A 450,430-nucleotide genomic window follows, 5' to 3' on the forward strand; every position below is an offset into this window, starting at 1 on the left:
CTTCCTCGTGAGCTTTCCTTTTGGCTTATTTATCAGAACCTGAATAGTAGGATAAATTTCTCTGAGTGCTGAATGAACCCATATAAAACTATATATTTTGCAGTACAACCTCGATTATCCGTTACCTGGAGAATTTATAGTAAATAATAAATTGGAAAAAGTGAATAATCTTATCAGTTTTTATTCACTTTTAACTGGTGCCATTAAGATAATTTTAAAAAGTCTATTAATTTTTCTGCACTTCGCTGTAACTAACTTACTTTATTTTATCAATAGTCTCTAGACACACACCATCTCAAACAGCAGAAATAACTAAAATGCTCTCTCAATTCATAACACTCAATAAAAGAATTGTATTCCAATGGATACCATCCCATCGTGGAATCCTGGGAAACAAGAATGCGGATGCTTCAGCAAAGAAGGGCAGCACTGCTACTTACAGACCTGTTACTAAATCTACGCATTACTCTGTGAAAAGATTTATTAAATCTACATACTTAGACTTCAACAATCAAGATTTGATAACACAATCTCAAGGGAAAAAATGGAACTCCCGGCATCATAATCCACAGTTAATTCCCAATTTACCACACAAATCGTCTGTAGCTGCATTTAGATTGGCAGCAGGCCATGACTCTTTGGGCAAACACCTGCATAGAATTGGAATATATCAGTCCCCTAACTGTCCATTGTGCAACTCAAACCAAGAAATGGATTCCGAACACCTCGAAATATGTGCTTCAGTGACTGACCATGACAATATCTTTGAAAAATATTGGAGTGCAAGAGGTCAAATGACTTTATTGTCAAACTCCTGACATTAGAAAACAACAACACTTTCTTTATTAAGACCTATTGTTATATTTTGTTTTATTATTTGAGGTGTAGGTTGAGTATGCGCAACCAAACTAATGTCTATACTATGATGTAGGGTTCAGAGTATGTTTTGTGATATATTAAATGTGTTAAGGTAGTGATAATTCCATATACATAGTACAATAAAAATTGAAATGTCTTGTGGCTATGATAAAAGGGAACAGATGCATAATAAAGCTACAATTTATAGAACCAAAGTTGGCTTTATTCGACATATAAATCTAGCTACTAGGTTAATAAACAAATACCTTGGATACATAAACAAAACAGAAGAATCGATCATTATGTATATGGTCGATTATAAAACTCATTACAAGGGGCCACCCATCACACATTATACACAAAAAAAAAGGTCAGTGGAAGTAATGGTTCGATTAAGCATTTTTAGTATTTGATAAGCATTAAAAGCTACCAAATTAAAAAAAAATAATGTAACATTCATTCCTAATCAAACACGTAATAATTTAATAAATGACAGGAGACATCTTCCAGTTGTCAATAAGGCATATTGAAGGTGTACACTATATAAATATATTTTTCAGTGGTTAAGGTATGCATCAACTCTTGGAGTAAAAATTTACAATTTCCCCTCAATCTAATTCAAAACTCACGTACTACTTTCGTAGAGCTAAATAAAAGGAATTCAAAAGGAAAGAGAAAAATAATAAAAATTTGGAGGCACAAGACAAATAGTTTTTGAAAAAAAAAATCATTTTTTCGGCAAGCATTTCTTCACTTCCAATTGACCTAGTTCATTCATTTTTTCACCAAATTGAAGAATATTGTAGTCTAGAATGAACTTAATAGCATTTCCCACTTACCTTTTATGTAATTTTTTCTAACATTTAAAAAAGTTGTTTTATTTTTTTAATATTTATAAGGAGGCATTGCTTTTGCTTTGAACTAAATTGGTTGATTTTAGATTGCAACATAGCTCTGTGTCTAAGGGTACTAACACGTTGACGATGGTAGACTAGCTGGTAGAGTAGCTGGTAGCGGTAGTGGGGGAAATGAATCGCTAGAATCATATGACACAGCACAAGTTGACTCATGGATGGTTGCTTTACTGCTAGCTTTCCAGCACGCTGTAAGCTCCAAGAATGGTTTCAGTCATTCTTTCAAGCTTGCAGCGCAAGTCTCGGCGTGGAGTAACAGAGATATTGGAGAGGTGATCTGTGGACCAGATGTCAATGATGACTTGTGTAATTAGTAGAGACGACTTTTATCAATTATTTGTGTAATTCGTGCTTTTTAATTTACACAAATTTATATTCTATTTTAAACTACGCGCATGTGATTTAGTTTTGACAATAATTGGCTGTAACTCGGTAACCAGTAAAGATTTTGAGCAGTGGTAACTTTTAAAACGAATTTACATTTTTACTCAACATTTTTCTCGCTTTGACCACCCATCTAACGTGAAAAAACAAAAAAGTTTACCGCTTACCGTAAATTTTTTTCTTGAGCAGATCACTTCAAAGTTAGTATTTTTTTTCTCACTTTTAAAAACAATATTTTTGACTTTGAATTGTTTTCTATGCTTTCCTTGGACATTGACCTATCAATACAAAAAATTGCAGCGCGATTGTTTGAATATCATAGATGCTACGACGTGATAATGTTAAAAGGAGCGGGAAATATCATTCTTGACTAACTCTGACTATCAGCCAGCGGCCTGTCAAGCTCCACCTTGAGCATACCGCTTGCTTCACTCGTGGCGGGAATCCTGTGTCAGTGGTTGTACTGCACACATTGGATGTAGAAAAACTGATTGCTCGTGTGTTCAAAAGACCTGCCACGAGATTAACTTTTCGTATAGATTCAAAACTGGAGGTAGAATTTAATTAATTTTTAAATTACAAACTACTAATGAATTCGGATGACTGGACATCGTCGTTCACCAATAGGCCTGATTTGGAGTCTTCGACCTCATTTCAAGAGTTTGATCGCTTTCTTCTGTATGTGCCTTAATACCACGAAAAATAAACAAATAAATAATAACTAATATCAATCAAATTATTGAGAATGTTCACTAGGCACTATTTTGTAAGAATTGTACAGTTTACCTCAGTGTGAGTATAAGCCGTTCTTCCTGCAAAATAGGATTCCCTGGCAATTTTTCCAAGCCTTCTGTATGAAATCTTTGGTTAAATAGAGAAGATAATCGAAAGTTTCGATTTCTACTCTTGGGTATCTAATGAATTTTTCTGGAAAGTTCCGCAGATATTTAAAAAGATAATATTCACCAAACGCAACCCTTTCATTATTTATAGAGTGAAAGGAACACTCGAGAGAAAAGAATTCTTGTAATAATAACCACTTTGATTCTGCACTGTCTAATAAATCAAATTCGTCCTCACTACTTGAATCCCTTGCGATATCAAGTCTACACAGAGATTCCAAGGAGATGACCTAATCAGCTGAGAGATTAAAGCGACCTGTAAACAAGCTCCAATTTGTGCACACCAAGCTTCCTTGTCTTTCATAACACTGATAGCGGAGCCTGCTAGCTTTAAAGCTAGGCGCCAACGTGTTCATACCCTAAGATTCAATTCATGTTTGAATGAAGTCGATAGCTCAATTCTAAGTGTTCTTTTTACTTGCTCAAAGACTAAAAAATGTTGAAAAACTGAAATAGGGTAAAAATGAAGTCAAAGTTTTAAAGTTTAAGTTAAAGCTAGGTAACAAATAACTTTCTTTTATGCTCCTAAAACCCTCCTGCAACATAGGTGAAGATTCCACTGGCAGTGCATGAGATGTCAGCGCATGCGCAGTTAGCAATCTCATAATCTGCTCTTTGCCATCTCACAACTTGGATGATCCTGCCCTGAGCCTCTCGTCTCCTCCCAACCCAACCCAACCTGCTGCTCACAGCATTTGCCGCGTGAGTATCAGAATGGCAACACCTCAGCAAAAAGCGTTCTATGTTCTTGAGTTTGCGAGGACCAATTCTGTGGTCACAGTGCAGCGTGCTTTCCGTAGAAGATTTAACAATGTGCAGTACAGCCCCTCTCCCAAGAACATCCGACAGTGGTTCCAACAGTTTAAGGACAGTGGATGTTTGTGTAAGGAAAAAGCCCTGGCCAACCTCGAACTTCAGAAGAAAACATGGGAAGAATCCAAGAGACATTTCAGCAGAGCCCACAGAAGTCCATATCTCAAGCTAGCCGTGAGCTTCAGATGAGCGGTGTCTGGTGTGTTTTGAAAAAGACTTCTACACATGAAACCGCACAGACTGCAACAGGTACAGGCACTGACACATGCTGACAAGAAGAAACGGATGGAATTCTGTGCTGTGATGCTGGACATGGAAAGTGATGATATCGCTTTACAAATAATTTTTAGTGATGAAGCAACCTTTCACATCAATGGCCATGTCAATTGTCACAATGTTCAGATTTGGGGAACCGAACACCCACATGAAACAATTGAGCACGAATGAGCTTCCCCTAAGGTGAATGTGTTCTGTGTGATGAGTAACGTCAGGGTTTATGGCCCTTTCTTCTTCCAGAATGACACTGTCACAGGACAAAGCTATCTCGAAATGTTACGAACCTGGCTCTTCCCTTTGCTGCAAATGCACCCACATGTCTTCGTTTTCCAGCAAGATGGAGGACCACCTAGAGTTGCCATGAGAAGAAATTCTATAGGAGGACATGGAATCTAAAAATAAGAGGACATTGCTGAAAAAAGGAGGACTTTTTAAAAATTGGTATGAACAAAATTAAAGATAAAAACAATGGCAACCTTAGTTACTTCTCTCACTAGTTGCTGGATCAGTATTACATCTGTACCCTACTTATCGGTGGAGCCCACTTTGTGCACAAGAGCCTGAAGAGACAAACTTATATCATGTAAAAAAATAACTATGGAACTGTTCACAGGACATGTCCTTGAAATATATTTCACCATGGTACCTCTGACTGTCTCTGTTAGCATGCGATTTCGTTCTTTTGTCCATTGAGCAGCACTTCCATTGTGACTTGGGATAAATAAATAGAATTGACATATTTTTAAGAGTTCTGACAAAGTTTCAGTGCTCGCAGAACTACTGTAATTGAGGAATTTGCACCATTGTTTATCTAAACTTAAATCTTTGTCCAAATTAACTTAATTGGAATATCTTTGTACATTGCAGAATAAAATTGATAAAATCGCTTAGAATCATGGATAGTGATGTTTTTAGAGTAAGAATTCAATGCATGTCAATAGGTCATCATACTTCATGTTTTTTATGTGCTTCAGCTTCAACCATTGAAAGCAGTTAAATTCTTTCATAAGTTTTCACCATTTGTTTAGATATTCTATGCATAATATCGCACATTATTCAATTTTCATATTAATCCTAGTTGAAATGCGAAATGCCGGACATTTCAAATTTTTTTTAGATGCCTGCCAGACATTTCAAAATTTTTTTAAATGCCTGCCGGACAGGATAAAATGATTAAAAAAGAGGACATGTCCTCCTTTTGCCAGGTGGACGGTAACCCTAGCACCACTCCATTGGAGCTTGCCAGTGCGAGCATTTTTTAATGGAACAGTGCCTCAATGGTGGATTGGTCGCAAGAGTGCTGAAGATCATGCTCTCTCTGCAGGGCCTCCAAGATTCCCAGACCTCACTCCTTGCGACTTCTTCCCGTGGGGATACGTCAAGGACAATGTTTATGTTCCACCACTACCCACTATCCTGGATGACTTAAAGAGCGGCTAACACGTGTTATCAACTCAGTGGATCGTGATATGATGCAATATGTTGGGAGGAATTCGCCTATGGCCTTGATATGGTCCTTGCTGCAGGTGGTGGTCATCTTGAATACTTGTAGGAGAGGAAACAAAACTGCTACATCAGTCAAATACATGTGTCTTGGTTGCAGTATTGTAAGTTACTTTTGCCTGTTTGGGAAATACAGCTTAATGAAATCGGTTCATTCTTTTAGAAAGACCCTGTAAATTAATATAATATCAATCTTGCACGCATTGCTTGAATGCGTAAAGTTGAAAGAAAAATTGAACTGTGTAGATGGACCTAAAGAGTTTTGTTCGTTTATTCCAGGGCTGGGAAACAGCCGCCCTCAGAGTGCTTAGCCTCTCCCCTTACTTTAGTTTCTGTTACGCAGACTGCTGTCTTTACAATACGAGTTTACTACCCCTGATTTATTCACAGGGAATTGTTTTTTCTAACATGCTTCATACAGAAATTAAGTTTTTCAAGAACTTATTTTACTGGGGCTGATGTACAAAATTATATAGGAAGTCTTGAAGTTATTGATTTTATGCAAAGAAATTGCTGGTTGATAATTTTTTCACTGTTTTACTGGGGGCATTCTAATTTGAATATGGCTTGAGCTTTTGATTATGGTTTTATGGTGATATTAAACGTAATAATGTGGATTTTTATATTATCGTCATTGTTTGGTTTGTTGTCATGTATAATAAAATTGTGATTATTTGTTTTCGCCTGTTATTTAGCCATTTAATTGTTCGTTACTAACTAAATCAAATAAAATATATGTTGTAAACTTTTGGAACACAAAAAAACAACTTTAAATTACCTGTAAATTCATGGCGCTGCAGCCCTTTGAAGGGCCAAGACCGACCAGCCGGCTGCTGGCCTCACATGCCGAAGCAGAGGTGGACGATCATCCAACCAGAATGGAGGTATCGTGTGGTAAGCACGATGATTGCCCCACAGCCGTTACAGCTGGTTTGCGAAACAGGATTTTCGCTACCTATCGTAGCTTCCCAAGTGGGCATCACGTTGCTGGGTGGGCACCGGTCCCATAAACTGGTCGAAGTTTCATGAGGAACTTTCTTCCCCTATGAGGACTCTGAGCAGCGCGCATTCCGTAGATCTTTCTGTTATTTGTCTATGTTCCGTAACGCGAGTCCTAGGCGAGATGCCTTAGTCGCGCCACGGCGCGGGACTTCAATCACCGGTACCTTATGAAGCCTGAAAAATCGAAAGAACCTCTCTAACAATGGCCTTCGGAATCTACTTTTGGTAAGGAGTGAGGAAGAATCTACTCGTTTATTTTTGGTGTTCTCAGTATCAACTTTGCCGACAGAGCTTTTCGAAACCCAAGGCTTCTAAACTTCTTATAGGTTGCATTATTACCGAAAGCCAGTGTTGCCAACTGGACGGAAAAAACTGACGGAATTTCATTGTAGAGGACGGCAAAAGAATGGTTTTGACGGGTGACGGATATTCTGGCGGAATCGTCTTTTGACTTTTTTTTACCTGTTGTCATTTTTAATTGTTTAATTTTTGAGGGAGCGTAGACCAACCCAACACATTAACTGCAGAACTATAGAGGCAGATGAATTATTATTATTATTTTAATGAAGATTGGTAAGGAAGTTGCGATTTTGCTTTTATTTGTATATAGATATATTGAGTGGGTCCAAAGAGTTTGTAATACTTACTAGAGACACATACTCGTGAGTGGCAGGCAAGGAAAATGTCACAAATTGAATCGGCTAGAATCTGCCATTAAAGGGAGTGTTTGCGGCGCGAAATTCGGAAACAGCACCACAATACATTGATGTAGCCTGGTGATAGACACTGTTTTAAACATCTTTTACCAAGGATGGGTCGTGATGAAATAAAGATGAATGGCAGAGGAGCGCTGTATTTATTGAAGTATTATATGATTCATCTTTGGCGATATTATAAAATCAATTCAATCACCCATATAAGTTTATACTCGGGATAAGTAAGTGAAATATTGAATAATGGCAATGCCAACATGAATTTTCAGTATTACCAGTATTGTTTAAGGCCACAATAATAGATAACGGAACAACTGGATAATACCACAGTCTAATACTTACAGTCGCGCAACTTCAACACTTTTTTTGCCAACGTTCGCAACACTAGCGCCCAAGCGGCAGGCAAGGCACTGGTAATAGGGTTGATACAATCTCGTTCAGCCAGCACGTGCTTTAAAGGGATACGATATGTTATAAACGTTTTAATCATGCGTCGGAACAAAAGCAATGTGTACAATGACGAAAATTGCAGTAACAACAAGTTTAAATCTCCGAATTTGTCGTTCTTCAGATTCCCTAAAGACCAAGAGAAAATCATAAATCAGTCATAACCAATAATCCACGTTGTAGGTGGCCTACGTACGTATTGTGTTCTATAAAACATTTATTAGTTATCAGTTACCTATTTGTATGTCAAAGTAGATACCTGTTACAGTATATTATTTTTTTGCAGAGATTATATGTGTAAATGTGTAACCATTCCGATTTTGGATAATGTATCTAGAGTTTTTAATGCAAGTAATTCCATAATTTTTGTATTCGTGTTTATTTCTTTATATTTTTCAGAAGTTGAATGTTATATTGCATTCAAGTAGGGATCATGGTGTTAATTTTTCAAGAATTCATGGAGTATTGTAATCCTTTTGCGAAATATCCACTTCTTGAATAAATCCGGACTGTGTCGATAAAATTTCTGATGTGTTGGTGTACATTCATGTGGCAGACGTATTAAGTTCTCAAGAAATAAAAGAGCCTTTTTAAATTTAATATAAAAAGCAATCTTTTCTGTAATAATTTGCATGACTGTTATTGGTGTTGATTTTACATTCCCAGTGATTATTTGAGCCGTTCAGAGCAGAAATGGTGTAAGTCAAAATTAGGTAATGAGGGTTAAAGTAAAAATTCTGTAAAATACAGCGCAAGGTAGCAATTAATATATCCTTCGTGCTATTCACTGACTACTAATAGTTTAAATAAATTCAATATTAACTGCTACTTTGCGCTGTATTTTACAGAATGTTTACTTTAACCCTCATTACCCATTTTTGACTTACACCACTTCTGCTCTGAAATAAAATTAGGCCTACATTTTCGGAGTTAATATTGAAGTTACAATTTTTTCAACAAAATTGTGTGTTCATTTATTTGTCTCACCTACGTCATATTAACAGTAAGTGCATGTAAATTACGTATTATATAGGTAGGATAAATTAAAATTAAGTTTATATGTGAAAACTGGAAATGTAATGTAAAATGCGGTAAACTCGCCATAAAAATTTACACCATAATATCAGCACTATTTGTGACTCAAAATAATAAAGGAAATACCGGTTCTTAAGAAATGGGAAAATAATGAACTTCATAAATCAATGTCATATTAAGGTTTAAATCCGCCCCTTTTTTATTTTCAAGTTTGCCTCAGCGGCCGAGTTTACCCCAATTTGTGGTATGGAAAATAATTAATTTCTCAGGAAATAGGGAGAGGAGTTCACCACGCGATGTACTCTACGAGATATGGCCTACAATTTTGAAGCTACTAATTTTAACTCTTCTCACAGAAAATATAGAGTTCCAATGATTGATAAATATATTTAGGAATGAATTGAATTAACCGTCCACGTACGAACAATTATATTATTTGAAAACATGATACGTGATCAGGGCCAAGATTCAGTTGTAAGGAGCAGAAAGAATTACGTTTATTCCCAGCTTCTGAAACTTTTAGATTAAATGCGTGTGAAATTCTTCTAGGATTCTAAAGTAAAATTAATAAGAGCATATACACTTACTGTATAGCATAAAAATATAAAATAAATTACGCAAAACCTGTTTTCTGATGTGTTATCATATGTCGTGTGCACACTGTTAACTTGCCTGCCGCTAGAGGGCTACTGTCACGCCAGCTGTCAAATGTTGGCATATTTTATACGTATGAGTTGCGTGACTGTAAGTATTAGACTGTGATAATACGCACGGCAGAACAATATCGATAGTCGACTCTACTCGCTGGCCACTAGTCACCGGGCCGTACCGAGCCGTATCAAACAAAATATAATCGAAATGGTGGTAGTCAAATTCGCGACTATATTCTTAAATAATTCACTCCATTAGTCAAGTTCAAGGTTTTATGTAGTACAACGGCGGTTTTTTGAATGCATTAAATGAAAATGAAGATGTAATAAGATAATAAACTAGGTTATCACAAGGAAATTAACAGGAAAAAAGATGTGTTTCACGGAATACAATTAAAATGACGGAAAGTAAATTTCCGGTTAATGTTCGCCAAAGCGTAAAGTACGTAATTATGACGGCGTTGCTGTTTTATTTCTAGCCTATAGAAAAATACCTAGCCTTTTACGAAAAAAAAATTTAAGGACCATGAAATTATTCACCGCTTTCATTATAGGCCTATTATTTTTTAACAATATTACGAATCAAAAACTGTCATATTATATAATTTTAACTACTACATGGACGAACCAAATCAAGCTAACCTAACCTAACCAAAGCTAACCTAACCTAACCTAACCTAACCAAAGCTAAGCTAACCTAACCAAAACTAATCTAACCTAACCAAAGCTAATTTAACCTAACCTAAGCTAACCTAACCTAAGCTAACCTAACCAAAGCTAACCTAACCTAACCAAAGCTAAGCTAACCTAACCAAAACTAATCTAACCTAACCAAAGCTAATTTAACCTAACCTAAGCTAACCTAACCTAAGCTAAGCTAATCTAAGCTAAGCTAACCTAACATAACATAACCTTCGTAAATGCAAGGCCTGTAACCGGAGCAAGAAGGGATCTCAATCATTTAATCTGCAAGTACACGCAAAAATAAATTCAAGTAAGGATCACTGCATGAGAGGTCCGCGCATGCGCTACAGCAAAACTGTTTCTGTCCCGAGCCTCTCATCTAAGGCAAGCGTCATAATTTACTCGCAATATTTACGCAAATACACATTGTCGCTAACAGTGGTGCTATCTCTCAATAATGTTCAGAACGAAGGAGGTAGACAGAGAGAGAAAAAATTTCTCCCGCCAACTACGCCACACACCAACGTCACGTTCTTATGTTGGTGACATTGTGTATTTACTTAAATTTGGTGCTAAACGTAACGGCACGGTTCAAAGTGACCGTGCTAATTCTCCAGTATAGCGTAGATAACTAATGTAATATTTAAATATTCATGCAAGGGAAGAGAAAGATATATGGTGCTTAGAAAATGTTGTGGTGAAATATGAGATCATCAAAATTCTGGAAACCTGATATAAAACATAACAAGAATAAATTTTTATCATTAAACAATTGTATAGCTGTCAGTACAGGCTTTTTAATGCAGTAGTAGTAATAGGCCTAGTAGTAGTGGTAATAGTAGGCCTAGTAGTAGCGGTAATAATAGGCCTAGTATTGGTGATATTAGTAGGCCTATTAGTAGTGGTAAGAGTAGGCCTAGTATTGGTATTAGTAGGCCTAGTATTGGTGGTATTAATAGGCCTATTAGTAGTGGTAATAGTAGGCCTAGTATTGGTGATATTAGTAGGCCTATTAGTAGTGGTAAGAGTAAGCCTAGTATGGATGGTAGTAGGAGGCCTAGTATTAGTGATATTAGTAGGCCTAGTAGTAGTGGTAACAGTAGGCCTAGTATTGGTGATATTAGTAGGTCTATTAGTAGTGGTAAGAGTAAGCCTAGTATGGATGGTAGTAGGAGGCCTAGTGGTAGTGGTAACAGTAGGCCTAGTATTGGTGATATTAGTAGGCTTATTAGTAGTGGTAAGAGTAGGCCTAGAATTGATGGTATTAGGAGTCCTAGTATTAGTGATATTAGTAGGCCTATTAGTAGTGGTAAGAGTAGGCCTAGTATTGATGGTATTAGGAGGTCTAGTATTAGTGATATTAGTAGGCCTATTAGTAGTGGTAAGAGTAGGCCTAGTATTGATGGTATTAGTAGGCCTATTAGTAGTGGTAAGAGTAGGCCTAGTATTGATATTAGGATGCCCAGTATTAGTGATATTAATAGGCCTATTAATAGTGATGAGAGTAGGTCTAGTATTGATGGTATTAGGAGGCCTAGTATTAGTGATATTAGTAGGCCTATTAGTAGTGGTAGCAGTAGGCCTAGTATTGGTGGTATTAGTAGGCCTAGTATTGGTGATATTAGTAGGCCTAGTATTGGTGATATTAGTAGGCCTAGTATTGGTGGAATTAGTAGGCCTAGTATTTGTGGTATTAAAATGTCTAGTAGTAGTGGTAAGAGTAGGCCTAGTACTGGTGATAATAGTCGGCCTAATAGTAATGGTAATAGTATGCCTAGAATTGGTGGTATTAGTGGTGGTGGTGGAGATTGTAATAGTAGGCCTAGTAGTAGTAGTAGTAGTAGTAGTAGTAGTAGTAGTAGTAGTAGTAGTAGTAGTAGTAGGTCTAATATTTGGTATTAATAGGCCTAGTATTTGGTATTAGTAGGCCTAGTAGTAGTGATGGCAAAGCAACTTGTGGTGGTGGTGGTAATAAATTTGTGGCCATCAGCTATATTTTCACGAATAAGCTAGAAATACCAAACGGAAATTACATGGTTTACCGTAATTTATTCTGAAATAAAACAGTTTTATAGAGATACTGTCTGAGGATTTTATTATGCACTTTGCTATTATAATCTACTGTAATATGATGGCACCTAACCCTTACATATATTGTTGAAATCAACCGTATAAACCAGATTAATAAGCTTCTGGAAAAAACTCTTATCCAAGAAATGTTCCGACATTCTGTAAACGCATTGAAAGAAGGAACTGCATTTGGAACATTTTTCCAAATATTAAGATATGTATGTTTTCCTGGGCATCCTATAATAGTAAGCTATGTTAGAACAATTATTTGCGGCGCAGTATTTCACCATTTTCTTATTATTTCCCTTCAGGTGTACTTATATTTATTCGTACTCCTCAAATAAGCATGAACTGCTCGCAATCCCGGCGAAACATCAACTCCCTTTAATGGCGGCCGAACATCGGTTCAAATTTGTACTCTACAGTAGCGCCATTGGTAAAAGGTAAAGGTATCCCCGTAACGTGCCATGAAGGCACGGAGGTAGAGCCCCATGCTTTCCATGACCTCGGCACTAGAATGAGGTGGTGTGGTCGGCACCACGCTCTGACCGCCTTTTACCCCCAGGAAAGACCCGGTACTCAATTTTATAGGAGGCTGAGTGAACCTCGGGGCCGTTCTGAAAGTTTGGCAACGAGAAAAAGTCCTGTCATCACCTGGGATCGAACCCCGGACCTTCCAGTCCGTAGCCAGCTGCTCTACCAACTGAGCTACCCGGCCGCCAGCGCCATTGGTGTCTCTAGTTATATATTACAAACTCTTTGAGTGGGTCTTACTTATTTTTTTTATTTTCACGAATTCTTACGCATTTCCGATGTTAGACTGACGGGGATACAATTTGTGTGTTGGCAACACTGATTCGAGCAAGCGGTATGACACTATGGCGGTTGTGTAAACAATAAACATAAATTTTATAACTGAAGCCCAAACATGAGTGAAGTGATTTACTTCATCTGTAGTGAGTAAGCTAATAAGCAATATTTCCAATACGTATCTAAACAAATATAAGTGAAACTAGCGCAGAGGTAGCTTCTGTAATTTCGGAAGTGAAAATCGCTGAATTTGTAAATGTTTTTTTTTTATTTTTATTTTTTTTTTTCTGTGGAGATGCAGTTGATCGAACGTGCAAGACATAAAATTAAAGTCTGGTAGTTCTAGAGGACGATCTCTCCATGATTTTTTAACTTTTTTGTCACAAACGATTTTATGCTCAATCTTTCGAACGTTAACACAATTTTCGGGAAAAACGTAACTCCAAACATAATTTCAGCTGTAATCTAACATAACCTATCACAACATAAACTAACCTGACCTTAACTAACTCCAGCTAGGCAGCTAAACTAATCTAACCTGGTAATGTTACGTTAGCTTAAGTTAGGTCGGGCTGTGTTAGGTTATGTTAGGTTACAGTCGTAATTATGTTTCCCAAATTTTTTTGTATTACCTTTCGAAAATCGTTTGTGAAAAAAGGGAAAAATTTCAGAACACGAATTCCTTCCTTTCCCTCTTCAAAATTCCAACCTTGTGCACACAAAATAAATTCGTAAGCATGATGATGCGTATTCGACAAACGCAGACAAATCTGCTCTTTTTAGTATTCTAAGATATAATTGTCAATGAGGAATCCGTATACTGAAATTTTCTCCAAATGTTAAAAAATGCCAAGCAGTTGTTTAATAGAGAAAACGATGTACAGTGTCTTAATTTTCAGGGTTGATTTTGCAGGTGTAACAAGAGATGATTAAGTTACAGTAAAAATGAGTGGAAGAGAAATATCAATGGACCTGTCAACTACTGCAGATGAACGAGTTGTGTTGGACAGCACAAATTTGCCACGCATATTTACAAAACTCCACCGTATGCTGTACAAGGACAAAAAGGATACATGGCATATGTTCAGGGTCAGTTAAGAGTTATTCACAATTATTTGGAAAATTTTAATTTCTGTAGGACAGTATTCAATGATGCTATGGAATTTCCTTATAATCGATGTTTAGATATAAGCTGATTTGCTATTTTTGTTTGAAATATATTTTGTGCAGACACTTTATTATTGTTTATGTGTGTAGTGGGCTATATTTATAATGAAACAAAGTTTAATAATTCAGTATAGCAAAGAAGAGCCAAAATAAAACAACTTGCCAAGTCAAGCTTAAATAAGCCTTAATTATCCTGTCTCCAACAACAAGCATACAAACATTAAAACTTGATTCTATATGCAGTTTGATTATGCAAAACTATAAGGTAAAACTTGTTAATAAAATGTAACCCAGAAATGAATCTTTCAAATAAAACTTTCTCCTGTAAAATTTAATTTTTTAAACTTGGGCTGTTTTGTTGGGGACCTCAATTATAAATATTCAATTTCATATATACTAAACTAATATCAGAAAGAATTACTATAAAGGAAGATGTGTATCTTATGATTTTGTACAGAGTTAATTAGATGTTTAAATGTTACAGTTATAATTTAACTCACACATCTTTCGTCTTGAAATTAACAGTAATAAATTCCCTGATAGATAATGCAAAGAAATGTAACGAGTTCAGGACTATCAGACTGATATCACACTCGGTGAAGATTCTTCTGTGAATACTGAATCGACGTTTATATTCTAAGATGGAAGAACAGTTGGAAGAAGAGCAGTTTGGCTTCAGGAAGGAAAAGGTATGAGAGATACAATTGGACTGCTACAAACAATCGGCGAAAGATACCTAGAGAAGAATAAAGAAGTGTAGGCCTATGTGGTATTTCTGGACCTAGAAAAGGCATTTGACACAGTGGATTGGAATAAACTGATGGGGATCTTGAAGAAAATTGGCGTGGATTGGGAAGAAAGAAGACTGTTCAGTAATCTTTATATGAAACAAGTCAAAGTCAGGATAGGAGAAGAAATGTCAAAAGGAAGTGAAATAAGGAGAGGAGTACGACAAGGATGCCCTTTATCATCTACCCTATTCAACATTTACTTGGAGGATTTAGTGAAGAACTGTTTTCAGAACATGGGAGGAGTGATAGTGAGAGGAAGAAGAATAAAGTCTGTAAGATTTGCTGATGATATGGCGTTGTTAGCAGAAAAGGAGATGATACTAAGGGATATGCTATTAAAGTTAAATGACAGCTGTGAGCAGTGTGGAATGAAGATAAATGCCAACAAGACGAAGAGCACGGTCATAGGAAGAAAAATAAAGAAGGTAAACTTGCGAATTCTAAATGAGTCAGTAGAGCAAGTGGACAGCTTCAAATACTTGGAGTGTACTACGAGCAGTAATATGAGCTGCTACCAGGAAGTCAAAAGGAGAATAGCAATGGCAAAGGAAACTTTTAATAGTAAAAGGAGCATCTTCTGCGGACCTCTGGAGAAGGAACTAAGGAAGAGATTAGTGAAGTGCTTTGTGTGGAGTGTAGCATTGTATGGGGCAGAAACATGAACATTATAACGAAGTGAAGAGAAACGACTAGAAGCATTTGAAATGTGGATGTGGAGAAGGATGAAATATGTAAAATGGACAGAGAGAATAAGAAACGAAGCTATGTTCGAAAGAGTGGGTGAAGAAAGAATGGTGCTGAAACTGATCAGAAAGAGGAAAAGGAATTGCCTGGGTCATTGGTTGAGAAGAAACTGCCTTCTGAAGGATGCACTGGAAGGAATGGTGAACGGGAGAAGAGTTTGGGTCAGAAGAAGATATCAGATGGTAGACGACATTAAGATGTATGGGTCTTATGAGGAAACAAAGAAGGCAGAAAATAAGAGAGACTGGAGGATGCTAGGTTTGCAATGAAAGACCTGCCCTTGGACAGAACACTATGAATGAATGAATGAATGTAATGCAATGAAGTGCTTTGTATGGAACAGAAACCTGGACATACGACAAAGTGAAGAGAAGTGACTAGAAGCATTTGAAATGTGGATATGGAGAAGAATGAAGCATATGAAATGGGCAGACAGAATAAGAAATGAAGTTGTGTTGGAAAGAGTGGATGAAGAATGATGCTGAAACTGATTAGAGGAGAAGAAGGAATTGGTTGGGTCACTGGCTAGGAAGAAACTGCCTATTGAAAGATGTACTGGAAGGAATGGTGAACAGGAGAAAACTTTGTGCATTTGTGTGTTCTCAGTTTCAAGCAGAAAGTTTCTGCTCATGGAACGATGGATGAAAAATTCTCTCCAGTGCTGGAGATCGAACCTGGGTCCCTGGTTCTATGTACCAAGTGCTCTAACCATTGAGCTACTCTGAAGTTCAATCCAGAACACTGGATCAAATCCCTCTCCTCCAGTGTTATCAACTTGAGTGCGCTTCTTATATAATGGTAGTTGACTCAATATAAAAAAAAAAAGTCAACATACATGTCGAACTCGGAGTCAGGTCACAAAGGGAAAAACACTGGAGGAGAGGAATTCGATCCAGTGTTCTGGATTGAACTTCTGAGTAGCTCAATAGTTGGAATGCTTGGTACGTAGAACCGGGGACCCGGGTTCGATCCCCGGCACTGGAGAAAATTTTTCTCCTCTAATATTAATTAATAATTAATTCCCTTTCTTGTTTGACTAATGCTGACCTTCCTACCAACTTGCCTTAATCCATTGCTGTCTATCTTGCAGATCCTAAATGGTAGTTCATATGAAAAGGAGGTCATTTTAAGAATCCTGATGGACTATGCTGATCCACTGGTTTTTATTCCAGTTTTGGTAAGTATTAAATTGTTGTTTAGCATTCGAATTTTGTTTTGGCCCATACTGAATATTACTACAAAATGATCAGTTGTTGAATAGTAATTGTGTTTTCAGATCTATATTCTGACACCAGTGTAAATTTTTATACTGAACAACAATGTAATTTTATTATCTCAACAATAGGATTTGCTCTCCACACGGTAATACAGTATTCGTTAGTGCACTCCACAGACGACAATGACAATTTACTTGAACTATTACGAACAACAATGAACTGTTAATCTTAACTAATATTCACAAAGCACTATTTACAACACAGAATTGTCAGTTCTCAGTTCACAGCTCGTTTGTCTTGGCTAGTTCTTCTAGCTCAGTCACTCGCGTTCACAGAATCTCGAACCCCAGACCTTCAGAGACGATCCGCTGAACTTCGAACTCAGGTCCCCCAACTGCGGTCCACTGCACTCGAACTCCAGGCTTCAGGCTCCACAGTTACGGACACAACTCAAGTCGCGCTCTGGTCTCGAAGCTGGCTTCACTGCTACACAAGACTAACTCACTTACTGTCCAAATCTGCCTGTAACAACACTGGCTTACTGACGGGCTGACTAAACTGCTCAAGTTCACTCGCGTTTCTTCTTTTATAACTAAACCATAGTTACGAGAAATTTCTACGGGTGTCCAGAGATAGCTCTCTCGAATTATCTGGATATCTCCACTTCGACGGACATCTGGACGATTCGGGATGGTCCGTCCCCCCCCCCCCTTCACTCCGCACGTAGCAGTTTGCTTCCTTCCTCACTCGGCAAGTAGCAGATGCGCGCGCAACCTCCCCTCGCCGCGTTGCCGAAATACACCCCCTCTGCCCTCTCAGCATGCAGATGCTCCCCGTACCAGCGTTTCGTCTGCCATGCGCCCTGTCGGACACGCGTTCGATCCCCGGTGCAGCTTCACATTGCTCCCTCCTTAGGGCTGCTCGTCCCGGGCAGTCCCTTGGTAGGCTGCTAATCGGTCCAGATGCACCACCATGATCTTCCCTCGAGGTTGTCGCTGGATGCGGTACACCACGTCGTTGATCCGGGTGACCACGCGGTATGGTCCACCCCAGGCACGCTGCAGCTTTGGTGATTTTCCTTTGGTCCTGGTAGGTCGATACAGCCACACCAGGTCGCCCTTCTGGAATCCTGCAGAGTTGGCTAATCTGTCGTAGCGCACTTTCATCCTGTCACTGGCCATCTTCAGGTGCTCTCTGGCCAGTTGGTGGACTCCATTCAACTTCTCAGTGAGTTCTGCCACATAGTCGCTGGCTGGTCGGCGCTGGGTGGCGTGCCAAACAGCAGATCACAGGGCAGGCGCAGCTCTCTCCCGAAGACCATGTTTGCCGGTGTCATCCCTGTTGTATCGTGGACCGAAGCTCTGTAGGCCAAGAGGAACAGTGGGACTCTGGCATCCCAGTCTCGTTGATGGTTGGACACCACCTTCCGCAGGTGCTCTTCCACGGTTTTGATGTAGCGTTCCACCATACTGTCGGACTGTGGATGGAAGGGAGTGGTCCTGGTTTTATGCACCCCCAGACGGTCGAGCAATTCTCCCATCAGGTTGGATTCGAAGTTGCGCCCCTGATCGCTATGCAATTCCTGGGGCACCCCGAATCAGCAGGTGAAGTTGTCAAGCAGCGCGTCGGCCACTGTCGAAGCCTCTTGGTTGGGAATTGCGTACACCTCTGGCCATTTTGTGAAGTAATCCATGGCGACTAGCAGGTAGCGGTTCCCGCGATCCGTGACCGGGAACGGTCCAGCAACGTCGATGGCGATCCTCTCAAAAGGAGCTTCCACGTTGTACTGCTGCATGGCTCCCCTGCTGCGTGTCCTTGGTCCGCGACTGGCTGCACAGGTCTCGCATCTTCGGCACCATTGTTCTGTGTCGGTTCTCTGATGCAACCAGTAGAACCTCTGCCTTAACTTGTCCAGTGTCTTATTGACTCCCAGGTGGCCTCCAGTCACTCCAGTATGAGTCTCCTCCAGCACTTCCTTCACCTTGCTCCTGGGCAGGACAAGTTGTTCTATGCGGGTCCTTCCATCGGCCGACTCCCAAATCCTCTTCAGGATACCGTCCTTGACAGTGAAGGATTCCCACTGGGCCCAGTAGCTCTTGTAAGTGGTGCTACGGTTGGCGATATCGGCCCATACTGGTCTCTGGCCGGACTCCACATCACGTAGAAGCTGTCCAATGTTTGGGTCCTCCAGCTGCTCCCTCCTTATGGCTGCGTTATCCCATCCTGGGCTCGGCTGGGCAGCAATTGCTCGGACTGCGTGGGCGCCATCCCGCTCTTCTACTTTCAGGCAGTGTTTGCAGCCATCCGGGCACGGGCATCGTGATAAGGCATGAGCATTGGAATGTTTCTTCCCTTGGCGGTGTTCAGAGGTGAAATTGTACTCTTGCAGACGTTGAACCCAACGGGCGGTCTGCCCCTTCAGATTCTTGAAGCCCAATAGCCAGGTGAGTGCAGAATGGTCTGTCCTCAGATGGAATTCCTGGCCATACAAATATTTGTGGAAATGCTTCCGGGCTTCCACAATGGCAAGAAGTTCTCTACGCATAACACAGTAGTTTCTCTCAGCCTTGGATAGTGTTCGGCTGAAGTAGGCAATCACCCTCTCTTGCCCGTCCTGTTCCTGAGAGAGTACTTCGCCGATGCCTACATTGCTAGCGTCCGTGTCGAGCGTGAACTTCCTTCCAGGGATGGGATATCCCAGTACAGGAGCAGTGCAGAGCGCCTCTTTCAGCAACTGGAAGGATGACTCCTCCTTGTCCGTCCACTGGAATTGTCATTTCTCCTCGGTCAGCTGGGTTAGAGGCTTAGTGATGTTGGCGTACCCAGCTACGAACCTTCTGTAATAAGTGCAGAGGCCGAGAAAGCGGCGCAACTCCTGCTTGTCCCTCGGTCTCGGCCATCTTCTGACGGCTTGCAGCTTCTCCGGGTCCATGGCCACTCCGTTGTTCCCTACTACGTGCCCCAGGTAGCTGACCTTCTTCTGGAACAGATGACATTTCTTCGGGTTCAACTTCAGTCTGGCTTGTCGCAGTCTCTCGAACACTTTCCTAAGGTTCAACAGCTGTTCGCCGAAAGTCTTGCCGACCACGATGACGTCATCAAGGTACAGCAAACAGGTGTCGTATGTCAGGCCTCTCATTACGGACTCCATTAGTCTTTGGAATGTAGCCGGGGCGTTGCAGAGGCCGAACGGCATAACGGTGAACTGCCATAGTCCCTGGCCTGTAGAGAATGCCGTTTTCTCCTTGTCCTCAGGATGTAGCGCCACCTGCCAGTATCCTGACTTGAGATCCAACGTCGAGAACCACTCTGCTCCGGCCAGGGCGTCCAAGGTGTCGTCAATTCGTGGAAGGGGAAAGCAGTCCTTCTTGGTGACGTCATTCAGTCTTCTGTAGTCCACGCAGAAACGCAGGTCCCCATTCTTCTTCTTCACCAGCACCACAGGTGATGACCAAGGGCTGTCGGATTCCTCGATGACTCCTCTTGCTTTCATGCCCTCCAGTTGGCTGTCAATCTCCCTCTGTTTAGCTAGAGGGACGCGTCGAGGAGGTTGTCTGATTGGGCGAGCATTTCCAGTGTCGATGCGGTGCTGAACTTTCTCCGTTCTCCCGTAGTCGTTTTCGGACAGACTGAACACGTCTTGAAATTCTGTCAGTAGATCGTGGACTTGTCTTCCTTCTCTTTTGCTTAAATTCGCCGCCAATTCTCGAGCCAGCTCTTTCAGTGATGGGTCTAGATCTGGACGTGGTCGGTGATACTCGTCGTTATCTGCCAGAGACGCCACAGACACCACCGGCTCGACACTACCTAGTACAGTTCCACTAGGCACCTCCTTGTCCCGATTGGTGACATTCAGGACCCTCACCGGTACCACCTTCTTGTTCGGGAGTAGGGATCTGGCCACATAAACCCCATCTATCGGAGTTGTTTGTGAATCGAGGAGCAGGTTTCTCTTAAGTTGTCCGTCCAGTCTTGCCGTCACCACCATCTCGCAGCCTGCTGGGATTGTCACTTGATTGTCCAAGGTGAGTCTGCTGGCCATGGGTTGGTCTTCGACGTCCCTCAGGAACACTTCATCCTGACCAAAACGGAGGATACGGCGCCGGACGTCCACCGTTGCATCGAAGATCCGCATGGCGTCGAGTCCCAGGATGACGTCTTCAGTGATGTTGGCGACGAACACCCACATCTCCAGTCTCCTCTTTCCCAAGGTCAGATCCAGGAAAACCTCTTTTTGGATGGGCAGGTTCTCGCCTGAGGCAGTACGTAGCTCATACCGGCGCAGCGGCGTCCTCCCAGGTAGGCCACGCACGACTTCCGGTCTGGCGATAGTGAGCGACGCCCTGGTGTCTACCAGTACTCTGCATGGGCGGCCCCTTATCCATCCGTCAGCAATCAGCCCATCGTCGCATCTTCTGTTAACCATGTTCAAGATCAGCCGAGGAGATGGTGATGACGGCGCCGACGTGCCCCTCATCGCATCGGCCCCTTCTAGTTTTCCTGTTTGTGACCAGATCGGTCACAGTCCCTCCTCAAGTGCCCAGGTTCGCCGCAGGACCAGCAGGTGGGCACTCCTCGTCTCCGTTGCTCGGGTGACTTCGGTTGACGTTCCTCGACGTCGGCCGCCGCGACGCTCCTAATCCGGTGCGATGCCGAGACGTTCGCCATCAGCTTGGCTGCCTCCACCCTGAGGGCCGCCGTCAGAGCTGCGTTGATGGTGCGATGCTCTGCCAAGAGTAGCTGTTGTCTAATTTCAGGGTCTCAAACTCCACTGCCGAAGGTGTAAGCCACCTCTCCAGTGATGAAGTCAGTAGGTAGGTCCCTGAGGGCCTTATGGGCCAGTTGTTCCACCGCCATCGCAAATTCTTGTAGGGACTCGCCTGACTGTTGGACCCTCGTCTTCAGTTGGGTCCTGAATGCTGCCGCAAGTTGATGGTCACCATAACGTCCCTCCAAGGCCGCCATTATCTCAGCAGCTGTCCCATCTTCTGGAATGCTGTGAAGAATCTCCGACGCCTGTCCCTGAAGCGCGGTCAGCAGTTGAGTAGTCTTCTCCGCTGGCGTCCACCCATTATGTGCCACGGTAGCCTCGAACTGGCGACGAAAAATCGCCCAAGACGTTGTTCCGTAGAACATCGGCGTCTTGACGTTCGAATGTCTGGCTGAAGGTGATAGCTCTGCAGGACCACTATATGGAGTCCCCAAATCCGTTGCCATTTCTTGCATAGCCCGTCGAACCTCCTCGGCAACTATCTGTTTCTGTTCTTTAGCCTGGCGATCCACCAACGCGAGGATGTGCTTGTTTTCTACAGCATGTTGGTCCATCATCACACTCGTTTCCTCTTGACGACGTTCGAGAGCGCGAATTTTGCCGTCAAAATGGTCTACATCCTGTCTCAACTCGGCTACTGTCTCGTTTATAGTTGTAAAATTCTGCTTTAGTTTATCCAAATCGGCCTTAAGTTCGTCTTTCACGATGGCGACAATTCCATCTACTTGGGCCGAAACGCTTTCAATTTGCGTAGTGACGTCATCTTTCACTCTGCTAATGTCGCCTTTCATCTCCGTTTTCACTTCACTTATGTCACTTTTCATCTCCGTTTTCACTTCACTTATATCGTTCTTCATCTCACTGATATCGTTCTTCATTTCTGATTTTACGTCACTTATGTCCTTTTTCATTTCTGCTTTCATTTCCGCGATGGCTTGCAGGATCTGCTGTAGGTTCTCCATTGTCGATAATATCCCGATTCAGACACCAGTGTAAATTTTTATACTGAACAACAATGTAATTTTATTATCTCAACAATAGGATTTGCTCTCCACACAGTAACACAGTATTCGTTAGTGCACTCCACAGACGACAATGACAATTTACTTGGACTATTACGAACAACAATGAACTGTTAATCTTAACTAATATTCACAAAGCACTATTTACAACACAGAATTGTCAGTTCTCAGTTCACAGCTCGTTTGTCTTGGCTAGTTCTTCTTGCTCAGTCACTCGCGTTCACAGAATCTCGAACCCCAGACCTTCAGAGACGATCCGCTGAACTTCGAACTCAGGTCCCCCAACTGCGGTCCACTGCACTCGAACTCCGGGCTTCAGGCTCCACAGTTACGGACACAACTCAAGTCGCGCTCTGGTCTCAAAGCTGGCTTCACTGCTACACAAGACTAACTCGCTTACTGTCCAAATCTGCCTGTAACAACACTGGCTTACTGACGGGCTGACTAAACTGCTCAAGTTCACTCGCGTTTCTTCTTTTATAACTAAATCATAGTTACGAGAAATTTCTACGGGTGTCCAGAGATAGCTCTCTCGAATTATCTGGATATCTCCACTTCGACGGACATCTGGACGATTCGGGAGGGTCCGTCCCCCCCCTCACTCCGCATGTAGCAGTTTGCTTCCTTAATCACTCGGCAAGTAGCAGATGCGCGCGCAACCTCCCCTTGCTGCGTTGCCGTAATACGCCCCCTCTGCCCTCTCAGCATGCAGATGCTCCCCGTACCAGCGTTTCGTCTGCCGCCCGCCCTGTCGGACACGCGTTCGAACCCTGGTGCAGCTGTCACAATATGTTGAATGTGGGACTTAAGAAAGTGTACTTCTATTTGTGAAAAATGTTTAATGTCTTTCCAGTATAAAGAAGAGGGTCCTGACTCTTGCTTTCTAGCATGTAATTGTCGTGCAGCCATAGAAAAGTTGATAATACGCTCTGGTCTTGCGCTTGAAATTCCTAATGGTCCCAGTGTAAGTACGACATTATAGATAATAAGATAAGTTTTATTTCCATTGCAAGAATTAGTTTTATTGATGCTTCGTTATCATTCTCTCCTATGTTCAATTTCATAATCTTTTTCACTAATATTCATTATTACACTTATCCATTTTCATGCTCTTGCTCTTATTCACTTCTCTACTAAGCTTCTCATCTGTGTATATATATATATATATATATATATATATATATATATATATATATATATATATATATTTCTTCATTGTCGTCATTGGCCTCATCATCGTAATCTGTTAGATTTGTAATGAGGAACAGTTCTATCATTCTTGCCATCATATGTTGGAACCAATTGCACTGATATTCTTACCATTTACTTTGTGTGTTAAACTTTTAATATACTCTTAGTTGTATTTCTTTGATGTAAATTCTCGATGCAGTCTTAAAAGCACTTTTTGAACTGCTCCCATTGTCGATACTACTTTAAATTCTGCTTTGTATGAAATATCATGTCTTATTTTTCTTTACCTGTTTTGTTCAGTTTTTTTAATAATCTGTTCAGAAACAAATCATAACTTATAAAATAAGACAGTCCTTAGAACAAGTGTCAACTTTTAACTACATTTTTATATTTAATTTACTGTTCATGGATGAGGTTTTGGAAAATGTACTTCTTAATTGTTAAATGGTCTGATTTTTTATGTCTTGAGTTAGGTTTGTGTTAAAGTTGATGACTCAGTTATACTTCTCTTTTCTTTGCCAGTTGCAATTGCAGATTGTGCTTGGTTATGCACCTATTACTGAACTGCGTCTCAATATGCAAGATATCTTGATCAAAGTAATTGAGAAGAGATTTGATGCAAACAAAAAGCATCTCAATCTATCAAATTATCACAAAGATACAGGTATGTCGTAAGTAATTATTTTTTAAGTGTGATATTTTTGGATACCATTTTGATATTCCCAAATAGGTGTATCTGATATTTATTTTGTTTTAAACCAAGATAATTTGTAGGATCCGACATAATCAGTGTTCTTGACACATCTTACAGTTCACAATGATGCTTACAGGAATATATTGTAAAAGTAATATTAGTTTCAAAGCCACCTTTGTAAATTATTCTGGCGCAACTGTAGCAATATATGATGGTTTCTCACCAAGATATTGATTCCCAGTAAAATTTGTACGATTTTTTTATAGGCAGAAGGACTGCAAGCCAATATTTCTCTTGAGTACTGTTATTTTCATTTTGCATCTACTCTGTTTATCACATTGTTATTATTTCATCACTTCTGAACAGCTTCTTTATTTTAAAAGAAATGCTAGATACTGTACAGCCATTCCGGGCAAACTGGGAATTCCAATGAAAAAGTCTTTTTTAAAAATATTTGTGTATTATTAGTATAAGCTATAGATAAGTCTCTAAAATTAAATATTCTTATGTTTTATTTTCAAAAGGAAAATATTTTACAAGTTTTATGGGCATTGAATCTAAATGGTCTTGGCTGGGTAATACATAGGTACTCTTTTCTTTCCCTGAAGTTTGCAGCACTTACTCACTGTTAATTATGTTTTCAAAGAGCTATTCTTGAAATATTTTGAGAGTCTGCACTGTTAATTACAGAGCTCCAGGATCAAGGAACTTTTAATCTGTACTGCATCGTTTCTGCCATTTATTTTCAGTAGTTTGGGTTAATAACAATTGTTATTGCAATTAATCTTGCAGTTAAAGTGAATATTTTGGCTTAGAAATGTCACAGTTGTTTTGAAACTGGAAAAATGAAGGACATTAACTCATCTGTAACATCCGTGACATGAGAGAAACAGCTATAAAATATTTATCGATTATGTTTTTGTGTATTAATTTAATACCATAACATTTACAAAGCTTTCACATGGACACTATGAGAATGAATCTCTTTTTGCTTGAGGCAGAAACCTGAGTATTACACTTTTTGTTATTAAGGTGTGAAGTGAGTTCAAAAATCTTGTAACATCCATGAGGGAACCTTTTCTTTATTTTCTGGAATAATAATACATTTTATTCAACAACTTTTTTTTCTGTAAAATGATACTGATCTTTTAAATTGAGTCTAATAATAAAAGTTGACAAAAGTCATCTCATTTTCAATATATATAGTTTAGAAATAGTAAAAATGTAACATCTGTGACAACTGGAATGGCTGTGTAGTGAGTAATTTTCTGATGTATGTATTTATTTATAAAGATAGTATTTAATTATTAATTTTCTTTACGTTTCTGAAGATCATGATTGAAATAAAATTATCGTGGATACATTACACATTTTGTGTTATAAAATAGGAATTTTTTCTTCATCATTTTCTCCATTGTGCAGTCTTCAGGAAGAAATGTATCAGAATCATCTTCAGCAGTGTCAGTCCCTTTCTCTGAACCTACTGTGTGAGAAATATTGGAGAGCTTTATTATATTCGGTTAAAGATCGTTTGTATTCAGTCCATTGTCGTGTTGTCTTTGCTATATTAAATAGCCTTTTTGTTTTCTTCCTCTTATTGGCAAGGTCTTGGTTCCCCCAGGGCACATTCCTGGTGACCTTCCTTGTTTTAAGAGGACAGTTATCATTGTGTGCAGGGATAATTGCATCTTGCAACTGCCCTGCAGCAATTTCTAAGTCAGAAAAGTCGTTAATCCTACCGTCCATCTTCACTAGATACTCGGCTACGTCTTCCTTATAGGAACCCCAGTCGGTCCTCGGATCCTGTTAAGATTCGTCCTGTTTAAAATTTTACATGATAGTTCAAATTGGATGTATTTATGGTCTGAACAACTTACATCCTCAGACACATGTCAATTTTTAATAAATGTACCCAGGTAATTGGTAACCAGATAAATTCCTGCCTTCTAGAAGTAACAAAGGTAGGTCTGATACTGATACTTGCTATATCCAAGTTATTAGATACAGAGACTGATCTCTGTTGTTGGTGTCTGAGCTCCCTCACGCAGTGTGATGAGGTTTGCATCACAGCTGATGACCAGGTGCGAGCCCTCTGTTGACACCTGGCCACCAGTTTCTCCACATCTCTGGTGGGTGGTGGATTGATGTCATCATATGAGAGATGTGCCAATCCAAGAACTATCTCCCTCGGTCCCTCCTCGCTTTGTTATTTTATTTTGACTGCCGTAAGATCCCTAGAACAAAGGTTCATTAACGGCAGTATTTTTGTATTATTTTTAATTCTAATACAGTTTCTTGGAGTCTTGGTGGTTCTATTGTATATCAATTCCCCACCAGCCTCCTTGAGACTTCTAATTACACCTTTGTAGCACCAGGGTTCTTGGATGAGTGCTATATCGCAGTACTTCATCTTTACACATAAGGAAGATGATACCGTCCTACTATGATGTAGATTTACCTGCAGTATCCTCATCACCGGTCTCCCAGTCCTTCAATTTTTTTTTTTCAAGTGATCCTTCCAAGGCCCCAAAAGGCATTGAAATCCCCTTTTTACAGTTCCTTATAAGTAGGGTACGGATTTTTAGGCCGTTAAAATGTAATGTTAGGTGCCTAAAATAGGCTTAAAAGTGTAGGAAATAGTCTCTAAAGAATTGAAAATAGGCTCTAACAAATAATAATGTTTTCTTTAAAAACATGTTCCAAATCATCAGGAATTCACTTCTAGAATTTAATAATTTTAAATGCTTATACACCATTACCACCACTATTACTAAAAGTACAACAACAAATATCTAACTAGTTATACATAAACTAAACAATTAAATGTGAAAAATAAGTTTTAGACATAAATTCAGTACACAAACAAGCAAAATATAATCAATTTTTACCAAGCCTTGTCTGTTAATGTCCATAATTAGCTTCACAATAAATTACTAATACTTTTTCTAAATTTTCAACTAAAAGGCAATGCATCTGTCACTCAACACAATTTGTATGTTGAAAATGAACGCTCCACATCCACTGAAGTAACAGGAGCATATTTCAATTTTGACACTAGTTTGACAGGAATGTTACATTTTAAATCCGTGTTCTTCCCTGCTAGGATATCTGAAGCAGTACGTAGGTCCTTCAGTCCTACATTTCTCTGCAAAACTTGCTCCAGTTTATCCCATACTTTATTTCAAACAGAACCAGGAACACATTTGGAATTTAAAATACAAATTTTCGAAATAAGAATGCGTGTTTTGACGTATTAGAGATAAAACATACTTAATAGGTCAAAATAGGCTTTGTCGTCAAAATAAGCATTTTAGGTGCTATTAAAATACCAATTTTAAGCACAGTTTTATATGAAACGTGTACTTGCAAGTTTTTATGAACTTATCTTTTAAGGATTAAAATAGGTTTTTACCTAAAATCCGAAGTCTACTTATAAGAGTGGATGTCAACTGAGAAGGCCAGGATTTGCTCCTTCTCTGCTACCTTCTTACTCATAAGAATCTAGTCGTCAGTTTTGAGCTCAGGATTTTGTATCCTGAGTCCCTTTCTTACTCAGTTTCTGGTATCCAGACGAGCACCTTGGGTCATTTGGGAAGGTCCTTGGAACTGACAATTTTCAACTCCGTCCCCTCCCAGAAGTTCCTAAGTCTGCCCACCTCCCAGATAAGCCACTCTTTACTGCCCTCAATTGCGCAGGTTATCCATAGGATTCCCTGTACAAATTTTTGGAGTTAATGAATTGTGGTGGTGTTTCTTTTCCAGTTGTGGTTCCACCACCACAATTAGTTTAGTCTGAACCAGGTCAACTTGCTCCTGATTCAGCTTTATATCAGGATGACATTGACAGACAACTGCCACCTTGATACTCATAACAACATCTTTATAAGACACAGTCTGCTCCGTGGTACTCATGTGTTTCTTTGAATGTTTTACAGAAGTAGGGGTACTAAAATCCGAGTAGGGCCTTTTGAATCCCCCACTGGGTCCTGCTACTTTTTTTTCCTTCTGAAGAGGTCTTCTTGTACAGTTTTTTAGACCCCAAGTACCGATACCCTCTTTCAATTTCCACTCCTTTAGGAGTTTCCTTCTTTGAGCTCCTGAGAGCTTCTTAGATTGTAGTCTTCATCTTCTCAACATCTGCAGCCAAGGACTCAACAGTCTGCTCCAAGGGAGTTTGTACTACCAAGTCTGCTGGATATAGTGCTGTGATAGAAGCAGCTTTCATCATATAAGAGGCTGGTTCAGTTAATATCAGAAGAAGCATACACATTACATCACACTATGGCCACAAAATACTTTAAAATAGTGCAGAAAATGTAGGAAGCATTATTCACTACGAGAATTATAAATATATGCAAACAATATATTATTGAAGTCGAAATATGCATTAATATATTTTATTAAGGTATGATGCTTCAAAGAAATATGTATGCATTTGCATATAATTCTCAGCCCTATTACATCATTTTCAACATTTTATGTGATTTTCGTAAGTCTCAAAATTCTGTTTCTGCATCTTCTTCATTATTGCTAAAATAATATAGACTAAAAATTTGATTAAGCATGGCTAGTGCGTAGGTTGTAGAGTGTGAGATTCCAGATATGTGCAACAAAACTTATGACTGCACTGCTCAACACGTTTTACGGAGTTTTTATTCTGTAAACAAGTTTCCACTAAAAAATTCTCTGCCCAACACTGCATCAAACCATTGTGGTAGAATAATTAGATGACCACACACTGCCGTAATTGATATGGGATCAGGCGAAAATAGTATCGTAGCATTGCTCTGCACTGCAGCCACTCTCAAATTATAACTGGATCTTTCACTGTTGTATAAATGTACAAATCATTGTAATATATTTTTAATATATACTACTGGTCAAAAGTTTTCAATCCCCTATCACAACTATGGATTTGTGGTTAAAACAGGGATTTCGTTTTGAATATTCTATCATATTATAATGCTAGAGAGAGAAAATATTTACAGTAGAGCATCAATTATCTGAATACCGACCAACCGAAACATTGGTTAACCGAAAGCATTCCAGTCGGCAAATTCAAATTTGTGTGTGCGCCATGTAGAAGTTTCGCTAGCGCTGTTTGCGAGATTTAGAGCAGCAAAAAAAAAAAAAAAAAAAAAGTCTCAGCTCTGAAGCAAAAAAAAAAAAATAGACTTCTTTTCCTAAACTGTAGGCCTACTTTAATGACCATTTTGAATTTGTCAAACTAGACTAATCAGTTCTCTGTGTTATTTGTAAGACGTGTGATGCAAAATATATACTGTATGTACAGTTTTGTGTATAATATCAGTGTTCCTTTGTTTCATAATGCTCCTATGACACCAGTACAATTTGTTTTCGTAAGTGATCGGTTATCCGAATACCCCTCTGTCCCCAATTGTTTTGGATAATTGATACTCTACTGTATTTTGTTGGTCTATTTAGTTTTTTCTATGTGTTTATACATTGCAATAAAGTGTATAGTTGTTTTCATAGCTGATCGAAAACTTTTGACCGATAGTGTACATTGAAACTGTTTTTTTAGTTTTAATTGTGTTGAGTCTTTTATTTTGCTTTGCATCTGGCACCTTCTTAATTTTGTCATTTGCACTTCAATAAAAATATATCACAGATCAGACGGCTTTCTAATTTCAGCTGTGTTCTTTGCAATTCATTATTATTTTTGCTTGTTTTGTTCCCAGACTTATATGACATCATTTTCTGTCCATTGTCACGTCAGAGGATCCTCCAATACGTAATTAACACAGTTCGGTCTGCATTGCCATTTGTGAAGTCCATCAATCTGAGCCATAATGAGCTCAACTCGCTTAAGGCATTTCAGCTAGGTCACTCTCCTTCTCTTGTAAGACTCGACCTCAGGCACAACAAGGTAAATACTGTTGCACTGAACAGCGACACTGTCACTCATAGAAACTGTACCTCACTAGTATTTATTTGTTATTGCAGATCGCTCATTTGATAGACTTGGAAAACCTGCAATCTTTGAAGCTTCAGGAAGTTCTCCTGGACCAGAACCCACTCTGTGATGGTTACCATGATGAACTTGCTTACATCAAGTAATTTAATTTTAAGTACAGGGAGAGTGCGTATGTGCATGTGTAACATATTAATTTTACATTTTAAATGTGTAAACCAATTTTCTGATGCTGACATCATAACAACAGATCACTACGTCACGTAGGATTATTGTACATTTTTATCTCACTACATGTGGCATGCTTCGGCTGGCAACCAGTCATAATAATTTAATGGTGTGAAATCGCATCACCATGTCACACAGGAGTACATTTTATCTCACTATGTAAGGCATGCTTCCGCTGGTACTACAAATAATGATAATAATAATATTTTGAAATATAATAATAAAAATGTCCGCAAAAAAATGTCCGTTAAATCGAGGGTTTTTCTGTATTAGTTTGTGATGCATCAAATTACTTTCCACTGGTGCTACAAATAATGATGATAATAATAATAATAATAATAATAATATTTTAAAATACAATAATAAAAATGTCCGCAAAAAATTGTCCGTTAAATCGAGGGTTTACTGTATTAGTTTGTGATGCATCAAATTACCGATCCTGCGATGCATATCATGATAGCAAGATGTCTGCATAATCAGTATCTGTGAGCAGCTTGGCTAAGAGCTCGGTTGCCACGTTGCGGTTTCTCTATGGTCTGTTCACCCAGTAGTTATATCTCTACTCCATTTTAAAAAGTGCTTTTGTATTTTATATTTATAATTATTACATTTGCTCTTTTCTGTTACAGTGACATACGGGCAGTTTTACCAACAATACAGAAACTAGTAAGTAACTGTAAACTTTGAAATGTTGACAAGAGTGAGGTTTATAGTTCGATATGTAGACCTTAACCTACAGTGAAGTAGCTTCTGTGATGGGCATGCTGAATTGTCAATAAATGACAATAATTTTTTTCTGTTATTTTTTTTTTTTTACAGAGGAGAGGCTCAAAGACTAGCATTGCAGCTTTAGATAGGCTTATTGTGGTTTACCACTCCTTTTATTGAATGATTGTGAAGTCTCCGAACTATCAGTTTCTTTGTAAATATCGTGACTTCAGTTATGTAAACTCAAAAGTTTGATGAGATCCCACTATAGTGCCTTTTCACCATAGAGCTTACTATGCCTCCTTGATTAATTGATCTCAGCTATACACCAGTCACAGTACTCCATCACACTGCGTGGTTTTGGGTAGATATTATTGAAATAATGATGATGACGATGATAATGATGATGATTAATGAAATACAGAGAGTTGTTTCCGATCTCTGGAAACGAATTTTGAATGATGTCAAGTGCGTCAGGAGTCACACAACAGCTGAATTGTGGCAAGAGATGACAGACCAGTAGTGAGTGATTTCATAGTCAAGAGTGCATGCTGTCTCACAGCAGCAATCTCCAAGAAAATCAAGCCTTTCTGAGATGGGTACATTACGACCCTTTCCAATGCCAAGTACACGAAGTGAAAATAATAGAAGCCTGCAAAAAACGTGGTTTCGTTATTTCCAAGAAAAGCATCTTCTGTGTACTTAATAAGATGGATCAGATGGGATTTATTTATATCATCTTGGTATCATCTCGAGGGGGTGCAGCTTGTGGCAGGGAGGTGTGGGTTTGCTTGCTTTTTTGCCTCTGGAATTAATCCCATCCGAGCTTTGCTGGTCTTATTAAGCACATAGAAGATGCCTTTCTTGGAAATAATGAAACCACGTTTTCTTTCAGTCTCCTATGATTTTCAGGTAACTGTACTTGGCATCGGAAAGGGTTGTAATGTACTTCTCCCAAAAAGGCTCGATTTTCGTGGGCATTGCTGCTGTGAGACACTGTGCACTCTGACTATGAAATCATTCACTCTTGGTCTGTCACCTCTTGCCGCAGTTCAGCTGTCTTGTGACTCCTGATGTACATAACGTCATTCAAAGTCGTTTCCAGAGATTAGAAACAACCCTCTGTAGAGTAGAGAGTGATGGTGGAATGATGGAGGGAAATGGGAGAACCTCGAGAAAATACCTTAGGAATCTTGACTTTTTCCACCACAAATACAACTCCTCCATCACTGGAATTTGAAGCTAGATTCTCAGTCATTGTAAGCCAGGATTCTGCCAACTGAACTACCAAGTCAGTAAGGGACAATATTAACATTTTCACGTAGTCTGAAAAGTTACATTTCCCAATGGCATTCACAAGAAATAAAAAAACTTACCCATTTTAAATGCTGTATGCAATAAAGAAAAGAAAGTAGTTAAATTTACAGTGGATAGCATTAAGCTACTTCTTCTAGCCGGATTGTTGGAAATATTTGTTTCTTTTCTGCCATTGTGCTATTAATTAGTTAGATGATGGTTATGTAGGCCCATCAAAATGTTGTTGTTGTTTTCTAATGCCAGGCATTTGACAATAAAGTCATTTGACCTCTTGCACTCCAATATTTTTCAAAGATATTGTCATGGTCAGCCACGGAAGCACAGATTTTGAGGTGTTCCGAATCCATTTCTTGTGTTAAATGGCAAGTTGTAGCCGATTTAAGTGAACACCATATTTTAACGTTTTGGTGGCTACTTCATTCACACACAACCCCCAGAATGTCTGGAGGACCACACCTGCTGTTGGTCGACGGGTCCATTGGACCTAGCTGGGAGATCTTGATGATCACCAACTTTCCCTCCTTAAGCCACTGGAGGACGATTTTAGTGCCATAGCAGGTCAGCACTAGGAACAGAAAAGTAGAAAGAGGAGAAAGGAAAGTGAAATGAACCCCTAGGCCTCAAATGCTTTAATGCCGTCGGGGTCGAAGAAAGTAAGAGTTCAGTCAGAGGACTGGATAGGAAAGGGTAAAGAGGGAATTAGGTATTGAATAAAGGAAAATTATACCAAATTCAGTCATTAACTCATCAAGCTGACCAGTGCTAATTGATGAGTAGCCCCTCCCTTTAGTTCAGGTCGTAAAATTATGCTTACTAACAGCTGCACCATGGGAAGGTAGGGATAGGACATTGGGTATTTGTCCAGGTTGGTTCCTTAAAGCCTTCAATGGGAAGGATTAATGGCTCTCCCTCCTGTATCCGACAGATACCCTTTTGCAAATTATTAGTGAAATGTTGAATTCTCCATCTTTTGAGTTCACTAATGTAATCAGAACACCTGGAATACCATGTAAAGTAGCCTACTTGGATATATACTCGTAACAAATTCAAGTAAAAAAAAAAATCCGAAAAAAAACTCATAATATGAAATCTGTTATAAAAGGACGCAGGAATAATAATTCGCGACTGTGTACATATTTCACTATTAGAACTTTATTTCGCGATTTGTCACGATTGTTTCATCTGCATATTATAATTATATAATAGACTTTGTTTCATTTACAATGAAAATTAAACATGATGTAAAGCGTTAACTTAAGAATATAAACGTTATGGTAAAATCAAGAAGTCATACCATCATTCACAATGGGAACATAAACATAACATGTTCATTACCATTTTGAATTGATGTCACTCTAGTATACTGACAGTTGCTTGTAGGTCAAAGCATGTTTTACAGTAAGTATGATTCAGTCAGTTCTGCGTGGGAATACAGTAATAACGAAGATACGTATTTTTTCGCACTGGGTAATGAAACTTAGTCAATCTACACTCATCAGCATTGTATATTTAAATGTGAGATTATCAAATATTTCTTAATCTTGCTAAGGCATTACATAGACCCTGATGATTATTTTATTTTATTTATTTATTTTTTTTTGCATGAAGTAAAATCTCAAAATTTAAGATATCAAGTTCAAACGAATGTTTTGCCAAGCAGTTATGTCCAGTCTCTGTTTTAGAAGTTGTGATGACTTCCTATAAGAATGAGAGACAATAGGAAAGGGGAGCATATCATATATACATATGATACTATTTTTGTTCAGTAAGATTTTTATCGGAAGCTGTGCATATATATATATATATATATATATATATATATATATACAGGGTGATTCACGAGGAAAGGTAAAAAATTTAGGATACAATATCTTAGGCCATTTTGAGTGAAAAAGTTCATATGAACATAGGTCCGTTTTTTAACAATGGCGGAGCTAGATGCATTTTTTTGGTAAAACGTCTTGCCCCAATGTGAATCAGACGTTACCATATACTGCTGACATGAGACGTGGGACAAGGTCACCGATTGCAATGAATGACGTAACATTGGAATCGACATTGTGAGCGATGTGGAGAGAAGTTCACCTCACAAACTGGGTGCTGGGGCATTACAAATTTCCAATCGCCTGCCCTTGTCTGATGTAATGACACAGAAACCGCACATAATACAAACACAGTATCACTTATTAGTTCACAGCAGTTCAGTCAGCTACCTACATTACAGTAGTTATACAGGTACAGTTATTGGAAGTGTTAAGTTTTGTTTTTCAAGATGCCTTATAAATTTTCGACTGCAGAATACGCCGATATTGTGTATGTTTATGGTTTGTGCGATGAAAGTTCCTTGCATGCCTTCGCTGAATATGAAAGACACTTTCCGAATAGAAGGGTACCAGATCAAAGAGTATTTACTGTCATTGGGGTTGGGTGAAAGACTTGGTATACCAAAGGAAAGTGGAAACGAGAAAGGTGCTAATCGACCATATTTTGGCAGCTGCATGCCGCATAAAGAACAGCTACGAGCAATGAGCGCAATTCACGCCTGAGCATAACAGTGCATTGAAGCAGGAGGAGGAGGTACCTTTGAAAATGTGCTGGAACATCGACCCCAACGTTTAGAATATTAAGTATGTATAGATATGTGAATATAAACTTAAATTTGTCCTTTATCTGTCTCTAAATACAAGTTAGTACAATGGAATCCAAGAAGTTTTTGTGAACTCAAAAAGCGATATCTCCATAACCATTCGAAAACGGACCCATATTCATATGAACTTTTTGACTCAGAATGATTTCAGAATTCACATCCTAAATTTTTTACCTTTCCTCGTGAATCACCCTGTGTGTGTGTGTGTGTGTGTGTGTGTGTGCGCGCGTGTGTGTGCGCGTGTGCGTGCGCGTGCGTGCGTGCGTGCGCCCAAACACCTGCATAGAATTGGAATATATCAGTCCCCTAACTGTCCGTTGTACAACTCAAACCAAGAAATGGATTCGGAACACCTCAAAATCTGTGCTTCAGTGGCTGACCATGATAATGTCTTTGAAAAATATTGGAGTGTAAGAGGTCAAAATCCTGGCATTGGAAAACAACAACATATTTTCACAATCTTACAATTTCACTGTAAACCTAATTTCGGGCAAAATTTATTTAGAATATATGAATGACATTTCGTCCAAAACAAACAAACAAATATGGAAAGTATAGGAGTTTTGTTAGACCTCGTGGTGGGGGGTGGGAGGACAACGGATAAGTGTGAAAAACGCATAAAAGAAGTTTTACTGTATACTACTCCCTTAAAAAAAATTAAATTAATTCAGTTGTTGAGTTCCCTTATCATGACAGTGCTTGTTCATTTACTAAATTTAATTGTGCTTTAGCAGATCTTAATCAATATATAAAGAGATCTATTTTACATTTTTGCAGGATGGTGTTGTTCTAGGTCCACCAGGCTTACCTAGGATTAAACGTAATTTCTTGACAAAACCAGAAAATTATAACTTAGCAGACCAGTTTGTCAGATATTACTTCACCACATATGATGGAGAGGATCGTAGTAATCTGAAAGGACTCTACCATATAAATGCTTCATTTTCATTAACATCTACATATCTGCCTGCACAGAGTACTTCTAATACAGCAAGGTCAGTATGTGATACCAATCATTCTCTCTACCCAGATCCGAAGTATAGGAAACATTCTCAATGGGAGAGAATTCGTAATAAAAATGTATCATTTAAAATCATCATCCATTCAAATATAAGGCTAAGTGACCTATTATAGTCTCAGTACTTCTGTGGACTCTCATCCAAGTCTTTGTATGAGACTCAAAAGCAATATAAGTATATATGCCCAAACATTGCTAGCGCAGAGGTAAGGTTCCCCTCTGTACAAGTATAATATTTTCTGTATATTGAGATGTTTCAATTATCCTGCTGGTACTTAGTCACCAGAGCCTCGTCTGAGGAAACAGGATGTACCATTTTCTTTTACTTGGTTATTTAACGACGTTGTATCAACTATGAGGTTATTTAGCGTCGATGGATTTGATGATAGCGAGATGAGGCCAAGGATTTGCTATAGATTACCTGACATTTGCCTTATGGTTGGGGAAAACCTCGAAAAAAACCCAACCAGGTAATCAGCCCAAGCAGGAATCTAACCTGCGCCCGAGCGCAACTCCAGATCGGCAGGCAAGCGTCTTAACTGACCGAGCTACGCTGGTGGCTAGGATATACCATGAGGAGGAGAAGATGGCATTAAGATAGGAGAGACTGTAGGTTTTCACATCACTATTTCTTACATCACGTCAATTAAAATATCAACAGTTCATGAAAAATATCCTGTTTTGCACCTCCTGTTCTTTAACACTGCAACAAGGACCTGTCTTCTGCTCGGATTTCATCATCATCATCATCATCATCATCATCATCATCGACACTACAGCCCAAAACGGGCCCTGGCCTTCTTGATTCTCTGCCTCTAATCTTCTCTATCCCAGGCTCTCACTTCCCAATTCCTACACTTAAATAGCTGCTGGCAATCTTCCTTGATTGAATCCTTCCATCTTTTCCTAGGTTTTCCAATAGGTCTTTTGCCATATATCTGATCCTGCATAACCATCTTCGGTATGCTTGAATTGTCCATTTTATGAACATGTTCAGCCCATTCCAATTTTTTGAGTTTCACTATTACTGAAATCTCCAAATCTTTGTATCTATTGTAAATTTCTTTGTTATATCTTATTCTCCAGATCCCATTACCTCCAAGGGTCCGAGAATTCTTCTTAACACTTTTCTTTCAAAACTATTGATTATGTGTTCTGTTTTTTTTGGTCATAACCCATGTTTCGCATCCATAAATTAATACTGGGTGTAAAGCCTCATTTTTGTATTTGGGTGAATTTGTTTAGATTTGAACATGGGTAAAAGATTATAATAAGAACGATTAGCTTTAAGTATTCTGTTTTGTATTTCCTGATTTTCATTGTTTCTATTGTTAATTATCATTCCCAGATAATTAAAATAGTCCACTCTTTCTATTTTGTGATCATCTATGGTAATGCTGGGGGTCATTGGACATGTTGAGTGTGTTTGTGTCAGTCTTTGTTTTGTCACAGTTAATGCTCAGGCCCACCTCTTTGGAAGATTGTTTTAGGTATTTATTAAGTCGTTATTAATGGGTTCTAGCCATTATATTTATGTTGTCAGCATAAGCAGCAAGCGGTACTGATTTGTATATTAGCGTACCGTTGGTATTCACATTCAATTTCCTTATCACGTACTCCAGGGCCATGTTAAAGAGCAGCGGCACTAGCCCATCTCCTTGTTTTAATCCTCTTCCTACTAATTTTGATTGTGATATTTCTGTCTGGATTTTGATTTGAAATACTGTATCTTCCATTGTCATTTTAATTAATCTTATTAACTTTTTTGGTATTTCAAAATGTAGCATTATCTCATAAAGTTTGTTTCTATTAATGCTATCATAAGCCTGCTTGAAGTCTTCAAATATCTGGTGAACGTCTATATTGAATTCCCAGCATTTTTCCAGGATATTTTTAACTGAAAATATCTGGTCCACCATCCCTTTCCTGAATCCTGTTTGGTATTTACCTATTATTTTTTCTGTGTATGGTTCCAATTTCTTCCTGAGGATGACTGTGAAGATTTTATATCCTGTGCATAACAATGAGATGCCCCTATAATTATTACATAAGAGTTTATCTCCTTTATTTTTGTAAATTGGGCATATTATGCTACTTTTCCATTCCTTTGGAATCTGTTCAGTTTCCCAAATTTTTCGGATTGGTTTGTGCATTTCACTTGTAATATCTTCATTATTTTTAATTAATTCGATTCGGACTCCATCTATTCCTGGAGATTTATTGTTTCTTTGCTTCATTATTGCCATTTCTATATCAAGAAGATCAGGGCTTGGTATTATTTCTTCTGCTCCTTTTTCATTTTGAAGGTTTTTTTTTAATATCATTCGTTAGTTCTTCTATATCGTTATCTTCTATTGTTGCATTTAATAACTTGTCAAAATAGTCTGTCCATCTTTCCAGGACATCTTCTGATTTGCTTATTAGGTTTCCATCTTCATTTCCACAGAAAAGAGTGCTGGCTCTGTATCCTTGTTTAAATTGTCTGACCTTTTTATGTCCATTGGCTGTATCATTATGTTTAAAATCTTCATCCATCTGAATAAAATAGTTGTTTAAAAAAGTCCTTTTTTTCTTCCTACATATCGGATTTCAGTACACTTAATTTACAGGCTTTGTGTGTTTGTCATATTTATTCTTGTTCTTGTGGTATTCGCGGGAATATTTATTATTTCTTTTATATTTTTTTTTAATTTTGAATAGTGATATTGTTACATTTTGGTATCTTTTCTCTGAAGTTTTTATAAGGTTAAACACATGGTGATTTACTCTTAGTTTCTTATCGCGAACAGATCCAGTTTTTCTAAACCTATTCACAAGATTGCAAACAGTACATCTGTGAGGTGCAGGAACATGGGCGAATTTGCCTATAAATCACCGTGTCACTTCTCTTCCAGAGTTTGTTTTCACTTAGGAATCATACATGAAAATTCTTTGTCTAAAGTATACTGATTCTTTGGCATTATAACAGCACTAACATACAAATAATGCTAAAACACTTGGTTCCATGATGTATTATCACAAAACACCCGTATGCCAAACGGACAATGCTCTGACCAAACATTAAGTTCATAGGAACTGGTTAGAAGCAGGTGCTTCTTGGCTCACACTTTCTGTGCTTCAGCAGATGAATGTCTGTTTGGAGACTCTGTAGTAACAAACATAAGTAGATTCTGAAGCACCTTATGGAAGAGCATGCTAATGAACTTCAGCCATTACTTTAAGTAATTTAACGAAAAGTGTTTAATTTCACAACCTGGCATCTCACTTTCAATCTTGGTTCACGTTTCTCTCACTGGCTGATGCAAATTGCACGATAAACTCATTGATTGGCTAATTTTATTCTGGAAAGTTGTCAATATGAAATGACATTGAAGGTTCACATGAGTTTCTGTTACACATTTTATTTTATCCTGGACCAATTGCAATTGAACAGTATCAACAGTGTTGTTATGAATCACATTCTGTTCACCCTGAACCAATTGTAATTGAACATCTGATATTTTATCACTTTTTATTCAACACAGACCCTTTTCTATTAAACATAAATTGTATTGACGTGGATCACTATTACATGTTGACTTTTCTCCCTGCACATGCTTTCTGAATTGTCTCCTGACCTCCAACAATCATGACTCTCCTCTGCCATTCATGAACTATTTTGTTTAACATTTTATTATGTTGCACTTTGTAAAAAATGTCATTCAAATTTTACTGCTTGATTTTTCATTAAGAAGTAATTAAGAATCCTTTGGCCTGGTAACGAATTGTCTTGGGGGGCGGGGGGAGAAGAGGGAATGAACATCATATGTTAAAAGTAGTACATGATGAAAGTATCACAGATGGCAGCATTACAAAAATAAAAGCTGTGTATGTAGCAAACCAAATAAAATATTTCATAGAAACGATATGTTGCATTGTTACAAATGTGGGAATCTTTAATAGCACATGATGAAAATATCACAACTGACAGTATTACAAAAATAAAAGCTGTGTATGTAGCAAGCCAAATAAAATATTTCATACAAACGATGTGTTGCATTGTTACAAATGTGGGAATCTTTTTGTTTTCAGACTGACAGAGTATACTATGGAGAGCCGAAATTTACTTAAGCTATCTGACTACAGCAAGAATCTGAAGTTATTGTACCATGGGCCAGACGACATACTTGCAACAATCAGCAAGCTTCCGAGATCTGAACACGATCCTTTCTCTTTTACAGTAGATCTTGTGGAATCAGTAAGTAAATCATTTCACAAATTAGCTTCTTGGATAATGGAATATGTTTTTTTTTTGCATTGTGTATAAAGGTAAAAAAAACTGTAACATCTCTGTCATGTATGTATTTATTCACACTGCAAATGGGTATATAACCAGTGGCAGTGGTAGTCATATTATCAGTCCAGAATCATTTCCATGATATAGATGATAACCTTCCATTATTTAGTTTCTCATTAGGGTAAGTATTGTGATGGTACAAAAATAATAGTATAACACTCTGTATAATGAAATATATGTTAATTTATATTATATCTGTTACTTTCTTTTATAACATTTTCAGTTGTCTTTATCAATTTTCAGGATTATGGTGTTGTTATAACTGTATGTGGAGTGTTTCGGGAACCTACAATGATTAAATCACCACTCATTCGTTCTTTTTGTCGAGTATTTGTACTTGTGAAGGTGGGACATCGTCAATTTCAGATAATCAATGAAATGGTGCATATAAAAAATGCTACAACAAAAGAGGTTCAGGTAAGTCAAATATTTTTATATCATGGTCAACTCTTTTCTCTTCACCTTTTACTTTGTCACCATAGCCATAAATATCCTAAGATCATTTCCAAGTGGAATTTATGGTGGACAAACTCGATGTTGGGGCAGGTTTTCTTGTGGTATTTTCGTATCCTTTACCATCATTCCACCATTACTGTATTCAGTGTAATCCACAAAATGAAATTTATGGACAAAATCGTACTGCCACTGTGATATATGAACAGATATGATTATTGACAGCTCCAACAAATTTTGCATGCATGAGAGATATTCGTTAATATATCTGACCGTGAAACAAGTGGGCCCAGGCTCAAATCTTGGTTGGGACAAGTTATGGTTGAGGTTTTTTCTGAGGTTTTTCCCTTAGGAGGAAATGCTGGGTAACTTTCGGCACTGGAACCTGATCTCTTTTCACTGGAATTATCACTTTAATTTCACTCAGATGCTAGATAACCATTGCAGTTGATAAAGTGTCATAAAGTAAACGAATATTCATGGACTTGGCCTAATGGACCTATGCGTAAATTCTATAATTCAAGTAATGTGAGTTCTTGAATGCCAAATTCCTATTAAATGGAAATACCAGGTGTCTTGAAAGTTTTTTGCTATAAATGTATATGTTCTACTCATTTGTCTTTCATTTGCAAGGCAGCAGATAATTTGTTGGTATTAGACCTCAGGTTTTAGGTTAAATGCATTTTTTTTTTTTTTTTTTTTTTTTGGTAGGGATAAACTAAAACTAGTTAAATATCTTCACATTTTATATAGAATATGAATATTTGAAAGCAGTTTTATGGTGCCTAAAAATCCCTGTTTTTTCCATTGAGACCTATTTTCAAGGTTTTAGAGCCTAAAATTGGCTATTTCTATTTGTGACATACGAGGATCACTTACAAAGTCCTGGCAACTATTTTTTTTTCGGCGGAATCCCAAATCACAATCCACATTTTTCGATGTGCAGCAATGACATTGAGACATATGGTACTTATTGATGCTGCTAGATGGTGTAGATGTTCAAGGACGAAAGAGGAAGGGATGCGCAAAAGTTAGTTGGTTTTCAGCCGTTTTCAAGTACAGATGTCAGTCGTCTAGAACAAAGTGCATATGTTTAAGTCCGTCAAAATCGATCTCTGGTGAAGTTCATGCATATGACATTCGAGGAATTCTTTTGTGTCATTTTGTTTCCATGTTAATGTTAATGCAGTTACTATGCTACTTATCTGCAGAATAACCTACATCGCGCTGTCAGGAATAAACGGCCCAAGTTGTTAAACAGTGCAGTCATCCTTCACGATAATGCAACAGCCCATACAGCAGACATTGTTAAGACCTCTTTACAGCATTGGAGATGGGAAGTACTAGACCATCCCCCTACTCGCTCGATCTGTCACTATGCGATTTCTATTTGATAACGAAATTGAAAGCTCCATTGAGTGGGAGATACTTTCCTACATGAGGAGACATTGGTAATGCAGTGTGACACAAGATTATCAGATTGGACAATGGAGCAGTTGATGATATTCGTCGCCTTCCTTATCGTTGGCAGTGAACAGTTGATTGCCTTGATGATTACTTCGAAAGTTCTTAATGTGTTAATGTGCATGGAGACTATTGTGCTCAATATTATTATGGTAGATGAATTTGTTTGATTTTTACTCTTTTTCCTTGTCTACAACACTTTCTGAGTAACCCATGTAACAGACATTATTGGTAAAGTACATTGTGTATTTTCATATGTATATCATGAAATGCTTGTATAACAACACATTTACCTACAAAAAAATATGATGAAGGATGGATAGAACAGAGAAAAATTCTCTCCGTCACCAGGATTCGAACCCGGGTTTTCAGCTCTACGTGCTGACGCTTTATCCACTAAGCCACACTGGATTCCAGTTCCTATACCAGATCAAATCCCTTCAGTTTAAGTTCTACCTCTCAGTTTTCCCTTTGGTGGCCTACCTTCATGTACTGTCACAGAATATGTGACAGTGGCACAATGTTCAACACACTATGTACAGAGGTGCACTCATTATGAGTGACTAAGTGGCCGGGATGCGACAGGATGAGCGCCGTCTTAACTCACTAAGTGATTACCGACGTGTATCATATTATTATGATGTGTTGAAGTACTTATGATATTTCCGTGCAGGAATTCTGCGTTACCATATGATGAAGGATTGATAGAACAGAGAAAAATTCTCTCCAACACCAGATTTGAACCCAGGTTTTCAGATCTACATGCTGACGCTTTATCCACTAAGCCACACCGGATTCCAGTTCCGATTCCGGATCGAATTCCCTCAGTGACACAGTACATGATGATAGGCCACCAAAGGGAAAACTGAGGGGATTCGATCTGGCATCGGAGCTGGAATCCGGTGTGGCTTAGTGAATAAAGAGTCAGCACATAGAGCTGAAAACTCAGGTTTGAGTCCTGGTGCCGGAGAAAATTTTTCTCTGTTCCATCCATCCTTCATCATATGGTAACGCAGAATTCCTGCATGGAAATATAATATGTACTTCGGTACATCATAATAATACAAAAAAATAGTTGCCATGGCTTAGTAAGTGACCCTTGTATATATTTTTAAATTTTCGTGTAACAATGAAAGAGAAAGTTTTGAATGTCAATGGATAAGTTTGGTTCAAATTTTCTGTAATAGATTGGTTGTAGGAATAAAAAATCCCTGGAAGACGTCTGGTTTTGTTGAGCACTTGAGCAGACAGTAGGAATGTGATGAATTGGGAGGATGTAGTTCTCCCTAAAGAAATCAGCATGGCAAATATTGCTAGCAAATAAAAATAGATAATATTCAGTCATGTGACTTATTTTTTAATGTAAAATACTATAATAATTACTTTACATTATAGTATTTTACATTAAAAAATAAGTCATATGACTGAATATTATCTGTTTTTATTTATTGATACTTGACTTGTTGGAACTTATTAAAAATGAATTCAAATGAAATGAAGGTTGGACTGCACGAATGTACCTAATTTCAATTGTATATGACTGGTGAACAGTTGAAGATAGAACCTTACAGTAACGTTTATATGAAAGGAAAACACAACAGGTTTCGAATCCTGTCAGTATAGTGCATAGACATGGTTTCTTTTTGTAAATTGTATCGATTGTCAAAATGGCGACACCGCAGATGAAAGCGCAAACTGTGTTGTGGTATTCAGAGTTTAAATCAATTGTTAGAGTTCAAAGGGAGTATTGGCGAGTGTTTAACCATGATGCTCCAAATGCTGAAAGCATTAAGAAGTGGCATGATACATTTTTAGGTACAGGATCGGTGTTGAAGAAACATGGTGGTGGTCATAGAACATCCGACGAAATGGTTGCAAATGTTCAAGCCGCGTATGAGCAAAGCCCGCGGAAGTCATTAAGAAGAGCTTCGCAGGAACTTCAAGTACCAAAGTCAACATTGCAACGAATTGTCCACAAATGTCTCAAACTGTACACATACAAAGTGCAGTTAATGCAACAAACCCAAATGAGTGGAATTCGCCAATACAATGCTAAACCGTCTTAGCGCTGATCTCCGGATTTAACACCGCTCGATTTCTAGCTCTGCAGCTGTGTCAAAGATAAAGTGTATGCCATCCCAGTCAGAGACCTTCGTGATCTTCAGGAGCGCATCATAGAGGTTATTGAGAGCATTCCAGAAGACATGCTCCAACATGCTTGGCAAGAAAGTGTTCATCGCTTTGATGTCGTCACAGTGACAGCTGGAGGTCATGTAGATATGGTGATGTGCATATTGAGACTTGTTGAGTTTTCCTTTCATATAAACGTTACTGTAGGTTTCTATCTTCAACCATTTACCAGTCACATACAATTGAAATTAGGTACATTCGAGCGGTCCACCCTGTATTGCTAGATTTAAATATGCAGCTTCAGTATCATTGGGAAGAATTTTTTTCGCTAATGAATTGGTTCTGTTTAAGAAAAGGCAGAGTTTGACAATAGCAAATTGGAGAAAAACGTTATGTATTGCAATGGCAATTATGAATAATGTGTTAATTGTAAATTCATTGATTAATTAATTTAATTGTAATATGAGCACTAATGTGTTAGCAGCCTTAGAGCAATGCGGCTGATGAATTCATTAAAAGTTGTGTACCAATATTCATAATTTAAGACTTAATAAAAATAAAGTTTCTAACCTCAATATTTTGTTACTGTTTTTGTCACTGTATACCGTAATGCTTAATACTCGCTAATTAATTGCATTGTTATAATTACTGTAGTTTGTGTGGATACAAATTACATTTTAGCTGCATAAAATAGTATTTTTAACTCCTTGAAATTGTATTCTTAGGTGCCTACATCTATGTTTTGAGTGCCTATTTTTATAAATTCAGGGCATATTTTAGGTGCCTAAAAGTTAGTTTTTAAGTGCCTGTGTCTAAAAATTCGAGATCTAGTGATAACACAGCCAGAGTTCGAGTGCATCTGCATTTCTTTTGGAAAAAAAAAAGGCATGTATAAAATGAGCACTTGAAAAAATATGTGAAGCGGAAGGTGAAAGAGTGATCAATAGTAGAATAGCATCAAAATGGTTTAAACAATTCATTTATGGAGACCTAATCCTTGTAGATAAATCTCACTGAGGTAGACCACCTGTTTTAGAGAATGTAGCTATATCCACCAACTGGAAGAGCAGCCACTCTCTGTTACTAGAGAATTGTCAGCAAGTCTTGGTGTTTGTAAGGCCACAGTCAACTCCACAATTTGGATTGTGTCTATGTGATGACAGTTTGATCTGTATGAATTGACTGAAGCACAATTATTATATGAAAAAACTTTAGAGATGTTCTAATCAAACCTTCTCAATAATGATATATCTTTAACTTGCAAGCATGCTATTATTTAAAAGATTTGATGAATTTTTAATATCAGATTATTAACATAGTAAGCATTTTCATGTTTGAATATGTACAGTAGACTGCAGTTCGGTCTTGTATACTTTCCGCTGAGCTTTTTAATCTTCCTGCTGTTATAATGTAAGACTTAAATGTCACGACAAATTTTTTCCATTTTCTTATTTATGATGACAGTGATATAGAAACTAAATAAATAAAGATTAAAGACCTAATTAATTGGGATAATCTGAAAAGTAGCTTCATAAAAAGTGTTAACTGATCACGACTGTGTTATGAATGACTGAGTTTCTATTATATGCCTTGTGCTGTGTATGCTGCCTAAGATCAAGGCACAAATTAACTATAAGGTGAGTCAGAACAAACACAAGACAATGATTGAATTGTTTAAGCCCCTGTGGAGCAGAGTTAAGTTTCATGTTGGATCTGCCAGTCTCTAGTGGTGATCGCATGATTGAAATTTATTTTTCTGTTTATTATACAAGGTGCGGCAGAGGAATCGGACGATTTTCAAATGAAAATAACTCAGTAGTTATATCTATTAGAACAAATCTATTACTGCCAAAAAAACTGGCTATGTATGCCATTTTGTTGACATATATTTAGATTGTGTTGAAAATTATGTCCTTCAAATGGTGTCTGTCTCTATGCAATCTTCAAGTCTTTCCCTGAAGTTGTATGTCGCTCTTTCCAACATTTCGCCATCAATGTTGGCGATTTCCTGGGCAATGCCAATCTTCAGGTCATAAGCTGTTTGGGGCCAGTTTACATACACTTTGGACTTCAGGTAACCCCACAGAAAATAGTCGCAGACGGTAAGGTCAGGCGAGCGGGGAGGCCAGGGAATGTTGCCGTGCCGAGAAATGATGTGCCCTGAAAACATGTGGCACAGAACTGTCATTGAATTTTCTGCCGTACGAGCTGTAGCACCATCTTGCTGAAACCATACAATTTGTCTATCAATCCCACGTAGACGCCTACACAGTTCTGGTTGAAGAAATGTTCTCAGCATTTCGACGTAGTGTTCACTATTCACTGTCACAGTGTTCCCATTCTCCTCAAAAAAATACCGGCCTATGACGCAGTATCTAGACACAGTACACCAAACTGTAACCTTTGCACAGTGAAGTGGACGCTCATGTAGTTCGTTAGGATTTTCAAGTTCCCTGTATTTAAAGTTCTGCTTATTAACATAATCATTTAAATAGAAATGTGGATCGTCACTTATATGAACAAAACTTCGTCAGCCAAAATTTCCACCATTCTTTCAGTGAATGTCCTGCGTTGGACATAGTCTCCCTCATTCAATTGCTGAACAATCATATCTGAATGCAATATTTGGCGCACAGAACATGCTATAGCCTTCGTCTAGCTGATCGATGTGGACTCTTCTCGCTCACTCAATGTTGAACATGTCCTGGTGGTCTCTTCTTATAAGCTGATGCTGATAATCGAAAGTTTTGTACTCATCTCAATATGGTATTGTGAGCAGGAACCACTCCGTGGCTGTCAACATTAAATTGAAGATGAAAGGCACAACTGAATCACTATTCGTGAAAAATTTCTCGATAACGAAAGCACGATGCACCGAGCTCCATACTTACATGATTACACAAAATACTAACAAACAACGGTCGACCGATATCCATAACCCCTCATGTTGCTCAGTAAACCATCCGATTCCTTTGTCGTACCTTGTATTATGATGAGTTTTTATTTATGTTTCTCATGATACTCACTAACTCTACCAGAAAAGAGCAAAGGTTTACAAAGAATTTTCCGTGTACAAAAATTATTAGTCCCCTTACAGTGCCTAATACTGTTAGAATATTTAGAGAGATTGGATGTGTACAAGACTAAATACATAGGAGGAGGTAACACTTTTGGCGTAGATAACCTTAGGCAGTGTAACACATTGTGTAGAACATTTTAAATATAACTATTTTATTTTCATTTTTAATATAATAATAATTAATGACAATGATTAATCAAGAGATTTTTTGCAACTATTGTAAAGTTCTCCATACAGAAACCATAGTGCAGCCATTGACAATAAATTGCCGTTTATGAATAAGGTTCTAAATATGGTTTATTGCATTATAGTAACCACTCACTATATGGTTTTTTCCTGGTTCTAATTATCTGGAATTTCAATTTATTGGATTTCTGTTCTAAATAACGACTTACATATTTTGTCTCACATTGCTGAACTTATTGTTTGGGATTTTTTTTTAGACATCATTCAGAAGACTACAATCAATGAATCCTGTTGGTCTCACTGAATCAGATAGAGAACAAATGGCAGAAATCTTTAGTAAGATCACTGAAATGAACATCAGATGGTCTACAAAGTAAGCAAAGTTCTTCTCGTAGTCTTTTCTGAACTGTACTTGAAATCTAAGATAAGAGATAGTGACATATCGCATGTATTTATTTTGTTTATTTCTTGCAGGTGCTTAGAAGAGTCTAAATGGAATATTACGGATGCCCTAACTGTGTTCACAGAATTATACAAAAGCAGTAAAATTCCTCCAGAAGCATTTTTAAAATGAACTGAAATTTGTTTTCCATATAGATGTTTTCGTGCTGTACTAACACATATATCTTACCAGTTATCAGAGAGATCTGCAGGAGGAAATTACTAAAAAAATCAGTGCTGAAACTTCAAGTACAAGAATGGTTATGGTGACAGGTGGAAAATTGTTGGGCATTTTGTGGATGTTAAATGTTATGTTTTGTGACCAAAAAATTTGAACTTTATCCATTCCCAATTGTAAGATGCAAAGTGTAAATTGCTCGGTATGGAAAATGACATACTGAAATGAAATAAAAGGAATAAATTAATTCTGTCAAGTACAGCGCATACAGTGTGATTCAAAAGTCTGTGCGCAAATTTTAAGAGGTGGTAGAGATATTTTTTATCAGACAACATATTATCGGCATTGTGTAATCTGAGTGGGTGACGCGAAAGTTGGGAGAGCTGTGCCACACACAACACATTACCTTTTGGATATTACCCACCTGATGCGCAGTTAGAAGAAGCTCGAAGTGACCACCATTGACCTCTATATAGAGATCAGAACGACGAACCATTGATTGTCATACTTTCACAAAGACCTCAGGAGTAGCACGAATTGTGTCTGCTGCAGCCACAGCCCTTTTTCTCAATTGCTTCTCGTCATTTACAAATGACATACATTAATTTACCCAAGTGATCCCATAGGAAAAGCCCAGACTGGTGAGGTCTTGTGGAAAGATGTACAGGAACTCAGGAAATAAGTGCATGAAATGCCCGAAGTAACCATCGTGTTGAGGTGACATGGTTTGGCTGACTGACGAGGGAATCTGTTCCAGGCACAGTAACGACGTGATGCTGACTCTTTGTTGTCTGACAAAAAATATTCGTTGTGCCCTCCTCTGCCACTCCTTAAAAGTTTTGTACAAACCATTGAATCACTTGGTATACATGACATTGATACTATTTGCAGAAATATAAGAGTACAAAGTTATAGACATATAAAATCGTGACTGATTCCTTGTTAGTAGAGAACAGATTTGGACAGATTGAATAAACATTATGTTTTATTTGCTCGTAAACTGAACTAGTATAAGCAAAATCTATACGATCTGCCAAAGGAAAGAATATATATATATATATATATATTATTTTTGTGACATTTTGGTAGCACTAGGGCAACTTATTATTTGACAATGATGATGACAATATAACACAAAAGTAATCATATCCTTTATATATTCTACTATTTATTGTATATTTAATAATTTTAAAATATATCTGTGGCCAAAAAAAGGTCTTACAGTCTATACAAAACTAGAAAGGTATTGACAGTTCTCTTTTTCACACGTGGGAAGGGAGCGACGTTGGAAAGTTGTGTGGTAGTGCTGTGTGGCTGATTGCGCCGCCTGCCTGCTGTGTCGGAACTAAGCAGCTAACACGAACTCGTAAATTTGTATCATACGGACTCTTTGACTGTACAACAATAATAATAATAATAAATTATAAAGGAAATAAAGAGTAAGTGAATGTGAATATCATACAGTGTGCAAACCATATGTAGTATAAAGCGTAATCAAGATATCGTGCTATAAATTTGAAGTTATAAATGAAAGATACAGTTTTAGCTCCATGAGCTATCACTGTCTCGTGGAGAAGTCTACACTGAGTGTCATAATGTGGCGAATAGTACAGAAAATAGTGGGACATGTGGTTTATCTGAGTCAGGCATTTCAGATATTAGTATCAGTAATAATGCTACGGAAGCAATTAGTTCTACATCATTCTATCTCGACGACTTAAATAGGGCAAAAGGTGATAATGATGCTATTTCTGACTAGCCTACAAAGTAGATAATGAATTAAACCCTTCGGAATCATATCGCTAAATGAAGTTACGTTACCCAAAATATGTACAGTGAATTTAAAAATTCACGCAGGCAATATATTGACTTTCCAAGGTAACTTAAATAAAAGTTTGTTTTACAGAACTGGGGAATGGTGAAAAACAACAAAGTGTCAGTTCTCTCCATTAACATCTTGCGGTCATTGATTCTTTATGATAATGTACAGAGAAGAAACACTGTCATGGAAGATTTCGCATCTTGTAGCAAAGTTCACATCTTTTTTAACATAGTCGGTAATGTAAATACACATGCTGTCGGATTAAATACGAAAACAATAGCCACGACAGAACACTAATACTTGCTGTAATACAGTAACGAAGATTAAAATCTTCCGAACAAAATAGTCGGCTACAACATGCTCGCTGTGAAACAATCGGCAATGCCGAACTGTCACCATGTACTCTAGTTGGCTGGTTTGAACGGTTACCATAGTGACGCCTTCAATCCACTGAACTGTCAATACCTTTCTAGTTTTGTATAGACTGTAAGTCAATTTTTGGTGAAAATGAGATTTTTATATGTTCTGAAAGCGGAAACAATTCTCTACAATCTGGTAAAACAGTTAAAGTCAAATAAGACTCCTGACTGGATTTATAGAGCATTACCAAAATGTCCTAAGTACTTTTTGAATTGAGCACACACAGAATAAAGGACTTAAGAATATTTAATACTTTATTCCTTACAAACATCACATTCTTATTTTCCATGCTTCCCTATTAAAAAGGTCTAACTTGTATTTTAGCTATTTTATCACATACTGATGCCCTTTCCTTTTAAAACTTGAAGCACCAGGTAAACAGTCCTATATTGTTTAAGACCTATTTTGCTATTCCTTATAATTTACATTTCCCATTTATTTGACATGAAAAATGTCTTATGTTTAAATAGTCCCTTCTTCTCAGTTTGGGCTGCAGTTTTAAAAAGACTTAAGTGTGGAAATAATCAAGAAAATTGTTAAATGAGCAACGTTAGAAGAAATATAAACAAATAATATCCGGGGAAAACCTCTTAATTAAAAGAACTCTATAATTACACCAATTTCAGTCTTTCTACTGCTCTCCTGAAAAGTATAAAATTTTCACCTAAGACCTTTTTCCTCCCGGCCACAGATACGACAGTGTGAGAAGAATAAGTGACCTTTCTTACCACAAGGTATTCTATAACAGATAAGCAACAAAACAAATCTGGTATGTTGGTAAATGTAGGAAAAGAACAACACAAATTTTTCATTTATAGCTGATAAAGCAAATCAAGACACTAATTTAGTTGCATGGGTAGTAGAATGCTGAAGTTTTTTTTCTTCTTTTCCTTTTGCCGTCAAGCATCGGGACTACCTCTTCCTCTTTGTTTCTGCCACTCCAGTCTATCCTCACACAATCTCATTTCCCCAGTTGTCTTTCCACGCCTTTGTTCAGTCCTCTCCTACTACAGAGTCTTCCTCGTCCAAATCTTCCTTCTACTTTCATTTGAAAGATTTGTTTCACTTTTCTTCAATAAGACAGGACACGTTATTGTTGTTATTAACATTCACTGTCAGGTTCAGCATCACTGCTATCATTTGTCACAGATTCATGTTCCTCCACATTCTCGTCCCATAAAATATCATCTTCTGTCCCATCGATTGCATTTGATATGCTGGTCTTAAAGAAACTTTTTTTTAACTATTTCTGGTGTTATCTACTTGACTCCGAAAGAATTTTCTTTGTGTTGTCGCCCAAGTGACGTGGGAAACTGCCCCAAACGAGTAGAGTAGGTTGGCAAAGTAAAGCACTGCCACATTGTCTGCACCAGATCTGCATTCATCCATCCCTTCACATGGACTCTGATGTGAATAGGTTTATGTATTGATAATTTAATTTTTGGCATAGTTTTTCTTTTGAAAATGACAAACAATGGTAATTTCCTTCCATCTCCTGTTAATGTTAGCATCACTGTGTAACGCATTTTCTCATAACTGGTTGTGCATGTCAGCACACTACTTTCTTAGCGATTGTTATGTTGGTCGGCATATCAGAAAGATTGGTGTCTGGTCTGCATTCCCTATTTGCGAAAACAAATAATTCTTGTCCTTTCTTATCTTTATTACGAATTTATAGAAATCTACGATTTTCTGTTCATAGTTTTATGACATTCATTAACAAATTGAATTTCGTCTTCTAATAGGAAGGTCTTTCCTTCTCATGCAATGAAGAGCCCAATCTCTTCTTGCTTTAAATTCACCAATGCCCATAATGGCTGTGATTTCACGTGCTTTGTAAATACATAATTTCATGTGACAGTCGAATTCCATTGATCCTTAACTCCATTACATATTCCCAGGGTGCGAATTAACGGAGGGGATTTCCCTCCAGTTGGAAAGTTATCCCCGCTCACAAAATATAATTGTTTTAATTCGAGTATACTTTATAAAAAATAATATTGATGTATTATCATCTCTGCAAGCTGACAACAATCAATAACTTAGGAATTACACATCTTATCTTAAACCTGCTCATGGATATAATAATAATTATTATAATCAAGATGCAAGACAAGCAACTCAGTGCGACCAAGCATTGAGCTGTTTAGAATGAGGATAATAATAATTTTATGTATAGTATTCTTATCTAGGATTCTGTCTCCTTATCAGAAATCTTAATTCGCACCATGCATATTTCAGTAGTTTATTTTCAATTTCGGGATACTTCCCACACTTTGGACCACGAAATGATTTTCTTGATGTGTTAGATGCTTTTAATAGTAGTTATTTTTGTTTCTGACACTTACGCACTTTACACTTTGACACGGTAAATGTTCGACCAGTGATTCTGTTACCATGTTCTTCCACGAATTTTATAAATTTCAGCTTAAAACTCCCTGTATAACTTGAATATTTCATGTGATGAAGGATGAGTGGAACAGAGAAAAATTCTCTCCGGCACTGGGATTTGAACCTGGTTTTCAGCTCTACGTGCTGACGCTCTATCCACTAAGCCACACCAGATTTCCATCCCGATGTCGGATTGAATCCTCTCAGTTTAAGTTCCATCTCTTGGGTTCCCTTTAGTGGCCTACCCTCATGCACTGCGTCATAGATTTATGACAGTGGCACACTGTGCACTCGTTATGAGTAACTAAGTGGCCGGATCCGACAGAGTAAACACCGTCTTAAATCACTAAGTGATTATTTTCCGCATATCATATATTATTACAATGTACCGAAGTAAATATGATATTTGCGTGCAGAAATTCTGCATCATCATATGATGAAGGATGAATGGCACAGAGAAAAATTCTCTCCAGCACCAAGATTTGGACCTGGGTTTTCAACTATATGTGCTGACGCTCTATCCACTAAGCCACATTGGATTCCCATCCCGATGTCGGATTGAATTCTCTCAGTTTACGTTCCACCTCTTGGGTTCCCTCTAGTGGCCTACCCTCATGCACTACGTCATTTATGACAGTGGCACAATGTCCATACGTGTGCAGAGGTGCAATCGTTATGAGTGACTAAGTGGCCAGGATCCGACAAAGTAAGTGCTGTCTTAAATCACTAAGTGATTTCCATGCAGAAATTCTGGAACCCAAGAGGTGGAACTTAAACTGAGAGGATTCAATCCGACATCGGGATGGGAATCCGGTGTGGCTTAGTGGATAGAGCGTCAGCATGTAGAGCTGAAAACCCGGGTTCAAATTCCGGTGCTGGAAAGAATTTTTCTCTGTTCCACTCATCCTTCATCATATGATGACACAGAATTTCTGCACGGAAATATCATATGTACTTCGGTACTTTGTATTAATATATTGAATATTTCGGTCAGTTCTTATCCATTGTCGAAACACAATTTTATCAACACAATTGATTACTGCAGATGTCCCAAGAATACTGTGTTATTAATTGGAGAGTACCTATATTTTGCGGGCGTAAAAAAGAACCAATCATGTATGCTGTAGTACCATGCATTGTTGTTTAAAAACTTGAATTTAAACATAATCTTACGACATTTGATATTATTAAAACTATCTTTGTTTAAAATGAGATGCGTCTATTATGCAGAGAATTTTTTTTTTAATTTCAATGCGGAAAATTGAGATGAGTCCATCACAGTCTAGTATATACAGTCACGAAGCTCAATACGTAGGGAATATGCATCCATAGATAGTTGCTAACCATTAGGATCTCTACTATCGCCTCATTACAGACAATGCGAAATAGTACCTGCATAGTCTCACAACTCAAGCTTCGTGACTATATATACTAGACTGTGAGTCCATTATGCGGGTAAATACGGTAATTTGTTAAGCTAACATTATGTCAAAGTTTATTTTGTCCAAAGAAAGTAACTTAAAGTAAGATGTAATTTATTCCCTACCGGTATCCTCTATAATAGTGTTCTCTTTATGACGTATTGTGCGCTCACCATAGTAGTGATAAGGGTACTATAGCATTGCCCTTTTACACGTGAGAGATTATAGTTTGTTGTGTTATGGAAAACCGATAAGAGCAGACTCCATACAAGAGGGGGGGAAAAAAAAGAACCAAAAACTGTAATGTGTCCTTGCTTTGATGACTCTGATAAAGAAATCGTCAATCAGCTTAAGATTAATTGTTACCATTAAGGTTATTGGGTGTTCCATAGTGCACAGAATGTCCGGTATAAAAAATTTTGACTTATATGGACTTTGACAGAATATCCAAAGTTCTGTATTTATAGGCATCACGCCATTTTACAGTTACTGTTGAAGATTCTAATCTTGGAACCTGACAGGAATGTGACGCGACCCTACAGTTCGCGATAGTGACCCCTATTAGCAATGCTAGCCTGCTACCAGCTGTCTAAAAATTGTGTTACCTACCTCATAGCAGAAGCTGTTGAGCAAGTCCCATGTCACATTCAGATGCTGTCACTGTTCTCACTACCTCTATTGACATCACCGTCATCAGTATTACTAATATTGTCACTATCACTACCACCGTCATAAGCCCCCTTAAATTTATAATAATTAGCCTTGTAATGTTGGGGACCGATAGGATGCATTACGATGGTTTCAAGTTAGCTATCTGTTCACCAGTCAGTACTCTAGCATGCATAAACAGTGTACCTGCTGAATAATAATGCCCAAGGTTGAAGGTTTTCAGGTGCATATTTTTGCAGCGGAATTTGGTGAGTGTTTTGAAGTGATTTACGGCAATATTATATGTAAATTATGTAGGGCCTGATACAAATATACGAGGTAACAAGCGATATTATATATATATATATATATATATATATATATATATATATATATATATATATATATAGATATTGTAGCACAAGAAAATCAAGAAGGAAACTCAAACCTACGAATAATTCTACAGTATGATAGTTCTTCTGCACATAACGAAAGGTGCGTAAAAACATATCTTTGTAATGCTATGTAGCGTACATTTACTTTTAGAGTTGTCCAGATTTGTTTATATGCACCTTTTTATTCGTGTAATTTATCGCAGAACCAAGTCAATGTCCTCGTACTAGCTCACATCCCCGGCCTATGTACCATACTGCAGTCAACTTGTATAATCTATCCACAATATTACAAGCCTAATAATAATTTCATTAATCACATTTGATAGGAGTTCATCTTTTTTCCGGTATTGTTTTTCTATATTTTCAATGTGTCTACAGGATCCTTCTCAGTCTTCATTTGTCACAAAAGTGCAATTTTTGTCATGTGCATTAATTTCTGTAAATTTAAATCGCCTATGACGTATTGTCCCTGACAATCTACAATATGTTTCATCTTAGTTCAAGCCAATTTAATTGGGATCAACTGGCACATATAAGGCGGCAGTCTAAGAACTTTGTGGTTATGTTGTTCCAAAATGTTGTCAATTCTATAATTTTTTTGCTTTGGCTTCAGGCTTCAGGAATAAGGTTATAGAGGTCGTTCTTTCTCATACTTTCATCACAGTTCACTTCTTTCTTGCGAAGCCAAGAGATCATGTCTGTCTTTACTGCATATGCAGATGGCGGTTTGTTGATTTGGAGACAGTGATACGGAGCGTTATTGAGAACAATAACTGATTGAGAAGGAAGATTGGATATCAACTTTTGTATTACACATCTTTCAAAATTTTCGACGTTCATCTGACCGTGGTAATCTCCCATTGCACTTCCGCCTTTGTATATAAGTTTTGCATTAGGAAGGAAGCCATTAATTCTTCCTACATGTACCATGATCAATCTTTCTTCAGAGTTTACATTCATGTGGACATTTACACTCTCATTCTGCCAACATTTTCGAAATGTCATATTACTATTCACCCAGGTCTCGTTTATATAAAAAGTGAATGTCCCTTGCTCCGGAATTCATTTATTTGCACCAGATATATCGATGTCCAGTCTATGATGGGTGAAATTGTTTTCAGAACATCTTGTAATATTGAACACGTGCAATGATAATACATAAGCTTCAGTACGTTATCCCCGCTTCCTCACACCACAAGTTCCAAGATTGGAGTCTTCAACAGTACACTAGATTGAACATTGTTAATTAAGGCCAATAAAGTAATCAAGTATGAATGTTCATCATAGACTTGTAAGGTATTCTGATATCACGAAATAAAATTGTTTTTAAAAATCCAATACAGTAATGAAAACCACTTTAATAGGAATGTATAGGCTATACATGTTTACCAAATGGTCACTACTTCTATTTAATAATTTTGTATAACAGAACCTTTGTAGTTACATTTTCCAAATAGCATACTAATTCTAGATATCTACACTTTGGCTTCTAAATTTTAATAATACAGTTGCTTTGGTTTCCACAACCAACTGAAGTATAATATTGCTGAGTAACTTTCTACATTCGATCTCTGTTTCATTTCGTCATAATTTCTTCACCTGTCGTTCTCATAATTATCATAGCCCCAGTTAATCATAGTGAAACATGCTGTATACATAGAAGAGCATGACTGTTCAGCAGCAAATATTCACAGAATAGAAGTGGTAAGCACAATAAGCCTCAGGCTGCAGTGCAAGGCTTTAGACCCCTCTCCTTTAAGAAAAAGAATGGTGGAAGAGAGTAATATGTTTGCTTCACACTATGTTTTAGTATTATTTATTATTTTATTTAGTATTTATTTATTTAACCTGGTAGAGATAAGGCCGTCAGGCCTTCTCTGCCCCTCTACCAGGGGATTACAACTATAATATGAACAATAAAATTACAATTAATATTAAATTTACAATTACAATACAAATTAAAGTACGACAAGATTACCTGATTAATGAAAGCTAGACATTTTATCATAGAAGTTAAGAACAAAGAATATTTTTGTATTTACTGAATTACAAATTAAACCTACAATAACAAAATTCTATAGTGATGAAATTACCGGATATTGAAATATTTTGTGATAGATTAAGAGAACTATTTACAAGAAACCATGTCTGAACAAGTCTCAATTACTGACCAAGTGCCTAGTAAGTTTGCGTTTGAATTCAATTTTATTTCGACAATCCCAGATGCTAGCAGGTAACGAATTCCAGAGTCTTGGCAGGCCTATTGTGAAAGAGGATGAGTATGAGGAGGTGCAATGGGATGGTATTGTTAGTATTGTTTCATGGCGAGAGCGTGTGTTCAGATTGTGGTGGGAAGAAAGGTAGGTGAAGCGAGACGACAGGTATGAAGGAATAGAAGAGTTCAAGATTTCGAAGAGAAGGAGAAGTGAATGTAAATTTCTTTTCTTATCTAGTTTAAGCCAACCTATTGTTTCCAGAGATGGGGTTATATGATCATATTTACGAACATTGCTTACAAAACGTACACACAAATTATGAGCACGTTGAAGTTTCGTTTTGTTGTCGCTGGAGAGGTCAATCAGTAAAATGTCAGCATAGTCAAAATAGGGAAATACAACCGTCTGCACAAGGGACTTTTTTAAGCAAGAGGGAAGATGAACATTTATCCTTTTTGGCACATGGATAATAGAATATACTTTTCTGCAGGTTTCTGTGATTTGCATGTCCCAGTTGAGATTATTATCCATGTTGAGCCGTGCCCACTACCACGGCCGTTCACCTAGTACGTCACTTCATCCGTCAGAGCGCTCTCAATCCCTTCATTTGTTCTTTCCAAATAATCCTATTGGCCGGGTCATTACGTCTCACGAGGATAGAGGGGAAGAGAGTTTACCTGTTTTAACGGAGATACACGGAACGTGACTCGGGTTCTGGTACGCGGGAGATACACGGCACCTTACTTGGGTTCCGGTACGCGGCAGATACACTTAACAAGACTTAGGCTCTCGTACGCGAGAGATATTCGGAAACACTTGGCTCAGATTCAAGCTCTCATACTACGTGGCAGATACATTTAACAGCCACCGGCGTGGCTCAGTCGGTTAAGGCGCTTGCCTGCCGGTCTGAAGTTGCGCTCAGGCGCGGGTTGGATCCCTGCTTGGGCTGATTACCAGGTTGGGTTTTTCCGAGGTTTTCCCCAACCGTAAGGTGAATGCCAGGTAATCTATGGCGAATCCTCGGCCCCATCTCGCCAAATACCATCTCGCTATCACCAATCTCATCGACGCTAAATAACCTCGTAGTTGATACAGCGTCGTTAAATAACCAACTATATTTAACAAGACTTAGCATTTTGGTACGCGACAGATATAGACAACGTGACTCGGGCTTTGTACGTGCTGGAGATAGATCAGTGGAGTAGTTAAATTGCGTCGTGTGTGTTTGGGATTTTAGTGGATCGTAGTTTGAAATATCGCTTGCTAGTGATATGTCTTGGGGGCAAGTTTTAGTATTTATTGCATCGAGTAACATATTTGTGAGATATATGTGTTTGAGGTAAATTGTATTGGGAATTATGTATGAGATATGATTTGAAATGTGAGTTCATGTTCCGAGACGGTTAGAGTGATAAGGCAGCGATTACGGTCTCACATATGGTTTTAGTGTTTTCCCTGCTCCATTTTGATTGTTGCTTTCCTTCGCCGCTATTCTGTTATCATGTGCGTCGAGTTTAGTTGCTATTTAAATGATCCTTGAGATTGGAATTACTTATTACGTGCATCTGTCTCCATCCCTCTCTCTCTCCATTGGGTATTCATTTTGTAAAGTGCAGAGATTTGTGTTAGTGCTATTTCCATAGTTTATGTGAGCAATATGTGCAATGGGTGATGTATAGTGATCTGTCATGTAATGCCTTATGCTGGGTGGAGTTTGTCTCTTATTGAGTGTACATGTATTTTTAGTTTGGTTAGTCAGACTGAGTGGTATCTATGGTCGAATGGATAATGTATTAAGTTAATGTGCTGGCTGGGTGTTGTGTTCAGATTCATACTCAGATAGTTAATATATATATATATATATATATATATATATATATATATATATATATATTTAGAGAGTGGTTCATGAACATATGGTTAATAGGTTAGTCACTGATGGTCGAGAGACGGCCATATTAGATGGTTTAATCACTTATAAGTGTGTTGGCCTCAGCCTTGTGATACTTACATGATTTACATATCCTGGGGATATCATTTCAGATTAGTTTGTCCTATTTTCACTCATCTATTTCATGTTTATTGTTATTTCATTTTTCATTTATGTACATTGTTACTTATTATTGTTAATTATATTTGTTTTACAAATTCACACTATTCATTTCTAAAAGTCTTCCACTGCGCACACCCAATCCTTTCAATGTGCCGTCCACCTGGCGAAAGCGGCCAATATAAGAAAGATAAAGGGGAGGAGTGGATGATCGTACCACCTCCTCAATGTGAATGCCAAGATTTTTTACCGAAGAACTGAAAGGGATATGCACTGTACTTACTTTAATGGGGGAAATGTTGAGGTGCTTTACAGCGTCGGTTTGCCGTTTGTGTCCTAATATAATTGCTTGTGTCTTTCCAGGATTGATATTAAGATGGAATTTCTTTGTCCATGTCACAATCGAGTCAATGTCTTCGTTCAATTTACCTATAGCGTCATTTATTCGGTCTAAGCGGGAAGAGATGTAGCATTGGAGGTCGTCAGCATACAAGTGATAGTTACAATGCCTTACAAGAGATGTAATATCATTGACATATATTGTGAACAACAATGGTCCGAGTACCGAACCCTGTGGTATACCTGATGTTATGTTAAGCCAGGAAGAGCTTCGATTCCCGGATACAATACATTGTTGTCTTTCCTGTAAGTAGGATTCGAACCAACTCACAGCAGTCTCTGACAAATGCAGATTTCTCAATTTATGGGTGAGCAGGTCAAAATTTACAGAGTTGAAAGCTTTGCTAAGGTCAAGAAGTGTTAGTATTGTTACTTTATTCGAGTCGATTGCTTCACGAATGTCTTCGGCCACTTTAAGTAGAGCAGTGCTTAATATGCTAATACATGCTATGAGGTGGTGTTTATGGATTTCTCTCAATCTTAGAACTTTTTCATATCTTTCCTGGATACTACAATATAAATATATAGATTGTCCCTTATTAGCATTCTGGAAACCTCTCAACCCTAGTTGGCATAACATAAATTTAATGCTGCTCCCTGGCCTAAGGTGTAACTTACAGTAAAATATAGAGCATAGCAATGTGATATTGATTTAAGAGAAAACAATTTAATTATGTTCATATTTAACACAGAATAGTCGAATGGTTAAATTGTATTATTATTATTATTATTATTATTATTATTATTATGTTTGCGGCTCCCCAGTTAATTTCTCTTCGGACTCCCAAGAGGACTGTGGGCCCCATGTTGAGAATCACATATATGCACTATTGTGCTGCCTCTGAGACATATCAGTATGAAGAAAATTGGAAAATATTATTTAAATTTAAAATATTGTTACAACATTGATGGAAATATCGATAAACATTACCTTTATAAAGGCCACAACCCAACAGCACTAAGTGACTGACAGGAGGCAGAGATATGCGACGAGGTTAGAATGAGCTAGATAAAGGATAGCTAAGTAGCAACTTAGTCATAGTAGTACTTCAGCCTCTTGTCAGTTATCCCCTCATCTAACACATAGTCTCTCTTTATTTTTTTTTTGTTTGTTCGTTATGCTTTACCTCCTCTTTTCATATTGACACACTTACTTATTGGCTTTTAAGGAACCCGGAGGTTCATTGCTGCCGCCATTGGTCCCTATCCTGAGCAAGATAAATCCAGTCTCTATCATCATAACCCATCTCCCTCAAATCCATTTTAATATTATCTTCCCATCTACGTCTCAGCCTCCCCAAAGGTCTTTTTCCCTCTGGCCTCCCAACTAACACTCTATATGCATTTCTGGATTCGCCCATACTTGCTACAGGCCCTGCCCATCTCAAACGTCTGGATTTAATGTTCCTAATTATGTCAGGTGAAGAATACAATGTGTGCATTTATGTGTTGTGTAACTTTCTCCATTCTCCTGTAACTTCATCCCTCTTAGCCCCAAATATTTTCCTAAGCACATATTGACACACTCCAATGCATTATAGAAGAGGATACCATATCTTCCGACCAACATGAGACAAACACACATTGCATCCTCCCTGGATGTGTTGTCGCACAGGACCATCTCTGAGACATCTAGTGCCGTGGATGAAAGATAAGTCTCATCTAGGTTATTGCCCACGCCGAGAATTGAATCACGGACCGCCTGGTTAGCAGCTCATGCTCATATGCAGTGGAATTAGTCATACACCAACAATTAGCCGCACTTATTTTTTATGTTTAAAGTAGAGAATTCGAGGCATATTTACATAACAGTAAAGTAACTATTGAAACAGTCCGCCGCTGTGGAGTAGCGGTTAGCGCTTCTGACGTAAAACGAGTAGGCCCGGGTTCAAACCATGTTTGGGACAAGTTACCTGGTTGGGGTTTTTTCCGTGGGTTTCTCTCAACCAATTGAAGCAGAATTGTTGGTTCACTTTCGGCATTAGACCTCGGACTCATTTTGCCATAATTCACATATCATCATCATCATCATCATCATCATCATCCATATCACACCCCAAGCCTCAGGCTGCAGTGCAAACCTTCGGGTTCCTCCGTAAAAAAAAAACTATTGAAATAAGACATTGTGCTTTCCCGTGCATAAAAAAATCAAATATAATTATTAGGGAGCGGATTTTTATGTGCTAAAAATTTAAATATATTTATTTTTTTATGTGCTAAAAAGTACGAAAATATTTGCTAAAAATAAAAAAAATATTTTTTATAAATATGACAAATATACCTTACATAGCTTGGAAAAAAAAAATGTTACTAGGTACTCACCAACCACATTTGAGTGCTAGTAGTTGGCCGAGAATTGCAGTGAACAACGAAGGTCATCTCCAAATTCTCCATCACAAGTGCATGCCGATTATCTCTGAACAACGACTTATACTGTGAAAACAATCTTTCCACATCACAGGACGACAGATGTGCATATTTAAAGAGAAATGTCACAAACACATACACCGTCAATTTCACCTACAGGCATACCCTCCAATACTTGAGCAACTTTACAAATTTTTTTTATATCCACTGTCCCTTAGTACTTGTACTTCTGGACCTGGTAGCGAGTCTAGTTTAATTTTCACAGCACGCACCTCCTTGTTTCAGACAACAGGTTTTTAGATGTTTCGAGATTTTTATGGCATCACATAAGCTTAGATTTCCTAATAGGAAAGCCAAATCGTTTTTTTTAAACAACCATCTTTCGGTATATCTTGACGAAGTCCGATAACAGGGAATCACAACAAGACGTATTGCCTTACTTGATGGACATGAGCGAGAGGAAAGAGATTTGTTTAAATTAAATAATGTTCATACCCGAGCTCTTACCTGTTGTGTTTCACAAACAAAGCGTGGAATGAAATCATCTTCAGCAACAGTAAATATTCCTAATTATGTGTTGCAAGATCTCTCCTGCACGTCCATGTTAATTTATTCTCTAATAATAACACTGATATGCTGCCTAGCAGTTCTCAGAACTTGAGGCGATACTATTACAAAAATGGATCATGAATACACCACACAGCGCTTAGAAACACAAAGCAACCAAGAATTCTTAAAAAGATAATGTAGCCTACTTCTGAGTGACATAATTGATTTAGTTTGAAAATGTTTAAAAGTTCTTGTAAAAAAATTATTTAAGTAAAAAACTCCAAGATTTATGTGTTTATAATAGATTTCCTGAAAATATGTATGTACATAATTTTTTTTGTGAAAATATGTGTTTTTATGTGAAATAAAATTCGGGTTTTAAACTTGAAACTTCATGTTCGGAATTTTTAACTTTGTTAATTGTGTTTCACCACACGTAAAAATAATATTTAATTACATACAAATCCGCTCCTTAATAATTATATCACTTCGGATTCTTCACTTTTACCTTTTAATTATGCTAACATTAATATGCATGATTACTTTGGTAGAGCCACCGGCGTAGCTCGGTCGGTTAAGGCGCTTGCCTGCCGATCCGGAGTTGCGCTCGGGCGCGGGTTCGATTCCCGCTCGGGCTGATTACCTGGTTGGGTTTTTTCCGAAGTTTTCTCCAACCGTAAGGTAAATGTTAGGTAATCTATAGCGAATCTTCGGCCTCATCTCGCTATCACCAATTCCATCGACGCTAAATAACCTCGTAGTTGATACAGCGTCGTTAAATAACCACGTAAAACACGTACTTTGGTAGACCCCTTCCATTCCCGGGAGGGGAGTTCATGTTGTTCCAGGATGTTGCCAGTTATTAAAAAAATGAACTTGACAAAGTGCATCATTGATTTCATAATTTGTGCAGAAATTTCATATTGAAAGTTTGTTGCATAATATTGCACAATAATTAGGAATATTTTCTTGTTTATTATTTTTTGCCGTTGATGACAACGTGAATACCAATCATCGCATCATTATAAGCTATAAGGTTGGATAGAAGTTGACTTGCATAGGCCTTATTATGTTATCGTGTATTTTATAAATTTATAAACGACTAAAACTATTTTACTTAAGGAAGTATTACTGCAGTTAATTTAATAATGCATTAAACATTTTTTAATCAAGACACATCGTTATCCAATAGCTATTTTGAATATGTCAAAATAATTCAAAGATAAAGGGATTCCACAGACCATTCATACATTTCTGATTATCATCTTTGACACCATCACTTATAAAATATAGAAGGCCTGGAGAGTGGTAATCATGGCGGAAAACAATGGAAGTAGGGGTGGTTAGAGCTTACGATTTTTGAGTCAAAGTGTATTTCTGGTGAATATTTGTAGGCATTTTATGAAGAAACACACTTTTCCTGTGTTAAAGGGGTAAGTTCAGTTATTATTTTTTCTTATGAATTTTTATGCATATTAATACTACATCTTTATTATCATCTATATTAGCTACTTCCTTTCGGATGAAATTTATATTTTCACTCTAATATACATAAGTTTTTATTGCTTTATTATACTTCTGTTTTTGCGGTCTGTTTCATTATTCTATGTGATTAAATCAGTGTACAAATATTTAATTTTCCTTTGAAGTTGTAAAGTAAATGACAAGCGTCAATAATCGGAGGCAAATCGAGTGCAGCAACTTCAGACACATTTGTGCATTGTAAACTTTAACGTTGGGTTTTACCATTGCAAATATGTAAATATCCCACAATTAGGAAATGACTAGTAAAATGTTATTTTAAAGTCACGCAAATATATTTTTGCTCGTAACTTGTATGGATCCTGAGCCGGAGTGCAGGCAGTAGTCTAGTTCGTGTTCACTCAGCCCTTCGCTTTCAACTTCATTATTTCTTACAAATGTGATTTTTTTATAATAATTTTAGTATGCATAATTTATAGAGTTATAGTGTTAATGAAGATTATTGTAGTATACAGCTTAACATCTATATTAGCGATTCGATATTTTTCGACTTTTCTTACAGTCATTGTGTGTAGTCTAGGCTAGTCACAAGACTATAGGGAACAGTGAGTGCATTTCAAATATCATTTTTGCATTCAATATAATTATTTATTCAATAGGGGAAATATATGCAAATATAACTGTCAAATAGTCTGAAATATTTTCGCTTTGTCACATGAAAACATTGCCTCGAAATAGACCGATAAGAGTACGCTGTAGATAGTTTCACTGGGATTACTGAAGAATACGATACAGCCATATTACACCCCACTGATGAACCGGAGATGGTGACTGACGTATATAATGATTATATATGCAAGACATACCAAAAACCTAACGTAACCTAACCTAACCTGTCACTGATTCTCGACCTTACGAAAACTCTCAATCTACCAAAAAATTTAAAGTTCCATACCGGTATCGTATTCTTATGTAGACCCATTCGACTTTTAAGTGAATGCAATAATTTGTAGGCTTATTGTGATTTTTGTTTAAATCTATGTAGGCCTAATATTCAGCTATAATGAAACTTTATCTGTAAGCGTAACTTACTTGTGGACAGGTTATAATATTATTTAATTTTGTATTTAGTAGGATGATAGGTGGAAGGAAACCAAAAACTTCATAACTGTCGTGATGACTGACTTAGGCCTACGGCTGAATTTGGTAACAGCATGTAACTGTATGGACTTAAAATATTGTAAGTCCACAAATGTATCAACAGCTTTCATGCTGATTGTTGTGTGATAAGAGAGACACTGTGGTTAAAGGCGAATTATTTTATTTCCACCTTAAATCTTATTCTGTCTATATGTTGGATTTATGGGTGACAATGTATAGATACTAACTTTATCTTTAGTGACCAGAGACTTAGTTGTATGTCTGCTTTTTATGCTGATGAGAATATGACGGTCTTACAAAATTGCTAAGTAAGCTTATCTGACATCAAAACAGTTGATATAGGCCTACACCAATTGTCAAGCACATTAAAAGAAGAAGGTAATTAGGCTATAAAAACTGCATTGCGGTAGTTAAATTACTGTGATGTTAACCATAATGAAGTAAACTAAGTTTTTTTAACACATTGATTGATGTAGGCTAATTTGTAAAGTAATCATAGGTGAAGTTCCTTTGTAGTTAGAGTGGTAAATACCGTAATGAGGAATAAAATAAAATAGCAAAAGTTCAAAATCCTGAGTGAAAAGTAGGCCTACATTTTACACTGCTAAATTGCATTGTTATTTCATATGAATGTTAACATATCTGACTTGATGGCTTCGTTGACAGAATAACAGTGAACCTTATTGCTCTTTCTGGACTCGCGAAAAAGTTTTGAAGGGAAGAAGCAATGATGGCTGCTTATTGTGTGAAATCGCATGTGCTTGTACTTTTTAGTTACTAATGATAATTAGGTGTGTATCTGCTTTGGGGTATTTGGGCATTATCGTTCGTTGTGAAATGTGAAACTAATTGGCCATAGTGGCATGTTCTTTACTAACTGAAAACAAGCAACGAATTAGGCCTAATGTAAAGTCCGATCATTTCATTGCAAAATTTGCAATAGATGGCATATAACGAGGAACAATATGCACTTCCAAAGTTTGGAACAGGTATCACAAGAGCTTTTGAAGTGATATTTCTTAAATATGTGTGCCTATGAGCTTTAGTGAACATTATTTTTATATTGGTACTAATAGTTATTTTGAGTTATCAAGTTATTTGATCAAAATATGCATTTTTAATTTTACATTTTAAACTCTACTTTTTTTTTTGTACTTTTTCTGTCAGTTAATTCGAAAACGTGTAGTATAAAATACGCATATTTAAGAGACAACTTGTTTTAATTAGCTTATATCATGGGTGTGGTTAAACTTCGGATATCTTAGTGTGAAGTTTTGTTATTTTTTGAGTGAATGGTGACATGTATAATGATACAAAGTTAATTTACTGACCTGGATACCTTGAAATTGTATGTCATTAATAGTGGATAGTGCGTCAGTCATTCATATCCCAGTGAGGAGTAGAGATTATTTATATATTGAATTGCAGACCAAAGCAGTTTAGATTTCTGCTTATTTTTTATGCCTAACATTAAACACACATTGATCCGTCTTGAATTTTTCAAGGAAGTAGAGAGAGGTAACATAAGTAGGTCTAAGGAGTTCTGTGCTATCCCCCTTGCCAGAATACTAATTGTGTGTGCTTGAGACACATTATATGTTGATATTCTGTGGTCGACAACTTTTCTTTTCGTTCACAGTGTAAGATTTGTAACTGCTCTTGGGTCATTCCATGTCATTTCATCCAGACCTTGTCACCTACTGTTTACAATTTTGCTGAGACTTTGCATGTGTGTTACATACCTTGTTGAATGGCTTCCCTTAAAATGGTATTGAAATCCTTGAAGTCGTTAAGCAGAAAATAGTAATATTGTTATGAAAGTAGTTGCATGTCAGCAATTGAAAAAATTACAAATAACGTCACAGTTTCCAATGTAATCATTCAATTTTTATTAAACTTGCTCTGTAACTGAGATTTATATTGGAGATTATAAAAATTGCACATTTAAATTTCTACGATGCTTTTACATTTTTTAGGATTTTTTTTTTTGCGTTTATTGGAAATTAATTTTTTTTTTCAAAGTGCCATACCTTAGAAAGTGCTGAAAATTATGTATAGTAATGAGAATACAGTGCTATATTTGTAGACAAATTTATAATGGAGAAATGATACTTTTTGACACAGAAATATAGAAACTTACTTTTTGACAGAGAAATGTAGAAGTTTAAGGCACATTTTTCAAAATGTGAACAAAATGTAGGCCTAACTTTTTACAACTGAGACAGTTTGGCTTCACTTCTTTTGTAAGAATCTTGTTTTAAGGTATAGGTCCTTCCTGGGGCTGTGTCATTGTCAGGCCAATAAAATGATGGAGAGGGCTCATCTGGATGCATGAATTTTACTGTAGCATAACTTCTTCATAAATAACTTTTTCAATAAAACCCACATACCACAAAGATTCATACACACAAGCAACATAAAAATTTTCCTTGAAATTTGGATTCACAACAGGTTTAAATATGTCAACATCTTACTGTAGTCCATATCAGAACTTAATTGCTTTGCTCCAATTTCATATGTAGACAAAGGTACAAATTGATGCATGTAGCATGTCCCAGGAATGGTTATTGCGTTTTCAAACCGTTCAGTGAAATCATTTCGGACTTGAACCATTTCCTATTTTGTTACAAAAAACACAATAATCTTATTATGAAAGTTGAAAATTCTGATGCAGTGGTTATTCTTTCATTAAATGGCCTTTGGAAACTGGCTTTGATAACCATCCTTTTCAAAGTACCCCCAATTTCAACACAAGTAGGTTTTCCATGGCTAGTAGCAAAACGTTTGCATTTCATACCAAAGTTTGTTTCATGATTGCATATATTAATAAAATTCTTGCGGTTCTTGTACTGAGCAGCACAACCATCTGAGAAATATTCTAAAGTTTTAACATGTGAAAGCGAGCTCTGTTTTCATGAAATTGAGTATGATTGTTTGAGTTTGGTAAATGAAAGATACATTATGATTCATGTCATCAGAAATTAGGCACAAGCAATTTGAATAAAGTCTTAAATCTTTGTTGTAATATAGCATTGCAACATGAAGTGTACAGCCATCTTTGGGCCTCATCTTGAATTACAAAACTATAGTTTTCACTGAAATCCAATAAAATGTTAGGTGATTCATTATCCAGATTCTCTTTTAACATTTTCAAATAAGAAGACTGATCTTGCTATAAATGAATGTGGAATGAGTTTCTCAATTTTGTGTAGTAAATCACAAAATTCAGAGAAAATGCTTACTTCAACAACCATATTTATCTACTCTGTCTGTTGCTACCCATTGTCTGTACTGGATTAGTTCATCAGGATCAAAGTCATCTGGGAATTGTTATTGGATAGGATTTTTAGGACAAGATTGCTAGGGCACTTTCCATAAGGATGTAGCATGCAAATTTTGTTATGTATGTCACAAGTTATTAGTTCATTAGATCATGGTAAGTTCCTCTCATATGAATACTTTCCAGAAGCAACTGAATATTCTGGTGGATTGTACACACACAGACAGCATTTGTACCTGAGGATCCTGCAGGCACACACTCTTTAGGTGTGAGGATTGCAAATTTAGATAAACCTATCTTCTTGTGAGAGAATGTTGTCTAGAAGAAAGACTGCAGCTCTGACAGATTGCTTAAAACAAGCTGTTTTTGTTTATAAACATTTTTAAGACCTATATAGCCTTGGGCCTTACACTTGTTTGGATGATGATGATAATGACTTATGTTTACTTTGTCTTTCATTTCGGGCATTATTCTTGAATTGTCATCATCCAAGTAAACATCAGTCACTTTCTTGAGTGTCTCTTCTGATAGCTTCTTCCCTTTCCTTGGTTCAGGCAATGCTAGAACAAGTGCATGTGCCTGGCATATCATATACTCAGAAATGTCAAACATTTCACTAAACTTTATTTCTAGGACACGAGAGTAGTAAATAATTGGATTCCTTCATGGATGTTGACATGTTTAATTTTATATTTAATTTGCCCCATTAACTCATCAAAATGTTGTGCTTTCTTTTGCACATTCCCTTCTATTTTCTCAAGTTCTGGTTCAGTTGCTAATTCAGAATCATAAATTTTACTGATCTTAATTTGAAGTGCTTGTGCTGCTGATTGAAATTTTCGCTTAACTGCAATTGATTGCTGTGCCTAGGAACTGAGTGCAATTGTATAAGGAATACGTCTAACTGAAGTAAACTGGTGTTCAATTTACTTGGTGATTCTTGAATCAAATCTTTAGACTTAGTAACTTCTTCACCAGAAGAAGACGATGTTGTGTTTTGAGTTGAGAGTGTGCTACGAACTTCACACAAGCATTTCCTACAAATTTGACAAGAGCTTCTCCCCAGGAGTCACAGTTAGTCCACTGTCTCTTAATGCCTTCGCTTCTTCCAACGTTATTTCATGTAGGGCTGATTTAATTGGATGCTCGTGAATGTTGAAAATGTTACAGCATAACATTTGATGGAGTGCAAATCGGCATAGATATTTGTCTATGTGTTTTTAACAAATAGCGGAGCCATCTAGAGACTGGATATGACTATGCCAGAGTATGAGTTTCTGTTCTTCGTATGTCAGTGTATTCAATACCTTCAAATCACCACTGCATTCTTCCCCAAGAAAGCTTCCCAGAATGCAAGGGCAACTGCTATCTTTCATCTTATTTACTTAGAAGTGAACAAGCAAACAGATATTGTAATCTATTCAATTGAGTTGTGATTCTGTATTTACTGACAGAATAACCATGTATTGTTATATATTGTAAAATATAGATTTTTAGAGAGATATAATATATACTTACGTGTTATATTACATTTTCATTTCATATATTTATCCCATCATCTGACATCTTGGCTTCTAAACAATATGAGAGATAAATTGGCATTTCTGCCACCTGCTTGGCTTGTACACAAATATCAAAGCGAAAGTGGCTGTCCTGCCAATTGCTTCAATGACCTTCAAATTTACCTAAAGTGAATGACAACAGACATGAAACTATGACAGCAACTAACATTTTCCCTTATACTGAAAACATGCTATTCCAGTAACTTACTACGACCCATTGTTTCTCCAAAACATTCTTTTTTTCTTGTTAAAACCTTACGAGTCCATAATTATTCCATAGGCCTATTTGAAGAAGTGGCAATATGAAAAAAGAAATTGTGAACTTTCAAAGTTAAATTTTACATACCGAGGCTGACTGCATAAACCACGAACTCAAATTAGCAAACTACATAATCTAATTCAGAAGACAGTCATTCTCCAGTTTTATTTCAAAAGATCTTATGTCTAGCTAAAAAACTGTAGAATGTACAGAACATTTTGTGTGTTAACATGTAACAATTTCCAATTGTAAGTCTGTAATTTCCAATAGTCACTACTCTGTAACCAATGCACAAAATTCATTCAAATTGTAAGACTATCCATAGATGTGCTTGTAGCACAATTCGGTACGTTTTTATGAAATTCCATGACATAGTATGGGATGCATACATACATACATACGTGTTCCCATGGGCAGGTCTTTCACTGCAAACCCAGCATTCTCCATTTTCAGAATCTTCTGAATGAATTGACATGGAATGACCCTCTAATGAAAGAATGGTTGGAGTTCTGTAGTAAAGGAAGACTTAGCAGAGTACTACTCTTCAAGTAACAAGTGCGCAATAATGGAGCTGCCAGATTTTCACATGTCGGTTATGCATTAACAGGATTTTGGAAGTAAAGATGCAGGGAATAAAAACTCTTCTCTTTTCTCTTTTTTTTCGGTTTCTTCTCACTTCTTATCACTTTGTACTATCTTCACTTTTTTATCAACACATACATGCTTTCGCCATAACCCTTCTATATTAAAACCAACATAATGCATAACAAACATAGGTACGAGTATCAGGGTTAACATTAATGCTTACAAGATGTAAAAGTAATTCAAAAGTGGCATATGTGAACATCTGGTGACTTCTATGCAATTACCATATTCCTGCATCGGTATTGTGCACTTAAGACTTCTTCAATAGCATGGAGCAGGGCCGGCCAAAGGTTTGACCACGATCGACTGGTCGATCACAGCCTATTGTGCAATCAATAGATTGCTTTATTGCTGAACTAATTGTATATAAACAAATGTTGTTCCTGCACATTACGTCAATAGAAGAGTTTTATTTTTCTTCATCCTTCCATCAGAGAAATATCGGTAATTTGGGTTAAAAATATTTTTAATACAGTAAGATTATTTATCATGATCCAGAGATAGGCTTGTTGACCTGCAACAAGTTTTACAAACTCTTTACCTCGTTACATCCATAATGTTTTATAAACGTCAATTAGCTGTTTATAATTCAACAGTACATGAGGGTGATACAGGAGTTGCTTATAATTTTTTGTGGAATGAGACAATCGCTGGTAGAGGTGCTAACCAAATTGGTTCCTGCTTGTATAAATACGTCCAATAGCACCTGTCACCAGAGGTTACTCAATCATATATATTCTGATACATGTAGAGGCCAAAATCGGAATTCACATATTGCTGCCATGTGTTTTTCAGTTTTACAAGCCTCACCTACTTTACAGCTAATTGATCACAAGCTCATTGTAAGTGGACATTCACATCTGGAGTGTGATATTGCTCATGCAGTGATTGAGAAACAAAACAAGAAGACCTCCGTGGATATACATCATCCACGTGATTGGTCTCAGTTAATTCACTCAATGGGGAAAAATATATTGTTGTGGACATGTGCCAGGAAGGTTTATTTAATTTCAAGGAATTATATAATCAAGAATTGCATCTAAAAACCAAAGACAACGAGAGCAATAAGTTTCTATGGCATGATATGCAATGGATGCGTTTTTCAAAAGATGAAAATGTGTGTACTATGCTCTTTAAAAACTTCTTTAGAAGCTGGAGAACCTTTCAAAATAATTTCTTTCTGTAGGAGAGGACACAAAAACCCAAGATTGAATCTTTCAATTTAGTACTCAGGACAGTTGCCAACAAGTAAAGAGAAGAAAGGAGACTTAATCAGTATTTTATATTTAATTAATCCAGTGTTCCATGATTACAAAAACCCACCAGTTACTACATCAAATTCAAGACATGATTCAGACTCTGAAAATGAGTGAAGTATTGTATTGATACCCAGCACCATTTTTTTTAGCTAGAAAAGTGTTGACTTGTTATAAAGTTTCATTTTCGGTTGTACTTATACTTGATATTTGTGTTAATGACTAATGTACAACAGTCAACCAGATAGCACTTTTTTCCTCTATTTTTGGATATGTCTACTTTGTTGATAATCATGGTCCATAAAACCTAAGTCATAAACTTTTACAATGTAAAATAACTTAAGTCAATTTAAATATATTTTAAATGTAAACTTCATCTTACGATGTTGGATGACATATATACGTCCGTTGATGTGACATATTAATGAATATTTAAATACTTATATAGTCACAATCATGCCATGGTATGAAAGAAAAATTTCACAACCTCGAGCGGGATTTGAACCTGCGACTTCCTGTACTCCGGTCAGGCGCTCTACCAACTGAGCTATCGAATTCGTTTCACGCCAAAGGCTTGAAATTCTCCTCTCATATTGGTGACTCTGTTATAGAGTACTGTCCATAGCGTCAGATCAGATGCTATGGACAGTACTCTATAACAGAGTCGCCAGTAATAATGAGAGGAGAATTTCAAGCCTTTGGCGTGAAACGAACTCCATAGCTCAGTTGGTAGAGCGCCTGACCGGAGTACAGGAAGTTGCAGGTTCGAATCCCGCTCGAGGTTGTGAAATTTTTCTTTCATACCATGGCATGATTGTGACTATATAAATATTTAAATATTCACAAATATATTTTGTTCTAGTAAGCTAAAGACAGTTACACCAAATAAAACATCATAGCCATCAACATTTTTCAAGTTAGTACTCATCAAAAATGTCTCAAAAATAAAAACCTTGCTAGCTTAAAACTAAGATTTATGTCTTAAGAACTTTTACCCTGCGACCAGAGAAGTAGTGATATGTCATTTTGCTGAGAACTTTTCATTTGTTATACGAAATGAAGCCCAGTCATTCCATTAGAACAATTCAGTGGCAACTATTCATCTGTTTGTTGTGTACTGCAAGGAAAATGATAAGAAACATAAGAGTTTTGTTTTCAGCTCATAATGTATGAAACATGACACAATTCTTGTTCCTGTCTTCCAAAGAAAACTTCTTGCTCTTTTCAAACAGATTTACTCCTAACCTAAAAAAGATATATTTTTCAGACAGTTCAGCAGCCCAATATAAAAATCGAAAGAGTTTCGCAATTTGTGTAATCACCAGAACAATTTCCAAGACATTGAAGCAGAGTGGCATTTTCATACCATTGCACATGGCAAAGGAGTTTGTGATGATTTTGAAGGCACAGTTAAGAGACTTGCAGCAAAGGTCAGCCTTCAAAACCCTCTGTCATATCAGATTTTGACACTCGACAGCTGTTTGTGTGGGGGAAAATAAATATCACTGCAATAACTTTTCTGTGCATAAAAAAATATGAAGAATACGCAGAAGAGGAGACATTTTTACACGTGCGATTTTATGAAGAAATTGCTGTTAAAGAAACTCATAGATTTCATTCCTGTCTTCTAGTATCAGCTGAAGATGTAGCAACTCCAGCTTCTGAAGAAACTGTTTTACTTCATATTAAAATCACTCCCAAAGTTGAAGATGTATATTTTGAACAAATGACTTTTGTGGCATGTGCCTATGAAAATTCGTGGTGGATGGAATGTATTCTCTCAACAGATGCTGTTGATTGTGAAGTTAAAATATCGTTCTTACATCAGCTAGACCAGCTATATCCTTCTCTTACCCTAGGAAAACCAGATGTTCTTACCATACCAGAAAACTTCATTCTTTGCAAACTGAATCCAGTTACAGCTATAGGGAGAACATGCCATTGAACCCCATAGGAGATGACAAAAACATCTAATATGCTACCTAGTTAATAAAAAAGAGCTCCTTTATCATTAGGTATGAAATCATTTTTTAATTTTGTGTTACAGGTTTAGAAAATTTATTGTCGTTGTCACAAGAAAATTTAAATTTTGCATGATACCATTGAAATATCACCTTGACATTTGGACTGAGCATCTAGAAAACATGTACCTTTAAGCGTAAAATGTTAAAAAAAAAAAAAATTCCATTTTTGTGGAAACTCGAAATTAAAAAACTGAGAAGGGGTGAATTTTGAAAAAAAAAAAAAATCCAGATTGATGTCCTCTTATCAAATGAAAGTCCTATTCATAAGCTTTAAAATGACACTTTCCTCAGGTCTGTAGGTATCATAGTTTTATAGTAAATGTAATTGAAATATACATGCGAATTTTGCATATTTTAGATAATTTAAAAAATTCAGTATGTCAAAAAAGTGAAGTCCAAATGTTCTGAAAATAAAAATCTTAAAACATCTTATGTAAAGGTACAAATATACAAAAAATGAACCAAATCTGTGACATCAAGTTTTTATGCAATGGTTGATTTAACATGATAGATGTATTGAATGCCAACTGGCGGTAAATTTATGAAATATTATGACTGAAGTTTCAAACTCCCTTTCAAAAACGATTAATTCGGAAAGTGAACCAGAAGAAATAAAAGAAGCTGAAGGGAGAGTAACATTGGAATTATTATCAATATCAAGGAACCAATAATGTTATATCATACAACAGGTTTATGGAATTGTACAAGATAAAGAAAATTCAAAGTACATACAGCGAAAATATATGTTTCCCATAATTCTGGAAATTGTGTTACCAGTAGCGCTTTGACACAAGGGAGTTATATAAGCAGCTGCAATAATTGCAGCATTATTATAACAATTTCTTAAAATGTGTTACCAAAGGTTATGGTTGTTGCATTTTATTTAATTTGCATACATTTGAAGAGCATCATTTCAAAACGTGCTTTCTCCATATGCTCCTCATTTCTTAACCAAAACTAGTCATTTTAAAAGTAGCCTGGCATTGAACCACTTTACTGATCAGTTGTGATTGCTGCTGTGAGATCTGGTGGGAAACCAATTTACAATTGACACAAATAGTTGAAAGCCAGTGTTAAAAATAATTTTTGCACTACTGTAATGTTAAACATACTTTTCAGACACTACTATATACTATATAATAGACAATTTTTAACACCCTTGCCTAGCATTAAATATCTTTTTAGGAAAAATAACTATGTTGAGAGTGATATTGCTATTTAGTTTTTAAAACTATAATTCAAAGAAGCATAATAAATGTAATTATTTTCTATACTTTCTGCTTGACCTCCACAGATGGCATTAATTACCAATAATGTGACATTGAAACATGTGTCCACGTTTGTGCCCAGTGACAATCTGATATAGGCCTATTGGATTTTATTTGAAGGCAGGTCAGTTAATAACCTGGAACACTCGCAATCATACACATTTCCATACTCTACCTAGACATTGGGGAAGTTTTCTTCAAGGAAAATTCCCCAAGAGCCGAGCTCAGGAATCGAACCCAAGACATCCAGATCTTCAAGCCAACATGCTGACCACCAGAATACAGAGGCAGTCAAAAAATGAATATGAAACATTCCTTTTGACATGATTATGATGGTAAATGAGTTATTTGCAACCAGAGGGCTTTGAAGTTTGATACAATTTTTTTTTTTAATTCCTAATTCGTTGTCCACCACTGTACAAATAGAATGCAAAGAACGAGGAAAAAATTAAGGAAGATCCAGGAGAATGCGAAGCTCACTTGAAAAGAGAAAGAGGGATGCAGAAAGAAGGAGAGGGAACTTATTAAAACACAAAATAGAATTAATGAAGAAACACGAGTGATGCCCTTAGACGAAGATGCAGAGCAAAAAGAAGGCCAATACAAACCCAGAAAATATTGTATCCATGGGTTCTTATAAAACTACTCAGTCATTAGCAAAGCCACAAACAAGGTGAAACATCATTTGTGAAATAGTCACAGAAGAAATTAGCTGTTGTTCGTAAGCTAAGTGCGGATATAATTCTACCAGAAGAAGAAAGAAGACAACTTTTTCATAAAACTAACAAGGAACTGACAAAAAATGGTGTAGCAGAAAAAACAAAGAAATTGGTAAAAGAATTTTACTGCAAAGACAGCAATAGTTGGCAAGTACCTGGCACTATATAACTGAAATGGCATGGCATTGGGAAATACAAACATGTTCCTAAGTGTTAGTTCATCATGTTCTTTGGTGAATTATTTCAACTTTTTCAGTTACAGTACTCTGAAATTAAAATTGGAAGGTCATTTTTTAATTTGCACCCATCATTTTTCTTTTCACTTTCTGCATTGCCTCATATTTGTGCATGTATTTATCATGAAAATATCAAGTACTTAACTAAACTTAATTCTCTTTCTAAGGTTTTGACTAATTTTCCATCCTTGTCCAAAGAAATTCTTTCCAAAGTTTCTTGTGTGACATTCATAGTGAAACATGGATGGGAAATATTTGTGAAAAATGAAACAAAATATAGGCTACCTCATACATAATGCATTCAAAGAAACATCAATAAAATTACTGTCAGTGGACATATGATGAATATGGTAAACTTAAATTTATACAGTTAAATGATTCAACTCCTGGGTCATGCTCCTCGAAACAGTTTCAGGTAACCAAGCAAAGGTGTTCAGGCTGAATGCGTAAGACATTAAATGTAAGTTTTGATCAAATAAAAACCATTCTTCCAGAGTCAGCACTAATGGTGAAAGGGAAAAATGTATTACAAGTGTCAGAAAGCTGTAGATACAGAATATGAGAAAAATAATGTTCTCTGTTGAGTAAAATCCATGCATTCCATTCTTAATAGATCACACCCAATACAAAAGGTTATCACACCCGTTACATTTTTTTTTTTTAAACCTTTATACTCCTAATTATTTATCATTTTTGTATTTTGAGAGTGTTTGCGAATATCTTGGCTATATTATAAATTATTTTCATTTGTTAAAAATTTGACAAATCACAGAGTTTTACAAATTAATTAAGTCAAATGTTGTGTCCATATATTGTCACACACTTTACAGCACTTAAGGGAATATATTTCTGTTATCAATCAATTTTCTAAATTTATTTTCTTGCGATTGCAGCTTGAGACCCAGGCCTGTATTTTAATGACGTTTCCTTCAGTTTTTCACTTCCATGAGAATTGTAAATTTTACTTCTTTATGTCCAAATGTCACACTCGTTACAATGGATTGACCTCTAATACAGTGGCAAGTGTTTCTGTTCATTGTTTATGTTTATGTTCAATGTAATATTAATGTTTACATGCACATGCAGGAGAGATATCTTTGTAGAGTTACAAAAGTGCCAGACAAGTCTCGGCATTACACGCGAAATAGTATAGATTACGTTTGGTTATATGGCCAGTGACTCCAGTCAAGTGCCACTGCATTGAATTAAAAAAGTTTGGTTATGATGCAGGTTCTAGTTGCATGAAATGCAACAGTACAGGCTAACGGAATCCTGCCTATTTTATATAATGGATTGTCGTAACCTATATCTGCATTCTAAATGTACCTACCACGAATCTCGGTTTATGATTTTAACTTACTTCACTTCTGTCTAAATCATCAATCATGGTGAACATACATAAGAAACTTCAAACTAATTTCTAGTGCATACATCATCACTATCTTCACTAGCCAATAGGAGTACATGCATGATGTATGGTGGCGTGGGAGGTGGTAAAACTCTACCCTTTTGTTTACCTGAATATTTTTCTTATCTGGAATTCAGTATAATTGTTTACTTCAGTGATACCATAGTTGTTGACATATCCAATGTGGCCACAACAGAAACTAATGACATCTCGGAAATGGAAAATTAATTTTTGTTGTGACATGGCGATGTTTAACATATAAATAACTAACCTAACCCAACACAACTTAACCCAATCTAATCTAAATTCTATGACAGTGCATTGTCAAACAAAATATAGTACTCAGCCATTTTTTCAACTGTTATTGTGGGAACCTTAGTGAGGCAAGATTTTTTTCTTTTAGTTTAAATGGTACACCAAGTGATGTCATTAGATGTGCTGTTCAACAGAATAATGTCTGTTTTTCACCATTTCCGTAAATTCAAATGTCGATCATGTCTTTATACAACCTTCATAGTATAATCATCAAAGAAATATTTGTGTTGCAATTCAACAAAAATTCTGTTTCGGGTTTGTTAAAATCCATGATTAGGGGCATGAGTATAGTTATTTTCTCTTGTATGGAGGAAGGACCCAAAGGCTTATACTGCAGTCTGAGGCATATTTGTGCTTACCACTCCTATTCTGTGAATGGGTAAACGAACGACTGCGCTCTTGTACAAGTACAGCACGCCGCACTGTGAACTTAATTGGGGTATGGTATGGATGATGATGATGATATGTGAATTAATGATGGCGAAATAAGTCCGAGGTCCAACACCGAAAGATACCCAGCAGTTCTGCTTCAATTGGCTGAGGGGAAACCCCAGAAAAACCCCAACCAGGGTTTGAACCTCGGCCCTCTCGTTTCACTGTCAGATGTGCTAACCATTACTCCACAGTGGTGGACATGAATAGTGTTAATTTATTATGGTTTATTCCCCAAATGTCAACTAATGAAAATATTTACTTATTCTTTGTGGTTGTTTATTTCTGAGTTAAATTATACTTAATAAAATCTTTTAAATTATACTTAATAAAACCTTCTAAACTAAAAGGATTCATTACAACAGTGTGCATAAGTTCTCTCTCCTCATGGGATGCACTGTATTTTACAGACTAGTATAATCCTTAGAATTTGATTTGTGTAAATCATAGAAGAGCGTTAATAAGAAAAAAGATACTGCAACATATCTATTATTTCTGTCACGTGACAGATGTTGGCTTTCAATGTACTATATGTGTATACAAGGGTCATTTCATAAGTCATGGCAACCATGTTATATCTTTGGAACATATGGCAACACGGTTAGTTCAGTATGTACGTTTGAAAACTTGTGTTACACTCTATGGAATGCCACCAATGGTGTCTGTGTGCATTGGTGGCTAGTTAACAGCACATGCAAACAGTGTACTGGCAGCCATGCTCCAAGATGGACGACACCATAATCTTCCATGATAATACTACAGTCCACACTGCAGCTTGTGTCAGGGACCTTTTACAGCAGTGGGGGTAGGAGATCTTGGAACACTTTCCCTACTCGCCCGATTCATCCATTCGACTTTAATCTCACTCTGCAATTCTCTGTGTGAGAAGCACTTTGCAAACAAGGAAGACATCTTAGCAGCATTTCGACAACAGGTGATACACATTGATGAATCACACACAGCTGATGATGTTCAATGCCTTTCCCATAGTTGACAAAGATGTACGGAAGCCTTGTGGGACTATTTTGAAGAGGGCTGTGTGTAATATACTTTGTTTATATGTGTGAAAAAACGATTTCTATTTATTCATCTTTCGATTGCCCCTTGCCCATTGGTTCCTGTGCCTGGGCCCCATTTGGTGCTAACATTGCAAAGAACATTCCAGTGACCTTTAAATGCATATAGTTGATTTTCATTGCTGCAGCTTTATTGGCTGATATAACACTGTTGCCATGACTTATGAAATGACCCTCGTATATCTGAACATAATTACATTCCAAAATAGTGCTATATTTAAAAGAAACACAGTATAATCACAGTCTAGTATATATAGTCACGAAGCTTGAGTTGTGAGGGTACTAGAAACAATAGACTGTGCCTGTACTGTTTCGCATTGTCTGTGATGAGGCGATAGTAGCGATCCTAGTGGTTAGCAACTATCTATGGATGCATATTCTTTATGTATTGAGCTTCATGACTCTATATACTAGACTCTGGTATAATTGTGTATATGTATAATTAATATTTTGTAATAAACATAGATTTATTAATACTTCATAAAAATGAAGTATGTGGTTGATTGTCATCAGTGGTTCTCTTGTCAGTACAAAATACTAACATTCTCTGCAAAAAGTAGTGCTTTTGGCTTGAGAAAACTCCATGAAGTTTAGATCTTATACAGATGTTTTTTGTAGATGAAGCTTTTCGATGTTATGATGTAAATGGAGACACAAAAGGTCGAAGTGCATATACTGTTGCCATAGGAACACTTCAAACAAAACATTTACAAACCTTCTAATGTTGTGCTTGTAATTGCATGTTTGGGTACAGGGTTGCTTTTGAACTAAGAAAGGGTTGCTGTTTGTTTTCAATTTCCGCATCTGGTTATGGTCTTTTATTATAAACGCATCCATATTTGAATGTTTGATTGCACTTAGAGATTGAAGAACCTTGTGAGTATGAGTTACCAGGAAGGTACGAAGTAGAGAAAGAAAAAAACTGCAGTCAATCCTGAGTTATACAGTATTAATAATATCTGTGTGTTGTTAATGTATATAATTTTCGGAATTTCCTGTTCATATTCCTTAAACTTTTTAAGTTGAATTTTTTTTTTTGAGTCTATATAATTCTCTGTACCATTTTGTTTGAATTGGCTCACCATTAGCTGAACAGCTAGAGCATCAGCTTTCCATGCTGGTAACCTGAGTTCGAATTCCACCGGGTCCAAGTGGAATTTGTTGTGGATAGAGACTGTGCTTGGCAGATTTTTCAGATGCTCCATTAATCAGTGGCACTATGTAGTTTGCTTCCCATGATGCAGTGAGGGCAATGCCTACAGCAGCAAAAAGAACTACAGCTTTTGGCATGTCGCTCATAGTTGGGGATGGTTGGGTGAATGATGCAAGTTGGGTATCTGCCGTTGTATTAAGAAAAATTTAGTTTGAATTGATATTTTTCACATATGAGCAGTGGATTGACACAGTACAGTTTATTGTTGCGAGATTTCTGATTCAAATTAAAAGAAGATTCTAGTCAGCGTTTTTTAAACTTCCTTGTTACGAACTAATCTTTATCTCTACAATAGGGTTGTCATGTATTTAAAGAATATGTTATTCATTTTATGACATTTAGGTATGTTTAAAAGTCTCATGGCCGGTTTGTCCAAGTATTGTTAGAACACTTAACGACTGTTAAACCTTCAACACTTTGTTAAATACAGTTGTCCCATTTGTTCAACACCAGTTTGGCTTAACAGATTCTTAACCGTTTGTTAACTTTAAATGTAGGATTTCAGGCCGTTAACTCATTTAACAAACAGTTAAACATGGAGGATAACACCACATCTGTTCAGACAAAAGTTGTGAAAATAACATGTTATGTTTCTCTTTGAGGAATGTTTAGAGTAAGGGCCGTATTCACCAAGCTTCAGTAAATCAGTCCAAATGAAACATTAACTAGTACTGAACATTAAAATATTTACACGAGTACATTTATATGTGCGCTGTCTCCGTAGACTTCAAGCTGAGTAGCTATATATATATGCCTCGTCGCGCTAGTTACGTCATTGTTCTCCGATGGAGCAGTCAGTAGCGAGTTGGCTTGCCATCCCAAGGGCCCGTGTTCGATTCTCAGCGATAACTTTTTTTTATTAACGTAAATCATTTTTATGCATGTTACCTTTCTTCATTTTTTTAATTTTGTGTAGTGGAACGAATTATTTCGCAACTCTGGCTCCACTAGGAGAATTTAAAAAACTCTTGGGAGATCAATTTTCTTCCCGAAATAAGACAAAGATAAACAAACAAATTAAAGAAAAATAAAAGAAATAACATGTGGATCTAATACATTGTCCACATGCCACCGGCGTCTATCACTGCCTGGAATTTTCGGGGCATTGAGTCCACCACATCGCGGAAATAGTTCTGGTCCTTAGCAAAATCTTCCCAGGTAGTCAGAACTTGATCCCAGAACTGATCTGGATTTTGAGGTGGGATGTCTCGATATTTGTCAATCCTCCTCTTTTTCATGCTTTTCCGTGAACCGTCTTTGAACGTTTATGGCGGTGTGCACGGGGTGATTATCCTGCTGGAAAATTAAATTTCCATCAGAAAGAATATGATTATTAATTCCAAGAATCCTGCTCTTTCGCTTCTGTTTTAAAGCCAGTGCAAACATAGCTTATCGCTAGCTATAACGTAATTCTAATAAATGAAAGTTAATATACCAATTAAGTTTTATTATGTTTGAATGCACATTATATATTAATTTACTAATATTTCTTAGGTACCGGTATGTAGTTATAATAATCACTTTCATGTCTTAAAATAAAACTCAGTTGTATGTTACCTAGTTGACTAGTTTCAGCTTTGTCTCAGCTGTTGTTATGATATTCTAACCTATGATCAGTTTCTTATAAAATTTTGAGTACTGGTACCACGATCTTCATGACGTGGTATCTTTTGTGAATTTTTGTGTCCTTCAAATTTTCAAAATGATCGGTTTTTAAATGGTTAACATTATCTCCATTTGACTCTTAATTTTCGAGCAGTTCCAGATATAACAATTCTGCGTTGAAACGTGCCGCCATTTTATATTGCAACTAATGAATAATTAAAAATTTAAAGACGGAAATTTCTATCACTAAATTTAATGATAGTTTTACTGGTTCGTTAGGCTAAAGATGCTTGGTGAGATATAAAAATGATTTAATGAACAGTAAATACATTAATGAATCATTAAAACCTTAATGAAGCTTTGTGAAACCGGACATAAGACTGGTAATATATATAATTTAAAAGATATTTTGGAATATTAATATAGGGAAGATAATCTTTATAAGTCAACTGATTATCATACTGACGCTTATTTCGATGCTGAGCTATTATCAATTTAATATTGAGGAAATGTGCAATCTCAACGTGGCAAGAAATTGAAGTCAGATTTGAATATCCTACAAACAGAAATAGGCCACTTGTTCCAATTCACCAGCTACTATTAACTCTAGATTCTATGTTACTGGCTCTTCAACTATAGCCGATGTCAATAGTGCTTCAAAATATGCAGTGAGTAAATAATAAAATGTTTCAGCAGCACTTGCTTCTTTAGGACGAAATTACATACAATTTATATATGGACCTGAATTAGAGAATTTTATATGATACGGAATTCTCCTCGGGGTTTTGTGTATAGTTGACTACACACACATTCGTGTAATTATTTTCACCTTGTGGTCATAATGCTGAGATTTTTCTAAACAGAAATTCATATTTAGCATTATAAAATATAACCATACTTATAATAATAATTATTATTCGATAGTAGTCAATGCAACTTTCATTTATCAACTCTCTGTACTGTATGAATCATGGCTACTGTAACAGGTTATGATTTTACACATGTTTCATGACTTACTCTACAGTACAGAATTTAAATAATAATATCAGCCAATAAGAAGTTGTCTTATATATGCAAAATCATTACCAACTGCTGTTGAGTAGTTAGAATAGTATTAACGACAGTTAACGTTAAGTGTTGGTTATTTTAAACAAAATTATGTTGGACAAATGGAAAACATCTTAACAAAACGTTAAAAATAAACCAGCTGTTAATTTAACATTTGTTAAGCCAAATTAAACATTACTTGGAAAAACTGGCCATCAGTGTTAAAAGATTAAATCAGTCATTATCAAAATGCTGAAACATTTGACTTATTTTAAGAAACTTGTATCTTTATTTATAAATAAATTTGGACTCTTATTTACTCTATAATCATGGATTTATAAAGTATTTTATGCGAATGACAAAAACTCAAGGCATAATCTCCTAACCTTTATAAGAAAAACGTAAGATAATGTGAAAATTGTAGTCTGGTAATTCTATGGCACATGAAATGTCGGAAAAAAAAAAGAATACACCTCTCGTTTATCAGATTGTACCCCACAAATATCGAAGAAATGAATGCTAAATATCAAAATTGTTATAACATTGTTAAATATAATCTTGTTTCAAAGAATTATATATGACTCTTTTCACAGGTAACCCATATGCGTCTTATTTTTAAAATGTGTCATCTTAACAAAATAAGTTATATCTCATGACACTCTTCGAACAGATTCCATAAGATGTACATTTACAAAATAGCCGTAGGAATCCCCATTTCACAGTAAATGGCAGCTACAGAGCATTCTGATTATCGTGAAGTCATGATTTACTTAAGACATGAAAATAATTTTATTGTTCCTTGCCCAAACATTTTCTCGTAATATCAACAAAAATTATTTTATTTCTGTCTCTTACTCCTCTGTGTTGTTTTTTACGTTCTAGAATGGTTGTAATAAACTGTTCACTATCTGTCCTTGTCACTTGAAGCCTCTAGGGTTCTTAAATGCAAAGTGGAATTGTATTATGGTACTCTGTTTCAGTTGAGGACCATCGCTATTGCAAATGGATCTCGGACCAAGGGGACAACATAGCTATGGGTTGGTGACATAAAGCCTGAAAAGTACGAAGGCGTTTTTCTTCTTTGTTGGGTGGGACTGGGAGGATGCTGTAATATTCGTGAATGATAGTCTGCTTTATGGTATCACAAGATTTTTTTTTTAAATTTAATCACGAAACTCAAATGTCCGTGATTATGTTTAATACAGACTTACATCACTCTTTTGTCATTATTTCAGTCTCAAGATATATATTTGTGAAGCATCTCATTCTTAATTTGCAATTCATGCTAAATTGGGCACACTGTTACCATTTGTTGGGAAACAGTCATTGGTATGTAATGTGAGAAAGATAAATTATTATGTGGGAACATTTTTGGCTACCCACTAGAGATCATTATATTAAATTAAATTGTATTTAATTGATGTAACGAATTCTGAGATAAAGTAATTTACGAATGCTATTTTTACAAAGAAATGTGAGTTCTGCGTTTCTTGATGGCCTGTATTTCTTATAAATGTGTTCTATGAGAGTAATTTGAAAAGTTCTCGGAAAGAAATAAAAAATAACATCGTACCTCATTTTTTTAATTTTTATTTTTCAGGTAGTCTCCCTGTACACTAATACACTTGGTCCATCGATGTTCCAATTCCTTTATTCCATCTCGAAAATTAGATTCCTCAGGCCTGCAAAATACTTGTTAACTCTGGCTGTCAGTTCTTCATTTGAAGAGAATCTCCGTCCACCAAGGAAAATTTTGAGCTTAGGGAAGAGATTGAAGTCTGATGGAGCCATATCAGGCGAATAAGGCAGGTGTGGCAACAATTCGTATCTCAGGTCATGTGTTTTTGCCATGGCAACGACATGTGTGTGCAGGCACACACTGTCTTGATGAAACAGGACTTTCTTTCTTGCTAAACCTGGCCTTTTTTCGCGTATCTTTTGCTGTAGTTGATCCAGGAGGTTAGGATGATATTGTCCCGTAATTGTTTAACAAGTGGGAAGATAATCTATCAACAGAATCTCTTTCATATCCCAGAAAACTGATGCCATGACCTTTCCGGCATGGAAAAAATCTTGTTGGTTTTTCTGAAACTGGCGCAAAAAATCTTGTTGGTTTTTCTGAAAATGGACCAAACATTGTTCAGGCATTTGCACTGATCCATTTTTGATCCTGTGTGATCAGTTGCAACATCCATCTAGCAGATAATTTTTTCATACCCAATTCCTCGGTTAAAATGTGATATGCCCATTCTGATGAATACCTACAGCATAAGCAATTTCTCGCACTTTCAGTCAGGGATCCACCAAGACTATTTCGTGCACTTTTGCAGTAATTTCTGGGATAGTGATGCATCTTGACTGACCACTACGCAGATCATCTTCTAAGCTCTCCTGACCAAATTTAAACTCGTTGGTCCACTTGGCAACAGTTGAATATATGAAGGAGCAGAGTCCCCCAGTGTGTTCTGAAAATCAGGATAAATTTCATTTGCTTTCATATTTTTCTTTACAAAGTACTTTATCACTGCTCGAATCTCGGTTTTTTCTATCTTCACAAATCACTACATGGGAACAGCAATAGAGAAATGTCCGCACCACAACTCTTTACCCAGAGCACTGTTGTGCCACGTGTTTACTCATGAAGGATGACTAATCATTACACAAGAACCGGGTTGTGCTAGCAGTGACCTCTGTTGGTGATTCTGAGAACTTCTCAAACAACCCTCGTATATTTTATTCTTCTATCCACTTATTAGACCATATACAGTCTTTTACAACACCTGATGGTAGACAAGATAACACTTAACCAACAATTTATTTATTTATTTAATAATGCAGTGCGATAGAGATGACAGTAATTCATTTAATAAATTACTGCAATTTAAGAATGAAATGCTCATAATTGTAAATTTAAATCTTCACCAATGTCAGAAATTGTGTTTGATCATAACTGGTAGTACAACAATTGTGCTAGAAGAAATTGCTGTGGATTCATAAGAAATGTTTGTCATCTTAACTAACCATCTTTCATATAACTTCTAAGATAATTAAAAAACATTACCCTAAAATCAGATTAAACTTTATGAAACTAAAATCGGGACTGTGCATTGTCATGGGTACTCGAAAATTAATAAGGGAAGGAATGATTGATGAATTTATAATAAAATTAAAGTAGATGATGAATAATGTTACGAATACAAAACTTTTTCAACACAAATTATTTTTATAACAAAATTTAAATACAGAGTGTCCGGGACAAAATTTACCAATAAGAAAGGTTAATAACTCACCAAATAATTGATGGATGAAAATGCTGTTTGCGGGAATTGGCAAAGGGACTTCCAAAGTTTCGAATGACCACTAATAAACTTCTATGTGCGCACCCCTTGTAGCATGACAGATGTCCAGGCGATATTCAAGTTCTTGCCATGTGTTTTGTAACATCTCTGGAGTGACAGTTGCATAAGCAGCGACAATTCTCCAACGCAGATCCTCCAAATCTGCCACTACAGTCTTGTACACAATGTCTTTTGTGTATCCCCAAAAAAAGAAGTCCAGTGGGGTTAGGTCTGGGGATCTGGGATGCCATGCTGTAGGTCCACCTCGACCAATCCATCGCTGAGGAAAGCATTCATTCAAGTGATCTGTAACATGTAATGCATAGTGAGGCGGAGCTCCGTCTTGTTGGAAAACATATCCCTGTGGAATTTGAGGAATGGCGTAATTTTGCAGCATATCAAGATACACATTTCCATTGATAGTGTTTTCCACAAAAAAGAACGGTCCAATCACAGTTTCATGTGTAAGTCTGCACCAGACATTAATCTTAGGGCTGTCTCTTTCCAATTCCCTCACTACATGCGGATTTTCTGATCCCCAGATGCAACAATTATGCCTGTTGACGATCCCACAGACGTGGAAGGTGGACTCATCACTAAACACGACCTTCTGCAGATATCCATTTTCAATGTCAATTTTCAACAGCATGTCACTAGCGAAATCATATCGTGCAGGCAAGTCGTTTGGTTTCAACTTTTGAATCAATTGAATCTTGTATGCATGCAGACGTAACCTCTTGTGCAGAACATCGTGGATAGTTGACTTTGGAATTGCAAGTTCCCTGCTGGCACGGCGAACAGACTTACACGGGTTCCGTTGGAATTCTGTCGACTTGCGCTTCTGTCACTTTCTTCCCGCGTGGTGTTTTCTCTACAAGAGAACCAGTCTCAAGAAGCTTTCTATGCCAAGTTGTTATTGTGTGCCTATCTGGTGGTTGCTTCTCAGGCCACTGTTGTCTAAATCTTCTCTCCACTATCTTCGGATACTTGAATTCGGCAAGCCAATAGCAGCATTGAACTTTTTGTTGCACTGTGAACGCCATTTTAATTACAGCTATGTCAACAACAATGACCAAATGTTGCCAACATCACACATAAAACTTAAAATGTCCCTCTTTCATTTGCCGCAAATTTCATTTTCCTATCTCCATTATTACGTGAGTTATTAAACTTTCTTATTGGTAAATTTTGTCCCAGACACAGTGTTCTTCGTCATAGCTATCTCGTATTTTCTGCACTGAGTTGTTTTGAAGTATTGAAACAACAACAGGTAAAGATTACTTCCTGGAGCAGGTCATGTTACTGCTTATAGTACACCCCAACAATAGTACATATTTAAAAATTCATGTTCTTCATACATTAAGCAGAGACTGTCATTGAGAGTAATTCAGAGGTAGTTGGTAATCCCATTCATTTACTGAGACAAAAGCATTTCACTGTGAAAGAAAGAGTGGTGTGCAGAAAGCAATGGGAAGCTACCGCATTTACCTTTCCCAAGAAAAACTGTAAACATGCAATGAAAGACCTGCCCTTGGGCAGAACGCTATGAATTAATTAATTAATTAAACAGAGACTGTCACTGAGAGGAATTCTCAAGTAGCTGGTAGGGGTGTGGGATAGGCCGAATATTTTCTTCTGTCATGCCAACAATCATTTACAAAATAGCAGGCTAAATTATGTACTATACTCTAATTCAGACATTCAGTTCAGATTGTAACTTAAGACATTCAGTTTGTATACAAGCGTGTAAAGAAAAGTTAAGTGTGTAAGTGAAAGTTAATGCTATAAAACAAATTGAAGTGATAAAAAGAAAACTGGTTTGTGCAGTGAATTTGTCTTGGTAAAGGAAGATTTTCAAAACAGAAAAAGGGGGGGGGGATCACATTAATCAACCCACGTTCTTAATTTTGTGATTATTGTATGTATTTTAGTACTATACATTACAGTATTTTAAGGGGGAAAGAAACTGATCCTACCTCTTGATCTCTTGGCTTAGTTGCCTCGAGCGATGCCTTACTGATGTCACTTATGAGGTTTCAGCCAGTCTTCAGACTGTTGACTAAACATATGTAATATTTTTCTTCGTATTTCACTATTTTTTATAATCCAGTACAATATTTTTATTTTCAAAATAATAATAATAATAATAATAATAATAATAATACAAGAATGGTGTGAAGTATTTTCAAAACTTGTACTGTAACCTGTATAAAATCACATATTACATTTTACCATGTGACACAGAAGTCAGTTGACAAATGGGAAACATTACTGTCATTTGAAATACAATTGTATACAGTATGTTCACTACCGCAAATGTTCAAAATGTGCTTCATTTACTTGAAGACAGTGCCTCACTTAATCCTGACATAGGGTATTTCAAAAGTCAGTTCAAACATTAAACTGCTATAAATATAATATTTGAGATGGGGGGAAAAAACAAAAACATCACAGTGTTGGGCAAACAACGGGGTTTACAAAACATAAGGAAGGTGTCCTCTGTTCTTTTGTTCAACATACGGCATTCTGTTTGCGACACCATGCACAGCATTTTGCAGATAATGTCTTGGAATATTGGCAATTTCTTGCGAGAGGGCATCTTTCAATATTGCAATAGGATTGCTGGATGTGTCAGGAAAGCTCGTTCTTTAAGGTAACTCCAGAACCAAGAGTCGGCTGAATTGAAATCTGGAGTTCACGGAGGCCACATTGTTGGAAAGCGCCTACTGATGACTTTGGTCGGAAAACGAACCTCAATTACGCGTGTTAACTCCACCATTATTTTTTTAGTAGGTTATTTTACGACGCTTTACCAACGTCTTAGGTTATTTAGTGCCTGAATAAGATGAATAATGCTGGTGAAATGAGTCCGGGGTCCAGCACCGAAAGTTACTCAGTATTTGCTCATATTGAGTTGAGGGAAAACCCCGGAAAAACCTGAACCAGGTAACTTTCCCCGACCGGGAATCAAACCCGGGCCACCTGGTTTCCCAGCCAGATGCACTAACTGTTACTACACAGGTGTGGACAATAATGGAATAAGACAGACTGTTACAGTAAACGGGGAGTGCTACTACAGCATGTTACAGAACTTCGTCATCCCTAGACTGAGGAATCACGATACGGAAAACATAATCTTCATGCAAGATGGTGCTCCACCCACATCTTTATCCCTGCAAAACAATTATGCAGATGTGTGGCGATCGTGTCATCAGTATGCACTGTCTGCAGATTTCAATCCGACCGACTTTTGGTTATGGGGTTACCTTAAAGAACGAGTTTTCCTGACACATCAACCCTACTGCAACTGAAATATGCCATCTCGCAAGAAATTTCCAATATTCCAATACATTATCTGCAAAATGCTGTGCATGGTGTTGCAGACAATGCTGTACGTTGAACAAGAGAATGGTGGACATCTTTCCAATGTTTTGTAAACTCCGTTGTTTGCCCAACACTGTGATGTTTTTGTTTTATCCCTACCTCAAATATTACAATATTTATAACAGTTTAATGTTTGAACTGACTTTTGAAATACCCTATACTTCTGTCATGCTTAAAATTGTTGCAGATGGGATGTTTGGATAACATGGGGGATCCTTTGTTTCAAATCGTCTATAGATTTTGACTCTGTCTGAAAAAGTGTTTTTTCTCAAATCCACATAGAAAGAAACGAAGGGGTGTGAAGTCTGGTGATGGTGGAGACCATGACTGAGGTTTATCCAGTGCACACCAAACATGTCATTTAGTTTCTGGTGAAGTGTTAGAGCATGATGTGCCGTGACCCCATCTTGTTGAAACCACATTTTTACCCATTTGTTCAGTGGCAAATCATACAGGAACTCCATTACAGTGCTGTCCAAGGATTTCCCATATGTGTGTTGGTTTATATTTCCATCAAAGAAATATAGCCTTTGATATGTCTCCAAAAGAAATAATCAAGAGGCATTAAATCAGGATAGCAGGCTGGCCATTCAATTGGACCTCCTCTTTTGATCCAATGTCTTGGATATGCGAAATTTATAAAGTTTCTTACAGCAAGAATAAATTGTGCTGATGCTTCGCCCTGTTGTATCCACACCTGTTTTCAACAGCTCTGGAACAACTTGTTGTAAATCTCCTCTTTCAAACATAGTGGCAGGAAGTAAGGTACAAAGTATGATTATGTCTGCAATGTAATTACGGGCTTGTACTGACTAAGAACTACTTCAGAGACCACCAGTTCCTATTTGGAAAGTATTATATTTCAACCCTTCTGTAAGGTCCTTCAGTTTGAGCATAATCTTTTGAATAATCCAGTTATAAATCACGCATTATCTGCTGTTTGTGGAAGTTATTTTAACTGGTACTTTTAATTGACATTTACACATAAGACTGTGTACTGTGGGTTACTTATGCTGAAAACTGCATTTTTAAAACGTAAAATACATTTCTCTTACTAATATTACCGCTGTTTTGAAATCTTTTAGAATCATAAATTCGTTCATGAGAAACTAAAAGACACATTATGAAAGTGACAAAAGATAAAATTGTCTCATATCAGATGTAAAAAAGTGAAATAGCTAGGAGAGAGGGAGACATTCACTCACTCACTCACTCTTCAATTTTGAAAATTTAAAATATAAACATGTAAATATCTTTTTGTATATTGACAAGGTTTTTACCATTGTATGATTGCTTGGACATATATTTAGTTGTCTAGTAGTTGAAGCTTTAAGTTTCAAGTACAGTTTTCATGTTTTTGCAAACTAATACCCTAAATTTGGTAAAATTATATAAATATTTGACTTCGATACAGATAGGTTTATAAAAGTTTGCTAACCATTATTCTTCACAAGTGAATCTCATTAATTAGTCTGGAACAGATAGAATAGAATTAAATCAATAGATAACGACCACAAAGTTCAATATAATTCTACACTTCAAAAAGCCATTGACATGAGGAAAAGTGCTGAAAAAATTCTGCAGGTTACAGTTAGGGCACAAATGCAGGTATATTATACTATACTTCGGATCTCTGCACGTACATCTTATATCATATTAATCATGTATGAGCCTCTTTCTCAAAAATACTAGTTTAGTAGTTCACCAGTTACTAGTTACCAGAATATATTTATTTCACCAGCTGTAGTAGATTCTGTTTCTCAAACTATTTTACCAGTCTAGTAATTTGTGACAATTTTTCACTAGTCACATGATCTGTTTCACTAGTCAGCTGATTGAGTTCATTTGTTTATAGTCATTGGCAGGTATTGTTATTTGAGGTTAGAAAGCTAAGTTGTTTGTGTTTTGGTTTTGATTTCTCTTTTCGGTTGAAATTCCATCAATTGAAAGCAAATTAACTATATTCAATATGATTAATGAATCAAAGGATATATTATTCGGTGCTTTTTTCAAGCATATTAACAAAAAATGATAAAGTAAATGTAGTATGTGAGGCTATGGAACTTATACCTCAGAACAAAGATCATGCATACATTAGGGACACTTACTGGCCCAACATTTAGAAAGCAACTTCGATAAGTACCAATTCAAGTTCACAGTACATATTATGTAGCTAGTGAGTCTACTGCCGACATGAATGCCATTTATGACTTGGTGAAAAATTCGCTAATTTTTTTTTAGTTTTAAATTTGATATAAAGTATTCATAAATTATCGTCGTTTTATATTTAATTTGTAGGCTAAAGTTGACAATGTCAGAAGAACTGACAGTGGAGGAGGAAAGCCAGCAAAAATTACTGCAGTTGATGAATTGGTATTAGATTATTAGGAAAGAATTCTGCAAGTGTTGCTGGTCTAGGACAGAAAGACCAGAAGCCATTGGAAAATAATCAACATCCCGATTTGTAGAGCAATTTGTATTTGAAGCTTTGCTGATAATGCATGACTTCTATTTGTTTGTCTTGTTATGGCAGGTCCCCACTATATTTAACAACTCTTCAAGCTTTTCAGCACTTTACCTACACCGTTCATTATATTTAAACAATGCATGTTATGTTGTGTTTTATTTAACGACGCTCGCAACTGCAGAGGTTATATCAGCGTCGCCGGATGTGCTGGAATTTTGTCCCGCAGGAGTTCTTTTACATGCCAGTAAATCTACTGACATGAGCCTGTCGCATTTAAGCACACTTAAATGCCATTGACCTGGCTCGGGATCGAACCCGCAACCTTGGGCATAGAAGGCCAGCTTAAACAATGCTCCTGTAAAGGAATAATAATTGTTTTTCTCGATTTAGTTTTAGCTCTTCTCACAACAACTTCATCACTTCAATTGGAATCACTAAACCACATATTAAAAAAAAATAACTACAATATTTTGTTTTAATTATCTGAGAAAGGTTGTCACTGGTAACTGATAATATAGAAATCATCAGTCTTTAGGGTTTTGTAGGAATATTCCTGTTGAATACTAGTATAGTCAACTAGATTAGGATTTTGAGAAACAGAATCACTTATGAACTGGTAAAATCGATCAATATTACTAGTCTGTGAATTGATAACTACTACTTTACCCTTGTAGTTTCTAGAAAAACAAATTTGTAAAATAAACTAATAATGCTACTGTACAGACTAGTATTACTTGTCCATGAGTTTTGAGAAACAGGCCCCTGGAATCAGGAGGATAAATCAAAATAAATTCAAACATAAAAAATCTAATTTTAATATTTGCGAGTTTGTGGGGTTAAATTCAAATTGGTAGGTAGGTGTATTCCTAAAGAAATCTTGATTATAAAGCTACTTATATATGTCGACCGTTGTATGCCCACTCTCTCTGTAACTGACTGAAACAAATTTAATCATCAGTGGTTTCAAATAACACAGTGCCAACACTAGACACGGTATTTCTCTACCCTGTGTCTAGTATAACTATTAAAATGTGTTCTGTTTATTTACAGGTAAAGTGTGGTGATGATGGCCACAGCAATACAGAATAATGGAATTGAATCACTCGCAAATGGCAACATAAATCATGTTGAAGTGAATGAAACTCATGTGGAGCCCAATAGCATCTCTACTGACACTGCTGCCACAGAAGCACCAGCAGAAGCAGACCCACCTGAAATAGACATAGTAATAAACAATGTGGTCTGCAGCTTTAGTGTTCGATGTCACCTGAATCTCAGACAGATAGCATTGAATGGTGCTAATGTGGAGTACAGGCGGGAGAACGGGGTGTGTTGATCTATTAAATTATTTTCTAGAGTGGTAACCATAATATAGCATTGGTCATTCATTGTTGTGATCTTATAGGAGTGGATAAGCTGGTCACATGCTAGTGTGCTGGATTAGTATTTGGGAGGTCCTGAATTACATCCATGAAGATAAGGATTTAGTGGTTTACTACAGTTTTTTTTTTAGCAGAAACTATGACGACATTTGAAATAGCTCATGGCTGTTTCTTTCATAGTTTTTTCCAATTAAAAAGTAATATTGGTCTGTCGTAATATTTACACTGAGTAAACCACTGCAGTTGAAAGTGTTTAGTGAAAAAATTGAACAACAGGGTAATTCACAAAGAAAAGTCGTAATTTTAGAATATACAGTAAAACCTCGATAAGATGTGCCCGCTTATTACGCTATCCTGTGTGATACACTTTTTTTTGTCCAGTCCCTGCACATTTCATATATGCTTTCATAAAATACCCCGTTTGTTGCGCTCAAGTCCTACATAATATGCTATTTTTGTGGAATATTTTCGATGAATTTTCATAAATTTACTGTAACAGCAATGAAACATTTTGGTTATTGAACTGACTGGTGCCGTTAACCTGGAAAGTACGGTATTCGACCCTTTACCTGCGCACTTAAACCTTCATACTATACAATATCCCACCCTCTTGTAACACACTCTTATTTGATTCTTTACCTGTGCGCTTAAAGCCTACATAGAGTTACAATACCCCAGCCTCTTGCTAATCCCCTCTCTCAAACAACATTCCTCACTCAGCCGTATTAAAATTCTGGAAATTTTTTGTGGTCAATTTGTTGTCCTTTAGTGTATTGAAGTGTCTGTGGGTGTGATTACAATGAATGTTAAACGAAAAGTGCTTTCTATATAGGAAAAATTGGAAATCTACGAAACTACAATGAAACAACTCTCTGATTCATTAGGAATCCCATCATTGACATTAAGGACGATAATAAGAAATCGCAACTTAATCACTGCAGGTACGTCTGGAGGATGTAAGTGCAGGAAAGTGAAGTGTGGTAAACATGAGGACTTGGAGAACACACACACAGCAAACAACTATAAATTACTTTTTTTTCGAAAGAATTAAGTACAGTACATATTGCAAATGTCTTTGACGTACAGTACAGTAATTACATAATGGCGTAATACTGTATTACCTTTCAATAATTATGTATTTCAATAAAGAAAAATACTAATAAGTATTGTATATAAGTCAAAATTAGTAAACCCGCCTAATATGCAGTTTACACGTGGTCCCTTGAACAGCGTCTCATCGGGGTTTTTCTGTACTATAATTTTTAAGCAGTTTTCAGTAAAGAAGTCCATATGGACATAGGTCTGATTTCGAGTGTTAACAGAAGTATGGCTGTTTGATTCTCAAAACAATTGCTACACTTCTTTAACTCTAAATCACTTTTAGAGACTGGCAGATGGAAAACTCATACTTCATGTTCTCAGACAAATAGTGTTCTTGAAGATTGTGTCAATGGTTAGTTTATTAATTTAAAAAACATCACCCTCTGTATCAGTAAACTTTTGCACTATGTGTGAATTACGCGTATTGCTCTTGCAAGTTCTGTCCCTTATGCATGCTATTGCATCCACATTGCTGTGAAATAGTGCATTTGCTTCCACCTTTGTGTGATAGACTACATAACTAATTTTCGATCGTCATGGCACAGGACATAAGGTTTGGTGAGATTCATAATGGTATGTTTATGTGTACCAATAAACGAACATAGTTTCTTAACCATTTGGAATTGGACCAATAGTTGTATGAATCTTTTTATTAAAAACAACTTCATGACTTATATCTTTAAGTTACAGCCTTCTTCGTGAATCACTATCTGTGAATGATGTTTTGCAATGATTATAACACAAGGCAATAATATAGAATTAAATTTTCTACGTTTATGTGTGTATGTAATTTTTTTTATGTTTCCATGTACATTATCTATACGTATTTTCGTATTTGTCCGAGCATTTTGTCCATAATTTTTTGTTTGATTGCTGTTAATTGCTAAATGTCATAATTACTTTATTTAAGCCTATGTAGAAACATTAGAAACTTTCATTCCAGTATAGATTATATAAAAAGAGAATATATTTTTGTTTTATATATTTTCTCCATAATTGATCACATTTGGAAATCTGGACTTGCCACTATTTACAAATCTAAATCCAATGCTACATTCTTTTTCATGTGGATATGGAACAAAGTTTTTTTCTTCTTTTCTCTATAGCTTTAATCAGGTGAGTGCATTTAGTTTAAAATAAATGTGAGTAGATGGAAATGTACACATTCTGAGGCCACTGCAGTCCACATTCCACATATTTTATTGACTAAACAAGCATGCTGTTTTTCAAAGAGAATGTAAAAATAGATTTTAAAAATCGAGATATTGCAAACAATTTTTCATTTCACATTTTTAGAAGGGAATAAGAAAAAAAGAAAGAAAACGAAGTTTTTGACCAAAACTCAGTAGTGCATCTCCTAAGAAACAGAAATGATGATGTGGCAAAATGGTAAAATTTGAGATACACTCATCTCAGCTGTTCTTTTAGTCTTTTTCTTACCCCGTCCTAATCCCTCTTCCTTCCCCCTCTCTCTTTTCGTCCCCCCCTCTTCCCAAGTTTAATTGGTGCAGCTGAATTTGTCGGATGGTGACTTCTCATCAGAGAGACCTGTTACTGATTTCTGGCAGATTGTGAGCCATGATATAATGTGCATCTGTAGAGTTGTATACAAGTATTTCTGAATATTTAGATTTCCTGTTATTTTTTTTATTATCCAATGTAATAAACTCTATTTCACCCTGAGGTATATTAGGATTATAGTTGACATTAAAGTACATATTTTATAGCCAATAAACTAGTGGAGAGTCGGGTAGTATCAGACATCGGGTAGTATCGGACAGTGCGTTTCTTTCATCTACCACCATATGGTAGTACCTGAATGACATGGTTACGTTTCTCTATGCGACATCACAGAAACGTAACCATGTCAATCAGGTACTATCATTGTGTGGTTGATGAAAGAAACTCACTGTCCGATATTACCCGATGTCCGATACTACCCGACTCTCCCCTATAGTAAAGTGATAATACAAAATAGTGGACACAGTTACTAATCACATGAATTATGTAGAAGCATGCACATTAGTGAAAGAATGGCTCCTGTTAAAGATTAATTAGATCAGGGTTGGGCAGAATTATGCACTCTGTGCTTGCACGGTGTACTACGAGAGAAGTGTGCTTATAGAGTGCACGAAAACCGGTTTATTCAAGTTGCAGTACGTACTGTATGTTTCAAAAGAAAATGTTATTCTACCAAACTAAATAAGAACACAAAATAATGAAACACTTCCTTAAACACAAAACAAAACATGTCTGTTGCACATTAATTCATATTACTCAATTTCTAAAGATTTGGAGAAACTGTATTAGGACAAGCTATGCGAAGAACTGCCGTTAAAAGCCCATCATTTCTTGTTTGAGATTTGTTTATTTTCGTAATAGAAAATAACTGTTCACAACTATAAGTGGAACCAAATAAACACAAAACTTTCTCACACAGCTTATGCAGATTGAGAAAGTGTCCTCTTGGGAATCAGTCATAAACTGAATAAGTCTCGACCTTGAATCATATTTCGCTCGCATCTCTCGATCACATCGCAGGTCAATCAATTCACACTATAATGAAGGGGGGGGGGGCAAATATCAATAATCACTTGGAATCAGAACATATAGCAGAAATACGCAAATCCATTTCCAGACAATCTAAATCGTGGAACCTTGATGTAGATTCCTCTAATAGACCGGATAGAATACATGCGTACATTTCGAAATTTTCATTGTTCAAAATTCTATACGCTTAGATAAGGATGGGAAATTATATATTTCGCCCTTTTGCGTTTGACGTATCCATAACAGCAATTTCTCCTTAAAAGCTGCAATTCTATCTGCAAATTGTGTATTAAGAATTACTTTTCCCTGAAGTCCTAAATTTAGCTCATTTAAAAGCTGTGTAAGATCTGTTATAGCTGCTGGCACACTACAGCGCGCTGCAGCGCTCGCACTTGGAATTCCCCGTGCGCACGGAGGGCAAATGCACTCAAATGTCCATCGCTGAATTAGATGTTTGAGGAATAATCAGTGCAAAAGATATACAAGAATGTCTAACCGTTTCAAAGGAAATACATGACTTCAAAAAGATAATCGACAGCAGATTGATAAAACGAAGTTTGGCTTTCCATTTCGAATTAATAAATTAATTCATGAACAATGAAACAGTTGTTGTTGTTGTTTTTTAATGCCAGGCGTTTGACAATAAAGTCATTTGACCTCTTGCACTCCAATATTTTTCAAAGCTATTATCATGACCAGCCACTGAAGCACAGATTTTGAGGTGTTCCGAATCCATTTCTTGGTTTGAGTTGCACAATGGACAGTTAGGGGACTGATATATTCCAATTCTATGCAGGTGTTTGGCCAAACAATTATGGCCTGTTGCCAATCTAAATGCAGCTACAGACGATTTTCGTGGTAAATCGGGAATTAACTGTGGATTTTGATGCAGAGAGTTCCATTTTTTCCCTTGGGATTGTGTTATCAAATTTTGTTTGTTGAAGTCTAAGTATGTAGATTTAATAAATCTTTTTACAGAGTAATACGTAGATTTAGTAACAGGTCTGTAAGTAGCAGTGCTGCCCTTCTTTGCTAAAGCATCCGCATTCTCGTTTCCCAGGATTCCATAATGGGATGGTATCCATTGGAATACAATTCTTTTATTGAGTGATATTAATTGAGAGAGCATTTTAGTTATTTCTGCTGTTTGAGATGAAGGTGTGTGTTTAGAGACTATTGATAGAATAGCTGCTTTGGAGTCTGACAATATAACTGCATTCCTAAATTTACTGATGTGGCATAGAAGATTCCTGAGACTTTCACTTATTGCAATGATTGCTCCATCAAAACTTGTTGTTCCATACCCAAGAGATCTATAAAGTGAGAAGAGACAGCACGTAACACCTGCACCGGCACCTTGTTCTCTGGAGATCAAGGATCCGTTGGTGTATAAATGAAGCCAGTTTTGTGGAGGGTATCTAATATTAATTGTCTCTAAAGACAATTGTTTTAGTACTTCAGTGTTTACTTCTGATTTCAGTATTTCTTCTGTTAAATTTAGATTATATTCCATATTTAATAGAGTTAAAGGGTTTGGTTTAATTTGTAGGTTTTCTTTTAAATTCGGGATATTGATTTTCTGTTTTAATTCTTGAACAATGGATATGAAACTTTTTAGAGTTTTCAATCTACAGAGAGGACTGTATGAATGCCAATTGTTTCCTGGTAATCTAATAAGTTTTTCATATTGAATCAGTGCTTTTTCTTCTATTGTCATTTTGATGCTGTTAATATTAGTGAGGAATCTCATAGAATCTATTGGAACAATGAAACAGTTAAGAGTAATAAAAGGATGTTACAAGCGTTGATTTACTGTTACAAGTTATATACATGATTTAGGAACAACTACAATAATTAAAATATGAGCCGTTCAGAGCAAAAGCAGTGTAAGTCAAAATTGGGTAATGAGGTTTAAAGTAAAAAAATCTGTAAAATACAGTGTAAAGTTGCAATTAATATGGCCTTCTTGCTATTCACTGACTACTAATAGTTTAAATAAATTGAATATTAATTGCTACTTTGCGCTGTATTTTACAGAATGTTTACTTTAACCCTTATTACCCATTTTTGACTTACACCACTTCTGCTCTGAATGGCTCATATATCACAAGTAATGACTTACAACTTACGAATAACGAAATTCTTGAAGGGCAATATATAATAGTAGAGGTAATACACAAGGTTAGAAACAAAAGTAAACAGTAAGGGAATAATAGAATAAATGACTTAAAATTACAAATTAAACACATGATTTTTAAAGCAATAGTTAACAATAAAGAGATACTAATAACAATACATTGACTGCAGTTACAGATAAAACCCACCATTTTAAAAACAAACACTCAAAGAATCAATAGCTATTTTCAGGCATCATACATATGGACCATGACTTTAATTCACATCTTCTTGACATTACTTCATATATTATTGTGTGTTTCAATCTATTTAAATTTGTTATTTTTCACTGTAACAACAAAAATATTTTTCATTAAGGCTCAAGGCATTTGCTCTACTGTATCTGCACACATTGTATTCTTCACCTGACATAATTAGGAACTTAAAATCCAGACGTTTGAGATGGGCAGGGCATGTAGGATGTATGGGCGAATCCAGAAATGCATATAGAGTATTAGTTGGGAGGCCGGAGGGAAAACGACCTCTAAGGAGGCCGAGACGTAGATGGGAGGATAATATTAAAATGGATTTGAGGGAGGTGGGGTATGATAATAGAGACTGGATTAACTTGCACAGGATAGGGACTGATGGCGGGCTTATGTGAGGGCGGCAATGAACCTTCGGGTTCCTTAAAAGCCATTTGTAAGTAAGTATATTTACTGTATCATGTTACTCTTTGTCAATAGCAACCTGTAGTTGTCACAGGAAGAAATATATATAAATAAAAATAAAATGGTTGTTAAACACATTATTTTAAAAGCAATAATTAGCTATATTAAGAGATGACTTAAAATTTGCAAATTAAATACATTATTTACTAACAACAAATTGTAATAAGAAGATATTACAAGAAATGGCCCAAAAAATTTAGAAATCTAATACCTAATTTAAAAATGAAAACCAATAGTAAAATTATAGTATACAAAATTGAAGACTTACAGTTTCATAATAGTTTATTAGAACTAATAGGATTTTTTTTTTTGTTTTGTTTTATTCCCCCCCCCCCCCCCAGATTAATTTAACACTTCACTTCACAGTTTCAGGAATATTCTATTCAAGAAGGACATAAAATAATTAATTATATGATTTAGAGTTTGTAAGTATATTGGTTAACGGTTTGGTAAATGTGTAATTTAAAGTGTTCAGTAACAACTCAAACTCGTATTTTTCACGGCAAAAGACTGGAAATCATATAATACATGTTTAACATCTTGAGATTTCTCCCCACAAATGCAAGTTGCATCGTTTTTAATATGGAATCTATTTAAGTATTCTCCGAATTTCCCATACCCAGTCAAAAACTCTGTCAGTACGAAATTTGGCATTATTACTTTACATTTATTTCGATCATAGACTGTGGGAAAATACAACTCTTTTGCAAGAGTTCCCTTATCACTACCAATCTTTCGTTCCATTGTTGCATATAATGTTCTTTGGCTACCTTTTTGATATAGGATATCAGACATAAATGGTAAGACAATGGAATGTTCAGAGTTGGCTGCCATCTTTGCCAATTTCCTGTTATTTTAATTTCACAGTTTCTTTATTCTCATGAGATGGTCTCAATGAAGCTGAATTACTCCAGAAATTTAAAATCATTGTTAAAAAAATTAAAGAAAATGGGGGTTAACAACCTATGACATGTATGCCACACATGGTATGTGGGCAATTTTTTAATGGCATGCAGCAAGTTCCAGTCATAGAGCAAAGAAAGAGGGAGGGAAAGTATACAAGTCAGTTGTGATTTGCATTTGTTGTCACTTATAGTTTGTGACTCAGGGGAAGACTAGCGCGGAGTGAGGAGAAAGAGTGAATAATAGATAACATTATGAGAACACGTGCAGTACTTGTACTACTAGTAAGTGGAAATATTGTTTCCTCTTACTAGTAGTACAAGTATTGCACTGTTGTCATAACATTATCTGTTCAACACCCTTTCTTCTCACTCCACATTCATCTTCTCTTGAGTCACCAGTAGTTTATTTTAAACTAGCCTCAAAGCAGTTTCTTTATGTCTACTTGTTGATTTTGATTGTTTTCGGTGTTACTTGATATCTGCTGTAATAGATGCAACTCTTCTCTCCATCATGGGCTGGCTTTCTCAAATTAAGAGTATCAACCAAGTGTAATTTGCTACCAATAATTGTCAAGTCCACGTGGATTACAAAGTTACCTGTCTTCAAACAAATGAGTGCACCTACTATATCATTTTGCTGTTGTAACTCATTAGTAGTGTTCACAGCTTGAAGACTGAGAAATATGCATGGAAAGTTTGGTAAGAATAGAACATTGCAGGTAGCACCTGACACGAGGGTTGTTATATATTTAGAATATTCATGATTACGTCTTACTGTAACTTGGCCAGAAAAAATTAATGAATTTTCATTATTGTCAACTACTACTTGATAAACTTCACATTTGCCTTTTGGTTTATAAACCTGTTACTATTTGGAACTAAAATGGGTAATTATGTATAAAAATATCTTTATTATAGAATGCATTGCATAAAGTACTTTGGTTAAAAATCAATAAATTTATTTCTTTGAACATTGTAATAAACAGTAATTTGTTCCATGGCTTTGTTCCAGTTTTTATGTCATTAAAACTTTTTTTTACTGAACATACAAGAAGAATAAGTTTAAAAAAAAGTTAAAACTGCATAATTTGTCAACAGGTTTCAATAGTGATATTATTGACTTAGTATCTCTTTCTTGTTATAGTCGATTAGGTTCTTCTTTTCATAGCCTTTTATTTTCTGAGTTTGTTTATTTTTATTATATTTAATTCTTTTTTCTTCTATATACAGGGTATCCCATTTATCTTTACCACCCAAAATAATTTTGTTCACAAGCACCAAATGAAAAATTGTCGTACAAAAGATGTACAACTTAAAGGGGGAAATAATACTGATGGGGAGGCAACCTTGTAGCATTATTTATTAATGAGTTACAAGTACTAACATTGTTTCTTTAAATGGCACTATGTATTTGTTATTCAGTATTTTAGTTAAGCTCATCAAGACTTGTCCAAAAATGTATCACAGTAGGTCATCCTAATAAACATTCATTCATACATACATACTTTTCTGTCCAAGAGCAGGTCTTTCACTGCAAACCAAGCATTCTCCAGTCTTCCCTATTTTCTGCCTTTCCTCTTTGTCTCTTCACATAACCCATGTATCTTAATGTCGTCTATCATCTTATATCTTCGTCTGTCCTGAACTCTTCTCCCGTTCACCATTCCTTCCAGTGCATCCTTCAGAAGGCAGTTTCTTCTTATCCAGTGACCCAGCTAATTCCTTTTCCTCTTTCTGATCAGTTTCAGCATCATTCTTTCTTCACTCACTCTTTTCAACACAGCTTCTGTATGTCCATTTCACATGCTCCATTATTCTCCATATCCACATTTCAAATGCTTAGAGTTGCTTCTCCTCACTTCGTCGTATGTCCATGTTTCTGCTCTATACATTGCTACACTCCACACAAAGCACTTCACTAGTCTCTTCCTTAGTTCTTTCTCCTGAGGTCCACAGAAGATGCTCCTTTTTTCTGTTAAAAGCTTCCTTTGCCATTGCTAATCTCCTTTTGACTTCTTGACAGAAGCTCTTGTTACTGCTTATAGTACACCCCAAGTATCTGAAGCTGTCCACTTGCTCTACCTCCTCGTTTAGAATTCGCAAGTTTACCTTCTTTACTTTTTTTTTCTATGACCATGGTCTTCGCTCTAATAAACTGAACCACATCATTATCTATCACACCGTGATTATATGTACAAAAAATCACGGATGTAGCTTGAAAAATGTAGAAAATAAATAGAAATTTCTCCCATCACTCCCCTTAAAGAACACCACGCGCGCGCGCGGGGGTGTGTGTGTGTGTGTGCGTGCGTGCGTGCGTGCGGTTTTTTTTTTTTTTTTTTTTTTTGTTCATGGATTCTTTGAATAAATTTTCTGTTCAAGTGTTTAAAACATTGTATTTTCATATTCTTATCATAAATTCGAGGTACACCATTATATCCTGGCATAGTTGACTCGTGATAATGCCTTATTGGATCACTTATGAGATTCCCACCAGTCATCAGACTTTTGATGAAACATACATACTCTGCAGTATTAGCACTAGTAGTGCAAAACTTGTTATATGTGTATATAAGTATTACTTAATCCTATTCAACTCTCTGGAGAAAAGCCCTTATCAGCGCACTTCCCAAAATTAACCATTCATGTCCAAATGACTATAGATCCCTCAGTATCCTACCTGCTCCATCAATAGTTCTAGAATGTATTGTACATGAACAACTGACGACCTACCTGACCGAACATTGCTTACTTGACAATATCAGTCAGGATTCATAACTGGACACAGCACGACTACAGCACTTTTAAAGATCAATGAGGATGTTTGCTAAGCCTTTGATGAACAGAAATTGACACTGTTGTTGCTACTTGACTGCAGTAAAACATTTGACACAGTAACAGAACTTCTCTCATATAAACTTAGACAACTTAATCTTTTTGACACTGCTGTCATTTGGTTTGACTTCTATCTTCACGACTGCCAGCAGTGTGTTACAGCAGGTATTTTTCCCTTGAAATGGCATGTCGTGAAGTCTGGAGTATCACAAAGCTCTGTACTTGGACCTCTTTTGTTTATATCTGTTATGACTTGACTAAAGTGATAAAACAAATATACAACCATTTTCATCCTGACGAAATGACAGATGCAATAAAAAGACGTAATGAAGACTTGAACTCTCTTTCGATGTGGGCTTATGAATTTGTCAGTAGTGATGGGTCATCATCTTCTTAGAACTGTAGACTGCAAGAATTTGCTTAGTATCATTTATGCTTGTACAATTATTGAATACAGTAAAACATCTTGGAATCTTTATGTATAATGATCTTAATTGGAACACTCAAGTTACCCATACTTACTTACGGCTTTTAAGGAACCCGGAGGTTCATTGCCGCCCTCACATAAGCCCGCCGTCGGTCCCTATCTTTAGCAAGATTAATCAAGTCCCTACCATTATATTCCACCTCCCTCAAATCCATTTTAATATTGTCCTCCTATCTACGTTTTGGCCTCCCCAAAGGTCTTATTCCCTGCGGCCTCCCAACTAACACTCTATATGCATTTCTGGATTCGCCCATATGTACTACATGCCCTGCCCATCTCAAATGTCTGGATTTAATGTTACCCATATATACAAGAAAATATTGTCGCTGCTCCATCCTTTAAAGCACATAAAACACTTTCTACCACTTACATTAAAAAAGAATCTTATACAGACACTTGTGATGCCCCATTTCGATTACTGTGATTCCTTGTTGACAAACTTAAGCTCTAACTTAAATGAGAAATTGCAACATGTTCATAATTTATGTATAAGATTCGTCTGTAATATTCGGAAATTTGACAATGTAACACTGTCTCTTGAGCTGCTCTCATGGCCTCGTCTAAAGGAACTAAGAATCGTACATGCTCTTTCACTTTTATACAAAATTTTACATAACTCTTCTCCAAATTACTTGTCTTCACATTTTGAGTTCCTCACTACTTCATGAAATCCACATCAATCTCTCCTTTCTATTCTTCATTACAGAACTTCCCTATACTCATCCTCCTACACTGTATCATTGCCTTGTCTTTGGAATTCGTTACCTAGTGACGTCAGGGATTGCCGGACACTGTCACAGTTTAAAAGTAAACTAGAACAGTATGTTTTATCTCACGAAATTCGTTTCTGAGAAGTTGCTAGATTTATGTCGAAGTTTTTATCTTTAGTATTTTGGCAATAATTTTCTTTTGTTAGGTTAATTCTTTCTCTTGTCTTTGTGTAAAGATACTAGAACAGCTTATTAATAATGACGCTGAGTGTCACTTATTTTGTGTCTGTATTTGTTGTATATATTTTTTTGTTTTTGTTTTTTTTTTCTTTTTTGCATCATTGCTTAATATGTTAGACTAATTTATATTATTTTCAGTTACTACTTGTATGTTGTTGTTTTTTTATGTCATATGCATTCTGTCACACATTATTACATAAGATTAATTGCATCATGATGTATAATTTTTCTTGTTGTATTGCATTTCTGGTGGTGTGGAAGAGAAGGCCTGATAGCCTTAACTCCACCAGAGTAAATAAATAAACTAAAAGTGAAGTGATGATATAGAAAAGAGCTCAAGTTATTTAAATTGACCAATAAAATAACTCGATATAGGAATATCTGGAGAGACCATGTGAATAGAATGACAGAAGATTGCATACGTAAAACAATATTGACGTACAAACCAATGGGAAGAAGGAATGTGGGGTGAGCAGTAAAAATATGGGATCAATTTCTAATATTCTCTTGAAACCGAAACAAGCCCTTGAGACTTATCCCTTATCATTGATGTTTATGATAATGATGGTAACTTCCTTTTGAAAATCAGTGTAATCTTGAAATTGAATGCTATTGTCATACTGGTTCTGACAGCATCAGTATACTCGGTCAGAGCTTAAATACAACTTATCAACTGTCCATTATTGTCTATTGTTGAAAAGTGTATGTAATAACAAGTTAGCAAACATGCAATATTCTCTTGTGCTGCACGTTTATTTAGTTAAATCTTAGTGGATTACAAATTGATTGATTGAAATACAATGGGAATTTCGAAGAGTTTAGTGTACATGATGTTTCAAGCAGCATTTCTGTCGTTAATAAGAAATAAGAAACCTGGAAACAACTGGATTCCTCCTCAGTGATATTGGCAAACATAGACCACTAGTGTTCAAAATCGTATAGATGAGATTCGACAATTCATTACAGAAATTCTTGTGCTGAATAAACCAAGACATAGGCTATTTCTATGGCACGTATCAGTAAAAAACAAAGAATGCTGGTATATGGCCGTACAGAGTATGTACAGTGCAAGAATTAAAGGAATCAGACAAGGAAAAAAGTGCGATATTGCCAATGGTTCCAAGCTTTTCTTATGTCAAGTTCAAGGATTCCCTCCATAACATGGTTTTTGGACGAGGCTTGGTTTCACCTGACAGGCCACATCAACTTCCAAACAGCAGGCACTGGGCTGACGAAAATCTGCATGTTATTCACCAAACACCATTACATTCTGAAAAAAAAGATTGGGTTGTGTTGTGCAGAGCATTGGCTCTTTTTCTTCAATAAGGCAGTGAACACACATTTTCAGTTGTATCTTTACAGAACTCGTGCAACAAGTCATTTTGCTGTAACCTGATTCTCTCATAATTATTGTATGTCTCAGAAGTGGATTCCTGGGTTTGCTCTTATTTGTTTGGAAGTCATAACTGATTAAAATTATAATGATTTATATGGATCATAGTGAACAGTTACTCGTTAATCCGGACTATTTGGGGAGGATAAATTGTTCGGTTTAACAAAAGTTCGGACAGTAGAAAGTGCATTAAAACTCCGTTTATAGCAACAAAACACGTTTATTATGGTATATTTAAAGGACATAGGCCTAAATACAACATATAATACAGTAAAATGTGTAATCTATACTAATAATAAATCTGTAGCCGAAATTTTTGTGGTAATTTTCGATTTTCCAAAAATAATTGGTCCTAACATATATAATTAACCACCCTGAAACCGAAAATCGCTTTTTTGACATTTTTGTTTGTATGTCTGTCTGTCTGTCTGTCTGTCTGTATGTTTGTTACCTTTTCACGCGATAATGGATGAACGGATTTCGATGAAAATTGGCATATAAATTAAGTTCGTTGTAACTTAGATTTTAGGCTATATGGCATTCAAGATACATTATATAAAAGGGGGGTTATAAGGGGCCTGAATTAAATAAATCGAAATATCTCGCTTATTATTGATTTTTGTAAAAAAATGTTACATAACAAAAGTTTCTTTAAAAATATTTTGCGATAAGTTTTATTCCTTGAAAAATGTTGATAGGACTGATATTTAATGAGATAAATGAGTTTTAAAATTAAAAAAACTGCCATCTAAGGCCGTGTAATGAATTAAAAAACAAATGACTTCGTCTATAAGGGGCCTTGGACAGCAACAATCGAAAGCTATGAAAGATAGACTATAGAGAATGTTTCTGTGTTTGTACGAAGTAATATCGGAAGCTAAATTAACCGATTTGTATAATTAATTATTATTTCACCATTGGAAAGTGTAGTTTCTCTAGATGGACATAATGCTATAATGTTATTACAGTAACTTCTGATATAATATAATATAATATGTAGGCCTAATATCATATAATATAATTTAAGTTATTTGAAGGGTTCAGAACCATAGTGGGCCAAGCGCCATTTACTGAATACGTAGAAAACAAGGGTTAAAATTAAGTTATTACCATAATTCAATGGAAACCTATAACAAGTAAAATAAAATATACACATTAAATCTAAATGATGTCAGTCTTCATTAAGCTATGGTTGCATGTAATAAAAATTAAGAAACATGTTAAAGGAATTGTCATTGCACCAAATGAGTGTCTCTGGACCAAAATTATCGCATTTTAATTATTTGGATGCAATTTAAATTAAGTAACATATTAAACGATTTATCCTTCTATCAAACACGAATGTTCCCTGGATCAAATGGCCTATTTTAATTATGCAATTACTTTATATTTATTTCTAACGGGTGCAGCGGAGCGCACGGGTATGGCTAGTCAATAATATTTGAAGAGTGTCATAGCATAGTCATTAATCTCCATAAAAGCAAGTTTCGAGAAAAAGCCAAAAGACTATTTCGGTATATTACAATAATTATATGATTAGAACAAGTGTGCAACAAATAAGGTTACACTCCATTGAATTTAAATCTAAGGTAATACTTTTGTAGAATACATAGTTATGTTATTTAGATATTTAAATTGGAGTTTGCTTTCTTTGCAACAAACAGTTGGAGAGTGTTGACTTTGCTGTGATAGATTTTGGAGATTGCTGATTTTGTTTCTAATATACAGTATGAACTCCCTGACTTTACAATAGTTACAAACAGAAAATTAATAAATCCAAATATTATAGTCATATACAGTATATGTATTTAATTATCATTAAATTTAAAGAAAAATTAACATTTCCAAAAAATAACCTATTAATCCCACAGCAAACATTGTTCAAGAGAACAGATTTAAGAAAAAATATAATACAACAAAATGATCTGTAAATTATTTCACAATAAACATAATCATACAATATTAAAATTTATCCACATTGCCAAGATAGCAGCTATCTCACAGAAACTTAATACAATGAACTCAGGTGTTTCATTTATGGGTTCGCACTAGTCTGTTTCTTCAGTATTCATTTCAGCATTGAAATCTGCAAATATTTCTTTGTAAGAAATTCTTATAATATTCTAAATTTTTGTTTAATTCCCATTCTTGTCAAAATGTTTTTCCAACAAATTTTCTTCCCTCTATGTTCTATCCATTGATCTGGTATGGTATTGGTGAGTGTGGTTGGTCGCCATCTTGTTGAAAATAAAATCGTTCATACTCATAGAGTGGATGAATAATAATAATAATAATAATAATAATAATAATAATCCATGGCACACAGCCCTTTATGGACCCAGACTGACCAGCCAGCTGCTTGCCTCACACCCACATGCCGAAGCAGAGGTGGATGATCATCCAACCAGAATGGACGTATTGTGTGGTTAGCATGATCTCACCAGTCATTATAGCTAGCTTTAAAGTGAACAAATGGCAGGTAAAATAGATGTACGAAGCATGTTAAGGTACACAGGCCCAGTTACTGTTCCTTCAAAAAAGAATGATCCAATTAGATCCCTGAATGACAGTCCATACGACATTGGGTCCCAGTATATTGACTCCTTATCTACATGTTGTTGTTTAGTCAACTGTCCAGGTCTGAACCTCACAAGTGATAACAACAAGGCCAGGAGATAATAGAATGTTTTATTTTCGCTGGCAGAGTTAAGGTCATAAGACCTTCTCTTCCACTCAACTAGCCTTAATCAATACAATACATATTTAAATTACGAATATTTACACTACACTTAAAAGATTCTCCAGCAATATTCTTCAGTTAAGTTTTAATGATTAGTACATGTTTATTTAAATTTAGATAAACCTATAAGATAAAGTAATAACTTAATTCAAGAGCTAATTTAATTCAATCATTTATAATTGAGATAGCTAGTAAAATGATAATTGATTTAATATAAGTTTACTAGAACTGTGTTATAGGGAGAAAAAATAAATCTAAAATATATTTATATAATGAGAATATTAATGTAATGAAATTTTTGCCATTAGAGGTTTTGTATTCTATTTAGAGAAATTAATGATAATAATAAGAATACAGATGTTAGTTTCACTACTTGCAACAAATATTTATCAGTAATTAATCTGTATGTAATTTTGACCTAAATGAAGTTATTGTCCAACAACCCCTTATATCACTCGGAAGCGAGTTCCAATTTCTAGCAACTGAAACTGTATAGGATGAAGAATATAAAGATGTCTTGTGGTAGGGTATAATGAGTAAATTATGATGAGACCTGGTACTTAGCTGATGATATGTGGATAAATTTTGAAAACGAAAAGCCATATAGATTGGGGTAATGGTGCGCAGAACTTGAAATAAGAGAATGCAGGGCTCGCTGATCACTTAGCCTTAGCCAAGACAGATTTTTGAAAGACGGGGAAACATTATCATACTTAACAATATTGCAAATATAATGGACGCATGCATTATGCACACGTTGTAGCCTGGTGCTCAAATTTGCATTTAGTTACTTAATATAATATTGCAGCAGTCGAAGTGTGGCATCACTTCAAGCGAGAGGTAGGGTGGCTAGTTCCTTTACCCCTCCATTGCATACATCACCAACTAGCTACATATAACACTAGACTAACGTCAGATGCATACAAACAATTGTTCTTCCTCTGACACATACCAAGTGAGAAGTACTGCCTGATAATAGATGTAGATTTCAGCCAGAACCTCAATCAGAGGATTTGTGTACATGAATGTGTGAATTTTTTGGAGCCCAGTACACACAATAATGGTAATTCACTTTACCATTCAGTTTAAATTGTGCTTTGTTAGACCAAATCATTTTGCTTGCAAATTTCTGCCAGCCACCGGCATAACTCAATCGGCTGAGGTGCTTGCCTCCCAGTCTGGAGTTGTACTTGGCTCAGGTTCGATTCTTGCTTGAGCTGGTTACCTGTTTGAGCTTTTTCTAAGGTTTGAGGTTTTTCCCAACTGTAAAGCGAGTGTCAGGTAATCTATATGGCGAATCCTCGGCCTCATCTCACCAAATACCATCTCCTATCATCAATCCCATTGACACTAAATAACCTAATAGTTGATACAGCGTCGTTAAATAACCAACTAGAAAAAAATTCTGTTCCTCATGTAACATTTCCTTAAATGGAGACAGGGAGCCATATTTTTTTACTGTCTTGCCAGTTGCAGTGTTGACTCCCTGCATTTATGAGACTAGCATTACCTTTTAATAGAATATCACACTACACATTCTCACAGTAATTTAGTTAAACTTTGAGAGTCAGTGTAATATAACATCTGTGAAAGTGTGTATACATTTTTTTTAGCCCCTCTGTATATTTGTATATTTTACTGTATGTGAGAATTCACATTTTTTTTTTATTACAAATACAAAATACAGGATGAACTGTAAGTGATGTCATCTATTCTGGTGAATGATTCTTTAGTAAAAAGCAACAGAAAAGTCAAATACTATTTTTCTGTGTTTTGAACATTCTTCCAGAAAAACGTGCATTTTAAAACACATGAATTGTGCGAGTGTGCAACATCGTAATCAGTAGAGAATGCATAGTAGACTGTTGTGTTGCTCTGAACAACCACTTCACCTGGCTTGACTTGAATAGGGGAGTGGGAGAGCATTGCCATGTTCATTGTTTTTAAAATATTAAGAAAAAGGTACAGATGATATTGTTTAATTTTTTTGTTTAAACTGTGTTATGGAATGAAGATTGATCAATTGTCATATCATGTTAAACAAAATAACTTTGAAAATTTAAAATAAACTCAATTTTAATTGAATGTTCGGAGAACACAGACAGTAAGATACACTTATTTCAAACTAAATTTAAAAGATTAAAAAACATTTCCAAACTTCCATTTCAATTGAATGTTCTAGAGAACATAAACAATAATGATACTTATTTCACGTTATAAAAACAAAATTTTAAAACATTTAAAACTTCACAAGAAAAAATAGAAAATACGATATGCTTATTTTATGTTAAACAAACAAAATTAAAAACATTATTTTTAAACTCTCTGAAATTCGTTGAACACAGACTATCACAGAAACTTATTTTATGTTATACAAATCAACTTAATTATTTAAACTCCGTTTGTCATATTACAAGCATTTTCTTCAGCCAATTGAAAATAGTTCTCTCCCACTTCAATTTTTAAAGTAGTAACCAGTAAATTTATATGCTAGAAATTAAATATTCACATTTCTCGTCTCTTCAGTCCTTTTATAAATGCACACTAGAACTGTTCAGGGCACCTAGGCCTACGTATGTGCCTTTCTCCAGGAAATAATCTTTACAGCACTGTCAGAGTGCATTACATTTTGAAAGTTATGTTTGCTCAGTTCAAATTTCTGTATATTTGAAGGGCAAAACTAAAATTCTTTCAATAATCTATTATCATAATACACTGCTCTCTTAAATTGACTGAGCATATTGGGAATTAGTTCAGTAGTTTTCCCAAAGTACAGTACACTATAAAATGTTTCATATAAAATAATTTTTTTCTCGAAAAAGAAGCAAAAACGAGCAACATTTTATTAAACTTTTTTGTTTGAAATAGCTCACGGAATAACCCCCTAAAATTAATGACAGTACTTAATTCACTCTGTATATGAAAGCATTTTCATACTTCATTTTTGTGCGAGAATTATTTTTCATAATAGTGAGATACTATATACTTTTTCGCCCTCAAAATTGGTCTCAAAATTAGGGTACATTTATACAACGAAAGTACAATCATGTGCAATCTCTCTGTTCCCTTCCTCTCCTCTACCACATAAAGCAAAGGTGATATAGCAGAAACTCATGTGGAAGACTAAAAGTTTGTAGAATGCTATTATTATGTAGGCCTAATTATTACATTTGCTGGTATTTATTTAATTATTATTTAGAATTGCATAGAAAAAGTAACAGATCACAAGACCATTGGGAGTTTAGTGAGGGAGAGAAGTTTGATGACAGTGATATGACTGAATTTGTGGGCTTTTGACATCCAATGAATTACTGTTATTCTTATTCTTATTATTACTATTATTATTATTATTATTATTATTATTATTATTATTATCGTATTTTTATCTTTCAATTTTAGTTTTCTTCTTGAAAAAACTGCCTTTATTTTTGGGATGCATCTTATACATCGACAAATACAATAATCATCACTGTTTTGTTGACGTCGTACAAAATGTTGTCCAATATTCTTTTGAGAAGATTAACTCCATGTGTAGATAAAATTATTGGGGATCAACAGTGTGGTTTTAGGAGTAATAGATCAACTATTCATCAGATATTTTGTATTCGACAGATAATGGAGGAAAAATGGGAGTATGAGGGTACAGTGCATCAGTTATTCATAGATTTCAAAAGGGCATATGACTCGGTTAAGAGAGAAGTTTTATATGATATTCTTATTGAATTTGGTATTCCCAAGAAACTAGTTCGATTACAGTAATTAAAATGTGTCTCAGTGAAACGTGCAGCAGAGTCTGTATAGGTCACTTTCTGTCAGATGCGTTTCCAATTCACTGTGGGCTAAAGCAAGGAGATGCACTATCACCTTTACTTTTTAACTTTGCTCTAGAGTATGCCATTAGGAAAGTCCAGGATAACAGAGAGGGTTTGGAATTGAACGGGTTACATCAGCTGCTTGTCTATGCTTGTGATGTGAATATATTAGGAGAAAATCCACAAACGATTAGGGAAAACACGGGAATTTTACTTGAAGCAAGTAAAGAGATAGGTTTGGAAGTAAATTCCGAAAAGACAAAGTATATTATTATGTCTCGTGATGAGAATATTGTACGAAATGGAAATATAAAAATTGGAAATTTATCTTTTGAAGAGGTGGAAAAATTCAAATACCTGGGAGCAACAGTAACAAATATAAATGATACTCGGGAGGAAATTAAACACAGAATAAAAATGGGAAATGCCTGTTATTATTTGGTTGAGAAGCTTTTATCATCCAGTCTGCTGTCAAAAAATCTGAAAGTTAGAATTTATAAAACAGTTATATTACCAATTGTTCTGTGTGGTTGTGAAACTTGGACTCTCACTTTGAGAGAGGAACATAGGTTAAGGGTGTTTGAGAATAAGGTGCTTAGGAAAATATTTGGGGCTAAGAGGGATGAAGTTACAGGAGAATGGAGAAAGTTACACAACACAGAACTGCATGCATTGTATTCTTCACCTGACATAATTAGGAACATTAAATCCAGTTGTTTGAGATGGGCAGGGCATGTAGCACATAAGGGCGAATCCAGAAATGCATATAGAGTTAGTTGGGAGGCCGGAGGGAAATAGACCTTTGGGGAGACTGAGACGTAGATGGGAAGATAATATCAAAATGGATTTGAGGGAGGTGGGTTATGATGATAGAGACTGGATTAATCTTGCTCAGGATAGGGACTGCTGGCGGGCTTATGTGAGGGCGGAAATGAACTTCTGGGTTCCTTAAAAGCCAGTAAGTACTTTCAGTAAAATTTCATCATTTTTCTTATACTGATTGAAATTATACCGAAAGTATCTTTGAAAATCAAGGAAATTAAAAGTGGTAATGCTTTTTTCTTTGTCCTGCAAAATATTTTTAAATATATTTAATTTAGAGATGCAGCGGCAATATGATAAATGTAGCAAAAGAAACATCGAAAAATCATGTTTATTCAGACCACACGGAGAAAGAGGAAGCTTTCTTCGTCGTGTATTTTCGTATCTATAAAATACACATTCCGGAACTTCTGCAAAATTATGTTTTAAATAAGGTCTTGTTGAGAAGATAAATTATTTTGAAGTATAGTTTTTAGAATTACTTATTCACAAAGTGGTCATTAATAATCATATTCTAGTCAGCAGTAAAGAGTTGAATACATTATATCTATAGACAGGCAATGTGTGTGAATAAGAATTTGGATAGTCATTTGTAAGATAATTATTGCTTTGTTTTTGAGTCCTACAGTAGGAGTTGTTTATTTCACTTGAAACATATTTACTATTATATTGGTTGTACATAGTGTTACGAAAGTTCAGGATTACAGTTAGAATGAATGCATGAATTGTCGATGAATTTAATTATCTTAATTATTTTTACCCCAAACTCTTTTAACATTTTCTCTTTGTGTTATGTATTCAAAGGAAAAATTTTAGGGGGAGTGTATTTTGTGTTTTCTTATTTAAAGTTTTTTTTGCACTTGGAAACATTAGTTTTTCATACATACACACATACACACATACATACATACATTTTAAAATTTCGTTTTAAAATTACTCTAATCCATATACCTCACATTTGTCTCTTTTGTTTTTGTTTTTTCCTCCCCCCCCCCCCCATCTAACATGTTATCAAGACTCAATTTTCAGACGAATTTTAGTGTTGTGCAATTACAGTAGACAATTTTTTTTCTGCCATTTACTTGAGATATGGAAACAGTAATGCATGAAGCAACTGCATAAGAACATAATTATATTGACAGACTGTGAACAGTAACAGTGGAAAACACTATTGCAATGGGTAACCAATTTGATGTATTCATGTAATAAAAGGAATATTTATCCTTATTTATGACACTGTTGTTTTCTTTTTCTTCCTGTAGTATCTTCCTTTTTAATATGCAGATATCTTATTAGTTTACAATTTAGGTATGACTATAACAACTTCATTGCTGAGACTGTTTTAACATGCATTTGACTCGAATAAGTGATTAAATATGAAGGCTGTAGTGTATGGTAGAACAGTGGTGACCAACTCAAGTGCTCTTTTGAAGCAGTAAGTGCGCCTGTGAGCAAGCCAGCTGTGTGCAGTATTCCAAAGATATTGGAGATACAGGAGACACTTGCCATGCGATAATTTGAAGCCGGTTTGAAGGAGGGGCATAGCAATATTATGGATTTATAGTGCATATATTTCTGAGCGGGCTGCAGAAATGAGAGTATGGTCATTTGCTAGATCTTGATCCATTTTCAATTCACTTCAAAGCCTCGTATTTGTAGTAGGTTTGGTGTACCAAATTCATGAACTCATTAAGTCTGAGGATAAAGAAAAATATTAGACCTACATAAATTTACTAATTTTAATATAAATTTTAATCAAATGGCGCGTAAAAAAGTTTATAAAGGAATTCTACAGTATATGGAGAATGTTGTAATAAAATGCAGAAGATTATTATTTTTAAGAGATAGGAAATTAAAAATAAATACACATTTGAATTAAAGATGACCATTTTAATACTGGTATTGTTGATTAAAAATGGGAGGGAATATGCAGTAATTGTATATTTCTTAAATTTGTTTTCACTGCATTAAAATACTCATAATGAACACTATTAACAAGTTTATATAAGAATAATTGTTGCGCCATAAATCTTCTACCAATATTGAAGTTAGGCCTACATAATGAAATTCCTGTAATAATGCATTATAAGAATTGTTATTAATTAATACCATATTTATTTTTCTTAAAATACATATATGAAGGAGATGCTTCTGAATTTTTTCTGTATACTGTAATATTATTTTTATATAAAGGTGACAACATAATTGAAGCACATTCATATTTTCTATGTATAAAACTATTATAAAGTAATTGTAAAAAAAATCATGTTTATCCTTAAAATATCTCTTGAATTACGGAAAATTAATCCTGGTTATCCATATAATTCATCTATGATCTCATTAATTCGGTTTTCAGAATTTAAATTGTATGTAAGGATTAAACCTAGATCTTAATAGAAAAAACACAGGCGAAATATCCAGAATTCATACTGTATTGAGCATTTGGTTGTAGAGATACTGTATGAAACTTGAAACTGCATTTTTAACAATCAATGAAAAATTATTAATATGAGTATTCTCCAGGTAACGTGACTGTATATATCATGTGACACAATTAAAATTATGGCTTACTCTATACATTAATATCTGCAATAAAGATTAGTTATTACATACAGTATATTAACTGTTTCTCTTTTCATTAACATATATCTTCCATATATATCTAACTTTAGATTTCATGCTATTCTTTTATATCTACAAGCAATAAAGGTTAATAAATATAAAACGTAAATAGCATTTTCATTCGGTACAGAATGAAGTATGTAGCCTCAGTGTATTTGGGGGGAGGAGTGGCAATATAGGTGCTTCAAAGCTTAGCTGAAGTTGCCTATCTATCCCTCGAATGTCTTTGGATCTGCTCTCGCAAACTACTCATGTGTAGCAGAGAACACTCTTGCACAAAGAGCACAGGTTGGTAATTACTGTGCTAATATTGATTCATGGTTAGGCACTTCTTCATGAGGTAGTTAGTGATAGTATAATGGAGAACTGGTAGAATGACGGCGATGACAGGATGACGATAAACAGTGATGGTAGTGGTTGTGAAGATGATTATGATGACAGTGATAACAATGACAAAAATAGAGAATTGGTGAAATGGTAGCTACTCTTAGAAATACCTGCAATATCATCTTTTTTTCTGTCACAAATTTCTGTTTCAATTTACTGGGATGCATATCTGAGTAACAACTAACCTGGAAAGCAGCTTCATTAGAATTGGTGCTAATGATGCAAATTCTTCTTGTCCATAGTACAGTGTGTTCTGTGTAGAGTCTAACTTGCAGAATGCTGTTGTTAACTAATGCTGAATTTTTGGCAATAAAGCAGTTAACTCTTGCTCTCCAATATAGGAAAGTAATGTAGCAACAAGTATAACCGTTTTATATACGCACCATATTTTTATGTTATGGTGCTTATATCACCTACAACTTACAGGCAACCCACAAACTATTTGTAGCACCATATCTGCCATTGGTTAGCAGGTTCGTATGACCTAACTGGGAGGATTGTTGCATCTCCACTGATCACGTCTCTTCACCACTTACGGGATGCTTATGCATGCTGTGGCAGATCGGCATTTCCTTAATTTTTTATGGAACAGTTATTCTGCTGTGTTTTGGTCCCCGAGCCCGTTTGTTAAACCACAGGAAGAATAGGATGGGATTTGAAGACGAGAGGTTATGGAATGCACTTACTCCTTGCAACCCAACTTGCAGAGTGTGTAATGACCTCAGTGCCGTTAGAAAGTACACCTTAATCTGTTTCAACTTAGAACAGACTTCTGCAAAGATGATTCTCATCTTGGATGCTTGCATTGCATTTTGTAAAAAAAATTTCCTAGCAATGTGGCGAAGTTCTTGTGTCTTGATGTTGGAAATCTCGTCATGTTAGTATATCAGGATTGTCCACGTAAATAAGTATAAATTTAAGTTTGGAGACCAGAGCTTTCCAAATCTTGACCATTCACATTATCAACTGTCTTTTTAATTTTATTAATTGAGAATTTGACATATTCACAGTTATGTTTTTCTGTATGAAACAGCCATAAGTTTTCTATGGAACAGTTATTCTGCAAATCACTAAAGAACACAGAAGGCATTACTAGCAGATCTTTTTTCATTATATGGTCTCAAGAAACATTGGACCATTTACTGCACATGAACTGATAGCACTCCAACTGATTTTCACGTCATGTAAAGGAATTTCTTTTCACAAATTAGTAAAATTTAAATTATGGTTTATTTAACGACGCTGGCAACTGCAGAGTTATATCAGCGTCGCCGGTGTGCCAGAATTTTGTCCCTCAGGAGTTCATTTACATGCCAGTAAACCTACTGACATGAGCCTGTCGCATTTGAACACCTCGGCTGGGTTCAAACCCGCAATCTCGAGCATAGAAAGCCAGCCAGCGCTATAATAACTACGCTACTGACAACAGCGAGTCCACACCTGTGGAGTAACGGTTAGTGCGTCTGGCCGCGAAACCAGGTGGCCCGGATTCGATTCCTGGTCAGGGCAAGTTACCTGGTTGAGGTTTTTTCTGGGGTTTTTCCTGAGCAAATGCTGGGTAACTTTCGGTGCTGGACCCCGGACTCATTTCACTTTAATTATCACCTTCATCTCATTCAGATGCTAAATAACCTTAGATGTTGATAAAGCGTCGTAAAATAACCTACTAAAATAAAAAACTGATGGTGACAAACAAACAAATTAATAAATCATAGATTTTTTTATGATGAATGAAAGTACTGTATATAAAAATTCTTTGTTGCATGGAATGCATGCTCACTTTGCTTTTCACAAAGGGTAATTGAAAGACCGCTAGTTCGATGATAGCAACCATTATTAAACATGGGGGGAGGGGGCTATGGTTTTGTACTTCTTCAGACATTAAGTGCATTATATATTTTTACATTAAAACTGTATGCTTTGATGTTAATTAAATAAAATTACTTTTGTTATGTGTATTGGATTGCAATGTCCACTATCTTTAAACTATACAGGGTGATTCGTAATTGTGTCCTATAAAATATTGCAGAGTATTCTATATTCCAAAATAAATAGATTTTGTCATATAAATATGTAGGTTTGTTATTGAGATATGGCAACATTGTGGGATGTGCGAGCTGGCATGTTGAAGCTATTCATGCATCAGTCACTCAGACGACATTATACAGTATGCAGTCAGTACAAGTGAATAGAGAGAAATGCTACAGTCAGTCAACTGGAGGGCACTAATAGATTGGGGGAATCATAAGCAAAAGATGAAATGACCGACATGATTGTGATTTATGGTGAGGAAAGACGAAATTCTGCTGCTCACACCTACACTGCACATTTTCCTGCCCGCTGACATCTAACTCCAAAAACGTTTGTAGCACTCGAATGTCGCCTTAGGGAATCTAGTCACTTTTCACCAGTGATGAACAATGCCGATAGACCACGAAGTCGCAAGACTGTTGCTGCAGACGACAACATTCTGCATTCCTTGGAATGTTCACCTGGCACAAGTACATAGCAATTGGCTTCATGACATCGTGTCAGACCAGTGTTGAGAAATGTGCATGAGGCATTACTTCACCCATACTGTCTTCAACCTGTGCAAGAATTGAATGCAGAAATCGATTTTGAATGTCATAAGATATTCTGCGAATGGTTTTTCATGAAGATGCAGCTATTCTGATTTCTTAAGCAAAATACTGGTAATAGATAAAGCAACATTCACTAGAAATGGTATTGTCAGTCGCCACAGCCAACTCATCTGGGCAGACCAGAACCCACATGGTATTCAGAGAGTACATTTTCAACATCAGTTCTCCATCCATATCTGGATGGGTGTAGTTGGGGATATTCTACTGGGACCATATGAAATTCCTGCATGATTGACAGGTGCTATGTAATTGCACTTTCTGCAGACTGAACTACCACAACAAATGGACACTGTACCACTGGCAAAATGGTTGAACATGTGGGTAATTCAAGATGGAGCACTTGTGCCTTAACATCGTGCAGTGAGATGTCATTTGAATGAGCGGTATCCAGGCAGATGCTTATAATTCCTATGCTGAAATTTACGAACACTAGTCCTTTAATTAAGTGGGTTAAAATACTTGTACTATTGTTAACTACCATGTTCACTCCCTGTTATTTTGCAGCATAGTTTAATAGGTTATTTTTCTCCTTGGATGTATTTCATGACATTACTGTCTTGAGAATGATGTTTTTTCTCTACAAATGGTATGTATGACAATTATGTTGAAAAATGACATGGTTAAACACTAAACAGCAGTGTCCTAAGTAACCATGATCTCAACATCATATTCATTCACTGCATTTTCCTATGAAATTTGTATGTGGGACTCCATTATAAAATGTCAGTACACTTGTCATTTGGCTAATTATAATCAATGCTGCTCTGCATATATAGCATTTCGTATTTGCATATCCTACTTCAAGATTTATTTGTACCACTATTGTTTGTATTTTATTGACTGTTAGGTAACAGTGACAGTATTGCATAACCTGCTTTGAACACACGGTTCAAATGCATGCATTCATTCTTCTTCAAAATACTTTTTTTATACAATGGTAAATTGCTTGTTGACAAAACATTTTAGTAATGTTTGCTATAATGAAATAAGAGTTTATAAATTGGTGTTCCACTTAGTTACAATTTGTCAATAGAAATTGTCGCATTACATTGGTAGTGTTCTGTGAGAAGTTCTAGATGTGACCATTCTAGACATCTTTAAAAGAAATGCAAATATTTAGTTCGAGATTATAATTTGTAAAATTTAATGCAAAAGTTCTTCAGTGTTACATCGTAAATATGTAAATGCAATTTAAGGAGGATTTTAAAAGCTTCATAGTGATTTATTTTTGAAAGGGATAAATCTTCATTCTCTAGGGGGGCTAAAGCAATCACATAAATTAGTAATCAAGATAGGCAAAAAATAGTCTAAAGCAATCACATAAATTAGTAATCAAGATAGGCAAAAATTTGTCTAAAGCAATCACATAAATTAGTAATCAAGATAGGGAAAAAATTGTCTAAAGCAATCACATAAATTAATTAGTAATCGAGATAAACAAAAAATTGGCTAAAGCAATCACATAAATTAGTAATCAAGATAGGCAAAAATTTGTCTAAAGCAATCACATAAATTAATTAGTAATCGAGATAAACAAAAATTTGTCTAAAGCAATCACATAAATTAGTAATCAAGATAGGAAAAAATAGTCTAAAGCAATCACATAAATTAGTAATCAAGATAGGCAAAAATTTGTCTGAAGCAATCACATAAATTAGTAATCAAGATAGGGAAAAAATTGTCTAAAGCAATCACATAAATTAATTAGTAATCGAGATAAACAAAAAATTGGCTAAAGCAATCACATAAATTAGTAATCAAGATATACAAAAAATTATAAGTGCATTTAATTTAGTAATTCTTTATAATGGATGTAGTCTTGATTATTTTGCCCTTATCTGCGCCCATTTTTTTTTGGCAAAGTTTAATATATTTTCCTTAAATGTATTATAGTTGAATTCCTAACAAATGCTGTGAGAATGAATCAGCTGAAAAGAAGGTTTTGTTACCGTTCACTTTTCACTACTTTGCCACTGTAAAAATATAACCTAACTGAATGTGAACAACTAATATATTAATTCATTAGGTAAAGTAGAAAACTGAATCTCAGCGTTAGAGTTTGCGGTTTTATCTCAAAATTGCAGCACAGAATGACCCAGAGCATATTTCCAGAATGTTCATGAACTGTGAGTCATTGGTAAACTGCAATAACATAACATGGCTCTTTTGCTTTATATACTGTTGAGTATATGAGAAATTTCTTCCTGAACCATATTCCATTACATAAAAATTGGTCACTGGCATAGTAAAGGAGCCTTGGCATAGCTCAGGTGGTAGCATGTGTTTGCCTGCTGATTTGGAGCTGTGCTCGAACATGGAATTAGTGTCTGATTGGGTTGATTACTGGTTGAGTTCTTTTCGAAGTTTCGTAAATTGTAAGATGAATGCCAGGTAATCCTGTAGCGAATCCAGCATTTACATTGACGTTAACCTGGTTTATTCATTGTCAATAAATAATCAACTAAAAGAATTGTCTAGTGCTAATGAGCAAGAGAAATGCTTTGAGACGATGCTTGGGCATAGGTTCGAATTTCACTCGAGCTGTTTATCTTCTTTTGTTTTTTCCCAGTTGCAAGGTGAATATCACTGAGTGCCGTGGAAAATCGTCAGACTAATATATCCAAAATACCAGCTTATTATCATCAGTTCAGTTGACACTCTTAATACATTGTTCCTAAATACTGGATTTAAAAAAAAAGTTAAAATTGATGAGAGAAAAGTACAGTAGAATCTCATCAAATAATGGAATTCGTTATGGTTTTGTATTCATTATTGTTGAATAAAATTAACAGCTCCCACAATTAAAAAAACACTGGCTAAGTGTAATGGAAAAATTGGTAAATCAATTGATGCTCCATTCAGTTCGAACCTTCATTCATTTATAGTTTTCTACCCAAGGGCAGGTCCTTCAATGCAAACCCAGCATTGTCCAATCCTTCCTCTTAGTCTCCACATACGATCCATATATCGTAATGTTATTTATCTTCTGCTCCAAAATTTTTTCGCTTTCACCATTGCCTCCAGTGCATCCTTCATAAATGGTAGGCAATTTTTCCTTAGCCAGTGACCAGCCAATTACTTTTTCTCTTCCTAATCAGTTTGAGCATTATTCTTTCTAGCACAGCTGCATTTCTTATTTTGCCTGTCCATTTCACATGCCCCATTCCTCTCCATATACATGTATCTCTTCACTCCGTCGTAATGTCCATATTGCAGTACGAAATACTTCATTAGTCTCTTTTTTTAGCTTTTTTCCGAAAGTCCGTAAAAATTCTCCTTTTTCTATTAAAAGCTTCCTTTGCCATGGCTATCCTCCTTTTGACTTCCTGGCAACAGCTCATGTTGCAACTTATAATACATCCCAACTGTTTGAAGCTGTCCACTTATTCTACTGCCTCATTTCAAATTTGCATGATTATCGTCTTTATTTTTCTTCTGATCTTGTTTGCATTTACAGGCGGCCGGGTAGCTCAGTTGGTAGAGCAGCTGGCTACGGACTGGAAGGTCCGGGGTTCGATCCCGAGTGGTGACGGGATTTTTTCTTGTTGCCAGACTTCCAGAACAGCCCAAAGGTTCACTCAGCCTCCTATAAAATTGAGTACCGGGTCTTTCCCAAGGATAAAAGGTGGTCAGAGCATGTTGCCGACCACACCACCTCATTCTAGTGCCGAGGTCATGGAAAACATGGAGCTCTATCTCCATGCCCCCCAAATGCCTTCATGGTGTGTGACGGGGATACCTTTACCTTTTTTACCTTTACATTGTTTGCATTTATAATTTGAACTCTAGTAGTCCAAAGTTTCATTTACTCTGAACTGAACAGAGGACGAGTGAGAAACACTAATAAGTTTGAACTTCCCATGAGATTTGGATCGAAATTTTTACAAATGAAAGGTACAGGGGAAAAACAATGAATGTCACGTTTCTGTTAAGGGTCAGATAATATCTAATTCAGTATATTACTGCAAAATATATTGCTGTTTGTATTGAAAATGAAGGAAAAGATGACTATTCCTGGTGATAATCCTCCTTTTTACCAGTTTTAGTGAGAACAACACTAAAGTTTGTAGTAATCTTTTGATTTAGATAATGCCATCACCCTTAACAGAATTGTGACATTCATTGTTTTTCCCGTGTACCCTTAAAATGGTTTTAAAGAAAAAAATAATTAACAACAACGTTATCTAATTAGTACTACAGGATGTTGAATTACTGGAAAAGGAAATAATACGTAGTTTATTGTGAAAATCTAAAGATAAAGTAATACATTTGAGATTAAAGTTTTGGATAATCCAAACAATTTCAGGCCCCTGATACTGAAGTGTTTTGTAACACACACTATTGAACACACACCCCTCTTTATAAAAATGCCATGTCCTCCTTTCCCCGTCTCTCATTAATTTTTGTTTAATCAACTGTCCGAAGACAGGCTTGAACTTCATAAGTGACACCAAAAAGGAATCATTCGTGAGGCAACTAAGCCAGGAGATGATGGGGTAGGGTGGCCAGTTTTTCCCCCCTCCATTGCACACATCGCGGACTAGCTACATATTACACTAATCAGACCTCAGATGTATACAAACAATTGTTCTTCATCTGACACATATTAAGTGAGATGTACTATCAGATAATAGACATCCATCTTAAAATAACTACTGAAGCTTTCCTGCGGCTTGATAATTCAAAACATTCTCGAGCCTCCAGCCAGGTAATAAGTTGGTGATCCACCGATGTTTAGAGAATGTTCATCTTCCTCTTCTTCAGAGTTAACTGATAATTAGGGGGATATCATGCTCCTTATTTACAGTGTCAGAGGGAGTAATCAGCCAGGGAGCTGGGTGCTGATTGGCTGTCCGTGTTCCATGCATTGCGGACCGCGGCGTAAACACTGCTGACATGTTGCCTTGTGTGGTGCGGCTGCCTGCGGGTCTCTCCATATGTCTGTTGGATGTGTTCCCATGTGTCTTCTGTTGATGACGGGCCGCTGTCTGGGTGTTGAGAAATTTTATAGGCAGTGTTCATGCAGTGCTGAGTTGGAGACCAGAGTTTCTAATTATCAGTTAACCCTGAAGACGAGGAAGATGAACATCCTCGAAACGTTGGTGGATCATCAACTTATTACCTGGCTGGTAGCCTGAGAACGTTTTGAGATATACGTCTTACTAGCCAACACCTCAATCAGAGATACTTGTGTAATTGTTTACTTAACTTTCTTTTTATGTACAGCATGTCTTTTTAAGATAGTTGTTCTTAAAATAGTGAAACAGTGTCATATTCCACAGCTTTGCTGAATCAAAGAATTTATTCCTTTTGCTGTAATAGGCTTAAATTTCCCTTATTTTGTCTATTCATTTACTTGTAGTTTTCCTTTGTTTGTAATCATCTTCGTCTTCTTCTTGTTGATCTAATAAATTTAATTTTCCCATATTTAATTTATTAATTCATCTACTTTTTTGGTTTGCCATCATCATCATCATCATCATCATCAGATACTGCCTCTTATGGCTACAAATAGAGAAGAAATTATATGTCACTTATCTTGCCATCACATTTTTTGCTGCTGGGCAGTTTAAAAATCCCTAAACATTGCTCAGTTGTTTGGCAGCCCAAACCTTTGCGCATTCACTGGCATTCCCCTTCATGAAATCACAGCATTCTGTCCTCCTGCAGTCAGGTGTAAGTGAGATTTCATCGGAATTGGATGGTTGTGTTGTGCAGTCGTGAATGAGATTTTGTTGGAGAGTCTAGTAGTGTTTTGCAAAGCATTTAGATTTAAATTCCTGGCAGTGCAGTTCCAATACGAAAATCAATATTAAAGTTAGTGGATAAGTTTAATAAAACAGAATCTGTAATTGACCAGAAAAATGAAGACACCATGAGCTGCTAGGAAGTTTAAATCTAAATTTGCTTGTTCTGCCACACAACTATCTGTACTTGATATACATCTTCAAGATGAATGTACGATGATGCAGTGAATATCTCATCATTGCACAACACTACTGTACGATCTAACGAAATCTCACTCACAACTACACAACAAAACTGTTCTACTCTAACGAAACTCACTCACTTCTCACTGCGATTCCATGGAGAGGAATGCCAGCAATTGCATGGGACCAACTGAGCATTGAGAGATGTATACTTGTTACTATAATGTTCATATACTGGTCTTCGATGTATAAAAATGGTTTGGAACAGGTTTTCATTTGCTATAGGCATGTCTAGAAGAAATTAAATTTCGTAGATTGGATCTGCCTTTCGCATAAGTGGCAAGAAACAGACTTTCTGATTGTGACTGTTAACAGCAGGTTAAAATATTTATTTGGGATAGCCAACAAAATTTTTATGTTTCTGACCTTTAGTTTCCTTGTTTGCATTATAATGAATATCAGCTCTCCAATCTGTGAAAAATCTCTTCTGAATTACGAGCCACTGTAGTTGCTTCCTTTCATAATGATGTTCAGGCAGGATTGTTAAGATATAACTTGGTGTCTTGTCAGCTAATCTCCACTGTTTACAGTCTTTCATTGTAAAGCAAGCGGCAACTGTTGTTTTGTAGTAGAAGTAAATGTTGATTTTTTTCTTTTTTGCCATTTACAAACAGATGATCACCATGAAGCTGAGAAAACCGTACACAACAGCCTCAATGTGGTCTTCAGGGAAGATTACATGTACTGGAGCGACAAGCGAGGAACAGGCTAAGATAGCAGCAAGGCGATTTGCTCGATGTTTGCAGAAACTTGGTTTCAAAGCTCGCTTCAACAACTTTAGGGTAGTCAATGTTTTGGGCACATGTTCCATGCCCTTTGCAATAAAAATCATGGCTTTCTCTGAGAGATACAAGGAGCATGCAGAGTAAGTACACTGTTTATGGAAATTTTTAGGCGTATTTTAGTTAAATACCGGCTTAGAATGCACAAAATTTCTTTCTTCGTTCAAGTTCTATGAAAAAATAATTTTCACAGTTTATCTCACAGTTTTGTTGTAGAAAATGTTTTTCTACCTATTTGATTAGTCTGTCTCTTTTTATCTTTATCCACATGAAAAACTAGAGAACTTGGTAATTTTGAAGACTTTTGTTGAGCACTTTTAAGAAATTTTGTGAATCAAATTAAATTTCGATTGAATTTGGCAATTAAGCATTTTTCTGAATCAGATTTTCTGCACTTCCCACAAATTCTCTTCTGTCAGATTATTCATCTCCAATTGCCACAAATAACTCCACCTAGTAATAAGCTACAGTATTTACACACTTAATTTCTCCCTTCCCCCGAGATCTTTAGGACATATTTTTTAGAATATTATTTATTCGTGTAATTTCTCCATCTTGTTTTAAACAAAATTGGACACTCTTTTTTCCTGACAACAGTGTCTTTCGTGAAAATTCCAAGTATCGAAAAATAACCATGAGAAATCAGAGATCTTTCTTTATTAATCTCTCCTATAATGGAAAACACCTATGATTCCTCTGGTGACAGGGAAGATGATTTGGATTTTTTATCTGTTGAAAGTAGTGCAGTGTGAAATATACATACGTTTATTTTCTTTACGTAATTAACAAATTAATTTTGATACAAATATTTTATGTGCAAAGTTTAACACCATGATCTGAGATTAGTCAAGGTTAGGCTAGAGGCTTTAGAATAGACATACAGTGGTACAAACAAAAGACACAAAATTATTCATAGTTACTGAATTATTGTGTGTGTGCGTGCATGTGTGTCTGCATGTGCATGCCGAATTTTGAGAAAAAAAAAAGGGAGAAATTACACGAGTAAATACGATATTATGAAACGTTATATTGTATTATTTTATTATTTATAAAATGTATAATTGTTAATGTTGTAACAACTTAGAATTTTTTGGATTTGAGTTTCCTCCTATACCAAGGATGCAAGGCACAAGTATTCTTAGTATCAAATCGAATAATATCTTATGTATTGTATAAATATATTCAGAAAGAAAAATTTGTGAGAGAATTAAAAATTCATTAGGAAAAAAAAAGTTAGTTTTCTGTTTGTTTTTTCCTCCCTTTTTCATTTTTCTGTTTCATTCCAGCATTTATTTATTTATTTTCTTTCTCTTGCCTTTTGTGTCAGGTTATTCTATTATTTTTTCCAGTTATGAGCCAGAACTTCATCCTGGTGTGACGTACAAATTGACTGAGCCCAAAGCAACTCTTAAAATATTTTCAACTGGCAGTGTAACTGTAACAGGTGAGTAACTTATCAAAATTAGTCTGCAATTAGTTATTGATTTTTGCAGAGCTTTTAGTATGGTCTAATGTTTGACGTATTTTTAGTGATATTGTTCTATAACAATAGTTTCATGAAATATATTTTTTGCTGACTATGGTGGATCCAGCCGTGATGTTATGTTTTGGTATAGTACTGGGTGGATGAGACGAAATGCCACCAAAGCTGCAGAAAACTAGTCGCTGGAGTGCCACTACCTGCTCCCAGGTTTATGGCCCTGTTTTTCTTGGACTAGATCCCATGCAAAGTACATATGAATTAGTTTGCAAGGTCTAATTGTATGATTAACAGAAATTTAACAATTATTCATAATTTTTTTAACTGTTCTTGTGCGCAGTAATAATGAGACTGCAAATTTACTCAGACGTGTGCAACAATCGAGAGAATATTCTCGGACTACCAGATCCCGTGCAACAAAATATTGCAGAAAGCAGTTTTCAGTTTTGTGCTGAATGCCGAGTGTGTAAGTGGTGTCATGAGGTACAGTACAGAACAACGCACATTTATTTGTAATACTTTCGCAAAAAAAAGTCTTTGTGGGAAAGGTGTCGCCATAAGTTCCGACGTAAATTTCCTGATTTCCCTGTGCCAGATAAAACAACAATATAACTGACTAGTAAAGAAGTTCAAAGAGACAGCATCTGTACAAAATAAGACGCCTCGTGTGAATAAACGTGTATTAACAGAGGAGAAATTGGACGAAATAGGTTTTCAGTTAGAGCAAAGCCCTCAAATCTTTGTGCTGTTAAGCACAACAAGTAGGGGTGTCTAAAACATCTGTTCTATCGCCACTAAACTATTAAAGTTAAAACCATACAAAACCCATGTAGTGCACCAGCTTTTGGCCCTGACGACGCAGCTAGGATTCATTTTTGTAATTGGTACCTTCAATCAGTCCAAGAATGAGGTAAACTTTTATGTTTTTATCGTACCGCATCTTACTATTGCTTTGGCGGTAAGCTTTTTTGTTTTTATCATACCGCATATTACTATCACGCTTTGACGGTAGGAAGGCCACTCCTATAGCATGTGGAGGCAGCTAGACTTTTGGTTAAGCGGTGGCATTTCGTTTTGTGATGTTATAAAAAAAATCGATTTCGAGATTTTCGTGGAAATGTACATTTCCAGCATCTCTGATAAAAATGTTTTTGGGCATGCTGTCTGTATATAGCGTTACCTCCTGAACTATTGGCCAGACTTCGTTCATGTCCAGCATTTATGAGTCAGTGTATTTGGAAATGATTCATATGCAATACTATTTCAGCAAAAGAATAATGGGCCTTCATTTGAAATCAAAAACATAATAACACCCAACTTCAAGAATCGTCTGATGATTTTCTTTTCGATTTTTGTCATGTGTAATAAACTGGCAAATGAGGCAGTATTATCTGAGAAATTCTTTCTAAGATAAATGAATCATTAGGTATGTATAATTTACTTTTGGCAGCAAATTTAGCAAAACATACTACTGAGCAAGTATAATAATAGGTGATCTTTTGCCTTTGTATTGTTAAGAGGATTACATTTGTGAGTAGTGAAAACATTTCTTACACGTGAGTTAACCACTAAATCAAATTACAGACGTGGACAAATTATTAGCAAAATTGAAGATTTTTATGATATAATTTTACAAAATTTGACTTTTCAATTTAGACTAGAGTTGCCATTTTTGCACATTTCTATCATTAAAGTAGATGGAAATATGCAAACTAGCTACATATTACACTAGTCAGACTTCAGATCCATACAAACAATTATTCTTCCCTGACACATATTGTCAAGTGAGATGTACTGCCTGATAATAGATGTACATATCAGCCAGAACCTCAATCAAAGGAAAACAAAGGAATAAATAATAGAAAACTAATTTAATGTGAGTAGTGTTAAACAGAATATTTTGTACTTCTTGCAGTTTGTGGCATGTAATTTTGTTTTCATTTACACAAATGATAAAATATTCCATATTAACTTCAAACTTGAATAATGCAGGAACCTATCCACAATGAAAAATAATTAGGACCACGTCACTTCTGTATTGAACAGGTTTCACTGTACATACTTCGTCTCTGAGAATTTCATTTGTGGTACCTGAATCTTGTGTGTATCCTTCTCTTCCTCCTAGGAATTTTTAAACACTACAACAGTAATAGTAATAATAATAATAATAATAATAATAATAATAATCCATGGCGCTAATATTGTTATCTTGTTTCTGAAAGCCATACATACATAGAACCAGCCAACAAGTTAGATTGTTAGCACACTTAAGTATAAAATTAAGTTCTTTGTTTAACTTCACTTTTTTAAAATATAATGTTACAGAACTATTGTAAAACATAATCTAATGGAACTGGTTGAAAAACATTAAGATCAACAGAGCAACTCTAAAAACAAATTTTTTTTATTGTTGCAGCACCAAGTGTGGCAGATGTGCAGGCAGCCATTGAACACATATTCCCTCTAGTCTATGAGTATAGAAAGGAGCGTACAAAAGAGGATCTGCTCGCAATGCAACTGAGGCGTAAAGGTCAGAAGCGAAAACGCAGTTTCGCACACATTGAAGTAGAGGACAATGAGGATTACGACGATGAAATGGAAATCCTGTCAGATGAAGACGAGGATGATAATTGTGACAGTGATAAGAGCTGGGATTGATGGATGTTACGTCGACATCGTGTAAACGTGTTAAGAGTGTGCGTGTGTGTGTGGCATCAGTATGTGAGAAGAAGCGGGTGGTAACAGTGAAACAAGGACAGGTCTCTAATTTTCCTACTTGGTTTTCCACAATACTAGCATGTTCCATGGTGTGTCTAGAACACAATACTCATTGCCACTTTATAAGAGGGCAGATGTTTCCTCACCGATTTGTTACTGCATATAGCATTATTTATTTACATTGTAAGTTAAGTATGTAGTCAAGCTTAGAGTTACATCAAATGTGTTGCTTTCCTCATAACGTCAGATCGTCAGGTCACAGTTGTATCAACACAAGACATTGTAAAGCAGTTTCTTGAATTGTATTCTGAATGATGTAATGAATGCGACCTTTTTATATCGGATGGTAGCCAGTCTTAGTTAAAAACGAACAAAGTGGGATCAAAAGCTTCTTTTTTGCACTTTTGAAACAATAGTAATTGTGAAACCGTTTTCAGAACTGACAAAGACTTTGTGGGCAGTTTCTGTATACATTGTATTATTTACTTGCCCAGAAACAATGTTGTTAAAATATACTTTGTGATACTATGTAACTGACATAAGGCAATACCTATGTATCCAACCAGGCTGGCTAGATACTGTGCAATTCCTTCCAATGAGAAACAAACAAATATATCCCGAGTTTGCTTTATAAGTATTTATGTTGAGCAAAACAGATGCATAGTTTAACATAAAATTAGATCGGCCTTTATGATACATGTAACTTGAAAGCTTTCATGAGCCAGTCACAATATATTTTGAAATGTTACGTAATGAGAATTAGAGATTAGGTAATAATGAACTGATTTTACACCCTTTGTCACATGATACCCAACAGTGAGTATGCAAATAACACTTCCTCATGTGCTAATAACTGTAGACTGTGTTGTAACATATGTTGAAGCTTTCAACATATTTCTTATGTCAGTAATATATATTTGATTGACTCCTGCAGAGTTACTTTCATTTTGTACTTGTTGTACTTGTTTCCCGGCATTCTTTTGGCTTGTGGTTTTAGGATCCAAGCAAACTCTCCCTTCCCTCATTGTTGCTGCCTGTTTTAGGTAGGAAGTGATGGCCTCAGGAGTTAAGTCTTATTTGTAATTAGTGTAAGATGTACTGTACTATGATATGTTGCAAAAAAATTTGTTCAGTATTGTGTCGTTGTTTTAAAGTTTCTTCTAACTTTAGCCATGGTTACACAGTCTTAACCTGGACTTATGAATGTTACATGACAGATTGTTACTGAAATTTAATAATGCATATTGGGGATATGTGTACAGAGTCATCATAGTCCGATGTATTTATTTGTGCTGGATCCAGCTCTGTTTAAACCAGCATTGTCAACATAAGAACACAAAATCTGTGTTAAAAATGTTGGACATTACAGAGACTATTAAAGAAATTTCCTATTTTTCTTATAGCTATGTCTTCATTAATAATTCAGTTCGGTGTAGCTCTGTTCTTACACCAGTCACTTTTTGTTTAATTTGTACTATGCACAGTTACCGCTTGTACAGCATTGACAGGATTTCCTTTTCATGTCAACGTGTTATTTTAATACAATTATTTAAGTGATGGTGAAAAATAAATATATATATTGAGACCAATTGCAGTACATTTTAAAATTCATTGTAATCTGTCTTTAAACAATCTGATATATTCAAATGTAAAAGTTCGCAATATTGCAGGTTGTTGCATCAGAATGGAAACCTCATATCAGCATTTTGTCTAAAACTCTCTATTTGACTTCATTGGATTTCAAAAGTATAATATGTATAGGAAATACGAAAATTTGAAATGTCATTTAATCCCCAACATAAAAACAATACTACATGCAAATTTACAGCTTAATTTTGAATTTTTTACAATAATAAATGAAGTTTTTGTTTTTCTGTAACATCATGAAAATGCTGATACTTCTTCATTCCTAAGCGACAATATGTATATATCGAGACCAACTGCAGTACATTCTAAAATTCATTGTTATTACATCTTACAAAAACGTGACATATTAAAATGTGAGGTCTGCAATATTATTGGAAGAACATACAATATATGTTTCCTTATTATATTATAGTTACTGTATATTGCATTATTTAAATCATAATATTGTTGTCAATGCTGGATTGAGCAGCCAAAAGAATATGCTGTCACTTGTTACAGTTCTGACAAGGGAATTAAAATGAAAGTAGCGTATTGCTTTTACTGTTTGATAATATCAATTAAAAGTAATATTTATTTATAAATGAAACAAGTCGTAAGTTGTTAAGTTCCACCACCATGTATGATTGTCAGTATATTCACTCATTTTTGTCATAGAATAGTCAATTTGTGAAGTTTTGTATTATCTTTGTTCACTATTCATTTGAATAATATACATCATGATTACAGTAGACACAATAGAATGTTGTATTCTGTTTTCAATCCTTTCAGTATTTATTGCTACAAAACCTGAATATGAACAAACATTCTTTGTTCTTGAAGTAAAACATTTTTATGATAAATTGCAATTTTCTGCATGTGTAGAACATAAGTTTACCGTATGTTGAGAACAGTTTTTGTGACAATTAGAAGGTGATTTTCTTTAATGTTAACCAGATTGAAAGAAGCAACAATAAAAATTCTAGAATATTTATGAGGAAATATGCTAGCATTGTTTGTATGATAACCCTCAATTCTAAATTTCCGATACTTCACTTTTGTTAACTTTTTGCATTTGTTTTTGTTATAATTTTGTTCTTTTACATAATTTAAGTACCATCCTAGGCTGTTGGCTGTAATAAACTGTAAGTAATGTTTTTGATCTGTTAGTGTAATTAAAAAAATTATATTCTTTAGAATTCTCTTCAAAATAATAAATTTCATAATTCTGATCTCTCTTACATCTTTTCATAGAGTATGTAACAATGATTTTTATCATGTTTGTTCCAATTCTGGTTTGTTAATTCCACATTACCTCTATTTCATTTATTGCCATTCTCCAGGAAAGGGGCTCAAAATAATGAAACTGTGAAAATATTGAGAATAGGATCCATGTTTATACGACATTTTCTGCTCAAAATGTCTTTGGAAATAAGCTCTGTAAGTAGCGGTAACTCCTCATGAATCACTCTGTATATATATGCCGGGAATGGGTCATGCACATTCACATGTGATACGAGACAACTGGTGATCGTAGTTGGAGATATTGTTGATGTATTGAATGATAAAACCAGTTGCTATGACAACAGATATTGTACGTGGTTAAATATAGAGCACTGTTACTCTAAAGCATGTTTACTAAACTTGAGCAGTGATCGTTGATAAAAATCGAGGTAGCCCGTGATAGAAATGCATGCCAGTGTCATCAAGGATTACTTTAAGCTTGTGACAATGATAAACTACCATATCTATGTCCAGCTATGTGGCGCAAACGTCCACATTTCCTTAGAGGCAATCCACCTTTCATCTTGCATGATAATGCTTGTTGTCATATCGCAGGAGCAGTGGCTGAATTGCTACAGAGATGGGATTGGGAGGTATTGGAACATTCTCTGAATTCTCCTGAGATGAGTCCTTGTGACTACAACTTGTTTCCACGGTTGAAAGGATCACTTGGAGGCAAGAGGTTTCCAGATACTGCATCAGTGCTTCATGCAGTAGCACAGTCCGTCAGAGAGCGAAACAATCTCACTAACGGCATTCAACACTTACCACGGATTTGGCAAAATATGCAGGAACACGCTGGTGATTATATTGAAGGGATGTAAATGTATTTTCCATGTAAGTTCAATAATATGTTCGTACTGTTTATGTTGCCTCTACTTTATTTACAATCTTCGTATGTACAGTCAACTCTGGATATAGTGAACCTCTGCGGACTTGCATATTTCGTTCACAATATCCGAGGTTCACTAAATCCGAAGTGTCTTTCTCCTAACATTAAATGACAGGAATGAATGAAATTGTGAACAAGAAAATAAAATACTATGCAGTAATTAAAATATTTTATTTCTATGGAATAGATTACACTGTGTACTGTATACTGTTACTCACAGTTGATTTACTTAAACTATGCTGTCGACCCACGTCCGCTTGTGCAAGACCATGTTCAATGTTACTTATAATACTCGCCTTCTCTTCCAAAGAAAACACTTTACACTTCGACATTTTTATACAGTACATTCACTGTTCGAACACTAGAAACTGACTGATTAGGTGGAAATAACAAATGCTGTTATAGTGTCACTGCATACTCAGCCTTGGAATTTCCTGGGTCACTTAATGGAAAGTGGGAGGGGATTGATGGAGTTTGGAAGCCTTCGAAATCTTATCTTCATTTATTCTCTGGCCATAATGTCCATTCCCTTTTGATAAAAGAAGACAATTTCATTTTCCATTGCTTCAATGCTATCCGTCATAATGGAAATGTTTATGAGAACAAAAGGCAACCCTTTGTCGGTGAAGGTTAGAAGTAACATTAGAGTAGTGTGCCTGAGAACAGAATGGCAACCCTTCAATGGTGGAGTGAGGAAAGTTCGTCACACGTCTGGATTTACAGTACAGCTCATTGTGTAGGAATCACTAATACTACCTTTCTCCTTTTTCATATTGGAGCGGTTAAATGGCAAATTGTAGCCGATTTAAGTGAACACATATTTTAACGTTTTGGTGGCTACTTCATTAACACACAACCCCCAGAATGTCTGGAGGACCACACCTGCTGTTGGTCGACAGGTCCATTGGACCTAGCTGGGAGATCTTGTTGATCACCAGCTTTCCCTCCTTAAGCCACTGGAGGACAATTTTAGTGTCATAGCAGGTCAGCACTAGGAACAGAAAAGTAGAAAGAGGAGGAAGGAAAGGGAAAAGAACCCCTAGGCCTCGAATGCTCTAATGCCGTTGGGATTGAAGAAAGTAAGAGTTCAGTCAGAGGACTGGATAGGAAAGGGTAAAGAGGGAATTAGGTATTGTATAGAGGAAAATGATACCAAATTCAGTCATTAACTCATCAAGCTGACCAGTGCTAATGGATAAGTAGCCCCTCCCTTTAGTTCAGCTCGTAAAATTATGCTTACTAACAGCTGCACCACGGGAAGGTAGGGATGGGACATTGGGTATTTATCCAGGTTGGTTCCTTAAAGCCTTCATTGGGAAGGATTAATGGCTCTTCCCCCCTGTATCCGACAGATACCCTTAACTACCAAATATTTTCACTCGGTAAAAAAGAAAGAGAATTCAATATCCAATACAATGGCCAACACCTTCCTAGGACTTATGAATCCAAATATCTTGGAGTTATTTTCGATAGTAAGTTAACATGGAGCAACCATTTGAAATACATTTCTGAAAAAGCTCGTAAAAGATTCTCCCTTCTAAAAAGACTAGCAGGAAAGAAATGGGGATGCTCTAGGAATACTTTGAACATTACATACAAAATGTTTATACAGCCAGTGCTGACATACTGCGGAGAAATTTTAATTACTTTACCTTTCATAAACGACATAGAATATGTTCAAAACCAAGCTCTCAGACTCATTACTGGTGGAATCAAAACAACTCCAATAATTCTATGAGATTCCTCACTAATATTAACAGTATCAAAATGACAATAGAAGAAAAAGCACTGATTCAATATGAAAAACTTATCAGATTACCAGGAAACAATTGGCATTCATACAGTCCTCTGTGTAGATTGAAAATTCAAAAAAGTTTCGCATCCATTCTTCAAGAATTAAAACAGAAAATCAATATCCCGAATTTAAAAGAAAACTTACAAATTAAACCAAACCCTTTAACTCTATTAAATATAGAATATAATCTAAATTTAACAGAAGAAATACTGAAATCAGAAGTAAACACTGAAATAATGAAACAATTGTCTTTAGAGACAATTAATATTAGGTACCCTCCACAAAACTGGCTTCATTTATACACCAACGGATCCTTGATCTCCAGAGAACAAGGTGCCGGTGCAGGTGTTACGTGCTGTCTCTTCTCACTTTATAGATCACTTGGATATGGAACAACAAGTTTTGATGGTGAAATCATTGCAATAAGTGAATGTCTCAGGAATCTTCTATGCCATATCAATAAATTTAGGAATGCAGTTATATTGTCAGACTCCAAAGCAGCTATTCTATCAATAGTCTCTAAACACACACCTTCATCTCAAACAGCAGAAATAACTAAAATGCTCTCTCAATTAATATCACTCAATAAAAGAATTGTATTCCAATGGATACCATCCCATTGTGGAATCCTGGGAAACGAGAATGCGGATGCTTTAGCAAAGAAGGGCAGCACTGCTACTTACAGACCTGTTACTAAATCTACATATTACTCTGTGAAGAGATTTATTAAATCTACATACTTAGACTTCAACAAACAAAATTTGACAACACAATCCCAAGGGAAAAAATGGAACTCTCTGCATCAAAATCCACAGTTAATTCCCGATTTACCACGAAAATCGTCTGTAGCTGCATTTAGATTGGAACAGGCCATGATTGTTTGGCTAAACACCTGCATAGAATTGGAATATATCAGTCCCCTAACTCCCCATTGTGCAACTCAAACCAAGAAATGGATTCGGAATACCTCAAAATCTGTGCTTCATTGGCTGGTCATGATAATATCTTTGAAAAATATTGGAGTGCAAGAGGTCAAATGACTTTATTGTCAAATGCCTGGCATTAGAAAACAGCAACAACAACAACAACCTTTCTCCTTTGAGTAAAGGAGTAAGAAACTTAGAATGTTGTTCATATACATGAGGGTATCATACCAGAAGGACATATCAACAAATTTTACGTTATTGAAATATTTCACAAGACACGAGAAAGAATCAAAGTACCTTATGTGGACAAGGGTAGGAAAAATCATTCTATACTAATATGGCTCTAATGTAAATTTGGTGTTCTGTTGATCTGCCCTTCTGGCATGATGTCCTCGAGATATTTTTATGTGTTACTTTCAAAACCCCGAAATTCGTCAGAATCAGTTTCAACTAGTAAAGACTAGTTTAAGCAAACAAAAATAAAAATCATCAATCTTCTTAATGTATCCAGCTGTTTGCTGACAATATAAAGTCCACTATAGTCCACTGTAGTAACATATAGTGAGACAAAGAGGCAAATATAATACCAAAAGGATTGAAGTGTGGTGTCAGTCCAATGCAGAAGCAAAAAAACAAAAATAAGAATGAAAAATCTATATATAAAGCAAGTTTTCGTAAGGTAAAAATCTGTCACTGATTCTAGATCTTATGAAAACTTTCTTTCCATCTATCTACATTTTTAAAACTAGTTTTTACTATGATGAAAGATGAGTGGAACAGGGAAAAATTCTCTCTGGCACCGGGATTTGAATCTGGGTTTTTAGCTCTACTTGCAAACGCTTTATCCACTAAGCCACACCAGATTCCCATGCCGATGTCGGATCAAATCCTCCCAGTTTAAGTTCCACTTCTTGGGTTCCCTCTAGTGGCCTACCCTCATTAACTGCGTCATAGATGTATGACAGTGGCACAGAGTCTACATATGTGCAGAAGTGCACTTGTTATGAGTAAGTGGCCGGGATCCGAAGGAATAAGCGCCGTCTTAAATCACAAAGTGATTATTTTTCGCATATCATATATTATTATGATGTACTGAAGTACATATATTATTTCCGTGCAGATATTCTGCGTCATCATATGATGAAAGATGAGTGGAACAGAGAAAAACTCTTGCTGGCACTGAGATTTGAACCTGGGTTTTCAGCTCTACGTGCTGATGCTCTATCCACTAAGCCACACCAGATTCGCATCCCAATGTCGGATCGAATCCTCTCAGTTTAAGTTTCACCTCTTGGGTTCCCTCTAGTGGCCTACCCTCATGCACTGCGTCATAGATTTATGACAATGGCACAATGTCCACATAGGTGCAGAGGTGCACTTGTTATGAGTGACCAAGTGGCCGGGATCCGATGGAATAAGTGCCGTCTTAAATCACAAAGTGATTATTTTTCGCATATATATTATTATGATGTACCGAAGTACATATGATATTTCTGTGCAGATATTCTGCATTCTCTCTGGCACCGGGATTTGAATCTGGTGTAGCTTAGTGGATAGAATGTCAGCACGTAGAGCTGAAAACCCGCACGGCTGAATATGGAAGTGAAGTACTCTTGTTGTAATAGCTTCGGACGATCGCTGGTACGTCGTTCACACTTCTGGAGCCAGAACAGTACTGCATCTCCAGGATTTCATTCAAACAATGGTGGCATGTTATAGAGAACAAAGAAATAAAGGTTCTCGGTTTCAATAGTACTCATTCTGGCACATTTGGTGTTCAAGGAGGTATCTGGCCTCAGGAATCATTCCACATCAGCACTGTGAGGCTTAGCCAGAAGGATACGAGCAAAAAGAGTTGCTAGATTTTTGTAATTCGTTGAAGAGGCAAAACATTTCACTTTTTCTGCAAGTGTTTTGCCACAGAGAATGTCTATATTTGGCAAACTTTTAGGATATTGATACTCAAGGTCTATTTTTAATAGATCGAGATCACTGCCAATGGTATTAAATACAGCCTTTATATCTGCATCTTTGGACATGTCGTAAAATGTCTTCACAATGTCAATTATCCTTACATCTAGATTGAAACGGTCGCTAAAAAAATTTATGAGAGCCTCCTTCACCTCCACGAATATGAAAGTTAAGTCCCTGTTATCAGTAACATAGAGATTGTGTCCCTTACTTCCTTTTGGTCGTGATGATCCGGAGCCGCTACCAGATCCGGAAGTCAGATCAATGCCCTTCAGCTGTCTCAAACCACATGGAGTACAGTAATGTTCTTTTGTGAGTGTCGATGGTCAACCTCCCAAGCTGGGATCTTCAAGCAAAGATGATATTTTTGACTTCATGGATTCAGTTAATCTTGCCATGTCAACAATATTGCTAGAATTTGACTGAAGTGCTTTCTGATACCTACTGAAGATGGACAGTATATCGGCCAGAAATGTTAAGAATCTCAAGTTATCCTCAGTGCAAAGAAATTTCAGGTGACCATAACAAAAGCTATCAGCACGGTTTTTTTTGTGACTTACAAAACTAAAGCCTGCCAAGACCATAGCACAGCCTCCACCATTGCATACGTAAACTCAGTCCAGCGTCGAACATTTCAGGAAGAGTGAATAAATCAACATTATTCTTCTTAGCTATCATGCTCGGTTCCCTGGTTCTGAGTTCAGACATATGGAAAAAAAACTGCAAATTGAAGATATGTTCTGAAGCATGATATTCAGTTCCGAAACTGTATTGCAGACACTTCTCCATGCTAGGTTTGACCTGTGTACACAGCACCATATCTTCAGAAGGGGTGGAGCCATACTGCCTTGGGCATTTGTCAGACTGCTTGACCTTGCTAATTCATCTAATAGGGACCACAGTCCTGCCTTTTCACCTGTGTTTAAGGACGCTCCATCTGTGACCATAGATGACATTCTGTAAAATGAAATTGGTTGCCTTCTCTCCTACAACATTCTTCATTCCGTCACCTATTGCGGACAACACCCCCTTCGCTCCCTGCATGGAAAACTCCTTGACCCCTAAGAATATGTTTACCAGCTGTATCAGTTATTTTTGCATTCGTATAAAATTTTATCAGTGGAACCATCGCACCGTAATGATATTGCTAGAGTGTAAATCAGACTCTGACGTATCATCCGCGAGTTCAACAACAATAGTAATAAAGTAATAATATGATAATTTCATTCCGGTAATTTTGGTGCTGATTTGTGCAGTAATAACAATTGCTTAAAAAAAAACTCTGCAACATTTCTTAAGTGTCTCGTGTATTATTCCACATTAGCATTAGTCCGATTCCCGCTATGTTAGTATATTTATAATACACACCTCTCCGCTAGATGTCAGCTCCGCAACATTTCGCACTCCATGTCAATGCTGCTGCAGTATAGTAAGGTATTTAATGTGACGACAGAGTAGTCAGCCTAAGCATTTGGTTTGCAAATTAGGCCTTTGCAGTACAAAAATTTACGTCTTATTGTGGATAGAGTCAATTTTGTCAGGCAGTACACGTCAGGTCTTGTTATTTCATACCGCACACTACCAGAAATGATTTTGACGGTGCTGTCACCACATCGTGTGTGTTAATTTAGGAGAATTTTCGATATAGTTACTATTTAGTTTATGAAGCTTGTATAGCTTGTAATTTCTGACGGAACGTGGTAGCACTGATCACATAACATAAATATAATATAATGAGGGTGCTAGGAACAATAGACTGTGCCAGTGCTATTTCGCATTGTCTGTAATGAGGCGATATTAGCAATCCTAGTGGTTAGCCACTATCTATGGATGCATATTTACTACGTATTGAGCTTCGTGACTGTATATACTAGCCTGTGATATAATTAAATTAAAAAAGCCGCCCTAAATAAGAGTTCGAATAGATCGGCCTACTAATCAATTCATAAAGACTAATTAAAAACAATTGTGTGACAATTTGAAAGGAAAAAAAACACATTAAGATAAATGATACGAAAACATAGGAAATTATTTACAATAAAAGTTTGTTGAGTGCAAATGATTACTAATTATAGCTAAAGATGATTTTAACACATGAGATTATATGGCATCAGTCGTTGCAACCGAAATTTTAAATTGTTTAAGTTGGGATCACAGTCTACTATATACAGCCACGAAGTTTGAGTGTGCTAGAAACAATAGCCTGTGACAGTACTATTTTGCATTGCCTGTAATGAGGCGATATTAGCGATCCTAGTAGTGAGCAACTATCTAATGTTTGCATATTTACTACGTATTGAGCTTCGCGACTGTATATACTAGACTGTGGTGGGATCGTGCTACGAGCACCGAACATGAGCCCAAAAACTGTCCAATGTGTGTGTGGTCAGGGGTGGTAGTAAATACATGAGTAACCAAATCAAACTACTATGGAATGCGGATCGAAAACAGGAACTTTTTATCTTCTCTGGGAACGTGCATGGTGTATATTTAGAAGGCGGTGAACGAGAGTTTGACAGGGTGACAGCTGCAGACGATAAGATTTGTGTCGACAGAAACTCGTGTCTGATCTATAAAATTTGATTTATTGAAAAGAAATGAATGAAGAAATAGATGAACAAGACTTTTGTCAGCGTGATTTTACAACAACTACAGACTGGGAACTTTTTATAGCTCATTTAGAAAAGATTATCCATGAATGGAAATTACCTGAAGTAAAGAAAGGACCTCAGCTCAAAAGGGGAGAACTTAGTGAAGGAGAATGGGAAAGAACGACGGAGAAAATAACGTTTGCTGGTATGTTTTAGAGACAGGTTATGAATGTCATTATTATAACATTTTGAAATATACATGGTATTTAAAATGTCCGAACATAACCTAAATCTTGCATGTTCATATTGGGAAGTTGTTAATTGTCCAGCATACTCCTCCCTATGACACTTGTCAAGTGTATTGCGTATTTTACGGCAATTTTAATTATGTGGAACAGTTGACAACGATCTAAACTTTACACATTTAGTAGATTACGTTCCCCTCATAGAAAAATGGTTACTTGTGTACTTCATCATCATTTCTGTTTACACACAGTTTATCTTCGTTATTCTTATTTCTGTCGCACCATCATCCATGCCTTAAGCGCGTATTCCCAGCCAGGAGTCGAGCTTGAATGCTCTATATTTCAGAATTGTGCAACAGACTGTCACTTTCCTATTTCTAAACTCCACTTTCCGCATTTGTTCTTCAAATTAACGTATTTATCGAATATCGGAATTTAATAATCTGAATGTATTAATTCCTACTTAATTTTGAGGAAAGTTAAATCATATTTTGCTCCTACATTCCATATTTCTGCTTGATAGATTTTTCAGTAACAAGGGATGGATACATCACATATTCATTATATATGAGGTCTCGCCTACCTCATTGAATATTACACGACTACTATGAAGTAGCCAATGTGTATTATCACCATTTAATTCGAGAAAAATTCGTTCCGGCACCGGGAATCGAACCCGGGACCTCTCAGCTCTACGTGCTGAGTGCTCTTTCGAATTGAGCTATGCCGGGACACGATCCACGGTGCCGGCCGAACTCCTCTCGTAATGTTTTACGGCCTTACTACCTTCTCTTTAGACAATGTAAGTCATACATGCAAGAGCGCATATTTAAATGACTTTATGGCCATATTCAACATCAGTTTGGGAAAACTGCTAACAGTTAATACATCACATATTCATTATATATGAGGTCTCGCCTACCTCACTGAATATTACACGACTACTATGAAGTAGCCAATGTGTATTATCACCATTTAATTCGAGAAAAATTCGTTCCGGCACCGGGAATCGAACCCGGGACCTCTCAGCTCTACGGGCTGAGTGCTCTTTCCAACTGAGCTATGCCGGGACACGATGGAAACCGGATAATTTCAATTCTACGCAAATGGTTTGACAAATACAGAGACATTATTATGACGTGAGGTGAAAAAACGACAGGTGACTTGTGGCCCATTGCTAGCATGGTTTCCGGCGAGTGTGTAACCATTTCTCTGGCACTTCTACAATACGCAACAGTAATTACTAACAATAAATGTCCAATAATTTGGACTTGCCATGCTCACAGTCGTTGCTGAAAATGACCCCATTTGCCACCACACACAACTGACATCATCTGATAAACGAATGAGCAACACTCTGAAGTTCCACATCATTGATAGCCTTGATTTCTTCCCATATATAGTCGTTTAGTTCATCTATAGAATGAGGATTTTTCGTATAAACCCTACCTTTTAGTGTTCCCCATAAATAAAAATCACAGGGTGGGTCATTCCATAGTGACACACGTAACATTTTTTAAGTACCTAACTATGATCTTCACAGAATAGGCCTATTTAGTAATTCATGAAAAAGACATTACTGTCTTTTAGCATAACCATTCCTAAATATAAACAAAAATTCTTAATGAAAAGGAATAAATAATAATGGAAAAAATATTAAATATTGTATGGTGTGACACACGAACATTTTCTTGCCACTAGATTTATTACCAAAATGGAAAATGTTCATATTATTGTGCCAAATGACATAAATGCATTCAGTTGTTTTCCAAACAATTAAGACACTTGTGTAGTACATGTAACTGCTAAATCACGAACTTTACAAAAAAATTAACAGTGCCATTAAGAAACAAAATATTGCAAATATGTTGTGACACATGAACGTGACACACGAACATTTCTGTCATGTTGGTTACCAATTGTTTTAAATGCACTATAAATACATCAGTTCTTGTGGAAGACTTATACACTATGCCTACAGTTCTTATTATACAAAACAACACTAGATTACACTAAAATACACTTTTAAATTTAAAATATCCACTGTTGTTTACAACCATTTGTGGTGATATTTCCTGTGTAATGTCATGTGACGAATATACCAATATGTCAACCATTTGTAGTACTTCCCTTCCTTGGACATCACAGGCACTTTAAATTCTTCGTCACCACAAGATTTTGTAACTTCACCTGTAGCCTATATTTGACGTCTTTTTTTTTTTTACTTGGTCATTTAACGACATTGTATCAACCACTAGGTTATTTAGTGTCAATGGGATTGGTGATAGCGAAATGGTATTTGGCGAGATGAGGCCGAGAATTCGCCATAGATTACCTGACATTCGCCTTACGGTTGGAGAAAACCTCGGAAAAAATCCAACCAAGTAATCGGCCCAACTTAAATTCTTGAAAATACTATAAAAAAATGTTCAAAATGTAATCATATTTATATCAATAGAAAAACTAATATACATTTAAAAAGGTCTAACTTTTAGAATTGCCAAATGATACCTAGGATATATTAATTAATGTTATTAAATAAAACGATTTTGAATTAATATCAGAAATTTAGTAACATTTACCTAATGTGCAAATAATTATACCAATTTATTTATACTTAAGCCTAGTATGGTGGCTACCAATTTGCGATATAAATGTACTGCATAAGCTTGTTTTTTATATGAAATAAATTAACATAAACCAAATTTTGTAAGTTTTTAATTCAAGGAAAAAAAAAAAAATATACGAACTTTAGGCATAGATTGCCTTATGCTAATTTGAGGCCTACACACTATATTTTTACAACAGTTGTTGTTTAGTCTGTCCAAAGACAGGCGTGGACCTCACAAGTGATACCAAGAAGGCATCACTTATGAGGCAACTAGGCCAGAAGATAATGGGACAGCGTGGCCAGTTCCTTTCCCCTTTACAACAGTTATGGAACACATATTTTCAAGAGTGTTTAACTTACAGTTTATGTATATTGAAAAAAAAAAAACGCACAGGTGCGTGTGCACGCACACACAATTATCTAAATCAACAATAAGTATTTGAAATTCCACTTCTAATTATGTTTAGATATAAAGACGTCCAATAACAACAAAAATTGTAACTGGATTTTAGGATAAACTTTAGTGACACATGAACATAACTTTTTGTTCGTGTGTCACAGTCATTGTGTTACGTGTGTCACGTATTTTTCTTGTAGAATACGTACATAAATCAAAATGTTGTCCATATAAGAAGTTGATTGTTATGTGATGTTTCTCACTTTTACATTTATGAAACACGAAAAAATTAAATAGTTTTGAAGAAATATAAACAAATGCCCATTTGAGCGTGACACACGAACTCTCAACCTTTCCTTGTAATAATTGCAACCAAGCACGAAATAATCATTGTATTACGGTTTCTATGCATTGTAATTATTAACAAAGGTCCGCACTTCATTATTAATTGCATTTAACATACAGTTAAGTAATGATTTATTTGCTTTAAATGTGCATTCAAATATGTGATTTCTAGTAGATAATTTCGCGCTCTTAAACCACAGACCTCTTGGCGCTTTTTCTCCCACATACGTGTTGTTACACAATGAGTGTTATCAGATTCAAAAAATTCGGACAAGCAGAGATTCGTGAGATTTTTATTTTTCGTGAAAATGTCGCATTTTCGTGGAATGGCTTGGGTGTTAGATCTGGGCTTCGTGGAGCCCACAAATTATTACGTCTTGTTTTCGTTCACGATCTTCTGCCATTTACACTATATAACACTGTTGATTGTACAGTTATATTTTCCAAATAAAACTCTTATTTATCTTATGAAAATATATAATATAATTTCTTTTCATATGAGAGAACTATTATGCATGGACTTTGGAATATATTGAAGTCAAAAAATAAAATATAAACTTCTGAATACATTAAACAAAACAAAATAAAAAAAGCATGTCCAATTTCTATGTAACTGTTTTGTTTGTACACTTTGATTATTTACAATTGTGAAAAACAATGTCTTGTAGCATAACCTTTCGACTTTATTACTGCTTGGCATCTCCTTCTCACCGATTTTGCCAAGTTTTTACACTTTATTGGTTTGATTTTAGCCCATTTGTTCTCTCACTATATGTTTCAATTCCTCTATGGTTGTACACTTCTGCTTTCTGACACTCCTTTTCAAAAAAACTCGCCACAAAAGTTCAATGAGGTTTAAGTCTGATCATTGAGATGTTCGCAGTTGCTGGGGTGTATTCCATATGAGCCAGTATGTTTACTGTCATTGTCTTGTTGGAACATATACACAGGTGGCATCCCCATGTTTTATGCACTCTCCCTAATAGCCTATTTGACTTTAAAATGTTATTGTACACATACTTATCCATAATCCCATCTATGAATTCAATATTCCCCACACCACTTGCAGACATACCTATATCCCCACAACATTATGTATCCACCCCTGTGTTTCACTGTAGGTAATGTCTTGCTTTTGTCGTTATCTGTGTTTGGGCCTTCTCTATATCATATGAATGCCATCGGAATCATAAAGATTTCTCTTCATCTCATCTGACCAAATCACCCTGTTCAAAAATTCCTCATCCTTACCAACATGTTCTTTAACGAAGTCCAATCTTCGAGCTCGATTTGTCTCACTAATGTACAGTCTTCTGCCATGGTAACCATTTTGCCACAACACACGCTGGATAGTTTGATTACTGATCTTTGTGTTTGAAGACTCTTTAATCATTACTTGAACTTGTGGAACACTAATTCTTGGATTTTTGACAACTTTATTAATTATGAATATCTCGTCACGTGCATTTAGCAATTTTTGCTTGGTTTTTCTTGCCAAGTTACTCCAAGTTCCATGATTTCGAAATTTTTCTACAATGTGTTTTACTGAGAATATGTTTTATGCACTACTTTACCTATTTTTCTATAAGAATAGCCTTTGAGAGCAGGCAAACAATAACTTTCTTTAAATCGGAACTGGGCTTCTTACAATGCACCATTGTACACAATTCTGAATGTTAGACTAACAGCAAGTGACCTCCACTGAAAAACAACACTGTGCGCACTGTGTGCTTGTTTACTATGCATCTAAATGTAACTAGGCTACTCCCTCTCCGTGGGAAGTGTACGAACAACAGTGTTACATGAATTTCACAGAATCCTATGTAGTTTTAAATTTTTATATAAGTAACAGGTGTATGTAAATTAGTTTCATTCATGTCACTGTGTTCGTGTTTAACTCGTGAAACATAATAAATTTAGTTTTATTGTTATATTTTGAATTTTAATGTCATTTCAAAGGTTAGTTTAACAATATATGAGGTGTATGAACAACACTGATATATAAGCTTACTGTATGTACGTATTGCACATATACACATGTTCATGCAATGAAAATTTTGTTGGTAGGCATTACCTAAATGCACAATAATCACTAAAATGTAAACTTGAAGGATCAAGACTTTTGTAACATGACTATGACTACAGTGAATGCCATATGGCAACTGAGGATCTACTACCACACCTCTAACAGCCCATGCATTGCAGACTGTGCAGGGAGTGGGCTGTCAATTACCTGCCGTTTTCTCACCTCATGTCATAATAATGTCTCTGTAGTTATAGCCTGTAGTGAATTTGAAAGCTGCTACATCTGATTTTCTTAGGCATATGTTAGAAATTATATTTGGAGTGCTGAATCTCTCTTCATTTTTCCTTGGAGGGGCTTGAAGGCTAAACTGGTGCTGAGGTAGTTCCTCTTGTACTCTGCTTATACACTTTGCATATCTGTGCCAGGTTAGGTTTGCTTAGTTTAGGCTTTTGTGCCTTGCATATGGGATCAACTGTATCTGCACAAAAAATCCCTTACAAATTCAACGATTTTCACTTCTGAAATCACCGGAACTGTCTTAGTGCTAGTTTCATCCACATTATGGTCATGTCATACTGGAGACTGGATAATTTTAATCCTACGCAAATGGTGCGACAAGTAGTCATAGCCTGTAGTAAATTTGAAAGCCTCTGCATCTCATTTTCTTAGGCCTGTGTTATAAATTATATTTGGGGTATTGATATCTCTCTCTTCATTTCTTCCTTAGAAGGATTTGAATAACTTTGGTTTATAGGTCCCATGTCCTTGTAGGCCTATATTGATTTAATTAACTTTTTTATTAACTGAAAAGTGTTTCTTTCCCATTATGGTAATGCCTTATTGTAGTCTGAATAATTTCAATTCTAAGCAAATGGTTTGGCAAGTAGTCATTTGTCTATAGTAAATTTCAGAGCCTCTGCATATCATTTTCTTAGGCCTATGTTAAAAATTGTATTTGGGGTTTTGGATCTCTCTCTTCTTTAGATCAAATTGTTTTCTGTTTCATTTGCAGTTGTCTCGCAATTACATTTATTATCTTAGTTCTGTGTTTAATTAGGCAACCTTTTTAGGTAATAAGTCTGCTGCTATTTAATTTTGAATTATTCCACAGTGATCGGATATTCAGCGCAAGACAATTCATTATTTTTAATTTTGAACATTGAGTCAGCTATGTGTGTTCTCTGTGGTTTCTGCATTTTCCCTAGGTGTAATTATTTTATTCAACTAAGATAATAAATATAATATTTTTGTTCTCCTTGTATTTCCCTTGTTCTTATTGTATCCTCCTCGTTTTTCTTGTCTTCTCCTTATTTTCCTTGTCTTGTTTTCCATATATTCTCCTTCTCCCTGTATTCCAGTTGTTCCCCTTCTCATTCCCTTGCTCTCCTTGTCTTCCCCTTGTTGTCCTCGTCTTCCCCTTGTTGTCTTTGTCTTCCCTTTGTTCTTGTCTACTTTTTGTTCTTATTGTATCCCCGTTGTTCTCCTTATGTTCCCCTTGTTCTCTTTGTATTCACCTTGTTTTCCTTTTTTTCTCGTCTTCCCCTTTGCCTTCTTGTTCTCATTTTATTCCTTTTATTCCCCTTGTTCTGCTTGTTTTCCCTTTGTTCTCCTTATACATAGCTGCGAAAGGGAATTACATTTTTATGTGATGTGATCAATTCCCAAGCTATCCATCCCATACCTAGTGAAGAGAAAGACTTAGTTCTACGTCAAAATACAGCCTCGTTGTTTATTCACTGGACTGTGTACATACATACACAAAATACTTATCAAAGTGAATTCTAAGCTATAAACCAAATTTGAGTTTTGTTGAAACTCGTTATATATTTTTCTCTACTTCGGGACTAGGAGAGATAGTGGTGCACAATTTCTAATCACCAATATACCTGGGTAAAATCCCAAATCTCTCCACAGTGCATATGAATTGTCATTGTTGATAGTGATTCGTCCATCGGATGGGGACATTAAGACTGGCAGCCCCCTTGGTGCTATTCAACAGGAATAGGCTACATGCTGGCACTGGGTTTCCCATTCTCCCTTCCTCACCTTCATCATCATCCTCACCCATTCTCTACACTACACTTACACGAACACTTAACATACACTCACCCTACTACAGGACTACACTCTTCACAGATACACATCATGCATAATGTGGCCTGCCGAAGTGGTGTGCAATTTGAAAATGGGTCATAGTCTTGCCATCTATCCGCAGTATGCGGAACCCGAATCACGCAAGTGAAGTGAAGTGAGTAGGCACACACACACACACACGCACGCACGCACGCACGCACGCACACACACACTCTCTCTCTCACACTCTCTCACACTCTCTCTCTCTCTCTCACACTCTCACTCTCTCACTCTCACTCTCACTCTCACTCTCACTCACACTCACACTCTCTCTCTCTCATTAACTCACTCACACCCCTCCTATTTTGTGAAAGAATGATTCAGTATGAAATTTGAGCTCTTTGTTTTTGTGCCTATTTCGTAATAATAGTCCCCAGTTTAATGATTTTTTTGACTACGTTTATTTCTCAGATTTTGAATTCAACATTACGAGACACAATCTCAAGCAAAAACCTTTGGAAGATGTGACAAGTCCGGTGGAAGAGGAGACGGAGGAAGGCAGGAGTCAGGCTCTGGACGACATCCTGTCCCTGGACAATGACTTCCCCCCGCAGATGGAATATGATTTCGGGGATGGGAGTTCGCACCCACACCCTCTGGCCAGATGGTATGGTCTCAGAGACTTTGTTGTTGTTGCACCAGCACGAAACTCCATTTCAGCTGAGAGCAGAGTCAAAATCTTGCTCAGCTCGATTTATATGGCTGTCAACAATTGTGGCTGGTGAGTGTATTTTCCTTGTGCAGGAAAAGGTTATTTTGTTGTAATGATGTGGCAGACATTTTCATTTAGAAGATTATAATCCTCTGTGTCATTATTAGAAACAATTAGGGTCTAATATATAGTTTTGGTAGGCAAGTTGTTTACTTTTTATAAGTCTACATGAAAAATATTTCATTTTAATTTCCATTATAGTCATGTTTTGCTATTAGCTCTACGCAAGAGATAGTAAATATCAATACCTTAAAAAGAATATACTTTGCATACTTCCATTGGTAATAAGTTTTGGAATAATATTCTAAGGAAATTCTACTGATAGTAACAGTAAGGTAAAGGCACACTTAGTTGACAGGTTACCTATAGATGACAGTCATATCTTAAAATTAATAAAGCAAAATATATTATAATATTTTATTGGGTTTGCTACACTGACAGATATGTATTCTTTGACAGAGGAAAGCTACCATATTAGTTGATGCAATATTCTTTACGTTAGATAACAGAAATTGTTTTCTACTGTGACATCTAGGAAGGTAGGCCTATGTTGATGTTTTCCTTAAAAAAATCTTAAGAACGTGTTGCTTAAAATGTAACAAGAAAGACATATAATACATATTCTAAAGAAATGTATTATTATTATTTTTTTTTAATTTCGATATCATAGCTGTTCTTTCTGCTGTAAGGAAAATATAATAAGTGATTTATGTAGTTCATAACCTGTCTTTACGTATGTTTTGGTTGTCAGATATGGGTAACTGTAAGTAAATAAGTTCATATAGATAACAGGCATGTCACTTTTAGGTGCTGACTCTAAGTATTGGTACAGTATCAAGTTTGTAAGCTAAGTTGAAAAAGCTGATCATGCCATTAACGAATGTACCATTTATGTTGCTGTATTTTGTTCGTAACCTATAGTTGACTTGGGCTGCTGATGTATTTTAAATAGGCCTACTTATGAGTGCAGTACTCCAAAGAAGCTATGTCTGATGCTTTATCTGCAGTCAAGAAGGGATGTAGTTTTATTTATTTATTTATTTATTTTGTAGAGTTAAGGCCGTGAGGCCTTCTCTTCCACACTACTAGAAGTGAAATATACAATAAAGCAATGACAAAAATAGTTTTAGTGCTGCAGCAAACCATTATGGAGTTTCCAGGGTCACCCTTATGGTCAAATATAAGAGAAAGATTCTCATGGACAAAAAAAAAAAAAAAAAAGGGTCCTCTAACAGTTTTTTCTCCTGATATGAACATTTGTTAACAGATGAACATGATCTGCGAGTCCGATAAGCTCTTTTACAATAATTGAATAGGTATGTCCGTCAAATTGGTTATCAAAATCACACTGCTATAATAAAATTAGCAAAATATTACAACATTTACAGTGTTAAACGTTTTCGGCATAAACTGCCATCTTCAGAACATGTAACAATACAAGAATATGGAAACATTATGGCTAAGATACATATTGATTACATATTAAGATATTTAAAACTAGATTGTATATGTCATGGACATATAAAATGAATGCTGAATGATAAAATAAAAATTACGTGATATATATATTATTTTTCTGCAGAAGTTAGCACACGGTGGTGTGATTGTCAGTCAGGTCGTTAAAAGTGATGTGGAGGTTAAGAGAAGCCCTGTGTTGAGTTTCATCATAGCACACAATCAACACAGGCTCCTCTTAACCTCCACATCACTTTTAACGACCTGACTGACAATCACACCGTGTGCTAACTTCTGCAGGAAAATAATATATATGACTCATGTAATTTTTATTTTATCATTCAGCATTCATTTTATATGTCCATGACATATACAATCTAGTTTTAAATATTTTAATATGTAATCAACATGTATCTTAGCCATAATGTTTCCATACGAAGTATTCATATTTCTGTATTGTTATGTGTTCTGAAGATGGCAGTTTTCGATAGTAGCAGTATATGCTGATGAGTTCTAAAAGTTGCAAGACTACTGTTGTTAAGATAACACGGAACAAACCTAAATCTGCTAGTTTTGTAACTGAAAATAACACTTAGTGATAATGGAGGATTATTTTAGTCACTGATTAACTGTTACGTTATTTAAATTAATAAATAACTTAACAGTTAATCACTGATTATATAAATATTAAAGGAGTGTATACAAAAATGAAGGATTATTTAGTATGTTCAGTTACATTATTTTGTATTTTTTTTTATTTATACTAGTAATGTTGAGATTCTCTTTGTATTAAAGTCAGATTCCGGTATTCATCCAAATCCATGAAGTGCGGCAGCATTACTATATGGGTGTATGTGAAGGAAAAGGAGTCCGTTCTGAATTTGTGATGGTTCACTTGAAACGTACTCCACCTCGCTATAAACATCTTACTGGTAAGTTGCAGTGCTTTACTGCTATAGATATAGTTTCAATATAAATTTCAATAGTGCAATTAAACACACAAAACTGCACGTGTACTGGTGAACAAAACTTCGCAATACTGCTTTGCAGCATTGTTGCTATCACTTGTTCTCTTGTAAAATGAAAGCACTATTACAGTCAAAACCACAGAAGTAATGTGTTCAGAGTTAACTCAAACAACAGTTGTACGTTTTCTGTGTCAATATTTAATTACTAAGCGCAAGATGTCTTAGTTTAGGTATTCTATTGTAACAAGTATTTAAGACCAGTGCTTGTGTAGCTATTAAGAATCAAGACAGAATCTTGGCTGTGATATTTCAAGTCGCAAACTTACTCTTCGACCTGGCAAATAAATATTAGGAGACTGGAAGTGTGAAAAATAAGAATCGCAGGCAGTAGTGTATGGTTCCTATGTAGAAACATATTTTGAATGACTTTGGGGGGACGGGAAGGGACAAGAAAAACTTAAAATTCGCTTTGTCGTCTTTTACAGGAAACAGATGCTGCTTATGATTCTACAAAATCATTGAAATTAGAACCATATAAAATTACGGTGGTGTTAGTGCTCCAAAATACCTACTTTCTCCATATTTTTAGACTGTAAAGTATTTCCTTACATCCTCGTGAGCCCTATAACCAAATACAACCTGATAATAAATGGAGAATCCCTAAATATGTTGTTTCAGATATTCACTTGTGAGAAACTCACTCAATAATGAATCAATCAATCTTCTTAATGCATCCAGCTGTTTACTGACAACATAAATTCCACTATAGTCCACTGTAGTCTATTCAGTTGTTGTTTTTCACGAGAAATGAGGGGTATTTTGATCGGTGTTCATTATAGATGCCTGTTGCTAGTAGCCAGAGTTGGGGTGTAGTCAATATACACTGCAGAGCTGTGTCTTCTGCAACTGGTACTGATTGTTTTTAATTTACTTCTTTTGTGGTTTATGGATGGACAGTATAGAATAATGTGTTCCAGATCCTTATCATGATTATTACACCACAGACAAGTAGGATTGTCAGAAATGTAAAATCGGTGTAGGTACAATTGAGTGACAATGTGACCTGTTCTGGCTCTTGTTAAAAATGTTTGAACATGTTTGGGCAAGTTTTTGTACATTTTCAGGTCATTTGGTTTCTTTTGTACAGACTGTAAAATGTTTCCTTTGTCAGAAGAGAGCCAATTGTTGATCCATAGGTTTGTAAAATGAGACTTTACTGAAGCGAAAGCACTGGATAGAGATATCACTTGAAGAGGTTTTGGTTGCAACTATGTTGCCTGTTTTGCAATATTATCGACTTTCTCGTTTCCAGGTATACCACAATGACTAGGTATCCATTGAAATGTTATTTCCTTTTGGAGTTCTTTTAGTTTACTTAGTTGTTTCTGAATTGGAATAATTCTATGTGCATATAGGTTTGGTACATATTTAATTATATTTTTTAAATATAGCCCCCTTGGAGTCCGTAAGTATGCAAATCGATTTTTCAGAAATTTGAGTAACACACTGAAGAGCAGCATCAATAGCTAGCAATTCAGTGTCAAGACTGGAGGAGGATGAACATGGTATGAAATAACTTTCTTGATATTGTGGAATATAATACCCTGCTCCTGATGTCCCATTATTAGGATTTAGAGATCCACCTGTATAAATTTGAAGATGATCTTTATATGTGCTGCAGAGTAGTTCCATGGCATCTAACTTAAGAATGTATGGAGGATCATTTTTGGAATGATTTCCTGGAATTTATGTGCTATGTTCTGGAATCACCCATTTCCATGGAGGAATTTCGTTCACAACTGGAGTTTTAGCAATGAGTGTGTCTGTGATATAGATTGGTATTTCTTCTTTTTTATTTTATAGAAATTACACAGGATATCATCTGACAGTTTGAAGAACACCTGAGATCTGGATGAGGCTTGCAATTTTAAATGTATTTTTAGATCCTTTTGTAATATATAGTGTCTGATTGGTTGCTCAATAAATCATAAGCTCCATGAATCATAAGCAGTGAAAAATGTAGTGGGACTGCGTTGGTGTTAATGCAGCTTATGTGGGTACCTCTTTGTTACTTGTTGGTTTGTGCATGATGTCATGAGTGTCACACTGCTGTTTTGGTAATATGATGCAACACAGTTGCCTGAGTGCTAAAAACATGGCAAATGCACATAGTGATTACATTTAAAATTTAAATTCATTATGATAATAGTATTACCTGCTTGATTCTTCATCTAAGCTTTTATAACTTTTAGCACTGAGGAACTTTTAAAATATAGAGTGTGCAATCAATTCCATACTACCTGAAAAAGTTAAAAAAAATAGCAGAAATAAAATCCTTCAAAATACTATCTCCATTTCTAGTTGCTTTGTTTCTAATGTCTCTAGATATGGTCATATAGATCTGGATTTTGCTAGTCTAACATGTAACGATATGAAGAATTCCATTTCTCATGTGGGAACACCTATAAAGTGAATTTCATTATGTAGAAGATTATTTTAAGAGTTTAATTTTGATGTGGGCGAGAAAAGACAGGTAAATTTTACCTGGAGTCATCTCATTCAGGAACAGGATTTTTTACATGTCAAAAGTCTTCAGCTTTATTTGCCTTTTGAAGGAAGCCATGCTACAGACTTTTATTGTTCTTAAAAATCACACTCGGCTTGGTTTGAATCTACAAGTCGTGGCTACAGTGGAAAACATGTTAACTAAGGACTACTTCGTGCCACTCAAGGGAAGTGCATTGAGTGATGACTGATGAGTAATGACAGGCAAACTGTTACATTTTTGTAATCTAAACAATGCCTGCCATTGGTATGGGAACAAGGATTATCACGATTCACAATGTGTAGAATGCAATTGACGCAATTTTTTTTTTCATGCTGCATAAAATTTTGGTAAAATTGGACATTTCGTAAAAATATTCCTATTTTTTCACATTTTACTATTCCCTCCCCCCCCCCCCCCACCTATGTTAATATTCCTATAACTACCACTGAACAGGCTTTTCAGATATTATAAGGAGACAATTGAGATGTTTCCCAGGAAATACTTGAAAAACCCATTCCATTTTATCAAGTTAGTAAGGTGCTTTAAGCTAAGAGCAGTGAAATACCAGCAAATATTCAACTATCAAATGTAACATGGTAAATGTATGTTTTCATTATATCATGTGATATGGAGAAATCTTTTTTATCGGACAAAACAACATTAACCGAGAGAAGAAGTAATCTTTTGTCACAAAATAATAGAGGCTTACTTGTGTTATATTGTAACAAATGTTGAGTCCAGTCAATGTAAGAAGTTTTTTCTCCCTTACAATGTAAAATTAGAGTTACCTCGTTCTTGCATTCAGGTAAGGGTAATGATGATGAAAAACTGTTTAATTAGCAGATTCATTGTATTTTATTTTGTAGCATCTTAAATATAGACAAAAATATTAATCTTTAAAAGACTCTTGTAAATGATGATGAGTCACTGGCATAGCTCAGTCGGCTGAGGCACTTGCCTGCCAATTCGAAGTTGCGTGCAGGTGCTGGTTCAATTCCCACTTGGACTGATTACCTAGTTGGGTTTTTCCGAGGTTTTCCCAACTGTAAGCCGAATGTCAGGTGATCTATGGCGATTCCTCGGCCTCATCTCGCTATCACCAATCCCATCGACGCTAAATAACTAAGTAGTTGATACAGCGTCGTTAAATAACCAACTAAAAAAAAATAAATGCTGTAAACCTGCTCCAAAGGGTTCAAAAACAGAGATATTTCCTCATTGAAATATTTTTTTTTTTCATATTTTGCCAAAATGAATGTCATTTTTTGTCAACATTTTCTTTATATTATGCTGGTTTCTAATGATGAGTAATTATACAGACAGACACCAAAAATGCTTAGAAAACGAAGAAGACAAATTGAGGAATTGTGGATATTACAGTCGCGATGCTGTTATTCCCAACATGACTCCACCTTTTTGCTTACACCTTAGGAAGTGAAGGCTCTATAAAGTCTAGGTAGGTAGTATCGTTCGCCATTTTTGTTCTTTCGTTGCCGAGCTACCAGACGAGGAATCTGTTAGCCGTACCGTTAAACATTATCATGTCGTAGAGACGAACTCGCAATTGAAATTCTTTGTTGAGTTCTCCCCTAATATCAGCAGTGCCTCAATTTCAGGATCTCCTGGCTTAATTTTCGTTAGTAAATAACTTTTTTAAAACTGCTTTTATAATTTTTTATAGGTCTGTAACTGTATGTTTCTGATCTGTTGAATTACGAAGTGCTAAGTTTTATTCATAACTGGTGTTTAGCAACGTGCTGCATGTGGCAAAGCTTTGTTCATCCTATACTGACTCACTCACTCACAGTAGATTACCCAGAATTACATTACATGTAGATGAACGATTTAATGAAAGAGTTGTCAAGCAGGATCTACTTGGAATCGAATGCTTGCTCTCTTATGTGAGATGATGTCAATTAAATGACTCTTCTAAGGCTGACTTTATCTTGAACGTTGTCAATCGCGAAAACACAAATTTGATGTTAGTTGGAAGATTTTTTAACATGGTAATGTAATTTGTAGGACTTCTGGACTTGTTTAAGTCGAAAGTTACAAGTGCTCTCCCCTTGGAGCCAGTTTCTGTCGCTGTGAGGTTCACCTACGTTCTCTTGGACTGGACTAGTAACAACACATGGACACAGGAACCTCCAGACTTTGATTTTCTGCAAGGAGAATCTCTGGGCGTTGCTGAGCTGGGCAAACTGCCTTTTGGCGCCACATTCGATCCAGTCAGGTAAGTTCGTGTAGTGTTTAATAGATAGTTGTATCAGATTCGAGATTTTACAGTAATTGATAATGACAATTCTTTACTTACTGTCCCCATTCTTCTACAAAAACTATTCAGAGATATTATTTTGATGTTAGTGAAGTAATGGAGAAATGAGGATGGCAGGAGACTGAATTAATAAAAAAAAAAAAAACTGTCACACCACCATGTTCTGAGGATTTGTTTGAGATTTGATCCCTTTAATCTTTTTCTATTGGGTTATAGTTCTTAGATGTTTAATTCATGTTTTGAAATAGCTTTTAATTTTTCAGTACTATGTAATTCCATATCCCGTAATACCCATAACATAGTAATAGAAGTGTGCCACATCACGTCATATCTCAGTCATTGCTAGCTGTCTTGAAAAGTATCCAAGTCTGTTGAGTGCATTATGCCAAGACAATGCTTTTTCGATTGGAGACTGATTATGACTGCTTTGATAAATATCTGCAAGGGATATTATTATTTTTGTTCTTATACAATAGTATCTACTAAAAGTCATTGTTTTAGTATTATCACGTGGTTTCCAAATACTTGTAGTAGTACATCACATATTCATTTTGTACGAGATCTCGCCCACCTCATTGAATACTACACGGCTACTATGAAGTAGCCAATATGTATTATTACTATTTAATACGAGAAAAATTCGTACCGGCACCGGGAATCGAACCCAGGACCTCTCAGCTCTGCGCGCTGAGCGCTCTTTCCAACTGAGCTATGCCGGGACACGATCCACGAGAGAGGTTCGGCCGGCGCCGTGGATCGTGTCCCGGCATAGCTCAGTTGGAAAGAGCTCTCAGCGCACAGAGCTGAGAGGTCCTGGGTTTGATTCCCGGTGCCGGTACGAATTTTTCTCGTATTAAATAGTAATAACTTGTAATAGTAATTATTTCATGTCCCTTCTAGACTACACGAGTATTTTAGAGAAAGTGAATGATGATATATTGATAATGAATCACTGACGAAATGAAATACATAGGAGAAAAGTTGTTCCTCAACTACAATGTTATCTTGAAATCTTACAGAATATTTTTGGGATCGAACCATTTTTTTGGTAAGATGATGGAAACTGAGTGAAAACCTTATTACAATGTGTTTTTTTCTTTTCTTTAACTTGGAATGTTGTTCTGTGTGCAGTGAATTGCATCTGTTTGCAACGTGGCCCCATGTGATGGAGAATGTGATGGTGGACAGCGAAAGTTACTCTGACTTCGAGCCCTCCCAAGCTCCGCAGTGGTCAGTTCGCGTGAAGATGGTGGAACAGCCAGCCTGCTTGCTAAGCGAATACCTAAGTGAATTCATTCAGCTCTGTAAGAATAGCAAATCGATGCAGGATCTGCTTGGCGACATGGTCCAGCGAGGAAATTCAGGTAAAACTTATGATATTCGTGATGATATTTTTAAATCAGGTAGCAGTAGTAGATATACTGTAATTTTATAACGATGTTATAAATTGGGAATAAAATTTTTGAGTTTGGAATTAGAATTTGTATATGAGATCGAGTACTAAACGTAGTTATGGGATGTACAGATTTGTAAGTCACACATCTATTTCAGTAAGCTTCACTACTCCTTGTAGCCAGGATATTTTTAGAGTTAGTTTTCTTATTCTGAATCTCTTTCTATTTCTCCTCACATATCTTTCTAACACCTATATCTGTTACTCATTCCATCACCTATATCTTTTACTCATTTCATGTGTACTACTGTCACCATGTCACTCCACACTCTCATTTCATTCACTCTACTAATTGGTTCTACTCTCTCCACTATCATTCTACTCTACTCTGTCACTGAGTCTACTCGTTTATTCATCATTCACTCCTTCACTCCCATTCCATTTACTCTTGGCTGGTCAACTATTTAGTCATTGCACTCACTGCTCACTTACCACTCACAACTGATTCACTCATTTCACTAACTCAATTTTCATTCCATGCATAACATTCTCATGTAATCCAGTTGTTACTGTACTGTCATTCCACTCTTTCACAGGGGTGTAGACATACCATGACGAGCCGGGGTGCTGCTCTGGTACTTTTTTCTGCAACCTTGAAGCACCCTGCTTCTTTATTTTTACTCTTTAAAATATTAGTCTTAATTGCATATTACTCAATTTTGTATATCGGTCTAAGCATAGATTAGTAATACTTATAATAACAGCGGCATTACTGGTAAGTAATAATAACAATATTAAAATAATAATAATAATAATAATAATAATAATAATAATAATAATAGTAATAATTTATAATAATATAATAAGATCATGTACTGACTGTGTTTTTGTGATCCAGCAGATAATTCAGAAAAGAAGGGAATTTAATCTCCCAACATGTATAAAGTACATCTGTTAAAACAAGACAGTATAAGGAAATTATACTGTAAGAGATTAGATGAATGCATTGATCATAGAGCATTAAATATAGATGTCAACCAAGAATGGGAGGATCTAAGAAATATAATTGAACAAGCGGCATATGAATCCCTGTGGCAAAATTTCGTAATGACTTTCCATTTTCATTCAATATATCCTCGTCGAATGGTCCTAACGTATCTCCTACTGCCTCATTACTCACTCGGGCATTGAAATCACCATATATCATTATTTGGTCATTTTTATTTATCTTATTCAATTGTTTCTGTAATGTTTCATAAAATTCTTGACTTAACAGATATCTTCTTTTAACTACTTAGGCTGCAGTATATCTTATTTGGGTGAACAGGATATTAACAATAAGTTGAGCAAATTCCAACAGATGTGTGGAACAAAAGAAGAACTTTAAGAAATAAAACACAGCACTCAACACAATTAAAATTTTACAAAACCCTAGCAGTTCCATTATTAACTAACGGCTCAGAAAACTGGCCATTAAACCGCGCATCAAAAAGAAAAATTCAAGCAAGTGAAATGAAGTTCCTACGAAGTGTTGCTGGTTATACTTTATTGGATCATCAAAGAAACGAAAATATCCGACAATTATTAAATATTTTTAATTTAGAAGAAAAGATTAAAAATCAGAAGCAAAATTGGTACCAACATATTACAAGAATGACTAATGATAGATTACCAAAACAAATTATGGATTATGCACCAACAGGATATAGAAATGTCGGAAGACCGAAAATAAGATGGACAGATGATTTAAGCCTTGAAGACGGAACAGGCCAATAGGCCTAATCGCTGTAGCTGAAGAATAAGAAGAATTTATTTATTTGTTTGTTTATTGATATTTATGTCATTGTCAACAGGCGTTGGAAATTATAATCCAGCATAGTAATACAATAATAACAATAAATACACTAATACAAATAAAACATTATGAATAATATAATAGTATTACTGCTTTCAAAAACAATAATAATAATAATAATAATAATAATAATAATAATAATAATAATAATACTTAAGCTTACATACAATACCTGAGCACTTAAGCCTAAACACAGTAGTTGCCATGCCTTACCCTTTTCCAACACCCTCTTCCTCAAACAACTTTCCTCAGTCGGCCGTAATTCTGGAAATTTTTGCTGGTGAGTTTGTTTTCTTTGTTGTATTGAAGTGTATGTGATTGTGATTCTGATTACATTAAGTATTTAACGGAAAGCTATTGTTCTGATGGTGTCATTGAGTGTGAATTCATATTCAAATCATCTTATAAAGATTCACATACCAGGAAAACAACTACAAAAGGTTTTTTCTGCGAAAGAATTAAATATATACCGTACCAGTACTGTGAATGTCTTTGATATATTACATAATGAGGTAATACTGTATCATTGTACGTGAATGATGTAATTCAGTAAGATAATAATATATTGTATACCGGTACTGTAAAGTGAAAATTAGAATACCCCTCTAATGTGCAGTCTCTATAAATGCGTGGTTCCTTGAAGAGTATCTTGTCGAGATTTTATCATAGAAGTAATAATAATAATAATAATAATAATAATAATAATAATAATAATAATAATAATAGTTGTTATATTCATAATAATAAACTTTTCGCGAAGCACACTGGTACTATTTTATTCAAGACCACACCCCTGCTCTTTTACTCATTCCACTGAGTTAATCTCCATTAACCACCCATTTACTAATTCCACTCATTGCATTCTTATTTTATTCACTCCACTCTCATTCCACACACTGCATTCCCATTTCACTCAAATCTCATTTCACTCACTCACTCACTCACTCACTCACTCACTCACTCACTCACTCACTCACTCACTCACTCACTCACTCACTCACTCACTCACTCACTTCTGTGTACTCATTCGTTGTTTTCTTTTTCAGCTGGCACAAACCTGAGCACACCACTGAGTGTTCTGACGGATTCTCGTGTCCCAACAATTTCCAAAGTAATAAAAAAAGCTAAAGGGAGTCGTCAGTCTTCAAATCAGGAAGAAGGACCAATAGCTGACAATCAGCTCATGCCAATTCTTTATTTTTTGTTTCCAGATGCTGAAGATGAACCGGTAAGTATATCAATGTAACACCGAATATTATTTAGTAAGTTAATGTGTAGGGTATTTCAAAAGTCAGTTCAAATATTAAACCACTATAAATATTATAATATTTGAGATAGGGAAAAAACAAAAAATATCACAGTGTTGGACAAGCAACGGGGTTTACAAAACACTGGGAAGATGCCTGTCATTCTCGTGTTCAATGTACAGCATTCTGTCTGCGACACCATGCACAGCATTTTGCAGATAATGTCTTGGAATATTGGCAATTTCTTGTGAGATGGCATCTTTCAGTTGCAGTAAGGTTGTTGGATGTCTCAGGAAAACTCGTTCTTTAAGGTAACCCCACAACCAAAAGTTGGCCGGATTGAAATCTGGAGATCGCAGAGGCTACATTGTTGGAAAGTGCCTACTGATGACTTTGGTTGGAAAACGAACCTCAATTACGCGTGTTAACTTCACTTTTTTTTAATAGGTTATTTTACGACGCTGTATCATCTTAGGTTATTTAGTGTTTGAATGAGATGAAGGTGATAATGCTGGTGAAATGAGTCTGGGGTCAGCACCGAAAGTTACCCAGCATTTGCTCATATTGGGTTGAGAGAAAACCCCGGAAAAAACCTCAACCAGGTAACTTGCCCCAACCGAGAATTGAACCCGGGCTACCTGGTTTCCCGGCCAGACATGCTGTTACTTCACAGGTGTGGACAATAATGGAATAAGACAGTCTGTTACAGTAAATGGGGAACGCTACTACAGCATGTTAGAGAACTTCGTCATCCCTAGACTGAGGAATCACGATATGTAAAACTAATCTTCATGCAAGATGGCGCTCCACTCCACATCTTTATCCCTGCAAAACAATTAATTACGCAGATGTTTGGCGATCATGTCATCAGTAGGCACGTTCCAACAATGTGGCCTCCGCGATCTCCAGATTTCAATCCGGCCGACTTTTGGTTGTGGTGTTATCTTAAAGAACGAGTTTTCCTGACACATTCAACAACCCTACTGCAACTGAAATACGCCATCTCGCAAGAAATTGTCAATATTCCAAGACATTACCTGCAAAATGCTGTGCATGATGTCGCAGACAGAATGCTGTACTTTGAACAAAAGAACGGCGGACATCTTCCCAATGTTTTGTAAACCCCGTTGTAATGGTTTTGTTTTTTTCCCTATCTCAAATATTATAATATTTATAGCGGTTTAATGTTTGAATTGACTTTTGAAATACCCTATATATGTGAGAAATTTTGCAGCTACCATAAATTAATTGTATGAAATTAGGTATAAAACATGTTGGAAGGCCTCTTTAATTCTGATATTCGTGGATAGGTTTTACATGTGTGGTATAGTTCAGATTTATTTTGTAATGTCTAATGTGGGAGAAATAAATTTAATTATTACACATCGTATATATCATGTTTTAAACAGGTTCAATTAATGTAATATATATACACAATGAATTTTCTTTTATATACGCGTTCGAAAATACTGGCAGAAGAAACCTTTCGAATCTGGAACCTTTTCTGGGCATTTTTCAAAGTACATACTTTGTTTGTTAAGAGGCTGGATATAAGAAGTAAGTGTGTTTGCAGTCTGTTTGAAGCTCAAACCAGTAGGTTAGGAAGACATTCGTAGCTTTTATAGGTGTAGTTACTGCTGAATAAAATATTTTGTTAAATTAATCAAAGCAAAGCTATCTCATTACTTGCCCCGAAAGTTCCTTACGGTGACCGAATGTTAAGGCTCACACTTCACGAGACAGTTGGCACTGAGTAGCAGTAGGGATGTCAGTCTTTGTCCCTAAGGAAACACTTGGTACTCATTTTGTTAATGAGGCTGGGAGAATTAATTCAATGGAAAATATTTGTGATCCTATTGTAAACCGAACCCACTTACGATAACAGAGTGCCTTAACAGCACGACCACATTAAATTGGCAGTTAGGGAACTAGTACGAACTTGCGTTATAAGGAAACTAACACGCTTGTGTTATATGCAAATACATAGTGCAATAATTACGCAAATGTATGATATTATAATTGTAGTGTATCAAATGTTTGATGTTTTAGATTGTGATGAGGATTTGAGGAAGCTATGTTTGTTGTTGAAGTCTTTGCTAGCATTGTGTTTTCATGAAACGTTTTTTATAATGTAATTTTTGTATTTGTTCTTTTCAGAAAAGTCCATATCCAGAAGTCTTGGGTAATCATTCCACTTGTGACAATCGACAGATGGAGGTATGTTGTACATGTACAATACTCACGAATTTAACAGTAACTTCCCTTGTGGATGATATTATTATTACTACTTACTTACAAATGGCTTTTAGAGTACCCAGAGGTTCATTGCTGCCTTCACTTAAGCCCACCATCTGTCCCTATCCTGAGCAAGATTAATCCAGTCCCTACAATCATATTTCACTTCCCTCAAGTCCATTTTAATATCATCCTCCCATATACATCTTGGCCTTCCCAAAGGTTTTTTCCCTGAGGTCTCCCAACTGATATTATTATTATTATTATTATTATTATTATTATTATTATTATTATTATTATTATTATTATTATTATTACTTACTTACATATGACTTTTAGAGAACCTGAAGGTTCATTGCTACCCTCACATAAGCCCGCCATTGATTCCTGTCCTCAGCAAGATTAATCCAGTCCCTACCATCATATTTCACCTCCCTCAAATCCATTTTAATATTATTCTCCCATCTACGTCTCGGCCATCTCAAAGGACTTTTTCCCTCCAGGCTCCCAACTAACACTCTATATGCACTTCTGGATTCGCCCATACATGCTACGTGCCCTACTCATCTATGGATTTAATGTTCCTAATTATGTCAGATGAAGAATACAATGCATGCAGTTCTGTGTTGTGTAACTTTCCCCATTCTCCTGTAACTTCATCCCTCTTAGCCCCAAATATTTTCCTAAGCACTTTATTCTCAAACACCCTTAACCTCTGTTCCTCTCTTAAAGTGAGAGTCCAAATTTCACAACCATAAAAAACAACCCGTAATATAACTGTTTTATAAATTTTAACTTTCAGGTTTTTTGAGAACAGACTGGATGACAAAAGCTTCTCAACCGAATAATAACAGGCATTTCTCATATTTATTGTGTGTTTAATTTCCTCCCGAGTGTCATTTATATTTGTTACTATTGCTCCAAGATATTTGAATTTTTCCACCTCTTCAAAGGATAAATCTCCAATTTTTATATTTCCATTTTGTACTATGCTCTGGTCACGAGACATAATCATTTACTTTGTCTTTTCGGAATTTACTTCCAAACCTATCTCTTTACTTGCTTCAAGTAAAATTTCCGTGTTTTCCCTAATAGTTTGTGGATTTTCTCCTAACATATTCACGTCATCCACATAAACAAGTAACTGATATAACCCGTTCAATTCCAAACCCTTCTGTTATCCTGGACTTTTCTAATGGCATATTCTAGAACAAAGTTAAAAAATAAAGGTGATAATGCATCTCCTTGCTTTAGCCTGCAGTGAATTGGAAAAGCATCAGACAGAAACTGGCCTATACGGACGCTGCTGTACGTTTTGTTGGGACACGTTTTAATTAATTGAACTAGTTTCTTGGGAATACGAAATTCAATAAGAATATTATATAAAATTTCTCTTTTAACCGAGTCATGTGCCTTTTCAAATCTATGAATAACTGATGTACTGTACCCTTATATTCCCATTTTTCTCCAATATCTGTCGAATACAGAAAAATCTGATCAATAGTCGATCTATTACGCCTAAAACCACATTAATGATCTCCAATAATTTCATCTACATATAATCTTCTCAAAAGAATATTGGACAAAATTTTGTACGACATCAACAAAAGTGATATTCCTCGAAAGTTACTACAGTTAGTCTTTTCACCCTTCTTAAAGATAGGTACGATTATGGACTCTTCCATTGTTCGGGTACAATTTCCTTTTCCCATATAGCAAGTATGGTACAAGCTTATAAATTTCGCTAGATAATGCGCTTCCACCCTCTTGTATTAATTCTGCTGGAATTTGGTCAATACCTGGAGACTTATACTTTTTCAGCTTTTCTGTCGCAATTTCGATTTCAGAAAGTGTGGGTTCGGGTATAAATGGCTCAGCAGTTTGTATTTCAATTTCGTCCCGATCATTTCTATTTGGCCTATGTACATTTAGTAGATGTCCAAAATAGTTTTTCCATCTGTTCAGGATTGAATGAGAATCTGCAAGTCAGTCACCATTCTCATCCTTGATCACATTTATGCTTGCCTGATATCTTTTCTTAAATTCCTTTTTGCCCTTGTATAAATCTCTGAATGTTTAAGATCTCCAAGCTTATATTAGAGCCTCCAGACCAAATTTCCCTTCTCTCGTATTCAGTAATACCTTAGTTGCATACTAGGTGGCATTTGAGGAAATGAGCTTACTAGTTGTTCCTCTGCCCTGTAGGCAAACAAGTGCAACTAAATTCCTTGTTGGTACTTAAACCTATGTTACAGCATCAGAACGAGGGTTAAGGGCCTGTACTACGATCGCCTGTTACAGCTCCAGATTCGTATACTCCAGTTTAACAATCTGGAAATTAAATATTTTGTTCTGTACTACCAGCGGATTTTAACTGCAGGATTGTTATCCGGAAGATATAGTAACATTTTTATTACGTTGGCAATGAAGTTACTGAAAATGTAGTGAAATTTATTGCGTTGGTATACCTTTCCCCGCGTATTTCATGTTTATGTTCCATGTTTATATGGTACTATTTATTTTGGGGTTTTATTATAAGCATTATTGTTATTATTTATTATAATACTGAAGCTCCAGCCAAAAAATAACAGAAAATTACACATACTGTATGAAGAAACTTTACATGGAAGCAAAAGGTAAGATTTTAAAGGTTATGTTTCTTTTCGAATAGTAATAATTCCTACCATATGATAGTATTTTGGTTTTAATTAGTAGGCCTAAAGAGGACGGGTGCGGGTTCCAGCAAAAGTGCATTTTTCTCCATAATCATTGTTTTATTCATGTGTAACTGCACAAGAAGTGTAGGTGGCAATTATTTTTGTATTGTAATTAATATTAAGTGTGCTTTCAGTTTGTTGTATAGCCTACATTATTAGTGAATAGGACCTATTTCGGTAATTTTTTAGAAATAGTGTACTTCACGGCTTCAAATCATGGGTCGAAGGCACAATAACTCGTTTAAAAAAGAAAAGTTCACTGATACTGATAATAATGAATGTCTTTGGCCTGGGATTTCCAACCAACATTAGTACAGCAAGGTACACTGTTCCTAGCAAATTACCAATATTTCAGTATGTTAGGCCTACGTATTTTACTGTTAATAAATGGGTGGATATTTTGTATTAGGGCCATAATACCATTCGATCACAGATAGGGCCTAACATTATTTTTTAAAAGAAGAGCATGAGGTGGAGAGACGTTTCCACTAAAATGCAACAGGCCTATCTGTTTGTAATGCACATTCGACACCTCGTAAAATAACACAGAAACAGCAGATATTAAGTTTTTTTCCAAAGTTTCTATGTACAGTATAGTCATATGTTTGATATTGTACTGACAATCGTCCATTAAAAGCTTATGCTTATTTAGGTATAGAAACTTAGATAAGGGAAAAAGAGAAATACAGTATATTTCCTAATGTTGTAGGTTGCATATGGAATTAACCTAGTTTTACTTCCTTCCGGATTGCTAATCTGGAAGTTTAGCCTCCAGATTGCACATAACCAAAAGTCGTAGTACGCAATTACAACCCAACTTCCGGATAAATATGCCATCTGCCGGATAAGTTTAAACTAGAACTTTATCCGAGAGTCGTAGTACTGGCCCTAAATACATCTCAAATCTCTGGAAGATAAATTTTCAGTGCTTGGTTGGAATCCCTCTCACCACTAGTAGTTTTCATTACTATGTGATATCCATTCAGTTTTTGACAAAATTGATGGAGTTTTATTAGTTACCGGTATCCCAATTGCATTTTACAGGACTTGTCAACAGGATTGAAATCTGCACCTGTCGATGGACTTGTATGGAGGTTAGCAGTAGTGATGTCCCACGTAGTTCATACCCTGGGTGGAGTCAGAGCAGCAGCACATCTGTGGTATGAATTCACTCAAGAAATGAGATTTCGCTGGGAGAAAGGAATTACTGTGCCAGGGTGAGTCGAGTTTCATAATGCAAATCTTTGAATTACTAGAAGAGTGAAGTTTGTTTTTTTACATTGTATCATTGCAAATACTTTTGTTGTTGTAATAGATAAGCAGGTAAACTTGCTGACATTGAAAGAGTTAATTGAAATTGAAATGCATTGTAATCTTCAAACTTTTTTAAAGATTCCTACCTCTAATTTGTACTTTAACTTTCGTTTGCTCTACTGAGAATAGGGTGTAAGGGGTGTAAGTGCCGTCCTTTATACAGTCATTGGGGATGGTCTACAGGATCAAAAAATGTCCATACAACATAGGGTCAAAACTGGTAGTTTTCCCAGAAAAAAAAAATTCTTCTCTTATTTTATTTGCATTATACTCCTTATATCGTTAGTAAAATTACGAACACAGTTACATAAGTAGGTATATCTAGCAAAGAGTTAATATTAGTTTAAATACATATTTGTGTGTTGTATTACGTTTTCGTGAAATTAAATAAAAATGCATGCTTAAATTTGTCAATATTCTGGCGTGAGAGATGTGGCAACATGTTCAGCAGGCAGTACTCTGCACAGATGTATGTACATGTCAGCTGAGTTCAAGCTCCCTGTCCATAGGTCTATTGCCGAGTGGATGACAGTTTGCTACCAGGTATTTGATAAACAACTTACAATGTCTTTTACAGTTTAGGAATATCATATGTTATTAATTTATGGAGAAAGTCATCGTAATTAAAGTGAGGCGAGAAGATGTACCGTCAATGTTTTCCACAATGAAGGTTACCTAATCGGCGAACTTTTGTAACGGTTTCTCAACGATTATTAGAAACTAGGAGTCTTTTACATAAATTTCTTTAAAAATGGTACTGCTTTATGGAAGCAGGAGAGATTAAAATGTTGAATTTAAAAAAAAAGTTCGTGTGATTTTGTGCTCTGAATCATTATTGTTTATTTTTTAGACGTACAATTAAAAAATGGACCAATACTGCCAATATTTTAAAATAAAATGGAAATTTACCATAAAGTTCTTTAATAAGATTGAAAGTTTGTATTTGCTGTTCGTTTTATGTAAACAACAGTGCTCCTGCATTAGAACAGAGCATCTGTTTTGTACTGGTATGTCTGTATCCCCTTGAGCTGTACCGTGTACTTGTAAACTCCCTCCTTCCCATTCAGCAACATTACCAAATGCCTAATATTGTAAACTTTAATAATTAGTTAAATATTGCAATTAGAAAAAAATTGAGGACATTTTTTCTTCTTTATGGCATGAATAATCATCAATTAAAATAATGACACTTAGTAAGATGCATCATGCGGTATTTTAACAGTTCTATCAATTAATATTTTTCTGATATCTGACATATAACTATGTTTTAGATGTTTCCAGGGAGTTTACATGTACATTAGAATACTAGTATTCTGACAAAATTGGGACAAATGTCTATTTGCATCAGCGAAATTTTCGGATTATTGAATTTCTTAAAGTATTGCTTGTTTTAAATTTACTTTGGCATTAGTGTGTTGAACACTGGAATTATCTCAAACATTGAAGGAACATTCTCGTTGCAAAGGACAATTCTGCATGTAAAACATCACAGCAAGATAGCACAACACAAACTGACGTCATATTCATGAAAAACTGGCGGGATATTGCGTTCTCCTATGTTGTACAAGTTGTTAGTTAAATTTCACCGAAAAATAAATAAGTGAGCTTAATTTTTATTCTTTCTTCCTCTCCAGTTTATCCAGAATTTCGGTTTAGCAGGATTGTTTAGTAATAATTGAGTGTTCTAGTCATTATGCAGTGTTTGTTATCTGTATCTGCCTCCAGAACAGAGCCCACATGAACTGCATCCCGAACATGAAGATTTGTGGTGTAGGAATGAAACTTCAGGCATTATCAAAAAAATATATTAATGGATAGTCACAACTTGCTCTAAATGAGCTAATAATTAGGGATGGGCAAAAATAACCAGTTATTTTGATAAATGGGTATTTTCATAAGGTTAACCAATTAATTTCCGCTATTTTTGCTTGCTGGTTTAACCTGGTAACCGGATGTTTCATCAATAACCTAATGACTGGTTATTTTTAAAAATATGTAAAAAGTAAAAGTAAATCCGTGTCGCTACAGCCCATGAAGGGGCAAAACCGATCAACTGGCTGCTGGTCTCACGTCCACATGCCGAAGCAGAGGTGGACAATCATCCAACCAGAATGGAGGTATTGTGTGGTTAGCATTATGATCCCTCCCAGCTGTTACAGCTCGTTTTCGAAAACGGATTTTTGCTACCAAGTGCATCACGGTGCTGGGTGGGCACCGGTCCCATACACTTGCCGAAATTTCATGAGAAAATTTCTTTTCCCATGAGGACTCGAACCAACACGCATTCTGAACGTGAGTCCTAGGCAGGATGCCTTAGACCACAACACGACGGCGCAGGACTTAAATATATGTACTAAATCAAATATATTTTAAGTATATCTGAAATGTCAGTCGAATGTCGAACATAATTTCTTTTTATTTGTACTCTTTGTAATCAGCCATTAAATCAATTGTCTCGTGGGCATTGCTAGCTAGGATATGGGCTTTCTCCTTCTTTTTCTTCCTATTCTTCTAAATTAAGGGTATAGACTATTACTATTGCACTTAGGCACAAATAGCCCATTGGAAATCAACTCCGAAGACTGCAGTGTGTTATCAACTTTGCGTTGCTACTGGGTTTAATTTCCTGAAATTTCTCAGGAGACAACATGTGTTTCCCGTAATAATTATGCCTGATTTAGCTTAGACCTGGGCAATCCGGCAAAATGTGAAGTATGACTCAACTTCTATCCCACGTTTTCTACAAGTTGGGTCATCACTAAAGCCCAATGTATGTGAATGGTTATTCAGATGGTAGTGTCTGGTTAAAAGTCCGGTTACCCATATTAAAATTCTCTTTTACAAAGCCAGGAGTTTTTTTAGTTGAGTCACGTTTTGGTTCTATAATAAGGAGTTTAGCCTATCTCATGGTTGGTGTAGATCTCCAGGCTCCTAGTAAACCTTTCATCAGGTTCTTGTTTTGAGCCTGTTTCATTATACAACAGGGTTCCAGGCTATAACATTGGATGGAAGTTTCATGCTTGGCGAGTAGGTCGGTTTGTTTATTGTCGTACATTCACTGTATCCTGGGACCCAAATGAGTTGTACTCTGTTCTTCTGGATGAGGTTTCCAGGATAGTTTTGCATCTCACCCAGCTTGGAGTCGACTGTGTGTGCACTTAGCGCACCTAGTGCAGCCTGGCTATCAGAGCAAATATAGATATTCATGCGTTGGCATGATCTTTTTAAGTTTTCCTAAGTAGCAAACACTTCAACTTGGAAAATCGAAGTATATTGACTGAGGAGAATAGATATTCTAGCCCTAGTTCTTACGCCATAATCCTTGCTCCATTAGAGTATTGACTATTGCTTTACTTACTTTGTCTGTGTCCATAGAAATGGCAAAATGAGATTCGACTCCTGTTCAACTGTCAATAATGTATTTCGTGATAGTAAATTGTTCTTTGATGTCTATTGTAAGGTTACCAGACGTCCCCTTTTTCAGGTGACAGTCCCTGAATTTAGCTTTTTGCTCCTGGACAAAATTCGTCCCCAGAATATACTCGGATTTAATAATGTCACCAAGTATTACCAGATTTTCAATGTTAATATGGTTTTGATAATGCAACTTCGCTGCTTTTTCATGACGACATGACCAAAACTGAAGTGTGGACGCAACTGCAGTGAAATCTTCCATATTGCTATCAAGGTTAATAGAAAAACTGAATTGTAGGAACGAAGAGATGCTGTATTTCATCGCATAATCGTTGCATTTTTAATGCTTTTTATTTCGAGTAAAAATATACTGTGCGACTATTGTGTGAAGAATACATTAAAATGTTGTTTTCTAATGCCAGGCATTTGACAATGAAGTCATTTGACCTCTTGCACTCCAATATTTTTCAAAGATATTATCATGACCAGCCACTGAAGCACAGATTTTGAGATGTTCCGAATCCATTTCTTGGTTTGAGTTGCACAATGGACAGTTAGGGGACTGATATATTCCAATTCTATGCAGGTGTTTGACCAAACAATCATGGCCTGTTGCCAATCTAAATGCAGCTACAGACGATTTTCGTGGTAAATCGGGAATTAACTGTGGATTTTGATGCAGAGAGTTCCATTTTTTCCCTTGGGATTGTGTTATTAAATTTTGTTTGTTGAAGTCTAAGTATGTAGATTTAATAAATCTTTTCACAGAGTAATACGTAGATTTAGTAACAGGTCTGTAAGTAGCAGTGCTGCCCTTCTTTGCTAAAGCATCCGCATTCTCATTTCCCAGGATTCCACAATGGGATGGTATCCATTGGAATACAATTCTTTTATTGAGTGATATTAATTGAGAGAGCATTTTAGTTATTTCTGCTGTTTGAGATGAAGGTGTGTGTTTAGAAACTATTGATAGAATAGCTGCTTTGGAGTCTGACAATATAACTGCATTCCTAAATTTATTGATGTGGCATAGAAGATTCCTGAGACTTTCCCTTATTGCAATGATTTCACCATCAAAACTTGTTGTTCCATATCCAAGAGATCTATAAAGTGAGAAGAGACAGCACGTAACACCTGCACCGGCACCTTGTTCTCTGGAGATCAAGGATCCGTCGGTGTATAAATGAAGCCAGTTTTGTGGAGGGTACCTAATATTAATTGTCTCTAAAGACAATTGTTTCATTATTTCAGTGTTTACTTCTGATTTCAGTATTTCTTCTGTTAAATTTAGATTATATTCTATATTTAATAGAGTTAAAGGGTTTGGTTTAATTTGTAAGTTTTCTTTTAAATTCGGGATATTGATTTTCTGTTTTAATTCTTGAACAATGGATATGAAACTTTTTTGAGTTTTCAATCTACAGAGAGGACTGTATGAATGCCAATTGTTTCCTGGTAATCTGATAAGTTTTTCATATTGAATCAGTGCTTTTTCTTCTATTGTCATTTTGATGCTGTTAATGTTAGTGAGGAATCTCATAGAATCTATTGGAGTTGTTTTGATTCCACCAGTAATGAGTCTGAGAGCTTGGTTTTGAACATATTCTATGCCGTTTATGAAAGGTGAAGTAATCAAAATTTCTCCGCAGTATGTCAGCACTGGCTGTATAAACATTTTGTATGTAGTGTTCAAAGTATTCCTAGAGCATCCCCATTTCTTTCCTGCTAGTCTTTTTAGAAGGGAGAATCTTTTACGAGCTTTTTCAGAAATGTATTTCAAATGGTTGCTCCATGTTAACTTACTATCGAAAATAGCTCCAAGATATTTGGATTCATAAGTCCTAGGAAGGTGTTGGCCATTGTATTGGATATTGAATTCTCTTTCTTTTTTACCGAGTGAAAATATTTGGTAGTTACTTTTGCTTAAATTGAGTGTCATCAAATTTGATGTATTCCATTCATGTAGTTGATTTAGAGCTTTAAGAGCAGAAATTTGAATTTTGTCTCTATGTCTGTAAGATCCGGAAGTCCACAAAACTATATCATCTGCAAATAGTGCTGTTTTCATGTTTAATTCCTCTAATAGGGAGGGTAAGTCATTTATATAAATATTGAATAAAGTTGTGCCGAGGACAGCGCCCTGAGGTAGACCTCGATATGTTTGTAACTAGAAAGTGAGTTATTGAATTTAGTGGCAATGAATCGTTGACTAAGGAATTCTGATATCCATCTGAACATACTGCTGGAGATACCTAATTTCTGGAGTTTTAGTAATAATTTATTTCTCCAAACAGAGTCATATGCTAACTGAAAGTCAATAAATATTGCCAAGGTATCTTCTTTCTCGTTAAAACTGTCTTTTATTTCTTGGCCGAGGCGTATGACTTGTTCATTGGTAGAGTGTAGTTGTCGAAAGCCGGCTGTCGTGGTGATAAAAGATTTTGGGATTCTAAATACCAAGTTAATCTGTTGGAGATCATGGACTCCATGGTTTTTGCTATCATGCTTAATAGTGCTATTGGTCGATAACTATTAACATCATGAGCAGGTTTCCCTTTTTTGTGAATTGGTACGATTGCTTTTTTCAAAGCTGCAGGAATTGAGGTGTTCCATGATAAATTGAAAATGGATAAAAGTACAGACTTGGCTTTTTCCCCCAGATGTTTAAAAAATTCGGAATGAATGTTGTCGGGGCCAGGAGATTTCTTGGTTTTTAAATTTTGTGTAGCTAGAGTTAATTCTTTGGAAGTAAAATTTTGATGAAATATTTCAGGTTTTGTACTAGTAATATTGTTTTTATTATTTTTATGTAATTCTCTTTTGATAAATTTGTCAGTTTTTTTGGTATTGGGATGTAATCTGTGAGAGTTTGAGTAGTGTTTATTAAATGGGTTTGCTATATCTCTACTATCTGTTAGTGTTTTGTTATTATGAATAATAGGTTGGCTAGTATTTTCCTTTGTATTGGAAATATTCTTCAGAAATTTATATGTTTTAGCGCTATCGGTTCTGTAATTAATATTTTCAATAAATTTATTGAAACTGTTCTTTTTTGCTGTTATGATTGCTTTTTTTAAGAATGGCAGTCTTTTTCCTCCAATCTTGAGTATCTTCTGGTGTTTTGCTATGTTCTGCTTTGGTTCTTGCTTTATCTCTATCTTGTTTCAATAAAGTCAGGTTTTCTGTCCAGAATGGGGTGTATTTTTTTGGTTTGCCACGTGGAATGTGCTTTTTTGCAATTTTAAGAAGGGATTCACAGAAATATTTGTTCAATCTATCTGAGTTTGTATTTTCCATTAGTGGTGTGTTGACCTTGAGGTGTTCGTCAAGTTCTGTTGTAAATAGTTTCCAATTCGCTTTCTTAAAGTTCCATGTTGTTTTGTTATTGTAGGGTTCTTTTCTTCGGTTTTGGTGGAGATGGATAGAAGCAATGATGACTCTATGGCCAGATCCAGGGTCTTCAATTATTTTTTTCTTGGTTTCGTGATGGATATCTGATGTTACTAGTAATAAGTCTGGATTTGTACCAGAACCAGAATAATGAATGAAAGTAGGGGGATCTTTTTTTCTGTAGACAAGTTCTGCGGTTGTAGTATTTAGGAGGTCCATGATCATTTTTCCAGGTTGGTTTACATTATCGTAGCCCCAAAGTTGGGAGTGGGCATTAAAGTCACCAATTATGATAGTTTTAGGTTGTATCTCAAACAAAGTTAGATCAAGGGGATTATTAGGTGGGTTATAGGCACTGTAGATTTTGAAATGTTGTTGATTTTTCCATACTTCAATTTTTATTAATTCTAATTTGTCTCGATTATCCATTTCTTTTATGATTTGAAAATTTGTAATTAATTTCTTTGATGTACCTGCGAGAATTCCACTACTGATCTGTCTACCTTTGGGTAACAATTTCATATTAAAACCTTTAAAATTAAAATATTTTAATTGGTCAGTATTAAGGTTTGCTTCTTGAATAAGGAAGATATCTATATTATTATCTGAGAGTATATTGGCTAGTTGTCTTCTTGGCTGATGTTATACCGCCAGCATTCCATTGTAAGATGTTTAGTTGATTCTGTACCATTAAAGTAGTCCCCACCCGGAGATCCGATTGGGGGACTATTTTACCTCCGGATAATTTTACCTTAATGGTACTCATTTCATATTGGAGTGAAAAATGGCAAGTTGTAGCCGATTTAAGTGAACTCCATATTTTAACATTTTGGTGGCTACTTCATTCACACACGGGTCTGGAGGACCACACCTGCTGTTGGTCGACGGGTCCATTGGACCTAGCTGGGAGATCTTGTTGATCACCAGCTTTCCCTCCTTAAGCCACTGGAGGACGATTTTAGTGCCATAGCAGGTCAGCACTAGGAACAGAAAAGTAGAAAGAGGAGGAAGGAAAGGGAAATGAACCCCTAGGCCTCGAATGCTCTAATGCTGTCAGGGTCGAAGAAAGTAAGAGTTCAGTCAGAGGACTGGATAGGAAAGGGTAAAGAGAGAATTAGGTATTGGTTAGAGGAAAATTATACCAAATTCAGTCATTAACTCATCAAGCTGACCAGTGCTAATTGATGAGTAGCCCTCCCTTTAGTTCAGCTTGTAAAATTACGCTTACTAACAGCTGCACCACGGGAAGGTAGGGATGTGACATTGGGTATTTGTCCAGGTTGGCTCCTTAAAGCCTTCAATGGGAAGGATTAATGGCTCTCCCCCCTGTATCCGACAGATACCCTTTTGCAGTTCTGGGTGTAATTTAGCCACAGAATTATACAACCAAGGGCCAAAATTAATGCTGTGCTTTAAATCAACAGACTGTAACATTTAAGTTCTACTGTGACACAAATGACATAAATCAAATTACACAACACTATGAATAGTCATGGGTGTAAATATTATTTTATTATATTTGTATTTTGTATTTATTTATATTTTGTATTTATCTGTATTTTTTGTATTTACTTTACACAATATAAAAAAAATCAATCAGCATGCTACCGTGTATTTTGCTCGAGCATGACTGTTCTGACATTTAAAACAGATAAACACAACATAAATGATGGTCTTAAAGCTATGACATAACCAAATCCCGAGCCAAGCATCAAGTTCAACTACCTGTGCTAAAAACAGAACAGTTTGTTTTCTCTCAATAAGCAATCACTGACAGCCCAGAGTAGATAAATAACCATTTGCAGCTAACACATCTTGAAACTAATGATGCCTCCCAAGAACTAACTGTAAACCACGTCCAACACGCTTATCTGGTTCACACCTCCCATTAGCATACATATTGCCAAACACTCAATAGTCTGACTAAAAACTTCTGTGTCCCTGCAAGTCACACACAACAGATTGAGAAAAAGGACTGCATTCCAGCTCTGATATTTAATTACATTTTAATAACAAAACTTAAAAAGCAAATGTATGTACGGTAATTAACCAAATAAAATAGCAGTATGTTAAAGTACAGTAGTTAGTCATGGGTGAAAGCAAACAAAGGAAAGAGGGTATTTCTGGAACCAAACATTATTTGTACCTTTCTTCTGAACACTAATATTTTAAACATATTTACTTTTTTTAGTAAATATTTTAACAACAGTATTCCTACTGGTGCACAACCTTACAAATTATATTATGGCTTCATGAATTATTTCTATCACAACCAGTCAAGTCATACGAATTTCTTTTTATGTAAAGATATTTATAACATAACAATCTGCAAGAAGTTTGTGATTCGTAGTAAGTAACATTGTTTTTAAATAGCTACAATAATTATGTGCATACATAACCTTTATTACAAACACCTTCATTGTTTTTTAAATAATTCATATGAATAAACTGTATGCACTATATTGCTTTTCATTGTTTCTGCCATGATTTATATGTATTTCACTTTCATCATTTGCATGTATGTGTAACTCTTCCGCGCCATATTTAAGCTTCTGATCCTGCAGTTGTACACTTTTCTCACTGCTGAGATGTTGTGTTGTGTCCTTCGTATCACTGTCTTCCTCGTCTTGATGTTTGCTGGTTTTTTCATACATCTGAAGTTCCTTGCAAATTGCTTGGAGTGTTCTCTCTTCCAATTTTGAACTTTTTTCAGTACATGAGGCAAACGTTCCTTTATGGTCACCTTGAAATACGTCAGTTCCTATAGATTGATTAGAAAATTCAGCTTCTCCTCAGGTTCATCTCTACTGTAAATTCCTTGCAGTGTAGTTGTTTCAGTTATGGTCTTGTTCACGGCAGGAAGAAGCGATAAATCGTCAACATCAATTTTCGATGGTGCGTTATTGGCAATCTTCACTGAACCTCCATTCACAAATTCACTATCCTCCATCACTATCTTTATTCTTCCAATAAATTGCGCAGTATTCCCAGAGTTGCTACAGCAGCGAGGCATCTTCTTCCTGCTACTGCTGCCAGCATGTTCCCATTATTTTGAACATTTCTGCCGAGAAATCTACAAAATATATCAAAGATACCTGCTGCTGTAGGCTGTCTACTTCTCTGGAACCTAATGAAAACAAAATAATTGTATATATATAAATTTCACTGATAGTAAACCAAAATTATATTTAAGTACATGACATTTATTCAGTAGCATTGAAAATGACAAGAGGATTATTATTAACTTCCTCCATTGTTAGTAATAAATAAAATTTCATAATTTTCCTAACCAATTTTGTAGGTTAATTGGAAAATCATGTAAATGTCTTAAAAAATATTTTTCATTTACTTTGAAAACCAATTTTAAGGAAACAACCATTTTCTATAAACGTACCCAAATAAACACACACAAATTTTTTTTTCAAGAGCTGATAAAATACACCTTACGTCACTTACTGAACAATTGTGAACACCTGAAAAACTTACGTTAAATAAGCGTTTGTTATATAATTTGTTGTGGACTGCTGAGTGTGTGATCTGTAGATCAAAAAGACAATGCCACTTCCAACAACTGTACCTACTAGCACCCACTTAAGCAAGTTGCGAAGATTTGGCTCTTCGTTTGGATCACCACCTTGTTCCATTTGATTAAGCTTTCTTGTTCTCTTCTATTCCACTTCGATTATCTACACTTTCATCGTCTCTGTTCCTTAAGTAAGAAGGCAAACTTCAAAAGAGATTCTGCATAAACTAATGCTCTTGGTTGAAATAATACAGCACACTTAACATCACCATGGCCTTCAACCAATGAAGAAAATAAGTCCTTAACAATCTGTTCTCCATCAAGTTCAGATTGGTTGGTCGCATAAACTTTCAGTGATCATCGTTGTGTAACAGGGGAGTGTACAAGCAAGCAGGGCAAAGTTGCGTGATTCGTAACAGAAGAGAAAGGAGGGGAACCAGCATTAGTGTGGGATGCTGGAACTGTACCATAAATAATACCTTTAAAACTTACTGTGGTGTTATTGAATTGAAAACATTTTTTTCGACTAAAAATATTCATGGTATTGATGAAGCACGTATACCAATAGGTATATCTGATACACAGGAGTCGGTATTATCTGACTTCTGGACCAATCTGCGGAAAGATGATTGTCATTCATTCAATTAGTGTTCTGCCCAAGGGCAGGTCTTTCACTGCAAACCCAGCTTTCTCCAATCTTCCCTATTTTCTCTCTTCTTCTTTGTTTCCTGACATGATTCATATATCTTAATGTCGTCTATGATTTGATGTCTTCTATTCCGAACTTTTCTCCCGTTCACCATTTCTTCCAGTAGGCAGTTTCTTCTCAGCCAGTGACCCAACTAATTCCTTTTTCTCTTCGTGATCAGTTTCAGTATTATTCTTTCTTCACCCACTCTTTCCCATCGTTCATGACGTCACTTCCGTAGAATTTTCATAATTATAGTCATTGTTGTTGTTTATTTGATATTCATTCGTCGCATTTCAGAATGAAGGCTGTATGAGTATCAAAGACGACCAGTGCTCCAGTCGACCTTCAGAAAAACGTTTATGCGAGACGTAGACCTGCGTTTTTTCATTGCTGCTTCACCATTTAAAGCTTCTTCAAGCATTCTTAATGTCTCTGAAGTAGATTTGTACTCTGTATCTCGCATTCTGAAATGCGACAAACAAATATCACACAAAGAACAACAGCCAGTTGCCACACAACAACAACAGTGACTATGATCATGAAACTTCTATGAAAGTGAAGTCATGAATGATGCCAACAACAAAAACAGAAATATAACACATTACACTATTCATTTCAGTGAAAAAAATATATTTTGGAACCTTTTTGAATGGAATAGATATGTATATACACATAGAAAACATCAGTAATTCTTTCTTTTAGTGTAATTATGCTGACAAAATTACAATTTCAGTAATTTATTTTGTCTAGAAACTTCTGATTTCGAAATAAGATAATTTTCGTTACAAAATATTATTTCTTTTTATTTGCAAATTCAGTGCATTATACAGTATGCATGATACAGTATATACATAGTCACATTTTTATTTTACTAACATTTCATCAGTTATACTTAAAAAATATTCTATACTTAATGCAGTACTAAACTCAAGAAATAGGGCTCCATTTTCCTACTAACTGACATTGTACTTGATCTACTGGATGTGATATGTCTTGCATTTCATTTGTATGAATAAGAAATTATTACAGTAAGTAAAATTCTTCTTATTACAATTTAAACACATGAAATCATCTTGTATCAAGAAATACATATTTTAATTTTTACATTATGTTGATCTTCGAAAGGTAATGCAATTTTCATTCTATATGGGGTGCAATTATGTTTTACATTTTTAATAGATAGGTGTTGTAATTTAACTGGTACTTATAAATATGCTATTATTATTTATTTTCTGTATAATTTATATCAAAATCAGCAACATATTCTTACGTACTATCCTTGAGGCTAACTGGAAAATTTTTATTTTTATGATAGCGAAGACTTTCTGATGTTCGTGGTCCCTTAAAATTTTATTACTACTCGGTATATTTCGTATGTACATTAAGTTAATGAAACTTACCAACTAATTTGAATAATCTCTCTCAAAATACTGTCCCAACTATAAAATATCGTCACATCTCTTGATATATGTCTGTCTGTCTGTCTATCATGCATGAATATTTTGTTAAAAATCATTCTGTTTAATGTAATCCTGTAAGTTTGATGCTGATGCACTAGATTTTTGTCTGATGTGAATTCAGTTTCTGCTTTTAAGTAACAGTATTGGGAAATCTACTATCGAGAAAACACAGAAAGGCAAAGCTTTTAAACTGGTTCGTCTCTGTATAGCCTCTAGGGTTGCCAACTCTCCCTATTTCCTGGGATCTCCCATATTTGTCCCTAATTTTTAACATCTGCCGGCTCCTGTATTTTTCTTCTCTTCGAGTATTTTTCTCCGTTATTCTTGCATAATGTAAAAATCTTTATTCTAAACATTTGATTTTGTCGTGAATGATGATTATTTATGCGAGGAATTTTGTTGCTCAAGAGATGCATTAAAATATGCAGTCTCTATAAAACATAATGCTTGCCAGAAATGGGTTTTAGTGCTCACTCATTTAAAATCAAACCATGTTAATGTTATAAATTTGGAAAAGTTTGCTAGTTTTGTTCTAAGCATTCCTAGTAGTAATGCTCATACAAAGAGGATGTTCGAAATACGAGCACGACACATCTAATCAAAACAGAGCTGAAAACTGCAGTCAACTTCAACTAAATACTCTTAATTTAAACCTAGCTGCCTAAGTGTAGAATAAAGTTGTTTTTCAGTAACTGAATGGGTTATTTATTTTCTATGAAAAATTTTGTCGATTCTTTAGTCTCCTGTATTTTCTTCAAAAAACGTTGGCAACCCTAATAGCCTTTGTACTGTAAAATTGACATAAAATGGAGAATTGTATTTCGTTGCATTGATTAAAGTGTGGCGTGACTTTGAAGTAGCGATTATTGTGCATTCGGACAATATGGAGAAAATGACTCTTGTTTTCATTTCACCATTTTCAGTAGGCTTAATATTGCATTAATTTTGTGGCTTTGCAGCAGATGTTCATGGTCAACATACAATACGTTTCCATAACATATAAACAGAAAGTTCCCTCATTACTTCTCCTTAGATATATATATATATATATATATATATATATATATATATATATTTTTTTTTTCAGTTTGCAATATATATCTAAATTGAACAAGCTGATTGTCGCCATATTCGTTGATATGAGAATGTAAATAATTTTTAGGTAAAGAATATAATATCTTCAAAAAATATTTTGATTGTTTGATTACGTTTGTCATTTTTAGAATTATTATAAATTTGTATAGGAAATATTGACTTCTCTTCATTCCAATGTGTTGGATATATGGAATTTATATTAATAAGTAATGTGATTGTATTACAGTATGTATTTAACATGCTATTATCATGAAATAAAATTGTTTTCGTTCCTAGGATTTCTATGAAAAATATCATTAACTATATATGTATAGGACTAGTACCTCTCCTATAGAGTGACATTCTTTTGAAAGAAAATAAATATCTGCTTGTACAGATCTTACAAATACTAGATACACAAGTTGATGTTTGTATTAACAAAACTAGTTTTTCGTAAATGTTTTCAGCACTTCAGAGATATGGACCATTTATGAGATGAATTAATTCACTATATCTTTATCTTATATTTGGTGCACTGTTTTTCTAAGAAGTCACTTATTACTATGCAGTATCATAGTTTTCACTTTCTTTCTTTCCACTTCACTGTACTCCGTAACAACATTCATTGTGCTTTCTGCTTATTCTTATATTTCTTTTACTTCAAGAGAAGCTTGTAACTCGCTAGACACTTCAAACATTGGATCAATGAAATTGTTTCCTTGTTTGATAAATTCTCATTGGTTTGTTGAGGTTGCAGCAGTCTTGAGAATGTAGGTACAGTAAACCATAAATTATCTGACATCCTAAATTTTTTAGCGGTATTTCATATTGCTAAATTCAGTATAAATCTATAATGTATACAAAAAAAAAAAAGCATTTTAAATGAAAAATATTGTGAATTTTAAGTAGATAGCTATTTTGGCCCTGATATGCTTCCTCTCATCATCAACTTCTTATTAGCAGTTGTCAAAACTTCATTAAACAACATATAAATGAATAGTCTAGTTTATATCTTGAATTGGAAAAGAGTATATCCATCAATTGTATCGTGTGGGTAAATCTTAGGTGTTTACATCGGAATAAAAGGGTTGTAACAAGTCGAAAATTCAGTATATTAAAACTCATTCTCTTCTCTTATCACTCATCTTATCATGCTTTTAATTTTTCATTTGTTGTTTAACCTCTCATAACATTTACCCACGTGATATTACAGATGTGTTAGTTACATCTTATAATGGTGATAGAATTATCTGAATATTGAAGAAGAAAAAAAAAATATGTGTGACATGGATAGACTTATTGCTTAGAATCTTATTGTTTAACTCAGAATCTTGTGCCGTTGTGACAAGCATTCATATATTCAATTAAATCTCTCAGGTTCAAAATGTTAAACACTATTCAGGTAAAAATATTTAGAGATGAATTGTTAGTCAGATGGCTGTTACCTCAGTTTTCAGTGGCAGAAAATTAAGTTCAAATGTTGACAGATTATTTTTAGTGGATGAATATTTCATGTGGACGTATTTTCTCGAAATACTACTGCTTTCCCAGTCATTAGACTAATTTCTTATCATCACATTATCTCTGCCCCCGTGACCAAGTTGCCAGACTTATCTTCTGGTATGTAGTAGGCTAGGCTTAATTTCTGATTAACTACGTGAAATGAAAAATTGGGTAATAGAGAAATAAAAAAAAAAGTATTTGAAAATTGTATCTTTGTATTTAATGGGACCAGGAGTGTTCTGTACTAGATACAGTTATTACAAAATTCCTTTCATCATAAATTAGCAGATATTCAATGGTCTACTGTACAGTTGTGTGTCATGAATTGTATAATGAGATCACTTAAAAGATAATCATATTTCCATTATCCATTAATGAACTGTAAATGATCTTTTAGTGCTGAATTATGAGAGTCAGAACATTCAGTTAAGCATTTCATATTGCCCCATTAGAGTAATGAAAGCAATTTATTAAAATTACGAAAATTTGTAGGAATATTGTTCCTGAGCATTCTCTCTCTCTCTCTCTCTCTCTCTCACACATTCATACATACATACATACATCATTTTCTCTCTCTCTCTCTGCATTTTAAACAGGCTTTGGTTTACTTGTCATTGTTTGTGGAAGATGTTTGCTGTAGTTCTCCATAAATGCAGAAAGATATATATAACTGTATAAGAGAACAATATTTCCATTTGTCTCGTAATATTTCCCTTCATTATTGAATTTTCTAAGTGTAAGATCACTGACAGTGTTACAGGGTAATGAAAACAGAATACTTTTCTAGAGAAATCACCATAACTTGACTCATTTTCATCTGGTAGTCTTGCTTCATGACTTTCTCGTTGTGTAGAGATATCACACTCCTTGTACCACTGTAGGCACGCATTGTTCTCGTTGTGGTAACTTCTACAGAGGCACAAGTCCTCCTCTTGTAGTTGGGTTTCGAGCCATATAGATATCCATGTCGTGGTCGGTCCAGTTGTCGGAGGTGTCACAGTAATTGTTTAGCGTATGTGTGGAGCCTGCTGTACTGTAGCGACTGCCAGGTCTCTGAAGCCCAGATTGGTGGTCTCTGGTACGAGATCGTGGGCGCTGTCGACGGGACGAAGTTACGGATGGTTGGTGGTGCTGGTGGCTTGTTGGATAGCTCATGCGAGACATATGATCCGAAGTCGCTGCTAGAGATTGTCGAGACTGTCTTAATTCTGTGGAAAAGTATATTTTAGGTTTATAATCACTTTGTTTGAACTGAGATTGCATAAAAACAGTGTCAGCATTCACTGGCTTAAGTTCTTTGTGCAATCTTTTGCTTAATTTTAACACTATTTTTAATCATAATTTCTTACAACTAAAGAACTTTGTACAAATTAGCATTTGATAGTGGTTTCTTGTAAAACATATGGCCAACATTTGTTGCATAATATGCTTTTGAAACTTATTATCATATGTTCCTGTAATACTTGTAAAACACCTGCTTGTCCTTTGTTGTCTGGAACATTTATAGAACATAATTATCATGTTTCGGTTAGGATGACTGTAGAACGTTTTGTGTAGGGTATTTGTATAACATTTGATAATCTTTGTTGCTTCTGAGATACATTAATCTGGCTTCTGATTTTCATTTGTTTTCTGGGATACATATATAACTGATAAAGCGTTGGCTGGAACAACGTTGTAAGTTACAAAATCTTCATTTGGCGTGTTTCCATGTATAAGTCATGTTACCTTGCTATACTCCTTGGTTTGCAACTGTCCATCAATGCAATACGTGAAATTTATCCACTCAAAGGTTTGCTACCCTGGAACAATGTTGTACGTGTATACATTTTTTCAGCTCCTGTAAATTTTATCAAATGTAACTTATAACGTTGTTCCAGCTGACGCTTCAATTATTGTTCTGCGGTAATTTCATGTAGTTATTGACTAACAAAATATCGTGCGATTTTCATATCGTTAATTTAAAATGACTTTTGAATGATCTTCCATTCCATTTTCAAGACTAACCTACGTTTAATTTATGAATTTGAGATATACATGAATGTATTGAAAACTGTATATAATTAATTAAAAGTAAATATTTATATAAATTAACAATTCCAGAAATAGTGCAAGTCCTAATGGACATATTTTCTCTTTTTTTTTTTGTCGAAATGCTTGATATTATAATGAACTAAAAATTATAATAACTTAGATTAGGGAATTCTTCATGTTGTGCTCTATATTACAGTGCAGAAGTAGGTATTTTATATCATAATGTGCTGTGCTACTGCCATCTTTGTTGATGATATGTGTAAGAAAGTGTGCAAAAGCGTTCCATTATAAGAAAATTTGCTTGTAAACTTATCACAGGACAGACCACAATGGCCAGTGACTTACGTGATGGTACACAGTTAAGCCCTTATTTAACTATGTTAATGTATAATGTAATGTCTGTTAAAAAAACTGCTTACTGAGAGAAAATATATTCTCTCAGAAATGTTAATTATGCATTTTAAAAACGTTTATATATAAGCATAAACTGTATTTCTAAAAATTTAAGTATATATTTCAATTGTTTTGTAAGACCTCATTATCACGTTTCATATTGGAATATCACAGTTAACTAGCGACGTTTCGTCAAATGGGATGGAAAGAGATTACTCCCAAATCCTGTGATTTTTTAGGTGAACTAGGTACTCTCTCGAGTGTTTTGGTTTTATCCTATCTTTTAACTTCATTATCATAGTATATGATCATCTCACCGTCCTTGAATAGTCAGTAAGATTTAAAATTACTTAGATAAAGAATTGATTTACTATTGAATGAATATTATCATGTCTTGCCTTTAGAATCACATACAGAGAATTTAATACGGTAGTTTAGTATTAAAATTTCATTATTCCTTGGTTATGTTCGTTAATTTTTTATCTTTCTATCATCATGGATGAAAATGACACACCGAAGATTTTAATATTATATCCCATCCAGTAAGAAGATGGGAATCTTTTTGTTGGGATATATGTAACTGACTATTCCATTTGACTGTTCATTTGTAATAATCACTGTAATTAGATTCCTTTCTCTTTATCTGATGGCGGATATAAATTCACTCTTCGGAATGTCGTGTGATTTTACGTTATATTTATTATAATAGAAATGTTAGGAAGGAATCAGTTACCAATAGTAAGACATTATTTTCGTCCTTCAGAATTATATTTTATATAAAGATTTTGAACTACAGTGATAAATCATAAATCTGACACTTGAAAATCTGGAATTACAGTAAAATAAATGAACTGTGAACTTTTCTTTATAAAAGATGTAAATAACACTGTCATGCCGAAAAATGAGTTTAGATTTCACATGTTCTGATATTAAAAAAAGTCATCTCTTGACATTTCATATGCCTTTTATCAATATAAAAAAACATTCTTTTAAACTATCGGTAGAGATTTAATCCATATTAAGGTTATACAAATCAGTTATCGTGAAGGAATGTTGATATTTTATAACAGCAGTATTTAGCATGGCGTCATTGAAAAAAATAAAAGTAAAATGTTCCTTAAAATATTTACTTGTACAAATAGTTTTGAATAGTGCTTTCTATACAAAATATTCGGAAAATTTCTTAGAGATATTTTTTATGTCTCAAATAAAAAACTTGTTCAAACAAAATTAAAAGAAAGGACAATTAAAGTTAAATTTTGCATAAGCAATAAATTTAAATTTTGCATAAGTAATAAATTTAATTAGGTAATATACGTGAATTGAAATCATATTTAGGCAAGAATTTTGTTAACACATATTTCTGTAAGACTAACTCTTTATTATGCAGAATGCATTAAAAAGAAATGTGTGCATTATGCAATGCACTATTCTAGAGTGGAATGGTAAATGCACCATGAATTGACTGTATTGCATCGAGTGTTATGTTTTAGAACCACATTCAAATTAATTGTGATAATGTGGAATTTGTATTAGACGAAGGTTGTGTTTCCCCTGCCAGGGACCTGCATATCTCTTTTATTTTGAGATGATAGTGGGTCTTGTCAGTCAGCAAGAGACATGGTCCAGTCTGCTGCTGGCTGCTCACAGATTTGACCTTGCAGATCACAAGATTTGTGGCAGACAAAGGTCTTTGGAGCAGGTTTCCCTCTAGTATTTCAATTCCCCGCCATTATTTCGTCACAGACCCATAATTTGTCATGCCATTTCATCATCAGTGTTGAATAAAGAACTGAAATTATAGTAGGGTGGCATAGTATTTTACCAATTACTTGATCTAATTACAGAGTAAGAAAAAATGGATAAGTAAATGCTCCAAATTTCCTGAAAATTAGTATTAATATGTATTTAATGTCTTGTAATTCAACCACTTTCGAATGCCAGATTTATGATAGCTTATAGGCTATTCTGATATCTTGCCTGATCGCGAGCTGACAAGCCCTGCAGCGTATGAGTTCCCTGATAGGTATCTGCCAGAGTGATTTGAGAAACTGTGCTGGGACTGCCCATCGGCAATGGACCTGGTCTTTACGCCCTTGTTGCTGAAGTGAGATGCGTGGGAGCGCATGTCATCAGCTATGCATCCCATGTTGATGGAACCTATAGGGAAACAGCAGCTCTTATCCACAACAGAATACTTTTTTCATGTGTTAGTATTAGTTTATCACCATTTTACTAGTGTAGCAGAAGTATGGTACATTTATTTTGCTTAGTACAGGTTCATTTTTATTTGAGTATATGGAGCCATTGTTAATAGAATGTGTAAAATATCTATTTTAAGTAGTAAATATTAATTGCTTTGATACCACGAAAACCATTGTTATTTGGGTGTTTTGTTTAATAAAAGTTAATGTTATTGTTTCCATGGATATACTTCATATTTTTGTGTTTATCTATGTAGATTACTTTGATTAGTAAGCGAAATGCTGAGAATGATACAGACTTGTCACGAAATCTAAATTGTACAGGAGAGCGGAAGTAAAATTTGAAAAAGTCTATACTTCAAATAAATAATATGTTATCCTTTTAATTTCCAATTATTAATTGGACAGGCTAAATATAAGAGTAGGACTAATTATTTGCTTATATTGTGCTTATTTTTGCTCAGATCATGATAGGTATAGAAATTCTGACTAGCAAATGCAAACAAATGTTTCCTTGCACTCAAGTTTATCTTTTCTTCCAAAATACTTTCCGCTGCTACTAGGGTTCATTGTTATAAGATAATAATCCCGCCAGTCTTATTCTATGATCCAGAGAAAAAAAAAGACGGCTAAAAATAAATTAATAGTTTCCGGAAAAAAAAAAGGAAGGTATTGTGGACATTTTTTGGTCCAGTCAACAATGAAGATGGAATTTGGCGAGAAAAAATCTCAGAGAAATTATAACTTCATTTTCGGAAACAGATATAACAGCAAAATAAATACTGTTTGGTTTGAACACGTGTTGAGAAGCATATTAAAACTGCATCACAGGAAAACCTCAATTGGTGTAGGCCATTAAGAAGACACAAGACCAGAAGAAGGCTTGTGTTGGGCAAGTCCCTGATCCAGACAACACAGGGATTTTCTCCAGGTACTCTGGTTCCCCTGTGACATCCCAACAATTCTCCATCATCATTATTCATTATGGGTATAATGTGGACCTATTGTCTGTGGTGCACTCTTGACAGTATCTGACGAACTAAGTGATCTATGAGGGAGGGGGGGAGATCAGACGAAGGGATCAAATTTGTATGGATCTCAAACTCGTAGGAGAGAATAAAGATGCAGAATTTAAGGCAGAACAAAAGTGTTGAAAGCTTGTGAATAAGACCAAAAACCTCTGGTTTGAAGTGCCAAGAAATTAAGTAAAATATATATTTTGTGGCTTAGGTGTATATCATTCTCACCACTTTAAATTTCGATTTAATTGTTTCCAAGTAAACGATTTTCAATAGGATTTGTGAATATTATATGGGCTAATTAGATGGAAATCGTTAATTGAATCGTTTTGGGCACTGAAGATTGACTCGTTTGCTCCATGAAAACAGCTTTTGAGAAAAAATAATATGTTAAAAGACTATTTTTATTAGAAAGATTATTGTTATTAGAAAGGCTAATATTTTAAGAATATTGATAGTTTACCATTTTTACTCTTAAAATATGAATCAGTCCAGTCTGGAGGAAAGTACTTTAATGACTACAATGTATTTATGAGGGCTATAAATCTCTGGTAATCTGGTTATGAAAGTGAGTGTATGTTCCTGTGTTAAGTTATAGTGTTAGTTTGCTTCCTTGTGACCAGGAATATCTGTTAAATAGATGCATTCAATTAGCCCTTTAACCATTAGAACAGAAATTCTACTGCATACAAAAGTATTAAAGCCCCTCTTAACAGTGTCAATCAGGCAAAACTGCTTATTAATAGTAGAGCCATAGCAAAGCAGTGTTGCAAAATGAAGAGTGCGTTTTGTTTATCTAATTTCTGTGATCTCTGTATGCTACTGTGATTGGTGGAATATAGTCATCTAATAAAAATGTATATTAACGACTTCCGAAAGGAAACACGGCTCGATTCTTGATAGAACTTTTGAAATTAGAGACCCAGCAGATTCCATGAGACTTTTAATGGACTAAATACGAGGGTAATCCAGGAAGTAAAGACCGTTTGGCATTAATTAATTAAAAAAAATTATTAAGCAAAAACATGTCACTTACAAATTTGAAACTTACTTTAATTCTTCACATAATCACCTCTGTTATTTAAGCATTTGTCATATCTGCCCACGAGCTTTAGAATTCCCGTGTTGTAGTCATCTGCCGCCAGTCCTTTAAGCTAGTTGTTCACTGCATTCTTCAATTCGTCATCACTTCCAAAACGTTTCCCACCCAGAAACTGTTTGAGCTTCGTGAAAAGGTGAAAAATCCAGGAACAAGTGGGGTGGGTGATCAAAAAGTTCCTATCGAATTTGTTCCAGCAAACCTCTGGTTGCAGCAGCAATGTGAGGGTGGGCATTGTCGTGAAGAAGCACAATACCGTGAGAAAGCATTCCACTATTATGGCGAGAAATCCAAAATCGTAGGCGTGGAATGCTTTCCCACGGTATTGTGCTTCTTCACGACAATGCCCGCCCTTACACTGCTGCTGCAACTAGAGATTTGCTGGAACAATTTCTTTGGGAACTTTTTGATCACCTACTCTATAGTCCGGACCTTGCTTCTAGTGATTTTCACCTTTTCACGAAGCTCAAAGAGTTTCTGAGCGGGAAATGTTTTGGAAGTGATGACGAGTTGAAGAATGTGGTGAACAACTGGCTTAAAGGACTGGCAGCAGATGACTATAACATGGGAATTCTAAAGCTTGTGGACAGATATGAAAATGTTTAAGTAACGGAGGTGATTATATGGAGAAATAAAGTAGGTAAGCTTCAAATTATTTGTAAGTGACATGTTTTTGGTTAAGATTTTTTTTTCAATTTATTAAAGCCAAATGGTCGTTACTTCCTGGATTACCCTCGTATGTTTACTCTGCCATACTCAAGTCACTATTTCTCCAGGTTATCGTCTCATTATGTCTGAATATTCTCGGTAGTTTAAAAGAGATGTTACTGATTAAAGAACAAGCCAAATCAGCTATTTCTAACCTCTGAAATTACCAGAGAACAAAGTGATTATTACATATTTTCTGAAATTGTCAATGCTAATTTGTTTCTGATAATACATCTTCGTCATATCCTATTGACACAAAATAACCTCGATAATTTAAAATCGTCGTTAAGTTGTTAATTTTTAATAATAGGAGAGGAGTTTTTGAAATGTAATTACACACCATCTGCTAACGGAACATTGAATTTGGCACTTTTATTATTCTCGCTATAGCTTTATTACACTAGCACTTTCCCATGCGTCACTGTCTTCTATTCTGTAGACTTCTTTTAATTTCCCATTCACGCAAATGTTATGTACAAAAATGTCGCTAGTCATTCATTAATAGAAACCGGATGTTTGGCTATTATTATTATTATTATTATTATTATTATTATTATTATTATTATTGTTAATATTATTATTATTAATTTACAAGCTATTCAGCCTTTTTTTGCTGACCATTTCACTTCATACAAGAAAAGTGTTTTTCCATTCTTTAATATTGGTACGTAACACATTTGTATTTCCTGTTATGTAAAAATCTGGGGTGGGACCGTCCCAGTCTGTGAGAGTTCCTGATGAATTGACGAATCTGCGGAAATTTTTTAACCTAATTTTTGTAAACTGTATGGTTCTTTATAAGCTACATGTACATTTCTAATCTCTCGTACTTGTGTTCAAAATTTTCTTCATTATCTTCCTCTCAAAAAGTACTCTGCTCTTATTTTTTAATGATTTATGAATATATTAATTGAGCCTTCTTAGACAAGATCCTTGTAAACTGACACATTTGTGCCTTTTAACTGATCTGGGACTTTAATTGTTGTTTTCCAGTGTCTGTAGACACTGTCACGGTCAACTAAGATCATTCTGGGATTATGCTGGTCGGACAGAGTTGAATTGCGCTTTTGAAGTTGAGTTATGAGTGAAACGGAATTCATTGCAACAAATAGAGGCACGTATGATGTTTGGTGCAGATGACTTTTGATGTATATGGAAAGCAGCCGGAAAACTTTACCTGAAGTTTAATTCAGACAGGATTCTTTTCATGCCATCAGTATACGACACGGTATCTTGGCTTTACTTTTCTTTGGAAGAATTTTACCGCTCTTAAAATCTGTTGCTTTCGATTGGGATAGAACACTCAACTCTTGGTGAGCACTGAAAAAGGCAACCACTCGATCTCTATTACTTACGACTTTCTTGGGATGACAATAAACAAAGGGTTTCTCGCATTTATTGAAAGGAAGGAGCATTTTGAAGAATTTGAAAAGTCTGCGGGCCACCATGAACTATCGAATGAATGTACTTTCATAAATATAATTTCTTATAAACCGTCACAGAAATTAAAATCACTTGTATAATTAAATGGCTTAATTGTGATGGATTAAAGCCATAAATTAATTTTCCCCTAAATAATTAGTTATAATTATGTTGTGACTAGGGTTGCCAGATTTCTAATAGGTATAAAAAGATTTTAGTTGATTTTTTTAACATTAACCGAACTTATGGCAATTTTCAGTGTAACAGTACAATAAGTTTGAACACATGTAGCTTCAAATGAGAGAAGAAGAAGAGGTGCATTATTATAAGAGGAAGTTTAGATTGGACATTTTCCATTGCTGGTGAAAAAATAAGAAAAGTAATATAAATATTTCATAGTGTTTCGAAGAATGCATCCACCATTGTCTTCAGGTAAAAAAAAAAAAAACATTGTGAAAAGTGAAAAGTACCTATGTATATCCTACCTCTTGAAATTTTTGAAAATAGCTAAATCGAAGTGTCAGTCACATAAATGTAGCCATTTTTAACATCAATGATCAGACTAGATAATTCATCCTCTCACCATATATTTTTTGTCCTGAAGACAATGGTCGATTCAATCTTCGAAACATTGTGACATTTTTATTACATTTTTGTTATATTCTTTACCAACAAGAAAAAATGTAAAATCCAAACTTGTATTGACTACATATGTTACAAAAATATGCTGCTTTTTTGTTGATGGTTAAAGATATTTAAAACTTGTAACAAGAGTAAATCAATTATAATAAAGAATTGAACACTGAACACACAAAATATAGTCAAATATTAGTAGACCTATTTGCTGATAACTTGGTTTATTAAGATCATTGGTGTCCACTTTTAGGACTTTAAAGAAGTCATGTCACAATTTTTTACAGCTCATATACATTTGAAGTTCCTGATGATTTCGAAAAATGTAAAGAAATACCATTTTCCCCCCTCTCTGTAGGCAGGAGTCCGAAGGCTAGCACCTAGTCTCGAATGGGCTTATTGTGCCCTACTACTCCTATACTTATGATTGTTTAAGTCCGAATGGCCGCTTTGTTTCTAGATATCGCGACTCAGCTAGGTGGTGCGATTTGTTCATTCAGCCATGTAGGCTTAAGGTTCAAATGGAGTCCCACTAGAGTGCCCTTCCATCCCACCCTTCAGAAGCTTACTACGCCTCCCAGATTGATGTCATCTGTACGCTAGTCACAACACTACGTGGGCGAATCCAATTGAAATGATAATAACGAATATTGAAATGGATAATGACGGTGGAATAATGGAGGAAAACTGGAGGACCCCAAGAATAATCCTCAGAAGCCTTGACTTTGTTCACTACAGACACGACTCTAGTATCAACGGGAATCGAAGCTGGGTCTGCAGTCATATCATGGGATCGACAGAGAGGTGCAGACGGCTGTCAAACGCTGGTTCCGATCCCAGACGGCTGACTTCTACGTCACAAGGATGCAAAAATTGATCCCATGGTATGAAAAATGTCTCAATTCCAGTGGGGGATATGTTGACAAATAGCGCAAAAATTGCTGTATCTGTTTCAATAAATCTTTCCATGCAATTCTGCGTTTTTTCTGTAAACGGCCCCAGGGAAAATCACTTTCTGTTCGGCCTCGTAATTGCAATCGAGTGGCCAAAATTTGTATAACCACGTCTTTTGACATTAACATGGCGGAAGAAAAAAAAACCTTTTTTTTATCTGCCCCCATCAGAATGTTTGCTTGTGAGTTATCAAGGTGGGAATGGAATACGTACTTTACGGACATGAAAAGGAAACCAAGGCCTAATGGCGCTAAAAAAAATTAAAGCAAAATTGAACAAAGTACAATCTGGCAAACCTAGTCTTGTTCCAGTAAGCTACATCTTCAGAACCACTGGTAACCCGTAGACTGTAGTTTCGAAGGTAGTTCAAAGGTTTTAACTATCTCTGAAGAGTGTATATTGGTTATTGTTTGTGTAGATTGCTGATGCTCTAGTACTGTACACCTTGTCCATAGCACCACGTGCAGTAGAAAGCATAGAGGTCGTTATGTACAGCTGTTAAGTCGAGTAATTACCTGTGGAGATTGATTGTACTTAGTCTATTAGTATTGTATGTGGCAGTGGTACCGCATCTCCATACCCTGTCTGTCCATGTGGTAGACGCGCGGTCTGGGAATGCTGCGATTGCTGTACATGGAGACCTGGTCCCAGTCCTTGTGGGTGGTGAAGGCGCTGAGGGTGGCTAAAGAGGACAGGGGTCCGCCGGGGCTAGGAGTAGGCCCCATGCCGGTGCAGCACGTGACGGGGAGCCCCCCTACGGGGATGCCACTCTTGGTCTCGTGCTGCTGCAGTGTGTGGAGCTTGCGGGATCGGCGTCGACTCGCGGCCACGAACACGATGACTGCGATCACGACTGTGCCGCAGATGGCGGCGCTGGCGGCGATCGTGATCTTGTCCATGTTGCTGGACGGCGAGGTGACGGTGCGCACCTCGCGACACTGGTTGTACGGCACTGTCTCGGGCGTGACGTTCACTTCCTCCAGCGAGATCACGCACACCACGATGCATTCCTGTAGGGCAGACATAGTGACTGACGTGAACTGATCGTAGCTTAGTCATCACATGGTTTCTCGCCAAAGGATCAGGAGTTTGATCCCCGGAACATTTGACGAGAGACTGTGGGATAGACGTTCTTCGAGTTACATCGACACCCCTATCAGCATCATGTCATCATTGTTTAATTATTCTCTTCTGTTTTTGTGTGTCCTATTTTGTTGCATTCTTTTTTCTATTTTGTACTGTCCATAGTACACAGTGTCCGTAAATTATTGATACACTTTCGGGTAAAAAAATACGACGGGAACTACAAAACAAACCCACAAATGACGGATAGGACCTGAAATTTCAATATTGGTTGTATATCTCCATTCTACTGTGTGAACAGTATAGAGCAGAACAGGTTTCACGGCTCGTACGGCCTTGAGTCCCCCACACATTCCAATCTTCAACAGAGGAAATTCTCTTCAAAATATGTGATTGGTTCTCAGTCAATAAATTAGTATTAAATTGTAACAAAACTAATATAATTCAATTTAAATCCTGTCAAAATTCAACCTCGCAAATTTCGAGCGCAATAATTAATAATAGGTTCCTATTAGAAACAACAACCACATTTATTTGCTTAAAAATCGATGTGTTAAATTGGAAAAATCATATTAAAGAAATTGCCCCCAAACTAAATTCATGCAAAAGATAGTAAATATTAATACCTTAAAAACAATATACTTTGCATACTTCCACTCGGTAATGAGTTTTGGAATTATATTCTGAGGAAATTCCACAGATAGTAACAGTATATTCCTATTAAAAAAAAAAAAAAAGAGTAATTAGAATAATAGTAGGTGCCAAATCTAGGGAATCGTGTAGGACTATTTTCAAAAAACTACAAATAATGACCATGGCTTGTCAGTATATTTTTTCATTAATAATCTTCCTTGTATGTAATCGTGAAAACTTTGTAACTAATTCAACAGTTCATAGCATAAATACTCGTCAAAAATGACTTTCATACTCCATCGCAAGTCTATCGTGCTATGAAAAAGGAGTGCCTTATATGGCAGTAAAAATTTTTAATAGCCTCCCTATCGATATAAAAAATGAAACTCAGAACATAAGATTATTTAGGGCCAAATTAAAGAAGTACCTAATCTCTCACGCCTTCTATTCTGTAGGTGAATTCATGACATTTAACAACGCTTCATGAAATTGATACTAAAACTTTGTGTTGTACTAGTAGACTATATTGTAAACCTCTTCTGTGTATATTTCATCTAGACTGTGACTATAAATTAAGACTTTATAGTAATATTAATTTTTTGACTTGTTCCATATTCTAGCTGTGAAGCAATGTATGAATACCATGGAATGTTAATAAATACAATACAATACAATACAATACAATACCTCCGCGCGCATAGCCGGCCGGCCGTGAAACCTGTTCTGCTCTATACTGTTCACCCAGTATATTACCTATCTTTATCGACAGAATCCGCCACTTACAGGATTCTTTCTTTTGGAACTGAAAGATGTCGGTGACATGTAATAATCTCGAGGTCAATTCTACTATTGTGATTCTTTTCAGAAATGGCGTCCCGCGTCTTCCACGGAAAAGAGCTTCTGCATGATTGAGTACGCGAAAATAAATTCATGGCCAATGGTCCAGTGTTCAACAGACCTTCAGAATTCGGTCATTTCTGAAAATAACAATAAACAAACCTAACATGAGCAGTAATATAAACAAATTACAATCGTGGAAACGCATTCGAGATTATTACACTGTATGTTACCAACACTTAAGAAAAAAAATCCTGTGACACAGCTTAGTGGCAAAGATAGATAATATGGAGATATACAGTCAATTCTGAGATCTCTTAGCATTTGACTTTCCGTTGCTACCGTTGTTTGCGGGTATGTTTTATACTCGCTCCCCCCCTCCCTCCATGTATTTTATTCACGAAAGTGTTCAATCACGGACCTACTGCACTTTCTATCGCATTCTGTTCTCTGTGTTTTATTTTATCTATTCTATTCTATTCTACTCTAGTAAACTCAATTCTATTCTATATTATGTTCCATTCTCTTTCTTATCCATACCGTTCCATTATATTCTGATTTAACTTCTGTTCTATTACAGTACAGTCACGAACTCAGCCCTAGCACAGTTATTTAATTCTAGTACTACCCGGAAGTCAATTTCCTACAGGTACTATGATGTTTATAGCGAACAAAGTGATTGGATTAACCGTCTCCGAATATTTCGTCTTAGATATCCATTTACATTCCATTGTTCCAGGAACGCTCTATTATCGCCTTATTAACTGACAACTTTAATAATCTCTGTAAGTTGAGAGAGTTGTTAAATTATCTTTGCATTTCTTATCATTTAATGTAGTACCACAGTCTAGTATATACAGTCACGAAGCTCAATACGTAGGGAATATGCATCCATAGATAGTTTGCTAACCACTAGGATCGCTACTATCGGAACCACTCATCCCCACACCACCCTAACCAAAATATTGGCCCTTTCTCCTATCATGCCATCAGGGTTGATCGGGCATATTTTATTAGTCACTACACAGTGTGAACCGTAAGTAATGTCATTAATTTCAAGGGGTTATTCTTTGAGATATTTCAATCAAAATAGTTTAATAAAATTTTGCTCATTTTTGCTTCCTTTTCGAGATAAAAATTGTTTTATATGAAAAATTTCATGGTATGTTTTGGGAAAACTATTGATTTAATTCACAATATGCTCAGTCAATTTAAGAGAGGAGTGTATTATGATAATAAATGATTAAAATAATTTTAGTTTGTCCTTTAAATGTGCAGTAATTTGATCCGAACAAATGTAACATTTCGTTCTGCAAAGGAGTTTTAAAATGTTACATTTGTTCGGATCAAATATCTGAATAAGAAAAATATTATAAAATAAAAATCTGAATTACGAAAAATTCTGACGTGGTACACGAAAACGAATTTCATTTTTGCAATCAGCATGAAATTCTGATTTAGAAACATTTTTTTTTTTCAAAACCACAAAACCCATGCAGACCAATGATAATCCATACTGTTGGTTCCATCCCATTCTACTCAACCTAGTTCAACACAGTGTTGAGCGCAATCCAGTAGGTAAATCAAGTTGAACCACACGTACCTGTGCCGGAACGTTCTTGATCTTGAACTCGCGCTCGCTGGCTTCGAGCGGCGGGCCCTGCTTGAAACTCTTATCGCCGAAAAGCCTGTACACGACGCGGAACCCGAGGATGTTGGCGGTCTCCGAATCCCACTGTATGATGACGGAGTTGTCCTGGCGGTACGCGCTGCGCACCAGCACCTCCTGCACCTCCTCGTGTTTGCCCGGGTGCGAGGGGAAGCCCAACACCAGCGGCGGTCGCTGCGGCTGATTGGCGTTGCTGCGCCATGGCGGCACCGTGGTCCGCGTTAGCACCACGTTGCCCCTCCGCGTGGTGGTGGCGGGGCGCGGCGTCGTGGGCGCCGCCGGGCTGCTCGGGACCGCCGTCGTGCCTCTCGTCGTTATAATAGCGTGTTTCGGGGTCGTCCTGACGGTAGGCGGCACCGACGGCGGTCTCGGTGCATGAGTTGTGGTACGCACAGTCGTTGTCGTTGTCGTCATCATTTTCGTGGTGGGTGTCGTCGTGGTGATTGGGGTTGTGGTCGTTGTGGTCTTGACTGTTGCTGGTTTTCCACGTGTGACAGGAGGAAGAAAAACTGGGTGCTTTTCTTCTACGTCATCCTCGTCTTCTACACTTTTTGGTGGTTTTTTGATTTCCGCTTCGTTTGGAATAGTTGCAATGTTCTCCAGGTCATTGATTATTCCACAAGTTAGTTCTGTAAAACATTAATACGTTGTGAAAATAATTTATATGAAATTGTAATTAATGTATAAATCTTGATTACACAACTTTTAACACTACATCACTTTGGAAAACGTATTATATGTCTTTCACGTGTTAAATTTTATGTTATCTTGTTAACATGTTTCGGCCTGCTATTGACCATCGTCAGAACTTGTTGTTGCCGGTCTTGGCGCCTTTTGTTTTGTTTCCTGTGGTGGTGTGTCTGTGTAGTGTAATGTGGAGTCAAAGAGTGTGTGTATGTTCTGAAATTGAGTTGTGTGTTGAGAATTTCATCACAAATCATCACATCACAAATGCTAACCACACATACAGAGACATCAACACAGATATGGAAATTCTACACATCCAACCAAAAAGCCAGAAACTAAACACACTAGAACAATACAAAATATACAAACACACAAAAACACATCCAAATTAAATTCTCAACACACAACTCAATTTCGGAACACACACAGTCTTTGACTCCACATTACACTACACAAACACATCCCCACAAGAAACAAAACAAAAGGCGCCAAGACCAGCAACAACCAGTTCTGATAATGGCCAATAGCAGACCGAAACATGTTAACAAGGTAACATAAAATTTAACACGTGAAAAACATATAATATCTTTTCCAATGTAATTGATGGATGGATGGATTATTCATGCTGAAGACATTACAAATAATGCAACATAGCAACGTCAATAAAAAAACATTAAAAATTAATATTATACAATTCATGTAGACATAAATATAATCATAAAAGACAGAGTGACAGCCTCAGTAAGATCTACCAAACATCTGTCGAAGATCTCCTTGCAAACAGCAATGAAACTCTTCAAAGTAAAGATATTACCAGTCATCACTTATGGACTTCACTCCTTCTGGCAGTACCTAACAAAGATCAACCTCAAAGATCTGGGAAAGGTAAAAACGACGTTCCTAAAACATGCATTATGTATCTACAAGTTCTCATCATCACGCCTTGTATGCGGGCTGAGCAGGGAGACTATGCTGCTGGAAGACCTGCGACTGCAATTATTACTGCCATCCACAACAGCATACGAAATCGCCGTTGCCGAACACCGGAGGAAGAGACAGAAATACCAGCGGACTTATACATCACAGACGCCATGACTAGAAATGGTTGGAAAGAAGCCAAGTACGAGTTGAGACACATAGTAGCCCGGTTTGCAGTTCACGGATTCCACTACAAGATATGTCGCACCAAAAGTTTTCATGAACCAAGTGCAGAATGCGTGTGCTCATTGTGTGGGAAAGATTGTGGAAAATACCGTGCACTAGACAGCACCAACCGTCTGGAATCCTTAACAAAATTTTGCAACAGCGAAAATGAACACTGAGATGGTTGTTTTTGCGAAATATGACATCTCTAGATGTAATAGTTTTCTTACAAAAACTCGTCAAATGTACCGTACATGACGAAATTTAAGTTCTTTATGAAGCCATAGCTGCCGAATGTTTTAAAATTGAAAACCTCATTTTAAAGCGGTTATCTTCCCGAACATACTTATTTGTACAACTATTCATTGTTATATACGAGGGTAAGTCAATAACTGTAAGTCTCAAACGTCGGTTTACCGAATACAGTTTTACGATATTCTGCAGCCCATGGTCAGTCAGTGGCATCTAGTGCAAGATGGCAGGTGTGCTGCATGAGTGTACACGAGAACAGCGCGCGGTTGTGGGTTTTCTTGTGGGCCAAATGACTGTCTACAGAAGATTTATTTTATTTATTTTATTGGGTTATTTTACGACGCTGTATCAACATGTAGGTTATTTAGCGTCTGAATGATATGAAGGTGATAATGCCGGTGAAACGAGTCCGGGGTCCAGCACCGAAAGTTACCCAGCATTTGCTCGTATTGGGTTGAGGGAAAACCCCGGAAAAAACTTCAACCAGGTAACTTGCCCCGACCGGGATTCGAACCCGGGCCACCTGGTTTCGCGGCCAGACGCGCAGACCGTTACTCCACAGGTGTGGACTCTACAGAAGAAGTGCATCGCGAAATGCGTCCCATGTATGGCGAGAACTGTTTATTACGGAAAGCTGTGTTCAATTGGATCCAAGAATTTAACAAGGGACGGCAAAGCGTCAGAGATCGGGAGCAGAGGTGTCAACTGAAGCCGTAGTGCGGCGTGTAGAACACATCATTCGTAACGACCGATGTGTGACGATCGACGACGTAGCCCGTGCTGTAGGTTGTTCTCATGGAGCTGCTTACAACATCATGCATGAGCAGCTGAAGTTTCGTAAAGTTTGTGCATGGTGAGTTCCCCGCCATTTGTCTGCGGAACACAAAATGAACAGAATGAGCCTGTCCTTGCAGCACCTCAATCGGTACAGTGAGCAAGGAGAGGACTTCGTACGGCGAATTGTTACAGGGAACGAGTCGTGGGTTTACCACTTCCAACCGGAATCCAAACGATCCTCCATGGAATGGAAACACCCCGCCTCCTCATCCAAAAAAAAGTTCAAGACGATTCCATCAGCCCGCAAGGTTATGCTGACCGTGTTTTGGGACACGCAAGGCTGAAATTTCAGCCTCAGGGTCAGATTGTGAATGCCCCACTCTGCGGGAACTGCGACAGGCCACTCGCCCCAAACGACCTGGACTCCTGACAGCGGGCGTGATTCTTCTGGATGACAATGTCCTCCTGCACATAGTCAGACAAACGCAGGAGTCCACACCTGTGGAGTAACGGTCAGGGCGTCTGGCCGCGAAACCAGGTGGCCCGGGTTCGAATCCCGGTCGGGGCAAGTTACCTGGTTGAGGTTTTTTTCCGGGGTTTTCCCTAAACCCAATACGAGCAAATGCTGGGTAACTTTCGGTGCTGGACCCCGGACTCATTTCACCAGCATTATCACCTTCATTTCATTCAGACGCTAAATAACCTAGATGTTGATACAGCGTCGTAAAATAACCCAATAAAAAAAACGCAGGAGCTGTTGCTAACATTTCATTGGGAACGTTTGGAACAACCACCGTACAGTCCCCGGACTTAACCCCCAGTGATTTTCGTCTCTTCGGGCCCCTAAACAAATCATCTGGGTAGCCGCCATTTTGAAAATGATGATGCCGTAGCCCAAGAGGTCACAGCCAAAAGACTTTTTTGCTGCTGGCTTTCAAGGACTTGTAAAGAGATGGGATAAGTGTCTGAATGTACAGGGTGAATATGGTGAAAAGTGAAATCATTTTCAGTGAGTACTATTGTGCCTATCCCGTTTTGCGACTTATTTATTGACTTACCCTCGTAAGATTAGGATACAGTCCATTTAATTCGTATTTGAATGATTTTCCCAGAAATAAAATGAAAACTAAAGATGCCATCATCCGACTCGGGACTTGGGCTTAGCTAATATAATTTAACGAAATTATTTTTTTACAGGCGCACTTCTTTATGCAACACCGAAATTAAAATTGATATAATTTCTTCAGAGAGAGAGAGAGAGAGAGAGAGAGAGAGAGAGAGAGAGAGAGAGAGAGAGATACAGAGACCAGTTGATCTTCTATCTCTGTGTAGGCCTACATAATATATATATATATATATATATATATTTTTTTTTTTTTTCGAGAAATACAGTTGTAAGGTTTTTGCTGTCCGATTTCACATAGAATGTCCCATTTAGAGGAGACTCTCTTCACATGTCAGAAATTCTATGTCAGTATTGCAGGCCTATTAATAAATTTGAATTTATTGACCTAATTATTATTGTCCATGTATTGTGGGTCCCTATCACCACGGCATGGCGCGTCCTCAGGTTGCGGATAGAGGAGACGGCCTCCAGATATGGAGGGTAGCTGCGAATATATTGAATAAGCAGTCGCGGACAGACGATAAGGGGTGGTCCTCCAGCTTGGGGGTTGGGCGAAGGGCTAACAACCCATCACCGTAAAAAACAGCTTGTTACAAATCCATACAATAAGCCTCGGAATGGGACTGATTCTCTGGCACGTGTATCTTGCACAGGATAGGGACCGATGGCGGGCTTATGTGAAGGCGGCTAAAAGCCATTTGTAAGTAAGTAAGTAATTAATTATTATTGTTCCTGTCCGTTGTTAAAGTTTATACAATGAAATCCCGCTAATTCGGACTTCATTAATTCGGGATTCGCGATAATTCGGACAGCTCTTGACACTTGAAGATTAATATTCCACACATTGAAGGAAGAAATGAATGCAAAGAATGAAAAATGTGGTGATAAATTCAAATATACAACTTAAGATTTTTGTTAGATATTATAAATTAATTGAATTTGACTAAACGGAACTACTGGCATCAGAAATGTTATCTTGCCAAGAAATCCGTCATGGTGTACAGATACGGAAATAAAATTTGGAGGTCCCTTATTGTATAAGTTTCGCTTACAACACACTGCACTTGTGCAGTAAACAAGAGCCCCTGTGTAGCCTATATGCTGTTTGTGGACAGTCGTGCGAAATTGTTGCCTACATACAGGTGGACTCCCATCAAGACTAGCTCCAAATTTTAATGTCATATCTTTACATAAAGAACAGCAGCGGAAACAGACACTGACAAAACTTACCTCTTCTCATTCTTCCGGAATTCAATATACACCACTGGACAAAATAGAAGCAGGCTCTTGCTCAAAGAAATGAATCGAAAAGAGCCCAAAGAGCAGACAATTTTCATAACTTTAAGATAAGTTACCGGTACTGAAAGAACATATCGCAATCCTTTTCTCACATAAATCACATATCATTCGTTTAGGTAAAAAAATTATGGTAAAATGTGCATGAATTACGTGAGTAAATATGTTATATTGTTCTATCTGTATTAGGAATAGCATTAATTCATAATTGATCACCATAACTCACCACCCGGCTGAATAGAGTAGAAGCCTCGGTCCCTGAGTCGGGTGGGCATTCCGCAGAACTGGGGGTTGCGCTCACGACTGGTGACCTGGAGGTCGCTCTTCCTGATCCATTCCGTTACCCATCGTAACCTGCAGTCACAATTCAGAAACCGTCCTCCGAGACTCAGTCCTCTGAGCGTCGTGTTGAGATGGGCCAGTGCTAGCTCAGGCACGGTCGCCAGGGGGTTCCCGTCCAGGGCTAGCAGCGTCAGAGAAGGCGCCCCAAAAAACGCATCACTCGGTAGCTCCGTTAGCAAGTTGAAACCAATGTCAAGTACCTGCGAATCGTAATATGGGATACTACGGCGTGTGTGTAAACCTTCACTTTTCTTCATCCGCTAGAGCTGATATGTGCTCAACACACAGTTCATAGCAAGCAGTGATGTAGTTAAATTGAGGACGTCACCCGAATAAGGGCGTATACAGCAAAATGAAGTACTGATATAATAGTACATTATGCAACGAGCCTATAATGGCAGTAATTAAGACGCAAGTATGTTTGTTTATGAAACGAGCGCAAGTAGGCCTACAAAATAACATTACATTTTCAGTTTATGGTTTTCTTGTTCTTATATGTTCTTTTCTTCTTTGTGCATCATCTATTGCTGCTAGAGTCATCTTCACCATTGTGTGATGATGTCCCAGCTTTATTCAGCATTGAGAGCCAACTTTGGCCATCTTCATCTAAAAACTAACAGTTCTCTTAAGTCCTTCGCCTTCGAGGGTTCCAAAGGCACTGGGTTCATTCGTGTTGGACTCAAAAGTTTCAGCTGCGACACTTCCAAAAGATGCAGAGTATGAGATTGAAGCTGAAAATGCCCCTGATGTACTGTATTGCAGTTGTTTATACTTTTGCATCATGATTTTATGAGGACGATTTAAATGTGTACCCCTTTTATCATTGAGGATGTCACCTGAAACCAGTTTATTCTGAATTATTGTTAATCGTTTCTCTAAAATTTGCAATAGACTCAATAGAAAGTTTCGACACACATTAATTTTTTATCCCCATTATATAAAACACTATACTTCCACAAATTATCCCTATTCTTGAATGACTGAAGTTTCTTAGTTTTTAGATTCACTCTTTCAAGGCAAGAAGTAATAAAATTATATTGTTCTAATTTCGAACCCATGTCCCAAAAGCGTTTGAAAATAGAGAGTTCATCATCCTTTGAAATTTTATGTGTACACATTTTCATACATCATCTTCTTACCGGTGTAATGATTTCTCTTCCATTTCCATGCCTGTACAAGTTGTGACTGTTTCTATTTATTTTCCATTCTTCGGTTTTCCATTTAGTTTTCTTCACAAGCTTCTTTTTTCCTATATTTTCGGCCATGATTCGCTGCTGCAACTGATAACCTAAAGTAGGCCTAAACATAGAATATTAGCCTACTACAATATGGCTTGCAACAGCATGTGACTGCCGCTGTAGTAGGCGCGTTCACTTGTTCAACGTAAACACGTAACATTATATCCTGTGTTACGTATTGAAGCTAGACTTACGAAAATTTTCTACAGTGTGCTATACACATTCAACTAGCTAATCCCTTGATCGTCGGAAAACGGGCGTATAAAGATATACGCCGTTATTCGGGTGATGTCCTCACTTGTGGCTGAGAAGTTACATAAATCTGGATCTACTAATAGGGAGATAGCATAAATTGTGATCCATCTGGTTTATATTCGCTAACGTTAGATACAGTACTAAGCTTAGCTAGCTGCTTTAAATCTATGTTCTTTATTTAATGATGTGCATTAGTGTCCTGCAATGTTCGAACATGAGAGAGACAACCAAGACATTAAAAACTTCGTATTATTTCATATAAAAAACTAATAGCAAGATCTGTGCAGAAATTCTTAAACGGTTAAAAATGAGTGAAGAACTGCGAATATTTTTATAACAAAGTGGAACAAACACAACAGACCTCCTCCTGTAAAGCGAACATCGGCGAATATCGAACTTCGCCATGCTCGACAAACTTGAACCGAACATAGCGTCTGTATGCAAAACACTAATGTATACTCTCTGCTACATTTTTGTAAATCACTTTATCTTTCAGTATCTACTCGTGTACAAAATTTTAAGATAAACTTCGAACTTCATTGATTTATTGATTGATTATACTTTCAGAAAGTTTTACTCAAACTCCAGTTCTAAATTACAAGTACAGTCGAAACCGTTTATAGCGACATCGCTTTTAACGACGTGTTGGCTATAACGGCGAAATCTAACGGTCCCATCTAAATCCTATATAAACACTGTATTTTAAAAATCGCTTAGTACGACATCGCTTATTACGACTTATCGGAGAAATTTATGGGGTGTAACGTCCAATGATGGTTTTTGTTTGTTACGTATTTGGGGATTACTGACAACAATGTAACGCTTATTTTCAAACTCTTGTTTTCAGTTAGATTGTAGATTTAAAATCAGTACGTCTGTTAAACAGTCAAGGTAACACTTTGTTAGAATGCAAATATTTTGCTTACTGAATTCATTTTACGACTCGCTAATAACATACATTTTTTTTCTTAAATAATTATCGACGATATGTTGCTAGTTCTTCAAGCGTCATTGTTAACCATTTATTAGAATTTAGTTCTTTGTATAGCGTACTGTAGTCACAAAGTGTGGAGCTACATTTTTACCGTGATGATTTTCTGAAGCAAACTTACCCGTAGCTCGGTGAGGCTGTTGATGGCCGCCGTGGGGAAGTCTGTCATGAGGTTGTTGAGCAGGCTCAGAGAACTGAGCGTGTCGTTGACGCCACTAAACGCATCGGGACCGACTGTCTGGATGAGATTACGCTCCAGGTTCAGGGCCGTTAATGAATGCAGATCCTCGAGCAGGCGACCTCCGGGGCCCGGCAGCTCTCGGAGTCCATTCTGGGCCAGGTCCAAGAACGCCAAGGTCCTGAGACCTCTTACCGCCTCTGGTACCCTTTTCTGTCTCGTGCCTTTGAGATTGAGGTTTTTGAGAGATCCTTCTAAACCTCTGAAGGCCTCTGCAGACAGCGTGAGGTTGTTGTCTGAGAGTTTAAGAGTTGAGAGGCTGCGCAGAGTGACGAAGGCTTCATCTGGCACCCTGCCGATGCGGTTCCTGGAGAGATCCAACAGGGACAAGTTGGCCAGTGGACGTAGACTCTCGACCGGAACCTCCTCCAGTTCGTTGTCCTGCAAGTTCAGGTTCTTTAGACTAGCCTCCTGGCCGCGGAATGCGCCGGGTGCGATACTCCGAATTCTGCATCCGGATAATTGCACGTTGTTGAGTCTCAGGTTCTTGAAGGAACCGTCCTCCAGTTTGGTGACGGTGCTGTTGTTCACGTACAACAAATCTAGGGACGTGGTTCTCGCGTACCTATCTAACGCGGAAAGTAATCTGGGAAAGTCCACCATATCACACTGCACCGATAGTTCTTGTCCTAAGTTATAAGCACAGATACACGATGACTGCAGTTCCTTAATGTCTCGATGCCAAGGGCATTGTGCTGCTGAAGTTTGCGCCACCAGGAGCGCCGCTGTCAGTAGCCAGGTGGACGCCCTCATCACGACCTGGAAAAACGAGAAGACACCCAAATAAAATATCTTTAGTGTTCCTTCAGACCAACTATAAACACAAATGCTTTTCCTTATATCTAACAACCATATCAGCGGAAATTTGACTTTGGTTGTACGGAAGAAGTATGGTATTAGTGTTTAGTTTGGATGTAAGTATATTCATGAAAATCGTTTCTATTCAATCAATAGCTGGAGAGAAATTAAAAATAAGTAGACACCTTGATTAAAAATTAAATTCGTGGCGCGACAACCGATGAAGGATCAAGGCTGTTCAACCGACTGCTGGCCTCACATCCACATGGCTCAGTAGAGGTGAACGATCATATAAACAGAACGGAGGTGTCGTGTGGTTAGCACGATGATCCCCCATCCGTTAAAGCTAGTTTCTTTAACTGGATTTCGCTACCTATCGTAGCACTCCAAATTCATCACGTTGCTGGATGGGCACCGGTCCCATAGATTGGCAGAAATTTCGTGACAAAATTCTTTCCTCATTTCCTAACGCTAGTCCTATGCGCGGGACGGCCACCCAGTTTCCATATACTACATATTATCTAAGTGTTACATTTTCGGTTGTAGTAAATTAAGCGAGGATACTCTAACATATTTTCTTACTTAATTTAAGGTTTATTAATGCCTAATTTCTTTTGTAGCTATATTATATAGTTTGTGGTCATATGTATACTTTGTTACATTTAATGATCAGCTCCGATAAAAATATACACATTACTGATATGTGCAATTATTTCCTCTTGCACAAGGTAGACGCATTGTACGTGTTCAAACGGTTGAGCTGAACAGAGCTAAGGGGAAATATATGCCTGAATATAATTGAGGAGTGTGTTTGCAAAACGATATAAGTGCCCGGAACTATCATTAAGGTTTTTTAATTGAAAACGTGTTGCTAATACTGTGGTAAAGATACAAGTGCCAAGCATTCGCATTTAGTTAAAATAGTTGCCCAAAAAGTGCACTTGGTATATCTCGAAAACACTTTTTTTTTTTCATTTCCTGAAAAAAAAATTATCATTTGGCACTTATACCGTTTTCCAAAAACACTGGATTGTCATTTTATATGAAACTTAGAAGAGTTTGTAGCACTTCTAGATGTTAATTTTGAAACGTTAGTTTTATGTGCTATACCTTTCGTGACTTTTGGATAGTTTTTCAACCTATCAGCTCTTTCGATCAATTTTTCTTCAGTTAGAATTCGGCTGTTCTAACTTGTTTCTTGTATAAAAATTACCCAGACACCACAAAATACTACAGATTATTAAACTATACTCGTGCTCACGAACATCGGAAGTTTACTTGTTGTAAGAAGTTGCGACGATGCGCCATGATACCGCTTGTGCGCGGTATGACGGTCGTGAAAGTGAAAAAATCTCTGGTTGAAAAATCATTATCGATACTTGAAACTAATTTACATCTAGAATCCACCATTCTGACAGAAAAGGTTGAGGACCTCTGTATCATAACATTCTTAAGCTGGGTAGCGAAAACAAGAAGGAATTTGTTATTATAACAGCAGGTTGGGAAAAGTTGTCCTGTTAGCATATGTCGAACAGGTTCTCTAGAGCCGTGTAATCAAACAACTGTCTGGAAAACAGTTAGTGGGCCGATCTGCTCTTTTAATTAAATCGGAGCATAGACTTCACGCAATACTTCGAGGCAGGAGAAGTTGCCGCACAAGCCAGGAGCCCTGTGCCACAAGGGTGTTACAACTGTGACAAGTCGTGTGCATTCTTATCCTCTACGCATATTTCAGGTGACAGAAGTATAATTATAGCCTACAAGGTCATTTTAAAATCACTTCACATTTTAAAGTGTTACAAATATTATTATAGTATTTGACGTAGAAAAAAAAACACAACAAAAACATCACTGTGTTGGGCAAACACTCGGAATTTTCGTTTGTTACTTTTTGTAATTCCATAATAGGAACAAGCCGAGATGGTGTTCGTGTATGCCCAAGCAGGTGGAAAGGTAGAGAGAAAGCACAGATGTACCGAGCCACGTACCTGACAGACAACACCACCCACATCACACAGCATTTGGAGTCTATTTTTTTTTTTTTTTGGCTTATTCCTGGAATGGATACAGGACCATTGTCCTACGTTGCTTAAATCATACTAACTGCAACACACACAACTCACACTGCAAGTTATGAGAGAATATCGTCAATGCCATCTACCGTGGAAACTATGCATTTCCGGACACAAGGTGATATGAACTTTCGTGCTCCATTTTCACTCAGGAATCACCCCTTGAAGTTTGTCGGTGGACTTAAAACTCACTCTGTATATATGGCAAAGAGAAATATATCTAGTCAGGTTTGGAAGTGCAGATCTTGCAACTCATGTAACAATGGTTGGCATGGAGAAATAAATAAATAACAGCAAACTAAGTCTGTAAAACTAGCCATGTGGACTGTAAGCAGATAGTCTCGTGTGTTCTTTGGTTAGCAGAAACAAAGTGTGTGAAGCATGTTCAACGCCGATTTCGTCGGGAATACAACCTTCAAAGACATGATCCCATTCCTGACTGTAAGAGAATAATGGCCTGGGATGCAAAGGGATTCCGGTGAATATCACTCTTTTGAAGGTCATAACTCGGAAACCAAGCATTTCCGGACGCATGTTGTAATGAACTTTTTGTATTATCTACATATAGGGAATACATACCTGAAAGTATGCCCTCTATTTTGAAACACCTTGTATCTCTATGACATTTTTATTATTGACTAAAGCTTATACCGTTGCTAGTATAGGCCTCCTGTTGGTTGGAGTTCGGTTGCAGAAGATTGTTATTCCTTCGGTATCTGAATCTTAGTAGACTTATACGATTATAGTATATGTGTGTATATTGGCTTCGTGTATATATGTGTATATATACAGGGTGTTAAAAAGTATTCAATATTTAGGAGATGGTAGTATGCATCAAAACAAGAAAATAATGTCTAATAAACATGGGTCCTACAACACATACTTTTTGAGATCTGAACACTTGTTTGTAGAGGTGCTCAATGTGACGTCCATTCATGGCAATGCATTTCTCTGCCCTTTGGCGTAAGGAATCACGCACTCTTTGAAATTGACCTGGTTATTCTTGATAACCAAAAGTTTAGGGGATTTAAGTTCGGGGAACGAATAGGCCAAGATGTGGGGCCTCCCCGATCAATGCAGCGGTCCTGAAACGTCAGCGTCAGGTGTTCACGCACATTGCGAAGAAAATGTGCTGGTGTGCCATCATGCATGAACTACATCTGTAGTCTTTGCTGACATGGCACATACTCCAGCAAGGTAGGCAATGCGTTAATACGAAAGTCCTGATAACGAGCCCCAGTTAATCTCTGTGGTAGCACGTATGGCCCTTAATCTATCGCCAAGAACGCGTACCCATACATTGATTGAGAATTGGTGCTGATGCCTTATTTCTTCAACTGCATGGGGATTTTCATCAGTCCACACATGCTGATTACGAAAATTCACAACACCATCTCTGCTGAATCTCGCTCATATCTGAAACGAAACTTTTGTTTTCAGCATTCCTTGCGACGTATCAGTATTCTATCAACTACGGTATGATAATCTGGTAGTCTGCTGTATTGTAGGACAGAAAAATGCATTGCCATGAATGGATGCCACATTGAGCACCTCCTATGAACAAGTGTTCAGATCTCAGAAAGTATGTATTGTAGGACCCATGTTTATTATACATTTTTTTCTTGTTTCGATGCATACTATCACCTCCTAAAATATTGGATACTTTTTTTTTTTAACATTATGTATGTATATATACGAAGCCATCTAGAATCTAGATCTGCACACTTACGAGATTTGAACATGGATCTCTAGCATGTTATTTCTATGCTAAAGGAAAATCCTACTGAAGAGATTCAAATTCAAAGAATTCTTTCCGGAAAACACTATTTCAGGGACAAAAGAATAACTTCAATGTAGTTCTCTTGTTAACTGATCTCATAACCAAGTCCTCAAGAAAGCCCCCAATTATTTGTTGACAAACTGCAAATCCTCGGGCGAGAGTTCACCTGTCCGGACTTGTTGATATGTTGGAAACATTCCGAGATGGATGTCACAGAACTCTCCCAGCTTGGCCTGATCGTCGTGCGAATATCCGCCTGTTTGCCTGTTTCATATTGTAAACAAGTTGTTTTCTGCGACATTTCTTCCCGTGCTCGAAAGTAAAGGTCATTGTTGTGTTTGAGATGGTTCCCGCGCGTTGCATAATGTGTTTTCTTTCGTAAGGCGGGGTGAAACAATGGGACAGGAGGAGCTGTGTCAATCCGTGAAGACTGCGGGTCTGACACACTTCTGGTTTATCCCTTCCCCCTCACCATGGCATTAGTTGCCACGACATGGTGTGCGGAAGAGGAAGTATTACAAGTATTAACATTGCCTTAATCCCGGGTCGCTCGTTGTGAGGATCTATCCATAGGAGATCTGGTGCAAAAATGCCTTTGAGGACAAAAGGGTGAAAAAAGGAGGTCTATGGCAATTTCACCAAGTCACCATGTAATGACACTTTTTTACACTTAATGTAGAGTCTGTTTTTTGCTTTTATGTTGTTGCTGATAATATAGATTATCTCAGTAATTACACTGGTCAACAAAATTTAAACTTTTGTCTGTTAAATGGGAAACAATGGGTGATTCTAGGTGACTTTTTGTGCTGATTTCAAATCTTTTTACAGAAGTTTTCTATCACCCAGGGTTTTTGAGTAATCACGTGGAAAACATTTTTCGTATCTATACATTATAGCATTACGATATCTTAGCTGAAATTAAATTTATTGACCTAAAATGTATGTGAAACATATTTTCGGCTGTACTTTGCTTGAGGTAAATCTCTCTACAATATCCAACAACAGTCTGCCAACATAGTTGGACATCATTTACTCTGGTAGCGCTTTTCCATTTCCACGATGCCCTGGTGGAAATGCTTCCCGTGCTCGTCGCTCACAGCCCTAGGTTTTCAGGAAAGAAATCGAGATGGGATGCAGAAAATATATTTTTTAAGACATATTACATCCCATGAACTTGTAGTTCTCAGTCATCTCACTGACAAGTTCTCTGTAGTTCTAAGACCTGAAGTTTCCTAAAACGTTCGTGACAACATTTTTTAAATACAACCATGCAGCTGCTTCTTGCATATTTAACTGGTTTTCAAATTGCGCATCTTTCATCAGGTCCCTTTTTTGAAGTCAACAAATATTCCTGCTTTTAGTTCAGTTTCACTGAATCTTGGGAACTTATTTTTCAGGAAGAGAAATGCACTGCCATCACGATCCATTGCTTTCACAAAATTCTTAATCAAGCCTAGTTTGATATGCAGTGGAGGCAATAAGATTTTTTTCAGAACTTACAAGTAAGTGGTTGGTGAAGAACATTATCTTGTCCTGGATTAAAGTGACTCTCTCTTTGACCCGTTCTTTTTTTATATAATGATTACTTTTATCTCTGCTATCCAACTTGCACAAGAAGCAGCAAAATTTAGTATAGCCAAGCTGTAATTCAAGTGAGTACCTATTACTTTCAAATCCCCACATATCTGCCAAGAAAAATTGTCACACTTGATAATGGATAGTAAGAGCTTCATATTCTCATAATTTTCCTTCATACCAACTGCATAAGCTAAAGGAATGGATGGATATTTGTTTCCATTATGTAGTAATTATCCTTTCAAACTTGTTTTTGAGAAGTCTATTAACAAACGCCAATCCTCAGGTTTATGTTCAGCACCCAGTGAATCGAACAAATTCTCAACATCATTGCAGAAAACTAGGTCCTACTCTTTAGAAAACAAATGCTCAAATTCCTTTTGGCGTTGGCGAAAGAAACTTACTTTGGTGTTACCTGCAGCAGCTTCCAGCCTTTCAATCTTGAGACGAGTAATTCTCCCTTGCTATTACTTAAACCAAGATCCGAACCAAATCATTTAAATCCTCCTGTGTTAGAAAGTGAGGTTCATTTATAGTATCATTTTCCACAAAATCTGGACCATTTTGTAATTCATTCTGAACATCAGGAACACTTTGAATTACTTCAGTCAATGTAATATCATCTGGTGGAGTTGGTATGGGAAGTCCTGACCCTTGAAGCACCGGCCGAATTGCAGAAACTAAAGATTTATATTTAACAGTGTCTGGACTTCGAACTTATTCCAGATATATTTGTCAAGCAGAAGTAGCAGTCTGTCAAATGATCCTTAAGTTCGCGCCATATCATTGGGACTGCAAAAGGCATATGACGGGATCATTTTAACCAGCTAGTTAATAGTGTTAGGTACACATTTAGCGCAACAGATTTCTGGGGCCCATGTCTTGTTCTGGTCTGTTTTGTTGTTAAAATAACAGTCATAAGCTCTTCTAACTAGAGGAGTAAAATTTGGCCTCTGCGATTTTAAAGTGAGCTCACCACACACTTAACAGAAGTTGTTTCTAACAATAAGACACTTTCAAGACATATTTCTTATACATTATACACTTATACACTACTCCTTACACTGCACTATTAGGTACGGTATTATATACTTCTATCACAATTCAATTAACAACGGAAGAGAGCACAGGATTAGCTTCTTTCTTTAAAGAAAGCTTCTATTCATCTGGGAAATTGACCTTACAATCACAGTTTTGTGAGGGAAATGCCATTGTTGTTATTCATGAATTCACAGACAACAATACCAAACGTTACAAGTCAATAGTTGACACAATATAATGAAATATAAATGTAAAATGCGCTTTCTAATCAGCATGTTGTATACCACAAATGCTAATAAACATGAACAAATTTATTTAAAAAAAAAATGGTGGGTGATGGAAAATTTCTGACTTCATTTTTGGAATCAGCAGATGGCAATATATAAGAAACACCCGAAATTATTTATTTAACAAAATCATTGTTGACCAGTGTTATCAACAATAATCTCACTAGAGGTTTTGATTTTATCGATAAATCTGCGAGTGGAACACGAGCAGATTTATCTAGAGAAAATCAAAACTCGAGTGGGATTTAATTGACTATTACACGATTAGAAGAAAGTATATAAAGATTAGAAGTAACAAAGTACTCCAATACAATAAAATATTAATTGGCTTACGAAAATACAACTGTCTTCAAATGTATCAACTATCGAACCTGACGATGTCATATCCAGGCCTTGTACACTTGTTTCTGACAAATAACAAATAAGTATTATTATTATTATTATTATTATTATTATTGTGCCATCTCAACATTACGCTAGATGGCAGTAGTGTTTTATGATTGTTTTCTTGTTACCGGTATCAGTTGTGCCAACTATGGAATCATCATTGAACTCTGTGAACTGTTACTAGTCAAGAAGGCATTGTTGATTCTGTTTCATTTTTATTAAAATGCAACATTCCACTTCAATTATCCGAATCCCAGTAATCAACGTCACTTGACAGATGATTTTCAATAAATCTTAATATTAAACAATCTCTGATACGTGACTATCCATAATATCATATAGCAGAAGCTATAACATAACCTAACTAATATACTGTACACAAGTGTTAGAAAAGTTTTAATTAACGACGATGACATAAAAAATAAACATGAATAATTTTAAAAGGAATAATTATTGAATGTACAATTTTCAAATTTGAATGTGGTTGGTGGTTCAATTGATGTTATATTGGACGTGTGCGTAATAGAAGTGAACTCGTTGATTTAGGCCTACATGGTGTATTCAACTTATTCAGGATTTCCGAATGAATAATTTTAAAAGGAATAATTATTGAATTTACAATTTTCAAATTTGAATGTGGTTGGTGGTTCAATTGATGTTATATTGGACGTGTGCGTAATAGAAGTGGAACTCGTTGATTTAGGCCTACATGGTGTATTCAACTTATTCAGGATTTCCGAATGGTGCTCTTCATTTATTTGTAAATCGGATTTCAGAAGATGCATAGGTATAATCAGTGATTTTTATTAATTCTTGTTCTTGAATGCCAATGCGAGTCATATTTGAAACTGCTGTGCATCGACTGGAGTGATTTGTAATTTTATATATATTTTTTTTGACGTCCAGACCAGCGCAGTTTCAAATGTTGGCAAACAAAGAAACAAATGCTAGGGACGCGATAAAATTAAACAAATGCTTGGGACGCGATAAAATTAAACAAATGCTAGGGACGCGATAAAATTGTGCGATAAGCAGCCATGATTGGTTGAAATACGTCCTTTCGTACCATTTTATTGGTCAAAAGTAGTATGACGTAGTAAGAGTGTAATAGTCGATGTAAAAATTAGGATAAAAATAAATATCGAATATTATTTTAGTTATGGGCATCATACATGTGGTAGAATAAATTGTCCAAAGTATTAAGTTTCATGTTGGATAATAATATATTAAAGCATATAAATAACAATTGAAAGAACTTTTTTATTCGATCATGCTATAAAACGCCAATTACAGGTGACATAACTGATCTTAATGGCATACATTAAAGTACTGCTATTCATTATGTTATTGCAATTATCGATTTCCAACTAAGCATATGCGATATTAATATCGTACGCGCTATATCCCGCAAGCCTTGAGAGCACCAATCCAAAATGACAGGCGCGAGTTTTGAAAGTGACATTGATCGAATTACTCCAATAATATTAACCGAACTTCAAACATTCCACTGGAAGCCATTCCCCAGATAAATTTCACAAACTGCACAATCAACAACATGTATTTAAAATAAAATAAATTCTGTTCATGTTAATATTAATATTATAACAAATTGAGTTAATTTCCTGTTTTTTAATGTGTGTTGCTTTGAGGTTAAAATCTTCAAACCAAGCCCTGGAAAAAATCAATAAATATGGGGTACACGTCTGCCATCTGTTGCACTACTCGGGAACACGCTGAAAAGACACTCACACTCGTGCCATCTGTTGCAATAGTCGAGAACACGCTGAAAATACACGCATGTTCACTATTTCACTATCAGTTATCACTAAAGTAAGAAGGTAAGACATTTGTAAAAATTCAAAACTTAGACATTATTATGGTCGAACAAAAACAGTTGAATGCATCTTGCCTATAATGGTAATTAAGACGCTCGTTTGAAAATTATGAAACTCGCTTACGCTCGTTTCAGAAACATACTCGCGTCTTAGTTACTACCATTATACTCTCGTTGCATATTATATTATTTTGATGTGAGTGTTGTAATTTTTCGCAAACTATTTCATGGAAAAGGTATTACAGTGTATTATTTTGTTTTTCACTTCCTGTCTGTAAACAAATCAGTAAGTGAATGGATTAATTAATACATAAGTAGCCTACCATGTGAATACAGCGGTTAATTCACAGATGTGACGCTATGTGGGGGTCATAGATCCTGATTCTAATCTCCCAAACTATGTGAAATAAATAAATAAATAAATAAATAAATATTACGTAAAGAAGTGAACGAAACAATGAATGGATAAAATATATATATATAAGTATATACAATATATATATAAGCGTCGTTAAATAAAATATAACATTTATATATATATATATATATATATATATATATTCTTGCGTGCGCGCAATGAATAGCCCTGTTTGCTCCGTATCATGGATGTAGAGACAGCCAACGTTTCGAAGCTGAATATTAGCTTAGTCACCAGGAAAGGCAGGGAAACGGGAACGAGAAAACCTAGTCCTGGAGACTTACTGTTGGTAGCGGATCCAGCAGATAGTTTTCCTATTCCCCTTCCTCTGTCTTCCCTGATGACGAAGCCGACATGTAGCTCCGAAACGTTGGATGTGTCTACATCTAGTACACGGTGCAAATATCTGATAATTTCGCACCGTGATAACCATCGCGACTAGTTAAGTCGCCATATGACGTTATGTGAAGGCCACGGTCATGAGTTCGCATCCGTGACGGCATGGATAGGCCTATTAATTGTTAAATATAATAAAATTAATGTACAAATAGGCCTATACAGATCAATAAATAAATGAATAAATAAATAAATAAATAAATAAATAAATAAATAAATCATATGCTAATAAGTACATGCAGGAATTAATAAATAAGTAAAATTAACTGCGTACTTAGTATTATTTTTCGCACAGACCTATTTTGTGTGATGGATACTGGAAACAGAAGTACGACAATAACAACAAAAGGTTGAGGAAACCACTATCTGTAATTTTCTGTTACTCTTGTCTGTGAGACTACAAATGAAATACCGTTGATTTACAGATACTAAATATGAAGAAAATAGTTTTGTTTAACAGGAAATACTTTTATATAGGTACAGTAGGTAGGTAGGTGGAAAAACAAAGAATCACTTTTGATAAGAAGCAGTTCTGAAATCATGTATTTCCGTAAAAATAATTGTTTACATCTCAGTAAATTGTATTAATTATAAAATGTAAACAAATTTAGATTTATCAATAAGGACTAGGTATTTTTATTTCAATATTATTTTTTAAATTAGATTGACTATAGTACAATAAATTTTCCGTACAAAATTGTGTTCAAACCAGAAATCCCGATATCTGATTCGCGAAATGTGTTTTATTGGTATGCATATGTTTTATGTTGTAGTCCCGTCGCTCTAATTTCCGGCAGTCAATCACGTTGCAGGTCGGCTACATTTAAACATGTGCGTCTTGTGATTCGCTGATGAAGATGTTATGCATTTCCTAAGGCTGGATAAATACTTAATATAATCGCTCGCCATTTTGGTTCTTTCGTTGGCGATCGCAGAAAGCACACGGGAACATTACTTGCCGCTCAATTATTTGCTGAATTACAGTGCGTTTGATTTATTATCATAGGAGCTATGACATGATAATGTTTAACGGTGTGGCAAATAGATCCCTCGTCTGGTAGCTCGGCAACGAAAGAACAAAAATGGCGAGCGATACTACCTACCTAGACATTATAGAGCCTTGACTTCCTAAGGGTCGTATTCATAGACGAGACTTTGGACCAAAGTTGACTTTGAAAAGTACAAAGTCCTATTCACAGTCGACACTTTGAGGAAAGTAAACTTCAATCGTGACTTAACTTCGAAGTCGCCGAAAATCTAGACTTTGACTTTGACTTTCGTTCGTGGGCAAAAGGAAAATGACTGATATTTGGGAAATTGTTGAATTTGCGGAGAATATTGAAGACATCTAGGAGATTATTAAAGCTGCTCATGTTCCTTAGCGTATTATTATAGATTATAAATTCAAATCAAGGTAAAGATTTGATAAGCAGACAGTATTAAATATTCTCGTCATGTTTCAGCTTTCATTGATGAATAATCAAAGAGCATTTATCTGTTCCATCAATAAATAATACAACTTATTTCATCGCGATTTTACGCTATAGGTAAGGATTAATAGCTTTAAGACGTAAGCAAAGAGGAGGAGTCACGCCAGTAATAACAGCGTCGCGACTATAACTGTGTCAGGCCGAAACTTTCGTATTTTTCTTGTAGCAAATGATAGATTTCACTTCCTTCCAGCATGCATTCCCGCATTTCGTAAAAAAATAATAGACCGTATTTGTTTTTGTTACGGGTAAATTAAGTGGGTGTGCGACCAACAGGGCAGATCCCTTACGTAATATCAACAAATACGATGCTGGTATCTAAAAAGACGCCATATACGGTATAACAAATATAAGTACTGTGTACATAATCGAATAAGAGGCCATTTCCTGTACGAGTTCGCGATTGCTTTAGTTTTTACAAGTAATTTTAATTTTAATAAATTTAAGAATAAAGTTAATGAAATTGTTTTGTATTCACGATTTTTTTCTTTTTCTTAATATCAGTATAATATTCATTCATTGAAGCAATTCTATTTTTGATTTGATTTTCTTTTTTATCTTAGTAATTCCTGTTTTGTAAATATTGTATTAAATTTTGTAATACTACTATTGAATTTTTGTTATATTGTATTTTAGTACAAAATTGGTATTTATAGGAACTGCTCTCGAACACGAGTTTGCTAAGACGGTGTGTATTCGTTTTGTATGTATCAATAAATAATAATACATGCATGTAACACATTGATCTTTGGACATTCCTTTTGTGTATTATGTTTAGTGACTAAATACATTCATATTGAAGTATGTGTTCAATAAATTCTTGGAGAGATGATTATTTTTAGTGGTATATTTTACGACGCTTTATCAACATCTAAGGTTATCTAGTGTTTGAATGATGTGAAAGTGATAATGCTAGCGAAATAAGTCCGAGGTCCAGCGCTGAAAGTTTGCTCTTAATTGGTTGAGGGAAAACCCCGAAAGAAACCTCAACCAGGTAACTTGTCTCAACCAGGATTTGAACTCGGGCACGCTCGTTTCACGGTCAGGCATGCTAAACGTTACTTCACAGCGATGGATGAAATATGATTATAATGATGTTCATTCATTCATAGTGTACTGCCCAAGGGCAGGTCTTTCACTGCAAATCCAACATTCTCCAATCTCTCCTATTTTCTGTCTTCCTCCTTGTCTCCTCATATGATCCATATATTTTAATGTCGTCTATCATCTGATATCTTCTTTTGTCCCGAACTCTTCTTCCATTCACTATTCTTTCCAGTGCATCCTTCTCTAGGCAGTTTCTTCTCAACCAGTGACCCAACCAATTCCTTTTTCTCTTTCTGATCAGTTTCAGCATCATTCTTTCTTCATCCACTGTTTCCAACACAGCTTCGTTTCTTACTATATCTGTCCATTTCACATGCTCCATCCTTCTCCATATCCACATTTCAAATGCTTCTATTCGCTTCTCTTCACTTCATCGTAATGTCCATGTTTCTGCCCCATACAGTACTACATTCCACACAAATCCCTTCACTAGTCTCTTTCTTAGTTCTTTCTCCAGAGGTCCGCAGTGATGTTCCTTTTTTCTATGAAAAGCTTCCTTTGCCATTTCTATTATCCTTTTGACTTCTTGACAGCAGCTCATGTTACTGCTTATAGTACACCCCAAGTATTTGAAGCTGTCCACTTGCTCTACTGCCTCATTTATAATTCATAAGTTTACCTTCTCTACTTGATAAAGATGATTGTTATGATGAATCATAATAGATTGTGTTAAGTTTGCTAGTGACTTAAGAAGATATATGCTAGAGCGGTCCCTCCTGTATCTGGATCTACGCCACAGACCAGTGTTGCCAGCACATAAATTGTGTCCCCGTCAGTCTAACACCTGGACATCCGTCAGAATCCGTGAAAAATAAAAAAGACCAACTCAATATATCTATATACAAATAAAAGGCAAATTTTAACACATCTTATTTACCAATCTTGATTAAAATAATAATTCGTCAACCTCTGACTTGATTACGAGGAAATCTGAAACAGGGGATTCTTTAACATGGTACGGTACTGGCAGGACTGTTCAAATAAAAAGTAAAATCCCTCCAAAAATTAAACAATTAAAATTACAGCAGCTAAAAAAAAAAGTCCAAAGACGATGTAAATCGTAATTTCCGTCAGAAAATCCGTCACCCGTCAAAGCCATTCTTTTCCCGTCCGCTACGTTTAAATTCCGTCAGTTTTGACGGAATTTCCTTCCAGTTGGCAACACTGCCGCAGACATACGTATTTTCACGAAATTCGCGTTCGATCCCGAAGGTGACTGAGAAACAAACGGAATTGATATGATCAGCCAGATGTGCAACATCTCTGTACAAAGCTCGAGATCACGGACACGTGGCGTACCTGATAGTTGTGGTCGTGGTACAGTGTGTTAGTAATTATAGTAGTGGTGATTGATGTGCCTATTAGTGTCCTGCAGTGTTCGAATCTGAGGGAGGCAACCAAGACATTACAAATTTCGTCTTATTCCATATGAAAAACTAATAGGAATACTGTGCTAAATTCTTAAGTGGTTAAAACATGAAGAGATGAGAAAGAAAGACAGTGAATATTTTTATAACAAGCTGGAACAAACACAGCAGGTCTCCTCCTGCAGAGCGAACATCGGCGAATATCGAACTTCGCCATACTCGACAAACTTGAACCGAACATAGCGCCTGCAATGATCGACTCTGGTGCCCATACGGGACCATTTGGTTGACTTTCCGCGACCCAGTGATGCTTCACTGTAGTGTGTGGCGTCCACGATGTAACGGGCCCGTGTGTGGAGTGCGAGGAGTCGAATTTCACCGTTGGCTCCGATCGAGTGGAGCCTGTCCGATAACGGGAAAACGCACGCAGGTCAAGGTGACGTCCAGCCGGCAGAACCTGCTCGCGAGAAAGCATCCAAATTGCGCGACTTGTCACTCTCCGGTGCGTAGGAGGCCACGCAGGCGGACTTCCGCGGTTGTTGTTGTTTCTTATTGCCTTAATCTTTTTACCTTTCCTGTTCTTACTTTTCCTTCTTTCTGAAGTAATTCATTCCCCCATTTCTCTATCTTTTCTTCCTATTTTCTAAAGTAATTTATTTCTTAATTCATCGATCATTTTCGTTCTTTCTTCCTCTCCCTTTTCTTTCATTCACTGAATATACGTTTCATTCATTCGTTCCCCATTATTTTCTCTTCATCCCTTTCTTTTTTATTGTTTCATTTGCATTCTTCTTTCTCTCTTGTTCCAGTCATTACTTCCATAACGAGAACAGAGATTCGATTCCTTGCAGAACCTATGAAATTCGTGATGGATAGGTTTCCTCCGACGCTAAAGTTTTTCTTGCTATTATGACGATGCTATTATGTTGACTTTGACAGCATTTTATTTTTACTAATATTTCTAATATTAATCTGGCTATACCTTTGGATTAACGGTTGAGAACCGGAAACACTGTTTGCTACCCCCTTACACAACTGGAGTTCGATGATACTGCATAAAATACAAACAAATCACTTTGCTAGGTATAGGAGGGAAGAAAAGTAGTTCATCCATTTACGTAAACTAGGAAATATCGCCATTTTGAGTTTGATAATTTTCATTAGGTTTTTGCTTTCTAAGACTAGCATACAGAAATTATTTTGTGAATCTTCCTAATATATTTAAAACAAAAATACGTTTTTGTACAATTTTTCTTGAATTCTTTTCATGTGTAGATAGTGTTAATATACATTACGTGCAAGGTGTTACGTCATAGCCGTGAGGCATCCTGTCGCGTGGTGTCTGGTGACAGTGGTGTTCTCCTCTCGAGTCGACCATAACCCATCTGTTGTAGGTCATTCGGACAAGGCATACGGCAGCAAGAAACTCTTTTCCTTTTCTGTTTTTTCTATTGATATATTTAAAGTTACATAATCGGTAATGCATCTTTTTTACAATTTTTTTAGAGGGAAAAAGAAATTGTAACCGCATTTTGAGAACCTTGCCTCAGGTGACGTGATCCTTAGACGTTTTGTATGAGGGAAGATTCATTTTAAACTCGAGCAGGTAGCGGAAGCACAATCAGAGGTGGGCTAGAGGGCGTCTGCTGGCATTTAATTAAAGAGAGCAACGCTTTAAAAATTGAAGACGAAAGCGCTCTAGCGAGTTGAAAGATTTATAACAGCTAAATTACCTTACAAGGGAAGGTCAATGTGAACAGCATATATTTTTTGACTAAAGTAGGCGGATTTTTTTCTCTGCATTCCCTTGAAAATGTTGTGAGTGCTAGGAAATAGGTGCAATTCAGAAATATTCTCAAATATAGTCATGTAATAACTTTTATCACGTACAGTTGTAGTTTTTCATTTGATTTAGCTGGCACCTAGTGGGCCTACAGTAAAACCTGGGTTGTATGTCACTGATTTAAATTACGCACAACTCAGAACTACACATTTTAGTAAGATTTGGATGTAATTTTCGGATGACTAGGAATCAGTTTAACAGAACATAGACAGCTGGGAGCACTTAAGGATTCTTTTAACTTGTTCAATTGTATTTTAATCTATATAGAAATTGACTAAAATTTTAATGCTTAATTTAAATGTACTACATATACTTATTATGACATTTTTTTCTTTAATGATGAACTCAGACTATAAATATCTTAATTATTATTTTTTTATATTGTTGTTTAGTTCACTGTCCGAAGACAGGTTTGAACCTCATAAGTGGCACGAATAAGGCATCACTCATGAGGCAACTAAGTCAGGAGATATAGGGTAGAGTAGCCAGTCACTTTCCCCCTACATTACATACATCGCTGACTAGTTACATATTACACTAATCAGAATTCAGATATATATATATATATATATATATATATATATATAAACATTTGTTTTTCCTCTGACACATATCGTCAAGTGATATAGCCTACTGCCTTGTGTTACATGTAGGCCTACATATGAACCAGAACGTCAATCAGAGGTAATTTTTTATATTATACATGTTTATTATAAATCTCTTGCAATTTCAGTTTTTGTTTTGTTGGGATTTTTCTCAACTTTCGTAAATCTAACTTTGTTTTTTTTTTTATCGAGTAGCTCTTCCTTTTATTGTCACACATGACTGCTAGACAGATACTGAGTGACCCGCAACTATTTTCTTATGTTTGGAACATGTCCCATGAGAAAGAAGATAAACTAGCATGTGAAGACCGGTACATCCCGGCTCTTTGTTTGCCTGGGCTGAGTTTGCTGTCTTATCGGTAAGAATCTCATAACTAGAGACGAGAATTTCATGCATTGTAAAATCCCAAAATATGCATGCATTCATGTACTATCAAACTATGAAACATGCACGATCAAGCGAAAAATACATTAAAGTATGCACTTTCATTTTTGTTCCAAATTTGTTATTTCACTTCACATTTTTTTGTACAGTTAACATCTAAAAACATTTCTAAATTGGTTTCTGTGAGGTTCCTGTGCACACATATAAAGCTTGTGACTACCAAACAGAATATTTCTGGACAAGAGTTACTTTATAAAAATTGTTCACATTGATCGTTTCTACTGTTATACTACCAAAAGTTTGTAACAAAGTCACTGAAACACCCTTTATAGAGGAGTAATATTAGAAATTATTACAATGTATGTATAGCGATTTTATATAAACTTGTATAAAATTAATTACATAGTACCTATATGCCTTAAGCCATACAATGTATAATTGAAATTAAATTTATTATTTTTAGACCTGTAGGCCTAAATAATACATGAAAGTTAATATTATTTGGATGCATATTAATCCTGGAATGGTAACATGAAATCTCCTAACATAAATGGTAACGTGGGGTGTCATTAGACACCTTATTATATTCAAGTTTGAAGATTGAAATATGGAAGAAATGTAATATATTCTTTAATATTACATAGAACCCATATACTTACACTAATAGAATTGAAAAAAAGAAAACATGTTGGTCTACAAAAAAAAAAAAAAAAACAGTAAAACTGTCCATTCGTCTGAGCTATTCCTGGACATAGGTATGTGGGGTATGGTGGACCCCACGTTAACGATTTAATTTATGCGTTTCTTTTAAGTAATAATTCAGGAAAATAAGTTAAGACAGTACTGTCATTGGCAACGTGACGAGGAAACTGATTTGTTGTGAAACGCGTAAAACCCGCAAAGAGAAAGTATGTGTCAACTTCTTGTCACATTATTTTAATTCTTTGCGGTAAAACTTTGTGTCTGATGGACGTACTCTGGTAACTCTTTACATTAGAGTGTATTTCTATCTGTTAACTATTCCTTCTGATAAAACGATATTTTTTTAGTTGGTTATTTAACGACGCTGTATCAACTACGAAGTTATTTAACGTCGATGAGATTGGTGATAGCGAGATGGTATTTGTCGAGATGAGGCCGAGGATTTGCCATATATTATCTGGCATTCACCTTACGGTTGGGGAAAACCTCGGAAAAAACCCAAGCGGGGACCGAACCCGCGCCCGAGCGTAACTTCAGACCGGCAGGGAAGCGCCTTAACCGACTGAGCCACACCGGTGGCTTAGAACGATATTAATACCCACGTTGTAGGTTAGCAAGTGACCTAAACTCTCCCACCCGTTTCCCCAGTTCGAATCCATGACATGTCATGCCATCCAATGTAACTAACTGTAACGTTAGTCTTGAAATATGTGGCAGTGATGTAACTGGTGTGCGATGTTTTTGGTACTCCTCGCATCTGGGAAGTGTGGCCTGCTGAACGGGTGATCGGGCGGCGCGGCGGGTGGCTTATCAGCATAACGGGACCAGTTTCACCAACAAACTGCTGTGCGAGCGAAGCCCGGTGACACACTAACAAATGCAGCTGTCATCTCTGATCGAGTGATCCATCACTGTCCACTTGATCGTGCGCATATCATTCACCTTCATCTCAAGTTTTAATGGCCGGAGATTTACTCTATGACCCCAATGCATCCCAGACAAGTTAACAGTAAACATAGTTTCCCTGGTAACCAAAAGCTGTGGAGACGTGTGGGATAAACGAGAGCACAGTTCTGTTGCAATTTGTAACGCGTACAAGTTAAACAGGAATTTCTTTATGATGAAAGATGAGTGGAACAGAAAAATTCTCTCCGGCACCGGAATTTGAACCCGGGTTTTCAGCTCTATGTGCTGACGCTCTTTCCACTAAGCCACACCGGATTCCCATCCCGATGTCCGATTGAATCCTCTCAGTTTAAGTTCCACCTCTTGGGTTCGCTCTAATATAATAATATATGATATGCGAAAAATAATCACTTAGTGATTTAAGACGGCACTTACTCCGTCGGATCCCGGCCACTTAGTCACTCATAACGAGTGCACCTCTGCACATGTATGGGCATTGTGCCACTATCATACATCTATGATGCAGTGCATGAGGGTAGGCCACTAGAGGGAACCCAAGAGGTGGAACTTAAACTGAGAGGATTCAATTCGACATCGGTATGGGAATCCGTTGTGGCTTAGTGGATAGAGCGTCAGCAGGTAGAGCTGAAAACCCGGGTTCAAATCCCGGTACCGGAGAAAAGACTTTGTTGAAAATCAAGTAATATCGTAGTGTGTTGCAGAAGTTATTGTATTTTCTTTGCATTCCTTGAGGATATGTTTTCCAAAAATGTTCTGCCTTCCTCAGGTTCAAATCATGCACCTCAGTTTTTAAGGGATACAGTATCAGTTTCATTATCCATGCTGTCCACACCTGTGGAGTAACGGTTAGCGCGTCTGGCCGCGAAACCAGGTGGCCCGGGTTCGATTCCCGGTCAGGGAAAGTTACCTGATTGAGGTTTTTTCGGGGTTTTCCCTCAACCTGATATGAGCAAATGCTGGGTAACTTTCAGTGCTGGACCCCGGACTCATTTCACCGACATTATCACCTACACCTCATTCAGACGCTAAATAACATAAGATGTTGATAAAGCGTCGTAAAGTAACCTACTAAAATAAATTATTCATGCTTGTAGTAAGTTAATGCGTCGCACTTTGCACGTGTGTCAGACCGCGGGAACTCAAATATCATGTTAAAGTGTGTCACAAAATATTCTCTGTAAAAGTCATACTTGACTTAATGTTTGCCAAATATAACACAAACTCAAGAAAACACAGAACATACACGCAACACAATGAACTGCAACACTGAATATCTGTGCGCAGATGAGTTGACAATACAACTGGTGGCTGCACCAGTACTGTATATACCGAAAATCATACTATTGGCAAAACATAAAAATTCGTTACGCTACCAAACAGAGAAACACGCTTCACTACTGCATCACAAGTCGCAAGTATGGATATCTTAAAAAAGGACAGTGGGGACTCGTGTGCTTTTTTACTGCTGAGTAAACATTAGAAAATCATTAAATCGTCAATAACTCATTTTCTAAGAAAACCTGATTCATGCCTTTTTTCGACCGTACCCTTAAAATTTGTAACCTACATGCTTGTGAAAATATAGTTTACTGTTAAAGAATATTCTAAGTACTTTATCACAATTACAGTATGCATTCATTCATTCATTGACATTTCGGAAATTACATCCGGATATTTTATAGATAATTTATCTCTGGTGGTGTTAATTTTATTATTTTATTGTTTCATTTTAAATATCACCTAGGTTATAAGAACTGCTCACTTTATAATTTCTTAAGAATCACATTGTGGATACTGCATTTGTATACCTCGTTTTTACTGTGACAACATGTTTTTAGTTTCGTGTTAGCTTCCAGTTTACTGTATTGCTTGTTTTTAGTTTTGAAGAATTTTAAATAAGGGTGCAAATAGCCAAGTAGCTGACGCGCCATTTTTAAACCTAACCTCACTCACTCACTCACTCACTCACTCACTCACTCATTTAGTGTTTCCTGCCCTAGAGCAAGTCTTTCACTGCAGACCCACCTTTCTCCAATCATTCCTATTTTCTGCCTTCCTCTTTGTTGCCTCATTATCCATATATTTTTATGTTGTCTATCATCTGATATCTTCTTCTATCCCGAACTCTTCTCCCATTTACCATTCCTTCCAATGCATCCTTCAATAGGCAGTTTCTTCTCAACCAGTGACCCAACCAATTCCTTTTCCTCTTCCTGATCAGCTTCAGCATCATTCTTTCTTCACCCATTCTTTCCAACACAGCTTCATTTCGTATTCTGTATGTTCACTTTCACGTTCCGTTCTTCTACATATACGCATTTCAAATGCTTCTATTCGCTTCTCTTCACTTCGTCGTAAAGTCCATGTTTCTGCCCCATACAATGCAACACTCCATACAAAGCACTTTACTAGTCTCTTCCTTAGTTCTTTTAATTACAGTATTAGTTTTGTAATTTTAATGCCGTTAATAATAATAATAATAATAATAATAATAATAATAATAATAATAATAATGCATATGTTGCAGGGTAGGCTCTAATGTTGTACTCTAGACTCTTGTATTATTACGTTCGTGTAACGCAATCTGAACTTATTTCAATGGACAATAAAGTAATATCCACTAATTGTGTAGACCTCATTTTGCCGCAAGCTCTGTTTATGGTCGATATATTCTCCTTGTTGTAATAGATGGCGGGCTCGTAAAGTTACGCAGTGTTACGTCGTTGGTTTCCATTAATAACATTCCATTGTAGTAAATCCACGAGTCGTGAGAGAAAGGCGTTTCTTGGTCATTGAGATTGCCGGATCGTTGCCCTTCATGAATTTGTGACCTGTGATACCTTACATCAAGTGAAGTCACTTCCTCTTCACACCTTCTGAAAACATATTTGCGCGTGCGCTGAGACTAATTACACAGCTGTGATGATCTGTCGTTCACGATGGCGAAGAGTGTTGTATTTAATAAGTCCCTGGATTAAAAAAAAGACAAAAACAATGTGTATTCCTTCGAGAAAATTATTTATGTTATGTGTATTTTTAAAATAGTATTTAGAATAGTCTGATCCGTTTGGGTATGGATAATATTAATTTATTATTATAAAGGTATTATCATAGTAGGAAAAATTTCTTGCTGGTTATATTATGATGAAAAGATGCGAGTTTCTATATATGACAATCAACAGTGCATAATCTGAAAGGGCAAATGAAAATCGTAGATGATTAAAATGGCTACTACAAATCAACAGTGGGCACAATGTGTTCTTTGGTATGCTAAATTTGAGAGTGTTAAAAGAGATCAAAGGGAATTTCGACGTGAGTATGGTGTGCGTAATGTAAGAACTTACCTAAATACGATTCCATAATGTTGTGGTATCGAACATATTTTGTAGGAACGGGTTATGTGTTAAAAAACATGGAGGAGGTCGCAGGCGAAACCCAGTACGAGAAGCAGCTATCTCTTGGCTTGGTCCCCAAACTTCCTAGATGTAACCCTTTCTGATTTCTTCGTGTAGAGTTTTGTTAAAGAAACCAGAAACCCAGGAATATTAATTATATGAGAGTTAAAAATTACTCAAGCTTTTCAATAAATTACCCCTCTTATGTTACAACGGACATGGGCTGAATTGCATCACCGTTATGAGTTGTGCAGGGTGCGCAATGGGGGTCATGTTGAGTTCTGAGGAATTTCCCATCTTTCAGTGTTGCATGCACAAAGTTTCAACAAATAAAGTTAAGTAGTAAATGTTTTACGGTGTTTTTATTTTATCCATACCCAAACGGTTCACCCTGTATTACCCATATGTTACATCTTATGTACAGTAATATAATTGTTACATTTAAAGCACTGTTTTAGCGCGTTTCTTATGAAGCGCTGAAACACTAGTGTTTGTTTGTAAAGATTAATATAAAAAGACACTCCTTTTCCACAGCCTGAAAACACTTTGAATGTATTACAACATCCTTCTTTTCTTGATTTAGAAGCTGTTTTACTTGGCAGCTGTTGCTTGTTACCGATTAGTTCCAAGATTTTCTATAATTCCATAGATCTTCATTCAAATATATAGATTTTTCAAAAGTAAGAGGTAATTTTAATTGCTTATATTTTCTAAATAATCTTAAAATATCGTTTTAATTTTCTGATGTGACGTAATCTTTCATTGTTTCTGAACAAAGATCTGAAAATATAATTTCTACATCTTCAGTGGTCACGATTTTGTAACATGTTGAAGTTGTCTTATTCTTTCGTAATCGCGGTGTACTTAGAGCTGCTTAGTTGAGAAAGATGTCCAGAGAATTGGCTGCACTTGGAAGGCAAATTAACAGTCCAGAATAGAGAGCGCTGGAGTCAGTTGGTTTAGGCCCTATGCTCCTCAGAAGAGGATAAAAGACATTATTGTATATCTTGTATAGCTACATCTAAATTCTCATTATTATTCTATTACGTTCTTCTTCTTCTTCTTCTTTTTCTTCTTCGATTCATATAGACAGTGTGGATGTTTGTTCATTTTTTGTGATACCAGGATATTTATTTTGTTTTCGGTGTATGTTAGGTTTATTGCGGACTCTGCATTTTGGAAGCCTCACCACGTGTTCACGAACTGTCAGGCTAAAAGAAACTCCATAGCTTAGAAGAAACTCCGAAAAGGGTGCGAAGAAATTGCTAATATGTGTGTGTGTCTAATGTCTACCCACTTCATTTGCGTGATTCGGGTTCCGCATATTTCGGATAGATGGCAGGACTGTGATCCATTTTCAAGTTGCACATCACTTCGGCGAGCCACGTTATGCATAATGTGTTTCTGTGAAGCGTTATGTCGTGTACTAGGGTGAGTGTATGTGTAAGCGTTCGTATAAGTATAGTGTAGGGAATGGGTGAGAATAATGATGGAAGTGAGGAAGGAACAAGTGGAAACCCGGTGCCGGCACGTAGCCTACTCCTGTCGAATAGCACCAAGGGGCTGCCAGGCTTAACGTCCCCGTCCGACGGACGAATCACTATCAAACAGTGACATATATATTAAGTTGTACGATATTGGTCAATGAGCTACTGACTTTAAGCTTCCTTATTTCTTTATTCATTCTATCCTTCTTACACACAACAGTAACATTAAAAAAGTTGTAACAAACCGGATTCACTAAAAGCATAAAAACATTTACTTCCTCGTGTAATTGGCGCTGTAACCATAAATTCCTTAGAGTTTATGCAGTTTCATATTACTTTGCGTGTTGTGTTGTAACGTGTTCCTTTTCACTAGAAGCACGCAGGGTCTTCCCACCAAATATGGAAACTAGCAGTAAACTTGTCAAGAAAATCATGGATATCAATAAAGTGGTCGTTGCTATTATAGTTTGACCACATCGTGAAGTCTCGTTGCTAAGCAATCCCTGTTGCGATGTGGAACGCAGTATTACAGTGAAACCCAACCAAAGTGCAGGGTTAGAAGAATGGACTAAACACACCTAGTAACAGACGTGGAGAAGTCAGCCATAAATAAAAGCAATTTTAAAACATTTTTGTAAGCGTTCCATCTGTCAGTTACAGATTTTACTGTCAGTCAGCGTGCCGGAGCTTGTAGCGAATTTATTTAAGCAAGTCATGGATATTCAATGGAGCATTGTTATCGGGAAAGCTCACGAGATACCGTTATCACAAAATACTGCCGTCCAGAAAGCTCCTCGGATGAACAGTCTGGGGGTCCAAATACATCTTAAACTTACATGAATGTTCAGTGTCATTTCTTTCATAATGTTATTAGTAGGCTTGTAATGTTGGGGACCGATTACACAAGTTGACTGCAGCATGGTACATACATAGGCAGGGAACATGAGCTAGTACGAGGACATTGACTTGGTTCTGCGATCGATTATGGGAATAACAAGGTGAATATAAACAAATCTGGACAGCTCTAAAAGTACAGTAGAGCGTCTCGTTTAGGCACAGTGAAAACGTAAACAAAGTACAGGTAACGTGTGGGGGGAGGACGAGCCGTACGATTAACACGAGGGATGCACAAGGTTTTAGTTAGAACCTTTATGACGGAGCATTAATTGAAATTATATTTTTCAAAAACACACAAAACAAAAGAACACAAATTGCATAACTTTATCATACACCATTTTAACAAACAAGCAATTGTAATGTTGAAATAATTCAATGTAACAAATCAAATTTTGCTACTTTTATGATGTTGCTTTGAAGCAGCATTTTTTACGGTCATAAATTTCATTCTCTGTATGACTAACATAATATCACTGTCTTCTGTGGCCGAATAACAAAACTACAGTATATTGGTCTGAAGTGACAACACTATTTCCTAAACATAATAATTATCCCTTCTCAAAGTTCAATTTATCCAGGTACAGTACAGAAGACGGTGATATTATGTTAGTCATACAGAGAATGAAATTCATTACCGTAAAAATGCTGCTTGAAAATAACATCATATAGACTAAGTAGCAAAATTTGATTTGTTATATTGAATTATTTCAACATTACAATTTCTTGTTTTTTTTTTTTTTAAATGTGTGTATGAAGTTATGCAATTTTTGTTCTTTTATTTTGTGTGTTTTTGGAAAACATGTCAATTAATGTTAATTATTTTTTTTATTTTATTGGGTTATTTTACGACGCTGTATCAACATCTAGGTTATTTAGCGTCTGAATGATATGAAGGTGATAATGCCGGTGAAATGAGTCCGGGGTCCATCACCGAAAGTTACCCAGCATTTGCTCGTATTGGGTTGAGGGAAAACCCCGGAAAAAACCTCAACCAGGTAACTTGCCCCGACCGGGATTCGAACCCGGGCCACCTGGTTTCGCAGCCAGACGCGCTGGCCGTTACTCCACAGGTGTGGGATTAATGTTAATTAATATGATTAATTGTAACTAAAATCTTGTGCATCCCTTCGTGTTTATCGGTACGGCTCGACCTCCCCCATACGTTACCTGCACTTTGTTTACGTTTTCACTGTGCCTAAACGAGACGCTCTACTGTAAATATAAGTTACATAGCATTACAAAGATATATTTTTACGTACCTTTCGTTATGTGCAGAAGAATTATCATAGAATTATTCGTGGGTTTGAGTTTCCTCCTTTCTTTTTTGTGTTACAGTCTCTGTATATAATATCGCTTGTCACCTCGTATGTTTTATTACATAATTTACATGTAGCCTAATGTTTCCGTCATTCACTTCAAAACACTCACCAAATTTCGCTGCAAAAATATGCGCCTGATAACCTTTAACATTCGGCATCATTATTCTGCAGTACACTGTTAACGCATGCTACGGTAGTGACTGGCGAACGGAGTATTCAGCAGGTACACTGTTTATGCACGCTAGAGGTGAACGGATAATCAACTGAGACCACCGGAACGCACTCTATCGGTCCCCAACATTACAAGCCTAGTTATTAGTACGTATTACTATCTGATTCTTATTAGGTTATATTTTAATCATTTAACAGCCTTCATCACTTTATCATTTCACTATTGCACTTTACAAAACTTACCAATTTTTTCTTTTCACTGTATATGTTAACGTCCCTCTCTACTTCATTGGCCACCTAGTTGTATCTTGAATACGTCAACCCATCTCGTAAATGACGTCCACTGCTCCGTCCTGTTTTTGAGTCCCGCCATGTTAACTATATGTCCAATATGATAGAAATTCGAATATCCATATTTCAACCTTTTACTTTTTCATTATGTAAAGTATATAGCCTAGATGAAGTATTGTAATGCTAACAAAAAATTGTTTCGGTATTTTCGTGGTACTACGTGCACGTTTTCAGTATTGTGCTGTCTGCCGCCATCGATTTCTCTTAAATGATTGGACGGATTTTGTTCATATGCAGTATCCAAAAGAAATGTAATAATTTTTTTTTTCGTTGTTGGTAACTCTATAGCATCTACTAGATGCTTTATGGTTGTGCTGTAATAATTTTGTGAAAAAAAAAAAAACACACACACACAAAATGGAGGTTATTAAAAATCGGCTTTACGGTAATTTTTTTATTATTATTTTCCTTCATAACATGAAGAAATAAATTAAATAAGATATATGTCTACAGCATATCCCAGAGTCTTAATATTTCGGAGAAATTAATTATTATATACAGAATTATTCTAATTTATGCTTTTTCTTTTTAAATACTCAATTACAAATGCTATCGCATGTTTGGTAGACATATGTCTATAGAATAGGCCCAGAGTCTTAATATTTCGGAGAAATTAATTATTATATACAGAATTATTCTAATTTATGCTTTTTCTTTTTAAATACTCAATTACAAATGCTATCGCATCTTTGGTAGACATATGATTGTGATTGGAGCGGCATCTGAGAAGGCCTAAGCAATAAACAAACTCTTATTTTATCTCTTAAAAAGAAAGCGCCTGAGTATTAAATGAACACTCGGACTGTACTAAGATTTGGGAAGGGGGATTGCTGACCATCTACTCTACAGCTATAACCCAGACTTGTATATCTATTTCAGACCTTACAAGTGGTATGGGTGTTATAATATCGCATTTCCACATCGCGACTTCCCTTGCAAATTGAGCATCTTTGTGTATTATTGATTTGTTTATTTACTTAGAAACGCCTTTATTGTATCTAATCCCTCCATTGTCACCTAGGACTTTCAACCTGAATTCCGATTTTCTCAAGCTTCTATTTTGTTAATAAGATATGCTATGTATATACCCACAAGCCCCTTAAAATCAGGCAACGCGTGGTGTAGCCGAGATAAGTGACAGTCGAGACAGCGCAGCGTTATGAAAGCGAGCGGATGTTGCATTTGTTTGCTTCACTTACTCGCGTCTCAAGCAAACTGGTACGGAAGCTGCGCGACCGACGTTGCGACACTGCATGATTGTCCCGCGTTTTGTAACAAGTTGCATTGTGCAGACTGTTTTAAGACCGGAAAATGGCTACTCAGTGGGCGCCGGTATAGTTCAGCATCACTCCAGTATGGCCGGAAATTAGATCCCTATTTCGTCATTTATGTTTATACACCATTGCATTACCAACGTCATGTTTATTTCACAGAAGTTCACCTCCAATGTACAGTAAGTATCCGTATGGAAACAAAAATACGTTTTGATATACGCACAAGAAATGATGATAGAGCGTATCATATCTGTTTATATTACTGAAATCAATACTTACGTATTGAACTGAATTTCGGGAGGGGGGGGGTCACTACGATCTTTCAAGAGCTATTGCACTAACCCTGAAGCTAGGAGCATTTTCAAACATATAGCGTCTGATTACATTAAGGTTCGCTGCTTACCCGGGTTTCGAGCGGGCAACCCCAGTCGTTCCTAGGCTAGCCCCCTCCTTGCGTCGCCAGTTGGCGTTCTGGGAATGCTGTAGAATGTTCACGGTGTAGAGAAATGTTGACGGAATGATGTAGATGCCTAATATGGGGAAACGGGAGAACCCAGAGAAAAACCTCAACTGTGACTTTGTCCTCACAAGTGCCAGTGTGGATTTTCAATGAAAAATCCTAGGCCTGGAAACTCGAACCTGAACCGCCTGCGTGACAGCTTGAAGGTCTGACCATTCAGATGACATAGTAGTAACAACAATAATAATAATAATAATAATAATAATAATAATAATAATAATAATAATAATAATGTGTAACTATTAAGAGTTTTCATTGGTACACAATTGTGTTACAAATTTTATAATGGTAATAAGAATTATCCGTGATTATATTAATCATATTTCAATATTAAAATTATCCATTAGTGAGTACGAAAATTGTATTACAAATTCTAGAATCATCATTATCTATAATTGTCCCACGTGTTAAGTTAATTACTTACTGTTCCGGATTAAGTATGATATGAGAAAATATGAGCATTGATTAAAAAAAAAAGTTAACTTCTACAGCTCTACGTAAAAGAACTCTGACCACATTCTAGCCTATCTGATCGGTAAGTCAGTCATTTCAACTGCTTGATCTGTCGAGTCAATCAGCCAACCAGTAAAGTCACTAAGACAATTCAGTCAGCAAGTGATTGTAAGTTAGTCCATTCGGCGAATTTAGTTCACTCCAGTCAGTACGTAGATCTATTCAGTTCGTCGGTCGTTCAATGAATTAGTGAGTGAGCTAGTCAGTGAATCCGTTCATTCTGCTCCTACTTTAGTCCAGTTCGTCTGTCCAACCGTCCATTGACGTCCAGTTCAGATCGAGTCAGATCCGATCGGAACAGAACAGATCAGATCAGTCAGTCTGTCACTGAATACATGAGCTAGGTAGTTAGTGAATCAGTTCACTCGGCGGTCAGTCCATCCATCCATCCATCCATCCATCCTACTACTCTCATTCAGTCCAGTTATGATGCATACGTACGTACATGCATGCATATATACATACATACATACAATCATAATAGCCTCATCGAAGAAATGAGGAAGAAAGTGATATGTCTTCAAAATATTGAATGGAAAATAGGATTCGCATAGGTTAAAGCACATGTGGGAACATATGGCAACGAGCTGGCAGACACGTTGGCAAAACAAGGGACATTAAGAAATGACACTGAGGTGTGCTACAACAGATTGCCAAAAAGCGTCGTACTCAAGGAATTGAAAGTGGAGTGCACCAACATATGGCAGAATGAATGGGGCACGACAGTGAAAGGTGGAACAACGAAAACATTCTTCCCAAGCGTAATAGGCAGACTAAAAACAAATATAAATATCACTCCTAATATCGCAGCAATTATAACAAGACATGGGAAAACAAGAGCCTATCTAAAGCATTTTAAAATAATTGAAAATTCCATTTGTGTTTGTGATATAGGTGAACAAACGGTTGAACATTTATTATTCCAGTGTCCTATCCTAGAGAACAAAAGACATAATCTAAAACCAAGAGTTTCGCATTCAAAACAATGGCCAGTGAACAATAGTGTATTAGTACAGAATTATTTGAAACCTTTTATCCATTTTATCAATTCAATAGATTTTGAAAAACTCTAAAAACAGATACTTCAAATCTAACACAGTGAACTGAACACTTAAGTCATCAGAACAATATTGGTCAGAAACCCATGTATATGTATATAACCAGAGTGTAAATGCGTAGATATGTATATGTATATGCATGTAGTATTACTAAAATTATGTAATAGGGCATGCTGTAAATAAATATTATATTAAAAAAATACATACGTACATAATACATACATAATACATACATACATACACGCAATGTGCACATGTACATCGTTGAACGGGCTGTTAGTAGCGGACGTGACGCAATGCTCACGAATGCACCCGGACACCTGTGCCGGTCCTGACCGACATTCGAGCCGGACGTAAAGGTGTATGTTGGACCTTGAGTAGTTCCTGCGCTGTCCCTGCTGATCCTGGCGGCGAGGGACGCACAGTCCCGTTACAGGTCGACGACCTTACGCACGATGGTGCAGTCACGCGGCCCTTTCGTTGATCACTCAGTGGCTACTCACTGCCAAGCGGCTTGTCTTTGCGCGGTAACGAACTTTCTGTTGGCAAGTTCTCATTCGCTCTCGAAGCGATGTTGTTCCGCTAAACCTTTTCCATTTACAGACTGAAATTAATATTCTTTGACTTTTTCATTTGTCATTGGTAGCCCGTCGTATATCTTTATCAACCGAACATTAGATGGACGCATGCCGGGACGCCCATGGATTGAGTCAGTGCTCTATCAGATCTCCACCCAGGACAGCGCAGGGCAATATATTGACAACGGATAAACAACAATGTCCAAGATGGTATTCGAACCTATGGTGGCGGCTTCCACACATCGTTAAGGTTGCATGCTTTAGCTGTTACGTTTACCATGGCTGGCTTGAATAAATACAAAATATACAAATGAGAAACTGAATTAATGTAATGATGATGATGATGATGATGATAATAATAATAATAATAATAATAATAATAATAAATCCAAGATAATTGTAGAATGTATGTGTGACATTCCGCTGTAAGTCGGTTGGGTTGGTTTGCGATGTTTGTTATTTAAAAAATACCTGTAATGTGGAGGTCGTTTGGGGCGAATATCGATAGGTCGTTTGTATCTTCCATATTGTGTCAATGCTTCCATATCATGTGGCACAGTCTAATATATACAGTCACGAAGTTTGAGTTGTGAGGGTGCTAGGAACAATAGACTGTGCCGGTACTACGAGTATTTCGCATTGTCTGTAATGAGGCGATATTAGCGATCCTAGTGGTTAGCAACTATCTATGGATGCATATTTACTACGTATTGAGCTTCGTGAATGTATATATACCTTATTTTATTTCAAGGAGTGCAGTTCGGTGTTCAAAGGAGCCACCGAACTGCACTCCTTGAAATAAAATAAGGTATACTAGACTGTGATGTTAGTGTACAGTACCTACTGCTTCCATATAGTAAACAGTCTTCTTGGGTATGGATAACAAAATAGATCACGTTATTTACACAGACTACTGACTTGACATTTGCTGATTATATTTACTCGTATAACAATTACATTAGCGAACATGCACTACTATTTCCTTCAAATATATGGGCTGACAAATCGACGGAAGATCTTGGAACAGCACATGGGCCAGAAACATTCCATAGTCACTTCAACGCACAGTTTTACTCTCCATATCCCAACATACATAAAATTATTGATGTCTTCTTAACCATGCAGGCAAAGACAAAATTAAAATTAAATTCTATTTCCCAAAACGCATTCAGTATTCAGAGGTACGCGGAAAGAAGGGAGCAGACTGTTCTCATCGACAGCTGGAATGACTACAAAAATGACTAAGTAATGTTACGAGAATACTTCACGAAAAAAAAAAAACACACAAGCGAAGGTTGTAATAAATACGACGTTAGAAAAATATATCCAAAAATTATATCCAATAAACTATGATTTAAATTTGATTTTAAATAAAATGTTTACACATTTAATAATAGAAACTGTGTATATAAAGAACACCATTTTTAGTCATATCAAGCTTATAGCTTGTGGGCAATCCCAAGTTTGCATAAAGTGAGAGAGAAAATGTTTGCATCGTCCCAAACGTCCTTTACTAATTGCATACTTAGCCCCAGATGACCTGTCTAGATCGGCCCAAATGTTACGTGTTTTAGGGAATTCGCCCCAAACGTCCTACGGTCGTGACATTCAACAAATAATGAAGGTTTAGAAGAAGATAGAAGAAGAATAATGAAATGTTAGAGAAGAATGACAACAACGGATTAAGAAGTGAAAGAATGAGTTTTTGGGCATCGGAAAGTGTTTGGTAGATCGTAAAACCAGATAGTGGTGGTAGTAGTAGTAGGAAGAATAGTAATAATAATATTAATAATTATTTATTTATTTATTTATTTATTTATTGATATTTATGTGCTGGACAACAGAAATTGGCCAATAAAAGTCTAGCACAGTGATACAATTAATACAATAAAATGAACAACTATGGTACAAATTAACTAATTGAGATAATAACAAGTAAAGAACATAGATTACAATGATTAATTATAGAACTTAAATAATTAAGTTAAAAAGCTTTAGAGAAAAGTATATGTTTTGAAAGCATAAGAAAGAAGTTAAATGATAATAATAATAGTAATAATAATAATAATAATAATAATAATAATAATAATAATAATTGCTGAAAATAAATGTCCAGAATCCTAACCAACATACGAGAGATACGCAAGATGATGGACACTTTGGTCATAGTTAACGTGGCGCAAGATGACCGTTTATTATGCCAACATAGGAAAACTGAAAACTGAGGAGATAACATAATCTATTTTCTATGGGAGGGAGATAAATCTCCATTTCTGTGACGAGAATCGAACACGATCCTCTGGACCTGTGACTTTAGTGGCTACTTGAATCACAGAGTTGCGCTGACTAAATATGTGAGCTAATTAAATAAGTTTGAGATTAAAATGAATGTCATGTATAGGCCTGAATGAATGACTGTGTGTGTATGAATTACTTAACGCTCTTAACCCGTTTGTACAGGTTATAAAACCGCCTGCAGACTCGAACGGGTACTCCCATGTCCATGAGTCTGGAATGACCATTGTGTGTCCGTTTGATCTCGCGACCCGCATGTGGGTCACGAGCACTTGCTTCGGATACTTATGGATCTCCCTTGTCAGGTACCCCGCGGAGGGTAATATATTGAGATACGGTACCGTTATTCCAGACTGAGGAAAAAAAATATATGAAGGTCACACCAAACCACCAGGTGGAACTCCAGATATGCCTAAACTCGGCATTTACATGGAGGCCGATCTGTTTCCTGCTCGGAGGGTGTCTTTTTCATTTCTGTCTGGCTTGTCTTGTGGGAATGTGTAACAGGAATGAGCTTCTGGGCCAAATGTGGGGCTATATAAAATAAAATCCATGTACTTAACTGGATCGACTGATATACAACTTTAGTGGTTTATTCTTTCATTAACAGGTTCGTAGAATTTGAAAGTTGCTTTAGTAGTAGTTACTGTTTTTTCGATTAACAAAACTACCTTACTTACTTACAAATGGCTTTTAAGGAACCCGCAGGTTCATTGCCCTCACATAAGCCCGCCATCTATTCCTGTCCTGTGCAAGATTAATCCAGTCTATCATCATATCCCACCTTCCTCAAATCCATTTTAATATTATCCTTCCATCTACGTCTCGGCCTTCCCAAAGGTCTTTTCCCTCCGGCCTTCCAACTAACACACTATATGCATTTCTGGATTCGCCCATACGTGCTACATGCCCTGCCCATCTCAAACGTCTGGATTTAATGTTTCTAATTATGTCAGGTGAAGAATACAATGCGTGCAGTTCTGCGTTGTGTAACTTTTTCCATTCTCCTGTAACTTCAGCCTTTTTAGCACCAAATATTTTCCTAAGGACCTTATTCTCAAACACCCTTAATCTCTGTTCCTCTCTCAAAGTGAGAGTACAAGTTTCAGAACCATACAGAACAACCAAAGTACCTATTGACCTTAATATCTTAGTATTTGGCAGAAATATTAATTGTCTAGTTTTCGATTTCAAACTTTCCTTTAATAATAATAATAATAATAATAATAATAATAATAATAATAATAATAATAATAATAATATGCTAGCCAACAGCGATTAGCCAATAATAAGCTAGCACAAAAGTTACTACAATAACATAGTAATTTACTTACTTACAAATAGCTTTTAAGGAACTCGGAGGTTCATTGCCGCCCTCACATAAGCCCGCCATTGGTCCCTATCCTGAGCAAGATTAATCCAGTCCCTACCATCATATCCCATCTCTCTCAAATCCATTTAATATTATCCCCCCTCTACGCCTTGGCCTCTCCAAAGGTCTTTTCTGCTCAGGTCTACCACCTAACACTAGGCTATACAGTATGCATTTCTAGATTCACCCATAGTGCTACATGCGCTGCCCATCTCAAACGTCTGAATTTAATGTTCCTAATTATGTCCGGTGAAGAATACGTACAATGCGTGCAGTTCTGCGTTGTGTAACTTTCTCCATTCTCCTGTAACTTTATCCCTCTTAGCTCCAAATATTTTCCTAAGCACCTTACTCTCGAACACCCTTAACCTCAGTTCCTCTGAAAGTCCAAGTTTCACAACCATACAGAACAACCGGTAATATAACTGTTTTATAAATTCTAACCTTCAGCTTTTTCGAGAGCAAACTGGATGATAAAAGCTTCTCGACCGAATAATAAGATAACACGGTAATAGACCTAATAATGAAAATTATAAAAATTAACAATAATAATAAGTGGTACATATTTTTAGTCAGGTAATCTATGGCGAATTCTCTGCCTCACTCATCAAATATTCTCACGCTATTACCAATTACATCGACGCTAAATAATCAAGTAGCGTCGTTAAATAACCAACTAAGGAAGATAGGGGAAAAAGATTTAAAATTTCTGTTGTAGAAAAATTCAAAGATACAAGAAAACTAACGTTAAGAAAGAATCACAGGTTGAATTGTCAAACTATTCTTGCCGTATTTGGGAGACTTCTGTATTGTTTTGGTGGGGTTGTCAAGGTCAGGTTCATTTGTCGGCCTAATTAAGCTTCGGTGAAGCTGCAATACCTTCTGATGATTACGGGAACGTCGTCCTCGATGATCTAGCGGATTCCGTGCTAGGCATTGAATCCAAAGTTCGCGGGTTTAAATGATGGATTTTAAAAAGTTGATGATACCCTTAGTATGACTCCCTCCGGAAGGATAATAAAGCTGGGAGATCGCAGTCATGTAAGTTATTTGCTGCATGTAAAAGAACTCTGTCCCTGATGTTGGACGCAAGAGAAGTTTATCAGCCATTTCGCGCCCACGTTGAATTTCGACACTGAATAACTTCTGATGTTAAATGCGTTGAAATAAAATTACTTCATCTATCATCAGCGCTTGAAGAAGTTTTTGTGTCGTCTTTATTTACTTTTAATGTTATCTTCGGTTAATAATGTTAAGATAATCATTACATTATTATTATTATTATTATTATTATTATTATTATTATTATTTGTTGTTGTTATTGTTTAATCAACTATCCGAAGATAGGTTTGAATCTCACAAGTGATACCAATAAGACATGACTCATGAGGCAACTAAGCCAGGAGATAATGGGGCACGGTGGGCAGTTCCTTTCCCCCTCCATTGCATACATGGCTGACTAGATACATATTACACTAATCAGACTTCACATGTATACAAACAATTGTTCTTCCTCTGACACATATCGTCAAGTGAGATGTATTGCCTGATAATTAAGTCTCGGATGTTCATGGAAATCCTATTTTTTTTTTCCTGGACCTAAAAATATTTAAAAAATATTTATATACCTCATGTATGGGGTCAATTTTGCGAAGTTTCATAGTAGCTGAAAATGCCTATTTGACCGTTACTACCTCTTTCTGCACTATTCTGCCTTTTCTCAATTTATTGTAAACTTACGCTAAATTTCTCACATAGAGGAAAAATTGAGATCAACACGCAACACCACAAGATATGAAACTTGCAATATTTCAAAGTTCAAATATGATACCTGTGGTATTAGTGGATGTCGAATGTTCTTTTTCTACTTATAAAATGGTTTTAAGCAGCAAGAGGCACTCATTTAGAAATGATTCTTGTAATTCATTGCCATGCCAATTATAGCAGACAGAACGAACAGGAATGAAAATATTAAACAGGAAGCGAATTTAATTATCTCATTGTCGTGTTAATATTTGAAGTTCAATGTTTTTATAATTTTTAGTCATGAAATGAAGCTGTGCTAGAAAGAATAATGCTGAAACTGAACAGCAAGAGAGAAAGAAATTGGCTGAAGCACTGGTTAAGAAGAAACTGCCTACTAAAGGATGCACTGGAAGGAAAAGTGAACGGAAGAAAAGTTCGGGACAGAAGAAGATATCAGATGATAGACAACATTAAGATACATGGATCGCCCTTGGACAGATCTCTGTGAATGGAAGCATAGGCTATTTTCCATTCCCATTATGATCCCCTTGCCTTTCTCCTGTGGTGTCAGCTACAATAAAGCATGTTTGATATTAATGCAAGTCGGAAGTACATAACATATTTTTTGTATAGTGCAGCAACTTTATCAGCACAATGAATGTTAAGTTTGTATTATAATATTCTCAGTTCATCAGACACGGAAATGTTTGTCTATTTACGATAAAACAGAGGAACTAGTGAAAATACCACCATAGATTTCATCATAGCAGCAGTGGCCCTCATGTCTGATTCTCTTCCATGAGGGTGGCCGTGTGTAGTCACAAATTTCGCGAAATATATTGGGAATCGGAAGTGCAGAACCCGTGGCTTGCCGTACTCAGACATTCCGCAGTTATCATGGAGTCTCAATTTTTTTGGTTATAAGTTGCGGTCTTTCTGTTTTCCATTGACTATATAACAGTTCTTGAGAAACAATGAGCAAATGTTGGCCCATTAGCTCAGTTTGTAGAGCAACTGGCTACGATAAGAAAGGTGGTTGCGGAATTTTTGTCGTCAAACGGCCCGAAATCCATTCAGCTTTCAGTCAAATCAAGTACCAGGCCTTTCTCAGAAGTTTGGCAGTTGGAGCGTGGTGCGGATCACACCATCTCAATCTAGTGCCGAGGTCATGAATGTTATGGAGCTGTGCCTCCATATTCCCACTCGCCTTTATGTTGTGTAGAGAGGGAACCTTTAAGGAAGGCGATAGGTGACATTTCTATTTTACTTATATTTTTAAGCTATAGGCTTGATTTTTAAGTTTCATGTTTATAGGTTCAGTAGTTGAGTTATTTAACTAAATAAATAAATAAATAAATAAATAAATAAATGAATGAATGAATGAATGAATGAATGAATGAATAAATGAATGAATAAATAAATAAATAAATAAATAAATAAATAAATAAATAAATAAATAAATAAATAAATAAATAATTTAATAATAATAATAATTTTCATAGTGTAACATTTTTTCTTCTCCCCCAAATGTTAAACATCATGCCTGACATTTCTTTTGCAATACCTTTGATCTCTGTAAAACGTTTCCATGTCCTCATATTTTTTAGGTTTACCTTGTAAAAATTGGGGAAAAAAATACCTATTCATATTAAAAGTTATACAATTTACAGAGTGCAAGCATGCATTTTATTTTTTGCTAAAAATTATTTTCTCTTTTTTTCTTCTTGAAAAAAAATGCCAACGTAACTTGCATACATTTTAAACTTAATGAGGCAGCCTTTTTAAAGATTGCGTAATTAATGACGTAACCGCCGTAAGGTTCTAAATCTTCATCATAGCTCCATTTTTTTTAAAAAGAAAAACGAAAAAAGTGTCATTTTTTAACCAAAAATTATCAGATTTTTACCCATGCCCTCCTTAGGAAATTATAAATCTTGATGTCAGAAATGGATATTTATAACGAAAACATCTACATAAGAAATTGAATTATTTAACAGAAGTAACTTACTTACAAATGGCTTTTAAAGAACTTTCAGGTTCATTGCCGCCCTCACATAAGCCCGCCATCGGTCCCTATCCTGTGTAAGATTAATCCAGTCTCTATCATCATAACCCACCTCCCTCAAATCCATTTTAATATTATCCTCCCATCTACGTCTCGGCCTCCCCAAAGAAATGCATAACAGAAATATAATTTAAAACTCACGTTACATTTCCAAAGATTAGTACGTGATGGTTGAAATATATTTCGTAGGCCTTGTTTAATGAGTCTTTAAAATTTACAGAAGCTTCTTGCAAATCATATTCCTGGAGATGCTATGCATTAAATCTAGTCTAGGTATCAAAAAGTGTTGCACAGTTTGAAGTGTACTTGGTAAACGAATAATGAAAAGAACACATGTGAAATTTTACATAACTAGAATTATTATAGTTACATAATGATTAATTAATACAAGAATATAAGTTTTTGAAGAAATTAAATCCTGCAGTCTCTTTGTTTCTGAGTTCGAGAATTTGACTGTAATAATCTTTGCTAGATCGTCTAATACTCTTCCTTACAAATTATTTCATGTTCACTAAAACACGTAATCATCATAATGATCCCACCGCTACAACTGACATCATAATACACTTCAGATTAATGAATATGCGTGCTGCAGATTCCTCTGTGCCCTTTGCCCTCCTATGCGATACGGTGGCTACTTGCAACACAAGGACGTCTTTCTACAACTGGATACTAATTACTTATCGACATATCTCGCTTCTAACGCCGAAAGTGTAAACGCTTCCTCTTAGGACGACGTCAAGGGTACCGTGCATACATCGTTAGCAACTTTCTCCTGACTTAATTTGAATATAATACTCTCATATAACTGTTATGCGGAGTGCTGCTCTGTAATTGACTTTGAAATTTGACTGACGTATACCTGTTCGCCTGGTGGGAGTGGTTGAGCGTGGGGTTCAGCACCTTCAGAGATACCTTACTGAGCGCTGCTAAGACCACCAGAACCTGCGTTTTTAGTGACGTTATTAATACCTCATCCATGCCAACTGCTCTGCTTGATTGAGATATTGGCTAATTATTCCATTAGACGTCATTCATCATAGGAACTCTGAGACTGTAAGTTTCCCGTACTTTCTGCAGCGATGATATGGATGATGGAGGATTAATGAGAAATGATGAAATAATGGCAGGGTGATAGAAGTGCCCAGAGAAAACATGCTTCACTATTTTCTAATCCACCACAGACATCACTTACTCTCGTCATTTCTCGTTTCATATTTTTTTCTCAGTATATGAAGTGTAATAACTAGAGACCGGATTTTAAAGGGGAAAATTTTCATCAAAAACGACAAAAAAAGGAAAAGTTATAGCCAAAAAAAAAAAAAAAAAAAAAAGGACTTTAAAAAGGACTGTATTACTCCCCAAAATACACTTTCAGCACATTCATGGATAGACATGGGGCATACAATCTTACATTTATCTCTTCACAAAATAAGGAAAGTGTTGTATTTGATATAGTCAAAAAAGGACTTCAAAAATGACTATATTACTCCCTTAAAAGGGTGCTATTTTAATTGAAAACACACTTCACCTCATACATGGATACACATAGCTCACACAAGTTTGTATTTATCGCTTCACAATTTAAGGAAAGTGTAGTATTTGATACAGTCAAAAAAGGACTTGAAAAATGACTATATTACTCCCTTAAAAGGGTGCTATTTTAATTGAAAACACACTTCCGCACATTCATGAATACGCATAGCACACACAAGCTTATATTTATCGCTTCACAACATAAGCATTTTTCGGCTTATTGGTCCTTTTTAGCCTCTTTTTTTTAGGTCTTAATGGCTTTTTTTTTTTCAACTTCAGCTTCTTTCGACTACATTTTTACTCCCATTTCTACAATTCACCACGAGATCTCACTTGCTTCAAGTATGCACCAATGACATCGATCGATGTGGAGAGAAGTTTCTCGATGTTTCACAACGTGCTATAAGAAAACCGACGATCTTTTACACCTAAGAACCTGGAGATGACTATTGTGATACACTGCAATGCTAACCGAGGTAAAGTTTCCGAAGTCCCATTTCTGTAACCCTAGTGTGGTTAAGCCAGATATTCTAGTTATACTAATTTCGATTTTTTTCTCCGGGATGTCCATTGCAGGTTCGCTGAATTCATTCTAGGTGGCAAAAATCGTTCATTCTAAATTTTCTAAAATACTTTTTTTTTTTAACAAACACGGAATTTATTTTTCAAATTATGTTAATCTAAAAATTTATATAGGCTAATGTCTGAAAGAAGAAGCATTTCATTCATATGGTGTTTTTCGCACTGTATGTTGCTTGCCACCAGAATTTTGTATTTTTGAAACATTATAATCATGTAATTAAAAGTGAAATTATTAATTAATTTGGATAAACTTTTACGTCCCTTTTTCCAGTCTTTAGGTTCTTTTTAGGATATCTTTAGGTCTTTTTAAAGGGATTTTTAGGCAAATTATACGTCTTCAACTTCCGAGCCCTACTGATGAATATTTTGTGAAGGTGGTTCATATTAGTAAGGTCGTGCGCAGGATTTTAAGAGGAAGGAGTTTTGAAGGGGAAAACAATTTTTTCATAGGACAGTTTGTAATATCTTCTTTAATAAACTGTATATTAATTACAATATCACAATTTCAGAAGTTATGTGTGCCGCCAGTCTTCTATATCACATTGAAATATTTCACTTTTTCACTTTCTATCTCGTTGATTTCTTCTGAAATGGAGGATTAAATCCCCGAACCCTCCTCCCCCTTTGTATAAGATCTTGAATATTATTAAGATTATTGTGATGATAATGTAAGAAAGTACATTATGGTTGCGGGGATGTAGAGAAAGGAAATATGAATGTGAAGGAAAGATGTATTTGAAATTGACCTATATTTTGCGTACATAAAAATAAATGCTATAGCTAATTGTACACAACTCGTTTCTCATGCGTTGCGTAGCGTAGCGGATGCGAATCGCATGTTTCTTCTCCATGAAATGATCACCTACTTGTCAGCAGTTACAAATGCACACGTATTAATTTCGTCGCATGTAGACTCCTTACGTCTCTCCGGCTAATTGCAAACTGATGGGTGGACGTGGTGCGACACTGCAAGTTGCAACGGTATCGGTGGCAGGCAGCACTCAACTGCGAACCGTTACGGATACCGCTCCGCGCCGAATCCTACCCGAGCCGAGCCACATCTGTGGTCAGGGTGTCTTGACGTAGCGGCTTGTATTCCTGAATAAAATAAGGCACTGCAGAACTTCACCCTTACGTATTACACAGTTTAGGCTCCTTGAAATATCAGAATAAAAACAGGTCTAAGAGGTGTTAAGTTACTGAATTCGAATTTTTTGGTTAATCAGTCAGTTGTCCTCCACATTTCGAGTGGCAGCTTTTCCAACTGCAATCCAGCTGACCTGGCTTCAATACTTGGAAGGAAAGTGGAAATTTAGGGTCTATTCTTTCACAGATATTAGGTAATACTCATTACGTGCCATGTTTTATTGAAATTCCTTAATTCAGTAGATACAGATAGAATGTAAAACACTTACGATGACTATGGCTTTATTACTGTTTGCTATAAAAATTTACATTCAGAGTAATATGAGACATTCGATTAAGAAATAATAATAGTAATAATTGGGATATGCAGTAACAAATATAAATGGCACTTTGGAGGAAATTAAACGTAGAATAAATATAGGAAATGCCTGTTACTATTCGTTTGAGAAGCTTTTGTCATCTAGTCTGCTGTCAAAAAATCTGAAAGTTAGAATTTATAAAACAGTTATATTAACCGGTTGTTCTGTATGGTTGTGAAACTTGGACTCTCACTTTGAGAGAGGAACAGAGATTAAGGTTGTTTGAGAATGAGGTTCTTAGGAAAATATTTGGGCTAAGAGGGATGAAGTTACAGGAGAATAGAGAAAGTTACACAACGCAGAACTGCACGCATTGTTTTCTTTACCTGACATAATTAGGAAAATTAAATCCAGACGTTTGAGATGGGCAGGGCATGTAGCACATATGGGCGAATCCAGAAATGCATATAGAGTGTTAGTTGGGAGACCGGAGGGAAAAAGACCTTTGAGGAGGCCGAGACGTAGATGGGAGGATAATATTAAAATGGATTTGAGGGAGGTGGGATATGATGATAGAGACTGGATTAATCTTGCACAGGATAGGGACCAATGGCGGGCTTATGTGTGGGCTGCAGTGAATCTCCGGGTTCCTTAAAAGCCATTTGTAAATAAGTAAGTAAGTAAATAAGTAATAATTGGGATATGATGATAGAGACTGGATTAATCTTGCACAGGATAGGGACCGATAGCGGGCTTATATGAGGGCGGCAATGGACCTGCGGGTTCCTTAAAAGGCATTTGTAAATAAGTAACTAATAATAATAATAATAATAATAATAATAATAATAATAATAATAATAATAATTAGATAGTAGGAATAGGGAAACTCAGTCACCTACGTAGCTTAGGTTTAGCGAGCTCCCTCGTCGTCTCAGGCTGCGCGTGGGTGTGGCTGATTACTCGATTGTTTTTCCGAGGTTTTCTCCACTGTAAGATTAATGTCAAGTAATTCCATGGTAAATCCTAAGATTAGTCTCACCAAATGCAGTCCCGGTATCGTCACCTTCTCTAGCGCTAGGTAAATCGGCAATTGATATAACTTTTTAAATAGCTGATTCGTGATTAACCGCTAGGATGACTCATTCATGAAACACATTTTCTGTCTGACAAAAGAACGAAAACAGAAAATATTTTAGCAGCACGAGAAATGTAAGGTTATTGAAAAGTGGCTAACATATGTACAGAGCGATCGTTTACACCTTACATAATATAGGTCGATCGGGCGGCGCGCGACCGGCACAAATGTTATGCAACACGCGGCAACCCGTCTCCCGCACGCTCGGCAGTCCAGTTCAGTCTCTGTGTAGGTGTGGTTGTGTTGACGTTAGATTGCGTGTTATTCGTCTGATTGTGTTAGTGAAGTGCTCACATTTAAGTGTTTGTGTTGACGTTAGATTGCGTGTTATTCTTCTGATTTTGTGAAGACAGAATGACTGACGCTTACCCAGGATTGCCCGATCAATAAAGTTAAAATATCGTACCAACCTTTAAAAAAATATCATATTTCTCTTCTTTTATAAAAAAAATTCAATCCCCCCGGTTAGGAACCACTGATTTAGATTATATGGGTGTGCCGCGGGATTTAAAATTACAACTTTAGTGTGACAAATGTTGAAGAAGGTTGAAAAACTCTGACCTAAAGTGTGAAAGAACTTAGCAGTTGAGATAAGCGAATGTGGAGTAAGGAGACAGAGGTTGTAAGAATTACAATTTGATCTCTTGATTTTAGAACACGAAGATTAGCATGAAGTTTGTGAAAACAACCAGGACAAAAAAATACCGGAATTGCAGAAAATTTCTGTAGAAGAAATTGAAATTTACAGTACGTGTCTGTCTGTTCCTGAGAAAGATGGTTTTAGCCTGAAGTTTATCTTCAATATACAAGACATTATAAATTACTTGTTGAGAATAATAATAGATTAACAATAATATAATCATAGTAATAGTAATAATAATAATAATAATAATAATAATAATAATAATAATAATAATAATAATAGTAATAGTAATAGTAATAATATAGATTCTTTTTCGGCCACAATGGACTGTTTCAACTTCAGCGAGTTTTAGTTTACCGACACTTATTCTTCCGCTGGATAGTTGAGAATAACCTTTGATAATAGGTGATCTTCCATTGTGGTCGTGCCACTTTTTGATTTGGCTTTTTATTCTTCCAACTAAATTGAAAACGCTAAGTAATTAGTTTCTTATATTTTCACTTCTTTAATAGTTCAAGAATGTAGGGTGAAGGTTGGTAATAGTGTGACACGAGTAATATTGTGATAGTTCTTTTTGAGAATTTATTACAGTTTTACTGAGCGAGAGAAAGACCGGTTTTGTACAGAAACTTGTCCACGAACATTCCCTTACTAAGTTGACGCAAAAGAAAACGATCTTCCTCTCGCTCAGTAAAATTTATTGTAATAAGTTCTCAAAAAGAACTATCACAATATTACTCATATCACAATATTACCAATCTTTACCCTTTACCCAGCTACTTTCCTGAAGAATTTCAATTTTACTGCTTTCTGTTTTTCATTTCGCATTTTTATTTAGGGACCAATTGCGCATCCATATGATAAAAATGAAACAACTAAAGTTCTCTTAAATTTTATTTGGTTATTTTTACTACCTTGTTTTTAATTTTAACATAGATTGCTCCGTACGTTTTTCTGAAATCTATTTTGTTGTTTATATAATTGCAGATATTCTAACTTAAATAATTAAACATCGATAACTGTTCTATTAATTTGTCATTCTGCAATTTTTGCATCTTACGTGGTCTGTTCCTAAGAATGCTATTGTTTATTTTCATATTGAAAGTTTTGACGTTTTTCATCATACATTTTTGGAAATGAAATGCTGCAGTGTGCAGTTCATCTTCAGAATAAGAGAAAACAGTCTAATCGCCAGTAAATAACTTAATGCATTATTTATATGTATCTCAGATGTAAAATTTCATAGCCATTCTTCTACGGCTGAGTCAAAGAATATGTGACATATGTTTCCATAATTATTGTAACGTCTTTCACTATATGTAAAGAGAAAATATTACCATGTATGTTCTTCACTCTCCTTCATTTGTCTGAGATTTAACGTGTTCTTTTTTTTCCAGTGGTCTCTGGTGGTTAATGTTGAGACAGTTCGGTATTACCTTAAAATAGGCCACGAATTATAATTGCTTAAGTGTTCTGGGGTTTCCTAGTACAGTATTTACAATTACATTTTGGATAGTATTTCCAAAGAAACTAACAATATTTGGAACTAGAATTCTTATAATTTTCGTATATTTAAGAATGTTTTCCCGAGATATATTAGAAATAGGCAACAAGTTGTCTTCAGTGAAGTTTTTGGTAGTTCCCTTTGTATTCAGGATAATAATAACAAAACATGGCATGGCTGTTTCTTCTCTTGAATCTCAGCGGGAAGATGGCGAGATTGTAACTTAAAACAGGATGCGGTCAATGTCTTCATAATTTCTCTCCTTTGACAGTTCCATTTGAAGTGTCCTCATATCACAAACATCTGAAGGTGAATGCCAGGTAATCTATAGCGAATCCTCGGCCTCATCTTGCCAAATACCATCTCACTATCACCAATCTCATCGACGCTAAATAACCTAGTACAGCGTCGTTAAATAACCAACTAAAAAAAAATAAAAAGACAAACATCTGAATAACCTCGGCACTTGAAAATATCCAAACAAACCATTACGTGGTAACTGAATGTGGGCGACTGCTGAAACAGTATCGGATCACATACGTTTACCTCATTATTTGTAATTTTGTGGCCTCTGTTGGGCAACTTCCTTTGTCTATGGAATCGCCACAGGCCATTTCGTTAAACGGGACCTGTCGAAGTCGGCATGTTGCTAAGAAACGTTCCTCGTCCTCAAACGATAATCAGTATGTTAGTCTCCAGTCATACATATCGAAAAGCACGGAATAACGGATACTTTGCGTTTCAGAGGAATGTTGAAAGCCGCTGAATTGATTTAGACCACACAGTTGGGCTTCTCTTTCCGGCGCAAGTTCCCGTTGGTTTCTTTATTTCTCAGAGCGAGACTCTTGCTGACTGTAGTGTACGCAACGGCTAAAGGTTAGTTCACAATAAACCGGAAACGAGAACGGAAATCGAGAGGACGAGAACGTGAAGATTTTTGATTCACAATAAACGAGAACGGAAACGGCTGTGCATTTCGATATGTAAGTTATGTCAATAACGATATGTAGCCTAAAGTCGATATTACGCATTCTGATATTATTTGAGTATAATTTGCTAATGACGTTCTCTTTTGAGTACAAGCCAGCCACCATGAAGACAGGTTAACCAACTTCAAAATTTATGGCGCGGAATATTTAAGAACCCAATTCACGTGGTAGTCTGTTTACAGATAGGCTACACGTAGTAAACTGTATATTGAAAGTGATTTTACTGAATTTCTGTGTTAGTTACAAGCAATGGATGGAGAAGAGATTATGTCACGGCCTCCTTGGTATCAAAATATACGACGACCAAATAGCTTTTTGATGTCAACAGAATGAATCTAGTAGGCTGTGATCGGAAACCAGAACGGTAAAGTTAAAAGTTCGCCAAACTTCACGTTCGTGTTCCCGACTCCGGCAAGCTTCTCGTTAAATGTGAATGCTCACATTTAAATACATTTATTTTAACAATTTTTCCGTTTTCGTTCTCGTTTCCGTTCCGGTTTATTGGTGGACCAGCCTTTAGATGTAGCTTCAACGCCGCGTGGAAACTGTCGTGGTAGATTCGAATTCCGCCTAGGTGTGTCAGTGTGATGTCCTCTGTCGTGTTAGGAGGCAGCTCGGTGAAGTGACATCACATCAAAATAGTTCCGCTACGTAACATTTGTCTAGTGTTTGTTCGAGAAAAGATCCAGTCAGATATGGACTGGGACCAGTTATTTTAACTCAGACTAATTAATCGAGAGAGAAGGACAAGACTACTAAGAAAGACAAGAAAGGAAAAGGGAAGAACAATAAAAGCGAATGGAGGAGGATGAGACGTAGGAAAAGAACGAGAAGGAAATTGGTAGAAAAAAAATAGTCTCTTTCCTCCAGCCGCAGCAGAAGTTAAATTTCTTAAGTTGTAAATCTGTAGTAATCTTTTTAAATCTTCGTGCAATGAGAGACGATAAATTGGGGTTAAATTTAACACTTTATACTCAATTCGCTGTAGAATTTAAACATGAAATAGTTCATGATCGCTAAAATAAGATATTAAAAGTAGCCTAGATGATAATTTATCAAAGCCTGAGGAGGTTTAACATTTTGCAGGGAATTCATTTCAGTGTTATACAGAGCCACGAGAAGAGGCTGTTAATGATCGGACAACAAAATGGCGTTAAGTTCGATTTTTATATTTCCATTTTGTATAGAGTGGATCGGGGGAAGATGCCGCACTTTTTTTTTTGATTGAAAATTTAAGATACTGTTCATTTAGTTTTGAGTTTCATATTGAAATGCCAAAGTCTGGAAGGTATTTTGAAACTATATTTTTGGTAAAAAACAGAAAAGATTAATTACCTTGTTTATAGATACAAGTTTTCTTCTTACCTGCACTGTAGACATCTTTCCCCGATAGTCGGGTAAGATGGCAAACGCAATTAACACATTCACTGATATATATATTACCTGAACTTGGTTTGATACATGTATATGACAAAATTGACTTAATCTAAAGCTCATGGACACTTTCTCACTCGTTTATCACTATTAGGTACACAGTCACCTACACAATACATCTACATATGCCGAACACATAACTAATACTAACCATACATACAATAACATAAATACAGACATGGAAATCCTACACATCCAACCCAAAAACCAAAAACTCAAGACACTAGAACAATATGAGATATACAGACACACTAAAACACACCAAAATCAAATTCTCAACACACAGATCAATTTCAGAACATACTCACTATTTGACTCCACATTGCAACACACAAACACACCCCTACAACAGAGCGATATCAAGATGACGCTATGATCCAGTAGGCTCTGACGATGGTGTATATACCGAAACAGCTGTAAGCCCACGTGCTTAAATATAATTAAGTTGCCCATTTATCAATCTTCTGAAAAAGGAGAAGCATAAGAAAGAGAGAAAGTAGCATGAGAAGTCAATGAGGACTTGAAAGATAAAGAGAGGGGAAGAAAAATAGTAATGAGAAGGAGAAGAACCGGGATGGTGAAGAGGGGAATAAGAATTGGCAGAATAAAAATAAATACAAAACAAAGAATAATATTCTAATGAGGACGAGAAGTAACAAAAAGAAATATAAGAATAAAAACGGAAAAAAAGACAAGGTGAAGGAAAAAGTAAAAATATGAAATGGCGAAGAGAAGAGGAAAATAAAAAATGGAGGAAGATTAGGAATAAAAAAAAAAGGCGACGTGAGCTTACTCTGTTGACGATTAGTTTATTATCCAAGGCATTTGATAAACTAGAGCCTTGAATTTTAGTGTGAAAGGCGATTCAAGTCAACATTTTGTCATACAGAAAATGTAATTATATGTGCATAGAATTTTCTCCAGTTTGGCTTTTTATGAGTGCTGGAAATATTAAGTAATAATAATAGTGTAGAAATACTTCGTAATGTATACACGTTTACATAACGGGAGTGAAATACTTACCCCAAAATCTGACCTTAATACGAACGTTTGTGTATTTGAGGTAAATTCCTGTTAATAAATTCGACGGGGATCAAGCGTCATGGGAACCGCTGCCCAGGAAACAGAGACCGGGTTACTCCGCTCCCAAGATCCTAAATTACGGCGTGGTATTCTTTACAGCGCTACATATACTTTACGTAACTGTATACAATATTAGCGGCGAGGTTCACATTCGTTGGAGCGGGATCCTTACTGGGTTAACGCAATTTGTTTTAGAGTATGCACAAGTACTGAATACCAACAACCATTAAGCTTCTTCTATTGAAAGTAATATCGCGAATCCTGTGGTCTGCTGGATATTAAATCAACAGGTGCAGTTTTCCAAGTGAAAGCTACCTATGTAAGCAGTATATTTCAGCTGATTCTTTCTAATTAAGTAATTAGCAACGAACAACATTTTTATTAGTATTTTATATTTTAACAAATATAAATGTACGTCTAGGCCTATGTGTGTATGTATATAATTGTGTACGTATAGAAACATGGGCATTACGACGAAGTGAAGAGAAGCGACAGAAGCATTTGAAATGTGGATATGGAGGAGAATGGAGCGTGTGAAGTGGACAGACAGAATAAGAAACGAAGCTGTGTTGGAAAAAGCGGGTGAAGAAATAATAATGCTGAAACTGATTAGGAAGAGAAAAAGAATTGACTGGGTCACTGGCTGAGAAGAAACTGCCTACTGACGGATGTACTGGAAGGAATGGTAAATGGAAGAAGGGTTCGGGGCAGAAGAAGAAATCAAATAAAAGACGACATTAAGATATCGTCGTTGTTCCTGCAATAACTCCTATGTGACATATTTAACGATTTTCAGATTTTTGCTCTGTTAAATAACTTAAATAGTGATGCAGCAAATAATAAAATCTTCTATATGTAATTATATTTCTCTGTTTCGAAAATGTAAGAATTCAGTTTCCTATGTGCCATAGGATAAATAAATGTGTTTTTTCCTCCTACTGAAACATTTTACATTTTGCACATAGGAGTTATTGCAGGAACAACGACTGTATATGGATCATATGCGGAGACTAAGACATTAAAACATCCTTAGTACTTCGAACTACTGTATTACTGTCGTGGCGCTGCGGTAATGATTTAATATAAAGTGGTAAATTCCATCAGAGAAAGGGCGTTGTAAAGTCGTATTTTGAGAAAAATATGTGAAGACATGGCTTTGTTATATTAAAATCTTTATCACACGGAAATGCGACGGCTCTTGTCGAGTAACGTGTTGAAAAGAATTTTCTAGTTAAGAGCAGAACTTTTGAAGTACCGGTATGTGCAAGACAAGAAACCGGAACCTGCAAACCTATTTTCCAATTATCTTTCGCTTTTTAGACTTGTCCTCCTTGCTGATATTTTCGAAAACTTAACCGCTTTGACTAGTACGAGTAGTTTGTAAGGCCTAGATGTTAACATAACTGCCAGGGATAAAATCAACGAATTTATATACATGTAAACTTGATTTCTAGTCGACATCACTTGGCAAAAATAAATTTGATTCTTTCCAATTTATTAAAGAAGTCGTGGAAAATTTAGTTGCGTATGATACGACAAATACTGAGTTTGTTTTTGCGAACATGCAATTAGCCAAGTTTACACAATTTTAAACAACAGATTTTTAGTACACTGTTCAGCCGATTTAGTAGAATGCGTTTGAGTCTAAAGAAAGCAGCAAAACAATATAACTGGTCTGTTGTTGTGGCGAGAATCCAATCCCCCGCATACCGGTAAGACATCATATCACAAACACGTTGACGTCTGAGTATTTTTCACAAAGTAAAATGTTATTCAACGCCTTGAAAACTGTGCAAATATTAAGAATATTGCTGGAGAGTTTAAGGTAGTATTTACTTATTTGCTAATTTACTTATTTGTATATTTTCTTATATACTTATTCACTTATTTGTTTGTTTATCTGGTTATTTATTATTTTTATTTGCTATTGTATTTTGTAGATAGTTGTATTCTAGAAAATATAATTAATTCGTATTAACGTTGTATCAGATTCATTTTTAAATACCCATTCCCGTATGATCTTGCAATTCACTGCGGGTTAAAGCAAGGAGATGCACTATCACCTTTACTTTTTAACTTTGCTCTAGAATATGCCATTAGGAAAGTTCAGGATAACAGACAGGGTTTGGAATTGAACGGGTTACATCAGCTTTTTCTATGGGGATGACGTGAATATCTTAGGAGAAAATCCACAAACGATTAGGGAAAACACGGAAATTTTACTTGAAGCAAGTAAAGCGATAGGTTTGGAAGTAAATCCCGAAAAGACAAAGTATATGATTATGTCTCGTGACCAGAATTTTGTACGAAATGGAAACATAACAATTGGAGATTTATCCTTCGAAGAGGTGGAAAAATTCAACAAATATAAATGACACTCGGGAGGAAATTAAACGTAGAATAAATATAGGTAATGCCTATTATTATTCGGTTGAGTTGCTTCTGTCATCCAGTCTGCTCTCAAAAAAGCTGAAAGTTAGAATTTATAAAAGTTAGCCTATATTACCGGTTGTCCTGTATGACTGTGAAACTTGGACTGTCACTTTGAGAGAGGAATAGAGGTTAAAGGTGTTTGAAAATAAGATGCTTAGGAAAATATTTGGGGCTAAGAGGGATAAAGTTACAGGAGAATGGAGAAAGTTACACAACACAACTGCACGCATTGTATTCTTCACCTGACATAATTAGGAACATTAAATCGAGACGTTTGAGATGGGTGGGGCATGTAGCACGTATGGGCGAATCCAGAAATGCATATAGAGTTTTAGTTGGGAGACCGGAGGGAAAAATACCTTTGGGGAGGCCGAGACGTAGATGGGAGGATAATATTAAAATGGATTTGAGAGAGGTAGGATATGATGATAGAGACTGGATTAATCTTGCACAGGATAGAGACCGATGGCGGGCTTATGTGAGGGCGGAAATGAACCTCCGGATTCCTTAAAAGCCATTTGTAAGTAAGTATTCCCGTATGATCGATTTTTTACTGTCCACAATATTCCTTGACTTACTTTTTATGCTCTGCCTAAAAATGATACTTTCCGATTGCAGGAGATTTGCTCCGCGTGTTATATCTAAGTAGATAACCTTGGCTTTCTGCTATATCGACGGAGCAGTGTACGTACTATTTTCCGAAGAAATTCAAAACAATTATGGCAGTCACATACGGATACTGAAACCGTTTTTAGGCAGTTGCATTCAACTGGCTGGAATTACATAAAATATTAAGGAAATACTCATTGAAGAACACAGGAACAAGAACGGAACCCTGTGGAATACCAAACTGACAGGTTTAAGTTGAGACATTGCACCATTACAATAAACAGATTGGTGTCTGCCTGTTAGATCAGAATTGAAAAACATACTACTAGGTATTATGAAATCTGTAAAATTTCATAATTGTGTTGCATAATAAATTATTGCAGTCATTGCTCGAATTGCGACCATCACCAATTAGACGCTGTGCGATTCGGGGCAGACGCAGTATTTACATAACGCGCGCGCTCTACTTAGGTCGTTGGAATCGCTCACCCAATTCACCCTCGTGTGCACGCCATACATCAGCCTACTTCTGTGCGCTGATTGCGACCAGCGTAACGAATTATTGTGACGTGACAGCTGCACCAAATTGTGCTATTTTTACACGATTGTAATTAGACTTTTTGTCTACAACCACTTTCATGCCTCAGGTCTTCCCAGTGTGCAGTAGACTATGAGACACCAGCGGAGTGCATCTACTTTTTAAAGAATTTTCATCAACTCTGCGATAAAGTTTTTTTCTACCTCTAATTGCAGTTTGTGGATATACATAATTATAATAATTATTTATTTGTGTGATTAGCAGGATGCAAAGCTAGCGCTTAAGATAGCATAGGGCAAGAAACACGCATTCTTAAATAAATAAACAAATAAATAAATAAGTAAATAAATGCATAGGTAAATATATTAAAATACATTAAAAGCTATTACATACATTAGGCAGTAATGAACATATTAAATATTAAAACTAAAATTTAAATTAAAAGATTTTACCCTTGTGTGAGCAATACTCGTGGTCCGGGTGTTCAAAATCGCACTGTAGATAGGCAGAAAGAAGAAAAAAATAAACAACAATTTAAGTAATAACAATAGCATTGATTACAAACAATAGCCTATATGATAAAATTAGTATTAAAAATAATTAGTATTGAAAGAATTTGTAGCTAATATTCATATCATAAGTAATAATTAAGATAATGTTTAAGGAAATAATTATCTAATCCTATGTTAAGTTTTCTTAATTTCTTTAATTTTAGGTTTTAAATTCAATCGTACTTATACAGAGTGCCAAAAAAAAGTATCCAATATTTTAGGAGGTGCTAGTATGCATCAAAACAAGAAAATAATGTCTAATAAACATGGGTCCTACAGCACATACTTTCTGAGATCTGAACACTTGTTCATAGGAGGTGCTCAATGTGATGTCCATTCATGGCAATGCATTTCTCTGCCCTTCGGCGTAAGGAATCACGCACTCTTTGAAATTTGTTTTAATACGTTGATAAGAAAGTCCTGATAACGAGCCCCGGTTAATCTCTGTGGTAGCACGTATGGCCCCATTAATCTATCACCAAGAACGCCTGCCCATAAGTTGATTGAGAATCGGTGCTGATGCCTTGTTTCCTCAACTGCATGGGAATTTTCATCAGCCCACACATGCTGATTACGAAAATTCACAACACATCTCTGCTGAACCCCGCCCATATCCGCAACCAGACTTTTGTTTTCAGTATTCCTTGCGACGTATCAGTATTCCATGCCAGGATGTCAACTACGGTATGATTATCTGGTAATCTGCTGTATTGTAGGGCAAAGAAATGCATTGCCATGAATGGACGTCACATTGAGCACCTCCTATGAACAAGTGTTCAAATCTCAGAAAGTATGTGTTGTAGGATCCATGTTTATTAGACATTATTTTCTTGTTTTGATCCATACTATCACCTCCTAAAATATTGGATACTTTTTTTTTTTTATCATTCTGTATATTCTAAACCAGGATACTGAAAAAAAGCCGTTAAACTTTTGGACTCTACGAAATGAAATAATTTATATTCCTTCTCTTATTGTAATTAGGTGTGTATTGATATTTTTCTTGTTCTTAGGGAAGGAAGTTAATATGCGTATCTGCTCCAATTTGAAAACGTTAAAATCCGAATAAAGAAGTTTAGTACAGTAACCAGTATAGTTTTCGTATGGATTTAGAAACACTGCCCCATCCGACATACTATAACGTAGGCCTAATACAGATTGCACCAAGGATAAATAAATTAATCTTAAAATATTAATAGTGCGGCAAGAACTCAGCATGACAAATTTATATTTAATTTTGCGTAATTTATTCCATAATAATGTAATACGTGTGTCCCATCTAAGGTGTTGGTCATTATTACTATTCCTGGATATTTAACTCCAGTAGAAGTTTATTTTAAATTTAAATGTCATGTTGAAAATTCAGATAAGTTCAAATTGTAATATAAAATAGTTTTGTACAATTTTCAGTCTATCACTTATCTAAGTGTGAAAGCAGAAATAAATTCTGTTACATCAATTAAAATATTATATTATGTATCACGAATATTTTCGACTTTTCATATAAGTCATCTTCAGGTGACATAGTTAGCTGACAAATACAATTGAACATAGGTGAAAGTAGTACAGTGATAAAACATATAATTAATTTAAACCATGCATGCTCATTTTAAAGTAAAGAGTGGTTATGAGTCATAGCATCATGCATAGTGTTGGATTAAAACAATCAGATAAAATAAACAATTAAATGAGTAAGGCTACAATAGGAATAATTTTTTGTTGTATCAAATATAGCAATTTGTATGCCAGTGTTTAAAAATTAAAATTGTTTAAAATAGACTGGAGACTCAGATGAAATATTATGTTCATTTGTGATACGATGTTCAACATGGTGAGTTCTATGAGAAGTGGACTGGGAAAATACAATATAATATCCACTCTTCATAGAATTCACCATGTTGAACATTGTATCATAAATGAACATAATATGCCATCTGAGCCTCAAGTCTATTTTAAACAATTTTAATTTTTAAACACTGGCATACAAATTGCTATATTTGATACAACAAATAATTATTCTTATTGTAGCCTTATTCATTTAATTGTTTATTTTATCTGATTGTTTTAATCCAACACTATGCATGATGCTATGACTCATAACCACACTTTACTTTAAAATGAGCATGCATGGTTTAAATTACTTACATGTTTTATCACTGTACTACTTTCACCTATGTTGAATTGTATTTGTCAGCTAACTATATCACCTGAAGATGACTTATATGAAAAGTCGAAAATATTCGTGCTACTTAATATAATATTTTAATTGATGTAACAGAATTTATTTCTGCTTTCACACTTAGATAAGTGATAGACTGAAAATTGTACAAAACTATTTTATATTCCAGTAGAAGTGGTTAAACTTCAATTTAAATTGTTTTCATAGTAACGGAAATAGCTGCCACAGAAATAAAGACAGCTATAGACAATAATAAATTCAATGACGAATTTTGATTTTTACCGTTTACTTGGATACGGAAGCATTTCCAGACACTAATTTATTAAGGGAAATGTTGAATTACATGCCCTCTATCATATCTGAAAGTTAGGAATAGTTACTCTGAAACATGATTTATAGCTATATTCCTCCTCCCAATTTTATTATCCATGGACTCACTCACATATTCACTATAAACACTTTTTTGCACGATCTGTTTTTTTGTTGTATTTACAGCTATTATTGTTACGCCTTGAAAGTTAGCATTCACACACAGAAACTTGTTGCTTGGGAAACATTCTTCATAACATAAAACTATACTGAAATAGACCATTAGAGTGCACTTGTTACTTAGATACCACTACAGTGCAGTTTTGCGAAGAATGGAATAATAATGCTCTAAATTTTCAATGCAAAATATATTGTGTTTGCAATTTTAAAAATATGATCGTGCAAAAATGTTGTACAATTCACTTTTTGTGAAGTGCATTACAAAATCTCTGAAACTGAAAAACTCGGTCTGCTCGTTTTTTCAAACTTTTCCTCAATTTTGCAAAAAGTACTTCACAATATATTATAATAAAACATTAATAATAAGCTTTTATTAGAAATCGAAAACATTAAATGACGATGACCAGAAAAGTGAATCAGACGACTTTTTAAAATGTTATTTCTTGCATAAGATGATAAATGAAATGAGTTGCGCACACCCCTTTGTTGCGGAGAAATTAATTGTTATAATTATGCGGAATTTTTTTCTACTTTTTTTTTTTGGGAATATTCTAAGTTCAAATAGCCTCCAGACGCAACCAGGTGCAGTAATTTATCTTTAGTGAAGTGTCTCATTATTATAGGATTAGCTTGTCCGGTCAGAAACCGGTTTGTGTCTTTTGAGCGAATCAAAGCATCAGCTAATATATTTTGACACCAATGCCATTTTTTTAAATGCCGATTTGCGTAAGTAGAAAAATAATACTGCTCAACAGTAATTTAAAACTAACAAATTCTTACTAATTTCGACCTCCTGAATTAAAAAATAGCAAGCAAAATTTCGATCAGTTCGTGTTTTCGAGATACACAATATAATTAATTTTCTATGCCTTTTATTTTTAAAATCTCCGTATTTCGAGTGTAACTATTTTCTTTTTACAAATGTGACAACCCATGATGTGAAAACAATATTAGTATAGGCTAAATAGGCCACCAATGCTAGAAGCACTTGTAGAAGCGGAAATTATTTTATTGCCCTATTACGAGTCTATGAATTCTATTGAGTTTACCTGATTTTACTTGAGATGTGTATTTCTTTCACTGTGAGTTTTAATGACATTACTATAGTTTATATTTTGCAATAGACCACCCTGTCAAATCCACTTCTAGAAGCGGAAGTTGTTTTATTGCCCTTTTCGGTTCCATTTGGAGGAGGAGAAACAGATTCGTCGTATGAAATCGCTTCAGTTTACCAGAAGATTTCCGTGGTGTTAGTATTCTGTGTAAGACGTGTGTTTTTTTTTAAGTGTGTTTTAATGATAATATTCAAAGTACGAATGGTTTATATGTGCAGATTTGAAGGTAGTAGCATTACTTCTTAGAATACAATTACTAGACTACACAAAAAATTTTGCTGCTTTCTGTGCGAATGAGACAGTCGCGTTCGAGATAAGCATTATAAAATAAAAATATGACCAACACGACAATCGCTAGAGTCAGGGAAGAAAAATATTATACTTCAACCCCTTGTACCACAAAATAAAGTAATTTTACCCCCTTTACACATTAAATTAGGGTTAATGAGGAATTTTGTTAGAAAGATGAATCATGAAACTGAAGAATTTAAACATATCCAGGAAAAATTTCCTGCTATTAGTGACTCAAAAATAAAAGAGAGGACCGTGTGAAAGTCCCCCTTCCAGTAGCCGCTACTGCTTCTTTAATACAGAGATTCATTCATTCATTCAATGTTCTGTCCAAGGACATGTCTTTCACTGCAAACCCAGCTTTCTCCTGTTTTCTGCCTTCCTCTTCGTCTCCTTATATGATCCGTATATCTTAATGTCGTCTTTCATCTAATATCTTCTTCCGCCCCGAACTCTTCTCCCTTCCAGTACATCATTCAGTAGGCAGTTTCTTCTCAACCAGTGATCCAACCAATTCTTTCACACGTTTCATTCTTCTCCATATCCACATTTCAAGTGATTCTAATCGCTTCTCTTCACTTCGTCGTAATGTCCATGTTTCTGCCCCATACTATCCCACACTCCTTACAAAGCACACTAGTCTCTTTCTTAGTTCTTTTTCCAGAGATCTGCAGAAGATGCTCGTTTTTCTATTAAAACCTTCCTTGGCCATTAGCATATTGTTATCCTGTCACAAGAAGAGTCCGAAAACGCACATTTATGTTGGAAACGTGAGGATTTTAGTTAAGAACATTTCCTCGATGTTGTAGTCGCAGAACCTAGGCGGAGTGTTGAACAGTGAAGACAGCGACCACGTTGCCGGAACCTCTGGTATTGATAGCATGCCTTCCTGCGGGTAACGGGATAGCCAACCTTGACCTGCTGAGTCAACCTTCCAGTAATGGAACACTAGCTCTTCCTGAGTCCATCTGTTCATTCAGCCAGGAAGTCAAATATGAATACAAGCATGTCACGTTCTTCGTGTAAGCCATTCTTTAACCAGCTGAGAATTATTGGCAAATGCTGAGAGTTTTGTGATGGACAGAGTGGCCGTGGTATAGGTTGGCTCTGAATACTTCGGATTCCCTTGCCATTTTCTTTTGTCATATAAACGGTATAACTTAAAATGTTAGGAACCTCTCAAAGTATAGATTACTTTTATATTATTCATCTGTCATGAGTGGTCACATTTGATGCGTCTAACAGTAGCCTACTAGAAGAGATAATTTTGTGGATGTGTAACTACAGAGGACTTTTTAATTACCCTAGCAGGGATTTCGTAGTAAGCCATGTTTCTGACTCTTTTCGACTACAGTAGACAAACGCTTCCGTGATGTGGAATAATCACGGCATTGGTCCCACACTCTAGTTGGAGCAGAACATTATATTATGGTCGCTGGGTTCCCACGTTTTGACCATAGGACGATTTTAACTTGTTTTAACTGTTCCTGTAAATTTTGGCCAAAAGCTGTCAGAATGGCAAAACTGACAGAGACAAAATTATTTACGCATAAAGACCAACCCACTCATGGATTATACAAAGATCTGAATTTAATATAATCTAAAGAAAAAGGAGGTAAAATAATGACACTAATTTAAAAATGTATAGTGATAGGCCTACTTGTGGCGGACAAGGTCGCAGTTAGAACTTATCGTGATTTCTGTCACATTTATGTATGGTCCAGGCTTCGCTGCCATGTGAAAACTTTGGTCTGCCGAAGTTTTAGAGAATTTGTGTGTTTCTGGACCATACAGAGTTTGAGTGTTTGATAAATAATTGCCATTATCTCTTATAATTTATTTATTCTTGCTGTTATGCCAAATTCTTTCTCATAACCAAAAAAAAAAAAAAAAAAAAAAAAAAGATAGATCCGAGTTTGAAATTAAATGAATAAACTGACTAACTAATACATAAATCAATTCAATAATTTCCTGAAATTTATTACATATTTTACAATTTCATTGGCCTTCAGAAATAATTTGACATATCAATAAATTTTCTAAACAGGAAAATATTAAGAAAATATCCAAAGCCTTCATTACCTAAAATACGCAATAATCAAAGCCTACGACATCTTGATAAGATTCGTGCTTTCGTATGGCACCGAAACCTGAAACATCTGACAAAAAGATTTATGTCCAATGAAATGAAATATTGAAGAGGAACTACTGATTACTTCGTATATGAAATCAGATAAAGAAAATAATAAATTGTATTGTATTGTATTTATTAACATTCCATGGTATTCATACATGCTTACAGCTAGAATATGGAACAAGTCAAAAAACTTAATACTATTATAAAATCTTAATTTATAGTCACAGTCTAGATGAAATATATACATACGAGATTTACAATATAGTCTACTAGTACAACACATAGTTTTAGTATCAATTTCATGAAGTGTTATTGAATGTCATGAATTCACCTACAGAATAGAAGGCGTGAGAAATTAGGTACTTCTTTAATTTGGCCCTAAATAATTTTATGTTTTGAGTTTCATTTTTTATATCGATAGGGAGGCTATTAAAAATTTTTACTGCCATATAACGCACTCCTTTCTGATAGCACGATAGACTTGCCGATGGAGTATGAAAGTCATTTTTTTGACGTGTATTTATGCTATGAACTGTTGAATTAGTTACAAAGTTTTCACGATTATATACGAGGAAGACTATTAATGAAAAGATATACTGACAAGCCATGGGCATTATTTGTAGTTTTTTTAAAATAGTCCTACACGACTCCCTAGATTTTGCACCTACTATTATTCTAATTACTCTTTTTTGTAATAGAAATATATTGTTACTATCTGTGGAATTTCCCCAGAATATTATTCCAAAACTCATTACCGAGTGGAAGTATGCAAAGTATATTTTTTTTAAGGTATTGATATTTACTCTCTTTTGCATAGATCTAATAGCAAAACAAGCTGAATTGAGTTTGGGGGTAATTTCTTTAATACGATTTTTGCAATTTAACACATTATCGATTTTTAAGCCAAGAAATTTGGTTGTTGTTGTTTCTAATAGGGATCTATTGTTAATTATTGCGCTAGAAATTTGCGACGTTGAATTTGGACAGGATTTAAATTGAATTATGTTAGTTTTGTTACAATTTAATACTAATTTATTGACTGAGAACCAGTCACATATTTTGAATAGAATTTCCTCTGTTGAAGATTGGAATGTGTTGGAGTTATTGGCTGTAATTACTATACTTGTGTCATCTGCAAATAATATGGGATGACCTACATCTTTTATAAGGGGGGCAAGATCATTTATAAACACTAGAAAAAGTAGGGGACCTAATATTGATCCTTGAGGAATTCCATTATTAATAGTTCCCCATGTCGATGTAGATTTCATAGTTGTATTGATTTCAACTTTCTGTTTCCTATCTATGAGATATGAGTGAAACCATTGGTGTGCAACACCTTTAATCCCATAATAATCTAATTTATCTAGCAGCATTTTATGATTTATACAGTCAAATGCTTTGGGTAAATCACAGAAAATCCCTCCAACTTGTAATTTTTTATTTACTGCCTCCAGAATTTTGTCAGTTAAACTAAATGTTGCATTTTCTGTGCCTTTATTTTTCCTAAATCCAAATTGTTATGGGACTAAAATGTTGTATCTTTCTAGATGATGATATAATCTTTTATACATTACTTTTTCAAAGATTTTGGAGAAGACTGGTAGATATGGGTCTGTAATTTTCTGGAGACGTTGTTTCTCCCTTTTTGAAGATAGGAATAACCACTGAATATTTTAATCTCTCGGGAAATATACCATTGAACATTGAATAGTTACATAAATAACTTAATGGCCCAGCTATAATATGTGAACTCGCTTTTAATATTTTGCTTGTTATTTCATCATACCCTGAGGAGTTTTTTGACTTTAGATTTTTAATAATTGCAATTATTTCTTGTTTGTTTGTTGGAAATATTTGAATATTTGGGAATTTTGTTGGAAAATATTGTGTTAAAGAATCTAAACTGTTAGTAACATTATCTTGGGGGATGTTGAGGTTATCAGTTATTGTAAGAAAATATTTGTTAAATATGTTTGCAATTTCATTTGGGTCTGACGTTTTTGTATTGTTAGATATAAGGGTATAGTTTGTTACTTTACTTTTTGATCGTCCACTTTCTTTTTTAATTATGTTCCAAGTTGTTTTGATTTTATTATCAGGGTTTTGTACTGTTGTATTATAGTGTAATTCTTTAGCTTTTTGAATTACTTTGTGTAATATTTTTGAATAATTTTTATAGTGTTGTTTTAAGTTTGTATCATTACTATTTCTGCTCTGTATGTATAATGATCTCTTGGTTTTGCATGAGATTTTAATACCTTGTGTAATCCATCTATTGTTACATATTGTTTCATTTTTATACTTTACAGGAAAACTGTATTCAAAAATATTTAGAAATGTTTTATGAAACTCGTTGAATTTACTGTTCATATCACTTTGACTGTATACTGATTCCAATGTTTCATTTTTAAGATTTATTTCAAAATCATTTAATGATTCCCTGTTTATATTTCTGAATCTCACTTTAGTTGGTTTTTTTGATGATGTGTTAATATTTATACTTAGGAGTTGAGCATCGTGATCCGAAAGACCATTAATTGTTGGGGTTGTTTGAGATATACCTATTTTTTCTTTTCCGATGAATATGTTGTCTATTGCAGTAGCTGAATCCCCTTGTATTCTGGTTGGAAAGTTTACTGTGTAAATTAAATTGAAAGATGCTAGCAATATAGATACTCTGCAAGAATTAAAAATAGAATAATTAACATTTCATATTGTTAACAACGTATCTTCAATTTGCGCAGAGCATACCACCCCGTTAGCTCCTATTTACCAATTAAGAGGTAGAATATGTATATAAATACGTAGATAAAAAAAATGGTGAACGCACTTTCTACTGTGCGATTCTTTTGTTACATTTTTATAGTGACATAATTTTCAGTATTGCTTTTTCCTTTGAGAAATATGGATTAAAATTTATTGAATGATATGAACATAAGTTACAAATGTATGTAAAAGAGAACTATAATTTATTATAAATTAATGAAACTAATTAGTCAAAAATACAGGACAAGGCTGAATACCCAAAAGTCTACTTCTGATCACATTCACTGTGTAAGCTTAAAAATGTACCGGGACATCATTTTATTTACTAACATTTCTAATATTAACCTGGCTATACTTTTGAATTAACTGTTGAGAACCGGAAACACCGTTTTCTACCCCCTTCCACGACTGGAGTTTGACAATACTGGCGTAAAATAAAACAAATCACTTTATTAGATATAGGAGGGATGAAAGGTAGTTCATCCATTTACGTAAACTAGGAAATATCGCGATTGTGAGTTTGATAATTTTAATTAGGTTTTTGTTTAATCAAAATACAGTACTGTATTAACAGTAAGTGTTTTTACTCACGAACTTAGCTATCCATGCTAACGTATTCATTACGGAGTGTATAATATACTGTCTACAGCACAGCGTACAATACATAGAGAATGAAGTTAAATTGAAAAATAATCATAATATAGATATTTAAACACATTTTTGAAAATGGTGATCGTTCATTTCGATACAGGCTTTAGTTCTTTTATGCATATTATCATCGCACTATAGACTATTGTACCCAATTTCAATTACCAGTTCGTCCTTCGTACTAGCAACTCATGTTGGAATAATTCTGTACCTACTCTATAAAAGAGTACCTTACGTACTGTAAATTCAATCTCCATTTCTGCTCGATCCAAAAAGATGAAATTACTCAGACATACTATCTACTGTCCGTCCAAGTGGTTATGTCACAGAGTCGTAGAAAGGGGGAAATCACGTGACAGTTAATTACTTAAAGAGGTCTTTTTATTTAAGTTATTTTAAACAGTTGTATAATATTACGTAGACATGCAATTCTTAAGAGAAATTAATGTTTTCAGAAAAGAGCTAAGACAGTTCAGCCACTAACCTTTACAGAAGGGCGAATAGAAGCGGGTGGGGGAAACCGGGATGCGACGTAGGCAAACGGACGACACCTGTGCGAAAATATGGAAAGCTCTTTCGTCACTGGAAAACGCGAACATATTTCTGGAACGTACTGTACTCACTCAGTAAGCCTACTGTTTACTGTGACCGTGCTACTCTGACTGCATATATGGTCTTGGTCCTGTGTGGAAGACGGTTGGAAGTTTACTAGTAGAAGGGGTGGGAGTGAAGTACATTAAAAACTCAGGTACAATAAAAATTTAAGTAAAAATAAAATGATGTCCCTGGATATTATTCTAAAGTTCATGTACGCTTTCGGAAAACATGAAAACTTGTGGAATCCTTGAAGTTTGTGCTGTAGTCGATAGATCACTACATAGTACAACACTCAAGTCGTGTCCGTTATTTCCACTTCCTAGTACCTATACACTGTATTTGTTTTATTTTATTCCGTTACTGTTAATAACAAGGAATGAATGTATTATTTAATTAATAGCATGAGTATTCTGTCTATAATTACACCAACAGCTCTAACGGTCCGCGTTGGATATTTTAGCGGGCCTCTGCAGACTCTTGTTGTGAAACACTGATATAACCTACTTATGTGGAACGCGACTTTTCTCTTCCTTAATTTCTGGCAATGACTTCGTATTGTTCTGCGACACCAAGTTACTAATGATCTCAGCTCTATCACATTTACACTTACTACAGCCTCTTGTTTGTTTTATGCTCATCAGATTATAATAGCACGGCCGGCAGATTGTAACATGAGTTGAACAGCAGCGTAACGGTAACAATGAACATGGCCTACACTGAATCCACAGTCAGTCGTGACGATCGTAATCTCGTGTTTCTCATACAAGAAACAATCCAATAACGCAAAGCGGCATGACAATAAATTACTTTTATATCACGCCTGCTGGATCGCATATTATAGCTGCGTAACTGCCTGCTCATTCCTCTTTCTTAGCATAGTTTCGCGTGGAGCATTGTCCAGTTTCGACGCTACAGCGCAGCAAGTTGGTTTGGCTGTGCTAAGTGTGCAGAGTGAATTATAGTTTTTAATTTGAAATCTTAGAAGTAATTATAGTGTATGTAAATAAATGTTTATTAATTATATGTTTTTTTTCTTTAAAATATATTGGAAGTAAGAAATACTCGAGTTAAAATATGTTTAATTTAAGGTTGTTTTCTAAACAAGATTTTTTGTATGATATATAAAACTTGGTTTCCTAAACATAACAATATTAATTATAATATATTTACAATGGTGTAAGTTTTTCCTATTAAAATTTTAATTAAGCTAATTTCTTCTCATTTTAAGTGTAACTTATCTGTCATTCATAGTATTACAGCAACATGAAGTGGAAAGGATCACAACACTATATCTCGTAAAACACATTGAATTATAACTTAATATGTATTTCCAAAGGTACGTATGGGATAAATGATCTGTTTGCAATATTTTACTCAGCATTTCTTTTCAGGATTGGGGAATTTTTTATATGAGTGCAAAATTTACCATACTTCGAATGGGCCTTTTTATATAAATGGGGAAGTTCCTTTCTGGCAATACTGAACTTAATAAAACAGTAGGCCTAGTGTACGTATAACATTTCCGTGGAGTGAAAGAAACTGCTATTTTACAAGCAGAAGTTACCATCATATTTTCGTTAATTCGAACCGGATTTTTAATAATTAGACTTCGTGGAATTGCCACGAGAATCGCAAGGTTTACTGCGCACGCGGTATAGACTGTATGAGAATGGGGCGTGCAAAGAATGGAGTATGCCTCTGATGTAAACACTGAGCAGTATACTGCGGTTACAGTAAAACCTGTATCCTGCATTCAAGAAATATAATGAATGATCATTGAAGTAGGAAATGTCTAAACATGTAAATACACAATTATTTTGCAGTGAGATATATTAACTTTTAAAATTTAATGTAAGATACATCATCCTTGAATATGTGCATTGCAGTGAAGAGTTACGTACATTTTGAGCGACTGCAAAGTAACCTCCTCCGATGGTCACTTGAACAGTTTTTATTTGGGGAAAATGTAGTTCAACATCACACGATGTAATACGTACATATTTGAAGAACGGGAATCACTACTTTTTAGTACACCAGCTTCAGATGTCTTGTCGTGACCTGATGGTATATCATTTATAATACGAAGTTGTGAATAGGCAGAATTTTTAGCAATAATGTTTCTCAACTTACATTTCACTTTTTCTGAAATTAGTGAATTGTTATTTTGGATAACGGTTTGTGATACTTTATCCACTATATTAAGAGCTTATGAGAGTTGTAGCTTAGACGATTCTAACAAGATAATACTTTTGGACACGAATTTAAAATTAGAATCAATGGACAGAATATCTTCCAATAGCTGTTCAGAAGGCAATGGTTTTATAGCTGCAACAGCGGAACTGTCTGTGCTATCCAATGCATCAATTACCTCCATTATTTTGCCGTAATGTTTTGCATAGTAATTAACAGCATCCAACCACGTTCCCCAACGGATCAAGACTGGCTGCGGGGATAAGGGTATTCCAGGGGCAATTATTTGGAACAGCAACACTCTCATTGTAGTATGTTTGATTGAATTCTTGTCTGCACTGAAGAAATGTTAACCTTTGACTATTCCAACCACAGTAATGCAAAAACAAGTACTTACATAGGTATACATTAGCTGTAACTGCTCTATCTATTTGGACCGGTCACAACTCTTAACATGAACTGCTTATACTACGAGACCGGGCTGTCGCTGACCTGCTCTATACTACCGTACATCGACAACCTGATAGCATGCTGCGTGTGGCAATTCAACGAAATCTACTAATAATAATCTCTTAGTTCGGTTACAGGAAGCATATATTTCTTCGTTTTTTTAGTAGGTTACTTTACGACGCTTTATCAACATCTTAGGTTATTTAGCGTCTGAATGAGATGAAGGTGATAATGCCGGTGAAATGAGTCCGGGGTCCAGCACCGAAAGTTACCCAGCATTTGCTCAGATTGGGCTGAGGGAAAACCCCGGAAAAAACCTCAACCAGGTAACTTGCCCCGACCGGGAATCGAACCCGGGCCACCTGGTTTAGCGGCCAGACGCGCTGACCGTTACTCCACAGATGTGGACTATTTCTTCGTAAATATGTTTAAACTTGTTGAAATATTTTATATCAGTTTCAGACATCATTTTTATTACGTTAATTGATTTTAATAATAATTTTAGTAAACGTCAAAAGCAAGCATACTTGTATAATTGTATTTATATGATACAAACCCGTTAATTAGAACTTGTGTTTGGATGTAGTATCGCTTAGAAAAAAAGTTTTGAGTTCAGTGTTAATATTATTACATATTAAGCACTGCGGAAGGATCCGGACACTCTAGGCCATCGTTTCCTTAAGCCCTTGTCTTTTCTAGTACTTAAGGACGTTGTAACAATAGTTATTTTAGGGTACTTTGCATATACTGATAATGTTAATAGCGGTGGGCACTACCTGTCACCTAGCGGCAAAATAACTTTTTCATTACTCGCACATAAGCGCTGATTGAGCAGGCAGTGTTTTATATAGAAAAATGAGATAAATATCAGAACATTGCTTGCTGAGCTCTTACAGCTTATTGTTCTGCAAACTATAGCGAAATGGATAAATTATCTTTTCTAATGTTTGTGCGCATCTAGTAGTGGGATAGTCATAAAATAGAGCAGGCCGCTTTTGTATAAATAATTTGCTTATGCAGTCCTAGCATTAAAACACTGTGTATGATGGGTCCCTATCTCCACAGCATGGCGCGTCCTCAGGTTGCGGATAGAGGAGACGGCTTCCAGATATGGAGGGTTGCTGCGAATATATTTAATAAGCAGTCGCCGACAGCAGATAAGGGGTGGTCCTCCAGCTTGGGGGTTGGGCGAAGGGCTAACAACCCATCACCGTAAAAAAAAAACTTGGTACGAAACCACAACACAAGCGTTAAATATCTTGGAGCAGCAGTAACAAAATATATAGGACACTGAGGAGGAATATTTCATTACGTCTAATTTTGCAATACAGTATTTCGATTATAGTTCGCTAAAATGTTTATCGATTGGGTTAAACTTTAAGTTTACGGAAGTTGCTTGTTACTAATGTCTTGCTAGGATCTATATTAGAATAGTCATGAAATGTTTATTCTGAAAGATTTATTTATTTCGACGGAATTAATTGCTTCCGACATTTTTTGAGGTGGGTTTGTTCATTTGTTCGGAGAAGTATGACTTGTTCTCGTGTAAGGAGTGGCGTATCTGCTTCGTCATTAGTGTGGCTTCTTGTAGGAGAGAAATAAAGTTGGGATATCTCTCTCTGAGGGCCCATTCAAACAGAACGGGAATTTCTCGGTATAGACATTTTTTAAAATCGATTTCTTGCGGAAAGCAGTGTACACATGACTCAACTTTTTCCCTTATATAACTTAAATTTCGTTTTGCACGTGAAAAAAAAAAAAAACCAAACCGTGTGTACACTGCTGTCCGCAAGAAATCGATTCGAATAAATGCCCGTTTCTACAAATTCCCGAACAGTGTGAACGGGCCCTCACGCTTACTGCACATAGAAACCCTGTCCCTGATAAAGGACTCCCGGCAAAATTCTTTGTCCATTTCTCGCTCATTTCGACACTGAATGACATATGCAGTTGAAAGTGTTGTTAAATAAAATACTATCATTGGAATCAGTGGCGTAGCATGAAATTTTGAGCAGGAGAAGCTAACTCAAGTTGTCTTTCATGTATGAGAAAACGTATTGCAAAATTATAGTCTTAAAACAAATAGTAGTCGATGTCAAGTCAGCAGTCCGAGATTGGTTGGAATCTCATAAGTAACACCAATAAGGCATCACCTCAAATGGTACGTAGTGAAATATGATTTGAGGGTTTACACATATCTCTAACAAATAGACACTTATAGTCTAATTTAACATTAGCTCACTCCCTGTCATGTTTAGAGAAATCACAATATTCACGGTCAATAGATACACTGTTAGTAATTATAATTACGTCAGTCAACGTTAAAATCTTTATCAAAAGATGATTTTTGTCAGGAACTATTTCACTCATATTTATTATATCAGCCACAGTGCTAACACTTCAACTGAACACAACTCACGAAAGGGATAACTCGGAAGCTAAATTCTTTCCAATACCAAAGCCAGCTTCTTGCGAGCCTTGCGACCAGGGTAGTTTAGTTAGAAAGGGATAGAAAATCTGCTGGGTGGGTTACACAGAAGAATACGTGAAAGAAACGAGTCTGCTTGTAGTGCAGTAGAGAGGATTGGAAGCTGGTGTGTGCAGGCTCCATTTTTACTGCTACACCTCAAATCATCCTGAACTGCCACATCACAACATTTAACGCATCACAAATATAAATTGTATTAAAATTAATAAATAATTTTGTTCATAAACTGCAGGTTTATTATGGGGTTATTAACTGGGGACGCTGAGCTTTTTCGCTTACATTAACGCTACGCCACTGATTGGAATTAGACTTGGGTAATCCACTTTGTCCTGGAACTTGATATTTCCAACGTTTCTGAACTACAGACAGATTTCATCATCAGGGTAAGATTAGAGAGGTCGCCTACTCTGTTAGGCTCCTTACGCCAGGCTAATCCGGACGACTAAAAACTCATACTACCATTATTATTATTATTATTATTATTATTATTATTATTATTATTATTATTACTACTACTACTAATAATAATATTAGGCCTATTAATACTACAAAGGGACAGATCTGCGCGTAACAAATCTGATATGTATAGAAATGTTTTCTGTATCATGAGAAGTGTAAATGTCTGAAGCCGATCCACGCCTTCTCTCGTAATTAGCGGGAGCGGACTAACAAGCGACCTGTAGAATGCGAAAGTTAGCTTGAGCTGGCGATGGCTCCGTGAACCTGTTTGATTTGGCCGCGGGGCTGCGTATTCATTTCCAGGCCGCCCTTCGTATTGAACTAGATCCTACTGACACTTTGTGTGCCACGCAGTGGTCGAGAGAGTGACCATTCACATGTCGTCATTATCTTCAAAACCAGAAATGGATGTTGTTATTGCTTCGAAATTCAATCTTGTAAATTCGAAACAAGAATCGTTTCAAGAGCAGAATCAAACCATGGCTCGGTCCATGGGTTGAGCGTATTCGGCAATATTCGATGACATTTTGATGAGTTTCAGCAGGACTGCAATGTAAGTGAACCCATCCTGAACACAGGACACAACGATACCAGAGTTCATTATCTTTACCGAATTCACCACAAAACAGGCACTTTCTGTTATAATAATTTTCTTCTGATTGAATGTTAGAACGCAGGAGAAGTATTGAGAAGCACAACCGCGTGCGACTACCCCAACTGTCGCCATTAGAACAGCGTAGCTCTGAATGGTCATGGAAGCAAAGTAACAGAAGATATTTTTAATCAAGTTACTAGGTATTTAGTTGTACTTTCAGGACCCGTTACATAAAATCCATATCACTCAGATACATATTACTTATCTGAAACACAATGAAGCCACAAAATTAAAAGAAAACTGCAAACAAATCAACTGACACACTGGAACGCTTGAATCAACAATACAGCGCTAACACTCGACTAAATTGACGTTACCGATGTTGCCGCTAGACAATTCACCGAACACGGCCATAGAATACTGCCATATCCTAAAATTTAGATTTGTATCATTACCCGCTTCGTACGAAAACCCCACTCTCCCCTAACGAAATAATTTATTGTATAATTTATCTGTATAACCGAAAGCAATATAATTAAAATTATATAAAAGGGCAGAGGTTATACATTTGAATTCTCAGCAACAATTAAACAGTTATTCAAAATCGGATATGGCGGTCCCCTTGGTATGGAAAATTAATGTTAAATTAAATTACATTATATTAGGGGGTGAAACCATTCCGAAAGTTAACAAATGTAAATACCTAAGAATAACATTTAGCAGCAATCTCGGCTGGGAGGAGAACACGTTACTGACAGCGGGAAAAGCATGGAGAGCGTTACACTTTGTGATGAGGGTACTAAGATAAGTCCAAAGAGATTGCATATAAATCACTAGTTCGTCCAGTAATGGAATATGGTGCTGCATGTTGGAATCCTTACAGATTAGAACATATTAAGACACTGGGAAAGATTAAAAAAGGGCTCTCAAGCGTTGTTGTAATAATTCACCATTAAAATGGGACACACTCACGGACAGGAGAACGCGAATTCGATTATGCGCAATGTTCAAAACATACAGAGGTGAGCCTGCCTGGAGAGAAATAAAAAATAGGTTGCAGCCGCCATATTACTCTTCAAGTAACGACCACTCATATAAATTGAGGGAAAGAAGACAGAGAACGGACAGTGGAAAGTTTTCGTTTCTCAATCGTACTATCAGGGACTGGAATACTTTACCTGTAGACTTACTAAAGGCTTAACCAATAACCAAAAATGTATTTAAAAATAGACTTAAGGACTTTACTAATAGACGGTAGTATATTATACACACTATTTAAAGGGTGTAATTGAAGACATTATTACAAAAACAACCCTTGTAAAAATTGGTATTTTTCAGAAGAACAATAAAAATAAATAGAACAACACATGTCGGCTGTTTCAGTACAACTGGTGTTTATCCTTGTGACTGTTGCACTTGACATGAGTCGTTTTTGGAGTTTATAAACATTTGAAATAGTAGCAAATGTGTCCTTATCTAAATTTCATTAAAATGACTAGGGCTGTTTTGGTAATAATGTCTTCAATTGATATTTTGTTATTTGAAGTGTTGTATCAGTGAAGAAGTGTGTTGTGTGAGTGAAGTTTTATAGTTTATAGTTAGTGGTAGTGCAAAGTATTTGAACAGTGAAATGTTTTTGAGTGATAGTGAAATCAGAATAGAATCAGTGAATTGTGTCGTAGTTCCAGTGCAGTGAGTGAATTGACAGCGAAATGAGTGTAGTGCTGAAAGGTACTTGTGCAGGTATGAACATATCATACTCGTGGGTTTTAGTTCGAATTTACAGTTAAGATACAAATTAGATTTACTTTAAATGTTATTTTAAGTAATCATGCTTCATTTAATTTAGGATTATTATTATTATTATTATTATTATTATTATTATTATTATTATTATACCACCGGGCATATGCCCATTTGCAGTGTGAATAAATACATACATAGGCTAAACCCGATTTCTGCTACGGTCTTGACCCTATTGTGCAAAGTACTCAGACTGACGAACAGAGTCTACACTTCTTTCCTGTGGCACTTGATAACGCTCTGGGAAGTAAATCACTTCATTACATTATTCACGTTGTCACATTTGTAGGTTACATTTTAAGGCGATGATTAATGTTCTTATTAAATGCTTGTTTCTGCATGGGGTTCCTAATTTCTTGGAGCAATCTTTGACGGACAATTAAACCCAAAAAGTCGGGCGGGCCTTATCCTTGATTTCCACGCGTGTTGGAAATATATCAAGCGTCTTCTACCGCGATAGTGGGTGTCACGATAATGCCAACTCACTCCCCGAATTTCTGCTAGTGAGGGCGTGTCCAAGGACTCTTTGATTTGCCCGTGGGTCTTTACGTTATTTGACCTGTAACCTCTACGTGTAGTCTTGCAATCCTAACACTCGTGAGATCAATGTTGCCAACTGTAATGTACTGTAATCTGTGGAGACCAATAATTGAAGGGTTCAGAGCCATAGTGGGCCAAGCGCCATTTATTAAAAAATGGAGAAAACAAGAGTTAAAATTAAGTGATTACCATAATTTAACGAAACATATAGCAAGCAAGATAAAGTATGCACATTAAAATTAAATGATATGTCAATCTTCATTAAATTATGGCATTTATTTAACTTTAACCCTTGCTTTCTCCGTTTTTAATAAATGGCGCTTGGCCCACTATGGCTCTGAACCCTTCAGTTACGTATATCATGTGATATATAAATATAATAACTATGATTACAAAACAAAGCTGTACAGACAGTCCAGATATGGACTCATATGCTGGTTCCGGGATATATTAAGCGTTTTGTAAGATAATTAAACGGATAACACTAATGATTTATTTTTCTGTACTGATTAATGAGTGTAACAAAAATGTATGAAACTTTCTTATCCGAGTCTATAAATTTTGCTTCGAGTTGGTTAATTTTCTGTGATTTGAGCAGTAAATTATCTTTAGAGAGGATCAAACATCTGAAATTGTGTTGTGGGCTGTTTCTTCATTGCTTTGGTCACATGTTTTCGCCTTTATAAATACAAATTTATTGAGCTCTTTAACAGAAAATTTAAAATTATATAAGTTGTAATTAGCTCACTCCCGAAAAAAAAACAAAACAAAGTTCGTGCTCGGGAGTGTACTTGTTCTTGTGGGGATCGTTTTCTTTCTGGTAGTGATTTTCATAGATATTATATGACAACTATATTCTAAATAGTGAATTTTAATAATTTCTTGCGAAGTTCATTAATGTAATCTCTTCATGGCTAAGACTAAAATATTACTCGTGTTGGGGCATAGTTTTTAAAGGAGTCTTCCTTGTAACATGTAGGCCTTTTAATTCCAAGGAATCCTATATGCGAATTCTTTGGAAGTACATGTTATATGCTTGAATATGCACGAATTGCATATAATTAAGAGAAAATTAGACGCTAATATGTCTTAAATTTAATTTGGAAGCATATTACCATGTCCAGTATATAGACCTATTACATATATTATCACCAGGCTTCGGCCTAGGGACGCAGAGTAACCAGTATGAGCTTTAGAGTACACTGAGTATAAATGACGTCATGACCCGTGTGGGGTGACTACAACAGCACAGGTGGGTCCGTAATGTGCATTACCGTTGTGTATTGCTGCTTGGCTGCGGTACACCTGATTGAAGGTAACAACTCACGTTAATACTTTAATGGTAGACATTTATTGTCTACACTAGGAATGTATTGTATATACACTGCATCTGTACAGGGTGAAATATATTTTGTGCCGTACTAGACGGACTGTTCACATGTTGAGACACGAAGTAACGACGTGCCCTATCTCTCAGTTCACTCGACCAACACAACACTATAGACCGTGCGTTCTGAACTTCATGCGTTCTTGTGCCCGGGACCGAAGCCTGATTATAACAATACACAGTGTTCACAGAAAAACCCCATGATTATAAACTGGTATATCATCTCTGTTGGTTATCGTGTCGTCAGAGTGCTGGCCTTCTATGCTCGAGGTTTGCGGGTTCGATCCCGGCCCAGGTCGATGTCAGTTAGGTATACTTAAATGCGATAGGCTCATGTCAGTAGATATAATGGCATGTAAAAGAACTCTATGGAACAAAATTCCTGCACACCGGCGACGCCGATATAACCTGAGCAGTTGCCGGCGTCGTTAAATAAAACATGATTTAATTTAAATTCGGTAGTCGTGTGTACATGGAAATGGTGACACCACAAAGAACAACTGAAACATTCTAGAGTGCACACTTCACAAACACTCAGCGTGCATCCCGCGTGTCACACAGAAACATCAAGACTACATTGCCAATCATCCCACACGCGCTCAAAAATATCTACTGGAATGGATTCAGTGACACCGGAGACTCGATGTCGCAGCTCTTAGAGATTATGAGGCGGTTGAGGTTATTGATGATATTTTTCATGCAACTCCATAAGAAAAAGTTGCAGAGATTCAAGTCAGGGGACCACGGTGGCCACTTGTAGAAAACGTCTTGGTCTCCAGCTCGTCAAATCCACCTTCCTGAAAGTTATTTATTAAGATGCTCACGAACATTTGCTACATTGCAACAATGCAAAAATAACAAACGTTTGGCAAACTCGAACGAAAGAAACCCATAAACTACGAGTAACAGCTTCTGTTCGCTTCTGCTGCCATGTATTGTTTTCGCCGGTAATTAGAGATACCGCAATATTCAAAACAAGAATTGAGTCATCCCTTCTTACGTAACTTATATAAAGTTCGTAGGGAATTATATCCGTTTGTGATCACGGAGTTTTTCTGTGGACATGTTGTAGCTATAATATCTAATAAAATGCAGTAGTAACTACTACTACTACTACTACTACTACTACTACTACTACTACTACTACTACTACTACCACCACCACCACCACCACCACCACTTATAATAATAATAATAATAATAATAATAATAATAATAATAATAATTCTCGTTGGTTTAAAGTGAAATCAATGTCTTTTGTTTTTCTGACAAGATGTGCTGTCCATGCAGAATTTCACAGATTTCGGTTATTGCGAATCGAAGAGATTGACGCTCCAATAAATATGTTGCCATATAGACCGTTAGCTAATATGTCTATTGCGTATTTTATAGAATTTTATTAAGAAATTGAATTTGGAGCAGAACTCGACGATGTCCTTTTGTTATGTCGTCTTAATGTTAGAATGAGTAACTTTTCAATCCAGAGTCAGCATTGAAATACCTGTCTGCAGTCCTTCAGTACATCAAGTGTGGCCAAAATTATTTTCTTGTGTATATAAATTACTTATTACAGGAAACTCTCAAACACATACAGTACATGGATGACCATCAAAGATTGTTTCTTTTTGTAAATTAATATAAAAACAGAAATAAACATCCGAAGTGATAGTTTAGTCATTTGCCTGAAGACTGGTGAGGTATGTGGTGGAAAAGGTTGTTTTACAGGATTCCTGTTAGTATATCGTTTTATTCTTCCAATTTTTATTCCTAAATTTGTCTATTAATTACACAGTAACATCATGTCATTGTTTCTGAATAGTCCATGCAGTTGAGAAAGGACTGTCGCTACTCGAAAAACTAGTGGAAACTTCTGATTTAAAGTTTTGTTTGAAAAAAGTTGTACCATTGAATTGATGGCATCATAGGAAATTATTCAACACTTCCGGCTTAAATGTTTACGGTGACGTTATTTACGTATGCACGCTACGCAGTTATTTGAAGGATTTTGGAGTATTATAAAACGTTAAACGTGGGAAATTACAAAATTATTCCAGATGGGACTTGTAGGTTGAGGTTATGTTGAGACAAACGCTTATCCGTCGGATATGACAGACAGCAGGAAATTTCACAAGTGTGTTAATTGAGGTTATGTCGGGACAACTACTGTACTACGAGTATTAAAAAGTGCTTAAAATTTGTACGTAGCCGTCCGTACTACAGGAACTTACATAAGTAGTCCTTAATAGACTCATTCATTGAATTTGACTGACTCCCTCTAGAAGCTCCTTTCCTATAATTCGATCTGTCGACCGGACAGGTTGTCTGTTGTTTTGGTCGGTCGGTCTGGTGATAAGTTTCTCGTCAAAGGGAGGAGGCTTTCATGCTCGATAAATACCGTGAAAATTATGGTGAACAGAGCGGTTGGAGGAAAGCATCGTTTGCCTAATTTATATTCATTGGAATTCCCTCTTGTTTCAGAATCTTCCAAAGAATTTTTCTGTCAACAGTCATATGCCGTCCACACCTGTGGAGTAACGGTCAGCGCTTCCCTCAACTCAATACGAGCAAATGCTGGGTAACTTTCTGTGCTGGACCCCGGACTCATTTCACCGGCATTATCACCTTCATTTCATTCAGACGCTAAATAACCTAGATGTTGATACAGCGTCGTAAAATAACCCAATAAAATAAAAATTGTCATATGCCTTTTCGTAGTCAATGAAGAGAATGTACACAGAAAAACTATATTTTTTAGTTTTCTCCGTTATCTACTGAAGTACAAAATTAGCATCTATGCAGTCTTTATCTTTTCTGAATTCGCTTTTTTTGAATATAATATTGACATGGTATTTAACTTAGGCCTACGTGCAAATAGTTTAGAAGTTTTTACACTTCTATAATTATTTATACAATGGGTCCTTGTAATATTAAGAAGTAACATGTACGTTATTGGAGGAAAATGAGGTGTTACATGCGGATCAGTGCCGGTACTGTAAGATTTGCGGTGAAAATAGCCGCTTAGGCAATTTTTATTATGAAATTTCGGTTTATTTTGCCTTTTAATTTAACCATTGCTCTAATATCAGTGTGTCGGTATTCTGTGTAGTTGAAAATAGGCGTTAAATAAAGGATTATAGTTAGGCCTACCGTTACTGGAAGTGAAAGGGAAAAATATTTATATTTAATCCGTGTCGTGACAGTTGGCTTGTAATTTATCTCGCAAGACCAGTTCGCCAATAAAGTAGCAACGGCATCACTCGACAGTGTTTTGTCTGTAAGCGCCCTTGGTATAAATATGTTAGCAACAGTCAGTTGTCCGTGTACAACGGATGTGAAGGGGGCGTAGCATGCAATGTTAATAGTTTCCAATTATAAAACTCAAATAGAATGTTAGTAACAAAAAAGAAAAGGAAAACCATTTCCTTTTTCAATTATAAAATTTGTTTTGTTATTATAAAGTAATAATCAGAAGGACGTAACACGGTGTATGGTTCGTCGACTCGCTTGTTCGGAAGATCGTGAAAGTGAATCTTCCCTCTTTTTAACCTTGTCTCAGCAGATGAGTGCGTTAACATGGGAGATGTCTTGTTTTGATTGTTACCGAACCTTGACCAAGGTTCGTGACGAGACCTACATTTCTCTTTGTCACATGAGCATAACTAAGCTGCCGATGACATTACGAGGTCATACAGGCAATTCCAGTCCGCTCTGGTTTCCCTCAGTTACGGCAAAGAACTGTCACTTGTAATGGCAATATGAATCACTCATAATTAGAACAAACAACATATTTCACATACTTTCGTACGTACGAGTTGTGGACGACGGAAGCCAGAACAAAAACGTTTTTAGACAGGTGTTCCTAAAAGTGGATCTTTTAATGCAAGGCGAGTGTGTTAAACATTGACTATTTTACGGTATCGTACGAAAAGTAAACACTACATTGCGAAAAGTGTTTTTATTGGAGAAAAAGTAGGAGTATAAGGGTACAGTACATCAGTTATTCATAGATTTAAAAAAGGCATATGACTCTGTTAAAAGAGAAATATTATATGATATTATTATTGAATTTGGTATTCCCAAGGAACTAGTTCGATTAATTAAAATGTGTCTCAGTGAAACGTAGTCCGTATAGGCCAGCTTCTATCTGATGCTTTTCCAATTCACTGCGGGCTAAAGTAAGGAGATGCACTATCACCTTTACTTTTTAACTTCGCTCTCGAATATGCCATTAGGAAAGTTCGGAATAACAGACAGGGTTTGTAATTGAACGGGTTACATCAGCTTCTTGTCTATGCTGATGACGTGAATATGTTAGGAGGAAATCCACAAAAGATTATGGAAAACACGGAAATTTTACTTGAAGTAAGCAAAGCGATCGGTTTGGAAGTGAATCCCGAAAAGAGAAAGTATATGATTATGTCTCGTGACCAGAATATTGTACGAAATGTAAATATAAAAATTGGAGATTTATCCTTCGAAGAGGTGCAAAAAATTCAAATATCTTCGAGCAACAGTAACAAATATAAATGACACTCGAGAGGAAATTAAACGCAGAATAAATATGGGAAATGCCTGTTATTATTCGGTTGAGAAGCTTTTGTCATCTAGTCTGTTGTCAAAAAATCTGAACGTTAGAATTTATAAAACAGTTATATTACCGGTTGTTCTTTATGGTTGTGAAACTTGGACTCTCATTCTGAGAGAGGAACAGTGATTAAGGGTGTTTGAGAATAAGGTTCTTAGGAAAATATTTGGGGCTAAGAGGGATGAAGTTGCAGGAGAATGGAGAAAGTTACACAACGCAGAACTGCATGCATTGTATTCTTCACCATACATAATTAGGAACATTAAATCCAGACGTTTGAGATGGGCAGGGCATGTAGCACGTATGGGCGAATCCAGAAATGCATATAGAGTATTAGTTGGGAGACCGGAGGGAAATAGACCTTTGGGGAGGCCGAGACGTAGATGAGAGGATAATATTAAAATGGATTTGAGGGAGGTTGGATATGATGTTAGAGACTGGATTCATCTTGCACAGGATAGGGACCGATGGCGGGCTTATGCGAGGGCGGCTGTGAACCTCCGGGTTTCTTAAAACCCATTTGTAAGTAAGTAACTTTGAATTGTTTGCACAGATGTCAATTGTTTCTCAGCAGATGTCACACGGCAGCATTCGCAATCAATCAATAAAGCGTTGCAAACAATGCCAGATCTCTTAATAAACATACACAAATTAAATAAATTGCTTCAACAACTATTTCATTCATAATAATTATATTAAATGCCGGTAATTAAGAATTAAATATAATTTAAATTTAGGAAGGGCAGGATTCGAACCTGGGACATCTCGATCTGCAGTCGAACGCAACATCGGTTACTTTTAACGTGGTGAAGTTTCACTATTACAATGAGGCGGATTACAGAAATGGAGACGTCGGAGAAATATTGTCTCTATATTCGTACCGACTAACAGTTGTCTAAAAATTTGTAGGTATACGACACATATATTTTGTTCGGAGGTTCTCTCCACTCAGCCTGCGGCCTCTTTTTGGAAATTTCCGCTAGCAAAACAAAATGCCATTTGTAACACTAGTATCTTAAATAACAATTTATTTAAGGCTCCTTTTAACTGCCGAAATTATTCAGAGACGTGTTACGGAAAAATAACGGTAATGGAGGAATTGTAGAGTGAGAATGACAGGGAAACTGAAATATTGGTAGAGAACCTTTCTTATAATATTGATGTTCTTGACATCGAAAAAGTGATTTCCTGAATGCTATTTATTTGTCAGCCCGCTTCTTTGTTTATCTAGAGGGATTTCTCTTAAACCATTGGACGAATTTTGTTCATATTTCTATACCTGTGTGTCAATTTATCCGGGAATGGTGCATTTGAAATATAATAATTTTTAGTAAAATCCACTGCAAATCCAGCACTCTGAAATCTTCTCTTTTTCCGCTTTCCTTTTAGTTTCTGCATACTATTCACATTCATATCTTAATGTTGTCCATCATCTGATATCTTCTGCACCTTACTATTTTCCAGTTCACCATTCCTTCCAGTGCATCCTGCAGTAGGCAGTTTGTTCTTAGTAACTCAGCCAATTTCTTTTTCTCTTTCTGATCAGTTTCAGCGTGATTCTTTCTTTACCCACTCTTTCTAGCACAGCTTCATTTATTATTTTATTTTTTCCATTTCAAATCTTCCATTCTTCTCCATATCCGCATTTCAAAAGTTTCCAGTCGTTTTTCACTTCATCGTTAGAAATAGATAAATCCATGTAACTGACCAACGGTAGGCAGGAGAGTGCGGGGTTATATAGACAAAAAAGATAAGGAAACAAGACAGAAATATATGAATAAAACATACAAGATGGAAAATGAAAGAGAATGGATATTTGGACAAGGTAAAGACAGAATACTGGGAGTAGGCGTAAACGCCAATGTCTGTCAACAATTAAATTGAGTAGGATAGAGTAAATTGGTTAAAAGTACCTATATATATATAATTTGAACTGGTAATGGAAATTACGGGAAAACGGCTGAACGGATTTTAATGAGTGACCCTTCATTTTCATGCCTGGTATCCAAAGTTTTTCGGAAAAGTAGTAGTTTTCAGTGAAATGTCAATTTTCCTACATAATTTTCCTATTTTCAAAAATCCATCTGTTGTCAGTTTTGAGAACTAATATTATAGAATCACGGCCGACTTGATTGAATTTCAGAACTAAACACACACTACAAAAAACAATAGGCTATTACACGAAGGCCATGACCTGCAGGATTGCCGACGTATTTAGAGCTCAATTCAATTTGTTATTAAAAACTGATTCTGCAGTGTATAATTTTCTGAGTACAGCTGTGTATTGGATATTTAAATCTACGAAACTTGAGGTGGTTTGATGACATTATTACCATTAGAAATTAAATATTATTATAGTTAATATCATGATGTGTCTATTCTTCATTAATTGTACATAATATTAATACTATATTGATGACATGAAAGTGAAACGTTTTGAGGTTATGTAAGTAAATGTAGAGAATATCTTAATTTAGATCTTCATTTCTATAATTTACTGAGTGACTGCTATATATAACTACAAAACTTAAGTAAGATAATAATATTGTTATTAAAAATCAAATATTTTTATACTTATTAAACTAGTGGGGTTGGGTCTTTTTCATATACTTAATGGCGGTGACGCTCAGGATAGGGACCAATGGCGGGCTTATGTGAGGGCGGCAATGAACCTCCGGGTTCCTTCAAAGCCAGTAAGTAAGTAAGTAAGTAAGTAATGGCGGTGTAGTGTAGATATTGATATGTGTCATTGCCTTCAGTATTGGCTCGAGAGAGCGCAAAAATTACAGTTCCTAAGAAAAGATGAAACGGTATTACTTACTGATACAATAAGAGGCCTAGAAAATTTTGTAGTCTCCAGATCATTTCAGCAAGATCTCTTAGTAGGATAAAATGATTTTACGCTCTACATTTCAAGTTCTACATGCAGCAACTATGCGACAATGCTATTGTTCGAAAGCTTAGCAAACCTGACTTTTTAACTTTTGCCTACAATCCACAATGACCTGAAATAGCTACTGCTATCGTCCTGACATTGATACTTGTGTTTTCGCGTTGAAACTCAAAAACTGAAGTTGGATAGGTTCAAGAAAAAGTATTTGGCCTAAAAAAATCCATTCAGAGGGAGTATGTTTCATTATTATGGAAGCAAATAACTATCAAAAAGACAAGTATTCGTCATTGAAAATAAATCTGAAAAAATTTTATTTGAACGTCTAACGAACTTAGTTTGCAGCAGCATTTGCTGCACAAGCCACTAGTATAAAATATAATCGCGCCTCGTGCTGTAGTCTATAATATTATCAATGAAAAAATAAATATTCAGAAGGATGAGGGGGAGGGGGAGTTATACTGTTATCTGCTTTATTTTAAGTGTACCCACACACTTCAACCTGGATACTAAGTCGCGATTTACTTTTTTATTACCAGCAGAAGTAAAAGCCCAATTTAACCTTTTCTAGATCAATATTTAGTAGCTACGTATTATTGGTCCCAGTATCAAAAAGTAACAAGGAAAGGGTAACGTACCTATTGCATTCATTTCAACAGCTACGAGTATTCTGTTTGACTGGACCTATCTATCGTATTCGTTACCACAAACTGTTTTCCATGACTAGACCTATCTTTTGCATTCGTCACCACAAGTTATTCTACACGACTGAGCTTGTCCTTTGCATTCGTTACCAACACCTGTTCTCCATGACTGAGCCTATCTTCTGCATTCGTTACTAAAAGCTATTCTCCATGACTGGTTATGCTGTTGCATTCGTTATGAACAGTAAAGTTATTCTCCATGACTGGACTTATCTTCTGTTTTCGTTACCGAAGGCTGTTCTTCATTACTATCTATTGCATTCGTTTCCAAAAGCTATTCTCTATGACTGAGTGTATCTTCTGCATTCGTTATCAAAAAGTATTCGCTATAACTTTTGAGTTTTTTACCTCAAGCTATTCTCCATGACTGGGTCTACTTTATCCATTCGTTACAAAAAAAGCTATTCTCCGTGACTAGGCCTATCTTTTGAATTCGTTACCGAAAGCTATTCTACGGGGTCTTTCATAAGTAACAAGTCTATCGAAAAATTAACTATTTAGGATACATTTTTGAAATGATGATCATCCTCACGAGAAAGAACCCTTCCCGGTGCCGTACAGTCGATTTGATGTTCGAGCCTTGCTAGACGAAAGTGTCCAGGCGGGTGGATCGGTCACACAGGCCCAATCCGTTGGTCTCCGCGATCACCTGATTTGAATCCCCTGAACTTCTTTTTCTGGGGATTCATCAAGGATCGTGTCTATGCGACTAAGCCACGCACCATTCCTGAATTAGTGGAACGAATTGAACAAACGATACGAATGATTACGTCTGACATGCTCACCAGAGTCCATGAAAAGTTGATACGTCGCTTATTTGTTAACAATTGAAACTGTTTTTACATTTTATGTTTTAATAAAGGTTAAAAATACTAACCATTCTTTCGTTTAATAGCTCTGGCGGCGAGGGGAGGGGATATTTGTTTTCAAATCAACTGTACGGCACGGGGAAGGGTTCTTCCTCGTGAGGATGAACATCATTTCAAAAAATTATCCAAAATAGTTAACTTTCGATAGACTCGTTACTTATGAAAGACTCTGTACATGAGCGGGTCTAATCTTTATATTCGTTACTGACAGATATTCTCTATGACTGCGTCTGTTACATTTATTACCAGAAATTATTCTACATGACTGGATGTATCTTTTGCATTCGTTACCAACAGTTACCTTCCTTGACTGGACCTATCTGTAGTATTCGTTACAAAAAAGCTGTTTTCATGGTTGAACCTATCTATTATATTCGTTACGAAGTTTCTCCATGGACCTCTTTTCATAACAGAACTAAAATATAGGTCCACTTCTCCTTTCGATACTTTCCTTTATGATTAAGTCTTTACGTAAATTCGAAATGACCAATGTTTTTATATGTGATACAGCGCAAAAATACATAAAAAGTTACATCAAGATACAATGATCAGGAGTGATAATTAAGTTAACATTATTTGTGAAATATCAAATACATTACGACATGTAGTTAAAATCCGTTACGAATGCTATCTGCACATAGTTTTTAGTATACGAACTTGTTCTCATTCTCAAATTTCTACTGAAATAACTTGAAAAGTTTGCGTGTCACTGGTTCTTGTTTTTTGGCTGGCACATTTGGAGCGATGTAGCTCCTATCGTAGCAAGCTTTATTTATGTATTCGTGCTGGAACTAGTTCACTGATTGAATTAATTTCTCTGTCGTCTGTGCCAAGTGTTGCGTTCAGACATTATTTCAACACAGTGGACGTGGGAACGTCCAATCCTTCCTTGAATTAGCTCAGTTGGACAGGTAATGGTTTGTTAAGGAGGAAGGAAAGTGGAGGACGAATGGGTGAATGAACAAAAGCCATGCATGGCTCGTCAACTCTTTTCCCGCGCTTTCCTAAGTCCCCTGCAGATTTCCGGTACTCGAGGTTACGGTATCTCATTTATCAACAAATTTCCGTCCCACAGCACGTGTAATCGATTATATTGAGAAATATTGTATTGACAAATTGGCCGGAGTTCCCGTTCTTTGCTGAGGGTAATGTTGCTTTCCTGTCGCTGTTAATGAACTGAAGCAAAATGTCACGCAATTCAGACGCTGATAAATTTCGGCTGGTGGCTGCAAGCTTAGCAAACTTGCGCTTGATTCTCGAGTAAAGAACTGTATTGTAAATGTTCTTCCCTCTGTTGACCTATGTGTTTCTCATGACAGTCACAAATCACAGTATGTCTTTTGTTGTGTTTTATTGTCTCGGGCAGTAATATTGAAGTTTCACTCATGGTGATAATGGTGTTGATGATGATTATGATGATGGTGATAATAACTGTGCTGGTGGTGGTGACGGTTAGGATGATTTTGGAATGGTATGGTGACGTCTTTTGCTTTAGCTCATCATCATCATCGTCGTCGTCGTCGTCATCATCATCATCATCATCATCATGGTTTTTTTTCCATTTTGAATCCGTTCTACTGTCTAAGTAACATAATCTTTCAATGTCTTTCTAGGCAGTTTTATTTCTGTTATCCTTGTAATATATTCATACCACTCTTGTATCCTTTATGCGAACTCAGTTAATGAAACAATCTTTAACTTCTTACGCATGACTTATTACCAGGTAGCGCATTTTCGTTCCCAAACGTACAGCGGATCGAGTAGCTTCTTCTGGTAGCTACATCTAGACTATTACGTCACGTGGATTCATAAGCAAGGTAGAATTTGCAAGCAGGTACGCATGGTGTCATTAAATAACAACGATGTAATGTATTATAAATATGCCCCTGTAACGTCACGCGACTTAGGAAGAACATTCTCTTATTTTAAACAAATTTTTACTGGAGTTATAGTAAAATTTATTAATCATAATCTCAGAATATGTTTTTGTTCGTGGTAACGGAGTTGATTTCGTTAAAAGAATGAATTGTATATAGAGTATTTACAGTTAAAGTGTGTCATGCTTACTATTATGTACTGTAATATATATTGTACACTAGTTCAGTAGTATTATCGATCTAATTATATTTTCTGTAATATGTAGCACTAATATTTTGTACAGAGCTAGTTTCGCAGTGTTAGTGCGTTTATATGGTTAAAAAGTAGCTGGACAGACCATTTCAATTTAGTAGCAATCTCACTTATACTTGTCATACTCCATTATTATTATGTGCCGAACTAGGTTATACCTTTCGTAGCGTCCTGACGTAAGACTTTAGGGGCAGAGATTGAACTCTAAAACTCCAGGATATACTAACAGATAACTTTCCTCATTTCTTTGGGAACGAAAATGCGCAGGCTGCTTATTACGTAGGCCTATATCTTTCTCGTGTTTATTTCCAGCTACGTATCTAAGTAACTTCGTATCTGCTGATTCTGATCTACTTTTTCACTCTTATTTAATTCCTATGTGTTTGCTTCATAAACCAATGTTGGTATTGCCATATTTTGTTACTTGGCCCGCAAACATACTGCATTCTATAATTTTTTACCATGAGCCCCAAAGATGTTTTTAGTAATAATAGTGCAAAATTGTTTTCTGTTTGTATGGTGGAGTGTTAGGAAATTAATTGGAGGATGAGAAAATATCACAGATAAAAATGATAATATACTACTACTACTGCTATTACTTTTCGAATAGCATGTAGTTGATTATGCATTATTGACTCTACAGTTCCCAGGAATGATGCGCCGAATTATAACCCTTTGCAGTCATTGCGTTGCCCGTGGTGCATCATGGAAGGTGGCTCTACATTGATGATGATGACGAACGGTAGAATGCTTGAAGGAAACTTAAAAGTAATCCACGAAATTATGCTATCCAATGCTGTTTTTGCCCACACAAATATCACTTGGACTCAACCAAGATTTGAACTCGGTCCCTGGGGCGGAAATTCGGTGCTCTAGCTTTTTGGCTAATGGTACGCCGTAATAATAATAATAATAATAATAATAATAATAATAATAATAATAATAATAATAATAATAATAATATCCAACTACAAATCCAGCAGATTCGATTATATTTCCGGCAGCTACGTGGGGACTGATCTTCCTTCATATAGGAATTCTGTATGTATTCCTGGAAGTATATGTAGCCTATCTTAGATAATCCTAAGCGGTGCTCTAGGACCAAAATACCTTACTATAATAATACCGGACAACTAGCAGTTCTGCGTGCGAACGGCGCAGTTGCTGCTACCTAGGCGGCAGTGTGTGCTGAAACCCGCAAAGCAAGCTGTAATCTACTATAATGTAGATTATTATTGCTGGGCTAGTAAATAGTTTTATTAATTAGTGCTGTGTTAAAATGTCAGGGTGTATATGTGCTGTTTATAACTGCTACAATTACAGCATTGCAAACTGCTCCAAATGGTACTTTCGATTTGCGAAGGATCATAAAACATGAGTCAACAACATTCTTTAGTAAGTCTAATGTCTTCGTCTCTGTGTTGATAGAACAATAAAAATTAGCTTTTTTATTTAGGCCTAATAAATGAATAGAAGTTAAAATGTATTGGAAATTTTAAAGTTTTAGCAAATTAAGTTTTATTGTTGTTCACATGCCTTTATTAATTAATTATTACAAGCATCAGATTGCTATCAATTTTATCTTTGCAGTTGTCAACAATGCGTATATAAAGCGTTATTGTAAATTCATTCTTAATGTCAGAATTAATTTTGTCTCACAAGCAAAGAAAAAATATGTACCGTTAACGATTAATTACAGAAAATAATACGAAGTATGCAGTATTTCTCATAATATGCAGCTTTGATATAAAATAATAATGTTACATTAAATACTATTCAACATTTCTTAAGTGTCTCGTATATTATTCCATATTAGTACGTATCTCACGTTGTAAATAATAGTCCGATTCCAGCTATGTTAATATTTGTATTTGTGGTCGTAATACCACACCTCTCCGTTAGATGTCAGCTCCGCAACATTTCGCACTCACGTAAATGCTGCTATAGGTATCCTACAAACAAAACTCAGCTCGGACTCCTCGCAGCGCGCATGCTATACCCCTCTTACTCGCCTGCAGTAGGCTTGAGAGCATGCTGGAAACGGGAGCATACGCCATCTGCGCGAGACAGTCACGCCCGCTGGTTTCTGCGCACCGAGTTTTCCTTGTTGGATGTCTATAGTATACAGCTGTCCGATATTTTTATAGTAAGGTATTTGCTAGGACCACGATTATCATGGGGAGTCCCACTTGTGATTATCTAATGTCTAATATTTCTCACAAGAATCAGACGGTGTGGACTAAGGAACGAACTCTTTTGAGGTAGATGACGATTATTATTATTATTATTATTATTATTATTATTATTATTATTATTATTATTATTATTATTTGTTTCACAAGCATATAGCGGCATGAGACATTTGTTGCTGATGGAATAGCACTTGACATTCGCGAGTAGCATGACTTCCTGTGTATAAGCACTCTTGCGATAAGATACGACAGGTACGAAAGAATAAAAATAAAGCAAATAAAATAAACTTAAACTTCCCCTCTGGGAATCAAGGCTGGGTAACCGGACACGCTCTCATTTGATTCGCATTTTCTATGCCCAGAATAAATTCCAGATTGCTCTTTCCGAAACTTGAAGTCAGGACTCCGACCTGGAATGCCGATGAACTAAAAACTGAGGTAACGGTGCGTCATAACACTCATAACTTTGTGTGTACAACAATTGCACCAATTTTTTTTATCGTGCCAATCGAGTCACGAACAGCGATTTGAGATGCTATCAGCTTCTCCTATTATTTATAACACGTGCTCACTGACCTTCAGTGTTTATTGCGAGAGACAAAAGCTGTGCGAGATGAAAGTCGAGACGTTTTTTTTAGTGTGTTTTGCAAAGAAATCCTGCAGCGCAGGCGAGACTGAGGAAGTTGCCACACCCGCTAGTGCAGGTTTATAGGTCTTGGCTACTTCCTGGCCGAGAGAGATAAGCGGCTCGGCGCGGCGGGGCTCTGAATGTGGGTCTGCGGACCACACAAAAGAAACCTACTTGTCCTACTACAATTTTACGAGTTTACGAGATGAGATGTATCTTCTTCTCTAACCGCAAGTCCAGTGAAATTCTAATTCTGATAACTATCGAACCATATCGGCAATCTCACCTCCTTTCTCAAAAATAGTTCTCGAAGCTTTCTCATGTGCAAAGTGATATTTTTAAAACGTGACTGGTGACGTCTCAACAAAAGAAATGGCACTCGATCCATGGAAGATCGTGTGAGATTTGAATTAGGCCTAGACATCACTGTGCAGAACTGTTCTACATATAAGAAATTTTTAGAGGCATTACAGAAAACGGATGTAGGTAAATTCTCATTTTTAAATAGAACTATAAATGATTGGAATGACATACCTGCAGCGGTCTTTGAGGGCTGTCCTTCCTTAAGGAGATTCAAGAATAACCTAAAAAGTAGTGTATAAAGTGTAAATTAAAATTAAGGTGACATTCAACATTTAATTTTTTAAGGTGACGTGTATTTATTTAGCCTGACGAGTTATTCCCTTGGTTTGAATTGTAAATTATTTAAAAATAGCGTGTAAGAGGGTCTTAGACTAGAAATGTTTAGCTTAAATGTAGTTCTGTTTGTAAGTATGCATAAGGGTGTAAGTATTTGTCTTATTTGAGCTGTTGTATCAGTGAAGCGTGGTGAGTCAGTGAAGTTATGGTTTTACAGTGCAGTGAATAGTTCCGATCAGTAATAATGTGTTCTATAGTGTCAGTGAAATGTGTCCTAAAGTGTCAGTGAAATGCGTCATAGTGCCACTACAGTGAGTGAGATGAGAGTAAAGTGAAAGACTATTATTAGTACCAATGTGAAACTTATGTAGGGTGTATACATACGTAGGTTATATTGTAAAATTAGGTTCACTTATTAATTAGGTTATTTTATGTATTATTAATTGTAATTATTGTGTTGAATTGTATTGTGTATTGTATAATTGTATTGTGTATTGTTTATATTGTGTATACCACTGCCATCAGGTGGTTGCCCACTTGCAGTGTAAATAAATACATACATACATTAATGGAAACCTCAAGCTGGACACAGGAACTGCTATTTGCGGACGATATAATATGTGTTTATGACTTAAAATTTTCACATAGTTCGATATTTTTTTACAGAAAGTTCAACGTTTCGGGGCTACGTAGCAACATCGTCATCAGAGAAGGAAGGGAAAGGTGATCGTTACCAAGAATCCAAAGAATTACTTTTGTTAGTGGATCCAACAGATACGTTCTCCTTTCCTTGTCTTCCATAATAATGGAACCGTTATATTGTTTTGTAAATGTTGATAACTAGAGCCCGAATGTTTAGGCATTTATAATAGTTAAAATAGGCAGGCAAAAAAGGCAATAAAACGTAAAAAAAAGGCAGAATAATCTTTGCAAAGGCATTATAAATTTTAAAAAGGTATAATATATTTTAGCAATAAATTTAAATTATATCAACATAACTCACATATTTACTTCGTACGTGACACATAAAATACTTTTTTTCACAAATCTTACATAACAAAATTGTTCCATCGGTTGAAAACACGAGCACCAAATTCACTAACGTAAGCATGAAGTTTACTTTTCAATGCTTTACTGAATTTAGGCATTCTAGCTAACCGATCTTATACCTTCTGTCACCCGACAGTAACTGACTGCACTGTTGCCAACATGTCGCCCTACAATCGCGCTAACTTTTCAGCAAAAAGTAGCTAAATCTTTCCAAAGTTTGTTTAAAAAATCCCCAGAAATGTTGCTAAAAATTAATAATAAATATCACTAAATAAAAATAAGAATACACTGTACTTGATTCAACCATTGATACTACATTTTCTGGCAAATTGTAATACTTTTTAAATATAGCCTATATTAGATATATTAAAATTAGCAAAAACTACAATCTCATTTGCTTTACACGAACTGTCGGCAAAAAATTCCAAAACTCAATTGCCTCGGGTCGGTTCGGAGTGGAAAATCTCCGCATTGCGAGGAGGAACCAAGATTACATTAGCTGCAGCTCGCGACTCGTCACGTGTCAATCAAAGTTGCCACCGTTTATGGATGTTGGAGCAGTAGCATTGAGAGAGAGACCTGACCCGTGGGAATCATTGAATCAGCATCTTTCACCCCTGATCACTGATCACAAATATATGAGATCAGGGCTTTCACGTATGAATCATTAGACTACTCAACATGCACCCGTGCCTCTTCTAAAACTAAGAAGTGCATGACTTCAGTTGAATGTTTTAACTTAAAAGAAAAAACAAAGTGGAAGAATTTAAAAATCCGCAGAAAAGTCGCTAATCGTATTTTACAAAATTTGTCGCCGAGACTAATTCAAAATTCCCTAGATTTAGCGACTTATCGCTAAATATGGCAACACTGACTGACTGTTCCTTACTCAGATTTCTTTCTCCTACAATAATAAACACGTGTAGCACAAAATTGTAACAGTAAGATTTGAAAATATCGAAAATGCTACGTGACAACTTGTATGAGAACGAGCATAATATTTAAAATTATAAAGCTGATTGTTGGTATCGTGAAGACATGACAATAATATATTTATAACTGTGGATTGTCGATCATTATTCATATTACACGAACAGCACGATTATTAGCAGATTAAGCACCGAAATAAATTACTTTTATTTACTGTTGTTAGTAAAGTTAGTCACTGTTTCAAATATTTAAATTTCATACACATTACATTACAGTTAATTAGAAATTAGAAAATTGCAAATAAGCAATAACTATTGCTTTAAAATGACAAAAAAGGCAACATAGGTCAAATAAAAATTGGGCGTATCACTTTGATTTACTCCAAATCACATTTATATCTATGCGAATAATGATTTACTTCCACCCAGTAAAAAAAAAAGCATTTTGCCAAACACCCGGGCTCTATTGATAACAGTTATTTTGTAGTGAAATATTATTCTTCTTTTTAAAATTGTATCTGTAGCCACGAAACGTTGGATTTTAAAAAATCGGTAACACGGTATAAAAATAAATCTCGCAACATGAACATAAAAAAACACTAGTAATATTTCGCATCGATAAAGAAAACTTAGTTGGCAACAGTTTGTTCTCCTTATGCACACAGCACCTCTACCTCTATAGCTAATAAAAGACTAGATCACTTTCGAGGAAACCACAAAATTGCTGAAAAGGGAACATAGCAGTTCACTAGAAATAATACATGCAAGGAAGATGACTATAAATTAGATTTTTTTTTTTATTTTGAGGACAGTCCGCACTCCAGACCCCAATACGTTGTTTCACAATAGTTTATTATGTCTACCATTCTCATATCATCGAAGTTTCCTACTGATTTGTCACCAGAAACCTCTGTGGCCTCATGAGACAATTTTAGATATAAATTAATTGACTATAGGCCTATATTTTCAGCTGGGACTTTTACTGCTGATACTGTTGAGAAAAGAGGGAAACAGTTGGCTGGGTACTCTTATGTATGTACTTTATATGTGCGACCCTAGGGTCTTACTTCCCTTCCGAAAGAAGCTGCTAAGCACTTTTATTTAAGAAATCTGTCGATTTGAATTTGTTTTGAACCTGTGAACGAACGAAGAAACGAATGAATAAGTAAATAAATGGATGAGTGGATGAGGGGTATTTAAAAAAAAAGCCGCCCTAAATAAGGGTTCGATAGATCGGCCTACTAATCAGTTCACAATGAACAGTGATTAAAAACAATTATGTGACAATTTGAAAGAAAAAAACATTAAGGTAAATGATAAGAAAACACAGGAAATCATTTACAATAAAAGTTTCTTGGATACAAATGATTACTAATTATAGCTAAGAATGATTTTAACACATGAGATCCTATGGCATCAATCGTTGCATCAGAAATTTTAAATTGTTTAAGTTGATTTAAAGTTTCTCGTGGGATCATGCCACGGGCACCGAACATGAGCCCAAAAACTGTCCAATGTGTGATGTGGTATTGTGCTCCGAGATGCTGACCACAAGGCTCATAGATGACTTGTTTTTCATGACACACCTCTTGTGTCTGTTGCTCATGCATCTCGAAACGGATTGTGGGATCAAGAACGACATCCTTATCCTTCTGCCGATCAGTTATGATGATATCAGTAGAGCCATCAGAAGAGACGCAACAAACCTCCTCATAAACCTCATAGGAAGCATTCTGACGGATTGAAGCTGCGATGAGAGAACGAACCGTATTATGTCTGTTGATTCGGAGAAAATCTCCATGATGGCAGAAACCCAAGACGTGATATGTGAATGAATGAATGAATGAATGAATGAATGAATGAATGAATGAATGACTGAATGAATGAATGAATGAATGAATGAATGAATGAATAAATAAATAAATAAATAAATTAAATAAACAAACAAACAAACAAATAAATGAGTTTACTAAGCAAGTAAATAAATAGGTAATTCAGTAAATAAGTAAAATAAGAATTCTTGTTCATGAGGCGCTACATCATTTAGATTTTTTGACCTATATTCGAATCAATACCATATTCTTACATGGCGGGCCTCCTTGTCATTGTGGTGAGCACGATGAAGATTCACCGCAGAACGTCATAGGACAAGTACTATACAAAGGACAAACACCGTGGACTGGAAATGACAGCCCTCGTCGGAAATAAACCACGGACTGCCTGGTTGAGAAGTTCACACTCTATGCAGTGAGCCATAGAGGCAGACAAAATAAAACAAATAATGAATGTAAAATAATAGAATAGATACCTACTCTAATACGTAGATAGGTGCATTAAATGACCGTGAAATAATAAACGAATATAAACAAGTTGATAAATAAGTTTAACATACATTCACGTCTGTTGTAACTATTCTTTATAATTTATTTAGCTAATTGGACGCACTTGCAGCTCCACATTGGTACTATTTCTTCAAAGATCTTGTTTCTGCTGTTCCACGAACTACTTAATTAATTCTAGAGGTCCGCAATTAAAGCAACAGTTACGCCAAGACACGGATGTCAATTGGTGGACGATTTGGATGTCGCCTTGGGCGACTGTTATTTTAGACCGCGTCAAAACTGGTCCAGACCGAACGGAAGTAACCTGCAGGGGTGTACTGAACTGACATAGCCAACCTCTCGAGACTTGGAAGTGTAGATAAGCTCAGGGATGTGCTGGTTCACTTATTAACTTGATACACTCGCCACAATTATATGGCTCATATGCGAAAACTAAGAGGAAGGGAAAAAATAGGAAAGACTGGAGAATGTTGGGTTTGCAGTGAAAGATCTACTACAGGACAGACACTGCGAATGAATGAATCTTACGTCATCGCTTATCCTTTTGTCCGCATACAACACATCTCTACCACAGTCTAGTATATACAGTCACGAAGCTTGAGTTGTTGAGGGTACTAGGAACAATAGACTGTGCCGGTACTATTTCGCACTGTCTGTTATGAGGCGATAGTCGCGATCCTAGTGGTTAGCAGCTATCTATGGATGCATATTCCCTACGTGTTGAGCTTCGTTATATACTAGACTGTCTCTCTACTTTGAGATTTTTTTACAATGCTCCAAGTTTGATTATATTCATAAAATGAAGAGTGTGAAGCAGTAGTCTATAAAATGCAGTCGTTTGTGCGGGACGTCAAGACGAGCAATTTTATGTAAGCATCTCATATCCAGAGACGCCTAATTAAGACGACGTATCCATCTGAAGGTAGACAGCTTGGTGCTTTTATTTTTTGTAGCAGTTTTTTTGTTTGTGTTATGATTGTGCTGAACTTTCTAATCGGAAGATTTGCTCATCGTTCTAACGGCAGGAGAGCTTCTATTGCTTGGCCAGCATGAAATTCAGGGCAGGTTTTTTCAGTAGCAGTTTTTTAATTTTTTTGTGAAACATGAATAAAATATCATACTTATGGTTAAAAATGTGACAGTAATTGTGTGATTTTTTTTACCAAGTAGCTATTGTCATAGCTACTCATACACAACCTTAATTAGCAGTAATCTTATCACAACGTCATTATATTTAGAACATTCATGGCGAAATGAAGCTGTTAATAATAATTGTAAATCAGCCTCATTGTTACTTAACTCAGCTTCATAACCCAGTCATCAATGACCCTGTAGGCTATTATAGAGAATAATAGAGTTGTCAATTAGGGTAAAGTTGCCTATTTCCGTGATAACTCTAATCCCGTGATACTTTTTAAAAATTGAATGTCAGTCAAAGCTTTGCCGTTCGACCATAGCGCCAGACATCTTTCTCGAAAGAGAGATATCGCTAAACGTCATAGCAAGATACCCAGTCTCGTGACAATCGGTGAAAAAAAAACGTATCACGAAATTAGGAGTATCACGGAATTAGGCAACTTTACCCTAATTTGTCTCCCTATTCTTTTGTAGCTAATATCTTCAAAACTAACATACTTTATTCCTTTAAAATAATAAAAAAGAACCTATCCGGTTTTATCACAGAAATGATTTTTCGCAGAAACAGCAATTTTCGCTAAAACTCGCTACAATTTACTGTCATAAATGTCACATTTATGACAAAACCAGCATCTAGGCGCACTTCTTGTTGCATCTCGATGTCACATATCGCATTTATCGCTAAAATAAATAAAATGAAAAAACCGGTCCTGAGCATGATCTTTGGATTTGAATCTGCTCCATATTTTCCTCGTTGGGGAATTTTCAGGATCTCACAGGAAGCTTCAGTGAAGAATGAATGATGATTGACAAGATTTTAACGTCTAGGGCTTTGTTTCATAGCAGTTTTGGGTCATTTCAAAGATTCAGACAAAATTCTGCATAATGAAATATTATGATTTCCCACTGACTGTCCAGAAGAAGATTTTGGGTTTTGCTACGTATAATCTGAGATGTGCACCGTTTCGGAACTGCATACAGATTCCATCTTCAGGGTAATATAATAATACAAGAAAATAGTAAACAAAACAACAACATCACGACATAGTAAGTACAGCAAGCTCATTAGATTTGGGCTGGCGTAGCGTCTGATCATGGGTCCTTATTAAAATTAGAAGTTTTGTCGCCCCTATGCAACTTCTAGAATTTTAAACATATTTGTACTGTATTATTTATTTACAATGTATTTAATATTCATCTTCATGAGAATGGAATTATCCTATACTTGTTCACCTTAATTTGCCGACTATTTCGGTTAATGACATATATTTAGAAGACTGATTCCCCGGTCTCTCATCTGGTCAAAAACCCTGACAGAACTGATACTTAGCCATTGCGGTGAATTTCGGTGAAATACAGAGGGTCTAATTTTATTAATCAAATTAACTCTCCTCACTACCACGCTGGGGCTCCCTGGTATCTTTTAAGACGCGAAAGAGAGAGTGGTATGCGGAAAGCAACGGGAAGATACCGCATGTATCTTTCCCAATAAAAAGCTGCAAACAAGAAAAATAACTAAGGAAGAGACTAGTGAAGTGCTTTGTGTGGAGTTTGACACTATATGGGGCAAAAACATGGACATTACGACGAAGTGAAGAGAAGCGAAAAGAAACATTTGAAATGTGGATATGGAGAAGTATGTAGAATAAGGTAATTAAGTTGTGTTGAAAAGAGTGGGTGAAGAAAGGATAATGCTGAAACTGACTAGGGAGAGAAAAAAGGAATTGATTGGTCACTGGCAGAGAAGAAACTGCCTACTGAAGGATGCACTGGAAGGAATGGTGGACGGAGAAGAGTTCGGGGAGAAGAAATCAGATGATACACCGATCACAAGCGGAGACAAAGAGAAAGGCAGAAAATACGAAACATTGGAGACTGTTAGGTTTGCAGTGAAGGACCTGGGCAGAAAACTGAATGAATGAATGAAATGAATGATGCCAACCGTTCAGGATTGCGCTCTTCGACTGTTCCTACCTGGGAATGAAGCGTTTTAACTAATACTCGACATTCACACGCAACAGTAAACTTCTAACATGTACAGTACGTAGGTAACATTGCACAAAGGCTGAAAATGAGATTGTGATTTGTAAGTTAAAAACATCTCTCCTTTACACTGCGTATTCCGTTACATTTTCTCAAACACTGATTTGTCTTTATACGTGTAGGGTCTACATTCAGGCATAATATGTTGTTATTATTATTATTATTATTATTATTATTATTATTATTATTTGAAGTTACAGGAGAATGAAGAAAGTTACACAACGCAGAACTGTACGCATTGTATTCTTCACCTGACATAATTAGGAACATTAAATTCAGACGTTTGAGATGGGCAGGGCGTGTAGCACGTATGGGCGAATCCAGAAATGCATATAGTGTGTTAGTTGGGAGACCGGAGGGAAAAAGACCTTTGGGGAAGCCGAGACGTAGATGGGAGGATAATATTAAAATGGATTTGAGGGAGGTGGGATATGATGATAGAGACTGGATAAATCTTGCACAGGATGGGACCGATGGCGGGCTTATGTGAGGGCGGCAATGAACCTGCGGGTTGCTTAAAAGCCAGTTGTAAGTATTATTATTATTATTATTATTATTATTATTATTATTATTATTATTATTATTATATTGAGTGACATATTAATATAAAATTATAACATACTTATACTATGCCACTGCCATAGCCGTGAGATATAAAGTGGGCCTCGACACTCCTAAAACCTGTCATGTTCGTTTTTTTTTTTTTAATTTTGCATAAATAAAATTATTTTGCATGGTAATACACAGCAATATCGATCGTCAAGAAATAAGTCAACAGTCTTGTATGAAGTAGACTATTTTGTACTACATGCATCATTCGTATACGTTCCATTGCAGATTGATTGAAGTTGTTTGTTTCCCAGAAAAAGAGAGAGGTAGAGAGCGAGTCATTTCCCCTCTCAGGAAAAATAACAAATCGCACCCCTGCATAGTATAACACAACACGAGTGTAAAACAAAGAACACACACAAATCATTTTGAAAACTACACTTCCTTCCTGCATTCGAATCTGAGTCAATAGAATTTGTAGCCACGGAGTATTTTGACGTTACTCACATGAACGTAAGCACACACTGACGAACTCTATCCCCTCTCCCCCCTCGAGTGTCACAAAGTTGATGGAGAAGTAGCCTACTGAAGCAGTTGGCAGGACGCTGTGGACCACGTGCTTGTGTTGACACGGAGTATTTAGCAGGAAGCGGCGGAACCTGCTGTCATTGTTCGCAGCTCCTTTCATGTGTGCCACAACGCGGAAGTGCCGGCAGCTATGTTGGAATGTTAAGTGGTCGCAAGCCTGATTGGACTGTGAACTGACAACCGTTGAAGTGTCAACTGGGAATTGGATTTATGAATTGTTTTATATACGTTATAGTGATGTCGTAATGAGAGCTGTATCCTGTTCGAAACGAGTACTTCTGTAAACGTACAAAGTACACACATAGTAGACCCACACAAGGTGCGAATTAACGGGGGGGATGGGAGGAGATTCCCCCCCTGTTGGAAAGTTATCCCCGCTCATAAATTCATATTAACATCCCTGCTAGGGATAACTTCTATCCCCCCTCACAAAATATAATTATTGTTTTAATTCGAGTGTACTTTATACAATAGGCCTACAGTATAAAGTAAGCAAAGAAAATAATATTAATGTATTATCATCACCGGCAAGCTGACAACAATCAATAACTTAGGAATTACACAGCTTATCTTAAGCCTGCTCGTATGCGAGTAATTATTATTATTATGATCACGATGCAAGACAAGCAACTCAGTGCAATCAAGCGTTGAGCCGTATCGAATGAGGATAATAATAGTAATAATTTTATGTGGTACTTTCTACCTAGGATTCTATCTCCCCCCCACCCCCATTATAAATCTTAATTCGCACCCTGGGCCTACATACAGACACAGACGCGGCGTAGAAAAATTCTATTGTCAAACTATGTGAAGTGATAGGCCTACATGAGGTCGATGTGCGAGTAAATAATTTTTAACATTAAACCATGTCTGAAAATGTTGACCTGTGCTAAAGGGCTCGTAAGCGATAATGCAGTGTCTGTTTCACAATGTTCACAGTTCTTGTAAATTGCAAAAATGGTTTCCCTCAGTCACAAATACAAATGCCGAATTGGAAATTTACGTATCACGATTCATCACAGCCTTATCACAATTATCATAATAATAAAAACTGAAATGAATACAAGCTATAACATATGACAATAGAAACAGAATCACAACAGTAGTTCACGCCCTACTGATATACCCAAAGATCTAGATCAGTGGTTCTCCACGGGTGTGCCGCGAAACTTTATTGTTGGTAAAAGTAATTAAAATAATGTCATTCAATATTTATTTTTTATTTTTACACAGAAGGTCAATTCGTGGTGGAATTGAAGACAAACACACACGCATTTCTTGTTCAACTGAGAGAAAGCTCTCGCGCTTCTTGTTTTTTTATGTTTGTTATTTTCTTAAGCCCAGACCATTTTGTTCCAAGATGCTGGATATCGAATTACGAGTATATACGTCTGCTCCGGATGACATTGAGGGTAATTCAGAATTGTTCAATATTCCAACAAATCTGATGTAACTCACTGGTGAAGGAAAATTGTGAGCGCGCTATACCGAGGCTCTTGCATTGTTGCCAACTCTTACTTTAGTGTGCCGCGGGAACTCACTACATAAGATAATGTGCCGTCAACATAAAAAGGTTGGGAACCACTGATCTAGATGTTAGAGCGTGTATAAATAAATCTTGTTTTAAAAATCCTTGTTTTGCCCCCTATCTCTGTCAAAACTGCAATTTCGTTCACTCATATAGCGAAATGTGGAAACTTTAAAATGTTTATTGGCGATATTTTATATTTTCTGTTGTTGAAATATGGTTTAGCGAGCTCTTATAATCATACTTTAGGATAAAATACATGGATCATTCAATTATAATTAATGGCAACAACGTTTGTATGTGGCGCTGTCAGCGGTAAATGATGCAAACTGATAACAATGAGAAAGAAGAGCATCTGATGTGCGTTATCTGTGAGTTTGAAGACAGTAATCTCATTTATAAGATATTTGTAGTGAGTTTAATTTGTAGACTGTTATCTGTAGTGCTCTAAAATGTTTAGCAAATACGAACAAAGGTGCTTCATTAAAATACAGATTGCAAGAGGCAAGAATGCTCGACAATGCCATACAGCATTACTGGAAGCTTGTGGTAGAGAGACTTCACCATATCGTACCGTGGCTAGGTGGGCACATGCATTTCGTAAAGAGGGAAGATGCACTCATTATTGAGTAAAATTCAACGTTAGTCATTTTTCTGATCTTCTAGTATAGCTTAATCAGTTTCAGTTATGTGGGGTGCTAGAATACAGAATCGTCTGAACACTAGAGTTTATATTATGAAGTTCTTGAGTTCATTTTATTTGCATTATGAAATCTTGACATTGGCGCAATCTCATTGAAGAACCTGTAGTTGCTGGAATTTTAAAACTATGATAACCTAACACTTTTGATAACATTTTTGTATAAATCCGATAGAGAGATAAGAGAAAAATACAATATCATTTCGTTGTGTTTATATTAAACAGAAGGAGAATATGTCCTTTGTAAGTGTAGGCCTATTAAGGGGTTAGGTGCAGTTTACAGCAGTAACATTTTTGTAAATATTTAACTTTTTTTTTCTCCATTACTGTATCTTGTACAATAATGAAAATTGGTATGTGTAAAACACTGTCCTTCTGCTATACGAAAAAAATATTTTTGCGATAAAAAAAAAATATATTTTTTTCAAAATTCAAAACGGTGGCATTTCACTATGCAGTGATGAAGCGTTTCCCTCATAATTAATAAACTTGTTAACTTTTTCATGTTCTCTCTCTTTTATTTTATTGTTGAAACTCATGTTTACAATATCATGCTCTTTCATCTACATTCCTTAATAAAATATAATACTGAAGAAAATACTGATATTTGACCATTTTTTAAAAATGAATTTATTTTTTATCAGACAATCTATCAAAGGTAGGGAAGTGATTTTGCATCATGTTGTAGATATGACATGCATAAATACACATAAAAATTTCATTACAGAATGTTGTATACTTTTTGAGTTATGAGGGAAACACTTCATCACTGCATAGTTAATTTCGAATTTTGAAAAAAAAATATATATTTTTTTATTGTAAAAATATTTTTATCGTATATCACAAAGACAGTATTTTATACCTACTAATTTTCATTATTGTATAAGATACAGTAATGGAGGGAAAAAATGTTGAATTTTTACTCCTTTAACCTGTACCTAACCCCTTAAGGACATTAACAAAATATCAAGTCGATTTTTTGTGTTTGTAACAGCATGACTAATGAATGGGCTATTTCGCGTTACATGTACGGGGATATCGAGTATGTAAATTTGGTCATTTTCTGCACTCTATCTCGTTGTTAACGAGTTGTACGTTCTTAGCATTTATTTACATATCATGTCCGCAGGTCCTGTTGGTGTTACGGTGCTTTGGTGGCAGTTCGGATTTGTCATGTTGGAATGCGTGTGTTAGTCTTCCACCTCTCTTCTTACGTTAATATTCTGCACGTGTATTTCACATCAAGTCTTTGGAGAATAACTACTCTCTTATTTAGCCTACTGTTAAAATAAAGATTTACATAGACGTACGTAGGCCTACTTCTACTTTTTTTCTAAAGGTTTCATGTTTTGAATTTTTCTGATCTTAAACTGACGATATATAGTGGAATTGATCTAAATGAGGGAAACATCAATGGTGGATTAATCAGTAGAGCTATATGTTGCTGATGGAATATACAAGAGCTCAAAACTCAAAATTTTTCGGAGGTTGAACTTAGTTTCGTATTAAGGGAAACAAAAGGGTGAAAATCGACGTGATCATAGATTTGTATGTTACATATCTTTACGTAAAGCTGCGAGTGGGCGCGATCATCTGTTGGCATAGCTTTACTCTGCTGCATATATCTTATGTAGCAGGAGTTGTTGGCGATCAGCGCACGGAACAAGAAAAACAAGGTGAATACAGAAGAATAAGGGGAATTCGAGAAGAACAAGGATACTATAAAGATAACAAGGGGAATACCAAGAGAACAAGGGCAATACAAGGAAAAAAGGGCAATACAAGAAGAACAAGGGAAATCTAAGGAGAACAAGAGGGAAAAAAGGAGAACAAGAGGGAAACGAGGAGAACAAGAGGAAAAACAGAACAAAGGGAATAGAAATATAACGAGGGGAAGACAAAGAAAACAAAGAGAAATATACGGGAAATAAAAGAAGAACAAGGGGAATACAAGGAGAACGAGGGGAAAACGAAAACTAGGGAAAGACAAGGTGACCAAGGGGAATACAAGTAGAACAAGAGGAATGCGAAGAAAACAAGGTGAAGAAAAGAGGAACAAGGGGTGTGCAAGGAGAACAAGGAGAAAACAAGAACAGGGTGAATAAAAGAACAAGGAGAAGAATACAATGAAAACGAGAGTAGAGTATAAGAACAAAGGGAAGACAAGGAGAACAAGGGGAGTACAAGATGAACAAGGTAAATATAAATGCAACTAGGGGAGAGAAGAAAAACAAGAGGAATAAAAGGATCAAGGAGATCAGGGAGAATACAAGGAGAACACAAGAAGAACAAGGGGAATGCAAGGATAACGATGGGAAAACCAGGAGAACAAGAGAAATACCTACAAAGAGAACAAAGGTTGTCGCATTTTTTATGTGAAAGTAAATTTCCAAGTTACCTGCCCATACCTAGTAAGAAGAAAGACGTAGTTCTGCGTCAAAATGGTATGCTATTCATTGGAGCTGCTACAAATAGCGCTTATAATAAGCACACTCTAAATAAAACAAACTTGGTAACATAGATAAGAATGACTTGGGCCTATGTCTATTATGAATTGCTACGGTTTATTCTTTCACAGTTTATTTTATTGTTACACTGTCATATATCATTGATGAGAGTTAGTCTATTCGTATAGTTCTGACAAATAAAGCTAAAGTGTTATAATACGAGTAACAAGGCAAATCAATAAAAGGGTTGGAAAACAGTTAAAAGTCTTTGAGGAAGTAATTTTGTCATTACAACGCTTGTTTGTAATGCTTCTTACAAAGTCAATATTAACGTAGATAAGCCACCGGCGTGACTCAGGTGGTAGCGCGTTTGCCTACTGATCTCGAGTTGCGCTCAGGTGTGAGTTCGATTCCCGTTTGATCTGATCACCTGGTTGGGCTTTTCTTGGATTTTCTTCAACTGTAAGGCGAATGGCAGGTAATTATGGCGAATCCTCGGCCTCTTCTTGTTAAATAACCTTCGCTATCAACAATTTCATGGATTTTAAATAACCCAGTTGTTAATATAGGATTGTTAAGTAACCAAATAAAGAATTTACTTAGATAACATTAATGTATTCAGTTCTAGAAGTGGTTTAGTTAACTGACGGAGGTTAGAATTCCTCCAGATCCTGTGATACTTACGGTAAATAAAACTGTGGGGTAAGGTTTCTCCGAATAATACATTTTTCACAGCAATTTTCATTCTTCAGCCTCTCCATCATCATCATCATCATCATCATCATCATCATCATCATCATCATCATCATCATGTAATCTTCTCGTAGTCTCTGAATAGTCTCTGTACTTTGAAAAGGGACGTAAAGCAAAAAAATAAAATAAAAAAATAAGAAGAAAAGTGCAAACGCCACATCCGGCTGACATTCGCCACAGTTCCCACACCGTGAGATCTCCGTTGTGGGTGTGGCGGTTCAAGCTTGGCAGTGGGCCGTAAAAAAGCGTCGCGAATGTGTCGTGTCACATCAATTTGCATCTTTACGCGTCGACGTAGTTGACTTGTTAAAGGAATGGGCGTCGGATCTCTTTGAACACGTGGTGTACGAGTCGCTGCCAGTCCCCATTACCTTGATTGGTTTCTAGCAAATCATTTCGATTCTTGTCTAGTGTAGCTTCCAAAGCGATGAATCCATAATTTCAATGACACGTGGCATTTGTTATACCAGAGTTTTTTTATTTTGTTTATTCTATGAAATATAAAGGAAGATTGTAGTTCTGCAATGTACTTCGGCATTTTGACCGAAATGCTCGCTTTCACAAAGATTGCTTTTGAAACGTACGGTAGTTTATTTTTATACGGGATGTTCAGTTACAGTGTTTAAAACTTTTAGGTCTTACAAGAAACAGTTTATTATAAATTCGGAATTCTCGCCGTGAATCGTCTAGGCCCTACAACTAAATAATTGTCACTAAATTACCTGGAACCTAGAAAACCCTCCCAACAACACAGAAGCAGATTCGATGACAGGACGAAATTTAAGCTCTGAGTTACGGCGGAGGTCGTTCAATAATTGGTGTCGTCTTCCACAGAAAGGTAAAGGAGTGGTGACTTACAGCGAAGATCCGAAAAACAACTCTTGGATTAGTAGTAGACGAGAGATATCATCCTCAGAGTGGACCAATGCCATAAACATGCCAGGTCGTTCCTTCCAAGATCAAAATGTCGTCATCCAGGATGCAGCGAAGTAGAAACCCTTGGACATGTTTTGGGTTATTGTCCTAAAGGAGAACTACTGAGAAACAATCGCCATAAAGTGAGAAGCTCCATCGCAACCACTCTTCGGAAGGCAAAGTGGGAGGTTTACGAAGAAGTGCACTGCTTGGCTGAGAATGGGTCAACGAGAAGAGCAGACATTATAGTCATCGATCGCCAGAATCAAAGAAGCCTCATTCTTGACCCCACTGTCCGTTTTGAGAAGGACGATCAAAAAGCCAATAACGTTAACGATGAAAAGAAGTCTATTTACAATCCATGTATTCCTCACTTCAGTGAGAGATAAAATACATGGGAAGTGAAAGGACTTCTTTTTGGCGCTAGGGGAACTTCATTTAAGTTAACCAAAACCATCCTCCTTTCTCTTAAATTTTCTAATGAGAACATTAACAAAATTTGTCTAGTGGTATTGAGAGATTCATTATCCATTTTACACAGTCACTTGTATAACACTACGTAATATATATTTTTTACTTCATTTCATTACTCTTCATTGTATTTTCATCTCATGTTTTTCCGAAATCAAATTGTACTTTATTTTTAAATTTATCATTGCTCTGTATTGTCTCCGCAAATCATATCGTATTTTATTTTTAAGTTAACTTCTGCTTTGTATTCTGGATATTAATGGTCAGCCGTAGATGTCGGCCAGATGCCCCAACTTGTGGAATTAGTAGCATTCAGATGCCTTTCATACAGGGAAACTTAACTAGCGTATTGGTAGCAACTCTTTCAAAATCAGCAATATTGCTCTGACTACTGACTATTGAGTACAAAAGGTACAAACGATAGTGTGATTGCGGTAAACATCAGCATGTCGTCAGCGAAATCTTGCCCATATTGGAAGGGTTACTACCTATCTGCTGTCTGCTGCAGTAAAGATATCAGTATACTTGCGAGTAAGAGCGTGTGTCTAGATTCTGAGTATTTTTGTCATAATTTTAGATTATAACTCACAACCAAAGCGTTTCCGGCCCTTTCTTATGGCTAATGAGCTCCTCTATTAACTCTCAAAATTTGTAACATATCACTAAAGTATCTTGTGCCATACTACTCGTATATATAGTAGATTCCGCTTAACAGGATCACGTTGGAACCATGCGTTTTGGACCAATAAAGCTGCGTATTAGGTCCAAGCTTAGAGGGACAAATACAGTACACGTCAATATAATATCTAATTCCGGTTAAAAGGAGCAGCCGCATTATTGGACCAAAACGCATGGTTCCAACGTGCTTCTATTAAGCGGAATTCACTGTATTCATTTCAAAATTTCCCACCTTTAATAATGTTTAGATGTGCAGGGAACACGATTTTAAAGAAAAAAAATACGTCGATTTTTATTTTGGAGGGGAAAGTTCAAAACTACTGCTGACTGAATTTTCTGCTCCATCCCTTCACCCCCACCCGCACTACTCTCTATCCTCAGACACATCATTTTGAAGAGTATGACAAACCCGATTCGTTTACAAAAAAAAAAAAAAAAATCGTTCCTTCTCTTGCTGAGATAGAGCCAGACGTATCATTTAACGAATTACATTTTTGTTAATATTAGACCTTATTATGAAGATAATGTGCTAGTACCACAGTCTATAGGTATGTACAAGCAAAACTCAGCTCGGACTCCTCGCGGCGGGCATGCTACACACCTCTTACCCCCCTGCAGTAGGCGTGAAAACATGCTGGGAACGGGAGCATACGTCATCTGCGCGAGACGGTCACGCCCGCTGGTTTCTGCACACTGAGTTTTCCTTGTCGGATGCCTATAGTATATACAGTCACGAAGCTCAATACGTAGTAAATATGCATACATAGATAGTTGCTAACCACTAGGATCGCTACTATCGCCTCATCACAGATAATGCGAAATAGTACCTGCACAGTCTATTGTTCCTAGTACCCTCACAACTCAAGCTTCGTGACTGTATATACTAGACTATGCTAGTACTGTGTATACTACAAAACAAATCTATTGTTTGCTTGGTATGACTGGAGTTCCTGTTGTCATGGAATTGTCCGGCGCTTTTTTTTTGTTAAGTTTATTTATACACGTGTTAACGTTTTAGGTGATACCACATTTTTTTCAGTAGGCCGTGAACTATTGTTGTGATCCTGTCTCTGCTGTCATTTGTTATAAATAACATATTCATTTTTAACCCCTGTAATCGTATTAATGTTATTCATTGAACGATACGTTTCTGGCTCGATATCACGAACGGATGGGCCGAATTATTATTAATTTGGGGGGGGGATAAGTGTCTGAAGATAGGAGTGCAATTTGAAATCCGAAAGTGGGAATGATGGGATGAAGGGATGGAATAGAAACTTCAATCAGCGTTGGCTTGAAACTTCCCCGTCGAAAAATAAATCGAAGTGTTTTTCCTCAAAATCGTGTCCCCTGCACATATAAAACTATGAAAGGTAGGACGTTTTAAAATGAACATACGGTATAATAGGCCTATGTCTTCGTGAATATGCTGCTCCTCTGTCCCAACTATTGGATGAATGATTATCTCGCAAGTACAGTAACTTACATAAATATTTTCGGACTGTCATATAGAAGATTATACGGAGTGGGCAAAAATAAAACTGGCCCGCGGAAAATATATATGAAATATGTGAATTTATATGTGTAAGACTGACGCGGAAATGACCCTGACAATGCAGGAAACCATGATTTCGATGCAACAGTGGGTTGCTGTCACATGTCCGCGCATCTCTGTCCCGAGCTTCGCTGTGTTTTTCATTTCTTCAGATGAGGCCGGTTCAGTCTGTCAGAGTATGTTGCCTCACAGAACATGCGCCATTATGCATCAGTAAATCCCCATGAGTACGTATTGGAAGAGCCGTTGCATAATCTCAAGAGTGGTGTTTGGTGCGCAATGTCAGGTGTCCGCATCGTAACACAATTCTTTCACGATACTGATAATGCTAACCGGTATGTCCAGAATCTGTTTAATCCATATGTGGATCAACTCACAGAAGATGAAATAGGCCTACTGTATGGATATTTTCAGCAAGACGGAGCAACAGCACACACCGCCTTGGCAACCTTGGCACGAGTGCATGAGGTGTTGGGTGAGGAGAGGACAATCAGTAGAGGCATTGCAATCTCCTGGTCATCTCGATCGCCTGATCTCTCTTCCTGCGATTTTTATCTGTGGGGCAAATTGAAGAGTCAGGTGTACTCAAATAATCCTCACACACTGGAAGAGCTACAGCAGAACATTGTAAACGCTATTGCTGCTATCCCTCAGGCAGAGCTGCTACGCGTCACATAATTTGATGAAGCGAGCACAGAGCTGCGACGTCAACAGTCGCCATTTCCAGCATCTTCTGTGATGTTCATTAACAAAAGTCAGTCTTGCAAATATATATATATATATATATATATATATATATATATATAAATGTAAATATTACAGATTTTCCGGGGAAGTTTTATTTTGCCCTCCCTGTAGTTGTTTTAAAAATTTTTTAGGTAGGCGACAAAGTCTTGAGCTAGCATAATAAATAAATGGACACATCCCCTTCATCAAAAGTTTTGATAACTACAGGCCTCTAAGCGTTTTAACAGTTTTTGTTTTACTAATGACTGGTACTCGAGTTAAGGAAGAGTTGTAACACGTTTGCAGTGCAGTGGTTTATAAAATATTCTTGAATGTTATTGTTTCTTTTTACGTATCGGTAATGCAAATGTCGAACCTCTCTGTGAGAGATATGAGTGGCTATTTGGCTCAGAACATATAAGAATATTAAAATTAGTTCTAGGATCTCTTGCAAGGGTGAAAGTGTAGAAACTTGTATTTTTTCTCAATTTTGTATTTTATATTGGCGGGGAAATGGAGGAACCCGAGAAAATATCTCCCATCTTTAAGAGATTCTTGTAATATGGCAGAGGTACCTAAGCAGTCTGCAGCATCCGGTATTGAGCCGTTTTGTACCACAAATCACACACATGCGACGAGTAAGATCCATCTACTGCGTGCACTAGTAAGCTGAATTTGTCTCATCCCAGTGGCTTGAAGCACACTGGAAGTAGAGGTAAAGGATATTCTATTACCTATCATAAAACCGCGCATTTCCGTGTGACGTAACCTGATATGTAATTTGTGGGGAGGAGGCAGCTCATGACAGTTATGATGTACAGACAAGCCGGTAATTTCGTCGAGAAAATGATCCATGCTGTGTACGACGGGAAAACTGTAGCCGGTTATTGCACTTGGCGACATATTGTGTAGTAACCCAGCGGCGTGCGAACTAGAGTGAAACTTCCCCACCGCGCAGAAGGGCTGCTGCGCTTCCGCGGCCGTGACGGCGCAGTCTCGGGACCGGCAAGTAGCGTGTAGCGCACACGCCTGTCTATATATCACGCTTTTGATAGTAGTTAGCACAACTAAGTAGTAGCAGAGAAGACAACATTAAAATGAACAGTATACACATACATGAATGCCATAGTTATTTGCTTTATAATTATTGCTATGGTTTTCTATCCTTGCAACTATAGGCTATAAGGCACATTTGGGCGCTATTAATAAAACTGAGAAAAATGAAAAGTCTCCAAAGATTTGAGAATTCTCCAACTTTTTATTAATGAAAATGAGCAGACTGATCATACTTATTGAGGATTTCTCCAAGCCGGAATCTGCTTCAGTCACGTGGAGAAAACTCGGAATTTCTTATTAATAAAATGAAGTAAGTTCTCAGACTTCGGAGAATATTCTTGAGAAATGTGAAGTCGCGTCATTTATAGAATCAGAGTCAAAGAGTTATGTTGTGATTGATTGATATGGCTGCATCTAGGAGTATTACTCGACATATTAATATATAGGTACTATATAAGAAACATAGGGAACAGAGTGCTGCATTGGACTTAAATCGCTCGCTTGAACTCTGTCGAATGTCGCACGCTCGAGTGAGATAAGATCGGTCGTGAAACGCTCGTCATAAATAGAACCACAGTACAAGGTCATCTCACCGACATGTCTTACCTTGTATGGAAGGCGACAGATAAGATACACATATGTTTTGCTCACACGGTAAAAATAAGGCTTTATTTTCTGCGTTTATGACAAACGTCTAATGGAACGTACCAAAACAGTAACATGAAGTTATAAATAAAATCGTATGGAAAACTTCGATATATAGTTATTATTCCTAATTAATAATTAGTCAGCACTTGATTCACCACATATATAATATGATAGGTCCATACATAGTGTTCCGCCTATATACTGCGACAATGTAGAAACGTTTTACAAAATATTATTATATAGCAGTAAATTAATAACAATATTAGTACAGAGATAACGTCACAGAAAATATAATAAAACGAATAATCATGCTGCACAACTGTTACAGACGCAAAGATTGATGCACTAATTATTAGAGAGAGTATTATTATTATTATTATTATTATTATTATTATTATTATTATTACTAGAAAACTTGATACATTTCTTGCATTATCGTGATTGTGTTCTCCGTTTATAATAATTACATTTACATCCAATAACATCTATCATATATGGCAAAAACAAAATTACTCCTGTGTGGGAGGAAAAAAAACACATTTAGCTACAACATTTATATTACATTTTAAAGCTAGTTTTGTAGTTGTACTATGGAGAGGTTAGTTAAACACTGCAAAGTTTTGAAATAATAAACATCTATGATGTTACTACACAGTTAATCACTGTAACAAGAACGAATGTCTAACGCTCGGCTTATACCGTTCGAGGATTTATTGCTCGCGACAATTTTACCCATCATGCATGTGCGCTACCTATCGGATTATGCTATGAACTACTTGGCACTCGAGCGAAAACGTCCGATGCAGACCTCTGATAGGGAATCTTCTCTAAATAATGACAAGTTTTTATATAGACCTAATTGAGAAAGAAAATTTACAGTGGCTACTAGATCATTTCCTTGGTTAATACAACGAAACCAGAGGAGGACCTCTGAGCAATGGACAGAAAATGAGAATTTGTTTGATAGGGCCTATATCTGAGTGACCCAGGTTTCCAAAGTGTGGTAGCAGTTTGTACCCGGGCACAATCAAATCCTCTATGTGGGAAGGGGATCCTGGAAATTGTAAGTGCCCAAATCCACTGCTATGACATAAAATTACGCCTTTTTTTTTTTTGCATCCACAAATTTCAGAATAGAATATTACTTAAGTGAATAATTAATTTTGGACGATTTGAATTAAGTGCTTATAAGATTTACTTAAAGTAATAGCAAGCACAGTAATGAAGGTAATAATAATAATAAAAGTATAAAATAAAAAATGCAGAAACAAAAGTCATCTTACGTTATGCTCTTCACAAAACAGATTTTGTCTCTCTTTCCATTAGGTTTAAAAGCTTCTTTCCCCAGTCTCTTAATAAGATAGACTTATTTCTAGTGATATTTAGATCTGTCTTTTTTAGTCGCTAACTAAATGTACATAGGCCAAATAGAAATGATCGGGGCGAAATTACAATACAAACTGCTGAGCCATTTATACCCGAACCCACACTTTCTGAAGTCGAAATTGCAATAAAAAATCTGAAAAATCACAAGTCTCCAGGTATCGATCAAATTCCAGCAGAATTAATACAAGAGGGAGGAAGCGCATTATCTAGCGAAATGTATAAGCTTGTACTTGCTCTTTGGGAAAAGGAAATTGTACCGGAATAATGGAAGAAGTTCATAATTGTACCTATCTTTAAGAAGGAAGAAAAGACTAAGAATAACTGCAGTAAGTTTCGAGAAAAATCACTTTTGTTGACGTCGTACAAAATGTTATCCAGAGAGGGTTTGGAATTGACCGGATTACTGGTAGCTGTTACATCCCCTGTAGCATAAATAACATTTATGCTCGACCATGCCGAAATGTAGTAATTGTACACCTGGTAGCAGTCCTTTAATGCATGTCATTAAAGTACACCTATTCATTAAAGTTCAGGTTTTCGATTATTCTCGGATATGCAATCGAAAGACAACTAGGGAAATGTCACGGAGGCTGGAAATCCAATACTGTCGCAGAAGGTTATGTTCTGTTACTATAATAATTAGCGTTAATTGTAAATAATATTAAAAAATAAATTCAATTTGTCATCTCGTTTTTCAATTCTAAATCAATTTTCAAGTTATATGAAGACTAATGTTTTCTAAGTTATATCAAGGTCAATTATATTCGTGCCTCGGAAAAAATCAATACTTTCGCGTCTGCGCACATCTCACAATTCAGATCAGTTCCGTTCGTGACTTACGTAACCATAACATGAGAACTTATGAATAATTTCAAGTTAGAAATATGATCGAGCATAAAAAAGTTGTATGAAACTTGCCTATAATGGTAATCAAGACGCTCGTATGAAAATTATGAAACTCGCTTGCGCTCGTTTTCATAAACAAACATACTTGCGTCTTAATTACTACCATTATAGGCTCGTTGCGTAATGTACTATTCTGTGGAGAAATCTGTTATACGTCGCTATCATTTTGATACGTGAGAGAAACTGCGATATTGATTTCAAGATTTTAAATTGCCTGAAGAATTGAATTCGAAATATTTAAACGCGTGCAATGTTTATTTTCTTGCTGAACTGAGATATGAATCAGTGAGTGTTGAGGCAATTTTGATCACTTGTTATAAGGAGGCGACTCATACTTTTTCCTTATAAATGTTGTTCATTCTGAAACAATTAGTTTTTCACATCAAGTTCATGCCTGTATTCATTACGTAACCACATTCTTACATTATACGTATTCCACATTCGAGCTCCGTTACGTCGCCCTAAAGGAACTCACGTTGACACACATTCCAACGCGCACACAGACTACAGCTATTCATATGAGAGAAGAAATGGAGGACGAAGGAAAGAGGAAACAAGGAGAGAATGATAACAAATAGTCTATAAAAATTACATTTCACTTCATTTATAAACTGTATTGTTTATGTTCATCTTGAAGCAAGTAAATAGATAGGTTTGGAAGTAAATCCCGAAAAGACAAAGTATATTTTATGATGATGTCTCGTGACAAGAATATAAAAATAGAAAATTTATCCTTTGAAGAGGTATAAAAATTCAAATATCTTGGAGCAACAGTAACAAATATAGACTAAATGATACTACTCTGGAGGAAATTAAACGCAGAATAAATATGGGAAATGCCTGTTGTTATTCGGTTGACAAGCTTCTGTCATCCAGTCTGCTCTCAAATAAGCTGAAAGTTATAATTTATAAACAGTTATATTATCAGTTGTTCTATATGGTTGTGAAACTTGGACTCTCACTTTGAGAGGGGAACAGAGGTTAAAGGTGTTTGAAAAAAAGATGCTTAGGAAAATATTTGGGGCTAAGAGGGATGAAGTTACAGGAGAATGGAGAAAGTTACACAACGCAGAACTGCACGCATTGTATTCTTCACCTGACATAATTAAGAACATTAAATCCAGACGTTTGAGATGGGCAGGGTATGTAGCATGTATGAGTGAATCCAGAAATGCATATGGAGTATTAGTTGAGAGGCCGGAGGGAAAAAAGACCTTTGGGGAGGTCGAGATGTATATGGGAGGGTAATATTAAAATGGATTTGAAGGAGGTGGGATTTCATTGTAGAGAGTGGATTAATCTTGCTCAGGATAGGGACTAATGGCAGTATTATGTGATGGCGGCAATGAACCTCCGGATTCCTTAAAAGCCATTTGTAAGTAAGTAAGTAATTTTTATGTTCATATGTGTGTAATTAAAATTTCACAAATGCACATAAAATAGCTAATATTTTATTTCTGTTAGAAAGCTCGGCATTTACGAACACACAAATGTTAAAGAATATGAACTTTCGTCTATTCATCCCTAAAAATGTGTTCATAGAAAGGGATTCTAGTCCTCTCAGCTACAAGTACAACGGGTACCTTTTTCACTGAGGGTATGGCTAACACCGATCCCATACACTGGCTGAAATTTCATGAAAAAATTTCATCCCCCATAAGGACTGGAACAGCACTCATTCGGTAACCTTTTTCAGGCATGATGTATTAGGCAGAACGCTACCGCGCAGGACATAGTTAATGTTAGACGTTAAAAAAATAAGAGCTGTAAAGTATTTCATATCTTATTACGGCATATAGCCGAAGATCAAATCAACAAGCGATTACAGAAACAGTGAATATGTTTGGTAAAACAACAAGGAAATAGATGAATAGACCCTACTGTGCGCCCCGTATTTTGACCAAGAAAACTAGATCTGGTCAGTCAAAACAAGAGACATTGCCTCACATTGCTCCGTTAGTCCACCCTGATTCCCTCAACAGCTGACTGTCGTAGGCCTAATAGAAATTATGACGTAAAACGTTTGTTGCAAGTCATACGTCATTCTGGCAGCTGTAACACGTAACATCAGTGTAACTGTCCGCGCTTCGAGACCAGATGGTCAAGGACACGCGTGGCCATGGTAGCGTGACATTTCGCCCCTCCCTTTAGAATATACTTATACAATGTTAACTTCATACTGAGTGAACTCTGTGAACTTGCATCATCTTTCAGCGTTTATGGGGAACTTAGAGGAAAGAGATTTCTATTTCCTTAAGCTCTAACTGCCTACGTATACGACTATAAAGTGAAAGGGAATTTAACTCGCTACTTTTAACTAATGATAAATCATCACGGGACTAGAAAAGGATTTAATACCTCTTTGCCGTCTTAAGCATTCGAGGATTCAATCCTGGCCGAGAGCCCTATGGCTCTTAGTATGGATTCCTCCGGGAGAAAAGTAAACCTGTGTGTCCCGTGTTTTAGATTTACAGCACGTAATAAAACTCTGTCCCTGATATTTAATTTTCAGTAAGTAGTATTAGATACATAAATATTAAATAAGTAGACATATATATTTTGTGCGAGATCGTGCGTATTTGCTTGGTTTCCGCACAAAGCCAATCCGCGGAAAGTGTAAAATTCCACACTCAGTATTCCCAACCTAACACACATAACAATTTCCCTCTTCTTACCGCTTAAGTGACATATTGATTTTACTGCTTTAGGCTTTTAACATATTATTTTTAGAGACGTTCAATATAGTAATAATTATAAATTGGAAACTTACCACTGCAATTTCACCTAAATTGCACTGTTAATTACTGTTTTTAAATATTTGCAAAAATTAAGTAAACTCTACAACTCCACTAAAGTTACTGCATTTGTGATGCAAGTAACATTAAGGAAGCCGTGAAAAAAATCAACAGGATTCCAGACTCATCATGGCGGCTACTTTGAACGAAGGAGATGTGGATCTTGAAGTTGAAGAGGCTTGGGAACAAGGCTGTGCTTCTCTGGTTCCCGACAAATCCAGAGCAAGGTATGAAAGAGCCTATAATATATTCACAAATTGGTTGGAAGGAAAAAAAAGAGAAATTAATGAAAAAACAATGCTTGCTTATTTCGTGAAAAGGACCACAACTTTGAAATCTGCTAATAGTCTGTGGTCAGAATATTCAATGTTAAAAACTATGATAAATTTGAAGTATGGTATCAATATTGGACAATTTTCTAGTTTGGTGAATTTTTTAAAGAAGAAAAACGTTGGGCAAATGCCAAAAAAAAAAAAAAAAAACTAAAGTTTTCGACAGAGAGGACATGATTAAATTTTTAATTGAAGCTCCTGATGACACTTACTTGATGATGAAAGTAGTTATGATAATGGGAATAGCTGGTGCTTGTCGGAGGGATGAGATTACAAATTTGACTATTGATGACATTGAAGACAGGGGTTCAGTCATTGTTGTGAATATTCCCAATACAAAGACAAAAATTTCCCGAACATTTACAATCATTGACAAACCCGATGAAGAAGTTCATTTTTTGAAAATTTTTCGAAAATATGTAAATCTCCGACCAATAAATGCTGCATCACGTAGATTCTCCCATCGATTTTCTAATGGGAAATGTACGAACCAAGTTGTCGGAATTAACACTATTGGTCGAGTGCCTTCAAATATTGCAAAGTTTTTAAACTTAAATGATCCAGATTCATACACGGGACATGCATTCAGAAGAACATCAGCTACTTTATTAGCAAATACAGGAGCCGACATCCTTGCTTTGAAACGGCATGGTGGTTGGAAGTCTTCGACGGTGGCAGAGGGATACGTCCAACATTCTATCTACAATAAAATACAGAGTACCGAAAAGATTTTGCACGACAAAAGCAACATTGGTACTAGGATTCACAAAACTGCAACCACAGTCTCCAGTGCATCGACTTCCTGCCAGACGGAGGGTTTATCAAATGCTGCTATCTATAGTGCTAATGCTTCAACTTCGACGGAAACTGGGAAATCAATATTCATGCAAAAAAGTTTCACAATAGAAAAAACTGGTGGTGGTGCTCCAGTAACTCTGAATAACTGCACAAATGTAACAATTAATTTCAATGTGCAGAATTAGATGTCAAATATATTTTCCATTTCTAAACATCTCCTTGACCGGCAGAATTAAACTTGCCGATGTTATTACTGCAATATGTTATATAAATAATTTTGTTAAAGGATTAAAATGAAAAATAAATCATTACATAACCTTACCGTTTGTTTTAAGTTCGCATTTATAGACTGGGGGGGGGGGAGACAGACGTATATCACGGCCTGCTGGAATATAGTAAACACAGAAAACATTTTAAAGCAACAATGTTGAAGATAGATATTTTTGTTTTACAACTTTGCCGTCATTGAACAGAAACCAAGATGAAGATTTCATTGCAACTAATTAGAAATTCCTCTTTCAGGTATGTAATAAACGATCTTCGCACAAAATAATGTACGATACACGAGCGGTATGTTTTCTTTCAATTCTCGGAAATTAAAAAAGCTCAACTACGTTTCGCTTTTTCAAACTTTTCCTCGAACATGAAAACTTCAACATACCGCTCTTGTAACGCATATTACTAATATACCGTATGTGTAGGCTATGTACATATGAACAGAGTATATACAGGGTGAATCTTCTCATCCTGCGGATTGGTAACTAGGCAAACTTGCATTTTACAGACGATGTAAAATGCAGGTGTTCACATCGCATTCACCAGCCCGTTCGATAAGGCTACGATGTTGACCTGTGTGATTGGGCAACGGTTAACACGTTGGATTGTCCCGGTGCAGGTCCGGGTTCAAATCATGGCTCTGGATACATACTTTTTTTTTCTCCATAATCTACCTGTGTTTCGAAAACGTTCTAGAAAAGCATGTTTTCTGTCCGAATGCTTAGAACATTGAATTTGCCTATAAATAGGTGGTTCCAGCCGCTCGTGCTCAGTGCGGTACGTAGCAGTCAATTCGGTCGAAAGTTATACGACGCATGGAACTGTGTATACGGTACAGTCTGTAAAACGCCGATACTGCAAAACTTCTCAATCCGCAGGATGAGAAGATTCATCCAGTATATAAAATATATTACATACGTAATATGTATTTTTTTTATTTTAGTAGGTTATTTTACGACGCTTTATCAACATTTTAGGTTATTTAGCGTCTGAATGAGATGAAGGTGACAATACCGGTGAAATGAGTCCGGGGTCAAGGACCTAAAGGTACCCAGCATTTGCTCATATTTGGGTTGAGGGAAAACCCCGGAAAAAATCTCAACCAGGTAACTTGCCCCGACCAGGAATCGAACCCGGGCTAACCGTTACTCCACAGATGTGGACTGTACGTATATATATGTATGTATGTATGTATGTATGTATGTATGTATGTATGTATGTATGTATTCGGAGTGAATCCTAACTTTTTTGAAAATCTTCGTGTGTGTTCCTTGATGAAAAACGGTAATAAATACGTATGGTATCGCAAATGTAATTTATCAGGATGAAGTCAATTTGTTTTGCTCTTCGTAAGGTTACACTTGTCACATTTTCGTGAGAATGTAACACTAAATACAAGAAGAAAGCTGGCATTTATGCATATTAAACCCCACCACATTTCTCTCGTCTTGTCAGAGATAATTTTTTATGAACACTGCTCCCTCAACAGTGGACTCGACTCGGTGATAGGCCTATGCCATTGCCATCAGAATCACCAGACTTCAATCCCCTGGATGTTAATATGTGAAGTCAATTTATACGTTTATGAAACATAGCCCTATGTAAGCAGTGAAGAATAACACTGGGAATGTGTGCAGAATGGATACCAGATGACCTCAAGAGAAACAAGTGTGTAGACGAATTCATCTATCTCGGGTGCGTCGTGCTTAGGCAGGTGTGGAAATTGGAGCTAACTTTAAATGTTAGTTATGAACGGGAATATAACCAGAAGTGACACTTGGAATAAAGCAAATCATTGAAACTTTCCGTTAAAAACACTTGTCAAGACAAACATAGACGGTACAGTAAGAATACCTTTATCAGCAAAGAGCGGTCGACAGTATCTCTAAAACCAGCTCCACATATAATCCTATCAGCTCTGTTCTGCAGAACATATGCGTTCTGCTGTAGACGAAGTGCTTCTGGAAGATTGAACTCGTCTCTTAATCGTCTTAAATAAACGTTAATTTAGTAACTGTAATTGCAAGTTCAGGAGAAGCTTTAGAACTTTTATAATGCACTATATCGATGAACCGTTATTGGATCGGTGACTTGCGAATTTTGAAGTCCTTATGCTGGATTCGACACCCTAGTTTTTAGTGTTGCTACCAAGTTCGTGCTTTTGCTGTTTCGTGGGTAAGTCATGGCATTACGGTGATGGTCACGTGACTGCCCGGAGTGGGTTAAGAAAGTAACGTCCACCGCTCACAAGGACAAAGGAGAAAATTGTTGCCTGGATACAGGGACAATTACCCATCAGTTGCACACTGCTGGTTCCACGACATCATTTATGTGAGTTGCATTTTTGTATATAAATTGAGTTGACTCTGTCCTTACGGAGACCGGTTGTGGACGGGAAGGGCGTGACTTTGGCCCTGGACGGAGGAAATTTTGTTCCTCCGTAACTTCCCGAGTTCTCCGCTGTCTCCAGTAGTAGCATATGCAGCGGGACGGTGTTCAATTCGCAACAAGAAAGTTTAGATTTATTTGTTCCATAGGCGCGAAATATTTGTTGGTCTTCTGTTTACTATTCCGGATTAAGCTGTGTACTTGAGCCAAGCTTACCAAAGATACGGTCTGGCGTGCCGCTACTTGCTGATCTCTAATATTCCTTTTTAGTTGGTTATTTAACGACGCTCTACCAACAACTAGATTGGAATGGAATTTTCGGGACGGGGCACTATGACCCAGCACTGCGACCTTTGACGATCAGTTGCACTAAACCTCAAACTAGTCGCATTCTCAAACCCACACCGGCTTACTACACTAATGTTCGCTGCGTACCCTGGTTTCGAGCAAGCCAATCTACTCGTCCCTAGGCCAGTCCCCTCCATGAGTCGCGAGCCGGCATTCGGGGAATGCCATGAAATGATAACGGAATGGAGAAATGTTGACGGAATGATGTAGATGCCTAATATGGCGAAACGGGAGAATCCCGAGAAAAACTCCGACTGCGACCTTTTCAGCCATAAGAGTCACTATGGATTTTTCAGTGAAAAATCCCAGGCCTGACCAGGACTCGAACCAGGACCAGCTGCGTGACAAGCTGAAGGTCTGACCACTACGCAGAGAACTATTAGGTTACTTAGCATCGTTGGGATTGGTGACAGCGAGATGTTGTTAGGGGAGATGAGGCCGACGATTCGCCATTTGATTACCTGACATTCGCCTTACAGTTGGGAAAAACCTCGGGGGAGAAACGCAACCAGGAAATCAGCCCGAACAGGGATCGAACCTACGCCCGAGCGCAACTCTGGATCAGCAGACAAACGCGCTAACGCCTGAGCTACACCGGGGAGTGATTTCTTATATTGTTTACAAATGTAAACAAGTATGTTGAGTAATTATAAAATACTCAAGAACTTTCAAATGAGCATAATAATAATAATAATAATAATAATAATAATAATAATAATAAATAATAATAATAATAATAATAAAGAATGATAATGATAATAAGCAGAAAATGCGAAAGATTGGAGCAGAAGATAGGAAAGATGGGATAATGTTGGGTTTGCAGTGAAAGATCTGCCCTTGAAGAAAAAACTACATAGTACAGGGACATCATTTTATTTTTACTTCAATTTTTATTGTACCTGAGTTTTTGAATGTACTTCACTCCCACCCCTTCTACTAATGAAGTTCCAACTCCACACAGACAAGACCGCAGATAGTAAGCAGTACTGAGTTACTGAGTATAGTACGTTCCAGAAATATGTTCGCGTTTTCCAGTGACGAAAGAGCTTTCAATATTGAATCATATTTTCGCACAGGTACTGTCCGTTTGCCTACGTCGCATCCCGATTTCCCCCACCTGCTTCTGCTCGCCCCTCTGTAAAAGCTGGGCTGTCTTAGCTTTTTTCTGAAAACATTAATTTCTCTTAGGAATTGGGCGTTTACGTAATATTATACAGCTGTTTAATTTAACTTAAATAAAAGGGCCTCGTTAAGTAATTAACTGTCACGTGATTTCCTCCCTTTCTACAATCCTGCGGCACAACCACTTGGACGGACAGTAGATAGCATGTCTGAGTAATTTTATCTGTGCGGGTCGGGCAGAAGTGAAGATTGAATTTATAGTACGTAAGGTACTCTTTTATAGAGTAGGTACCGAATTATTTCAACATGAGTTACTAGTACGAAGGACGAAACTGGCAATTGGAATTAGATGCAATAGTCTATAGTGCGATAATATGCACAAAAGAACTGAAGCCTGTATCGAAATGAACGGCCACCATTTTCAAAATTGTGTTTAAATATTTATATTATGATTATTTTTCAATTTAACTTCTTTCTCTATATTGTACGCTAATGTACTGTAGACAGTATAATATACACTGCATAATGAATACGTTCGCATGGATAACTCACTTCGTGAGTAAAAACACTTATTCTTAATACAGTACTGTACTTTGATTAAAGAAAAGCCTAATGAAAATTATCAAACTCAAAATCGCGATATTTCCTGGTTTACGTAAATGAACTACTTTTCTTCCTTCCTATACCTAGTAGAGTGATTTGTGTTTTACGCCAGTATCATCGAACTCCAGTCTTGGAGGGGGGAGCAAGCAGTTTTTCCGGTTCTCTAAAGGTATAGACAGGTTAATATTAAAAATGTTAGTAAAAATAAAATGATGTTCCTGGATAATTGAATGAATGATAATAGTCGAAGAGAGAAGATAATACATTTCAAATTTATTTTTAAAATAAACTTGGGAAACACAATGTCATGGAATGGCAAAAAAAGTCACTCACTCACTCACTCACTCACTCACTCACTCACTCACTCACTCACTCACTCACTCACTCACTCACTCCATGGTTCTATGTCTTATGAGAAATGCCTGTTATTATTCGGTTGAGATGCTTTTGTCATCTAGTCTGCTGTCAAAAAATCTAAGGGTAGTATTCATAGACATTTCGCAGCACGCGCTGCGAGCGTACTAAGCTAGCCCCGGCTATCCACTGGTTACTAGTACAGAATTCAAATCATATCCTATCGCTGACACTGGTTTATGAATACGAAAAACGCTGATAATCCACCGAAAGCCCGCGCTAAAAATGTTTATGAATACGGCCCTTAAAGTTAGAATTTATAAAACAGTTATACTGTATTACCAGTTGTTCTGTATAGTTATGAAACTTGGACTCTTACTTTGAGAGAGGAACAGAGATTAAGGGTGTTTGAGAATAAGATTCTTAGGAAAATATGTGGGGCTAAGAGGGATGAAATTATAGGAGAATGGAGAAAGTTACTCAACGCAGAACTGCACGCATTGTATTCTTCACCTGACATAATTAGAAACATTAAATACAGACGTTTGAGATGGGCAGGGCATGTAGCACATATGGGCGAATCCAGAAATGCATACAGATTGTTACTTGGGAGGTCAGAGGGATAAAGGCCTTTGGAGAGGCCAAGACGTAGATGAGAGGATAATAAACATGGATTTGAGGCAGGTGGGATATGATGATAGAGACTGGATTAATATTGCACAGGATAGGAACCGATGGAGGGCTTATGTGATGGCGGCAATGAACCTCCGAGTTCCTTAAAAGCCATTTGTAAGTAAGTAAATATAGTTATCTATTACTAGTCCTGCAAGATCCTTTTGTTGTCTCGTACTTCTAACTACAATATACTTCGTTTTCTCTTGGTTAAATTGCAACCCCCAGAGATGAATTTTATTGTTAGTTTCTATCTATAATTGCAACGTTGTTTGCACAGGCAAGATATTGAAGTGATAGATGGCTCTGATTGGTTGAAATTTAACGAGTTCTTACACTTCATTGGTGAATTGGTACATGAGCGAAATGGTCCTTTTAGAGGCGTTTTCTTAATATTTAATACTTTGATGAGTCAATTATTCATGCATGTAGTTTTTTCTTTATCCTTCTTTAACCTCCTTTCTGTGTCTTATAAGGCAGTGCCCGTAGTGGTGGAATAAGTCAATTCGTTTGGATCACACACGAGACACGGACTGTGAGGGACTTTATGGTGAGGAGTCAGCTTGACGCAGAGACCACTTTCTAGAAGACAACATGAACACGTACAGTACATAGACAACGGACAAAATGTTTGGGGTAGATGAAAAGTAAATTCTAATCCGGCATTCGCCTTTGCGAGTGGAGAAAACGCCTAAAAAACCCACGGGATTTGAAACTGGGCCTCGCAATTGGAGTCCGAGACGATATCTCCTCGATCATCCCGCTCGGTCGTCCGAGTAGTTTGCATATGAAATGTCAGATTTTCTTCTCAAGATGTGATATTTGTGATGATAGAGCATTTTGAGGCAGGTTTTCTCTAACATGAATTACTATACCAGCTAACTAACATGAATTACTATACCAGCACATTTAAATAATAATGCCTTAAATAATGCATGTGTTAATAAATTACTTCGATTTCTCTGTCCGTTGTAATTTCACCACAGTCTAGTATATACAATCATGTAGCTCAATACGTAGTAAATATGCATCCATAGATAGTTCCTAACCACTAGGATCGCTAATATCACCTCATTACAGACAATGCGAAATAGTACCGGCACAGTCTATTGTTCCTAGCACCATCACAACTCAAGCTTCGTGACTGTATATACTAGACTGTGGACACACTATCAATGTTGCTTAATTATCCCGTCATCTTTTGATAACTTCTGTAACTGCAAAGCTACATTAAATCAACTATTGTCAATTGCCTCTGCATAGTGTTGGGGTTTATGGTGTTCACTCTAGCACATAGAGAATTACATTTCTTACGCTAACGTGAGGTAAACGTAGATTTCCAGCCCGTTTCGACTACTTTGTTGTGTCGTTCACGTCGTGCGATTATTGAGGCCATTGTTCCAAAGTATTCTCACGGGTATCTGGTCATCGCATTCTCTTCGCTGTGAACTGTCTTGTGCGTCAAGATTCTTCCTTCTCGATTTCTTGTTATTCTTGTCGGTGTCTTTGACACCGTGTTGTGCTTGTAGGCTAAACACTTCGTGCAGGCGTTAGTGAAATTTTATAATGGGAGAAACAAGTTGGGAGTTCAACTTGAATTTAATTGAATTGAAATGTTTTGTGAATGTAATAAGATATTTATTGCCTTGCATTATTAAATATGAGATTCTGAAATCGTATAATGTTACAATACTTTTTCTTCTGTTACTGAAGATGACAATTTTTTACTTTGCTGTTAAATGAATTCGAGATTTTACGCAGAAATATACGTTTTTAGATTATGTTGTGTGTATGTCCGTCTGTTCGCTATCTAGTGGTCACACTTATTTTCAGTATCCTATGGGAAGTCATCGGCGTAGCTCAGGTGGTAGGCACGTTGCCTGCTAATCCGGGGCTGCGCTCGGGCGTGGGTTCTATTCCCGCTTGTACTGATTACCTGGTTGTTTTTTCAGAGCTTTTCCCCAAATATAAGGCTAATGACAGTCACATGGAGAATCTTCGACTTCATCTCGCCAAATACAATCTTGTTATCACAAATTCCAACTACGCTAATTAACCTGGTACTTGATATAGCGCCGTCAAACGCCCGCTAAATAATTACGAGTGTGATATGATAATTTATACAGAGGATTATACATTAAGAAAAAAAGCATTGGTTTTATGGGCCTTGTCTATTACCACAGTCTAGTATATACAGTAACGATGCTCAATACGTAGTAAATATGCATCCATAGATAGTTGCTAACCACTAGGATCGCTACTGTCGCCTCATTACAGACAATGCGAAATAGTACCTGCACAGTCTATTGTTCCTAGTACCCTCATAAACTGAAGCTTCGTGACTGTATATACTAGACTATGCTAGTACTGTGGTAGGTATATTTTTAGGCGCTTCTATGGCAACTATTCATTTGATGGAAAAGTCCCTTACGCTGAATTCATTTTTGTCAACGTGGAATCTTCTATAGTAAAAATTAATGTTTCTTCAGTTGAAATAAAATAACAAACAATAGCAGTACAGTATATCGGTAGATTTATAGATGCCGCTTATATTTTTGTGATGTTCGAAGTAAGTTATTTTTTTTTAAGCTAGGGTGAATATTTAGGTTATTTTGTAAGCTTTAGGTTAATGTTTAGGTCATACTTTCTGTATTATTATTTATTTTCATTTGAGTATTAGGTCTAACTACTGTATTAAATAATTATTTATTTAGCTAGCTAGCTAGCTAGTAGGCAAATTAAGTACAAATTAAAATTATAAAACAAAAATGTTTCAAGCCACTACCGTAAGAGCCAGGCTCGTGTACGACGTGGTCTTAGCCAGTAATATAACATAAAATTTACAAAGACAGTTTAATGTTAATTAACTTAATTCAAACCGATAAATAACACACAAGAGCAAAAAAAAGAAAAGAAGAAGAAGAAGAAGAAAGAGGAAAAGAGAGAAAAATACATTTAATATAAATTGATAATCAGACAGAAGTCAGTGATATTCCATAAAAACATGAATATAGTCGACAGAAATAAAAGGGTAAAAAATACACACATTTGTTAATATTATATATCGTGAATAATTTTATAAATTTCATTTTTAAAGGGTTCAATTTTAAAATATTTCAGATTTGGAAAATAGTTTGTAATTTTATTATAAAGTCTTGAGCCGAAACTAGCACCATGTTTAAGAGTTTCTCTTGTACGACATTTAGGCTCAATTAATGGGAAAGTACTTTTGTCTTCAGTACGATATTCATGTAGATTAGATTGATGTTTTATTTGATTTCTGTAGTAGTAAGGTAGTAAACTATATTTATAAATTTCTTCAATAGTTAATATTTTAAAGTCTGTATAAATTAATTTTTTTGGGTAATCCATATTTTTGGTTAGACAAATTTTTATTAATCTTCTGTGTAATAAAATTAATGGATTAAGTACAGATGATGCTACTTCACCCCAGTTTTATTTTGTATCAGCATTGACGATAAAGCTGAGAAAAGAAAAAAAAACTCTGCCTATTATTAATGTCCAATGTAGAGTCGTAATTCGAATTACTCAAACTGGATGACTTCATGGTGTTATTATTAGGTCTATACATATATTCCCCTACTTAATGAAGGAAAATAATATATATACATACACGTATTAGCAGTTTGTCTTGTTTAAAAGGTTTTGCATTTTGAATTAATATTATCTGTAGTTTCAGCGTGTTTGTTATCGACTCTAAATAAAAACGTTTGAGATTTAACTTTGTCTTCTGTTACGTAGTTTGTTGTTGTCATTCGATATTGTACAGGCCTACATATTTTTAAACACCGACTGTGAACAAATATTGACATTTAGTTGTTAAATAGGTTTAATGAGAAAAGTTCGTATTTTACTGAATTGTAAGAGCTATCATTTTATCACACCTGATGAACTGAGTCAAAAGTCATTTACCTACGAGTAAAGCGAAACCTTCTAAAGCAAGTCACTGAATAATAAGAGAGGAGAATTTTCAGAAGGGAAAGAATACTTTAGCAATGCTATTATTTTAAAATAATTTTAATACTGATGTAATTTAATGTTCATATTTTACGTATTTTTATATTTGAAGTGATTTCCTTCAAACTTGTGTCACTTCAGTGATCATTTTTAAGTATTCTTAATTTCTCAAAATCCGGACCCTGCTGATAAGTGACTATCGCTTGACAAGACATCTGCAACTTATGAGTTGTTATTTAGTCAACTGTCCGAAGACAGGTCTGACCCTTACAAGTGATACCAAGAAGGCATCACTTATGAGGCAACTAGGCCAGGAGATAATGAGGTAGGGAACTTATGAATATTACCTGTGATTTCTGGGTGATGTGAAAAGAGAAACTTTTTACATACATTGCTTCAATTATTTAAGCTAGATTCAGCCAAATGCGAATTTCTTAGAAACTGTTCTTTTGCTGCTAAGAATTGAGTAGGGATTAAACCAATTAATCTGAGCAAGTTTTTACTGACTTTTTAACTATCTGTTTAGTCTCTGTACATGGGTCGCAGAGTGAGGTTACTTGCTTAAAGATCATTTTAGGTTTCTATAAAGAAATAATAATAGGATAAAGAAGACGCGCAGCTGTAACGTTGTATGGGAACCACGATTGTGAGATTGAATTCAGAGGCCTCATTTAAGGGATTAGGTACAACTTACAGCAGTTAAATTTTGGAAATATTCAACATGTTTTTCCTCCATTACGGTATCTTGTACAATAATGAAAATTAATATGTGTAAAACATTGCCCTTCTGCTATATGATAAATATATTTTTACGATTAAAAAAAAATATTTATATATTTTTTCGAAATTCAAAATGCTGGCAGTTCACTGCGCAGTGATGAAGCGTTTCCCTCATAACTCAAAAACTATCCAACATTCTGTGATGAAATTTTTTGTCTGTATTTATGCATATCATGTCTACAATATGATACAAAATCACTTCTCTACCTTTGATAGATTGTCTGATAAAAAATAAATTCATTTTAAAAAATGGTCAGGTATCAGTATTTTCTTCTAACACAAAATAAAGAAAAAAATATTAATTACTAAGGAATGTAGTTGAAAGAGCATGATATTGTAAACATGAGTTTCAGCAATAAAATAAAAGAGAACATGAAAAAGTTAACAGATTTATGAGTTATGAGGGAAACGCTTCATCACTGCACAATGAACTGCCACCGTTTTGAATTTTGAAAAAAAAAAAAAAATGTATATAACTTATATATATATATTTTTTAATCGTAAAAATATTTTTTTTTTCATATAGCAGAAGGACAGTGTTTTACACATACCTATTTTCATTATTGCACAAGATAGAATAATGGAGGAAAAAAATGTTGAATATTTCTAAAATTTTACTGTTGTAAGCTGTACATAACCCCTTAAGAAGGCAGAGGGAGTAATTGGCCTCCTTCCCGAGTTTAAGATTAAAAAAATTGATAATTGAATAGTAGTACTAAAAATGTGAGAACTCTTCTTGCTTTAATGATTGTTACCTATTTTAAATAAGAGTACAGTATTTGTCAATTAAAATTTTAAAAAACTTTATCAGTAAAATTGTGTGTGTTCATTTGTTCGCACTTACGTAATATTAACAGCAAGGAGTACAAACTAGTCCTATATGTGGAAACTGGAAATGTGCTGTAAAATGGAGTAAACTTGTCTATAAAAAGAGACGCTATCAGCTCTTATTTGTGAGTTAAATTAATAAAAAAAAAATACTAAATAAATGGAGAAAAAAACAATGGATTGAAAAAGTATTTTGAGTGTATCTGATATAATGGTTTATTTTTTATGGCGAAGTTTACTTCAGTTTACGGTACGGAAAATAGTTCATTTCAGAGGAAATAGGGAAGAAGTAGGCCTACTCCACTTGGTATATCCTATAAGAAATTCCCTAAAAAATCTTGCTCCTCGCCCAAGAAAAAACTGAAATGGCGCTCCTGATTAAATTCCTTCTAGGACATGATGTTTTCAGTGACTGTCCTGTATTGTCTTTTCTGACACCAGATCGTAGTTTTATCTTGTGTTCGTCTAATCTAAGGTCGAAAGAAACACTAATCTGGGGCTTTGATTAAACCCGCTAGGGGTATGAAAACTTACAGCATTGAGATTTATACTGGCCGCCACTTAGGAAGGCAGCCCAATTCAGAACACTTTACTACTTAGACTGTGAGCAGTGCTGGAGTATAGATGTTATTGTTTAAATGTTTGTATTAATTACAGTAGTGTAATTCAGTAATCAAAGCTGCATCTAATGTGACTATTTTAATTCCCGGAAGTTGAATAACGCTATTCCACGAGATTCTGTATGCTCAGGATCGCTCTAAACCGGACCGCCTTCTTATTTGACGGTCATTATAGCCGATTATCTAAACACACGCGTTTAACCTGCAGTTGGATCCTCAAGTGATTCTACAAGACTCTGTAGACAATGTACGGTATATAGGGTTGATTTTCTGCGAGTACTTTGCTTCCTTTTTCCATTGTTTCTGTCTTGTCGCTATTTCGTCTCAGAAAATCTTGACGTTTAAATGGGATCATTATCATCTGATAAACGAGCCTGTAACCTTCGAGAGGCGGTGTATTTCTTCACCCATGGTGTATGTTCACTTCTTACAGTCAAGTCGAACTTAGCCAGAAACTGTGTTTCACCAAAGGAACGCGATTCGATACCTGACATCTTTTGAGATGTAGCCTGCTATTGTGAACAGTAGGGTAGTAATGTGTGGAGATTTTCTTCCATTACTTTGTCGTAGTTCCACCATTGCTACATTATCGTCTACATAAATAAAGATGTGATTTGCCGGAATTTCACTAATTACAGTATTACCCACAATACACTAAAATTTGTCAAGCTAAAATAAATTTTCAGAGCAGGAAAATTATTTATATGTAGGCCTATGTGATGGAAAATTATCCGATTTGATTCCTGACTTGGTACTTATTAAAGCAGTTTTAATCCCTATCCTAGTGTAGTTCGTTTTCTTCATCTTTTCAATCTGACAGCACTTACATCAAACTTGAGTAATTATTAATAGTTGTGGCTTTTTGATTTGTTGTCTGTCAGAACGTTTGTAATGTAATGTCAGCGGCTAAATAATGCAGAGGTGAAAATTGAGTCAAGGGAGTGAGTGATGAAATCAATTTAGGTATTTGTGTAAATTAGAGTAAAACTATTAGTCTGATTAAATGGATGGAAATTTAATAACAAATTCACCGAATGCCATAGAATTTGAGACAAGATGTGCACAGGATTTTACTTCAACTGTCAATTCCAAATAACTTTTCTGTTAAGATCTACAACAATTTATCAGTAAATTGGTTCCGGATGTCGCTGAATTCGGAAAAACTGTCAAAGAACCTTTATGAATGAAAATTCATTATTCACAACTTGGCAGTAACGTCTCTTTTTGAATTAAAATATAATAGTAAATTTACTCAAGATGTGTAAATATAATAGTAAATTTACTCAAGATGTGTAAAAAAAAAAAGAAAAATATCTAGCTATTAGAATTTAATAGTAATTCCTGAACTAGATAGAGACATTTGAAAATTTTATTATTAAATGTTCCCCAGTTCTGTTGGAAATGTGATAAAATTCATTTCAATTTACACTGAAGTTTGGAATTGTTCAAGGACAAAATACTCAGGTATTTAGCAGATGAATTAGTCTGGGTGAATTTTAATAGGCCTAGTAAATGAATTTTTAGATATGCTGTCAAATCTAAGAAGTGTTGAAGTATTAAATTCAGTGGAAATGCATTTTTAGATATTGCAATGGTAACGGTTCAGATTGACTTATACATTTGCAGACATTACTTGAGTAAACTGGTGGAAGATTAATAACTCTAACTGGGTATCTGCCACTAAATTGTATGTATACAAGTAACAAATTTAATTGAAATCCATCTTCATGTTAATTTCTCAACTGGACGTGAATGTTTGTGGAGGTTTTTAGGTTATCCTGTGAGAAGTCAATAAGGAGCTAGTTCACATCATCTTTGTTATTAAAGTAAGTTGGAAGATAGTGTCACTAAATATTTTAATAAAACAACTAACGTCTTAGATAGATGTGTCTATTTGGAAAATTTTATACCGAAAGTAACAGCAACTTATATATTGCTAAAAGTGTCCAACAGGAGGATTTCCTGATCTGTCACCAGAGTTGAGAAGTTTGATCAAGTACGAATTGTAAAAACATTCCGTCCACTAGATTCCTAACGGTACTCCTCAACTAACCTTTTTTTCTGAAAGAATCGATGGTATATGTGTATTGAGACTTCGAACAAGATAAAATTTGATGAAGATCCCATCGGACTGACCTTGGCGTGGAGGCACTTCCTGAAGAGTGAATTGCTCATGGTGTCCGCGCTACCGGGGTGTTGGCATGTTGAGGCACTTCACACCACACTCACTACACTCACACCTGCACACGTTTCCAGCGACCGCGCGACTGACTCTGAAGACAGAGTGGCCTTCTTACCACCACCAAGAGGTCATCGCACTCGCAGCGCCATGCAGCGGGCTCTGCAATAAACACCGACCTTGTCTTAATCCACCGACCGAATTTCTTCAACTTCTTATTCATCTTCCTCCCTCTCCCCAGTCTGAGGTGTTGTTACACTTGTCTTTACTTTCATTGTGGTCTGTGTACGCTACTTTTCCCTTCTACTACAAGTGGTTACCACCCTTTCTTGTACTGTACTCTCGTTGGCGTATAACTTTTTTACAGTCACCACCACCACTACCACCAATGACTGCATCTTTTGGTCCTATTTTTCCTCACTTTGGTGGAAATTTTTGAACAATGGAAATTCACAAGTAACGTATGCAATCGTATGGAAATACCATTGAACTCCTTTACGATCATTACCAACCGAAATTGAAGCCTAGACCATTCGATTTATAACCAGATACGCTGTCGTTTGGGCCACAGTGGACCACCGTCATAAAGAAGATCAGTTTTTTTTTTGGTTGAACATTAAAAAAAAAATAGTGAAAAATAAATAAAATATTGTGCTGATAGTTTAAAATGTGATAGTAATTTCGTAACTATTTTTAAACCAAGTAAAGTCACATCTTAATTATCAATAATCTTATTCACGGCATTGTATTTGCAACAATCAAGAAGCCACCCGGCGTAGCTCAGTCGACTAAGGCGCTTACCTGACGTCTCGGAGTTGCGCTCGGGCGTGGGTTTGATTCCCGCTTGAGCTGATTATCTGGTTGGATTTTTTCCGAAATTTTTCCCAACCAGGCAATCAGTTTCTAATCCTAGGGCTCATCTCGTCAGATATCACTTCGCTATCACCAATCCCTTCGACGCTAAATAACCTAGTATGCTAGGTTATTTAGGCAACATTCAAAACATAGCACTTCCGTTTTCGAGTATCACGTGACGTCATTGTTCCACATCCAGTAACTGATATTGACAGACGTGATAGAGATGTAGACCATTTTACACTTTGACCTTAAAAACGCTAACATAGTAGGAATAGAACAATGCTATACTTCACTATATACAGAGAATAAAGCGTAGGCCTACTTCACAGGAGCAGCTCTGTATTCTTCTAGAGTCAATACAAATGACTTAATCCCCAATCCAGTCTGACCGATAGGAGCATTTGGTTTCTGCTCACTTCGAAATGAATGTTGCCGAGTCATAGTTGATATAGCATCATTAAATAATCAAGTTAAAAATATAGCTGTTAATAATAATAATAATAATAATAATAATAATAATAATAATAATAATAATAATAATAATAATAATAATCTTTTGCAGGTGTCATCGATTAAATTAATGTACTGTATTTCTTTAAAATAAATAAACAATAAATGTCATTTTAGTTTTTATCGCAGAAATTAAAATTTTCGCAGGAACAACCAATTTCTCAACAATTCGCGACAATTTACTGACATAAATCAGTCACATTTATGATGAAACCTATATAATATACTTCTTGGTGCACCTCTCAGGCACATTTTGAATTTACCGCTATTAAAAACAAGACCTTGATCATAATTATTTTTCTAGATACCTGATGACGATCTCTCTCTCTTTCTCTCTCTCTCTCTCTCTCTTTCTCTCTCTCTTTCTCTTCGTATATCTCTGTCCAGCAACAAAAAGATATACGTATTTAAAATTCTTGTCTTTTATTTGATGAATCAAACCTTGTTTTTGACGCATGTCTTTGGACGAAAGCAGTAGGTTTGTAATTTCTGACTTTCGTATCTGTTCTCTGAAATTTTTTTTTTTAATATTTTAGCTTGGGTATTTAACGACTCTGTATCAACTACTGGGTTATTTAGCGTCGATGAAATTGTGATAACGAGATTATATTTGGCGAGATGAGGCCGAGGATTCGCCATAGATTACCTGACATTCGCTTTACGATTGGGGAAAACCTCGGAAACAACCCAACCACATAATCAGTACATGTGGGAATCGAACCCATGTCCGAGCGTAACTCCGGGTCAACAGACAAACATGCTACCGCCTGAGCTACGCCGTTGTCTATATATATTCTTCCAAATAACGTCGTTCTTAGATCTGCGAACTATCGTTGCTTTACTGGATTATTTCATTGTAAAGCTTATGGTTTGTTTTATTACTTTTCTTTCAATTTATAATTCACAATGCTGCCACTTGAGTAACACCAGAGAACTTTTATAACAACAACAACAACAATAATAATAATAATAATAATAATAATAATAATAATAATAATAATTTTTATTAACGAATTTCCTCCTAATACAGGGTTGCAGAACTGGGCGCCAGTTGTTGCATACGTCACAAGCCTGAATACGTCATTCGTCCTTTCATTTAACCCCACGCGTCATTCACATGATAAGATAGAGGGGATTTATATTCACTGTCTAGGGGTGGAATTCAACGTAATGAGAAAATGAATACGTAGTTCTGTACCTCTGTAATACAATCACAAAGCACGCGAGCCTTCACTGCAAGTATGAGTTCTGCGTTTGATTCTACATACGTATGTGAGCAAACATTCTCGAAAATGAACTTCATTAAGAGCGATGGATTTTTTTAATTGACAGAAGCACATCAGAGTTCCCTCCTTAAGACTGTAGGCCTAATACATCTTCGGTATAGCCTAATATAACGAAACTGGTGAACAAAAAAAAAAATACAGAGATCTATAATTACAACATTGATTTTCGTTTATAGTCATATGAGAATTTGGACTTGTTCTAGTTTTTGTTATGAGATCAATGTAGTCAATTTTACTTAAAATAGAAGTTATCTTCTTGTATACTTTTCGAAATTTTATGGATGATTTAATTTTTACATACAATCTATTATGCAGGCCTACATAACAATACAATGCTATATGTAAGGACAAGGTATATAATCTGATTTTTATAGCAATATGCTTTGAAAGAAACTTAAGTAATTTTATTCATGACTAAAGTTTCCCTCATCTGCTAAGACTATAACAAGAATAAGTTTTGTTTTAACGATTAGTATTATTATCAGTTCACTTTAACCAATTGGATTTAAAAGAGAAATTGTGCATTTAAGTATTCCCAAATCTCCTTTTTTACATATAGTCATAATGTATTTGTTTACATAGGCCTACCATTAGATATGTAATGCATTTAATCCGTATGTGTTGATCAAGTTTAAGTGTTATAAATATTGTGTTATAAATACTTTCGTTATTTTGCTCACGAGCACCAGTCTATTGTAATCCGCCACATGGTTGTGGACGGATCACAGAGACGTCATTCAACGCCCGTGGACTGTGGACGGGAAACCAATGCTTCCCACATGCTCCCACCCTTCTCTCTTCCAGTTCTGCATCCCTGTCCGAATACAATAGTTTTCCTCACCCACAATGGTATATTTCCATTAAGTTCCATCTGCTGCGACCCTCTTCTGTCAGTTCATGTCGATCCATAGGTCTACTCCGTCGGACACGATTCATCCATTTTTCGTTTGGTCTCCTCTTTCTTCTTCTTCCCTCTGCATCCCACTCTAAAATTTTCAGTAGTCCCTAATTTGATATTCTTTAATATGCCCAAACCATTTTAATATTTTATTTTTTACTACTTCTAACACATTCCTTTCTATCTTCATAATATCTCTTATAATACTACAGTAGAATTTCCATACTAAATGGAACCGGAAGTCATCCGAATTAAAGAAAATCCTAATAATGTGGAAATTAGGGTCATAAAGTAGAATACACTGTAATACAAATTACATAACTGTACACATAACAACTTATCAATTATTTTCACATAAACAAATTATAAAATCATGTCATACTGACACCAAACTAATGGTAACTTTATTTTGTGGCAATAGTGAACAAATTTAAGGACAAAATAAAATATTATTTTAGTATTCATTCAAATAAACCCGAAATCGGTATTAATAAACGTTCTATTGTAAAATCTCGCACGAAGACAATTTCTACTACTTTACCGGGAATCGAATGCGGGCGTGCTGAATGTATATTTAGACACTATATTGGTTAGATCACAGTGGAGAATTTCTGTCAGTTTGTATATACATTTTGGAGTTTTGGACATTCTTCTGAGATAAATGATAGTGAAGGCCATTTTACCAAGATGACTGTTTGACGTAACAATGTCATTAACTACGTGAGGACGTCTGCAACCTTGATAAGTGGCGTGAAGACTTTCATATTATGCTGACTTGGCAAGGAGGTTATGTATTCATAGTGTCAACAATTCTTCTGCAACATAAGTCGTTAACTAATTAGCGCCAAAACAAGATAGCGCTACCATAATAACGCATGTGTATATGAAACAATGTATTTTTTTTTATCTCTGCAACAATTTTGCTATCTTTTTGCGAATGGGTTCATCGTACGAAAATTTAAGTGTAATTGCACGCGAAGTGCACTCAAGGTAGTAGGCATATGCATCACATCATTAGAGACACGAAGAGTGGAGCTGTTACATTTATTTTCATTCCGTAACTCTGGCACCTTGAATGATTAGCGTTAGACTACAGAGTGTTTCCGATCTCTGATAACGAACTTGAATGACGTCATGTGCGTCAGGAATCACACCGACAGCTGAATTGCGGCGAGAGGTGACAGACCAGTAGTGAGTGAGTTCATAATCAGATTTCACGGTGTATCGCAGTAACAATGCCCAAGAAAATCGAGCCCTTTTGAGAGGGGTACATAACAACTCTTGCCGATGCCAAGTAGAGTACGTGAAAATCATAGGAGCCTGCAAAAAAAAAAAAAAAAAAAAAAGGAAGTTTCGTTATTTCCAAGAAAGCCATCTTGTGTGTACGTAACAAGACTGGGATTAATTCCAGAGTGGAAAAAGCAAGCAAATCCACCCCCCGTCACAAGTCACCTCACCCTACGAGATGATACAAATTAATCCCATCCGAGCTTTGCCAGTCTTATTAGATACAAGATGCCTTTCTTGGAAATAACGAAACCTCGTTTATTGCAGGCTTCTTTTATTTTCACTTAACTGTACTTGGCATCGGAAAGGGTTGTTATGTACCCCTCCCAAAAAGGCTCGATTTTCTTGGGAATTTCTGCTGTGAGTCGCCGTGCACTCTGATTATGAAATCATTCACTACTGGTCTGTCACCTCGCCCATAGTTCAGCTGTGGTGTGTGTGACTCCTGAAGCACATGATGTCATTCAAATTCGTTATCAAAGATCGGAAACAACCCTGTATGGACCTTTGTCATCATTCAAGGAATCAGTAATATTTTGACAGTTCATTAATAATTACAGTTAAAGAACAGAGTGAACCTTATGCCACGATGCATGCTAACGGTATGTAATTGCTGTAGGGCAGAGATTCCCATAGTGGCAGTGGGATTACCTAGAGGGGCTCTAAGAGACAAAGGTGCAGCATGGAGGCGCTGAAGATGTGTTGCATGATAATGAAATGTGCATTAATTACTCTGTTTTGATTGCGGAAAGAGATCTTTGCTCGCTGTCTTTCGTGGTTAAAGAACTTCTCGTTGCATTTCCAACATCATATTAGGTGGAGCGTAGTTTTAGTGTTGTCATGCAACTTTTCCGAAGCAAAGAAGTAGACTCCAAAAACTCAACGCGGAGATTTAAGACTCCTGTTAAATTATATTAAACCAAATATAGGAAAACTGGTATTAGGCCTACTTCTTACGTTCATCCGCCACATTAAGAATTTTATTTTCTGAACATTCAAGTCAATAATATACAGTATATACGGTGGACTGTAGTCTTATATTGGTATATCACAATCGTACCATGTGTTCTAAATTAGCTCAAAAGATACAGATGACAGAAGGATCAAACATGAGTATTTTGAGATAGGGAATCAATGATCGGAGGTGCTATGTTAATGCTGCACGGGCTTTAACTTTCAGGTTAATAATGAAACGTTTCTTTAAGCTGCTTTATTTGCAAGATATTTTACAACTCATAGCAACTGTTCGAAGTGACGACTACCGACCTCTACACATGCAGTGCAACGACGCAAGAAATTCTACCTAACTTTCAAATATTCCCGACGTCTGGTGTACAAGACACGCAGCTATGATTTTATCAATCAATTCCTCGTCAGTTCCCACTAGACTTTCGTAAATTATGGAATTCATATGCTCCGAAAGAAAAAATCCAGGGGAGTTAGATCTGGTGACCACTGTGGCCAGAAATGGAACCTTCTGGTCCAATTCAACGTTGAGCAAATATCGATAGGTAACTAGGTGACGACAGACGCCAACGTCGAAGTTATCAGGCTCGGCTGTCGTGTAATGATCTATTTCATACTACCTTTCACAATGAGAACATAAATACGACTGTAAACAGTATATTGGGTTACCGTGGAAACATAATAAGCGATTATATGTTGTTTTGAAAGCTAGTGCCACCAAACATCTGTATTCGAACTTTGACGCAGCAGGCATGCTAGTAGGCTTGCATACCATTCGCGTTACCATATAAATTTGGCGTTTAACCCCAGTTCGGCTAATTCTCATCCACTCAGGTCGACTGTACTAAGACTCGCTGTGTGTCCAGGCTGCATGCAGACAACACCATGCCTTCTTCGGACGTTGTCGCATGACCGATGATCAGGGAAATGCTGATGAATGTAATGGAATGGATATTCACGTAATTATGTCAACAAGTGTACTCCGAGAAAATTTCCAACTGCTGTCTTGTCCGACAAACGTGTCACTATGGATTTTTTCAATGAAAAATTACATACCTGATCGGGACTCAAACCTAGAAACCTGCGTGACCTGGCCTAGGCCATGCGGATACGGCAGAGTTAGATTTAGGTACAAGTTATACGAAGTGCCTTTACTGTAGCGTAAGGTGTGACTTAAGCTAGCGACAGGTATAGATATTTGATAGCCGTCCCAACAAGAAATGAACAAAATTAACTGCTGCTCTCGCTCGCTGTGTTCGTTGCATTTGTCTTTCGAGTCTCGCTCATCATTCTCGAAATAGCATTTGGTCGGAGTGGAAAGATTTCGTAACTTTGAATAACATACATCATTGAAATAAATAACGTTATAAATGTTTAAATGAGACAAAAAGACAAAACAGAACAGTATCTTAAATATCAAAATGTTCTGGTTCTGTTATATGATATTACCTATGGTTATATATATATATATATATATATATATAAAACAATTCTCAAATGAATTTGCATTTCTAAGAAACGTAAAACATAACATTCATAGCTTTTTACTTGAGATTGCACACTTGATTTCAAACATATGAAAAGAACATTCCTAGCCTTTTAATAAGGGACTAGTAATTAAATAAAGACTAGGGAACGGATTGTTATGCACTGAAAGGTAGAGATGTTTCAAATAGGCTACTTGATTGTTTATACATATACAACAGTTGCCAAAATAGGTAAAAGTTCAGTCAGGTATAAACAACTGTGGCGATTCAAGGCTGCTTCACTTCGGGAGTGATCAATCTCGAGTCTCGGAACACTCACAACCAGTCTTTATGTCAAAGACGCGATGTAATACATTGTCGTGCGGGTTTTCGGCTTTGCGGGCGCTGTTAGTCTCGCTTTCTCGATCGTTGTTCATCTCTAGTCCCAACCAGGGTTTAATAATCGTCCTCCTAATCAATTCTAAATGAATATTTATATTTAATTGAATCTTTCCTCTAAATAGAAACCCTAATTAGGTAGGTTGTCATTGAAACATTTATTGGAAATACAACAGGCAATTTAGGCTACAACACAAATTACATTTTATAAAGAATATAAATAATGATTAATTAATTAATTTGCATCATTGTCAAGCCATTTTTGTTACATTTTAGTAGAGGAAAATAGATTTTTGCAAGTAAAACTTCCTTCCAGTATGTAGGCCTACGAGGGTTGATCATGGAGTAAGATTCCATGAGTAATAGTCTTTGCATGTTAGGGAAAATAAATTTTTCCTGTGTGTACACACTGCTCATGATCCAACTCTTGCGACAATAAGCCAGACTCAGCGATCAGTGGAACTTTTGCAGTTTTTTTTTACTGGAACATTATGGAGCATTGTCCTTACAGCCCGGATTTAGCTCCATCCGATTTTGTTTGGAGCACTGAAAAAACATTTTGGAGGAAGACGATATATGGATGATGCAACTTTGCAGGATGCTGTCCAAGATTAGATGAAACAAGTGCTGGTTTTCTACAGAGGGGAATCTTCAAGTTTATGCCACGATGGGATAAGTGTATAAATCGTCTAACAGACTATGTAAAAGACTATAGTAATTAGTTTGCAGTTCAACATTGTAAATGTGATTTGTGCATAAGTTTTATATAAAACCTTGAGAAAAACAGTGAACCTTACCACGCTTAGAAAAACAGAGAACCTTATTTAATCATCAACCTTCATATCCGTATACAAATTTTGAAAAGTTATTTCGACCTGAAGTTATTTCTTTGTCTGGATCATTCAGTATCAACGATCGCCGACTCTAGCGATCTGCACCAGCATTCATGCCCGGTTTCTGAAAAGACAGTTACCTGTACATACAGAGTTATCTACATTTTAACGCGCTGATATGTTTGAAACGAGTTTCCGAAACAACAGTTATCGTCATCTTTACAGTTACCTGTGCTTCAACTGGTAACTGTGCCTCAGCCTGTAGTTACCTGGCTGTTAGTACTGATTCGAACAAATACCGACATGCGGCGCTACTGCATTACTGCTTCGTAAACTATAATAACTGATATTAAATAATAATAATATAGACCGGAATAAATTAATTTACTATATTATCAATATAGTTAAAAATTTTGGCTTTTTATTTACGTAACTTACGGTAAATATTTTACCTTCTGTGACATATTAGAATAATAATGTGTGTTTGTAAAGACAATTTCGAATATCTTAAGCTTAATTTTCGTCATAAACTTCAGATTCTATGTCATCAGCCAAGGAATATTTTATTTTTGAGTGCTCTACCAATGCCAATGGTATTTCGGTCTCCGAAAAGTCCGTTTGAACACATGAAAGCATTCATATGGACGAATGTAACATGTTTTACAATACCAATATGGCTGCCATAACCACCACAGCTGACTGCGGTTGCAGTTTTGTAGCAGAAGTTACATGTAGCCCTCTCTCCATTAGTATTATTTACCTCGATGATCACACCAAATACCAACAATTATTGTTTTTTAATCATATTACGATTGAGATGGAAGTGTACATGTACATTATCGTTTATCACACGGTTCCTTAATTAAAGAGCCTTGCTCCTACTAGTTCAGAGCTCACTGCCATATGACTACTGAAAACTTCTGCAAATAAAAATAACTATAAATAACTAAAAAAAAAAATCACTAACAAAATACTAGTGGAGACGTCTATGGACGACAATAGATACTGAACTTGAAGTTACCTCAACTGTTAGTTACAAGATCTGATAAATCTACATTTAACTTTTCGGAAACTCATGAAAGTTATCAGTGCAGTTAAGTAACTGACAGTTAACTGAGGTACCAGAAACCGGGCATCATAGTGGTACATTGAAAAATTCGTTAATCATATTTGATAGAAACTGTGACGACGAACGGCGACAATGTTCATGTAGCGATAACGGCTTAAATAAACGAAACTTTAAAATGACATAAAGAGAACTCTGCCGCTGTTAAGTCCATTTTATGTATAGCGTATAATCAATTAATCATCATTGTAGTTAGCATTTTATTACCACGGCTAAATGTTTTTGGTTTCTAAGTTACGAAATTGCCACAGTATTTTATCTGTAGTAAGAGAGGCGCTGTTATGTTACTTGTTGTGATTACCATCATTTTAGTGATGCCGGTTTCGCCAGATGTTCCACGGCAGTCCGCGTTGTCTGTGCGTGCGGTGACATCGACAGTGAATTTACTTTCCTTGCAACCCGTTTCATGCTCTCTTGTCTTGTTTACGTACTGCACTCGCATGAGTAATGCTGAGGCTTTGTGCATGTATTAACCTGTTTTACAAGGAATTAAAAGTCTCGTGGCAATGTTCTACTGTATAACCGAAAAGACTTCATGTTTAATTATTTATTAATACTAATTCCATTGGAGTGCAGTATAGTTCCGCAGTAACCGCATGGGGAAATGGCAGTTATTTATTTGATACTATGATAATATTCAGTCACTTTATTGAAAATATTTTCAACTAAGGAAATGCCGTTATTTACTTAATATTACTATTAAAGTAGGCCTACAGATATTGTTCAAAGACATTAATGTTTTTTTCATCGGGAAGAGGAAGTTAATTAGGTATTATGTAACATTCATTTTGAAATCCAGAGATTATTCAAAGATGTTCAAGTTTATTTAAGTATTTGAAAAGCAATATTGAAATTATATTAAAACAAGAGAATAGAATGCAAAAACTATTAAATACATTAAACAATACTGAACATGTTAAACCCCGCATGAGCAACGCTTATGTTCGGGGGTTCGATATTGCATTATAGATAGACAGAACGAAGAAGGTAAAATAAACAATAAATATCTTATATATAAAAGTCAATGTAGCTATGTATGTATGTATGTATGTATGTATGTATGTATGTATGTATGTATGTATGTATGTATGTATGTATGTATAGTATGTATGTACAGTATGTATGTATGTGTGTATATATGTACTGTATACAAATCTACACGCTTTGCCCGATATTTGCCAAAGTTTTCACATTTAACCTTCATAACCAGGAGAAGAACATAGGCTACATTAAAATCGGACAAATGGACGTTAAATTAATTAAAAAATAAAATTATGCACGATCAAACATTCATGTATCATATAATAAATACAATCTTCTACAGTCAATTGTTCTTTGTTATTGTCTGTTGTATTCAACATCGACTTTCACGAGGCCGTGGAAGAAAAAGCATGAAAGCATTGTTGATACATCATGAAGGTCAAAATTTAGACAATTCATGCAATAAGTTTCTTTCCGCAGTCCAAGACCGTAGTATGACTTTCTCGATACAGTTGTAGGTAGTGAGCAGGCTGTATTTTATCCAATTCCATTCTTGAATTCTTTGAAACCACATAATTTAATACTTAATTTTGAATCACCAATAGTACCGGAAGTATTGCGAAATATTGACACAGCAACATTATGCAATGGAACAAAATTGGTGTGAGAAAAAAAGGTAATATAAGTGACAATATTAACTGGTAAAACAAAAGGAGAAGATGTGTTATCTCACGTATTCCTATGATACCTACTAACTTGCCTTTCAATTTTATTTCAACGGGACTAGCATTTGTAATGACCATATTAAAATAAAGCTTAGGAACAGTCGCTCAAAGTTGCAATATTAACTTAGAAACTCCGTGTTTTTCACATTCCCAACTATGCAGCTTGCTCTCGAGTGGGCACACCTAAACATATTTTATATACATATATTTATGCAAAAGAGGGGAAAACAATGCATTTTACACATAACAAAAAGCAATTCAATGATATTTTTGTTATGTTGCTAATGTTAGTATGTGAATGTACACTTAGCGGCAAAAAGAATGGGCCGACTCTTGGTCGATAGAAATGCTAAGTTCTATCGCGCGGTTCACTCGTGTAAACGTAACCCACTGCAAGGCATTGCTGTGGTGTCTCTTCATTGAAAGTCGTCCGTCTATAATGTAGTAAACCTTACGAGCAGTGTGTGGCCCAGTGGTAAGAAGTCTGACATTCGTACCAGAGGTTGTGTGTTCGCTTCCCGGTACGGTAAAATTATTTTTTTTATTTTAACTTTTACTTGATTTATTACTTTAAATGTGAATTGGCATTTGTTAACAAACTTCGTTATGCCTGCCTTGTAAAAATATTCTTGCCCATCACCTGTGGGCTATTAATAGATGAGACCTGGCCTGTATAAACAAAAATACTTGTTTCACATCCTAAAAAACCGGACGCATATCAAACACAAATAAATAATTAAATTAACAAAACCAAACAATTTTTTAATATACTAACAAAACAAGGCCTGTGTTGGGGACTAGTACGTCGTCCACAAACCACCTGCGTCAACAACTGCCCTCATTCTGCGCGGCATGGAGTCCACAAGATTATGGAACAGGTCTAAATTCTTGGCCATCTCCTCCCACGCATCTAGAATTCTGTCCCACAATTCCTCAGGTGTCCGAACGGGTGGTTGTTCTGCCCAATTAGAGCGTAGGATCCTTTTGACTGCAGCCCACAAATTTTGAATCGGATTCATATCTGGTGATTTTGGAGACCAGTCGACTGGGTCGACATCACGCCTCCTCGTAAACCATCTTTGAATCCGGTTGGCGGTGTGTATCGGATGATTATCCTGCTGGAAGAAAAGTGTTCCTTCTGGATATCGTTTTCGGGCGGAAGGGATCATTACATTTGCCAAAATGTGTTCGTAGACTTCTGCCGTAAACCGTGGTGGGAATATAATGGTGAAGCAGTGCGCAGCCTCGCCCGTTCTCCTACTACGTGATGACGTCATGCGGGAAGCATTGCAGACTCTCTCGCAGCTTGCTAGCTTAGCTCAGCTCAGCTCCGTAAGGTTTTGGAAGTGGGATAGGTTAATTGATTATAAATACCAAGAAGCTGTATTAACTAATCCCTTCCCTACTAACGTCTTGTCAGGAATGTGATGCTCTCCCAAAGCATAGCCGTCTAGACATGACGTCTTTGTGACCCTGCGACTTTTATTGACAGTTTTCATTCAAGCTGTCAAATGCAGTTTTTTCAAGCTATTTAGAGGGTTGTTGTATGTTGTGAAACGATCTTTTGTGAAGAAAAGGAGTTATTTTCCTCTAAATATACGCGAAAGGTTTTCCAGAATTCTAACTGTTTGAATAAAAGTGCATTGAAGTTCTGTCCTACATTCCAAGTGGAATGAACAAAGTTTAAGAAAGGGAATCAGAATCGAGGTCTTGTAAGAGTTATTGGCAGTAAAGTGACATTACAGAAAAGGTCTGTCTACGAAGCACAACATTCACATGGTCAACATAAAGGAAAAAAGGGTAACAATGAAGGGGAATAAACAGTGGTGAAACTGAAGGGCGTAACAGAGTACAATAACGTTATGTTGTGGGTTGACTGTCAGGTCAGCGTCAGAATGAAGTCTTATATCCTTTCTCCATTATGGGAAAATACGTAAAAAAACTACAGAAATGTTTCTTCAATATAATGTTTATGGTACTTTTCAGCTTTTCAATGTCTACGTAATTGCATGTACGACCGTGAAGGGAAGCAAACCCAGGAAGGAAAGGATCTATACAAATCTTCGATTTGACCTGGAAGCAGGCATTTTATAGAGGGTTAACCTTGTCTAACTGAAGTGTTAGTGAATGGGGAGGGGATGCTGGAGTTACGACGACAATATTACAAGCAAACTGTTGGGCTTATTTCCCCCCCTCCCGTCATATACCTACCACCCACAGAAAAAGAAGCGAAGTTTGTAAATCTCACAAGAAAGAAGCGAAACAACATGGGAGTGCAAACAATGTTTTGTACTGGAGTATTTCGAAACTTAACATACTGTTACCAAATTATGAGTATAATATCACAATTTGTAGTAAAAGACTCATGTTTATTGCAAACGACCTCCACCTGCCTTTAAATGCCACTTACTGCACACCACCAATAATTCACTGTCTGCACGTAGAGATTTAAATAGAGATTCCAGGCAATAAACCCGTCCTTTTAAATCTTACTGCATGAACTTAAAGGTAGCAACAAGCAAACTTTAGGAAAGAGTCAATAATGAACATATGTTAAAGGCAGGTGTCGAATTAATTACGTTCATTCTGGTGTACTGCTTTCGTTAGAAGATATCTTAAGTTCATGGACTCAACTCGGTTTGATCCATTCAGGGTGATGGAGAGAATACGTTCTGAATCAGACCTTCGATTTCAGGCTGGCTTTAAAGAGGTTGAAAATGTGAATTGCAACAAATGTCAAGTGTAGCATGATGAAGTGTCCCTAAAAGAAGGCAAATTCGAAAAAAAAAACGCATTTTCGGTAAAACGTGGACTTAACGCGTTTTGATTCCGAGCTCCTCAAATACGTTCAATAAAGTTTTATCGTTAACATTTTTACATTACTTAAAAAAAACACACATCAGTTTTTCATTCCAGTGATTCCGCATATTTCTTTTAGTAAAATGCTCCTGCACACAATTTTAATATCTGAATATTTTTTACACAAATTAAGTCCACAATTTCCACATCTGACATTAATTTTCGTAATGTGAACGGCTTTCTTGTTAGCAGCTAGTACTTGAAATAGACCTTGTTTCACCCTCACAACCACTTCTGTATTATCTTCCTCACTACCATTTTCTTTCTTCAACTCCGCCGGTAAATCAGTTTCCAATAGCACTATAATATCACTTTCGCCCAAAACATTAAGGCTGCTATTATCCACAAAACAACTCATGTCTATGTTCTATATCCCTGAATACAACTAGATTTGAATAAACACCAATAAATAAAGAACAAATTTACCAACTCAAGTTTCTGCACTGCAAGTAAATGGTAAAGTGGAGAATTGAAACAGTAAACGAATTTAACGGCATTACAAACAGTTACAACAATGGACAAAAATCAAAGAATTCAAACTAGAAAATGTTTAAAAGTGTAGGTCATATGAAATGCCAAGGGTGGGTAAAATCTGTCCACTAACAAATACTTCAAATTATTAGTCTGCTATATTTTAAATCTAAAACAGTACACATGTGTGCATACTTCATCATGTTAGAGACAAATAGAGTAAAGGTGAAAGCTGTCAGATTTCATTAATTCATAAAAATTTAGAAAACAAAAAGGTTGGGCAATTTTTCCCAACCGTGATAATGCTAGGGTTAAGTGAGAAAATAATTATTTTATGCCCATTGATTGACGCCTTTTTTGCTCCTCTATTGACATTCGAGACAATTGAATCCTTCCATTTACTGAAGCCTTTTCTGTCTGGAAGTTGTTAAAAGATACCACAGCTTTAACATTTTATGAGACATGTAATTAAGTCCTTTTAGCTTAGAAAGTTTTGAAGAACTATGAGAAAATTATTCCCTTCTGCGGAGCGACTCATATGTGAAACATTTTAACAATATGATACACAGGAACATACTAGTTAATAGTTATTATAATTATATAATTGCTGTAATTACTCACGTTTCGTTATTTAGGTCTAATGCACTATCCTCTGATACATGTTCGTCTGATTGGTTTTGGAAGTGGCCTGAAGAGTACATGAACTATTTGGCAATGATGTCATGAATTTCTTTTCTCCTTCTCCGTTTTTCACATCTGTTCAATCTCAGATTATCTGTTGATTTTCGTTTCAAGCAAGACTGCGCCAGAGCTTTTGTGGGTACAGCGTCTACTTTCAGATTACGACTGCTTTTTGGTTCATAACTTAGGAGTTTCTGCTTTAAAGGTACTTCGTAACTTGACTCATCAAAATGAAGTGAACATATTCGAGCTGAAACAACATTAAGTCTAAAGATTTTACCCCAATCTATGGAATAAGTCAAACAATAAGTTTAACATGAAAATATATTTTGCAAATGAGTTGCGAAGCAAATAAAATTTAGTAACATGCGAGGAAACTCATCGTGCTGTAAATTGACTTCATCCTCCCTTCTACAAGCATGCAACCATTGTCTTGCCAAGTCTTCATTCTTCGGAAACCTATAATATTTTACGTCAGTTCCTTTTGTTTTTCGATTGTAACTGAAACAACCAGATACTGCACATCCAGGCATACCAATAGCATGTCTCACATTAATAGCATTACTGATACAAGAATAACATTAAATATTTTATATATATATATATATATATATATATATATATATATATATATACAAAGAATTAACACCGTGCACGTACACACAACAGCTGTTTGTTTTGTTCCTCGAGCACTTCTTCGCGAATTAGCGCGCAGCTGTTGCTTCCCAAGTGACGACATGCGCAGTAGAAAACGAGTTTGAATCAACCGTCTGCTACACCATTATATTCCCACCACGCCGTAAACCGCCCATGGATGCGTCCAGAAGTCCTGCCCCATTGTATGGCATCCACCCCTAACACGCAACCCGACTTGTTAATTCGTCTCACGAAGCGTTAATCTTATCGGTGGCCATTCATACAATAAACTAGGGCAGTACTATCGTTGTTATTGGAGACAATTACCTCGTGGGAGAAAATGATATTTCTCCAATCGAAGTCCTGTCGGAGAGTAGCATACGCAGAATGCTACTGGAGACAATTACCTGGTCGGAGAAAATGACATTTCTCCAATCGAAGTCTTGTCGGAGAGTAGCATACGTAGAATAACCTATGCGAACCAGGGCAATGAGTTATTGTTTCTGTGCCATCTTCAAGCGTAATGACGAGACAGAACGTTGTATTAACAGATAGCAGTATTGCTTGAAAGCGAGAGGGAGGTTTATTATTTATTAGAGTTTGGGCATATTCTAAGAGATATCGCCACATAATTATAGCTTTGCGAGACACATATGATGGCAAATTTGTAATAATAAAAAAAAGAAGATTTGAGGGAGATTCGAACCTTGAGCTACTACTATAAACTTGTTCAATAGACCAATGCCGTAACACGTGGTTTTCCTGTTCATATTCGCTCCGGTTGATTTTGTATTTATTAATTTTATTATTATTTCACTATTCAAGGGCGCCGTTCGATTTTATTACATATTTTAGAGTCTTAAACAAAATACAGCAAATTTAAATGGTTTAATTATGTGTTACCTGGTGAACTATGGCTTTGACGAGATGAGCATGCGCAATGTTATGTCTCTCGAACTTAGAAATTGTCGGCCGGCCCATTCTTTTTGCCGCTAAGTGTACGTAAGCCCACTGGAAATAACACTGTATTAATTTAAATTATACGTCTCTCAAAATATAGTTGTTCATGTCCGAAAATGTGTTACTGCGAGATTCTATCTGTATAATCACGTTGCCAATCAGTTAAGCATTGTGGGAAGAACTATGTCTTAATTTCTAAAATATTCGTATCCCACAATATTATTATTTATGTAAAAAAGTGACTTATTGCGAATTTATATATTGTATCTTTATTTTGTATACAAAATAAGATATAATATAATTAATATGTTCTTAATTTCTGAGATACAATTTCTCAAGTCATATTAAAAGAAACTGGGTGTGATATAAACTGACGTACAGCGGTCAAGGGATAAAAAAATATTCGAATATAAATTAAATTACATGGCGTACATATTGATTCCTTGGTATGACCGATAGAGAGATACATTTTTGCTGACGATGACACCCAACGGGTTAAGACTGTTAACAAGGAAATTCCCTATTTATCGTCAGCTCTCTCTGAAGTTCAAATGAAAGCACATATAGTCTTGAAATTACGTGAAATGTGTATCAGGACAGCTTCACATCATGTACAGATCTTATATCATTTTATCTCTCCCTCTGTGTAACGTCACATTTGCGGTGGGGAGGAAAAGAGATGGCAGAAAGGTTGTAATGCTTCTTAATACTGTGATCCTCACGAATAATATAAGGCACTTGAAATTTAACAGTCATTGACCACCAGAGATGAAATGTAAGATCTGTAGAACATTGGGCCAACGGTATGTGGATGTATACGGATCAAGGGGTGTGTTTTTGTTTTGCTAACTCATTTAAAGTTCGTGTGACAGTAGTTATATTTTCGTTGGCTTTACTTTGTTTATAGTTTGATTTTTTCTATTATTTATTTTATTTCTGGTGATGTAGAAGAGATAGTCTAGTGGCCTTAACTACACTAGATTAAATAAATAAACAAAAATAAAAAAATAAATATAATTAAATTAAAAAAACAGTTAAACGCAAGGCTCATGATGCAATGTTTTTCTTCTCGGTGTCTGATCTACAGCTGTTTTAAATTGAGTTAACCCTGGTAGGCATTTATTTCATGTAAGTGACGCTATGTAAAGATTCATCTTTATTAACGAGGTTGTCTATAGTTCTGTTTCCGACATTTCCGAAAAGTCTAACAACCAGTTTAATTAAAAATAGAAGCAAAAATGAAAATCCGGGCATTGCCGTTTCTTATAAATGATAGTCATAAAATTTATTCTTTATACATCCGTTGATTTTGAGGAATGCACATTGTTCAAGGCTATTTTTTTAATCATTGTATTTAGTGTTTTCTTGACAGTCCGGCACAAGTACTTAAATACCTGAAACATTTTCTTTATATTTTTGAACCCTATAAGGTAAAATGATTTCTATTGCGAGCTGTTTGTCAGTCAACTGTGCATATTTGAGATCCTGTCCAGCTTGCGTCCAGAATCTTGTGCTAAAAATGAAAACTCAGCAGTCAACGGGGATGAAAGCTCCAAAGCCAATGCAATTGGTGATATCGGCCATCAAGGATCTACGAGAGCCCAAAGGTCCTACTCCGAAGAAGATAGCAAAGTTTATCGTGTCGCGCTACCTCACTGATGCTAGCAAGCTGCAGCGGCAGGTAGAGACCGCCTTGAAACGAGGAGTGACCTACGGAATCCTGAGGACCGACAGGGGCCGCTACCAACTCGAGGACCTGGACTACGGGTTACTGCACATGAGATCACACAGACGTCGCCGCTCTCCTTCTGGACGCAGGCACAGGAGGGGAGGACGCCGAGAGAGCTCTAGACAGTCAACGGGGATGAAAGCTCTAAAGCCAATGCAGTTGGTGATATCGGCCATCAAGGATCTACGAGAGCCCAAAGGTCCTACTCCGAAGAAGGTAGCAAAGTTTATCATGTCGCACTACCTCACTGATGCTAGGAAGCTGCAGCTGCAGGTAGACACCGCCTTGAAACGAGGAGTGACCTACGGAATCCTGAGGACCTACAGGGGCCGCTACCAGCTCGAGGACCACGGGGACCACGGGTCACTGCACGTGAGGTCACACAGACTTCGCCGCCGCTCTCCTTCTGGACGCAGGCACAGGAGGGGAGGACGTCGAGAGAGCTCTAGACGCAGGAGACGTCTCCACTCTAGTTCCGAACGCAGACGCAGGAGCGGAGGGCGTCGACGACGCAGCTCTCCCATCCGTCGGAGAACAAGTTGTGCTTGGATGTTGGTCTTTTGTGACTGAGCAACTATCAACTTTTGAAAAAAGTTAAACATTTACATTTTGTACCAGATTTCCGGATCCAATAAAATCTTATTTTATTTTATGTCATTTTATTTTATACTCCATGTACCTCAATGTAGAAATGGACTTAGTATATTATTAGGTTTGTAGGCAATACTAGTGAGATTTAGTAATATGAGAGAGAATTAGAGAAGTAATCCTGAGTAATTTAAGAAAGAGAAAACAAGTTGGCAGTAGAAAGGTGCATGCAATATGAAATAATATATATACGCAAGTTACTACTTCCATTCATGAAGGCGGCAAGAAATAGGGACCATTTTACAAAAATATATGAAGACAAACTGAAAGTAAATGGAAAGTATTACGACTTGGAGTTTTGTCAAGATAATTATAACCATATGGAATTTGGGATAAATAAAAATACGTTAGGACAACTAAACGGCAGAGCAGTGAACGCGAAAAAATGACGAGATCAACAAAAACTAGAATAATGACTGCAGAAAACTACAAACAACTGGAATGGAAGGCAGACGAGGAGAAGAAAAATGTGTGAAGTGATGCTAAGGTAAATCAAAGTGCGACGTCAGGAGAAATGAAGAGGATGACGAATAGAAGGGTGTAGGCTATTGCAGATGTCAACTACAAAACAAAAGTTAGACAAATATTATGGGACTAGATCAACAATGTTTAGTCCTGAACAATGCTTCCAGTTTCATTCCGAGTCTTGTAAATAATAAAAAAGAAATAGTGTAGATACAAGCAATATATAATAAAATAAGGAATTACAATTGAAAGTGTTTATAATAGACCTGGGCACTAATACCACAATCGAGTCGTTGCATATTTCTCCTTAATTCCCCACTCCATCTTCCCCGGCTGAGACGAGTAGACAAGAAGCTAAGCATTGCTCAGTGACGGATTGTATAAGATAGGCTTCATAGCTTTTCCGAAATTTCGGCTGTCTCTAGTCGTCTGAAATCCAACACATACACAATGCCTACTGTGTTTGTTTATAAAGCAGTGTAAGCGAAAAGGACAAGGGCGGGGGTTTCTGAGTTCTGTTCCACTTCCTTGTTGTGCCCAGGACTGGTTTATAACTAATCTCGATAAATAAGATTAATATTTAGCAATTAAGTTGTCTACCCCTATGTTAAATTTTGTTAATAATTTCTTTAATTTTAAGTTTAAATTTTACCGTAGGCTACTGATATTTTATGAATCAGGATATTGAGAAATGAAATTATTACGTAGTTTTAAGCCATGATTCATACTAGCAGCCGTTAAACTTTTCGACTTTCTGTACATAGATACCTGGACCACGGGCTTGCCCAACACAGGTTATGTATAGCGGGGATCGAGTGTAGCTATGGCGCATCCTGGGCAACGACTCTGTCGGTAAATTAGTCTACATAAATGCTTCATCAGTCAAGTACACGGTACACAGGATTATAAGTCCAGCGCTTTAGTCACTAGCTCACTGTGGCGGTATTAGGCTTACAGTTATGTCAACATGTGTTGAAAACAGAGATTATTTAGAGATATTATTGAATTTTTTTTTCCTTTTTTTATCCCGACTTATTATGATATGTTTATTATTATCATTACTGGTAGTAGTAGAACTAATAATAATAATAATAATAATAATAATAATAATAATAATAGTATTGTCCGCCGCTTTGGCCCAGTGGAATGCATGTCAGCTTCCCGATCAAGCGGATCTATTGTTTAATTCCCAGAATGGGGGGAGATTGATCTTCTTTCCATGGAACTGGGTGTTTGTTGATTTACCGGCATCTTGCTGACCACACGGTTTTGTAATACGTTGGCTATAGGCATGTGGTTTATACGATCTAGAAGCAACGTAGAAAACACTGTTAAGTTGGTTTTTGTGCGTTAGAACTGAACATTAGGTTATGACAGTTTATGTTAGCTTTCTTTAGTTCAAATAAATACACTGCGCATGGTTAGAATTGGGACAGTATCATATTCTAAATTTTTGGAATACGCATGCTGGCCTCTTCCGTTCTCACCGGAACTTCTCGAATTTTATCTCGATGCAGCACTCGTTTTCAAGTATCCGCCGAAACAATTGCAAGCTTATTGCGCACTTTCTACTTATCTACCCCGATCTTTGGATGTTTCGAGGCCTTCTCGCTTTTAATTCTTATTAAATGGCTACACTTCTTAATTTCACGATATTATCTTACAACAGGTCCAGACTGCTTTCTTCCGAATTCCTTATTATCAGACCAGAGCATTTTTATTTCCTGATTATATGGATAACAGAAGTGTGTTAATGTTTAGATACTGGTGTTAAGTGTAACGGAATGCATACTTGTACATGTGTAATTAATATGAAAGATGGGACATTCATAAACCTTAAAACAAGTCAGAAAACTTACTAAATTTGACACCTTTAATCAGTGGCAGGTAGGAACTGTTTACTATTTTTCTTCCATCTATGGAGAAGACAGGCTGCAATCTACAGGCTGCAATCTTTGTAGATTGCAACTAATCGGTCCATTGCATGCATCACCCTTAAAGAGGATGGGATGAATTTTGCAGCCCGGAAATTCCACAAATAGGGATAAGACGTCCCTACTTGTCATCAGATTTAATCCTTGTGTATCAGTACCTATCTGTTTTTAAGTTGACGTCCCCGTCGGGCCTTGCCAGGTATCACCTAAGTTCGTGTAATATTATGATGTGAATACGTTTTTTTTTATTCGAGGTACAATTTATGAGAAAATCTAACATTCTTAGCGTAATTTGAAGTTCAAAAGTTTCTCTAGATGCTGCAGGTAGCAAAGCGTAGGGATGCTAACATCTGTCGAGTGATGAGTAATTTGCAAGTGAATAAGCGACGAACGTTGTCTAATAAGGAATTAGCGTTTTCTGCATATACAAATTTTTATGTATTGAGAACGTCTTTGGTTATGTAAAATAAAATTATACTGCATGTATTTATTTATTTATTTATTCTGGTGTAGTTAAGGTCATCAGGCCTTCTCTTCCACAACACCAGGAATACAAATACAATAATATAGAAAAACAGAGAAAAAACACTATATACAAAATAAAGCTACACAAAAAATAAAGAGAGAGAAAAAAACACTATAAACAAAGTAAAGTCAAACAAAAATATACACAGGTTGCAGTCACACAAACTTTAAATGAGTGATTAAGTATCATAATTAATTGTATCCTAACTAATTAACTAACATAAACAAGAAACTTGCAATTATAATCTAGATTAAAAAAGAAAAAGAAAAAATAACACAAATCAATACTTCTAGCAATACCTAGGGTTATACCTATATAAGGTTATTGAAAAGTAATTTCCCATTTTGAAACAGCTGTATCTTCTGTACGTATCAGAAGTTTGGTTTCATATAGGTACCATTACTGCTTAGAATGTTTGGTTCTTTTATCGACGCTTGTTTCGTTGCTATGGTAACTGTGTCACGCTTATATAAACAATAATTGTTTTCCAGAACACAGACGGCAGTAGAAGAGTAATTTTAATAATTTTTACAATGGTTTTACCTCTGCATGATATCAAGGCTACTGTCTGGTGTGGTTTTTCGTCACATTTTACAATAGGACCGTATTTCTATGAAGAAATTGAAAATGGACGAACAAAAATAGTGACGGTTACCGGAAAGCGATATTTTCAAATGTTGCAAGACTTTGCAATACCAACGTTACTGAATCATGAAATCGAAAACTTGTTTTCATGCAAAACGAAGCTCCACCTCACATACACAATAATGTAAAAACACTATTGCGCAACATATTTGGTAATCGTGTAATTAGTAGGTATTTTCAGAACAGTTGGCCTTCTAGGTCACCAGATATAAATCCACTGGTTATGGGGTTATCTAAAAGAAAAGGTATTTCTTAGTAGACCGACTACACGTGAGGAACTGAAACAGTCAATATCGGATGTCATTGAAAACATCCCTAGGAATGTGCTTACTAATGCTGTTTATAACATAGGAGAAAAACAATTTTTTGTTGAACAACACGATGTGGTCATATTTAATTTTTTCGTGTTTTAATAAAATCCCAATTATTTACGAACAAATTGGTATTTTTATTTTTGTGGAATCTAAAAATTTGACAAACTTATTATCATTTAAAAATGGGAACTTACTTTTGTATAACCTTATACATCCTGTCTCTGAAGTAAGTCCTACTTTCATAATTATTTTATTAAAATACTATTTTACCTTAGGCAGTGTTTAATGGCTCAAATGATGCATTAGGTACCCACCCAGATTTTGTTTCATTAGAGTGACTCGATGTGAGCGCCGTGTTCACTCGACAAACATCAACGCGACAGTCTAACTCCTTCCAGACTCTTGAAAACATGTCACGTGTAACCGTGGCTGCGGCTTCTTCAATCTTATTCGGAATTCCTGTAGGTTTCATGGTAGAGACGGCATATATAGACTCTGTCCTGTATGGAATCCCACAAAAAATCATATGGGGTTAAATGAGGGATCGCGGAGGTCATACTATTAAAGCTATATCGATGTTTCCCACTCGTCCTATCAAGCGTGTTCAAGTGTGCGATTGAGATAGTCACGAAATTCACAGTGATAGTGGGGAGGTGCTCTGTCTTGTTAGTAGGCTTATAGGTAATCATTAGAATCTTCATTCAATTGCGGCATTAACCACGATTGGAGCACGTGGAGGTAGGATATGACAGTGACTGTGGCCTCCATGAAAAAGCGGGCCGTACATTTTCCGATGTGACAAGGCACAAAAGACATTGTGCGATTGGAACTGATTTATTAGCACTTCTCTGGACTGCATCTTTTATTGTCTTCACATTACTTTCATTTGATACTGTTCTCTTGCATCCAGCCACGTGTTTGAGTTAATGTAAAACGTATTCTGTTGCTTCGAATTATTGTACCAAATTAATTTTGCAGTTTCTACATGACGAATTGCTGACAATAAAATGTATAGAATTCTTGCATACGTTTGATATATTTTCATATTTATAAAAATGTTTGGCAATATTTCCATGGTGATCGGCAAAAAGAGCATGTCATGAATTGCAAGTTTTCAGTAGAGTCAAAGCAAATTTTGAAATGAGGACCAATGGTATTATGTTGCGCTGAAAAGCTGGCACTCAGCATCATTATGGAAGAAAATGGACATATGCCCTTTATACCATCTCAAGAAGTACTGCACATTTTTGTATTCACATGGAGGTCACAACTCAAAATCACCTATTTCTGACTTACGCCCTTCTTACCGCGCACCATAGAGTTATTCGCTGCTCTTCCTTATGTAACGTTATTTTGATTACAACATTTTGAAATCCATTTCTAGCAGATGAAATTTGACGTCTTGTAGTCAGTTTCTTCGCGAAATCCCTGTAATATTGGCAACAACTGAATGTTTGACTAACAGATGGAGAAAGTTCAACGCTTCGTATTGAAAGAAATTAATTTAAAATTTCAGCAGCATTTTGCAATCGTGATGCGTTGTTAATCACGTGACCCGCATTGTCACGGTAACTGCTCGACAGATGCTGGTTATTGAATGCTGCAATCCTTAGCAACTTGTGTAGTCTTTTAAAATGCGTGGAATGAGTTATATTTCCTGTATATTACATGGACATCTGACCAGGTTGTCATGTTACGTCGCGTCGTCTCTAATGTCTTAGGTGTTGACGTCAACTCTAAACATTTCTTGCTCCCTGAAATGTCAGCTGTGGAAATTCATCGGAGTTGGTCCACTGAGGAAGTCATGTTATGCAATAGTTTTCCATTGCTTTCTGTACCGGTAATAAGGTTGAATCTGATTATTGTGAAGGAATTATGATAGGGGAAACTGGAATTCCATAAGAAGTTACAAATTCCACTTTTCGGCGTGGAAAGCTGATTTTCTAGCTATTCGACTAATGATGATGTCTGATGGTTATATGAACTAATACAACATGAAAGAGACAATGGTACAGACAAGACAGAGTAAGAAAGGGGCATAAATACGACAGATAGTAACGAGTCAGACAGATAAAGAAATAGATACAGAAGGATAGATACAGGCAGAGTTACAAGGACAAACAGAGATTGTAGTGGCTTGAGTAGAAGTGTCGGACAAACACAGGCAGACAGATGCAGATAGATAAAGCCAAACACAAATACAAAGTTAGGTGGAGATAAAGAGGTAGGAAGTAGAGATGAACAACGATCGAGAAAGCGAGACTAACAGCGCCCGCAAAGCCGAAAACCCGCACGACAATGTTGTATTACGTCGCGTCCTTGACGTAAAAACTGCTTGTGAGTGTTCCGAGACTGGATATTGATGACTCTCGAAGTCCCGAAGTCAAGTAGCCTTGAATCGCCACAGTTATTTATACCTGACTGAACTTTTATCTACTTTGGCAACTTTTATATATTATGTATAAACAATCAAGTAGCCTATTTTAAACTTCTCTACCGTTCAGTGTATAATAATCCGATTTGTTCTCCTTAAATTTCCCCTTGTTCTCCTTACATTCCCTTATTTTCCTTGAATTCTCCCTTTTATTTCTTGTCTTTCCGTTATCCTTGTACTCGTCTTGTTCTCTTTGAAAATGCATATGTCAATAGGCGATCGTATTCGTAAGGATATGCAGCATAGTCAAGCTATGCACTTGTCGACAGGCGATAATCGCACCCACACGTAATTCTATGTAAAGATATGCAGCATAATAAACCTGTACACCTGTGAACAAGTGATCGCACCCACACGTAGTTCTACGTAAAGATGTGCAACATACTAGAGCTATATATCTGTGGACAGGTGCTCATACCCACACGTAGTTCTGCGTAAAGATGTGCAGCATAGTAGAACTATACATCTGTGGACAGTTGATCACACCCACATGTAGTTTTACGTAAAAATGTGCAGCATAGTAGAACTATACATCTGTGGACAGTTGATCACACCCACATGTAGTTCTACGTAAAAATGTGCAGCATAGTAGAACTGTACATCTATGGACAGTTGATCATACCCACATGTAGTTCTACGTAAAAAATGTGTAGTATAGTAGAACTGTACATCTGTGAACAGTTGATCACACCCACATGTAGTTCTACGTAAAGATGTGCAGCATAGTAAGCTATGAACCTGTGGACAGGTGATCGCACTCATACGTAGGTCCATGTAAAGATGTGCAGCATAGTAGCATAGTAAAACTGTGCACCTGTCAACAGTTGATAATCGCACCCACACGTAGTTATACCTAAAGATGTGCAGTATAGTAAACCTATGTACCTGTCAATTTTTTAAAATTGATTCGATGATTGGAGAAATTATGAAATGAGAATGGCCAGGAAATCTGAGGTAGGCCTACTCGAAAAAAGCTGCATAGCTATTTTGTTCGCCACAAATGCCGTAGGAATCGCTGGGTATCGAACTCTAGTTCTCTTTTGGCGAAGAGCCGTCAGCTGAGTGCCTGAGCTCTGTGTATCCGTTGGGAGCTGCGGATGTGCTTGCCCGTGAGGGTACGCGATGCCATGGTGAGTAGCTAAGTGGTCGGCGGGATGTGGGTCGCGCGCCTTGTGGAGCGAGGCAGGTCGCTACGCAGCCCGCATACCACCGTCCGCAATCACGCACGCATCGCACACGTGCGCACCCGCCCTGCTTGACGTCTCTTAATTAGTCTAATGGTGCTCCTCGGTTCAGGTGAATGTACTCATGTTGCGACATACGGTTACGATGTCCAGACCTACGACTTCGGAAATTAGTGTACTACAATATTGAGTAGGCCTACGTATTTTCTTACTTTGTTTGTTTGTTTGTTTTCACATTGTGATCCTCGCGCATTTGTAGATGGTTCTCTGGTAGTTCTGAGTCAGAAAAGAGAAATGCATGTAATTTCTAATAGATCTACTTCAATTCAGAGTCGTGATTATACAGGATCCGGCAAAAAGATCTGACGTTTTTAAGTTGGCAGTTACTGACTAAGACAGTCGCGGAACAGTGGGCGGATAGGGAATGAACGCCATTATTGATGCCATTTCAGTTGCAGTGGATCCGTGGACCGCGTCGAGCTTTTGCCTTGGAGATGTTTTCCAAAACAAAAACAAATGATTCAGTAGTTCTTACGCAGCGTAGGTTCCGACCAGAGAGCTGCAAAATAGCGCTTACAACCGGTTTAGATTCGACCGGTCGGAGCTACAACGGGCTATATTTGTTTTTTTGAAAGAAGGGACATGACAGTAGCGTTGCGATCGTTAAAACAACTGAATGTCACATAGCGTGGTAGGCCTGTTGCTATGGTAACAACGGTTGAGTTGCCATACTTACAGTTCCCACGTGGCGAGTGCTTAATAGCTCTCTTGGCGACATTAATTGTGTACACAATGTTAGCATTGGAACGTTTCGTCTTTGAATGTCTGTCGATTTTTGTATTCTTTTTTTAACTTCGCGTCAATTGTCAATAAATGTTTCAACGTCAGCCATCTTAACGACATTTGCTAGCTTCCATCAGCTGGCAGCATGGCAGTCCATATTGGCAACATGGCACTGTAGTTCCAAGCTCGGCCGCTTAACTGTCATATCCCATCTTAAAAAAAAAAAAAAAAACAAGGATAGGTTGAACATCAGATCGAATATTCGATTGTCGGGCGATTACGCCTGATGTATTGCAGAATAGACAGAACACCAGGCGCACTTAATCATACATGAAACTGACATTTTTTCGAGTACACAACCGGAGTAACAATTGAAGGAAATTTACGTTGTCTTATTTTAAAAAATGTATTTGCAAGTACTCCTTCAGTTGATTCGACACTATAACACATACCTATATTTTCTTTATTATTTTGAATTTGTAGTAACTTCATATGTAAGTATCGTTTATATTTTAAACTTGTAGAGTTTTACTAATAAAAGGTGCTGTGGATTGAACTTCGGCGTACCAAGTGCTCTAACCGGATTCGATCCGGTTCTATGGATTGAACTTTGGCGTAGCTCAGTGGTTAGAGCACTTGGTACGCAAAACCAAGATTCCCGGCGCCGTAGCGACTTTTTTTCCTCTAATAATCATTGTTACCATAACAGATATATTCTGTAGGACCAAAAATTAATCTTTACGTACATTTTCGCCCAACAGTGCATAATTATTACTGTGAAATTCCGGTCGCCAAGTCACTCAATTGAGTGCGCTCCTTGTATAATGGCAGTTGACTTAATATATGTCAACATATAGCCTATGTCGAACCCACAAAGGGAAAAACACAGAGGAGAGGGATTCGATCCGGTGTTGTGGATTGAACTTCGGCATAGATCAGTCGTTAGAGCACTTGGTACGTAGAACCAAGGACCCGGGTTCGATCCCGGCTCCGGAGCGAATTTTTCTCCTCTAGGCCTAATAATCATTATTACCATAACAGGACCAAAAATTAATCTTTACGTAGCCTATATTCTCCTTAAGCTTTTGAACCAGTTATTGATAAAGATGATTTTAGGGTTCTAAAAGTAAAATTTTCCAAACGTTTGATTGGAAATGCCTAAGGTTGCACGAGTTGGGCAAAGGTTAAAGTTGTGCCCGCCGCTGCTCACTTGTTCTGAGGAAGGTAAAAGTGTCCGCATGCACCGGCAGCTTCACAGTCGAATGTCGTGCATATTTTAACGAGAACTCGCGGAGAAACGAAGTGGAAACTTTCGAACCAGAACTTCCCCAACCAGTTTACAATGTCTCTCAGGAAATGAATCGGGGGCGCCACCGTTGCGAATCAATAACTCTTGGCTTCTGTGCATTGAATCCTGCTTGCTTTCGTTAACTCCGATGTTCGACTCCAGGATCATTCTTTAATTAGGATCCAGATATAGCTCAGTCAGCTGACGACTGGCTACCAAAGGAGACCACGATTTCATCTCGAACAGATTGTCAGAGAGTTTTGGTCAGAAAATTGGACTTGGAGCAGATTTTTTCCAAAGTCTTCGATTTCTGCAGTTATTCTCATTCGACCTGAGCTGTTGATAAAGCGTCGTAAAATAACTACTAAAAAAAAAGAAAACAATTATTCTCATTCGAACATTGCTTAATTATTGCTATATCTTCACTGCATCATCTTTAAATAGCCTGTCTAGTTTAAACGAAGCAATAAATATTGTAAATAATTAAGAAATACCTTCGAAAATAATTGTTCATCACAAAGAGTCCTGGATGAAGCTACCTTCTTAAAATTAAACAGTCTTGGAAGAGTAGATGTGAGGCGAATAACTGTAGAATACATTGAAATGTATTGTATTATATGAGGCGAATAACTGTAGAATACGTAGAAATGTATTGTATCATATGAGGCGAATAACTGTAGAATACGTAGAAATGTATTGTATTATATGAGGCGAATAACTGTAGAATACGTAGAAATGTATTGTATTATATGAGGCGAATAACTGTAGAATACGTAGAAATGTATTGTATCATATGAGGCGAATAATTGCAGAATACGTAAAAATGTATTGTATTATATGAGGCGAATAACTGTAGAATACATTGAAATGTATTGTATTATATGAGGCGAATAACTGTAGAATACGTAGAAATGTATTGTATCATATGAGGCGAATAACTGTAGAATACGTAGAAATGTATTGTATTATATGAGGCGAATAACTGTAGAATACGTAGAAATGTATTGTATTATATGAGGCGAATAACTGTAGAATACGTAGAAATGTATTGTATCATATGAGGCGAATAACTGTAGAATACGTAGAAATGTATTGTATTATATGAGGCGAATAACTGTAGAATACGTAGAAATGTATTGTATTATATGAGGCGAATAACTGTAGAATACGTAGAAATGTATTGTATCATATGAGGCGAATAATTGCAGAATACGTAAAAATGTATTGTATTATATGAGGCGAATAACTGTAGAATATGTAGAAATGTATTGTATCATATGAGGCGAATAATTGCAGAATACGTAAAAATGTATTGTATTATATGAGGCGAATAACTGTAGAATACGTAGAAATGTATTGTATCATATGAGGCGAATAATTGCAGAATACGTAAAAATGTATTGTATTATATGAGGCGAATAACTGTAGAATACGTAGAAATGTATTATATTATAGCCTATGAGGAGAATAATTGTAGAATACGTAGAAATGTATGGTATTATATGAGGCGAAAAACTGTAGAATACGTAGAAATGTATTGTATTATATGAGGCTAAAAACTGTAGAATACGTAGAAATGTATTGTATTATGTGAGGCGAAAAACTGTAAAATATGTAGAAATGTATTGTATTATATGAGGCGAAAACTGTAGAATATGTAGAAATGTATTATATGAGGCGAATAACTGTAGAATATGTAGAAATGTATTGTATTATATGAGGCGAATAACTGTAGAATATGTAGAAATGTATTGTATTATATGAGGCGAATAACTGTAGAATATGTAGAAATGTATTGTATTATATGAGGCGAATAACTGTAGAATATGTAGAAATGTATTGTATTATATGAGGCGAATAACTGTAGAATATGTAGAAATGTATTGTATTATATGAGGCGAATAACTGTAGAACACGTAGAAATGTATTGTATTATATGAGGCGAATAACTGTAGAATATGTAGAAATTTATTTCATTATATGAGGCGAATAATTTTAGAATACGTCGATTCCAGAAATGCATATAGAGTGTTAGTTGGGAGGCCGGAGGGAAAAAGACCTTTGGGGAGGCCGAGACGTAGGTGGGAAGATAATATTAAAATGGATTTGAGGGAGGTGGGATATGATGGTAGAGACTGGATTAATCTTGCTGAGGATAGGGACCAATGGCGGGCTTATGTGAGGGCGGCAATGAACCTCCGGGTTCCTTAAAAGCCAGTAAGTAAGTAAGTAAGTAAGTAAGTAATGTATTGTATTATGTGAGGCGAATAACTGTAGAATAAGTAGAAATGTATTGTATTATGAACAATTATATTATGAGCCTTCAACGTAGGTAACGTGTTTAAACACGAAACCAGCAGTTTGTGAGGAACTGGAAATGAAAGAGTTCTCAGAATAACAAGCTACGATATTCGGTCCAGATTAAATTTTTACAGTCTGAAATAAAATTTGTTCAACTGTGGAAGAAAGTGGGTTAGTGTACAGGGTAAAGTGACAGGGGATTATTCGAATTCTTGTAATTGCTTGAAACGTTTAGGCTATGTGTTTGTGATTGTTATTGTGAGCATGACTGTATTGTTTAAAATTTAAATTATAGTTTATTTAACGACGTTCGCAATTGTAGAGGTTATATCAGCGTCGCCATGTGCCGGAAATTTGTCCCGCAGGAGTTCTTTTACATGCCAGTAAATTTACTGACATGAGCCTGTCGCATTTAAGCACACTTAAATGCCATCGACCTGGGCCGGGATCGAACCCCAACTTACTGAGAAATTGACCGTCACATAAAAATACAACCCTCTCTGCCGTTACAAGGATAATACAAGGAGAACAAGGGAAAGGCAATGAGAGCAAAGGAAGTATAGGGAGAATACAAGGGAAACAAACGCAATAGAATGGGAATGCAAGGAGAACACGGGGAAGATAAAACAGGGAGACGACAAGGAAAACAAAAGAAATACAAGGAGAACAAGATAAATACGGGAGAACAAGAAAAATACAAGGGGGACAAGGGGATATAAAATTAACTATGGGAATGCAAGGAGATCAAAAGGAATGCAAAAAGGATAACTTACAAGGTGAACAAGGGCAATAGAAAAGGAATAAGGGGAAGGAAAGGAGAGCAAGGAGAACACAAGGAAAATAAGGGGACACAAGGAGAGCAAGGGGTACACTAGGAGAACAAGGACATACAAGGAGAGCAAGGGAATATGAGAAGAAGGGGAATACAAAGAGAACAGGAGGAATACAAGGAGAACAGGGGGAATACAAGAACAAAATGAATAGCAGGAGAACAAGAGGAATACAAGGATAACAAGGAAAATAGACGGTGAACAAGGGGAATACAAGGAGAACAAGGGGAATAAAAATATAATAAGGGGAATACAAAGAGGACAAGGAACAAGGGGAAGGAGACAAGGAGGACAAGATTAAAGCAAGGGGAATAGAAGGAAAACAAGGGGAATACAAGGACTGCCAATGATGTAGATTCATCGGTTACGACAGGAGGCATTTTCGCACTCAAGCAGTTCTACATAATGATATGCATCATGATAGAGCTATGCACCTGTCGTTTTTTTCCCCTTAAATTGATCATTGTATGCAAAATTAGAGCTGATCTCAGAGACAATGAGGGTGGATTATATCGATCCAGGATAGAGACATCTGTAGAACTTATGTTCAAATTTAGCTATAGTCTATATGACGAAATTTTCAATTACATAAGTATTTTATTATTATTATTATTATTATTATTATTATTATTATTATTATTATTTGCAAACGGAAAACAACCACTTCATCTTTTTTCTTTGGTTTGTCTATCCCGGAATGTCAATCCTCAATGGAGGTTAAGGAAGACAAATTTGGGAAGGGAGTGAAAACCCTGACCTTCAGTGTTATAGGCCTGAATTCCGCGCCTTATAGATTTAGTAGTGCTACAATTGAGGGCAGTGTTAAACAGTTTGGTCACGCATGATTCGGCAGTGACGTGAGAATAGGAACGATCTCTCAACGGTAAAGAATGAATGGCTTTGCATTTTAAGACCACAGCCCTCTGCATACAAGAATGCGGGCTCGGAAACTCCTATACGAACGAAACTGAATGTTAAATAAAGTACAGCTGCGTACATTTATCAGGATGCCTGATTCAGCCTCATTCCATTTAATTTAACAATGGACGAGATAGTTTAGAATTAAAATATCCATAAGAATATAAAGTGGTAAACTAATTTAGTTTCTATATTTCTTCTGAAAGTGAAGAGATCTTCAGAGATTATTACGTAGATTCGTTAAAATAGTAGAAGCATCGGCGTAGCTCTGGCAGTAGCGCGTTTTTCTGCTCATTCGGAGTTGCGCTTAGGCATAGATTCGATTTCCACTCGGATTGATTACCTGATTGGGTTTTTTCCGAGGTTTTCTCCAACTATAAGTTGAATATCAGGTAATCTATGGCGAATCCTCGGCCTCATCACTCCAAATACCATCTCACTATCACCAATTCCATCAACCTTAAATGACCCAGTAGTTTATACAGCATCGTTACATAACAAACTAGAGAGAGAAGATCGTAGAAAGTTTTGTGACAGTTTATAGAGGGAAAACAACCGTTGAATGAATTAATCCATCCATCGATTTGTTAATTAATCTATGAAAGAATTAATAAACGAAAGAATCTATCGATACAGCAACCGATATATGAATCGATCTGTCAATGTTCCAGTTAACCAATAATTGAATCAATCAACGAGCCAACGAATCAGTAATTCACTGTCAGTTACCCAATGACCTAGTAAATTCATCAAGCGAATAATCCATTTCCAGTCAAATTCTAATCTTATGTAATTCAAAGTTTGATGCAGTGAAATCTAGTGCAGTCCAATCCAATTCAATTTCAGCGATAAAGTGATTTAAAATAGCCTATATATCTTGCATTTATTGGAATTCACAAGCAAACATTCTGATGGGGGAAGATAAAAATGTTATTTTTTTTTCTTTCACGTGTTAATAATGTCAAAAGAAGTGCTTATACAAATTTTGGCCACTCGACCGCAATTACCAGGGCCTAAAAATAAGTTCGCAAGGGGCCGTTAACAGAAGGAAAACACGATTTCATTAGAAAAATTTATGCAACAGACACAGCAATTGTTGAGCTATTTTTCAACATATTCCCCACCGGAATTGAACATTTTTCATATCATGGGATCGACAATCAGATGCAGACGGCTGTCACACATTGGTTACGATCCCCGGCGGCTGACTTCTACGACACAGGAAAAAAAATTGATCCCATTGCATGCCAAATGTCTCAATTCCAGTGGAGGGACATGTTGACAAATAACGCTACAATTGCTGTATCTGTTTCAATAAATCTTTCCATGCAATTGTGCTTTTTTTCTGTAAACGGCTCTAGGAAAAATCACTTTTTGGATGGCCTCGTAATTTCGGTAAAGTGGCCAAAATTTGTATAAGCACTTCTTTTGGCATTATTAACATGGTAGAAGAAAAAAAATTAACTTTTTTGTCTGTCCCCATCAGAATGTTTGCTTTTCAGTTCTTCTTCATATTATACACTGACTGGCGAAAAAACGCAACATTGTATGAAATATCAACATAATCATAACTACTCCATTAAACATTTTCCGATTTTAACCTCTGCAGTTGCGAGCGTCGTTAAATAAAACATAACATTTTCTAGTATACCAGGATGTATGATTGATTTGACTCCATACAAACATAAGTGATGCCTTATTTTTCGAAATGGAGATGATAACGAAAGGGAAATTGTGGAGAGTGTTAGTGAAATGACGATGAAAAAACGGGAGAACCCCGAGAAAACTCTCACAACTTTGGAATTATTCACTACATAGGCCTATACAATTCCACCATCGCCGGGATTTGAATTCGGTTCCGCGATCGTCGTAAGCCAGCGCTCTGCTCACTACCAAAGCTTCCTTCCAGAAATGAACTCTGTGAACGACGTTATAGTGAGTGAGCTAAGATACCTTAAACAGTAATTAATACATGAACTCGGCACTGAACAAATAAACACATATTACTTTCACTACGTTTCATAATAGTGAGAAAGTAACAAGACAAATTAATGATATAATTACTTTCATATATGGTATTTGTAAGTCGTGGCCGAACCAATAAACATTTCAAGATCGCGCTTGTAACATACACGCAATTTAAACGTCAGGAAGAGGTGCTTTTGACAGGAGAAACTTTCACCCCACATCAATCTCTCAGTCTAGTCGTCATACACAACCCCATGACAGGTAAATTTCTGTCCGGGGCAATAGCCGAGTTGATCTGTATTTCGTGTCCTGCTGAACTTTCGAGTGCGTTATCAATACAGTTTGAGTGATCGTGTGGAACAAGATTGAGCTATTACCAACCTGCGAACAAAAAAACTATCGCCTCGGGATTGACAGGCCTTCACGCGACCACAGACAAAGTAGGATCCTCCATTCAACACGCCATCGTCAATTGAGCCACGCAACTTAGACGAGAAAAAGTAAATGGTTCAAGTGTCTTGCAAGTGCTTTCTCATATAGTGAACGAATTAATTGTATGAATTCTGAAAGCATATGTATGTGGAGAGGGCAATAAGTCAGTCTAGCGGTCTGAAACAATTTCTCATGCAATTTGTCACGCTGGTACAAGAAAAACAAACTTTCGCCTCACGCAGTAATGGTAAATAAAAAACAAAATATGATTAGGCCTACAAATACGCACGCTCGCTGTTTAAGAATGCGGTACTATCAGTTGTTGGCTGTTTTTTGCCCTTTATTTTACGTCAGGATATTTTTTATTGTCACTTTGATATTCCTCACACTTTTTCCAGAAATGTGAATTGTATTTATGAGGATGGGGCACCTGTACGGTGAAATTTATCTCTGCCTCCTCCTCTATGCGGTATACTGTACGCCAACAGGAGTAAAGCCTCGCCGGTCTTGAGGCGTGGAGGGGTAACTTGTTCATATTATTAGACTTTGATTGCTTAATAAAGATGAAACTATAGATCTGCGACCAGAGGACACATGATTTTGAACTGTCACTATTGTATTGCTCCCTGTTTTTCGCTCCAGTAGGTGATTTAATTCAGGGCACATTCTTCCACTGGGTTTCCTCCTGTTTGGTGAACAGCAGACCAAACGATCTGTTCGACCTGGGTCTAGGGCATTTCGTAACCGGAAATTTTGTCACCGTTATAGTTTGCCACCTAGTTTTCGTCATTAATTTTTGGGTCATCAAATACATTTTGTCATCATGTTTTTTTGTCACTGAGGAGATTTTGTCACCGAAGATATGTCGTCATCATATAAATTTTGTCATTTTCTTGGATACTGGGGGGATTTCGTCACCAAAATAATACAGAAAATTACATTTAGGCTGTTTTTATTATGAGTCCAAAACCATCAATGTATAATTATTTTAATGCTCAGCATTAACATGGATTTTGAAGTTGGATACATTCATCCTGTTTTTATGGAGTTTCAACTAAAATTTCCGCTGAAGTTGTAACCTATGGTACGTAGGTAATCAAGGATGTTATTTTCTGTTCTATATGCTTCATATCTATCGACAATTCGTGCAAATCTGTTATCTAAGAACGTGTATTTCTTCTTTATTTCTGGGTAGTGACTGACCTGCTTCTAATTTCTCGATGTCCTGATGCAGTCTCCTCCTGTAGCAACTGAAGGACGTGGTAAAAGGAGGGATGAGCTTTACCATTAAAGTATTGAGACGTCTATGTCACGCTTCGCAAGTATTTGTTGTTCTGGGCAGGTTTTCCCTGGTACGAATGTAACAATTCCATGTATTTGGAAGGAATATGGACTGTCACATCTACGACCTATGAAATAATTGAGGCATTGGCATGGGAAAGGTCGTAACTGCCAAAAATTCGAATTTTTAGGTTCTTCATTGAGAAGGTAGTAAATGGCCATGCCAATGGCACAGAGAAGGTAGTATGTCCGTATGTAATGAAACGAAGTTGGAAACGTAGTCACTAGATGTTGTAAGTTGTATGTTGGCGCGGAGAAGGTAGTAACTCCTTTTACAACATCAGTGTGTCTAGACAAATATGGGCTGATAACTGTGCAGGGCAGAATACGAATCGGATGATTCTAATGGTCCTGATATTCATTATTGCCAAGAAACATTTTGATTCAGTGGACTTGAAATTCCTGGTTTCAGAACATTCCTACATGCCATGTGATAGGGAATTTGGCATCATAGAAAAGAAAAAAAAGATGCAAGACCATGGTTCCAGAAGAGGTAAGGCCTAATAATGTAATAATGATGAAGGATGAGGATTTCTTCGACTTTTCTGCAGAATGTGACAAGTTTTTGAATACAACTCCTATCAAAATCAGCACCCTCAACTGGATTAGACTCTCAAGAGCTGATTTTCCTCTAATAAAAACAAGACAGTCATTTAATGACCTTGAAATGTGGACAGAGCACAGGATTTTTAAGAAAGGACAGTCATTAACGTCAATCACTAACTTGCAGTGCTTACAGCGCCTTGAAAGAAGACCAGTCGTCCCTGATGCCAAAAAGAGAGACTTGTTATCTATGTTAGACTTCCTGGATGAAAAGTATCATGCATTTTACCGAAAAATTTGTACATAATGTGTAAATAACGTTAATTCTCAGTTTGGCTAAGGAGTGATTTCAATGTTGTATTTTCATAAAATAGGATTTCACAGATAAATCTGTGCCAGACTTTTCAAATTTCATATGTAACACAAACATGAGTCTATGCCTTTCATTTAAAGCAGTTTCTGTAATAATGTAAGTGAGAAAGTGTTCATAAATTTGTTTTTTGCTTCCCCTGAAAAATTTTGTTTTTGGCAGTTACTACCTTTCCCACGTCAGCGCCTCAATTATCCTCAAAGTAATCGAAGATTGGGGTTAGTTCATCCATAACATTTTTTTGGAGAATATCGAAGGCGTGAACTATATCATTCTCTGGTACAAAGACCAATGCAACCAAGGAATGAAACAGACTTCTTAGTTCGGTGTTTTCTTCTTCAAGATATTCTCCTGATAGTTCCTATGTTTGAATACATATCATTTTATATAAGTATCACCATGAAGGGGAGGGAGAATTGTGGTGGCAAATAGTGATGAGGAAATTAAATTGGTGACAAAATATGGTGGTGACAAAAGTGATTTGGTGACAAAATATGGTGGTGACAAAAGTAAATCGGTGACAAAATGTTGCAGTGACAAAATGTAATATGTGACGAAATCAACGGGTAACGAAAAATCGGTGACGAAAACTCCGGATCCCGTTCGACCTCATACTATCATCTTTTTACTTTCTTGTTATACGAAGTAACTATGGAAAAGGAGTATCGTGATGGTGCAAGAAACTGGATTTATAGATTTTCACGGAAATAGTTTTCAGCACCCCTCTTATCGAAAAATTCGTTGTTGGTTTGCCGTCTGTTTCGTCTGCCTGCCTGTGCACAGTGATTTCTCATAAACTAATGGACGAACTTTGCTCATGTATGTTCGAATAACTTGAACAGGGAATGATATACTTAAAATATAGTCATTTTTGCATAAAAAAGAACGAGTCTTCATTTAAAATTAAAAAAAAAAACAAATAATGATTCAATCGAAATCGACTGTGACGTTTTTTAAACTTACTTTTCACATAAGATGTAGTGAAAAATAAAATGATGCAGTCTGCACTTTCCCAAAAAAGTCTCTATCAGAGTAATTAATTATCAGCTACTTAAGCATATTTTCAATCCTAAAAATTCTTGAAACAAAATTGATGGTGGATTGATTGCGTCCTTACTCGAATTAGAGTAATAGAATACAACATGCACATTCTTTAGACGAGGAAATCACATAAGCAAACTTTGTTGATATATATTATTATTTATTATTATTTATATTATTTAATGTACCGAAGTACATATGTTTCCATGCAGATATTCTACGTCATCATACGATGAAAGAGTAGTGGAACGGAGAAAAATTCTCTCCGGCACCGGGATTTGAACCCGGGTTTTCAGCTCTACGTGCTGATGCTTTATCCACTAAGCCACAAATTTTGTTGAAATTTAGGAAAAAAGGACCGTGATTATGTTTAAAAATTCAGTTACAGAACAAGCGCGTGATGCACGGATTAGAATGTAACCCAGTGCATTCACGATGAAGTTATTGCCATCTACTAGTAGAAATAACTTCATCAGAATGGTAAGAAGACAACAGAACCGGACGCCTTATAAGAGATAAGATTCTTAGGAAAATATCTGTGACTAAGAGGGATGAAGTTACAGGAGAATGGAGAAAGTTACACAACACAGAACTGCACGCATTGTATTCTTCACCTGACATAATTAGGAACATTAAATCCAGACGTTTGAGATGGACAGGGCATGTAGCAAGTATGGGGGAATCCAGAAATGCATATAGAGTGTTAGTTGGGAGGCCGGAGGGAAAAAGACCTTTGGGGAGGCCGAGACGTAGGAGGGAGGATAATATTAAAATGGATTTGAAGAAGGTGGAATTTGATTGTAGATGTGGATTAATCTTGCTCAGGATAGGGACCGATGGCGGACTATGTGAGGACTGCAATGAGCCTCCGATTTCTCTAAAAGCCATTTTGTAAGTAGGTAAGTCTTTTTTACAAAGATTTACATAGATTTATTGCAAGCAAAAATTACATACAATAACAAAGATTTTACAATACTATTGTAATACTCGTATATGAATATTATTCAAAATTCGAAATTGATTACCAATCTCATAGTCAAATAGCCTACATATTACAAATTATTGTATAAATACAAGGTAACTGGGTCACACCCGAAAAAGCAAGATGCTTGAGGTCGGGTGTGACCAATAATGAAAACTGGATAGAAGAAAAAAAAAATATAATAATAATAATAATAATAATAATAATAATAATAATAATAATAATCACAACTCTGATTAAAACTGTTAAATGTAATTACACATAAAGTTTAAAAAGAATAAGAAAAAAAAAACAAACAAACAAAACGGTACCATAGCCTATACATAAACATACTAAGTTAAGAATACAACATTGTTAAAGTGACAGAAAAAAAATAGATAAAGAATAAGAATTTACATGATTATAATTTTAAATACAGTTCACGTATTTGTTTTTTGAATAATGTATTGTTTAATAATTTTAGTTTAGGATTTCTCTTTATAAAATCATTATATAATCTTGGACCATAATTAGAACTGTGCCTTAGACATGCTTCAGTCTTACATTTTGGTTCAATGAGGGGAGCGAAATATTGTATCTTCTTGTGCTGTGGCCATGATTGGATGATATTAATTTAGCTTGATATTTATGGTAGTGATTCAAAATAGTATACATATAAATTTGCTTGATATTTAAAACATTAAATTCTTTATATATGTGATGAGTTGGATGATCAAGTCTTCTTGAATAATTTCGAGGGAAAAATTGTTCCGGGGCCGAGCTACCAGTGGATCGGTGTCTGGTTGAGTTCCCGGGTAGCTCAATTGGTAGAGCGTTGGTACGTTTAACCAAGGTCCCAGGTTCGATGCTCGGCCCGGAACAATTTTTCCCTCGAAATTATTCAAATCAACTTTACAGGGAGTTATACCTGAAAGCTTGATTTGCATAATACACGTCACTGTTCGTTAACAGAAAACCACAATTTAAGTCACACAGAGTTAGTGTGCACTTAATGTTGATTGCTTGACGATTGTCAGCCCACTTTCAAGTCTGTGGATATAGAGGGAAAAATTGGATCGGTGTCTGATAGAGTTCCCGGGTAGCTCAGTTGGTACGTTTAACCAAGGTCCCGGGTTCGATGCTCGGCCCGGAACAATTTTTCCCTCGAAATTATTCAAATCAACTTTACTATACCTGAAAGCTTGATTTGCATCAAGTCTTCTTCTTAAACATATTTTAATAATTATTTTATATAGTAACTAAGTATTGTTCCTTTTTCAGGTTACTAATCGGGGAAACAGTATTCCTATGCTTAAAATGATCGCCTAGACCTGACCCATGATCCCTAAAAAATTCTGTACTTATTTCTGAAACACTTTGTAAACCTTACTGCCGCGAACCCACTTCCTTGTGACAGGAATAACTTCAGTTTGTTAATTCCGATTAAATCGTGCGCATTCCATGACTTCTCACTTACTTTTACACATCCATGTAACAATCTTCATTAATAAATTTCTGTTGGAGTAGTTTCTTAAAGAGATGTAATTTTTATATTTGTTTGGTTCCACAGTGGACATTAATCTGGACATTTTTACATTAAAAAGTGGACGTTGTATAGATTCACCTTTCTTATAAGTGGCCATATAATAAGAATGGACTCTTTGTCAATGGACCTAATACCGAGTGGACATTTTTGTAATGGACATTATGAAATGGACATTACAACCTGCAATGACGATATGAAATCATCCTCATATTAAAAGTTACGTACGGAATAAAGACCAATTTGCACAAACTAAAGAAGTGTTGGGGTGTACTATAAGCAGTAATAACATGAGCTGCTGCCAGGAAGTCAAAAGAAGGAGAGCAATAGCAAAGGAAGCTTTTAATAGAAAAAGGAGCATCTTCTGCAGACTTCTGAAAAAAGAACTAAGGAAGAGACTAGTGAAGTGATTTGTGTGGAGTGTGACATTGTATGGGGCAGAAACATGGACATTACGACGAAGTGAAGAGAAACGAATAGAAGCATTTGAAATGTGGATATGGAGAAGAATGGAACGTGTGAAGTGGACAGACAGAATAAGAAATGAAGCTGTGTTGGAAAGATGGAAAGAGTGAATGAAGAAAGAATGATGCTGAAACTGACCAAGAAGAGGAAAAGGAATTGATTGGGTCACTGGCTGAGAAGAAACTGCCTACTAAAGGATGCACTGGAAGGAACGGTGAACGGGAGAAGAGTTGGGGGTAAAAGAAGATATCAGATCATAGACGACATTAAGATATAGATGGATCATGAGGAAAAGAAGAGGAAGGCAGAAAATAGGAAAGATTGGAAAAAGCTGGGTTTGCAGTGAAAGACCTGCCTTTGTGCAGAACAGTAAATGAAATGAAATACATTTCCATATGATGGTTCTACTAATTGTGTATCAGCTGTAAACGGAACATCCTACATTTCATGATTCTGTTATTAATACACGGCTGTGATGCAAATGCTTTGCAGTTACGTTACAATTAGTAATTGGAAAGTAACATACGAAGCGGAAAACTCATTCTTCCAATTTTACGGGCAGATGAAGAGTTTTAATAATTCATCTAAGTGTTATTTTCTTTTCTTTTTTTTTTTTTAGTTTTCGTAACAATAAGATTAATTAACTTTCGCGTTATGGATTCATCAAGAGTTGCGCTGAGCGTGAAGAGTTTCGTTTGTCTTTATGGAGAAATATCGCCGCAACAAATCTCCTTTTACTGTCATTAAAGGCGCGGCTCAGCTGGAAGTTCAAGGAACAATATAATATGTGATATACATTATTAATCGCAGTAGTGTGTAAAACGAAAGGCGGACCGCATGCGGATCATTAACCATTCGTTGTGAACCTTGAAACATGGAAAATCTCATTATACTGATGCTAATCGAAACTGGGTCATCCTGTTAGTTTATAGCGTAGGCCTACCTATTAAGCTTTAAATATGCACTGCTTCTCAGTCAATAAAAATTAATGGGAATATTATGAATGATCATATATCAAATATTTAAAAACAAATGTCATGAAGTCCACACTTAACAGGTTCCTCCTTATATGACACTTCCCTCACACCGCAAGCTCAGCGGCATTTTCTGTTATACAGTACCGCGCAATCGGCCGCCGTTTCTGCGATAGTAGGTAACTTTAGCTTCTAACACCTGTTAACGAGAAAAATATGAATGAACTACTTAAAAATTAATACAGGTTTAGTGCATCTTGTCTGCGTCACAAAGATGTTCGTAGTGCCCTTCTTCTGTCTCAATTTTTGACATATTCGAAGATTGTTTTGAAGTACTTGACTAATCTGTTCTGAGTATTGTTCGAAATGACTTGTCATATATTTTCTTTCTCTTTTTGTGTAACTTAAACCTACAAAATCTCCCTCCAATATGCTACACATCATTCTCAAGCATTTAGAGAATCAAAATAACTTGCACTACATTACGCAAGATTGAGTAACCCCTCCAAATTTCTCAAACACTTAGAGAAAAACAGTAGCTTGCATTAGACTACTAACGAATGAGTAATTTCTTCATTGTTTTAAAAGAAAGAACATAATAGCTTGCATTACATTACATACGAATGAGTAATCTCTTCAGTAGCTCAAACAGAGTTTAAATGCACATGACAAACGCCTTTGAACTTCTGCGCGTACTGTAAAAGACAACGTGTCTGTACGTCCCGTGGTCTGTGTGTTTTTCCAATATATGAGGACAAAAGTAATTTAGGAAATCACACAGATATGGAATTATGGTACTTAGTCCACATTCGTAATAATATTAAGAAGTCCAAATTTGGTTTGGAGGGAGAAACGAATTCTTTTTAGTAAATAGAAGTCATCTCAATGGCTGTCGTCATGTCAACCTTGCATCCGAAGCTCGCGTTTTCAAACCCGGCCGAGGGCAATGCATTTTGAAGAGCATAGTTCCTTCGTGTCGTAGAACTATGACCCGTGTAAAGCCCTGTTACAGTTTATTTTGATGTTAAATAACTTCTGCAGTTGGATGTGTCATTAAATATACTACTGCTACTACAACTACCACCACAAATAGAAATTGATGAAACACCATTCCAACAGTATTGAATTTGCATTAAGGGGTTAGTAATATTTGGTAATTTGGGTTTGGTAATATTCAACATTTTTTCCTCCATTGCTGTATCTTGTACAATAATGAAAATTGGTATGTGTAAAACACTGTCCTTCTGTTATATGAAAAAAAATATTTTTACGATTAAAAGAAAAATTATATATATATGTATTTTTTTTTTTCAAAATTCATAAAGGTGGTAGTTCACTGTGCAATGATGAAGCATTTCCCTCATAACTCATAAACTTGTTTACTGTTTGATGCTCTCTCTCTCTCTTTTATTTTATTGCTGAAACTCATGTTTACAATATCGTGCTCTTTCAACTACATTCCCTAATAAATAATATTTTTTTTTATTTTGTTTTTGAAGAAAATACTGATATTTGACCATTTTATAAAATGAATTTATTTTTTATCAGACAATCTATCAAAGGTATAGAAGTGATCTTGCATCATATTGTAGATATGATATGCATAAATACACACAAAAAATTTCATCACAGAGTGTTGGATAGTTTTTGAGTTATGTGGGAAACGCTTCATCACTGCACACCGTACATCTGGCAACCCTACTCTGCACCCATACGTAGTTCTACTTAAACATATACAGCATAATAATGCTATGTACAGAGACATCATTTTATTTTTACTACCATTTTTAATATTAACCTGGCTATACCTTTGGATCAATGGTTGAGAACCGAAAACACCGTTTGCTACCTGCTTCCACGACTGGGGTCCGATAATACTGGCGTAAAATACAAACAAACCACTTTACTGTGTATAGGAGGAGAAGTAGTTCATCCATTTACATAAACTAGGAAATATCGCAATTCTGAGTTTGATAATTTTCATTAGGTTCTTGTTTAATCAAAATACAGTACAGTATTCACAATAAGTGTTTTTACTCACGGACTGAGTTATCCATGCGAACGTATTCATTAGGCAGTTTATATTATACTGTCTACAGCACATTAGTGTACAATATGGAGAATGAAGTTAAATTGAAAAATAATCATAAAATGTATATTTAAACAAATTTTTTGAAATGGTGGCTGTTCATTTCGGTACAGGCTTCAGTTCTTTTGTGCATATTATCGCACTATAAACTATTGCATGTAATTCCAATTACTAGTTTCATCCTTCGTACTAGTAACTCATGTTGAAATAATTCTGTACCTACTCCATAAAAGAGTACCTTACGTACTGTAAATTCAATCTTCACTTCTGCCCGACCCGTACAGATAAAATTACTCAGACATACTCGTACTATCTATTGTCCGTCCAAGAGGTTTTGTCGCAGGTTCGTAGAAAGGGGGAAAATCACATGACAGTTAATTATATAACGAGGCCCTTTTATTTAAGTTATTTTAAACAGTTGTATAATATTACGTAGACATCCAATTCCTAAGAGAAATTAATGTTTTCAGAAAAGAGCTAAGACAGCCCAACTACTAGTCTTTACGAAGGGGCGAGCAGAAGCAGGTGGGGGAAATCGGGATGCGACGTAGGTAAATGGACGACAGTACCTGTGCGAAAATATGATTCCATATTGAAAGCTCTTTCGTCGCTGGAAAACGCGAACATATTTTTGGAACGTACTATACTCACTAACTCAGTACTGTTTGCTATACGCGGCCTTAGTTCTGTGTGGAGGACAGTTGGAACTTCATTAGTAGAGGGGTGGAAGTGAAGTACATTAAAAAACTCAGGTACAATAAAAATTGAAGTAAAAATAAAATGATGTCCCTGTAAATGTCAATAGGTGTTCGCACCCACACGTAGGTCTACTTAAAGCTATGCACCTAACGATTTTTTGTTATTCAACGATGCTGTATCAACTGCTCAGTTATCTAGTGTCAATGTAATTGGTGATAGCGAGGCGGTACTTTATCGAGGTGAGAGGAAGAGTACACAATTTCCTATTGGTTTGATGCAAAATTTCGTAGTGTTTTTTCGCTTGACAATAGTTTTTATTTGAGATGAATAGAAGACAGAAATTAATCAGGAATATAGGCCTATTATCCTACATTATCGACAGAGTGCAGACGGCTGTCACACTGGTTTTGATCCCAAGCGGCAGACTTCTGTGATATAGGGGTACAAACGTTGATCCCACGGTATGACAAATATCTCATTTCCGTTGGGGAATATGTTGAAAAATAGCTCAACAATTGTTGTATTTGTTCGAATAAATCTTTTTATGAAATTGTGTTTTTTGTCTGTAAACGGTCCCAGGGCAACATATTTTTATGGTCTTCGTAATTGCGCTCGAGTGGCAAAAATTTGTATAAGCACTTGTTTTGACATCATTAACATTGCGGAAGAAAAAATTAACTTCTTTACCTGCCCCCATGGAAATGTTTGCTTGTAAGAAATTGTTTATGAACTTCATCAAGTACGATGCTGATTCTACTTCAGATTGAGAAGCAGAATGTAGCCTATGTAGTTTACAAGTGTTCGAATACTGCAAGATTAATAATTGAACAGTGTTGTTTAGTCAACAGGTTTGAACCTCACAAGTTGTACCAACAAGGCACCATTTATGAGGCAACTAAGGCAGGAGATAATGGGGTAGGGTGGTCAGTTCCTTTCCCCCTCCATTGCATACATCACCGACTAGCTACATATTACACGAACCAGACTTGAGATTTGAACAGAGTAATACAGGGACATCATTTTATTTTTGCTAACATTTCTAATGTTAACCTGGCTATACCTTTGGATTAACTGTTGAGAACCGGAAACACTGTTTGCTACTAGAGTCCTGCAAAACCGGTTGAAAGCCGAACAAACTTGCAGAGCGCTACTGAACGCCTGGCTTTATAGGCAGTATGCGAAGTACATCTGCTTGCGCACTGCTTGAGTATTCGGTTTAACGTGTATTCGAGTTGATCCGATCTCTCTGTGGGTGAACGGCTCTGGCGTATAAAATGAAGATCACAGTGAACCATCCAGATATTATAGCTGCGGATCATCAAGAGGAACAAACAGCATGCAGCGTGAAACTACAGACGTTGTAAATCGTAAATTGCAGAAAAAAAAACTTTCGGTATCCACAAATTACCAAGGTTGTAATTTTTGCTTGCACTAGAAAACTGAATTATAATATTACAATAATGACACACTTAAAAAACAGTAAACTCGATGAATAGTAAAACTAAAACAAAAATAACTTTATATCTTCTGAAACCTACTACAACCAATGCTTTTAGTATATTTACTATGACTAGAGAATTAAACGTAATGTAGGTTTTCCATTCATTTAACCCCTTTACTCCCACTGTTTCCAAATGGGAACATGCATTATTTACGGCGTAAATGATTTGAGAGGACCAGTAATCATCTTATTTTGTTTCTTATGTGCCAATAAGTAGTAATATAAGAAACACCAACATTTTTAATAAAAAATAATTTGGGCATAAATGGGTTAATATCAATTCTGAAATATTTATATTCCAATCATTGAAAGTGTCTTGGGATCAAATGGGTTAAGTGAACCTTATCGCCCCGTACAATCTACAGGGTTATTTCACTTCTACCCTGTATGTGAATAGCTACTGTTTTGGAGGAATGCATTTAGAGTTAATAATTATTTAATTTTATGTTTTGTGATTAATTGTAATTCTATTTTGGATTTATTTACTTATTATATCTCACATTATACATTATGCTCATTTCATTTTCTACATACTAAATTGATGGAAAGATCACCAAACAACTCTAGTCTCTCTAGCAACACTTGTGAAACGAATATTGGCCATTCCATGAATAAGTGTTTCCACCGAGCGTAACTTTAGATTAGTAAAAGAGATTTATTAATACATATACACAAGAAGTCAACTCTCATGTAGTCTATGATAGTAGGCGCCCTAATAATAATTGTGAACATCAAATAGTTGATATTAGCACGTGCGTAATAAAATAGTTCTTTGAATAACACTTGTTTTCTCTGAAGTAGATCTTTCCTATACAGAATGATTTGTTTCTAAACCTTGCTATTCTTTTGTTATTCGTAGTTTAGAAATGTGTAAATTATACTTATTTTGTACAGAACAACAACAATTGGGAACCAAAGTAATCGTATTGTTGAAAATAACATTACTGTTTATCTTTTTAAATTGATTTCGTAATAAATAATATTGCAACTGATTAGAATAATTAAAAAGCATGCAACTATTGTTTTAGAGGTAGGTCTATACATTTTTTTTAGTTTAAAGTACAAACGTCATAATGGACTTATGTACTTATTTCCTATTTTGTTTTATAGTGAATTGTAATTATAATTTTGAATATGTTTACATTATGATATTTCACATTATACATTACGTCTATTTCCTTCGATGTCACTGTGTCCATTGTTCATTTATTTGTTACTAGTCAAATTACTGCAAGTTCGAAATACAAAAATAAATGTATTAAAGTGTCAAATTATTTGTATTCCTATTTGAAGCAAACATATTTTTGTAATTAAACAAAATAAATATCCTTCAATATTATTACTCCGTTTGCATAGCCTACTGAGAAAATGTTAAAGAGTTATTGTATGATGAAATGTACCTGGTGTTATTTGGAGATCGTATTTTCTTCCTCCTTACCATTTCTTTCTGTGTGAGATTTGTGTTCTAAATAATTCGCGATCTTACATGAACTTATGTAATATCGATCATTGGGTTATACAAATCGAACAAGATTCAGTCAATATGTGACGAGAAAGAGTTACGACGTAATCAAGTGATGAAGTTATGACGTATACTGTTTAACACTGGTATAGAAAAAAGCCAGCTATATAGCGTTTATTGGTAAGAAAAATATACATAGCTTTTGCACGTCTTGTTCTGTGAAAAACTATAACATTGTTTAACATATCTATAAGCAACTTTCATTAGTAAAACTTTAAAAGTTTAAAATATAAACGATACTTATAAAGTTACTGCAAGTTCAGAATAATAAAGAAAATATATGTGTTATAGTGTCGAATGAACTGTAAGAATACCTGCAAACACTTTTTTTTTCAATAAGACAACGTAAATTTCCTTGTTACTCCTGTTGTGTACTCGAAAAAACGTTATTTTCATGTAAATGCGCCTGATGTTCTGTCTACTCTGCAATGCATCAGGCGTAATCGCTCCACAACCGAGTTATTCGGCCCGATGTTCATCGTAGCCGGTAGAGCTCCGGCCGGTCGAATCTAAACCTGTTGTGTGCGCAGTTTTGCAGGTCTCTATTTGCTACCCCCTTCCACGACTGGAGTTCGATGATACCGCGTAAAATACAAACACATCACTTTACTAGGTATAGGAGGGAAGAAAAGTAGTTCATTTACGTAAACTAGGAAATACCGCGATTTTGAGTTTGATAATTTTCATTAGGTTTTTGTTTAATCAAAATACAGTACTGTATTAACAATAAGTGTTTTTACTCACGAACTGAGCTATCCATGCGGACGTATTTATTATGCAGTGTATATTATACTGCCTACTGCACATTGGCGTACAATATAGAGAATAAAGTTAAATTGAAAAATAATCATAATATGGATATTTAAACACATTTTTGAAAATGGTGGCCGTTCATTTCGATAGAGGCTTTAGTTCTTTTGTGCATATTATCGCACTATAGACTATTGTACCTTATTCCAATTATCAATTTCGTCCTTCGTACTAGTAACTCATGTTGAAATAATTCTGTATATTCTTTATAAAAAGTACCTTACGTACTGTAAATCCAATCTTCACTTCTGCCCGATCCGAAAAGATAAAATTACTCAGACATGCTATATACCCTCCGTCCAAGTGGTTATGTCGCAGGATCGTAGAAAGGGGGAAAATCGCATGACAGTTAATTACTTAACGAGGCCCTTTTATTTAAGTTATTTTAAACAGTTGTATAATATTACGTAGAAGTCCAATTCCTAACAGAAATTAATGTTTTCAGAAAAGAGCTAAGACAACCCAGCCACTAGCCTTTACAGAGGGGCGAGCAAAAGCGGATGGATGAAACTGGGATGCGACGTAGGCAAACGGACGACAGTACCTGTGCGAACATATGATTCAATATTGAAAGCTCTTTCATCACTGGAAAACGCGAACATATTTCTGAAACGTACTGTACTCACTATCTCAGTACTGTTCAGGCGTCTTTGCGTACGCTGCCTTGGTTCTGTGTGGTGGACGGTTGTAAGTTTACTAGTAGAGGGGGTGGGAGTGAAGTACATTAAAAAACTCAGGTACAATAAAAATTGAAGTAAAAATAAAATGATGTCCCTGTACTACGAAAACATATCACTGTTGCATATCTTAAAGATCGAGGTCTTGTATTTCAGACTACAAAATCAGAAATCTAGCCGGTCTTCTGCAAGAAGGATGCTGGCAGTTGTACCTCTTCTGTATCTCTTACATTTCTCTATATACATTTCCACATTCAGCTATCCATAAAATTGTAGAATTAAAGCTTTCCGCTCGGTGCGTTAGAGATGAGAAACTTTCGAGTGGTTATTTGTAAGGTAGGTGGAATAGATTTGCATCATTTTCATAGCGAAAGCGCACGCAACGGCGACTACGGACCGCGCAGGTCTACTCTCCTTGTGAAGCGGCGTGAAGCGCGATAGTCTCGCCGAGGCTTAATGGCACGCGTCCTTCCGCTCACTTCCGCCGTTGACGGAACTCCTCAGGACTATGCCATTCGGAAGCGGCTTCTCTTTGGTGTAAATACAGATTATGTGAAAAAAGAAATGCATCTGTGTTAGAGAGGCCAAATCTGTCTTTACCGTCGGGTGAAGGAGAGGGTAATTACTTGTTAGGACCGTTGCAGTGGTCAGAAAATTGTAACTGAGACAGCTGACGACATCCTCTGATTGAGGTTCTGACTGATATGTATATCTGTTATCAGGCAGTACATCTCACTTGACGATATGTGTTAGAGGAAGAACAATTGTTTGTATGCATCTGAAGTCTGACTAGTAGAGACGAGAATTTCGTACACTATAAAATCCCAAAATATGCATGCATCCTTGCACTATCAAACTATGAAACATGCATGATCAAGGGAAATATACATGAAAATATGCACTTTCATTTTTGTTCCAAATTTCTTATTTCACTTCACTTCACTTTTTTTTTTTTTTTTTTTTTTGCACAGTTAACAACTAACAACATTTCTAAATAGGTTTCTGTGAGATTCGTGCGCTCGTCAGTCAATATGTTTTTGTAGGCAGAGAATGACCTCTCTACATAGCAACAAGTTATAGGTGCAAATATGAATGAACCTTTTTCTGTTAGTTTTTTTTTTTCTTTTCCTTCTTCAATCGAGAAACTGAGGCGTCCACTCAAAAGCATTAAAAACATGCATTTAAACTGAATATAATGTATATTATATGCATGATTATGCAAAAAATTGCGTAATATTCATTATGCATGTTTTTATCCCCAAAAGGCCAAAATATGCAAATCTGCACGGAAAAAGAACACATATTTGGAACAGGAAAGTAATGAAATGGATAAGTACCAAGTTTGAGCTATGTCCTATGTTCCTATGAAACATGCATTTGCATGGAATTCTCGTCTCTAATTATTAGTGAAATATGTAGTTAGTCAGTGATGTATACAATGGAAGACCTCAAGGAATGTACCTGTAATATTTTAAGATTATAATGGATATCTAAATAACTTGAGAAATTGGGTAAAGTCACTCGAGATTATGGTATCACAAATCTTCACGTATGTAGAGTCGCAGAAAAAAAAAAATGGCCCGACTCTTGAAGCTCCGTACAGAGCATGATTCACACTACAACGATTTAGCAACGGTTTTCAAGTCAATAAATTTAATACTTAAACTCAATACTCATTGTTATTTGAATAATATAACAAGAAGGTATTTGTAATTATGTAACAAGCACGATAACCTACACTACGACAACCCAGATTATGATTATTTTATTCATCGCAAACGTTCCGATAGATTTTCGCTAGCGTGCTTGCTCGCAAACTACAAAATTCAGGGTTCGGTACTGTTGAGGAAAGAGTTTTAATTAATTACGTAGGTTAATTTAGTTTACCAGAATTCTATTTTACCGCACGATTTATAAATACTCATCTATTATTAAGAATAAATCAGTTTTCATCGCACCTTTTCTCGAGTTACGACAGCAATCGAAGTAAAATGAATTTTAATAACTGCCAAAGCGACCTTTCTTTTTAATTGGGTTATTTTACGACGTGTATCAACATCTAGGTTATTTAGCGTCTGAATGAAATGAAGGTGATAATGCCGGTGAAATGAGTCCGGGGTTCAGCACCGAAAGTTACCCAGCATTTACTCATATTGGGTTGAGGGAAAACCCCGGAAAAAACCTCAACCAGGTAACTTGCCCCGACCAGGATTCGAACCCGGGCCACCTGGTTTCGCGGCCAGACGCGCTGACCGTTACTCCACAGGTGTGGACCCAAAGCGATCTCGTGTGTACCACTGATTTGGAGTACTGAGCATGAGCAATGCGTTATCTGAAAGTTAAAAAATTCAGGCGGACCATTTTTTCTGGAACTGTACATATTTTTTCTGATTACTATCAAAGTGTCTTTCTCATAACAATCCAAATGTCGAAAAATAGGTTCTCTTTCACCAGATATCTTCGCATTCAAGTGTACTCACGTTATACTCCTATTTCTGGCAAGGGAGATGATATTAATTTCCCTACTACAGGAAATTCTTAAGAGTTACCGACACACATCGACTCCAGACGTCAGCGAACACTAGCTGATACACATTATGACTACTGATGGTAGGATAACTATGGTCCAGAAACATGTGTAGTCAACATATAAATTTTAGTTAAAAAGTGTTTTACTGTAATACTGTTACAATTATTTTATGTATATTTTAGTTAGTTACGTTAACCTTTGTATCAACCATTACGTTTGCATATTTTTCCTCACATGAACACTAAGTCCTGCAGCTTTAGGAAGTACGAATGTAATCGTTTAAATATAAATATATCAATTGAGACTTTTCTGGTATAGTTATACGTAAAAAAAAATACAGTGAGATTGCATTTCCTTGCTGTAATTTTTCTGCCTTAATATTTTTGAAATTAAGGATATTTTTTGGTCTGACGTGGAACATTTTATTTTCTATTATGAATACAAAATGCAGAAGATCGATGTAAAATGAGAATATTGAATGGACTGAATCAAAATACTTTGAGAGTGCTTCATTTTCCTCATTCCTTTCAGTTTAAACTAACCTCCAATTTACCGTACTTGTATGTAAAAGGTAAAGGTATCCCCGTAACATGCCATGAAGGCACTTGGGGGGCATGGAGGTAGAGCCCCATACTTTCCATGACCTCGGCACTAGAATAAGGTGGTGTGGTCGGCACCACGCTCTGACCGCCTTTTACCCCCGGGAAAGACCCGGTACTCAATTTTATAGGAGGCTGAGTGAACCTCGGGGCCGTTCTGAAAGTTTGGCAACGAGAAAAAATCCTGCCACCACCTGGGATCGGACCTTCCAGTCCGTAGCCAGCAGTTCTACCAACTGAGCTACCCGTACTTGTATGTAGGATATTTAAATGCTAGGTTAGGTGAAACATTCGTATAGCTCTTGTTTGAGTCATCTGTATCTTGTTTGCTGAAAGGTAAATGTTCATTTATTGGGTGACCAAGGGACGTTAGCACAATTTGATAGTAAACCTTTACTTCTTTCTTTTAAGAGTGCTAATGAAAGAAGTACCTACGTTATCGTAGGTTCTATTGAAAAAAAAGACATATTATGTATATTTATTTACATATTTATAACAATTTCGGTTTTAATTTTGAAATAATAATAATAATTTTATTATAGATACTCAGGCTGCCAACTACGTCCTGCAATGCACTTACGACACTTCTCGAACATATTCTTTCAATATAATCTTATGAAAACCAACGCTGAAATTTATAAGGGATATTAAGTCTCTTAAATAGTAGGTATATAGAATGATGTAGACTTAATGACTAAAAATATGTGAAATATTTATTTGTTGCCACATTAAAACGCGCATGTGAGACTCGAATTGTCAATCTTACCATTGTTGGCTGCCATTTTAATGAGCAGAGGTAGCGCCTTAGGCACACTGTTGTCTTTTGCTTTTCAGATTTGATTGTATATATTATATTTACAGACCCTAAAAAATAAATAATTCTGCGCTATATCAGGGAAACACTAGCACGTAGAAAACGTCTTCCGTTGAATATATGAGTATATCGTCGTTGTTCCTGCAGTAACTCCTATGTGACATATTTATCGATTTTCAGATTTTTGCTCTATTAAATAACTTAAATAGTGATACAGCAAATAATAAAATCTCCTATATGTAATTATATTTTTTCGTTTCGAAAATGTAAGAATTCACAGTCTCCTATGTACGGCTGCCATAGGATGAAGTGTGTTTTTTCTTCCTACTGAAAAATTTTATATTTTGCACATAGGAGTTATTGCAGGAATAACGACGATATGCTAAGGGAAACAATTAATAAAGGGTATACAATATTTTCTCTTCATATGAAGCGACATTTCGAAATTAGTCCCAGCTCACAACAAGGTTTTCACTGTAGTTCACTCAAAGTGTATCGAACGCGTCTATTATCACTTTAATAGTGCAGAACTCGCGACTACAAATAAAACGAATGGTCGTACAGGTTTGTAACTGTTTTCGATGCCGATATATTACTGAGAGAGTCCGCTCGGCTCTGCTAATTTTATATAAAAAAAACTTCGGCGCCCTCATGCCCGTAACACGGGGAGGTGGCCTCATTGGGTGTGGACATACAAGTTACATTGGTTCACGACCAAACAATTAATAACATAACATTCCGTATTTGGCTGTGGCTTGTAGTGTTGTTACAGTAAGCTTTGTAATTCTGCCATTTTTTTGTTTCACCATGGACCCCGGATCGCTTCGGTGTAAGGAAAGACATATTCTGCGTCTACGGGATTGCATAACTTCATATAAAGAAGATGCAGGTGTACCTTCAACTATAAAAATAGATTCAAATGGAATGTAGTTGACTATGCGTAGAATTCTAATTTATGATTGCTGTGTTATTTAGCATATTAAAATGCGTAATTTGAAAATTTACCTTTATTCTTTATGGAGAACGCTATTGAATTAAAACATAATAATCATAATATTGGGCCTTATGAAAAAATTTTCAAGTTTTAGTGCCAGTGAAGATGTGGGAACTTGTGACCGATGTGCAAATGTCTTACTGTGTGTTTGTGTCGTGCTAGGTCAGGAAAGCCCAAAATGAACGTCTGGTGAACTGCAGTGAAATGTATGGAATCTCTTCTGCAGTTAGGTCAAGTGATACGTCTAGCGGTAGTTCAATGAAGTGGAGGGGGCGTAACTGCCGTAACAGATCAGCCACGAACCGCAGATCGTTTCGCTTGAAAGCAGAGCGATGCCAGAAACCGCGAAAACGACAATACAGCAAGCAATATGGCCGTCCGGCCTACAAACCTGTTCGCTAGTGCGACATATTCCTTTTATGTTCATCTCAATTTTTTATCTGCTTAAGCAGAGAAAACGAAACTTCTTATTTAACTGGCATTGAAACGGGGGCAGCGCGAGTTCCTGCGGTTTTGTGCACTCCGACTACGCGGCTCTCGTTTCTTGCTATTTCCCTTTTCTGCCGGCAGTCACTATCCGAGTTCCGCAATTATTTCCACGAACAGGTCCTCTTCTCTTCACCAATTCAATGCCATTCCTTCATTTCACCGCCTTTGAATAATGTCTATAGTTAAAACAGTTAATAACTAAAAAGAAGGTAAGAAATAAGCTGTATGAATAAGTAAATGAATGAATAAATAAATAGTGGAGGCATGAAAAGAAGAAAGAGTACAGTACTACCACTTAATGAGGAACTGGATAAAGAATAAAGAATGGGAACGGAAATGAAGGAAGATGAAAGGAAAGAAAGAAATGAAAGAAAAAAGGAAGAAAAGAAAGAAAAAAGGAAGAAAAGGGGAAGGAAAGAAAGGAAGAGATGAAAATGGAAGATAAGAAGGAAGGAACTAAAGGGAAAAGGAGGGAAAGAAAGGAAAAAGGAAGGAAAGAACAGAAAAAGGAGGAAAAGAAAGGAAGAGGAAGGAAAGAAAGAAAAAGGAAGGAACGAAAGCCAAAAAAATTGAAAGAAAGTGAGGAGGAAGGTAAGGAGAAAGAAAAGAAATGAAGTAAATGAAAATGGAAGAGAATAGGGAAGGAAATGAAGGAAAAAGGAGGAGAAAGACAGGAAAACGAAAGGAAATAAAGAAAAAAAGAGAAAGAAAGGAAAAAGGGAGGAAAGGGGAAGGGAATGAAAATGGAAGGGAAGAAGGAAGGAAATAAAAGAAAAAGAAGGAAAAGAAAGGAAAAGGAGGGAAAGAAAGAAAAAAGGAAAGAACGAAAGGGAAAAAAGATGGAAAGAAAGAGGGAAGGAAAGAGAGGAAGGAAATGAAAATGAAACGGAAGAAGAAAGTAAAGGAAAAAGGAAGGAAAGAAATGAAGAAGGAGGGAAGAAAGAATAAAGGAAGGAAAGCGGAAGGAAAGAAAGGAAGTAAATGAAAATGGAAGATAAGAAGAAAGGAAATAAAGGGAAAAGGAGGGAAAGAATGGATAAAGGAAGGAAAAAAAGAAAAAGGAGGGAAAGAAAGGGAAAGAAAGAAGATAAGGAAGGAACAAAAGTGAAGAAAATTGAAAGAAAGTAAGAAGGAAGATAAAGGGAAGGGAAAGAAATGAAGGAAATGAAAATGGAAGGGAATAGGAAAGGAAATAAAGTAAAAGAGAGGAAAAGAAAGGAAAAAGGAAAGAAATAAAGAAAAAAGAGAACGAAAGGAAAAAGGAAAGAAAGGGGGAAGGGAATGAAAATGGAAGCGAATAAGGAAGGAAATAAAGAAAAAAGAGGAAAAGAAAAGAAAAGGAGGGAAGGACAGGAAAAAGGAAAGAAATAAAGAAAAAAGAGGAAGAAAGAAAATAGGAAAGAAAGGGGAAGGGAATGAAAATGGATGGGAATAAGGGAGGAAATAAAGGAAAAAGAGGAAAAGGAAGGAAAGAAAGGAAGTGCAAATGGAAAAGAAGAAGGATATAAAGACAAAAGGAAGGATAGAAAGGAAAGAAAAGAAAAATGAGAAAAATAAAGGAAACGCAGGGAAATAAAGGGAAAGAAAGAAAAAAGGAAGGAACGAAACTGGGAAAAGATGGAAAGAAAGGGAAAAGGAAGGAAAGAAATAAAAACGGAAAGAAAGGAAGGAAATGCAAATGGAAAAGAAGAAGGATATAAAGACAAAAGGAAGGATAGAAAGGAAAGAAAAGAAAAATGAGGGAAATAAAGGGAAAGAAAGAAAAAAGGAAGGAACGAAACTGGAAAAAGATAGAAAGAAAGGGAAAAGGAAGGAAACGGGGAAGAAAAGAGGAAAGGAGGGAAGGGGAGAAGGAAAAAAAGAATAAGAACATAAAATAATTATAAAAACGAAAGGCAGATAAAAGAAGGAGAGAAACAGAAGAAAAGAAATGAAGACAGGAACGATAAAAGAAAGAAACAAGGAAAAATTGAGAAGAGAGAAATGAGGTGAGGAAAGAAAGGAATATAGTATAAAGGAAAAGAGAAAAAGAGAAAGAAATAGAGGACAAATAAAATAAAACAAGAGAAGAGCAAAGACAGGAAATACGAGAGAAGGAAGAAGGAAACAGTAAGGGTACAAAGAAGAGAAAAAGGAATTAAATAAATTAAAGGGGAAGTTGAACAACGCCAATATGAATAAAAAATAGAAAATGTAGATAGAAATAAAGAAAGTTTGGAAATGATAAATAAAAGAAAGAAGTAAAGCAAGAGAGAGATAAGAAGGAAGACAAACAAGGCGAAAAAAATGGAAGTAGAAGTGAAAAAGAATGCAAGAAAAAGAGGAAGGGGATAGAGAGAAGACGAAAGAAATAAAGGATAGAATAGAGGAGAAAGGAGGCAACAGAAAGAGAAAGAAAGAGGCATAGATAGAGAAGGCGAATAAATAAAGAGTAGGAAAGAAATAAAGAAGGATAAAAGAGAGGAAAATGGAAACAAGAGAAAGAGCAATAACAAAAAGAAGAGGGGTGAAAATAAGAGAGAAAGTAGACAATAAAGTGAGAAAGAAAGAGAAGAAATATGGGCATAAAAGAATGAAAGGATAGTCTGAAGAAAAAAGGAAGAAATTAAATGAATAAGGATTGAGTTTAAGAGGAAAGAAAGTGAAAAGACAACAAGAATGATAAAATTGTGAAGAAGAGAAGAAAAAAGGAAAAAGGAGGAGAAAATGAATAAAAGGAAGTGATGAATTTGAAGAAAGAAGAGAAAAGAAAATACATTTAAAATAAATACAGAACGGAATAGAAATGGAGTTAGGAAACAATCAAGCATGTACGGTACCCTTAAGATCTGGTTGCCAGGCCTTAGTTGAGACTGCGTGTTGTAAATTAGATTATCATAGAACGTGAGAGCTTCTCTTGTCAGGTCTCAATGTCGGCAAGAAAAAGCGCGAGTTGGAAACAACGGACTATTCATGTGTGACAGACAGACATGTCGATGTGCAATGGCGTAAATGAAGCGTCTATTCTGACAAAAACACAAAAGAGAAATTTGCGCGGAAACGAGTTCAGTGGGCTTCCCGCAAAGCCCGAATGTGGCAGACTGCAATCCGGGCAGGAAGACCTCATGAAAAGTGAGGTATTTATTGACTTTCTCTATCTCACGAGATGCGTCGGGATGTATGTTCCATTGTAGCAAATTTCATGTTACAAACCGAATTCAATCAATCGTTCCGTAGCCTATTTTCACGACAATTTAGTTGCCTGAACATGATTTCTCAATTATGAAAATTTAGAGTGTGACCGTAGCTTAGTTAAATGACGGCTGCTTCTCACCAGAGAGTATCGATATTGGGCAGGATATCTCTTCAAGGGAGTTACGCCAACTTCGAAATCAAGTTACAATTTGCGGTGTATTTGTTATGGTATGTGAATAAATGTTCACATTTGACAAGCGGAAGTGTTGTGAGTGCTATCAGGAGTTTGTGTGATTAGCAGTTTCAGTATGAATTCTTTGGAACTCCATCAAATTTGTTACAGAGTGATGACGTTCAAATCTGGCATCATGGCAGTTTCATCTGTCTCCAGCCTGTTACCCATTTTCAATTCAGTGCTCCTCACTTCAAAAAACTATTTAGCGCGTTTTCTTCAAGTTTGGTACGACGAAGCAGCGCATCCATGCCGTTTAAAGACTCCCATTGAATATTCCTTTGAATCCACAGTCACACAAGTCTCTCGGATTGGTGTGGATATTATAACCTTTGCAGAAGTAAAGCAGCTTAAATGGGCAGGACATGTAACGAGATCCGACTACCAATTACCGACTAAAAGTACTATCTCAAAGATTGAAGGCAAGACATTCAAAGGACAACCAAAACTCCTATGGAAATATGGAGTAATTAGACTCTTAGCTTCTGGGGAAAACAAATTGGCGAGCATTGGCAATGAATAGAGAAGCGTGGCAGGAACTTGAAAAGAAGACTGTGGCCCAAAGAGGACTGTTGTCCCCACTGGTGATGCTTATGACAATGATGATGTCAGATTGGTAGGATATGGGTTGAAACATAGGATTACTGAGGTGTGCACGTAGCCTACATATTTCTGCTCAAGTCACTCTTCTGTTCATACACTTCACATTAACAGTGACAGTGATCACTTTAAAATTAAGTCTGACATATTATTTTCATCGGAAATTGTATGTATTTGTGACGTTTCTTAATTTATTCCTTTCGGCTTTCTATGATGCTCTGCATAAAAACTTGTGATCTTTGGCTACATGTTTTGTACACTTTATAAAGTTCACCGTGTTCCATGTTACAACACGATTTCAGTGTTCTCATAGATTTCTCGAGAGTATTTCGATTTACCGACCATTATTATAATATCAGACTACCCTGACGTCCACACCTGTGGAGTAACGGTTAGCGCGTCTGGCCGCGAAACCAGATGGCCCGGGTTCGATTTCCAGTCGAGGCAAGTTACATGGTTGAGGTTTTCTCCGGGGTTTTCCCTCAACCCAATATGAGGAAATGCTGGGAAACTATCGGTGCTGGACCCCGGACTCATTTCACCGGCATTATCACCTTCATCTCATTCAGACGCTAAATAACCTAATATGTTGATAAAGCGTCGTAAAATAATCTACTAAAAAACTACCCAGACTTATTTCTAACAAATACTAAACAAAAACATCCGAGTTCATGTACGTCAAACATTACAACTTAATATTAAAATTTAATAAAAACAATTAGTAATTTCAAAATACCAAACGCTTTTGCAGATAATCAGTTTTTTGTGTCACCTGAAAAAATTACTCAAAGTGAGAGTCCAAGTTTCACAACTGTACAGAACAACCGGTAATATAGCTATTTTATAAATTCTTCCAGTTTTTTGAGAGCAGACTGGATGACAAAAGCTTCTCAGTCGAATAATAGCAGGCATTTCCTATATTTAGTCTGCATTTAATTTCCTCCCGAGTGTCATCTATATTTGTTACTGTTGCTCCAAGATATTGAATTTCCCACCTCTTCAAAGGATAAATTACTTTAGGGACACTATACAGAATAATTATATACCGATACGGAATAGAAGCAGTTATGTTTAAACGTTTATTTGGTAATAGGCTACAGCAACAGAGCAAACAAAGTAAAGAAATGTGTAAGAAAATCCTAAAAGAAAAGATTAGTAGAAGTACGAGTATATACACTTTCAAAAATCCAGCTGAGTGAGCACTATCTACCCAAGGTCGGAGGCTACTCAATTTTTCGATAATCTTTTATTCAGTCTTTAATTTCATAACTTTACTGTTAGCTATTCTCTGATTGAGGTTCTGGCTGATATGTACGTATCTCTATTATCAGGCAATAGGCTATATCTCACTTGACGCTATGTTTCAAAGAAACGACAATTGTTTGTATGCATCTGAAGAATGATTAGTGTGTAACTTTTAGCTATATTAATTGGCGATGTAAGCAATGGAGGCGGAAAGGAACTGGCCATCCTACCCCATTATCTCCTGGCCTAGTTGCCTCTTAAGTAGTGCTGTTTGTTATCACTTGTGAGGGTCAGACCTGTCTTCGGACAGTTGACTAAACAACAACAGTTAGCATGAACAGTTTATTTTTATAATTTCAAGGGAAAATTGTTCCGGGTCCGGGTATCGATCCCGGGACCCTTCGCTCAGCGCACGAATGCTCTCCCGACTGAGCTACACCAGGAACCTACCCTGCCCCGGAACATTTTTTCCTTGAAATTATTCAAATCTGCTGTACAGGGAGCTACTACCTGAAAACCAGATTTGCATAGTTTATTTTTATATTTATTTGCGTGAATTATTATTATTATTATTATTATTATTATTATTGTTATTATTGTCACATTTTTACTAAACATTCAACTCGACTAGCTTGTATGAGAGTATCCGGGTTTTGAATACTGTAATGAAGAGCACGCTTTCAAATGTAGCGTGTTTGCGGCTACTTTTTTTTTTTTTTTCAGCGCTCTGTGTCAAGGCAAGTAGACTGTGGTTTGTCGCTGGCAGGGATTAATAACGCAGATGGGAGACACGCTCTGACTACCCAGACTAGTTCGGCGCAGCTTCCACGAAAATGAAGATTGAAATGGGGGAGGAGCCATACAAAATTTCCGAAAGTGTTTAGAGGACTTTAACGTTAAAGACTATTAGGCGTTATGCATCTCTGTCACACGTACTGGCGTTTCATAACATTGTGATCCTTCTCAAAACTTAGCACCAAACATTTTATTGTGAAAATGTGTGGAGAAAATGGAACGACAGATTTATAGTTCATAGAAATTAAGTTACCGGTACGTCTTTCCTTTTTGATTTCACTATTCCTTCCTCTTACTTTTATTTTCTCCTGTTTTTTTCTTTGTCTGGACTCTTCTGTCTTGTGGTGTTAAGATTTTAAAGTTTGTCGCTCTATCAAGACATATATGGAACAATAAATTATAAAGTAACTAACACTTGAGATTAATATGATTTCTAAATAAATTGAGGAATAAAGGCGAACTAAGCGAATATGAAATGTGTGAAAAACGTGATTTAGTTTTTCCGTGCTAAAACAATAAAATTGCTTTCATTGTTATGATACAACAATTAAGATTTGGAAAATAAACAAGTTTGTTAGCCGCTTGCCTTCTTTATTACACACATTTTCAAGTTTGAGAAAATGGTTTTCAATCTCTAAACAAGAATTTATTGGTTTGGTGGAATGTTATTATGAATGTGGAGGAAATTTCACTGCCGGATTAAGAAGATTTCGGACAAAGATGAATCTGAGAGACATCCTTGTACTCAGGGTGCGAATTAAGATTTCTGATGAGGGGGATATAATCTTAGATAGAGAATACCATACATAAAATTATTATTATTATTATCCTCATTCTATACGGCTCAATGCTCTGTCGCATTGAGTTGCTTGTCTCGCATCTTGATTATAATAATAATTATATCCATGAGCAGGCTTAATCAGATAAGATGTGTAATTCCTAAGTTATGATTGTTGTCAGCTTGCTGGTGATGATAATACATCAATATTATTTTCTTTGCTTACTTTATACTGTACTTTATAAAGTATACTCGTATTAAAACAATTATATTTTGTGATGGGGGATAGAAGTTATCCCTGGCAGGGATGTTAATATGAATTTATGAGAGGGGGATAACTTTCCAACAGGGGAGAAATCCCCCTATCCCCCCTCCGTTAATTCGCACCCTGCACTAATTAAGAAGTCTGAAGAAACTGGTTCAGTTAATGGTGAAATAAAATCGGGAAGACCAAGAATTCAGGTTGCAGAGGTTTTTCATGAAAGCCAAAATCAGCTAGAAAAAAAAACCGTTATTAGTCAGCAGTGTTAATGTGTTAAACTCTTGCAAATGCCATACATAGGCTATACAGCGTTGTTTGGAAAATATTAAGCACATTTATAAATTGTATGTTTACAGACTGAAAAATGGTGTTTGAATGGAAGGAACTTTATGAAAAGAGAGAATTTTCATTACGTGTATTAGCTCGGAAATAAAACCGGGATGGTTGTCTGGCATACTGTGGACTGATGAGGTCTACTTCACTATCAGTGGTGAAGTCTATGCTCACAATTGTCGAATGTGTACAACAGACATTCCACATGCACAGATTAAATCCATTCTTAGCACATTCAACAGGTTCTTAAAGTCCCGTCGCTCTTATTTCCGGCAGCCAATCACGTTGCAGGTCAGCTACATTTAAACATATGCGTCTCTTCATTCGCTGCTGATGACGTTATGCACTTCCTAAGGCTCATAAATACAGTACTTAATATAATCGCTTTACTTCTAAGTACACATAGAACTTAACAACATGGTGTCTTATGTAGAGACGCGGTGACAAACAGACCACACGTCTACAGTTGAAAAGTAAGAATAGATTTGTGAGTGACAGACTGAGTACAAGAATAGGATGTGAAGAGTTAATGAGTGATAAAGTGAGGGTAAACGAGTAAGACAATGAGTGAGCGAATTATTGCAGTAATTAATGCGATTGAGAGGGACAAGCTGAATGTAAACGTGAACAAGAGGATGAGTGAGTAGAAATAGATGTAGGCTATAGGGTTATTTTAAAGTACCTAATATACGTAGTTCAAATTAATATAACTGACAACAAACTGAGCAATCCAGGTGAGCTATAGTCGCGTCGCTGTTATTTCCGGCATGACTCCTCCTCTTTGCTTACGCCTTAGGAAGTGAGGGCTCTATAAAGTCTAGGTAGGTAGTATCGTTCGCCATTTTTGTTCTTTCGTTGCCATTTTGGCTCTTTCGTTGGCGTTCGCAGAAAGCACACGAGGACGTTATTTGCCGCTCAATTATTTGTTCAATTACAGTGTGTTTGATTTATTATCATAGGACCTACGACATGATAATGTTTAACGGTGCGGCAAATAGATTCCTCATCTAGTAGCTCGGCAACGAAAGAACAAAAATGGCGAACGATACTACCTACCTAGACTTTATAGAGCCCTCACTTCCTAAGGCGTAAGCAAAGAGGAGGAGTCATGCCGGAAATAACAGCGACGCGACTATAGTTCACCTGGATTGTTCAGTTTGTTGTCAGTTATATTAATTTGAACTACGTATATTAGGTACTTTAAAATAACCCTATGGCCTACATCTATTTCTACTCACTCATCCTCTTGTTCACGTTTACATTCAGCTTGTCCCTCTCAATCGCATTAATTACTGCAATAATTCGCTCACTCATTGTCTTACTCGTTTACCCTCACTTTATCACTCATTAACTCTTCACATCCTATTCTTGTACTCAGTCTGTCACTCACAAATCTATTCTTACTTTTCAACTGTAGACGTGTGGTCTGTTTGTCACCGCGTCTCTACATAAGACACCATGTTGTTAAGTTCTATGTGTACTTAGAAGTAAAGCGAACTAGTAACATTGTACGCATGTACGTGCATAATAATAATGATAATGATAATAATAATAATAATAATAATAATAATAATAATAATGACTGCTGTTATGAAATTATGTCCAAATGCTAATTGCGAACTTTTAACGGGATTATTATTATTATTATTATTATTATTATTATTATTATTATTATTATTACGAGTATTATTATTTTAATTTCCTATCGTAAAGAAGTATATAAGCCGCTCATACTCTGTATATTATAATGTGTATGAAGATTTTAAAATTAAACCTCCCGAAGATTAATTTTTTCTTTTGGTACAATGAAGGGGGTTCGAAGGCGAGCACTGCAGCCTCTTAAGAGATTGTGCCTCACCACTCCTTTATGTGGCAATAGTTTTATTTTGTTTTGTCTTAAATCCCTATATAAGTTACTTGCGTTATAATTAAATTTATTAGAATATTACTTTCTTAACTAGAATTGTTAAAATTCGTCTGTGATAGCTAAAATAGATAATGAAATGTTTATACTTTAGTTTAGTTTATCAACATTCCGTGCAAATACCATATCTATACAAGATTTTGATTTAGTAGTACTACACCGTGAATTTGACATATGGTTGAAACCATACGTTTCGTCCAAGAATGTCACGATGCCATAGCTTTGATTTTCCTCCTTCTTTAAATAATTTGTTATGTAAGTCTCCAGCGATTTGTAACACGGCAGATGTCTATTCAATTTCTTGTCACACCCGTGCCAGCATAGCCTTATCAAATGAGTCAACCGCGTCGCCTATCCATGACTTTAACTGCTGTAAGTCTTTTGGAAATGGGGGTACGAACACTTTGTCCTTCACGTAACTACAGAAGAAAGAAATCACAAGGCGTTAGGTCGGGTGACCTGGGAGGCTACAATATCAATGGCACATCATCTAATCCAGCACGGCCAATCCAGCGTTCTGGAAGATGCTGGTTGAGGTGATTGCGTAAGAGTTTTGCTAATGTGACAGGGCCCAGTCTTGCTGCAAAATGAAGTCGGATACCTCTTCTTCCAACTGGGGCAAAAACTGCTCGGACAGCATATCGAGGTAGATTTTTTGCGTCACGTTAAGTTCTCTATTTGCACGATACGTTGATTTTCTGAAACTTTATTCGTATGTCGCACGAATGTTTTCTACCACTTCGTTGTTGACGAATGGCCTTCCTGTGCGTTTCCTCTTACATAAGCAGCCCTTCTCTTCAAACTGTTTCACCACCTTATGATGATGTGACGATGAGATGCTTCTTTAGGAAACCTGGTTCGGAAATGTCTCTGAACAACGATTATCGATGGCGGTTTTTTTTTTGCGTATTTTAGGACACAATAAGCTTTTTTTATCGTTAAATGGTATATTTTGATTAACAGCATCTCTAGAGAGCAACGGCGAGCTTTCAATAGTTTCATTCTTGCCAACTGGAACTTGAAGAATTAACCTTTGATGTTATATTTGCATTTGTGAAATAAATTCAATACAACAATCACAGGAGTATCTATCATCTAGAATTACCATGCACAATAAAATTGATCACTTGCGTCACATGAAATGTAACCGCGTAACTTACCTATTCTGTTAACATTCTTTACATTGTGTGTATGTATACATTGTATGTAGAACTTCGTGTAAGCTGTGATTTCATTTCTAATTTTTTTTCTCTTCGACCACTGTTGTGTTTCCCCATGACAGACAACAATAGCTTGAATTATTTCATGCAATAAATTTTCCTTTAACACAATGTGAATATATAGCCTACCTAGGTGTTCTTCACGTCTTTTCTTCTTGATAGGCGTGCATATTGTGCTTTTAGTTTTTATAACTTAACTATACAGGCCTATAGTCTGACGTGCTTGTTAACCGCTAAATATTTTATGATGGTAAAAGAGCGGTTAATAAAGAACAATAATAAGGATTGTAGTATACTAGGTAGCACAGTTGTGGAACATTTAAATGACCTTCAAGAAATCTAAGATTAAATTATATATATTGTGCCATTAGTTAAAAACTGTGTTTGCCATTATACTCTTTCGCTTAAATGAATATTCGCCTGCAATTTAAATATGAAGTAGTATTTAGGTCATAACCAAATTCGGGTTTTGCTGACGTATTGCCACATGCTCAAATCTTCGTGAAAGGGAATCAAGTTAACGCACTTGATGGAACTAATAGTCTGTATGCAAGATGTTGCGCACGCAGCTCAAATTACTATTCTTTGCATAAAGACTAACTATACACCATTTAACTCGTAAAGCAACAGTGTTGTGAAAATCCCAGCCTCATATCTACTGTATGTCAGAATGCCAGTGGCGAGGCGTCTAGAGTGTTTGTAAATGTAAACGTTCTTAAGCCAAATTGATCGCTCAAGATGTGAATTATTTTTACTATTATTATTATTATTATTATTATTATTATTATTATTATTATTATTATTATTATAGGGTAAATGCAAATTGTCTAAATGTTACGACGTATACAGTTTTATTTATATTTGAGGTCAATTCTGTGGCCCGTCTTGCCGAAAACTTCAATCACGTATCGTAGAATTACACTTATTTCAAAGTCTATGCCAGTCTCCTTTCAATGCCCATTATGGAAAGCACAGAGAGTCTGTTCTGTTACTGTGTTCTTCAGATATAAGTTTTGATTCTCTTCAATGCGGAGAATGATCTTTCTACTGAAGCATTAGAACTAGGTCCACGTTACACACGTAATGAATTTGATGGAGAATTGTTGGATTGTCACGGGGGAAACGAAGTAACCGTGGTTTTCACCCCTCTGTTGAGCACAGACTACAAGTTATAAATTCAGGGTGGAGCGAAATTTGAACCCTGACCCTCTGGTTTATCAACCCAGAATTCTAGAACTGAGCCACCGTGGCGTGTCGTGACACGAGTCCAGAAGCGACATCAGCAGTGCATTGCAAGTGAAGATCTCCTGAAGAATGCGTTTTTTTTTTTAAAAACTTCATTGTGTAAACAATTGAAATGTAAATAAGCTATTGGGTTGTTTAAGAACGTACATATTTTATTCACCTCATAAACTTTATCATAGGCCTACTCTAAAAATAGTTCACTGAAAATTATTCCCCGTCCTGTATACCATATGGATATGAGTCAAGTTCCTTAACTTCCAAACATAGAAGTTTACTCCAAGCTATCGAGATAAGATCTTCTTCTTCTTCTTCTTCTCCTTCCCTTTTGCAGTTTTGTGTGACTTGCCCGTTCTGCGACTACATAAATTGGTCTTTCCATCTGCGGTAGAGCCCTCCTAAGTCACTCCTTCCTTGTTGTTGGTATTATACAGTAGTTATTTTAAAGGTAGCGGTTCTCTGGCTTTCTTAGAACATGCTACTTCCATTTCAGTTGATAATTTTCAATGTCATGAGTAATTTCTTCAACTCTCTATTGATTTAATTCTATCTCTTAACGTTACACCACATAGGGACTGCAGGAATCTCATTTTCGAAATGTTTATCCTTGATTTATCCTTTTGGCGAAGGATACAACATTCACTAATGTAAAGGAGAGCTTTCTTTACCATAATTCTGCAGTACCTGGGAAAAGTGACATAAGTCAGTTTCCACAAGCCTTTTTTGACAGTTTATTGACAACTTACACTGGTTTATGTTGATTTGATTTTTTTCTGTATGAATTATTGTAATGGGAGAAATACTTATGTCTCTTTTTCCAAGCGAGCAGATGTTCCGTAAGTTGTCAATAAATGATCAAAAAAGGTTTGTGGAAACTGACTTATGTCACTTTTCCCAAGAACTGCAGAATTTATTTTCAAAATTCCATTTAATTTGTTATATTTTAATAAATATTTCCCTGTTTATTTTTAATAAGTGAACTGTGAAATATGACTGCCCAAATATACAAAGTTCAATTATTTTATTGTTTATTACTATTTTGACTCTAGAAAGTTTCTTTCAGGTTACAGCCATTAATTTAGTTTTATCTTAAATTATCAAGTTATATTGTGTAATAACAGATTGAAGATTATAAACAGATCTCTATAGATCATCTTCACTTTGTGCTGTAAATATCTGATCATCTGTAAATATTATAGTTTGTAAAATTGTATTATCATCAACTTTTATGCCTGAAGGATTTATTTTTTTCCGCTCTTTAATTATTTTGTCTAAATAGGTAATAAATAGGATTGGAGAGAAACCGCAGCCTTGTCTAAGTCCTAACATCCATGGTTTTATCATTATCTTATTTAATTTTGATTAATGTAATAGCATGTAAACTTCTTATTGCATGTAATAAGTTACTGAAACTGTTTACTGTTTCGTACAGTTTTCCATAATGTAGGCCTATGTCTTTGAACTCGATCTTATGCTTTTTCAAAATCCAGAACAACACATAAATTTCTTCCGTTTTTCCATTATTTGTTTAACTATAAATATTGTGTCTACATATGAAAGACCATTGAAATAAAATTCTCAAGGAAAAACTAAGAGAGATGGGATTATGAATCAAACCTTAAGAACAGGATTAGGAATTATTTGGCTTATAGATATAAATTGTAGCTCAACTACGATGGTGTGCTCATGTAGCCAAAATGAATGATGAAGGATATTCTAAAATAGCTGGGAAAGCAGAATACAACGAAAGAGACCTAAAGGAATACCCGAACAGACTTGGGAGGAAGTAATTCTAATTAGGTATCTTGAAGGAGAGAGGAATTGGATGGAATGGAGTGAAGGCAATTACTGCTTCTTTCTTGGATGCACTCTTTTAACACATATCAGTCATGGGAAAAAGTGCCTCATTGAGTTCCATCCTCTCAGTCCGTGTTTTAACCCCTTCCACCCGTTACCACGTCTTGTCTACCTTTACTAGAGAAGCACCAGTATGTCTTTCATGACATTTCAGTGGGCATCAGTGATGGAGTCTTGTCTCGTGATAAAGCAAAGAAATATGTTTAAAAACTCGAATGGGAGCTAAAGTACTTTTGTGTCGCTCATAATGATAAGGCATTTTGTTTGTTCTGCTCGAAAGAGCAGTATTGTGCCCTGTGTAATATGTGACGGCATTTTAACACTGTTCACACAAAGAATTACAGTAAACAAAGTTTTTCAGGTGTATTTCAATTGTTATTTCATTTCATTTTTCACATTGTGGTTGCCATATAGATAGTTGGTTGTCTAATTATATATGTGTAATTTTTTTTTTACAAATTGTTTGTTATTTTAAGTATATTTAAAAGTATACTTTTTATATTCCTTCTGTATACGCCCAAAACCGTCTTAGAAAGTTATAAGCGTTAAAGGAAACTAAACATGAGCCCGCTTCAGTTTGTTTAGGAACAAACGTAATTCAAGTCAGTTATCTTATCTCGAAGCACATAACCGAAAATTTGAAATGTTTCTCAAAAGGAGAATTTATTAGAGAATGTTTGATGATTGTCTCTGAGCATCTTTGTCTGGAAAAAACTTAAGTATTTAAATCAATAAGTCTATCTCGGCGAACTATGACAGACAGAATTACGGAAATGGCTAAAGACGTCGAAGATCAGCTAAAATTAAAATTGGGAAAGTTTATATGGTACTCTTTAGCTATCGACGAAAGCATTGATACAAAAGACACTGCGCAATTAGGCATTTTTCTACGGAGTGTGGATTCTGAACTCAACATATTTGAAGATTTTCTTGATTTTGTATCCTTGAGAGGCATTACAAGGGGAAATGATATTTTCGAAGCTGTCTTTGCAGTTGTGGTAAAGTATGAATTGTCCTGGGAAAAGTTGATTTGTATAGCCACAGAGATGCCCCAGCAATGAAAGGGAAACATAATGTCTTCGTAGCTACATTACGATGATTTCTAAAATCCATTACTGAATCATCAGATGACTTAGTTGCAATTCACTTCATAATACATTAAGAGACATTATGTGCTGAAGCAGAATGTCTGAATAATGTTCTGCAGATAGTCGTAAAAACCGTAACAATGAGTTATTTTTATGTTTTGTAATAAAAGAGTAGGCCTATTATTTTTATGTTATGTAATAAAATAGTGTTATTTTTATGTTCTGTAATAAAAGAGTATTATTTTGTTTATATTTAATTAAGTATAATATATTTATGTGTAGTTTTGCAGTACCTTAATCATTTAAGTAGTAATAGATCGAAATAGTCATAATCCTATCGCGTTCCGCCACTGGTGCCGTCTTGTGTACAAACAGAATTTCAAAGAAGGAAGTACAAGCGTATCGCTGCTGTTGGAAAGTGGTGTGAGTTAATAAAACAAAAAGCGAGTTCCTCTCCTATTCCTCATGCCTGATTTATATGATCACTGATGAACGTTAGTGAGAAAGTAATATCTACTTCACTGTGTTAATACGAGTATTATACATTTTGGTGGTATGTTACCTGACTACTTTCGATGTGGTTTCCGTCATTCTCGGAATCCTAAACTAGGACATTCCACCAAAATTTATAATATTAACACAATGAAGTAGTTATTACTGTTCATTAACGTTCATCAGTAACAATTATTGCTCAAGCTCATACGAAAGATCGTTGCAAACCCTCTTCACCATTTATTAGATGATGATCAGATAGTGAAAGGTCCCTGTTCTGATGGAGATTTGTTACTCTTTTCTCGCTCAGTTTAACTTTGATGCTGAATAATCTACAGTTGAAAACGTCATTAACTCATTACATAAAATATTACTATTACTACTAGTAGTAATGCTGCTGCTGCTCTTTCTTCATCCAGTGTCCAAACTCTGCGTTGAGGCCAATCTGATCATTAGAGACATGCTCTTACTACATAACGTTCGTTAGCTTCGTATTGGTATCCTTTAATTTTGCATTTGCAAGAGAGTCTTTAACTTCATTATTGCATAAGAGAGGTTAATTACTATTTACAATGCTAATAATTATGTCCATGCGGTACACATTTAGGACGTAATAGTCATCGGAATGAACGAATTTGATTCTCATTACTGAGGAGAGTGTTACTTCTCGTGTGTTCAGGGTAGCTCCAGGGTTTCCGGACCAGAGGACCTGCCTGTTGCATCAGAAGCTGCAGATGCTCAACTGTTGTATAGAGAGAAAGAAAGCGAGAGAGCAAGCGGCCAGCATGGGCTCCATCGATGCCGAGGAATTGGAATCGGGTAAATACATTTTATTTAACGAAGCGAAGAACAAAACGTGTGATGCTTAAAAACATTCGATGTACGTTTTACACGGAATATCATATTTAGAACCCCAAGGTTTAGGTATGGAAATTTCATCATAAACATACAATTTTACGAGCTGTTTCATGCTTGACAATGGGAATTTTTCCGAGACTTGGCTGCCCGCTATCAGTAAATATATGGTATGCATTGAGGAAAGCACAAGATTATTTAATTGCGTGGTAGGCTGTATATCATTCCCATGTTGTAAATGAGACTTAAAGAAAATAGATTGCAAAGTACAAACGGATATGTCATCGGTAACAATGAATGATTAATTGTAGCATTCGCATAAAATGTATAATGAGGAAATACTTACTTACTTACAAATGGCTTTTAAGGAACCCGCAAGTTCATTGCCGTCCTCACATAAGCCTGCCATCGATCCCTATCCTGTGCAAGATTAATCCAGTCTATCAACATACCCCATCTCCCTCAAATCCATATTAATATTATCCTCCCATCTACGTCTCGGCCTCCCCAAAGGTCTTCTTCCCTCCGGCCTCCCAACTAACACTCTATATGCATTTCTGGATTCGCCCATACTTGCTACATGCCCTGTCCATCTCAAACGTCTGGATTTAATGTTCCTAATTATGCCAGGTGAAGAATACAATGCGTGCAGTTCTGCGTTGTGTAACTTCCTCCATTCTCCTGTAACTTCATCCCTCTTAGCCCCAAATATTTTCCTAAGCACCTTATTCTCAAACACCCTTAATCTCTGTTCCTCTCTCAAAGTGAGAGTCCAAGTTTCACAACCATACAGAACAACCGGTAATATAAGTGTTTTATAAATTCTAACTTTCAGATTTTTTGACAGCAGACTAGATGACAAAAGTTTCTCAACCGAATAATAACAGGCATTTCCCATATTTATTCTGCGTTTAATTCCCTCCCGAGTGTCATTTATATTTGTTACTGTTGCTCCAAGATATTTGAATTTTTCCACCTCTTCGAAGGATAAATCTCCAATTTTTACATTTCCATTTCGTACAATATTCTGGTCACGAGACATAATCATATACTTTGTCTTTTCGGGATTTATTTCCAAACCATGCCATCTTAATGACATTGCTTTCCGTTTCGACTTGGGATGTTATTAATATGAAAATGATAATTTCCTTAAAGTCGATAACTTCTGCAGTGAACCACGTAATTTAGAACTCTTGATGTACAGATTCTGAGGACGAAGAATTCTTCGACTGCTCTGCTGAGGCACCGGAGGGGGATTCGAAGGATGAAATGCACCGCAGGGGTAGCAGACACCGGCACAAGCATTCTCTGTGGAACCAGCCTGTTGGGAGGCTCTCCAAGCACGGCAATCTGCGACTCCTGAAGACGGGGGAGCACTTGTACATTCCAGTCACTCAGGTACGCTACAGCATCATGAAAAATCTGAAGATCACCGATTAGACCAATCATTGCTGATACGAATAGTTAGTTGAAAATACATCATGCCTAGACTCGCGTTACGGAAGGAATTTTCTCGTGAAATTTCGACCAGTGTATGGGACCTGTGTGGTGCCCACCCAGCATCGTAATGAATTTGGGGGAGCTGCGATAGGTATAGCGAACACTCGGTTCTGTAAACCAACTATAATGGCTGAATCATCGCACTAACCACACGATATAACCACACGATACTAATCGTTCACATCTGCTGAGGCATGTGGACGTGAGGCCAGCAGTCGGCGGATAGGCCTTGGCCCTCTATGGGCTGTCGCATCCAGGTTTTAGTATTAGTGGGTGGTTTTTATAATTATATTTGTTACATTTATGTATAGAACGCCTCCCGATGTATAGTAGTTAGCTTCTCTGACTATGAACTGCAAGGTCCCGGATTCGATTCTTGGTCAGGGGTCCACTTTTCGTGATCGGAAAAATGAGGTAAAATTCCAGCTTAAGAAAAGCTGAGTAATAACCAGAGGTAGGAAGTTGGTACCGAAACTATTAAGTTGTATGAGGTTGGATCATATCTCTACCAAATGAAAAGTAATAGCGCAGCTCTCAATGTCAGTGAACCAGAACGACAAACATGTACAACCGGGTGGTAACTAAACTTGTGCTCCAATCGTTCACGGCCTTAGAAGAAGAAAACAATAAACGAATAATATAAAAAAACAAGAAATTTTTAATTATAAACTTCGTAACTTCCAGTCTAAAATTATTTACCCATACGTGTAAAAATAACATACAAAGTAATACAATTATGATTCTAGCTTCATTATAACTAGAGAGCGGAGTTTTAGGCCTTAAAGGGGCATTTTAGGCGTCTAAAATAGGCTCTGAAACACCATTATTTGGTTTTTTTTGTTAAAGAATGTCACTAATATAAGATTCAACATTTATTTAATGCAAAATTCTAAGATTAAAAGAAACCAACACATTTCACATTTTACAAGGGTACACATGCATACACAAAATGAAGATATTCTGTCTTTAAGTTAGTGCTTTCATTCACCAATCACATTTCCATAGTTTGCTTCACAGTAGATGATCAGCACCTATTGTGGCTATTGTGTCGCTCACTGCTAACTTGCAAACGGTGAAAAAAGAAAGGGGTTGTTATCTGTCTTGGAATGTAAGAGAATGCTTATTCGGGTACAACTCAGCGAGTTTGTGTTAAATTGCTGACAGACAGAGGAAGATATAATAATAATAATAATAATAATAATAATAATAATAATAATAATAATAATAATAATATCTCGCAGGAGTTCTTTTACATGTCAGTAAATCTATCTACTGACATGAGCCTGTAGAATTTAAACACACTTAAATGCCATTGACCTGGGCCGGGATCGAACCCGCAACCTCGAGCACAGAAGGCCAGCGCTATACCGACTACGCTACTCAGGCTGACTGAAAGTTGGAATTTTAGAATTGAAGGATTGTAAGAATGAGAAGAGGTAGCCCGGAGGTACTTCTCTATTGTGTTGTTCACTGCTAGGAAGGAGTTGTTGTTAGCCGTCTTGGAATGTAAACGGTACAAGATGTTAAGAAAAACAGTAAACAGTTACGGAAAATTATGCAAAAATTAAAGCAGAAAACTTGAAAATAGGCACTAACGTCGAAATAGGCATTTTTAGGACTATAAAATCCCTTTATTTATACCTATATTTCCATGAAAAATATAAATATTAAATCTCAAACTTGTATATATCAAGGAAAAAAAATAGGTTTTTGCCTAAATTCCGCTCTCTAGTCATAGATATATACAGTTATCCATTTCGAAGCCACGGCGAAAATAGCCAGAAACCTCACACAGCAGTTAACCAACTTTAAATATACCGCCACAACTTGACAAAACTTTCCAAAGGCTCATGTAATCTGTTCACTTGCGGTTTGTTCCGATTGTAGGTTTCGTTTCGATGTAGTTAATAATTTCTCTGAAGCGCTTACTCATCTCATATTTATCTTAGTGCTTTACAATAAAAAAATCACCTCATTCTCTCTTAATTGTAGGTTTCAAACACGCGTCTTGTGTTATGAGGTTGTTACCGTAACTTTTTTTAAATAGGGAAACTGTATCATTAACAGGTGATCACGTTACATGGTTTCCAGCCTAGAAAACAATTTATACGTTACTTGTGACGCAGAAAATATGCATTAAAGCATTATTAAGTTTTGAAATCCCTCATCCGGGGAGGCCCTCCATGTCCTTGTGTGGTCAAAAAAGTATGTATGTGATCCATAGCTTAATACCTCTCCCGACAGGTCGCGGCCCTGTAAGGCCCGGATGGCGTGGGTCGTGTAAATGCACCTAGAAGGGAGAGGTTAAACTGAGAGAAAGAAAGAAAGAAAGAAAGAAAGAAAGAAAGAAAGAAAGAAAGAAAGTTTTGAAAAGATGTTGCTCAAAACTGCATAGTTTCGAAGTTATACTGTTAATCAGTGCAAAAATAAATAGGAAAACTACGTTGGTTGCTTCTGTGGATACTATGTCCTCAACTTAGTGCGTTTCTCATGAAAGTTTATGTGGACAGGAACCAAGTCCAAAGACTGAGGATCAAGTTGAAGAAGACGCAGAAGTCCTGCTGCAACTCGGAACTGACGCACTAGGAGCTGAGATGCGCGCACGCATGATGAGTGCGTCTCTGCTCTCTGATATGGAGTCATTCAAGGTACACGAAACTAATTAATAATCATGCATGTTAGACATTTTTAGGTATTTATTAATGCTACTTTAAATAACGAATGTAACTTTTATTATATACAGGGGCAGGTACTTATGGAGATTAATTTTATTATTTGTGTTTTTAATATTGTTGTTCGCGGAGATTGTTGGAGATTGATTTGTACTCTTGGCGGAGATTAGTGGAAATTTTGGAAAATACAATTATTTTGGAATTGGAGTATGAACTCAGTATGAATATTACTTTCTAAATAATTAACATTAAAGGTTCGTTAGATTCCAGTGAAGGTGCGGTATGACCAATAGACAATATTTTTGTTGGATTGAGACTGTATTTAACACACATTCATTAAAAAAAAAAAAAAAAGAAAAGAAAAAATTTGCAGCCCTCAAATTAACACTTTCAAATTATTATTAGTGAAATGTTGAATTCTCCATCTTTTGAGTTCACTATGTAATCAGAACACCTGGAATACCATGTAATGTAGGCTACTTGGATATATAACAAATTCAAGTGAAAAAAAAAAAAAATCCGAAAAAAACTCAGAATATGAAATTCGCTATAAAACGATGCAATAGTAATAATTCGCGAATGTGTTCATATTTCGCTATTAGAACTCTATTTCGCGATTTGTCGTGATTGTTTTATCCGTATATTATTAATCAGAGTCACTTAATTCGTAAAGATTAGTAAAAATATAGTATATATCTATTATGTCGTGATATTCGCTATCTCCATAAATACCCGGCCCTGCTTATATTCCTTAAAGTATAGTTTTGACCATTTATAGTATTTTATTAGAAAAGTGCTGTATATTTCTATCGAAATAAATACAAATCGAAATCAAATATAAATATTTAACTTTACTATTTTTACATTTAAACCTTAATTCCATGTTCAGCCACATCTCCAAATTTTTGGAATGATTATGTTATAAATAAATTATTGTATAGGGCGTCTGACTTTAACCGTTCATTTTTGCTTAAGCAGCCCAAATAACACTTGAGACATGTGGGAGGTATGTAACGATTTCGTAAGCGGAATCAGGAGTGGGATAACGTTCACTGCCGTCATCAAGTGAATATTACGAATTTTAGTCTTGGTATGGTAATCTAATGTTAAACACGTGCTGTCAATCTTTTTCCTTTCCAACGTTTATTGCAGTCTTAGATAATGTTTATCGAGTCATTTGCTCTTCTTATAGTTCCTAAAATATCCTTTTCTTAATACGCAAGTTATATCCAATCCTTCACATTAATAATAAATTGTTTTTTTTTTTTTTCATTCGGAATGAGCAACATATCTTTAAAGAAAGGACAGCGCAGAATTTTAACAGAATTTATTAATTTATTTCAATATATTTCTGAAAATGTTACGCCTAGCGACACTACCATGAGAACGTCAAAATGTGGGTAGATCAAGAAAAAAGTTAGAATCAAACTGTGACCGACCATATGGTCTAAGACAGGCCTGCACAAGGTTTCCGCTCTCCGACCGGCTTACAGATCATGAGCGGAATGCAGGTAAGTATTAGCTGCGCTCAGTATAGGGTGGACTGGAAGAAGGGGTGATCTCGTACAAAATATACACAAAAGGAAAGTACTATTACGAGTGTTTATGAAATCAATTCCCGTTCAGTGTTTGCAAAACTATCTTGGACTTATTAATTAATACAGAAATATTTATTTTACAGAAATAATAGAAATTTTATACCTACTTAAATGTACAATATCATTTTGTTATATTTTTATTTATCAGTACGTGAAAACGAGGTTTTATGCTGTTGGTAGCTGAAAGGAACAGTAGCCTACTGATCGTAATGATCGTTACAGATGTTCGATGTCTGCCTTTATTAAAGTTGATTATAGAAAACAGTTGCTCACAAATATAAATGTTGAGTCAAACATAGCAATCATTTGCACAGCCAACCTGTGTAGTCGTGGATATTATTGCTAAAACTCAACCAGGCTAGTAGTATTATTCAAACGATCTTTAGCCCTTACGCCACATTGAAGATCAATAAGTCCGAGCTGTAAATCGTTAAATGTTATGTTTTATTTAACGACGCTCGCAACTGCCGAGGTTATATGAGCACACTTAAATGCAATCGACCTGGCCCGGAATCGAACCCGCAACCTCGGGCATAGAAGGCCAGCGCTATACCAACTGCGCCAACCAGGCCCACCTGTAACTTATATGACATTGTTTCAACTGGTGTTGAAGAATTTATTATAACTTTAAACTTCTTTCCAATTGAGACAAGATTTTTAGTAGGTTATTTTACGACGCTTTATGTTATTTAGCGTCTGAATGAGAAGAAGGTGATAATGCCGGTGAAATGAGTCCGGAGTCCAACACCGAAAGTTACTCAGCGTTTGCTCATACTGAGTTGAGGGAAAACCCCGGAAAAACCTCAACCGGGTAACTTGACCCGGGAATCGAACCCGGGCCACCTTGTTTCGCGGCTAGACGCGCTAACCGTTACTCCACAGGTGTGGACCTTAAGACAAGATCTTGGAACCTAGAATTAAATTTATTTTGAATTTCAATTAATATTTGCACATAATCGTTTAACATGGCTTCATCACAAGCAGTTTCAATCGTTCGAAAGTAAGCCATATTACCTTCCCGAAACTGACTTACGAAAAGTGTAAGTTTACGACTGAAATCCCGTAATTTATTCAACATATCAACACTGATCGGGCCTTTTCCCTGAAGAGAGATATTAAAATTGTTGAAGATTAATATCTTTAGTATCTTTATGTCTGGACTCGTAATGACGCATTATGTTATGTTTCTTTCTACCTTTCGAAATGTTGTGGCAGATAAAACACTGAGTATTTACTCCAGCAGCTATGAAAAAATAAGCATTTTCCCATGCAACATTGAAAGAATTTGCCTGATCACTACTTTTCCGTCTTTTAGATTCCTCCATACTGTACTGTAGCAGTAGGCAAGCAATGTAAAACAGTTACTGAGAATACGCACTGCACTCCACTAGATAGCTGAGTGGTCGCTTCCCTCTCCTCTATCTATAGCAGGTCTATGTCATTCTGACGTATCTTCCTCTCCGATTCGGCGAGCGGTAAACACAGCTCTCCCGCGCGCGCTCGTTGAGCGCTGTTTGTGCAGGTATGGTCTAAGACATTCAATAACAACCCGCATGGAGTTGAACGATGTCGACGTAGTTTGCTTGCTGGGATATATAGGCCTAATATTCAATTCTTGTCTCGCTGTCTTTCACTTTTGCTGTTACGAGCTTCAGAGATTCGAACCGTGAATGATTATCGACTGTTGAATTCGACTTTTATAACTACTGTTCTGGTTCATATGATGTTGTGATGGATTGCTTATTTCTATTTTAAAGTAGTATTAATTAGAATATTATAGAATCGCCTGGAATCGAAGTTCGAAATGTAGAAGTACGAAAAGAAGGACCAATTATCGAGCCCTCTCAGGCAGTCGAAACATTCATACGAACACATCACTCTAGCGAAGAGCCATGAGCTATCCACGAGAGATCCGCGTGTTATAAATGAGACATATTGTATGAATTAATGTACCCATCAATCCACCGAACCTACGATAACGTCATATGTCTATATATTATTATTTTAGCTGTTTTCAGTCGTTACTTAAACTAAAATACCAGTGCCACGAGTTAGAGAATTTCAAGGAAGAAAAGTATTGTGTGTCCACCCCCTAGTCGTGTTGTGCCTGATTCCTGAAACAATTTATGAACTGCTTGAGTCAGAGTCTTTGTACACTTACTATTTGTTGGCAGAATTGACATAACGACACCTAAGAATGAAAACCTCGTAAGTCGACTTTTTTTCGAAAATGCGATTTTCACTCAAATTTATAGGAAAGCCCGTGCTCTTATGGTCTACAATTACAAAATTTTCATTTTTTTTCATGAAAAAAGAGAAAAATTGAAAACCACATATCTCTTTATGGTTTAATTTTAAAATGAAAGCGCGTATCTCTAGTCATTATAGAAAATCCGACTTACGAGCCATCTATTTGAATGTGAAAACCTTGTATGTCGAAATCATATAGAATTTCGACTTACGAGCCATCTCTTTAAATGTGAAAACCTTGTATGTCGATTTTTTGCTCTCCTGTAAAATTTAGAAAATTAGACATACGAGGTTTTCATTCTTAGGTGTCGAAATATCTTTTATCAACTGTAGTAAGTAAATATGTATACAGTTTAAGCCACTAGAAACATTAGACCATTCACAATCTTACTAAGGACTTCAGGAAATTAACTCAGATCGGTGTTGACAAATTAATTTCTCCATATCTACCTTCCCAATTTCCAAGCGTATTAATATCCACGTTTCACTAATGGCGAAGTGAGTAGCCATTATTCCTATTACATACATTGTATGTGGCAATTATTGAAGTATTGTTATCAGAAATGTGTCAAATAAATTATGCATTAAAACTTACAGCATATACATACATACATACATACGTCCACACCTGTGGAGTAACGGTTAGCGCGCCTAGCCGCGAAACCAGGTAGCCCGGGTTTGATTCCCGGTCGGGGCAAGTTACCTGGTTGAGGTTTTTTCCGGGGTTTTCCCTCAGCCCAACATGAGCAAATGCTGGGTAACTTTCGGTGCTGTGCTGGACCCCGGACTCATTTCACCAGCATTATCATCTTCATCTAATTCAGACGCTAAATAACCTAAGCTATTGATAAAGTATCCTAAAATAACCGACTAAAATAAATAAAATAAAATACGTACATACATACATACATACGTAACATACATAAGTGTTCTGCCCATGGGCAGGTCTTTCACTGCAAACCCAGCATTCTCCAATCTTTCCTATTTTCTGCCTTCCTCTAGTTTCCACATATGATCCACATATATTAATGTCATCTATCATCTGATATCTTCTTTCATGAACTCTTCTCCCGTCCACCAGTCCTTCCAGTGCATCCTTCAGTAGGCAGTTTCTTCTCAGCCAGTGACCTAACCAATTCCTTTTTCTCTTCCTGATCAGTTTCAGTATCATTTTTTCTTCACCCACTCTTTCCAATACAGCTTCATTTCTTATTTTGTCTGTCCATTTCACATGCTCCATTCTTCTCCATATCCACATTTCAAATGTTTCTATTCGTTTCTCTTCACTTCGTCGTAATGTCTATGTTTCTGTCCCATACAATGCTATCCACACAAAGCACTTCACTAGTCTCTTTCTTAGTTCTGTTTCCAGAGGTCCACAGAAGATGCTCCTTTTTTATTAAAAGCTTCATTTGCCATTGATATCCTCCTTTTGACTTCCTGGCTGCAGCTCATGTTACTGCTTATAGTACACTCCAAGAATCTGAAACTATCCACTTGTTCTACTGCCTCATTTAGAATTCGCTAGTTTATCTTCTTTACTTTTCTTCATATGACCATGGCCTTCGTCTTATTTGCATTTATCTTCATCCCATACTGCTCACAGCTATCATTTAGCTTGAGTAGCATATCCCTTAGTATCGTCTCTTCTGTCAACAACGCCATATCATCAGCAAATCTTATGCACTTCATTCTTCTTCCTCTTACTTTTACTCTCCCGTGTTCTGAAAACAGTTCTTCACTAAATCCTCCAAGTAGATGTTGAACAGAGTAGGTGATAAAGGGCATCCTTGACATACTCCTCTCCCTATTTCACTTCCTTCAGACATTTCTTCTCCTATCCTGACTTCGATTCGTTGTTTCGTATATAGGTTACATGTGACAATATTTTGGAATCAACTCATGTTAAATGTCTTCTTTATTAACAATAAATACATTCTAATGATTACGAGCAAACCTGCAGATGGACAGAGGTGAAGATGATCAAGAGATGTAGAGATGGATACATTCACATTCTTGATGTGTGTGTGTGTGTCTATATATATATATATTCTTTTGGCGTATTTTCGCAGTTCAGATATATAGTTTTTTCAGTATGTGGAAGTATTCTACCGTTTTTTGCACATATTTTTGGACGTATTCGTAATGTGTGTATCACTGTATCGTATTTACATGCAGGCTGCAAATCCAGGAGCTGTTCTGGAAGACTTCATTCGGTGGTACTCCCCACGGGACTGGATAGAAGAGGATGAAGTGGATGAGTACGGTCAGAAGAGAGGTAATGTAATACTTCTTGATTTGAATACGTCTTTGTTAGAGGTACAATTGGTAAGAAAATGAAACATTTTTGCGTAACAGGAAGTTGAAGTCTCTCTGCACATGCGAAGTGTACGCACATACGGCCATCTATTGAGTATAGGGTAATCTATCTGCAAGTGAATAAGTACCACTCTCAACGTATTTCATTTCGTGCCTCACACTTTATTGAATATTTTATTATTAGAGACCATTTACAACACATAAAATTTCTTATTGCTGGTTTTAAGTATAGTATATAACACTAGATTACTCATATTTAAACAAATTTCAGTTTTAAAAATTGAAATTATTCTTATAATACTCAAGTTCTTAATTTTTGTCTTCCTCATTATTTTTACCTGCATTTTTCGATATTTTGTTAAATTAATAATTTTACCTTATTTCTGAATGAGAGAATTGAAGACAAATGTTCACTGGCCAACTGTTCCTCTCTTGACAAAGTTCCCTACTTGGACAGACATCTCTTTGAACAAATGTCTCGTTGAGATTGTAGTTACCTTGCAGAAAAATATCTCGTAAGACAGTAGGAGCCTCTCTTGGACAAATTAGCAAACGAGACAGAAAATATTATAGCTGGCACGTAATCTACTAGACTACAATGTATTCATGAGTAGACAGAGAACAAGCTCTCCGAATGAAAAGAAAAGTAACATATTTTACTGGGAATCTCTCACAATACTGTGATCAAGCCATTTTGAGTTTATGTTAATTCTGAACAGGAAAACTTTTACATTGTATATGTTACCAGTACCGTCAAAACCAGTTTCAACTAGTAAAAACTAGTTTAAACAAACAAAAGCATGAACAAAAAACGTACGAGTATATGCAAGACCTACGAAAAGTCTAAACAAACCAAAACTATTGGTAGCACAGTGCTACCAATAGTTTTGCTAGCACTGTTATCATTAGTCAGTTTTTGTGAGAGTAACAAAATTTTTGTTGATAGTACCTTCGACTACTGCTGTAATTTTTTTATCAGTTATTTATAATTCATGTTTCAAACAATGGTCAGTACATCCCCTTAATATAACAAACAGCAGCTACGTACGAAAAAGTATTAACTCAAATCGTAATGCTTGTGATGATATGAATATTAAGTTTCAACCGTCAATCATTGTATCTGATTTCTAAGTAGCTATACAGAAAGCAGTTAGTAAGATGTGGCCATTTTCAACAATAGTAGGTTGTAGATTTCATTTGACGTAAGCCTGGTGAAGGAAAATTCAGGAGTTAGGGCGATCTTGCGATTATAAAGAAAATAACACTGATATAGGTAGGCCTTAATAGTTACACTGGGTGTTTGGTTTGGCTTTTCTCTCTCTCAACGAAGTTCGGAGTGCTTTTGTTGAAGATTTAATGAGCATTAAACGCGAAAGTGAATATGTTACATGTTTTGCTGATTATTTGACAACAAACGTCATAGATTCAGAATGTTGGTTTCCGCCCCAAATTTGGGCTTCCATTACATACGTTCTGAAAGAACAACCAATGCTTGTGAGGCATTCCACAGGGCTTTCGACCTTAATTTTCACAGTGCACATCTACATATATATCATTTTGTTGACGCTATCGTTCAAACTCAGACACCACCTACATTAAAATGAATGATACAGATAGGCCTCACCGATCTAACAATAAACGTGAAAAACAAGTGCAGTATATACAGGAATTGATTTTAAATACAGAAATGGAACTATGACACGTTTGAATTTTTGAAAAGACGTTTCTTATTATTATCATAAGGAATGAAAATAGTTTCCGTGACTTTCTAAATACCTTGACGACTTCCCCATTATGGGAATGAATATTTTATCATTCTTGACGAGTGCCCCATTATGGGCATGAGAATATAACAAAGAATTTTAAACCATACCTATGATCAGGGACGTCGCTAGGGGGGTGCGAAAGGGTGCGCAAGCACTCCATAAAAAATCGGAGCACCCCTTTCTGCACTCCAAAGGGCAATTTATTAACAAAATATAGGCAGAAATTATTTTGAAGAACAAAAACAAAAAAAACAATTCTTGGATGTGAAAAAACTACGTCCCTTAGTGTATTGTAATGAATGTGATGAGCAATAATAATAATAATAATAATAATAATAATAATAATAATAATACAAAGTAATATTAATAAACAGATGTATAGTATGCGCGCAAGTGCATGAGAGAACATTTTGGATTTTTTTTATGTACACTTCTACAGCTCGCACCCCAGTTTTAAATTTCGCACCCCATCCGCACCCACCTTGCTCTGATCCTGGCGACGTCACTGCCTATGATTAGTGTAACTTAGCAGTCATAGAGAGTCGTAAGTCTCTGAAAATGGGAAAGAAAATACTGTAGTACCAACTTGTGTTTTCCTCCGTGCGCAGTTGACTTGACTCAAAAATTGACCATCGCGCGCAGTTGACCACTTCAGAGCAGGTAAAATTTTGGGTCTGCGCGCAGTCGGAATCCCCCAGAAAACTCGATTTCATTGTAGGCCTACATTTGCTTAAACTAGTTTTTACTAGTTGAAAAGTGGTTTTGACGCATTTCGGGTTTTAATATTTTTAAGTCAATGGTATTACGACTTGCAGGATCTTTGAGCGCTCGCATGCAGATCAAAGGTAACATGTGGCTGGACGTGTGGGAGGCAGCGAAGCCAGTACCTGCTAGGCGACAGAAGCGCCTGTTCGACGACACGAGGGAAGCGGAGAAAGTTCTGCACTTCTTGGAGGCTCAGAAGTCCAAAGCTGTTGCGGAACTGCTGCTGCCTGCGCTGACGCATGCTGCCATCTGTCGACTTCTTGAGGAACAGAAGGAAGATCTACCGATGCTACCGGAGTCTTTTCGGCATATAATAAAAAATGCTGAAAGGATCACAAGAAATCCACGGCCTACTTCTCGGCACTATGATGTGAGACATATTCATAATTTGCGTTTTTTCTTTTTCTTCTCCTTCACCTGAATGAGTTAGGCCTTTTAGAGATGTCTTAAATTCATCGTGTGTTAGGTCTTCCAACACTATTTCTCCCTGTCATTTGTTTTTTATTCACTCATAGAGGTTAAAGATTTCTTCCTCTTTTCTTCACTTCTCTCTTCATAGTTTCCTACCCAAGGACAGGTCCTTCACTGCAAACTCAACAACCTTCAGTCTTCCCTTTTGTGCGCCTTGCTCTTCGTTTTCGCATACGATCCATCTATCTTAGTGTTGTCTGTCATCTGATATCTTCTTCTGCCCAGAACTTTTGTCCCGTTCACCATTCCTTCCAGTATATCCTTCACTAGGCAGTTTCTTCTCAGCCAGTGATCCAGTCAATTTCTTTTCCTCTTTCTGATCAGTTCCAGCATTATTCTTTCTTCACCCACTCTTTCTAGCACAGCTACATTTTTTATTTCGTTTGTCCATTTCACATACTCCATTCTTCCCCATATCCACATTTCTAATGCTTCCAGTCGTTTCTCTTCACTATGAACACAGATTACACTAAAGGATTTTATTTTATTTTATTGTTTGTTGGTATAAATAAATAGGTTCCACATTTTCTATACTGTGCTTATTTCTTTATAACTGAAAATTGAATAAGAATCTAATTCGTGAATGTATTAGCTAGACATAATAAAATAAGACCAGTTTCATCATTCCATAATTTCTTTATCTTAATTTAGTGACCATCCGTGACAAGGACCATTCCTTATAAGAAAGTTTGGTAGTCACATAAAACAAGTTTCACTGTATTTGTCATGTTAATAATTTCTATTATTGGTATTATTACTCTGGACTATGGTTTAGAGTTTGATGATATTGTTTGAATGGTTGCATAAGAGATAGTGTTTATGCTAACATAACTCAAATATACTGTATATGTTGCAGTGGTAGAAAGAAAAACATAAAGCCTCCAAGATGCTTCAACATTGCTACAAATGTTTCCCTTGCCATGCACAATTCTGTGATGAATCTTCGACCTAATGCAATACTGTGAACACATTTTTGAGAGAGCCCCTCCTCCTTATGTTGTATTTCATTTAAAGGTAGAATAAAACCTATGTACAGACCCTTATAACCTTGAGAACACCATTGAATTTGTAGTCCTTATTCTGTTACAGGAATTAGCTCTTGAGATTATGGGTGCAGAGGCTGTAATTGCTCAGGCCAACTCGCTAGAACTGAAGTTCTGTGCGGGGTTGGACACCCCTCATTCTCCAGAACTGCGCACATTCCTATCTAAACTCATGCAACTGCCAGAAGTCGATGTTCCCGGTGGACCAAGAGGCCCCATTGGAACCAGAATACGAACTATGTTCTCTGATGCACAGAAGGTAGGAAATTCTTTCCTGATAGCATTAAGAAAAACAGTAAGCAGGAATGGTAGCCATTTTTTGGAATATTGGACCTAGTAGTTGATACAGCGTTCTTAAATAACCAACAAAAAGTATTTACTGATGAACTGTTAAGTTATTTGAAAAAATAATAACTACTTCACTGTTAATATTATAAATTTTGGTGTTATGTTATCAGTCAATCAAGTAACATAACACAAAAATTTACAATATTGACATAGTGAAGTAGTTATTATATTTTTTTCAAATAACTTAACAGTTCATCGTTAATTACATAAGTGTTGAAAGAGTGTATCCAAAAATGGAAATATATATATATATATATATATATAGAGAGAGAGAGAGAGAGAGAGAGAGAGAGAGATCCTATTATCCTCTTTGAATTGAATACAACTCAACCAGAATATGTCAACAATGAGAAGAATCAAATTTATGGTCCAACTTTTCCTTATTATTTACATACGTATAAGTTACAAACTATTGAAATTATTGGGTTATTAGTGGGTGCTAGAGACACTATTACAAACAAATTTATTAATTTCTGGAAACAGTTCAATCTTGAATCCTCTTTGGCCAAGACTGTTTCTTTGATAGCTCTAAATTATTCAATCTATCTTCTGAGAAATCACATATATAAAGTAAACTAATAACACAATAATAATAATAATAATAATAATAATAATAATAATAATAATAATAATAATAATAATATTACTCACCAAAAACATTTTCATAAAATTGTACGCATTTACTAATACTTGTATATTCGGTATACTTCGTCCTTCAGGGCAACCCCAATTTTAGGGGAAGTTTGTTTACATATTATACAATATTATACAATATATATAGGTACAGATAATGCAATTGCCAATGCAAAGTGTTCTTTAAACGTCTGTGGTCGTCTCCCCTATTTCACTATCAGATTACATTTTCTTATAGCAAGATTTCTCTTTAGTTATGACAAACCCACAGATAGCAGCAATGTATTCGCCTTTCATCTCTCTTCATTCGTCCTTTATTCTGCGAATCATCTATCCATCCAATCCTACTTCATCTCTTCATATATTTCTATTCTCTTCAGTCCCGTCCATCCATCCATCCATCCCTCTCTCCCTCCCTCCATCCATCCATCTATCCATCCATCCACCTACCTATCCATCCATCCATCCACCCACCCACCCACCCACCCACCCACCCATCTATCCACCCATTCACCCACCTATCCATCCCTCCATCCTGCCTTCATCTATCATACTTTCATATATTTCTACTTCCTTCACTTCATCTATTCAGACATCATTTGCACATTTCTACCTCCTTCAGTATATTCATCCTTTCTACTTAATCCAGCAGTCATCAACACAGTGCAATCTCAGGCTAATGTCTCTTACCTGTGGTTAAGAGATGCACGCTAGTGCAACCATGGCTGCTGGTGGATATGCAGTATTCCAGGTGGGGTTTCGTTCATGCCAGAAATTACGTCAGCAATAATAGTTTAATGTTGCACACAATGTTCACGTATGCATTGAAATAAGCATATTTTATATAGTTAATAAATACTCAGCATGTTTGTTTATAATGTCAATGACCTAAAAATATAGATGTCTTCTGAAATTATTGAGGGGTCCAGTGAAAGAAGGGAACAAGCCACAAATCCTGATATGTAGAATATCTCTTTATTTCACTGTGATTTTTATCTTTCATCTGAGCCCAAGACTAAACAAATGAGTGATTAGAACCAGAGCTACGACATGATAATGTTTAACGGTGCGGCAAATAGCGTCCTCGTCTACAGCTACTGATTGCTACAGCTGGTGCAGCTATGACTGCTTTCTCACTCTCCCTTCTGTACCACGGTGCATATTCTGATGTACTCCTTACCCGATACCCATTTCAGCGAGTGCTGATAACCACTGATTTAATCTATCCATACATTCATACATTTCTACTTTCTCCAGTTCCACCATCCATCCATCCATCCATCCTACCTTTATCTGTCATACTTTCATACATTTCTACTTACTTCACTTCATCCATTCATCCACCCATCCATAAGCGGAGTTATGGGGGGGGGGTAGGGGGCACTGCCCCCCCCAAACTTGGCCGAACTCTTTTTTTTTTTTTTCTATTAACGTTAGAAAATATTGAATTCAAAAGATCTTTTTTGCTTTTGTTTATGATTAAGTTTCTGTGCTTAAATTGATGAGAGGAGTGGTAATGTTTTCAGACCATGTGTCTATTTATTTTTAATTTCTGAATGTATAAGAATTGCTATACCTCATTTGAGGAATAGAAGCATTGTAATGTTTCTTTTGTAACAGCCTGTACTGATGTATTAGAACTCTGTAGGTGTTTAAGTGGCCACTTGGAGAAATATGAATAACATACTGCACAACAATGCAGAAAAAAGAAAAGTAATCCCGATATAATGTGTAAACTTAAAGACGAGATTAAATAAAATAATTAGAATTTACATTTCATATGATATCTTACTTTTTTTAGACAAACAGATAAAGTAAATGTAAAATTGGTCCACCGCTGTGGAGTAATGGTTAGCATGTCTGGCCATGAAACAAGCGGGCACAGGTTCAAATCCTCGTTGGAACAAGATACTTGGTTGGGGTTTATCCTCAACCAATTGAAGCATAATTGCTGGGTAATTTTCGGTGTTGGACCTCAGACTCATTTCGCCATCATTAATTCACATAATATCATCATCCATACAATAGCCCGGGTGAAGTTCACGGTGCAGCGTGCTATACTTGTACAAGAGTGCGGCCGTTCAGGTATCCAATCATTCACAGAATAGGAGTGGTAAGCACAATAAGCCTTAGGCTGCAGTGCAAGCCTTCGGGTCCCTCCTCTGTTCAAGAGGGAAAAAAAAAGTAAAATTGTCTGTATATTTTGTTACAATTTTACTTTATTTTACAATATCTTTATTAAATGATCATATTCCGATATACTGTACCAAGATCAAGCTATAATGGGCGGAGAAGGTAAATGATGTCCCCCATAATCTCGATATATCGGGATTCTATGATTTTACTTCCGCCCCCCCCCCCCCCCCCAAGGTTCTCTCTTCGCCTATGCATCCACCTTCTCACCCTCCCACTTATTCATCCACCCACCCATCCACCAATCGTATCTTCCAAATAATATGTCCATCCATCCATCCATCCATCCATCCATCCATCTATCCGTTCATCCATCCAGTCTGAGTATCTCTCTGACTATTCATCCTTACATCCATTCATCCCTTCGACACTACCCTAAGTCACCTCTCGCTTATTCACTTCATCCTCTATGCCATCTGTTCGTCTTTTTCTCCTTCAATCTATACTCTCTCGTCTGTCTTTGTCTTTTTATCATTTCGCATGTCCACCCAACCACATTCTCTACTTCACCCATTCCATCATACTCCTCGCTATATAGCTAACCACAGACACAGAGAGAGAAAGGGAGAGGGAGATATATGTGTGTTTTGTGTGTATGAAGACTCATCCGTCTCTGCCTGCATCTCTGATACACTGCAGTAATGTGGCAGTGATATAGAAATAAATATACGAATATGATTCCAGGCTGCACAGATGCTCTCCGACATAGAACCCCTGGATCTCTCCGAAGAGAAGCCATGGACAACCACATCTAGTAACTTTCCACAACCGAGCACCAGAGAATTTGTGATGCGTGTGTTGGCAGCTCGGCCATCTCCGAGTTCATGTATTACACCCCAGCGCCTCACTGCAGTCCTCAAGAAGAAAGAGTTCCGGCTAGCAGGCTGCTTCTCCCATGACACCACTTTCCAGTGAAAACCGAATCCATTCCTTGCACCTCATCAACTCTGACAGAATGCACATCTGCACTGCTCAGAAACGCTCAGAAGGTCACAGACTAAGGAGTTTGTAGATTTTATACTGCACTATTTATTTCCCCTGATGCTGCTCTTCAGTGTGTTACTCAAATTTCTGAAAAATCTAATTTGCATACTTACCGACTCCAAGGGGGCTATATTTAATATAATCAAATATGTACGAAACTTATACGCACATAGAATTATTCCAATTCAGAAACAACCTAAAAAGTGTCTTTCGACCTCGGAATACATCAATGCCATTAAGATGTCTTGCAACGTCACCGCAGTGAGATCTGTCCCTGGCAGAACCTTCAGTACTACCCGTTGTCGCCATCCCGGCTGCAGCGAGATTGAAACACTTGGCCACGTACTGGGGTTCTGTAAGAAGGGAGAGCTACTGCGTAACAACAGACACATCATGCCTGTACAGCAATTGCCAACCTGCTAAGAAACAGAGGATGGGAAGTACATGAGGAGATTCATTGTGTGTCTGAAGATGATTCTCATAGAAGGGTGGATATAACTGCCATCAATAGAAGAACCAAGAAAGCGATGGTCTTAGACCCTACGATTTGCTTTGAACGAGACACAAATCAGGCACTGCAGATAAATAATGACAAGCGAGCTAAATATGTACCTTGTCTTCCATACCTCAGTGAAAAATATGGCATTTTGCTTTACAACTGGGATGTTACAGGCTTACTATTTGGAGCAAGGGATTGTTTACCAAAATTTACATATAATATCCTTAAATCCTTTAAAATTCCTTTTTATGAGGTTTAGAAGATTGTGATGGAAATTCTGAAGACCTCTCTTCAAATTCTACACTATCATTTATATGTTAACACGTAAATTTTTGTTTTAATGTACAAATCGAATAATTATTTTACTCGTTTCATTTCCCTTTATCTTTTTCTGTTTGTTAATTCCGGATCCCAGTGGCCAACCTCACTTGAGGACGGATGATTTTAAATAAATCTTAGTAGAAAAAAAAAACTCCAAAAGGAAATAACATTTCAATGGATACCTAGCCATTGTGGTATACCTGGAAACGAGAAAGTCGATAATATTGCAAAACAGGCAACATATTTGCAACCAACACCTCTTCAAGTGATATCTCTATGCAGTGCTTTCGCTTCAGTAAAGTCTCATTTTATAAACCTATGGACAATAATTGGCTCTCTTCTGACAAAAGAAAAATTTTACAGTCCGTACAAAAGAAACCAAATGTCCTGGAAATGTAGAAAAACATGCCTAGTTCAAACATTTTTAACAAGAGCCAGAACAGGTCACATTGTCACACAATTGTACCTACACCGATTTCACCTCTCCGATAATCCTACTTGTCTGTGGTGTAATAATCATGATGAAGATCTGGAACACATTCTTCTATACTGTCCATCCATAAACCACAAAAGAAGTAAATTAAAATCATCAATACCAGTTGCAGAAGACACAGCCCTGCAGTATATATTGACTACACCCCAACTCTGGCTACTAGCAACAGGCATCTATAATGAACACCGATCAAAATACCCCTCATTTCTCATGAAAAACAAAAACTGAATACACTACAGTGGACTATAGTGGACTTTATGTTGTCAGCAAACAGCTGGATACATTAAGAAGATTGATTGATTTATTTTCCCTAATTGATAGCAAAATTGTATGTCATTCTTGGCATGTTTTCTCGAAAGTAAAATGATGATGAAAACCAAAGATAAAAGGAAATAGAGGGAGAAAATGATGAGATTTTTTTTATACTACATTAATATTTAATGATTGGTTTGTTTTCATGCCTCCTTGTATGGTTAACTGTAAGACCTTCTGGTCTGTGCTACTCTGGTAGAATCGAAAATGTATTTTCTTTGGTGGAGATAATACAGAGGCGGAAGTCATAAATTACCGGTACTGGTGCTCAGATGAGAATGAAAATGACTATTGGATTCTGTCGTGTGAAAGAAACTGTTAGCAAAAATTACCTAGAGCGACCTTATTCACAGAGAAATTTTCTAAAGTTACAACTTCAAACCACGACTTTAATTCCCTTTCGAAGGATGCTTTGTGAGCTGGACTTGAATGATTAGTATCCATTCTTTATTTTCTCTGAGCTATAGCACATTGATTATTTCAATGAATGAAATTACATTTCTTTATGTGCGATTTTTCTTTACCTTGCATACAAAAATTAGGAAAATGATTTTTACCTCTCTGACATGTAATTTATTTAATACTTACCAATGTGCTAGAATAAAGTAGCCTACTGTAGCACTAGTGAAACGGCCACGAAAAAGTGTTATTCACGTGCGTGAATAGTGGGTGATGTAACAATGCTGGTTATCATTGTGTAGACTACTGAAATACAGAGCATTCGAGCCGAAATGTCCCCCACTACCACGAAAATTGGTTGGTGGCCAAGGAATGATGTGAGTCCCGGTGTTAAGCCACCTGCTAGTATGATAGATTCAAGTCAGTATTCAGTGTGTCTCTGTTGTGCGCGTTTGTGTTGTGACGTGCAGTATAGAACAACGCATTTTTATATGCAAGACTTTCGTGAAATATACGCGGAGAACATGTTGCCGTAAATTCAGACGTCGTTTCCCTGATGGTTCTATGCCAAATAAGAAAACAATATATACAGACTCGTAAAGAAATTTAACGAGACAGGTTTGGTTCAAAATAAGAAGTGTCGAGTAAATAAACAGGTCTTAACTGAGGAAACATTAGATGAAATAGGTTTTCGATTAGAACGAAGCCCTCAGAAATCTTTGCGCAGATTAGCTCAAGGAGTAGCGGTGTCAAAAACCTCAGTTTAACACGCTACAAAATTGTTGAAATTAAAAACGTACAAAACCCGTGTAGTGCATTAGCTTTTGCCTCTAGACAATATGGCATGTAACTGGTACCAGCAATCAGTCCAAACTCACCATTTCCAGCAGTTACTACAATCAGGTAAACCTTTTATTTCAATATTATGAGTTTTATTTTGCCGCAAATTATGGTCACCATTTGACGGGAGATGAGTGATCCCGTATAGCATGCGGAGACCACGTGGCCACCGGTAGTGAGTGGACATCTTGGCTTGAACGTTCTGTATTAACTGCGTAATAGTTCTCTCATATGAGAAGAAATTAAATTATAAAATCATAAAATAAATAAGCGTTTTATTTGGAAAATATAACTGTACAAACAACAGTGTTATATAGTGTAAATGGCAGAAGATCGTGAACGAAAACAAGACGTAATAATTTGTGGGCACCACGAAGCCCAGATCTAACACCCTGTGATTTTTATTTATGGGGAACACTAAAAGGTAGGGTTTATACGAAAAATCCTCATTCTATAGATGAACTAAACGACTATATACGAGAAGAAATCAAGGCTATCAATGATGTGGAACTTCAGAGTGTTGTTCATTCGTTTATCAGAAGATGTCAGTTGTGTGTGGCAGCAAATGGGGGCCATTTTCAGCAACGACTCTGAGCATGGCAAGTCCAAATTATTGGACATTTATTGTTAGTACTATTATATATTGGAGAAGTGCCAGATAATATCTTTGAAAAATATTGGAGTGCAAGAGGTTAAATGACTTTATTGTCAAACGCCTGGCATTAGAAAACAACAACAACATATTGGAGAAGTGCCGGAGAAATGGTTATGCGTTCGTTGGAAACCACGCAGGACGCGGCTGGCCAGACGGCCGGCCTCTCTTTTCTGGGACCTATGATAATAATAGCTGTATGACGACAGCAGTTCAACCAATAAGATAGCTTTTTAGTGGAGTGTTTAAACCGAACTAGAAACCATGAGAGGCAAATTTGGACAAATCCTACTCAGTGCTGACAAGAAGTGTACCTCTAGTCTCGGCTGTTTTCGGCTATGTTCGGCTGTATTGTCAAGCTCTGTCTCTTTTTCTTTGTTTCTTCTTGGCTTTAGAATATCGCTTCATGTATTGTTAGTTTTTTCTCCCTGCATAAAAGTTTTTATGTTCATAAAATTTTTTTTCTTATTTACCGGTGTTCCTGTTATTTTTTCTTTTGTGTTAAGAGATATATTTATTTATACAGCATTTTAAATATTGATAGTTGCCCATTGTGCAATTCAAACCAAGAAATGGATTCGGAACACCTCAAAATCTGTGCTTCAGTGGCTGGCCATGATAATATCTTTGAAAAATATTGGAGTGCAAGAGGTCAAATTACTTTATTGTCAAATGCCTGGCATTAGAAAATAACAACAACACCAACAACAACAACAAATATTGATAGTTTAGAAAGAAATGCAGATTGTCTGGCTGAGTGGTTATGTTGCAGGGTCATCAAAACGGGGGAAGTCACGTGACAGTTACTTACATTACGGGACCCTTTTCTTTTAATTATTTTAAACAGTTTTATAATATTACGTAGATTTCCAAATCCGTACACCAAATATTTTCAGGAAAGAGCACAACAATTCAACCACTAGCCTTTACAGAGGGGCCAGCAGAAACGAGTGAGGGAAATTGGGATGCTACATAACCATTCGGTCGGACTGTAGTTTCTTCTAGTAGTAACTGTTCAGTATGTTGTTTCCTAACCGATAGGTTTGTGAAAGAAGAGGTTCGTCGAGTGAATTTGCTGTACAAGTTGTAATAGTAATGAGGTACGTGACAGACCTTATACTTTTAATACATAAAATATAATCTCTCAACAGCCCCATCTTGACCTCCTCAAATTTCAAATCCACCGTCTGCTACTGCCCTTGTGTTGACTGGAACGCAAATTTACCACAACAAGTTATACATTTTATTCAGGATCAATTGGCCGGGATTTGAACACAGGCTGTCTGGCTTACAAGTCCAGCACGCTAGCCTAGTCTGGAGAGTATAGAGTTCTATATTTCCTTCTCTCTTAGACTTTTATCTAAGTGTTCTACATAAAACTTAAATATGCAGCATACGTCATATTGTCATTGCTGATGATTATAAACATATAGTTATATGAAACAAAAGCTTACTTCAGTTTTAAACTGTTGCGTACTTTCATAAATTTTTTTTGTATATTATTTTAGCACATGGGTATGCTGTTGAATACGTCGAACTAATTTACATATAATTTTGAAATACGTGAATTATATAAATTTTTGTCATTACTCAACCCTCCTCGGGGTTAGGGCTATTATTAAATTGACCTTCTGAATCCTTTCTGAGCAGCTCTGGCTTTGAAGGAATTTATTAATTCTGAGGCTGAATGTAAGGGCTTCATTGTAGCTGATGTCTACACTAGAAAGGCATTTTCTGTCAGCAACCATATCAGATTTTGTGTAGAGTAACATTTTGGACCCTTTCCTTTACTGCATGCATTACGGAACTGGTGTACACTGTTAACTTGATTTTCACTAGATTTTATTTGAATGCCAGAAAATGTGCGGCATGTCTACTGTTTTAGTAGGGTTTTCCTGTTTTGCATCATTTTTGTGTCCTGCTAAGATGATCTTTCCAAACTTTTTGGACCATTGGCTACTAGTATATTTTTCTATTTGTTTTTCAGCCTTATGATCTAGGTTAGCTGTTATTCCAGCAGTAAACTTTGAGCCAAACTACTGACTGTTAAAATCACAATCAAAACTGTTTCTGATTGGTCTTTAATTAAATACACAGTTTCCCAGTTTTTGCGCTGTCATTTGTAGTATGGATTAGGCTGTATCATTGGTCGCCGTGTCTGACACTGTTACTGGAAAAAAATTTTTCTCAAATTGATTATTTTTTATTTTCTGGTGGAATTAGAAGAAAAATTAATGCATGGAATCGTGGAATATGGTTGGATTTCACTCATATCCCACTAAAAAATTGTGAACAGTATTCAACAAAAACTACAGAAATGAGCAATTTTTTTAAGGAACTAGTTTTGACAGATGATTTCTTAGTGTAAGAGTGCCATTATCCAGCAAACAGTATTCATAATTTATTGTGATAAAGGATATTCGAGTCATTTACTACTTGCCTGTTAGAGTTTTTTTTAAATTGACATATGGTCCGTAATTTTGTAGCATGTTTTTTTTAGAATATTTTTTTTTAACTAACGTCGCGCCTATTGACGTGTAGGTATTTGCGCCTCTGCCTACTTTTTGGCGATTATAATGAAGAATCCTGTTCTGAGGTTGGAGCACCAATTAGGTCGGATTCTGTTAGTCCCGTGTGATAGGATGGCACATGAGTATGGAAATAGGCAGGATGAATGAAGATTGAAGGTGATAATGATGACGAAATGAACTCAGAATCCAGCACCGAAAGTAATTCAGCATTTGTTCTTAATGGGTTAAGGGAAAACCCCGGAAGAAACCTCAGCCAGGCAACTTTCCTAACAAGGATTCGATCCAGGGCCCACTAGTTTTCGCAGTCAGACATGCTGAGCACTATTCCAAAGTGGTGGACTTTTTCAAAATATAACATGTAATTTATTTGAAACTTCAATTCAAGTATGAGGCCTGCCCATATTCCTTTACTTAGATAAAATTGTTCTCAGAGCTATTATATGTTATACTGTAGCACTGTATTCCATTTCAGTACTGAAATCTACGAGTTTAAATTGAAGGGTTCAGAGCCATAATTAGGGTTACCATCCATCCGGCAAAATGAGGACATATCTTCTTTTATAATCATTTTATCCTGTCCAGCAGCCATTTAAAAAAAATTGAAATGTCCGGCATTTCGCATTTTCAACTAGAATTAATATGAATATTGAACAATGTGCGATATTATGCATAGAATATCTAAACAAATGGTGAAAACCTATGAAAGAATTTAACTGCTTTGAATGGTTGAAGCTGGAGCACATAAAAACATAAAATATGATGACCTATTGACATGTATTGAATTCTTACACTTTAAAAATGTCACTATTCATGATTCTAAGCTATTTTATCAGTTTTATTCTGCAGTGTACAAAGATATGCCAATCAAGTTAATTTTGACGAAGATTTAATTTTAGATAAACAATGGTGCAAATTCTTCAATTCCAATAGTTCTGCAAACACTGAAACTTTCTCAGAACTCTTAAAAAAGGTCAGTTCTATTTATTTATCCCAAGTCACAATGGAAGTGCTGAGAGAGTATTTTCCCTAATATCTGCTCAATGGACAAAAGAACGAAATCGCATGCTAATGTAGACAGTCAGAGGTATCATCATGGTGAAATATAATTTCAAGGACATCTTCTGTGAACAGTTCCATAGTTATTTGGTACAAGATAGAAGTTTGTCTCTTCAGGCTCTTGTGCACAAAGTGGGCTCCACCGATAAGTAGGGTACAGATGTAGTACTGATGCAGCAAGTAGTGAGAAAAGTAAGGTGAGCCATTGTTTTTATCTTTAATTTTGTTCATACCAATTTTTAAAAAGTCATCCTTTTTTCAGCAATGTCCTCTTATTTTAGATTCCATGTCCTCCTATAGAATTTCTTCTCATAGTAACCCTAGCCATAGTGGGCCAAGCGCCATTTATTAAAAACAGAGAAAGCAAGGGTTAAAGTTAAGTGAATACCATAGTTTAATGAAGATTGACGTATCATTTAGTTTTAATGTGTATACTTTATATTACTTGCTATATATTTCTATTGAATTATGGTAATAACTTCATTTTAACCTTTGTTTTCTATGGTTTTAGTAAATGGCGCTTGGCCCACTATGGCTCTGAACCCTTCAATTCATGAATACAATATTCAGTTTTTCTAAACATCAGTTACAGTTGTGATATTCGCTGTCTTATTCAGCCTCGTGATTAATGATATGTGCTTGTAATTGCGCGACATAACGAAATATATTGATCAGGAACTTAAAAATTAAATTTACTCATCATGTACCATATTCTCTAGTTTAGAAGGTGCTTCATTTTATAATATGATATCTGAAACTAAGGCAAATTTAAACTACAGGACTGAAAGTGATAAAGAAAGTCAAGGGTTTCATAGAATTCCTGTAATTGCATGGAATGTTAAAGCGGTTGTGTGATTTCAAATAATCATAGATCACCGCTTGATGAGAAATATTTTAGCATAATCATGGAACAGATGACTTGAATTATGAACTTTTAATGAATATTGTAACCAGTGTAAGAAAATGAATGCAGCATTCGCTGCTTGAACCATTAATGTAATACATACATATACGATGATATTGAAACTTCATTTATTTTTCCAATAATTATATATTGTGGGTTGTATCGGCCTGCTGTCGCTAAGGGCCATTGATATGTTATGGGTTGCAGTGGCACACTCGTGTGCTCCTGCTAAATAGCAAGATGCTTGTAGATAATCATAGAAATGGTAATGGATATTTTTTCCGAATAGGTCCCCACTTAAACATTCCACTTAAAAAAAAAACTGAAGAAAAGTGTAAATATTAGTAAGAGAGAAGTGATGTATTAAATTGCAGGTTTACTTTGCTTTTCATCTTTTCCACAATTTCATATTCTATTTTGTAAATCTTATTTTGTGTGATCTTCCCGCTGCTTTTAGTTTTTCCAATTTTTATTTTGCTCTGTCGTGTAACTAGGCATTTTTTGGAGGCAACGTATATTCTTTTTCTCCCTTTATTTTCTGCTTCCTTTGTTGTTAATACTGACTGTTCACATTCTTGTCAGATTGTAATGTACCGGACATTTTTATTTATTTATCTCTTTACTCAAGTATAACCGAGCAAGGAATTAATTCATGTTTCTTTCAGTTGCGAAATTTGATTTTATACTGTACATAATCCAAAACTTCACTTTCGCACTTTAATAAAGTTTGTTAAAGAACTGTAACGCAGCTTACAGATCATTAGATATATATATATATATATATATATATATATATATATATATATATATATATTTCGAACCACTAGATATGGGAGAGTCCTTAGTAAAGGATATGGTATAGGAGAATAGGTATGCTGAAGAGAAAGAATTGAATGGTCCCCAAGATCACCTGATCTTAACCCATGGCGTTATTTGAATAGGAGAATCTACTGAAGCGAGCCAGATAACTTACAAGAGGTGAAGAAGATCAGCTATGAGATGTAACAAATCAATGGAACAACAATGTTGAAAATATTAGACAATTTCCACTATAGAGATTATTCAACAGTGACTGCAGGTCATTTTTAACAGTTTTTATGTTTTAATATATTTTAAGACTTGGAATACAGAAATTAAGGAATAAATATAGGGTATCATTTAAGAAAATTATATTATTTTGTACATGCATTCTGTACAAAGTAAAATACTACTGTTTTACAGACATGTGCAACATTTTATTGATTTAGTACTCCAAAAATATTCTTATACACAGCATTTGCAATGAAACGTAAAATTAAAAAGTTGTAAACAATGTTCCATACCTTTCACTCAGCCTGTAGACTATAACCTACAGACAGTTCTTTATTATTGTATATTGATCATCTTTCACTTACTGCAGTGTGGATCTGATTTGTCCATTGTCACAATTTAATGATTTTACTTATTGTTGTGGGAGTATAGTTTATATTTTGGGCATGGTGCTAGTGGTGTTGATGGGATATTAAATCTTGTACCTACAAAAAACCTGTGCCACTTTTATTCCTGAGTTTATTGTTCCTCAATCCAAAATAGTTATTATTAGGATAACTCACAGGTTCTGAATTTCCTTATCCATTTATGTAAACATTTTGGAAGAGATGTGACTTGGCCTTTTTCCATCACTTCTGATGAAATGAATTTACAACTTTTCTGAAGATGGTTCAACCTTCGTCTTTACATGGAAGGAAAAAAAAAAAGGTGGGGAGGGGAAAGAGCGAATCTTGAATTTTTGTAGTTTAGGATATCATAACGGACTTGCGTCATGATGTCTGACTTTGTGACTTTGTACCAGCACATTTGAGTATTTGAGTATTTTACGTGATATCTGTAGACAATAAATAAAACAAAATTAAATGTAATCGATATCATTTCTAAAAATTATCGTGAAACATTACAAAATTACTTTCATAATCCATTACAGATCATAGCCCAGGACAGTAGTTTTATTAATATAGAACTGATGCTCTGTAATGCAATATTTTCATTAATAAATAGAAGGACAATGCAACGAACAGTAAGTTCTGTAGAACAGTGATCTTTATAAGTTAAAAATTTTCTTCTAGGATAATAATTTTGCAAAAGAGTTGTATTAATATGAATAAAATCTCTATGGAAATAGGTTTTGTATTAAGAACTATCTCAAATTAACAATTTTTTGGTGCAAAATTAAAAAAATATATATATTGAAAAATTTACTTTTCTCGTCAAGACAACCCAAAAGTCATTCATTTAAGATGTGCTCTTTTTTTGCCACTATATGCAATTATTTGCTACGAACAATCGGAATAAAGAAGTGTATGTAGTAATTGTGGATTTGGAAAAGGCTTTTGACAGAGTGGATTAGAATAAACTGATGGGGATCCTAAAGAAAATTGGTGTGGATTGGAAAGAAAGAAGGCTTTCAGTAATCTTTATGTGAAATGAGTCAAAATCAGGATAGGAGAAAAAAATGTCACAAGGAAGTGAAATAGGGAGAGGAATACGTCAAGGATGCCGTTTATCACCTACTCTGTTCAACATCTACTTGGAGGATTTAGTGAAGAACTGTTTTTAGAACATGGGAGAAGTGATAGTAGGAGGAAGAAGAATAAAGTGTATAAGATTTGCTGATGATATGGCGTTGTTAGCAGAAAAGGAGATGATGTTAAGGGATATGCTACTGGAGCTAAATGACAGCTGTGAGGAGTATGGGATGAAGATAAATGTAAATAAAACTAAGAACATGGTCATAGGAACAAAAATGAAAAAGGTAAACTTGCGAATTCTAAATGAAGCAGTAGAACAAGTGGACAGCTTCAAATGCTTGGGATGTACTATAAGCAGTGACATGAGTTGCTGCTAGGAAGTCAAAAGAAGGATAGCAATGGCCAAGGAAGATTTAATAGAAAAAGGAGCATTTTCTGCGGATCTCTGGAAAAAGCTCTATGGAAGAGACTAGTGAAATGCTTTGTGTGGAATGTGGAACTGTATGGGGCAGAAACGTGGACATTACGACGAAGTGAAGAGAAGCGAATAGAAACATTTGAACGTCTGAAATGGACAGACAGAATAAGAAATGGAGCTGTGTTGGAAAGAGTGGGTGAAGAAAGAATAATGCTGAAACTTATTAGAAAGAGAAAAAAGAATTGGTTGTGTAACTGACTGAGAAGAAACTGCCTACCGAAGGATGCATTGGAAGGAATGATAAATGGGAGAAGAGTTCGGGGCAGAAGAAGATATGAGATGATAGACGACATTAAGATAATATATGGATCATATGTGGAGACTAAGAGGAAGGCAGAAAATAGGAAAGATTGGATAATGCTGGGTTTGCAGTGAAAGACTTGCCCATGGACGGAACACTATGAATGAATGAATGAATGAATGAATGCAATTATTCAACATTTTTACAGTACCGCTATAATAATGTTTAGAATGCGAATGCAAGGATAATTTAATACTATATTCTGTTACATTTTTTATAGTTACTGCGTGGTTGCCGTCAAATAACTATAATACAATAATATCAGAGAAAAAGAATGATTTATAAGAAACTAAATAAAATAACAGAATACGAACTAGTTACCTACATAAAAAGTGATAGAGGGCAATTTCTTTTGTCATTTCGTTTCTTTTGTTCATAGATCTTACACCAGCATTGTAGCTTTGAGATGTGAAACAAAGAAAAGATGGTACAAAATTGTGTAATACATAATTATTAATAGGCCTACATATTTTCTTTCTTTCTTTCATTCCTTCTTTCCACTGGATATTACAACAGACGTGAATCAGTCAAGGCGACAGGAAATACAACACGCAGGTAGGTACGTTTAGTGGGCCTCTGATCCTCTGGCCACACTTCAAGCGAAAGCAAAACCAATGCGCACAAGCAGATAAACTGTAGAAAGAACCAACTGATGGGTTGGTATCAGTGCATTGCAGAACAGTGCAGTGGACTGCGGTGGGTTTCGAAGTCCAGTGCGTTGAGCTAGGAAACGGCTGCGTCAGGCAATAGTTTTTGATGCAAATCTAGTCTTTCAGGTAAGGCTCCCTGTAAAGCAGATTTGAATAATTTCAAGTGAAAAATTGTTCCGGGGCCGGGTATCGATCCCGGGACCTCTGGTTGAACGTACCAGCGCTCTTACCAACTGAGCTACCCGGGAACTCCACCCGACACCATCTCAACTTCTCCCTTTATATCCACACAACTCGCGTGGGCTGACGAAACGCCAGAGACCCACATCGAGTGCACACAAACTCTGTGTGACTTGAAATTGTGGTTTTCTGTTAACGTACACAGTGACGCATATATTATGCAAATCTAGTCTTTCAGGTAAGGCTCCCTGTAAAGCAGATTTGAATAATTTCAAGGGAAAAATTGAAATTATTCAATGGTTTTTTACTTGGTTATTTAATGACGCTGTATCAATTACTGGGTTATTTAGCGTCAATGGAATTGGTGATAGCGAGATGAGGCAGAGGATTCGCCATAGATTCCTGACATTCGCCTTACGGATGGGGAAAACCTCTGAAAAAACCCAACCAGGTAATCAGCCGAAACGGGGATAGAACCCGCGCCCGAGCGCAACTCCAGATCGGCAGGCAAGTGCCTTAGCCGACAGAGCTACTTCGGTGGCCAGGCAATGTTGGTCTCAGCTACCGACGCGCTGGGCTCATTCGTAAAGTTAAAGAATTTGGCGGTATTTTAGTCTACAGGAATCTATCCCTTATTTGATAATCCCACGAAGTATCCTGCTCCATTAGGACAATTTCCACTTCTTTTCTGCGCTGGTCTGGAATTTAAAATGGCACGTAAGTTGGTGCTATAATTAAATCATGACAATTCGCTCTGCCTGTTGTTTTCCTAAGACGTTATGACAAATGTTGGAATAAGCCCTAAAAGAAATGGGCCACGGATCTACGAATACTTACATATTCCCCAGCATAAGTTTCGGCATTTTTCAAATTAATGCGTTCAGAAATCGGTGTCTTAACTTTCACGAGCCGTCTTGGGTACTTCTGGGCAAGCTTACTGGTCTTCACTCGTTTAGTCCGAAGGTTCGGATAGCTTGTATAGCGAGAATAGTGATGTACACCGCTCGCAACTCGCTCCGTCCTGGCTAACATATTAAGCGACTTTTCCCTGCTGTCATTAATCCATGTTGTGCGACATCTTTTCTCCTTACGAAGTACTAGACGAGGTATTAAAAAATAAGACCTGTCCTGTGACCCATCATGCACCGTGTCTGTATCACCAGTGGGTATGGAGGGGGAAGATAAGTTTTTAGTCTGAGCTGAACTTCCGTGTCTGTAGATTCGTGTAATATTAACGACCGTCAACGCCAAACTCATTTTCTGATCGCCAGGTCTCGCCTCCTGTACATCTACTAGGTGACTCCATTTTTTGTTTTTTCTCCTCTAAATTACTCTAGCTTCCCTCAATGAAATGGGGAAAAAATAGAGTGAAATAAGTGACAAACATTCTTAGCCTACTATAGCTCCAAATTATTTTATCAGAACGTGCGCTCGATATCTTTTAATTGTATTTTTCTTCTTCACCCACATTTAATTCGATTCAATTCATGCTACACTATTCGGATTTCTCTCTAAGAATCTTCACTGTCTTCTAAAATTCCACCATTCATGACCCAACCGTAAACATAGTAATCACTCGGTTATCGGAAACGATTAAATTCACTTCTTTTCTGACAAAAATTTAAACTAGATCTCTTAAATTTGTGGCCGGGGACACTCAAGAGTGCTGTCAAGTTACAATGAATTTATTGATTCCTAATCTTATATCATACATCATTAAAACATGACCACTGCTAAGTTCATACTATATAGAAAAAGACAGCTTTCTGGAGAAACAACCGATGAAAGAGTTGTGGTGGATAGGGGTGTGTTTACGTGCTTGCCGAGTTGCGTGTCGTCTGTGCTTCGCTTGTGATGCTGTCGACAGGATCTGGCTTCGAAGAGTCTCAACGGGGCTAAATCCAAACAAATAAGGTTAGTTTGTTTCAGATTCTACATTATCTTATTGAACTGAAATTCGTTAACATATATTTTTTCCTATTTTTTTTTCTTCAGAAAACTTTATCAGAAGCAATTATGAGACACAAAGTTATGTTATGTAAATGTATACAAAATTAATAACATATTATATCCACTTAATACGATTTTAAAGGAAGTTTATGTATGTATGTATGTATGTATGTATGTTTAGTAGGTTATTTTACAACGCTGTATCAGAATCTCAGGTTACTTAGCGTCTGCATAAAATGAAGGTAATAATGTCGGTGAAATGAGTCCGGGGTCCAGCACCGATAGTTACCCAGCATTTCTTCATATAGGGTTGAGGGAAAACCCCGGAAAAAAACCTCAACCACGTAACTTGCCCTGAGCTGGTTTCACGGCCAGACGCGCTAACCGTTACTTCAAAGGTGTGGACTGCATGCATGTATGTAATGTAATGTAACGTATGTATGTATGTATGTATGTATGTATGTATGTATGTATGTATGTATGTACGTATGAACTGCGAATTGGCGTGTGCCAGATGGCAATGTCACATTATCTATTACAAATGACATTTACATAGGCTTAATTATAATATCTACCCTTAAGTATTAAATACGATAACCTATCACTGATAAATTCGACCTTTTTTTACTGCTGATTTTATTCTCTTACGGATAAAGAATCCTGTTCATAATTGGTGATTATCGTTTCCTTCCCCATAATACAACAAGTAATCTCCTATTTGTGTTATGCCGTTCCCATCTAACCTAAACTCCTGTACTCCGACAAAGTCTATTCCATGTCTAGATAGTTCTTTTGCTACTAATGTTACCCGTCCTGTTCTATATAGACTTGTAACATTCCAAGTACCAAATCTCATTCATAACCTTATTCCTTTGCTGTGGTCGTGCGAGAGACTCAGTCCCATTCCGAGGTTTATTTTGAGGTTTCGTAACAAGCTGTTTTTTTTTTTTTTACGGTGATGGGTTGTTAGCCCTTTGCCCAACCCCCAAGCTGGAGGACCACCCCTCATCGGCTGTCCGCGACTGCTTATTCAATATATTCACAGCTACCATATCTGGAGGCCGTTTCCTCGATCCGCAACCTGAGGAGAGAGGAATAGAGGTTAAGGGTGTTTGAGAATAAGGTGCTTAGGAAAATATTTGGGGCTAAGAGAGATGAAGTTACAGGAAAATGGAGAAAGTTACACAATACAGAACTACACGCATTATATTCTTCACCTGACATAATTAGGAACATTAAATCCAGACGTTTGAGATGGATAGAGCATGTAGCACGTATGGGCGAATCCAGAACTGCATATAGAGTGTTAGTTGGGAGGCCAGAGGGAAGAAGACCTTTGGGGAGGCCGAGACGTAGATGGGAAGATAATATTAAAATGGATTTGAGGGAGGTGGGATATGATGATAGAGACTGGAATAATCTTGCTCAGGATAGGGACTAATGGCGGGCTTATGTGAGGGCGGCAATGAACCACCGGGTTCCTTTCTTACTTAACAAATTAATTGCTGTTTAATATTTATTACATATAATGAAACTAACATCTGTCCAATCTTATTATTATCTTTCATTTCTCTAAATCGATTTACAAAACCTCTAATGGCAATTACATTAATTTTCTCACTATAGAAATATATTTTAGATTTATATATATATATATATATATATATATATATATATATATATATTTTTCTCCCTGTAACGTAGTTCTAGTAAGCTTATATTAAATTAATTTTCACAATTTTAGTAGCTATCTCAAATCTTAAATTAATTATAATTGATTGAATTAAATTAGCTCATAAATTAAGTTACTACTTTAACTTATAGGTTTATCTAAATTTAAATAAATATGTAGTGTACTACTCGTTAAAACTTAACTGAAGAATATTGCTGGAGAACCTTTTAAGTGTAGTGTAAATATTCGTAATTTAAATATGTATTGTAATGATTAAGGCTGGTTGAGTGGAAGAGAAGGCCTTATGGCCTTAACTCTGCCAGCGAAAATAAAACATTATTATTATTATTATTATTATTATTATTATTATTATTAAAAGCCAGTAAGTAAGTAACTATAATATAGCAAGAAAAACAATAAGATAAGTAAAGGAAGCCATTGTTTAAAGTGAACCTAATTTGTCAACCTAATTAAGTATATATCAACTTAATTATTTACATGTGAACTTTATAATTGTACATATTAACTTAATTACATATCCACTTAATCTATTACACACCAACTTAATTACAACTTAACTTAATTACACATCAACTTAATTATTTAACTTCAATTACATACGAACTTAATTACGTATCAACGTAATTACACATCAACTTAATTAAGCTTACTATTTACGTATCGACTTGGTTAGTTACATGTAAACTTAATTACTTTCACATCAACTTAATTAGTTAATTTACATGAATACTTCTTAAATTTCCCTAGGGAAGGACAACCCTCAAAAGTCACTGCAAGCAGGTCATTCCAATTTCTATAATTCTATTTAAGAATGGAAATTAACCGACATCTATTCTCTTTTGTGTAGCTTTGATTTTAAATTCGAGATCACCCCTACCATAATAAGTTGGCTTTTCTATTCGTGATGACTAGACTTCGAAGTTGAGATACGATTACTCTGAAGTTAAGTGCACACAGAATAATACAGTGTTTACAAAACAGTTGGCAAGGTAGTCCCTCCCCTCGTACATACGTCTTATTAGTTAAATGGAGCAATACAAGGCAAGCAAGGAAAAAATTTAAATGTACGTAAATACTCCAGTATTACGTTGGTCAGAATACATTGTATTATCGTCTCTAGGGTCTAGAAACGTAATATTTTTCTTAGGCCTATAACTAGTTATACAGGGCAATACTATTTATAAAGGTTCTTTGTAACAATTTTTATAATAATATTATTAGTCTTACTTTATTATTAGAATATCAGAATACATAAAATTTGTAACTGTAGGCTTACATATATAACAAAATAAGGAAATTATAAAACATAGGCCATAGAAATAGACTTGTTTGAAAATAATAAGATTACTATAAAAGTAACAATATTTAGATAAAACATTCAGAAAACAATATGTTACATTTAATATAAACTTAACCCCCGTATGAGTAAAACTCATAACCAATAAACGAAGGTAATATTATACAGGGACATCATTTTATTTTTACTAACATTTTTAATATTAACCTGTCTATACCTTTAGAGAACCGGAAACACCGCTTGCTCCCCCCTCCAAGACTGGAGTTCGATGATACTGGCGTAAAACACAAATCGCTCTACTAGGTATAGGAAGGAAGAAAAGTAGTTCATCCATTTACGTAAACTAGGAAATATCGCGATTTTGAGTTTGATAATTTTCATTAGGTTTTTCTTTAATCAAAGTACAGTACTGTATTAAGAATAAGTGTTTTTACTCACGAAGTGAGTTATCCATGCGAACGTATTCATTATGCAGTGTATATTATACTGTCTACAGCACATTAGCGTACAATATAGAGAAAGAAGTTAAATTGAAAAATAATCATAATATGAATATTTAAACACAATTTTGAAAATGGTGGCCGTTCATTTCGATACAGGCTTCCGTTCTTTTGTGCATATTATCGCACTATAGACTATTGCATCTAATTCCAATTGCCAGTTTCGTCCTTCGTACTAGTAACTCATGTTGAAATAATTCTGTACCTACTCTACGTACTGTAAATTCAATCTTCACTTCTGCCCGACCCGAAAATATAAAATTACTCAGACATGCTATCTACTGTCCGTCCAAGTGGTTATGCCGCAGGATTGTAGAAAGGGAGGAAATCACGTGACAGCTAATTACTTAACGAGACCCTTTTATTTAAGTTAAATTAAACAGCTGTATAATATTACATAAACTTCCAATTCCTAAGAGAAATTAATGTTTTCAGAAAAGAGCTAAGACAGCCCAGCTATTACAGAGGGGCGAGCAGAAGCAGGTGGGGGAAATCGGGATGCGACGTAGGCAAACGGACAGTACCTGTGCGAAAATATGATTCAATATTGAAAGCTCTTTCGTCACTGGAAAACGCGAACATATTTCTGGAACGTACTATACTCAGTAACTCAGTACTGCTTACTATCTGCGGTCTTGGTTCTGTGTGGAGTTGGAACTTCCTTAGTAGAAGGGGTGGGAGTGAAGTACATTCAAAAACTCAGGTACAATAAAAATTGAAGTAAAAATAAAATGATGTCCCTGTACTTAAAATGAAAATAATTGAAGTATTCTATTTCGTAAGAATTTAATATTAATAAAAAGTCAAAATGAAAGTTTTGTATGTTAATATGTTAGGAAAATAGAGTAACCTGAGAATCAAATGAATTGAAAAAGGCTACCGGCATCACACATTCACAAGATATTTATTTGAAATATACAGTACGGTATGTAAAATATAATATATTAATACTAATTTAAATTACGTTTCCTAATATTTTCTATTTATAATTTGGGTTTATAGGTTATAATTTTCAAATATCGATATTGGTACTTAAAAATCATGTCATTATAAATTTTTAGTGAATAATTGAGGCTGTATTTTTTGCCAGCAATTGTAACTCTCTTGCCATTTAAATAAAATTACTTGTTTCTACTTGTAGTTTTTTTTGGGAAGGAATTTAATAATCTATAAGTATTTAAAAATTTGTTCCAATTGAACATACTTTTCGACATCGGAATGACTTCAAGTAGCCCAACTGTTATAGCTTCAGTGCTAATACGTACGAAATCTCCGACCAGACCGGAAGAAGTAAACAAGCCCAAGACTGTTCCCCCACTTCCGCTCAACACACCGCAATCAGTTAACCTGTATCTCCCCGGCCGGTGTCTTAACTTCGAAGTCTAATGATGACTGATGTACCAACCCATGCTATTTGACCCATGTAGGCCCTGTACAGAGAGCATTCCTTCGCCTAGTTGTTACAGTTCCCAATAGTTAGATACAATGATAATACGACTAATAATCATAATAATATTGTACTTTGTATGTCATAAAATGACTTCTGTGTGAATGCAAGACAGAAAGTTTGTTTTCATGTTTTCGTTAGGTATAGAGGAAGTGATGTTTCAATGATGTATGTATGTATGTATGTGTATGTATTTATTCATACTGCAAATGGGTATATACCCGGTGGCAGTGATAACTAATTACACTCATTAATGACAATTAATAATAAACACAACTAACAATAAAACAATAATAATAATAATAATAATAATAATAATAATAATAATAATAATAATAATAATAATAATAATAATAACAAGGAACATCCTAAATTAAATGAAACATGGTCACTTAAAATAAAATTTAAAGTAAATATAATTTGTATCTTAACCCTAAGTTCGAACAAAGACCCACGAGTGTGACAGGTTCATACCTGCACAAGTACCTTTCGGCATTACACTTATTTCGCTGTCAACTCAATCACTGCACTGATTCTACCTCATCTCACTAACACTTCTAACTATTTCACTGTTCACATACTTTGCACAGCCACTTCACTGACACCAACACACTTCACTGACACTACACACTTCACTGACACAACACACTTCCTCACTGATAGAAACTTCAAATAACAAGATATCAATTACACCCTTTAAGTAGTGTGTATAATATACTACCGTCTATTAGTAAAGTCCTTAAGCCTATTTTTAAATACATTTTTGGTTATTAGTAAAGCCTTTAGTAAGTCTGCAGGTAAAGCATTCCAGTCCCTGATAGTACGATTGAGAAAAGAAAACTTTCCTGTGTCCATCCTCTGTCTTCTTTCCCTCAATTTATATGAGTGGTCGTTCCTTGAAGAGTAATTTGACGGCTGCAACCTATTTTTTATTTCTCTCCAGGCAGGCTCACCTCTGTGTGTTTTGAACATTGTTCATAATCGAATTCGCGTTCTCCGGTCCGTAAGTGTGTCCCATTTTAATGGTGAATTATTATGGATCAGTTACAGTGTGGCTAGCACGAGTGATATTAAACGACGCTCATGGTCTCAATTGAATCCTCTGTGGAAAAGTGATTATAGTCAGCTCTGGATATAGTGAACTCGGTTATAGTCAACATTCGGCTATAGTGAACCTAAATCGTTGGTCCCGACCCGCATACCTTAAAAAGTACTTTAATATTTCGGTTTATAGTGAACCCTTACTTCTGTTATAGTGAAACTAAAACTATAACTTCCCCAAGAAAATGTAATTTTAAAATGGCCAAAATGGTAATTTAGGAAACTCTTTCTCCTATAAACTTCCAAGAATATTTTCAGAACAAAATCTCAAACCTTCTACTCCTTAAGTAGTGAGATCCACATTTTTAAACATATTTTTAATCAGAATTGGACTAAATCCATTTGGAGTATGAAAATATACATTCTAAAGACGTGAAATAGCCAATATATATATATATATATATATATATATATATATATATATATATATATATATATATATTTTTTTTTTTTTGGAAAATGTTTATGATTTTCAGTGGTGTCTCCCCTTAAGGAAGAAATGTGGATTCCTAAGAATCTATGTAGCTATACCTTAAGGTTCCTGTGAAGTCCCTCTACTGTGACTTTTCACCCCTTCAAGCATACTGCGCCTGCTGAGACCGATGCTATCTTTTCGCCAGTCAAAACACTAGGCTAAATCATGCCGACACTGTTGGTTAGTGCTGTTGTAATGGTAAGGAATATTGAAATGGAGAGTAACGATAAGATAATGGAGGGAAATGGGAGAACACCGAGAAAACCCCAGAGGAATCTTGGAATTGTTTACTATTTAAATACGATTTCGCAATCACCGGGTTTTTAATCTGAGTGGTGGCCTTTCATCGTAAACCAGTCCTATATCAGGACAACCGAATAATCCATATACCAGAATTTTTGCGTAGAAAAGCGCGATTCGTGAATTTTTCCAAACTAGGAACACCTCCACAACGTGTAGATATGAATAAACGCCAATATCTTCCTGTGACGCGTTTTGAACCCGTGATCTGCTGTGTAAAGGCCCAGTTGTGTAGGAGAACACGCTGATTGAGCAGAATAAAGTGGCATGATCGGTCGAAATAATCATGATGCAGTGGGGCCGGAATTATCTGTAAAACGGCGGGAATGCATAACTTCACAAATCACAGGATATCAATTGATTCACCCGGTATTTGTAGTCTGAGACAAAGAACAAAGAGGGCTCTCTTATCACGAAAATATGGCGAAGTTCACTTAGGGCTTAAGTGAGGCTCGCAGTACGAAGTAACTGTATGCAAGTCTGCAATTCACAAAGTAATATTGTGTTACATTAACACTCGCTTTCTGTGAGTCATTCGCTGTTGCTTCTGGGGTTACTTGGTGAAGTGTATAAGTGCCACTGCAAGAACTCTGCTCGAAGTCTACAATACTCTTATATCTTTTATTCTATTTGTGTTTTTTTTCAATCCATGTTACAATCCGATTAGTAATTTCCAAGTAAACGCTTCAAAAGTGTACATCTAATAAACTTGAAAGCTTTATGGATTTAAAATTGACACAACCTGAAAAAGTGTCTCTTTTCATACATTAAATTTAATTCAGAATACAATTATATACAAATTATTATAGACCACTACAGACGTGTGCAAATTATTAGATTCAAGCGATAATAATATATACATCTTGATTACACAACTTTTAACACTGTATCACTTCGGAATATGTATGATAAGACTTTCTTGTGTATACAGAAAACCCACAACAACAATAACAACAACAACAACACACATACACAACACATCCAACCACCCCACACCACACAAACAAGCTGCATTCCGAATAATGGTACACAGACTACTCAACATACCAATGAACCAACATGATTACAAAGAAGAGCTAAACACAATCAAATACATAACACAAGAAAACGGATACAACCCTAACATAATAGACAACATAATACGTAAGACAAAATATAACCACAAAAAACATAAGCACACAACACAAGTACAAAAACACAAAAAATACATCACACTAACATACGAAAACAAAAACACACACAAGATTCCAACCTCATTCAAGAAATTAAATTACAACATCGCATACAGAACAAATAACACTCTACAAAAACATCTCAACACACAAGCAACACGAACAAACAAATACAACCACACAGGAGTATACAAACTCAAATGTAACACTTGCAACAACTTCTACATAGGACAGGCAGGCAGATCATTTCAAATACGTTACAAAGAACACATCACAGCCATAATAAAATTACAGAACACCTTCAGATATGCAGAACATATCACAAATGCTAACCACACCTACAGAGACATCAACACAGATATGGAAATACTACACATCCAACCAAAAAGCCAGAAACTAAACACACTAGAACAATATGAAATCTACAGACACACAAAAACACACCCCAATGGAATTCTCAACACACAATTCAATTTCAGAACACACACTCTTTGACTCCACTTTACACCACACGAACACACCCCCACAGGAAACAAAACAAGAGGCATCAAGATCTGCAACGACCAGTTCTGAAGATGACCCATAAATAGGTCGAAACATGTAAACAAGGTACATAAGAATTTAATACAAGAAAGTCTTATCATACATATTCCGAAATAATATGTAGTTTATGATTCAAGTGACATTTATTCTACAAAACTCCTTTATTACACACTGTTTGCAACAATTAATATTTAACTTAGTATTAAACCCTTTGTTCTTTATCATCAATTTTATGCGGTTTGGCATGCTGTTCATGAAATTTTTCCATTATTTTTTTATGTTTTCATCTCTGTGCTTCTATGAGAGCCACCTTGGTGGTAATCGTCCTTTTTTTTTTTTTTAGTTTTCTCTTTACGATAGACCAAATATTTTCAATTGGATTTGCTTCTGGGCTGTTACCTGGTCAGGGAAGGACGTCTACATTATTCTCAGCCAGAAAATTTGTTACTGATCTGGCTTTGTGACAAGGTGCTCCATCCTGCATGAAGACACATTCACCGTCAGGGAACCAGTCCCTCATATGTGGAAAAATTCGAGTTTCTAGGACTTTTTTTTGTACTGATCCTGTCGCATAGAGTCCTACAGAATTATTTTGTGGCCAGTAATTCATGATAATTATGAAAATGTAAAACGTGTGGTGCTGAGTCTAATAATTTGCACACATCTGTACTTAAAATGCATTTATTTTGCCACCATGTGTATATACAGGGTACTTCATCTAACTTTACGACATCATATATTTTCGAAACAAAACAAAATATGGAGAACCTTATTGCACAATCCATGTCAGGGATTCACAAAATGAGAGGGTATAGGCCTTACACAATCTACCAAATTTAGAAAATATTATCTTCCACAAAAAGTGTATTTTTTAAAAACGAAACATGTATGTTTTTCCTAACGAAAAGGAAAGTGGAGATAAATTGTGGATAAGTGCATTGGTTTCATTTTACTAAACCTAATACCTTCAGATATAATTCATGAATGACGTGGGAATAGAAACTCGTCTGTCAGTGTTACTCCAGCATGATGGTTGTCCCACAGACTTCGCACATGTGAGCAGAAGGTAATTAATGAAATATTTCGAAATCGATGGATAAGACGAGGTGGCCCTGTGAGTTGGCCGGCTCGGTCCCCCGACATAACATCATTAGACTTTTTTGTCTGAGGCGTAGTGAAAGATAATGTGTATGAGGTAGCTATTCAAAGAAAAAAAAAATACTTCCGTAAATATGACAAGAGTTACTAGGAACTTGGACTTACTTGGTGTGGCAATGAGAGTAAACCAAAACCTTGGTGCGTTGTTTGTTACGAAGTGCTTTCAAACGAGCGTATGAAACCCGAGAAATTGAAACGGCACTTAGACACGAAACACGCAATTGTAAAAAGTAAACCTGTCGGATATTAAAATAGGCGGAGTTTAAAATTTCTTACATCGTCATCTGGAAAAACAAATAAAAAAATTAATGCAGAAACATGTCCGATTTTCAACATGTTAAGATGCAATTTGGCACGTTCTATTATTGGTGTACGACGTACTGTACGTGCCCATTTCAACGTGCATACTGGGTGTCGGCAAAACTATTAAGAAAGTCATCAATACATGAAAAGGTTCGGTACTTTGGTCCTCTTACGAATTCGGGTGGTCTCTAACTGGGTTACAGGCGTGGCGCCAGATGTGCAGGAAAAAGATGACGAGAAACACCACATTCATAGTTCATAGTGCTTTAAATCCCTCCTTTGTTGCTGAGAGTAGACTGGGAAGTAGATAGACGGGTAGGGTAAGATATTTCATAAAATATTAGTACTGGGAGAAAAAGTGAAAGGCGATTGCCATGTGTCATTTCCAAACTCTGAGATTTTCGGCTATAGTGTGATACGCAATTCGTTTGAATTATATTTTTTCTTCTGTATTTTTTGAAGGACCACAAGGGCAGAACTCGAGAATCACAGGTGGTCCGCGGACCATAGTTTGAGAAACGCTGTTGTATATTAATATACTTTTTAAACAATAGGATAACACTGACCGAGCACCGCCTCTGTGGCTCATGTACTAGCTCTCTGGTCTTCCATCCAGGCTGCCCGGGTTCGATCGATCTCCAGTCAGGTCGTGATGAAATTTGTGGTGGATGAAGCACACGTTCCAGAGTTTTCTCGAGATATTCCTGTTTCCTCTACCATTCTACCAACAATCTCCACCTCCCCCTTATTTCATATATAACATCTCCAAAAGTAAAATAAGCTGGCGTGAAGTCTTTCAGGCTAGTACGGGTTTCCGATGTTGATATAGGAATGGCTTAGTGCTCCGGGCCCCTGGGGCTTATCAGGCTACTCGTATGCGGATGGAACCTGGATCTATCAGAGGCTGAGGCCGGA

The 450,430-nt window shown here is 36.2% G+C and overlaps 4 protein-coding genes and 1 non-coding gene across 13 annotated transcripts; 3 read left to right on the forward strand and 2 right to left on the reverse strand.

Moving 5' to 3' along the window:
- Positions 1 to 13,071: 13,071 nt before the first annotated feature.
- On the forward strand, positions 13,072 to 51,265 carry LOC138696505 (nuclear RNA export factor 1-like). Of its 3 annotated transcripts, none has more exons than XM_069821551.1 (13): positions 13,072 to 13,207; positions 13,975 to 14,150; positions 16,854 to 16,940; positions 23,627 to 23,737; positions 24,487 to 24,628; positions 30,361 to 30,548; positions 30,626 to 30,735; positions 31,451 to 31,487; positions 36,271 to 36,488; positions 40,583 to 40,748; positions 41,091 to 41,264; positions 48,417 to 48,532; positions 48,634 to 49,035. In XM_069821551.1, exons 2-13 carry the CDS (start codon positions 14,007 to 14,009, stop codon positions 48,731 to 48,733), a joined length of 1,593 nt encoding a protein of 530 aa, XP_069677652.1. In that variant the 5' UTR covers positions 13,072 to 13,207; positions 13,975 to 14,006; the 3' UTR covers positions 48,734 to 49,035. The 3 variants fall into 3 exon arrangements, with proteins under 3 accessions (XP_069677652.1, XP_069677653.1, XP_069677654.1); XM_069821552.1 differs by having other exon boundaries at positions 13,090 to 13,207; positions 13,961 to 14,150; positions 48,634 to 51,265; XM_069821553.1 differs by having other exon boundaries at positions 13,104 to 13,211; positions 48,634 to 51,265.
- Positions 51,266 to 64,567: 13,302 nt separating this feature from the next.
- Positions 64,568 to 135,851, forward strand: LOC138696506 (TATA box-binding protein-like 1). 6 transcript variants are annotated; one of them, XM_069821558.1, is made up of 7 exons: positions 64,568 to 64,889; positions 66,070 to 66,178; positions 85,425 to 85,481; positions 94,684 to 94,960; positions 127,712 to 127,962; positions 129,229 to 129,323; positions 131,776 to 135,851. In XM_069821558.1, exons 4-7 carry the CDS (start codon positions 94,697 to 94,699, stop codon positions 132,015 to 132,017), a joined length of 852 nt encoding a protein of 283 aa, XP_069677659.1. In that variant the 5' UTR covers positions 64,568 to 64,889; positions 66,070 to 66,178; positions 85,425 to 85,481; positions 94,684 to 94,696; the 3' UTR covers positions 132,018 to 135,851. The 6 variants fall into 6 exon arrangements, with proteins under 6 accessions (XP_069677659.1, XP_069677661.1, XP_069677658.1 ...); XM_069821557.1 differs by having other exon boundaries at positions 64,569 to 64,889; positions 85,425 to 85,504; XM_069821560.1 differs by lacking the exon at positions 85,425 to 85,481.
- A 7,223-nt stretch (positions 135,852 to 143,074) lies between these two features.
- Rab3GAP1 (RAB3 GTPase activating protein subunit 1) lies at positions 143,075 to 433,577 on the forward strand. The gene is made up of 15 exons (XM_069821561.1): positions 143,075 to 143,364; positions 151,328 to 151,637; positions 153,879 to 154,015; positions 158,622 to 158,832; positions 160,006 to 160,238; positions 163,169 to 163,350; positions 165,527 to 165,586; positions 169,366 to 169,538; positions 406,739 to 406,878; positions 408,119 to 408,312; positions 410,925 to 411,062; positions 417,113 to 417,212; positions 419,835 to 420,154; positions 421,345 to 421,557; positions 425,157 to 433,577. Exons 1-15 carry the CDS (start codon positions 143,166 to 143,168, stop codon positions 425,385 to 425,387), a joined length of 2,841 nt encoding a protein of 946 aa, XP_069677662.1. The 5' UTR covers positions 143,075 to 143,165; the 3' UTR covers positions 425,388 to 433,577.
- On the reverse strand, positions 144,399 to 144,475 carry TRNAY-GUA (transfer RNA tyrosine (anticodon GUA)). The gene has a single exon. It is a non-coding gene; the product is annotated as a tRNA-Tyr (tRNA).
- Positions 180,702 to 335,845, reverse strand: haf (leucine-rich repeat and fibronectin type-III domain-containing protein hattifattener). Of its 2 annotated transcripts, XM_069821562.1 has the most exons (7): positions 335,472 to 335,839; positions 207,607 to 208,482; positions 204,886 to 205,201; positions 199,313 to 200,007; positions 195,737 to 196,166; positions 189,098 to 189,277; positions 180,703 to 185,898 (listed from the first exon to the last, which is right to left on the reverse strand). In XM_069821562.1, exons 1-7 carry the CDS (start codon positions 335,508 to 335,510, stop codon positions 185,600 to 185,602), a joined length of 2,835 nt encoding a protein of 944 aa, XP_069677663.1. In that variant the 5' UTR covers positions 335,511 to 335,839; the 3' UTR covers positions 180,703 to 185,599. The 2 variants fall into 2 exon arrangements, with proteins under 2 accessions (XP_069677664.1, XP_069677663.1); XM_069821563.1 differs by lacking the exon at positions 189,098 to 189,277 and having other exon boundaries at positions 180,702 to 185,898; positions 335,472 to 335,845.
- Positions 433,578 to 450,430: the final 16,853 nt, after the last annotated feature.

The sequence above is a fragment of the Periplaneta americana genome, chromosome 3, assembly GCF_040183065.1.
Source record: "Periplaneta americana isolate PAMFEO1 chromosome 3, P.americana_PAMFEO1_priV1, whole genome shotgun sequence".
Classification (NCBI taxonomy): domain Eukaryota; kingdom Metazoa; phylum Arthropoda; class Insecta; order Blattodea; family Blattidae; genus Periplaneta; species Periplaneta americana.

What these genes read in the sequence shown, in the direction of transcription:
- LOC138696505 (XM_069821551.1), top strand. Translation starts at nt 14,007, where the DNA reads ATGAGTGGAAGAGAAATATCAATGGACCTGTCAACTACTGCAGATGAA. An exon ending in GATGAACTTGCTTACATCAA is followed by an intron (nt 30,736 to 31,450) that starts GTAATTTAATTT and finishes TTTCTGTTACAG; the next exon opens with TGACATACGGGCAGTTTTAC. An exon ending in TACCAACAATACAGAAACTA is followed by an intron (nt 31,488 to 36,270) that starts GTAAGTAACTGT and finishes ACATTTTTGCAG; the next exon opens with GATGGTGTTGTTCTAGGTCC.
- LOC138696506 (XM_069821558.1), top strand. Translation starts at nt 94,697, where the DNA reads ATGATGGCCACAGCAATACAGAATAATGGAATTGAATCACTCGCAAAT. An exon ending in AGATACAAGGAGCATGCAGA is followed by an intron (nt 127,963 to 129,228) that starts GTAAGTACACTG and finishes TATTTTTTCCAG; the next exon opens with TTATGAGCCAGAACTTCATC. An exon ending in TGGCAGTGTAACTGTAACAG is followed by an intron (nt 129,324 to 131,775) that starts GTGAGTAACTTA and finishes TTATTGTTGCAG; the next exon opens with CACCAAGTGTGGCAGATGTG.
- Rab3GAP1 (XM_069821561.1), top strand. Translation starts at nt 143,166, where the DNA reads ATGAATGAAGAAATAGATGAACAAGACTTTTGTCAGCGTGATTTTACA. An exon ending in GTGACAATCGACAGATGGAG is followed by an intron (nt 165,587 to 169,365) that starts GTATGTTGTACA and finishes TGCATTTTACAG; the next exon opens with GACTTGTCAACAGGATTGAA. An exon ending in TGAGTACGGTCAGAAGAGAG is followed by an intron (nt 417,213 to 419,834) that starts GTAATGTAATAC and finishes TACGACTTGCAG; the next exon opens with GATCTTTGAGCGCTCGCATG.
- haf (XM_069821562.1), bottom strand. Translation starts at nt 335,510, where the DNA reads ATGAGCAATTCACTCTTCAGGAAGTGCCTCCACGCCAAG. An exon ending in ACAGCCTCACCGAGCTACGG is followed by an intron (nt 205,202 to 207,606) that starts GTAAGTTTGCTT and finishes TACGATTCGCAG; the next exon opens with GTACTTGACATTGGTTTCAA. An exon ending in GCTTGTCAGCTCGCGATCAG is followed by an intron (nt 185,899 to 189,097) that starts GCAAGATATCAG and finishes ACTTTTCCACAG; the next exon opens with AATTAAGACAGTCTCGACAA.